This window comes from Python bivittatus, unplaced genomic scaffold (assembly GCF_059951505.1).
Source record: "Python bivittatus isolate LINGU-HERP-01145 unplaced genomic scaffold, Pbiv_v1 ctg000690_np1212, whole genome shotgun sequence".
Taxonomy (NCBI): Eukaryota; Metazoa; Chordata; class Lepidosauria; order Squamata; family Pythonidae; genus Python; species Python bivittatus.
The window spans coordinates 15,401,482-15,942,708 of NW_028277096.1; the positions used below are offsets into that span (position 1 = coordinate 15,401,482).

General features: G+C 42.0%; 4 protein-coding genes and 1 long non-coding RNA gene across 8 annotated transcripts; 4 read left to right on the plus strand and 1 right to left on the minus strand.

Annotated features, from left to right (window-relative positions):
• The first annotated feature begins 121,653 nt into the window (after positions 1 to 121,653).
• EXO5 (exonuclease 5) lies at positions 121,654 to 137,182 on the plus strand. The gene is made up of 5 exons (XM_088152325.1): positions 121,654 to 122,040; positions 127,037 to 127,305; positions 130,526 to 130,630; positions 130,708 to 130,880; positions 132,791 to 137,182. Exons 1-5 carry the CDS (start codon positions 121,940 to 121,942, stop codon positions 133,253 to 133,255), a joined length of 1,113 nt encoding a protein of 370 aa, XP_088008451.1. The 5' UTR covers positions 121,654 to 121,939; the 3' UTR covers positions 133,256 to 137,182.
• Positions 137,183 to 141,121: 3,939 nt separating this feature from the next.
• Positions 141,122 to 339,745, minus strand: RAP1GAP2 (RAP1 GTPase activating protein 2). 3 transcript variants are annotated; one of them, XM_088152163.1, is made up of 25 exons: positions 339,653 to 339,745; positions 334,904 to 334,939; positions 232,831 to 232,915; positions 197,149 to 197,184; positions 194,922 to 194,966; positions 193,742 to 193,774; positions 192,545 to 192,754; positions 190,218 to 190,321; positions 188,135 to 188,213; positions 186,009 to 186,062; positions 184,748 to 184,831; positions 182,794 to 182,894; positions 181,239 to 181,368; positions 178,707 to 178,862; positions 173,020 to 173,091; positions 172,016 to 172,102; positions 169,133 to 169,267; positions 157,767 to 157,904; positions 156,597 to 156,715; positions 153,219 to 153,332; positions 151,386 to 151,503; positions 148,894 to 149,020; positions 147,447 to 147,523; positions 146,474 to 146,513; positions 141,122 to 145,238 (listed from the first exon to the last, which is right to left on the minus strand). In XM_088152163.1, the coding sequence occupies exons 1-24, from the start codon at positions 339,694 to 339,696 to the stop codon at positions 146,505 to 146,507; spliced, it is 2,193 nt and encodes a 730-aa protein (XP_088008289.1). In that variant the 5' UTR covers positions 339,697 to 339,745; the 3' UTR covers positions 141,122 to 145,238; positions 146,474 to 146,504. The 3 variants fall into 3 exon arrangements, with proteins under 3 accessions (XP_088008289.1, XP_088008288.1, XP_088008290.1); XM_088152162.1 differs by lacking the exons at positions 334,904 to 334,939; positions 339,653 to 339,745 and adding an exon at positions 271,929 to 272,240; XM_088152164.1 differs by lacking the exons at positions 232,831 to 232,915; positions 334,904 to 334,939; positions 339,653 to 339,745 and adding an exon at positions 207,125 to 207,297.
• On the plus strand, positions 272,236 to 278,964 carry LOC148214386 (uncharacterized). The gene is made up of 3 exons (XR_015798148.1): positions 272,236 to 272,798; positions 277,106 to 277,281; positions 278,063 to 278,964. It is a non-coding gene; the product is annotated as an uncharacterized LOC148214386 (long non-coding RNA).
• Positions 339,746 to 402,918: 63,173 nt separating the features above from the next.
• On the plus strand, positions 402,919 to 433,908 carry CCDC92B (coiled-coil domain containing 92B). Its single transcript, XM_088152444.1, has 4 exons — positions 402,919 to 403,062; positions 408,583 to 408,736; positions 424,337 to 424,384; positions 433,151 to 433,908. Exons 2-4 carry the CDS (start codon positions 408,607 to 408,609, stop codon positions 433,906 to 433,908), a joined length of 936 nt encoding a protein of 311 aa, XP_088008570.1. The 5' UTR covers positions 402,919 to 403,062; positions 408,583 to 408,606.
• A 19,919-nt stretch (positions 433,909 to 453,827) lies between these two features.
• On the plus strand, positions 453,828 to 537,928 carry CLUH (CLUH binding protein of NUMT mRNA). Of its 2 annotated transcripts, none has more exons than XM_088152535.1 (26): positions 453,828 to 454,059; positions 485,638 to 485,822; positions 488,375 to 488,546; positions 490,256 to 490,399; positions 493,025 to 493,173; positions 496,709 to 496,863; positions 498,332 to 498,457; positions 498,893 to 499,040; positions 501,847 to 501,939; positions 505,456 to 506,150; positions 509,745 to 509,974; positions 511,997 to 512,101; positions 512,630 to 512,730; positions 515,483 to 515,635; positions 516,810 to 516,872; positions 519,674 to 519,918; positions 521,179 to 521,263; positions 523,500 to 523,653; positions 524,851 to 524,990; positions 527,557 to 527,637; positions 527,784 to 527,909; positions 529,980 to 530,101; positions 531,132 to 531,225; positions 533,015 to 533,149; positions 534,592 to 534,665; positions 535,467 to 537,928. In XM_088152535.1, exons 1-26 carry the CDS (start codon positions 453,963 to 453,965, stop codon positions 535,612 to 535,614), a joined length of 4,020 nt encoding a protein of 1,339 aa, XP_088008661.1. In that variant the 5' UTR covers positions 453,828 to 453,962; the 3' UTR covers positions 535,615 to 537,928. The 2 variants fall into 2 exon arrangements, with proteins under 2 accessions (XP_088008661.1, XP_088008662.1); XM_088152536.1 differs by having other exon boundaries at positions 493,025 to 493,152.
• Positions 537,929 to 541,227: the final 3,299 nt, after the last annotated feature.

Sequence of the window (541,227 nt, forward strand, 5' to 3'; positions counted from 1 at the left end):
TTCCCCTACCCAATTTTCTTAAAACTAGACTCGTGTCCTGGACTTTGTTGTCATTCCCTTTCCTCTTTGACCCCTAAGCCCTTTTGCCTTCAGATAACCCTGAGCTGCTCTTAACAGCTTTTGCATCCTTCCTGCATAAATATGCTAGTTATGAGTTGTCCACCTAATGTGAGGGAAGGGGAGTGAAGAAATATTATAAATGCCTTTAAGAACAGGAGGAGGAGAAGAACCAGGGCTAGGATATTTTTAGCAACTGAAAATGGCTGCACAAACTTTCACTGCAGTCATTGTAGTCAAGCAGGAAGTCAAATGTTGGCTTATTTTCCAACTGAGACAGTTAGGAACTTTGGTGTGAAGCACTGGTGTGAAGAGTGACTCTCAACTGAGCTTTTTCAGGATCCAACATTCATGCCTCCCACCCAGACTTCTAGTTTTGGAGGATACTGTCCAGGATATGCCTAACCCAACCTGGCATATCCAGATGTGTGGGATGCTAATTCCACAAATTCAGGCCTCCAAATTCTTAGGGTTACAGTTCCAAAACCTCTGGAGACTCTCAGTTGGGAAAGCCTAATTTAGAATGCCTGATTATTTTAGCAGCCAATTTCAAGGATGAGCTCCTGCTTAGGGGGCCCTTGAAGGTAGCTATGAAATCTAGAGCCCTGTAGAACTCTAGCACCCCATTGCCATTGACAATTTTCTCTGAAATTGCTAGAGTTATAGTTCAGTGGCATTTGGAAGCCCACCAGTTCTCCATAGCTATTATAAAGTCTTTGCATTTTCTTCTGCGGTACTAGAAAACTGTCAAAGCCATTTTTCTGTGCTTCTTCTGTTGGACCTTAATCCCTATCAGGTTTTTACTGCTCCTCCCCTTGCTTCTAACTCAATTGTTCCTTCCATATTTTGGAATTCAGGTTGTTGCCCTTTTGCATTTTGTACTGGGTCCTGACATGACTGGAGTGACAGATTATTCCTGCCCCCATTCCAAATTCAGATCCAGATTCTTGCCCAAAGTTGCCCCTGCAAAGTTGATCCTGAAGTTTATTCTCTGAAGTTTGTTCTCTGCAAGATGTCAAATGTTGCCAAAGAAGAATCAGGACCTCATGGCAGCAATCAGGCCCATGTATGTGTTTATTTTATTGTATTTGTTAGATCTGTATCCCACTTTTCTTCCAGGAGCACAGAGCAGCCTACATGGGGAATCTCTCTTTATTTCATCCCCATAACAACAACCATATGACGTTACCTTGTACCCTGTGATCATATATGCACAATGGCAATACTTTTTTATTTTTATTATCAAATCTGTACCCACACACTCCAAGCAAACCAGCCCACAGTGATTTACAACACCGTTGATATGACCCAATTCCTTACTGTGAATATCCATGACAATGCAGGTGTCCAAGGTGAATTCAGTAGCAGGGGTGTCTGGGGGACAGGAGGTGGGCAAAAGAGTCAAGATGGTAGCTATGGCCAGATAAGCAAAGCCTCATCCCTTTTTACATGCATCACAATATCGTAACACCCCCAGAAGAAGATTTGATGGTGCAATCATCTCCACCATCTTGGCTGTTGTGACCCTCTCTGCCTGCCACAGATGCCCCTGGTCAATAGCACGCATTAAGTTTATGAGAGATGAGGATCTGCTTTACTGGCCTTACTGGCACATCTTCTTTCATTTTTCATTAAGGGGGGGCTGACTGGCTTTTTTTTTTAAAAAAAATTGCTTTACAACCATGTTGCTATCTTCCAGCCGCATATTGCTCTGGATCCAAACTCACTGCAATGGAGCGGGGAGGAGGAATTTAAAAACGGAGATCATCTGGGAAAAAAACCCTCTGCAACTGTCTTTCTTTTTCTGGGAAGGGGGAGACAAAGTGAAGCAATGTTCTTAGGAAAGCAGCATCTTCTAATAAATTTCAGTTTAACTCTGATTGTTTTCAAATATTGCTTTGAACCAACCAGTCTAAACTTCCAGCTTCAATATATTACATCTTGATTTTCTCTCTCCCTCACTCTCTCCTTCTTTTATCCTAATCCATTTTCCCAGCAAATAACACTCCTTTTTTCATTTGTATTCATTGTTTTGATGCTTCACTTAGAAAGAGGAATGATTATATATGATAGCATAGAATGTATATCCCAGATGTCCTGCTGGGGTCCTTTCCTGCTACAATTTAATAAGCAAGTTAGCACGGGATGCAAATCAAGTCAAAGAGGGAAATGTTTTGGATATCGTCTACTCCAGCCCTACCAAGTGCTAGAGATAGATTTCTTGATCACTGCTTCCTTTACTGTTGATAGTCGATCCTAAAAGGCAGAAGCAAAACTGATTCATCCTAGTACTTTCCCCCTTGATTGGATGGCAACCATAAAAGACTTTTAAGAAGCAGGACAGGAAGAGTATTGATACTTTTGAACTTTGGTGTTGGAGAAGACTCCTGAGAATACCGTGGACAGCCAAGAAAGCAAACCAATGGATCATCAAACAAATCAACCCAGAGTTTTCACTCAAGGCACAAATGACTAGGCTCAAATTATCATATTTTGGGCACACTGTGTCAAGACCCAGCTTTCTTGATAGGTCTGTAATGCTGGGAAAGGTGGAAGGAAAGAGAGAAAAAAAAAGAGGATGGCCAGCAGCAAGGGGGATGGATTTGACTACAGTGGCCATGAGTGCACCTTTGGAAGACGTGAAGGGCCAGGGTGGGGACAGATCATTCTGGAGAACATCTGTCTATGTGGTTGCTAAGAGATGACACTGATTTGATGGCACAAAATCAATCAGTATCTGAAGATGAACCACATTATGGGTTTTTATTTTTCTTTATTGTTTTCTACATTGTTTTTAAGGATATGTTATTTCTTTGGTGGATCTTTCTGCGAGCTGCCTACAGTCCTTGGAGAGATTGCAGATCAATTAATGTAAGAAATCAGGAAGTGAAGGAATGCCCATACGTCATATTTCACTGTTCAACAGTTTGCACAATTAGGAAGTTTCTTTTCATTTTTAGGGGAAATCTGCTTCTCTTGTCTCTCATTCTGCCCTCTGAAAGCAAAGTACGCAGTTGCTCTATCTTCTGCATAAAAGCTATTTCAGCTTTTCTTCAGATATTTGAAGAAAAAAAAAAAGCCATCCTTTTCCCCGCTTGTTTTCTCTTCTCCCATTTCAACATACCCCATTCTTTCTCTTGCTCCCCCTAAATTTGCTTTCCAGTTCCCTCACCATCCTGGTCACGATTCAGCCGAATTAGGACCAGGGAGATCCAGGTTCCAGACCACCCTCAGCCATGGAAGCTCCTGGATAACTTTGGGCTGGTTGCTGTCTCTCAACCCAGCCTACCTCACAAGATTGTTATTGTAGAAAAAAACAACAAAAGGAGGGTACACTACAAATGCCACCTTAAACTCCTGGAGGAAAGATGGGTTATGATTCAAATCAATCAAATAATAAAATGTAGTCCACGTAAAAGACATTTTCAGTGTATAGGTGGGCACGGAGCACATATCAGGAACATCTAAATATGCCTTTTCCCAGGTTTTCATGCCAGCTGTGGACAACAGCTATACAAACCCTGGAAAGTCACAGCTGCTTTAAAGGGTTCCTCATAGCTGCTGCGTGTGCACCCATGCACATGGAGAATCACATTTTGTCCTCCAGATCTAGTTCTCTATACAATCCTGGTGTCTGTCATTCTCCACCACCTAAAAGTTGCCCAAAGGAAGTGTGTTTTGGGGAAAAGAAGCCTCTCCCCCTCTTAAAAAAGAAAAGTTGTGTAGCTGCAAAAATGTGGACAAGAAACGGTACGCAACGGCTGGTTGATTTCAGCAATTGCTTTCCGACAACTGTCAGGTTGGAAAGAATAAAAAGAAGAGCTAACTGGCAACACAGGGATGCCCCATCCATATGGATGATGTTGGTATTTAACAGATGTAAAATACAGCTATAGTTGAAGAATTGCTAATTTCCAGGTTTGCCTTCAAATTTTACCTAAGTGGAAATGTAAAGCCGAGAGACAAGTTCTACACAGAAGAAACATCGACATAAATTTTGAACAGAACACTTTCTCCAAGCTTTAGGAAATTTGCCAAGAGCATTCCTCACATCTGTAAAATGATTTAGAGGATCCTGCCGAGAATTCAGGGGAAAGTTTCAAGATGTTCAAGCACACATTTCTGTTTATAACTATTTATGCTGTCAGATTTATCTCCTTGGTGTCTCCAACCCATTTATCTAGAAGAAATTACATGTAGGTGCTTAAGTGGAAGCTGTGTCAAGGAAGAAAATGTTTTTTTATAAATAATGTAACCTGTCTGGAAATATAGTAGACACTGGCATCTCGGCTTGGCAACTAGATTTGGTTTAAGATAACTCACATATATACACACAGAGAGCGAGAGAGATGGGCTGACAAAAATCACTGGGAATTTATTCATTGATTACATTTACAATCTGACGTGCAGTAGAAAGCTGCACCGTGGCACATGTTCTTTTCAAGATTGTACATACTAAATTGTATTGCCTAGTTGCTCTTCAGTTGTTAAGTCGTGTCCGACTCTTCGTGACCCCATGAACCATATCGCGCCAGGCCTTCCTGTCCTTCACTGCCTCCCTGAGTTTGCTCAGTTTCATGCTCATTGCTTCAGTGATGCCATCTAACCATCTCATCCTCTGCCGTCCTCTTCTCCTTTTGCCTTCAATCTTTCCCAGCATCAGGGTCTTTTCCAAAGAGTCCTCTCTTCGCATTAGGTGACCAAAGTATCTGAGCTTGAGCTTCATTATCGATCCTTCCAATGAGCAATCAGGGTTGATTTCCTTTAAGATTGACTGGTTTGACCTCCTAGCAGTCCAGGGGACTCTTAAGAGTCTTCTCCAGCACCACAGTTCAAAGGCATCAATTCTTCGGCGCTCAGCCTTCCTTATGGTCCAGCTCTCACAGCCATACATTACTACTGGAGTATTGCCTAGAGTCTTCTCCAATTGTTGTCCAATATTCCAGATTATTTAAACATAGTCAGTCCTGAGTGGGGGGGGTTTATTATTATTATTTTAAAGAATTTTTGAAAAGCGGTACCTCTGCAAACTAGGGGGTATTCTCAAACTTGCTAATGTTGCCTGCCTGTTCTGCATAGCTGGCACCAGTTTAGCTACATAAGCCATGACACATGTTTCCAACTCACCATGCTGTCTGTTTTAATAAATGAGAATAACTCTGGGCATCACATTTTAGGAAGAATATAGACATTTAAAAGTGTATCCAGAGGCAGCAACCAAGATGGTAAGAGTCTAGAAGGAAAAACATACAAAGAACAGTTGGATTGGGTAGATTTCATGGGGAGAAGATGTCTTCAAAGAGACCTGAAAACTGTCTTCAAAGATCTGAAGTGCTGTTGTATATAAGATGGGGCCTAATTGTTCAAAGTTGTTCCAGGAGAAAGAGCTAGAAACAGTGGCTTTAAAAGTAGACTGGTTGGACATCAGGAAAAAGTGTCTGAACTGTAAGAGTTGTCAATCCTGGGTAAAACAAGCGTTGCTGTCCAAGTGATGTCCAGATGTCTGAAGGCTGTTTGGGTCTGGATGAGGAGGAACAAATTGAATCTTAATCCCAGCAAGACTCTGAGTTTGTAAGCCATCCAATTCTAGAGAGATTCCATCTTTAGGTTTTGACAGGGTCAGGCTACCCTTTATTGAACTGGCTTCTAACCTGGGCATTCCCCTGGACTCACCGCTCCTACTTAAGAAGCAGGTGGCAGCTATGGCTGGGAGGCCTTTGCAGAGCTCATCTGGTGCATCCTGTGATGTGTTCATCATGGAATTGCCTTCCAGAAGCATTTGGAATCTACAGCTGGTCCAGAATATAGCAGCCTAAAAAGTCACGGGCACGCCTCATTGCACACCATTGCTTTGGAAGCTGCACTGGCTATGGATTAGCTTCTGGGTACAGTTCAAGGGGCTGGTTGTCACCTTTAAAACCCATCATGGTTCAGAGCCTGGATATGTGCAGGACCACCTCCTCCCAGTAACATCTGCCCACCTGATAGGTCAAAGTAGGGCAGGCCTTTTCTGCTCTTCTCACTCTAGAGAGGCTGCAGAAGCATGCTTTTTCTATCTGTGTCCCCTCCTTTGAAAGAACATCCCCCAGATATTTGAGTGCCCCCTTTCTGTTACATGAGACTTCAGCAAATGAAACCAAGATGTTTATCCCCCTTCATGGTCCACTGCTTTATTATAGGACCTTCATCCCTTTCACTTACATTGGATGAAGATGTAGAACATAGTAAGTGCTCTCAGGAGTTCAGTTCTCTCACTTTCCTCTAACTCTGGCAAATTCCTCTTCTTCCACCTGTTGATGGCTACATGTATGAATGTGTGTGTGCAGAAGAACCCCCCAAGCAGTGAGCTTACTTGGGTTGGCACACCTACTTTCTACTCTGAGCCAATTAAGTTTGACAATTACGCTCCCAGGAGCGAAGGGCCAGCAGTGGGTTCAGAACACAGTTCACTGTACTATATTTTAACTCATCCTGGCTTTTCTTTGTGATTCATCCATCTCCGCTAGTATAAACACAATCAAAACAATTATAATCAGCATCGTTTAAATCCTGCCTGAAGTATCATGAAAAACAAGGGTGTCTGCTTTCCTCCAATCCTGAGAAGATTCAGATTTCTGTTTAAGGAAAAGAAGCTGAATTTTCTACACTTTATAAATTATAGGCAGAAATATCCTAGCCAGAGGACTCCCAGTGAGGTCAGGTACATCCTTAATGAGGACAAATTCATGTCCAACATTTTTATTTAACAAGAGGAATGTCGTTTCCATCAACCATTTTCATCAAGGGCACTACCATTCATTAGCCATTAACATCATCCTGAGCCCTAATTACCTCCCTATAGTGATACCCCAGTTGACTTAGTTTAGGGAAATGTTTCCACACCTCCTTTGGTGACTTCTCAGATGGAAGCTCCAGCCTTTCCTTGAATGGATGATTCTTCCATTACAATTTCTTAGCCAGAGACCTGGCTGTGAACAATTTATGTTTAGAACAATAAATTGCTTCCAGCATTCTTAAGACTTTTGTTGATCACAAACATGTATTGAAACAATTGTTCCTTTGCTGAGGATTTATACAATCTTGAAACCAGATTTGTTTATGATTCTACTACTACTCATATATTATTACTCCATAGTGGCCTTTCTTGAAGTCCACTGTCAAGATGGGACAAAATGTTTCATTTTTTGTGGTAAATATACTCACTCATGGAGAGGACAGATGGACAAATAAACTGATTTTGATTTCTCTCAATGAGGGGCATCCTCAGGGGGAGTCAAAAAAAATCAAGATGGTGGCCATGACCATGTGATCAAAGGCCCATTCCTGTTTTGATACATGTAAAAAAAGGGGCAGGTCTTCAACTGCATGGTCACAGCCAACACCTTGACTTTTTTGACACTGCCTGGGAAAGACCATGCTTTCAGTTCCTCATATTTAGGTTTGTTGCATCCACATTTCAGTGGCCTATGGATCTTTTTTTTTTCTTTTTAAAAAAAAAAGGCTGGTGTGAAAATTTCGGTGTCCTTATGTATAATTTTCCCACTATACCCCTCTGTGTGTGTGATTTTGCCTAAGAGACATACTCTTGCAAATACTTTCAGTACTAAAATTGATACTGAATGTTTCTTTTTGAATGTATACTTTTTTAACCAGAGATCTGTGCTCCAAAATTCAGAGTAAAACAAAAGCATAATGATGTTTTGGTCTGGGACTACTTTGGGAAGTGTGAATGATAAAGATAGGAGGTATCAAAGTGAGATGGTATTGTTCATACTGAGTGTAAGACTTTAAAGTTTTTTTTTTCTTCCATCCCTTCTGACACTTTTAATACCTGTTGTCAAAGGGGGAAGAGAGAAAGTAACCATGACATAAGAAAGATTTATAGAGTTTCAAAACCTCCACTTAAAATTAAATGCAGTGCAAACACCAGCTTCCCACATTTAATTGTCTTTTTCACAGTAACGTTGTGTCAGCCTCTTCTAAAAGCCTATTAATTCTGTAATTTAGTGCTCGAACAAGTTGTGAGACAGACAGAAACCCCGCTTGATTTTCTGTCGCTTTCCTTTCTTTTCTTTTCATTGACGAACTGTCATTGGTGTCTCAGCGTTAGGCCTGCTTTCTTCTTGAAACCCTTCAAATCTTACAAAGAGTGGTGGGGGGGGATTTTTAAAAAGCAATTTATAGCCATTTTACTACCTCAGCGAAAAAGCGCTTAGCCATCATTTATTAAAATAGATTCAGTAACATTAAATGCTGTTGTTCTATTCAGCCTCTAGACCACACGATGGGGGTGAGGCTGGAAAAGGACACAGATTAATTTAGTAGATTTGGACAGCATAAGAAGACGTGCCTTAGGGACAAAACTGTAGCATGATAGCTCAAAGACAGAGTAAAGGCTCAGATGCAATCCCAGGGTAGGACGGGAGAGAAAATCTAGCTGAAGCTGGAACTGTGGCATCGTGCAGTGCTTTGCATTCAAAGAGAAGGAGATACATTGGCGGTCATGATCGTGCTCACCTGGCACATCTCCGCAACTCTTTAAAGCAGCTATATCTTTTTCGCAAAACAGCACAGCTGCCCTCTATAGCTGCAACACGATCCTGGGAAAAGACCTGTTTGGTTTAAGGATTTGTGCAACCCTGTGTGCTCCAAAGCACCTTTCTGCTCTTAAAACATTTGCTTAAACAAATACGGAGAGACAGCAAGAGAGGAACCTTGCTTGTATCACGGAAGTTTGCATATGGGAAAGGAGTGTGAATTTGGGGTCCTTTAAAAAAAAAAAAAATCCATAACACAGATGAAGAGAAATAATGATTCACAGTATTAACCCAGTTGTATACAGATCCATACATCCTTATTATTAATGCTGTCATGAATAAGATTTGTTTTTAAGTCATTGCAGAAGGTAGTATGGGTGGCAATTGCAAATTTTAGCTCCTTCGGAGAAATCTTTAAGTAGTCCCAGCTGTTGGACGGCAGATGTGCCTTAGGAAGTAGGGACCTCTGCATGGAGGTCCACAAAGAAGAGCAAGGGAGATCCCGTGCGGCATCATTTTTAAAATAAGTTTTTTCCAACTGTTTTTTATTTTAGAAGAATACAAAACATAAACAGAGTACCAGAATACACAACAATGACAACATTTAAACTAAGCAATCCATGAAATAAAAAGAAAAAAAGACCTCCCCAAAAAATCCTTAAACAAAATTTAACAAATTACAATTCTAAAGAGTTAGGGTTAGGGTTGAAATCAAAGTTCTAGTGTATATGTTAAACTTACAGGCACTGGTTTACAAAAAAAAACACCTTATAATACTCTCAGGTACCCCCCCCCCAAAATATAAAATGCCAAATGATATCACTGTATTATTATAAAATATCATAACATCTATGCCAAAAAAGAACATACCGCTTCATTCTTTGATTAGCTGAAAATATTGCCTTTCCCAGAACCAAAAACCAATCTTAATGCCTAGAATAATATAATCTTTCCAACTTCTAAGTATAAATCTCTTGGCTCCCTCTCATGCCCAGTGCAACCATAATTTTTCATAGACTGTCAGATTCCCAATTTCCTCATGAATCTACTTATGTACATTAAAACACTATTCCAGAAAAATACCAAAAGTTCATAAGACTGTATCATATGGATCGATGAACCTTTACATTTTTTGCATCTCCAACAATGAAAACCTGATGTCCCTCTGTCGGGCCTTCAAGGCAGATCAAACAAGGAGACCAATGCCATGTAGCTCAGTACGAGTTTTATTGTGAAGGTATCACCACAGTTCAAAAGCGTCAATCCTCTTCCTATCCAGCTTCTTCAAAGTCCAACTTTCACTTTCATAGAGTGCCATGGCTTGAACAACTCTGTTCTTTGTAAGCATGAATCTGTTTTTGTTTTCATTTTCCATCCTGGTTCCGGGAGTTTCAATCCCCTCTATTTTTTTGTGGGGGGAATTTCAAGGGATTTTTTAAAAACAGCAACAGATTTATGTTATTTTCAGCACTGTTACAGGGTAGATATTGCAAACTCCGTGGAGCTCATCATTTCTGCCCTTCTGGCACACAAGAAGTAGAATTAATAACACATGTTCTTTTATTTTGGAGGTTTTATCTGACATTGGATCAAAATCTTATTCTTCCCCTTCTAGCAGTAATCCCCAGACAATCAGACACTTTCTATGTTGATTTTCTGCTTGCTGATAAGATTTTTTTATATTACCTACAATGTTTCAAGCCAGTTTGGTGTACTGGTTAAGGAGCTGGCTGAGAAAGCAGGAGATGGTGAGTTCTAGTCCTGCTTTAGGCATGAAAGCTGGTTGGGTGACTTTGGGCCAGTCCCTCTCTCTCATCCCAACCCACCTCACAAGGTTGTTGTTGTGGGGCAAATAGGAGGAGGAAGGAGTATTAGGTATGTTCACCACCTTGAGTTATCTATAAAAAAGTTGGGATAAAATTATTATTATTATTATTATTATTATTATTATTATTATTATTATTATTATGGCACTACTTGGACATGGTTGTGGAGCTTGCATGCTCCAAGGAGGATGAAAGCTATGCCAGAGGTTCAGCTATACTGGATAGGTCTCATCAGAGGAGCCAGACAAAGAGGGTCTCTCCCATAAACAATATGGTGAGATGTAATTTACAGAAACCCATACTGGATCAGTTGTTGCCCAGGTGAACAAGGACCACACTAGGTGTTCTACTTCCTGAACATCTGGTGACAAGTGGGCTACAGGACTCAGGACTGTTGGCTGAGCAACCAGGGCCAGCAGCTGCAGAACTACTGGAAGAAAAGTTGTTTACCCATCGCAAATATATAAAGACTGAAAACAAGAAATAATGATTTGCTGTTACAAATCAAGTCCAAGAAGAAGAGGATATCTGTAAAGAATTCACCACTTCTGGAAAGAACAACATTCAGAATCAGAAATAACAGAACGGAGGCTAGCAGATCAACATTGATTTATAACACAAAATAAAGTATTCACAGAAGTGGAATTGGAAGAACTGCAAAGGTATACCCAGGGCAAAGAAATCAAAGCCTTGCCAGAAGTAGCTTAGACAGTAGAGACTTCTTCTCAGAAAGAACAAAGCCCTCTAACTAAAAAAACAAGAGGAATTGAAACAAAGAATAACTGAGCATCTAGAACAGACAAAAACAACAGAATAAGGTTGCCTGCATTGAAGCTTGTTACAAAGGAAAAGCTAGTGCAAGTATTAAATGATGCCAGTACTGTAATGTCAAATATAAGCACCAGCTCGCTGCAAGAAACAAACCAACTGATGTACAGCATGGTTGCAGTTATAACCAAATACCTGGGGTGCAAAATCAACAAACAAGAAAAAAAGCCAAACAGTGCACCACCAAAATGGAAGATCAGGCTGAAAAATAAGATCAGCATGCTAAGATCAGATGCAAGCAAGCTAGAACAGATGAAAGAAAAGAAGCTGAAGAACTAAAAGACCAAAGAATACCTGATCAAGAAATATCACCTAGAAACAAGGAAGATCAAGGAAGTACTGGAAATAATCAAGTAGCAAATAACAGCCATAGCCAAGAAGATCAGCAGATACAAAGCCTGAATTGTATAATATAGGCAGAATCTCCAATATCAGTCGAATCAGAAACATTTCTATCAATCCATCAATGGAGAGACTGCAATGAACCAGTCAACACCTGACAAAGTAACAGTGCAGTTCTAGATGCAGCTATAGGACAACCCAAAGAAATACAACAAGAACGCAGCTTGGATAAAGGAGGTAGAAAAAATAAAAAAGCTGAAATGAAAGAACTTGTAATAACAACAGAAATGGTGGAGGAAAGGGCAAGGAAGATCAAGAATTGGTCAGCGGCAGGTGAAGATAAACTGCATGGTTTTGTTTGAAACATCTGACTGGTCTGCACCCACTCATTGCCATGCAGTTTAACAACGTACTGCAAGAAGGTGAAATGGAAGATTGGTCAACATCTGGCAAAACCTACCTGATAATAAAAGATCCAGCAAAGGGGGCAGCACCAGACAACTGCAGGCCAATTACCTGCTTGCCAACAACTTTCACATTGCTAACTGGTCTGGTAGCTGATGCAGTCCAACAGCACCTAGTTGAAAATGAGCTCTTTCCATCTGAGGAGAAAGGAAACCTCCCAAACAGCAGAGGGGCAAAAGATCAGCTCCTAATTGACAAGATGATTTTGGAAAACTGTAAGAGAAGGAAAAACAACTTGAATGTAGCTTGGATTGATTACAAGAAGGCATTCAACTCCCTGCCACATGACTGGATAATCAAGTGCCTAAAAATAACAGGAGACAGTAGACACTTCAGAAGCTTTGTGCAAAGATCAATGGCACAATGGAAGACACAGTTGCTAGTCAATGGTGATAGACTGGGAGAAGTTAACATCAAGAGAGGAATCTTTCAAGGAGACTCACTATTACCACTACTGTTTGTTGTTGCATTGATTCCTTTGTCAACAATACTGAACAAGTCAGGCCACAGCTATCAAAAATCAAAAATAAATATACAGCCAAGATATTGCAATGGAGTTTGGACTGGACAAATGTGCCACCCTGACCATCAATAGGGGAAAAATAGTGAAAACTGAAGGAATCAAGATGCCTTATGGAAATAACATCAAGAGTCTGAATGAAGATCACTACAAATACCTGGGCATCCTTCAGGCTGACAACATCAAGCACACTGAAGAAGGTTAGTAGTGAATACATCAGAAGAGTGAAGAAGATCTTAAAGTCCAAACTCAGTGGTGGAAATACCATCAAGGCAATTCACATCTGGGCAATTCCAGTCATTAGATATACAGCTGGAATAGTGGACTGGACTCAAGCTGAACTAAAAGCCCTGGATAGGAAGACCAGAAAAATAATGACAATGAATCATGCCCTTCATCCACGCAGCAACGTTGACAGACTCTACTTACCAAAGAGCATAGGCGGGCTTGGAATGTTACAAGTACACCAGACAGTTGAAGAAGAAAAAAAGGCATTGGAAGAATATCTGAAGGACAGTGAAGAAGATGCACTGAAGCTACTACACCATGAAGGCTTACTGAATACCAAAGAGACCAAACTGGCCTACAAGAAAGACCAAGTGAAGAATAGAAAAGAGACATGGCAAGGCAAAATATTACACAGCCAGTACATAAAACAACTAGCAGGCAAAGCAGATAACAACAAGATCTGGCAATGGCTAAGAGCAGGAAAGTTGAAGAAAGAGACAGAGCAGCTAATTCTTGCTACACAAGACCAAGCCTTAAGAACAAATGCATACAAAGCCAGAATTGAGAAGACAGCAGCGGACAGCAAATGCCACCTCTGCAAAGAAGCTGAAGAAACAGTGGACCACCTAGTTAGCCGCTGCAAGAAGATTGCACAGACCGACTACAAACAATGGCATAACAAAGTAGCAACAATGGTGCATTGGAATATCTGCAAGAAATGCACTTGCCTGCAAGCAAGAATTGGTGGGACCACAAAACAGACAAAGTAATAGAAAATGAAAAAGCTAAAGTACTCTGGGACTTTAGGATTCAGTCAAGCACCTGCCACACAACACCCCAGACTTAACAATTGTTGATAAGAAAGGCAAAAAAGTCTGGATAGTGACTGCAATACTATTACCTATAGTAATAGGTCCCTTGGGTGTGCAATTTCAAAACATCTGGAGCACCACTTGAACACCATTGGCACTGACAAAATCACCATTGGTTAATTGCAAAAGACAGCTTTACTTGGAACAGCTTATATCCTGCAACGATACTTTTAATATTAGTAAACAACAGTACCTGGCTATTCCAGGTCCTTAAGAAGAACTGGGTAGCTAGACAAAAATGCCAAATCCAGCCTAAGCATCTGGCTGACTGTGTGACCAACCATAATAAAGGCTTTAGCAGAGGATCCATAGTGACATTTAAAATGGATTGCTATATATGTTTATTTGTGTTTATCTATTTTGACTCTCTTCATTCCCTTTTCTTTCTGATTTATTTGCTGGCTAAAGGCCAATTGAATGGAAAAATTCTGGTCCCATCCATGTATGAGATGCAATCCCATCCACTCTGCATTACAATGTTGCTCACTACGAATCTTGGTTGCCCCCAAACTTGAAGTACATTCCTAGTCATCAAAAGTATTTCCATTCCAGCCCTAAATAATGTGAATCACTCTCTTCTTCTCCCAAGAAGAGTCAACTAGCTTACCAGGGGAGGAGAAGGAGGTGATAACAAAACAGCACTTGTACCTTTCATTGAGCATTCTTTCCTTTTCAGGAGAACGCTGGGACTACAAATCTCAGCATCCCCCCTCCCCAAGAGCAGCAACACCCATGGGGGCTGATGAAAATCTGCAAATGCTGCTGCCCAGCAGAAATGTGATGCCTTCGCTTCTCCTGACTCAGCTGCTAGAAGACAATGATGGATATTTGGGAGGGTTGCTTTTGGGTTATGTTCTTGAGCTTCTATGAAGCATTTGATTGATGTCTGCAGGAAATGGAAAATGGAATATGGCCTTCCAGCAGAATTCATAAATCCAAATAGGGTTGGGGAAAATGTGTTTTCTTCTTCCTCCTTCTGTTGTGCTGAAGGGTATGTGTTCCCCAAAAATCCCTTAGATGTTCAAACTTAGTTGAGGTTCATATACAGATGACTTGGTCCTATCAAACAGCTTTGAATATCTAAACATAAGGCTTAAGGCTGGCCCATGAGCCTATCAGCTGATGCATTCCTCAAGCAAAGGAATTAATTAGCAAAATTATTTCCCCCATTTTTGTAAAAAAATGGCATCAGAATTAGGGTTCCATTATCATAAAAACAAACAGCAAAATCAGCTTTGTAGCAGCTTTCTAGTGAAATAGGTCAATAAAATTTTTTAATTATTTTCAGATGGCATGCATTATAAAAAAAAGGGGGGGAACCGTTAACACATATATACATAAACACAGAGTGAGTGTTCCGCCTATAATTGTGTGACCTTCACTGAAGTGTTGTGCACTGATAGGGAGTTTTCCATTTAAAAAAAAAATGCCTTGGTAATAGATAACAGAAGAATGTTGGATTATTAAAGAAGAAAGTGTTATATATCTGAAAACTGGGCCCCAGTTACATGACAAGGTCAGGAACTGAAAAGCCTGGGTCAGCCATATAGCCCCAGCACAAGTCTTCCTATGGAATTTGAGCCATTATATTTTCATGGAAATGTCTCAGCACTTTTTTGCACAAACCTTTTTCATCCAGCTTCTGGTAATTATGTGATGTCAATGTAGAACAGGTGAACAGACTGCAAGCACAGTTGTAAGGGAGATCTTTGCCAATCCTCACCATGAAAAAATTGCTCCTGATTATGACATTGTTTCTGAAACTGTAAATATCTTCATAAATATAGGGTATAATGCTCCAGTCCTACTGATTGATTGATTGTGTGCCATAAGTCAGTGTCAACATAGATTCTCTCCTGATCTTTCAGGTCTTCCAATGGTATACTCATCGCTGCCATAATTTGAGTCCATCCACCTTGCTGCTGGTCGTCCTCTTCTTCTTTTTCCTTCCACCTTTCCCAGCATTAGAACCTTTTTCAAAGAGCTGGGTCTTCGCATCATGTGTCCAAAGTAGAATAATTTGAAACTTTGTACTCAGCGATTTGCCAGTCATGACTTGACTTTCATCCAAAGTGGTTGACTTGTACTTCTCCCCATCAAATCATAATAAAGGAGAGAAGAAAACAAAACAGTGCCTTTATGCTCGACATGAGAATCAGGGGACGCCACTGATTCTTTGGGAAGCCTGTTCCTCTAAGAAATATTTTCATAAGAGGCTAAAATACTGCTTCAAAACTTTAATCCCTCCAGATACAGAAAAGCATTTGGAATCATAATCTTCAAGAGAGAAAATGTGTGTTTATATATGTGTTTGTGTGTGTGTGTGTGTGTGTGTGTGTATGTGTGTGTATAGAGAGAGAGAGAGACATATCTGAGAAAATGTGGAATTAAAATGTATGTTTGAACATATTGATCTCCAACCATCTCACGTAGTGAGTGCAAACCTCTTCTTTCTACCTGATTATTTTAATGAGGAGAGTTGTATGTTTCTCATCAGCATAAATCTTCTTAAATCACTTTTTAGAACTCCACCCTAGTCCTTCTACAAGTTGAGCTTTTGGTGTCCACCAGGCAGAGAGCAAGGGTTTCAGTGTATGTTTATATTATATATTATATTATATTTATATTATATTTAATATGTTTATACAACAGCATTCCACAACTCATTATCTCTATATGTGTTTGATCCTATCTTCCAACATAGAGAATTTTGGAAGTGTAATCATAATGTTTTATCTATGTTTTTAATTGTCTTATCCTGTGTTAAATTTTGTAAGATGCCTAGGATCTGTTGGAGTGGGCACTTATAATAAATTTAATTAAATTTAACTTACTGAAATAAATAATTCCTCTGAAAGGCACTAGTCTGGGAAGAAAGTTTGTGGATATAATTCAAACAGCAATCATTCCAATCATAGTGGAAAAATTATATTCATGCTGTTGCGGGTGTTTTACCGAAACGCTCAACAACATAACCCTTTTCATCCATCCACTTCTGAACATCCACCAATATTGTGGCTTTTCTTAAAACTAGATAAGGACATTGGCTAGCCAATTATAAGTTCAGCCTCAAAATACTTCCTATTCTTAAATTAGCATCAACCAAGCCTGAAATAAATTGCTGGTGTCTGCTGTTAATGCTGGAAAAAAACTGTAAATTCTATGCCATTTTCTGAGGCTTGTTTTCACAATGAATTAATAGAACTTAATTTAGCAATGTATCCACAAATTTTACTACAGAAGGCATACAATTCTCTCCCCCCCCCCTTTCTTTTCTCCTTCTACCTTCACTACAGGCTTTCTTTCTTCTTCAGTTCATCTCTTGGCCTTCTTCTATGTGACATATTCTCAGATATTTGAAGGCTACTGTCATGAACCTACTCAGTCATCCTTTCTCAAGACTAAGCATACCTAGAAGTGCTTTCTTTCAGCCTCTCTTCACAGAATTTAGTGCATTATAAGTCTTCTAGAGTCATTCAACCATCACTGGGTGAAAATATCTACAATGAAGACCGGCTATCTTCAGCAGTGGCTGGGCAATGCTATGAAGACACTGTAAATTGCTAGTGAGGATATGCTCTTAGTTTCTAATTCCTGATCATTTTCATTGTCCTTCTTTGACCCAGTTGAGAATCCCAGTACTGGGTTTAAAACCACACTGTGAATGTTACATTTCTCCCTGGAAATTATGTAATTTACATAATCTGGTATCTAAATTAATTATAGTGACAACATGCCTAACACAAATTGTACAAAACCAATTCATCGTTTTTCCTTTGCTGGTTTGAACCTAGTAGTATGCTAGATGCAAATAGGCTTTCATTCCAGTTGTAAACAGACCACAACCATGATGTGAAATTGTCCCTGAAACTCTTTGATATAGCTTTTTACACTGTGGCTTCCTACTTGCAGGACATGTATCCATGTAAAAACCCAAGCACTTTGTGCTAGCTAGCTGATAAGTGATGTTGAGATTAGGGAATAGTTTAGTTTCCCATACGGAAATGTTCCCATAGAAGGAGGAACGGCTATTATATTGGCATCTGAGGTAGAAACTTACATTACCCAGAATTTTGGGAAGAACTGGATGAAGGAGAGATAATGGCTGGCACAAACTAACTTTGATCCAGACAACAGTGGCTGTTAAAGATTTATGGGATTAGTAAAGAAAAAAGTTGGCTACAACTCTTGAGAGAGACCAAGCAGTTAATTTGAGGGGAGCTTGAAAACTCCTGAAGTATTTCAGGGCAGGTCCAGAGAAGATTGATGAAAAGAATCATTGGGGAGGATTTGCTGTGGGACCTTATCTACTCAATGTAGATGGTCCCTCAAGGATTGAAGATGATGGAAGATAAAACAGTTTGCTATCCAGAGCAGAGAGAGGATGCCTGTACCAATCAGCGAGAAAGGATATGGCCAGCATGATCTTATCTCTGCAGGAAGATGTAAGTAAAGAGTAAAGTAATTAGAAATGGCATACATGCTTGTTAGAGCAAATATTATGGCCTGCAAGCATATGTGCATTTAGAGCAAATTTAGGCTGCAGTCTTGAGTATGCAAGCCAAGTATTCCCTGTGACACTCTAAGAAAGCAAAAGCTGGACTTTAAAGAAGCAGGATAGGAACAGTATTGACGCCTTTGAATTTTGGTGGTGGAGAAGACTCCTGAGAATACCATGGACAGCCATCACATCCTATGAACTCCTGAGAACCTCTATAACTGGGTAGCTTCAGCATTGACATCACTTTTCCTATGATTTGCAAATGACTAAGCCAAAGGGTGGGAATTAGGCACAAAATCCTGCATGTTCTACCAGTGTAGGTAGCAGGTAATTCTCAATGCTCTGAAATAAAATGGTACTCCTGAACACACACAAAATGTCCTTACTCTACCTTTGCAAGGAGACAAGCATTCAGTCTCTCAAAAGATATACCTATTAACCCTAATCCAATGAAGTTTTTAAGCAGAAATTGAATGGAGAACATTCAGGAAGTGAAAACAATTGCCGGATATTTATTTACAAACCACATCTTTGTCAGGAATCAGTTAAATTCAATTTGCTTAGATTCTAATTTTTCAATTCTTAACTGTGTTTTTTTCCAATTCCGCATTTTGAAAAGTCATCCAAAAGACATGTTTATTCGTACTTCTCTTAATACGTTCACATTTGTATGAAATTTTGCTTGATGCAAGCAAGCTTGGAAGCATTTTTAATTTTTCATTCATTTAATTTTTCATTCATTTTAATCTACATTTCAAATTTAACGTATTGCCATTTAAATTTTACATGTAATTTTAATTTTAAATTTAATTACATTTAATTAAATTTCTAATCACGATTGTTTTGTATTTTACAATGACTGTATTTATATCATTGTTGTTTTTATCGGATTGCTGTACACCACCCAGAGTCACTTCTTGTGAAATGGGCAGCTATATAAATTTGATTGATTGATTGATAAATAAATAGTCTTGGTCCATGTGTTCCCCAACTAAAAACATTTCTATGCCAATGTTTTGTGAATAGCTTTAAAAAGAATTTTAAAAAGCGCAGGTATATATTTTTATTTATACATAGCAGCTGTGTTCAACCCTGCATCTTCCCAGGTTTTTTTCCCTAAACTGCCCCAGTCCTGACAGCTCTGGGGGGCAAGCAGCAGAACAAAATAAAAATACATAAGTAGAATATACCCAATTAAGGCATATACAATCCATTTCCTACGATGGCAGCCACCATCAGCCTGGGCTCGAGGCAGAACACAACAAGCATAATTCAACTTGTTCACAAGGCAAGGAGAATTGGGGTCCACAGATTTCTGGTGGAAAGAGAGGGGGCTACCACAGAGAAGCCTTCTTACCTCACCCACACCTCGGTAGGTGGGGGACTCTCAAAAGGCCCCCTCTAGATGTTTGGACTAGGCACAGTCCTGGCGAGGTTTGATGTATTGGATGTATTAGAACGGTAATGCAGAGAGCCAGTTTGGTCTAGTGGGGAAGACTCCAGGCTAGAAAACAGGAGACAGGGAGTTCTAGTCCTGCCTGAGGCATGAAAGCTGGCTGGGTTGGGTCTCTCTCTCTCTCTCTCTCTCTCTCTCTCTCTCTCTCTGCCCAACTCACCCCACAGGGTTGTTGTTGTGGAGGAAATAGGAGGAGAAAAGGGTATTAGGTATGGCTGATGCGGGTCTTCCGGGCTGTGTGGCCGTGTTCTGGAAGTTTTGATTCCTAACGTTTCGCCAGCATCTGTGACCGGCATCTTCAGAGGACAGGAGGAGAGACAGGAGCAGTTCTCTCTGTGCCCCATTGCTCCAGTCTGTGCTCCTGTCCTCTGAAGATGCCGGTCACAGATGCTGGCAAAACGTTAGGAACCAAAACCTCCAGAACACGGCCACACAGCCCGGAAGACCCGCATCAGCCATCGTAGTCCGGCCGTGAAAGCCTTCAACGGTATTAGGTATGTTCACCACCTTGAGTTATTTATAAAAAATAATAAAGGTGTGTGCGTGTGTGTGTGTATATATATATATATTGCTAGACATGGCCACGACTAACAGAACTGTGGATTCTGGGAAGCCAAGTACCAGCACATCTGTTGCAGGGCCTGCCCTCTGGAAACCCCTCAAGATCCAGTCAGCTGGCATTTCATAAAGCCTTAAAAACATGTCTGTTTTCCCAGGCGTGCAGATCAGAAAGTTAATTATGCTTATTTACGACGGTGGTGGATGGCCTCAGCTGCCATTATACATACATACATGCATACATACACACACATACACGTATATTATTATTATTTGGCTGTATTGGGTTTTAATCCTACGTTAGTTGCCCAGAGTCACTGCGGTGAGATAGGCAGCCATATAAATTGACTGATTGATTGAAATAAGAAAGAAAGAAATACACTGGGATGGAATCCAGTTCCAGAAATGGTAATTGGATAAGTTAATACAAAGCAGAACTGAATTGATTTTTTTTTTTTTCCTCCTATCCCTCAATTGAAATCCTTAAGCTAACAATTGCTACATGTTTGGGAAATTCTTCTCTTGGGGAGGCAACAAGCTTTAAAGCCCTGCACCATAGAATATTCTACAACATGTCAGCTTTAATTTAGCCCAAAACTCTGAGCAGGAGGATGAACTGGACAACCTCTAAGACCCCTTCCACCTCTATGATACTATTTTCATTTCTCCAGAACATTACCATCTCAGGAAATCAAATGTGATCTCTGAGGGTGAAGGAAGTTCTGTGTTTTACCGAGTACGAGGAGAGAAAAATCAGTTTACAGACAGCATTTCCTCTTCCAAAGTCAGGAGCATAAACAATAATCCTGTTAGAATGTTGGAAAGTTTGCAACTAAATCTCTTGCCATTAGCAGAGATTTAACTAACTGCCCTCCGCCCAGGTTTTCTCTGCCAAGACTTGCATCTTCAAAGGATCCCAAACATTTGAATTCATTAAATCCACCATTTTACTATTGCCACTGGCTTAAATGCACAGAAGTGTCTGTGGGGCCTGGGATCAAAACAGAGTCAGCCAAAGACAAGAAGAGGAATGAGATCAACCTGGGCAGAAAAATGAAATATCTAGAAGGGGATTTTCCCCACCCCAAACCCTTCAAAACACCCAGACTCATTGAGAGTTGGGTAGCATGCAAGTTTAATAAATTACTATTAATTATTGTTACTATTCATTCTTAGTGAGGATTGAACATGTCATGAACTTTGGAATAAAGAAAGGCAATCTGAAAAAGAAAAGGAAGGCAAAGATCCATCTCATCCTGGGTCCTGCTACGACAAGGCCAATCAGATACTTCCAAGAAGCCCCAAAGAAGGCAGGAAAAAAAGTGCTTTTTTCTGCAATTTTATCCCAGGTACTGAAATTCAAAGGCACACTGTGTCTGTATACAGATAATATCACAAACATGAAGGATTCCTTGCTTTATCTGTCTCTTATCACACCCTTCTTGCTTCTTCCCCATTTCTAATTTTGATTAGGTTATGTATTCCCCTTGGCTCCAATGAAATGCTTGTAATACACTGCTGAGCATGGCTGCTCTGGGTTCATTATGACTGCAAATGCCATTCTAATCCAGTAAATACCAAATACATTGGAGCCAGTCTATAATTATCAGCAGAAAGGGATCCCTCATTTTTCAAAAGAATACTAGGAAATTGCTACTGTACTGTTACAACTTAATGAGAAACCCTTAGATAACAGGGTTTGGAGCACTGTTTCTCAACCTTGGCCACTTTAAGATGTGTGGACTCCAATTCCCAGAATTCCCCAGCCAACATGCTGGCTGGGGAATCCTGGGAATTGAAGTCTACACATCTCAAAGTGGCCAAGGTTAAGAAATAGTGGTTTAGAGAAAGAATGTAGCTTAATGGTAGAGTCCAGGAGTTAAATGCAGGTCTCAGGACCAGGTAGATATGGAGAAACTCTTGCAAGAAGTGCTGGACAGAAGATGTAAATCAGCCTTTGCAATATTAGATTAGACGCAGCGAAATGAAAAGGTACTGTTTTGAATGCTAAAACTAGACTGGACCATTTGCGACCAGAGACAGTGGCTCCTCATTCATATAAAAAAGAAATTGAATTCACTGCTGAGTTGTGTTTTAAAATTAGCCCATATTGAAGAAAATGCAACAATATTTGGGGATTTTCACATAGACGACTATTTTGTTGCCTAACACATAGAACAGGATGGGGCTCCTTCCCCTTTGTGTGAGCTCGTGTGGTTGGCTCACTACAAGTCCAACTGCCCAGCAGATGGAGTTCTTGGAAAGTTGATAGTCACCTGATTCAGGGACTTCCAGGATTGTTGTCTTCTGAATAAACTCTCTTGCACAATCCAGATTTCCAGGTAGTTGGCCAATTAACTAATTGGCAGATGTTTGGGAGTCCATCTGTTGGAGGGTCAGAATGGATAGGAAATAAAAGGAGGGAGGGGGGAAGCACATTCAGACTTGCAAGATTGGTGTAAGCCCTTCAAGGCAGGCTATACTAGGAGACCAAAGTCATGCAGGCCAATATTACTTTTATTATAAAGATATAGTAACTGAATCTTGCAAGTCTGAATGTGTTTCTTCCCTCCTTCCCTTTTTCTGCCTGAGAACTAGGGAGGATCTTGGCTGAGATGCTTACTCAAATTACATTTCTGGCCCAGACTCAGGTTTCTTTTATCTGACCATTGTCTTGGTAGCAGCTCTTCCTCCTGTCCCTCAAGGCCATTCCCTCTTTCCATTAAAGCCAAACGCACACATGCAGCTAACTAATGTATACAGTATTGTATATTGCTATACAAAATGAACCAAAGTCTATTTACAAAAATGTTAGCGAATAAGGGTGCAGATAAATAGATTCAGCATAAATATGTACACTAATAAAATCTGATTATATCCTATACTAATAAAATTTAACTAAATGACTTATATTTTGACTTCTGTACTTAGAAGGTAAAATGCTTAGCTGCTAGGTTCTTCTTCCTCCCACACTTACTTATCTTCCACACAAATTCTCTCCTTAACCCAGTTAACACTACTGCAACAGCCATTTGCAGAAGTAAGCAACTAAAAATATAGAAAGAATGGTGGTACAAAGAAATGTGATCAGGCTGATAGAGCTTATGCAGAAACCTATACTGTGGTGCTTAGGATCTGAAATCTTCACAGCAGGCTTAGTGTATCACTAACTGGCCTCTCCCAATGAAAACCAGTAGCTCCCTATAATCTGTTACCCAGATCCAGGGCTATGAAATGAAGGCAATACAAGTAGATCCAGTGAAGCTAGAACAACACATCAGATGTGATGTTACCAGGCCTTTAATGTACTCCTTCATACATTAGCTATACCAAATTGGCCACTACTTGACCCCATGATAGAGATTGCTCAGCAGTGCCTTAAGGGTGGCGTAAATGTACCTTCCTTGTCTTACAAAAGGAACAAACTGGGCATAATTTCAGTCCTTTAACAGGATGAGTTTTGCATGGAATGATCCATCCATGAACTGACTTCCTGCAGATCTTTCCTATATGATGCAACCCATTGTTTCTCTAGCTCATTGTTTCTCAACCTTGGGAACATTAAGATGTGTGGACTTCAACTCCCAGATTTCCCAGATCAGGAGACCAGGGAACGTTATTTTTGCTACCTTGCTGGCTGGGGAATTCTGGGAGTTGAAGTCCACACATCTTAATGTTCCCAAGGTTGAGAAGCACTGCTCTAGCTAATGAACAGATGCACTACAAAAGGGTGACACAGAACAGTGCCTAACTGCAAAGCAGAGATAAGCAACCTTTCCATGGCCACACCTAACCTTTGAGGTAATGGTGGTTGCCTAAAAGTGGGTGAACCTTGATGGAAGAGAACGCAGCTACTAGCAGGATTACCTACTTGTTCCACATCTGCCTCTCACTCATTGATGATCAATGAGGGATCTTTCCTGAGTCTGGCTGGGAATCCAGTGCATAGCTATAGTCCATTCAGTATCCTTGGCTAGCAGGTCCATCTTGTGAAGTATCCTTGGATTGAAAGAAACCCACTTCTTATTATAGTTTAGAAGGGTACTCAAAGAATTTTTTTCAATCCAGGTCTTTTGATAATTTTAACTGTCCTTAGCTGTTTAAAGATGCATTGTCTTCTATTCTATTGCTTTATTGTTCTAATAATGCTTCAGGACTTGTTTGGAGGGAGAAGACTCTTTGAGGCAATGTTTCCCAGGGTGCACTGCTTTTGCAAGCTATATTTACCTGATACCGTACACTTCTTTGCAATTCCCAATGTGGGTATTTTTATGTGCTTAAAATACAGCTTTGATTTGTGTATCATCACAACAGTCTGAAAAAATAGACTTTGTCATGCAAGGACATTCCAATTTGCATGAAAATTTGTAAAGCCCAAAGTGGTTAGGTGTGTATCAGAATTGCTACAGAATTATTTTTACTTCCATCCATAGGAAGGGTCAAACATAGTTTGTGTGTTTAGTCTTAAGAGCTGATAGGAAAGATGACAGCCCTTTTCAGAACCAAAGCCAACTATTCTCTGGATCAGTGTTTTTCAACCTCAGCAACTTTAAGCTGTGTATACTTCAACTCCCAGAATTCCCCAGCCAGCATACTGGCTGGGGAATTCTGGGAGTTGAAGTCCACACATCTTAAAATAGCTGAGGTTGAAAATCATTCCTCTAGATGTTCTTCAGTGCTCACAACCAGCTTCTGGTTCCCTTTATTCTTAGATCTATCTCAGATATTCCCCACCCCTAGATGCCATGATAGTTTTAAGATCTCTGACCAAGACAGGAGAAACAATGTTTCTGAAGTAGTTAAATACCGATGGATAGGCCATGCCAGTCCAGTAAAGAGACTTGCCGATTAACCTTTATTGCTTATTTATGAGCATAAATTTAATGTGATGGCATTTAGAGCACCATATGGAAATGACTTTTCAAACAAGGTTGCGATCTGTCTTTTTTAATTACTGACTATAAACAAGGCAAGGTTGACATTCTTCCCAGTTTAGTGCAACCTAAAACTCTTATTTCTAAAAAAAAAAAAATCTCCATATGCTGCCTAAATGCACACGGGTACATATTTAAATGTTTATCCTTTGCAAGACATGTCTTTCAATATTTCAGTCCATTTAAACCCTCTAGAACTGTGTAGCAATATTCGGGGAAGAAGGGGTAGGGAAAAATGAGTAGAATTGGGGTCTTATCTTGCTTAAAAGACATCTAATTGACTGCTGATTTTTTGTTGTTGTTTTTTTTGAAAAACGAACATGGTCGTAGACTTGGGCAATTTTCCCTAAATTTGGGTAACTTGAGGAGGGCAGGAATGGGGGTCCACAGTTAAGATGGCAACCATGATTATGTGATTGAAATCCTGCCTCCACAATGCAGATAAAAAAGGGACAGGGCTTTAATTGCACCTCATAGATACCTTCTTGAGTTTTTCAGAAACTCAAGAAGGTCAAGGGATCACATATAGAGAATGAATGAATGAATGAATGAATGAATGAATGAATTCCATTCATTCCTCTCTCTGGTAAATTTTGTAGTTTTCATAATGGCTTCTTTCTAGCTATTCTACACCCCACTTTCTTGGACACATAGCCCAGATTGGAGCACATGCAGATCGCTCCATGGTTCCCAGTGTGCATATACATACAAATCCACAGAGATGCAATATGCAGGGAGAACAAACACATAATACATGGACAGAAATACAGACATCCCCTTATAGCCACTGCTGGTAATGATGGGAAATTCCTGTAGGTAATTTACAGATTTGTTCCCAACCAGCATATTCCACTCAATCCCTATATCCAGGTCAGAGTGAGCACACACCACTCCACACCTCCGGCAAAAATATATAGCTTGATGTTTAAAGAGCAGCAAACATAAAAAACCAGTTTGGTATAGTGGTTAAAGCATCAGTCTGGAAACCAGGAGACCATGGGTTCTAGTCCCCACCTTAGGCACAAAGCCAGCTGGGTGACCTTGGGCCAGTCCCTCTCTCTCAGCCCCAGGAAGGAGCCAAGGGCAAACCACTTCTGAAATCTTACCAAGAAAACTGTTATACTCCTATTGAATAAAGAATCCCAAATCCACCCATGAAATTTTCATGAAGCAAATCCTCTAAAGCAACTTCTTTTCCAACAAACAGGACAATGGTCTAAACCAGTGTTTTTCAAACATAGCTACTTTAGAATATGTGGACTTCATTTCCCAGAATTCCCCAGCCAGCATGGGGAAGTTTATACCTCTTAGTTGAAAAACACTGGTTTAAAAAAAGTAGAATTTTTCAGCCTTTAATTTGTACACACAAACTTTAATTTGTACACACAAATGTTAGAAATATATCCCAAAAGTTTTCTCTTCCCCTAGATATCATTGCTGCTGACCTCCTGGGACTTTTGTAGCAATAGCTGGTTAGTACTTGAATAGGGAATCAGCAAGAAATCCTAAGGTTGTAGGCTAGACTGAAGAAAAAAAAATCTGGCAAATCACAGCTGTGCTCCTGCAAAGAGAACACAACTGTGTTCATGTAAACCCTTAGAATCAGCTTAAATCAGTTTTCACATTACTACTATATAGAAGCAACTCACTAGTCCTCATGAAAACAAACCATTTACTGGTGTAGGCTTTCAAGGCCAATATCTGTCAGGCAGTGCTGGGGTTCAGGGCTTAATAACTGTAGTCTAGACAAGAGATTGCCTGACATTTTGCCAACAACCACAACTAACATCTTCCCAAGAAAAATGGTCTAACTGAGCAAGAACTGACTGGCTCCTGTCTTTATAACTAGGTGCCTTGACTTCGGATTGGTCTTTAGCCAAGCTTGTTTCCAATTGGTGCAGGTTGGTGGCTCTGATTGGTTTTTTGTTTGTGCCCAATCCTGATTGGTCATTTTGGTGGTGTTGGTTCCTGATTGGTCCAATCGGCAGTCAGGTCACCTGGCTATAAAGACAGGAACCCAGCCCGTCCCTCCTCATTTGTCTGTGGTCTGTAAAGCAGAGTGCCTTGCCTCTGAAAATGCTAGCCACAGTTGCTGGTGAAACATCAGGAAATCTGTTGTCTAGGCCATGGTTGCTGAATCCTGAACCCCAACACTGCCCAACAAAACAAATCATTCTTGGTGAGCCTCTTTTTTATACCCCCATAAAAGAGTTTTGTTATGGAGATGCATGAAATCCTTTAAACAAAGAGTGTGCCTGGGGTTGTAAATGCTGAAAGTTGCTTTGACAGGTGACTGTGTTATCTATCAAAAGCACGCACGCACACACAGATGCACACAGTGTATTGTTCTCTGCAGTTCAGGATGTCAATTACTTTTGAAATGTTTTCATTCTCCCACTCTGCTTGTACCATAGGTTGTAAGAGAAAAGTGGAAAATGTGTTTTTCTGATAGGGAACAGAAAGCAATGCAAAATGACATAATCTTTCCTCAGAGTGACCCAGAGTGAACTCAGAGTTGTCCCTGGGGGGGTGGGGGAAGAAATCATAGCTTTCTGCAGGAGATAAAAATGGGAAAGATAATTTGTGGCTGGGTCTATAGTAGCAAATGGCAACCTGCTAAATGCCAATTGCCCTTTGTGCTGAGAGCAACCCACACCCAGTGTCACATCCACAGGAAGGTAAAATGCCTTTGTGGTTTCAAGAAGGGACTGAACATAGATTACTTTTTTTGTATGTAGGTATGTAGGTATGTATAAAACATGTTCCTTCTGCTAGAAAACCCAATTGGTAAGCGCCATTGGTTAGGTTTTATAGCAGTGTTTCTCAACCTTGGGAACTTTAAGATGCGTGGACTTCAACTCCCAGAATTCCCCAGCCAGCATTGCTGGCTGGGGAATTCTGGGAGTTGAAGTCCACGCATCTTAAAGTTCCCAAGGTTGAGAAACACTGTTTTATAGTTTGTGTTCAATTTGATTTTAAGCACCAGCACTGGGCAGGAGCTTTTGTGCTTTTTATTAATTGTACTGAACAATGTGCATTTGTTATTTTAGGGGCTGTTCTGACTTTTTAAACATTTTTACCAATGTAATCCTAAAACAAATGTTGGTTATGGGACAAATTGGAACTGCTGTTGTTGCTGAACAATAATAACAATCACCCATCGCTCAAGTGGCACGCCTGGGAAAGATGGGGCATCAGCAGAAATCCTAGAATTTATGAGTTTGAAGGGGTCTTAGAGGTCATGTACTCTGACCCTCACCACACAAGTTATCCACTGTGAAAAACAGACATTTCCCACTTCCCAAGAAGAGGGATGGCAGTCATGTAAAATCTTATAAAATGAAGGCCTGACATAATATAATATCTACACATCTCTGTCTGAAATGTTATACAAATAAAGTAGATTCCATGTACCATTCTAAAAATACGCTCAGTGCCAAAAGCTGTTAGATCATCCTTGACTGGTGGCCCTCCATCCCTCGTGTGAAACTCGTTCACCCCAGCAAAGTGCTGCTAAGTAGGTTGTCCCACTGCTCTTCTGTGTGTGCGTCTTCAAGTCAGGGTTATCCTGTCAACTACCTGGATAAGTCTCTGCATTTTCTTGACAAGATTTCCAGGAGTGCCTTCAGGAGTGCCTTGCCTTCTTCTCAGGGCTGAGAGAGAGTGACTGGCCCACGGTCACCCAGCTGGCTTTATGCCTTAAGGCAGGACTAGAAATCACCATCTTCTGGTTTCTAACCCTTAACCACTACACCAAACCGCCTCTTTAAACTGCTTTTACTATCAGGAATTCCTTCTTAACATTCAGTCAAACCCTGGAGTGAGGACAGAGCCATGGGGGAGTCTGCTCAATACTTTCCTCCAGATGATGCAAAACCATTTCTGGGCAATCTCTGGGTGTGATTGTTCAACTCAGTTGCACAGCCACTGTACCACAGGACATGTTTAGAATGCATTTCAAGTTTGGAAAGCATGACAAGCAAACTTTTAAAAAAGGAACAGCCACAGTAGTTTTCCATCTCCATCCCTCAAGAAACAAGGTGGGTTCCATCACCTTGGCTAAGAAGCTGCTTATGAAATAACCTGCCAATGGACTCCCCTTTTTTCTCTTAATTGTTTAGCTCTATTTTTTCTTCCATAACTTTCCCAGTCTTCCCACAATCTCTTACAATCATGTTGTCAACACTGACTTAGCTCTATCTAGCACCCTTTTGCAAATCCTGGTTTAGGTCCACTTAATGCTGTATCATCATCAACACTGACTTAGGTCCATCTAAGGCTGTTTGACCAACATGACTTCAGATCCATTTAGCATTGCACTGCCAATGCTGTCTTGGATCCATCTTGTTAGATATGTCATTCCCATCCACCAAACTGTTCCTTTAGTGGTGTAGAATAGAGGAGGGATCACCTGGTGTTCTACTTTCCATCTCTATTTGGCTCCATTGTGCACATGAAAGGTTTAAGGTTGGAATAACCAAAGGCCACTCGCTGATAATTAACCACAGGATTGTTTCCAGTGACTCTGGAAAGTTCTGTCCCTTTTGATATATAGCTATAGATAAGTTAATTCTTGCCTCCAATAGAAGAGAATATAGACCATTGTTTCTCAACTTGGCAGCTTTCTGATGTGTGGACTCCAACTCCTAGAATTCCCTAGCCAGCAGGGAAATTCCGCAGGCTGACTGGGGAATTCTGGGAGTTGGAGTCCACACATTGAAAAGCTGCCAAGGTTGAGAAACACTGATATAGACTAAGCTAACTCCAAAAACACTAGAGAATTCCTGAAAGGAATTCAGGCAAATCAGCCATCAATAAACACATAGCGATAACCCACATTTACACACCATTCAAAAGAGACAATAAAAAAAGCTAGGAAGGAAACAAAAAGACCAGAACACATCCTCTCCAGCAGCCAGTACCCAGATAAGCAGGGATTAACACCAGACAAACAATCAAGCAGAAAACAACACCCTAATCAAGGAACTACCAACGAGAAAAGCACACCCTCACCAACATTGTATTGTATATAAACAGGGAGCAAACCCCACACTCACTAATACTGATGACGTTACCTAGTCAGGTAATGAAACGTCTGCAATCAAACAACCAAGCTCAGAGAGCACTAAGGACTCCATAATTATTGCCTGTTATTCATGTCCCTTTACACCTGCTTTTCCCTGCCTTTCCTCCTGTTTTCGCCTGTTATCTTTTTTTCTGATGTTTGTTGAGATTTAATAAATAAACACCAAGCGATATATTTTTTTTACTATCTGTATTGAGTGGCATGTGTCCTTGCTCTGATTTGGACACAGGGACTGGCTGGGAGCGTGGTGAGGGCTGACTAAACTGGAAATTACTTGTGCTAATTTCCCACCACATCTAATGCTCTTTCACCAGCATGACTTCAGATCCATCTAGCGCTGTATTGCTAACCCCGAGTAAGATCTATCCACTGCCATGTCATTAACACTCGCTGGCAGCAGCTCCTCGCAATTTGGGGAATGAGTGTTTTCAATCCTATTTGGAATTGCTGGAAATTGAACTTGGGACTTTCTGCATGATGGCACAGTCTGTGCTATGGCCCCTTCCATCTATATAAACATGTGCTGGCTGCATTCGAACAAGAGTGAAAGTGCATTACAGATTCTTTATACACGGAGGTCACTGTTTAATGGAATCTGGGTTTTTTTTCCTCCTCACTTACCAAGGCCCTATCCATTTCACGTCACCTCTTTCTTCTAATGCAGTTTCAGCCTCAGACAGTCCATCTCACTGTCTTCTGTGGCTTGTAGAGCAACTGTAAATGCGGTGGTAAAATCACCTTTTAAAAATGTTTTCCAAAATCGAGGAAGCCAGCAACATTGCTGGTTCAATATGCTTGTGTCCGTAGGGCATAGAATTTCAGTTCATTTATTTCTCAGAAAGCAGAAAGTAATTGTGTTTCCATAGCAAAAAAAAAAGGAAAAAAATGGCAGAAAGGGCCGTACTTAGCATTTGGGTGCAATATTTTATCAAGTATGTCATCCGTGGGGAGGGATGAACGTAACTGTGAAAAACCACCAGTGCACTTTTCCTGGTGTTTAGTATTTTCAAGCAGGAAATCCATGACTAATGGATTGAAACATAACCCTCATGAAAGAGGCATAATTAAATAATTAAGAAAATAGGCATGGTCATAAATAAATGGTAATTGATAAAACAGGGATAATAAAAACAGAATACAAAGAGGCATGATTAAAGAAATAGGATAATGAGGGTGGAATTTAACACGGAGAAATGTAAAATTCTGCATCCGGGTGTGAAAAATGTCAGGGACAAGTATAGGACGAGGGAGACCCAGCTTGACAGGAATACATGTGAAAGGGATCTGGGTCTCCTTGTCAACCATCGGTTAAACAGGAGCCAACAGTGTGATGAAGCTGCTAAAAAGGCAAATACTATCTTGGGGTGCATTAACAGGAGTATAGCATCTGGATCACAGTAAGTCATTGTTCTACTCTATTTTCTGCCCTGATTGGACAAGAAGTGGCATATTGTGTCCTGTTCTGGACACCACAGTTCAAAAAAGGAGAGTGCCAAATTGGACCAAGTTCAGAGAAGGACTACCCAGATGGTGAAAAAATTGGAAAACAAGCCCTGGATGGAACAGTTAATGGATCTGAATATGTCTAGCTCAGAAAAGAGACAGCCAGAAGAAGAGATGAGAAAATTCTTCAAATATCTAAAGTGTTGTCTCATAGAAAAAACAGTGGGCTTATTTTCTGTCTTCTAGAGCAGTATTTCTCAACCTTGGCAACTTTAAGACAGGTGGACTTCAACTCCCAGAATTCCCCAGCCAGCCTTGATGGCTGGGGAATTCTGAGAGTTGAAGTCCACCCATCAAGGCTGGCTGGGGAATTCTGGGAGTTGAAGTCCACCTGTCTTAAAGTTGCCAAGGTTGAGGAACCCTGTTCTAGAGGGCAACGCCAGAACCATGGGGTTAAAATTACAAGGAGTGGATCAAGACAGACATCAAGGGGAACTTTCTGACTGCAAGAGCTGTCAGCTAAGCAGTGTTTCTCAACCTCAGCAACTTTAAGATGGGTGGACTTCAACTCCCAAAATTTCCCAGTCAGAAGAGACAGTGTGGTATAGCGGTGAAAGCAATGGTCTAGAACAGTGTTTCTCAGCCTTGGCAACTTTAAGATGTGTGGACTTCAACTCCCAGAATTCCCCAGCCAGCCAAGGTTGAGAAACACTAGTCTTGAAGCAGGGAGACCCAGATTCTAGTCTCCCCTCAGCCACAAGGCTCCCTGGGCTCCTTTGGGTCCATCCCTCCCTCTCAACACAACTTACCACATAAAGTTGTTGTTCTGGGGAAGAATTAAAGGATGGAGAGTTGATGTACACTTCCTGGGCTGGAAAGGTAGCAAATAAATAAATCCTAAAGGAAGTACAGGTTAAAGAAATTAAAGTGAGAATCCATAAAATGGATTCCCTATTACTATAATATGCAATCAAATATCTTCAAAAGGTGGTTGATACTGCATTTCCTTGTGTCTGTGTAGCTGTTGCTTATAGACACCAAACTTGTATGACAGTCACACAGGCATTTTACGGCTGGTGGTTCCAACTAAAGCTGTTAACAGTCAGTAGGAAAAGCTGCCTCAATTCATTTCTCATAGCTTTCTGGGCATCAATGGCCATCTTTTTTCCAATTCTGAGTCTAGCCTATCACCCTGAGATGTCCTGGTGGTCTCCCATCCAGGTATTAGCCAGCTCTGACCATGCTTAGCTTTTTCTGACATAGCTAGGTCACCAGTTGATGATACCTGCTCTGATGCACCACAATGTACTTTAGTACTTTAATGTGTACTAGCACATTAAAGTGTGAGGTTTTTTTAATCAAAGTATGCATACACATTAATAAAGCAAAGCCAAACAAATTTTCCAGGAGGCCCCAAATGGAAGCAAATATTCAGAGGAGCTATGGTGCAGATCGTTCAGTCACAAATGTATACGTTATATTCCAGCAGCAGCATGAATCCGCTGAGAGCTTCTTCATAGTCCTAGTTCTCTATAATCTTGATGTCCTACATTCATTTTAAACTGGGCTTCTGGGGATGGGAATATGACCCGGCCACAAGAACAAAGAAAACTCATTCTGAGTGAAGACCACACTCAATGAGAAGGGGCTTGTTTTCACTCTTCATTAACTTGGTGGGCCTTCATCATATCTATCTATCTATCTATCTATCCATCCATCCATCCATCTATCTATCTATCTAATCTATCATCCATCCATCTATCATCTGTCTTTCTGTCTATCTATCATTATTCATCTATCTATCTATCTATCTATCTATCTATCTATCTATCTATCTATCTATCTATCTATCACATTTATACACCATCCATCTCACTATATAAGTGACTCTAGGCGGCTTACAAATAAAAATCATCTCTGCATGAAGACAAATTGGTCTGCTGAAGACAGTGACCAGAATTGGGTCCTGGATTTACGTCTTTTCCTTTTCCTTTTCTACTCCCACCACTTTTTTCCTTTTGCATTGTGCCCTTTATTTGACGGTAAACTTAAAGGGTTTGCTATAGCTTTGTTTTCATTTATCGCAGGCCACTCTGGCAGAGCAGGCCAAAAATAATGCTTACAAAGGGATAAATACATCAGAAGACCAAGATGCCATCTCTTCACAGCAGTGTTTAAAGACAGCTTTCTTGCATATCTCCCGGGAAAAAAATAGAGTTAGAGATAAACCTTGAGCAAGTTGGGATGTAGATCTACTTCATCCTTTCTTCTGAACATTATATTGAACAGGCGCCTCTTCTCTTCCAATTTCTTCCAGTCTAGCTTTTATTATAAAGACTAGATTGCTGTCAAATGTTAAGAATTGGCATCTAATTTTTCTTGTTTTCCTCCTCCCTCCTCCTCCTCATCCTTTCCTTGATGTGCTGCCTTTTAAGTCAAAACTCCATAGATGAGAGGAACAGTCCTGTTTCACTGATTGTACCAAAGAGCTGAGTTAATCATGTTTTGAATAAATAAATACTTTCAACCTGACCAAAATTGTGAGAATTCTACAAAGAAGGTTGATGCTAATAATTCCTTTTCTTAAGCAAGGCGGTGGGGGGGACGGTCTGTTTTATTGGCATTAATGTTTTTTGCCTGTTTCTCAAGTGCAGGCAATCTATATGTTAAATATCTAAGCCGTGCTTATTTTCCAGCAAAATCTGTGATGCATAATGCGTTTCTCTCGTTCTTTTCGCCACAACTGATCAAGCTTATTTATCTATGGTTTGACTCAAAGTGTTTCTTCTGCATCTGTTAGAATTTTTTTTTCTTGCCAATGAATGTTTTCTTTGCTTCAGTGCAGATCAATAGCTTTCCACAAGTGTGGCATGGCGGGTGGGAGGAATAGGAATTATTCCAGGGTAAATGGCCATCTGAGCAAATGGTTGCCTGCGTGCCCTGGCTAAAATGTTCTACTCAGTAAGGCTGGTGAAAATGAAGTGCAGGTGGCCAAACAGGCTGTGAAAAAAAGCTGCTCTCCGTAATGAGAAATAGGAGGGTCCTTGCTCTCTGCCGTGGAGTTAAAAAGAAATTCAGCATCCTGGAGATGTATTGATCGCATCTCCCAATGGGTAACTTTCCCCTCGTCTTCCTATTTCAATGTACAACATTGCAAAATAAATGACTTTCTTCTCCCCAGACCACATGCATTTAACCAGCTCATCTAACACAATTTAAATTCTCCTCATCCTGGATTTGAGGTGTTCAGGTGTCAGTCTGTTGGCATCCACCAGGCATCTTGACTTCAATTCCTGTTGTTGTTATAAAACTAAATGGGAAGCAAAGTGGTTGCAAACCAACCCAAACGTCTTCCATTCACCCTTTAGTTATGAGGATGCTCTGGGCTCAACTGAACCCAGAGTTTTCCCTTGAGGGACAAATGACCAGGCTCAAATTACCCTACTTCAAACACATTATGCAAAGACCCAGCTCCCTAGAAAAGGCTCTAATGCTAGGAAAGGTGGAAGGAAAGAGAAGAAGACGACGACCAGGAGCAAGGTAGATGGACTCAATTATAGTAACAATGAGGGCACCATTGGAAGACCTGAAGGTTCTTCCTCCAGGTTAGGAACAGATCGTCATGGAGAAAATCTATCTATGTGATCACTAAGCATCAACAATGACTTGATGGCACATAATCAATTATAATCAATCTGGGCTCAACATAGATATTTCAAGCATCCTATGATCTATAGCCCAGTTCTTGGATTGAATTAAAAACATGAATAAATAGGAAGGCTTTAGCCTCCTCTTTATTTCCAATAACATCTCTAGGCTGTAAAGAGGTCTCAGAAACAACCTTTGAAAATAAAAAAGCTAAGTGAGCAAAGATCAAGGCTTTGCTGAGATGCCTGGCCTAGAAAACAGATCCAAAGTAAGCCAATCCTCCATTTTGAGAGAGCTGGGGTAGAAGGTGTGTTAGGGAGGCATTTAAAAGAGCTTTGGAGGGATGCTAAACTTTCAAAGAACTGGATCATGTCACCTCCTTGTCTTGGTGAGGGAAGTCTTGTACAGGTAGTCCTCCTTTAGCACTACCTCATTTAGCAACCATTCACAATTATAACAATGAGGAAAAAGTAACTTTGCACCCAATCCTCACATTTATGACCTTCTCAGGTCTGTAAAGCAAAGGAAAGCTGAAGATCGTGAGCACAATCATGGTTTCAATTAGTGACTGCTTTGTTTAATGACCAACTTGCCAGTCCCAGTTGTGGTTGGTAAACGAGGACTACCTGCAGCTGCTTTGCAACTATCTAATATTTGTTATCCTTATTTATGCCCTGTTTCTTGGTAAGTGTTTATCCACTTCAACTTGCCTTTCACCACCTTTACCACCCAGAATAACAGCTGTAAAAAGAAAATCATCAGCATGATGGCAGCTGATTTCTGGGGAAGAAATGGCAGACTGAAAACAGGTATGTGAAAAGCAGTCAACAACTGCGGTGGAACAAAGAGCCAGCAAGTAGACCATCTCTTCAATAATTCCTCTTCGGACAAGAAGTGGACTTGAGATCGCCCACAAGTGCTCCAGACAGTTGCTTCTCATGAGGAAACTTCAAGACAGCAGTCTCTGGTGAGTTTAGAGCTCTGGGAGATGAAGGAATAGTCATCTTGCTCAAACTCAACTTACAAATACAGAATGAAGCAAAATATTTTAACATTGGACATACTGAAGGATATTTTTGAACAAAAGACCCAGAAGTTAATTTTAAGAGTTTTTTCATTATAGATAGACTGTGTTTAAAAGATGTTATGGAAGAGGAACAAGGTTTACCTGAAAAGATTGAGACTGATTTGAAAGTGGATTTAAAAATGGCAGGCTACAAGAATGATATGGAAAAAGATGTTACACTGGACATACAAAAGAAACTGGATGATGTCTTAATCATTAAAAGGGATATACAAATAAGAAACCAAGAGAGTGACCTGGATAATTTTCCTATGTTGGATTTACAAAAAAGAGGCTTGTTAAAGCTTTGAAGAATTTTGTGAGAAGGGACAAAGAAAAAAATGAAGAAATCAAGTTCTAGGACATTATTGGGTTGGACTAAAGATCAAGATTGTTAGAAGTAAAAGGAAAGAATATAAAGTTGGTTTATTTGATCAAGGTTAAAATAGATATGTTGTTATCTCTGGTAAGTCTTCATGGACTTTTGCTGACACCAGGACTGAAATGACAATGCTTTATCAATTTCTTTGGAGATAAGAGAAGGGATATGGGAAGAAGAGATCATTTGTTGCATTTTAAGAGAAGGTGATGTTACTAAAGGTGATAAGTTACTAAAATTGTTTATACTTGTTGTGGTGAAGAGTTGTGTGTAGACCTGTTGTGATACACAGAGAGAGAGAGAGAGAGAGCATTTTTATTCACAATCTGGCCCCAAACACTAAGTTTTGCAAGCAGTTGTACCTCACAGGATGCATTCATCTGTATCATCATCACTAATGTATATTTGTTTCTCTAAACCAGCGTTTCTCAATCTCATGGCTGGGGAATTCTGGGAGTTGAAGTCCACACATCTTAAAGTTCCTGAGGCTGAGAAATACTGCTCTAAATTATGCATATCCACATCCATTTTTTAATCCAGCAAACAGCATTACAAAATTCACAAAGATGCAGATGGAGAACCTTGAGAAAATCTGGACCCAGATGATAGACAATAGAAACATTACAGTTATGGTTAATAACTTAAAGAAGACCTGCATTAACCAAGCACCCTGTTTCCAGCAGCAGTCATCTAAACTCTAGTGAAAAATACAGCCATATTTCTTTATCCCCACAAATGCCTGCTGAATCCCCGAGCCATATTTAACTAATAACCATAAATTTGTCCAATTCCCTTTGGAAGCTTTACTTTGCAGCAGTAAATTCCTTCCATCATTATTATCATAACTGTTTAGACATCACAGCAAACCTGCTTTAGCCAGGCAACTTGAGAACAGGCATAAAATCATAGAGTTTGAAGGGACTTCTAATCTAGTTCAGCCCCCTGCTTGGTGCAAGATCCACTATAGTGTTACATGGCAGCCAGTTTCATTGTCCATGTTACTATGGCAATATTATTTTTATAAATCCATATTTAATTCCATTTTTAAAAACTGCATTTTTTCCCCTTGAAACAGCCCCATCTGGCAGTCCCTTGCACAACGTGCTCAGTTGTACTTAATTTTTAACCTCAATATCCAAGAGAGTTTTCTACATACAAATTTCCCTGATGTTCTTTGTCAAGGAAAATTTCCCCGGTGTAAGATCCAATTTTGGTAACATCACTTTTCTGATGATGTTCTTTTTGGAATGCATCTTTCAGAAAATAAATGACTTTTTGGACACAGATTTTTGACTAGGCAAAGATACAATGCTAGTAGCAAATCCATGCTGATGGATTTCGCTGATCTGCTCCCACCTAACCAGGAACCATGCATTCATTGTATTGATTGGATTGGATTGGATTGGATTTATGTGGCCACCCATCTCAAATACATGAGTCTGGGCAGCTAACAATACTTAAAACAAGATAAAAACAATATAACAACATTATGAATAAAATATACAGCAGCAGAGAAAAGCCAACAACCAACAATTAACATAACCATGATACGGGCTCCCCCACACAATCAAAGCCCTAGGCTTGATGACAAAACCAGTTCTTCAGGGCCTTACAAAAGGCCACCGGGGTCAGAGTGAGTTTAATTTAAATCCTGAAGGTGGGCACCGCTACAGAAAAGGCTGTCTTCCTGGGTTCCACCAGATGACACTCCCTTGTGGACAGGACCTGGAGTATGCCTCTCCTGCTGGATCTAACTGGATGGACAGATGCAACCAGGACAAGACAGACCCACAAGTAACCTGGCCCCAAGCCATGAAGGGCTTTAAAGGTAACTACCAGCACCTTGAATTGAACCCAGAAGCATACTGGCAACTAGTGCACCCTGTCGAGCAGAGGTGTCTCATATGTCAAATGAGAAGCACCCATAGCTGCCTGCACCAGTGCATTTGCACCAGCTGAAGTTTCCAAAAACTCTTCTAGAGCAGCCCCACACAGAGCACATCCAAGAGATGATCAAGGCACGAGTGACTGTGAATAGGACTTCCAGGTCCAGGAATGGGCACAATTGGCACACAGCAAGTAGCTGTGCAAAGACCTTCCTGGTCACGGCTGCCACTTGTTCTTCCAGCAGGAGTTGCAAGTGCAGAAGGACCCCTGATGTAATGGTATGTGGGAATGACCTTGGGAGACTGGGCAAAGAGATGCTGCCAAGGGAGCAGTCCGATAAAAGGCAGCTTAGCCTGCAGCAGGAGTGTGGGAGGGGCAAGAGGCTCAGAAGAGAACCTCCCTAGTTTGGGGGCTGTAAAGGGGATGCAGGGAGAGAAGTACTTTCAGACTTGCAAGATTCTGTTGATGTAACCTTACAATAAAGTAGAATTAGCTCATTTGGTCCTGTTTCCTGTCTGGTCTACCTCATACGGCTGACATCAATCTTGCAAGTCTGAAAGAAGGGAAGGTTAGAAACCAAACAAAAATTGTCCAGAACTGTTGGGACCAGCGATGGCTTCTTGAAGAGGGGATGAACCACCATCTTCTTAAAGGACAGTGGAACCACCAAGCTTGATAGAGTACTGGGCAATCAGACTTAGAAAGCAAACCAGAAGGTAGTTCTGGAGAAGGCTAGCCATTTGTACCAAAAAGGACATTCAGAAATAAGATCCTATCAGAACGATTCACCCTCTGGGGAAGTTCTCACAGTTCACACTGAGTCAGTATGATCTCAGAGCATCTTTTAGGAAATGGCCTGGTACTGTATGTGGGCACTCCGTGTTTCCAAAAGACACCAGTGGTGTTGATTTTCTCACCAACTTTGGAACTTTTTGATGGAGACAAAGAGACAACAAGCTAGGCATCAGCTGCATGAGAAGCAATGGGCATGATGGCAGGCTGAAACACGAAGTTGGGGAAGATTGAGCAGAAGCAGGCCATCCAGGCTTTTTGCACAGGGGTAATTGCTGTTGAGATCTTCTCTTGCTAAGGTTACAGGAAGCAAGGATCTGGTCTCTAAATCTGCAGTCCTTTCCCTTTCACTGGGGGATTGCCTTAGGAATAAAGAATTCTTTTTAAAAAGCAGCAGCCGTTACATGCCATAATTAGCGTTAGGAAGAAAATGTCTATATCTTCCCAATTTGTTTAACCTTATTGATATTTCCCCTTAATGGAGAACTCAGAGAAATGTGTACAGTAAATTTGATTTTATGAGGTTTCCCTGATTTACCATTAATTACATCAGAGCAGCAGTAATTGTAAATGTCCATTAGTGCATTAACTCAGCAACAATATGGTGTGCCCAAAAAAAAGACAGGATTTCAGAGAAGGAAGGAAAGGGAGGGGGGCAAGGTGGGGATCTTCATGCTTATTCATAAATACAGAAACCACGGCTTCTTTTTTTCTTTTTTTTCAGAATAGGACCTGAATTAAAAGTCATGGCATTACAGAAGGAAGGATAATTAACTCTGGTATCCAAGGATGGGGAACGGAGGAAGAATACTAAAAGGGGACCATCGCTGATAATAAAGTTACAAGTTCAAACTTTGCTTGGAGCCAAACCTGAGAAAGAGTTTTCTTGCCAAGAAGTAAGTTCTTTTCATAGTAATAACAGCATCAAGCAATTAATCAATATGTTTACTGTTTTGACTACTATCATAACAAATAAGATAAAACCTATATAAAAGTGGCTAAACTGCGTTAAAATGTACAAAAATCAGTAAGAACGTTACAATGATTTAAAAAATGGAAGAACATTAGGGAATTTTATAAAATCATCAGTCATGCAAAGCTTGCTAACCTCCATAATGGCGTCTAAATTCATTAAATATTCCATGGTATGTGAATCAGGCCAAAACAATTTCCCTACCAGGAGAGACTCCTAAAATTTTCCACATGCTGAAGCAGAAATTAGGGCAGTACAATAAGTAATGTGAAAAATCTTCTGTGATTTCCTTGGAACATGGGCAGAAGCTCAAATTCTATGGGATATTAAGAAATCAGCCCTCTCTAGTGGCTGGTGCCATTTGCTAGAACCAGAGTCTCGTGAATGCCTCTCGGAGGAATGGCCCTGTTACACACCTCAAATAATGTTCGCATTCAGTTTGGGAATACCAAGGGGCAATTTTATTCTGCGTTACAGTACTTTAAACAAATTTCTTTGGGCAAAGATATCCAACATCCTGTTTGTAAATAGCAGATCATTGCTGGCCTGATTTAAATGTAAAAAGAATTCTGGAATAAAACCAAAGGTATGTATAGGACGGATAAGCATGCAACAGGAGTAGTAGCAAGAATATTAAAAACTATAGTAGCGTTGTTGTTTTCGTACTGTTCTTATTATTAGAGAGGGAATGACAGAACGCATACATCCAGCTAAATATTGGCTACGAACAGGGAGGTTCAGATTCAAATCTACCCTCGCTCACAGAATCTCGGAGAGTGACTTTTAACCAGTCCCTTTCTGTCATTCCAACCTATTTCACAGGTTTGTTATTGGGATAAAATGAAGAGAGATCCCCATGTAAGCCACCTTATATCCCTGGAGGAAAGATCAACCCTATAAATAAATGAATGCACATAATAAAGATGGTTTGCACCAACAGTGGATTGCTTTGGAGCCTTTGTATTACCCCTTATACAGCTCCCATGATTTCTGATAGATAACCACTGGAAAAAATAAATAAATAACACCTCCTGCTGTTTTTTCATGAGCCTCTTCTCTTTCATCCCGGATTTCAAATGTGTGTGTGTGTGTGTCTGTGTGCGTGCGTGCGCTGCCATTTGCAAACTCTCGCTTTAATTCCTCGGTTCTATTCCATTGGTTTGGATCGCTGATATTATGCAGCAGATATTATAAATGGGAGGCTAATGAATTTTGAAAGCTCTTTTTTACACCTTGATTGTTTCTCTAACTATGGAAGAGGCATTTACTGTTTGAGGTAATATGGAGAAAATCATTTGTGGTAAATTAATATGCCGAGATGTTCCAAAAGCTAGCAATTCGTTGGTAATTGGAACGTTGTCTTGCCCTGGGAAACAAACAAAGCTTTCCACGTTATTTTTCACATCACATTGTACATTCGAGGAACCAAATATTCTGGGTTGCTCCTTCGCTAAAGATACAGGGCCACTGGGGGAGGCGTGCTTTGATCACATCATCACAGCTACCATTTTGACTAAAAATAACAAGTGTCTGTTTGAAACACGCACACACACACACATATACACAAACAGTTCAGGTTCCCCCCCCCCCCCCCCCGGAGATCAAGGTGGCTTCTGTGAGGAACTTCCGTTTTATAGCCACAGTAACAATCCTGTGAGGTAGGCTGGATTGAAAGAGAGTGTTTTGGTCCAAAGGAAGCCAGAGAGTTTCTATGGCTGAAGGTAAACCTGATCTTGGGTCTCCCCAATCTAATCTAAAGCATTAAGTGGGATGATCGATACTGCTCCCCTCATCATCTTGAATTGTGTACTGGCGTTTATAGAATTGCTCTTGTGATTTTAATTGGGGTATTTCTATTTTTATTGTTTTTTATTGTCTTGGATTTCAGTTGTCAGCTGCCCAGAGTCACCCTCTGGGGGAGATGGGTGGCATATAAATTTAATAATAAATAAAAATAAAAAATAAATTAACCACCACATTACATCTACCCTACACACCACATAGGATTATATCATCATCATCATCATCATCATCATTATTTCTGGCTGGGTGTCAACCCTACTGTTTTAATCACAATCACTTCAACAGCAAACAAGAATGATATCTTAGGGCTGTGCTTCACAATTTATCTCTAAAAAGTGCTTTGGAGCACACAGGAGTATGAATGTAGTAGACATCTGCTGTGCCTTTTCTCCATACAGCCCTATTATATTTACTTTCCTACACATACATACATGCACACATAGATAACCCCACATGCATTTTTGTGTAAAAACCAAAGCATTACAAACGATATTCTTAGAATGGTCCAGTCAACATTCTGCCCACAGCGGTCAACCTACAAAGCAAGCAATGGGTGAACCTGTCTTCTCTGCTGAAAAGAAGCTTAAGCTGTTCTGACAAAACATGCATGAAATCCAATCTGCTTCCATGGACTATCCCTGGACTATCCCAACAGAACAGGTGGTCCTGACAAAGCGCATTAGTCTCTGCAAACAGGTAATGCAGAAAGACGTGATTCCCCATTTCCATCTTTCCAGACTCACAAGGACAAAGACACGGTAAAGAAGGATTGCTTTGGTATCTGCCCAACAGCAATGCCAAAGGCAAAAACCATTGAACCAGGCTAAGGTGAAAGCTGGTGAGTGCTACAGCACTGTAATGATGCAGGGATCAGAAGACCAGGGAACGTTATTTTTGCTACCGCTGTGTGAGAGGCTAACCCAGTGTTTCTCAACCTTGGCAACTTTAAGATGTGTGGACTTCAACTCCCAGAATTCCCCAGCCAGCCCTGGGAGTTGAAGTCCACACATCTTAAAGCTGCCAAGGTTGAGAAACACTGGGCTAGAGTCTGATGTCAAAATTCACGGCTTAATAACACTTTTCACATTTCAAAACTCAGTGAAATGGCAAGTTCAGGGTTCTGAAAACAACCAAGATGGAGTTTCTCCTCTCCTTAGATTGGAAATGATCGACCAGAATTCACAAAGCCAGGAACAAATATAAAAGTTGAGAGAGCCCGTTGAAAGGTGGACCATTCCATCTGGGGCTCCCCAGATGCTATAAAGATAGGTCATAGTAATATAGATGGAATCACCTCTAGCATCCCAAATTGCTTGTGTATACATTTTGTGCCCCACATAGCATCTGAGGTGTTTGAGGTCAGCTGGATGTGAAAGCCCCTCATAGGCAGAGAAATCTAAAAACAGTGAGCATTTTCAGCAAAGTATTGGTACGTGCCTTCTCTGGAATTGATCTTGCTTTCTGGTGACTTCAGGAGTCTTCTGCGTAGACTTTGGGGCAGCAACACCAAAGTGACTCGTCAATGCCTTTTTCTATATTTTTCCAGTTTCCCAGTTTTGTCTGTAGCCCTGGGATTTCCTAATGAGCTTCTGTCCAAATATTTGGCCCTGCTTCACTTTTTTTTTTTTCAAGGTCAGGTAAGAGTTGTCATCTGCTGAGGCTGCTTCAAAACAACACCCCAATATTTTGAGAACTTTATTTTTGTTTTTCTTTTCATACATGGTAACTGGAGCAAGATTATTATGCTGTATGCACAAAGATGGAAGGACTCTGAAATACTCACAATGAAGGAATGGTTGGTAAAGAGGGCCAAATTTGCAGAGATGGCAAAATTGACTTATTTGATTAAGGGAAAGACAATAATTACATTTGTTAGTGATTGGAAACCCTTTATGGACTTTTTGCTGAAAAAGGGGGAAAAAAATGAACTTGTGATTTACGGGTTTGATGATTAGAAAGGGTAGAATGTGGAAGGAAGGGAGCTATGATGTAACCTTATAGAGAGAGGATAAAATATAAACGTATTTATAACTGCTGTAAAAAAGGTCAGAAGCCGCCCCTTTATATCTTTGTTTCTTTTTCCCTTTCTTTCTCTTTTTTCTTTCATTTCTTTCCGATGATCAAGTTTCTTTTATTTTTCTTTACTTCCTTTTTTCTTTAAATTTGTATTGTTTTTACTTTGCAAAAAAACTTCTTTAATCAAAATTAATGTAAAAAAAAGAACTTTACTTATTTTGTTCAATTCCCATTCAGGCAGTCAGCTTTCCATTGCAATGGAATACAATACAGGCAAAATGACCGTGTCATCGGCATATGATGGAAACGAGGGTAAATTGGTTTGGGGCCAATTTAGGGGGCGAGCTTGGCCGTTGAGCTGAATGAGGCTGATCCTGCAATCAGCAGTTTATTAAGGAATAATTGCCAGAGGTTACGCTTCATGCTCTTTTGTTTGCTAGCAGGATGTGACTTAAGACACAGCAAGGCAAATGTTTCATGCATCCCATTATTGCTATCCTCTGACTGTGATTGATAGGTAACTCTAATGGTATTGTCAGCTCCATCAGTAGGTGCTTTTGAAAGTCCATTTATCCAATGTGCTTTGACCATGGTCAAACACCTCTGGTTATATAGACCTATCCTTGGAACTAATAGAAACTGATACATGGAAAATGAAATCCACTTTCTCTCTTGCTGTGGCTGGCTTCACTTTCCCAATTTTCATTTCTTCTACAAGAATCACTTGAAATGCTAACATTTCACCAAGATTCTTTCCCCCTGCTTTCTCTCCACCCCACCCACGGGCCCCTGCATACTTTCCTCCAAGATAATGAAAATCATTTTGTTCGAGGATTATAAAACAGGCAGAAAATAGTGTTTGGAGAAGCCAGGAAAAAAAGTAAATGAATGATGACCTGAAAGAGAAGTCTCCTCTTTCATACAGCACTGACTCCTCGCGCAGCCCTATCTCTGAGCGTGAAATGGATTAAAATTAAAAAGAAGGCAAACTGTTCCAATCACATTTAAAATAGCAGGATATAATTTGATTGCTATGCAATCCACTGTGCTTTCCCAATATGGATTTTCTTCTTTATTAGCAACTGTACCTAGCTGACCTTGGCTGATCTCAAAAACTAAGCAAACTCAGACCTAGTTAGATCTTGGAAGAGCAACTTCCAGACTATCCCAGGGCCATAGGCTAAACTATGTATTTATTTAAAATATTGTAAATTATTAATGGTTGACTTTTATAATAAATAGCTGGTTTTAAAGGTTTTTAAAATATTTATTTAAATTATTGTAAATTATTAATTGCTAACTTTTTATGGTAAACTGTTTTGAGAGTCCTTTTTCTAAAACAAATCTCAAATCCGTTTACAACAAAAGTTAGCAATTAATAATTTACAGTCATTAAAAGATACCTTATATAAAAACTACAGAATAAAGATAACAGAGATAAGTAGGAAGATGAATGTAAAAACCACAGCAGCGTTGTTTTTAAAAGTCCTAGGAGAACAAACATCTCTTTCCTTGACACCCAAAAGATAATAAAACTGGTGAGGCATTCCAAAGTCAAGGAATACACTACACATCAGCCTGGAATGACACCCTTTGAAGATCATCGGGAGGCCCACATAGGAACATACAGGAAGAGATATTTCTTCGGATACTACAGTCCCAAGCCGTTAAGGGTTTTATATGTTTAAACCAGCTTCTTGAATTGCAACTGGAAACTGGAGGCAATGAAAATGGTAAAGAATTGCCACGACACATTCCAATCCCCTGTTCTACTGGTTTTCTGGCTTTAATCTTTTACAATAATGGAAGTTTCTGGACCTTTTTCAAAGGCCACCCCACTGCAGTAATTTCAGTGAGAATTTCCCAGAGGGTGGATTACCATTGTAAGGGTATCCTTACCTAAGAAGAGCCCTAATGGACATATTGGGACAGCTGATCCAAACAGTGATCAAGAAGCTAGCTCTCATTTCCAAAATAATTTGCAGGTGCCGACTGGCTCTACTTCTCAGAAAAGAGAAGCAGACAAGCATGAGAAACTTCTTTTTGGTGGAGTTCTTGGTGCTCTCTGAGCTTGGTTTTTAGCTTGCAGACAGTTCATTACCCAACTAGGTGACATCATCAGCGTGAGGGAGGGTGTGGTTTGTTGCCTGTTGTTGTTGTTGTTATTATCATCATTACATTGGATTTATCTCCACCCATCTCCCATAATGGGGACTCCGGGCGACTCACATAGTACAATATTGAACAATTACAGTTACAATTACAATTGCAATCCTACTCTATTACAATTACAGCCCTACTCTATTGTGGCCAGCAGTGGTCACAAGGGAATTAGCTCATCCCGGCTTTCTTCACTGATGATCTTTTTCTGTCCATTGCGTCAGTCACATCCAGTGTTTTTCTGCCAATCAGGTCCAGCACCGGTTCCAGCTTCCCCACGCAAAGCGCCGCCAGCATTTCCTCCCACCGAAATGGGAGTACCTATTTATCTACTCCTGGATGGTATGCTTTCAAACTGTTAAGTTGGCAGGAGCTTAGGGATGAGTGACAGGAGCTCACCCCGTCACGCGGAGCTGGGCTGAAACCGCTGGAGTGTCGACCATTTTTGGCTGGCACCTCCAGCATCATTAAGCCCCTATGCCACCATGTTTATATGCAGTAACTTGTCCTACCAGTTTGGTGGGGGGTGGTTTTCTCCTTGGTAGTTCCTTGATTAGGATATTGTTTTCTGCCTGATTGAACTTTTCTTCTGCTTCCCAAAAAAGTATGGACGTGTTTGTGAGATCACCAGAAAATAAGCTTGACTCAAGAGAATCATTACTGTTTTATAAGCAGTTTAAACCATCCATCAATATCCAAATGCCCATGACATGTTTATACCTACAAAGATCAGGATCTTGCAAGTCATGGTATTCCCCATGACACTCTAGAAAAGCAAAAGGTGGACTTTAAAGAAGAGGATAGAAAAAGTATTGACACTTTCAAACTCTGATGTTGAAGACTCCTGAGAAACTGTGGACAGCCAAGAAAACTAACCACTGGACCACTGAACAAATCAGCTCAGAGTTCTCACTCAACACACAAATGACCAGGCTCAAATTATCCTACTTCAGACACATTATGCAAAGATCCACTCTCTGGAAAAGGTTCTAATGTTGGGAAAGGTGGAAGGAAAGAAGAAGAGGACAACCAGCAGCAAGGTAGAGGGACTCAGTTACAGCGGTGATGAGTACTCCTTTGGAAGATTTGATCTGTTGGAGACAGATCATCATGGAGAAAATCTATGTAGTTGCTAGGAGTTGAAAATGACCTGATGGCACATAATCAATCAATCAATTAAACCATCCTTCACAATCTAAAATAGCATCTGGGGTTCTGAACAATCCCATTTCATTTCTGTATCTGCCTCCGTGTCCATGGATTGGCAGAATGCCGTATTCCCTTTATCTTTCAAATTTGGGGGAAACTGCTCTCAGTCTCAGTTTGCCACAACTTCTTCACTCTAATTAAAATCTCATCAAGAGTAAGGGGCTATCCTTAAAGAGCCTTTTCACATAGATCTGCAGAGATACTGACTTTCAGCCTCAGGTCCTCTGAATTCAGACTCTGTGTGCACAGCTTTTCATTTTATTCTGCAAATTCTGGAAGAAGCAGTGGGGTAAATGGTGCTCCGTTCAAAAGATGCCTAAGCATTGTGGGCTGGGCAAATTGGCATAGTGATCAAGTTAATGTTAAGTTATGGGGGTATTTTTCTTTCCTACCTAGTGTTGACAATTTTATGGCTTTTCTGTGAAGCCAATGGACTAACTCAGACATACAGAATGTCACCACTAATTGCATTGCAACTGAACCAGTGTTAGTTCCAGGTCAACAGAGCTTGACCGTAAAGAGACTGGATCAATTACTTTTACCAACCCTCCTCCCTTCTTCTTGGAGGTCAGCCAGACCTCCACAAGAAATCTGGAAAATGGGCAAGATGTGTTTAATACCCTTTCTTTCCTTGCTCCTGAAGACAATGCTGTTATCTGAATTTGCATACATCTTTCTTTTTGCAGAACTTTATCTGGGGGAAGATGCTTAAATTGAGGAGGGTAGATAACTGCCTTCTAAATTCTTTGTTACTATGCAGACTAGAGAATTAAGCAGGAAGAGCTTTTGAAGAGATAAGAAGGGGGAACTGAGAAAGCTTTTCTACTAATCCCTTATCAACATGCAGATCTCAAAACCAATTGCTTACAAGTGTTCAGCTTTTTCCTTGATTATCCTGAAAGCTACCATTTGGGGTTGTTACTTCCCACCACCACCCTTTGAAGAGAGCTCCCCTCTTTCTTCAGCCCACCTATGAATGTTTGAACTGAAGCTGTTTGCTACATCACTCTCCGATTATTTTCTCAGAGCAAGTAATTAGCCCTGAAGCAAATGACAGGCTAGAAAATGGCATGGCATCGTGTCTATTTATTAAGTGGGCACCTGGTCACCTTTGAAAGGTCACTTTGACTGTCTAATTTCACAGAGGATGCCATTCTGATAGCATCATTTCTAACTGGGCTTTTATTTACAAAAAGAAGGAGCCGTATCGATGAATGGGGCAGTGAACACAGTGATATGGGGGCTCTTGTCAGCCTTACCAGGTGGACCAGACAGGAAACACAACCAGATGAGCTCATTTTACTGTATTGTAAGGATACATTAACAGAATCTTGCAAGTCTGAAAGTACAATTCTCCGGCCATCTCCTTTACAGCCCAAGAAACTAGGGAAGGTCCCTTCTGAGCCTCTTGCTCCACCCTTTATCCAGCTTCAGGCTATGCTGCCTCTTATCTGACCATTCCCTAGGGAGCATCTCTTTGCCCCGTCTCCCAAGGTCTTTCCCACGTACCATTACAGCTCCTGTGTTTACTTATGGTGTGCAAGATTTGCAAAAAGACAGAAAGGACCGTGAATCATGCATGCCAGTTTTTTGAAATGCAAATTTTAAAAAGTTTAAGTTTGATGAAGTACAGCGTTTTGATCCTTTTTTTTTTTCAATCGAGTTTAACTCCCTCCCTATTCCTCACCCGCATCACCTCTTTTTGATTTTCTGACTTGCATGACTTAAAGCCAACATGGTTTAAGATGTGTGGATTTCTGGCTGGGGAATTCTGGGAGTTGAAGTCCACACATCATTAAGTTGCCAAGTTTGAAAAATATGATCTAATGAAGAGGTGTGAAATATATCTGCCTTGGAGTATATATATTGTTCTTTTACTGGATGAAAATTATTAGAACCAACAGCCATGCCAAACATATGAGGTACAAGATGCTGAACTCAGGGAATTATGTTTAGGAGCAAAACCAAAAATAAGGATTTAAGATTATTTGCAATTTGAGGGATGGCTCTTAAAGCTATAGCATTAAACAAACACACACACATCTGTTGGGCTGCAACTGACCTATTCTTGCTGTGATCTAGCCTACCTTACAAGGTTGTTGTTGAGAGGATATGGGGAAATGTCATGCTGGCTATGAGCTCTTTTGCAGGGAAGAAGATATGTTTTCAACACATAGGAGAAAGGTACTGACCTATTCATATATATTTACAAATTTATAGACCACAGCAATCAACCAGCTCTAAGTAGTGTACATGAACAACACCCAGACTCAATGAACAATAAACTAATATAGTAATATACAATAAAAACTAATATAACATATAGTGCAGTTACAGTGCAATTATTTGCAACAGTAATAATCCCATTCTTGGTGGTAAGAGCTCTGCAGCATGGCTGGCTGGGGAATTCTGGGAGTTGAAGTCCATATATCTTAAAGTTGCTAAAGTTGGAAAACACTGGTTTAGAAGCTTCTGGAAGTCTAGAAGAAGGAGACCTGCCCTCATCTCAGAGTAGCCCCACAGAGAATGCTTATGGAGGGGCGCTTCTGTTATATCAGTAGGTGGGGATCTTCAGCTGGCACTCCCTGTGCCCTCAGATTGGGGAAATCTATATGGGAAAGGCAAATGCAGTCTTTATATAGGCCCTGGACCATATAGAGTTTTGTAGGTGAACAACATTTGGAAACATATGGGTCACCAGTGCAACTCCCACAGTAATGATGTACTGAGAACATGAAGCCTGCTGCATTTTGCACCAGCTGAAATCTACACGGTCTTCAAAGCAGCCCGCGTCGGATGGAAAAGTCAAATCATTTTATTTTTGTAATACTAATATCCTAAATTGTAATTAATATTGCTGAATATCTCTTTCTCTTTTCTTTACTTCCAGTACTCTAAGTTATCTCGACAATAGAATGTCAATTATTTTAATTAATATTGTATAAATATCATTGTATCAAAACAATATATCAAGATTTACAACAATATAATAAAAGGGGAGGGGAGCAGTGTCCTGTCAAGCAAACTGCAATGATCCATAGTAATGTTAATGATCTGGCTTCAGTCACAAACTGCAGAGAAATACCTCAACGCTCTCAGCCCACCCTAGCAAATCTCTGCTCCAGGTTTGGCCAAGTAAGTGTTAAATTTCCTCCTCCTCCTCCTGCCTCTCTTTTGAGAAAAGCTGGGTGAGATTCATTTATTTTGTGGCTTCTTGCATTTCCTCACAACCTAACCGAAGGACACCTCTGTAGGAGAAGGATGAACCACAAGGAAACACAATATGAATATTAATCAAAGATGACACTGGAACTGGTGTGAAAAATAATTTCTTTGGCAGAACAGTGCCTTTTTCTCGACAAAATATCAATTGTTTATCACTTGGAATGTTCTTTAAGGACTAGAGCAAAGTGAAGATGCTAATATCCAGTTGTGGGAAAGAGGGGGGAAAATAACAGTATTCAAGAAAACATGGCTTTGTGGTCTTCTCTCCCTTCTCTCTGTCTCTTTCTCGCATGGAATAGAGAGAGAGAGGGAGGGGGGGAGACACAGAAAGAGAAAGATGACAGGGAGAAAGATGGATGGATGGATAGATCATGGATAGATAGATGAATAATGATAGATAGACAGATGATGGATGGATGATAGATAGATAGATAGATAGATAGATAGATAGATAGATAGATAGATAGATAGATAGATAATGATAGACAGAAAGACAGATGATGGATGGATGATAGATAGATAGATAGATAGATAGATAGATAGATAGATAGATAGATAGATAGATGAATAATGATAGAAAGACAGATGATAGATGGACGGATGGAAGATAGATAGATAGATAGATAGATAGATAGATAATGATAGACAAAGACAGATGATGGATGGATGATAGATAGATAGATAGATAGATAGATAGATAGATAGATGAATAATGATAGACAGAAAGACAGATGATAGATGGACGGATGGATGATAGATAGATAGATAGATAGATAGATAGATAGATAGATAGATAGATGAATAGTGATAGAAAGACAGAAAGATGGATGGATGGATGGATGGATGGATGGAGATGATAGATAGATTGATAGATAGAGATAGATGAATAATGATGGACGGACGGACAGACACAAACAGATAGGCAGGCAGGCAGATACATGCCTTTGAGTCATGTCGGATCCAGCGATTACCCCCCATAATAAAACATAATAAAAAAAACAAAACTCAAAACAAGAACTTACAAACACGTATGTAAATGTAAGGCCAAAAATTTCATCTAATGAGTCATATCACTCCCAGACCCAACGCTTGAAGGAAAAAACAGGTCCTTAGTGCCTTTTGAAAGGCAGGCAGGATCAGGGCAAAGTGAAACTCAAAGAGGATGCAGCTCCAAACCCTTGTCAAAGCTTTAGTATGGCCTGATGGTCTCCTATCTATGTATTAATCTGGTTCAACCCTGATTAACCTCCAAGTGCAGACAGGATGAGCCACATATGCTTCACTCCAACTGAAGCATGAGATATTTGATGATTTATACAGGTTCCAATTCTGGTTTTAGATAAATCAACCCCTCCCAACTTTATACCTGAATTTTTAAAGGAAGGGGGTGGGCCTATCAGCCTTTGTTATGGGTGGACAGCAATAAAGGTGTTAACAACCAGTGTTCTGCTCTTGAGAAAGGAGGGGAAACCCTATTTAGTGTTGAGCTGGATGGTCTCAGAGGATCATATCTGAAATGATGGGGATGCTGACCCATTTTTGCCACCCGTTTTCAAAGGCTTCTGCAGCCATACTTTTTCATGTCTCGATGGTCTCCTAGTTCAGCAGCCATTTTCTCCTCCATTTTCTTTCTTCTCGAGTGACCCTAGTGAGTGAGGTGGGAACTATTCTGTGCATAGAACAGCAGATTAGGGTGGTCTGTGCCCAAGTCAAAACATGCACATCCCATGTTTTGGTCCTTCTATGGGATGAACAGGAACTGTTTCATTCCAAGTACACACTGAAACACAATGAAAAAGATTACCAGCAGGCACTGTGCGACCTGTGTTGTCCTATCTGGGACTAATCAGATGTTCTCTGGGGTTCAAGCCCTCCCCTGCAAATTGAACTCATGGGCCTTCGCACTTTAGAGGCTATATCCAGTGGATTAACTTTAGGAGTAATCCAGGTCTGGCCACCTTTGTTGGTTGCACAAAAGAATATTATTTATTTATTTATTATTTATGTATGTGTTTGGTTTTACTATATTTTTATAGTAAAAAGCCAGTAGAATATGCCATGTTGGAGCACTGGCAGTGAATGATGGGAAGTAAGGAAGGGAAGGGATTGGGAAGATGGTGGAGGAGAGATGGGTGATGGGCCAGCACATTGGCCATATCAAAGAGGAGGGGAGAGAGGAAGCAACACACACCAATCTTTTCTTTTTTCTTTTCTTTTCTTTTCTTTTCTTTTCTTTTCTTTTCTTTTCTTTTCTCCTTTCCCTTTCCTTTCCTTTCCTTTCCTTTCCTTTCCTTTCCTTTCCTTTCCTTTCTTCCTTTTGTGACTTCAGGTCAGTCTTAACTCCTGGTGACTACATGGATAAGCCCAAAGTTTTCTTGGCAAGATTTTTGGAAGTGGTTTGCCATTGTCTTCTGCCTAGGGCTGAGAGAGAAGGACTGGCCCAAGGTCATCCAGTTGACTCTAAGGCAGGACTAGAACTCATGGCTGGTTGCAATAGGGAAGTGCACACTATGCTAGGTAGGATTTTTGCCTGACCTAGCATTCTTCCTACTATTTTGCCTGACCTAGCATTCTTCCTACTATTCTGCCCACCCTGCCATGGGTGTTTTTCTCTTAAGAAGATTTTTTACTAGAGTTTCAAGCTCTAAAGAAGTGATTGCTTCAGCAGTGACATTGTTCAAGCCATTGGCTTCTGTAAACAACCCGATTGCTCCCAAATATTCAGTTTTGTGGATCTTACTGGTACTTGCATATTATTTTCTACCACCATCTGAGCAGAGTGATATGTAGCAAGGTAGGAATTTCATCAGTGCTCCTGAAGGCCAGGCTGGCACATCACATTCTCTGTTTCTGCAACCCTGCAGGTAGTAAGGGGAGATTCAAGGAACTAAGATGTGGATCTTTACTTCTTTGACTTTAGTCTGGGGTTGGAAGGATCACTGGGATCACAGAAATCTGGTGGAAGATCCTACTTTGTTCTTCCTCCAAGGAGTCCCCAAATTCCACTGTTGGTGAGGTCCAAACCCTGATAATGAAAACTCAGATCCCACTCACAGGCTGTCCACCAGTGTCTTTGAAACAGCCTCCTGGGCATGCATTCAGCCTCTCCACTGCATATGCCTCGCAGGGCAAAGTGACTATGGCAGGGAAGTTGAGTCAAATCAGTGCTAAAGCGTACCATTCAGATAATGATTGCCAAAAGCTGTAACTTGTCACCGTCCCAGAAAATGGTTCTGCTGCTCTACAGGAAATGCTTCAGCAATTGCCTGTCATTTCTTCTGAATTGCTTCCACTAAGCTGGCAAACTTGCTGCAAGGAATCTGAGAGAGTTCAGACAAATGACAGTCATTTAGGATGGAAAGAGCTTAGAGGGAGAAAAAGTTGGGCTGTGGGTTGGCTGTGACTATAAAAGAACTCCACTGTGTATTTGCAGCAAGGCCAATCGATTTGCAAAAGAGCCTTGAGCAAAACGATCTCTAATCCGGGTGGACTTATCTCATGGTAACAACACGAGGAAGAACCAGGTTAGTATAAGTCCAGTTTGTTTTAGTACTTGTGTTCAGATGGCAGTGTTCTGCTCCACCACAATTTTTTCCCACAAATTCCACGTTTGAAAACCTTCATTTTTGTTTTCCATTTTTCCCAAGATACGTCAGGTTCAGTATGTAGTGTACCTGGGTGGGAGAATAAGCTCTTAGAAACACAAGTCTATCGAAAAACAACCCACACTAACCAAGTGCTCCATTTCCAAAGTAACAAGCCAACTTCCCACAAGAGGAACTGTGTAAGAACATTATTCAGATGAGCGCAAACGCACTGCAGCAACCCAGAACAGCAGAAGAAGGAAACGGACCACCTCTACAACATCTTCCAACAAAATGGATACCCACGCAACTTCATCAGAAAATGACTGACCACTCAACCCACTACAACACAACCAACAGAAGCTATGAAAAGGATAACACTGCCATACATCAAAAACATCTCAGAAACAAGCAACAGACTATTACAACCACATGGCATCACCATAGCACACAAACCAACTAAAACCTTCCAAAACATCTTAAGTAAACCAAAAGACCCAGTAGCCCAAGAAGAAAAAACAGGAGTCATCTACAACATACAGTGTAAGGACTGTAACAGCCACTACGTAGGACAGACAGGTCAGGAAACTGTCAGCATCTTAAATCCAAAAACGTGAGGGAATTCCTGGAAACTTGCTTTCAGACAAGTGAGCCATCAACAGGCACATAGAGATAAACAACATTTACACATTATCCAAAAGAGACAATAAAAAGGAAGCAAAACCATCAGAACATCCTCTCGCCAGCAATCAACACCCAGATAAGCAGAGATTAACACCAGGATCAACACCAGACAAACAAGCAATAAACAATACCCTAATCAAGGAACTACCAACTCAGACAATCAAGCAGTAAACAACAGTCTAATCAAGGAACTATCAAAAAGAAAAAACACCCCCACCCATACTGGCAGGGCAAGCTACTATATATAAACAAAGAGCAAACCCCACTCCCTTCTAGCACTGAAGATGTTACCTAGCTGGGTAATGAAACGTCTGCAAGAAAACAACCACGCTCAGAGAACCCCAGGGACTCCACAATAAACTCTCTGCCAAAATGGTTTTGAATGCTAGTATCCCAGATGCTGCTGTTTGTTAGGCAACTTGACAGTTTTTGTTCTGTATGCAGCTGGAAAGGATGCATGTTCTTTTTCAGATGCATCTCTCACAAACAAATGCTTTGGGTGGGGATATGGATTTTTAACCTAAGAAAGACAGATGTTCACCACTGCTAGGATAAATACCATTATTTGTGGGGAGAGGGCTTGTAAATCCATTTTCTTGCAAATCCATAGCTTTTTCATCACTACTAACAGCACAGGGATTCTGAAATGGACCTGCTCACCAAGTCAAACTCCATTTTAATTTGTTGATCGTGTTCTCATTGGAGGAAACAGCTAGTTTCCACTAGGCAGTACTGAAATCCATAATAATAATTAAAATGGGTTTCAGGGTTGCTGTCAGTAGTGAGCCTTGTAAGTTCAGTGGAATCTACTCACTTTCACTAAAATGTCTTGTTATAGTTAAATGTTATAGTAATTCTTTATTGATTAGCCGTTAGGCCATATCAGAATACAAAATATAAAACACAGAACAATAATAAGACCATATGTTAAAAATAGGATAAAAGAAGTAAAAGAAAATGCATATTTCCGTGTCACTTCTACAGTTTATCCCAATCAGATCTGCATAAGCAGTTCTCAGCTGTACTGTTTTGTTCAAATAAAGGGATGTATTATATGTAATTTTTGGATTCTGACCACACATGAAATATGCAGTTTTAATATAGGGATCCCAACAGGCCATTTATGTAATGTGTGGTCCAAGATACTGATCTCTCTCTTTCTTATGCAATTGACATTCAGATAATATATGTGTTATGTCTTCTATCTCCTGGGCTCTGCAAATACAAGTACATTTATTATAAGGGATTTGGTTAAACCTTCCATATTTAACCATTGTGTCCAGCTGCTCAAATCTTGCTTGAATAAATACCCCCCCTAAGGTGTTTGGGCATTTCTGTGCTTAAATACTTAGCAATTTGGAAGGTACGTTTATAGCAGCTCATCCTTTTCAATGTGCCAGCTTTATAAGGGTGGCTAAATCTCTCTGAGCTTCTATATCCAAAATCCTTTGTGCAGCAATCTTTTAAACATGTTTTCCAGAAACCGTTGGACAAGAAACAGGGAGACCGCAGCTCCTGATATAATCTGCCATTTGTGCAATCCAAGAGGTCTGTAACTGAGATTTTGTCTGTTCTAACAGACAAAGTTTGGGGAGTCTGTCAATTTCCATAGCATTGTTTTTGCACTAATAATTGTATGCCCTGATTTTAGACAAAGAACAAATTGTATAAATTCCCAGTTCGGCTCTAACTGCAGCAGCTGAGGTCCTTTTATCCACACCCAAGATACTTCTCAGATGCTGTGATTGTGTTTGTTCTAATAATAGTAGGTGTTTTAAGCCCCAAACTTCAGCTCCGTATAAGAGCGTAGAGGTAACCTTGGCCTTATATACTTTAATAATTGGGGCTAAGGAACCTGGATAGCTGTGATTTATTAATCAGAGCAGTAAATGTGCATGTGCCCTTGCTCTGAGTGAGCTCCTTTGATGATGATGAAATCAAGATCCAGTCTCACAGAAGACTACAAGTAGTCCCCAGTTTAAGAACAAGTTCTGTTCCCAAGGTCTGTCCTTAAGTCAAATTTGTATGTAAGCCAGAACAGTATTATTGTATAATATTGTATAAGTAGAATTGTGTAATTAACTCATACCATGTGTATTTAACTCAAATCATTGTGTATTTAACTCGAATTTTGCTACAATAGGCTCCATTCTTAACTATGGATCTTCTGTAACCTGGGTGTTTAACCCAGGGACTACCTGCACCCCTAGGTAGGAAAAGTGTTAACTTGCTGTATTGGGTCACCATCTAATAGCCATCTATGGCAGCGACGTTATTTTCCAAAAACCATATTTTTTACTTTGATTTATTAATACTCAGAGAATTATTATGGCAGCAGGAACCAAGTCTTCTTAACAACCTGTGCAACCCAATTTGCAGATATGATAGTAAAATCATATTGTGTGCTTATAGCAAGGTGTTGCAATGTGTGTTGAGTGCCGTAGGCATGTGTACTCCAGGATCCTTCATCAGTCCTGGTGTGATGGAATGGACTTATGAAGGCCATGCTCAGGGAGATAAGCATGTTCTTAGCCCCCAACAGGAGCATGGGAAGTTCAAGAAGATGAGGCTGGCACCTCCCTAAGGAATTCATGGTGTTGGGAACTAGGGTTCAGTCTGGTGAGATTCTGTCTTGAGGTGGAAGCTAATAAATGCAACAGAACTGTATTTGCATTGTCTCGTCGAGTTCTTTGGGCTGAACCTGACACCTGGTATGTCATTAATGTATAGACTGAATAGCAGTGGTGCAAGTATGCACCCTTGTCTTACCCCTTTGTGAGTATTGATCCTACTTGTCATGGCTCCATTAACCCCAAACTGCATTCTCAAACAAATGTTTGTGTAAAGGGCTTTGATCAGTACCAGCAGTCTGGGTTCCATATTGAGGACAGTCAATTTCCTCCATATATTTCTCTGTTCTCTGTGTCAAATGCTGCACTAAAGTCTATAAAAGCAGCCAACAGTTGTTTCCCTTACTGACATATTTTGTAATTAGATGGTGCAAGACAAAGCAACTGCCGATAGTGATCGACTCTGTCTAAAGCCAGCTTATTCTCCTATGAGAATGCACTTTTCATCTATCCAGCTCTCAACTGGAGGAACCTGGCATATATTTTAACCACAATATCTATTAAACTAATGGGCCTGTAATTGCTAGGGTCCTTTTTATTCCCTTTTTTTGTACATAGGAACTACTATTGATATCTTCTACCCAACTAGGATATGGTGGGTATTATTTATATGTGTGAATAAACCCACCAAGAGAGGGGCCCACCAGCTGGGCTATTTTTTGAATAGCTTGGCCAGTAGAAAGTCTTCACCAGGGGCTTTATTGCTCTTCAAGCCTTTTATAATAGATTTGATCTCATTTTCTAATACTGATGGCCAAAGGGGTAAGGCTTCAGTTGGTGGTAAATCACTACTTAGGAACTGTTTCTCAACAGGTTCCAAGAGGGTGAACAAGTGATGATAAATTTTCCCAATCTGCAGCAGAGATTGGTATATCGAATGCGAATCTCCGTTCTTAGCTACAGAGTGCCGAAATATAGCCGAATGATGACTTTTTGCTGACAGCTCTCAAGTCCTGACTATATTGAAGCAGCATAACTTATTTTCTTTGATTTAATGAGTTTCTTATATTCTCTTCTTAGAGACAGCATCTTAGCTCGCCTCCGTACAGAGGAATGCCTCTGAGCAAATCTCATGGCTGCCTTCAATTTCTTTTTCATCAAACGACCTTCATTGTCAAACCAAGGAGATCTATCTATAGGGAAACTTTTGGAGGAGAATTTAGTTATCAGGTGTTTCTTCAACTTTGCACAAATTTGTGAATGCATTGGAGACTGACTGTCAGTCTGCCACGGGTGACCGGACTGTAAGCCCAATAGACAGCATTCTCTGATTTGAGGCTATTATTGTCTTGGTATCTACTTCATCTTTTATCTTGACTCACCTCTGAGTTAGTTAGTACCCGCCTATCAGCCATGCTATATGATCTTAAGTCTGAACAACCTGGGAATTTCACACTTGCTGGCTGATGGTCACTTTCTCCTCTTGGATAGAAAATGACCTTTGAAAAGAGGCAAGCTTTACTTTTTGATACACAAATGAGATCTATCACACTGCTTGAGTGACCTGAGTAGAAGGTGCATGAGTATACATAGTTATTATCCAGAATTTGAACGTTACATTTAAAAATTAGTGATACCAAGTATAGACCAGCAGTATTACTTTTGTTATCTCTTGAAAACCAGTGTGGATGATTATCAAAAAATGCCTTTGGAAGTCTACTATGTTGAGCGAAATCATGAAGAGATTGGCCTAGTTTAACATTAAAATCACCAAGTAAAATAATTATGGCTTGGATATGCAAAGTAATTGTTTCGTCCAATATTATTTCCAAATGTATCCAGTAGTCAGAATTGTAATAACAAGGTGTATTTGCGGGAATATAAACACTGACCAGTATAAGCTCAAAATCTTTATATCTGAATCTCACGACCACTGTATGAGGCAGATTATCCTCGTTATATAATTTCTCACCCTGCCATTGCAGTTCTTCCTTAGTATGAATGCATAAGCCCTCTGAGGCTCACTCTTTATTCTTTAATTTTGGGGCAGGGGTGTACCTGCATTGAAAACCAGGGAGTTGTACTGGGTCCTCCTCTCCTGCTAACCAGGTTTCTTGTAAAGCTATCACCTCAAATTCAGAAAGGAATCAAACCAAATCACTCTTTCCAGCCAGCTACATTCTGTATAGGTCTCTCCGAAACAAAATGTTTTGGATGGGATAGTTGAGTAGATGAAGATTCAGACAGCCAGTTTGTTTCTGGGGCTGGAACAATATTGTCAATGCTTCCCATAGACAGGTAGTCCCCAGTTTAAGAACAAGTTCCATCCTCAAGGTCTGTCCTTAAGTCAAATTTGTATGTAAGCCGGCACAGTATTATTGCATAATACTGTATAAGTAGTATTGTGTAATGAACTTGAACCATTGTGTATTGAACTCAAATCATTGTGTATTTAACTCAAATTTTGCTACAATAGGTTCTATTCTTAACTATGGGTCATCTGTAATCCGGGCGTTCTTAACCTGGGAACCACCTGTATACACAGTTATTATAAAATTCAGCTTTCCTCTCCCTAAGTTGTGATTTTTGTTCTTCTTTATCATAGGAGTCAGTTTTTAACAAATTCCAATCTGGTACTAGAGACTCTGTATCTGGGGACCCAGCAGCTACTGCTAGTGACAGGTGAACTACAGATGAAACTCGAAAAATTAGAATATCGTGCAAATGTTCATTTAGGTCAGTAAGGCAACTCAAAAGGTGAAACCAATATATGAGATAGACACATTACATGCAAAGCGAGAGATGTCAAGCCTTACTTTGGTATAATTGTGATGATTATGGCGTACAGCTTATGAAAACCCCAAATTCACAATCTCAGAAAATTAGAATATTACATGACATCAATAACACAAGGATTGGAAATAGCACAATATCGGACCTCTGCAAAGTATAAGCATGCATATGTACTCAGTACTTGGTTTGGGCCCCTTTTGCAGCAATGACTGCCGCAGTGCGGTGTGGCACGGATGCTATCAGCCTGTGGCACTGCTGAGGTGTTATGGAAGACCAGGATGCTTCAATAGCGGCCTTCAGCTCCACTGCATTGTTCGGTCTCATGTCCCTCATCTTTCTCTTGGCAATGCCCCATAGATTCTGTATGGGGTTCAGGTCAGGCGAGTTTGCTGGCCAATCAAGCACAGTAATCCCATGGTCACTGAACCAGGTTTTGATACTTTTGGCAGTGTGGGCAGGTGCCAAGTCCTGCTGGAAAATGAAGGCAGCATCCCCATAAAGCTCGTCTGCGGAAGGAAGCATGAAGTGCTCCAAAACCTCCTGGTAGACGGCTGCGTTGACCCTGGACTTAATGAAGCACAGTGGACCAACACCAGCAGATGACATGGCTCCCCAAATCAACACAGACTGTGGAAACTTCACACTGGACTTCAAGCATCGTGCATTGTGTGCCTCTCCATTCTTCCTCCAGACTCTGGGTCCTTGGTTCCCAAATGAGATGCAAAAGTTGCTCTCATCAGAAAAGAGGACTTTGGACCACTGGGCAACAGACCAGTTCTTTTTTTCTGTAGCCCAGGTAAGATGCTTCTGACATTGTTTGTTGTTCAGGAGCGGCTTGACAAGAGGAATACGACATTTGAAGCCCATGTCCAGGATCCGTCTGTGTGTGGTGGCTCTTGATGCACTAACTCCAGCCTCAGTCCACCCCTTGTGAAAGTCCCCAACACTTTTGAATGGCCTTTTCCTGACAATCCTCTCCAGGCTACAGTCATCCCTGCTGCTTGTGCACCTTTTTCTAACACACTTTTCCCTTCCACATAACCTTCTATTGATGTGCTTTGATACAGCACTTTGGGAACATCCAACTTCTTTTGCAATTACCTTTTGGGGCTTTCCCTCCTTATGGAGGGTGTCAATGATGGTTTTCTGCACAACTGTCAGGTCAGCAGTCTTTCCCATGCTTATGATTCCTACTGAACCAGCCTGAGAGACCATTTAAAGGCTCAGGAACCCTTTGCAGGTGTTATGGATTCATTAGCTGATTAGAGTGGGACACTTTGAGCCTAGAATATTGAACCTTTTCACACTATTCTAATTTTCTGAGATTGTGAATTTGGGGTTTTCATAAGCAGTATGCCATAATCATCACAATTATACCAAAGTAAGGCTTGACATATCTCGCTTTGCATGTAATGCGTCTATCTCATATATTGGTTTCACCATTTGAGTTGCCTTACTGACATAAATGAACATTTGCACGATATTCTAATTTTTCGAGTTTCACCTCTAAGTCCATCCCTCTCATTTTCTAATTGCTGGGCTTGAGGGCAAATAAATCAGAGTTAGGGTCAATGCTGGGGACAGACTAAAATGTATTGGGTTTACATCCACTCTGATTCACTGAGAAAGGGGATTATACTGGGGTGTTTCAATATTTTTGATAGCACGCATTAAGCTACAAGTAAGCAAGTTTGCCTATCTTTGATGTCTGTTTCTACTAATAGTGTGTTCTTTTTCCAAATCTGTAAATGTCCATTCCAATTCCAGTTCCAGCAGTGTTCATTGGGGAAGGGGTCAAAATTGGCAAGATGGTGGATGGCAGTATGGAATTGTCAGCCCCGCTCCTTTTGAAAGGGTGTGAGCATCGTGACAGTCCATCCCCCTCCCTCTGCAAATGCTGTTGCCCACTTTTGTCATGATATAGACTTCTCTCAAAATAAATGCATTAAATCAGTATTTACATACAGAATTTCTCTCAAAATACAACCTTAACTTTTGAATACATGTCAGAATGCATAGTTGAATGTGTATTTATGTTGTGCATTTAAACAGCCTCACAGTGCAGGGATAAAGCTAACAGATGGCTGCCTTTGTATCTACCTGTTATTGAAAATCAGATCATTCTTCATAGGGGTGCAGGAAATTTCAATGTTGTTTCAAGTGTCTTTCCGTTTTAGCTCCAGTTCCACCCACTTTGGGTCCTAAACCCACTTGCAATGGAAGGTTTAGCAAAGCCTGGGAAGAGAGAAGAGGGAGGAGGACCATACCAGAAATGATTCCTTACTCCAGGGAAGGGGGGAAGCATGAAAATGAGAACTCAGAGAAATATTGCCTTAATTACGCTAGGTATAAGTTGATCTGGAGAATTGCTTTGGCAGACTTTCAAGTTTCTGTTACATTACCCTAGTAGCAATAAAGTTCATTCTGGAAATTAAAGTAGTTCTTGTGCCAGACTCAAAGGGCTTGACATCAATCTTATACCTAGAGTAATTAAGGTGAATTTACTCTAAGCCTCTTCCTCACACTTCCCCCCTCCCTTGGACTAAGTAATCTTTTCTGTAACAGTGCTCCTCCCTCCTTCGCGTTCCCAGGGTCTGCTAGACATTCCATCATACCACCCAAACCCCAGCTTGTTTGTTTATTGAATTTATGTCCCTCCACAGCCTCATCACTCTCAGCAGTGTTACCAGATATAAAACTGTAATGGGCTGTGAGAATAACATGAGAGACAGGAGGAAGAGCTGCAGCCTAGACAACAGTCAGATAAGAGGTATCTCAGCCCACAAAAGGAATGGGAGTGGAGAAAGCATCTCAGAAGGCACCCTCCCTAGTTCTCAGGAAGGTTAAGGGAGGGGAGGGGGGAAGCGCTTTCAGAAGTGCAAGGTTCTGTTACTGTAACCTTACAATAGATGAGTAGTATTAGTACTCATGGTTTTGGTTTCCCATCTGGACTACCTCAAAGGGCTGATAAAAACATTCACAGTGGGATTAAAACACAAACAACATAAATAAAAATAAATTAACAACCACATACCCTGTAGCTATAAGAATAAAAAAAAAAAAGTACAAAAGCAACAATGCAGTATATGAAAATCACTGGAACTCTCTCTGGAAAAGCTGCTTTTAATACTTTTCTGAAAGCCATCAAGGAAGGGGCAAGATTCATCGTTGTGGGAAGACTGCTCCACAACACCGGGTTTTCCAATGAAAAGCAGCACCTTATAGCCTCAGCTCCCCCCATCTTCCAGAATTATGGGACCATGGGGAGTTTCTCCCTCGATGCTCTACTACAGTGTTTCTCAACCTTGGCAACTTGAAGATGTGTGAACTTCAACTCCCAGAATTCCCCATGAAGTCCACACATCATGAAGTTGCCAAGGTTGAGAAACACTGCTGTATTAGGTCAGGCTGATAGAGCGTGGAGGAGGCAGTCCTGTAGGTATCCAGGTGCCAAACCATACAGTGCTAGATAGGTTAAAACCAGCACTTTAATTTGTCCCCGGAACTGAATCAGCAACCAATATAAAGCTCATTAACACCCAGGGCGCTGTGTTCTGGACCAGCTGTAATTTCCAAATAATTTTTAAAGGCTGCCCCATGTGAAGTACATTTCAGTTAGAAAGCAGAGATTTAGATTAAGGTGATGTGGACCTTGATACCAATACCCTGTGAGATTTTTCAAGTATCAAATTCCTCAAGCATTACCAAATTAAAAACTGGAATTCTTGAGCAGTAGAACGCAAGGCAAGGCATTGAGGAATTAAACAGGGGAATTTGCTCATCCCTAATTATCCACCTGCTCTTCATCTCAGTTCCTTTCTCTTTTGTTTCCCCTTCTCCTCTTTTTCTTCTTTTAACCAGAGACTTGTAATATTTATACGAGTTCTTACTCAGTTAATGAAGCAAAGTAATTGAGCAGTAATAGCTGTTCCTTGAAGTTCCGAAAATAGATGGGAACACTGGAAATCAATGCACGGTCCGCACAGAGAGAAAACGGCCTATATTTCTTGAGATGAAACGATTATTTGTTTTCTCGTTGTTTTTTCCCCAGTGAGATTAAATAACATATTTCCATTTATATAAGACCAATTATACATGGGGAGGCCGGAAGACTCAAGAGGTTTTGTTGAACTGCCGGTTAATAAGACATGGCTGAAATTTCTCAGAATGAACTGAATTGCAGTGGGGAGGGAAAAGTAGACTTCTAGAGGAGAAGGGCAAGAAATTTCTGACCTTGGCTGCTGGTTAATAGAAGATGCCAAGTATTGGCCCCTAAGAGAAATTCTGACTTCAGTTTTAAAGCTTAGAATATTTAGATTAGGAATCAATAGCTTGGCACCTCAGAGCATCAACATATGCATTATTGGTGAAACCGGCCTCTTCCTGAAATAAAATTATTTTATTTATTTATAACCTAATGTTCATGCTGCCCTACTTGTAACAACTCAAGCCAATTCAGACTGGCCTGGAAGAATCTGAATTGTTTCTCAGCGCTTTAGGGAAATAGTTCGACTTATTCTAAGCTTGGGTAAATAAAGTCTGGGAGAGCTCACTCTACTCCAATAATTATTTGTGTGTGTGTGTGTGTGTGTGTGTGCGCATGCTTAGATTTAATACATTTAATTTTATGTTTCTGTTTGTTCTGGAGTTGAGGGATCAATCCACATAAAAGTATAAAGAAATAAACCCATTAAAAATCAATAAACCATGGAAATTGCATCAACCCAACCTCTCTCTCCCACAAAACACACACAGGAACACACACCCACACACATAAAACCCCCACACTGTTCAGCCTTTTTTTTTTCTCTGCATGGGTTTTATATGTGTTCATTCTGTCCTGTGGCTGCATTATTATTGTTTTTTCAGGTACATAAAGAAGTGTTACTAGGAGGCAGAAATTAGTAGGATGAAGAGGCAATCAATTACAATTGAATCTTAGCAAATTGGAGGTATGAGAATTGACAGTTCCTGTGTCTTGGAATTTAGGTGAGCATCCCACTCTGGATGGGGCTGCATTCACACCAAAATAGCAATTGCATTGTTAGTGTAATATATTCAGAGCATTCTGTGAATTCTGCCCCTCCCCGTCCCCTCCCCCCTGTTAGACTGCTGTAATGTGTTCCATGTGAGGCTGCCCTTGAAGACAGTCCAGAGAGAGCTGCTGGGGCAGATGCAGCTATGAGGATTAATTGGTCATGATATAACACCAATCATGAATGGGCTGCTAGTAATTCAAGGTACTAGTTTTGTTGTATGAAGTTGTAAACATCTTAGGATACAGATACTTAAAGAACATCACTCCTGTGACATCTTTGAGGGTTTCTGGGGTGTTTCACATGGTTTTACCAGGGATAGGCAATATGGCATTCTTCAGGACCTCCTGGCATTCTAAAATACCACATACACTCCCGTAAATTAAATGAAAAATATTTAAACAGCTGACAACTGGTGAGATTACTGACTCTCTCAAGATTTAGTCATTCTCCCATGATATCTGACAAAATTTCAGGGTTTTCACCTCATGAGATTGCTCAGTGGATTTTGGTGTTCTCGTACAGTTGCCCTAAAGGATGGGTATGGGCTCCTATTCTCACCTGGGTACTCCCAGGTGAGAATAGAAGTTTACCCAGAGATGGGGAAGTGCTAAGTTCAGCCCTGTGCTGGTAAGAGCTGAGTTAGGAGAATGGTTGGATCACTACCACTGAATTTGTACCATATATGTTGGGTAGTTGGGGTAAGTTCTCTACAATATTCTATAGAATGTTAACCTGACATGTCTTACTAAGACCTGGGTGGTGACCTGCATGGTGTGGAACTGAGCTGAGCCCACTTGGTTTCTCAGTACAGTATCAACTCAGGCTAGGGGATCAGAGAGGGGGATTTCCATGGACCATAGGAATGCCATCTTGCTCATAAAAAAATGCTCTTACCAACTTGAGGAGGCTATGAGGCCTTGTGTCTGGTATTGGGGAACACTCTTTATTGCCTTCCTTCACTGTCCAAGAGTTTCCCTGACTGAACTGGGAGAGGTGGGTTCAAATATGGTGTTAGAAAATCCTGGGATGATTTCAAAATCCATGCGGAGACTTCCACAGCAGCTCCAGCTCAGGATTTTATGACCTCTACAATTGTCACAGGTTGGTTTCAACTGCTAATGGACCAACCTATACAGCAGGGCACTCCCTCAATTTAGTTTTTGCCTCAGCTTCAAAGGGAGGTGGCCCAGATGTTGGGGGAGCAATAATAGTTACCCTTCAGTCATGGTCAGACCACCTTCTGCTGAAGTTTGGTTTCATGCCATCAAGCCCCCACTACTGAAAGGTGGGAGAATCATTAAGATAGTCCCACCTCCAAAGATTTATGGAATCTGATGGGGAAATTTCCTCAAGCCAGAGCCAGTGACCCTGTCAATGCCCTTGTTGACCTAAGGAATGGGGAACCAGAAAGGGGCACTGACAAAAAACAGGCCAGGAGATCTTAAGATTCACCAAAAGGCTGACTGAATATGCCCATATGCACATAATCACACTTTCTGCATGGTGGTGAAGGCAATGAAGAAGGCTCACTTTTCTGGCCTCCACTGCATCTTCAAGACATTGTCCAGCAGAATGTCTTAGGATGGGGAAGGGTTTATGGTCATCTGCCCAGAAAACCCAAACACTGAAGCTCCCAAATATCAAATGCAATCAATAAATAGTACAAGGGAAAAATAAAATACATCACATCAAACTGACATTTTTCAACCTGAGTATGGAAGTATGAGAGCAGCACCTGAGAGAAGAGGGATGTTGTTGCTTGGAACTGGAAAAATATTTTTGTGGACACCAGGTGGGCTTCTCTGGGGAGGCCATTCCCTAAGTAGGACTTCTTACATGACTACCCCCACCCCCCGACCTGAAGCTACAACCTCATTTCACCTTGAGAAATTCAAAACAAGGCCTCTGAAGAGGACCACAAGGTCTGGACAGGTACATAATGAGCTACTGTCATCCTAAATCATTCAGGGTTTTAAAAATCTGCACCAAAACTTTGAATGTATTGCATTGCAGCCTGTGCATCTGAATGAGCTTACTTCAAAATGTGGCCAGGACAAGATCCTTGAAATCTTTCTACCCTCTGGACTGTCTAAAACAGTGTTTCTCAAACTCAGCAATTTTAGGATGCATGGACTTGAACTCCCAGAATTCCCCAGCCAGCATGGAAAATTAGTCCCCAGGGCTGGCTGGGAAATTCTGGGAGTTGAAGTCCATGCATCTTAAAATTGCTGAGTTTGAGAAACCCTGGTCTAAAACATCAGTTCCAATTTGTATTCCTCAGTGCAGTACCTCAGCTGCAGTTTCTGCTCTTCCCGGTCTATTTCTGTAGCCAATTTTAAGAATTAGTATCTTCTCTTTTACAAAAAAGTAAAGGGAGGCGCAGAGAGGGAGCGTTCCTAGGGATCTACCTTTGTGCCATAAACTGTCTACCACAGTGAATTTTGAAAGTGGAGGTGCTGATATCGAAAACAGCTCTGGTAAGTTCCTTTGACACGGAACGAGCATCGTAATAAATTGTCAGCAGCTAAGCCAGCTTTTAAGGACACGTCAGCACTTTCTTACTGAGTGAGCTGCCAACATCATGCATTTCAAATCCTAGCCGTTAAAAAAAACTAGCAAAGTGTCTTCCAGTCCAAGAGGAGAACTCGATTGATTATGTATGTAGACTGATATGGGGTCAGTTTAGCTACAGGATTAAACTCCCACTGAACTGACAAATGCTGGACAAATTGTGCCAGGGTATCAGATCCTGCTGGTTCATGGATACCTAAGGAAAGACAGCATCGTCCAGAATCTGCAACGAATTAGGGAGGTATGGAAATGAAAACTGGCTTGGATCTGTTTCCAATGCAGTCACAGTCAGTGTTTAAATCTAATCACCCATGGCTGATTTTCCCCAAAGCCAAGCAAGGTTAGACCTGATTAATACTTGGATAGGAGATCACTGGGAAATCTCAGAGCTGTAGGCTAGAGTAAGAAGCTGAAAAAACACCTCCCTCCACCCCCCACCATGTATTTACTCCAAGATAATGAAGACAAATGTATTAGTATTGTGAAACAGGCAAAAAAACATGTTTGGAGAAATCGATGAAAATTAAATGAATGAAATCCTTAAAGGGAACACTCTTCTCTTACGTAGCTCTGAGGCTGATGGCTCTGCACAGCCCTATCTCTGGGTATTGAATGGGTTGTCATGAAAAAGGAGTCAAATCCAGTCCCATTCAATATCAATGGGTATTGTTTGATTGTTGTGCAATCCACTGTATGCAGATTTTTTTCCAATATGAATTTTCTTCTCTATTGGCAATGAGATGGCAACCCCTAGTTGATCTTGCTTGATATTGAAAAACTCACTGAGGCTAGGCTGGGTTAGTATATGGATTGGAGACCATCAGGAAGCAAACAAATAGAAGAAGAGTTGCAAACTACTTCCATATTGAGGTCCTTCTCCAGGTCCCCCTCCCAAAGGAGGTGAGGTGGGCCTCTTCTATGGAATTCTCTCCCTGGAGAGACTCACCTGGGGCCCACATCAGCATCCTTTTGCACCAGGTGAAGACCTTTCTATATTCCCAGGGTTTTAAACTGCATTTCAATTTGTATTGTTTGGCCATCTTGCTACTTCGTTTATATGATATTTTCTTTGCATTTTTTCAAAGAAACGTATGTTTTTATTCAAATTGCATGGGTCTGTGTGTGTGCATATGTATGTAGATGATTGATAGATAGATGATAGAGAGACAGACAGACAGTTTTGTGGTAAACCTCCTGGAAAGCTTCAGTTATTATCATGGGCAAAAGGAAAAACCTTGATGAACAGGAAGGAAGAGCTGCTACCAAGACAATGGTCAGATAAAAGAAATCTGAGTTTGGGGCAGAACTGTAATCTGAGTAAGTGTCTCAAACAAGACAAGACTCTCTCTTTATCTTGCAAGATTCTGTTACTGTAACCATATAATAAAAATAGCATTAGCTTGCATGAGTTTGGTTTCCTAATCTGATCTCCTTTGAAGGGCTGACAGTTATTGGGTAGTTTAAAAATCTCAACAAATAAATAAATAATAAAATATACCCCTTTGCCAAGAAAATTGCAGGGATGCAATTAGTATTTCCTTTTCCCCCGGTGGCATCTCCACTACCGAAGCCATCCAAGGAAGAAAAGAAATTGGGCTTCATAGCTAAGATCACAAGGGACAGGGTGTCCATAGGCTACCATCAAATAAGTCAAGATGGCGTCTGTGACAGTGCAATCAAAACTCCACCCATTTTTTATGCGTGGTGTTGGTATGAACTGGATTTAGCTATATTCTTATCTTATGCCATTAATGTTTTGGCTTATTATTTCTTAATCCTTTTCTTCCCTCTGAATAATAATAGATAGATAGATAGATGATTCAGGTAGTCTTCGACTTACGATCATTCATTAGCGACCATTCAAAGTCGCTGAAAGCGGCACTGAAAAAAGTGACCTGTGACCAGTCCTTACATTTATGACCCTTGCAGCATCCCCACGGTCACATGATCCAAATTTGGATGCTTGGCAACCGGCATGTATTTACAACAGCTGCTGCAGCATCCCAGGGTCACGTGATCACCATTTGTGGCCCTCCCAGCCGGCTTCCCCAAAATCAATGGGGAACTGCGTGATTCATTTAACAGCCACATGATTTGCTTAATGATCACATGATTCACTTAACAACCACAGTGATTCATTTAATGACTGCCACTAAAAATGTCATAAAATCGTGTATGGTCACGTGACACCTTGCTTAATGACTGCACCGCTTAATGATGAATTTTCCAGTCTCCATTGTGGTTGTAAGTCGAGGACTACCTGTAGAGAGAGAGAGATGATTTCTCATCTTCACTCCTTCTTCATTGATAAATCTGTTCTTGGAGTACAGGGTCTTTTCCATTTATAGCTCCCTACACACCACTTATGACCCTAGTGTGGCTTTCAGATTCTGAAACTGTGCGCCCTTGATTTAATTGATTTATATGGATATAATTTTAAGACAGAGGTAAACACAGTGTGGGAACTGCCTGTTCTGATTTCTGTTTCTGGAGAAAGCCAGTGGGATTTGTATCACTTGGATACAGAACTGGTTTTCTGTCCCTTGATCCATTGTGTGGTTCTTTCAAAGCAAAACACTCAGGATAGCATATTTGATGCCTGAGTCAGAATTCCACTTGGTACATACCTCTAAAGCTGTTGGTTATACAAAGCCAATTCCTTTGAAGACTCTTTTCTCTCCCCTGCCCCAAAATTTCCCATAGAAAACCAAAGCATTCCGATTTAAGTAATCCCCATAGAAATATTTCCCTTTATCCTGTAGGCTTTCAGATCTATGGCACCAAACAGATGGCCTCCAATTTGGGGATATAGCTGACAGTCAGTGTATTCTAAGCTTGTTCCTATTCTCTTCATCTGGATACTGAAAAGCCTGCACATAAAAAGAGGATAAAAGACAAAAGACACACTTGGGGACAATTGTTGAAGTAGAAAGAGGGACTTGCAACATTAGGAAATTCTGCATTTAATAGAAATACTTGGCTTTGCACAACATCCAAGGTAAGAGTTGATGATTATGAAAAATAAATATTTTGAGCCTATTAAAACTTGTTGTTGTTGTTGTTTCCCTGACATCAAAGCATAAGATAAGTATGTACTGGAGTCTGTGGCCCAGGTTGGTGACATGGTTAAATCAGGTTTAGAGCAGTGTTTTTCAAACTTGACAGTTTTAAGATGTGTGGACTTCAATTCCCAGAATTCCCCAGCCAGTTTTGAGTCTGAATTCACAGGACGGCCTATGAGATCTTTTTTGGCTTCATCACGGCTTGGACTGAAGGGCCATAAAGTAAAAAGAGCCTGACTTAGCTTCTTCATGGGGAAATGCCCCCTTGAAGGGGGAAGCTGCTGAGATGCTGGTCAGGAAGCAGAACAACCAGCTCTAGCAGTTCTATCACCCTTTCTTTCTTGAGGTGGAGCAATGACATGCTCAAATTGGCACATCTCCCCAGGGCAGAATGTTTTGCTCATTCACACAGGGCTCCAAACAGCAAGCGAGCAATCTTCTTTGGCTGCAGGATTGCACCTGGGATTCTGGTCTAAGATTTTGGCCTGGGAAGATGAAATGGAGGTGATACAATGCCATCACTGGAGAAGTGGGGCTGAAAATACTGAGATCTTTTTTCCATTTTTGGAGGGCAGAATTCATCCATTGGGGAACAAAAAAGCAACCTTGGAAACTGGTTATTCAGTTGCCCACTTTCTTGGAGTTTGGGTGACACACGGCTCACAGTTGTAGGTCATATTTTCCTCCTCTAGTCTATAATGCAGTGTTTCTCAACTTTGGCAACTTTGAGACGTCTGGACTTCAACTCCCAGAATTCCCAAAATTGAATGCTGGCTAGGGAATTCTGGGAGTTGACGTCCAGATATCTTAAAGTTGCCAAGATTGAGAAACACTGCTATAATGTCATTTGTTCCTTTGGGGTTCAATCATGCATAGTGACAGCCCAACCACAAACCACAGTTGCACCAAACCATGGCATTGCACAGTAAAGTATGCTGCACACTCGTTGGTTCTCTTCTGCTATTTAACTAAACAGAGTTGAAAAGAGTGTCATATCTCCTCTACAGCTTGCCTTCTCCATCCAAATACCATAATTTGATGTAAACCGCCCAGAATCCCCCATTGTGGAGAGATGGGCGGGGACAAGTCTACTAAATAAATAAATAAATAATCATAACTTCAAGCTTTACTTGTGGCTATTTGACCCATAGGTCATTTTCCCCATAGATTATGTTTACTATACCTTCTCCTTTGCCCTTTTCCAACATGCAACTTAGAAACTGTGGTCCCCAAATAGGACGTTGCTGTAGCTGAGACAGGGACATTCGTAGACCGGAGGGGTCATCCACCCAATTGTATATTCATCAGATTTATGTTCCCTTTATTTTTTACAACTCAAGGCAGCATGTATAATGTTCATGCTTATTTTTCCCCACAAGCTTTCTCTGAGGTGGGTGGGCTGAAACAGAGGTATTGGTTACCCAGTTGGCTTCCATGCCTAAGGGAGGAGCAGGACTCATGGTCACCTGGTTTCGGGTCCAGCACCTTCACCACTGCACCAAACTGGCTTTTTCCCTCTTAGTTCAGCTAGGAGAACATTTACAAAGGTCTGATCCTTCCTCCCATGGTATCCTGAGGTAGATGCTCTAGCGAAATCAGGTCAGGCGCTCCATCCAACCTTTTGTTTTCAAAACCTCCCTTCTGGGGAGGTGATTTGCAACCATTCCCTGCCAGCATCAAACCAGCGAACATTTGTCAGCTGGAAACGAGAATACTAGAAGCTCCAACCTTTTCCATGGAAACCAGAGGTACGTCACTCACACACAACCTTTTTTGTTCTTGTTCAGAAAGCTGTGTGGGTGGCATTGGGTTAGGTGGGGTGAAGACCCAGAAGAGCATTTAAAGAAATAGAAAGGGAGGAAAGGAAAGTAAGTCAGGATCTGGGATGATGTCTTTGATCTCTAAAACCCATTCAAGAAAACAAGTTTTGGTTAAGGCGAATTAAAATGTAATGTGCTGACAATCTCATCCATATACACTTGCACATCAGAGAGATCATTTTTCCCTTGGGAAATGTATTGATTTAGTTAGGGTTTTTTTCATTACATTTAAGTGCCACCTGATTCCAAATGAAACGAAGAGTATCTACAACAAGTTCAAAGGAGAGGCACTTTTATAGACAAAGAGGCTGAGAACAATTTTCAGAGGTGTCCACAGGAGGGGTCTCAAAATCTGCAAGATGACAAGCAAGGTGTTGTGATTGAAACCCCCACCTTTTAGAAGCAAGGATTCGATTACCAGCTATTGTGCAGTTTTTGACACTGCCATACATGGGAGCTCTTCTTCTTCTTCTTCTTCTTCTTCTTCTTCTTCTTCTTCTTCTTCTTCTTCTTCTTCTTCTTCTTCTTCTTCTTCTTCTTCTTCTTCTTCTTCTCCTTCTTCTCCTCCTCCTCCTCCTCCATTGTTAAAACAAAAAAGGCTGCTTGTACCAACAACATCCAGCTGTTTCTGTCCCATCCCAGCTGAATTTCCTGGCAACTTTGCTCAAATGCCTGTGGGAACAATGTTTCAAGACATAATGGCATTCCCATGGGCATCTGAGAACCAGACAGAACGCAAGCCTCATTGTTAAAAATGATGGTTGAGAACAGTCCTCCTCTTCACACACAAATTGCTGCAGGAAAAAGAGTACTAAAGAGTTCAGCCTGGTTTTAATTTTAATTATTATCTTTAGGCTGAACTCTTTAGTGTACTTTTAATACATTCTTTGTCACAGTACCTACCCTCTGAGATTTGTCTGACAGTCACCTTGTGTGTGCTTAAAAGAGCCCAGAACACTTGCCTCTAGCCCTTGGATCAGAGCAAACGATGGGTCCTCTGAATTATTTTAGAATGCTGCTTTTTTCAGATGTTGGGGTTTTATTGTATTTTTGGATCCATTGTCTTATATACCACAGAGTTGTTACAGAGTTGGGCGGCCTTATAATTTAAGTAAATAAAATAAAATGGGCATTTTTGGTATTTCACATTTGGGTCAAAACACATCCAGGTCTCAAAGAAGTCTAAATAAAATAGGGGTTTTGTTCCAGGTCATTTCAAGTATCCTACCAAAAGAAATAAGGGGAACTCAAAACATGCCCTTATTCCTCTTTTTTTAATCCTAGTGCCACTAGTGAATAGGCTGGCAGTCTATGCTGAATGCTATTACCGCCTGTTACTAAAAAAATTGCACAATTTTTTTTTTTAAAAAAAATAAGCATTTTGAATATTCCTGGAGCAAACAGTAGCAGCTGCAGTTAATTACACTTATTGTAATTTGCCTAAACATTCTTTTTAATGAAATCATCCTCTTAGCCAACTTTTCTGAATGTTGGCTGGAAGTTTACACTTAGCATCAACCATGTTGCTCTAGGAATGAAAACAGGCTTGAAAACAAGAATGAAAACAGGAACAAAGGTTTCTTTCCAGTTCCTATTCTTCTTGTTGCAGGACATTCAACATGTTTCAAATTTGTTGACTTGAATAGCCCACTCACAATGTTTGGATGGAACATACTAAGTCCAGATGTTCTGTGCTATGCTCAGAAAAAGATTTTTTCCTCCTTTCATGCACACTCAAAGAATCAAGTCACATATCCCCCTCTTGTTATTCGAGCTCCCATTACCAGATGATCAGGACCATCTTTGCCCTTTATCAGGTGATGAAATCCAGGCTTTGAAGTTGAAATCTCATGCTTGAAATCTCATGCTACAGCACTTCCCAGCCCTTTCTGGAGCATTTGGTTCCATTTGAAAATTTAGAACATACTGTAATCCTATCTACCTTGCTGCTGGTCATCCTCTTTTTTCCTTTCCTTCCACTTTTCACATAATTAGAGCCTTCTCCAGAGAACTAGAACATAATGTGTGCAAAGTAGGATAATTGGAGCCTGGTCATTTGTCCCTCAAGAGAAAGCTCTCGGTTGGTTTGTTCAATGATCCATGGGTTTGTTTTCTTGGCTGATCACAGTATACTCAGGAGTCTTCTCCAACACCAAAGCTCAAAAGCATCAGTACACTTCCTATCCTGCTCCTTCAAAGTTCATCTTTTATTTCCACAGAGTGTCACAGGGAAAGCCTGTACAAACATTTATATAAGCAAAATTAAAACCACTTTAAGACTCACCATTTCCATCCATTGCCTAGCTCCTAAGAGGTGGAAACCGTCAGTGTGGACTCCAGCCCTTGAGAAAATCAGGTGTCCAGGCAGCCTGTAGCCAACAAAATATAGTTTGTCTGCTCCTGGTCTAACCCTAACCCTAACCAACCTAGCAAACTTTAAATAAAACCATTGCTTGGTTTCCACATCAGTCCTTTCCTCTTGTGGTTTTCAGAATAGATGCAAGCTGGATTACAAATTGTTCTTCTCTTCTTTCTGCACATCTTTTCTTTGCCAGTACAGGAGAAGTCTGAATGATGGTCTTCTCATCTTCCCACCCACATCTGCCATCTATATATCGATTGCTCCAACCATCAGAATCTCAAGAGAGTTCTTCAGTTCATGGCATCCATGTTCAATTGATTCAGATCAATAAGGTTACAGTGCCACACCTGGATTCACGGGTGGGAGTGCCATTAGTCCCAGTGCCACTTGACTGCATTGGTTCCACTCCTTAAACACACTGAGGTTTAACTAAAAGTCTTAGCCAGCTGAAATGCAACCTTTAACTTTTAATTAGCAGGGCAAAAATAGGTTATCATTTAAACTGCTAGTGGGAAATATGAAACTTCTATTCTACTCAATTATATGCTTTGTTCTCTTCAAGGAATGCCTTGGGGAAAAAATATTCTTTGTCGCAGTACCTGCCTTTTGGAACACTATCCCCCTTGAGGCAGATCTGGCCTTCACCCTGGCTGTGTTTAAAATGGCCCTGAAAACCTAGCTCTTTCCCCAAGCCTTGGGTTAGAATGGGTGGTTCTGCATATTTTATTATTTTTCAATCATTGTTTTTCTTCTGGTACTTGGTGTGGGGGGCTTTATTGCATTTTATTATTGTTTTGGCTGTATGGTGTTAGAGTCATTGTTGAGTCAGGTGGCCTCAGAAGTTTCCAAAATAAATAAATAAATAATCAGATGCCATGACATCTCTATACCTACAAAGATTCAAACCATGCAGACTATGGTTTTCCCCGTGGCACTCTTATGAATGCAAAAGTTGAACTTTGAAGAAGCAGGATAAAAAAAGGAGTGATGCTTTGGTGTTGGAGAAGACTCTTGAGAAGACCACGGACAGCCAGGAAAACAAATAAATAGAACAAATCCCAGAGTCTCACTCAAGGCACAAATGACCAGGCTCAAATTATCATATTTGGGATACATATGCAAAGATCCAGTTCCTCTGAGAAGTCTATAATGCAGGAAGAAGTGGAAGGAAAGAAGGAGGATAATCAGCAGCAAGGTGGATGGACTTGACTACAGCATCAATGGATGCACCATTTAGAAATTTAAAAGGCCAGACTGGGGAAAAAGTCTATTTATGTGGTTGCTAAGAAGCAACATGGACTGGACAGGACTCAATCAAATCATCGAAATCTCTTCTTACCTTGATATTCACATGTAATTAACCTCACAGAGTTGTTGGGAGTCCAGCAGCATATACATTTTGTTGCTGTTGTCATTGTTGTTACCGTATACATAACAAAGTGAAATCACAGCTGCCAGTTCTTTAGCTGATGTTGGCCTTCCTTTGCATCGAGTTCTTCCCAACAACCCAGGACATCGTAATGTATCGACATAGTATATGTGTGGATCTAAGCAGGGCAGCCTTTTGTAACTGACAGATGGAAATTTTGTCAATGCACAGATTTTATAAGTGCTGCCCAAGGTTTTTTCATATGGTACCCAGTGTGCCGATAAACACTGGGGCCACCATGGCCGGTTTGTGCCATCATCTTTCAACTTCGGTTTTCAGATCTTGATACTTTGTGATCTTCTCCAATTCTTTGTCTTCTATTCTACTATCCCCTGGTATTGCCACATCAATTATTCACACTTTCTTCTTTTCAGCCACAGTTAAATCTGGCGTGTTATGTGCCAAAAATTTATCAGTTTGTATTTGGAAATCACACAGTATTTTAACCTGTTCATTTTCACCTACATGTTCCCACCAATTTTTCATTACCGGCAGATGATAATTTTTACAGATGTTCCAATGAATCAATTTTATTTGTTGTTGTTGTTATGTTTATATTTACTATTATTATTAATATGATGATGATGATTATGGTTAGTCACACAGTCAGCCAGATGTTTAGACTGGATTTGGCATTTTTATCCACCTATCGAGTCCTTCCCAAGGACCTGGGATAGGCAGAAGCTGTTGTTGGATGGTGTTAGAGGTATCGTCGCAGGATGGAAGCTGTTCCAAGTAAAGCTGCCTTTTGCAATTGACTGACGGTGATTTTGTCAATGCCGACGGTCTTCAAGTGGTGCTCCAGATGTTTTGGGATTGCACCCAAGGTGCCTATAACTATTGGTACTATCTTTGCTTTCTTTTGCCATAGTCATTCTACTTCTATTTGCAGGTCTTTATATTTTGTATTTTCCTCCAGTTCTTTCTCTTTTACTCTGCTTGTCTGCTTGAATTCTAAAGTCCCAGAGCACTCTAGCTTCTTCATTTTCTATTACTTTGTTTTGTGGTCCCACCAGTTCTTGCTTGCGGGCAAATGGTGTTTCTTGCAGATATTCCAATGCACCATTGTTGTGACTTTGTCATGCCATTGTTTGTTGTCAGTTTGTGCGATCTTCTTGCAGCAGCTAGCTAAGTGGTGCACTGTTTCTTTGGCTTCTTTGCAGAGGTGGCATCTGCTGTCTGTTGCTGTCTTCTCAATTCTGGTTTTATATGCATTTGTTAAGGCTGGTCCTGTGCAGCCAGAATTAGCCCTCTGTCTCTTCAACTTTCCTGCTCTTAGCCATTGCCAGGTCTTGTTATTATTTGCTTTGCCTGCTAATTTTTTAGCCATGTAATCCTTTGCCTTGCCATGTCTCTTTTCTATTCTTCATTTAGTCTTTCTTATAGGCCAGTTTGGTTTCTTTGGTATTCAGTAAGCCTTCATGGTGTAGTAGCTTCAGTGCATCTTCTTCATTGTCCTTCAGATATTCTTCCACTGCCTTTTTTTCTTCTTCAACTGTCTGGTGTACTTGTAACATTCCAAGCCCGCCTATGCTCTTTGGTAAGTAGAGTCTGTCAATGTTGCTGCATGGATGAAGGACATGATTCATTATCATTATTTTTCTGGTCTTCAAGGCTTTCAAGAGTCTGTATAATACTCTACCAACAATAAATAGCATTCTTGAAATCCAAGCTGTTCCTGTTTCTTGACCTGGCCTACCTCAAAGGGCTAACACCAGTTAGGCCTGTGTGAACTGTGCAAAATCCACTTTGAATCATGAATTCAAGTTGAAACTTCAAACTCAAATTTCCATCATGATTCTAATCAGAACATCAACCCAGTGTGATCTGGATATTTGAATCAAATTATCAGCTTGGGTAGATTTGATTCAATTCGGAACAAAAAATTTCTACACTCGTGGGGAAGCATTTAATCAATTTGGAGCTCTCTGATTCAATTTGTTCATTCACTTCAACACTCCCATTCGATTCAGAAAGTCCATTTGATTTGGAGATTGCCTTCAAATTGCACCTCTGAATCAAGTTTTTGCAAAACCCAATCACTTTGTCTGACTTTCAAAAAAGCACGGCTAGGCTCCTTAAAGAAACCAGATCTATATTCCTGCCTTGCTGAAAAATCCCTTTGCTTTGCTAAATGCCCAAAATGAAGGGGATAGAATAGGAAGGCAACATCTGGATCAGCCCCATGTCAGTAAGACAGATGAAATCTTGGATATATAGACACCTTATCTTGGTGCAAAGTAGGGATGTGTTGGACTTCAGTTCTGAAGCTGAAAAGTTTTTCTGGACCAGGTGTGCACACTGTTGGTACTTAACATCTTTTCTTGGGCCAGAACAATAGTTGCCAAGAGAAACAATATCAGTGTTTCTTAGCCTTGTCAACTTTAAGAGGGGCAGACCTCAACTCCCAGTGGCTGGCTGGGGAATTCTGGGAGTTGAAGTCCTGACATCTTAAAGTTGACAAGGTTGAGAAACACTGCTCTATATCAGGGTTCCTCAACCTTGGCAACTTTAAGACGGGTAGACTTCAACTCGTTGGACTTTAGTTCTGAAGCTGAAAAGTTTTTCAGTTGAGTTGAAGTCCACCCATCTTAAAGTTGCCAAGGTTGAGGAACCCTGCTCTATATGACCAAATCTGGGCTGAAAAGTAAGGTAGGAGGGGAAAAGACATTCAGAAGAGCAATGGCACATATTTCAGCAATAAGGAGATTACTTATACTTCTTTCAGAAGCTGACAGGATGTGTGGGGGAGAACATTTCAGCTGAAATTCACATGAAAAATAAACTTAGCACCCCCAGCTGTCAAGCATCCACCCAGGAAGTCAAGCCCTCTCTTCTTTATAGAGTGGTGCATCTACAACAGACATAAATCACTTGCTAGAGACTGTGGGCTGAAACACTAGCAATCTGTCACGGAACATAAATGACAAAGTGTCTTTGCCAAAAGAAGAACACAGAAGAAGTCTGGAGAGTAAACAAAACACCTGTTTAAGTTATGGAGCAGAAGATACAGGATACAGTGTTTGGGACATTTATATGGTCCCCTGGCTCTCTCGAACAATTATGCTAGGGTAGTGTCATGGTTAAGATGTGGGTATAGGAGTGAGGAGACTCGGTAGGTAACTTCACCCCCCCCCCAATATTTCTCCCTTAGCCTAACCTACCTCACAGGTTATTATAGCGGAGAACAATTCCCCCATGCCTTGGTTAAGCCATTTCAGAATGCCCTGTTTGATACAGAGAGTTTCCTTCTGGATGCAGATGATCTGTTTGCTTATTTTTTTATTCTTGCTTTTTTTTTTAAGTGTAAGCCACCCAAAGTCATTTGGAGCAAGAAGAAAGAAAGAAAGAAAGAAAGAAAGAAAGGAAGGAAGGAAGGAAGGAAGGAAGGAAGGAAGGAAGGAAGGAAGGAAGGAAGGAAGGAAGGAAGGAAGGAAGGAAGAAGGGAGGGAGGGAGGGAGGGAGGGAGGGAGGGAGGGGAGGGGAGGGGAGGGGAGGGGAGGGGAGGGGAGGGGAGAGTGCATGCTCTTTATGCCACCTTGAGCTACCTAATAAAATGAATATGAGAAGATAATCAACAAGCTGCTGAAGGATGCCTCTTCTAATGAAGCATAATTTTTCCATGCTGCTTGACATCAGAACAAGTGAAATGGAAGTGCAGCATGGAACCAGTGCATCTCTTCCTCATTGACAAGCTCCTCTTTAAAGTAAGTTCTAGATCTTCCCAAGTTAAAGTAGCAAGCTGGAGACCCTACAGCAGAATAGGATTTCTAACCACAATGACGCCAAAAGGATGAAATCATGACATCACAGTGCAAGCCCCACCCTTTTGCACGTATATTGCAACATTGCACACAAGTGTGAAAGGGGTGGAATTTGCATCACAACGTTGCAACCCAGTCGTTTACCCCCTTTGCAGATGCCTATGGCACTCCTGGTCCCTTAGGGGAAACCTTGTCCCTCAGATCTAGGATACAATCTGAGACAGAAATTATCTGACTGAATTACTGTCCAGTCCAAAGGACTGTAAGTGTAAACAGTTGGGTTGTGTACATTTCAAAAGTGTACCCAAGATTCAGAAAAAGTATAGGTAGTCCTTGCTTAATTACCAAAATAGGGACTGGAAAATTCATTGTTAAGTGCGCTGTCTGTTAAAGCGAGTCGCGCTCGATTTCACAACCTTTCTTACATAGGTCATTAAGCAATTCCCCATTGATCTGCATGCCGGAAACTGGCTGGTAAGGTTGCAAATGGCAATCACTTATGACACTGCAACTGTCATAAGTGCGAGCTGGTTGCCAAGTGCCCAGATTGCGATCACGTGACCACAGGGGTACTGCGACAGTTGTAAGTGTGAGGACCAGTTGTAAGTCTCTTTGTTCAGCACCATTATAACTTCAAACAGTTGCTAAACACATGGTAATTAAGTGAGGACTACCTGTAGTCATCTATCAGGGATGGTGTAGTGAATCGTGCGATGTGCAAGGGGTTGGACTTGATGACATCCTAGGTGCCTTCCAGCTGTATCATTCTATAGTCTAGATCAGTGTTTCTCAACCTTAGCAACTTGTCAACTTGCCAAGGTTGAGAAATACTGTTCTAGATTTTAAGGACTGAATTAATCCCATGTTGATACTAAACTGATACTATGTGGATATATATATATATATATACACACACACACACACATACACGTATACATTTGGATAATAAACAGTGATAGACATGTATGGGCATGATCTCTCTCTGATCTAATTAACAGATCAGATCAAATGTTATTTATGGTCACAGTAAAGCAAGATATGAGTAGCAGGGTAATGATAATAATGTTTTTTTAAAAAACTGAGCCAAATTACAGTGCTGCAAGTATCTATGCCTAACTCATTTACACCTTCATTAATTGCTGGTGAGTTTTGCGCACTAATACTGTAATGCGAGGACCGACTTCAGTATACTTGGAACTAGCAGGAATCTGTTTAAAACAGTGATCATAATAACAATAATAATAACCAGGAATTTCCCAGTTAAAAATCTTTACGAATAGGCTACTTCATTTTTCAGAAATGAAGGTGAGCATTTCTGTGGGTTTTCCTAAAATATGCCCTCTGTTGCAATTGATTGCTTTAATTTCTTCCAACTGACTTTATTAGGATGTGCAGTTCAGATTTTATAAAATATGTTTTATGGACCCAAATGAATACAATTATCATAATGGGGCTGCTATAACCATCCTAAACTAAAGAGAGGAGGGGAAAAAAACACTTCTGAAATAATTACTATATTTTTTAAAAGGCACAAATGTTGCTGGGGGGGGGGGCTACTGTTACTTATATGTTGATGCAGATAGGAGGTATTTGAATTCTTCAGCAGGAAAAATCATTCCTACTCATGAACAGGGCCAACTAAACCATACATTAAATTAGGGCTAACAGATATAGACTGTAAAAGTGCCTGTGTAGGATGATGACAGGACAGCAGCAAAGGGATTTAGAAACTCAAATGCTTTCATATCACCTGGGGGATCTCCAGATTTCTATTTTTTTTTTTCCTTTAAAAGTATAGCAGTAAAGAATTGGCAGAATCAGAACGGCTACACATGAGGAGTGGGTTACGCTTTCTTTTCATAGCTGATGTCCTCCTCGAATTTTTATTGCTAACAGAGCTCCTTGAATTAACTCTGGGATATAAAGGAATATCCTGGGTCTATATCCCTACCCTGCATGAGTTCCTAATTGTTGGGACGTGGGCAACCGTACACTGTTTTGCATGGCAGTTTCCAGTTTATCTTGCATAGATTAGTGCAACTAAACTTGGAAGAAAACTGGGCTTTGCTTGTGTTTGTGTCACAAAGCACAAAATGGCTCACACTGACCAGAGTTGTTTCTACCTTAGGACGGAATGGTGCATGTGTCACAGGTAAGATTAAGGCTGAGAACCTCATCTACACCTTTTCTATCTTGAGAAGTCTTATGGGAAAGAGTTGACCACGATGGGTGGTTGACGCCAATATCTACTGAATCATCTGGTGACAATGATAGCATAAGGAATTGGCAGTTTGGAACTTAAGACATATATCAATGTTTCTTAAACTTTTTTCCTCTCAGGACCCCTTCCGCCTTTTAAAAATGATGGAGGACCCCAAAGAACTTTTGTTGGTATGTGTTATATTTATCAATATTTACTGTATTAAAAATTAAAATTAATGCATTCATTGCCACTACTCCTGCTCATGATCATTTGATGGGATTTTAATATCATATTATTTTTCAACATAGGCTGGCAAATCATTCTGACTTTACGAACCCCTGAGAGGGTCTTGGGGGACCCCCAGAGATCCTCCAACCACACTAAAGAGGATGAATTAGCAAATCAGACGGAAGAACTAAAAATGGTATGTCGGTGAAACTAAGAGAAAGGGGAAAGATGTAACTGAGATGAATAATGGTGTTTGGACTCGGGAATAGAGCTGATGAATACACGCAGAAACGATGTAGGTTGATGTAGTGGTTAAAAGCACTGAATTAGAAATCAGAAGATTGTGAGTCCATTCTGTGTCTTAGGCACAGAAACTAGCTGGGTGATTTTGGGACAGTCACTCTGTCTCTCAGCCCTAAGAAGAAGGGAAGGACAGCCAAGAAAACTGCATGTGTAGTTGTCGGGAGTCAAGACTGGCTCAAAGATGAAAAGAAAAAAAAACTAAGTTTCATCCAATTCAAGGTGCTGGTCTTGATCTTTAAAGCCCTTCATGGCATGGGGCTGGGTTATCTGAGGGACCACCTCTCCATGATTACATCTGCCCATCCCATTAGATCTGGCAGAGAAGGCATGTTGCGGGTCCCATCTACCAGGGTTACATTTGGCGGATTCCAGGAGGTGGGCCTTCTCTGCCATGCCACCCACTTGTGGAATCTTCTCTCCCTGGAAATGAGATTAGCTCCATCCCTCTCAACATTCCACAAGTCCCTCAAGACCTGGCTATGTGACCAGGCCTGGGGGTCACAGGGGACTGGAGAGATTTTGTGATGGCTCCCTTACTGTGGTTAATATCATCCTCTCTGCTTTGTGTACGCTGCCCAGAGTCACTTTTATTTCACTTATATCAAATTTGTCACTGCCCATCTCATTAAAAAGTGACTCTGAGTGGTTTACAGAGAAGGTAAAATCAATTAAAATACAATATAAAAGCAATCTTAAATAAATAATAGATTCCAAGAATTGATGGAATTGGCAAATGTGATGAATTAGAATTGAGGAATATGTGAGATGGGCGGCTATACAAATATGATAAATAAATAAACTTCTCCTCTAGTTTGCTGTGAGATATACAAAGTAGATATTGAATTTACTGGTTGGTGATAGTAATGATGAAAATGGTGGAACTAGGGATATTTTTGGAAAAATTGTATAACGTAATTGCAATTTGTGGGGAGGGGAATTATTCTGTTAGGTGAAATGTATGAATGAGTGGGGATGAGAGAAGAGAATACAGAAAAAAATAATGGGCCATTCAGAAACCCCAAAATGAATGAGAATTATGGAGTCCCTGGGGTTCTCTGATGAAGCCACTGTATATAAACAGAGAGCAAACCCCACTCCCTTCTAGCACTGAAGATGTTACCTAGCCAGGTAATGAAACATTTGCAAGAAAATAACCAAGTTCAGAGAACCCCAAGGACTCCACAGTTCAACCCTGAGCTACACATATTCTCTTCTATTGAATGAGAATTGTAAGTGTGTGGTTAATATTTGCTTAGAAAAAGTTCTCTATGTTTCCAACTTAAGATTTAAGCAGAAGCCTATTCATATGTACACATGACAAAGGAATGAATATAAATCTACCCGCGTAATTGATTTGAGGGCTTACGATGAATGTCAGAGAGAATTAATGAAAATGCAAGCATAAGAGGTTCTAAATGTGAAGCAGACCATAGAAAATCTGGACATGTTTAGCCTACAGAAAAGTCAACTGCGGGGAGATACAATAGCCATCTTCAAATATCTGAAGGGCTATTACACAGAAGGAGGAGCAGAGTCATATTCTACTACTCCAGAGGGCAGAACCAGAATGAGAACCAGTGGGTTAAAACTATCAAAGAAGTAGACTCAGGCTAAACACCAAGAGGAACTTCTCAACTATATGAGCTGACAGCTAGTGGCTGCTACATGAAGTGGTAAGTCCAGTGATGTTCACTTCATTGCTGTGGTTTGGTTTATCTTACTGTTTTTTTATGCTTTCACTGTTACTGTCTTATCACATTATAACTGGGAATATGTTATGTTTTATGGCTTATTTCTATTTTAAACCAGCATGAGTCATTTTAGATTCAGTGGTACCATAGTTACTCGTGGATAATACCCTCGAAATTCTCATATGTTTTCATTGTCACAATTAGCTTATCCACAGGTGGCACATTTTTCATGATCTTTTGGTTGATAATTCGAGGGTTGGCTTTTTAGCAGATGGGATTATCTGCAAGTATACACAGGATATACGGGTACTTTCCAAAAAGCTGAGGGAAAAACCCACCGTAAATATTCATGGGTAATCCCATCCACAGATAAACTGAATCCAATTTTGGGGGTGTATTTCGGGATCTAAAATTCTTGGCTTATCCACAAGTATATATGGTATATAATGGATACATAAAGAAATTCTGAAAGTCTCCTTGGGAGTATTCTGGAAGTTGAAGTCCGCACATCTTAAAGTTGACAAGGTTGAGAAACCCTGCTGTACACAATCTTGCTGGTATTATCTCAGAGGTCAAGAAGAAGCGTTATCTTGGTGCACGTCACCAGAGAAATTGTCTAGCATGTATAAAGACACTTCAAATTTATGCTGGAAATGTGAACAGCAAGAAGGGACATTTTATCATGTTTGGTGGACGTATAAAAAAGCTAGAAAATTCTGCATTCAAATCCATGCACCGATTTGGAGGATTTTAAAGATTAATATACAATTGAGACTATACGTTTTTCTTTTGGGATTGATGGACAAACAGTTGGAAAAAAGTCACGGAACTATGTTTTTGTACATGATAACTGCAGCGAGACTATTGTATGCACAAAGATGGGAATATTCAGCAATATCCACAATGGTTGGTGAAGATGATGGAGCTTGCTGAGATGGCTAAATTGACTTCTTTGATCAGAGAAAACACAATATTTACATTTATTGCTGACTGGAAACCCCTTATGGACTTTTTGCATAAAACAGAAAAAAATGAACTCATGATTTATGGTTCTGACAATTAGACAGGATAGATTATAGAAAGAAGAGAGTCATGTTGTAACCTTAGAGTAAGAGGTAAATTCATAATTATACTTATAACTGCTGTAAAGAAGATTGGAAGTCATGTCTTTGTATCTTTTCTTCTTTCTTTCCTATTTTTCTTTTACCTTTTTTTCCTTTCTTGAACTTTTAGCTTTCTTTTTGATCTCTTTCTTCTTTTCTTTTTCTTACTTTCTATTAGTTTGTATTAGTTTTATCTTCTTTAAAAAAAATCTTTAATACAAATTATAGAGGAGGAGGAAGAGGAGGAGGAGGAGGAAAAGTCTGCATCTGAAAACCAGTCATGGGGGAAACAATCTCTCATCCATATTTTTGTGATTAAGCCAAGAACTTTTTGTGCCCTTAAGTGGAAATGAGAAATGAGAATCTGCTTTCTTTTGTCGATTCCTTGTAAGTCCCAAGCTGGCAAGGCAATCACCTCCTCTTAGAAATCAGATGATCCCAGCTTTTCTTAATGCCATCCTGCTGGAAAGAACCTTGTCAGCCCAGGCATGCTTTTTTGTGTAAATATCATGGTAGAGAAGTCTGACATTTTCTGGACTGCTCTTCAGTGTTAATAAAAGATTCCTAGAACAGGGTAACCTTTTCACAAAGTATTTGTAAATGCCAAAAACTGCATTACCCCCCCTCCACCCGAAAAAAAAAAAATCAGTTTCAGGCAGCAGTTGTATAACTTCACATGCACTTATTAAGTTTGCGATTCAGTAGTAATAAAAACCAATTCATTAAATAATGTGGCAAGAGAACCCTGAGCTTTTGTCAACCTTATCTTGAGGTGATGCGTGAAGAATTTCTCATTATGGCTTCCATTTCAAATTTTGCACCAAGCCCAGGGCTCGGTTGACCGCTTTCCTACACACATACATAACCATTCCATTATTCTCTTTGGGGCTGGTTAATGTTATGCAGAGGGCAGAAAAGGAGTCAGAAAAACTAAGCCAAAGAAATTAAAGGCATGAGATAAGAGAAAAGAAAAGGAGGTCGAATTAAAACTAGTCCATGCCATTACCATTCCCCGTATCTTTCTATAACTTTCTGTCCTTGGAAAACATCCTTGTTTCCACTGCATCCACGGACTGCTTCATATATCGCTTTTTGTTTTTTAAACTTCTCAACTCTTTTCACAATGTTATCAGTCATATCCATGCACGATTTTCTCACGCTTCCCATTCCTTGCAACCCATTCGCTATTGCTCCATGGATTTGTTTTGCAGTTAGATTCTCCTTCCTTGTCTCTGTATGCCCAAACCAGCTCAACATCTTTCTTTCATAGCGCTCATGTACGTTTGCAATCAATCCAGTCTCTCAGCATCCATTTATTCTTTAACCTATCCCTTCCTGTTTGACCCAAACATCCTACGTGCCCCATTCCCACTGCATCCAGCTTACTTTTATACTTCCCTTGTGACTTCATTTTCCAAAATCCATCCCTCGTTCTTCCATTTTCAGCCTTCATTTGAACATAACATGAAATTCTCTCCAACCACTGAATTCCTACTTTCATATACACTCACAACTTAGAATGATGCCAATTCATACCTTATTCATTCATACATTTTAGCCCTTTCATTCATAAATGAATCTATACCTTCACTTCCCTGTATATATTGATCAACTCCACAAGAACAACCTTCATTAATATCTATTACATCCTTTTTCTTTTCCTTTTTTTTTGTTCGCATCATAAACAACAATAAATTATTATTTCATTGCTTTCATTCCCTAATTCATTTCTTCACCATTTACTCTTCTTACATTCCAAATCACCATTTTCCAAGTCACCAGATGGACCTATAGATATAGACCTCCAGCACCAGTCAGGTGTTCCTCAATTAATAAGTTCACATAATGCTTTTTAGTAAGGCAGAAAAGGTATAGATTAGATTACCAGCCTTAGCTGTCATTATGTGACATGCAGGATTTCCTGCACGGACAGGACATTTTGGCCTGTGAGTCATAAACATAGCCATTGTCCTATTTTAATCCAAGAATGTTCCCACTCTTTTATACAAACTAGCATTTCTAATTTAGAGACCACCTTGGAAGCCAACATACTGATGTGGGTATGTGTGCTGTAGTGACACACATTCAGGATGTTGCAGCTTGTAGTTCTTTCATACTTCGTATTTCTTTCCATATTGTCAATGTACAAGCGGACATTGATCAAACTGGGAGGGGAAGTAGTTTTAATATCATCATACAAACGATTGTCCCATGATTCTCCTTGCACGTTATTTTATCGAAACACATTGCTATCCTAACACACCCCAAAGAAAAGAGTTGTGAGGCAATCGTGTATGCATCATCCCAAGTGTGAAAGTGCAGCATAGAAACAATGCACATCTCGTAACATGTAAAGATCTCTCTCTATTTCTCAATAGTGATTGATTGTGAAATCAGTGCAAATTTGAAAGATCAAAGTTCACCGTTCTAGAAGGGAATGGTTTAATATTGCCAAAAAATTGTTTGCTTTTGCTCTGGTTTTTTTTTCCTTTTTGACTTTCTTTTGCTATTTTGCCTTCACTCTTATGACTTTTCTACCCACCCACCCCCCGCCCCAATTCCTCTCTACAGGTCACCTTTCCCTGCAACAGGCAGCTTCAGAGGCTAATCAAATTGGGCATTAATCTTGACTTAATTGCTCTTCATTTACAGAATTCCTGCACTGCTGCATATGTTAAGACAAGCAATCTTTTTATAGTCCTTGTTCTGCTCTCTTTGTTCACTGTTCTCCCAAGGATCATTAAGATTTAGGCACAGTTTTAATTAATGTGTCACATAAACAGGCCCACTTTCACTTCCATTTGAGGGAGAATTAGTAGATGTCTACATTGATTCATTTGATGGATGTAAATCTTCCGTATTAGAAATGTCTTCCCCAAAAGCCTTGATGACTTGATGACTTCCCTTCATTGACTCTCACTAGCTACTAAGCTCAACAAAAGGAACAAAGTCAGGAATCGATCTTGGTAAGGAAAAATCCCTAGACACTGCCCAGGTCTAAATTCCAACTACAGGAAGTCTTCATTTAGCAACCACAATTGGTACTGGCACCTCTGTTGTTAAGCGAAGCAGTTGCTAAGTGAAACCACGACTGTGCTTATGATCTGACTTCGGCTTTCTTTTGCTTTACAGACCTGAGAAGGTTGTCAATGCAAGGATTGGGCGCAAAATTATTTTTTCATCACCACTGTAACTACGAACAGTCGCTAAACAGGGCAGTCGCTGAACGAGGACTACCTGTATACATTTCATAACTCTTCTTCATTCCATTTATATCCCATTTTATTTGTAGGAAGCAAAAGACAGCTGACCACCTAGGAAAATGCAATCGTATAGGAAGGATTTTGCAACAGAAAGTTAAGTTAAAGTTAAAAACAAGATCATTAAAAGTACTTTAAAGAATACGACTGCTATAATCCTACAGTGTGACTAAGATAGTCCCTGCAGCTTTCGCTTCCATTTTAAGAACAGAAAAGAGAAGTTATTCTCTTACATTCTGCCTTTGCCCCAGAGGCATCCACAAGGAGGGGTAAATAAGTCAAGATGGTGGCCCTAAACGTGCAACTAAAGCCCCAGCTCCTTGTATGTGCTAAGGCTGAGAAAGGCTGAATTAAACTAAAAAGGAAAAAAAAGTCTGAGGTCATTCCATTCCAGGTGCTAGAAAGAACACAACTAAATAAGGCTGCAATTTTATGCATATGTACCCTAGGATAAGAAATGAAGGAGCAAGGGGTTTGGTTCAAATTCTCTTGTTCCCTCTGCGGAGCATCTGAAGTGTGCCAAACATGGAACAAAATGAATCATTGTTTTGCTCTGTGCATGCTTGTGCCCTGGCCCTTGGTTAGCAGCCTTTTGCCTATTCTACAATACAAATCCCATGTGCCACTGCCACCAGCACCATGGGCCAGGGATTCTCAGAGGTATAATGCCAGGCCTCTCCAGATGTCAAGGAATGGCTGTTAGAAATGTGTGATTGATCTGTTGTGGAAAAGGCAATATTTTCCACTAATCAAAGGATGCAGCAATAGGTGTTACTGTGGCAGAGATGTTGTGAACATGTTACAATAACATTTTGTACTGTTCATAGTAGAGTTGTGAATTCATTAGTCAACCAGTGGCTATTGCTAAGTATAAAGTATAAGGCATATTTTTTATTTCATTTTCTTTCTTAGTTTGTGTTTTTTTAATTTGTTTTTTAATTTTTAAATTTTGCTCTTTAAGATTAAGAACTGTCTCGTTAATTGCATATCCAATCAATCAGTCAAGCCAGACATCTAGAGGGCAACACTTTTGGCTTTGAGGGAGACCTGAAGTTTGAGTTTCCCCCTTCTTTTACCCAGCAGCATACACCATAGCAAGAATGATGTTTAGTTTATACACCCTTCCACCAGAAGACAAACCTTCATTTCTATTCCTGCAATGTTTTTTAATTACCTTTCTTATTTCCCCCTTTCCTGGCTGCGTAGCCAAGTGTGTACTATTCCTTAAAGCTGATCATCAGCTCTCCATCTAATAATGACTTGGATGTCACAGAAGTACAAAAAGCAGTTTAAAAAACAGCATAATGAGAATGCTAGGATTGGCAAAGGAATGATCACAGGGGGACGTGCTCTGAACCATATTCTTTAATCACAGACATGGGGAACAGGAATGAACAGTCTCGCTTCCTTCTCTTCCCCTATCTACTTAAATCTAATTTTTTAAAAAATCACCAGTACTCTATGATAATGAAAACAGAATCCCACTAATCTCCAGGCTGCAGCAGCAAAGGAAAAAAAAAATCTAGATTCAGCCAAAGGTAAAAATTAATTTTTATGGTTAGTCTTTCAAAGTGAAATGAGAGACCTCTCCTTGGCAGAGATATGCCACCCTGAATAGCCAAATTGTGCTCATTTGCTGTAGAGTTAGTCAGTCCGTCCATCCATCCATCCATCCATCCATTTACCCATCTATCTATCCTAGCCGTTCAGAGAGTAGTTAAGGACCTAAAACACAAAAATACAAAAATAAAGAATAGATGCACATATGTGATATCTACAAATGTTAACAAATCATACTAGGCAAGAAAATATTAAAATGCTCCCAACATTTATAGATTTGTATGATGCAGCCCAACCTTTGCAAACGGCCTAAGGTGAGGGATCCTTAAGAATTGCAACATAATACCAATAATTCAGAGCGGAGGTCCCCAAAGGATCTGATGCTTTCATTAAAATGTCAAAAGGACCATTGCACCATCATGCCCCAAGCTCCGCCCCTTGCACCCATTTGTACAACATCACAACACGCATACAAAAGGGGAGGAGCTTTCAGTTCAACACTGCTTTTGTTCTTGGCCTTTCCTTGACCCTCACTGCAGACCCCAGTGATCCATGGAGATCTCTAAGGGATCCACTGGCTTTGTCGTGGCCTTCAAACTCTTTGCTGATTTGGAAATTCTTGTATTTTCTCAGAGAGACAGAATGGCATTCGATGGATGTGGGGAAGGTACAGAATAGCAGTTACTCCCCCTCCGACTGAACAAACAATCAAATTAACTTTAATTATTCAACTTTAGAAAGCTGCAAACAGATCCCCTTCAAATTACAATTTAGGCTAACTTCCTCCAAGTCTTCTCTTAACGCTCACAGCAAAATGACTCCTAGTAACTTTACAGGGTGTAAATCTTTGTCTTCCCTGGCAATAAATATCTCTTGCAAAACCTATCACTCTGATGGGTGACGGTTTGTCCTAGAGCTAAGATTTGGAATGTCTCTTCCACCATCCTTCTAACCACACCACCAAATCCTTCTCTTCTCAGTGTACAGCTACAGGGGAAATGTTTGGAACAGATGGGCAAACTCTCTTTTGAACTCAAAATTGGCAGCACCGTCTGAGATGAATGCTTGTGGCTTCCAGGGGTATCTTTGCAACCTTAAATTCATTTGCAAAAAGAAAAAATACATTTCCCCATTTTCTTTCCCCTCCATTATTGCCATACCAAGTATCCCATCAGGACCAGAGAGTCAGCGATGCTAAGCTTGAAACAAGAATTGTATGGCCCAAGAGAAACCAAACTACTTTCTCTCTTCCCCTTTGTTTGTGGCTCTATTTCCATATGAGAAAGTCTATTCAATTTTCAGTAATTATGGACTGCTGTAAATTCCAGGGTTATGAAGAAAAAAAAATCACAGATTCTTCAGGATATGCTTTATCTCACAATGCATGGAAATCTCTGGGTTATGAAGGAAAAAACCTCAGTGTTATGAAGAAAAAAATCACAAATTCTTCAGGATGTGCTTTATCTCACAGTGCAAGGAATATACATGGAGGGCTAAGATACTGATGGAGGCAACGTCAATTTTAATGTGGTGCCATTGGTGTAACCAAGAAAGTGACTGCATAAACCATAAAAATAACAGAAGAAGGCCAATACCATAAAAATGGAACCACAGGCAAATTATAAACCCATTCAGGCAGTTCATGCAGATAAAAGAAGAAAAAGAAATTCATTGAAATTACAAGGACAGAGTTTCTGCAGAGCATGAAGATGGTTTCATTGCCATAAAGAAAAAGAAGGACAACCGTTTAAGAGCTGGGTTTGCTATTGTGATCTGCTGGCAAATTCTGGATTTTCAGTCAGGACCCCTCTTCCCTCTGCCCCTCGAAATAAGAAATCTTAATTCTATTCCTATGGCAAAAGAGAGAAGAGGTCCACCATTAGCCATGGAAGCCCAGCCATGGAAGGTCAGCCTACCCCATCAGGGTGCTATTTCGGAGAAAAAATGGAGAATGCTACTGAGCATTCAGTCCTTACGATTGTACTCTGAAACACATCAGCTGGATTCAAATGGAACTGGGTAGTTTGTGTCACAACATGTAGTGGGGAAAAAAGCCCCTGTTTTGCTGTTGCGTGAACATATTAAGCCATGATATGGTTCATTTCTTTGGACAGAGTACCTGAATACAGCAAGTGTGCATTATTAACCTGGGTTTAAAGTTTAGCACATTCTGTGAAGCCAACCATACTAGGGCTGGTATGGCAAACTTTTGGCCACTTTGGGGAGCACACACTTTTTTATTTTGGGGGTGGTGAAGAATCACAGTAGACAGGCCATGATTCAGGGACATGTCTAAAGGGGTGGGATTGTGATTCCTGAAAGTTGTTTTTTTTTTTTTTTGGTCCAATATATTTATTTCATTTTTATCCTGCCTCTATTTTGGGTCAACTCAAGATAGCATACACACTTAATGCTCCCACCTCTGATTTTTCCCCACAACAACAACCCTGTGGGTTAGTGACTCTCCTCCCTAAGGGAGGATTGAAACTCACAGCACTTTAGCCACTACACCAAACTGGCTGTTATATTGTTATACATTATAAAGGAACAAGAACAATCTTGGGCAGGGTAGGCTTTGGAGAGACCGAAAAAAATATTTATAATATATTTATCAATTATTAAATCTCTTTGTCCGAGTGCTATGACAACAATATTTATAATGTATTTATCATTTATTAAATCTCTTTGACTTGGCACTGGAGAATGCTCTTTGTCTTTTTCCTTTTTCCTGCCATAAAGTAATGGCATAACTCCTGTACAGGAATATAGGCTCTACTGCATTCAAACAGAATTCACTTCCTGGTTTGTTAATGCTCCTTCATTCAGGTGGCTTCAGAATCTTCTGAGTATTTCTAGCTCAGATGAACCACCTTTGCCAGGAACTTCTTCGAGTTTTTGAAGCTCCTGCTTCCATCATCATCGTCATCATCACCACCATCTCATCAATGATAGCATCTACCTTCCATGTCTTCTCTTGGTCTCCTTTTCAATGCCCTTTAATTTGTTTCCAAGCATCCCTTAGCCAAAAATATCAAAGCTTTCGCATCCTTAGTAATGCTTCCACCGTGCAGCCTGGTTTTGCTTCATCTCCTATTAAACTTTTTGTTCTTTTTACAGTCCAAGGTATCATCAACAATGTCTTCAGCACCACAATTCAAAAGCATCATTTTTTCTTTATGTAGCCTTTCTGATAGTTTAGTTTTTGCAACCCTAGCTTACAACCAGCCTGTACAGTATGTATGGCAGTGTGATGTCTCTGCACTTTAATATTTTGTCTAGAACTCTTATAGTCTTTCTTCCAAGCAACAATATTCATGGCTACAGTCACCGTCCCTGTGAATTTCTGAGAATAGGAATAATAATAGGAATATAAGCTCACACTTTATCACACTCGGTTGGGACTCACTTCCAGATAACTAATGCTGCTTGTTTTCCTTATAAATATTTGATTGGTAAAGTAATACAAATATATGTAATAAAATAACCCTTGTTCCCTTAGTTGTGGATGTGTAACATGAAAGGAAATAGGAATAAGGCAAACTCCAGCACTAGATGGAGGGAGAAGGAATAAGGCAAACTCCAGCACTAGAAGTTTATTTAGAAAATCAAGAAAGTTATGGAACCGAAAGTAAAAATGAGTAGCTGTGAGATGGAGCTTCTCTAAGTATGCTGCAGATGCCAGCCTAACTGATTGATTATGTGCCATCAAGTTGTTTTCAACTCCTAGCAACCATATAGATAGATTTTCTCCATGACAATCTGTCCCTAACCTGGTCCTTCAGCTCTTCCAATGGTGCACCCATCACTGCTGTGACTGAGTCCACCCACCTTGCTGTTGGTCATCCTCTTCTTCTCTTTCCTTCCAGCTTTCCCAGCATCAGAGCCTTCTCCAGAGAGTGGGTCTTTGCATAATGTGTCCGAAATAGGATAATTTGAGCCTGGTCATTTGTGCCTCGAGGGAGAACTTTGGCTTGGTTTGTTCAATGATCCAGCGGTTTGTTTTCTTGGCTGTCCACAGTATTCTCAGGAGTCTTCTCCAACAGCAAAGTTCAAGTGTCAATACCCTTTCTATGCAGCTTCTTCAAAGTCCAATTTTCACTTCCATAGGGCATCACAGGGAATACCATGCCTTGCACCGTTCTGATCTTTGTACATATAGACACATCATGGCATTTGAATGTCTTTTCCAAGGCCTTCATGGCTGCTCTACCAAGTGCTAGTCCGTGGTGTATTTCTTGACTGCTTGTTCCTTTACTGTCAATGGTCAATCCTAAAAGCCAGAAACGATCTACCACCTCAACCTACCGCAGCTAAATATCCAAGGATCCTCAGCCAGGGTTCAATCAGATAAGGACATCCCATATAGAAGTGTATTTCATCGGTGGAGATGCTCAGGAAGTCTATTTATTAGTGTCATGAGAAAAGTTCTGCATTTATTTCTACCAGTCTCACTCAGCTGAAAAAGAAAGAATGTGCTTTTGAAACATCCTTCAAAAGACAGGAGGATTTGGTGAAATGTTCCTGCTTAAGGTGTGAGATCTTTGCACCTATTTCATTAAGAAGTAGCCAAGGGGTATATGTGAATGTCTTGCCTTTCATTTTTATTAATTTTTTTATTAAACCTCAAGGGAAAACAACATAGAGGAATTCTTCCCATTGGCCCTTCCATCCAGAGTCCCTGGGAATCAGGTGGCATATAGATTAGATTAGATTAGATTAGATTAGATTAGATTAGATTAGATTAGATTAGATTAGATTAGATTAAAAAACATTTTCAGATTAGACAGTATGATCAAGTCAGGAAGGCCTTAGTGTGATGGAAAAATGTAGTACAAAACCCCCGCGCATTGGCAATTGCACCCTTTGCTTCTTCCAACAATCAAATCAGGTCCAAAGCATTCCAAAGAGAAATTTAAAAGAATTTCTCAAATTTCTCAGGAATGAAGCAGAAAAACAGAAACCTCTTTCATGGGTGAGGAAAACAACGGAGAAACCACAAGGCTAACTGCAGCAGAGCCTACATATTTATAGATGGACAAGGAACAATTCAAGCCATGCTTGGAGAAACTGAAGCAGTCTTGATTAACTACCCTTCAACGTCAATCTGATTTGATAAATTTGCTTTTCTTCCAAGACTACTGAACAGTATCAAACCTTCTGAGTTATTTCCAGCATTTGAGCATCTCCTCTTGACAGCTGCTAACAAGGACTAGCCTAGCTCCTTAGGCAGAGGGATCTTTAGCAAGTCTCAAAGGGGTTCTGGATTTATTAAGACTGAATTGAATACAGGACCTGATCCTTAGCAGCTGCAGGGTCGGATCTTATGTGTTCAAGGGTCATAGCATGTGTACAAGGGAACTTTGGGGGGCAGAGCTCTCAAGCACAGCAGTGATTCTGCTTTGAATTCTTCTTGTAGTGCAAGCAAACCAGCCCGTGTCAATTAAAAAAGAGAGAGAGAATGTGGCTTGCAGAAATAAGGCTCAGAGGCAAAATAAATTCCAGTTACCATCTATTCCAAATGCTTGTGCTTTATTTTATTCCGTCACATTATTTTACAATTTTACAAAGGATACTGGTAGAACCGGGTCTATCCTAATGACTCATTCTCCTGATAGATTTATCCTCCATGAATACAAAAGCAAGCCATAAAATATTCTCCTCTTCCAGGAAAAAGAGAACATGGATGAAGGAAGATGGAATAACAAGCCTAGAGAATAACACAATCACAAGAATCACAGGAAAGGGATGGGCAAACTGTGGTTCAGAAAAGTCTTTTTTCTAGCTGTCAGAAGTTCATCTTGCCAAAAATTGGTAATGTAGTGCTCCAGTATTTGGGGCCAGGAAGCACATGGAAATGGGAGCAGAGTCTTTCAAATAAGATAAACACCCTCCTGAGTAGAACTCAGCTTCAGGTGACAACGTTTATGAAGTTTTCTTGGTAACAATACATGATGGTTTGCAACTTTTTTTAAACTTCCCAATCTACACTACAGCTCTGGGACTTCTTGGTGGTCTCCAATCCAAGTTCTCTTCTGCTTAGCTCATTGAGATCAGCTACAGTCAGTTAAGTGCTGATATCTGGAAACTGCCATGTTGTTTTAAAAAAAACACACACACAAACAAAAAATCCTGTTTAGTTTCAAGTAAAAATGGGTAAAAAATTAAAGACCATGTCCATCAACATACAAGATATGCCACTACCTGTTTTATATCACTGCCCAACCACCATGGGCCGGGTGTTAAATTTCTTGATAGACTTGGCAATAAATATCAGCTCCCCAGGCCCTTAAGCCTGTGTTCAGGAACTGGCTTCTCAATAGAGTTCTTACAGACACAGTACTGCTGGATTAGTTTCTTTATTGCAGATGGGATCAGAGCCACATTCACACAGAAGATCTGCCTGCTGCAATAAACCAGAGTAAAACCTATATACAGGTCAATGCTCCAGGGTTTATATTCTAGGCCTTTTCCTCCCACTTTTCTGAGTCAATGGACATTTGGCCCTTCTCTTCAAGGCCATGTGTCAGCCCCATTAGGCAAACCAGAAACCAGGAAATCAACTCCATAGAAAGACTAAAACTACTTTTATTGAGAGTGGCTATAATTACCATCAGCCTTGTAGTCCAGACAGGAAGCACGCCCAGATGAACTAATTCTACTGTATACATTAACAGAATCTTGCAAGTCTGAAAATACATTTCTCCCCCATCACCCTTACAGCCCAAGAAACTAGGGAGGGTCCCTTCTGAGATGTTTGCCATGCCCACATTCCTGCTGTGAGCTGAGCTGTTCCCCTCACTATTCCTCTGGCTGTGGCTCTTCCTCCTGTCTCCCAAGGTCATTCCCATATACCATTACAATTACAGAATCTTGCAATTCTGATTGTGCTGACCTCCTCCCCCTTCTTATACTCTTGTGAATTAAGGGCTCTTCCATAAATTTTGTGTCAGTTGTGGGCTTAAGATATATATTTTCCCTCAGTGGTAACAAATTGTGTATATCTCCATTAAGGTCATCTTCCTTACTCTCTATACGATGGGCTATATTGACATAACAGTTCTCCTGGGCCTGGGAATTACTGCTTCTAGCTTCATTCCTAACACTGGATCTCCAAAAAATATTAAAGTGCTTCACCGCCATCAAAAAGTTGCCCACTTTTGCACTGGGCTATGATCCTTCTAATGTCAATCATGTCCCAATGAATGTGCCATTTTAGAAAGAGATATGAAAAGAATGTCTCTAGTTCCATGTAGGATGAGGGAATTCTCTGGAAGATATTCTACGGAGATCAAGTCATGGTCATGATTTGCATCTTTTAGGATTAAAAGTTCCATGGGAAGTCAACCTCAATCCCACCACTGAGAGGTAGAAATGGCAGATTCTGGAGAGATTTAGAGCAAGCTATTAACATCTCTGCACATACAGCAAATGGCTACCATAGCATCAGCATGCTGGCTGGGCAATTTTAGGAGTCGAAGCCCACACATCTTAAAGCCACCACAGTTGAGAAACACTAATTTAGGGTGACATAATCTTATGATCAACCTATATAATCTGACTCAAAAATACGAGCCATTGGGACTCATCCCTGGGTTCCAGAATAGCGTGCCAATCAAAAGCTGAAGCTTGACTGAAAAAACAGCTCCCCCCATCAGAGTCTGATGATCACACAGCTTCATTTAAATGGAAGCAAACTCAAAAAACACTTGTCAGAGCACCTACCTTTGGGTATACTTTGGCTCACCTTTAACTTCCCTATCAATGTTTGCTCTGGAGCCAAAATGTTAATAGGTAACATATCTAGCAATCATGCCCCTACTCTGCTGCAATTCGTACTTTAAGTGTCTTAGCATCCAAGAGATCTGGTTTTAGTTAATCCCAAGGCCATCTGCCGAAAGCAATGCTGTTCTTGCCCCGTGAGTTGGGCTAATTTTGTTTGATTAAGCACACGCATGGCCAATCTCAATCATTTTAACGACTACACTCCATTATACATACCATGAAATTTAACAGGGGTTGTTCTAGATGAGGCCTTGCTAGTGCAGCTGTGAAGGCTAATTAAGGAGTGCTCGTTATGTCCATTCAATTTACATTCGCAGATGGAGCTAGCCAAGAGCCAGCCAGCCTGGACTCATTGATTGATTGATCAGCACTTTATGTCCATTAGGAAGCAAGGCACGATACAAGGCATTTTCTCCTTGGCATCACTTCCCTTAGGTGTTTGCTACAATTTGAACATTGATCCAGAGCTGATGCTCACTTTATTCCCTTGCCCTGGGGGCGGGGGGCGGGGGGACTGAGTATAAGTGTGATGTTTGCATAGTTTATCTATACCTTTAATAACCCAGGTACTATGGTCTCATCCTGTTCCTGCCAATGGTATGAACATGTTCTTGAGAGCTGAGATTCACATGTATGTTATATTCCTACCATCTATGAATATTCACAGCAGAGATGCCCTAAAAACTTCTGCTATGGGAGATTGCAAAATAATAATAATAATAATAATTATTATTATTATTATTATTATTATTATTATTATTATTATTGCTGATTGTGCAGTCAGCCAAATGTTTAGACTGGATTTGGCATTTTTATCCACCTATTGAGTCCTTCCCAAGGACCTGGGATAAGCAGATGGTGTTTGATGGTGTCAATTCTTCTCCTTCTCCTTCTCCTTCTCCTTCTCCTTCTCCTTCTCCTTCTCCTTCTCCTTCTCCTTCTCCTTCTCCTCCTCCTCCTTCTCTTTCCCCTTCTTCTTCTCCTCAAAAGAAAGACCTACTCCAGACCCCTATAAGTCACCTATAGGACTTATATTGACATCTTAACCACATACAGCAATAACTTCAGATAATATCGCTAAGCCCAAATTAATAAAACCACAACATTTTCAACAAACAGTACCGATAAAACGATATCATGATCACAGCTAAATATCCTATCTGTCATAATTTTCCATATTTCTAATACTGGTGTCATCATTCATCAATCACTCACTCTACCATCCCAAATGCACTTTGAACAATCAGATTTTCAGCCATTTCCTAAGTGAAAAGTACAAATCGTTCACCTGAAGGACAAGGTGTTGAACAGAAGGAGAAGCTCTTGCAGAGAGTCTCAATGATTCAGATGACTTCTATACATGCACTGAATTTTTACATTTCAAATCAGTTTAAAAGATTGAATCAAAGAACACTGGAAACACTGAATCTGAATCAAAGCTTCCAATCAGATTTGATCTGCTTTGTACACACAAACGCATGCACACACAATAATACGTGTACATTTCTTGATTGTTTGTCTGGTGTTAATCCCTGCTTATCTGGGTGTTGGCTGCTGGAAAGGATGTGTTCTGGACTTTTTGTTTCCTTCTTAGCTTTTTTATTGTCTCTTTTGAATGGTATGTAAATGTGGTTTATCTCTATGTGTCTACTGATGGCTGATTTGTCTGAATGCCAAGCTTCCAGGAGTTCCCTAGCATTTTTGGATTTAGCTTGGACTAGAATGCTCACCGTTTCCCAGTTGAAACTATGGGTGAGTTGCCCATGTATTGTGAGATTAAGGAGTTTTCAATGTGTCTTCTGACTGTTAGTTGGTGTTTATGGATGTGCTCTGCAAGCCTTCTCCCTGTCTGTCCTACATAGCGGTTGTTACAGTCCTTACACTATATGTTGTAGATGACTCCTGTTTTTTCTTCTTGGACTACTGGGTCTTTTGGTTTGCTTAAGATATTTTGGAGGGTTTTAGTTGGTTTGTGTGCTATGGTGATGCCATGTGGTTCTAATAGTCTGTTGCTTGTTTCTGAGATGTTTTTGATGTATGGTAGTGTGATCCTTTTCATAGCTTCTGTTGGTCGTGTTGTAGTGGGTTGAGTGGTCAGGCATTTTTTGATGAAGTTGCGTGGGTATCCATTTTGTTGGAAGATGTTGTAGAGGTGGTCTGTTTCCTTTTTCTGTGTTCTGGGTTGCTGTAGTGTGTTTGTGCTCGTCTGAATAATGTTCTTACACAGCTCCTCTTGTGGGAGGTTGGGTTGTTACTTTGGTAATGGAGCACTTGGTTAGTTTGGGCTGTTTTCCAATAGACTTGTCTTTCTAATTTGCCATCGTTTCCCCTGCTGATGAGGATATCCAGGAAGGGTAGTGTGTTGTTGTTTTCTTCTTCCCTTATGAATTTTATTCCTTTGAAGATGTTGTTGATGGTTTCATGTGTCTTCTCTAGTTGTTCTTTATTATGATGAAGGTGTCATCTACATAGAGGATCCATACTTTAGGTTGTATGTGGGGAAGTGCTATAGTTTCTAGACGTTGCATTACAATCTCTGCTATGAATCCTGACAGTGATGGAATGGAATTATGAAGGCCAAGCTCAGGGAGATAAGCATTTTCTTAGCTCACCAGAACTGCGTGGGAGGAACAAAAGGATGAGACTGACACCTCCCTGAGGAATTCACACTGTTGTGGCTGGAGGACTTTGGGAACTGGGGTTTTAGTCTGGGAAGATTGATGTCAGGCCTAGCCCAAGGAACTCCAAGAGACCAATTCCTCAGGGAGGTGCCAGTCTCATCCTTTTGTTCCTCCCACGCGGTTCCGGTGAGCTAAGAAAATGCTTATCTCCCTGAGCTTGGCCTTCATAATTCCATTCCATCACACTGACAGTGGTGATCCCATGGGTGTGCCTCTGATTTGTTGGTATATTTGACCATCAAACTGAAAGTAGGCAGAGGTTGATGAGTCCATGATTCTGAGTATTTCGATCTTAGTGTATTTGGCTAGGTCAGGTGTGTTGTGTAGTACTACTCCCATGGATTCTTTCACTAGTTCTGGATCTATGGATGTAAGTGGCTATGGCTGTGACATCAAATGAAACCGTAATTTCATCTTCTATTTTTTGGTCTTTGATTTTCTGGAGACTCTGTAGTGTGATGTTGATACAATATTTGCTCCCTTCTGTGAGATGTCCAAGCTGTTTTGTAAGTTCTTTGGCTATGAGGTATGTTGGGGTCCCTGGTAACGATACAATTGGACAAAGAGGTATGTCAGGCTTGTGCAATTTTGGGTGTCCATAGAAGCATGGGAGGATAGGTCCACTGCTTTTCATCCACCACTGTTCTTCTTTTGTGATTTGACCTTTCTTGGTTAGGTTGTTGAGGGTTCTCTTGATCAGGTTGTCCAGTTTCTGTATTGGGTTGTTGTTTAGTGGATGTAGGTATCAGATTCAGCCGGCACGGCACGGCACGGCGAAGGCACCGCTCAGCTTAGCCTAAGTCAATTTCACTGCCCAGGCGGGAGCAGAGAAAAAGGGGAAGTGAAACCGCGAACTGATTATGGCCAGGTGGCGACGCTTAACTCAAAACTGCAAGCGGATACCTTGTATCAGCGCGGCTTCCCCTCGGGCGCTGCAAAGAAAGGAAAGCGCAGAGGCTCGGAAGCAAAGCAATCAACAAAAGATGGAGAACTCCAGGCTTTGAGCGCAAACAGCACAACCCATAGACTGCAATCAGAAAGACAAAAGCACCGGACTGAATCTCCCATTTGGGCGAGGGGGGATTACTGCAGGTAATCTGTAACTAAGCAATGGGTAAAGCGCAGGAACGGGGAAGCTATAAAATACCATGTAAGCTACGCCAAGCCAACCCTGGCTTCGTCTGTACTTGCTTACGTTACGCTTGAGTAAACTGCTTTGCTGAACACACGTGTCACGAGAGTTTCTCTGAGACAAACGGGGTAAACCTTACAGTAGCTTTCTTTGTTCTCCAGTCATTCTTTGACTTTTTGAATGTATTGTGTTCTGTCCATGATAGCCATGGTTTAGCCTTTGTCTGCTGGGAGAATGGTGATGGTTTGGTCCTCCTTTAGGTTTTTGCGAGCTGCTCTGTCCTCTGCTTTGAGTTGGTTCTGCTTCTGTGTTTTTCTGGTCTGTGGTATGATTGACTGCCTTATGTTTTCTTGAGTCTCTGTGGCCCATCCTGTGGTTTTAAATGCTGCTTCTGAGGCTGCAAGAAATGTAAAAATTGAGACCTTTCTGGAGGATATTATGTTCTGCGGTGGATAGTAGGTGGGTGGACATGTTGACTACCCATTCGGGTTCAGGTACCTCTTTGCTTCTGGGGTTTAGCTGGAGTGGTTTGGTTTGGAGTTCTGTTTTCCTTTTTTTAGCTTGTCTTAGAGATGTAATCTTGACAGTGGTTGTCAGCATTTTTGTGTGTTCTGGGGTCATAGTTTGTTCCATGAATCAACAATCAAGCAGAAAATAATACCCTAATCAAGGAACTACCAAGGAGAGCCCCACCACCACCACCACCACCACCACCACCACCACCACCAAAACTGGCAGGACAAGCTACTGTATATAAACAGGGAGCAAACCCCACACTCCTACGCACTGATGATGTTACCTAGATGGGTAATGAAACGTCTGCAAGCAAACAACCAAGCTCAGAGAGCACCAAGGACTCCATAGTTAAATCCTGAGCTACAGATATTCTCTTCTATGGGTATTTCTGTAGTCTTCCATCTTTGTGCATGTAATAACCTTGCTGCAGTTACTATATATAAAACCAATTGTCCATGCACCTTTTCTAGATGACCGTCCATAAGTCCTAATTTGAAAAATTCTGGTTTCATCTGAATATTAATTTTTAAAACTTCTGCCTTCTCTATTAACTCTGCTTGTCACAAGCTGGTTGCGAAGCGCCCAAATGGTAATCACATGACCGCAGGATGCTGTGACGGTTATAAATGTGAGGATTGTTCGCAAAGCTATCTTTTTTACACCATCGTAACTTTGAACGGTCGTTAAGCAAGGCAGTCAGTAAGCAAGGATTACCTGCATTTCATTTCTTCCCAATGTATACCAAAGAATCATAATCATTCCCTTAAGTGAAGCTCTGGGTTTCTGCTTTACAGGCCTGATGGCACTCTCGTTTTGATTATATTCAACCAAGGCCTTCCTCTGAACCAGGGTGGTTAAAAGAGGGCCATCAAAGCCAACCATAAGAGAAGAACAATATCCACAAAGAGATCAAGTTCTGGCAGTACCCGAATAGGCTTTTCTTTGTGTTTTTGCTTGGCCAGCAACACAAGCTTTTTCTTGAGGCATTTTTGAGAGATGCGGTGTTTGCATGTATTCGGTCAATGTCATTCGCTTTCACAGAAAGAATATTAGAACACGGTTACTGACGATACATCAATAACAAAGAGGTGGGATGTGTAGATGTGTTTGGTGGCAGGAGAAGACAGATCTTTCCGAAGCACTAATTTCCTCAGCGGCAGGAGATGCATCACTGCTCCCGCCGCTAAAACAGCCATTCAAAAACACCATAAACAGGGTGTTGCAAATCAAACAAGATATTTTTTTCAATTATTTTTATATTTTTCAAGGGGAAACTGTATCCAGAGACTTACATTTGGTTGCAACCCCTGTATGAGCTTTCTAGTCATAATGCCCTCAGCTGATCTAATCTCGTGGCAGGCCTGGAACAGATTACATTCCTGGAGGGTGGGGAGAAGGGACAACAGGAAAAGTCGGGGTAAAGTGAGAATAAACATATAGAGGCCCAATTCTTCAGGTGTCTTCAACTGGGTCAGTGATGCAGGTGGGTAATTTTAAAGTCCAGATTTAATGCACTTAGGGACAGACGTTTTCTGAAGATGGCAATATTTTTTTATTGCCCCAAATGGGAAAAGCGTGCCTTGCCATAAGAGAGTTCTCAGTGCCAGATGTTAAAGCAGTGATGAAATTCCAAGCTTGTACGAAGCATCTGTGCCCCACTCTAGAACTGGCTCCAGTAACCATTGTTGAAAATCAGAGGCCTGGTTCCTTTGCATTTAGAGATGGAAAAGACCAGGGAACTTGAGGGGGAACTCCAAAACAGGCTGCAAAAGTTAAAATCCCCTCAAGATGGCCTCCTGGTGCCTTCATGGATACAATCTTAGTTAGTTTTCTCAGCAGCGGGATTGAGATGGTTAAAGATTACCTACTTTGGGGATGTTTTTTCAACTTGCTAGTCTAAGGTACAGCTTTGGTATTACTCAGGCCCAACTTTATTTAGGTTTTTGAGGTCAAGGTTGACTAGGAGCTGCTATCCAATTATGCAAGATGCACAATTAACTACTACTACTACTACTACTACTACTACTACTTCTTCTTCTTCTTCTTCTTCTTCTTCTTCTTCTTCTTCTTCTTCTTCTTCTTCTTCTTCTTCTTCTTCTTCTTCTTCTTCTTCTTCTTCTTCTTCTTCTTCTTCTTCTTCTTCTTCTTCTTCAGATAAGGTCAGAATGCCCTCAGGTTAAACTCAGCTCCTGGTGACTTCAAGGAGTCAACCATATAGTTTTCTTGACAACAATATGAAAGTGGTTTGCCACTGCCTTCTCCCAGGATTTCCACATTTTCTATCGCCTCCAAAATAGCATAGCCAAAGTCCACACATCTTAATGTGTGGTACAGCCCTACCCTCTGTGCCTTTGCACTTCAACAAAATATTAAATCTTCACCTCAACCCCTGGCTTTGTTTTACATCCAGGAGGTCCATCTTTGGCACTGCCAGCTAAAAAGATAATGTAGCAGTGATAGGAAATGGTTTTACTGGAATACTATGGATTAATTGCCCAGGAGCTTCGGCCTGGAAGGGGAGAAATATTGAATTTGTAGAAGGGTTTATTCTTTATTCTTATCACCAAGGGTGTAGTTGGGAAATTATCTAGGCATCGGGGCTATATTCATTTATTTCATCTATAGCAATGTTTAGCCCACGCTCTATTCACAAGAATCCCAGAGCAGGGCACAATAAAACAGCAGATCGAACTATAGAAAATTGCGAAACATTAAATAAAAAAAAGATTCTGGCAGTCACCAAAACAGCAACGTGTTTGATATATCACATGCACACAGCGTTTTTAGCTCCCTTCAAAATGCAGCTGGGATCCCAAGATTTGGCCCCAGAGTCTCACCCTGATGGTATCACTGAAAATTCATCAATATTCTATATCAGTGTTTCTCCGCCTTGGGAATTTTAAGATGTGTGGACTTCAACTCCCAGAATTCCCCAGACAGCATGGGAATTCTGGGAGTTGAAGTCCACATATCTTAAAGTTCCCAAGGTGGAGAAACACTGCTCCAGATCCTATTCTGTTCTCAGTCACACAGAGATGCCACATCTTAATGATGGAGCATATGCTAAAAAGGAGGAACAATTTTCTCATCAGGTATGATTTCCATAATAGCTTCATTTGCTTTGTTCTTCATTTCAGGAAAGTGCACTGATGTGATTATTCATTAATGCAGATTATTTGTTTATTCTTTTAAAAAAGTCTAAGCCACGTTTCAATATCAATTCCACGATACATTCCAAAAACAAAATAAAATACAGGTAACACAACTCTATTTTTAGGGCCGAGAGATGGTAGCAGTTGTCAAGTGGTTGATCTTAAAAAAACTAAGCTGAGTAGGGTCTGGTTAAAACTTGGATGGGAGACCACAGAGAAATCCCCGGACGGTGGGCTAGCATGGGAAGTCAGTAGCAAACCACTTGCAATTTTTTACCAAACTGGTAGAAGAGAGCATACAATGAGCAACAATTTTTCAGTTAGAATGGTTCTGCCCAATACATTAGAAAATCTGATAACATAACAATATCGTAAAAATATTGTCTGGCTTGGAAACTAGAATAATTTTGGTAGTAGGTATGACTTTTGGGTAGTGGTAGGCAAAAGCTATACAACCTTTGTGAAGATCAAGTGCAACATGAGACAGCCAGTTTGGTGCAGGGGGGATAGTGCTGGGCTAGAAACCAGGAGGTTGAGAGTTCTAGTCCTGCCTTAGACACAAAAGCTGGATGGGTGACTTGGGGCCACTCGCTCTCTCTCACCCCAACCCACCTCGCAAGATTGTTGTTATAAGGAAAATAGCAGGAAGGAGCATTATGCATGCCACCTTGAGTTGTACAAAACAAAGTTGGGATACTAAGGGCCACGTGGTAGAATATTGTTTGAGTGCATATTTACTAGAGCACCCTATAAAACGCTTGTGGCTGAGTTTCAAGAGGGTGTGGTTTGTGGAGCAGACATTTGACAGCAGGTAGAAAAGTCGTACCTTGAAAAAGGGAAGAGGACTGGTTTCAGGGTATCCAGAGACCATCGAGTGACCCAGTTATGAGACTGCCTATGGCCCTAGTGTAACCAAAAGCAAATTAACATAGTAAAACGCACACCCCCAAGGTGGAAATTTTAGAAAACATAGAACATGCTAAGCTTATTATGGGATGTTTGTATGTAACATGGAATCAAGTGCGTCTGCGCAACCAAGTAACCAATCATGTTTTTTTATGCCTACTTCCCTATTTCTGAAAAGTATAAAGATCGATGTAAAACTTTGCTCGAGGTTCCTCTCCTTAGAGAGACGGGACCCTTTCTGCCAAAGCGCTTCAGTAAAAAGAATAAAGGATTCCCCGACTCGGTGTGTTGATTGGACCTTGCGTGCCGGGCAGACGAACCTGCCAACAATACCAATCGAATCATTAAAAGATCAATGAATGGCCTGAGCTGGTACCGATCATTGCCATTTGAGATGTAATTAAAGCCAGATCCTAGATCAGAAGCCTCTTTCAGAAAAATGGAACCCTGCTCTCACTGTAAGCGAGATGGGGTTGTGGGACAGAACTGGATTTAATGTTTTCCCCAGAGCAGATAATACTTGCCAGAAAGTTAGAACATTACGGAAGGATAGAATGCACTGGATTTCAGCAAAATCTGGGCTACGAGCTAGCAAGGGAGGTCAACATGTGGGAAGTAGGCTTAGAGGATGGCTTTAGATTCAAAACAAACTGGGTTAGACCCCCCCACTCCATCCAGTTCTGTTCCTCCAGTAGCTGAAAATCTGTCCTAAAATGATCCCAAATGATGTGCAGGCCTTGCAGCCGTGCAGTCCCAGAGACTTTTAACCAGCCTGTAATCATGCGGAGAATGTCACTCAGGGCCTCTCTTGGGCAACCTTTCCCACGGCAGTCAAGTTTTGCCCGAGATAAGAAAAAAAGCAAAAAAAACTTTTAATAAGCTGCCACCTTCCTGAGAATGGAGAAGCAAAACCTATTATCTGCCCTGATTATCCACCAAATTGGATCGGCTGGCACGAAGGAACAAACGCAGCTCCCGTTGTGGGTTTTGTCAACCAGCCAAATTCAACAGCGTCGCAGCGGCAGCCGCCTCGGTTTAAGCTGGACTGGTGTGTGAAGCCCCGTCATTCTTCGGGATGCACACTTATTCCCCCCGTTTTTATTTTATTTCATTTTGGCCTTTTTGTGCCCCCTTCCTTCTTCAGGTTTGTATCTGAACGAGAATGCAGCTTTTGATTTAGTTTGAAAGGCTCCTTGTTCCAGTTGGGTAGATAAGCTGTTATCAGAGATGAGGAATTTAGAATGAATGGAGAAGCGATCAGCAGGACCAGATCTTAGCAGGAGGAGAGCTTAGTGGCCTAAAACAGGAATCCTCTTCCTCGAGAAAGCAGCATTTTTGCTCCTTTCTGTTTTTTCCCTGCCCCCGGTCCAAAACACTTTGCTGTGAGTAGAAGAAATCTCCCCCTTAATCTTAAGAAATTCCTCTTACCTCTTTTTGGGGGCGGGGGGCAGAACTTTAGTTAACATATCTTTTGAGTTTGCATGAAAAATCGTTCACTTCTCCATTAATCCCCTGAACTACGCAGGCCAAGAGCTTAAAACAAACGTAATCCGTTTTCTCTCCACTGGCTCTATCCATTCTGATGTAGGATTAGAGAGAAATAAGGGATTGTCATGGCTATTGTTCACATCAAAAGAATTTTCCTTTACACACACACACAGACCCCTTCCACCCTGGAAAGTTAAGACAAATCTGAAATTTTGTCTTTTTCAGCTTGTAACTCCACAGATTTTCAGCCAGAGGGACGGAGAGGCTTTAGTTCAGTTGGGAGATATTCAGAATAGATTGCAGCAATTTTAATTTTTTGCACTGCACTGCACTGCTCCTTTTTCTTTTTCCATTACGGTGAAGGGCCTGCCTCTTGACTCCAATTGGCAGGGCTGTTTTGAGGCCATGGGATGTTCAGAGACATTCAATCTACTGAGGAAGGAACAGAAGAGAATAACACAGGATACTTACAGTAATCTTAATTTTGTTTGTGCAATGAAAATAGCCATTAAGCAACATAAACCCGTGCTTAGGGCACCAAGGAAAGGGGGGCACCACAGAATTTTTTCCCTTAGCTATCATGCCCTTAACTCTTTCACTGCCACACTCGACTTTAGTTTTCAGTACATGTTTATATTTGCAGTTTTTGTGCCTTTATAATTGTATTAAAAATGAATACAAACGTTGAACATTTGCATTTTTTCTATTCCCCTAGTTATAAGTAAATAGTTTGCTTATATTGCTTACTGTTATTTAGTGTGAATTCTTTTTTTAAGGTAATTTTGCTTAGGAAGCAAAATTTTAGATTGGAATTGGAGAGAACAAGCTGGTTGAGGCAAATCTGGTGACTTGCTCTGTGTTTTGAGACTGTATTGGCTTGTCCGCTTCGGACTTGGAAGCGTTATAACCCAGGTTTGTGTGTCTAAAGCAGTATTTCTCAACCTTGCTGACCAATTCCCCAGCCAATTCTGGGAGTTGAAGTCCACCCATCTTAAAGTCGCCAAGGTTGAGAAACACTGGTCTAAAGGTACATAACATGAAATTAAGGAGATATGCCAATAAAGGAGAGCCAGTTTGGTGTAGTAGTTAAGGCATCAGGCTAGAAAGTGAGAGACCAGGAGTTCTAGTCCTGCCTTAGGCACAAAGCCAGCTGGGTGACTTTGGGCCAGTCACTCTCTCTCAGCCCTAGGAAGGAGGCAATGGCAAACCACTTCCAAAAAACCTTGCCAAGAAAACTACAGGGACCTGTCCAGGCAGTCGCCCTGACACTGATTCGAAGACACCAAAAAAAAAAAAAAATTCAAATGAAGACATCATGTTCTACATATGTGTTGGCAGTAAAGTAGGAAAGTTCTCAAACTTAACAGATACACAACACTTTCACACCCAAAGACATTTTGTACAGTGTGTTAGGGCACCCACTCTGAAAAGTAGTAGGTGGAATCAGAACATAAACTAAGCTGTTTTAGCTGAATTTATACATACATGATTTATTGGTTTGACAGAATTTCTATCCTGCCCCAATCCCAAAGAACTCCAGGCAAAATCAACAAAAACAGCATCTAAGTAACAAAATGATTAAATCAATACAAGAGAACAATAAAAGATCAAAAATCAAAATCAATGGACAATAATTAATAAGAATCTTCTCCAGTCATGTATGTAATAATTTTCTTCTTCTGTCATATGAAGTATTACAATTTGGTAACAACTTTGAGAAAATGTTTAAAGTTTTTATTATGCTTTGATTCCTATCCCACCTTTCATTCAGGAGCTTGAAGCAATGTACATAGTGCTCCCCCCTCTAATTTCTTTCCACAAGAATCTTGTAAATGGGTTGGGTTGAAAGAACATGACCAGTTCAGAGTCACCAATGACTTTTCATGGCTGAAGGTGCATTTGAACCTGGAACTCCTCACTTCTAGTCTCACTCTGTCACCACACTGCCTCTCTTTCAGAGGCCACATGCAACCTTGGGGACTTAAGGTGGTGCACTTCTAATTTAGGGTATCAAGTTTGAGAAGTGGATCAGTAACTTTAATGTTCAGCTACATTGGAAGATGGATAGAGTCAGCTATCCTGGGAAGCCCTTAAATTCCCTGAACTGGAAGGAGATCATCCTGGATCTTCTGAAGCTGCCATCATGGATTTGGTCTCCTGGGGAGAAAGGGTCTCCTGTCTGATTCAGAGGATGAGGTCAAAGCATCTCCAGCTCCACAGAGGACAAATGGGTGAAGGCTTCAGCTCACTAGGGGATGTTCTGCTGAGAAACAGGTCACTTCATGAATCAAGTAATAAGGCCCTAATAAGGAGGAAATTTCACCAGATCTTCAGGATGCAGGTGGTAGTTGGATGAGGTTATGGTACCTGTTTCCAGACATGACTGTTGAAACATCTGAGCTGGCTTCTAACATCGCCTGTGCTCTTGACCAACTATCATCTGGTATCTCTGGCATCTAACCTTTGCACTTGGACCTGATCCTACTTGGATTCTGCTTGTGCTACCATATCTCATTCTCATGATTGATCCTCTCTTGACTCCTGACCCGTGAGATTTCTGCGCCACAATCTTGACACCTCTGCAGCAGAACTGCTCACTATTTTAGCACCACTGCCACGGCCACATTTTTTGTTTGTTTGTTTGCTAATGGGTGGTGGGATGTTGAGATACAAAGCCAGGAGAACGGGGAGGGGAATAGCTCTGAGACTATGCAATTTCCTCAGTAAGTTCATTAACCAATGATGCATTTTTCTACAGATTCCAGTTTTAATGATGTTCTTGAAGCTGTAGAGGCGGCCGTAAAAAAGTGGCAGCATTGTTTCTAGGAATAAAGCCAAGCTCATTAAACTAATAACGGGGATGTAATAAATATAAGAATCATTCTTTCTGCAGGACACCAAACTCCAAGCCAGCTCATCATAGCTGCTAAAACATCCCAGCTTTGCTCCGCTAAAGCAAAACTACGCTAAAGCAACGGGAGACACAGCTTCTGTCTTAGATCTCATGTATTCCTCCCCAGTGTCTGGATACTTATAAAAATACAAATGAGATTTGCAAGTGAATATACTCTGATCAGTGTGCCAGCCAGCTAATAATGCTTTCCCTCAAAAGACACCATTTTGCACCCCCTTTTCCCCACAGCCTTTCAGTGTTGCATGGCCTCTGAGCATGGTCTGTTTTCATTGGGCTGATTTGTAATGCACATCTGATTCAGAGGCACTTGAAAAATCAAGATGGTGGTTGTGACCATACATCAAAGCCTGACCCTCTTCTCCCCCCCCCCCCCCAGGATGTTAGATAAGCATTTCTCAGCGGGTTTCCTACTCTGAAAAATGTTTTATTTGGAGTTGATTCTCTCCTGTTCCTCTCCAGGCAAACCAACAAAAATAATAAATTCATGTTGTCAGCGTGTTTGTAAATTAAAAGACATCTTCTCTCTTTCTCCCTCTGCAGCATGGGGTGTATGCCAACAATATATTTTTAAGATTGCTTAGTTTTTGTTTTCATTCACGTGTTATTGATTATTTTTGTATTTTTCTGCTGAAGTAGTCCATAGACAAAACAAATCAAACGATTTGCAACCAGGAATTGAATAAACAGACACAACTGAAAGTTAACATTCTAGCCTTAATGTTAGTATATTTGATTACTAGTGATTCTAGAGAAGTCCTACACTCAGAAATGAACTTCAGTATTTTCAGCCTCTGCCTGAACCAAAAGGTAAGCTTCAGATTTGTTTCTTGCAGGACCCTCATCTTTTCCAGCCTCCAAGAACCTTGATGTTGCTCAATAGTTTGGGGCCTAAACGTCTTCATCATCGATGAACTTTTCCAAGATCTCATACCAGACCTCAGAGATTTCAGCATTCTCACAGCACATCTCATGAGATTTTATTCAGGGGATGAGGGTACCTCTAGAATATCCACTGAGGCTCTGTTGCTGAACATGGCTGAGAAGACAAGAAAACCCTTACAATTCTTTCCCTGGCTTGGATTGAACCCTGAGGAGCAGAAGAATTCTGAGCTTCCCATCACCACTCATGGCGACCATCCTTCTTTCTTTGTTACATGAAATAAAATATTGGAAGAAAGAGATGAACAGAATTTGAGGAAAAATGCAGTCAAATTAAGTTAATTCCATATCCAAGTTAAGCATTTTATGCAAACGCAGCCAGATAGCGTGCCCCTTTGCTAGTTTGGGGCGCTTTGACAGTTTCAGGAGCAGCCACGGGGGCGGGCAGGGATCAAAAAAGTCAAGATGGCAGGCACACCAGTGTGATCAAAGCCCTGCCCCATTTTTTACAGGTGCCTTCATCCTTAGCTGGGTCAAAATTTAGTGGGCCTCAGCTGGAGAAAGACTATTGTCTTGGTTTAAACTATTATTAAACCAGTTTTATTGCATCTCTTGGGGCAGCCCAAGATTGAAGGCATCTCTTGATCCTCACAATGGTTGCTTCACCATGGCTTACAACCCCCCTTCCTCTTTGTGGGAACATTTTAATTTCAAAGGCATATTTCCAAACATTCTGGGAGCTGAAGATTCATGCCAAATTTGGAGAAGTGGGAAGATCAAAATATCTCCCCGATCATGTCTACCCGTCCCATCAGATCCAGCTGTCACAGCTTCTGGCTTGTCAAGCATCTTCCACCCAGACACTGACCCAACCCTGTTGACCTTTCACAAGGCCTTGAAGACATGGGTGTCCCCAGGCATGGGGGTCAGAGTGTCGGCTGGAGCCTGTGAAATGGGTGCATTGAAAGGGTTCTTTCTGTTTTGTTTTTGGCTTTTAAACCTGACTGCTGATTGTCTGTGTCTTTTGTACTTTTGGGGGGGGGGGGTGTATTGCTGTTTTTTTTCTTGTTGTTAGCCACCCAGGGTCACTCGTTGAAGAAGGGCAGCCATATAAATTGAACTAACTAACTAACTAACTAACTAACTAACTAACTAACTGCCTTGTGGTGCCTGTATTGGGTTGGCAAATGCCAATTAGTTTCGTGCTCAAAAAAACATAGCTAGCATCACATCTTCTGCCGTTCCAAACCACTTTGTACATCTCATTTCTAGTTTTTCAGTGCCATCTGGCGTCCAGGTCATTAAGCATCTGGCTCATGAATGCTTTGAATGAGGGAGTCTCACACTGATTGCAGAACCTACTTGAAGTTTAAATGCCCAAAGCTTTGCCACTCCCATCAATCTTTGGCAAGAAAGGGGCAAGTATTTCTAAATCCTGCTTAGCTGAACACCCACCCTGCCACCCCCAGAATCTCATTTTTACAAATAAGGGTTATCAAACTCAGCCCAACAAACACATACAACTCCTGGCATGTCACATAATGAAGGGGAAGAGTAAACACGGGGGGAAAAAAGGTACTGTACGGAAGTACCTTTTAATACATAAGCCTTTGAATAAACTACTCAGCTGTCTCTTCAATGAAATCACAGGACTATAATTAAATAGGGAAAAGGATGTGTTTTATCTGGCATATCAGGAATGAAAAAGGAGATACAGAAAAGGTTTTTCTTCCCCCAGTCCTCCCCTTGATTTCTCTTGCATTCTTCTGGGGTTTAATTTCTAAATGAGTATCTAAATTCGAGCATTGGAGGAATTCTGGGAGTTGAAGTCCACACATCTTAAAGTTGTCCAGTTTGACAAACACTGAATTAGATGTATTCTCGGGGGGGGGGGTATGAATGACTAGCCGCAGAAGTAGCATCTGAGTCCAAACCATGGGGGACAGTGTTTCCATTGGGCGTTACAACCTTTCCTCATCTACCTCATATGGTTTGGGCTAGCCCTATAACCATTGTGATAATTCTCATTACAGGTACTCCTCGTTTACCAACTGCCTTGTTTAGTGACCCTTCACAGTTATGACAGTTCTGTAAAGCCAAGGAAAGAGGAAGTAAGATTGTAAGCACAGTTGTGGTTTCACTTAGTGACTGCTTCACTTAATGTCCAAATTGCCAGTCCCAATTATTGTGATTAAGCAAGGGCTACCTGTATTTGTGTATATGTATGTGTGTGCGTGTTTGTGTATACATACATATACAGGCTGACAGACAGAGACATATCTACATCTCAATAAACACACATTCACACCCACAAAAACTGAACATGTTTCTTACAGGCCCTTTGGCATTGCAAATATGTTCTGAGACTTTAACTGAAAATATCTTTAAATGGGTCAATAACTCATTCTTAACATAAGGGACTCAAGGCCATGTGGGTCATTCTTCACCTCATCCTCACAACAAGCCTGTGAGGTAGGCTAGATGGAGAGCAGTTCCATCAGGCTGACTCCATGAGCTTCACAGCCAACCCAGGAGCTCAAAAGTGGCGTTATGGTTCAAGCCCAGCGCTCTGAATACCATCAACTTCCTAAGTCTGGATCTAAATAGACCCACCGCTGAAGGATGAGCGACCCAACAAGAGGTCACTTGCAGTTCAAAAGCCCCCAAGCATGAAAGTAGGTGGCACCTCTGTGCCCGCTCGCCCGCAGGGTTAGTCAGGTGCCAGCAACTAGGATATGTCCTGGGAACTGCAGGGACAAAGTCTCACCATTTTGACCTGCCTGGAGTAGCAGCTTGGAGCTCTTCCACTTTTTTTTTCATCCCACTCATCTTACCCACCCTTTTCTGCTGCCCTCAACCTTGCCAACTATCAGCCCTTTGAGGTAGGCCAGGCCAGAAAACAGACACCCCAAAGAATACTGGAACCCCACTTTAACGCTGGAGGGTAGCACCACAATGTCTTGAAAGCCTGCCAACGTTTCTCTCTGTCCCCTATCACGCCCAAGAGAATCAAGGCAGGGTAATTTTAAGTTTATTTCTCACACTTTCCCCTTTCCCAGGACTCAATGGATGTTTGCCTAACCATCCTTGCACTCTTTCTACAAGGTTATCTCCATACTCCTCAACACAAGTGTAGTTTTTCTAGCCCATCACCTGCTTACATCACACGCCCAAAGTAGGTGACTTTCCACTTGTGGATCATTTATTTGGCCCAGAATTGATGGATAAATCTTGCAGTCCATGGTGTCCTTGGAAATTATAGCACAAGAAGAGAAAATATTCTCTCAAGCCCCATATCCCATGTTCAGCTGTTGGAATTTCAGAGTCAAAAGAGGCAGTACAGATAGTCCTTGTTTAGCGACTGTTCACAGTTATGATGGTGATGAAAAAGTGACTTTGTGCCCAATCCTTGCATTGATAATCTTTGCAAGTCTGTAAAGCAAAGGAAAGCTGAAGTAAGATCATAAGTATAGTTGCGGATTCACTTAGCCACCTCTTCACTGAGCAATTGAGTTGCTGGTCCTAATTGTGGTCACTAAACAAGGACTACCTGTAATTAAAATGCCCCAAAGAAGCCCTTCATCTTTCTCCACCGATCTCTTCCATTGCAATGTCTGAAGAAACCCACATAATGCCTTGCAAAACCATTTTTGCCTATGTCTCATTCTGTTTGGCTTTTAATTTTTTTTTCAAAGGAGAAGAAAATGTTGGTGGCTTTCTCGAAAAGCATGTGATAAGTCCCAATTTATTTAGTGTTCAGCTAGCCAAATGGCCTTTGCGAATGCCCTACTTTTCCTTGTATTAGGCTTTTTCCTGGGATCTGTAGCCTCCCTGGCTTCGAGTATATTAAATCCCAAGGGAAGGCACCAGGAGCAGGAAAAAACTCGAGAGAAACTTCAAGGCAGATTTAAGAACAGCATTAATCATACCTAATGATAAACCTGAACTTTTCAGGAATTCAAGATGTCAGAAACTCCCACGTTTCTATGGACAATCATAAATACATAAGCCCGACATACCTCTCCAACCAATTGTATCGTTACCAGGGACTCCGACATACAACATAGCAAACAAACTGACAAAAAAGCTTGGAAACATCACAGAGAACAGTGAATATTCTATCACCTCCTCATTGCAATGCCTCCAGAAAATCAAAGAGGTACACATAGATAAAGATGAAATTATGGTCTCATTTGATGTCACAGCACTCTTTACGTCCATAAACTCAGAACTAGCAAAAGAATCCATATCAGCAGTACTACACAACACACCCAACTTAACCAAATACACCCAGTTCAAAATACCCAGAATCATGGACCTCATCAACCTCTGCCCCACTACCTATTTTCAGTTTGATGGACAAATATACCAAGAAATCAGAGGCACACCCATGGGATCACCACTCTCAGGACTCATAGCAGAGACCATAATGCAACGCCTAGAAGCTACAGAACTTCCCCACATACAACCAAAAGTATGGATCCACTATGTACTGTACATGACACCTTTGTTGTGATGAAAAAGGAACAGCTAGAGAAGACACATGAAACCATCAACAACATCTTCAAAGGAATAAAATTCACCTGAAAGGAAGAAAACAACAACACGCTACCCTTCCTCAATATCCTCATCAGCAGAGGAAACAACAGCAAATTCGAAACCCAAGTCTGTCGGAAGACAACCCACACCAATCAAGTACTCCATTACCAAAGTAACAATCCAACCTCCCACAAGAGGAGACACCCTGATCAAGGAACTACCAAGGGGCGGGGGGAACCCACCCCCACCCACACCCACACTGGCAGGGCAAGCCACTGTATATAAACAGAGAGCAAACCCCACTCCCTTCTAGCACTGAAGATGTTACCTAGCCGGGTGATGAAACGTCTGCTAGAAAACAACAAGGCTTAGAGAACCCCAGGGACTCTGCAGTCCTGAACTCATTCTCTGAGTATTGATAAGAGAAAGCAGTGTCCATCTATGTATAAAAGGGCAGTCATTGGGGGGAAACACACATACACATGCTGGCTGGGGAATTCTGGGAGTTGAAGTCCACATGTCTTAAAGTTGCCAAGGTTGAGAAACACTGTTATATGATTGATATAATATTAATACAATACTATGATATGTTAGATTTTAAGATTACAGATTTTTACATTATATGTAAGGATTATATTTAACACTAAATTTTAAGATTATATTAAAGATATTAAGCAATACAGATTTTAAGATTATATTTAAGGACTGGGCCCATGATATATTTGTGCTCTTCTCCCCAACAATTTGGGATCCATGACCTGGAAAGGAAAAAGATGGAACTACAGGAGGGGGGAGGCTGTCAAAAAAGTCAAGATGGCAGTTGTGACTACACAAGTGAAGCCCTGCCCCTTTTTTCCATTCATTGCACAGGCAAGACAAGGTAGGGGTTGATCACATGATTGCAACCACCAACATGGCTTTGTTGACCCCCATCTGCAGAAGCCACTGCTCCCGCCCCCCAAAGCCATGACAAAAATTGTTCCCAGGCTGTAAATTTCAGTGTGAGAGAAACAGATTAAAAACTGGGCTGTAAAGTACTCCTATTAAGTAGATATAATTTTAATTAAATGGAAATTGAATTTCATCTAAATTTTTGATCTGGCCCTGCTTACTGCTTTGGCAGTGCAACCCTCCTCATCAGTCAATGCCATTTCCGTGCAGAAAAAGTTAAGAGACTCAGCACTAGAGAATCTAATTGGCCCATTGATAACTGAGCAAGGAGCAATTCATATTTGATTATGGAATAATTAGAAAAATCCAGGCAGATTAATATAACTCTAGGTGAGAACATCTGCTTATGCGAATGTCCCTTTGCATTTTGCTTAGTTTATTGTTACAGTCAAAATACTAGCCAAGATTGTCCTGGGAGGTGGCAGAACATAGCAATATTGACTGATCTAGCTAAGCAAAAGACTATCGTAGAATTTAAGGACTGAAAGGGACCTTTCAGATGATGCAGTCCAACCCCTCACCTAGCGCAGGAATCCACAATTACAGCATCCACGATCATGGCATCTCCAGCAGAGAGTGATCCAGCCTCTGTTTAAACCAGTGTTGTCCAAACTTGGCCACTTTAAGATGAGTGGACTTCAACCAACACTGGTTACAACGCTGCAGCCAAAGAGAGTCTGTTCTATTGCTGAACAGCACTTGCTGCTAGGAAATTAAAAATAAGCTTCAGTTTGGTTGTATGAATGCAACCATTGGACCGCCTCTATATTCCCGCAAACTAGAACTAGGCCACCATATTTTAGAATGAAATTAAGTAACGCTGGCAGTTGTCCCAGATGTTTCAGAGGGAAGGGCTTCCCAATTGCTTTGGGCGGCCGTTTTCCCCTTCTGTCTTAGACAGTGCAAGTGAGAGCATCTGATAGGCGGCCACAAGAATGATGCGCCAACCCTTTCCCCCTTAAAACCCGGCTAGATGCAAGCATATAACTGACCTTAATTGATCTCATGGCTGGCTGGGGAATTCTGGGAGGTGAAGTCCACGCGTCTTCAAGTTGCCAAGCTGGAAAAACACTGCTCTAAAGTAATATTTAAATTTTATTAAGAATATACAACAGTATAACAAAAAAAAAAGGCACAGATGGGTGTTAGGATCAGAGAAAACTAAGAGGGTGATTAACTCGCAGAGGAAAGCGAGCTTTAAAGGAAACCAGGCAACGTCTGATTTGAGTGCATACAAAATAAATCCAAACACTAACACCACTCTACCTAGTTTCTGACAACACCATTAGTCTGGATGGGTTAGATTTCTTCCTGGCTACTGGAAGATTTCACACTAGAATCTGAAGGGGGGGGGGAGAGGACTTAGATTCGTTTCTTCTCTTCCCCACATCCTACCACCATTCCAGGGTGACTCCAAAAATGAAAACCTCCAAGAAACTCCTTCCTTGCTATTTAGCCTCAAAGGAAAGGGAGTTGTTCTTGCTCTAGAATTTGCCAATTGCTCTTCCTGCTCCCCCCCCCATCATTTATCTTACAAGAGGGAGAAGAAGCTGATCTACAGCTGAATTGCAGATATATTCTGACTTAATAGGAATTTATAGATGCTTGCATTGTTAGAGGTGTCTGTTAGGACCTTGTTTTTCTCTTAACAATATAAAATGCCCAGTTGCTCATTCTTTCTCCCTCATTTGTTTCTTTTAAATAGCAAGTGACAGCCAAAGATGGTCCTGACACTTTACAGTTCTGTATTTATTATCTAGGATTCCAATTGTATTAAGTCAACTTAAGGTTGCAGCCAAAAGTATTCTGCATATGCTCAGAAACACTTTCTCCTTTTTCTTTGTACACATTGGGCTTTCCTCTTTTCATAGGAAGATGGCCAGTGGGTTTCTGTGAATGTCCCGTCCCTCCTTTTTCCAATCTTATCTCAAATGGCCCCCAGCCTGCCTTCCATTCCATTGCAAGGAAATTAAGGAGAATTAACTCCTCCCTGTGGACTTTCTCTGTGCCCTTGAGAAATTGTTGGAGGATTTCTGCTTCCCTCAAGAGAAATGCGAGAGTCATTTTGGTGTAATGGTTAAGGCAGCAGGCTAGAAACCAGGAGAGTGGGAGTTCTAGACCTGCCTTAGGCATGAAGCCAACTGGGGGGTCTTGGGCCAGTCACTCTCTCTCAGCCCCAGGAAGCAGGCAATGGCAAACCACTTCTGAAACCTTGCCAAGAAAACTGCAGGGACTTGTCCAGGCAGTCGCCAGGAGTCAAGACTGACTTGAAGACACCAAAGAGAGAGGGAGGGAGGGAGAAATGTGCAGAAATCATCCAGCCAATTTTCCTGCCCACAAATTTGGGGTGTGTATGTGTGTGTGAAATTCCTTCCTTAGCAAGACAGGACCCCCCTTCATCCCACTCACACCCCAACATTTGAATCAAACCCTCCATTCTCGTTCAGGCATTTGAAGCCAGAATCCTCTTACCAGTTAAAAATTAATTGGAGTTCAGATTGGAGATCAACCAACCCCAAATAACAAGTTCCATGGGGAGGGGGAAACAAAGGAATCCCCTGCTTCCTAGGAATTGAATCTGGCCCCTTTGGGCACCTATAGATCCACTGGCATCTGCTTCTTTGACAGTCCCTGTCCTTTCGTAGCGTATCAGCCTTGGGCAAACCTTCATGCCAGAGAGAAGTTCCCCGAGATGACAACTGTAAACATGTGCCCGCAATAACTTCTTCCAAAGTAGTTTCATAAATAACTGCAGCGACAGGAAGCCCATTTATACTTCTTGGTGAGCTTCTAGAGAGATAAATAGCTAATATTTCTATTACGGGGACAATTACACTCCCTAACTTTGTTTCCTGCTGGGAAGATTAATACCTGGTGGGCTTGAGAAGGGGAGGGGGTGAGTATAGTGACATCCCTGGAAGAAGATTTGTTTTCATTTAGAGTTCTCTTGGTTCAAAGATTCTGTGCATCTCTCTGGGTAATTGGCTTTGTTCCTACACTTTCCCGCATGTGCAAGCCTCTCCAAAGGAATTCATTATATCAGAAGTCTTTGGATTGAAAGCTCCAATGTCAAGGCTGACAGAGAAAAGTGGATTCCTGCATCTTTGGATGCAAAGACAAAACATTGCCCAATCCTACTTTTTAAGCAGTGTCCCAATTGGGCTCTTTTTCAGGCACCCTGAAAAAAGAATAAATTAAAAGTTTTTTTTAATGGATAACATAGATTTCATGCGGGGACACAGAAATCTTGCAGATGTCTGTTATCGCACCAGACATTTGCTGGTGTTGTGGGTTTTTTATGTCTTTCTTTCTTTATTGTAGTATTGGAGATCCTTGATCACCATCTAGTGGAAACTACAATGCCATCCTGCCCTGCCTTGAGGGATAGGCCAGAACAGAAAACCTGTGATTTTGGGTGCTCTAAACTGGGTGCTGAAGTTTGGTGGTGGGTTTTGAACTGTCGCAGGAACCCCTAAATCAGGGTTTCTCAACCTTGGCAACTTTGAGACATGTGGACTTCAACTCCCAGAATTCCCCAGCCAGCCATTTTACTCTACTACACTACACTACACTACACTATAACATTACACTACATTACTTAAAATATACTTTCTCTCTCTCACACACACACACTATAAGACACCTTGTATCAGGTCTGAAATCACATGCCTTGAATTAACAAGGGGCAGGACCGAGTGCCGATGGGCAGCGTGCGGCCAAGAGATACTAATCAAATAAATAGATAACATGTAAAAAGAAACTAACTTCCAGAGGAGTGGACTTCAATTCCCAGAATTCTCGACCACGGTCCTGCTGGCTAGGGAATTCTGGGAGTTGAAATCCACCTCTCTTACAGTTGCCGAGTTTGAGCAAGGCTGGAAGGTCGTTGCCCGCCGGCGTCGCGCCGCTGAGAAACCACCGCGAGGCTGCCCCGGAGAGTCCCCGTCTGGGAGCCGGGGGGCTTCGCTGCCCTTGCCTAAGTCTATGGCTGAGAAGACGCGGAGGCTCCCGAACGGGAGGGAAGCGGGCCGAGGACGAGCGGAAGAAAGGAAAGGGGATTTGAGCCGGAAAGAAAGGAAAGATACAGTTTCTGTACTTCGGCTCCTCCTCCGGGCAGCTCGTGACGCGCCTGCTTGTGAGCGCAGAGGAGAGCGGAGCGCGAAACATGTCCGGGCGTGACTCTGAACTGCAAGACGCCGAGGCTGCGTCCGGTTTTTCCGACCTGAGCGACTCCGAGTGCTTGCAGATAGAAGAGCCGGAGGGGGGGTGAGCAGCGGGCGTTGTCTCCGCGTGACAGGCTGACTCTGGGTCACAAAACCCTGACTGGAACCGCGTCCCTTGGCTGCGCGGTTCCCCGAGCCGTAAATGAACTTCACGGGCTTGGTTCGCGCCAAGCCGGGCCCTTGTTTTATGGTTAGCTGCGTTTCTGGTTCGAGGTATCGCGCAACTCACCGAACACGGTTTAACTTGGGGTGTTGTGCGAACGCGGTTTGTGGTTGGCGCGTTTTTCGTCGCCCGGATTGGCGCTCCCGTCTGGAGACCCGGGGCTGCACCGTTAGAACTCATCTAAAATTCTTTGCCTTCAGATCAGTGTTTTAAGCGTGGTAACTTTAAGATGAACTTCAACTCCCAGAATTCCCCAGCCAGCAGGACCATTGTTGAGAATTCTGGGAGTTGAAGTCCACTCCTCTGGAAGTTAGGGTTAATTTTTAATATATATGCATCTGTATTGCTCCTTGTTAGTTCAAGTCATGTGATTTCAGACCTGATACAAGATGAGTGTCACAGCCTCAATTTGAGTTATGATAGCTGTGTAGCCAATGTGGCATGGTGTGTGAGTGAGAGAGAGAGAGAGAGAGAGAGAGAGACTATATAATATAGTATAGCAATGTTTCTTAACCTCAGCAACTTTAAGGCATGTGGACTTCAACTCCCAGAATTCCCCAGCCAGCCATTGTAATACTATACTATACTCTATACTCTACTCTACTATATTATAGCCCCATAGTCCCCAGCCCGATTTTCTATTTTCTTGGATTTTCCTTTTTTAGTATTGTTCTTAATTCTAGATGTATTATGTATTTTATATATATTTATAGTTTTAATATTTTTTGTAAGTTGCCCAGAGTCCCCTATTGTGGGGGAGATGGGCGGGGGAGAAATCCAATCCAACAACCACTACACTACACTACACTACACTACACTATTGCTGTGGAATTTTTGCCAAAGACAGGAGCACAACGCTGAGGAGAAGAACCAGGTTTATTGCAATGATCATTGGGTGCCTGCTTTCCAAGAAAGAGGGACCCTGGACGATAGAAAAGCATAGGATTTATACACTTTTGAGGTTGAGAGGCGGGAAATCTGAGGGATCTGTTTGAGGATAGGTTTGGATAGGTGTTAAATGGGGGATAAATGGTTTTTCTATTGTGAGATAAGAACCACGCTGTAGCTGAGTCAAGGAATCGTGGCATCCTTGGGGTTCTCTGAGCTTGGTTCTTTTCTTGCAAACGTTTCATTACCCGGCTAGGTAACATCTTCAGTGCTAGAAGGGAGTGGGGTTTGCTCTCTGTTTATATACAGTGGCCTGCCCTGCCAGTGCTGGTGGGGGTGTGGGCTTTGTTTTGCTCCTCTGGTAGTTCTTTGATTGGCATATATTTGCTGCTTGATTGTGTCCCTGGTGGTGACCTTTGTTTATCTGGGTGATGATTGCTGGTGAGGCGATCTTCTGGTCTTTTGTCTCTTTTGAATAGTATGTAGATGCTGTTTATCTCTGTTGTGTCTGTTAATGGCTGCTTTGTCTGAATACCGAGCTTCCAAGAATTCTCTTGCATTTTTGGATTTAGCGTGGTCTAAAATGCTGACAGTTTCCCAGTTAAAACTATGGTTATATCTGTCCATGTGTTGTGAGATTAAGGAGTTTTCATCACATCTTCTGACTGCTAGTTGGTGTTCATGGATGTGCTCTGCAAGCCTTCTGCCTGTCTGTCCTACATAGTGGTTGTTACAGTCCTTACACTGTATGTTATAGATGACTCCTGTTTTTAATTCTTGTGCTACTGGGTCTTTTGGTTTACTTAAGATATTTTGGAGTGACTTTGTTGGTTTGTGTGCTACAGAGATGCCGTGTGGTTGTAATAGTCTGTTGGTAGTTTCTGAGACGCTACTGATGTATGGCAGTGTGATCCTTTTCATAGCTTGTGTTGCTTGTGTTGTAGTAGGCTGAATGGTCAGGCACTTTTTGGTGAAGTTGTGTGGATATCCATTTTGTTGGAAGATGTTGTATAGGTGGTCTGTTTCCTTCTTCTGCTGTTCTGGGTTGCTGCAGTGCGTTTGTGCTCGTTTGAATAATGTTCTTATACAGCTCCTCTTGTGGGAGGTTGGGTTGTTACTTTGGTAATGGAGTACAGTGGTACCTCAGGTCACGAACGCTTCTGTTCACGAACAATTCGGTTCACGACCAGCACCGTTCGCAAAATTTTGCTTCCGTTCGCAAACGCAGGATCGGGTGACAAACAGGATCCGCGGCCATTTTCCCTGCCGTGACACGTGGTCGTGGCTTCCTGTAGGGAGGGGGACTCTCCCTCCAAACATTAACCGCCTCCCCACCCGCCTTCCTGTCCTCCACGCCAGAAGTCGCCTCAAGCAAGGTTAGCGTTCTCTCTCTTCGTACTGTACTTTGTTTCATATTTTTGTGGTTTAAAAAAAAAAAATCATAGGGGTCAAAACGGATTAACCGTATTTACATTGAACCTTATGGGAAAATTTGAATCAGTTGGCAACCAAAATCGGTTGGCGACCAAATTCATAGGGGTCAAAACGGATTAACAGTATTTACATTGAACGTTATGGGAAAATTTGATTCAGTTTGCGACCAATTTGGGTCGCGACCAGAGTCACGGAACGAATTAAGTTCGTGACCCGAGGTACCACTGTACTTGATTGGTGTGGGTTGTGTTTCGATAGACTTGAGCTTCTAATTTCCTGTTGTTTCCTCTGCTGATGAGGATATCGAGGAAGGGTAGTGTGTTAAGTTCGTGAACCGAGGTACCACTGTACTGGTCCTCCTCCTCACAACCCTGGTTCTGGACTAAGAAAGGAACAAAACAAGTAGACCGGTATTTGCTCAGATAGAATCAAGCGCGTGACCTTGACGCGTGAAGTCTTGTCGGCTCCCCTTGCTTTCTAGGATCTCCCGGTCTTCGTCCAAGAAGGACTCGCACAAGTCTAGGGGCGGCTAGAATTGATTTTTTAGAGCCCAGCCCTGGTCAACAATGTGGATTAAAACGTAAAGAGGGAATCTCACACTCAGATATTCACTGGGTACAAGACGCAAAAAAGGGTATTTACTTACTATGAAGTCTCAGGTTCAAGCAGCTGTTTGGCTCAAAACCAAAGCTCCCTTTACTACCAATGTTGAAGCAGGCAGAGACTGGGGCAGCACCCTCCAGACAAATGGGCCGGTGCCGGCTGGGTGAAGTTGCCTGGGCTTGGTCCGTGGACCCGGTTAGTCTCAGGCTCCTGGCTGGCTTGTCAAAGGGTTAGAAAGAAAGCTTACAAGGTTTGTCTCCCAGCCGGGAATAAACAGGCAGGCAGATGCTTGAAGGAGAGAGAAGACTTTATTTTCGAGAGCCCCATACACAAAATGAGATCAGCTGTCCGGGCGGCTGCACTAAGGGTTTCCCCAGGAGTTCCTTTTATAGGGAAGACCCTATTGTTCCTTGCCGACAAAGATCCGCATAGTCAAAGCTATGGTTTTTCCAGTAGTAATGTATGGCTGTGAGAGCTGGACCATAAAAAAGGCCGAGCGCCGAAGAATTGATGCCTTTGAATTGTGGTGCTGGAGAAGACTCTTAAGAGTCCCCTGGACTGCTAGGAGGTCAAACCAGTCAATCTTAAAGGAAATCAACCCTGATTGCTCATTGGAAGGACTGATAATGAAGCTCAAGCTCAGATACTTTGGTCACCTAATGCGAAGAGAGGAGTCTTTGGAAAAGACCCTGATGCTGGGAAAGATTGAAGGCAAAAGGAGAAGAGGACGGCAGAGGATGAGATGGTTAGATAGCATCACTGAAGCAATGAGCATGAAACTGAGCAAACTCAGGGAGGCAGTGAAGGACCGGAAGGCCTGGCGCAGTATGGTTCATGGGGTCACGGAGAGTCGGACACGACTTAACGACTAAACAACAACTAAACAACCCTATTGTTCCTTGAAAGGTGCGAAGGAATGCCCGCCCTCTAGGAATTTTTTTTCCCTTTTATTTTTGTGAATGTGTATTGTTATAGGTTTTAATTGTATATTTATTTATTGTTTTAACGTCTTGTGAGCTGCCCAGAGTCCCCCATTGGGGGGAGATGGGTGGGGGACAAATTTAATTAATTAATTAATTAAATAAATTCTTAGACAAGGTAATTAGCCAGGATTCCAAACGGACTAGATCTTTAGAAGGGAGTGTCCTAAGGTCAGGAACCCTACCGAGCTGGGGTTTCCTGGGTTTGCTTTATCAGGTATTGTCTCATTGGAATGTAGATCCCTTCGGGGAAGAAACCTTTTTTAAGATTTGATTAAGGCTTGAAGGAATGTTGACCCTTCCTGCTAGGGTTATTTAATTTGGGGCTAGGGTGGAAGATGCTTGATTCTTCCTGCTATCTTTTTGGGTGAGCCCATTCTTACCGTAATTTAATCATGTGCCTTGACTGCTGTTAAGATAAACGATGGTAGGGTGAGACAAATGGGAAGCTTTGACTTCCTGCTGACCTGGGTCAGGGGGAAGAATTTGATTTCCTTCTCATGCCACATAGGCCAAATGGAAGGCAAAGTTGTGGGGAGAAAGGAAGGGAACGTCTGTTCTCCTGAGAGATGGAAATGAGGGTGGCATCTGGGCTTCCCTGAGTAGCTTATTGCTGGAGAAGCTGACCCTTATAAACATCATGCAACTTTCCAAACTGGTGCCTCTGTTTTCCTTCTCCCTCTTCATTTCACTTTCCTTTAGTGCTGTGTCTTTTCCATTCCTAAACCTGAGGACAGAGCCTGTCTGTTCTTATTCTTGAAAACCCCACTCGGGGAGCAGGATATAGAAATACTTTCAATAAGAAATAGACATCCTTTCATGTAGGATTACTATATCGGGGTGGCAAAACTCCTGGTGGTCACTAAATGGCATCCAAGAGATAAAGAAAAGTAACTCTTGGCTGCCATCTGGTGCTCATCTGGCTTCTAGCAGCAGAAATACGATAACCTGAACTTCTTGCCTGCTCACAGCAGGGAATCCCAACCCGGAAGCCGTCCCAGCCCTTGGCATCTTGATTCCCAGGGTGCTCACGTGGAAGAAAGGAGACGGGTGACAGCAAAGAGAAAGAGAGCGAAGACACCTCTCGAAGATTTCCACCTGCGCTACCTTTGGGTCACGGATCTCTCTGCACAAGCTTGGTGCGAGCAACAAATGGTTTATCACAGAGAACGGCCGGATCTGCAATTGCCAGAGAGGGAAGTGCTGTTAAATACAGGAAAGTCCATACATCTTGTCAGAGGTGACGTCATTTGGATGTCTTGGTGATTCCAGCCTTTTCTTTACTTTCTTTAATATACTGTATTGCAAGGGGTGGGAAATAGGGTCCTTGAACTGTTATGAACATGTCCATATTTTTTATCTGTAAAATGGTGGGTGTTTTCTGTATAATAAAGTTGCTAGTCCTTAAGGTGCCCCAGAACTACCTTTTTGTATGGGACTAATATGGCTCCCCTTCTAGCATGTGACTTTTCCTTTATAGTAACAGAAAGTAGCAACATCCAGCCAGTTGTGGCTGAGGTTTAAAAAGCTGATTAGAGTCATACCTGGTTAGTACTTGGATGGGAGGCCACCAGGAAATGCCAAAGTTATAAATTAGAAGGGATTAGACGAAGAAAAGACTGAGAAGTTGGCAGTGGCAACCCACTTCTGTATTATTGCCAAAAGAGTTACCAAAAGTCAGGCTGAACGCAAGAGAAACTTTGATCTTTCAACAGTAGAAGTATTCTTTTTGAATCCAGCCCCCATCCCCACACCGGTCTAGGATTGCTTAAAATCAAAGCCATGCAGTTTCTTATCATTTTTAAGGGGGATCTTATCATTTTTCTCAACCCTGATTGCTCATTGGAAGGATCGATAATGAAGCTCAAGCTCAGATACTTTGGTCACCTAATGCGAAGAGAGATCTCTTTGGAGAAGACCCTGATGCTGGGAAAGATTGAAGGCCAAAGGAGAAGAGGACGGCAGAGGATGAGATGGTTAGATAGCATCACTGAAGCAATGAGCATGAAACTGAGCAAACTCAGGGAGGCAGTGAAGGACAGGAAGGCCTGGCGCAATATGGTTCATGGGGTCACGAAGAGTCGGACACGACTTAACGACTAAACAACAACAACAAAATCATTTTTCAGTGGGAAACACACAACCAGAATAATCCTTTTAAACAGATTTATAGTTGCTCAATAATACACAAGAAAAGTGAAACCCCAGATCTCCCTAAAAACTCAAGAAAGAGACAGTAAAACTCGGCCCTCTCAAAAAACGTGAAGGGTGGTTCAAGGCCATTGCTACTCAAAGGAACCAGCGCAGGCAACTAATGGAGTGTCTGGGAAAGGGCACAGCCAGCTGGCTGGCTCCAGTTCTAAACAGGAGCTGCAGCTTTTGAGCTCCCATTTACAGCATCTGTCCTTGGAGCCAGTGATTCTATAGAAGGGGAATGAGGAAAGTAATGCTGAGAATACAAATGAGCGTGTGTGTGTGTGTATACACGCACACATACATACAGTACTGTGCAAAAGTTTTAGGCAGGTGTGAAAAAATGCTGTAAAGTAGTGCTTTCAAAGCTATATATTGTAATTGTTTATCTTTATCAATTTACAAAATGCAAAGTGAGCAAACAGAAGAAATACCCAAATCAAATCAATATTTGGTGTGACCTCCCTTTGGCTTCAAACCAGCATCACTTCTTACACTTGCACAAAGTCAGGGATCTTGTAGGATTAGAGTCAGGGATATGATTAACCAATTATACCAAGCAGGTGCTAATGATCATCAATTTCATATGTAGGTTGAAACACCGTCATTAACTGAAACAGAAACAGTTGTGTAGGAGGCTTAAAACTGGGTGAGGAACAGCCAAACTCTGCTACTAAGGTGAGGTGGTGGAAGACAGTTTCATGTCACAGGTCATATCCCATGGCAAGACTGAGCACAGCAACAAGACACACGGTAGTTATACTGCATCCGCGAGGTCTCTCCCAGGCAAAAATTTCAAAGCAGACTGGGGTTTCAGGATGTGCTGTTCAAGCTCTTTTGAAGAAGCACAAAGAAATGGGCAACGTTGAGGATGGTAGACGCAGTGCTTGGCCAAGGAAACTTAATGCAGCAGATGGAAGACGCATCATGCTTGCTTCCCTTCAACATGGGAAGATGTCCAGCAGTGCCATCAGCACAGAACTGGCAGAAACCAGTGGGACCCAGGTACGTCCATCTACTGTCCAGAGAAGTCTGGCCAGAAGTGGTCTTCACGGAAGAATTATGGCCAAAAAGCCATACCTCTGACATGGAAACAAGACTAAGCGACTCAACTATGCACAAAAACATAGGAACTGGGGTGCAGAAAAATGGCAGCAGGTGCTCTGGACTGAGGAGTCAAAATTTGAAAGATTTGGCTGTAGCAGGAGGCAGTTGGTTCGCCGAAGGGCTGGAGAGCAGCACAATAATGAGTGTCTGCAGGCAACAGTGAAGCATGGTGGAGGTTCCTTGCAAGTTTGGGGCTGCATTTCTGCAAATGGAGTTGGAGACACCAGGATCAATGGTGTCCTCAGTGCTGAGAAATACAGGCAGATACTTATCCATCATGCCATACCATCAGGGAGGCGTGTGACTGGCCCCAAATTTATTTTGCAGCAGGACAGTCACCCCAAACATATAGCCAATGTCATTAAGAACTATCTTCAGTGTAAAGAAGAACAAGGAGTCCTGGAAGTGATGGTTTGGCCCCCACAGAGCCCTGATCTCAACATCATCCAGTCTGTCTGGGATTACATGAAGAGACAGAAGGATTTGAGGCAGCCTACATCCACAGGAGATCTGTGGTTAGTTCTCCAAGTTGTTTGGAACAACCTACTTGCCGAGTTCCTTCAAAAACTGTGTGCAAGTGTACCTAGAAGAATTGATGCTGTTTTGAAGGCAAAGGGTGGTCACACCAAATATTGATTTGAATTGGATTTCTCTTCTGTTCACTCACTTTGCACTTTGTAAATCGATAAACCTAAACAATTACAATATATATTTTTGAAAGCATTCTTATTTGACAGCATTTTTTCACACCTGCCTAAAACTCTTGCACAGTACTGTATATATAATTTTTATTAAAGATTTTTAAAAAGGGAGATAAAAACTAATGCAAAACAATATAAAGTAAGAAAAACAAAGAATGAAATATAAAAGAAAGCTAAAAGTGCAAGAAAGGAAAAAAAGTTAAAAATGGGAAGGAAAGAAAAAAGATACAAAGAAGTCGCTTCCAATTTTCTTTACAGCAGTTATAAGTACAAATGTACCTCTTCCTCTATGGTTGCAACATAACTCTCTTCTTTCTATAATCTATCCTATCTAATCACCAAAACCATAAACCATACGCATGTTTTTCTCAGCCCATTGGGAGGAGGTGCCATAGAGGTAAGTGGCTAATCGTAAGAGCAGGGCACCAACATTCTTTCTCTGTTGCTGCTTCCATCCAGAACTGCAAGATCATGACTTGGTGGATGTCAGGACCACGAGCCAAGAAGACAGATGGGCCATCAAGCTGCTTAACCTTCTCCAGGCCATCGCTGATCTACGAGAAGGTCAGCTCCCTGGTCCTGGGCTGCTCCCAAAGCCCCTCATGATGGCAAAGTGCTGGAATGTTGCCTCTTCCTGGCAGGTCGGCGTGTGCGCGAATGCCCCGTCTTTGGAGTGTTAGAAGGCGTTTTCGTGTTGGGAATTGTTGACCAGCTGAATTATACGGCTAACGGGGAGCTGCAACTGAACGAGTTGAAGACACGGAAAAAACCCTGCCTGCCTTTCCCTGCGCAGAAGAAGAGGGACCGTTTCCAGGTGGGTCATGGTGGGTTTGGTGGAGGCCCAGGAGGCTCAAGGGGAGGGTTGGAAACCAGAGGTGGGGAGTGAATTGGCTGTGTTCACCCCATGAATTTAACGGGGTCAGTACAGGTAGTCCCTGGGTTAAGAACACCTGATTTAAGGACGACCCATAGTTAAGAACGGAGCCTATTGTGGCAAAATTCGAGTTAAATACACAATGATTGGAGTTAAAAACCCAACGGTTCAAGTTCATTACACAATACTACTTATGCAGAACTATACAATAATACTGTTCTGGCTGACATACAAATTTGACTTATGGACAGACCTTGGGAACCAATTCGTTCTTAAAGTGGGGACTACCTGTGAAAGACCTAGCAGCTGCATTCACACAACAGAGAATCCAGAAGTTGGAAGAGAACTTAGAAGTCATCTAGTACAGCTATCTGTTCTCTGCAGGATCCACTAGACCAGTGTTTTTTGAGCTTGTCCACTTTAAGATGGGTGGACTCCAACTTCCAGAATTCCCCAGCCAGCCATGCTGGCTGGGGGATTTTGGGAGTTGGAGTCCACACAACTTAAAGTTGCTGAGGTTGAGAAACACTGGTTTAGAGAATTGAAGTGAATAGAAATGTTGGCTAAGAGCAGCTTATAGAATAAGTAGTGCTGTGACCACCACTGTGGAGAGCCACAGAGAACATCTTGGAGAAACACTGCAGCGACAGTTAAAAATTAAACATGTTTAAAGGCCAGGCAATAAAAAAAGCATTAGAAAGAAACTGCCAGTGCTGAAAATGGAAAAATTAATGTAACAGACACCCCTTTCTCCTGCCTTTGAATTAATCCATGTTTCGTAGAATCATTGAATGTTAGAGGTCAAGCCATGATCATTGAATGTTAGAGCAGTGTTTCTCAACCTTGGCCACTTTAAGATGTGTGGACTTCAACTCCCAGAATTCTCTAGCCAGCATGACTGACTGGGGAATTCTGGGAGTTGAAGTCCCCACATCTTCAAGTGGCTAAGTTGAGAAATGCTGCACTAGAGCATCTCTGAAGGATGATCATGTAGCTGCTGCTGAACTCCAGTATAAGGGAATTTAGCACTTCATGCAGCATGAAACCTTTCCACAGAGTAACATCTCATAAAGTCAGATAGTTCCTCCTGCTATCTGGCCTTAACTTCCTCGACCTCTGGGTTCTGGTCCTGCCCTCTGTAACAATAGAAAATATGCTCACTGCTTCTCCTGTGTGACAATCCTTCTGATATTTGAAGCCTGCTATCCTGTGTCCCCAGTCACCTCTGCTGTAAGGTAAATGTATCTCGTTCCCTTAACTGTTCCTCAGAGGGCTTGGTTTCCATCTTGGTTGTCCTCCTCTGATGCCCATTTTGTCACTGTCCTTTTGGTACAGTGGTCTCCAGAACTGGATCCAGTACTCCAAATGGAATTTGATCAGGGGAAAGTAAAGTGGGACAATCACTTTCCATGATCTGAATTCTCTGCTTGTGTTAAATGCCCGCCCCCCGTAGCATTTGCCTGTTTAGCTGCTGCATCACATGGCTGGCTTAGGTTTAACTTATGGTCAGCAGAGATACCCCAGTCCTTCTCACATGTTGTACCTTCTAATCATGGTTGCTTAGAACCTAAGTGTATATTTTTGAACATTTATCAGATTCTGTTTGAAATAGATGATGGCAAATATACCAAAGAAGCTTGGGATTTAGACCTAGAAAAATCATTAAACAATAATATTTGGCAGTCTTGAGGACAGCATGAGGGATTTCCATACAGGCATTACGTATTACACATTTACATTGGGGTATCAAATCCCAATAAGACCTCATATACATGTTTAAATATCCAGTGAGATGCAGGTGAGGTTGAAAATTGGATGTGACTCAAGAAACTCTGCTTGATTCATTGCAGATCTTTTTATATAAATATCTGTTTGATGCTATGGTGCAAGGATGTTTAACCCAGGATAATTTTGTCCATCATCTTCATCTGGAGCCCAAACAACCACTTGGCCTGCAGATCCAAGAACACGCTCAAAAAGTTGGGTTCATGGTGCACTGCTTCCAAGACCTCCTGGAGCTGATGGTCCTCAACTTGACCCACTCAGACATTCCGGCCATTGGCCACCTGCAAATTGAGTATGTGCATCAGCAGACCAACGCTTTGATTGGCACCGAAGTCATCACCTATGACCACGATGAATTGATGGCCATGACCCATGATTTCTTAGAGTATTGGAAAGGGCAAAGAGATCCCAAGGGGGTGGACATTGAGGACACATGGAAATGCTGCTATTGTGCCTTCAAGGACATCTGTAATTGGCGCCAGCAGAGAGCAGGGAGCCTGACTAAAAAGTGCAGTGAAAAGAAAACATAAGCGAAAGTCAAGCCAATCCTAGCCAAATCCTTGGACTACACTTCCTGTTATTCTCCAACAGTATGACTTCTCGCTAAGGATGATAGAAGCTGTAGTCCATCATCCTTCAAAGAATGATTTCCTTAAGCCCTGGAATTTATTGGATCAGCCCATCTCCTTTGGCCCAGGAGCCAAACCATTCTAGCTTCCCTGTTTTCCTCTGTCTTTCGGTCACAAAGCTGTAGCTTCAATATCCTGAATGTGAGCTTTGTATCAGGGTAGGGGGACCGGGTTGGTGGGGGGCATGTATGCAAGCACAAATGGGTGCATATAAAAAAATATTGTCAGGTCATCCTGTTTTATTGTGATAAATTTGCGTAGTATTTTTTTTACCTCTGGACAGCCATAAGCTGGACTAGTCCAACATGTCTTGACAGACCCGGCATAGTCTGGGCCTCATCCATAGGCAGCCAAGAGATGTGCCTTCTCTGTCATGGCACCTGCCCTCTGGAACAACATCCCCTCTCCCTCCCTCACCTGGTCTGTGAGACTGAGATTTTGTTACACTTTAAAGCAGTGTTTCTCAACCTTGGGAACTTGAAGATGTGTGGACTTCAACTCCCAGAATTCCCCAGCCAGCAATTACCTCTTTTAGAAAGATGCGTCCAGTTCAACCTTCACTTGTAGTCCATTAATGACGCAATCTACTGTTTCATCACAATAGCCACCATCAATAACAGGCTTCCCCCCCCCTCTTTTTTTAAGAAGCATCTCCTCTTTGGTATAAACTGTACTTTGAAAATCAGATTGTTGCTGGAACCTTTTAGTTGTGAAGGCTTTCAGCAGTGATGGGAGGAACACCAGAGGGCAGTCTTGCTGTAAGAACTGGCATTGTCGGTTGTTCTCTAAGCTTGCATAAAGCTCAGTTTTCTGTGCAAATGGTGCTAAATTGGCTGTCGAAAAATGCATCATTATGGGAAGACCTAGAAGGCTCTTGTGCTGGGAGAGGTAGAAGGAAAGACAAGGAGAGGATGATCAGCAGCAAGCGGGATGGACTCAGTTACAGTGGTAGCGGATGCACCATTAGAAGACCTGAAAGACCAGGTTAAGGACAGATAGTCATGGAGAAAATCTTTCTTTGTGGTTGCTAAGAGTCCAAAAATGACTTGATGGCACATAATCAGTCAATTGTAGGCTTAGCTTGGGAAGTTGAAAAACCATCCAGGAAGAAGGCTGTAGAAAGCACTACAAGTAGTCCTCCCTTAACGACCATTCATTTAACGATGGTTCGAAGTTACAACAGCCTCAGAAAAAGTGTTTTACTTGCACTTATGACCATCGCAAACCATCACACCACCCCCTGAGGCCACATGATCGCAATTTGCAATCTTTTTTGCAACAGTCATTAAGTGAATCACTACAGTTAAGCAAATCAGTTGGCCATTAAGTGAATTCTGGCAAAAAAGGTCCATTGGGGAAGCTGGATTTGTTTAACAATCGTGATTCACTTAATGACCATCATAAAAATGGTTGTAAAACTGGGTCTGGTCACACGGTGACTCGCATAACAACTGCCCTGCTTAACTACCAATTTTCTGGTCCCCACTGTGGATGTTAAGCAAGGACTATCTGTACAAACTGTTGCCAAGAAAAAAAAAATCATAGATGTGTCCAGACTTTGCTTAAATCAAAGGGAACCTGTGCCTTTTATATTGGAGAATGGCAAAGTTTGGACATCTGGTCCACATGATGAACAAGAATGAGGTACCCCACAAATTGCTAACATTCATAAGGATGCTTATAGAAGTGATAAAATGATAGAAATTAGAAGCTAGAGGGCAAAAGAAAAGCAGTGCAAAAACTAAGCCTTCTGAAGGTAACCCCAAATGTATCATGGCACAAGGTGAAAGCCTAGTGGACAGGAAAGTGTCAGGAGTTTCTCATGGGAAGAAATTCATCCCGTTATCTGTACCACAATATTATGGCTACATGGATCATGAAAAAAAACCTTGTTATTGTGTGTTGTGCACGTATACTGCTAATTACTGCCACCTATTGGCGTGTGTGTGCTAGTTACCCAGTGGGGGGGGGTATGGAGTGGCAATATAACTGGAGCATTGTATGCCCAGCCTCGCAGTTGTTTTAGCGTTAGCCACCATGTAGTTATGTAGTTTTATGGGTTATGTAGTCGTAACTAATAACCAAGTAGTGTACCTCTTCTCTGAGAGTTTTTGGCTAGAGACTTTATGTTTGTAGATAAGTCTTGGATGCTGAATTTATGAGAAGACATGTTTTTTCCTATATTTTGTATACAACTTTTATTTTACGAAGTTTTGCATTTTTATCAATAAACAACCAGATAGTATATATTTTCTGGCTGAGTTTCTTTGGAGAAAAAGATATGGACATTGCAGTTTGCAAACCTCTCATGCTGATGTGTATTTTTTCCCTGGGCAAAGTTTTTCTGGGAGCATTGCTGTACTCTGCACAACAGAAAGAAGAAATGGGAAGCTGTGGTTGGAACTGATGCTAGTAGACAACAGCTACTATAGCAATATGGCAGATATAGATTAGGAGAGGCATTCGAAATATTCGTGTAATCTTAAATATGTCAAATATTGCTGATCATTACAAAATTACTGGCAATCAAATAGTGGTGCCCAGAGCCATCCTTAATCAGCTTTTAATGGACTTCCACAGAACAACTCACTGTGGTGCTAGAGCTATGGGAAATCTAGCATCGCAGTACAGTGGTACCTCTAGTTACAAACTTAATCCGTTCCGTGACTCTGGTTGCAACTCGAGTTGGTCTCAAGTCGAGGTAAAGTTTCCCATAAGGTTCAATGTAAATACGGTTAATCCGTTCCGCCCTCCGAATTTGGTCGCACCCCGAGGCAAATTTCCCCATAAGGTTCAATGTAAATACGGCTAATCCGCCCTCTGAATTTGGTCACACCCCGAGGTAAATTTCCCCCATAAGGTTCAATGTAAATACGGCTAAACAGTTCTGAAACATATGCATTTTATTTTTAAACCTCAAAAACCTTCCAAACACCACAAAAACCTTCCAAATGCCACAAAACACACCACAAGCCCCACCGAACATCTCCTTGCTACCGTGATCTCGCCCACAGGAAGCCACGACCGCGTGGCAGCAGGGAAAATGGCCGCAGATCCGGTTCGTAAGTAGAGGCGGAGTTCGCAAGTAGAGGTAAATTTTTGGGGCCGGAGCTGGTCGTATCTTGAAACATTCGTAAGGAGGGGCGTTCATAACTAGAGGTACCACTGTATCTAATCTGAATAGTAGGAAACTGAGACGTGTGTATGAAAAACAATCACAGAATAAGTAGGAACCCCCCCTCCCTGGGGGTTCAATTAACAGGACAAAGCCTAGGAGAAAACTGGCCAGTAGTCTTTGCAGAAATGCCTAGGCACATGGGATACAAGTATTTGTTAATATTTGTCAACTTATCTAAAGTGTTGCCAGTAGCCCTTTTAAGGGTTTGGGTAGCCCCTAGGAAAGGGTTGGGATTAAGCCCCTTGGAAATCCTATATGGGAGGCCTTGTCCAGTGACCCCTGAGGGGGCAAATGGTACTCCAGTGCATGTAAGAGGCCACCTGTGTGAAGGAATATTTGGTCTCTCTATCTGCTGCTGTCTCCTCTCCCCATAGGTACACCCAGGTATTTGCCCCACTGCCATTGGAAAGTCCCGTCCATTCCGGACTAGGTTTTCCTGAAATCGTGGAAGAACAAGACAATACAGCCTAAGTCAGTGATGGGCGAACCTATGACGTGTCAAAGGTGACACGCCACGATGTTTTGGGTGACATGCCAGCGTTCCAACCACAACTCTTCTCCCTGTCTGAGTTACCAAAGAAACTAAGTTGGTTTTACTCTTATTTCATTTTTGTAATTATTTGACGTTTCTTTATATAATACGTACACGATTGGACTGTATTTTTTTTAAATAAATATGTAAAGAATTGTTTCTCTTTTGTTCAGGGGTGGGGGTGGGGTCAACACCAGCAGAGTCAAGTTAGGCATTTTCCGAATTTTTGACACACCGAGCCCAAAAGATTGGGCATCACTGGCCTCCGTGGAGAGGTCCCCCATTTTCCTCGTTGAAATCGGAAGGGGTAAAGCCGGGGATCCATTACACCCAAGTGAAGAAGATTCCAGACAGCCAGAGGGAAGAACATGAATCTTCAGCGAACACTTCGCCGGGAGAGAGTGCCGCCAAAGAATGGACTGTTGAACCTATAAAGGACTTGAAGTAGTTGTTTAAGAGGCATTCTTCACGGGAGCAGGTTTTTTAGCAGAAATACGTGTCCAGTGGGAGGAGCCAAGGAAGAGGGAATATCAGCCAATACTCAAAAGGGTAAGTAATCCTGTTGAAACAAACGTATGAGTAGTAATCATATGCCAGTATTGAGTTCCTCCCTTCGGCTTACGCTAATCAGCAACTACGTCCAGCAGAGTGCTGGAAAGTAGTCATTTTAGTGAAAATACATAGCAAGGAGAAATTAGAGAGGTAGTCTTACAGAACAGACAGGCCCTAGATGTATTATTAGCATCGCAGGGAGCTGTATGTGGTGTGATGCTGTGCGGTGTACGTTTCTGATGATCAGACACAAACAGAACCACACGTCACATGACACAAAGATCAACAGAGAACCCCACCAGAGATGAAAATCAATTTGATTTATGGCAATGGTTAACCTTATGGTTACCAAACTTCTCTTGGCTGAGGGCATTATTTGGACTCATTTTGGGCATTCTAGGAATTGCATTAATATGTTATCTGCATTGCACAGCTCCATGGTGTGGAATGGGATGTGCCCATTTTAAGAAACACTCTCAAAATGTTTTGCTGCTCCATCACAATCTTATTTTGCAGGACACCAACTATTTCCTGGAACTTCAAGACGGAAAACCATAATGTGGCCATTGACAATGCCACCTAGTCTGAAGGGGGGGGGGGTTGATGAACAAGAAGGAGGCACCCCACAAATTGCTAACCGTCCTAAGGATGCTTATAGAAACAATAAAATGATAGAAATTAGAAGCTTGAGGGCAAAAGAAAAGCAGTGCAAAAGCTAAGCCTGCTGAAGGTAACCCCAAATGTATCACAGGACAAGGCAAACAGCTAGTAGACAGGAAACAAGAAACGGGAAGCTGTGGTTAGAACTGAAGCTGGTAGACAGCAGCTCCTGTTGCAATATGGTAAATATAGATTAGTAGAAGTGTCAGAAGTGGTTGGGTAATCTTCAATATTTTAAATATGTCCTGTGCAGAAAATATTTTATATATCAAATAAATAAATAGAAGGCATTTGAGCCATTCTCTGCCCCTCATCCCATTTGCTTTATTTTTAACGATGTTAGAGTTTCTCTTCTTCTGTTTTTCCATTACTACTGCTTCCAAAGGAGATCATGCTACTGATTTTTGATAACTAGTCAGAGAAAGTTCTGAGGGCTGCCGAAAGTTGCACGTGGCCATGTGGGATAGGATCCGGGAAAGCAGAATTTCCTTGATCAGAAGCAAAGCTTCCCATGTTGTTTTGGAAATGGAATGGCATCAATGGATCGATACTAACACACACACACACACACACCTTTCCCTTGGGAATATTTGCTCCTGAGCTGTTTTTAGGACAACAGTTAATGATACCAGAAAAGGTAACCTTTAACTCTTTCTGTTCCGACTTGTATCAGGATGAAGAATAAATTCTGCTGCTGATGTTGTGAGCCGCCCAGAGTCACTTAGATGAGATGGGCAGTCAAATAATAATAATTTCTAATCAAATGCAGACAGAAAATAAGGTGATCAACCAGCTTCCAAGATACAACAGTCTTTAGAGTATGTTCCAATAGAAGAGAATATCTGTAGCTCAGGGTTGAACTATGGAGTCCTTGGTGCTCTCTGAGCTTGGTGGTTTTCTTGCAGACATCTCATGACCCAACTAGGTAACATCATCAGTGTGAATGAATGTGGGGTTTGCTCCCTGTTTCTATACTGTATCTTGCCCTGCCAGTGTTGGTGGGGGTGTGGTTTTCTCCTTGGTAGTTCCTTGATTAGGGTATTGTTTTCTGCTTGATATTGTTTGCCTGGTATTAATCCCTAATCCGGGTATAAGCTGCTGGAGAGGATGTATTCTGGTCTTTTTATTGTATTGAATAGAAACTTAGAAATAAACCACATTTACACACCATTCAAAAGAGACGATAAAAAAGCTAAGAAGGAAAGACATAAATCTATGTAAAAAAACTGCATGAAATAAGGGACTAAGACAATTGCTAGCTACCACTGAAAAATGGTCTGAGTCTATACTTGAGAAATGAAATCTCAATCTCGGGTAGTCCTCAACTTACGACCATTTGCTTAATGACTGTTTGAAGCTATGACAGTGCTGAAAAAAGTGACATACAACCAGTCCTTGCACTTATAACTGTCACAGCGTCCCCGCTTTCATGTGATCAAAGTTTGGGTGCTTAGCAACTGGCATGTATTTACAACAGTTGCAGTGTCCTGGGATCATGTGGTCGCCGTTTGTGACCTTCCCAGAGGGCTTCCAACAAGCAAAATCAATGGGGGAAGCCAGATTTGCTTAACCACCGCGTGATTTGCTTAATAACCATGGCAAAAGGTTGTAAAATCAAGCATGACTCATTTAACAACCGCATTGCTTAATAATGAAAGTTCTGGTCCCAATTGTGGCTGTAAGTCAAGGACTACCTCTATTTATGTGGGGGTGGGACCCATTCAACCTCAGCCAACGCTGACTTCTGATTAAACATGCGGTTCATGCATTTGTTTCCAAAGCATTGGCTACTAAACTAAGTAGGCCAAATTAAGTCCACCACCAGCACCTTCCAAAATGAACTGCATAGCTCTTTAAGTTCATTTACAAAGGTCTTCCTTTTGTCATGTCCTGGGGACGAGGCAGGAATAGGCATTTTTTGGAGGATTATGTTGGAATCCTGAAACTAATCCTTTTTGATGAAGCTGGCTTGATGGCCTGTGGAACTTCACGCCACAGTTAAAATAGGGAACTGTCCATCAAACAAGGACGGGTCGCTGGATCCAAGGTAGCCAAGCAAGTCAAGAGACATCTTTGACACAAAATATTTTTTTTTAATTATGAATTTTGCAAAGACACGTTTAAGCAACAAAATATACATTTTTTACCCTTCTGTAGAATTTTTTTTATACAATGACAAATACAATATGCTACCATAGCAATAAATTAAATATACATTATATACAACATACATCAGCAACCTGCTACGAAGCATTGCTTCTGAACACAAGGAAAAATACTTCATTTTATCAGAGTTTAATTTTTTTAAAAATCCCATTCTTCACAATATGTCATTAAACTTTAGGAACACAATAATGGGTTGTTTTTTTTTCCTGCTCTGTCAAAACGAAGGAGTAAGATATATTCTGGTACTCTTCAAAAATTAGCATTTTTCTTAATTTGTTGCAGTACCATGCTACATTTGTGAAAGCCAGAGAAAACTTTAATAAAAAGTATCAATGCATGCTTCGTGTTTTTCTTTCGGTTCAACAAAAATAACATTCTGTTCTTGTCTAAGAAATGTTAAGGAGCCTGTTATCCTGTTATGAAGAGTGCAATGGCTGGAGTTCTTTCTTTTTCCTTTTCTTTCTTCTTTTTGTAAAGTATTTTTTCCCTCGTACGCTAAACAACTCAATGCAGAATCAACCAATAAAAACAATCAGTGCAAAGTTTTCCATATGCCCATAAAGAGGTGGATTGTTTTCATACAACACATCACTGACTCCCAGCATTTGTTGAGAGACGTACTGGTGAAAAAAAATTATATATATATATATATATATATATATATATATATATATATATATATATAATTTCAGCAGTACTTATAGGGATTATATAAGGATGAGTTGATATATATGAGACAAATGATCAAAAGATGGAACCGTCAACTCATCCTTTGTTAGTGCAGTTCAACAGAACAGTCTTTTTCAACCTTGGCAACTTTAAGATATATGGATTTCAACTCTCAATATTCCCCAGCGGGGGAATTCTGGGGAATTCTTTAAGTCCACACATCTTAAAGTTGCCAAGGTTGAAAAACACTGCAGTAGAACCTCCAGACTCAGAAGCAGTGTATCTTTGAAAACCAGTTGCTGGGAAGGACTAGGAGAAGGGCGAAGACTTCTAGTATCCCACCACATTGACCATTTCTTTATGATGCAAGATACTGGTACTTGTTTAAGAGCAAAGTGGCATTCAAGGAAAGCCGCCCTAGGAAAACTAGCATGGAGTTGAAGTCCAAAATGGGCAGAAATCACTCCCTTGAGGGGAAATCTAGTGAGAGCTCAAATCTGACCCCCTCAGCAATTTTTTTAAAAAATTATTTAATTTATTTTAGAAATGTATAAGGCTGCCCAACTCTACAACACTAGACAGCACAATGTTGTCATTTTCTTATTTTTTACCCCCTTTTCTCTCCCTCCCTGTTCCATGCCAAACTCAGGTGACCTCTTAGGTTAAGGACTATGACTTTTGCCAGCATTTTGAACTCTGTTTAACGTGGGCTTCAGATGCTACACTCTCACACTGGCTGCCTACCCTCATCCTGGTGAAACCAAATTCTCTGCACGGGGGGCCTTGCAGCCCGCTGTTGGACTCTTACAGCCCGAAGAATTCCCTAAAATTGAATAACATTTTAAATTCCCTAAAATTTAAAGCCACATACATTGGGAAGGGAGAAGGAGGGAAACCAATTTACATGACTATTCCTTTTTTATTATTATTATTATTTTGCTTTTTTAAAAAATTAACTAAATAAAAATAGATATGCTCAGTTTCCAGGAGGTTTAGAACCCCTTGTTATTTCATGTCTCTCTTTCAAAAAATCCACCCCAAAATTTCACCAAAATGGAGGTGAAAACTCCAGACATGTCCCCTTCTTTTGGTTGGCAGCCAAGGAGAAACGAAAAAAGGAAGTTTTCAAAAAGAAAAATCCGCAGCGCTTGGCTGCAAAAACTTTGCTTGACTCACTGTCACTTATATACCTGAAGTTGGGCAGCATTATCTATTGATTAAAGATCTTGTTTTGTACCTTGCAGTTGTCAAACTTTCAACAAATAAATATTATTATTATTATTATTATTATTATTATTATTATTATTATTATTATTGGTTTGGCTTTCAGATTTGGAGGCAGTGCTGAGTCACAAGACCTCTGAACTGATGCAAAGCCAGATCAAGCTATTTTTCCAAATTCTCAAAGTGGGGCCTGACCTGAACCTTATGGACAACGTGCAACATAAAATGACCCCCCCCCAAAAAAAACGTTGTAAAAACAATTCAGCCAGCAAGCATGAAGGCACATTTTGATTCAGTACCACAGGGAGACAAAATTTTACAGGTTCAGCTTATAAACTGTAATGAAGATGATCTGTGTAAGAAGCCAACAGGAAAAAATTCTAGCAGTGCTACTCCCAGGGAGGAAGAAGAGGGAAGCAGAGTTTTGCTGGCACCATGCAAGCTCTGTGGTAGGTGTGTCAAGATGTTGCACACATGCACAAAAGGGGTGAAGCCTGCGTGCAACAACGTAGCTCTGCTTTCATCAGTCTGTAAGGGCAGCATCAGAGGCAGCCCAAATCACAGAAGTGAGGCGTAGAGCCTGAGAGTTTCTTTTCCTCTCCCATATCCAAAACTAATTTGCCATTGGATAGAAGAAAATTATTAATCCCACTGATGTTGACCTGCAGTCATTCTTTAGATCTGGATTTTTTTTTCAACTCTTTCCTCTAACACCTCAGTTATATCCACTTTTCAGATGGAAATCTGCCTCTGGCCGAGCCAGGTGGCAGCCTATAGAAAGTACGGCAAATGACCTTGATGGAAATATGCAGAACTAGGGAAAAGGGCCTGAAACATTTTTTAAGTCTGGAGCAACAAGATAACATTCGGAAGGGTCCAGGCAGACACCACCCTAATTCGCTGGAGTATAAGAAGGGGGAGAAGGTCCAGCACAGTCAGGCTTGTAAGGTCCTGATATTATAATATCTCAATAAAAGTAGTTTTGGCCTTCTTGTAGGATTGATTTCCTGCTCTGGACTACCTAGTGGGGCTGAGACAACTCCTAGTTAATGGTGGCTGATCTTGGAAAACTAAACAGGGTTGTTCTGTGTCAATGCATGGAGGAGAGACCACCAGAATATCCCAGGACATGTAGGCTGGACTGGGAAGCTGGAAAAAGCATCACTGGAGAAGGCAATGGCCCCTCTGCCACACCAAGTTGGCCACTTCTGATAGGTGGGGGGGAAAGACATGAAAAGAGGGGACGTGATTGGATCTGTGGCTTACAGAAATTATATAGTCACAAACACATGTTGGTCTTTCTGTAACAACCAATCTAGTAGGAAGAAGCAGAACGTAGACCAGTGTTTCTCAACCTTGGCAACTTGAAGATGTGTGGACCAACTCCCAGAATGGTGGCTGGGGAATTCTGGGAGTTGGAGTCCATACATCTTCAAGTTGCCAAGCTTGAGAAACACTGACGTAGCCTGATGAATTTTATGAAACTCTCCAGAGGTTGAGAGCCATAACCTAACGTGGCTTTCAAGGTGAGCAGAATCTATTTGTGGACGTCACTGCCACAACATGCTTTGTTAATTCAGAGGGCTCTTAAAGCCTAGTTAGCTAAATCTACGGAACGTACTACCACAAGGTGACCCAAGGCTGCTAACTTAAGATACATTCATGCAGGCAACAAGGTCTATCACTGACCATTAATCAAATACAGCATCCATGTACAAAGGCAGTGAGGTTGTCCCCATGCCCTGTATGCAGTCTTCCTAGAGGTACCTGGATGGCTCCAGGGGGAATAAAGATCTGCTTAGACCTCTGGTCTGATCTCACAGCACTCTTTTTACGCTCAAGGGAAGGGGGCCACATTCACCAAAGCCGTTTTCAAGTAACGCTGTGCCAAACGGTGTCCTTCGGATTCATTTTCATCGCCTGAGAAAGTGGCTTCTGTTTTTCCTCTTCATTCTCAGGGAGCTTTAGAATGTCTTGGAGAAGGATGATGTTCAACTTATTTTCTCATCACAAAGGGTGGAGGCTTCAAGATTCGTTGATTTTATTTTACGATTTTTTAAGCACACATCCCTGAACTATCTCTTTGACTGCTCCTGCTCCCTGATCTGAAAGAAATCCAGACAGCAACTCCTTCCTTTTTCCCCTCTGGATTTAATTAGCCAGGGAGACTACAAGCCAGCGAGAACTATACAGAGAAAGACCAAACGCTCACACGCACTGTTACGGCTACCTGTAAGTAAGGTATGCCCATGTCCATTGTACGCCACCCTTGTGATGTCCATCAACACTTTCTTCTCCTTTAAAAGCAAAAACCCAATGCCATTTTTTTCCATCACATGGAAGTAGAACGCTCAAAGGCAGAAGAACATTTTAGCACAGCACCATCTTCGTGTGGAAAATCTTACATCAGTGTTAGCGTAAGAAAAAGAAAAGGTCACTTGAATCCAGGGTTTGGGGCCTCAATTAGATAAGAAACTAGCCCACAAAACAACTAAAAATTATTATTATTATTATCATCATCATCATCATCATCGTTATTTCTCAAGTCAAAAGGTTCGCCCAAAAAAGCAGCACTCGTGATCTCAAGTCAAAACAGCTACAAACAACATTAGCAATCTGTTGATCTACCAAGTGAAAAAATACAGAAGCCAGTTCAGATCTACTGTACGTGGTACAAAACTTGGTTCTTCCATGGGGCATCCTTCCATTCCAGAGGGATAAAGCATGGATGACTGCCATGGAACGAGGTGGAAGAGGTCCATTCTTTTGTGGTGTTATGGAAAGATCTGTTTGGATGAAGGACAATCCTTATGTGGCTATGGAGTTTGGGGTAGTAGAGGAATGCTGTTGTCCGAAACAAAAATGTCCCCTGTTTAAAATGAAACAAGCACAACAAAAATGTCCTGCAAAAGGGGGGAGATGGGAAAAAAAATTAGGCTTTTGGAGGTCATGACTTCATTAAAAATAGCCTTCTTCACTGATGTTATTTTCAATCACACATTTAAAGAGAGATTTTGAGAGCCAGGACCTAATGGGGCTTTCAAAGTGGGTAGGATCCATGAATTGAACTCATGGCCACAACGTGTTCGGAGGACTTTTGTTTTGGAGGGCTTTGAAAGCCTGGTTAGTTAAAGATGCAGAACTCACTCTTACAAGATGACTATCATTTCACAGGGCTGTGATCAAGTCACAAATAAATCTAAGAGAGGTCTCCTTCTGAGGCTTCTGAATAAAGACAAGAGTTTGGAAGAAAAACCATGTTTCCCTTCTTTTTGTACAGGCTTGCTGGGGTCACCAGGAGAGCACCTGAAAAAGCTTTCTCCCACCATTTAAATCAGGGTTCCTCCACCTCAGCAACTTTAAGATGGGTGGACTTCAACACCCAGAATTCCCCAGCCAGCAAGGAATTCTGGGAGTTGAAGTCCACCCATCTTAAAGTTGCTGAGGTTGAGGAACCCTGATTTAAATGGTAGTAATTGGCATTTTTTATGATCCATCTATTTGGAGAAAGGGAGCTACTGGCTTCCTCCCAAAATCAAGGCTGCACACCCCAGGACCTGAAGAAGATCTGCCACCTGCCAAGCCATTGCATACACCCCCATGACCACCCCCCCACCAGGATCAGGCTGCTAATATTTTAGGCAGCAAAATGGCAACTTAAAAAAAGAGATCCTCACAGCACTGAAACTTGCCAGTTTGCTGCTCAATGAAGCTATGAAATAGCTGCGCAATGCCAGGATGAAATGCGTTCTGTGTTTTTTTTAAAAAATAAATCATCTCAGCTAGCCACGCTGGAAAACAATGGGTCAAGTATTCAATCCCTCCCACTTCAGGGACATCCTTGTCAGCAGTGCTCACAGAGAGGGGGTCAAAAAAGGCAAGATGGCAGCCACAATTGTGTGATTAAAGCCCTTTCCATTCTGTACATGTGAGCGTGGTTTGCAGTCATAACCGCCATCTTGCCTTTTTTCACTGCCCCCCCATGAACATCACTGACCACTGTACTGCTGGCAGCCCTCAGAGGCCCACCATAACCATAATAAAAAAAGTGTGCCCCCTTGAACAAAATATCCTCCCTATCATTTTTGTCAATACTTGGCATTGACATGGTTAAAAACCCAGGGCCAAATATACTTACCTTTTATAGATCTTTAGGGGTTATTCTTCAGCTAATGTGTCTGCAAACAAAGGAAACACGTTCTGTCAAACATATAAGCATCTTTACAACCCCTTCTGACCCTCTACATGAGCCAGACTCCAGCTCCTATAATCCCCTGCCTTTTCTGACATACATGCAGGCACAACAATAACAATAAATCCTTTCTTATTGCTTTGTTTCTGTCTAAGTTCTTTTCTAAAGTTCTTTTAGAACAACTCACCACCAGTGCTAGAATAGCACAGGGGCTATAGGTCTTGCATTATACATGGTTCAAAACCTGGCAGAATTTTTTTTTTTTACTACTCTTTTTCTTTCCTTGAGTTTCCTACTTTTCCCTGTGCTTAAAAAACAAAACAAGTGGGCCTCCAGTGATGATCTGTTTTACTGTCTCACCTGAGATAGCTCCTGAGATCCAAAGTCAAAAAGATGCTTTGGAGGGGACAGGTGCACCCTGAGACCTGTTGGGGGTCTCCTTAAAGAAGCCATGCCTTTTCCTGGGTTTGGACAGTAGCCACATGGTCCCAGGAGAAACTTGTCTGAGTTAAGGAGACATTAAATCAGCACCTCCTTAACTTAAATGCAGATTTTCCAGGTACCATGCAGCTACCGTGTCAGCCCAGGAAAAGGTCCAACTTCTTTAAGAAAAAAGCCAACAGATGCAATGAGCACCCCATTGTCCCCTCTGCCACATCTTTCCCACTTTGGATCTGAAGAACTGTATCTCACTAAACACAACCATGGAACAACAATAGGCCTCAGAGACAGATGTTAAGCATTCAAAAGTCAAAATGCTAGGTCAGGAAATAGGGAGCTTCTGCTGGGGGCGTGGGCTGCCCCTCAAAAGGCCATGTCTTGAGTCTGACCCATCGCCCTTTGCTTGCAAGTGGGAAATGTGACAGAATAAATCACGGCTCTGATTTAACGGAAGGCAGTTACATGCATCTGTACTTACCGGACCAGAGGTCGAATGGCTAAGTTTATCAAAGCGAAATTTTAGATTTGATCTCGGAGAATTTCTGCTTTTTATATCTGTTGGAACAATTAAAAAAAAAAAAAGCAGTTTGCTTCCAATTATTGATTTGGAAGGCTCAGAATCAATATAGATTAAAACAAAGAATGAGCCCCACCAATGTTTACGAATTCACACGTTCATCACAATACCAACGTTTATACATCTGCAATGTCATGAATTCTCTTGGGATTTGCTCACACACACACCCCACATAGACACCCTAGCTCACCATGCTAGTGAGCAACAAAGTATCTTTCTCTGGGCTATTAATCGTGAAATGGTTTTAGTATGTGCATTATCTTGTTTTTAATTTTTTTTTGCATTGCCCTTTTTAATTTTGCTAGTCTTCTTTACTGCTTGTCTGAATGGAAAGGTATCATTTAACTTAAATAAATACCAATGAATTTATTGATCAAATTTATAGAGTGGCCCATCTCATGCACGTGACACTGGGTAGCATACACAATGAAAACACAAAGCTAAACAATCAACATAATTCAAACACAACTAATTAAAACCAGTTAAGGAGTTTAAAAATGATAATAACAAAAAGACAGGGGAGAGTGCATTCTACACAATGCAACCATTTAATGGGCTCCACACTATTTGTATGATATTTCCTATCAAGGCCACAGGGAAAGGCAACTGATAAGCTATGTGGGGCAATGGGCTTTGCAGGTAGAGCTCAAATTAGCAACTGAAGCCCCTTTAACTTCTTAGGATTATTCTGATTTTAATCTTTGGCATTGCTCTAGTCTCCTGGGGTGTAATAAATTAAATGTAATAACTAGGGCATCTTCAGCTTCTTAGAATTTAAAGAACTGGTCCTGACTCAAGAAAGAATGGAGCAGATCTATCAGGTGTCAGCCAGTGGAGAAGGGGCAGGTAATGGTGGCAAATTGGTTGGTTGACTGATTTACTCAGACATATATGCTATTCGAGTCAGGAGACACGGCATAGCCTGAGGAATAGAGGTGTTTATGGCATATGCCAGTCTGTCTATCCCTCTCCTCTGTAATCCAGGGAGTCTGGTTTGTTGTTAATCTGGGAGGAAGATTCAGCTATCTCTCTGGATGGCTTTGATATATGGGGGGGAGAGACTACTTAGGCAGCAAAAGACAATTGGATGGTCCTGTCTTCTGAGGTGAACAGCAGTAAGTACATAAAGTTCTGCTCGTATTTGAACCGTACCTATCTCCATCTTGGAAGCTAAGCAGGGATGGGCCTGGTTAATATTTGGATGGAAGACCACCAGGAAAATCTCAGGACCATTGACTAGACTAGAAGATTCACATTCCAGAAGACAATGCCAAGCCACCCTACTTGAGTGTCATATTCACCAGCAGCACCAAACAAAGCCCACTGAGATGGGTTTGGCTTGACTTACCAGTGGGGCTCCTGCTCATGATAACAGGGGTTGAGGCTGATGCTAAATTTGGATTTTCGATGCTTTGGGAAGGACTGTAAACAAATACGTCTTGCTTATATGGTGATGCAGTTGAGGACTGGCTGCCCTGTGAATTAAAGAAAGTTTTATTCTTTCATTTTGCATACCACCCTTTCTCCTAAAGGAGTCCGTAGCAGTGTGCAGAATATGTTTTTCAAAAGGGGAAACAAAACCAATGAAAACAATACCTACACAGCATTTATCTCTACAGTAATCCCAACCCGCTTCCCTTGAGGTTAAAACCAATCTTGACATAACAGGTATCTGTTGAGTGGCTTTTTGGTCCCTTGGCATTTATTTTCATGTCATGTCTTGAACCTCTATCCAGAAGTGGATGGCAAGGATGGCAGGCAGACTTCCTCAGGGAGAATGTTCTGGAAGTGCGGCTAATGCCACCCCTGAAAAGGCCCTACTTGGGGTTGCTATACTTGGAATTACTAAACAAGCAGGGTTTCCACAACCGATGTCAGTGCATGGGCCCTATGCCATTAGGGCTTTGTAGATGAGCTTTAACGTCTTGCATTGGGCTCAGGAACTCAACCCATGAAACACTTTAAGGATTGCTCTAGGGCAGTGTTTCTCAAACTCGGCAGGTTTGAGAAACATTGCTCTAGTGGGATCATGATAGAGCAAGGAAGCATCTACACAGAAGGTCTAAGACCTGCAGTGGAAAAGAGGTGGGAATGTGGAAGGCTGAACCAGCTTCTTTACCCTAGATCCTTATAGGTCAGAGATTGGCAATTTCTTTATTGCCTGGGTCATGTTTTAAATTTGGGGAGCTTCCTATGATGTCAACAGAATGGGTGGGGCCAAAACTTTTGGCCTGTTTGGAGGCAGTTGGATGGGTCTGGTAATAGATACCTTAAGCCTTGCCCAACAGAAAAATTGGCTGAATGAATGGGGTAAGAGGACGTAGTCACCTAGACCATTTCCCTCCTTTAAACCCTCCCCCCAAAACCTCAGAATAACCCCCCGATTTTTTAACATCCCTGGTCCTGTAATATTATGAGTGATTGATCTGGGACGATGAAAGTGTTACTGGATCCACACTCCCATCTACCCCAACCGGCACAGTCAGTGGTCAGGAAGAAAGATTGATCTTTCCAAGAGAACTCTGATGGACAATTTGTATTCTACTATAGGAGGCAGAGAAACTGCCTTTCTCAAGTAGATTCTGTCCAATCCACATGCCTGAGGAGTATCCTCTCCTATCAGGAGGTGTGGTGAGAGGGGCACCATGGCTGGTGCTCTCTGCAGAAACTTTCTTCCTTGGGAATAACTTTGTAACTTCCAGAAGCTGTACAAACTTGACTGTTCTGGTTATAACCAAAGGCCTTTGGCTGCTGATTAATGTGGAGCCATCAGTGTGAGTGTTAATTTTGCATTGATTATTATTATAGTGACTTTAGTTTTAGTATTTGCTCAGGGAAGGAAGGAAGGAAGGAAGGAAGGAAGGAAGGAAGGAAGGAAGGAAGGAAGGAAGGAAGGAAGGAAGGAAGGAAGGAAGGAAGGAAGGAAGGAAGGAAGGAAGGAAGGAGATAATGTAAAAATGGGAAGGAGAAGGAGAAGGAGAAGGAGAAGGAGAAGGAGAAGGAGAAGGAGAGGAGAAGGAGAAGGAGAAGGAGAAGGAGAAGGAGAAGGAGAAGGAGAAGGAGAAGGAGAAGGAGAAGGAGAAGGAGAAGGAGAAGGAGAAGGAGAAGGAGAAGGAGAAGGAGAAGGAGAAGGAGAAGGAGAAGGAGACTTCTACAGAACTTTTGAAAGTTAGTGTTGCCATTTCACGGGTCACTGCCTTGTAAACTGCTGTGAAACATTTAGATTCAGGGGTATATAAGTATAATCAAATTAAAGAATGTCCCTTATAATAAAGTAAATATAATGACATCATTAAGGAGACAATGCTATACTGTACTTTAAACCAAAATAACGTATATCTGCTCATGCAATGTGATTCTTGAATAAAGTTTCCATTGTTTAGAAACAGCTCTGAGTAAATAAAAGACAGATGATCTTGGCAGAGATAGGCCAGATCCGTTACCAAAGCAACGAGGAGAAAAACATGGCTTAAGTCAAAAACCAACAGAAAGGATGCGTAAGCAGCCCAGATAGACACCTCCCTAATTCACATGTGTATAAGGAGGGGAGGGGGTACAGCACACTCAGACGTGCAAGATTCTGTTATTGTAGCCACTCTCAGTGAAGTAGCCTTAGCCTTCCTGTGGAGTTGATGTCCTGGCTTGATCTCCCTGGAGGGGCTGACAACGTCAGACAAACATAAGGGGAAACAGGAAGAGTTATCAGCCACTGCTGATGGAAGTGGAGGAGACAGATACTAATTTTTTTTTTAATGCATAATATGCTAAAAGAGTTCTGCTTGGTTCAGGAAATTTTGCCACCTCAGATCAGTCAAGAGCAGACAGCAGAAGCTGCTTTACCAGGCTTTCGTATTCTTCCATGTTTTCACTCTCTCCTGCAGTGCTGCTGAAACTGCTGGTACTTGAGGATGAACGGGAGATATTTGACCTTCCATTCTCTTTGAGTTTAATGAATGGCCTGGCAGAAAGGGAGAGAGAAACAGAAATTTAAAACTCAAGATGCTTAGGAAATGCTCCATCTCCGCCATTCTCCAATTTCGAGATTAAAAATTCCTAGTCCTTAAAGCATAAAGTTAGTCCTCATTTAGCGACCACAACTGGGACCAGTAACTTGGTCATTAAGCGATGCGGTCACTAAGTGAAACTGTGACTGTGTGTGGGAGAGCAAGGCTATCAGGAGGGAGAGGCAGCATTCCAGCAGGGGAAAGGAGGCAAAAGACAACACGGTCCACAAGGGGAGCATGAGAAGAGTAAGAGATTCAGGATAGCTCCTCCCTAGAATCTCCCAGGGTATATCCACTAGTTGCTGTAGTATAGATTTAGTTTGGCAAGATTCTGTCTATGAGGTGTAACCAAATAAAGGAACTGTATTCGACTGGACTGTTTCATTGTTCTCAGGTTGGGCCTGACACTGTGCTTACAGTCTTACTTCAGCTTTCCTGTGCTTTACAGACCTGTGAAGGTTGTCAATGTGAGGATTGGTCGCAAAGTTACTTTTTCATCACCGTTATAACTGTGAATGGTCACTAAACAAAGACTACCTGTATACCATTTCATCAGCAATATGCTATCCATCCATCCATCCGTGAGTGTTTGTGTGTGGATAAAATATGTTTGCACATTTGTTGTTTTTAGCCAGTGATCACACACATAAGTACACACTGACTTGAACATGGCACACCTAGGGAACCCTAATGGGGTTGTGAGTTTTTCTCCAGATTACTTTTTCTTTTTACTGTCTGCTTTGATCAATGGACATGACCTCCTAGGAAGAAGGTGGGCACCCTTCACTAGTTCTTTTCAAGCAGAGCCTATCAGTGCTGCTTTAATTTGAACTCCTAAGAAGAAGGGTGGACATCATTGCTTCAATCTTCAAGTCGTGAAACTTTTCTTAAATGTCTTATATGTGTTTCATGCCTTTAGTATATTCTTATATATTGGTTTGTTTGCTTTCTAAACAAATTCATATGGCCACCTATCTAACCAATGGAACTCTGGGTGATGAGCAAAAGATGAAAACCTAATAGAGAATCAATTGAGAAAAAAACAAGTTAAGGGCCTGGAAAAAAAAATCTTACCAAGATGGCAAACACACACATGCTAGGGCTCCCCGACATCCCAGCCTCAATGCCTGGAAGAAGACCCAGGTCTTCGTAGTCTTCTAGAAGGCTAAGAAGGTCAGGACCATCTGAATCTTTGCTCATGCAAAGGTAGAAACAGGAGAAGTGCCACCCCCATCCCCACCCTGCAAAGAAAAGCAGCTTAATCCCACAGCTAAATCTACCAGTTCCACGCTCCATCCCCAGTCTGTCCCTGGTCACATTACTCCAATATATCCAGCTTGGAAAAGAAAGGAGAATTCACAGAAAAGACACAGACTGGAAGTTGGCATTGCTCATATAATTTGTCCCTTTGTTCCTCCAACCCTGGGGCCAGTAGATGACTCCAACAGGCACATAATATACCCTGAGAATCAGAAGAGTCTCCTCCACTATATCAACTGTGGCTCTCTGAGGTTCCATTAATTCCTGAAAACTTTAGTGGTGGAGGCTTCCACATGTGAAATGGTGGATCCACAACCTTTAGTGGAAGTCACTAACCTGAATCCCAGAAGACTATGACTCCATTTGAATGCCGTCAATGAATGAGTTTAAAATTGCACTTTGCTTTTACCTCTCTTTGTTGGGACATATTTCTGGAGAGCTTGGGTTCGAGGATGCCTCTGACTTCATCTCAAGGGAGGAATGCCCTCCATCAGGGGTCTTGGGTGTTCCTGAGCCACTGTCGCTACGGAGAAAATAAAGGGATCAATAGAAGAGAATATATGTAGGTCAGGGTTGAACTTATACACCATTCAAAAGAGACAATAAAAAAGCTAAGAGGGAAACAAAAAGAGAACACATCCTCTCCAGCAGCCAACACCCAGATAAGCAGGGATTAACCCCAGGCAAACAAGCAGGCAGAAAACAATACCCTAATCAAGGAACTACCAAGGAGAAAACCACACCCCCACCAACACTGGCAGGGCAAGCTGTTGTATATAAACAGGGAGCAAACCCCACACTCACTAGCACTGATGAGGTTACCTGGTCAGGTAATGAAATGTCTGCAAGCAAACAACCAATCAGAGAGCACCAAGCGTTCCACGAAATAAAGGAAATTAAGTAGAGTAGATACCATCATCATCATCATCATCATCGTCATCACCACAATTATCATCAGGTTTTGTATAAAACAACCCAGTAGGTAGATAAACTATAAGAGTGACTAGCCCCAGATCACCTACTGAACCTCTATGGATAGGTTTGGACTTGAATCTGGGTCCCCTGGTCCCTGCCCATCACCCTAGCCACTATTCTGCATTGATTATGTTTTTTGTCTCAAATTTGAGCTGCCAATATTCTGTTGTCCAAAACTGTGATATAAGAAGAGGGTGGTTGAGAGGCTCCTCGAAGGGAAAACTATAGGACTATCTTTCTTTCCCATATTGCAAATTGATATGACAAATCCAGGACTATAAAGATCATGGGTCTCTGGGTGCCATAGAAAGAGATTATAATCCAGAGGCTCAGGATATTTGTGTGGATGGAAGAGGAAGGCACACTTTTTCTTCTTCTGTGGCTTTTTGTTGCTCTCTCTGCCACCAAGTGCCACAGGAGACAAAGAAGTATGATGATATTTCTGGAGAATGTGGATATTTTTTTTCCTTTTAAAAACCTTGGGGCAGGGAGAGAAGTTAAAAAGTAAAATAGACCTGGTGATTGCAACTTTTTCCCCAATGGAAAATTGTACCTTGCCACCCAGTTTTGGCTGTGCTATTATAAGTTGGGAGTCTGCTAGAAAGGTTCTGGGGCCAAATTGTCTGGTGTTTGCCACAATCCAAAGGTGAACAGAACTGCTCAAAGCAAAGCCTTGGCTACGGACATATACAGTCGTTAGCTAACCAGTTGTGAGTTATGAATAAAAGAAGAACTGAGCTTGGTTAGATCAAAACCTGTCCAATCTGGCATCCTGTTTATTTATTCACTGGATTTCTATTTTACTTTCCATGGAATCCTTGGTGCTCTCTGACCTTGGTCGTTTGCTTCCAGATGTTTCACTAACTGATGTTGTTACCTAGTCAGGTCATGAAACGTCTCCAAGCAAACCACCAAGCTCAGAGAGCACTAAGGGCTCCACAATTCCACCTTGAGCTACAGATATTCTCTTCTACTGGATTTTACTTTCTACCAGCAGCTCAGCTTGGGGTGTATAGTATTCTACCCTTCAATTTTGCCCCCAACAACAATCCTGTGAAGAAGGATCTGGGAGATAATGACAGGCCTAAATTCCTGTTAAGTGGACTCCTGTAGCTGAGGATAGTCTGGGTATCTCTGGTTTAGCCAACAAATGGAACCCAAACCCAAAAGTCATTCCTGGAACTTCTAATTTGAGGCACAGTAATTCTGAAAACATAGTTTCCCTCAGCTGCTTATTCTTCTTATCTTAAATAAGGTAACAGAAATTACACCTCTTCTGAGGATGATTTTTCTCTGCCTTCTGTTGGACTGGAACTTTAACATCTCTAGAAGAACTGCAACATTTCTTAGAGTTGACATTGCTTTACACAGGAAAATATTGTATTCGTTTTAGGATTTTATAACTGTATAACTTTTTTAATGATTTTATGGTGTTTTATGGTGGGGGGGGTTGTCATATGTGACTGATCGCAATAAAGTTATAATACTCTCTGTGTGTGTTTGTGTGTGTCTGCATCTGTATGTCTGTGTGAATATATGTATTCACTGGGTAGTTTAGTAACTCAGTAGTTTAATATTTTGACATTTTATTTCACTAAATATTTTAATTTTGTGAATTCGTTTTCAGTATGTAACATTTAATATTTTTAGTAATCTAGTACTTCTTTTTATAATGCATTATAATTTGATCCATTTTATTCCCATCAATTATCTAGAAAATGTTAATGCATCTTAACCTGAGCTCGGTAATTCTTTTACAAAACTGTAAATGCTGGGTAGTGAGTATAACAAAGGCAATGAATTCATTATCTTAGATCTGATTCATTCCAGGTTAGAGTTTTTGGAATATCAAACCACAATTCTCAGAAGCAAAAGGTCTCAGTTGCACAAACAGATATAAAAAAGATATAAAACATATAAAAGAGCCGCCCAGAGTCACCCGTTGGGGGAGATAGGCAGCATACAAGTCTGAAAAAATAAATAAATAAACAGAATCTAGCTTAGCACCCACTTATTACCATGAAGAACCTAAGAAATATATGACAAGCTCTCCTGGATCAGGCCAAGATCCATCTTAGCTCATTATTTGGTTTCTATAGTGGCCCAACTGGATGCCTGTGGTCCCACAAGCAGCAGATACAGCCACACTATTTTTCCATTTTTGTTCCCCTCCAACTAGTATTTAGAGCTATGTTGTCCTCAACCCAAAAGTAACATTAATAGATAGACTTGTCCTCCATGAATTTATCCAATTCCTTTTAAAAGCTACCTAAGGAAATGGCCATCACCACATCCAAAACCCACATCTTAACCACTATATTACAACAGCTCATTAGAGTAGTCAGTGGATCAGGCCCAGGCCCATTCTAGTCCAATATATTGCTTTCTCCAGTGGCCAACCAGATACCTCTGGCATGTCCACAAGCAGGACCTGCCCCCAACCCAGAAGTAACACTGAATCTTCAAGACTAATAGCCCCGGACAGGCCTGTCCTCCATGAATTTATCCAATCCTCTTTGAACTGAATCCAAGTTAGTAGCCATCACCACATCTTGTGGCGATGAATTCCAGACCTTAATCAGGGGCTATGCAGAGAACGGCTTCCTTTTGTCTGTTCTAAATCTCCTTCTAATCAACTTCATTGGAAGACCCTTGTCCTAAGGCTTTGGAGAGAGGGAGAAATTTTCATCATGTCATGCACGATTCTATACAGCACAATCATGTCCCCCCAAGCTGCCATTTTTTAAGCTAAAGAGTTCCAAACATCCTAATACAAGACACCACATCCATAGACATGTGTTTATTGAATTACCATCGAGTCCGGGATTCTGCTTGGCTTTCAGATCCAGTGTGCAAACGGGGGAACAGCCCTGACCGCCTCTTTATAGGACTCCTTGATTGATTCTTGGCGGTTGCTGCTGCTAACGGAGGCTGAAGAAACAAAACAGGGATCCCAATTTCTGTGCAAACATGCTTAGCAGTCTTTCTCTCTTTTATGTGTTTCATTTGTGTTCTATATTTTCTTGCATGGAAGTCTCTCCTAATTTTATTCCTCACCACAAGAACCTTGTGAGGTAGGTTGGGCTGAGGGAGAATAAGAGTGACCTGTTCAAAGTTGCCATACCTGAATGGAGATCTGAACCTAGGTAACCCAGGTCCAAGTCCAACACCTCAACCACTACACTACACCGTATCTCTTTAAATTCTATATGTATATATCAGTGTTTCTCAACCTTGGCAGCTTTTAGATGTGTGGACTTCAACTCCCAGAATTCCCATGGCTGGCTGGGGAATTCTGGGAGTTGAAGTCCACGCACCTTAAAGCTGCCGAGGTTGAGAAACGCTGGTGTAGAGTGAGGACCAGGTCTGGACTTTGACTATCTCCCTCTCTTTCTAACAGAAAATGTTCCTTGTATGATACCTCAGGGTGGGGATCTGCTGTGATCCAATCCAGAGTTCTACCATCTCCATCTGCATAATGTTTTTTTATTCACCAAAGGCAAATTAAAATAAAAACGTCTGGCTGGGGAATTCTGGAAGTTGAAGTCCACACGTCTTAAAGTTCCTAAGGTTGAGAAACACTGGTATATATCCTTCCATTTATTTTGGCCTTCAGAGCCCTTTCTTCCTATAATTAAATGTTGAAATTCAGTCTGTAACCACTTTGAGGCAGGGATCATACTTCGTTTATGTGCACAGAAAGAGGAAGCATGTGTGGAGAATTTGTGGAACTGAACAATCAAGTTGTTTGCTTTCAGAAAAAGGAATAAAAAGACAGAGAGAAGTGGAGTTTGGGATGACACAGGCCAAAGCCAATCAATGCTAGGTACCACCATTTTCTTTACTCCAAATTCACAGAATCGACTTTCTCCGTCCTGAGTCCCTGAGAAGGCTAATGCAGATGGGATGTTTTCAGGGAGCAGGGATCCCTTCTTTTGGACTGAGCCCTTTGTTCAATTGTTATAAATTGCACGGCACTTACAGAGAAGGTAGTCTTGGTTATTTCAACACTGTTGTGCACAATCCCCCCACTCAAGCTCCCAGGGATTCCTCCAGGCTGGTGTTTCTTCTGGCTTCCAACCATGGTTTCCATGGAGTGACTGCGGACCCGGATCGCTCTCTGTCAGATGAAATAAGAGGAAGGTTAAGATCAGGATTGGAAACTGCTGTGTTATTTATATCCAAGCATAGCTGTGCAAAGCACATTCCTCTCTGAGTGAGGTCCTTGCGTAAATAGAAAGGCACCATCCGTGCCCAAGAAGGCAGTATCAGGGAAACGTTTTCAGTCTGGAGGAGGCTATGTTTGGATGGTTGGAACCAAAATAAGACCTCTCCACACTGTGACATTTCCTTGCAGATCCTACATATATTTATACATTGACTTGTATTTATAGATTGGTTGATTAGCTGAAAGCCAATCCATGTAGCTTCCTAATTGAACACTAAGTGTTGGTTCAAATTCCCACAAAGGTGATAGTAGGATCTTTGACCAATCTCCCTCTCTTTCCTTCCCTCTCTCCCCCCTCCCTCTTTCTCACCAACATCATACTTTTCTTATTGTTGTTACTGTTTTTGCTAATAATCATACTGATACTAAACTTGGCAGTCCTGTGCCAATACTCTAGAAGCAGAACATGGTTACTCATATTAAAAAGAGGTCACCAAGACACAGATTGCATCTGCACAATACTCTTGAACCGGTTATTGAATTAGCCCATTCTATGGGTCTGTGTGGTACCTTGAACTATAAACTCCCATATCTTAAGCAAGGTTCATCCTCCATTCCCCTTGGAGGGAATGTCTCGAGCAGAGCTGGGGGTACAATGCAGTGTTTTCCAGTGGTGTCTGACTTGTAATATTTTAAGTTAGATAAAGCCTCCCTCAAGTCAAGCTCAGTCACTGGCTACTACATCCATGGGGGATTATTTGGCACAATGCAGAAGTGGTTTGCCATTGTTGTTTTCCAAAATGCTTTCTAGTTCAGCTACAACCTGAAGGGTCTCCCACCAAAGTACTAACCAGGTACTGCTTCTCAAGATAACCAGAGTTGACTAAGTGCTGGAACCTGTTACAAACAAGCTAACTTGAAAGCCTCACCATGCATTTCGGTAACCTTCCTTTGCTTGGCTGCAACAATGCCAGGTTAACCATGGAGAAGCTGTTTACTGGGCAACGTATGGAAAATTGTCACTGTGCATTTCCGTACAGTTAAACCTAAAGCTCAAAGTGAGAGTGCCCCAAAGCTAAATGCAATAGGGACAGCAAACCAAATGTGTTTTGACATACATCTGTAGAAACAAAGCCTTCTTAAGGTCCTGTTTAAAAACAGAAAGCAAATCAAGTGGAAAAGACTTCCACGGACAAAGAGCTATGAGAGAAAAAGCACAAAGAAGGGCATTCTTTTGTTGCATAAGAATGCCTACAACCACCTCTCAAATTTCCAAATGTGCCTATCAACCCAAGTTGCCTACCTAGGTTCTTACTGTTTCATTGCCTTTCTCCTAACCTTGCAGTCATCTGTGTGTCTCTCTCTCACACTCTTTTTGTCCACCTACATGCATTGTTTGCCTCCTTGATTACAAAAACAATTGTTTGCCTCCTTGATCCATAACCTGCCTTTCTATAAAGTAAGGAGACTTGTATCTTGAGCCAAACAAAAAAATAAATATATTAACTGAATCACATGAATGATTAAAGAGCCGGTTCAAGAGATATGTCTTGACTGGCCTTCTAAAATCAATCTGAGTAGGACCCAAACCCAGCTTCCAAGGATGTGTGTTTCATAGTTTGAAAGAGACATAGATGAAGGTGCTGTCCAGTATTCCTTATAGATTTTTGAGAAGGTAGATACCTTCAGAAAAGCGTCTCCTGCAGATCCCGACAGGTTCACGATGAGAGATGTGGTCCTTCACATTGATTTGATTTTTTAAAAATGTGTGTGCTGCCTGATACATTAGACTGTAGATAGTCAAGCCCTAAGGCATGTTTCTTAGCCTCAGCAACTTTAAGATGTGTAAACTTCAATTCCCAGAATTCCCCAGCTAGCATGCTGGCTGGGGAATTCTGGAAGTTGAAGTCCATACATGATAATGTTGCTGCCCTATGGAACTGAGAATTTAGGAGGTTAATACTAAGGCCTTAAATTATTGCCAGAAACCAACCCTGATAATCATTGATTACAATAGAAGAGAATATCTGTAGCTCAGGGTTGAACTGTGCACTCCTTGGTGCTCTCTGAGCTTGGTAGTTTTGGGGGGGGGGGGATTAGATTTTTCTTTTATCCTTTTATTATTTTTTGCTTGCAGATGTTTTATTACCCAACTAGGTAACATCACCAGTGCTGGTGAGTGTGGGATTTGCTGTTTATATACAGTAGCTTGCCCTGCCAGTGTTGGGGAGGGGGGTGGTTTTCTTCTTGGTGGTTCCTTGATTAGGGTATTGTTTTCTGTTTGTCTGGTGTTAATCCCTGCTTATCTGGGTGTAGATTGCTGGAGAGGATATGTTCTGGTCTTTTTGTTTCCTTCTTAGCTTTTTGTTGTCTCTTCTGAACGATGTATAAATATTTCTATGTGTCTATTGATGGCTGATTTGTCTGAATGCCAAGCTTCCAGGAATTCCTTAGTGCTTTTGGATTTGGCTTGGTGTAGGATGGCTTGGTCTAGGATGCTGACAGTTTCCCAGTTGAAATTGTGGTTGAGTCCGTCCATGTGTTGTGAGATTAAGGAGTTTTCATTGTGTCTTCTGATTGCAGAGTTCATCCATGAACTGCAGAGCACATCCATGAACATCAACTAGCACTCCAAAGACATGATGAAAACTCCTTAATTTCACAACACATGGACAGACTCACACTCCATCATGTGTGGTGAAGTGGTGCTGATGAGGGTAAACTGATGCTTTCAGTGATCCATGTAGCCATCCTAACCATGTTGCCACCTTCGACCAAGGCTGCAGGCACAGAGGTGTTCCATACCTGTCAGTTGGGCTATTTCTGAACATGGGTCTACTGTTCTTTTGAAAGAGTGCTAAATCCATGCCCTCGAGTTAATAAATGACCCAGGATACAGGCATGGAGGAGGTGTTGCAATAATCATGGGGCCACTATCTCCTCTTTCATCCAATATCTCTCCTCTGTGTCTGTGACTTGTCAGTTGGGCTAAAGCATATGGAGAAAACATAAGGAGTGAAGTGGAAGACAGTGACTGATATCAAGCAAGATCTGTAGTCAACTAGAGCAGGGCTCCTCAACCTCAGGAACTTTAAGATGGGTGGACTTCAACTCCCCATGCTGGCTGGGGAATTCTGGGAGTTGAAGTCAACCCATCTTAAAGTTGCTAAGGTTGAGGAACCCTGAACTAGAGCTTCAGGGAATGCCAGCACAGGCAGAGACCAGCCGTTGCTGGCAGCACCTAGAAGTAGTCTCTGTATTAGGCATAATGGCACTACCCCCTCCCCACCAAAATAAAAAAAAATAGGTAGTCACAACAGGAAATTCCATGTTGGCAGAAGCAAGCAGAGAACCCATAAACAGGTTTTGTGATAGAATAACATACAGCTGATAGATCCTGCCTCTTTTTCTGAGTTTAAATTAACCTTCTGAGCCACACAGAATTAGCACTTCCTCAAAAAAGGATTAAACCTACGTTTAAAAAGCAGTGTTCTTTGAAAAGAGGGCTAAACATGTATATTTAAGGAGCCTATAATAACACCTGGCAACAGCTTCAGAAAGTGCCAGTCAAGCATTAGATTCAGTGAAGTCCAGGTGTCCATTCACTCCCAGTGACCGGAAAAGGGGTATACCTACATTAGCCTAAATAGGCCATTAGAAACTGAGCAGATGACATTTCCAGACCTTGTCATCAACCACCCTATTCATACAGCATGCAAGATCGTGCTTATGGCAAACACTGTGTCAGGAGAAGAGGAAATCATTTCTTTAAAACTGGAATGGACGCATGGTTCGCCTACTTCCATTTCGAATCACTTTTGGAAATCAATTGTTAATTGCTTTTCAGATATTAGGAACTTTTAGAATGACATGTTTTACTGCACTGGGTGAGTCTCCTTCAATCCTTCGCAAAAGAAGTTTTAAATACAAGATTAAGGACTTGTAAAATTCATTTTTTTGGAAGAAACAGCAAAAGGGTGATTAGAACATTGATTTTGGAAAATTGCAAACAGTCTAAGAGTCCAGATGGATTTGAAATAAGATTTTGAAATTAATTATAAGAATCCTTCCTGTGGGAAAATGCTGTTGTTTTGAATACTTAAAAAAACTATAGTAGGATGGGACTTTGAAGGTTGGACTAGAGGGAAACAGAGGGAACAAAATATTACAATTAAAGGAGAACAACACTTAAATTTGATTTACTAATGCAGAATGGAGCAAAATCCTTTAACATTGGATGTATTGAAGGATATTTGTGAACAATGGACCCAGAAATTAATTTAAAGAGTCTCTGCCATTATATGTTAGGAGAAGAGGAAATCATTTTTCCATTAAAACTGGAATGGCTAAAGTTGACTTTAAGCTGCCTCAGCTGTGGAGTGGGGATGCGATGCGATGACGATGTGGCATTTAAAAAAGAGAAATCCAGGGCATGTTTGTGGTCCAATTAGGGTGTTCTGAAGATGAGCTCAGAATTAACCTGTGGAATTCATTACTGCAAGAAGTGATGATAGTCACTAACCTGGATGGCAGAAAAAAGGGAGAACATGAATTTATGGAAGACAGGCATCTCGAGGACTATTAACTGTGGATAGCCAATGTTACCTCTGGGTTGGGGGCCTTGTAACTCCAAATACCAGTTGCAAGGGATTAGTGGCTGGAGAGGGGTATGTCCCCATCTTCTGCTTGCCAGCTCCTTGGAGGTATCTACTTGGCCACTATCAGAATTGAAATGAATTGCTGGACCCAGATGGGCCTTGTCTTATTCCTACAGGGCTATTCTTAGGTTCTTAGGTTCCTAAAGTAAGTCTTCATTTTGGTCATTCTCATTCTGACATGCCTGCAAAAGTCAAGACACAGTTTTGATCTTGTTCAAATGTGCCAATAGTATCATCAGGGCTAGAAACATTATTTAAAAAACCTATGATCGTTCCTTTTTAACTTTGAAATAGCATGATTTACTACAGCAGATTCTGGTACAATGCAGTGAATGGGGTCCACTGACTTCCATTGTTCTCAGCTAAAAAAAGTTCCAAACCATCAGGTTCCATTCAGAAAAGGTGAATAAAAATCCATGGATATTTGGAAATTGGCATTTTTTAAAAAGTTGCTTAGAAAAACACCATGTCGAAAAACATATATTAGGAAAAGTCGTGCGTGACGTCGGGGTGCATCGGTCCACCGATTAGATCTATAGGCCATACCAGACTAAGAATTAATGGGAGAAGCATCAAAACCATAGGTAAGAATATATATATGTTAGGGTAGTAAAAGCAATTGCAAAGGAAACTGCAGAAACTGCAGCAAGATATCTGCAAAGTTTGTACACAAAAATTAAAAAAAAAATCCCACCCCAGGTATGTTTGCGTGTCTGTATGCATATACATAGGCATCTTTTTAACAATTCACTGAGAAATGAGAGGGAACACTCATATGTGAATGCATGTAGAAATGACCCAGTCTGAATTTGACAGATCAGCTCCTTCTTAGCATGTGGGAAAGATCCGATTTTAAAAAGCCAAGCAGTATCCTTTTCTGCTTGGGCGAAAGCTGCATTGGAGCAGACTCTGTTTCTAGAGATTTTTGAGGTTTCCCTGGCTGAGCGTGTCCACTAGTTTGAAATGTAACTCATCTGCTTTCCATCAGAGCCTCTTGAAGGTGTCTCATCTCCAGTTGCTCTAGAGGTGAGTGTTGAAGCAAAGGGTGAAGCAAAATGTTATCCTCTTGCATCATCTTTCTTAGGGCCACCAGATCTAGGCTGCAAATCTCCAGAACAGTAACTAGAGGACAGCAAAGGGATCAAGAAGTTGGGAATCTCTTTCCGGTCATCTAGTGGACAACTAGATTTGCAGCCCAGATCTGGTAGCCTTACTCCTTATTTACAAACAAACTTGTTTGTGATTGGACTTGTTTGCCTTCTCAGAAATGGCTGTTTTATGAGAAATGGCTGTTTTGTGAACAGCCTTTTAATTCACTTGCCAAAGGTCCATTTGTCAACCACACAGGAAAAAAAAAAACTCATCCTATGATCCTCCCAACCTCTGGAATTTTATTCAACTCCACTCCCTCTCTGCTTTTAGGAAAGGAGTCAAGGCAGTCCCTTTTTTCCATCTGAGGCAATTTAACAGTAGCTTACACTGTTTTGTGAAATTTTAATGGTTTACACTTTAATTTTTATTGCTAGCCATACTGAGTGCTAATGATAACTAAATGAGAACCAGGCCCACTGCAGCAGCAACCCATTTGGGAACAAAAGCAGCTGATTTGGCAAGAGTGTCCAAAACTTCCAAAATTCAGGAAATGCAAAACTTGGGATAAATAACATTGAGAGAGAACCCCAAAAGTTCAACACACCTTACAGGTAGCTAGCAGCCAGGGTCAACCATGCAATATGGTTTTATGTGAACCCATTTGCTCAACCAACAAGGGACCTGGGCCTTTAATAGTCTCACCTTCCAGTTTTGAGTCACTTCTTGTGCAGATCAAGGTTTGTGATTACCCGGCATCTAGCTGTTAAGAGTGGCTCCGTGCACTGTATTGTGTGTGAAGGCTATGTGAGCATCAGGCATTCTTTGGCAGGAATTAGGGCCAGGGAGATGGAAGTTGTGGGTGGGTAGGAGATGTCAAGGATTCCACTGAAGAGACTAAGCAAGGTGGCCCATAAAATACAGCAGAATTACTGTAGCTTAACACATTTTGAAGTCTGTAAAGTCATGGCCAACTGCCCTTTCAATCACATCAGTGAATGCAAGAGGCACAGACTTCTCTGTGGTGTCCTCACACATGTAAATAAATTGCATCTGGCTTCGTCAGTAGAGGCTTAAAACATCCCTCTGCTTCAAGTGACTCTTTCTTCAAGGATGAGCACAGCCCTGCTGCTTTGTTGAGGATCATCGCAATGGGTGCCTGGCTGGTGTCAACGGTTGCTTTACAAAACACAACACTGCAGCGTGCAGCTCTTTTGTTCTGTGGCTTGAACTGATACCCTGTCTTTCCACACAAGAAGTCCTGAGGGCATCATCTTGCTTTTGTGGGATTTTTTTTTTTTTCCCAAAAGGCACAATAAATCAATCAACAAGCACATAGTCTCTCCCACTCCCTTACCTCCTTGGGGTTATCAAGGTGAGAAAAGAACCCATTTTTTCCCCCAAATGACAAATACTAGAGAATATCTCATAAATCACTCACAGGTTCCCACACACACACACACTGCAGTTCTCAAAATAAATTGAGACACAGGAAAACAAGGACCCCCTCCCTTAAATCCACAGCTTGTGATTGATTACTCTTGGATATAAGTAAAGAAACTGGGACGTGTCCTTGAATGTAGACATTTTAGTAGTATGCTTAGACTCTCTATAAACATTTCATTCTAGGGATGATGAGATGTCATCAGACATAGGCAATAAGATGACTTTAGATAATTCTGAACTCTAGATTTAATCTTCTTACCAGAATGAGAAACTCTTTTGTAGATAATAGATTTGAGCTCACTTCAAAATATAGTTAACCGGCCCCGCTTAGTCTGGGGGAGAGAGAGAAGCAGCCTGTTTTGCTACGTGGATCTTTGACCCTGCCCCAAAGTCTAACCATCTGGTATCACTGTGATTTTCTTTCCTTATTCCATGGGTCAGCAACTTGCAGACCCTTGGCTCCATGCAGCCCAAACCTTTTTTGCTGGCCTGTTGAGTCCATCTTTGACCAATCCTAATAATCCCAGGTCATGCTGTTTCCCACCACTGTGAGACAGGCTCCCACCAACCCAAAGGGGGGGGGGGGAATGAAAATTCTAGCTCAAAAGTAGGATTGAGTACAGGATGCTTACTCTCAGGGATGTGAGTACAAAGTCGCAACCTTTATTCACATTGCTTACTTCTCTCTGACTTGGGAGTAGGTAACCCAGTGTCTCCAGGCCATGTGCACTCTTATCCAACCCCATTTCTGTCACCCCCAGAGTACTTTCCCACCCCATCCCCAGAATCTGATAGCAACATGGCCAACCTAGAGCATTCTAGAGCCAAAATAAGGACTGAAATGGGTAGAATGCCTACTAAGCAAAATCCCCAACATGTTGCTGATGCTCATCCTGCACCCCCAGTCATCTTCTTGGAGGCCAAATCCGTTTTACAAACTACAAACTAAACCATCCAAAAAAACCCAAATGAGAAAAGGCTGCCCCCCCTCTTTTGATCAAATTGGAAAGGAACTGGCTTTTTCTTCCCCCAGACTGTGAAAGTGTTAACAAAGCGAAAAAGAACATCTGTGGTTTCTTGTTGCATTTTGGAGGCAGCAATTCCAGTCTCTTTGCCTTTTTCCATTTCCTTTCTCCATTTACCCAGGGAACACGCTGAGAAGTAAATAAGCTATTAAGCAGACCAGCAGGGCTGTCCAAAGGTACGAGGGCAGCTGTGCCATTTTTCTGGCAGTTGTTTTCCTCATCAGCCCTGGGATCTCCTGCAATGCCAGAAGAGTAAGAAAAGTCCAATTCCGTATAACATCAGAAGCAAGAAGAAAACACTGAGTCACTGAACCTTAGCTCATGCTTCTGACAAATGTTTGAGTGATGGGCATTGACTGATGGAAGCGTGCAACTTATTGGAAGAGGCTAGTGGTGAAAAGCCAGGGATGAAAATGATTTGCACTCAGAGGAAATTTGGGGTTTTTTGCTTCCAGAAATTTAGAGAAAGGGTTTTGTTAGTTAGTTAGTTAGTTAGTTAGTTAGTTAGTTAGTTAGTTAGTTAGTTTTTCCATCCAGACAAGGGTTATATGTACTTTCTAAGCTTTACAAGGTTCTGAGGAGTTTCCTCTCTCTTTTCTTTAATATTTAAAAAGCAACCCAAGGATTTTGAATAGAAACCACCATGCCTTATTCTACCCTTCTGTCCTGTGTTGAGATTTTTCAACTTTAAAAAGAGAGATGTTTCTACTCTACTTTGGAAAGTTGGAAAATTCAAAAATTTCCACATTGAACATCTTGCATTTACCAGACTTTGCTACAATGGACTTCAAGTGCAATGGACCACATTCCTTCAGTTATGTATGTTAGTTGCCTAGTTATATCAACATTATACAAATGTGTGGTGTGATAAGCACTGTCTGATAGAATAGACATTTATGAATAACTGACACCCCTGTTCTCAATTAAGTCCACAAAAATGAGGTTCTACTGCGAATGCAGATCTCTTCTGAGATTGTGAATCTGATGTAGGGAGTTTCCATTGATTTTTAATTTAAAAAAAAAATCAGTCTAGAAATTCAGAAGATCAGAATTCTCCCCATAAAAGCAGACTGTAAAATGGAGAAAATTTATCCTAGTCTGATAATAGCTTGCTGTATGTGTGGATCAATAAATATCTATTTCATTTTCCTATTGTGGTCTGGATTGATTGATTGATTGATTGATTTTACAAAAGATCCATAGAAAACTCCTCTAAACTTTTCAGTCATAAAAGAATGATTGATTCTGCTGTTTGGGGAAAGAGTAGAAGAATTTTGGGAGAAAATGGAAAATTCACTATGGTATAGATGTGATATCCTGGATAGGTGAGATCCAGTTTTAAGACGCACCCACCCCCCATCAGCCACAGGAGCTCACAAGGGACCTTTGGGTCAGTCACTCTCAGCTCAATCAACCTCACAGAGTTATTGTAAAAAATAAACAGGACAAAGGAGCACTATGAAAGATAGATATAAATCTACAAGCAAGAAATTTGTGTGATTGGGGAATGGGTTTTACACCAATTATCTGTAAGAAATGAACACCCTTCCTTCCTTCCTTCCTTCCTTCCTTCCTTCCTTCCTTCCTTCCTTCCTTCCTTCCTTCCTTCCTTCCAACTTTTATAATATCTGCATATTTTCTTTTATTTCCACATAATATCTGAATTTCCATACCTATGAGTATTGGGTTAAATCTAGTGAACTCAATGCAACTTGTTTTTGAAAAGTCATGTCTATGCTTACAACATAATTTGTTTGGATATCAACTGTTCCCTAAGTCTAAATTATGCACACACACACAACACATTAACTGATATATACATAAGCTGTCATTGACACCTATCTCTACACACCCTGATCTACTCTGGCAGGTGGAAGGGGAAGATGAAATCATGATGTAGGTGAATCTATTTTAATTGTCAACCCAATGGACCAACCAGCTGCTCTGGTATAATTCAGCATTAAAAAAAATGCATTGGGGAAAGTTAAGTACAGCAGAACACTATTTTAATGGACTAAGTGGAGGAAGGAGCTGTTCATTATTCTCCAAAGTCTGGTAAATCAAAAAGATCATTATCAGGGTGACACCAATAACATCAGTTGTGTTGTTTATGTCATTTGTATGATAATACCATTACACAAAAGATGAAATTGAAGCCAACAACATGTGCATAAATTGCAGACTATATCCAAAGTCTGTTGAATCAAGGTCTGGGAAATTGAGGTTTCACTGTACCCCCTTTCTCAGCCATGCTATTTCTGCTTAACCCCCACTTCTTCTTTTAATAAAATAATGCATTAAAGGAGCTCAGTTGGGATGCCTCAAAAAGTAAACACTTTTCTTTTTCATTACTAGTTTTCTGGCATAAAAACCTGCTCTATGCCAGGTGGCTGCATTTAGCATCTATCTGATTTCCCAGAATGCATCTGAGGTATTATTGCTGCAAGGCATTATGGGAAATGAAAAAGGTGGACAGGCCTATCCATTCTGCAATGCCTGGAGCTGTGTCATTTCCACTTGGTATGGTTGCCTGAAAAAAAAAAGGCCCATGAGAAGACAGAGCGTGAGTTCTTGTCCCGCCTTAGGCATGAAGCCGTCTGGGTGACCTTAGGCCAGTCACTCTTTCTCAGCCCCAGGAAGGAGGCAACGGCAAACCACTTCTGAAATCTTGCCAAGAAAACTGCAGGGACGTGTCCAGGCAGTTGCCAGGAGTCAAGACTGACTTGAAGGCACGCACGCGCACACACACACACCCCATATACACACAAGAAGACACATTCCCCAAAGACCCAAGAGACATGGAGAGACATAGGACAGATTCAAACAATATCTCCAAAGTATGCACACATGCCAAGTGCAATATTTTGGTTTCTGTACTGATCCTTCACTTTTGAGTGCTTTGCAATCAAACTAGGTCTTTGCTTCTCTACATCACAAATTATCAGTGATTATTTTTTTTTACCTTAAATGATTCCAAGAATCCACCATGGCCACCATTCTCCAGCTTATCTTCCTCAGAACCCAGGCCCAACATCAGCTGTGTGTGGATGTGGAGTTCATCGTGCAAATTGTCCAACAAGGCAGCACGTGTTCGATCCTAGAAACAACGTTATGGGGTCTCAACTCATGGTTCTAAAATGGCCTTCCAAGTCTGGTGAAGGCTCAACACATTCAGGGAATCCAACCATTACTTTAACACATTACATGGACCAGGACATCACATTAAACCATGATGTGGTTTATTTCTTCAGGCATCTCATGTTATACCATCAGTTTTTTGGTTCAGCTAACCTGGGTTTAGGGTTTTGCATGATTCTATGATTCCAATTGGTTGCTCTGATGGCCATAAAGCTGTCCAAATTCAGCTGACCTGAACCTGCTTGGAAAAAAAACAACTCTTTCTTTCCTCCCAACATACTGTAAGGAGGTTAAAAAAACCTTATACAATATAGAAATGTATCTCAATACCTCTGCTGTTATGTATGTCAAGATACCAGACTACACAGACAGTGATTCTGCTTCCTGGAGTAGCAAAAACAATGTGCATAATAGAAGTTCTGCAGTTGCCACAACTAACCACAGGCCCCATCTCTTCGAAAATATAAAAAAAGTAGGGTATCTTCTCACTCCCAGCCTGAATTCCCTCATCCACAACCAGAACTGCCAGTTAATCTATAGTAGTGTTTCTCAACCTTGGCAATTTTAAGATGAGTGGACTTCAACTCCCAGAATTCTGGGAGTTGAAGTCCACTCATCTTAAAGTTGCCAAGGTTGGGAAACACTGATCTATAGTATTGCTATCTATGGTGCTACCTTAGGCTCTTTCATATGTATCAAAGCCCCATGTGTATCAAAACCCCACACCTTCCTCTTTGGATCCAACAGGCCCGCACCCTCCTAGTCTTCCATAAATTGGTGAAGATTAGACTTTTCCTCCAGGCACTGGGACAGTAAGTTTGGAACCGGGGATTGAAGAAATATAGGGGTATCGTTATGGGTTGGGGGCCTGGTTTTTCTTAATTTTATTTCATTTCGTTCTTTTCTTTTCAAAATGGTTTTATTGTTTGCATTTTAATCAGTGTGGTTCGCCACCAGAGTTGCGTGCTACAAGATGGGTGGCTATATACATCTTTTCAACAAATAAATAAAATGTGTGTACAACGTAGAAAAGGTGCAGAGCTTGCACCACCACGGCACAATTCTGCTTTTGTCATCTGCCTCCCTTGACTCTCCCTGCAGACACCTTTGCATTGAAGCTACTTTTTTTTTTAGTTTTTGACACAGTCATGGTTTCCATGGGATGTCTCTTTTACCTGAGAGATTTGAGGGACAATAAAGAGCAGCTGTCTGTTTCAGGACACATAGAAAAGTCAGCGTATGCCTGGGGAAACTGAAAATTCACGAATGCGGCTCAGCTTTAATTGGTTTTAAGATAAATTTCCCTTCAAGTTGAGCTCATTCCTGGATGATTTCATGGAGATGGCCATATTGTTTTCTCAGCATGAAGTCTGTAATTAATAGAGCTGTGAGCTCTGATCTATTGATTAAACAAGATTTAATCCACTCAAAGTCTTCCGGAGGAATCAGCAGGAGGTGCCTTTGATCGTGGAAGGCTGTTTTTAACTGGTGAGCCTGGGAATGTAATCCCTCCTGTGGTGCTATAGTGTTCATTTAACAGCAACGGTGCCTCAGGATGTCAGAATTCCCAGGTCAAACAACTCTGATGTCATGTGGCAAACTTTGCATGAACAGCTTTTCACACAAAGGATTCCCTGCTCCAAACAACTACACAGTACACCAGTGCCGTCTAGAGGTTATGGTATTGGACTAGCATTGGGGAGACCCTGGTGTCATTCCATGCTCAGCCATGGAAATTCTTTGGATGACTTTGGGCTAGTCACTCTCTTTCAGCCTAACATATCTCATTGGATATTTAGGGGGAAAAAACTGGAGGAGGGACTATTATGTAGGCTAGCTTTTGTTCCTGGAGGAAAAGCAGGCATAAATCTAAGAAATGAATTAAAAATTTGTTTGGGTGGGAGAAGGGAGTTATTAAGTATATGAAGTGGTCAAATTATTCCTTCCTTCCTTCCTTCCTTCCTTCCTTCCTTCCTTCCTTCCTTCCTTCCTTCCTTCCTTCCTTCCTTCCTTCCTTCCTTCCTTCCTCTTTCTACCTTTATAATGCCCTGCATAGTTTCTTTGCAGGAAAGATTGCCTTCAGCAGCACTTCCTGGAAGAACATGAGACCGCAAGGTGTTGCATAATCACATGGGCATTTCAAGAACTGCAGATTGACCCCTATCATGCTGATGCTAGACAACAGAGGCCTTTGGTCTGATCCGGTCAGGACTCTTTTAGGATGCCATTCCATAAGGATTAAGGGAGCACTCTATTTCTGGTCTATTCAGTATTGTATCTGACCATTCCATCAGACATCCTCATGAAATGAATACATGCACACACACAAACACATTTTAATCCATTTTTCAATACACTTTTTAAAGGTATTGTAAATATATTCCTAAACTTCTTTTGTCCAAATTTCGCATTTGCAAATGTATTTTTCTGAGCCTGGAACTCTACTGCAAAATTCAGAGAAATGCAAGAACTGAAGCACAATGTTTCCATCGGTACCATGGTCCAGAAATTGTGAATTAATTCAAGAAACTGCAGAATTCATAATGAGTCAACGCCACAAGCGTATCTTTCCTTGTGTTTGGCTCCAGAAGGTCCTTTCAAAAATGTGACTGGTAATCTCAGCAGCTCTGACCTTCCAAAGCAAGAAGCATTTGGACTGATCAGGCTGTCCTGCTTACCTGCTCAAGGGTAACCTTCCTTTCCTTACCTCAAGCTTTGCAAACTTGTCTGACTTGCAGCAGGCATTTTCTGCATTGATCAGCTTGGTGAGAAGAAACTCTCGGAATTCTGCATTCTAAGAAACAAAAAGAGGGGTTAGCTCTATTACAAACCGGTTCAAGACCATTCGTTGGATGCCACTTCAGGAGATCATCAGAACATCTTCTCAAACTCCAGGACGTTTGTCCAATGAACCTGAGCCAGAGATGCATTCCAAAGATTCCTCCCTGAGTCAAGTAGATTTCAACCTTATGGGCTGTTTCCTCCATTATGCTGCAATCCATAAGATAGAAGGGATCAGAGAAATCAATGAGAGCCCTGGTGGTGCTTTACTTAAGCCTATTTTTTTTTCCAGCATTTTAGGGAGAGCAGGGAGAAAATGTGTCCCATACAAAGGATTGAAGGTGGGGAGCAGGGACAGGCTGGTGAAGTTGATCTACAGTTGAGGGGACAGTTTCGGTTTTTTGTTTAACAACTAACGCGTTGTGACTGCAATATGATTGCAGTTCTTCCTAGTGTCCACAGAACAGCCTCAAAGCTGCTATAACCTGGCTCATGCATTGCGCTAAACCAGGTTTGCTTAACCTTGGTTTGTGAAATGGAATGCCCATTTTAAAGGTAACCCACCTTTATCATGAAACACTAGTTTATAATTCATAACAATTGGGGTCATACAACAAACAAAGACAAAAATCGACAATCTCAGTTTGGTTTAGTACAACAGAGAAACCCAATCTAAGTCATGAAATTGGTGTCATTTTAAGTCTCATTGGGGGGTTTTTGGGGGGGAGATGGCTCTTCACTGGCCAACATGGTGGCAAAGCCTTAGTAATTAAATAAAATGTGGAAATGCTCTGCCATCCTATACTGGTAAATCTTCCAATATAGTTCATTCAACTCCGCCCCCCCCCCCCCCCCCCCCAGCCAAGTCTCCAAAATTACTTCCCACAAAAACCAAACAAACCATGTTTTAGGCTTAGGGTTGGGTCTTACTTTTTGAAATACAGGTGGGCTTGGCAGTGAAGGACCAAAGGAGGGGACATCTTCTCGTGCTGTGACAGCTACCTATCCAAAAAAAAACGGAAAGAGAAAAAGCATTTGAACTTATGAGATATGCACAATGGCTAAATGTAAAAGAACCCAATGTTCTTTTACAGTTATCACAAACACTGAACCATATAAAGGTCTGTCAAATTAAACTTTTATTTTTCTCACTCTTGGCCAGCCAGATAATTCTTGGAAGCCCTGAGTCAGCATCTTCTCTCACTGCTGTGAAGAAGATAGACTATCTCTGAATGTGGAGATTCTGTCCCTACAAGACCCAGTAAGGACATATGAGATCTAGAAAACCTTCTCCAACTCTGCAGTCTACAAATATAAAATACAAATATGAAATATGACTATGAACCTTATAATTTTTGGCCAGCAGTGCTGATGTTCCTTCTGGCTGAGAACTATGGGAGTTACAGTTCAACTCTATAGATACCAGGCTGGAGATACCAGATTGGAGAAGAATCAGAAGGGGTCTGGTAGCACTTTTTAAGACTAACAAATGTTATTATAAGGCATAAGCTTTTGCAAGCTGCAGCTCACTTCATCAGATGCATAGAGCAACTTAACTGATGATAGGATTTACATACGTAGGGGTGAAGCCGTGGGAGGAAAAAGAAGGGGGAGGTTAAGAAGATAAAAGTTCAAGGTGGACAGATTACAAGTATCTTGCCAATGAACAATTGATATGTGTTTGTTCAGACCTTCTGAAATAGCCTTAAACATATTGATGTATGTATATTCAGCTGTCTCACGCTCAGCTGCACTGGCATACTCCTTTTGATCCAAAATTGTGACTTTGAGATCTGTGAGTGTCCTGAGAGGTTAAAAGCTCTTACTTTGTTTTAAGTCCTGATATCAAACTCATCCATTAATTATTTTGCACAAAGTCTGGACGGTTTTGTCCTACGTAGAATCCAGAGGGGCATTGCTATCACATTAGAAGAAAAGCATCTGAAGGCACCTCTAGCTTTGTGTGTGAAATTGTTGGGGTCCGTGATGGTGCTTTTGGTGTAAATCTGAGGATAAATGGGCTCACTGTATGTCCTGGTTCCCATGTTAATATCATTGTCCTGTTGTTTCTTGTTGCTTGTGAGCATCTGCTTCCGTTGGGTGGTTGTCTGCATGCAAGTATAGGTCTACCATCAAAGTGCCCACTGAGTTGTGTACTGATCTCGCTGGGTGGGACGTTTAGCCTCCCAAATGCCTACTTTAATTCCGTCAGTTGAGCATCTCTGCGTAGTGAGTGAGAACAAATGCAATCGTAAAATGGACAATAGATTTGGTGGTATGTTTTGGATGGAAGTCAGAAATAAGGAGGTATGTATGGTAATCTGTAGGCTACCTGATCTAGTGTGTGCATATTTTAAATCCATTGATTAAACTGGGCAGAGATTTTAAACTCACCCAATACATTTCCATGGCTGTGAGTGAACTAGAACCTGTGTTTCCCTGACCCTAGTCCAGCACCTTCACCACCGGCTTTGGGTCAAGAGAGAGTGACTAGCCCAAGGTCCCCCAAGGAACCTCCATTGCTCAGAGGGGACTTGAAGTTACATTTTAACCCCAGAGAATTTCTTTTTTGCTTTCTTTCTTTTATTTTATTTATCAAACTTACATGGCCGCCCATCTCACAAGAAGCGACTCTGGGTGGTGTACAGCAAAAATATAAAAACAATAAACGTGTCAAAAGCAGTCAAATTAAAAAGTTTTTTTAAAAAAAGCATAAAACACACAAGTGATGAGATCAGCAAGGGCACCACCTCAAGATTTCACCGGTCCCCTGAGATTTCCAGGTCGGATGACATAGCCAGGTCTTGAGGGACTTCCAGAAAATAAGGAGGGATGGAGATGGCCTCACTTCTGAGGGGAAAATGTTCCATAACGCAGGAACGCGGCAGAGAAGGCCCATCTCCTTGGGTCTGCCGAGTGTAGCTCCCTGACTGATGGGACCTGTAGCGTGTCTCTCTTGCCAGATCTGATGGGATGGGCAAAAGTAATCGGGGAGAGGCAGTCCCTCAGACAACCCTCATATAAAATTATAATATATTGTATATGTATTATCATTTGAAGTCCTTGTTTGACAGGCAATCCTAGAATCCTAGGGTTGCAAGGCACCTTGGAGGTCTCCCACTCCAACCCCCAATAGTTGGGCCAAGCTTCCCAGTTCAAGAGGATCCCTAAACACACATGCTGGTTATTTCATTTTCATTTTAAGAGAGAGGTTTCAGAGCCAAATAAACGAACTACAGTGAAAAATAAAAATGTATGTCCGATATCCCAAATGGAACAACACGCAGGCTGTGTCTATGCAACAAATTTAATCTGGTCATTGTGCGCAGTTTCAGAGTCACACGATACAATGAACTCTACTCTATCTAAATGGATGGCATTCCCTCAACACCCTAAACCACACGTGCCCAAAAACCCCTCATCAAGCTTAACGCTAATCAAGTTAGCGTATTGTGTGAATGCTTCAGCTGGTGGTTTCCCTAACTCATGGTGTTAACTTAACCTATTGCGTTCAGGCAAGCTGTTGACTCTCATATTCCAGCAAGGAAGCTCTGGGGCTGCCTTCTCTTCCACTACAGCACCGAAGGCCAACACAACAAAAAAACCGAGCAATCAAATTCGTCAAGGAAAAATTGGAAGCAGGTGGATAGTAGAAAAGACTATTCTAAATTAACTGCATTTTTAAAGGATTGCCTCGGCAAGTGGCAGAACCTAGCCAACCTTGACTGAGTTAAACAAAACAGACACATCAAACCTGGTTGCCACTTGTATAGGAGACCACTAGGAAGTCCCCAGGGCTGTGGGTTAAACTGAGAAGTTGAAAATTATCCCGGGAGGAGGCAATGGCTAATCACTGCCATAATCATTGCCAAGCATATAACCAAGATGTGTTCATGAAGTCACCAGGAGTCAAATGTGCCTTAAAGGAGACTTTTTACTGACCCGGCTTAACTGATGTTGAGTTACTGTAAGGAGGACCTTTGTCAGGTGAAGTCACTGAACACCAATTGAGCTCTGCACCTCCCAAATACATGGCAAGACTTCTGGATCCACATGGAGGGCACAGTTTTGCTTCCAACCAACCTTACCCTCAACATCTGTCTGTCTCTCTTTCTCTCTCTCTTTTAATGTATTGATTGAACAGTAGTTCACACAAACAGAAAAAGAGCTAAGCAAAGAATAGACAATGCTACGAGGAGTAATACAAAATAATAGTATGAATCTATGAAAAGAAAAGGCAAAAAAGTCCAAAAGGGGTTCATAATTTCCATGTTTCATAAGAGTAAAAAAAATTACACCAGTTGGTATTAACATAATGATTATAATCTGTCCAAATTGGATAAAATGTGATTCTTTCCTCGGAAAGTTGATTATTCTACTTTATCCATAATTTTTCTCCTAATCAAGCAATTGAGAAATCTCTTTCAATCCACAAATCGATTGTTCATTTTACATCTCTTATTTAAGAACTGAACTGCACAAGTTACCATGTGCTCCAACCATTCTAAGATGCAAATACAGAGAGATGCATATTGGCAAGAAAAATGCCCAAACTTGTCATATACATCAGGATTCCTCAACCTTGGTGACTTGAAGATGTGTAGACTTCAACTCCCAGAATTCCCCAGCCAGCCATGCTGGCTGGGGAATTCTGGGAGTTGAAGTCCACACATCTTCAAGTCGCCAAGGTTGAGGAACCCTGATATACATGAATGGGTCTGGGATGGCAGTGACTGATCAGGAAGGAATTTTGTAATCATGGTGGACAGTTCAATGACATTGTTTAACCAATGGTGGCTGCTTGAAAAAAGGCAGATCCCATGTTTGGCATCAGTAAGAAGGGAATTGAAAACATAGAATGCACTTGGATTTTTATTTTGCCTTCAGGTCATTCTTGACTCCTTGTGACTACATGGACTAGCCCCTGCAGTTTTCCTGGCAACATTTTTCAGCAATGGTTGGGCTGAAAGAGAGTGATTGACCCAAAGTCATCCAACTGGCTTCATGCCTAAGGCAGGACTACAACTCCCAGTCTCCCAGTTTCTAGCCTGGGCATTTAACCACTACATCAAACTGCCTCTTGCACTTGGAATACCATACATAATTCTGGTGGCCACATCTCAAAACAGATATAGTGAGGAGGCCAGAATGCAAAGATGACAGGAGCATCTACAGGGTGTGGTCAAAGAAGTCACATAAAAAACAGACTGAGCTTCAATTACACCAGGGGTTCCTAAACTTTTTGCCATCCCACCTCCCTTTAGTGTAATCTTAATATACACACCTCCCCTAAAAATCCAAACACCAAACTGAACACAAATGAACAACGAAAACTATACAACGAAACTTTGGGAAAGGTGGATCTATTGTAACGATGCTACTGAAAGGTTCTTCACACCTCCCCTGGACTTTGCCTGCATCTCCTCAAGGGAGGTAAACCTCACAGTTTGGGAAACCCTGGAATACACCATTGTGGTCACCGTCCTGAATTTTTTGACCACATCCTGTGGACTCCTCTGAAAGATGAGGAACCAAAATCTACTAGGAAAGGCGACAGTGTTGGAAGCTTTCTAGATTTGCATTAAAGCAAGTAAGAGGAGGTACAGCAGAGATATAGCACATCATACGCCAGTGGAAAATATGGAGAAAGAGATTTTTCTCCTTCTTTTGCAATATTATAACTTGGGATTACCTGCTAAAACTTTTGCAAGGAGATCCATCACCAATATGTCTTTATGGAGTCAGGCGACAAATTAGAGACAAACAAACAGGAGGCCCATGCAGAGTTGAACTGTGGAATTTACTGCCATCTGATGTGGAGAGGCCCACCCACTTAGACGATTTTAAAAGAGGACTGGACATTATTCATGGAAGATTGGCGCTATGGCTACTAGACTTGAGAATTGGATACTTCATGTGAAGGCAAGAGTCACTGGATAAGACCCAGAGACCTGAAAAAAATCAAAGCCCACCAGAAAAGGGACTTCATGGCTGCTTGCTCCCCTGGACCCAAAGGCATGAACCTTGAGAGGCCAGTTCTTTGGGGGAAACAGCAGAAGAACCCTTGCTCTCCTGATGTACTTCTGAGCTTCTTCAGGGCACCTGGCTAGGGACTGGGTCCAACAAAATACTGGGTTAGGAGGGCCCTGGGTCAGATGCAGCAGGTCTTGTCTTCTCTTCCAATGTGGGGGAACAGATAGAAGACTGCAAACCAACAGATCCCCCATCAGCTCCCAATGCCAACCTGGGCGTACCGCCTGTGAAAAGCTGCTGGCCACCTGTTCTGTAACCTTCAGTCAAGCTGATTCTGTTAAGGCTTCAAGGACAGATGTATGCTACACGCATCTGAACATTTAATGACATTTGCTGCCAATGTGCAGATAGGCTAACAACAGTGCCGAGGGCACCAGCTGCTTCTCCAAGAATAAATAACAATTTTCACAAAGGCTTAGCAGGAACTCTTTATCTCTGGTCAAACAGGTACATTTTTCAAAGCCACCAAAGGGCTTATTTGTCAGATTGAAAACAGATGTTGACACACACACACACACCAGGGACACGGACACCTATAAGCATGGATGCAGACACACACTCTTCTACTTTTCCCACCCACTTACTTTATAGGATGCATTATCCGTTTCTGGATTTTCTGCCTGGACGACAATATAGGCGTGCAGAAAATTTGAAGCAATCATATCTGGAACAAAAGGAGTGTTTTCTTCTTGGAATATTATAGCCACAATGTCATTGCCAATATGTCTTTTCCGTTGAAGCTGAAAAGGTGAAAAGAAGAAGACATACCAATCTCCAGTTGATGGTTCTTAAATGTAAAAACATGCCAAATTTGACGTATCACTGCAGAGTTTTTCTAACTCTAACTGCATCTCTAATCGCATCTTTAAAGCAGCAAGATGAAGCACACCTGGCCTCGACACACACCAACACACACATATACAGAGAAAAGGGGAGGGTTGCTTTCTCACAATACCCTTAACCAGGTTTGGGAAAGACCAAGCAATTGCATGTGTGCAACATGCAAAGCTTAAACTTGGTCATTCTTTCCATGCTGTAGCAACTCTGCAGATCCACACATTTGGGGAGTTTGGGGCTCAGGGTATCAAATGAACCCAGAAAATGAATTGGCCCTGTAACCAAGACTATTGTGTGCACACCGTCATGCTATCAGAAGGCTGTTCAATTTTCATTCAAGGATGAGGAACACGTGACAGCTGTAGTTCCCACCCCACCCATTTTTGTCAGCTCCAAACCTTCAGCTCACATTGCCAAACTTATTGGCAAGGGATCTGGGTTGTCGTTGTTATTATGAAAGGAATAAGAAGCAATCCACAGCTTGAAGCTTCCAAGAATCTTAACACTATTTATTTACTTGGAAGCTCTATACCCCCTTTTCTCATGAAAAATCAAAAAGGACTAAAAGTTGTGCAATCACATCCCTCCAGGGATGTTCCTTACCCCCACAATGCCTCAGCATCCTTTAGAGGCCATTTGCCAAAAATATCTGTAAGTGTTGCCCCTGTTAGCAAAATTTGAGAGTTTCTGACGCTCCCCAATTAGGATTCAGTCCGGCAGAAGATCAGGCACAAAAGTACCAGCTGAGATTTTAAAGTCTTATTGAAAGCTTGCCAATAGAGTCAGCTGGGGTCTCCTTATTATTGGGGAGCCCTTTTTCATAAGGTTTCACCCACATCCTCAGAAAGATTATCCTTCCTTGATTTGTGGAGACAAAAGAGGGAAGCATTTTCTCCTATCTTAAGGATGGCGTGTCTTGCCCTGACCATCTTCTCTCAAGGGGCATTCATTATGTTCTCTTGTTTGAAGATGCTGCCACCACTGATGGTGGAACGTCTTTTGGAGAATCATCCATAGAAATGGTGTGGCACCTACATAGGGCACTCCACCAAGAGTGATATCAAGGAATCAATAAATCATGGATGAAGATTTTGCAACCATGCCACTTTGGGTAGAATTCAAAGATGGGGTGTCTGCAAAGTAGGGTCAAAACCTCAAGATGTCAGCAGCAATGGTGTGATCAAAGCTCCACCTGCCTTTTATGTGCGCTGCAACACACCTGAAAAACAGTTGGAGCTTCTATTACACTGCCACAACTGCCATCTTGACTTTTTTGACCATTCCCTGTGGACATCCCTGCTCCAAGAAGATTTTTGGAAGTATTCCTGTACAACATATCTCCCTGGGTGTCATATTGCTCCCATAAGCAGCTGGGTGTGGGATTTGGTTCAATGGTCAAGAAAAGATGAATGGAAAATTTGTTCAGGTAATGGTTTAATGCAAACTTATCTGATTTTCACTTTCCAAACGTATACCCAGAGGTACACAAGCTAAAGGCACTTCCCAAAAGATTTGGGTGTGGCCAAAGAAGATCTTTCCAAAAACGGCAATTTCAGGGGACAGAGGGAAATTCTTAAATGCATGACTGCAAAGTCATCATATTAACTAGATTTGATATTAATTGAATGTAAATAAAATGAAAAGCAATTTTTAATTTTTTCTCACGGCTCTGCCCTATTTTAGGAAGAGCAGCTCCAGCAAGCTATTCAAGGGCAGAAATAGCCCTCAGCACCCCAAGTGTACTGCACAAATATGTGTGCGTATGTGTGTATGCATATAAATATTTATGTTTATAATTCTATCTGGGAGGGACACCAGTCCTTGCATTAGGCTGGGGAAAACTGTTTACAAAGCATGCATTGATGGACATGTTGAAAAAGCTCCATTATCAGGAGGAATATGTATGGAAAATCCCATAAATTTGCATAAAGCCTTTTTAAAAAATGATGCAGAAAGGGAACATAATGAACCTGAAGTTTCAAAAAATGAGAATCTGTACTATTCTGAGTGCAAAATATAAAAAGCAAAATGGTAAGCTGCCGTGAAAGGAAATTTGGTCTGTAAAAAATAAAAACAGAAGCAAAAACAAACAGGGGCTTCATCCATCGGTCTGTGCAACCTCCCTTCAGAGGTTGTTCAATCACAAGGCATGGCACACGGACCGAAAGCAATTCACACCTTTCCTTCCACTGCCAGTTACACAAAGTCCACTTCATCAAATCATCCATTGTGCTGTCCTGGTATTATATCTCGAAAGAGAAAGGTCAGCTCTCGCTTACCTGCTGGGTGTCCCCCTCTGTGAAGGGAAGCTTGGTAGAGACATGGAACATAATCTCTCTGTCCCTGAACACTGTGTATACGGATTCTGTGCCCGTCTGGGCATGAGTGACATCTAGGCCACCTCGAAAGCTAAAAAGAAATCAGAACAAGATAGCGGACCTTTGTTACTAGGGATGGTAACAGTGGAAGGGAGGGAGGGAGGGAGGGAGACACACACACACTCACTCTGGACTGATAATCTTACATTGGAAGATGTCTTTTAGACTGCTTTATTTCCCTGATTTCAAAATAACACTAGGCCAAAGTTGTCATGCAGCTTCTCAGGTGTTTCATTCCTCCACAAAAAAGGCTTGTTTTTCTACCTTAATCTCACAGTTAGCAATGAGGATTGCTTCCTAATTTCTCAGGCTGATGTTTCTCAGCTGGTCTTTAACAATAAAGAAGTTGCTCCTGTGGTTTTTCTAAGGAGGCATCCTTCCATCCCTGAAGCTTTCTGGAGTGCCCACTTTTGCCCTGTGCAAAGAGCTGCCCTCACAACCTCTCCTCTAGAGATTGAATGAAAATATGGGAAGCTTTGCATCTTTGTACAATCAAAGATTTACCCTATGATTATCTTGGAACTACTTACCCAGGCACTCCACTCCACCTCTTTTATCCTACTGAATGACCATTGTAAAAAATGTGGGAGATTTTTTTTTCCTGCATGGTGCTGTTTCAAAATGTAACATGTCAGGTCTGTGGTAGGTGATAGTATTCCCAAGCTGCATGAGAGACTGGAAGGTTGACCAAACCTTCCAAAAGACAGCAATGCCAATTCACATCTCTACTGGAATAAAATTTGTCCTGAAACAGTGCATTCCTCCCAGGAATGAATTAATTTTAAAATGCAATCTGCCTTGAGGGTTCAACATGATCAGAACTCAGTGAGTGCATAAATAAATATATAAAACTGAAATGCAATTTTCCACTCACAAACTGCATGTGAAGATGTGCTAGTCTGGAAAAAAAAACTGGATACCAATAAGTTAGGAAAAGTGGCATGTAAACAATGGAAAAATGGGGAAAGTTCCACAAGAAGCTGCATATATTTGAGAATGTTAGTAACCAGCCAGTTTATTTGATTTTTTTTTTCTTTTCCACAGGTATCATCCTATAGCCTTTCCAGCTGACATTAATTGAGCAAAAGTGAGGAAACAGAGCTCTCCATCAGCTCAGATGAAAAGCAGCAATTCTCCCCTTTTTCACAGAATTGTTTGCATTCCTGACAGTCACGGTTAAAAAGCCAGCAATTCATGTCTGTGTTATTTCTGAATTATAACTACAACTGCCTTCTCTACTTCTTCTTCCTTCTGTGACCTGTCATTTGAGATTGGAAGTCTGAAGTTAGAATCTCTCTTGTTGTACTTGATCATACGTGGGCTACTTCAGGAGACTTTCTGGCTGAAAAACGACATAGACATTCTTTTCATTCACTGACGGTTTGATTATTTCAAGCCTAAATCGAACAGACTGCTAAAAAAAAAAACAATGAAAGTGATTGATTGCTTAACCTACCCCTTGAAATCCTGAAGTGTAATGGTTTCTCCCAACAAATTCAAGAAGTTCTTGAAGGCAGGACTTTCTTCATTGTTCCCAAACAATTCTTCTTCCTGTGTCTGGAAAGATAAAACAATTCAAAATAAACATGCCAGAACCCATCTTCATTTTAAAACTCCCCAGTAGCTGACTAGATTTTGGAAGAAATTATTCTTTTTTATTATGGTAGGAGGTAATCAACTTCCTCTCTGTATGACTATTGTCACTAACTATTTACTCCTATCTCTAGACTCCAACTGGTACCACCCAGAGAGACAGAAAAGAAAAGATGTTCAAAAGGATGATTATCCTTTTTTGCCACAGCACAGATGGGGCTGGACCAAGAAATTCTGTTTATTTCAGGACTCTTTCTTTCTGCTTCTAGATATCCAAATGAACTGAGCTGCAGATTGAACCTTTTTATAATACTGAAGTTGGGCCAAGGTCACCAGCACCCATCAAGGCAATGTATTAATATAGGAGGCTGGAAGAAATGCTAGCTGATTTACCTTGGGAATTTCCATTAACATTAAAATAATGTTGACCTAGCTGACCTTGACTGAACTCAGAAGTAGGGTTGGACCTGATTAATACCTGGATGGGAGATCAAAGGAAATCCAAAGGTAATAGGTTAGATGGAAGTTGAAAAAAAATCCCCAAAGAACATATGAGTAAATCACTAGCATATTATGATTAAGAAAACTATATAGACTTGTCCAGGTTGCCATCAGGAGTTGAGCTTAACTCAAAGGAGACTTTGCCTTATTTTTAAGGCTAATTTAATTGTATATGTATTTTCTTCCTTAAAATGATAGAAACCCATGGTTATTAGGGGGAACTGCAATTTTAAAATTCAACAGTGCCGTTTATGGTGGTTCCAGGGGTCACAATAAAGGGTTTCCGTAGGTCTGCAGGCTGTCTCCCCAAACATCTAAGAGTTACAACAAAATAGAATATATAAAGCACTTTGAACAATTCTTGAACTGCAAATATTTGGGTGCATTGAGAGAGTAGCTTTTGTGGGGAGAACATACTAGGTAGCAGTAGCCATGCTTTCTTCTCCTTTTTAAAAAAACCCTTTCTGCTTCCATTAACCAATAATAACCCAAACCCACCAAGCTAGCTAGAAGAAAATTAAGCCAGTGTAGATCCTGCTGCTCCATTGCCAATCCTGATTACCATTATTCTGGTTTGCAGATGGAGAATGTTGCCCTCATTTTCCCACCAGTCTAGACTTTATAAACACCTGCCTCCCTTTACTTGCATTTCTCCTACTACTCTACACATCTCCCCCAAATTCCATCAACCATTATCCAATTTCAAAGCCAGGTCTCTGTGCTGGAGAACAGGTTGGAGATTTGGTGGGTACAGGAAGAGAGCATGATTGGAAAGACTCAGCCTTTTCCACAGCCAAAACCAGAATGGCCCTTGAAGACTGGGCCAAAGGCCCAGTGCAGAGAGAGCATGTCACACTACAGTAAAGCAATGCTTTCCCACTGTTTACATTCACCTGATTATTCCACCACATTGCCGACACATATCAAATTGTATCCAATTAAAACCACTTACTTATTTTAAAGCCGGAGTAGTCAAGGATGACTTTAAGCTGACTCAGGTATGGGTTGGGAACAAGTTGAAGGCAACATCATGGAGACACAGCACACAAAAATAAGTTGTGGGGCCTGTTCTGTGATTAGATGCAAGTGGGGCGAGGACCTCGAACAGCCCTTTTCTGATCTTCCACTGCAGTCTTCCTCTAAACCAGTGTTTCTCAATCTCAGCAACTTTAAGACATGTGGACTTCAACTCCCAGAATTGTTGAAGTCCATGCGTCTTAAAGTTGCTGTGATTGAGAAACACTGCTCTAAGCTATCAAATCACCACTAGAACAACAGAAATATTATCGCGCCAATAAAATACAGTAATCACTCACTTGCTTAAACTTCTGGTAAATCACACCAAACTTGAAAGTGTTGTTAAGCTCATGTTCATCATAGGATACGATCATCTGAGATGCCTGAAATAGGAGAAAGCCAGGAGGGGGAGGGGTCAGAGAATAATTTGCCAAGAAAGAATCTGTTTCTATGAGTTTGAGAAGTTTTTCTCTTTTTTTGCAGGTTGCAAACAAAAGGAAAAGTCACGGTTTATTTCACTGGTAGAGAACATGCTTTAAGTATAGAAGTCCCATATTTGTTCGCTGGAATAATTTCTTTATATTTAACTTAGGAAAGACTCTGTTTGGAGAATGACTCTCATTCCAAAAGTATGCAAATAGACCTATATAAAAATGTGAGAATTTCAATAATTGAAGCCCTCTTTTATTAGGTACAAAGCAATGTCTGAACCCACCCCCTGAATTTTGAAGCTTCTGCTCCATCTCTCACTTGATCACCTCAAATGCTGAAGAACTTTTGGAATACAGATTCCCAGAGCTCCTGTTCCTATAACATGGTCTGAGGAACTTCAGAGAACTTGTTTCCCAAGGCTCCTTGTGCCAGATGCAGTACAGAAAAGAGAGTTAATGCTAAGAGGCAAAACAGAACAATACCAGGAAGACATTTCAAAGGCACCTGTTTTGCAATACCTGGGCTGGAAACTTCTGATCAATCCCACCAGCAGAGCTGAGCAGTCAAAAATGACTTCGCTCAACATCTCTAGGTGTCTGATCTGGTTGTTCCAAAAAAGCTAACCTGGCTTGTATCATTTCAAACAATGATTTGATTTTGGCCCTTGGCCTCTGTCACATCCCTGCAAAGAGTAGAACAATGCATCAACATTTTAACTGTCTCCAGTCCCCACCAGATTCCTCAGGATGCTTTTATGGTAACCATCCTCTTCCTGCAGAGTTCTTTGAGGTTCAGAATTCATTTCTTTTTGAGTTGAGCTCAAGAATAAGTCAGACCAAGCAGGTAAACCAATCCAACTCTAATTGCATACTTGAAAAGTGTGCAAGGAGAATGTAACTTTAATCCCAGGTGACAATTCTGAGGCATCTGCTGAAAACTGATGCAACTCTCTCTCCTTGCCATTTCTGTGCCTCTCCACAATAGTTAGAATTGGGAAACCTACTCTCTCAAAATGGTATATTTCAGTTTTGCAGAGATAAATCTGCATGCATGCAGTTCAATGCATAGTTTAATTCTGCACATCAATTTGCTTCTGGAATTAGACTTTTGCACCATCACTTAGCTCACCTTGGGGTAGAGCACAGGGTGAAACTTTAATCCAGTGGCATCATCGCAGAAGGCCTGTCCAGAAATGCAGCAAATGGTGAGAAATTAGAAGACCAAAGATATAGCAGATTACAAGAAGTCCTTTGAGGGAGTTAAAGATAATCCAAGAGAGGCAAAATCACTTTCTTTGTTGGATCAAAAATGTGGAATACACCATGGAAATAGATTTAGGCCAATTGTGGTGGGTGAGGGATAGGTGGGGATCTGGGAGATAGAAACTCCTAGATTTTTCCCTTCCCTAATAACATACATTATTTTTGGATTATCATAATTTGCCCTAATAAATATGAACTGCCTCTTTACTCTTTATCAGCAAGCAAGCAATTGCTTCCTGTATGCTGGCTTGGCTCAGTAGACTAGACTAGGCTAAAAAAAGATTGGGTGGTTTGAGGTTCAACACATTGGGTGAAACCAGCCTTTGTCTTAGCAGATTCGGTAAACCAGGTCATTACATTAAATCACACTACAGTTTGGGCAGAGATTATAATATGAATTCACAGCAACGGCATTTTATTAAGCTGGGTTTAGGGTTCAGGCTGTTGTGTGAACTCAGCCTACAGTTGATAGCTGTAAGGATGGGGAACCAAAGCAATACCAGAGTCCTGCTCAGAAAGAGTCTGTTGACTAAACAGTCAGTGTGTATAGTAGTTAGAAAAGTGGGCAGGATCAAGGAGACCCAGATCCAAGTCCCCATCCATCCTTGGAGGCTTGCTGAGAAACCTGAAGCCAGACACTCTCTCTCAGGCCAAATTATTTTACAAGAATGTTATGAGGGAAGGGAAGGGAAGGGAAGGGAAGGGAAGGGAAGGGAAGGGAAGGGAAGGGAAGGGAAGGGAAGGGAAGGGAAGGGGAGAATCCTAGACATGCATTCTTGTCCACAGTAATGCCAAAATGATGAAACATGTGTTGTGACTTCATGACATAAACTCTGCCTTTTCATACTAATATTGCAACATTGCATGCAAGTATATAAGGGGTGGGGTTTTGTGTCATGACATCACAATGCACATTTAGTCACTTGCTATAGCTGAATCCCTCTCCCTTCGTTCAGAAGACTCTTTAAATGTAAATGTAAAAGTGGCATGGTATTTTCTGCCTCTTTTAGAGGGTAACCTAATTTCTAGAAAAAACAATATTGATGGACATTGGTCATCCTGATGACGGATGGAAGGTGAAGTCCCCTTAACTTTAACTCTTCTTTAACTCTCCACATTCCAACATTGCCTGGGAATGATCATCCAACCAGACACCACATAAAGATGTGTGAATTTATTTATTAGATTTATATCCTGTCTTTATACCGGGAACTCAAGAAGATATGATTTCATTTTATCCCCAGAACAGCAATCCTGTAAAGTAGGTTGAGATGAGAGAGAAAGTGACTGGCCCAAAATCACTCAGGGAATTCCACAGCTGAATGAAACTATAACCTGGGTCTCCCCACTCCTAGTCCAACACCTTCACCACTAGACCACACTGGCTCATAGGCTCAGAGAAACTAGCCTAAAATCACTCTGGGAGCTTCCATGGCTGAGGGGGAACTAGAACCTGGGTCTCCCTCCTAGTTTCACATTTTTACCACTACACCACACTCGTTGTGACAGAATGGAATTATGAAGGCCAGGCTCAGGGAGATAAGCATTTTCTTAGCTCGCCAGAACCGCGTGGGAGGAACAAGAGGATGAGACTGGCACCTCCCTGAGGAATTCACACTGTTGTGGCTGGAGGACTTTGGGAACTGGGGTTTTAGTCTGGGAAGATTCTTGCTAGAGGTTGTAGCTAATAAACATAGCTGGACTGAATTGGCATTGTCTCTTGGAGTTCCTTGGGCTAGGCCTGACACTCGTGTCCTGCTCTACAGTCAGCACCAAAGACACTTTGGGCGTAAAAGCACTCCAGACTATATGTTTTTGTCGGTGTTGAATTCTTACTTCCATGGTGATATTTTTTTTCTTGCTGTCATTGAAGTTTTGGTGATGTACTTTCTGTATTAATAAAGCCCAACCTCTAAATCTCACAGTCTACTAGTGGTCATGATCACGATCAGTATCACCATGATTTTATGATTACCTCTCCAAGCAACCTACTTTTGCAATCTGTGGAATGTTTGGTAGCTTGCTGAGCCCAGCTAAAGGGATTCTTTCGTGTAAAGTTTTTGCTTTGGACCTATAGAAGACCAAAAAAGAAACAGAGAGAATCAGACATAAGCAGTGATAGTGTAGCAATATCTCTAGTTTTCAATAAAAGGCAGGCTCTACAGATTGTTTCTGAACCTTTCAAGGGGGGCTCATTTGGCCATGGTTGTTACGGTTACCATCTCCAGATCCCATCTCCTCTGAAACATTAGTAATTTGCTGGGGGAATAAGAGGATAAGACATTATTGAGAGAAGAAACAGTGCTAGATATAATTGATATTTTCCAATATCTTTTCAAGGGATTGTTTTTCCACTGACTTCCTTGGGCTTTACTGTAGGTCAAGCAAAGAATGTTCATTGCCAAACCCATTACCAAACAGCAGACTTGAAATACTGTAAAATAATTTAAGAAACTCAGATCCATCATTAAATGGCTTCAGAACTTCCTGTTATCACCACTTCATCTCTTTTATGTAACAAACCGTTTGGACTTCATAAAAACTTCAGCACACCAAAAGGGTCCTCAAGGATATCCTGTCATCTTTCAATGTATTTGGAGAATATCATCTCATTGTCAATGAAAATGAAGCCATTGGACAAGGCTAGTCAGAACTGGCCCCAAGGGTTTGCATCAGTAAAAAGAAGCCGAGAGTCAACCATCTGAGGGGGAGAGGTATACTCTAGTTATAAGAACTTGGAAGTTCTTTTAGTTGTACTATTGGTCTACTTATTTCAATATTATCAACAGGATGACCAATGACCTACAGAGATGGTGGTCTGCCTTTTATTTAATTCAGTGTTTCTCAACCTTGGCAACTTGAGGATGTATGGAGTTCAACTCCCAGAATTCTGGGAGTTTTATTTATAGGCTAAAGTGCTGCGATTATTAGCTACTGTGTATTTGGAGTGGGACTACAAACAATATCAAGACAAAGCTCTCCAGGTTATCATCTTGGCTAATGAGGTGAGGCTGATTTCTGGGCTAAACTAATTCTTGTTAAGAGTTTTGCAATCAGTAGAATGGTTCTCAAGATGATATTGTAGGAGGAGAGCTGTCAGTCTAAGGTGGCAAAAAAATCAGAAGGAATCTGTAGCACCTTTTCCAATAAATTTTATTAAGACGCATAAGCTTTTGTAGCTGCAGTTCCCTTCATCAGAATTCTGGGAGTTGAAGTCCACACATCTTCAAGCTGCCAAGGTTGAGAAACACTGATTTAGTGTGATCAAGCACAGTGGATTCCTACACAGAGAAGGGAATAGATTCCCTGACCTACCAGGCCCTTCCAACTTTATACTACTGTGATTCTAGAAGACGACAACTTGGTAATTTCCAGATCTTGTAATCTCAGAAAATGCTTATTTCGGCTCTTCTCTGGCTGTCATTGTCTCACTAATGCTTCAGACAGGTGCTTTTCCTAACTGTGTCTATAAATGCCAGAGGTCAAAATTGGATCTTCTACATGCAGGTCCATTGCTTGTGTTTGTACAACACAATAAACCACAAACCAGCCAACTACATCTTAGCTGAGAGCACTAGGCAAACTCAGCCTGTGTGCTCATCATTCAACATGTCATGCAAATACAGAAGAATAGCTTAATTGAGTAAAGCATGGTTAAGTCAACCATGGATAAGTGTGTAGTGCAAAGACATCCTCTGACTCTACAGCTGGGTTTACCCAGGGCACTAAGTCATCGTTTGTTTCAACACTGCTGTTGAGCTGGTGTTTATGAACCACAACAGTAAGCTTCCAACATTAGATTCAGCCAAAAAGAAATAAGTAATATTATAGTTCGGTTCAGTGTAAGAATCTAATGCAAGTGAAGATATGTCCTCTAGGTCTGTTGGGACTTCAGCTCCCAGAATTTAAGGCAGAATGGCTGATCTTGACTGGGAATTATGGTAGCTATAGTACCTAAACTTTAAAGAGTACTGATGTAGAAAAGCCACCATAGAAACTAATGAACAGAACTTTCATGAAAATCAACGCACTCTTGTTTTCTTTGTACACTGTTTCTTTTACCCTCTTTCTTTACCTGAGAATAATCCGTAGATATTCAATCCCATCTGCCTCTTCACATTTAATGGAAAGGATCAAATTTCCCAGGCTGCTGGCTGTGCAGTAAAAATTTAAATGATCCTAAAGATAGAAATAATGTGTTAAGTGTGTCAGGAAAGAGCCGCAAAGAAACTAAACTTAGTTCTTTAACTGCCCTCCCTCTCTTCCATGATTTCATCACTGAGCTTCAGCTCAGTTTTAGCACCCAGAAGGAATCACAAGTGACTCATCCATAGTTTATGATCACCTTGCAAGTCCTTTGAAGAAACAGGAAACATTTATATACATAATACTCTGCAATTTCAAGGTTTCAGACCAGTCATGCAATGCCAGAGACTGTAGATGTTAGAAAGCACATAATGGGATTGATAGCCAGGTAAGACCAGCCCCAACTTTGAAAAGAACTCAATAACTTTCTCCTACATCCAACCATCAAGGTATTGGAACTTTATTAGACAACCCTGTGACCCGTTGGATCATCCTTTGAGAGAAAGGTAGTGCAGTCTGATGTGACCAGAATGAGCACTAAATTTTAGGCCAGTGTTTCTCAGCCTTGGCAGCTTTAAGATGCATGGACTTCAACTCCCAGAATTCCCCAGCCAACCGTGCTGGCTGGAGAATTCTGGGAGTTGAAGTCCACGCATCTTCAAGTTGCTAAGGTTGAGAAACGCTGCTCTAGCTACATTTTCCAAACTAAGCACAGTTTTACATATTTCTTTCAGATCTTCTATTACCCACACTTGCCCTAAGCTGAAAAGCCCCAAATGCTATAATCTTTCCTTGTGGGAGAGCTGGTCTCCGCCTCCACTATGTGCACCTTTTCTGTCTCTCCAATATATACTTGAGATACAGGGACCAGAACTGTACACACTACCCCTAATGAAACAAATGAACAGTTAATGATTAAAATCTCATTTATGATGGTCACCAAGCTTTTTTAGCACAAGAGAATAGTTCAGTCTTGTCCAGAATCTGGAATCTGGGTGTCCTTTGGAGGTTCAGTAATGTCAGCCCTTCAAAGTAGTCCAGACAAGAAACTGAATCTATGAACACTAACACTACCTTTATTATTGTAAGGTTACAGTACCAGAATCTTGCAAGTCTGAAAGCACATCTCTCTCCTTTGCTTTTACTTTCCAGGGAACTAGGGAGGGTCCCTCCTGAGACATTTACCATGCCCCCATTCTTTCTGTGGGCTGAAATATCTGACCGTTGCCCTGGCTGCGGCTCTTCCTCCTCCTGTCTCTCAAGGATATTCCCACAGACTGTAACAAGTAACCACAGCATCTCTCAGCACACCAATAACCCTAAGCAGTCTTCATTCTTCGTGTGAGCAGCCAAAGGGCTTCATACCTTAGCTAGCCAACAAAGACCTTCTCCTTTATCCCCAAGAGTCCAGAAATTAAGGAGATGCCATGGTAGAAAAGAATTTAGAGCGGACCTTGGGGAAGGTATGAGCGAGCCACTAAGAAAGGACTTGGACCAGAGATTACATGATCCAGATAGAAGGAAACTTGAGAAAAGAACTTAAAATAACCCTGCCTTGATTCTGTTTAGTAGAAGGTGGGACAGAGAGAAACTTAGAGACAGGCTTCCAAGATTCTGTTATTATACCCTACAACAATAAACATGCATTCCTGGAATCCTTGCCATGTCTGTTCCTTGACCTCCCCTACCTCAAAGGGCTGACATACGTACCAGGCAATAGAAATTCCCACTGAATTCCACATCAGTCCACTGATGGAGAAGAGGTGGATGCACACCTCAGCCTGGATCAGGCCCCATTTGAGAGCCCAGAAAGCGTAGAACATTTAAGTTCTCAGCTGAGCTGGGTCCATGCTGAAACAACATCCCTCTTTAGGCTCTAAGCTTATGTCAGCCTTACCAAGTAGACCAGAGAGGAAACACGACCAGATAAGCTAATTCTACTTTATTGTAAAGCTACATTAACAGAATCTTGCAAATCTGAAAGTACAATTCTCTGGCCATCTCTTTTACAGCCCAAGAAACTAGGGAGGGTCCCTTCTGAGCCTCTTGCTCTACCCATTATCCAGCTTCAGGCTATGCTGTCTCTTATCTGACCATTCCCTAGGCAGCATCTCTTCGCCCCATCTCCCAAGGTCTTTCCCACATACCATCAGATTACATTACATCTTCAGAACACTCCTTCCCTGAATTGGAGAAACAAACCAAAGACCTGTGAGCTCCAAAAAGATTGGCTTCTTTTTTAAAAAAATATTCTTAACAGCTGAAACTTTGCATAACCATGTGTGTAATGGAGCACACACCTCATTTCCCACTAACCTTTCCTAAGAAATGTTTCCGGTACGCCTTGGCTTCACCTTTGCACTCCAATTTGTAGCCGTAAGTGCTGGGGCTGAGTGGTTCCTCCTCTTCGTCACCGATGCTGCTTTCTGACGAGGTGGGTGTGCTGAGGTTCTCGGGGTCTTCGATCCAGTAGCCCCCAAACTGAGGCAAGATGATTAAGGGGTAGGGACTGCCTTTTTCTAAAATCTGTGAGGAGGGAGGAAAGGAGTGACTGTCAGATGCATCTTTAGGCCACTGTGCTTGGTTTGTTACAGCTGCCTTGGTCTGAAGCATGAGGCCACTGAATGAGACATAAAAGGAGATTCCATAAATGTGTCACAGCAGACTCTCAGGCTTGCGTGTAGGTGTGGACACAGGAGGAGGACTCAACTCCATTTCTAGCCCTTGTTGTTTTGTCTATGTTCAATTCCAGCCCGTTCTAAAAGAAGCACATTAAAATTCAAGCTTATACTCTTCACACTCCCAACCCCAACTGGCAAAAAAAAAAAAAAAAGTGATCTCTCAAATGTCACACAACTCTATGTGATCTCATTATCTGATCAAAATATTTAACAAAAGACAGAATTCTAAGCATGAGGAAAAGGCAGGACTGGTCATAAACTCCAGAGGTCACCTGTTTCCAGTATCTGGCTTGGATGATTAAAGTAACACAAACTGTTTTTGTGTGCAGGTTATTATTCTGGATATCCCCAAACTGGTACCAACCACGTATCTTTGACTTGTACCTCTCTGATTGTTGGGAGTCACTGTCATAACACATATGAAATACATCTAAAGGGTGTTGTGTTGAAGAAAGTTGCCTTAGTTATTTAAAGCATTCTTAACATTCTTTGTGGCTTTTTCAGCCAAAAGTATCTTCCAATTTATACAAAACCAGCTATGTGTATTCTTGCAAAGCACCAGAAGCATCTTGGGGTGGGGTTCAAAAAAGACAAGATGGCGGCCCCAAAGGTGTGATTGAAGCCCCACCCCTTTTTATGTGTGTCACATTAAAAAAGCAGTACACATAGAAAAGATGTGGGTCTTCAATTGCAAGGTTGTTGTCTTGAGTTTTTTGACCCCCATTTAAATGTGACTTCAGTGTGAAAATAGCTCACCAGGTCAGGCTTTAAACTTTTCAGTGACTTTCTTCTAGCAATCTTTCTTATGCCTTTTTTTCCCTTGACTACATACCTCATCAATGCTGGGATAGGGGATATAGTCCTCCTGGAAGATATTAAAAAACATACAAGAAAATGTCACTCTCAATTTGATTTCAAACACCATTTAAGATAATAAAAGCAGCTTCGTTTCTTTTGGAAATATAATTGATATTGCTTTTGAAAGATTCAATTTCTTTAAAAGTACAATTAGTATATACTTGATTCCTTCCTTCCTTCCTTCCTTCCTTCCTTCCTTCCTTCCTTCCTTCCTTCCTTCCTTCCTTCCTTCCTTCCTTCCTTCTCCTTTTTTGTTCTCTCTGGCTTTCTTTCCCACATACTATTCCTTCTTTTTATTCTTCTTGTCTTTCTGAATCTCCTAGCAGTTGAATGCAAGAGAGAGCTGTTGAATCCATCAGCAGGTCTCCTACTTACATGTGGAGAACCAACTCAATATATAAAGAAAAGAAAGCATTAAAAAAAGAAAGAAAAAAATATAGGCTCACGCCACAAAGCTGGATTAGAGGCATACCCTTAATCTCTAATTTATCGCTGGATTTTCAGTCGGAGCCCCAGTTTTTAATAATATTCTAAGGTTTGGTCTCCACTATCAGAACACTGTTCTGAGTTCAACTGCAAGGATTCGGCTGAATAGGCAACTAATGAATATCCTTTAATAACAGCACAAGTCTTCCTGATATCTTTGGAAGGAAACATGCTTCTTTAGCAGGAAGGATTGAGGAATTAATGTGCAACCTGTTTGACTGGAACTCATTAAAGGAAGATGATTTGACAGAGAAGGTCTTCACAATACAGCACCGCAGATGGCCCGGAATTGCCATATCTCCCAATGGAATCCAGGGACCTCCAACATTTGTTAAACTGAAAGCTTACAAGATGATAAAATGTCACCAGAGTTCGGTGTTCTCACCTGAAATCTCCTGAGATGTGACAATCTTCTGGCATATAGAAGAGAATACAGAAGACAATCTTCTGACAAGTTAGCCATTAAAAAGAAAAAGAAAAAAGAAATCCCTGCCCAGGATAAGTCATAGCATTCAAGGTCTGGAATAGTACTGATTTATGCATAGAAAATAGGGGGAAAGATGGAATCCTAGGATCCTGACTGCAATCATGAAGTACTTTGCCCTGCAGCTTTTCCCACTCCAGAAAGATTGTGAGGCTAGTTAAAAGAGCCTTGCATTAACTCTGACCTTGTTTTTCTGGCCTCCACCCCTCTGTTCTTCTGATTTTGGTCCCTGTTGGGATGAAGAAAAAGTAGTTAAAACCCTTTTTCTTTTAGATTTTTATCCTGTCTTTTTCCATATACAACTCAAGGCGGCGAACATACCTAGTATTCCTTTCAATTTTCCCAACAACCACCCTGTGAGGTGAATTGGGCTGAGAGAGACAAACTGGCCAAAATCACCCAGCCGGTTTTTCATGCCTAACATGGGACTAGAACTCCTGTCTCCTGGTATTTTGGAATAGAACTCAGAACGTCTACAAAGCATTTGCTTAGATTTGGTCTGTAGAAACCCAGTGGGGAATACTGGCCCACTTCTCACCCTTGCCAGGGGATATGGGGCAAAGAGGAAGCTGGAGCTGGCGTTTAGTGGCATTCTTCTCTGGAAAAGGTCTAATGAGAAAGGTTCATTTGCTTGTCTATTTAACAGCATATCATCTTTCAAGACGATCTCACCCCACGAGCATGGCATCACAATTGTCATTTAATGTAATGCATGCAGAAAATAACCCCAGAACCCTTTTAAATGCATTTAAAACCTGTCCTCTTAACACAAACCAAAGCTGACACTTAACAATACGAAGCAATTCAAGCGAAGGAAAGTTACAAACCACTGTGTTTCAAGTGCTGTGAAGCGTTAGTTGGTGGCAGCAATCTCCTTTGTTGCTTTATTTACTACCATTACTTAATGAATGGGAACAGCCTTTTTTTTTTCATTTTTTATCACAAATGTTCTTACAAATGACACTTTATCATCACACAATTGCACACATCATACCGTTGCTGCCTCTCTTAAAGTGCCACAGTCACATGTAGATCCCCACTCAGAGATTCCTTCAAAAGGTGGCAGGCCCACAAAATTAAGTTCTTCCAGGGCTGAAGGGGGTCAAGAAGCTAAATAACTCTCTTAAGTCTTGCAGAAGCGGAAGGCACTTGAACAAAAGCCCAAACAACCCTTATCAGCTATTTTCTCCTGATGACAAAACCTAACAGATTTGACACACCTTGGGGCTGTCCTTGAACAGTGTTAGAATGGGGGGAGGAGAAAGAGAGAGGAATGGTAAGACGGAGTGGCTGTGGGTTAATGGCTCCTCTGTATCCGGGACTTTGTCATCTTTGGTGCTGGATGGGGTAGAACTGCCCCAGACAGACCCAGTGCGTAATCTGGGGGTCCTCCTAGGCTCACGGCTCCTGCTTGAAGAGCAGGTGGTAGCCGTGGCAAGGAGGGCCTTTGCACAACTTCGGGTTGTGCATCAGTTACGCCCTTTCCTGGATCGGGATGCCCTTCGAACAGTCACTCATGCCCTTGTTACCTCCCAGATAGACTACTGCAATACGCCTACATGGGGCTACCCTTGAAGAGTATCTGGAAGCTGCAGCTGATCCAGAATGCAGCTGCGCGGGCTATTTTTGGAGCCCCAAGGAGGGCCCATGTAATGCCACTGCTCCGTGAGCTGCATTGGGTACCGGTTTGCTTCCGGGTCCAATTCAAGGTGTTGGTTATCACCTTTAAAGCCCTACATGGCAAGGGGCCAGGCTACCTAAGGGACCGCCTCTCCCCTATGACTTCAATCCGTCCCACCCGATCACACAGAGAAGGCATGCTTCGGACCCCCCTCAGTAAAAGAACTTCGTCTAGCGGGGTCCAGAAGGCGGGCCTTCTCTGCAGTGGCCCCCGCTTTTTGGAACATTCTGCCCCCAGAGATGGGATTGGCCCCCTCGCTCCTGGCCTTCTGTAGGGCTTTGAAGACCTGGTTCTGCCACTTGGCCTGGGGTGGGGAGGGAATACCTCAAGCATGGGGATGGCTAGCCCCATAGAGGCCTCCTGTCTTCAGCCCCAGATTTTTCATTTTCTTGGACTGTCCTTTCCCTTTTTTAGAAATGTTTTTAAATTGATGTTTTATGTATTTATATATATTTACGTTTTTAATGTTTTGTGTGAGTCGCCCAGATGGGCGGGGGGGAATAAATAAATAAATAAATATGGTATGATATCAATACAGTGATGAGTGCTCGCCTTCCTCTGCTGTCCCTTGCCCAATCAACAGCGGATATTAAAGGCATGCTGTTCTGAGGCAGCGATCCGCCATCAAGGATAGCCTACATCGATTGCCCCAACCCTCCAGAACTTTGTCCAATCCCCTTCATCACACTGAAAGCATCAGGATCTAGATGGAGCATGCTGTTTTGCTTACCTGCATTTTTTCTAGCATTTCGAAGAACTCTGCAGACTTGGGGGGGGGGGGGAAGAGAGAGAGAAAAAAAAACAGGAAAGTAATGTCAGCATGAAATGAGCACTCCAAACAGATCTGATATCGTTTTACATTTTTCACTCAAGATTCCAACCAGTGAATGTGAAAACCAGTGAACGTGAAGGCCCAGAAACCTATTCATGGTTTGAAAAACTTTGACAGCTCCCTGGACAGGTACACAATTCACCCAATCAAAGTTTTCACCACTAGAGAGAGACATGTCCCATTTGTATTGAAACTATACCCACTTGACTCTCCCTACAAATCAGCACCGCAAATATTGTGTATAAAGGCCAACATTTTGATTGATTGATTGATTGATTGATTGATTGATTGATTGATTGATTTGGCCGCTAATGCTCAGAGATACGGTACATCCTTCTACGGCATGGTTACACTTTGGTGTTTCTTAAGACAATATTGGTGATTCTCCATCCCAAAACTTTGTGGCTTGATGAAAGTTCACCCCAACTATGAGGATGACACCAACATTTATTCATCTGAAATGTTGACATCCCATCGTTCCTTTCCTGAAAAATAGATAAAGTTTCTGGTAGGCCAGGTAAAACCTTCCTCAGGACAATCTTGACTCCTGGTGACTTTATGGACACATCCATGTAAGTTCTTTTCAGAACAGTACAAAAGTAGCTTGCCACTGCTTTCTTCCCATGTTTGTTTAGCTTTCTAGCCTAGTGTATAGCCCTGGTAATTTCCAAATAGTCTCCCATCTGAATACTAGCCAGACCTGACCCAACTTAGCTTCCAAGCCCAGACAAGGTCAGCCAGCTTGCAAAAAACGGTAGATCCATTCCAAGAAAAACATTGTTACATAATGGAAATGGCAACAAGAAAGGCCAGCAATAAATCAGTTCCAAAGCAACAATATAAACATTGCAAAATGCAATAAAAGCGAACAGAAGACAGCGTTACTAGAAGGATTATATATAATTACAGGAGCCAGCAATTTTTTAAAAAAGGCATTTCAGCCTGAAGTGCCAAGGCATTCCTAAACAGGAAAATCAAACTGGGGAAGGGGAGGAGCCATTGGCTATACAAGCTGTTCTTGTTAATCAATGGACGCTCCCGTGTTTCTACTTGTACCGTCCTTCAAACCGCATACAATAGTAGAATTAAATGCAAAATCTAAAACCTGGTAGCAAAATCATGACAATCAAAACCAAGTTCACTGAAAAGAGATGTGTTTTTGCCATGTTCTTAAATATCAGACCACCCAGGCAGAAGCAAACAATACCACAACTAGAAATGGGCAACCTTCACCAGATACAGACTTGTAAAATATTGGATTATTATCCCTTCCACAAAAAGCAGGGTGTTAAAAGGGTGCCGCGCCAAAAAATATACCTGCATTTTTTGGAACCGTTCTCGTTCAACCGATAGGGAGGACTTGGAGACATTCTCATCGTTATAAAAAAGTGGCTTATTGTGTTAGTCTTGTGTCCTGGAGCTTCCATTCAATTCCAAGAGAAAACCAAGGCAACCCCTTCTGTGGGGGATTTTGTAAATCCAGCAGCTTAGATTAGGGAGGAGTGGAAGGCGAAATCAGCAACACCAGCCCTACCACTGACCAAAGGAATTCGAAATAAAGTTTGGGAACCAGGCTGTACCCAGTTGGGGGAAGCTGGTCTGAACAGACCAGGAGCATTGTTCCAAGGTCTGGGGCAGGATTGTTCCTCTGCCCGCAATGGAGATGCAGACATCCATCTGTAACGTCTGGCATGTAAATAAAATGAACTTTCCTTAGAGAAAGTTACCTGAGTAGGATGGGGAATCCCATCTGTTCCATCAGAGCATTGTTGGGAAGTATCCAGGGTGGGGGAGGGAGAGAGGCAAAGTAGGCTGGGACTGTGAGAGCCAGTTTGGTGTCGTGGTGAAGGCAACAGGCTAGAAACCAGGAGACCAGGAGTTCTAGACTTGCCTTAGGCACAAAGCCATCTGGGGGACCTTGGGCCAGTCCCTCTCTCTCAGCCCTAGGAAAAAGAAGGCCAGGGCAAACCACTTCGAAAAACCTTGCCAAAACTGACTCAAAGGGTCAAAAAAAAAAAAAAAAAGCTGGGATTATAACATCTTGGAGGGTCGAGAATGGAACAATTCTAGCAGGACTGGAAAGTGGAATTTCTGTGGCATAATTTCAGACTATATTTTGGGGGGCGGAGTTAAGGATGGGAAAGGAACAAGGGGAGCTGGCCCTCCAAGGGCATCTGGTTCACATTCCTGTTCTATGGGGTGACAAAAATCCAACCATGGTCTCAATGTCATGACCCAAACTGAGGGCCACCCAACAGGACCTACCATGCAGACTGAAGCCTGAGATGGGAAAAGAGGATCTTCTGATCTCTCCCACAAAGCCTCTGACCAGCCAATTGGTTGGCTGCCCTATTGTATCTCTTTGATAGGGTCCTCCAAGTGGCATACTATGGAATGGTCATGACAACTGCCTGCATCATGGCTTTGCTCTAAAGACCTGCTCCTAAAGTGACTTGCAGGGAATGATCATCTGGGATGGCAGGCAGAGAGCTATGCCCCTTAGGTGGTATGAAGCAACTAGTCTGGATGGAGGGTTGAGAAGGAAGAAGATGGGGGCTCGGCCCTAGTTGCTGCCTATTCTAATTCAGTGCTTGAAGTGGCTACTTCATTATTCTTCAAAATTAAAGCCTGTAATACCCATAAGAGACAAAGTAGGGATTGTTTTCCCTCATCAGCTAGATTCCCCGTCTTTGCCAAAATCTTTTCCCATCCCAGTAGTAATGCTTCTATATTTACATTTTGCTTACAGAAATGACCCAGCACTAGCCCTTTTGGCACTCTGGGGCCAAATTGGAACTTGTTTTTTAAATGGGCTGCTTTCCCATCATACAGATACAAAAGGCTAGAATTATGCTACTCTGCTATTCTGACATAGCAGAGCATCGTGACCACATTTCCATTTTTCCACTAGAAATGTGTTAATGTCTGTGTATTCTAAACTTAGTTCTGCCTTTCCCCATATAAGATTCACTAGTCCATAAACGCTACAGCTAGCACAATACTACCTGGAGAAGGCCAAATCGGTCAGTTTCACAGTCTCCCACATTTTCTAAAAACTCAAATTCTTTCTGCCTCATTTATTAAGGACTTCATGCATTTTAACCCCAAATGAATTCAGCAACATTCTCTTCTTAGTGTTATCTACTCAAGAAGACCTAAGACTAAGATTCATCTTTCCCCAAATCTGCTAAAGGGCGGTTCAACAAACCACAGCCTAAGGACTTTCTGTGGCCCTATACCTTATCTTTAGGCCCATAGCTTGGGTGCCTGAAATTTGGAGCAAAGTTCTGTGCTCTTGTGATACACTAAAATTAGAACAGAACACAGTGAGGTGAGATATAGCAGTATGTAAGGCAAGATGCATTAACGGATGAAATATTTTTGAAAGCTACTATGGTGTAGGGATGAAGGTGTTGGACTAAGAACAGGGAGACCAAGTTTCTGGTCTCACCTTCAGCCACAGGAGTTCCCTGGAAGACTTTGGGCCAGTCCCTTTCTCTCTACCCAAGAATCAGACTGATATAATAGAGAAGGACCTAGACTAGGAGTTCAAGTCCCCCTCAACCACAGAAGCTCAGTAGGGGACTTTGGGCCAGTCACTCTCTCTCCCCCCAAAAGCCACTGTGATGTAATGGTTAAGATGCTGGACTTAGAGTGGGGAGACACAAGTTCTAGTCCCCCTTCAGCCATGGAAACTCACTGGGTAAATTTTGGCCTGTCAGGATTTTGGGTCAGCCAAACCCACCACCCAGGTTTGTTGTAATGGCCTGCTCCTGAAACAACTAACAGAACAACAATGTCTATCTTAACTCCTTTAATGAAAAATTCTAAGTATCTGATTATTGAACCACAACAAGGGCTCCCTAAGTAATTGACCCTTCTTTTTTTTTTTTTAAAGGCCCTAAGAGGGGAACAGTAGACCTTCTAAGCCAGAGAAAAGGCAGGGTTGGACTATTAGACTAATTTGTGGCCAGCTTCCAAGAGCCAACCCAAGCAAATGAGATTTACTGTTTCACATTTTGAATTTTCCAGTCATTTGCAAGGTCATATCCTGCAGTCTTGTAACTGCAGGGTAATTGGATTGCAAGTTTATTTTCTCAGGAAGCTGCTTTCCTTGGAGAGAGAGAGACCAAGAGACAGAGAAAGAGGAAACTACTAATAAAACACACAAGCTATCTATCTACCTTGGGAGTGATGGTCAAATATAGGAACACTCCTAATAATCAAACACGGCTTTCTTTGCAAGAACAAAAAAAGCCAGATAAGAAATACTGCCAAAAGTGCCATCTTCTCCACCCACTTGGACATCTAATGATTATGCCTTTGTTTGCTCACCAGGATCCCCTCCACCTTTAGTTCCTTTACTTTCCAGCCACCATCACTGTACATACACAAACAGACACATACTTCTGGTTTATTTAGCCCTTTGTCCATCTCTTCCTGAATTTCAGTTTAACTAGGAAACATCACAGGAAGCCATGCTTGGTAGAGAAATTCTCCAGCGCTTCTTTGTATGGTTCTCATTCCATTTGATGAAAGAGGATGGGCTTTTGAAAGGTCTTCAAAAGACAAAAGTAAAGCACAATGTCTTTGCCATTTAGTGTTGAGATGACTGAGGAGTATCTAGGAATATCCTTCTGTCACTGCATATATCTGTCCAGGGATCTATAGCCTCCCTGGCTTCTCACACTTCTATAGAAACCCAAGGAGGATCTCAGGAGGGATGTTCTCCCAAGGACCTTTTTCAGAATTTGAACTCTGGGCAGCTAGGGAGGCTACAAAGTCACAGAAAGGAGTTTCACAGGAAAAGTAACATAGCAGGAGCATCTTCTATCAACTCCAATAAAGTAAATTCAAAAACACCCCCAAGAAAAACTCAAAGGAAGTTCTCAAGTATCCTGGAACTAAAGCAGAAAAACAGAAGCTTGTTCCACAGGGTGGAAAAAAATATAAGAAATTGCAGGCCAGAATATAAAAGAAAATCTAAGACTGGAACTTTCTAAAATGAATTATGAGATTGTCGTCATTGGAGAATAATGGAATTTTAGACTGGAGGTAGCTTGAAGGTCATCTAATCCAACCCTAATTTCCTATGGATTAAGGAGACAATGGTGCTCCATTTTTGTTTCATTTTTCCAGCACCAGCGGAGAAACCAAACAAAAATGTAATCACAATGCCATCATATATCCTTTTTAAAAAGGCATCAGATCCACCACTACTCGTTTTGGATATGAAAGAAGGTTTTGATGACAGATTAACAAGGAATAAAAGGGCCTGTTGTGATGGCCATTTGGAGGAGGAAGAGTACATTTATATTTGATTGTCTGCTCTCAATTTTGCATTTTCAAATGGAAACCTGTCTGTCAGTCAGAGATGTCCACAGGATCAGATGATTTTGTCAAAATGAAAAAGCAGCAATTGTGCCATCACAATGCACGCTCCAGCCCCTTTCATACATGCATGTGATGTAACAATGCACATAAAAGGGGGTGGAGCTTACCTCATGATGATGCAATACTGCCTTTTGTCACCCTTCGACAGCACCTGTGGATACCTCTGCTGCCATCTGAAATTTGCACTTGTCTGAATCTGAACCTGGCACTCCCTGATCTTAGTCCAACATCTGGATTTCAACACCATGCTAAAGTCCATTTCCATAGCCAAAGCACAGCAGTAACAGACTTAAATGTCAAACTTCGCCATTCCTGAAAATCTGAAACCTGACCTTCTCCGCATTTAACTTCTTAAGTTTCAGTGGAGACAAAGGTACAACTGTAACTCTTATCAAGAGGCGGCAGTTGGTGACATTTCCAATGTTCTTCTGCAAAAGAGAGGGAATGGCTTGCCAAAACACATGCTGAACAAAAGAGGAGTCCTCAGAATTACTCTACATCCTTAGATTCACATAAGGTAAAAAGAATTCCCTAACCAGTTTCTGTTTCTAAATTCAGACAGGCGGCATTGATGTGAATGCTGACATTACCAAAAAAAAAAATAGAAGACGACGACATGATTTATGAGATTAAAATGTTGATTTCACATACACACATATGTACACACATCCCCACATTTATACCTTCCTGGGCTGTTTACACAGCAACAAAATCTCTTCCCATATGTTCTTGGGAAGCTATTAAACTGTATTTTTCACTCACTTGGAAGACAACCCCTTCCCTTGTTTCATTTTCAAATTTATATAAGTTTACAGCGCCAGCATTCATGCTAGGCCAGTGTTGTCCAAACGTGGCCACTTTAAGATGAGTGGACTTCAACTCCCAGAATTCCCCAGCCAGCCATGCTGGCTGGGGAATTCTGGGAGTTGAAGTCCACTCATCTTAAAGTGGCCACGTTTGGACAACACTCTGCTAGGCAAAGAATTTCTCATTCATTTTTCCTTAATTCTCAATTTCACAAAGAAGAAATTGCTTTTGGAGTTTCTAGGAAAAAGAGGAGTACTACATAAATAAGTAAATAAATTTCAATGAAATTCTCACAGGTGGAATGTGGAATCCTTGCATTGATCGATCGATCGATTGATTTTACAGGGCTGCTCCAATCACAACTAACACTTAGTGCCCTACAATTCCTCCTCCATATTTTAGATTAAAACAAAACAAAACAAAATGCAGCCCACAAATTAAAACAGTAACATCACAATAGAAGACCCTGGAGATGGTTGCAGTCCACCCACCCATCCAATTAAAACTGTTCATTTAAGTGAATAATTTAAACATTTCCATCAGTAGAGGGAGAAACATCTCTTTCAACCTCACAGGAAGTCAGTCCTTCAAGGTAGACCAGACTAGGAAACCAAAGTCCTGCACGCAAATACTACTTTTATTATAAGGTTACAGTAACAGAATTGAAAATATACTTCCCCTCCCTCCTTTTAACTTAGTGGGAACTAGGGAGGGTCTTGTCCGAGATGCTTACTCAAATTACATCTCTGTCCCAGACTCAATTTTCTTTTATCTGACCATTGACTTGTTTGTGGCTCTTCCTCCTGTTCCTCAAGGTTATTCCTTCTTCCCATTACATTGAGTTTGTTTGAACAACAAAGTCTTTCTAAAGGCTAAACAAAGAAGGAGATCTTAAAATATCCCAGGGATGCTGTTCCAAAGGAGGGGGCACACTTCTGCAGCCCTTTTAGATGGCACTCCCTGAGGACATGGAGAGAGCCTGCCCCTTTTGACCTTCTTGGGTGGACAAATGTTATGGAAAGAAGGCAGTTCTGCAGATATCCAAGCTCTGAACTATGAAGCGCTTTAAAGGTAACAACCAGCACCTTGAATTGCACCTGGAAGCCAACCACAAACCCAGTGTTTGTCAACCTTAGCAACTTTAAGATATGTGGACTTCAACTCCCATAATTCCCCAGCCATGGGAATTAAAGTTGCTAAGGTTGAGAAACACTGCACTAACCAATGCACCTCCCAAAACAGTGGTGTCGTATGGGAACAACGAGAAGCACCCATGACTTAGATTGCTGCATCCTGGATCTGCTGTAGAATGGAGAAGTGTAATAGTCTGTGGGAATGACCTTGGGAGACAGGAGGGAGAGCTGCAGACTGGACAACTGGCATGTAAAAGACATCTCAGCCCACAGGAGAAGGGCGGGCTTTGGAAACATTTCAGAAGGGATCCTCCCTAGTTTCCGGAGAGTAAAAGGAAAAGGAGAAATACTTTCAGTCTTGCTAGATTCTGTTAATGTAACCTTACAATAAAGATAGAGCTAGTACTCCTGGTTGTGCTTTTTGTCTGGACTACCTCACAGGGCTAACAAGGAGGATGGTCTAGGTATCATCATGCTATAATCTCTCCCCTTCCCTTGATCCTCAGGTTAGTGGCAGGAGTCAGAGTGAGTTCTTCTGCTTTCTGTTCTCAGAACAAAGCTTGAGAGAGCTACCTGATACTGTAGTGAACTCTCAAAAGGTCTTCTCCCCCCTACAAGAGGCACCTGTTTCTCTGTCAATTTCAGGATGCTTGAGAATTCCTTTCAAATTTCCTTAGAATCATATACTCATAAGGTTAGGATGGATCTTGGAGATCTTCTAGTCTGAGCCTCCCTAGAGCAGGAATCTTCATACTTCCCAGACAAATGGCTGTCCAACCTTTGTTTGAAGGCTCCAGTAATGGAACACCACTTCAGGAACCAGGCTACTCTACAGCTTAATAGTTTTCAGAGTCAGGAAATCCCTCCTTATTTCAAGTTTGGCTCTCTCTATATAAAGCTTCCACCCACTGGTTCTTATCCTACCCTCAGGAGTTATGGAGAATAAGTCTACACCCTCTTCCACATGACAGCCCTTCAAGTATTGGAAGACTGCTATCGTGTCTCCTTTGAGCCTTTTCTTCTTTAGTCTAAACCAGTGTTGTCCAAACCTGGCCACTTTAAGATGAGTGGACTTCAACTCCCAGAATTCCCCAGCCATTCTGGGAATTGAAGTCCACTCATCTTAAAGTGGCCAAGTTTGGACAACACTGGTCTAAACATATACAGTTTTTTTACCTGTTCTTCATAGGATTTGGGTTCCAAGCCTCTCTGATCTTTGTCGCTCTGCTCTGCATCCTTTCTAGCTCCTCAGCATCCTTCTTGTATTGTGGTGACCAGAACTAGAGAGAGTTTTCCAAGTGCAGGCTGACGAGTGCAGCATACAGCAGAACCATTACTTCCAGTGATAGCTCTTCAGGGTGATTTTTTTAACTGTCTTGATTGCTAGAAGGGAGGGAGGGAGGGGGTACTGCTGCTGCTGTTTTATGTTATGTATCTTCCATAATGTGAAGTCCCTCTGGCTAGCTGTCTACTGTTCCTAAACTGAAATTTTAAAAATGAAAGATGTTTCTAGTGTCTTCCCTTGGGAAGCCTAGGGAAATAGGAACCACAAAAAAAGAGGACTGTGCCATGAAAGACAGGTTATTCACTCACACCCCTTGGCTACTTCATAACTGCATATGAACAAGAACGCTATCCATAAGAATTTCATCCCAATTCTTGTGTCCTTTGACAGAGTTTTCTAAAACCCATTCTCTTTCCTCAGGTTGAACGAGAACTGGCTGAAAACGTAGAGCACATTTGCTGCAGACAACTGGTTTTAGCCCCAAGCTACCACGTTCACTAGGAGTTATACTATATCTATGGCTAAATGACAGAGAAGATAAATTTAACACAAAGTTTATCAATGGAAAGATCTTTTTTAGGAATTCCCTCATTAGTTTCATGCAGACGGAATGTCAGATCTTGAGTAAATGGCATGAAAGTAAATGGCAGGAAGAACAAGTTCCAGCAGAACAAGAAAGCTTAGCTTAGTGCAGAGACACGGCCCTCTCCTGAATCACCACTTATTTCCAAAACAGAATTGCATCTATATCAAGGACTCAGCATGACTTAGCTTTTTAAAAAGTTCCTGGTTGCAAGGCATTCTTTACACACAACAAACCTTTATAGTGATGGTGCCAATGTGCTCGTATTTTTATTCATGGGAAGATGCAATCTGAAGGAGTTTAAAACAGCTGTGGCCCTCCACATAATGACTCCACATAAGTCCCATTTTCCCTGATCGATGGCTGGGGAGGATGAGAGCTGGAGTTCAGGGATGCTTGAAGAGTACACAGAGCAGGAATGACTCCTGTCTCAGAAGAGATTAGATAAGTAGATTCAATCAACCTGGAGAGAGGTGCTCAGAAGTTCTACAGTGTTCTTCAGCGCTCATCGGCCACATCTAGCACAGCCTCCAGAACGATGCCTGGCTTAGAAAGTGGCTAATTTTTACCTGCTTAATATGAAAACCTTCACTGTTTAGCAGAAGGTCAATCTGGTTTACAGTGGACCTTGAGACCAACATGTTGCACATATCTCCCTTCTCCCTTACTCACCAGAATGTTACTCAAGAGATCCATCATTTTCTGTATAACTTGCTCCTTCCAGCAAGCTAAGAGCGAGCTACAGGCATCCAAGAACCCTGCTTGTCTTCTGGGGGAATTTCTCTGAATCCAGAGGTGGGTCTGGCCACCCATATAGTCAGTGCTTTCGACTTCTCCTCCAACCACCTTTGGTTAATATTTCCCTCAGTAACACATTGCAGGCTGGCAGTTTTACAGGTGGAGTGGGCGTGGCGAATTCACCAGGCAGGGCACCCAAAACAGGTTGTGCAGGAAATATGCTTTTAATATTTCAAGCGAAGAAGCAAAGAGAAGTTGCTTTTTTTTTTTTTTCCTTTTGGTGACTCTCCAGAGTTTGGAAGTAGATCAAAGGCATCTCATTGTATAAGAGTCATGTTAATGTGGAAGGCAAACATACCGGAGAACTGCGTGCATGTATGTGACTGTGCATTTGTGTTCAAGAGAGATGGAGAGAGTGAGAGACAAAAAGACCAATCACAATTTTAATAAAAGTGTCAGAAGCAAGAGGTTATTAATTAGCAGGTTTGTCACCTGTCTCCTATTTCAAGGAGCTGTTCCTGATTTAGCATTAAAATGAAGTGTTCCTTTCCAAATTAATAAGGAATGTAATTCGTTCCCGTTTTTCCGTATCAGGAGATACGAAGCATTAGTGAAAAATGCAGCTTGAACTTAACATGCCAGAAAACACAGGGTTTTTTTACTTTTAATGCCACATTTCAAGAGTGCCAATGCATTTTAATAGGCTAGCATTGAGTCGACCACCAAAATCAGAGAGACAATTAACTGTCATGACAATGGAAGTCCGTAAAGGCCTTAGCTACGCCTTTAATCTGAATGCTATTCAAGGGCTCTGGAAACAGAAAGGCAGTATATAAATGCAGCAATTAGATACATTTAATGAAGTGCAATATATTTTAATAATGCACTGCTCCTTGTTCTGCCACAGGCAATATGTCATTTTATTGAATTTTTACAAGGTGTTCCTTATTCTGGAGCAGGTGGTAAATCTATTAATTAGAATGGGAGAACGGAAGGACGGTGAGCAACGTCGTGCTCCGAGATACCCAAGTGAGAATCTGAAAATAAACCTACTGATGACACCATGGAAGTAAGTGGGTCTATATTATTCATTTTCATTTCGTCTCATTTTTTTATTATTAGTTTGTTCATTTATTGTCAGGCAGGGCAGACCAGCTGTGGGAGGTGCCAATCACGGGATGCCCACCTCAGCATGTCTGTAGACCCCATCCCACACTTTTTTTTAATGGCCAACTTGTGAAATCTTGCAATATTTTGGGGTGAACCTGCTGCCTTTTTCTTTTCTCTTTCTCTCTCTCTTTTCACACTCAAAACATCGTCCCAAATCACATGATGGCATCCAGTGCCTGAACAGAAAGCACCAACCCCCTGAGCTCGAGCAAAGTGCCTGTTCCAGAAACTCTTAACAGTAGGGCAACCTTTCCAGCAACAGAAACTGGGACTAGTCCCAAGTTCCAACTTTTGTCAATACTGCATATAAGGAACGGCCGGAGGACATACCCTCCAGATTTTGGTATGTTTGACCCCCCCCACACAAAATTCCAGGCTGCTCCCTAATGTTTAGCTTACATAAACATAAAATAGTGCCAATTTACCCTGGCATTTGGAAGCTCACAATTTTTAAAAACCGTGTAAGAGACTTGCCTGATTTCCCCTTTAGTGTCCTTCATGGGAAAAAGAACACAATGGCTTTTTTTAAGCAGACAAAAAGTGTATCTTCTACAAAGAATCAAAGCTCTTTTGCACAGAGAGAGATGTATTTAGCAACCTATTCATCTATTTCCTCTAGAATTTATTTCAATTAGACTGTTGAAAGCTAGGTGTAAATTGATGTTTTAATATTGATCATTTTTCTCAGTGGATTAAATTGCCTCAATCCAAATCAATCTAGCTTGTTATTCAAAAGTTAAATACAGTACTTCTCCACTAATTTGGGGGGAATCACTGATTACAGGAGAGTAAAAATATAGGGAACACCAATGTGCAAATAGTAAAAAAACACGTTTCTCTACCAAAATAGTTCATTATAAACCAGTGATGCAACTAAAACTGAATATTGGAACTGAAATTCGTGGTCCCTTTTAATTAATCTTACACTCCCCAAATGATACCCCCAGACATGTCAGATGAGGACAGTACTACTTCTCATTATAGTATAATTTTCTTCCCATTATGTTTAAAGCATCTTTTTATCATATTATATTTATATTAATGTTACTTTTCTTAGCTAGTTAAGAAAATTAACTAGTTAAGAAAATTAGCTAATGTTAGTAGTCAAGGGGTTATTAGCCAGAAAGGTACTATGTGAAATAGTGGAAGGTATTTATTTCATTATTTTTATTTCACTGCTATGTATCTATTATTCCATTCAATGAAAGAACAGTTTTTATTTTCAAGTAATAATACAGCCATCTAAATCCTCTTGCCTGCTGAAGACCATAAAGTCCACATTCAAAAAGGAGCTGATTGCATCATCGCTATAAACTGATACTCCAACATAATTTCTCTGCCTGGCTGAACAGTTCCCTCCGTGTAGTTATTTCCAACAATAGCAATACTTATCTACATTAGGAGAACAAGTGCTGTAAAATTTAAAGCCCAGAATCAAGAATTGTTTGACAAGGTGGAAGGGAGGGATGAAGGGAGGGAGGGAGAGAGGGGATTACCTTTACATCTGTCATACCCAGCATATAATTGAAAATGCAAGTCAATTAACCAACACTTACATCGACTAAACTTTGCAGCTTTACTCAACTGCCAGACAACAGTGAATGTTAAAGATAAGAACTTCTTTTGTTTTCAAGGTCTTCTGTGTTGCTTTCAATAGCAACCCGCCTCTTTTGTGCTGGAGAAACAAAATTACATCTTCTCCATCTCCGTCTAATGCTACCTTTCTTCCTCTCAAGGCCAACCGGCGCTAATGTATTGGGATTATGTTTGCAGATGTTTTCAATGCATAAAATGCAGCAGGACAGGGCCCGGCTCACATAGCTGATTCTACAGTTGTGTTGTTTAAACTTCTGGGAGCTGATTTATTACATTTTGATCCCATTCTTCTTGCAGGGTTTCCCCATAGGATAAATGATGCATAAGAACCTGAGCAAACCCGGCCTGAGGTCAACCAATGAATTTTCTTACTCAGGGAGGATCTGAATGTAGTTCTCCCCATGAAACTAGGTTCTCACAACATGCTGAGCCCTAAATTAATTAACCAACCCTATTTTAGTCCAGTGTGTTAAGCAGAACTAAGCATGGGTGATTAGTTTGTGTTTCAAGGTCTTGAAGAAATCTGGGCAACCATGTTAATTAAATAAACTATGGTTTAGTTAACTATGGATGTACGTTTGTTGTACAAACATTACCTGAAATCTGATCAGTAGACCACAGTAGTTCTCATCTTTGTTCTCACTGGATTTAGGAGGGCTACGTGTCTGACCTACTGAGAGCAATCTTCCATTTGAAGGACTCTCAACTGACCAACCTCAGTGGGAAACATTTTGTGTCTGAAGGGCTATTAGAGGAAAGTGTTCTATTTTAAGGGCTGCCTTGGGACAGTTCTCTATTATTATTATACTGAAATCTTGACTTAACAGACCAAAGAGGGCACAGAGTAACCATTCTTCCTGGCTATGCATTAAACTACAGAGTTCATCATCACTGTTATGTCATTTGCATGATAACGTCATTTGCATCAATTTACATCATTTGCGATTATTATGCATATGGTGCAAACTGACACAGTTAAAGTCCCTTCATCGTTTGGCTCAGGATGCAAATAACACAAATAATGCAAATGGTATCAGTCACTTCGGAAATACGGTCTGTTGCATGCAAAGACCGTCACATCATGATAAAGCAAAGTATTTGGTGGAACTGAGGTTTCACCATATACGTATACGTATTTATTTATGCAACATGATATACTGCCTCACTGAAACATTTATTCAAAATTCAATAAAAACAGAATAAAATATATAATAAATGCCAGTGAAATAAATTCAAATGATATAATTATGTAATTAAAAATAAAACGGATTCACCCCAAAAAGGGGTGTATGTGGAAAGGGATGGGGAATATGGAAGTAATATCAGAAAGGTGTGGGAGAAGAGGTAATTTGTCAGCAGATTCCTAAAAGCTGCTACAGTCAGTGCCTCCCAAACACCTGGAATGACATTGCTCCAGAGCACGGGTGTCACCATAGAGAATGCCCACACACTGACTAGCACTTGTCGTACACCAGCAGGACCTGGTGAGGGTTCTGCATGGACATCTGCAAGAAGAGTTGAGGGCCCTCACAGACACCACGTCATCACTGGCATGACGACATCATGATGCATGTGATGTCACTGGGGCTTGTCCCTGATGCCTTTGTTCCTCTGATGATCTCAGAGACACACCAGGTCTATAATGGAGAAGGCGATTTTGTCTGCCTGGCCACAGTCCTCTGCAGGAGCATCCACAGCAAGCTGAGTTTTTGTCAGAATGTGCTTTGTAATGTCACCATGCAAAAGATGCCTCTTATATACTTGCATGCAAGCTGTGACATAAGTACAAAGGGACAAAAGTGACCTCACAATGCACGTTTCATCATTCCCATCCCCCACGGATGCCCAGGATCCTCACAGTGCTTTCTTTGAAGGCATCTTCTATTCGAACAGCTATCCAGTTCCAACAAAAACAGAATGATTTAGGTTGCCCATCACCACATAATGCCTGTTACAGGACTGAAAAAGCAGGCATAGAAGTCACACGGTTCTAGCTTCCCTAATGCCTTCCAAAACTCCAGATATGACAATGTTATGCAGAGTTGCATCTCTAAACATCGGTCATTTTAGAAGACCAGGATCCAAGAAAAGTAGAGCAGAACGCGGGGCAAAGTAAACACAGTAAGTACAGCATCTGCAGATTAGGAAGAAACCTGTGACCCTAGACTTCAACAGCCAGCATCTACACCTGGTCAACGTGAGGGTTTCTCAGAATAATTCAACAGCATCTGAAGGCCATCAGTTCTCTATCTCTGGGGCAGATAAGGGTGGGATCAAAGTATCCTTGACAGAGAAATAATAAAGATCCTTATTTCCAAGAGTCTAGATTTCATTCCATCTTATTTAACAAGGGAATCCAGGCTGCTATAGTGGTCGCAAGGTTGGGATGAAATAAAGGAGATAAAATTCAAGTCATTCTGTTATGCCACTTTATCATGTCATATCAATCCAACCAATTGTGGGTTTTTTCAATAAACCATAGCTAAGCAAATCAAGGGCTAGTAATGATATTTGAACCCAGGTCTTGACCTTGGAACAGTCCCTCCCCCTCAGGCCAACCTACCAGACAAGGTAGATCTTCTGGGGATAAAATTAGGAGTCCCAGATGTACAGCCTTGAGTTCATGGAGGAAAGGGAGAATATAAGTCAATGAATCAATAATAATGATGATTGGAATAACCACCATGCTGATGGGAAGACAAGAAGGCGGGGGAAGAGAAGGAAGAAAAGTGTGGACTACCAATATCTTTCTAAGCTAACTTTGTTCTTTTAGAACATCTAGCTTAAAAGACCGTGGCATAAATCTGGCTCGATCACACAGTCATATGGCACCATCTTGACTTCTTTGACACCTCTGTAGACACCCCTGCTCCCCATGGAAAAGATCCTAAAATCCCCTCTTTGCAACATGACAGTAGGCTATTAATCTCCTTTTCACCTGATTATATAGCCTTATTCAAGTGTGAGAAGAATCAGCAATAAGGAAGGCCATTCCAGCTGGCAAGCAGCAGCTGAAGTTGAGAACACTCTTTAATAAAATCAGCCTGAGTTCCTAAATTGGCAGTCCCCTGCCACGAGCCCTCCAAGTGAACTGCAGTGTTCAGAATTCCTGGCTAGCAGTATCATGGACTGTAATCAATGATAGAAGAAAGACTCAATGGCTACTCTTAGCTTCCCTGGAGAAGAAGAGAACAACATGAAGTCCTAAAGAGTAAGCAGTTGAAAGGGATAAGAGCAGTATTTCTCAGACAGTGGCATTTGTACCACAGGAGGGATGTGGGGCACAGAACAAGTCACCAAAACTTTAATTAAATCTTCAAAAGTTACCATTAGTGATAAGTATAATCTCAGGATGCCTGTAAACATGTCAACATCCTTCTTGGCAAATGGGGATTTCTTGTTTTTATCTTGATGGCACCAATGTTCTTTGAGAGCATAATCAGTGGGACATGAAAAGGCTGAAAACTTCTAAGCTAGTCTGAAGCTCCCTTGAATGGTAGAAGATGCTGCCATACCACCAGTATCAAATTGCATTTTTAGCTGTCAGTCAAAAGTACCAAGGCCTTGGGACAAATGCCACTGTTTTCCAATGTCCCATAGAATCATGGAACTCTAGAGTTGGGACTCCAAGGATCGTCTAATCCAACCCTCTGTGACATTCAAGAAAACTCAATTGAACCATTCATGGCAGGAGGCTGTCCAGCCTTGTCTTAAAATCCTCCAGAGATGGAGGACCCATAACTAGCATAGTGAGACCATTTTGCTGCTGTACAGATCTTACCATCACAAAGTTTTTCCTTAAATATTTTCCTTATATTTCCCCATGCATATGAATCTTTGGAAGCTAATGTAAAATAGGCTGTTATTTCTCTTTTGAACACCTCACATGAGACACATCTCCCCTACTTAGAAAGATACCTTGCCCTTTGTCTCAATGCTCACAACGTTTTCTTGTGCCATCACTGTAGGGCACCCCATTTTTATCCTTTACTCAAATGTGAGTGTCTGCTAAGTTATCTTGTCATATTCTGGATGCTTTATGTGAAGGCCTAGCTCTCTTAACAAGTCTATAATGCTGAGAAAGGTGAAAGGAAAGAGAAGAGAATGTCTAGTAGCAGGGTGGATAGACTTGATTACAGCAGCAATGGGTACACCCTCAGAAGACCTGATGGGCCATGCTGAGGACTGATCACCCAACCCACCTCAAAGAGCTGTTGTTGTGGGGAAATAATAGGGCAGAGCACTATGTACATTATGTGGTCAACGTGATGGCACATAATCAATCAATCAATCAATTAGCCTGCTCATAACTGTATTATTATTTAGGTTCTTTCACCACTGGAAGACTTAGAGGACCAGGCTGGGGTTCATCCGGGGGATAATCTATCTACATGGTCTTAATGGCACATAAACAATAACATCACCAATCCATGCACACAAACATTTGCCTTGATCCTTCCAAACACTACAGGCTGCATATTTAAATAAACAAATATTAATGAAAACCACTTGAATGGGTAATATTCCGCTGGTGGGCATGGAATGATCTTAAAATGCATGAGGAACAATAAAAAGCCAAACCACAGCTCACTGAGCGAGTTTGGTTCCCCCTTTGGTAGATCATTACAGTTTCGGTTTTCTGTCAAAAACACAATTAAAGCAAAGTGCATCAACTTCAGATTCTGGGGATTCTACCTTGGGATTAATTTGGGGAGTTTGTTTGTCTTCTGTTTTTAAAGAGATCTCATAATAACATGCAGAGACACTCACCACTCATTCAGCATCAACTCATACAATTAAAATCTCATCAGGGAGTTTCTGGAAAAAAAAGTCTGTAATTGGATTGAAGGAAGAAACGTGGGGAAAACTCTTAGGAACTGAAGAGGAACATCATACTTATGCACACATAAGCATAGCGCATAATTTGAATAAATGCTAAATATTATTGTTTGCTTTCTATTTCTCTGCCTCCTCAGTGAAGTGACAAAAACAGTCCTGACAATCCCAGCCCCAAAATAAGGCCGACAGAAAACTTCTAGCATTATGCAATCATTTGCACACAAATAAACACAGGTCACAATTAGTCAGAGGTTTTTACACTGACAGTGTTACGGAAGGTCAGGAATCATTGGGGAACAAACTGTACACAAATAAAAGCATATATATTTCCATGCACAAGATTTTCTTGCAGAACCCCTGAGTGAGCAGGAAGTGGTGTACATGGTTTTTCTTTCGAAATTAATTATGAGAAGGGACCAGAAACTTAGTTTTCTTTTTTTCTCCCCAAAGGAAGTAGAATTTTCTTGGAGGGCAGGATCTGGAATATTCCTGGGGCTAGGAAAAGACACCATCTTTGTGGCTGTTTCCTTTTGGTCTTTTCCCTACTTCTGAGATGATGTTCTATCCACTGGATGAGATGAGACAAAGGGTCTGTCTTTAGACATGCATTCAGTCCACCTTCCTTTTCTCAAACTCTCAGACCAAAGACATGTGGAAGTTACATCTGTCAAACCCTCATTTATGAGTTTTTTATGTGACTTCCAGCTCCCTTCCTGGGGGTCAATATAAGATGACATATAGGCAAGCTGAGTGAAAGCCAGTTTGGTGTAATGGTTAAAGACACCAGCATAGAAACCGGGAGACCATGACTTCTAGTCCTGCTTTAGACACAAAACCAGCTGGGTGACCTTGGGCTGGTCCCTCTCCCTCAGCCCAACCCACCTCATGGAGCTCTTGTTGTGGGGAAATAATAGGGTAGAGCATTATGTACATGACCTTAAGTTGCACAAAATAAAGGTGGAGTATAAATCTAGTAAAGGAATAATAATAAGGCACTAAGCTAGAAGGCTCTAATGCTGGGAAAGGTAGAAGGAAAGAAAAGAAGAGAACAATCAGCAGAAGGTGGCTGGACTCAGTTACAGTGTGATGAGTGCACTGTTGGAAGACTTGAAAGACCATTTCATCATGGAGAAAATCTATCTACTACATGGTTGCTAAGAGTTGTCAACAACGTGATGGCACATAATCAAAGGGCTAGCAACCAAGAGGCTGTGAGTGTGTCCTGCCTTAGGCATGAAGCCAGCTAGGTGACCTTGGGCCAATCACTTTCTCTCCACCCTAGGAAGAAGACAAGGGCAAACCACTTCCAAAAATGTCAAGAAAAGTGCAGGGACCTCTCCATGGAGTTGTCAGGAGTCAAGACTACCTTGAGGGTCAAATATACATAAAGGCAAGCTGACGAGGATATGACAGAAAAAAAGATGCTGCCAGGCTATATTTGGCACATGGCTAAGTGCGAGTGCAAGAAGCCTGTGTGAAAGGTATTTGCTTCTTGTTCACTCGGAGCCTTGACTCCAACTCATTGAAATGCATTATTTCCATGGAAGAGACGTGGAGCGGGAGGAAATCTTTCTACCCTCTCGAGATCATATCTGGCTTTATAACCCTCAGTTCTAAGTCCTCTTATTTGGTTTCCTGCATGTACTAAAAAGATCACAAGCCTTTTTTTTTTTCCTCGCAAGGGGGTGTTTCCAAACTCAGATGAATTCCCTGTAAAAATATGTTTATATATATTTTTATATTAATAATGACAGTTTTATTTTTCAATAATGACTGTTTTTATGTATGTATTGTTTTAATTAACTGTTATTTGCCGCCCAGAGTCCCTCTTGGTGAGATGGGCAGCCATATAAATTTGATAAATAAATACATGCATACATACATAAATAATAAATTAATAAATAAAATTTAGCTTCACGTTTATCACTCCTTCTATTGCTGATCTCCAGGGTCTCAGGAGGGGCATTTTTCATTATCTGGGAAAAAATTTCATCCCCACATGTGGCACCAAGAAGATTTACAGAGGTGCAAAGAAGACAAAGGGAGGGGTGGGGAGGCCCTAATCCATGCGTGGGATTTTTCCAAATAATCCAATAAGGACCAAGCATTCTCCATGGCTTTTGAAATTAGGACTGACAGTTGTTAGGCAGGGGAGAAGAAAAAAATTAGATGAGAGAACAAGCAGAATGGACTATTCCAGAAAAGAGCAATTCTGATTGCAGGGGGTCTGCAGGGTAAGGTCAAACAAGTCAAGATGGCAACTGTGATGATGCAATTGAAGTCCCGCAGAGTTTCAATCACAGCCACTATCTTGACTTGTTTGAGCATAGGTTGTAGACACCCCACCCTGATAGACTGATGAACTAATAACACAAAGGCGTATATTTACTTCACCCAATATGGCTTACTCCGATTCTGAAAGAGAAGGCCACTGCACTGCAACATTATGTTTCAGCCTAATCCCACATGAAAGGGTCTATCATGTTGGGTTAGAAAGAAATACATAAACCAAAAAAGAGCCTCAAAGCTCTTTCTCTGGAGAGCTGTTCCATATTCAATAATTCCACTGTAAAAACTGAGTTTTCTTCACTGAAACTCAAGGATGATATTGCTTTTTGCCTGTCCTTGCCAGCAGAACCCACCAATTAAAAACTGAGCTTTCCAAAGGTAGTTATCTTCTGGTTGAGCACTTGTGTAATTTGGCACCATTTTGCCTTCAAAAACTTGTACAACTAGTTTGCTAAGTCCTTCTCTTCTCTCAGGACTCATTCCATTAGGGCAGTGTGTCCCAATCTGGGCAACTTTAAGATGTGTGGACTTCAATTCCCAGAAGTCTTAGCAATGGCCATACTGGCTGGGGAATTCTGGGAGTTGAAGTCCACACATCTTAAAATTGTTGAGGTTGAGAAACACTGATCTAAAACATTAGGAAGGCCCCAGGTTGTATTGAACCCTACAGGATGACTTTTCAAGAATTCCATGCCATGAATAACTCCCAGTAATGAAAAAAAGCAAAACTATATAGCAAGCACAATCCAGTTGCCCTGCAGCTAAACCAAACCTGAGTTAAAATTCTGTACCAATATTCATTGTTTATCCAGGAATGGAATGGAAACTTCCTCCCCTCCTGAAATATTTTGAGACGAAAAGAAATAGGTCTTGAATTCCATCTTGATCACAGAAGATGACAGCCCTAAGCTGACCTTGGCTGGTCTAGGAAAAAGCTCAGCAAGGTTGAACATGGCTAGTATTTGGATAGAAGATCACCATGAAAAATCCCAGGGCTGTAGGCTAGCCTGGGAAATAAAACGAAATATCTGGAAAAAAGCCCTGGCAAACCACTTCCACGTTCTGCCAAGAAAATTATGTGAATGTACAATGAAGTCACTTGACTCAATGAGGTCTGAGCCCAGCAAGATGGCAGCACTTACCAACCTTGGTTGATCTTGAAAGATTAAGCAAAGTTTCACCTGGTTGGTTGAATGGGAGACCACTAGGGAATCCCAGAGCTGTGGGGTACACTGGTAAGCCAAAAAACATCCCAGATGGCAGTGACCAGACACTTCTGTACTGTCCACCAGATCACACACAGGTGCATCCACATGGCCACCATGAGCAGGGTTTTATTTAAGAGAGTCTATCTTTTACCACCATATTGGGTGACCACTGCTGGCCACTCCATGTCATGTGACCATACTTGAAGTAGCCTTCACACTCAGCCTAACACTAGGCAGAACAGGAATCATCAACGGAGGCATCTAATTTCATGCTGCTGTATGTTTTCTGGCGACTCAAAAATGGGCAGAAATACTTCAACTCAACAATGGGGAAGGGCCCTAAGGAAAAAAATCCCAGCACCTATTTGAACAGAGTCAAGGACTTCTTGACTCCAAAGAGGCACTTTTCAACTGCTCTCTCACTTACCAGCAGGAATAAAATCTTAGGATATGGGGAAGAAGAAGAGAAGTCCGTTACCAACCAGACTTGAGAAACATTGCTGTTAGTTTTACCACTTAATGCCCAACAGCCTCCATGTCCGGAGAACCAGGAAGAGCCAAGTTGTATACACTCTGTGCACTGCTAGGTCATTTCAATCCATGATGCAACTGTGAATGAAACACTCCCATAAAAAAGCATCTGCAACAGATGAAAAAGCTGGGGAAAGCTAGCTAGGGGGAAGACAATGCCATTCTCTCAATGCCCTGGTTCCTTATAAGTTAACCACTCCCTGAGCATCTAGGTCATCATTATGATCTTCCCTACCACCACCATCACCAGAAGCAGCTTGTCCTCATCAACTGTGAACAACAAGTCTTGATTCCATTCATCTCAGTACAAATGGCACAAATAGAGAACAGCCTGGCTTGGTGTCTGTGTCTGAATGCTATTGCAATCACCAAATCATTTCCTTAAAAAAAAAAAAAAAAAGGTTAAGTCTTCCAGACTTTCCATGAGAGCAACAGGGTGCTGGTGTCCTTTTTCCATTCAGAGTCATTTAAGGCAGAACAACCTTGATCAGTGAGAGCTATTTTGGTTAATGAAATGGCCAAGTCAGTGGAGCAGAAAGTCCTGTCAAGCATTAGCTGAGCTCCACACGCACACACGCAAAACTATAAAAAGAGAAATCTGGGGACTTCATACTGGTAAAATAATTTTGCTATGAAAACGAGGCTCCCAATATCCCAGCAATGATGAAAAAGGCTTTGCAAAGAGTTAAGCTACTGGAGTTGCATAGAGGGGGAAGTCCAGCAGACTGAGTCCCCTTGCAAGGCAGTTGGGTGCATTGGATAAAACATTTCCAGTATCCTCCACGATTGCATCTTGAAGTTTCTAAGGTTTGATTCCAGACATTCCAGAAGCAGGGCATAGGGAGGAAGAAGAGAAACCCCTTATCATCTGGATGTGATAAATTTTACTATTAGTTTTCCCACTTAATGTCCAACAGCCTCCATCTGTGGAGAACCAGGAAGAGTCAACCCATATACACCCTGTGCACTTGTAGATCATTTCAATCAATGATGCAGTGTAGCTGCAAGTGAAATACATGCAAAAACATTGTAAGAGAACAGAAGGCCCTGTGCTCTTTGCTCGGTGGACTGAGTGGAAGAGTCACGGAACCAGACTTCCAGGAGAAATCTGAAACCTGAAGGACGCAGCTGGGAAAGAGCAATAAAACAGGGAAAAACTGGAATTCCTCCAGTACATGTACTCACTGACATGAGCAAGAAACTCAGGATGAGTAATTCTGATTTCCAGACCCTTCTCCCCTCTCCCTTGTTGGGAACTGTACCATTTTCAGATCGAACTTCATGAATACCGCCATCTGTGTGCTAGCAGGTGCTATTTTGCTCTTTCGTTCTTTCCCTGTTGACTGTTAAGACTGCTCAGAGCAAGACTGCATACATACCAAGCTAACACCCAACTCACCTCCAGCTACTTCTACAGCTCTCCTCCCATCAGATATTTCTAAAGTATACTTCCTTCCTGCTCCATCAAAAACACGCTTCCGATATTGATCACATGCCAGGGAGTGGAAGCATCTGATCAAGGGGCCACAAATGTCCCTTGTCTTAACCTCTTGGTCCTGCCCTTAATTTTATTCAAGAGTAGTGTGAAAGAGCTTGAAGGAAGAGAAACAAGGCATGGATTCAGATTTGTGGTATTCAAGAAGCAGCAAAATGGGATGGAGAAATGGAAGGAAGGAAAATTTCTTGGCAGGTCTCAGTTAAGATTTTTTGCAGCATCAGAAAGTCCCACAAGGCCTGGATCTCCAGGTACAGACTTAGAGTCTCACAGCTGGGAAGCAATTCAATAGTTAAAAATAATTTAAAAATAATCCAGTAGAAGTCAAGTCCTTCTAAGTGAAGCCTTCCAGTAGAAATCCAGTCCTTGTTCTCCTCCTTCACCATTTCTCCATTCTGGAGAAATGAAGATGCTCAGTGTGATTCAAGCATCACTGTTCAAAACTCCTTGGCTGGGTTCACACAACAGACTTGTGAGAGACTGTGGAGAACTTGAGAAAAGAAGGGAACAGAATACAAACAATCAAGAGATAGAAAGCAAATTAATTGACATAAATTCCCCAGCTGGCTGGGTAATTCTGGGAGTTGAAGCCCATACATCTTAAAGTTGCCAAGTTTGAAAAACACTGCTATAAATGATGCTGAGAAATGTTTATTACAGTTTCCAAGATTCTGTATTTACCCCAGACTAACATTAAAGATACTGGGACTGAAATCTGTCTGGTTCTTGCTTCCTTGATCTTGTCTAGCTGCGTGAATCTTGACAATCCTAAATCCTAAACAAAATGCACACAAGGTGTTCCAAACAGTTAAATCAAAGGATGGCTTAGCGTGATGGCTCAAGTCATCCAACATCCCTGGGTTCCCATAACACTAAGCCACAAGCTACTCAACTCCACTTTGCCTGGTTTAGTATGTTGTCTGAAACCAGCCAATTCAAGGAAAGAATAAGTGTGCGTAGTGCAGAGGAAGAGAGGTGGAAAGAGTGGGAGGGAAGTAGGCTGAAGAAGAATGCAAAAATAGAAGGATCCTGCCCATTTTTGAATTTCCCCCATCCCCTTCTCTAGTCCCCAAATGAGAAAATAGTTTCCCATTTCTTCTTATCTTACCCCATCCTTCCAATATCCCACTTGTGTCGACTAGGCTAAGAAATAGCAGGGTAAATAATCCTAATGTTTGAGCAGGGATTTGAACTGATACTTTTGGCATCTAATTCCTTTACGTCATCCAAGACCTGTGACCAACCGAGGGAGCCCCTGTGTATATAGATCACTAACCTCATCTGTGAAATGGGCATATTAGCAAACTGTCCCACCCAATAAACACAGCAAAGTGATAAGGAAAGAAATGTTTGAGGACGTTGGCTCTGAATCCAAACTCACAAGAAAAGCAGCCGGGACTTCTGGTTGAAAATCCAGAGCAAAGTCACCAGCAGATGCCCCTAAGCGAGGGGGAATAGGTCAACCATGGAGATCTTACAGAAATTCCTTGTAAAAAATGGAGGCCAGGCCTAGAACCGCTGCTGAACTTGCCGAATGGGTTCAGTTCCCACCCCTTTTTCCATTGCTGTCCAGCAAATGGATTGGATGCGTTGAAGCCAAACTTGGCTTCTGTTAACAAGCTGCAGCCCTGAGGGACGTGAACAGAGCCACCTTCTGGGGCACCTTGTTTCCTCTCTGCCCTCTTTCTCCCTCCCAGAGTTGGCAGACCCGCCTTCAAAGAAGCCTCCAAGCTAGGCACGGTGCCCAAGATTAGCATAAAGTGATAAGAATCTCCATGAAAGAAAGAAATGGTTGACAAAGGTGACAGATTGCACCCTGGCAGGATTAACTGACTCTTTTGTAGATTGACAACATGGCTCATTACGAGGCCCAAATATTTATTCTGTGGCAAAGCAGAAAGGCTGAAGGTACATCGGCACCACTTGGAACTAATCGTGCATGGTTTTCTCTCGCAGGCGAAATGGGACCTTACAGCCGGACTGAGTTTTCATGCAATTTGTTTGCCCCAGCAGACAAAAGAGAGCTATAAGCAAGACTTTTCTGCTTCCTTCAGTTTGTACAACAATGTGGAAATTCAGTGATTCATGGAGAAAGCTTTCTGGGTTTGAGGGCTGGTGTGTGTGGAATGCGTTTGTGTTTTCCTCCCTTCCCTTCCCTTCTTCTTTTTAAAGACTATTGGGGGAAGCACACTTTCTCTAAAATCCATTGGTCGTGTTAAAGCAGTGTTTCTCAACCTTGGCGACTAGAACATGTGCGGACTCCAACTCCCAGAATTCCCCACCCAGCCAACTCTGGGAGTTGAAGTCCACATGTCTTAAAGATGCCAAGTTTGAGAAACACCATGTTAAAGGTTTTTCTCTGCACGATTGCAGGAGGTAAGGCTCTCCCTAAATCAGGCAGCGTTCCATGGATGTATTTGTTATTCTGTTGTATCTTACTTGCTGCTAATGATATTGTTAAAAACAATGATGTTGTGATATCAATAATGATATTGTGAAATAATGATATTGTTAAAAAATAATCATTTGTTCCTGTGTGCAACATTTCCTGACCCAGGGATTGCAAATCTTTCATTTAGCAAACAATTATGCCAAAGTGGCATTCCTTACACACAAATCTATCTGAATGGTACAGTATATGTAACTTTCCAAGGAAAGCTTATTTTCTTCTTAGAGAAAAGGCATATATGTATATGTAGTGTGATGGAAAAATAATAAAATAAAGCTGGAAATCCGCTCCCCCTCTCCTTGCTTCTCCTGCAGCAAACTCTTTACCCCCTCCCCCTTGCCTCTCTTTCTGCCCCCTTCCCCCTTGCCTCTCCTGCAATCTCTTTTCTCCACTTCCTTCTGCCATTCTTTGCTCATGCAAAACTGGATTAGCTCCAAGCTATTGCATGACCCAAGAGTGACCATGGATCATACTGAAACAATGGGGGGGGGGCATCACCTGTCTGCTTAAGGGTTTGCCGTGGCTCTTATCTCACAATAGAAAAACCATTTATCCCCCATTTAACACCTATCCAAACCTATCCTTAAATCAGATCCCTCAGATTTCCCGCCTCTCAACCTCAAAAGTGTATAAATCCTATGCTTTTCTATTGTCCAGGGTCCCTCTTTCTTGGAAAGCAGGCACCCAACGATCATTGCAATAAACCTGGTTCTTCTCCTCAGCGTTGTGCTCCTGTCTTTGGCAAAAATTCCACGACAGTATATATACACACACACCATTCTGACTAATTCTATATCTCCTTCTATTAACAAGAGAGAGAGGCAACAAGGGAAGGGAAAACTGCTATTCTTCACAGACATGGATACATACCAATAGAAGAGAGTATCTGTAGCTCAGGGTTGAACTGTGGAGTCTTTGAGGTTCTCTGAGCTTGGTGGTTTACTTGCAAACATTTCGTTACCTGGCTAGGTAACCTCTTCAGTGCTGGAAGAGCAAACCCCACTCCATTCTAGCACTGAAGATGTTACCTAGCTGGGTAATGAAATGTTTGCAAGAAAACAACCAAGCTCAGAGAACCCCAAGGACTCCACATGGATACATACACATACATACATACATACATACATACATACATACATACATACATACATATAGGAAACGTGCTATTCTGGGAGTTGAAGTCCACATATCTTAAAGTTGCCAAGGTTGAGAAAAACTGCTCTAGGTTCTCAGCTTACTATCAGCCATAGAAGCTCACTGAGTTACTTTGGGCCCAACCTACCTCACAGTTATTGTTGTACAGAAAAATTTGGAAGAAGGGGTGTTAGATATTCCACAATAAGTTCTTAGAACAAACAACTATGGAAATTTACATGGTGATTTGGGGCAATTGCTCTTGGTCCAGCCAAACTCTTAGAGTTATTGTTGTGGGGTTAAAATTGGAAGAAGACATACAAAATATCTCCCCATGCACTTCCAGAGGAAAAAGAATTATTGTTATTGCCGTTGTTGCCGTTGTTGTTGTTTACATTTTTCCCATATGGATGCTAGCACTACTAGCTTTATGTCACAACAGAAAGGATATTAGCAATTGTACTATTTTGCTCCAATATCATCTTCAAGCCCAGGAGAGGAAAAATAGATTGAAAAGAAGCCATTAAGCACAGAAAAAATGGATAAAAGAAAAATTGCTCTGCGGCTTCCAGAGTTTTTCAGCTGGTTCCCCCTCCTTCCCCTTGCTACAACATACACACACCCTTTTTTAAGGCAGTATGTGAGTCTCCCTGGGAAAGTGAGATCATTGCAACTGGAGAAAACATACCACTGAACTCCCCAATCTGGAGACTTCACTAAAAAAAATGCATTAATCCATCTTTGTGGGTTTAAATTACTGAAGTTCAGTATTATCCTTATCCTATATTATCCTTATGCCTTGGTCTTCACTGTATTTATAGGCAGTAGTTTTTTCTGGGCATAAACACACTGGAACAGAGTGAAAAAAGTACTCTGAACAAGGACAGAGCGTAGTGGAAGTTTTTCTTCTTTTTTCCCCCCCAGAACTGAGAGAATAAGGAGAAATTGATCAGCCTCTGTCTGATCCATGTCAATTTCTCAATTCATCTTTGTTGGAGCTGGTCCCACCTTTAGGTAATAAAGGGAAAACCAGGTGGTGTGAGATACATGCAGCCCTGGCCCCAGAGCTGCCCCCCTCCCCATATCATTGGAGTAATACTCAGCTGATTTTTTTCAGCTGATTGCATCAATCTTGTTTTGATGCATTGAGGTAAAATGTTTAATGGGAATGTTAGCCTCTGCATGGCTTAATTTGGCATGAAAGGTCCCCAAACTCCTCAAAAACATCCTTTCAAAAGCAGGGGGGATTCTAATTCTATTCTACTTTTATCACTTGGAGGTGCCAAAGCTTTAAGCAACACCAAATCCCACACTGGAGCAAACCTCAGCATCTTTTCGCCTTCATGAGAAGAACTGTATCTCCTACACGGAGCAACTCCTCTCGCCAAAGCTGCTCGCCCAACCAACTACACTGAAGGAAAGAGCTGCATCAAGACACCTTTTGGTCTCCTTGGGTAGCACCCAATTTAAGGAAAGAGCCAAATTTGCCAGAAGATGGAGCATGACCCAAAGGGCCCCCTGCAACTCTCAGTCCTCACAAAGCTAAAAAAAATAAAAGCATGACACTCAGGAAGAAGTTACCAATTGCTGCTTTAGAAAGAGTAAAGTCTACCAGATACCAGATACTTCTAGATACAGATAGTAGATAAGTCTAGCCATCACTGGGACTTGGAGCAATAAAAGGGGACCAATGGTCACTCTTAGGTAAGGTGACCAGATATCCGAACAGGTAAAGGAGGACATGGACAACTGGAAAGGAGGACATATGGGGGAAATGGAAGACACACTAACGGTTTTACTTTCATGGCATCCAAAACAAAAATTGCAGCAAAAAACTGCAAAAAAAATTGTACTTAGACTTACAGGTATATGAAATTACTTTTTCCAGCATCAGAAAGACTTCTTTTTAATCGCAATATTTTTCCAACAAATTTTGTTTTCAAGAACCTATGCTAACAATAATTTAGAATCAACGACAACACATTTTTCAAATTTCACCATAGAAATGTATGACAAGTCATGGGATCTCCAAACTCCCGTGATCATAGATTTGAAGGGGCTGGATTGAAGCCGATTGCTGAAATCAGGAAATAAATTAAGTAATGTAAATCTAGGCTGTCAAGTCTGTTGACAGATGAGGGAAAGAAAGAAGCAGACAATTTACAAGGTCACAATAAACAGAAGTTTCAATGACCAGTGTTGTGAAAACAGTCCCCCCCTCAAAAAAAAACCCCAAGACACTCAAAAAGCTGGACAATATTTGATTTTAAGGCTATGCCTGCAGGACAGAGGACATGAGGACAGAAAGAAGGACATGTCCTCCTTGTCCTATGCTGATATTGAAGCAATATCCAGATGATAGTCTGTTTTTGTCCCCTATGGAGGAAAAAAGAAGTCAGTATGTGCTTCATCAATTATAGAGAAGTCTTTGATTGTAACGATCATGTCAAGGTGTGGAAGGTGCTCAGAAAAATGGGAATCCCAGGACATCCCATTGTCCTCATGAGAATGCTAGCAAAATAATGCTTAAGGTCATCCAACGCAGATTAGAGCCCTACACGGAAAAAGAGATGCCAGATGTTCAAGCTGGCTTTAGAAAAGGTCAAGGAACATGAGACATTATTGCTGATGCACTCTGGATAATTGGGAAAGCCAAAGAATACCAAAGAGACGTCAGTACGTGCTTCATTGATTATAGAAAGGCTTTTGGTTGTGTCAATCATGTTAAGCTGTGGAATTGGTTAGAAAAATGGGAATTCCAGCACATCTCATTGTCCTCATGAGAAATTGATATACAGGTCAGGAGGCCACAGTCCAGACAGAACCTGATGAAACAGACTGGCTCCAGGTTGGCAAAGGAGTGTGACAAGGTTGTATATTCTCCCCTTATTTATTCAAACTATATGTGGAATATATATTAAGGGAAGCTGGATTGGAAGAAGATGAGTGTGGTTTTAAAATTGGAGGAAGAAACATCAATAACCTGAGTTGTGCTGATGACACGACCCTGATAGCCGGAAATGCAAAGGATCTGCAAGCCTAGTACTAAAAGTCAAAGAGCACAATGAAAAAAATGGGACTAAAATTAAATATAAAGAAGACCAAATGAATGACAACAAGTAGAACCACCAGCCTTAGAATTGACAATGAAGATATCAAAGTGGTGGAGAGCTCCTGCCTTTTAGGGTCAACCATCAACAGTAAAGGAACAAGCAGTCAAGAAATAGGGCACAGACAAGCACTCAGTACAGCAGCCATGAAAGCCCTGGAAAAGATATTCAGATGCCGTGATTTGTCCATACCTACAAGGATCAGAATCGTCCAAACCATGGTATTCCCTGTGACACTCCATGGAAGGGAAAGTTGGACTTTGAAGAAGCAGGATAGGAAGAGAATTGACACCTTTGAACTTTGGTGTTGGAGAAGACTCCTGAGAATACTGTGGACAGCCAAGAAAACAAATAGATGGATCATCGAACAAATCAACCCAGAGTTCTCCCTCAAGGCACAAATGACCAGGCTCAAATTATCCTATTTCGGATACGTTATGCGAAGACCCAGCTCTCTGGAAAAGACTCTGATGCTGGGAAAGGTGGGAGAAAAGAGAAGAAGAGGATGACCAGCAGCAAGATGGTGTTACAGTGGCCATGAGCACACCATTGGGAAACTTGAATGGTTAGGGATAGATTGTTATGGAGAAAAATTATCTATGTGGTCGCTAGGAGTCAAAAATGACTTGATGGCACATAATCAATTAATCAATGGAGGAAAAGCATCATCTTGTCTTTCACCTCGGCTATCAAAATGTCTTGCTTAGGTCTGAATCTGTTCTGCTTATATGCATTTCTGTGCATTTTTTGAGCTGAGAGTGGCATTGAAAAGATAATGGTGCTCCACACAGAAAATTAGTTTGCCACCCTGCAGATGGTTGATTCACTTCAAAATACTGAATCAAGGAAATCTTCAAGTATCTCTAACTGAAAACCAGCCAAACAGCATGTGCAAATTAAATTTTCACCAGCTTTCCATCTTTGTGCTACTGACCTGAAGGTCTTTTCACGGAATGTTGTCCAAATAAATTATATTAGGAAGAACCCACTCAATTTCTACTGAAAACTGACATTACTACAGTAATTTGTAAAGTGAAGAACCTATGTGACTCTCCACATTTGACGAAGCTACATTTTCCAGCATCTCTCATAATGGGCCACACCATTTTTTTTTCAGACTGGATCATCCTCCATCAATGTTTGCATATAAGAAAAGATTTTGCATACAAGCAACAATTCCCTTGACTCAGGGAACTCCAGAAATGGAACAGGATAGAAATGGAAATAATAAACAGAGCAAACATATTCTCTATACCAGATCTTTAAAAGGCATAGGTGGGAGATTGTATCCAGCCCCCAGCTGTCTCTCTGTTCCCCTTGCCAACATTATTTTTCCAAAATTAGCAGAAAGCAACCAAATTTAACACCATGGTTTTGGTAAAAATAGGTGTGGTAAGTCCATCCCCTTTCAAAAATAAAGGATCCACGCACAAGAATTGCACTTTCTCTTCCGACAATACCTCACATCACTATTTCTATTTATTTATTCACTCATTCATTTAATTTATATCACTGCCCATCTCACTTAAGTGACTCTGGGTGGCTTACAACAACAATTAAGAATAAAACAAAATAAAATCCATTAAAACCAATTAAAAGTTAATTAAAACAATAAACTAATTTGGGGGAAAGTACAATAAATTAGTAATAATGCAACCAACCAACAGGCTCGATACCACCACTGGGCCCCCAGGCACGATGACAAAACTATGTCTTAAGAGCCTTCCGGAAGGTTGGCTGGGCTGGGGCTAATCTAACCTTAGGGGGGATGCTGTTCCAAAGGGCAGGTGCCATGGCAGAAAAGGTCCCATGAGATGATTCTCTTTCATAGATGGGACTTGTAACACGCCTCTCCTGCCAGTCCTGATGGGACAGGTAGATGTAACCAGGGACATTGAATAACCTGGCCCCATGCCATGTAGGGCTTTATAAGTCATTACCAGCACCTTGAACTGAACCTGGAAACAAACTGGTAACCAATGCAGCTTGCAGAGCAGCGGTGTAACATGAGCTGAACAAGGAACACTCATAACTGCCCATGCCACTGCATTTTGCTTCCGAATGCTCTTCAAGGGCAGCCCCATGTAGAGCGCATTACGGTAATCAATCTATTCCTTCTGCACTTCTTAACCTCCAAGGAGTACAATCCCTAGCCATGCAAGTTTTCACTTTTTTTTTTTTAGAAAAAGGCAATTCCTGGCCCAAAAACTTTGCCTATTCCTAACCTAGACCTCTTCCTCTTTCCCAACACAGAGTTCATAGCAACTTTGGAGAAGAACCCATTCATAAGGAGGAAAAAGTGAAAATAAAGCTGGGCCAAAATCTGTATTGAGGCTTCTCGGACATTTTCTCCCTCTGTAAAAGAGGCATCTATTTCTCCCCTTGATTCCCCAAGAGCTTGAGAAGTTCTTTCCAATGTCTTTGGCAAGGGGTCCTAAACTGACTTTGTGGCAGGAAAAGGGGTAGAAGGTGCCATTCCTGGAGGTGCTGGGCATCTTTCCATTCGTTTGCAGCCTCTCTGCCGTGCCACACTTCCCACTCTGAAAAAGCTGAACGCAAGGTGATCCATGCTTAGGGCTTTCCTGATCTGAATTGTGGGAAGCCAGAGAGGCTGCAGATCAGAGAGAGACTCTGACATCACCCTCCATTCATGAAAATGGCTCTGCAATTCTACTGGCCTTTCCAAAAAATGTGTCAAATCAACCTTCTCTTTCTCTGCACCAAAGGAGAATGGTAGGAGGAAAAAATAATAATAAGTCCTAGGATAAATATACAGTTCTCTTCTCAGAGAAGACTGTTGATATGCCTTGTAGTTATTCTTCATTTTTCTTTCCTTGCAGATTTGGTCTGGATGAGAAATCTCAGAAGATGAACTTTTAAACAAAATGCATTAAGTGACTATAATCTTACTGGCACTGGATATCGTTAACCGACCGGCTGGTTTCTCTTACGCTTTTTCCAATATTGATATAGCCTTTGAATGAGGCGTAATTACATTAATGTCATGTTACATATTTATGGTTATTGTCTCTCAACTGTCTAGAGTACAAAGGATGCTAACCACAATCTATTTGCTGGAGATGTGTCAGGCCAGTACAAATACATGGATTATGGATTCTCCCTACAATGGTTTCTCTGGGTTTTGTTTTAGTTTCGTAAATGGCATTGGGTGCAAAAAAAAAAAGGCCAGCCCTTGGCCAAGCAAATAAACAAATAAGTGGGAAGCTAGTCTAAACATCTGGATCCAGACACCACGCACAGACCTTCAGCTCCCATATGGAGCCAAGAAAAAACAGACAGATGGTAACCCTATTTTCAATCATGACTGGGTGACAGCGTGGGGTATTTCCAGTTGCTAGGGAACAGCAGTATCTCTTCTTCCCCAGAACCAACATGAGCGTTCTGTGATGTCTTGGGCAGGCAGGACATCTCGTGATTCTTTCCAATCTCTTCGGGGGGAGCTGGAAATGTTCCAGACCTTGCTGCCTACAATCCCCCCCCCCCCTCAAATCAGCCTGCCAGTTCTGCTAGAGGCCTGATCAACTTGCATTGGAACAGAGAGGAGAAGTGAAAATTCTCCTAGTGGTTTGGTTTCCCCCCCTCCCTTTCATATTATAGGTAGACAGGCTTGCTTTTTCAAGGCTCTTCCACATTAAACAATATAATCAACACAAAATATAATCCCAAGCAAAACAAAATAAAAATAAAATTACATCAAAAGTATACGAGCCCAGTTGCTTCATGTTCGAACGCCCTCTAGCCACTCCCTGTTGTTAGAATAATTTCTACTAAGTCCACTTCTTCTTTGAATATATTCTGTCTCACCCGAGGCACAAATGATCCTATTCTAGACAAATTATGGCAAGATTTAGCTCTCTTGAGAAGTCTATAACTCTGGGAAAACTAGAAGGAACGAGAAGGAGAAAATGACCAGCAGTAAAGTGGATGGACTTGATTAAAGTGGCAATGGGTGCACCAGTGGAAGATCTGAAGGACCAGGTTGAGGACAGATCATCCTGGTGAAGGTCTATCTATTTCGTTGCTAAGCGTCGACACCAACTTGATGGCACATGATAAAAAAACTTTTTAAAAGTCAGTTTTTAAATGTTCTACATGTGTTGTGTGTATGTAGTTGCTATTCTGATTCCATATCTCCAGCTTAAAAATGGCCTCAACGGTCTAAACCAACGTTGTGATTCTATTATTACTGACGTGGTATATTCTACCATTTAATAGATTTTGTTACATTTAATTCCTACCTCATGAGCATAGAGATGAAGCTGATCTTACCATAAAGTAACAAATAGCATTTCTATGAGAGAGAGAGAGATTAAAAGTTCATCTTAAGTGATTTCTTATCCAGACCAAATGTGCAAAGAAAGAAAAATGAAGAACAACTATGAGACATATCAACAGTCTTCTGTGAAAAGAGAACTGTATATTTATCCGTGCTTTTTCCCCCCTACTATTCTTCTTTGGTGCAGAGAAAGAGAAGTTTTATTTGAAATTCACTGTATAATCTACTTTCCTCTTTTAAATTATTCAAATACCTTGATGATTCCTGGAACTTATCAGGAAGGAAACCAAATTGAGAAAATTGGTTTTTAGGGCCAGAATTCTTTATATTACAGACAATAACTGCATACATTTATATTTTTATAATTAATTCTGTTTTCAAGATCCAAATTTTATAACAGACTCGCTTATGGAATTCATTGCCTCAATATACTAAGTTTGCTAACCCTGATAGTTTTTAAAAGAGATTAGATTATTTTCTGGAAACTAGGATTGTTGCTACTATGAAAGGAAAGTATGGAACCTCCATATCTAGAGGCAGTATATTTCTGAACTCCAGATCTAGAAGACAAACAAAACCTGGCTATTTTTATCTTGCCCTAAGTGGCAACTTCCCCAAAATATATGGTCAGTCACTGTTAAGAAGGGAATTGAATAGGTTTGTTTGTTTGTTTATATGGTAGGGGTCTATTAATTCCAAGATGCACACCTTAAGGTGTCACATCTGGGGGTTTTCAGAGCAGGATGATTAAACCAGGAATAGAAGACAGACTGCTCTACACATACTTTCATCCCTGATTATTGAGCATGATGGCCAGTGTTGATGGAAATTGGACCTACAATCACATTAGAGAGACATTTCCTCTCCCTAATTATTATTTTTTAAATAATAACTATGAAAAGGACATGGATCATCGCCAGGCTGGACCTACCATTAGACACAGTAGGGCAGCTATGATGCTCTCAACTGCCCCATATGTTAAAAGCTTAAACTGGTCTAGATCCAAAGCTAAGCCATCTGCACCCGTATCAGGCTGCCTGTTCGTTAGGATCAACTGAAAATTCTGTATCATGGAGACACTGCTTCCTAGGATCAGAAATAAGGTCTTGTTGGTGGATATTCCACATTGTTGGGAAATGTTGCCTCTTGAAATTTGGATGGCCCTCTTTTCCAGCTTGCGAAGTCATCTTTCTTTTGTCGAGGTGGGCTTGGGTCTCCCCAGGAGGACCACTTTTACTGAACAATTGGTCTTTCTTTTACACCTGCTTTTTTCATATTTCACTGCCATCATTTTCCATGTGATGTTGTGTGTTGTGAGCCATAAGAGGCAAGATATCATCTTTGAGTTAATGGCGGGGGTGTGGCCACAAAAAGAAGATGGAGTCAATTCCCCTTCTTTTGAAAATGGCTCCAACAGAAATGCAGCCCCCACCCCACCCCCACAATTTGGAAGACAAAGCAGCCAAAAGGAGACATGCCACCACACACCATAATCTATCTGCTCAGTACAGTAGATCCTTACCTTCATACTTGGTGGAGCTGTGAATGGCGGAGATAAAGGTCTCTCTGGAGCCGTCACATCTGTGCTGTTCAGTGCCTCCTGTTTCCTATAAAACAAGACATTTAGCTTAGCTTAACTTAGCTTAGCTTAGCTATTTATATACCTTCTGGGGGAAGGGGAGGGGGAAGGGGGAGGGGGAGAAGAGAAGAGAAGAGAAGAGAAGAGAAGAGAAGAGAAGAGAAGAGAAGAGAAGAGAAGAGAAGAGAAGAGAAGAGAAGAGAAGAGAAGAGAAGAGAAGAGAAGAGAAGAGAAGCACAAACTTTGAAAATGTTACACCAAGAAAACTTCTCTACTTTGTGAAAAGAGCTGGAGGGGGTAGGGATTTCTAATCCTTGAGACTTCACACTGAATCAAGGCTCAACCCCATTACAATTACCCATAATAGCAGAGGAGGCCTTCCACCGGAGCTTCAATAGAACCCATCATACCTACTATGAAGGCTGCAGGTAAACTCCATTTTCAGGTAATTTCTAGCATTGGAGTAGCTGAGAGTGAGTTATATAGAGCTAGGTTTCTATGGCGACAGGATTGCAAAAAAGATTCTCCTCTCCCTCCTGTTCCTCTCCCCCCAGAAGCACACACACAGTTGCACACACGCCTTGTCCCCGGTTTCTCCATCTGCTCTTATCTATTGACTCGGCAATGTTTGCTCATATCTTTCTCTCTCGACAGAAAGGACATGATGCATGCTCAAACAGATCTAATGATGGTTATGCCAGGGAATGGCCAAGGAGTTGCACCCAGGTTTCTCGTGGTCTGGCAGGCTGAAATCATGAGGAAAAAATAAATCACATGCAAGGGAGAAGTTGCAAAACAGGTGTGACAGGGAGTTATTCATGCTCAGAGAGACCAGGGCAGAAGAACAGAATGGGACAAAAGGCATTTTCCCCATCCATATGTGTTTACTTGGACTCAATTACAGTGGTGATGGGTAAACCACTGGAAGGTCCAAAGGACCAGGTTGAAGACAGAACGTCCTGGAGAAAATCCATCTATGTGGTTGCTAAGAGGCAACACCAACTTTATGGCACATAATCAGTCAATCAATTAATCCATCAATGTATAAGCTGTGCTCCATTTTTATACAGTCTTGGCATTCCCCAAAGGATGTGAACTCACCAAATCAGTAGTCCATATTTTAGTTTCATTGAATGAGAAAGAAGCAGAAACTCAAGGTGTTTCTTACGAATTCTCTTTCAAAGCCAAATCAAATTGTCAGATGGGATTACAAAACACTCAAGGATATGCAATAAGAACATGAGAAATTTAAGAGTCCTAATGGAGCAAGCCAGCAAGCCACTAAGCCTAGCCTTTCTTGGCCACACAGTGGCTAACCAGATGCATTCAAGGAGCACACAGAGATGTCCAAAAAGGTGAGAGCCCCCTTCCATAGTTGCTCACTTTCCAACAGCTGTGATTCCACAGATGGCAATCAGTCATCAAGATTAGCCATCATTGGTAGCCTCAATCTTCCCTTAAATTTGTCCCATCCCCTTTTAAAACCAACTCAGTGGATGGTCCTCACCATATCTGATGTCAGTCAATTCAACAGTTTAACTCTCCAATTCTGTGAGAATTGTTCCCATTGATCAGTGTCCCTCCCCTCCAGCATACAGTTTAATAATGAATAACCACAAATTCTTCATCTGCAGCAATGGGTGGTTGATTTGTCCATATCTGAATCACTTGTTGTGGCCATTTTGTTAAAAGGGCAAGGAAAGAAGACTCTCAAGCACTATGGTTAACGTTTTTGGACTTATTCAGTTTAAAACATAATTGCAATGCCTTTCCCCAGTTTTTCCCTTTTTTAATTGCAACGCTTATCTGTTTGGAGGCTAGGTTGATCCTTCTAATGCTGTTGCTTGTGTTTGCTTTTTTCTCATGTTCAGCATAATTTATCGGAGCATAATTTTTTTAAAAAAATGTCAAAGAGGGAGGAAGACTTTATTCCTATTTCAGATTTGCAAAAGTTAAAAAAAAATAAAAACCATCACATTATGATGGATCACCACCTCTTCAGTAAAAGACTATGCATGCTCAGTAGCTATAGAACTGTGATGATCTGTTGGGAAAGGAAGGAAATAGAAAAATAACTGGTGGGAAAGGATTAAAGTAAACTGGAAACATCTGTTAGTTTTTGGCAATTTGGAGAAGGCAAGGAAACCTAGCACCACTCCTACTACAAGCCAGGATGCATTGCAACATTTTGATATGGGTCACTCTACAGTTGACTTGATCTAGAACAGTGTTTCTCAACCTTGGCAACTTTAAGATGTGTGGACTTCAACTCCCAGAATTCCCCAGCCTGCATGGAATTCTGGGAGTTGAGGTCCGCACATCTTAAAGTTGCCAAGGTTGAGAAACACTGTTCTAGAATGTTAATTTATTTATTATAGCTTTAATCCTCCCCATAACCTGTTTTCTGACCCAATTTTGGTTACTAAACACTAAAAGCAATCAAGAGAGTCAGTGTGGCATAGTGATTAAGGTATTGGCCGAGTGCGGAGGTCCAGCTTCTAGTTTTCCTTCAACCATAGAAGTTCATTGGGTGTAAAGGAATTTAGAGTTGAACTTGTGAAAGCTATGAAAGAGCCATTAAGGGGGGAAGAAAGGAACAAGCCCTTATGAGGGGGGACTTGGAGAAGAGGTTACACCGTCCAGAGATCAAATAAGTGTGAGAAAGAAACTCAGAACAACCCAGCCTTAATTCTGTTTAGTATAACATGGGACAAAGAGAAACGTGGTCAGGCTTTCAGATGGTTAAATGAGCAATTTTCAAAAGTGATTAGAAAGCAAGGTTAGCAAATTCAGTGTCCTTTAAAAGGCTCCACCATGGTGGTCATCTTGATGATGGATCCTGTCTCTTGGTGCTCAAACCCGTAGAAGACCACTGTCCTGCAGTCTCCTCATGAGGAGCAGCCATCTGGAGCACATGTAGGCAATCTCCTGTCCTCTCCTTATCTGGAGAGGTTCCAAAGAACCGGTCTACTCACTGGTTCTTCAGTCTTTGCCACGATCATCATCTCCACTCTCCAAAGATGTGTTTAGTTCGCCATGCCTCCCTTGTTCATTTAACCATCTTAAAGCTATTAGGTATTTTCGGAACAACAAGTTTGAAAAGCCACCTGGTGAGTCTATCTTCATTTCTGAACAAAAGAAAAATTAACTATAAGTTTAAGAATTTAAAGAACTTGAAATAAATGGCAAAAAGCTAAATAAGATTCTGAACTAAGAAAGTTAAGGAAATTAAGGGTTCAGACAAATTTCAAACATGGAAAATTTTACTATAAGATTTTGGAACTAACTATATAAAATAAAAGGAGAAGAGGACGGCAAAGGATGAGATGGTTAGATAGCATCACTGAAGCAATGAGCATGAAACTGAGCAAACTCAGGGAGGCAGTGAAGGACAAGAAGGCCTGGCGCGATAGGGTTCATGGGGTCACGAAGAGTCAGACACAACTTAACGACAACAACAACAATATAAAATAAACAGCTTTTCGTGGGAACCAAAATTATTTTGTCTACTATACATAGTAACAGAGATTAGAAACTTTATGATCTAAACTGGACACTAGAGGGGACTAAAGATTCCAAGCAAAGAAAAAAAAATTAAACCTGCTTTCAGTTTGGATCAGGATTGGGATTTACAAAATGACACAAACATTTGAAATACTAAAGGAGATCTTTAAAGAATGGGGCCAAAAATTAGTACCCACAATATCAACAATATCAATAATGATGTCTGCTTCTATGGATAGACTATGTTCAAAAAATGTTAATGAAGGAATGACAGGTGTGAAACAAATCTTGCTTGATGCAGAAATAGTAGAATCAGAATTACTGGATTAAAAAAAAAGTGTGGATTAAAATACAAGTGACAGGCCAAGAGAATGACCTGGATAAGGACTCTTTACTGGATATACAAAAGAAGCTGGCTAAAGTTTTAAAAATTAAGGGGAAATACAAATGATAAACCAAGAGAATGACTTGGATAATGTCTTTTTGTTGGAATTGCAAAAGAGGCTTGTTAAAGCCTCAAAGAAGGCTTAGTGATGGGACAAAGAGGAATTGAAGAGAGATCAAATCCTACCACAATATTTGAGTGAATTCAAGATTAAGATTTTCAGAAGTAAAAGGAAAGAATATAAAGTTGGTTTATTGGATCAAAGTTAAAATAAGGCATGTTTTTATAAAGTTCTGGCAACCCTTTACGGATCATATTGCAAGATTCTGTCAACGTAGCTTTACAATAAAGTAGAAATAGCTCATCTGGTTGTGACTCCTATCTGGTTTTCTCTGCGAGGACAACATCAATCTTGCAAGTATGAAAGGCAGGAAGTCACAAGTCTCGGTCACGTGAGATCCTTGTTTAATGACCCATCATCCTTGTATAATGACCTGTGATCCTCACTTAACAACAGCAACAGGGACTGCCAGGATGCTGTTGCTAAGCGATGTGGTCACATGACATTGAGCTTTATGACCGCATCATTTAGTGATGGAAATTCCAGTCCCAATTACCATTGTTAAGTGAGGACCATCTGTAATAAAGCATAAGCATTAATAAAGCATAATAAAAAGCATAATAAAATAATAAAGTTTAATAATAAATAATAATAACATAAGATGATGATGATGATGATGATGATGATGATGATGATGAAGAACAAGGAATGTTACAAGTACACCAGACAGTTGAAGAAGAAAAAAGGGCATTGGAAGAATATCTGCAGGACAGTGAAGAAGATGCACTGAAGCTACTACACCATGAAGGCTTACTGAGTACCAAAGAGACCAAACTGGCCTACAAGAAAGACCAAATGAAGAATAGAAAAGAGACATGGCAAGGCAAAGTATTACACAGCCAGTACATAAAACAACTAGCAGGCAAAGCAGATAACAAGACCTGGCAATGGCTAAGAACAGGAAAGTTAAAGAAAGAGACAGAGGGGCTAATTCTGGCTGCCCAGGACCAGCCTTAACAAATGCATATAAAGCCAGAATTGAGAAGACAGCAGCAGACAGCAAATGCCACCTCTGCAAAGAAGCTGAAGAAACAGTGGACCACCTAGCTAGCTGCTGCAAGAAGATCACACAGACTGACTACAAAGAATGGCATGACAAAGTAGCAACAATGGTGCATTGGAATATCTGCAAGAAATACCACTTGCCCGCAAGCAAGAACTGGTGGGACCACAAAACAGACAAAATAATAGAAAATGAAAAAACTAAAGTGCTCTGGGACTTTAGAATTCAAACAGACAAGCACCTGCCACACAACAGCCCAGACTTAGCAATTGTTGATAAGAAAGACAAAAAAGTCTGGATAGTGGACACTGCAATACCTGGAGGCAGCAGAAGAGAAGAGAAAGAACTGGAGAAAATCACAAAATATAAAGACCTGCAAATAGATGTAGAACGACTATGGCAAAAGAAAGCAAAGATAGTAGCAAGAGTAGTAGGTGCCTTGGGTGCAATCCAAAAACATTTGGAGCACCACTTGAGCACCATTGGCATTGCCAAAATCACCATCAGTCAACTGCAAAAGGCAGCTTTACTTGGAACAGCTTATATTCTGTCTTTAACACCATCAAAAAGCAACATCTGCGTATCCCAGGTCCTTGGGAAGGACTCAATAGGATAAAAATGCCAAATCCAGTCTAAACATCTGGCTGACTGTGCGACCAACCATAATAATAAAGCATAATATAAAGCATAAGCTTCTGTGAGCTGCAATTCACTTCATCAGATGCATACAGTGAATAGACTGATGCAAGATTTATCTTCAAATCCTAGGTATCTCGTGCAAAAATAGAGACAGATGCAAGTACCAAAGGATTTTTTCCTAAATCTTAGTTCCTGCTTGTGACATAGCAGCTTGAACAATCCTGCAGAATCAACCAGAGAATTGCTCACAACTAAACGCTCAGTCAAGCATCACTACTAATATAATTCTGAAAAAACATCTAGATGTAGGATATCTTTTTTCCCTTACAAAATGCTCCAGGAAATTCTTGGTAAAATGATAAACGACTCCTCCTTCAAAATGGAGAAAAGTACCAGTTAAAGTAATTGAACACATTTAAGAACTGACCAGGTTATAGATCTGCCAGACTGAGAACACAGTCTGCTGCCATCAGATCACAGAAAAGGAAACTGGAGGGTGCATTTCTAGCAGGAAGTTCCACAGGCTGTGGGCTGTATCATATAAGCTATTTTATATGTCCCGACCCATCCGACATCAGACAATGGCATTACATACAAGAGATCTAGCTGGCTGACCTATCTGAACAGGTAAGATCAAGCTCAGAATGCATGGCCTGCTAATATATTTATTTAAAAGCGTGTCCCTGTAAATTTAGTGCATGCTTGCAACCATGCAGATATGCCTAAAACAAAATCTTGAATTGACCTGAATTATGAAAAACTTGCTGTTGGACCTGAGGCTCGTGTCCTCTGTGATCCACTCTAGGAGACAGCTCAAAACATCATTTTTTATGTTGTCCTCCAATCTTTTAGAGTTTTGCTGTGCAGCTTTTTACAGTTCGGATCAATATTTTTCTGTTGTTAAAATGAGAGCCTCCTGAAGCCACTGTGACTGGGTGGCGTGTAGCACTGCCAAGATAAATAATAAAATGAATAAAGGGTGCTTGCTTTATCAGTTGCATACATATTAAAGAGCTCTTGTTTGTACAATTTACAAATAGTAAATATGGATCATCTGATACCTCATAATAATAGATTTTAAACAATGCAATTAAAATACAGTGGTAAATAAAACTAAAACCCGAACCCCCTATCCTATAATAGTGGAAAGAATGGCAACTGAAGACAGACCTCTGGAGCCATTGACTGAGAGGGCTGGATGGTCTTCGCCCATATAGGAAGTCTTGGTCATGAGAAATCAGCCAGAATTTGCATCTAACAACCTCTGAGGAGCCACAGCAAGAGATGTGCAGAGCAGTGAAACTCTGGCTCATACTAATTGTTCTAATTTTGCTGTGAAGCTTTTTACTAAAGAAAAACACCTAGAAAATCTACCATGGCTGCCATTTAAAAGCGCCTCTTCCTGCAATATTTTTATGTTCAACATATAACTGCCTCCCATATGTGTTTCTACACAACTTTCTCTATGCACTTTTTTCTACGCAAGTATTCTTATGTACATGTTATCTAAATGTAACTTGGAGGAGGGGAGGGGAGGGAGAAGAAAAAAATAATCTGCAACTTTATCACACTGGTAGTGCTCTCAACTCTAAGCTGGTTTCAACTATTTTTCTAACCAAGAATAACGGACGTTCAGTGTTGCCATCTGTGCACATATCATAGTGTAGTTTGGCAGATTGTGGTACTTCAAGGTAAGGAGGGAGGAGGAGGAACAACAAGAAAAAATTATTTAAAAAAAAATCCCAACAGGTTTTGAATAATTTGATTAGGCATTGGAAGATGCTATCTATAATTTTTAGAACTGTGTGTATTTCCAAGAAGGAAGAGAGAGTGATGGCTAAGAAGGAAAAGGCTTTCATCTGTAGAGAACATCGAAAATACAGGATAATATTAATCAAATCATTATGATGATTGCGCTGAGTTACTGAATCATTGGAAGGGAATATTGAGGCCATCCAATCCAACCCCTGTTCAGCACAGGAATCAAAAGTAAACATCCCAGATAGATGGCTGTCCAGTCTTTGCTTAAGCACATATAATTAAGAGGAGTCTAACAACTCTCTGATCATTTGTTCCACTGTACAACTACTCTTTAAGTTGGAAAGCTCTATCGTTCCACTGGAATCTGCCATCTTGTAACCTATTGTCAATGTTACCAGGTAGACTAGACAGGAAACATGACCAGATAAACTAATTCCACTTTATTGTAAAGCTACATTAACCGAATCTTGCAAGTCTGAAAGTACAATACTCCCACCGTCTCCTTTACAACCTGAGAAACTAGGGAGGGTCCCTTCTGAGCCTCTTTCTCTGTCCATTATGCAGCTGTGGGCTATGCCCTCTCTTATCTGAAGGTTCCCTAGGCAGCATCTACATCTCTCAAGGTCTTTCCCACATACCATTACACTTAGATCCATTATTCTATGTCCTACCGAATGAGAACAGGTCTGTGTACTATACTTCCACGTATCTGAAGAGTACTATCCTATCCCCTCTCTGGACATCTGTTCTCAAGGCTGACCATGTGCAGCTCATTCAATCTCTCTCCATAAGAGTCCTTGATTATCCTTGCTGCTCTTCTCTGAACCTGTTTCAATTTGTCTGAATCCTTAAAGTGGGGTGTGAAAAACTGGATGCAATAATCCTCATCTAATGATTATTTTTAAGGGGAAACAACAAAAGATCCTCATAAGCCCTTCTTTTTAGCATTGCTTCTCTTTGAGGACCAAGGCCACCTATTCCCCTTAAGCTTTGGTTGCTCTGAGTTCTTCTAAAAATTATTACCACACTTCAATTCTGAACATACAAAAGATGACAAGATTAAGTATACAGAAGAGGCAATCACGGCAATTGTACTTGATTGTTTAAAAAAAATGCAAATGAATCAAATTAAGCTTTATCTTAGCCCTACTTACTTCTTTATCCTGGAGTATGATTCCTGGAATGCCTCTCCAAGCCAGTAAGACTTTGGCCTAAAAAAACTGTGTACCTCTTTTCTAAAAAAAAAAAATGGAACTTTAAAATTCTTTCTCCCCAGAGAGAAAGGAAAAAGTAGAGCCTCCAAGTCAAGCATGACTCCTAATAATTTAATGTGTACATCCATGTGTATTTACTCTGTCTCTCTTTCCACAAACACAGACATGGAAACACATGTAGCAAAAATGGAGATGTCGTCATTCCCTATTTCCAAGATTTTTTTAATTCCTAGTCTGAACTACAACCCTAGGGCTTCCTGGTCATCTCATATCCAAGTATAATCATGTCCCGCTGTTACCTTTTTCAAAATTAGCTAAGTTCGGCTAGGTTCTGCCATGTTTGGTCCCCAAAGTAGGACCTCCAGCTACAGAGCCTGAGCAAGGGGGAGATTTTAGGTTCTCTGCTCAACAAACTGCTTCCTGGCCCATCCTAGACATCATATTGTTCACCCTATTTATTAAATGATCACTGCCTTTTCCATGTTCCTTTAGACTACCCAGTCTCCATTCATTCATACAATTGACTCCTTAACGAATGCACTGCTAATGAGAGATTTCTGAGTAAAAATGCCAAATAAATTGACCCAGGGAGCTGCAAATAAGAATAATTGGTGGATGACATGAGCACCCAACAGCTTGGGAGGCTCAGATAATTGTGCCAGGAAATCAACTGTGATGAGAATGTAGATTAGATGGTTTCATCAAGGAACAATTTTAATCCTTTAATATTCTATCCAACCAGTTCCAGCTCCTGTTTTCTCATTCTCTCAATTTTTTTCAAAAAAAAATTCAACCCCCCAAGAAGTCTCAGAATAAATAACAAAATCTGTTCAGAAAGTGCCATCAACCGATTCACAGGCTTTGTTTTGCTCTTTCCTAAACCTGTGTCTGACTTCTCCCAGACAAGAAGAATAGTACATTCAAAATACAAGGGAGAAACCAGATTCACCCAATCTGTATGTCCCAAATGGATATTCAGATTAGATGGTGACCTTCATTGAGATCAACACTTTTAGCAAATCCCATAAAGTGGTCTGAATGTTAAACTGAAACCAGGTTCATCTCCACCCTCAGCTATAAAAACTCACTGGATATTGTATAGGTCAGTTCACAAGCTGACAAAGATTCAGGTGATGGTTTAATGCTTGTAAGCTCACCCTTTAAGGATCTGCCCTCACCAGTTCATAGAAGGCATTAGAAAGACATTACAAAAGACTCCGCCTTCACATCTTCCAAGGCAAATTAGTTCTAAATGGGAAACAGTAGCTGCTGAGATGTTTCCAACATTCTCTCTCTCCCACTTCAATAAATCTCACTAAAGAAGACTCTACAATTTGTGCTTGGGATACAGATCTGCATTTGGTTTAAGGTAACCATCCTAAAGCCTGACAGATGGCTGAATTTGCACATTGGGCTAAGGCAGCATTTCTCAACCTTGACAGCTTTAAGATGTGTGAACTTCAATTCCCAGAATTCCTCAGCCAGAGTGCTGGCTGGGGAATTTGGAGAGTTGAAGTCCACACATCTTAATCTTGCCAAGGTTAAGAAACACTGCTCTAAGGTGTGTTATTAATCTTTCTGGCCTTGTTTTGGCAGGCTGTGTGAATTAAGGTATCGCAGATTGTAAAGCAAGGTTTAGATCCTAGCATGTGATGCATTTCCTGCTTTTAACACAGACCCAGAGAAATACATGATCATATTTCAAAGCATGTGGTGGCACTCATGTCTTCCAGTGAAGCCAAGAGGCAATAAATCCTTTTTCAAAAAGAGGAGGAATGTAAAACTCATCCCCTAGACACATATGTACATATGTTCACAATGGGAAAGTAAAAATCCAGTAGGAATACATGTGAATAGGAAATGAACATGATCAAAGTGGTAAGTTTCTAATGACCCAAAGACCAGATGTAGAGTTTGGAGAAGTGAAACCATAGTGGGCGGGCAATGGGTGAAATCAGCAAGGTGGCTATGCAAAGTGAGGAGAAATACATTATATATGTGAGCAGGACTGGGACTTCTTTTTCTCCTGGATTTAGGGAGGAATTTGAGAGCTTTTCCAGCGTATTCCTTTTCTTCCTGGCTGATCACAGAAAGCTTAAGTAGGATGACATGCAGTTAATATTTGGATGGGAGACCACAAGAAATCCCAGGGCTGTACCCTTAAACCAGAGAGAACTTGATGGGGTTCTGTAAGAGTCTTAAGGGTATTCAACGAACTTTAAGATTTACATTTGCATAAATAAATGAATTGCAGCAAGCACAATTTTTGTTTCATTGCCCATTTTCCATCACAAGAATTATGTCTCTTGATCAGGGCATAATTCTGAGCACTTTTTTTTAACTAACGAAGTCCATGGCTTGAAAAGGTTAGACAAGGAAGTTCAGAGAAAAAAAATACCCCATAAGACGAAGCCGAACCACTTCCATATCATTTCCCCTATACTACATGGATGTCTCCATCAAGTCAGCAGGAAGTCAGTTTGAAGGAGATTTTTTTTTTTCCTTAGGCCTGAATTACTGCATATGCCACCTTTTTATCATGTGCATTTGACTCAGAGCAGCGGGAACCCCCACTGCTGATTTTCAGCCGTGGCATTATTAAAACTTAGTACTGCACCCAGAGAGACTCCAAGGCTACAGAAATCGATGTGGAAATTGCATGTGTTTAATAGGTCACAGGATGCCCACTGCAGTACTGGGTTAAGCCACAGGGATAGCTCTCCCAAGAAAAATAATATTGGCTTTGATAATGATAAAAGAGGATGAAACTGATCTCCTTGGGGAACAATAGTAAGAAATCCTCAGGTTGAAAAAGGACATTTTCGTTTGGATTTAGAACATTCAGAGAGATCTTTCCCATCATCAGAGGCCAGTCTGACAGATGAACTGAGTGAGTATTCCTCAGCTTTGAAAAATCCTGCCAAAGGTGACTAGGCCTGTTCCCCTTTTTTGCCCGCTTGTTTTGTTTTTATTATCCTTCCACCAGCTGACAAATACATTTTTACTCAATCATACCAGTGGTACATAAAACTGGTTTGCTAGCTGGATGCCGTTTCCTAAATTTGTTTTTAATTATGTTTTAATGAAGTTTTAATTTTGTTTTAATTGTTGGCATTACAGTTATCTTTGCTAAATGAGCATCATTTCTGAAAAGAAGAGTAATATAGAAGTAAACAAACAAACATGGATTGCCTTCATGTCTTGCTTCCTTTGGCTGGATCCAGCAAACCTCCTTACAAGATGCAACGTGGTAAATCAGTAACGGGAAACGGTGAGAAGGCAGAACTTTTTAATTCCTGTTTTGCACGTGTCTTCTCTCCGAAGGGAAATAGAGCCTGTGCTGGTCATCATTATACCATGGGAGAAGGAAGGGGGGAAAAAACCTTGGGATAGAAAAGGGGAAGGTAAGAGAGAACATAACTAACTTAAATGAATTCAAGCTTCCAGGGCCAGATAGATTACATTCGAGGGTACAAAGAAACCAGCAGAGATGATAGGGGAACCATTCTTGGTAATCCTTAAGAAGTCATGGAGGACTGTCAAGGCCCCAGAAGTTTGGAGGAGAGCAAATCTGTCCCCATCTTCAAGGAGGAGGAGGAGGAGGAGGAGGCGGCGGCAGCAGCCTGGGGAAGCTACAGATCTCTCAGATTGACATCCATACTGGGCATTATATTATTTATTAAATAGCATGTTTGTGACTCCTTGGACAGACATGCTATAATCAGCAGGAGTCAACATAGGTCTGTCCCCAACGAATCCTACCAGACTATCTCTCCTTTGATAGAGCTGAATAAAGCTTCCAGGTGACACAAAGCAAGAAATGAGGGGTAAGACTTTAGAGCAGACAGAGAAGATTGTAAAAGGTCTAAAAAAGCTTGAGAAGTGAGCTAAAATTATAGGATGGAATTTAATAGGGAGAAATGTAAAACCATATATCTGGATAGGAAGAATGAAAGCCACAAGTATAAGATGGGGGAGACCTGGCTTGGTAGTAGTACATGTGAAGAGTTCTGGGTGTCCTTGTCAACCACAAGTTGAACAAGAGCCGGCAGTGTAATACAGCTGCTAAAAAGTCAAATGGTCTCTTGGGGTACATTAACAGGAGGATAGAGGCCAGATCACAAGACATACTTGTTTTCTGCCCTGGTCAGCCCTCACTGGGAATACAGTGTCCAGTCCTTGTCACTACTATTCAAAAACGATAGTGACGGATAAAAGTGAGTTCAGAAGAGGAGTGCCAAGATGATAACCAAGCCCCAGGAAGGATCTGGGTATGTTTAGCCTACAAAAGAGATGACTAAGGAGAGATATCATAGTAGTCTTCAAATATCTGAAGGGTTGTCATATAGAACAGAGAGTGGACTTATTCTCTGTTGCCCCAGAGGGCAGGACCAGGACCAGAACCAATGATTAAAATTACAAGGAAGGAGTTCAGATTAAACATCAGGAGAAATGTCCTGACTATACAAGCTGTCAGATAGTGTAATGGTATGTGGGAAAGACCTTGGGAGATGAAGACCTTGGGAGATGCTGCCTAGAGAATGGTCAGATAACAGCATAGTGCACAGCTGATTAGTAGGCAGAGCAAGAGGCTCAGAAGGGATCCTCTCTAGGTTCTCAGGGTGTAAAGGTGAAGGTGGGAGAATTGTATTTTCAGACTTGCAAGATTCTGTTGATGTAGCTTTATAATAAAGTAAATTTAGTTTATCTGGTCGTGTTTCCTGTCTGGCCTACCTGGTAAGTCTGACATCTATCTTGCAAGTCTGAAAGTACAATTCTCCCGCCTTCATCTTTACAGCCCAAGAGACTAGGGAGGATCCCTTCTGAGCCTCTTGCCCCGCCCATTATGCAGCTGCAGGCTCTGCCCTCCCTTATCTGACTGTTCCCTAGGCAGTATCTGTTCACCCTGTCTCCCAAGGTCTTTCCCACACACCATTACAGATAGTGGGACAGGCTGCTCCATGGTGAGTTTTCTTTCACTAGAGATCTTCAAATACAGGCAGTCTTTTAGAGATGCTGTAGTGCAGTGTTTCTCAACCTTGGCAACTTTAGGATCTGTGGACTTCAACTCCCAGAATTCCCCAGCCAGCATGGGGACTTCATTCTGGGAGTTGAAGTCCACGCATCTTAAAGTTGCTAAGGTTGAGAAACACTGCTGTAGTGGACCATGCAGTAAGCAGGGGGTTGAACTAGATGACTTCTAAGATCCCTTCCCAAGCATGCAAAAAACAGGAACACCAGCTAAGAAGCCTGTGTATCATTCAGTGTTTGTTCAGAAATGGCATTCAGTTTGAACAGGTGCATCAGATACATTAGCCAATTTGATTCAAAGTGGTGATTCAAATATGTAAACTGAAAGTTCACACAGCCCTATTAATACAATGCCAATATCGATCTTCCTATGACTCTAACATTTTCTTTTCCTGCAAAAGTGGCTTCTGCTTTTGCACCTCCTTCTCAGAGGGCTTTAGAAAATAAGGGTGATGATTTAGAATTTACTTCACCATCACCAGAAATTTTTCTTGTACTCTGCAGCCTCCCTGGCATCTTATCTTCCTAGTTTGGAAAACAAAAACAAAAAATATGCTTCTTGGGATTTAATGGAAGGTGGGAACACAGGGATGCTACAGACCACTGGAGAAAGACTAAAGAAAGAAAAGAGGACACCCTCATACAGAATTATTTCTCAATTAAGTCACAAGGACAAGGAGCCTGTATCCATGTAATAAGAAAGTCAGTGAAATGTTCTTCCTTGGAATGAAAAAAATCAAAAGCCATTTTTGCTGTTGTTCAGTCGTCAAGTCGTGTCCGACTCTTCGTGACCCCATGAACCATATTGCGCCAGGCCTTCCTGTCCTTCACTGCCTCCCTGAGTTTGCTCAGTTTCATGCCCATTGCTTCAGTGATGCCATCTAACCATCTCATCCTCTGACATCCTCTTCTCCTTTTGCCTTCAATCTGTCCCAGCATCAGCGTCTTCTCCAAAGAGTCCTCTCCAAAGAGTCCATTTTATTTGCTATTAAATTGGATATTCAGGGGGGAAGGGGAAATGCAAAAGCAAGTTTTGATGTAGTCCTTCATTAACCACTTGCCCTGCCAGTGTGCATATTGGAAGTTGTGTGCTGCTGGAAGGATACAATATGGAAGAGGGATGAGAAAGAATGATGTCACTCAATATGAAGTCATACATGCTATAATATGTAGTGCTGTTGGGATGAGGTCATGACTCTAACATTTTCCAGAAATGTTAACTAACAAGTTCTAGTTCTCATAACTTCTATCAAGTTCCAGAAATGAAGGAGATCTCTGAAAGTGTTGGATCATTTTGCACAAACCAGTAGATTCTGTGATTAAGAGCAATCAACATGTCCTGATGAATGTCAAAGAAGACCACCCCAGATGCCCAACTAAAGGAATCTGCAGGACCAGGGGACTACAACAGGACACTCCATCTCAAACTTTCTGACATCATCCCAAGAGCTGGAGGGCTTTGAGTAAATCCCAATTCAGGAAATGCAATACAGGTAGTCCTCACTTAACCCTAATTGGGACTGGAAACTCTACCGCTAAGCAATGTGGTTGTTAAGCAAGGATCCCACATGACTGCAACAACTTACGGTGGTATTTCTGGCATTTTCACTGTGGTCATTAAGCAAGGATTTCACATGACTGTGTCTCACAACTTCCTGCCAGCTTCCCCATTGACTTTGCTTGTGGGAAGACAGCAGGTAAGGTCACAAATGGTGATCACATGACCGTGGGATGCTGCAGTGGTCAGAAATGCAGGCTGGTTACTGAGCACCATAATTTTGATCACGTGACCACATGGATGCTATGACAGTCATAAGTGTGAGGACTGGTCATAAGTATCACTCAGCACCATTGTAACTTCAAATGGTCATTAAACAAATGGTCATACACACCTGGTGGCAAGAGCTTTCCTACCACTGAGCATCACAATGGAAGAGGAAATATAAACCAGAGCATACACCTAGATCAGGACTTACTTCATGCATCCTGAATAATAGGATAACAAAAGCTGCTAGTAAAATTGCAACTCCTTCTTGTCAGCCCTCTGAGGTAGACCAGGTCAGGAAACATAGACCACATGAACTAATAGGACTCTACTGTATTATTATAGGTTATAGCAGAATCTTGAAAGTGTTACAGAGATTCCCTCTCTCCCATCTTATACTAAAGAGAATCACGGTGGGGCAATCTTGAGTTTTTCCTCACCCCCTCCTATCTATCTGGACTAAGTTGATGTTTACATAATAGCTGTTGAATTCCTTCTTCAAGATCATCTCCATACTCCTCTGCACTTCTGCTACCCAAATCCTTGTGCTGTGATCCATGAGTAGGTAATCTAATGTTTTTCAGATGCTTTGGACTGCAGCTAACACAATCCCTCACTCTTGGCCATGCTGGATTGAGCCAAGGAAGGGGATTGCCATCCAGATGTTTTGGGTTATAACATCAACAATCCCTAACCATTGGCCAGGCTAGCTAGATTTTTCTCTTGTTTTGCTAAACAGTTCTGCAGCCTTCTTTAGGGAGGGAGTTACAGGAACGCAAATGGCCTTGAAGGCTGTCTAATAAAAATCTCTTTTCACTTATGATCTGCTATGCAGGATACCTGAAAGACCATCTCCCCCTTTCTAGGCTTGTTCATTACAACCACTAGTGCAAATTTCACAGGTGGCCTCATTTTGACAGTCTGTTGCAAGGTATTAATCTGGGAACACTTTGCAACAAGATATTTTTTATCCTGTTTTATTCCATGTACTGCTTAAGCGATAAGCAGCCTAGAAATACTTTAAAATAAAGAAGGACATGTGCAGACACAACCCAACAGCTGACCATCTGGCATTTGCTAGAATACTGCATGTGAAAAAGGGCTGACCACCTCCCAGCTCAGTCTGTTCCATTGTGAACAGCTTTTCCCATTAGAAGGATTTTGCTAATGTTCAGATGAAATCTGGGATCAAGGGGCAGCTATCTCAATGGCTCAGAATTGCCTGGGATTGGACCAGCACTTATGTAACCACAATCTAGAACAGAAGTGGGCAACCTGATGTCTTCCACTTGTTTTGCACTCCTGCTTTCCAGCCAGCATGGCAAACCTCAAGTGACTGTGGGAGTTATAGTCAAAACCACTTGGAGAGCATCTTGAGTGAGGACCAATATTGCAATGATCTCACTGGTTCAGTATAATCTTTTATCAGAATTTTGTCAATGGAGCACTCAATAAACATCATCTCCTTAAAACAGGAAGACTGAATTTTGGACCATTTGTCATTTGTTTCATAATAAGCTGGTCATTTGCAGGTGGGGGAAGAACAGCAGAAATGTTCTTGTATTATGTTAGGTGATTCTAAGAACAGCCCTACTGAATTCAGCTGAACCCTACCTTAGTCCAGCATTAGGTTTCTCACAGTGGCATCTCTGGGGAATTTCAAGCAAGAAAGAGACACATACCATTGCGGGCAGGCACGCTACAATTCAGAGGTAACATTCAGTCTTCAAACAGCCCTTGACAGACCTATCCTTTGTGAATTTATGGGTCTTTTAAACCCATCCGAGTTAGTAGTCATCACCACATTCTGGAGTAATGAATTCCAGAGTTTAGTTATGCACTGCATGACTGTTTCCTTTTGTCTGTTCTTAATCTTCTTCCAGTCAGTTTCAGAGTCCAAAGTTAGCTGGTTCACCAATTCTCTCTGTGCTACTTCTTTTTCCACTGACATACCCCATTCACCACCACCATATATCATATTTCTCTGATTTCTTCATCTCTTTCCTCCTCTCCCTCCTCACGCAACAGATTATTATGGAAAGGGCAGGTGATATTTGCTATCTGAACTGATCCCTTCCAAGAGCCATAGGTTTTCCAACCTTTCTGCAGACATGGTATGACTTAATTTGCAATTCTCACTACATGGCAGCATCAGAGCAGAAGTTAATGTTTTGCCTGGGGTGCCTCTGAATGGAAAGCAATAGCCTAGCAGAAAGCAGGCCAGTGAAAGAAATTTAAGCTTTGCTGCTAGATACCAAAAAGCAGCCTTGGGGGAATGACATCGCTGTCAGTTTTGGGAAAACTGAACTTGACTGACAATTGGTTCAGAAAAGTTGACAGTTTTAAAAAAAATGATTTATGGGATTCACATTAGCTGTGGGGGTGGCTACTAGATTGGCTGGTTTTAAAAATAATCCCCTAGTTTGTCATTTAACTTCTATAGAATATCTCTACTGGAGGAATGGCAAGATAGAACTACAGTATTCTCGACTTTCTACAAGGATCTGGCTGGCCATCATATGAACCGGGATGCTGGACTAGATGGATCTTCTTAAATGGCATGAATCTTCTTATATACTCCTTTGATGCTTTGGAAGTGATACTGGCTCTGTTATTTGCAATTTCCACTGGGGAAACAACATGGGTTATTACAGTCTTCCTGCTGCTATTAAGGGCAGAGAGGGGTTTTGGTAGATGGATGCTACTTAGGGAAAGACCATAGTCTTGTTGTTAACCACATGGATTGCCTACAGAAAGTTCCTGGAGTCATCCTTGCCATAGCGAGATACATCTTAATACCCCAACATCTGAAATAATGTACTTCAGTCAATGTCAGCAATATCTTACTTCTCTTAATTCCATGACTTAGTGTCACCCAAAATAGTACAAAGATTAAGACATATCACAAGTTTTCCTTCAGGAGAAGCCCTCAGCACCATTGCCTTTGGTCTAAAGAGGTATCACGTTGGCTGTATGAATCATTCCCTTGATGTTATTCCCACCAGTCAGGTACAAAGGACCAAGGCAGCGATAGGAGGCATGGAATCTATAGCAATCGCAGCTGTCATCTAGTTTTAATCTTGATTATTTTTTAGTTTCAGAGCTTTCCTAAAGGCACCACTACAATCCCCCCACCCCCAACATGCTTCATTTTCATTTATGTAAAACACCACAGTGGGAAAGGAGGTGGGGTACTGCTTTTCAGGGACTGACAGGTTTGTCCTCAAATCCTAGAGTAATCTGTTCTGATATGGCCATTTCTGAAGCTTGGATCCCTAATCATATCACCTGGTTTTTCCACACAGCAATTGCTGAAGTCCTCATCTGATGCTAGTCCTTTGCTGAAGCAACATTTTTTGTCTTAGCTCAGTTAAGTGTTCACAATGGTAGCTGTCCATGGTACTGATCACTCCCTTGAATCCTTCAAGTTCACACTTGTGAACTAAATGACTTTGACTTTTCTTGAGTTACACTAAACAGGTCTAACAGCCTGACTCATGTAAAGCAACTTCCTGCAGTATTAAAACAGAAACACAAGATCTGTGTTAAGGACACCAAGATTCCTGCAGCCATGCATTTTTTTAAAGAAATCATACTGGGTAGACAATTAATCCTTTATATTCAGCAGTGGTATCAGATGCTGGAGGTAAAAGAATATCACAGCTTTTGTTCTATTTCCTGTTCTTCACGCTGTGTTAGTCTCAGAGTTAGATAGCCCAAATGTCAATGTGTTTGTCTTGTAAAAACAAGTTTTTTGTTTCTCTGGCAACCTCTAGGAAGGTGGCAAGGAACAAGAATATGTCACTTGACATACAGTAACAGTTGACCAATGAGGGATTGAGTGAGAAATTTGAGTAGTGAATGTTGGAGGGGGCCAGACAATTTGCTAACTTCTGAACCATTACTGGAATAAGATAGGAATGTTACTATGAAAAGGTTTGGATTTATTGTATTTTATACTACTTTTATTACATTTTAATTAATATGTATTTGTTGTTTTTATTGTAAACTGCCCAGAGTCGCTTTCTCGTGAGATGAGCAGTGTCCAAATTTGAAATATAAATCAATAAATAAAAGAGAGTCTCAGAAATTAAAGAAGTCTAATTAAAATATGACATACCACCTGGAGGCAACCTTCTTCCCTCAAAATTCTATATACTATATACTGAATTTGGAAACCTGCCTAGCTGACCACTCGATGTATTTATCATTTTAATTTACAGCGCATACAACACTCAAACCATTACTAAAAGAAACAACTCTATTCTTTTCACCATAACTAAAAATGCTTTTATTTCTGATTTTAATCAGAACTCTGTTGTAAAAGCATGCACACGTCACCAAAAATTTACTTGGAGAGGGAGCATTTAAGGTAGGACTGAGGATTTATTTATTTTATTTATTTATTAAACGTGTATGCCGCACACCTCCCCTGGAGGGTGACTCTGGGCAGCTCCTGTGTCTCTTCCATCACTGACAACCAGCTATCTGATTTGCGTCTGAGGAGCACTGTAATATAATCACAACGGAAGCTAGGTTGAATTTGATCAACTTCTGACTGAATGCTAGAATGAAAATCAGGCTTGCGGTTTCTCAGACCTTTGCGTCCTACGTAAAGAGGCTTCTGCATTTCTATCCTATACTCAGGAGGCTTGAGATATACTCCAATGTTGTCTTAGTGATGCTTTTGAATTTCCACAAGTTGTTGGGAGTGATAAGGGGTGCCACTCTTAGTTTTTGTCAAGTTTGGTTGGGTATATTTCCATCACTCTGCAGCCTCCCATACTTTCCTGGATGAAAAGGCCCCATGAAATAAATTCAGAATAACACTCCAGATTGATGAAGAAATGACTCTACAGTGAAAGGCAGAGCATTCACACACATGCTTAGCCACCCGATAACTAAATAAATGAAAGAACTCCATGCTCTGTTCATAAGAATTGTACTGTGCAGTCATTCCCTCCTTTGAAAAGCAAGTCCTTTTTCATCAGACTAAAGAAGAACTGGTAAGAGGAGAATGGAGGGGAAATTTTCAGTATCGTGCTATTCAAGATCCCAAGAAAACTGGTACGTCCCCATCTCCCCATATCTAAACTCTGGTAGATCTTTTCCAAGAACTCAAAGCATTCCTGAACCTTTTTTGCCAATAGGCAAACAATATAGTAATTATAAGCAAAGGAAGAGCAATTTTATTTTCCACTGAAAGTTATCAAAATCTGATAAGAATGTGTCTCTTTTGACAGTATTATTAATCAAAACAGGAATATTATCTACAAGATTCAAAATGTGGCAGATCTTATTCCTAACAGTAATAGTAGGAAGCCTGAATATTTCACATCATTTGAACAGCTGAGGCTGAAATTACAGGCAGGAAAAGTCTGGGTGGGTCTCCCATTGAAATCACCAGCCAAATCAACAGCCCTATTAGCTCTCCATAAGGCCTTAAAAACCTGGTTTTCTTGCTGAGCCTAGGGCCAGGGCTGTGTGGTTGAGCCCATATCTTAGTCACATTGACTGTGTTGTTGCTTTTATCTCAGCTCCTATACTTCTATGATGTTTTAATCTTGTTTTAATCTTATTAGTTGTCCAGAGTCATATGTTTGAGTTGGGCAGCCATATAAACTGAATTAATGAATACATAAATAAATAATCAAGTAACAAATGCATGAAATGATGTGAAAACAGATCAGGTAGTTCAGAATCATTATTGAAAACAATGTGTTCTAACAAATGGGGTTTTTTTTTCAAAAAAAATCAAAGAATCTTGTAATAAGTAAATGAAATAGCGAAACCAATAGTATGGTGGTAAATTTGAAATCCTAGAGCTGGTCATCTAATTTATTATATTCATTCATTCATTTGGGACAGCTCCAAAGTCAGACTCCCCCAAATAATCCATTGTTTCCTATTTTGTTGCTTATGTTCAAAGAAAATAGTGCTGTGTTTATAAGCTTCATCCAGATTACACAATGTAATAATTCCACCATATTCGGTGCTGATTAGACAAGACTTGGAGTTCTGTGTCTGGTTCTGGGCATCAAACTTAAAAGTGGCAGGGAAAAGCTAGAGCAGGTTCAGAGGAGAACTGGCAGAATGATTAGCAGTCTGGAAATCAAACCCTCTGAGGAAGTTAAAGGAGCTGGGCACATCTAATTTACAAAAAATAAGATTGTAGTCTGCAAATATCTAAAAGGTTCTCATGTGCAAAGAAGGGTGGACCTATTGTCTAGGGAAACTGAAATCTAGATGTTTCAACAGGCTGAAATTAAAGAGTCAGGCTGAATAATAGGAGGAATTGCCTGGTGTCTATTAAGCAGGAGGAGAAGCTGCCTAGAACAGAGGTGAACTTCTTTAACTTGAGGTTTTTACACAAGGGCTGAATGACCACTTCTCAGATGGTTTAGTGAATTCCTGCACTGAGCAGGGGTTGGACAAGATGGTTTATAAGATTCCTTCCAACTCATACATTTTATAATTCTACCCTAAAACACTTATTTCTAAACGCATGGATTCAGCACACTGAAAGACTGAAAATTCTTCAGACATATGAAATGCAGCCTTTTGCTCAGATTTGGACAACCTGCTAGCTACTTCTAGCCTAGAATCTCCTCTTTCTGGAGCCCCTGGAGCCCCTCAATGCTTCTAAAGGTTGGCAGACAACCACTAAGCAACGGTGGCCCAATTTCTCATAAATTTTCAGTAAGAAGCAGAAGAAAGAAAAATCTTGAAAGTCTTTATGTACTTAAGAAATTGAAAAGAACTTCCAAACTCTTCCCCCTCAAATGGCCATCCCCAGTTTTGGTAGACTTGAGAGATGGGGAGCAACCCTGCATTCCTCAGCCAGGATAGCCATTACTCAAAATTTGGGGTCCTGAACATCTGAGGGTTCCCAAGGTGGGGAAGGCTGCCCCAAAACAAAAAGTCCCCAAAGTCTTCCCTTCCCCCTTCAGCATTATTTTTACACCAACCCCTGCTACCTTAGCTCCTGGAAAATGAACTTAAAAAGGAAAGTTATCATTTGTATCATCCCCAAATCTGTTATGCAGTCCCCAAACTGACATCTTCCATTTTCGTATTCTTCTGAGGTGAAAAGCAGGCACTCTCATGGGATCTCACACAAACGTGCTGAAACCTCAAACAATCTTACAAAAGAAAAACAACAAGCAACCCTCTCAGAGACTTCAGCTAGATCTTTTGCAAGATTTCACGAGCTCTCCCCGAGCTTTTGGGGCGTGAGAAAAGAGGCCCTTGATCCCAAACTTCTGAACCTATCTCATTGTGAAGCTGGATTCCCTTTTATCTGTCTTGAATGTCTTGCTATTTGACAGTTCTAGTATTATTAGCGATGAAGAAAAACTTTCACCCACATGTTTTATAAATCTCAGCCCAGACTCTTACTCCTTATCTTTCTTCTCTTTTTTTCCTTAAACTAATCCCCTCTCCCTTAAAAATGTTGCAACATTTTTCAGATCCAGTCTTCACTCATTTTGTTTCTGGTTGAGAACTGGAGTTTTCCAAACTTTGCCCTGTCTCTGAAAGGACGGAAGATGCTGAGTCCTTTTCTAAACAGCTTCTTAATCATAAGACAAATCAGCCTGTTACCGTTTGCAGAGATTGGTAAAAAGAGGAAGAGAAGCCATTCTGAATATCTTGCAAGCTCTGTAAATAAGATGTAAATAAGCAAGAAAAAAATTGAACATTTATCAAACTGCAAAAGGGAAAATAATAAGTAACAGACATTCTTGGGGCAGAAGATTTTATAGTACTTGCTGAAGGCTACAAGAAAGGGGCAGGCAGTATTGTATAATGTGTTTCCCACCCACCCAGCCCTTAGTCATTTTTGCTTTGGGAAACAAATCAAACAATTTGTTAAAGGAGACAGAAAGGCTCAATCTGTTGTGCTTCTTTGCTTATGGAACAAGACAAAAAGGAGGCAAGTGACAAAAGATAAAAAGAAATATTTTCTCAACTCCAGGGCAAAGGGGGGCAAGTCTAAATAGTTCCAAAAAAAGATAATGTTAAGGAGTCTCCTATCGCCCCGTCACATCTCACAGTATTGTGGAGGTGCAAAATAGCTACTGCCAACAGCACCAAAAAGAGAAGATTCGCATCTTCCGAGAACAGAGCAGAGAAATAGGACGGCACGTGATGTCTGCAAAAGCAGCTCATGTTTGTTCTTGGGGGGACCCCAAAGCCTGAAATGTCTAGGGCAACATGATTCCATTCATACTGCTGCTGCATAAAAGTTCTTTAAATCTGTTTAAAAAAAAAAAAGCTTGAGGATTTTACTGTGTGCGAATTCTGGCATATATTGACCCACACCATGACTTTCAGATTAATGCATGGATGAGAACATAATTATCCTCCAAATTTCACAGTGCTATCGTTGTGGAAGAAAAAGTAATTGGCATTTAAGTTTTGTCTGCCCCAGTATAATCATGAAGCATTCTACTATGGAATGACACAGGGCTTGATCCTTTTCCCCATTTTATTTATCCATACAAATCTCCTGGGTGTCTGGCATCTTCAATACATGGCTGATTCCCAGTTACGCATCTCTACCCCAAACCCAACAGGAGATACAATGAAGTTGTGGCCCCTGAAGGCCATAAGGATCAGGTGGGGAGAAATAAGACGTTAACCCAAGCAAGCCTCAGTGTCCCTTGATTCAGACACTGATAGATTCCAGGGCAGGACCAACCTTAGGTCTCCACAGGGTTGTGCTCCCCCAGAAAAAGATGATGCACAATCCTTAGTCCAGCTAATGTCCACCGCAAACAGTCCATCAGCAAGAGCTTGTGTGCATACAATCCCAATGAAATCCATGACAGATTTCTTTCATTTCCCTCCTGGAGGAAGAAGCCCTAGTCTAGAACATGAGACATGGCGAAGGTGAGTTTTCAATTCAGAAAAGTGCTCCTTTACCAAAGTATTGATGCATATATTTTGGACATATGAAGGATTATCCTATGAACTTTAATTTGACCCTCTGGTTTGTCACCAAAGAAATTGGGCTGATTGAAAGCTAATTGGATACAGCAGCCTGCAGAGAGAACACAAAGCCATAGAGAATAAATTGGAAATGCATTCAGGCCGGCAGCTAACCCCAAGCCTCCAGAAGGTCTACAAAGGAGAGTCGTATGAAGTTGATTAATGCATATGGCAGATGTACCGTTCAGCCAAGGATAAAAAATCTAAGCAGCAGGGAGGAAAATTTCACTTCCCACCTTACGTAAGCAGTTGTAGCACAGGAACTGTCCAGTTGAAGAATTTTTAGGTCATTAACACAATGATTGGTCATCAATTTTTCTGGTAAATTATCAGCTGAAAGTGCCTACATTGCACAGTGAATTAAACAATTCTTTCAAAGAAATATTGGGCTGCTTAGGCAATTAAAAGATGACTTCTAATCTATTTATACAACAATACATTCATTAAGGTTGCCCTTCTATATAATTCCTGAGAGTAGGACCCAATACACCCAATGGCATTCATTTTTACCAGGCAGAGATCAGACTGCACTCACTAGGTGGCATCCTTGGTTGAAATCAGAAGCAGCTAAACAAGGTCAAACCTGATTAGTGCTTGGATGGGAGACTACTAGGAAATTCTATGGTTGTAGACTAGACTGGGAAGCCGAAAAAATATTCAAAAGAAAGGTGGTGGTAAATCATTTCTGTATTATGGACAAGTCCATATAACCAGGAATCAAGCTTAACACAAGGTAGTCTTTAACTTTTTTGGCAGCCCTCACTCTTTCTCTTGGATTACACTGTAAATCTCCAAGTGAGTTACACAATGGTATTTAAAACAAACAGAATTCAGTGAAAGCACAGAAAAGTCAGCATCTTAAATCCATCCTAAAAAAATTAGATGAAGCAGAACATTACAGAGAGTCCTTGTTTAGCGACCACAATTGGGACCAGCAACTCAGTTGTTAAGTGAAGCAGTCGCTAAATGAAACCATGACTGTACTTATGATCTGACTTCAGCTTTCCTTTGCTTTACAAACCTGTGAAGGTCATAAATGTGAGGACTGGTCACAAAGTTACTTTTTCATCACTGTCATAACTGGGAACAGTCACTAAATGAGTCAGTTGCTAAATGAGTACTACCTGTACAGTACTACCAACTGACTGTAAAGAGGCTCGCACTTCAGATCCTCTGTTTGCTGGTTTTGTAATCCCAAACTAGGGAAATTTACTTGGAAGTAAAGCTGGGCACTACCTTGGCTGGGCAATTTCACCAAATTTCTCTAGAGAAAAACTCCAACAATTTTCCCTGCACAGAATTTCTCCTGAGACTCTTGCACTGCTATGGAAAAATCCCCCTGGCTGAAATTTCCTGAGAAAGTCTAAAAAAAGGAAATTTCTCCATTGCAGAACTCATGGTTCTGGCAACAGAGAACATACCTCCCAAATGCTAACTGACTGCAGTAACCAGGCTACATTGCCTGGCCAATGGGGAGCAGGCTAGTGATGTCGCAAAGCCTTGCCAGGCCTCTCCTGGCACAAGGGCTTATGGAATAGCAGCCATTCCCTAGAGGAAGTAGGTGGGCACTTTCACCCAGTTAGTTGACCGTCTATTGCAGTGTTTCTCAACCTTGGCAACTTTGGCTGGCTGGGGAATACTGGGAGTTGAAGTCCACATATCTTAAAGTTGCCAAGTTTGAGAAAAACTGGTCTACTGGCAGAGATTTTGGTAAGAAGATATAGCTGGGTTAATGTAACCCAGATAATGTGCTGTGGGACATTCTGAGGTGCCTACAGGATCTAATGCCTTCTTCAAAAATCACACAAGGGGCATCACGCCATTGTAACACAAGCTCTGCCCCTTTTATACCTGTATGTAACATGGTGGAGCCTGTACCAAAGGGGCGGAGCTTGTGTTGAAACAGGACAGGGCTGCTTTCACCTGCAGAAGCCTTTGCTAGTTTGACACAACATGCCAAATTCTAAAGACAGGATAACAAAAGACAATTGTTATTTTTACTCACAATGGTACTCACTGCCCCCCGCCCCCAAAACACATTAGGGCTTAATGAGATGGCTTATTATGTGAAAATGATGGCTCAGATGACATGCTAAGGCAACGCCTGGGTTTGACACAGGACACCAGATCACAAACGACCCAAACCCACTTTAGTCTCATCTAGCATCTTGTGGGAACTCAGCAACCAAGTTACAAGGTGGATGAGTGTATGAACATCCTGTCTTTCATTGTACACTCATCTCCCCACTGATCTGCAGCCAGCCTGGCTGACCACACTTCCAGGGGATAGTGGTACACTTTTTCAATCATGCTACTATCATAATTAAAGAGTAGTTCACCCTGGTCTTGAGCATTTGTTGGAGAATTTCTTCTTGGAGAAATTCGAAGAAATACTCTCGACCCATAAATTGGGGGAATAAGACCATTTGTGGCCAACCTAAGGGAAAAATCCATGTGAAAAGGTTATTTCAACAGCTGGAGCTACATATGGCCAACTTGGATTCTGAAAGTAGCTTCTGATAATATGACATTCTTGCTAAGCATTCTTTCATTGCCTTACCAAAATGTGAGGTTAGCTTCCCTTAAGACACAGACTGCTGTGGCTTTGGTCTAGGACAGTGTTTCTCAACCTTGGCAACTTTAAGACACGTGGACTTCAACTCCCAGAATTCCCCAGCCAGCATGGCTGGCTGGGGAATTCTGGGAGTTGAAGTCCACATGTCTTAAAGATGCCAAGGTTGAGAAACACTGGTCTAGGATTACTCAATATAAGCTCTGCATTCTCAAATTAACACATCTGCATCTGTTCGCGTATGGCACTCCCTCTATTGAGGATCTCAATGATCCAAAAAATGGAGCTGAAATCTTCCAGGAGCCACATGATCGCTCACTAGAAGCATGTTGAAGTGCAATTCCTTCTTCTGTACCCAAAACAAATATTGTTCAATGTAGCAGCAATGGATTTGGCTCAGGGCCATCACCGTGGGCTCCACAGATCTAGGTTCTCAGCAGAAACACAACACTGTGAGACCACATTTGCAATTAGAGAAGGTGCTTGACCTATCAACCCCCTCAGCTCATCTCAAGAGGGCACAGGACTGACCTTTCAAACCATTCGATGCTCCTTTCAATGGAAAGGCCCACACTTGAGTCATTCCTCTTTCTCCAGGGATTCTCCAAGCCAAAACTAGAAATACACTTGGCTTGAATGTCAAACATCATCCCATTATCAAGCACCAGATTATATCCTTGTGAGCACAATGGAGTATGAAGCAGAATTTGATCTTTGTACATGTCTAAGGATTCTGACAAGAGCCATGTACAGTAGCTCCTGGGCTACACATAGCCTCCTCCCCCTACCCCACTCCAGCTTTTTTTTTAATTCATTTATTTCTTTTACAGCCAAAAAGCCCAAAAACCTCCAGCTTTTTAAAAGTTGCTACTGGTTTATAATTTTTAGTATGACCAAAAAAAAAGACATTGACTGAACGCATGGGAAGAAACCGTATTTTCAAATCTCATTTCATTAAAATTAAGGCTTTCGTTCTGGAGGTTCAACTATTATTCATAGCAATGACGCAGCCTACTAGTTACCCAACCAACCTTGCTTTAAGGTGCTATCACATCTTTTGGGGAAAGGCAGCGGCTCAGTTTCTGAAATGAACAGATGGATGAGCATGTTCCATCCAAGGCTGTAAAAGAATCAGTTAAAATCTGATTCCCAGAACCATTCAGTATTTGGGATTTCTCCACAGACTGCTCGTCTACTAAGGCACTGCTTTCAATGGGCAAAAGAGAGAGAGAGAGGGAGAGGGAGGGAGGGAGGGAGAGAAACATTCACTGAAATATAATGATGGGTCTCAACACACCCAAACACACACTTTCAGAGTCATAAAACAACTTGGCCATTACAACATTCTTCAATGCCCTTGGAATACACTATCTATTCTTTTGTATATAGGGATCCATATAAACCCAATCCATTTGTTCAGGTTAGTAAAAAAATATTCCGGTTGTTTTTTCTGTTTCTCACTCACAACTTTCCTCAACAGACAGAGGTGCTGATGTGCAACCTCTAGGATATACATTTAAATACACATCCTTTTTCTACATACACTTCTCTAATACATAAAAAAATTCTTGATGCCTGATTTTTAAAATATCATTGTCTCCATAGAATCATGGTTGGAAGCAGCCATTTAGGATGCTGAGTCCCCAACACTCACCCATTCATGCAAGAATCCAAAGTAAAGCCTCCATGGCAAATGGCAGTCTAGCCTCCCTTTGAATACAGCCTTGTTTTATTATCATGCCAAAATTAGCATTGGCAGAAAAGTAAGTAACAAGACATTAAATCTAACCTTAATACATTTTTTTCACAATTCAATTATAAAATATATGTGTTCTTTTTGGGATTCAGCTCATAATAATCGGAATAATTTTGTTTGTTTTGCCAATAAATGATTTTTGATCAAGAAAAAACAGATGCAAATAGAGTATATATATGATGTATATATATGCATCTATGTGCATCTTGCAAACCTACTAAGTAAACTTTTTAAAATCCATCCAACCTACATCCGCTTGAACCTATCATTACAAAATCACATTTTCACATAATTAAGTGCACCAAATCCAAAAAGATCTGAATCCTATCCCCTCTAGGTTTTTGAAACCCACTGCTTACACTTCTACTTCAACAGGGTGAAATCTTTCTTTTTCTTCTGCAGAATGTCACCAGCTCTTTGCTGAGGATCAACAGCAATAGCCTGGCTGATTATTCAGATTAAGAAGCTTCTGTGTGATTGATTGTTCCAGGAAAGGGCTCTGCAGGGGAAAGCTTTGTCCTTAACTTGGGAGGAAAAGGAAACTGACAGCAATCCATTTGCAACATTAGATTTTGCTGGGTTGCTAGCAAGATGTCCAGCTCACCCTCCTGTTAACTGGCATCAGCTGCAGACCTGACTTTGCTCACTTACATGGTATGGTATTCAGTTGCAGATGGAGAACAGAACCTCTCAAAGCAAAGAGGAAAAGACACCTTGCTTGAACATCAAAACGCAACTTCTTGGCATAGAAAAAAGGAAAACGATTCTATGGATGTTGGAAGCTGGGGTGGGAGTGTTGTGAACGATTCAATAGATCGCTCTGAAAAGACGATTGCACCTCCTCTATCTGCGGATGGAAGTGCTTGCAAGAAAGAAGTCAAAGGAGGACGTGCAGTTCAAAGCGATAGCTTAAGAAAAGGACGGAGTTTAAAACGGCAAAATTGAACAGACGAAACTTCTGCTTGAAAATAGACAAATCTTTCCCTGTATCTTCATGGGGAGTGATTTCATAAGATGTGCAGGAGTCATCTGAATGCCCAGAATTCAAGATTCTGATTCTAGTCCAGAATTCTGGATCCTGTTTCTAGCCCAGAATTCTCCATTTTGATTTTAAAATACTCCAGGCCATATTTTCAATGTATTGAGTAGGAAGAAGACAGAGAGGCTGCTTTGTAGAAAACTCTGCGGCTTATAGTTTGAAAGGCAAGAGCGTTGCCATCAGGTATGACAGGTTTCTCAAGAGTGATGAGTCCGAGAATTCCCTTTGGGGTTCCCTGGATGCAAGCATGGGAACCAAAAGGGTCTGGAAACAGAAAAAGAGCTGAAAACTCAAATCATCAGAGACACTGAGAAGTCAGTGCTACTGATAGGATTTACTGGCCATACATAAAACCAAAGAAACACTGAGTTGAATGCTAAGAACAGGAACTCCATTCCAAAATGACGTCGGATGGCCATACAGTCAAGCCTGCCTCAACCTTCCCTTCAGACTTTTTTTTTTCCCCTTCCCTTCAGAGATATGAGTCAAGTAGGATGGGATCAAATCCACAAACCAAATGGATTTTTGGAATTAGATTAATTGTTTGGCTCAATCCATTGAATCATTATACCAGTGTTTCTCAACCTTGGGAACTTTAAGACATCTGGACTTCAACTCCCAGAATTCCACAGCCAGCATGGCTGGCTGTGGAATTCTGGGAGTTGAAGTCCACACGTCTTAAAGTTCCCAAGGTTGAGAAACACTGCATTATACGATGCAGACACCCTTTTTTTAAAAACCTCTGACTGAAAATCAAATGGCATCTGCCTGATATGATGTGGGAAGATCAAACCAAGTTTTCAAGTTGCTCTAAATTGTCAAACTGGGTCAGGATTGACAGTCTAAGGTTCCTGTTGGGGATCTGAAAATTCCAATCAGATTGGGGCCAATCCACACACCTCTAATATAGAATTCATGTCATATAATAATGATATATAATAATAATTTATATAATTATATTGATATCCTATATAATAACAGGATATATCCAATCCAATCCCATCTAATCTGGCAGGATGGGTATTCTCTGTGTCCCATGGGCTAAGGGATGCCAGTTGGCGGGGCCCAGAAGGAGAGCCTTTTCTGCCCTAGTGTCTGCCCATGTCACATTCTCCCTCCAGAGATTAGGATGACCCCGAACCTGTTGGCCTTTCATAAGGCCCCAAAGACCTGGTTCTGGGCTCGGGCCTGGGGCCCCGAGTGTGTGAAGGTACTCTTCTGGCTTTATTAGAGTTTGTGGACTGTGATATTTTCCTCACTTGCTATGCATTTTAATTTTTATACTGATGGCTCTAATTGCTTTTATTTTTATCTAACATTGCTCGCCGCCCAGAGTCACTTGTTCAGATGGGCGGCTTTACAAATCGATTCAATAAATAAATAATGTAGAACTCATGAATACACTACTGTTAATGCAATTTGTATAGCATACATCCATTTACATTGCAACTCGTTTCACCTTCATGTGCTAATAGGAGATTCCAAGTACAAAATATAGAGTATCTGTTTTAGATTAGTGTGCGTTCACAACTGTTGTGGTCCAGGTAACAATAGAAAGAAGGTGATTTTTCACAGAGGGAGGATGAAGACAAAGAGTTGCTCGTGGCTGAAAAACATTAATTTTTCTCTCTTTTTTTATTTATTTTTTAAAAAAAATGAATATAGAGATTGATAGGAAGACAATATATCCAGAGGTATGAATGAACGAATCCATGTGAAACTAGCACTGATGAGAATTCCATACTTTGCAATATAGAGATTGCCATGTCTGACAATATGGTAGCAGATACTGTGAATCACACGGACAGGCACTAACACACCTAACAAATGGAATTAAGAGGAGCTCAAGGAAATCAAATCTTTCTCTCTCTCGCTCAGTCTTAATCTCTCTCTTTTTCTTCAAAATAAAAGGGGAATGAAAGGGCCCTTTGTTATATAGCCAAACCAAGGCAACTCATCCCTATCAACAGAGATGTTTCTGATTGTTTCTCAAAACATGGTCCTGCTGCAAGAGAATTTTGCAGGAAATAGAAACTACCTAGACCGGTGTTTCTCAACCTTGACAGCTTTAAGCTGTGTGGACTTCAACTCCCAGAATTCCCCAGCCAGCATGGCTGGCTGGGGAATTCTGGGAGTTGAAGTCCACACAGCTTAAAGCTGCCAAGATTGAGAAACACTGGTCTAGATATTAAATTCCCACCAAACAATTCAACCCTCCATCTCCCCCTTTTTCTTTCTCTCCCTCAGGTATATGTATAATTTCTCCCCTCCCAAAAAAATAACTACTGAACTCAACATTACGTAGTATTGTTTACTCTACCACTGGAGAAGCTTTCTCTTGTGGATACCTTCATTATTCCAATTAAAATTTGTTCAGGTCTTCCTTCAGGGCTACCTTCCACCAAAGGATCTGCTCGTCATCATAAATGGAGGTGGCCAGCATTGAAGGGGAGGAGGCCAGAGCCAAAATGGGCTCCACATCAAGCTAGATTGAGGTTTGGAGGTACTGCTCAGTTCCCAACCTCTGGTCTATCTATTCTGACTGACAGCACATCTCATGGACATTTCCAAGCTCTGCAAGCTGAGCATATTCTTTTAAAGTTGCAGTTTCCACCACATCCCCTGATTCCATAGGTAGTTGTCAGGGTCCAAAATCTGGATTCCTGGCTATAGAGACAGAATCCAATGCCATAGAATCCATTCAGGAGCCAAAGTCCACCTGATTAAAAGGGTAGCTTTAAAGACCAATGATGCCTCCATTGCCCATGGCTCAGGAAGCAATGCCAACTTGTCCTTTGATTCAGGAGGACTTATCCCCTAAGGCAAGAGGCAGTTTAAGAGGGAAGCCACACTGTTACCATGCTACGCCCAAGGGCATAAGCATGTTTTCCAAATCTACTGGGACCAATACTTTCAGAATGAAGCTCAGACTCTTTTCTCCCTGAGTGACTTATCAAGCTGACTTTAGACCAGTGTTTCTCAGCCTCAGCAACTTTAAGATGTGTGGACTTCAGCTCCCAGAATTCTGGCTGGGTGGGGAATTCTGGGAGCTGAGATCCACACATCTTAAAGTTGCTGAGGCTGAGAAACACTGCTTTAGACTGTTGCTGGAACAAGAACTCTCTATTTTTTGGTTCTCTTGATCCTATCCAGCCAAACCTTCTCACCAGTCCCCATCATGAACTGTCCATGACCCATGGTGCTGATCAAAGCAGCCTAGCCTGTAATAAGACAGCACCTCAGAGTCTTCTTTCTAGCAAATACAGTGGAACCTCGAGTTACGAATTTAATCCGTTCCATGACTCTGGTTGCAACTCAAATTGGTTACAACACGAGGCAAATTTTCCCATAAGGTTCAATGTAATTACCGTTAATCCGTTCCGGCGTCCACCAACCACGCATCAGGGGCGGAAAAACGGCCGCGGACCACACGGCAGGGTGGAAAAATGGCTGCGGACCACGTGGAACGAGCGGAAAATGGCCGCGGACCACGTGGAATGGGCGGAAAATGTCCGCGGATCCGGTTCGTAAGTTGAGGCGAGTTCACAAGTCAAGGTAAATTTTTGGGGCCAGAGCTGGTCGTATCTCGAAAAATTCGTAAGTAGGGGTGTTCGTAACTAGAGGTACCACTGTACACTACTGCCTCCCAGGTTCTAGCACCAGCATCTCCAGACAGGACTGCCCACTCCTGTTTTAATCTTTTAATATACCTTAGTTTTATTATTATTAATGTCATCTTGGGTCATCTTTCTGGAAAAGCAATATACACACATTACAAATAGATACCCTATACTTAGTGCAGGGACTTCAGACATGCACTGTAACAATAAACAAATAATTGTTCTGTCCTCTCATCAAGTTCTCCATAGCAAATGCATGTTGATGGATATGGGAACTCTACTGTTTAGAGTTTCCCTTTGCTCAACTGGATGTATGTTTTCCCTCTCTGCGGTAAAACCCATCAGCTGGAGTCACATCTTACACTAAGCTATTACGAGTTTTTTGGGGTTTTACTTTAGGGCTATGTGTAAACCCAACCACTATGGTTTGTAAATCACAGAATCACAGGGCTGAAGGAGATCTTGGAGGACTTCTAGTCTAATCCTCATCCCATCCCAGGCTGTCCAATCTTTGCTTGAAACCTCCAGCAATCAAGCTCCAGAAGACAGGCCGTTCCACTGCCTAAAAGCTCCAAAGTCAGAAAATTCCTCTGAGTAGGAAAAGTAAAATTAGCTCATCTGGTTGTAATTTCTATCTGGTCTACCCCGCGAGGCCAACATCAATCTTGAAAGTATGAAAGTACATTTCTCCCCTTGTCTCCCTTACAGCCCAAGAAACTAAGAAGGGTCTTTTCTGAGTCTCTTGCCCCACCCACTGTCCATCTGCAAGCTATGCTGTCTCTTACCTGACCGTTCCCTTGGCAGCATCTCTTTGCTCAGTCTCCCAAGGTCTTTCCCACCTACCGTTACACCTACCTAGTGCAGAATACTCCCAAAACCCTTCCCAGATTCATTTTAACAGTTAATACACATCTGACCACTTGACAACAGGGATAAATCACCATGAATGGCTCCTTTGAACTTAGGTCCTTCTTGTCTATGGGAAGGTCTTCTCCAGCTGGAATCTGTCATCTTCTACATTTGGTCTGAGAAAGAATGCTGAAGATTCCCCCACCCCTGGATCTCAGGGGACAGAGGTCCAAAGGCAGTCCTCATTATCCTGCAGTCAGGATGGCCCCTTCTCTGTTACCATGAAGAAGGCAGCTAAGAGAGTCCTTTTGCACCAAGCTGTTCCATATTGGGTCTGCTTCTAAATTTATATCCCGTTTTAGGGCTTTTATGATTACTATGATTTATATGCTTTTAATGGTTATATCACGGCTTAGGTTTTAATTATTATGATGTATTGGACTGGATGTTGTTGTGAGCTACTCAGGCTTTTTGACTGGGGCAACATACACATTTTTATACATAAATGCATAGATGTTTCCTCCTGAGAAATCAAGCTCATGTAAATATCAAAATTCTTGGGGGGGATGGATTTACACTGCAGTGTAAACTTGTATTATATACTTATATCTGCAATTTGGCAATGCAATTTATCACTCAAAGAATGAATACAAAAATGCATAATAGAGAAAACTGTGCACCAAAACAAATCTACGGCGAAACATGCATACAAAATGCCTTGTACTATGGAAAACTGATTCTCTCCCCCTACCCCACCCTGCAAAAACCTGTCTACAAAATATAGGAATTAGGGAAAGTGTGTACAGAAATGCATACATTTGGAGGAATGACCTCAAAATGCCTCCATCTTTACATATAGGCACTTTGCAGAAAAATGTTCACAATTAACATGGAAATGATACCAAAATTATGAAAAACTGAACAAAATTGAAGTAGACACAGTCTCCACAAGGAGAATCAATCTGATAATAACCAAACCCTTAATGATTTTAAAAGGGAGCAAACAAACTGTGCACTCTTTCTTATTTGGATTCTCCCCATGTGGCCTCAAGTGGACCTCCATAGTCAGAAGCAGTACATCAGAAAATGAGAGGGGAACAATCAGATTGGCTTTCCACCTTGCATGTGAATTTCCAGAAAGTGCCAAGATGTCCACCAAAGAAATAAGGCACTGAACTGATCTGAGGGAGATAATACCACAATGTTGCTCAATGATAACATACAAGTAATGTTTTTCAACCTGGGCAACTTCCAATGTGAACTTCAATTCCCAGAATTCTAAGCAAAGGCCATGCTGGCTGGGAAATTCCAGAACTGAAGGCCACACGTCTGGTAGTTGCTCAGATGGGGAACTGGTTGTGGGTGAGAAGGAAAGGCAGCATCTGTTGGGTCATTGTCATCCCTGTCTAGAAGAGGAGAAAACAGGAAAATCACCTCGTTGAGATCATTTGCAATGAAGTCACTTGCACAGGCTGACAATCGTGATGAGATCAATATTCTTGGAAATGATGTCATTCCAAAATCCCAGGTCTGTTGGAAGCCTTCAGTGAGAGACAGAGTGGCAGGCACTACACTAGGCCATTCATACGTCCTTTGCAACAATAAACTCAAAAGCACCAAAAGACATTCTAAAGCACCCCTGAAAAACAGGAGCTTTCTTTCATAGGGGAAAACAACTGCGTGTACAACTGAAAGATGGGTTTGCACAAAAATAGTTGGGCAGATTTTCAAACCTATCTCAGTCTAGATCAGCATTTCTCAACCTTGGCAACTTTAAGATGTGTAGACTTCAACTCCCAGAATTCCCCAGCCACCCTTTGTGGCTGGGGAATTCTGGGAGTTGAAGTCCACAGAGATTAAAGTTCCCAAGGTGGAGAAACACTGATCTAGAATGTTACTTTATCTTCTGGACCAATGAAGGCAACCAAGACTTACAAGAAGTAGAAGAGAAATGGTTCCAGTTAGATCTGAAATTTAAAAAAAAAAACAATCATAGGTAGGACCCATAGGTCAGGATGGAAAACCAGCTAAAAATTCAAGGACATGATGCTTGAACAAGGCACAACTGGAACAGGAAGTTATCTTCTAGTGCTTCCTGTCCAGGAGAATCCAATGGTCAGCTTGGACAATAGTCCACAGCAGGGTTTCTCAACCTTATCAACTTTAAGATGTGTGGACTTCAACTCCTGGAATTCCGCAGCCAGCAGTTACTCATGCTGGCTGGGGAATTCTGGGAATTGATGTTCACACATCTTAAAGTTGCCAAGGTTAAGAAACACTAGTCTAGAGGAAGGCTCAGTCCCCTTCTCTCCTCTGCATCTGATGATACAAAGCAGACTACTTGGATCTGATGATCCAAATAGACCTCCATCTAGCTTCAAAATATTATACTCATCCAGAAATAACTATTTTTACACATGATTGCTTAGTGAACTGCTAGAAATGCTGTATTCTTGGAAAGCAGCAATAGCTGGAAGGGGCTTAATGAAACATAGATGACTCTGAAGAGCTGATGGCTACCAGCTGTTACACACACCTTAACTGGGGTTGCTAGTGTTATTTGACTTGGTATGTTGTGAGTTCTTTCTGCTCCCTCCACTACCCCAGGAATATTAAGTGGGATTTCCATAAAACCTATTTACTTTATACTTTACAGATTCTACTTTTAAAACTAGCACTGTCGGCCCTAAGTGTTATTTTTAATCATGCTTATCACATACTGGTATAACTAAATACAAACATAAGAGGTTTCCTACTTTCTGACCAGGCCATTGAGACATGATAAGATTGCCTTTAAAGATTCCTGAATTGGGAAAAATATTTATTTATTGCCTTTTTAAGCAAGTTGGAATAATGGCCACAATTCCTCTTTTTATCCTTAATAATGCTGTTGAGTAGATTAGGCTAAGAAACACAGCTCCAAACCTATGAAGATCCAGTGACTCATGACTGGATGGAGATTTGAACCCAAATCTTCCTTCTCTTAGTCCAAAATACTAAACTTTATACCAGAAAGGAACACTGTGGCTTCCATTCATACAATCCACATACCAGATCATTTGAAGACCTAGCAACTGCAATCGTAGAGCATGCTAACACTTTTTTATCTTATCTTATTTATATATCCATTTATTTATTGTCTTAAAAAGAACCTAACCTATTTGATTAGTTTATCAGTCAACATACAGTACAAACCCAGCAAATAGGTTAATTCAGGACCCAGTAAAGTGCCTGGTTTGGGGACAGCCAGTGACAAATATCAAGCCTTTTCTAACATTCAGAGAACAAACCACAAACAGATTAATCAGACTGAGATAAATCACTTGTGGGTATACTTTTCCTCATAAACTGAGGACAGTTTACAGAGAGGAAAAGAGTGAGGTGGGTTATATACATATACAGGGAGGGAAACAAGAACATAAGCCAGACAAATCAGCTGGAAAATCATCAGGGTTACCTCCACATTTTTTTTTTTTTAAAAAGGTTCCTTTTACACCTCTCGTCACAAGAACGCCTGATAACAAGCACAAAGGCCCAGTTTTATAGTAAACATGAAGGCTGAAATGCTAGTTTACCTAAGAGGTCTTACTTCCAAGAACGTCGACCACAGTCCTTGTCCCTTCCTGTCCTCGATCCAAAGTACATATTAGCTGAAATAATTTCCCTGACCCTCAGTAGAATGTGTTGAGTGCAATCTCCTTGGGGCAGGCCCCTATCCAGTTCCATAAAGCATCATACACTAAGTAAACAAGGAGTTTCCACATTACCTTGTGAAACACACCCCTTTGCACTAAACAGCTTCCCTGTTTGTTTTGCATGGAATCCGGCCAACTGCTAATCATTTCACCGTACTTTAAAATAACAGACTTCAGCCGTTTCCCAAACCTTGATGGCTAGCGGAAACAATCGCCATGATCATAAACATAATCAGAGCAACAAAGCTAAGAACCTTTGCATTTTCTTATTTTCTCTCTGCCCCACAATCACGCCAGCATTGTGCCATTATATTCCAGCTAGAATCATTGTCTAGCTGGAAAGTAAAGCTAAAAAAAGAATTAACCAGGTAAGAAAATCTAAAGGCCTCAAATCAAGTATTTTCAGTCACACAGAGAGGGGAGGAGGGAGAAATTCAAATAAATTACACCTGCCATCATGCGGAGAAGGAGGGGGGGGGAATAGTTACATCCACCAAAGGCTCAAAAAGAAAAGCAGACCATTTTTTCAGGCTCTGAACATAGCACAGTACAAGTAGTTTACTTTCAGATCATGCCAGCTCTTCCCCTCCCACCACTAACTTTTCTCACCCGCCCCCCCCAGGAGCAAAATGTTCTGAAACAACATCAGTTTTGCCAGAGCAGCCTGCCCGAGCTGTGAGATTTACAAGCCAGGAAAACACCCCAACGCACGGCTCTTCTGCACCTCAATTTCAAATGGCGTTTGTTAGGTGCCCCTGGAACTGGGTGCCACTTTGAGTGGCAAAGAGGGAGGAATCCAGCTTTGACACCTTTGCAAGCGTGGAATATGCTTTCTGTTGCTCCCGTGCCTCTGAGAGTGACCAAGGGGACAAGGAGCTCAAGACCATCGCAATTAGGGTTGCCAACCCCCCTTTTGGCCTCTGGACCCCCCTTTCACGTTTCAGCCGTGTCCCAGCAACGTTGCCAGTCCCATCGTCATCGGCTCCTCTCCGCTCACCCCCGGCTCCCTGCCCCAAACCCAAGACAGGTGGGAGACATTGCACACCCAAAGGGCGCAGCCAAAAAGCACACCGCGCAACGAAAGCAGGTGCATTACCTTTTCTCTTTATTTTCCTTCCTGGACTTGTGTAACAACCCTATGAGCACCACAGCTGCTCGGATCCCTGCCCTGCTGGAACGCATCCTGTTGGAAGTTTGTGACATGGCCAAGGGAGGGGGAGGCTTCTTCCCAGCGCCCCCGAATCGCCGGCCCTTGGCAAGAGAGCTCTTATGCAGCAGGGCAGAGCAGACCTGCCTCCCTCCTGCGCGCCTTGCCTTCCCCTACACACACTTTCTCATTCTTCCACTCCTCCTCTTCTGCCTCGCTATTCCAGGCACGGGGGGGGGGGGAGAGGGAGGGAGGGAGTCTCGCTCAATTGTCAGGTGCGGCTTCGGGACCCGAGTGACCTTCAGGTCACCCGGCAGATCCCTCCGTTCGCCGCGCCAGCCTTTGCTCCGCAGCCCCGTGCGCTCCGCGGCGGCTGCCGGACGGCCAGCCCGGAGCAGGGGTGGCCTTCCCGAGTCAGCGAAGCGGCTCTCCGCCCCGCCGCCAGCCGCCCATGTGGCCGCGCTGGCTCGGCCGATCCGTCGCGCCTGCCGAGCAGTTCTGGCGCTCCGCTCCCCGGCTTCTCTCTCTCAGTGAGCGCTGCGCTCCGCCGAGGCGCGGGCGCGAGCGAGGCCGGAGAGAAGCGGCTCCTCGAAAGCCAGCCGAGGATCCAGGATGAAAATCGGCAAGCTCAGAATGACGAGACGGCTTGGCACTGGAAGACCCACAGCGACTCCCTCCCTCCCTCCCCCTGCCCCCCCCCAACCCGGAGGTGGCTGGTGTGCCAGTTGGCAGAAGATCCCTAAATTCACCCATATTTTTCTATCAAAAAGAAGGAATAGGTTGAAGCCTCTGCGATTTGACATGCTGTGGAAACCAAAGGTGGGTATAATTAAAGAGTTGCTCATCTTCCTTCCTTCCTTCCTTCCTTCCTTCCTTCCTTCCTCTCTTCTTCCTTCTTTGTCTCACCTTTCTTTCTTTCTTTCTTTTTCTTTTTCTTTCTTTCTTTCCCTCTTTCTCTCCTTCCTTCCTTTTCTCTCACTCACTCACTCCTTTCTTCCTTCCCTTTTCTTTCTTCCTTTTTCTTTCCCTCTCTTCCTTCCTTTTCTCTCACTCTTTTCTTCCTTCCCTATCTTTTTTTCTCTCTCTCTCTCCCTCCTTCTCCTTTTCCACCATCACCATTTCTACAAGACCTTCTCTCCACTAATTTCATGCAAAATGGGGAGTCTGCAGCTCCATTGCCCGCCTTGCAATCATCAGCCGAACCACAGCAACTGCAACAAACGTTTTGTATAAAATAAATGCATTCCCTGCCACCCCCATCTCTTAGCAAAAGTCATTTACTGATTATCTTCAGGGATTAAAACATTTAAGAGTATTATACTGAAAAAGGGGCTTGATTTGGGATGATCTGGCAGTTGTATTGCCCAGAAGTCAGATCAGTTTATCTGTGTACGTGGAAGGCTGGTAGCTGATTCTTGCACCATCTGGAGGCTGAGTTGAAATGGGCAAAGCATGTTGCAAAAAACTTTAAGCACCACTTACAGTATTCCAAAAAGTTGTGCCAAAACAAAGCAAAGATTTTCACCCATTAAGTTCACACCAATTGCCTTATCATGAATCAGTCAAGGGTAATATTTAAATTGACTGGCAGCATCTACTCAGGATTTCAATCTTTCCCAGCTATAAGTGCCAAAGTCCTGGATCTGTCTGCATTTGCTCAGCCTCTAAACTAGAGCCCACGCAGAGTAAGGGCAATGCAATTCTAGGAACTCTTGTCCTTCCCTCTCATTAGACTTTATGACATCATAATACAAATACATCTGATTGGCCCCACACAACCATATTATCCTGGCAGGGATGAACACTTTTGAGAAAGGGCCAGTGTCTTTTGGGTTCTATCCTGGAGTCCATGGTTTAAAAAGCAGTTGAAGACTGTTTAGGAGCCAGGCTGATAGGGCCAGGACAAAAAGTACATTGGCTTGAATTCAACTTTAATTTAACATAAATTACATTTAAACTAATGTAAATTGCATTAAATCAATCAGATGCAGTTGATGTGAGTACTCCCCATGTATTTAATAGTTTCTACCAAGTCTTAAATTACCATTTTAAGAGGGGCTATGGAGGCTACATCCAAGCCCCCCCCCCCCCCCCAGACTTTGAGGAGCAGCCTTATAGCCACAGAGACTCCAGAGTTGCACTTTTTCTCTATATCAGTATTTCTCAACCTTGGGAACTTTAAGCTGTGTGGACCTCAACTCCCAGAATTCTGGGAATCGAAGTCTACACAGCTTAAAGTTCCCAAGGTTGAGAAACACTGCTCTATATGATCGGCTGGAATCAATCACATGATTATTCCAAAGAAGCAGATTCGTCCCTTTAAAAAGCAACAGAAATGTCAAGGAAGTAATCGGGCAAACTCCATTAGACAAGCTTCAAACAAAATAACCAAAGCATCAGAGATGAAAATGTAGCATATTTTCATGGGATGGGCTGCCCTCAGTTGCACAGCCTCTAGTTTGCCTGCTGAAGACCCCAAATTAATCCCCCTCATCTCCAGATAAGGCTGGAAAAATATGGAGATCTGTTGCCAGGCAGTGTAAGCTAGATGGATCTTGGGCTAAGCAGAAATCAGGATTTGTGACTGAGGCAATAACTGATGGGAATCATTGATTCATGTATATACACACCCAACATGCTATTCCTTTCAAGGAGAAGGCAAGGTTGTTCAAATAGAAGAAAGAGAAAGAAAGGAATAATGAGTAGAAGACAGTCAAAGCAGAAAATGAAAGGAAACAGCTGAACACCCTTCATAATATCCCCCCACACCTTTCTGTTGTGACAAATCATCCTTGTTTTCATCACATCCTATATCACGCCATGCATTGTGATTTTATTTTATTTTATGTATTTGTTAGATTTGTATCCCATCTTTCTTCTAAGAGATTAACATAGTTTATATGGGGATCTCCCTTCCTTTTACCCTGACACAACAACCCTGTGAAGTAGGCTGGGCTGAAAGACGGGGCTGGCCTCAAGTTATCCCATGTATTTTCATGGCTAAGGATGGCCTGGAACCTGAGTCTCTTCAGTCCTAGTCTAACATCTTAATTGCTCTACCACACTGCCTCAATTTCCTCTACTATGGCAATTCCTCCCCACAATATTGTTTCTGTAACTGATCTAAAGTCCTCCTGGGAGCTTCTGTGGCTGACAGTGAATTTGAGTCAGGACCTCCTCGGCACTAGCCAGTACACCATACGGGTTCTTTTTAACGTTCTCACCTCTTTCTTTTTAAAGACCTCATCACGTCCATCCAATCAAGGCCTTCTTGGTCCTCCCCTTCCTCTCAACAACCCATTCACTCCTCCTTCACCCTTAGACAACAACGTAAGGCATGGCTCTCTGCACACAGGGCAAAATGGTGGTTGAGAGTTTTGTGCCTGGGCAACCTGGTGGTCCACATGGATAAAGCGGGTGACCAATCTACCAAAAAGAGTTGACTTGTACAAGGAGTTCAGGAATGAAGAGCGGTGTAAATTGGGAACTACCTGTCAGGCCTAGCCCAAGAACAATGGTGAAACAGTCCAGTTGAGTTAAGTTCCTTTATCTGCTTACACCATATAGACAGAATCTTGCCAGACTAAATCTACACTACAGCAACCAGTGGATATACCCTGGGAAATTCTAGGGAGTGGCTATCCTGAACCTCTTACTCTTCTCATGCTCCCCCTGTGGACTGTGTTGTTTTTTGTCTCCTTTCCCTTCCTGGAATGCATCTCCCCCTTCCTGATAGCCTTGCTCTCTGCTGCAATCCACCACATCACCTGGGCAGGTATCAACGTTACGAGGTAGACCAAACAGGAAACACAATCAGATGAGCTAATTCTACTTTATTGTAAGGTTACATTAACAGAATCTTGCCAGTCTCAAAGTACATCTCTCCCCCCATCTCCTTTTCAGCCCAAGAAACTAGGGAGGGTCTGAGGTTTTTACCCCACCCACATTCCTGCTGCGGGCTCAGCTGCCTTTTATCTGACCATTCCCTTGGTTGTGTCTCTTTGCCCTGACTCCCAAGGTCATTCCCACATACCATTATACCGGGTGGGTGGGTAGATGGGTGCATGGATGGATAGATAGATAGAACATTCCTGGTTCAAGATGATGAAATTTGTATTATTTATTTGTTTCTTTGTTTGTTTGTCACGTTTATACAGCCACCTATCTCACACAAAGCAACTCTGGGCAGTGTACAACAATTAAATAAAACAACAAATAGATTTTAAAAAAAACATTAAAAAAAGATAATGCAAAGTCCATTAGATGTGGCGTAGGAAATGCTTTTGTTTTTTCTGTTATGCTACAGAGAGAGGGACCCATAGGACCAATTTTTTGATAGATTTATTACATACATATTTATACCACCCATATATCAGAACTCGGGCATTTAGAACCATAAAATGACCTGTTAAAATATAAGCCGACTAAACCAATAAAATCCAATCCACATTACAAACATAAACCCTTCCAATCTAACCCAATGAAAATATAATGTAAAATCAATGAAACAACACACAGAATCCAACCAGCACCATTAAATTGCAATGGCTCACTGAAACAAAACAGCTGTTATTGCTCTCTGAAATGACAGCAAAGTAGCGCCCACTCACACCTCAAGGGCAGGGTGTTCCATAATGCTGTGCAGCTATGGAAAGACTCTGCTTTCAGGCCTTAGTTCATGTCATGCCTTGGGGTGCAGGAACTCCAGTTTCCCTCCTTTGATGAATGCATACCACGGCTGAGTCTGGATTGGGAAAACAGTCTTACAGGGAAATGGGAGCTGATCTAGATTCCACAGATCTAGAAATCTGATGCAAAGGGAAATCTACTCTCAGTGAGATTTTGAGTTCTGGGCCTCTTTGTTGATTTGTTTTAATTTGGTTTTAAATTTAATTTGGAATGGGGGAAAAACGGTGGTTACAACTCTCATATTATTTGAAGCTACTCTTAAAGTCACACGTTATGCAATTAAATGAAATGTTTTAGGACAGCCTTCTTTTTAACTATAGGGGGAGAATGGGAAATTAAATCCGACCAAACACAGGCTAGAGCCTCTATTAAGGCCTACCTTGTGACGGTAAGAGTGGCGAAACATTGACATTTCTCTGATCTTATTGCATCCGCAGAATGCTGCCCAGCTGCCCTGTTTAAGATCACCTGATCTCTTCTGGGAAAAGTGGGCCTGGTGACCTACCTACAGGGCCACCCAGAGGAGTTTTCTGGGCATCTGGAGGATAAAATCGCTCAGATACCTTCCCAGTTGGATACCAAGCATGTGGCATGGCCTGTGGAGATGCCTGGGGTACGTACTTACCCTGTTATCGGGGAACAGTTTGATCCTGTTGGACCTGAGGAAGTGGACAGGGTCCTCCAGGCTGTAAATGCCACCACCTGTCAATTAGATCCATGCCCCTCCTGGCTGGCTAAGGCAGCTTGGGAGGTGATGTGTGGGTGGGTCCAGGCTATGGTGAATTTATCCTTGAGAGAGGGAGTGTTTCCAGCGGCCTTTAAAGAGGCACTGGTACACCCCCTCCTCAAGAAACCATCACTGGATCCCACTGTACTGGACAATTTTCGTCCAGTCTCCCACCTTCCCTTTTTAGGTGGTTGAGAAGGTGGTGGCATTGCAGCTCCAGAGGGTCCTGGATGAAACAGATTATCTGGACCCTTTTCAGTCGGGTTTCAGGCCCGGATTTGGGACTGAAACAGCATTGGTCAAACTTTTGGATGACCTCTGGCGGGAGCGGGATGGGGGTAGCGCATCCATCCTTGCTCTTCTTGACCTCTCAGCGGCTTTCAACACCATCGACCATGGTATCCTTTCGGGTCGGCTTGGGGAGTTGCAGGTGGGTGGCACAGTTTTGTGCTGGTTCACCTCCTTCCTCCAAGGCTGGTCCCAATCAGGTTGATAGGGAGCAAGAGGTCCAGTCTGCAGCCCCTCCTCTGTGGGGTGCCACAGGGTTCGGTACTTTCCCCGCTCCTTTTCAACATCTACATGAAACCACTGGGTGAGATCATCCGCCACCATGGGATGAGGTATCATCAATATGCAGATGATACCCAGTTATACATCTCCATCCCAGGTGATCTGAATGATGCTGTGACCACCCTTTCATGGTGCCTGGAGGCTCTGGGGGTCTGGATGGGGAACAACAGGCTTCAGCTGAACCCTGGTAAGACAAAGTGGCTGTGGGTTGGGGGCTTCTCTGTATCCGGAACTTTACCATCTTTGGTTCTAGATGGGGTCGCACTACCCCAGACAGACCCGGTGCATAACCTGGGGGACTTTCTAGACTCACAACTCCTGCTCAAAGAGCAGGTGGCAGTCGTGGCCAAGAGGGCCTTTGCTCAACTACGTGTTGTGCACCAGTTACGCCCTTTCCTGGATCAGGAGTCCCTCCAGTCAGTCACTCATGCCCTAGTCATCTCCCGTATAGACTATTGCAATGCGCCGTACATGGGGCTACCCTTGAAAAGTATCCGGAAGCTTCAGCTGGTTCAAAATGCAGCCATGCGGGCAATTTTAGGTGCCCCAAAGATGGCACACTACACCTTTGCTGCGTGAGCTGCATTGGGTCCCAGTTTGCTTCCGGGTCCAATTCAAGGTGTTGGTTATCACCTTTAAAGCCCAGCATGGCATGGGTCCAGGTTACCTGTGGGACCATCTCATCCCCCTTACATCAACCCGTCCCACCTGGTCAGGCAGAGAGGGCATGTTGCGGACCCTGTCAATGAAGGAATGTTGACTGGCGGGGTCCAGAAAGAGAGCCTTCTCTGCCGTGGCCCCCGCCCTATGGAATACTCTCCCCCCAGAGGTGAGGCAGGCCCCAACTCTCTTGTCCTTCCGGAAAGCAGTCAAGACCTGGCTCTGCCAACTGGCATGGGGCAAAAAAGGGACAACCAACCCTGGGGGTGGCCAGCACCTTGAAGATGCTCCCATATGCTAACATCTTATCGAACACCAGCATCTTGGAAGACATTATTATTTGTGTATGTGTTTGGTTTTATTGTATTTTTACTGCATTTTTATACTGCTTTTATTGTATTTTAATTAATATTTATTTGTTGTTTTATTGTGAACTGCCCAGAGTCACTTCTTCGTGAGATGGGCAGTATCTAAATTTGAAATATAAATATGTAACATAAATCCAGCCCAAATTTGCAATCCAGTCAGGATTGCAATTATAAACTGCTGGTTCCAATATAGAAAGAGAGGTATATTCTTCAAACAAAATATTCTTATTTTCTTTGAATATTCTTTTTTTTTTTGCTGACACAGAAGCAGGCAATACCTGTTCCCAATATTCTTTTCTTAGTTTCCAGATCATTGGTATGTAACTCAAAAGAACACAAGTATCTAGAAAAAACAAGTACCATCTGAACCACTCTTGCATTTTGAGTATTGCATCTCCAACCATTTCTTCTGCAATGATTCCCAGGTTTCTAATAGACAGAAACTAATCATTTGGTGGAGGGATTAATCCTAATTTAAAATCTAAATGAAACCTATTTGTCATGTAGAAACCCAAACCATCTTCCATTGTGGATTATGACTGGAACAGCTTAATCCTTTATTCTACGCCTCTGTACACTAAGTACTGTATCTAATTTAATGTATTCTAACCACTCTTTATAAATAATAATTACAAGCTTACTATTTTGGAGAACAAGTTAAATCCTCTAATACTAGAGCCTTTGGGTTGGGACTTTTGTTTTAAAAAAATCAATAGTATTTGTTGTATGCTATTCATTTCTCACCAGTTTGCAGCTATGCTCTTGGCCAACCTCATGTTAATTATTAACAAGGAATAGAGGGGTGCCTAACAAAGTCCACAGGAAATGTATTTGCACAGAAACCCCTCCCTCCAAAAAATGGGATTATACACACACACACGAAAGGCTAACTTTATATCTCTGTTCTGTACTGCGCAAGTGTTCAAGGACAGTTCATTCTCTGTCCAAATGTGACATTCTAAATCGCTGAAGCTGAAATGGATTTTTCCAAGGCAATTGCAGGACATACCTGAATACCTCTAAGCAGCTGCAGTTCTCTAACCTAATTTTTTAAGGATGCTCAGACAGAGCAAAGGAGAACTAACAAGGTTACCTTCTCTTCACCTGAACTGGCATCTCTGTTCCACCCTTGGACCAAAATTATTCTCTAGTTCAAGAGGAGAAACCTTCAGATCATTGCTAGCGTACAAGAAACGTTGGGTTAGACCAATGATGGTAAGAGCCAGCTGGATCAGGCCAACAAAGAGGATATATTTTTCATTTCCTAGGTTAGTCTACAACCCTGGGATCCTGGGATACAAATATTAATCAGCCCTACTTCTACTTATCTTCCCACCCCAAACAAGATTAGCAAGATGTTGCTACCTGCTATGCATGCTTTAAACTTTGACAAGGTTATTCTGATATTTTTGGCTCCTTAACACCCCCCCACCCAAAACAAGCAAACCAATAGACAGCCTCCAAAAGTTTTATCCCTCTTTCTCTGGGAGCCTTAAACGAGAAGTTGAGAAATGCAAATGTCCCCCAAAATCTAGTAAATCCAGATCTACCTTCCGGATGAAGAGATCAGAATGTGCTCAGGGAATGCAAGATTAATTACCCACCTACAATCACAGAGACACTTCATATGACCTTTAAGGAACATAACTTCATTTGTTATGCATAAAGAAAAGAAGTCTATTAAAAACACCTTGACATTTAGGCTTCAAAGAGGTAAGTTCTACCACTAGATAAGAAATGTAATTTCAGAATGACAATAAAGGGTCCTTTGTGTGCGTTTTTATCCCCGTGGACAATTAGAGGCCATTACCAATCTAGCATTCCGATACTCTGGCTGGGGTGCAATCTTTAGAATTTCCATTTGTGACTTTTCTAAGAAAATGAGATGTCTAAAAATGCCAAACCGTGACAAGGTAGGAGCCAACTTTGACCCTTGTTAATAAATTCCAGCCATGCCTGATACCTGATTTTGTAAAAAAAAAAAAAAAAAAATCACTTTATTATAGTTGGTGGGGGGGGGGAACCATGTCCCTTCTAAGATGAATTAAAGTAAAAGTCCTGATTCAGAGGATCATAGAATGAACAAGTTGGAAATATCCCTTGAGGTCATCTAATCCAACCCCGGTCAGTGCTGGAATGCAAGTAAAGCATCCCCAGCAGATGGATGTTTAGCCTCTGCTTAACTCATCCAGTAGAGCCCATCCCCTCTCTGGGTCACTGGTTCCACTATTTTACCATTAGAAAGTTTTTAATGTTCAAGCAGAATCTTCCTTCCTGTAACTTAATCCATTATTTTGTGTTCTGTTCTCTGGAATGACCAAGAACAGGACATGCTGTTCTTCTCTGTGATAACTTTTCAGACACTGGATAGGAAGAGTATTGATGTATTTGAACTCTGGTGTTGGAGAACACTCCTGAGAATACCACAGACAGCCAAGAAAACAAACTGATGGATCATCAAACAAATCAAATTATCCTCCCCATCACGCAAAGACCCAGCTCTCTGGAGAAGGCTCTAATGCTGGCAAGGTGGAAGGAAAGAGAAGAAGAGGACGACCAGCAGCAAGGTGGAGGGACTTAGTTACAGCAGCAATGGATGCAATGTTGGAAGACCTGAAAGACCAGGTTAGGGACAGATCATCATGGAGAAAATCTATCTGTGTGGTCGCTAAGAGTGGACATCATCTTGATGTCACATAATCTATCAATCATATCCTATTGCTCCACACTTCTCTCTCCTTCAGGCTAAACTTTCCCAATCTCTTCTTGTAGGATTTCCTCTCCATCATCTTTGCTGGTTTCATCTCAGCTTGCTGCTTCAATGTTTCATAGCAGAGTGTTGGAAGAGGGTGCAAAAAAATGGCAGCCACAGCCACACAATTGAAGCCTCACCCCTTTTTAGGCACACAGTACATTAAAAAAGGAAGCAGCAGGGCTGCATCATACGATTTTGGCCGCCATCTTGACTTTATGACACACACACATACCATACACACACAAACACCCCTGTGGGTGCCTCTGTTCCATGGTGTGGTTGGACCCAGTGCACACAAGCTGATTTGCAAAGGAACATATCCTGAAAAATGGCTATACAGTGTGTGTGTGTGTGTGTGTGTGTGTGTGTAGGTATGTCTGTCTGTCTGTCTGTCTGTCTGTCTATCTCCACTCAAGTTCCCTGGGGGACTTTGGACCAGTCTATCCCTCTCAACCCAAGAACAAGAATGGTCTAGGGGTGAAGGTGTTGGACTAGGAACAGGGAGACCCAGGTTCAAGTCTCCCTCATCCATAGAAGCTCCCTGGAGGACCATATCATAGCCCAACCTCTCTCACCAGGAAATTATGGGGAAAATTCATATACCCAAGAAGATTAATTTCCTTTAAAAGCCAGCATGGTATAGTGGTTTAGGTGTTGGAATAGGAAAGGGGAGACAAAAGTTCTAGTACCCGCTCAGCCGTGGAAGTTCCCTGGAGGACTTTGGGCCAGTCCTTCCCTCAGCCCAACAGCCAGTGTGGAGTAGTGGTTACAGTGTTGAGACCACCATCACAGAGACCCAAATTCAGGTCCCGTCCTCAGCCATGGAAGGTCATTGAGCAACCTTCAGCTTGTCGTGCTCCCTCAACCCTGAAGGAGGGAGCATCATGCAGCTTTTGCTCCGGGAGAAATAGTAGAATATAGCCAATAAATGTGAGATTCAGATATATGCCAACATCTGAGACAGAGGCAAGGCTTTCTGGATTAGTCACATCCCTTCCCATCATTTTACTACAATTTATTTATTTATTTAGCATATGGCATCTCATATAGGACATACATTAAATATTAGCATTTAGCCTAAGTTAAACACACTTTGAAATATAAATGTTAAAAAGGTCTATATTCAAATACCAATGTCTAGGCCATCTAACCATTGAAGCACAACATCATTTATATAAAAAAAATCAGATACTGGGCCAGTATATGCCCTCAACTTGCAGCTGGTCATGATGTGAAGGTGCTATACCCCATTTATGCAATGAATCCTGGCAAACACCATGTAAGGTGCGAATCCTATTCAAGATTGTCCATTGCTGGCGAGATAGATCAAAACCTGGCACTTTTTGGGTAGGGTCATCTATGTGTCTTCCTGTGTCTGGGCATTCGATGATCCATTTAATTTTCCACTGGGATTTGATGTTGAAGTTGTTACACAGATGTTGTGCGAGTACCAGTGGAGGCTTCCTAGATTTAAGCCTTCCAAGTGGTAAATAAGGAAGGTCAGCATGCACCAGAAGAAGTACATATTGTTCATAATTTTTCCATATTCTCTCACTAGCGCATCTTGCCTTCGTAAAGCTGGCAGTGCTATGTGGCTCAGAAGAGGAAGCCAACACATAGGAGTGGTTTTGAAACATCTATTTACTACCACGTCAGACTGCCAGCCAAATTTGTACCAGGTTTGGGGGTTGAACTACTGTAGATGATCTCAACCCCCTTCCAAACATTGTATTCTACTCATGAAAGAAGGAGAAATCAATAAAGAGAAAATGCACAAGGAGAGAAGAGTCATTCTAAGGAACTGCCGAAAAAATGCACACATTTCTTCAGGACCACTGAAAATATTTACCCAAACAGGCAAGCAGAATTGCTTTAGCCATAACCATAATCAGATTGACTCTTCTTTGGACAATCTTAGAAAGCATTCCAGCAACACAGCAGTGGGATTGGGGTGGGGGGTGGGGAGGGGGAGGCAAATCTAGCACAAATGGTAATCTAATTATGAAAATACAATATATTCTGTTTCCAGTATCGTTCAGGCTTTAGTGGCTACAGCAGCGTTTCTTAGCCTTAGCAACTTTAAGATGTCTGGACTTCAATGCCCAGAATTCCGGGAATTCTGGGCATTGAAGTCCTGACACGTTAAAGTTGCTAAGGTTGAAAAACACTGGACTACAGGAAACATCTTTCCTCCACAAACACTCTCTTTTGTCCCCTTCACTTGCACACCCTCCTATTACTGAGTGTTTGTAGCGTTCTTTATATATTTCCTACTGTTTAACTCCACCTTGGGAATTTGCATGCATTACAGACTAAAGTTCAGTATAATAAACAGGCAAGTTAATGCATAAATAAAAAGGTGGGAAAGAGAAGAATCTTTGCAATGATGGCTTTTCATACTAATCTTTCCTCAAGAACATCCCTGGATTCAGAAGGCATAGCCAAAATAATTAAGGATTTCCCTCTACTAGCTAATTATTAGCAATGATACATGCCAAGCCAGATTGGGTTTCAAAAATTAACAGAATAATTTGTGTTCCGACAAGTGCTACGAGGAAAGCAAGCCCACTTTCCAGAACAAAGTTCTGCTAATTATATATTGCATAATTAAATATGAAATTAGTCCCTATAGGGAGGTAAATGGAAGCCAACATAGACGTCTATGGGAAGAGATCTGCAAGATTTACCTAAACTGACACAGTTATGGCTTGGATAGCAGCACTAAGCAGATCTGCTAATGTCCATCTTTCTGAAGTCATACACACTTGTGCAATCAAACCCCCAGAGGCATTCGAGGGGTTAAAAAAGTCAAGATGGTGGCCACGGCTATGGCAGTTGAAGCCACGAACCATTTTAAAATGCCTCAAGCATGCAAAGCATGGGGAAAAAAGAGGAAGAGCTCCAATCACACCCCTGCAACCCCCACATTTGTTTGTGAGCCACGCATCTGAGAAACATTTCTAAGAGTTGCGTACTTGAAGAAGTGGTTATATTTTTAAAATGAGCTTCCACTGGGAAAAGTTAGTTACAGACATAAATCTGCATCAAAGACATTTACATAATAAAGAATAACACTGAAGAAACAATACTATTTCTGGAGCTTTTGGCATGTGCGTTGATGGGAGAAGCTGCATGCCAATGTTCTAGGTCTTAGGGAAAGTTGCATCTGAAATAGGTGCAATTTCTTAACACTCTAGTACAGTGCTGTCCAAACTTGGCCACTTTAAGATGAGTGGACTTCAACTCCCAGAATTCTGCTGGAATTCATGCTGGCTGGGGAATTCTGGGAGTTGAAGTCCACTCATCTTAAAGTGGCCAAGTTTGGACAACACTGCTCTAGTAGAATGTACAACATAGCTATTTTTTGTTTCTATAATCTTAATCAGAATCAACACAAAGTGAGAGGAAATGATCTTTGCCATAATTTCTAAATAGGATCGTATTTTCTTTGTCCCTCAGTTCCCCCGTACTATTATCACTAAAGGAAAGTAAATGTTGCTTATCGGATTATTTACATTTCCTGATCCTTTCAGTTCTGCTCTGCTTGAAATTTTGATCTCACAGCCTTCAGATTTCCTGATCCTTCAAACATGGCTCACAGAGCTAAACACCGCTATCAATCAAACAAATTCCAAGAGCTCAGAGTTAAATGAAAATTCAATGAGTAGAGGAAGTAAGGCTTTATTATAGGGACATTCTGATCTGTTTGACTAAAAAATGAGTAGTGAAATATGTCCATTTGCCATCATTAGCACTAGAAAATCCAGATACTACTCTGCAATGAAACAACTATGGCAAAATAAAATTTAGCCTCTCTTTTTCTGTAGATTCTTTTAAATACAGAAATAATACAGACCAAGATGAAGGTAGCTTCCTCCAGTAATTATATTAGGCTGAGCCAAAACCTTCCCCAATTTCGTCATTCAGTTCACAGGTTGCAGAAGTGGGCATTCGTTGAGATCTACCATGAACTAAAAGGCAAAGTGTACAATCCACTTGCTGTAGCAACACTGATAGGATGTACTGATGCTAAAACCTGTTTTTAAAATCATGTTTTAACATTGAAAATACCAGAGTGGGAGCAAAAATCATTGCTGTTCCTCCGAATGCCTAGGTTGGCGTGAAACAAATAAGATTCAGTAGAATCTGAAGCCAATTCAGAGTGAGGGCCATAATTCTTGCCTTCACTCGGACATCTTTGAGGTAAAAGGTTTTTTGTTTTGTTTTTAATTGGGTGGCATGGCGTTGTGCTGGTTCACCTCCTTTCTCCAGAGCCAATTCCAGTTGGTGGTGATTGGGGAGGAGAGATCCTGCCCTTGGCCCCTACTGTGTGGGGTGCGCAGGGGTCGGTGCTCTCTCCTCTCCTATTGAACATCTACATGAGGCCACTGGGTGAGCTCATCCGTCAGCCTGGGTGAGGTATCGTCAGTATGCTGATGGTACCCAATTATCTATCTCTGCCCCAGGCAAATTAAGTGATGCTGTGGACATCTTCTCCCCGGTGTCTGGAGGCTGTGAGGGTCTGGATGGGGAACAACAGGCTTCAACTGAACCCTATACGCAATCTAGGGGTCTTCCTGGACTCACGACTCCTGCTCAAACAGCAGGTAGCAATCATGGCTAGGAGGGCCTTTGCATAACTTCATATTGTACGCCAGTTGTTGTTGTTGTTTAGTCGTTAAGTCATGTCCGACTCTTCGTGACCCCATGAACCATATTGCGCCAGGCCTTCCTGTCCTTCACTGCCTCCCTGAGTTTGCTCAGTTTCATGCTCATTATTTCAGTGATGCTATCTAACCATCTCATCCTCTGCCGTCCTCTTCTTCTTTTGCCTTCAATCTTTCCCAGCATCAGGGTCTTCTCCAAAGAGATCTCTCTTCGCATTAGGTGACCAAAGTATCTGAGCTTGAGCTTCATTATCGATCCTTCCAATGAGCAATCAGGGTTGATTTCCTTTAAGATTGACTGGTTTGACCTCCTAGCAGTCCAGGGGACTCTCAAGAGTCTTCTCCAGCACCACAGTTCAAAGGCATCAATTCTTCGGCGCTCAGCCTTCTTTATGGTCCAGCTCTCACAGCCATACATTACTACTGGAAAAACCATAGCTTTGACTATGCGGATCTTTGTCGGCAAGGTGACGTCTCTGCTTTTTAATATGCTATCTAGGCTTGCCATAGCTTTCCTCCCAAGGAGCAAGCGTCTTTTAATTTCATGGCTGCAGTCTCCGTCTGAGGTGATCTTGGAGCCCAAATAAATGAAGTCTGTTACTGCTTCCATTTCTACCCCTTCTATTTTCCAGGAATTGATGGGTCCAGATGCCATGATCTTAGTTTTTTTAATGTTGAGTTTCAAGCCAGCTTTTGCACTTTCCTCTTTCACCCTCATCAAGAGGCTCTTTAGTTCTTCTTCACTTTCTGCCATTAGGGTGGTATCATCTGCATATCTGAGGTTGTTGATGATTCTCCTGCAATCTTAATTCCGGCTTGTGATTCTTCCAGCCTGGCATTTCTCATGATGTACTCTGCATATAGGTTAAATAAGCAGGGTGACAGTATACAGCCTTGTCGTACACCTTTCCCTATTTTGAACCAATCAGTTGTTCCATGACCGGTTCTGACTGTTGCTTCTTGGCCCGCATACAGATTTCTCAGGAGACAGGTAAGGTGGTCTGGTACTCCCATCTCTTTAAGAATTTGCCACAGTTTGTTGTGATCCACACAATCAAAGGCTTTTGCATAGTCAATGAAGCAGAAGTAGATATTTTTCTGGAACTCTCGTGCTTTCTCCATGATCCAGCGAATGTTGGCGATTTGATTTCTAGTTCCTCTGCCTCTTCGAAACCCAGCTTGTACATCCGGTAGTTCTAGGTTCATGTATTGCTGAAGCCTAGCTTGTAGGATTTTGAGCATAACCTTGCTAGCATGTGAAATGAGTGCAATTGTGCGATAGTTTGAGCATTCTTTGGCATTGCCCTTCTTTGGAATTGGAACATAAACAATCCCGTGGCCACTGTTGCGTTTTCCAAACTTGCTGGCATATTGAGTGCAGCACTTTAACACCATCGTCTTTTAGTATTTTAAATAACTCAGCTGGAATACTCTCATCTCCACTAGCTTTGTTGTTAGCAATGCTTCCTAAGGCCCACTTGACTTCACTCTCTAGGATGTCTGGCTCAAGGTCAGTGATCACACCAGCGTGGACATCAGGGACATTAAGATCTTTCTTGTATAGTTCTTCTGTGTATTCTTGCCACCTCTTCTTAATCTCTTCTGCTTCTGTTAGGTCCCTGCCTTTTTTGTCCTTTATCATGCCCATCTTTGCACTAAACGTTCCTTTCATATCTCCAATTTTCTTGTAGAGATCTCTAGTCTTCCCCATTCTATTGTTTTCCTCAATTTCTTTGCATTGTTCATTTAAGAAGGCCTTCTTATCTCTCCTTGCTATTCTCTGGAAATCTGCATTCAGTTGCTTATATCTTTCCCTTTCACCCTTGCTTTTCGCATTCCTTCTTTCCACAGCTATTTGTAAAGCCTCATCAGACAGCCATTTTGCTTTCTTGCATTTCTTTTTCTTTGGGATGGTTTTAGTTGCTGCCTCCTGTACAATGTTACGGACCTCCGTCCATAGTTCTTCAGGCACTCTGTCTACCAAATCTAATCCTCTAAATCTATTCATCACCTTCACTGTGTACTCACAAGGAATATGATCTAAGTCATACCTGAGTGGTCTAGTGGTTTTCCCTACATTCTTCAATTTAAGCCTAAATTTTGCAGTAAGAAGCTCATGATCTGAGCCACAGTCAGCTCCTGGTCTTGTTTTTGCTGTCTGTATAGAGCTTCTCCATCTTTGGCTGCAAAGTATATAATCAATCTGGTTTCGGTATTGACCATCTGGTGATGTCCATGTATAGAGTCATCTCTTGTGTTGTTGGAAAAGAGTGTTTGCTATGACTAGCTTGTTCTCTTGACAGAACTCTATTAGCCTTTGCCCTGCTTCATTTTGTGCTCCAAGGCCAAACTTGCCTGTTATTCCGATTACTCCTTGACTTCCTACTTTAGCATTCCAATCCCCTGTGATGAAAAGGACATCTTTTTTGGGTGCTAGTTCTAGAAGGTGTTGTAGGTCTTCATAGAAGCAGTCAACTTCAGCTTCTTCGGCATCAGTGGTTGGGGCATAGACTTGGATGACTGTGATATTGAATGGTTTGCCTTGGATACGCACTGAGATCGTTCTGTCGTTTTTGAGGTTGTACCCCATTACTGCCTTTCCCACTCTCTTATTCACTATGAGTGCAACTCCATTTCTTCTAAGGGTTTCTTGGCCACAGTAGTAGATATAATGGTCACCTGAATTAAATTCACCCATTCCCGTCCATTTCAATTCGCTGATTCCCAAGATGTCGACGTTCAATCTTGTCATCACATCTCTGACCACATCCAGCTTGCCTTGGTTCATAGATCTTACATTCCAGGTACCTATACAATATTGTTCTTTACAGCATCGGACCTTCTTTTCGCTTCCAGATACATCCACAGCTGAACGTCCTTTCGGCTTTGGCCCAGCCACTTCACTCTTTCTGGAGCTACTTGGAATTGCCCTCCGCTCTTCCCCAGTAGCATATTGGACACCTTCCGACCTGAGGGGCTCATCTTCCGGCGTCATATCTTTTAGCCTTTTAACATTGTCCATGGGGTTTTCTTGGCAAGGATACTGGAGTGGGTTGCCATTTCCTTCTCCAGTGGACCACATTTTGTCAGAACTCTCTGTCATGACCTGTCCGTCTTAGGTGCCCTGTACGGTATAGCTCATGGCTTCACTGAGTTATGCAAGCCCCTTCGCCACGACAAGGCAGTGATCCATGAAGGGGACGCCAGTTGTACCCGTTCCTAGATTGAGGGGTTCTACTCATGGTCACTCGTGTCCTAGTCACCTCCCGGTTGGACTACTGTAATGCGCTCTACATGGGGCTGCCCTTGAGGAGTATCCAGAAACTTCAGCTGGTGCAAAATGCAGTGGCGCAGGCAGTTATTTGTGGTTCTAGTAGAACACACGTTACACCTCTGCTCCATGAGCTGCATTGGTTACCAGTCTGTTTCTGGGTCCAGTTCAAGGTGCTGGTTTTGAGTTTTAAAGCCCTACATGGCATGGGCCGGGTTTTGGGGGGCCTGCCTCTCCCCAACTACATCTGCCTGTCCCACCAGATTCAGCAGAGAGGGCGTGCTGCGGGTCCCTTCATCTCGGCAGCTACATTTGGCAGGTCACAGCCTTTTCTGCTGTGGTGCCCACGTTGTGGAATATCCTTCCCTGAGAAATGAGGCTGGCTTCATCACTTCTGACCTTCTGAAGGTCCCTCAAAACCTGGGTGTGCCATCAGGCCTGGAGAGCCCAGGGGACTGGTAAATTATTGAGGTGGCTCCATTGTTATTAACATCTCTTTGCCTAATCTTTCTCCCCTTTTGACTTGTTTTGTTTTACAATTTTTAATGTTTTTAATACCACTACTACTAATAATTGTTTGATATTTATTAACTCATAGATTCTAGCCTTGTTGTATGCCGCCCAGAGTCACTTGGTTGTGAGATGGGCCGCTATATAAATTTGACGAATAAATAAATGAATAAAGCTACACGAACAGAATCTTGCAAGACTGAAAGTATTTCCCCCTCCTTTCCTTTGACTCTCCAGAAAGCTAAGGAGGGTCCCTTCTGAAATGGTTCCCAGGCCTCCCCTCTTTCTGTGGGCTGAGGACCCCTTTACCTGCCAGTTGTCCCACCTGTGGCTCTTCCTCGTGTCTCCCAATGTCATTCCCACATACCATTACAGTAAAAAGGGCCAGGGCTTTGAACACCCATGCGGAAGAGCAGGCTACCTGACAAAATTGCACACACCTGTGTTGCCTTCTTTCTCTCCCATTTGAGCCTTTCCCTCAGCATCAGCATGGCAGAGTTGCCAATAAAGCGACAACCTTCACACAGGTGTGGAGGAAAGGAGTATTTCTGGAGCTCTGCAGCCACCAGCAAACAGAGACATGCAGCAGCCGAAAGAAAAAAGGTGTTTTTTCCTTCAGAGGGAGTGGATGGTATAGAGGAAAAAGAAATATAGAGGCCCAGCAAGGCAAAGCACAAGGTGGAGACATGCAAGAAAGAAAGCTCTATGGGCTGGGTATTAACAGAGAAGAAAAAAAAGTAGAAGAAATCTCAGAGAGAGGAAGAAAGACAGAACAGGCTGTGTAAGAAGGATACATTGATGTGTAATAGTAATTGAATAAAGTATAGCATTTAGGTAATTGTAATAGTATAGAGCAGTGTTTCTCAGCCTTGGCAGCTTTAAGATGTGTGGACTTCAATTCCCAGACTACCCCAGTCAGCATGCTGGCTGGGGAATTCTGGGAGTTGAAGTCCATAAGCTGCCAAGGTTGAGAACCACTGGCATAGAGTATAATATAGAGCAGAGTTTCTCAACCTTGGCAACTTGATGTGTGGACTTCAGCTCCCAGAATTCCCCTGGTTGGGGAATTCTAAGAGTTGAAGTCCACGCATCTTCAAGTTGCCAAGGTTGAGAAACACTGATATAGAGAAAACATTGTAATAGCAATAGCAACTGAATAGTACAGAGGAAAGACTGTTATAGTAATTGAATAGTGATACTGTAGTATAGAGAATAGTAATTGATATAGTAATAGAAGTTGTCATAATAGTATAGAAGTAATAGCAATAGAACAGAATATAGGATAAAAGTAACAGATCTCTCACATTTAGATCTGTAAGTTTCATATATCATGTCCATATCTTTGTTTTGCAAAATAAAATACCTCCCCAGTCCTTATAGAGAGAGATATATAGAAACCACCGGGTCCAGCGGTTTTGTATCTCTCTTGAGTTGGGGTCAATCTAATTGGGCACGGTAAAAAAGAACCCTTGACAACTCAGCCACAACTACCATCTTGACTTTTTTTTTACTCCCCCCCCCCACCCGCAAGATACTCCTGAATAGGAGACTGCTAAACCCTCCTACCATCATTCAGTATTAGATGAAGTAAAACCAGACTGCGTTAATCCTGAAGCACTAATCATGAAATCCAAACTTTAAAAAGTTGGACCCATAAAACTAAGGCAAGCATAGCTGGAGAAGACCCTGAGGCTTCCAGCTGAAGGTGACTGGAAAAGAGGCCAGCAGAAGACAAGATGGTGAGATACTATCACTCGCGACACAAACAGGACCTTCAAAACTCCAAGCAGCTCCAGTACTGATGGACAAGTTGGCACAATTATGTCTGTCAAGTACCATAGTTGGAAGCAGCTGAACAACAACAAACCTTCCCACATATTTCTCATAAAAGAAGAGCGGTGCTTCTCAGAATCTGCATTTGAGATTTACATTTTAACCTTTAGCTGAAGGCAGCTAGACTTCTGCCTGTCAGCTCTGTAGATAAAATCTTCTCCTAACAATACCAGCATTTTGTCACTGCTGCAAATCTTTCGCCTTTATGTCCAAGGTTGCAACATCACCACCAGGAGGAGAGGGGTAGATGGATTGGAATGAGTCCGGACAGACCATATCCTCCAAGGATGCTGGAAACTAAGTTGCTGCACCCAAAAAAATACTTGTTGGCAGCAATTGTCAGGGGTTGGCTGCCATTTCCTTCTGTAATACTCCTTTTTAATGCAGTTATTTCATAAGGGTAGCACCAGATGGCAGCACCTAGACAACATTGAGTGATCCCAGAACCTAAATAGGATTAACCCCAGTTAGGGCTTAGAATCTGGGAATCCCAGGGCTGATGGCTAAATTGGGAAGTAAAAAAAAAAAGTCCTAGAAGAAGGCATTGCAAACTACTTCCTTCTGCGACCAAGAAAAGTCTATGGATCTGGCCAAGTCATTAGTTGATGTCAACTTAAAGGAGTCTTTACTCTGTTTTGTTCACCTTCCTCCAGCCCATGATAGAATCCATCAGCTGTGGTACCTCAGCTAGCTCTGATGATATGGAGAAGTAGAGATGGGTGACCATTCACATACTGTACTGGTAGCATCCAACCCCAATCCCATAAAAAACCTGATTCCTCCCCCTGCCCATGTTACTATTTGGGGGCTTTAATGGTTGCCTTAAGCCTCTGTACCCTTTAAACCTCCCTAACAAAGATAGCAGTCATCACCAGTTTGGCCTTTCCAGATGTATTGGGACTCCAGTTCCCACCTCAGAAGAAGACAATAGGAAACTATTCCCTCAGTGTTCCCAAGACAGTTCCATGGCTCCAGTTCCCACCTTTATTTCAGCCTTCCAAAGTCTGATCTTGTTGAAAACGACATGAGACGTATGGACTTCAACTTCCAGAATTCCTCATCCAGCATGGCCATTCCTGAGAATTCTGGGATTTGAAGCTCACACATAATTCTGGGAAAATCTGCTCTGGTTCATCCCCAGAACCCACCAAAAAGGGGACGCAATTTTGGTGCTGCGTTCTGCGGGTGGATTCTGGTGGGCTACAAAGATTGCTGGGCGCTACATCTGGCCTACAAGCCACACACTGTCCACTTCACCTCCACCCCATGTACATTCATGGCAATTGTAGAACTCTTTGGCCAGATGTAGCTGAAAAAATTATTTCAAATACATCCATGCAAGATTGACAACTGAACCACCCTTTGGAATCTGCAAACAGCATGGGCTCCTGGCAGGCTGACCGCTTACCCTTTTTGGAAGCTGCTATTTGCATGATTGACATCAGAATTTAATTTTTTTTAAAAAGAAAATGGCTTGGAAACACTTCCCCATGCTGGGTAAAGAATTCTGGGAGTTGAACTCCACCCATCTTAAAGTTGCCAAGTTTGAACAACACTGCTCTCTAGTTTGCAAGAAAGTCCAGAATTTAGCAACAGAATCTGTCCTTCCTGTTCAAAAAGTCCTAAGATTTGATCCTTAACATCTCCAAAGGCTCAAACAACCAAGAACGGGGAAGCTCTATACCTCAAAATCTGGACAACCCTACCAGATGTCTTCTGGATGACCCCAAAGTATTGCTGACCCTATATAAAAATGTCAGCATTATCCAGTATGTGGTCCAATATTTTTGCCTTCTTTCTACGCCACAGAAATATGGGTTCTTCCTCAGAAATCCAACCTTTTGAAATGTTTGGAGAAGATCCTTCTGTAATATTGTGTCTAAGAAATCCATTTCCTTAGATGGCCATTGATCATAGTTGTCACACTCCATCACTACCATCTTTAGAGTTCATTTGAAAGTCATATTTCCAAAGGGTTATGCGTATGTTAGATCAAAACATGACTGGAGGAAACCATCTACTAAGACAAAGGAGCAGGAGGAGGAGGAGGCGGCGGAGGAGGCATTAACAGCTTACATGGAAACAGGTTCAGCTCTCCATCAGCTCTAAAAGCTGCACATGCTCAGATACAATAGAGGAAGGGCCATTGGATAGGACCATCTAAGCAATTATAGATTGGTCAGCTTAGCTGGCAGAAATAACAGTCACTGATTGATGAGTTTGGATGTCAGACAGGACAATCATGAATTAGTCTTGTCAGCCGATAGTGAAGCAGTGAAATGTATGGAACAAAGTGATGTGAATGCTAAGATTGCAATGAAAATACAGACAATCCAATGGCACTTAATCCCATAATTCCACAACTCAGATTACAATGTCATCTGAGAATGCTCTTAGTTAGAAAAGACAACCCTGGACTTGACTGATTACGTGCCATCAAGTTGACGACTCTTAGCAACCACATAGGTAGATTTTTCTCCATGATGATCTGTCCTAACCTGGTCTTTCACTGGGCTAGAACAGTGTTTCTCAACTTTGATGCTTTAAGGTGGGTGGACTTCAACTCCCAGAATTCAAGTCCACCCACCTTAAAGCCACCAAGGTTGAAAAACACTGGGCCAGAAGGATTAAAAATCTGTTTGATATGAAGCAGCTTCATTTTTTTCCAAAATTGGGGGTTTATTGTCATACAAGAAAGAATATATAAATCCATCTAAATGAGTGGCTGTTAAACTGGGGAGTAATTTGGGCATATCCTGGGGTAACGGAGCAATTTATAATTGTGAGTTGAGGATTCAGTTTCGGACTGCCACTGATGAGAAGCTTGATTAAAACAACAAAGTCTGGTTTTTTTGTGGGGGCAGTGACATTATTCAAGACCAGGAAAAGGGATAATTGGGTCATACAGTTTAAGAACCACTGATCTAAATCTATTAGTGTCCTAGATTGTCATATATTACTCTATTCTTCCAAGTTTTTGCTTTTTTTTTAAAAAAAGTTAGACATTCCATTCTCTTTTGTTCCTTTTTTTTCTAATACAGGCAGGCTTGTACAGCCCCAGTAGTGATCCATTGTAGCAAACCTTACAGAAGTTCTGGGTTACAGGTCCTAGGCAGAGGTTCACTGGGCATGTTTGCTTGGGAACAATGGGAATTATTGTCCAACACATCTACGAGCTGCCCACTTAGGAAAGATTGTCAACCCTGGCGAGACTGGGTGGCCAAGAGTTGCCCCCCGCCCCCCGCCCCCGGCTTGTGCGGGAACTGGAATTTTTCCATCTTTGGCTTTGGGACAGCAGCACTCCCCCTCTCAGACCTAGTGTGCAGTTTGGAGGTCCTCTTGGACCTGTGGCTCCTGGTTGAAGAGCAGGTAGCAGCCAGGACCAGGAAGCTCTTTGTGAAACTTCAACTAGTGTGCCAGTTGTGCTCCTTCCTGGATGGGAGGCCCTGCTTGCTATCACTGATGTCTTACTGAACTCCTGGACTACTGCAATTCTATGGGGCTGCTCTTGAAGACCATCCAGAAGATGCAGCTGGTCCAGAATGCAGTGGCACAAGTCGGCACTGTGGTATGCCCATATAATAACACCTGTCCTTCACAAGCTGCACTGGTTCCCAATAGGCTTCTAGGAGCAATTCAAGGTGGTGATGATGATGACCTATAAAGCCCTACATGGCATAGAATCAGGTTATTTGTGGAACCACCTGTCTCCAGTGGTTTCTGCCTATGCCACACTCCACATGCTCCAGGTCCCTTCTCTAAAATAATTCATCTGATGGGACCTAGGAAGCATCCCTTCTCTGTGACGGTGCCTGCCCTGTGAATGATTCCCCCCCCCCCCCTTGACATTCATCTTGCTCAACCCCATTAGCCTTCAGGAAGGCCTTGAGAACACAGCTGCTGCCTTGAGTTTTGGGGCTAGGATGTTAGAGAAGCTCATCTCATGATGCAGACTATATGTTGGTGTGCCTCAATGGTGAGATTAGCTGTTATTTCTGTGGAGCTGGTTGTATTACAACTTTACTTTTACTATTGTATGTCCAGAGCTGCATTTTTGCGAGTGAAGAAACCATAAAAACTCTATAAATAAGTGTGATTCTTACCCTGCACATAACCTGATTGCATCTCACGTGCCTCAACGTTGCCAGAATGCCTTCTCCCCAGTCACGTAGTTTAAAAATCAGGTACAAGTGTCTTGTGGCTGAGAACGTATTCAACCATTTTAAATAAACCATTTTGAACAAAGGAAGAAAAGCGGGAACTAAACGCTGCTGAGAAACGGTATGCAAACATCAGAGTCCACCCTGACATCTAAAAGCCATCAGGAGAATCAAAGCAACGAGGGGCCGCAACTGTGAAGGGACCATCTCTGCCAGCAATGGCAGGTCCATGATGGCATTCCGCAAATTAAAGTCATCAGACGAAACATGGCACAGCGGGGAACACGTCAGATATTCATGCATTTATAGTCTCTTTTTTCTTCCCCTCTGTGGATGGTTTTCTCCTTCATACGATGTGACTGTATCTGCATAACGTGATTTTTATGGCTAGATGGCTGGGTGAACAAATACAGATTGGGTGTGGAGGTGGCCGATGGATTAACGCAATTTCTGAGACTTTTGCATATAATCATGTACTTCTATTCTTGTTCCTCCTCTGTGGCTATCAATTGGATTGCTTAATGATGAATGCCCACTTAGAATGCAAACAAATATAAACATAAACACGTATATATTTAGATGAAACAAGCTGCTATCCTATTAGGAGGAGGAGGAGGAGGAGGAGGAGAAGTAATAGTATTTCACCCAGCAAAACATCTCATTTGACGTATCCTCAGAGAAGGGGACAGCACCTAGTGCCCTTCCCCTGCTTTTGAAAAAAAAAAGCAGGGTTCAGAGGCTTAGTAAATGGATGGGAGACCACCAGAAAATCCCAAAGTGGTAAGTTAGACTGGGAGGTAAAAAAATAATAAATCCTGGAAAAAAGCAGTGGCAAATCACCTCAGAGTTGCTTCCAAGAAAATTAGATGGATGAGTCCTGTAGTCAGAAGGAACTGAACTTGACTCAGGAGCATCTAGAAAACCATACCTTTGTTGCATGACACTTGGTGAAATATTCCTAGTTGCACTGCCGTCGTTCTAAGACTCTTCCCTTTTCTGATCTCTCTTCCGGAAACCCGGCAGTGACTCTCGCTTCTCTTGTGCTCCCCGCAAGTGTGTATCAGGTTGGGATCCATCCAGGCAACAGAATGAGCCCTTTCAAACTGGAGTGGTAAAAGCTGATAAGCATGAATCGATGAATTCAGCTTCTGAGGAAGCTGGGCTGGGTTTTCTGAATGATGTGACGCCGACTCCTGGCATGGAAATTTCTCAGCAGGGGCTGCGTATGAAGCTCCGAGATAAGGGTAGAAGACGTGCTTTATAACACGCATTGAAGATTTTTGTGGGTTTGCAGTGGGGAGGCTCATGGGAGCTTTTTCGCTCTCCAGACTCAGAAAGTCAACCTACCGAACTTGAGTGGCGTTCATTGCCACAGCATTGTGACAGTGGGTGCCAGTTAAGATTACTCTAAAGTAGAATTAGAAACTTATATGGACATTTTTATCAGTCAGTGTTTGCCATAATGGCAAAATGCAATTTCCCCCATTCTGCTGGCGATAGCTAGAATTCAGAGGTATACTGCTGGTGGTCAATATGGAGGTTCATTTAGCCTACATTTTAACCCTTAGTTTCCTTTTAACTAGTTCAAAAGGAAAGTTAGGGGAACATTACGTTGTTGTTGTTCAGTCGTGTCCGACTCTTCGTGACCCCATGAACCATATCGCGCCAGGCCTTCCTGTCCTTCACTGCCTCCCTGAGTTTGGTCAGTTTCATGCTCATTGCTTCAGTGATGCTATCTAACCATCTCATCCTCTGCCGTCCTCTTCTCCTTTGACCTTCAATCTTTCCCAGGAACATTACGTATACTGTAGTTAATGTCAGTAACATGAAAGATGGTACAAAGTGCATCTTAATAGAGGGTGAAAAGGGATCATTGGGTTCAAATCCCCATTTGGCTCATAAATTATTGTGGGTAGCCATGGACAACATAATCTTGACTCCATTCAAACAATATCATTCTTGACCACTGGTCACGATGTCATTCTTGGCCACCATTAATCCTTTGAGGTTGGCCAGGTCAAGAAACTGACACTACAAGGATTCCTGGAAAGCTAGTGTATTGTCGTAGAGTATAACAGAATTTTGAAAGCCCACCACAGTTTCTCTCTGCCTCCTCTTATACCAAACAGAATCAAGGTAGGGTTAGTTGCGTTTCTGTCTCATACTCTTCACCTTCCAGGACAGAGTTGCAATTTTACCTTCCTTAACAGTTTCTCCACTCCAAGGACATCTCTACATTTCTGGAATTGATGGGAGTCATAATCTAGAACCTCTGGAAGGTAGCTAGTTGAAGAAAGCTGCTCTCACTTCTCTTATTTATTGAACCCATATGCCACTGAACTATAATCAATGGATTTTGTTCCTCACAAAGATCAAAAGGGGAATGAAAAATATGCCTGATATAAATATGGTAATTATTATTATTAGCAGAAGTAGTAACAGTATTCTCAAAATACTCTCTTTTTTTGTCTTTTGTATTGTTACACTAGATAGCATATTAAAAAGCAGAGACGTCGCCTTGCCGACAAAGATCCGCATAGTCAAAGCTATGGTTTTTCCAGTAGTAATGTATGGCTGTGAGAGCTGGACCATAAAGAAGGCTGAGCGCCGAAGAATTGATGCCTTTGAACTCTGGTGCTGGAGAAGACTCTTGAGAGTCCTCTGGACTGCTAGGAGGTCAAACCAGTCAATCTTAAAGGAAATCAACCCTGATTGCTCATTGGAAGGATCGATAATGAAGCTCAAGCTCAGATATTTTGGTCACCTAATGCGAAGAGAGATCTCTTTGGAGAAGACCCTGATGCTGGGAAAGATTGAAGGCAAAAGGAGAAGAGGACGGCAGAGGATGAGATGGTTAGATAGCATCACTGAAGCAATGAGCATGAAACTGAGCAAACTCAGGGAGGCAGTGAAGGACCGGAAGGCCTGGCGCAATATGGTTCATGGGGTCACGAAGAGTCGGACACGACTTAACGACTAAACAACAACAATTGTTACACTAATACACTTGGTTTGCTATTGGTTGGACCTTGCCAATGGTCCAGTTTGTTTGCAAATATTAGTAGTTGACCTCTTCTGCAGTAGCAAAACCAGGCCTGTCTTGTGCATTTTTCCATTTGTATGGAATCCAACCCCAAAGATCTGGTTCACTGTTGGGTTGCACCTAACCCCTGCTCCAATGATCAAAAACTAAATGTCTTTGAAAGCAGCAGCGCCAAAGTGCCTCTATTTATGGTTACAATTTCTAAAGTAGGTCAGTCTCCTCTGCCCTAGAAATTCATGTAATCAACTGAGAGGAAAATAACTGGAGATTTCATTGTGTGAATGCTTCTTTTTTTTTTTTCCTTTTTTTTTACTGACACAACACACTATGCGGGACAATTTGTCAGCCTAGATTTGTTTTTAAACATCTGCATTATATCCTTTGTAATAAACCATGGGCAAAAACCTTAGATGGCTTTTCAAAAGTATTCAGCATATAGAGATAGGACCATTCCTGCAAGTTTAATTAGCAATGCCAATCAAATAGGGGACTTACGCATTCAGAAATGTTATAGCTTTGATAACAGAGGGCAAATGATAAAGGACAACCAATTTCTCCTAGGCCCAGATTGTAACCTTCCCATAGGTATCTTACATGGAAGATTACTAATGCGGAGAAAATGAATGTGGATTACTCTATGTAGGGGAAATGTCCTACTGAACTCTGGAAAAATAATAATAGACTAGTGTTTCTTGACCTTGGCAGCTTGAAGATGGGTGGACTTCAACTCCCATGCTGGCTGGGGAACTCTGGGAGTTGAAGTCCACCCACCTGAAAGCTGCCAAGGTCGAGAAACACTGATATAGACATTCCAACCCCTGCAGAAGAGCTCAGGAGACAAAATGCAGGATCAGACTAGGCATTAGAGATGATGGGATGAAGGTTAGAAAATGTGTGAATTGCTAAAAACCCCAACTAATTTACTGGGGCCATATTTCACACCAGAGTTTTCTGATTTTTTTTTTTTTTTTTAAGGACTCAACACACACTAGTGGGGCACAAGTCAATCACACTTCATCTCAAGAAGGTACTGTACTGCATTCCGTAAAAGCTACATGAGTGCCCTAAGTGCTTCGTGTCACCCAAAGCCTCATCTGGTGGTTCCCAACTGTCAAATGAGACCACAAAGCAAAACCACACAGCCTCTTTCTTTCATTTATTAGAACCAAGAGATTAAAAAAATAAAAGCTTTGGAGACTTGTTTCACACAAGCTTTCATTGAAGCAAAGCATCCCTTGGAAACTTTGCATAGGTCTCATGGAGATTTTCTAAACATTTTTCCCTAATTTCCATTATTAATAACTGCCCGAGAATCCTTCCTTTTTAATGCAAATCACCCTGTTCTCATTATTTAACATGGACCATTCCCTGATGCAAACTTTAAAAAAGCAATGTTTTCCCAACAAAAACTCTTTTTTAAAAAAAAAAAAAAAATTACCATTGTTGGCATGTAACTTTCATAATGTACCTTTGTTTCAGACCCCTTTTTGTGGATTTTGATGGGGAAAAGACAAATGCTACCAGACTCCAGTGGTAACACACACTCCATTATGAACCCTAGTAGAAGGAGAGCTGCAGGGTAGAATTTTTTTCTATCGTTTGGTAATTGTTTTGTATCGTTTTTATATATTTATTGTTTTAATGGATTTTGTGAGCCGCCCAGAGTCCCCCATTAAGGGGAGATGGGGGGAAATAAATTTAATAAATAAATAATAGAAGCCACCTAAGATTACTATAGTTCAAAAGTAGGGAAGATTGACGGTAAATACATACATGCAACGTGAAAAGATATAATATGGCTTTGTATACGTGAATAACATGCACATCCATTTCAAGTGATTTGTGTCTGTGTGTGTGTTCTCATCAATGTATCTTTTTTACAAACTATGGGATAGCTGGCCATATTTCCCAGTAGCCCATCAACTAACTGCTTTGCTGTTGTTGATTCCTTTCCTCTAGCAAACTGACTGTGCTCCCCTCTTCGGATGACTCTCACCTTTTCTGAGATGATTCTATTTATTAGAAATAACTGAGCCACAAGGAGGGATACGAGAGTGCTTGTTAGGTTCTCCTGACATGGTGACCCTGAATTAAAAATTAATAAATAAAAAATCCTCCTTCCCAAATTTGATACCTCTCCTACAGAACCTCCATAATTCTCTAATTTCTATTTCACTTCTGGTCTCGTGCCACCAAATTGGGAATGCAAATATCCAGACAGTCACAAGATGGCAGCAAAGGATACAGAAAACTCTACCTCAATACCGCCATCTGGTGGTCATACAAGGGTTTGCAGGACAGATCTGGTTAGCCCTAGACTGGTAACTAACAGACCATCTGCCCTGGCGACTGGGAAGTCAACTGTGGTTGGTTTTGTATTTTTCCTCCCTGTTTCAGAACATACAGTAAAGATTGCAAAAATGGCTGCCACCCCCCCCCCCCAGGACATCTGGCAGGTGGACTATACCTGCTTTCTCACTCCCCACCTGACTTCAAAAATATTTCTGAAGTAGGAAGTCATAATTAAGACCAAGTGTGGATGAATAGGCTATGAAATCTTGTCATAACATGACATGTATAGTCTTGCAAAGAAATACGCCACAGACTAGTACTTGGTAGAGCAGCCATGAAAGACTTGTAAAAGAAACAGGCAGTCTTGCTTAGCAACCACAACTGGGACCAGCAACTCCGTTGCTAAGCAACATGGTTGTTAAGCGATACATCATGTGACCATGATAGACTTACGACCTCACTTCCACCACCATTGTTAAGCGAATCACCCGTGGTCATTAAGCAGATCAGCCACGGTTGTTAAGCGAGACATCACGATTTTACTGCCAGCTTCTCCATTGACTCTGCTATCAGAAGCTGGCTGTGAAGCACACAAATGATGATCGTGTGACTGTGGGATGCTGTGATGCTCGTAAATGCCTGCCAGTGGTGAAGCACCTGAATCTTGATCACATGACTGTGGGGACACTGCAACAGTTGTGAGATGGCCAGTCATAAAGTTACTTTTTCAGCACCATCATAACTTTGAATGCTCACTAAACAGGACAGTCGTTAAACAAGGACTACCTGTATTCAAATGCCAAGATGTGTCTATACCTACAAAGATCAGAATTATGCAAGCCATAGTATTCCCTGTGACACTCTATGGAAGCCAAAGTTGGACTTTGAAGAAGAGGATAGGAAGAGTATTGATGCTTTTGAACTTTGGTGTTGGAAAAGACTCCTGAGAATACCACAGACAGTTAAAGCAAACCAATGGATCATCGAACAAATCAGCCCAGAGTTCTCACTTGAGAGACAAATGACCAGGCTCAAATTATCCTACTTCGGACACAATATGTGAAGACCCAGCCCTCCAATGCTGGGAAAGGTGGAAGGACAGAAAAGAGGTTGACCAGCAGCAAGGTGGATGGACTCAGTTACAGTGGTGATGGGTGCACTGTTGGGAGACTTGAAAGAATAGGTTAGGGATAGATCATCATGGAGAAAATCTATGTATGTGGTGACTAGGAGTCAAAAATGACTTGATGGCACATAATCAATCAATGGTCTTCCAATTCAAAGTCTAACAATTACTTCTGGATTTGCACTGATTGCTTATAAATGACTCTTAAGCTAGGCAATAAAGGGGCTGGATTCACACACCAGACTGATCTGGAAAAAACCCACCGAGCTTAACAGTAATCGACTATGTAAGAATTCTTTGTTGTAAGAATGAAGACCTCAGGTCTTCACCTAACCTGGTGAAGCATGTTGTGTGAAGCCACCAGTGTGTTTTATGGACTGTGTCATAATGTTGTTCGCTTATGGTTCAGTGCATCGTGCAGATCCAAAAACTAGATTAATTGAATTACCCAGCATCAGGTCAAGCATGAGGAAGGGGGTTGTGTGAGCACAGCCAGAAAGTAAATCTAAAACTGGTTTCCTTTCTATTCTGTTTCCTTGGGAAATTGATCGCTTGGATGTAAAGGCTTTGAAAAAGGTTTGCTATTAACTTCAAAACAGGCCATCTTAGAGGGTGGGGATAATCAAATGAAGTCAGCGTGCCCTCTTCTGAATACCAATTGTTCCAATTGCCAGAAGACACAATGCTATCCCAGTTGCTGGGTCAATGGACCTGTGAACTCTCTGTGACTCCATTCTAACCAAAGATAAAAGCCGGGTTTCTCAACAAGCCGGATCAAGGAGGCAAGGCAGGTCACTGCTCTGACTGACAGGCCCAGCAGCGATGCCAGTTTAGGGGTCTTTGTTCTGTCAATTCCAGATTTCACAGCATTCGCCAGAATATAAGACATTGCCAAAATGGCCTTCCTCAGCTTGATGCCTCCCAGTGTGACTTCTTAGGACCACAACTTCCAGAATTTCAGCTTTCAGCCATGTTGGCTGGTCCTTCTGGAAGCTGTAGCCCTAACACCTGCTCCTTTTGGAAAATACTAAACTGGGCAAGACTAGGCCCAGCTTATTCCTGAAGAGTGTTTCCCTCTCACTTCAGGGCCTTCCTATCTTAAGTAAAAAGTTCGTTAGAATTGCTTCTCATTTCCCTGGCCTTCACCCCTTTTCTTCAAGCCTTGTCTCCTCATCAATTCTCCCTGAACATCACGGGTTCCCTGCTAAAATATGTGTAGCTGTCATATATGTGTCAAGCCTTTAATTTTAGAATTAATTTTAATTTGTAGAGTCAATAAAGGTTCACACAATTGACCATCTGAAACTATTTTACTTGAAAGACAGGTTACACAAACATACACATACCTCTAGCTGATGGTTGTGCATCACCTTTTGTGTTTTCACAGCACCATCTAGTGGCAGAAAACACTCCTTGCTATATGAATGGAAAACAGGGCCGTGCAGAGATCTGACTTGAAGGAGATTCTATCAAATCTCTAAGCCAGTGTTTCTCAACCTTGACTACTGTAAGATGTGCGGACTTCACCTCCAGAATTCCCCAGCCAGCATGAACATTCCCCGTCAGGTCTCCAACTCCAACTGAATTGTCCATCTGCATTGAATGCCCCCCAAATTATCCAGAGATTTGGAAGGGCTTTGGCACAAACTGATTCAGAAAATTGAATAGGATGAGGTTGACATTCCAAATCAAATCAGAGATCTGAATCAGATCAGAGCTGATTTGTACAGTCAGAGCTGAAAACACCATTTAACTACAGTAACGTTGTGGGAAATAATGGCATTAAAATCGGAGGGGTCTCATCAGAGGGTCTGAACATTAGCAATCTACCCCAGAACCTAACAAGAGAGAGGTTTCATGTGTATTCAACAACATTTGCAAGGTCCCACCGACTAGTGAGTAACCTGGGCAGGATTTAGGGACAGAAACCCAAGGATGCAACTTAGAACATAGACCACAAAGCCAAGTAGGGTATTCTAAAGTAAGGGAATCAATACAAAAGGACTCATAAGTCCATCACTTCCAGAGAATAAAATGATCAAATTGCACAACTTGCATTGAATCTTTTTCCTGGATTTGGGGGGGGGGGGGCAAAATTCCAGAAAAAAGCAACGAACCACAAATCCTCTATTGCTGCTTTTAAAAAAAAATAGTCCAAATTCCACATTTTATTTCACAAGTAAGTTAAGTCATTTTACATTTTAGAGTTCAGGTTCTTGTGGAATTCCTCCAGGGATGTCCGCGGGGGGGGGGGGGGGGTGTCAAAAAGGTCAAGATGGCAGGCACAAATATGTGATTGGAGCCCTGCCTTTCTTTTCTGACATCGAGATTCAGGCCCTTGCAGCACTACCTTCTCCAAATAACATCTTGCCCGAGAAGATCAAGTGGGATGGTCTCACTCCAGGTCCCTTCTCTTAGGATTGACATCTGCAGGGGCCCCAGAAGCATCTTTTCTCAGTTGCAGCCTTGCCTAAATTGCTTGCCCCAAACATCTGAATTGCCTCCTGACTTTCCAGGAACCCATTGAAACATGCTTATTCCAACAGACCCCAGAATGCTATGACTACTCTCTTTGGTGAGAAATGTGTTTTAATTGCTGGTCCCTTAACCATAGTATTCCTGGATATTTTTACTTCTTTTTTACATTTTTTTCTCTTTTTTCTCCTGGTGATTTGACCTAGTATTTGTCTTGTTATGTTTAATTTCGTCTTTAACCCAAATTTACAAAGATTGGGAGTTTTACATCAGACATAATTCGCTTCAATTGGAGCAGAGCTAATCCTTGAAAATGAATGAATGAATAATCTAATGTCACTTCAGTGGAGCTGAGATAACGGATAAATTGAATTAATACGGTACCTTATCGCTTTTCAATATTGCCCTCCTGTCCTATTACAAATGACAGTTCGGTGGCAATTTCTGGACGGCTGTGGGATCACACCCAACACCTTGCGGGGTTGCCCACAGCCCCGGGGCCTGAAGCTGCTCGTACAATGCCTGAAGCTGTGCGTCATGCGCTGCAGGGCAGGCCAGAAGTCATGAGAAGGAATGGCAAAGGAGCAGATCTGAGCTAAGATTAGCTCATGCTAAGACTGGATCGGCTGTGGAACAGGCTGATATGTTACAGTTGTAAGATTGTTCTGTTACGTGCAGTTGGTACAGAAAGTAAAAGGAGAGTGAACAATTTCATGGAAGACTGGGGCTGTTTGCTGCCTCTGTTAAACACCAGCTGCAAGGGACACATGGTGGAAGGGTTATCGCCCTTCTGACATACTTGCAAACTTCCAGGGTGCATCCAGTTGGCCACCAGGGGTATCTGTACGGCGTGGTCAAAAAAGTCAAGATGGCGGCCACAATGGCGGAGCTTTAATCACACCATCATGGTCAACTTCTTGACTTTTTTTAAAAAATCCTAACTCTTTTTTTTCCTTTTTATTATGTTGTTATAAATCTTAATACACCGTGTTGTTTCAATACATGGACATTTCTATAATACCTTTGAAAACTATTCAGATTCTTATTTGGGTAGCTTAGAGTATTGAGAATAGAAAAAGAAAAAATATCCTATCAATGTTAATTACAGTTTAGGGTGTCATTGCTACAAGTGTAAACTGATTTGGCTTTTTCATCCAAAGTTGAGTGTAACATTGAAAAAGAACCACTACAACTCACATCAAAATAATTGTTATATACTAGAGGTTTCAATCTCAAATTGATTACTTCTTAGAGTCTCCCTTGTATTGTTACTTAGTATGTGTGTGTGTATTACACATATTAATAAAAGGAAAGATAGGTAAACAGAACAAATTGGAAAAATTAATTGCCAAAGGAAAATAAAAAGAAAAAAAGGAAAAGGAAAATAATAATAATAATAACAACAAATATATATATATATATACACAAACACAAACACACACACACACACACACACACACACCTGGAAATAGAAGTAGAACGACTATGGCAAAAGAAAGCAAAGATAGTTATAGGCGCCTTGGGAATAGGTCCTTTGGAAGGACTTGATAGATGAATAAATATGCCAAATCCAGTCTAAACATCTGGCTGACTGTGCAACCAATCACTAGAATAATAATAATAATAACACACCAGAAAATGAAGAATGGTTAACAACTGGAAGGATATTCCTAATTCAGAAGGACAAGGAGAAGGGAAAGGAGCCTGGAAACTACAGACTCATAATCTTTTGCCAGCAACATACAAGCTACTTACGGACATAACTGCAAATCAAATTTATATCTATCTGAAAAGGAACGATTTACTCCCTGTAGAGCAAAAATTCCAGAAAAATGAAGGACCGGTTATTGACTGAGAAGTCAGTTTTGAAGAATTCAAAAAAAAAAAAAGAACAATTTTTTTTATGGCTTGGATAGACTATAAAAAGGCATTCAGTTCTATCCCACGTAGCTGGATTGAGAACTGTCTCAACATTTTTGGAATCAGCAGAAACATCCAGCAATTTATGAATACCTCCATGAAGTTTTGGCGAACAAAGCTGATGGCTAATGGGGAAGAATTAAGAGAAGTTGAAATTAAATATGGAATTTTTCAAGGTGACTCATTATCACGTTTACTCTTTATAGTAACAGTGGTCCCATTCACAACAATTTTGAACAAGTCAAACTGTGGATATGAATTGGCTAACAAATGAGTAAAAATTTCACATTTATGGATAACTTAAAACAAGTTGGAAAAACGAAGGCTGAACTGGATTCTTTGCTAAAAAGCACACACGAATTCAGCAAAGATATTGGAGTGCAATTTGGCATCAACAAGTGTGCAACTATATACAGAAAGGCAGGCAAAATGGTTGAAGATGATGGAAATACATCTTGATAATAAAGATTTGATAAAGGCAGTAGCAGCAGAAGGCGGCTACAAATATTTGGGAGTTTTGGAAGCTTCTGATTTACTACAGAACCAAGTCAAAGAAAGTAATTCTGCCAAATACATTAAACAAGTTCGAAAAATTTTGAAATCAAAGCTCAATGCTGGAAACATCATCAAAGCAATCGAGACCTGGGCAGTCCCTGTTATTCAATATACAGCAGGATTAATTGACTGGACCCAGATGGAACTTGATAACTTGGATCAGAAAACAAGAAAACGAATGACAATATACCATACTCTACACCCCAAAAGCTATATTGATCAGCTGTATTTGACACGAGCCGAAGGGGGCAGAGGACTCCTACAGTTGAAACAAACTGTGGAGGAAGAAAAACATGGCTTGAATGACTTTATTAAGAAAAGCAAGGAAAGCTTTTGAAAACAAGGAAGATAAAGGCTGAGTATAGAAAAGAAGCAATTGAAAACCGATTTGCTCCCTGGAAGAACAAGCCAATGCATGGTCCGTACTTGAAGGATATAGAAGGAAAAGATGCTAAAAACCCCACATGGAGCTGGTTAAGATCAGGAGAGTTAAAGAAAGAAACTGAAGGCTTTATTTTAGCGGCTAGAGAACAAGCTTTGCCAACTAATTGCATGAAAGCGAAAATTCATCATGTAACAAACAACAGTAAATGTAACCTTTGTAGTGAAAAGGATGAAACAAGTGACCATTTGATCAACGGCTGCAGCAAAATTTCACAAACTGACTATAATCAGCGTCAGGATCGAGTTGCCAAAATAATTCATTGGAAACTTTGCCAGAGGTTTGGATTTGAATGTAGCAAGAACCACCGGGACCATCAAATTGAGATTTTGGAAAATGAGCGGATTAAGTTCTTATGGGACTTTAAAATCCAAACAGACAGGCACCTTGTTCATCACATGCCAGATATAACAATCACTGAAAGAAGAAAGTCTGGTTCATTGATGTTGCTATACCAGGATGCTAGGATAATCTGAAAAATTTATGAAATATTGGGACTTGCAGATCAAAGTTGAATACTTATGGAAAAAGAAATCTGCTGTTATATCAATCATGAATGGAGCCCTTGGAGCAATACCTAAAGGACTCCCTCGATATTTGGAAATTTTGACTTTATCAGACCTGAACACCCTAATTTTATCCAAAAAAAAAAATACCCTGCTTGGAACTGCCTATATCCTCAGATGCTATCTTAATAATTCTTAGGTTCTTGGTTAGGACTTGAATTATTAAGTTTCCACCAGTCTGACTATGAATCCAATTGTAGATTACCATAATAATTATAATAATAAGGCAGATTTAGGGTTCTTGTCATGTTTTTATTTCTAAAAACTCTCTGAACCCTTCCAACACTCACTTTCAATTATTCAAAGCAAGAGAAGAAAGAGAAATCTTGACCTGATTGAAATTGTGGCACCATTTGCTCTTTTATGTACAGCTGTATCGAGTTATGCGTGGGCAAGATCTGGAAGCATATAATCATTCTTCAAAAGAATATACAAAATCCTTTCTGATCAAACCACTTTTAGTAAACTGAGACTATGATTTTTAATGTTCATATGTGGCCCTCTTAGGAACAAGCTTTCTTGCTGAATTTAAAAACCTATTCTGAGATCACCCAGGGAGTGAGTTCATACACGTTGTAACTTCCCACAATGTAAAAAAGGATATTAATGAAGTTTATTTCTTTTTTGCCCAAATGTCTCTGTGTGAATGTGTGTATGAGATCCAGCACATCAGTGCACCTTCTGCCAATGGATTTCTTTAATAATATTCTAGATTCTAGCAGGAATAAAAACAATAACATCTGGTCCCATTTAAAAAAAAAAAAGCATTGAACCAATACAGGTTCCTTGCAATGTGTAGCTTAAGTTTTTCCAGGTTCTGCAAAATGATTATGACAACAGTGCCCTCTTATGTTCTCTGAAGGCATCTAACAGACTACAGACCGTAATAAGAGGAAGAGGACAAGGTGAATCCTTGGACACTATTAGGGGTGGTCCACTTGTAGAAGCATCATAACGTTCACCTAAAGAGATTAAAATAACAAAACTCCAGAGCTGTCCTCACAGGGTCCTAATCAACCCCATACTTGGAGTAACCGAGGAGAGAGGATGCCAAGAACAAAGCATTAAATATTGCCTGAATACGCATGCCGGTGACTTGGACCTACAGTCCTGAACCCTGAAACAGTCTGGATTTCACAACTGTATTGTTTTAGCTTATTATGTTGTATAAATCCTACCTTTATGGCTTGAAAATCACACTTTATGTTGAATCAACCCAGTCAGCTGTGACGTAGTCAATGAAATTTAGCGAAGCAAACTGCAGTTAGATGAGCATGTGAACCCAATATCTAGAAACCTCATTAGCCCGAGGCTGCTCTCCAGATCCACTAGACCAGTGTTTCTTAAACTTTTTTCTCTCAGGACCTCTTCTCGCTTTTAAAAATGATGAAGGGCCCCAAAAGAATTTTTGTTGTATGGGTTATATTTATCTATATTTACCGTATTAAAAATTAAAATGGACGCATTCTCTGCTACTACAGTACTGTTTCTCACAATCGTTGGATGGGATTTTAATACTGTATTATTTTTCAACATAGGCTGGCAAATAATTTTGGTTTTGCAAATCCTGGAGAGGGTCTTGGGGGGAGTCTTTGGACCACCCCTTGAGAAACACTGCCCTAGACTATCTGTCCCTGAGTCCCAGCTAGCATGCTAGATTGGAGTTTGCAGTTACACATTAGATAGGCCATGTCACACAGACCACCAGTAGTCAGGCGCTGTATCGTCAGTTTCATCCTTATCGGGAATTATCAGACACGGATAGCCAGATGTTATTATCTGGGGTTCAAACCCTCTACTGGGAATTGAACTCAACGATCCTTGCACTTTAGATGACTATATACTCTCAGCTGGTGCTCAGCAGTTGCAGGAAAGGGATGTCTAGAAGCACTCAGAAGGGTATAGACCAGTGTTTCTCAACCTTGACACCTTTAAGATGTGTGGACTTCAGCTCCCAGAATTCCCCCAGCCAGCATGCTGGCTGGGGGAATTCTGGGAGTTGAAGTCCACTCATCTTAAAGTGGCCAAGTTTGGATAACACTGGTATAGTCCATCTTCTCTTGAAGTCTCAGAGCAGTGAGATACAGATCTTCCATTGTGTCATGCTCCCATATATGGGATTTGTACATCAGGACCTGGATAGCTCCTAAAGTTAATCCGCTGTATATAGTCAACTGAAGTGTGAGGCTCTGTGAGTTCAATTCTCAGTCTGTGTAACTGAAAACACCACACAGGATACACACTGTGTAAAAATAGAAGAAGATCTCCCTCCCTCCAAGGGGCAGGTGAAAGTCATGTACATGTACACCCTGTACATGGGGGCATGACCCCAATATAACACCTATGTCTCTCTGAGAGCTTAAGGAGAAGGTGGACTGTAGACACATTCTAATAGATTAGACAGGCCAAGGTGTTATGAATCAACTTCAGTTCTTTGGGAGTTCTAGTGAAGGGGCCTTTGCCTAAATCTATAAGTTGCCACAAGCCTCATCATCAGATTTTCTTGTAGCAAGTGCACAACTTTAGCTATTCTCTGGAAGTTTGGCTACTTCCAATAACAGGTAGTCCTCATTTAGCAACTGCCTCATTTAGCGACTGTTCGCAGTTACAATGGTGATGAAAAAGTAACTTTGCGACCAATCCTCACATTTACGACCTTTGCAGGTCTGTAAAGCCAAGGAAAGCTGAGGTAAGATCATAATCACAGTCATGGTTTCACTCAGCGACAGCTTTGCTTACCGAGCAAGTTGAAGCTCCCAACTATGGTCGCTAAATGAGAACTACCTGTATTCAGGAAGACATGCCCTGTTTTCATAGCATGTTCTGCTTAGGCTCTGGATAAAAAGATTCCTCCCATTCATAGGTGGAACCACAACAACACAAAGGAGAGCTATTATGTGAAGGGCATCCCTACATCTGTTTTAAATGAAATTATTTTCCCATAAAAGAAGTTTGAGGAACCAAAAGACTCCTGTGGCGAGGCAGTCTGTTCTGGAGCTGATGCAGAAAGGGGGCAGTACAGTAGGGTAATATCATTTGCCAAAATGTTAGAGGAAGCGAGAGATGCTCTTGTTCTGATAAACCAGTGAGGTGATCACAAGGCTTTCAAGTTTATCATTATTGTAACAAGCTTACATCTGGGATTTATGAATGTGATTAGGTTATGTAACTGGTGGCCCTCCAGGTGTTCCTAAAGTACAGCTTCTACGAATCCCCTCCATAGGTGGAGTTACTGGAACTGGGATTCAGCGACTTCTAAAAATAACAGGGGTCCTTGGGGAGGTCAAAGAAGAGAGGAAAGGAGAAGGAGAAAATAAATTTCCTTTCCTTGGGTGGGGGATCCTCTCTCACCCCAGCAGGTTAAATGGTAACGTTTCTTGATTACGTTTTTAATCCAAAGCTAAAACTGTTCCTTTCAGCTGGCTTGGAAATCTTTTATGAACAGTTTTTTCAAAGGGAAAGTGGCAGGCGTTTGGGTGCATCACGGAATGGAGCGAACACCTACTTTTCCACACATGAGAAATCAGAAGCCTGTCCTGCTTGATTCTGGTGGAGAAGTTAAAACATTAAAAAGTTATTTTCTGGCTTTGAAGTCTGGCAGTGCAGATGGTCGTAGGGTGAACTGCCCTTATAGGTGAAGATGATCCATGTCTCATAAACAGAGTCTGTCTTCCTTTCCTTTCCTTTCCTTTCCTTCTCTCTTTCTTTTCTCACCTCTCTCTCCTGAAGCCTGAGCTTAACTACTTTCCAAATTACTCATTAAAAAGTACAGTAAGTACATAGAGCTGATAACTCCTCCTATGGGTTTGAACCGCTCCTGGAGCCAGCTGGGTGGGGTCTGTGGTTGATGCGGTTAAAACCCAGCCCAAGTCAAAGGGTGGTTCTTCTAACAGACTGAAGTGTGAAAGAGTGGTTTGGCTGTTTCTTTTTGGCCGTTTTACTTCATATACATTCTTAGCAAAGCTAGACCACTTCCACTTCCTCCCCATAGTTCTCATGGCTTTGATGGTATTTTGCTCAACAGAATCACTGCCAAGATTTTGGGTGGACCTCAAAATCTTTATTCAAAAAGAGCCCCCCACACACAAATCCATCAAGGCTGGTGTACAAAATTTGGAGGAAATTAAAACATGATTGTTGACTTCTAAATAAGAAAGTCTAATACAGCTCAAACCTAGGGTCTAGAAAGACTTAAATTTTCCACTGCAGTTCGATGTTCTCCAAAAGAAAACATTCACTGCTTCATTCCACATAATACTACAAAGGACTGGGGGCGGGGGGAGGGGGGGAATTTGGGTCCTGGCTTTCATTTTATGGGGATTTATTTCTGTATTTATATGGCTGCCCAACTCAAATTATGTGGCTTTATAAACTCGTTCCAAATGACTGATTCAGATTTATGTTAAGAAAGAAAAACAATTCCAAGGAGGTGAAAAATAAAATACAACTAAGGAAAAATGTGGCCACATAAAAACATAATGAACATTTGGAAAAAAATAACGATACATATAGGAGATGGAAAGAGGGCAAGCCAGAACTTTAGAGCTGATCTAAGGAGAGTGAAAACTCAGGATGTGCTGGGTTTGGTGAGGATGCTAAAAAGAACCAAGAGGGATTCTTCAGGTATGTTTAAAATAAATGGAAAAGAAAATAATTGGTATACCAGGGGCTCACCTAAGATGAAAAATGCTAACAGGAAACTAAGAAAACACTGAAATACTCAGCTCCTATTTGGCTGTCTATCACTAACAAAAGAAGTATGTATTCTACCAGGAAATTGTGAAGAGAAGTTTGAAAAAGCAGGATTGAAGCTTGAAATTGATAGAAATATGATCAAGGAATACTTCCTTAGTTGGAACAAGTTTCAGAGTTAAGGACCAAGTCAACTGCATTCTAGGATAATGAAGAAATTTGCTGATGGTTGGCTGAATCTTTTTGTATCTTTGAGAAGTCCCTGAGGAGGTTACCAGAAGTCAGGAAGAATTTTAACTTGCAAGATTGATGTTAGCCCTTCAAGGTAGTCCAGACAAGAAGCACACCCAGGACGACTAGCTCTACCTTTATTGTAAGGTTACACTAACAGAATCTTGCAAGTCTGAAAGTACATCTCTTCCTCCCTCACCTTTTCAGTCCAAGAAACTAGGAAGGGTCCCTTCTGAGATGTTTGCCCTGTCCCCTTTCCTTCTGTGGGCTGAGATATCTCTTGGCTGAACATTGTCTAGTCTGCAGCTCTTCCACCTGTCTCCCAAGGTCATTCCTACATACCATTACAACGATCACCTTCTCTGAAGCACCTCTGGAAAAACTCCATCACAAAGACTATTTAGTATGAGTTGTTTATGCTCTTAAAATATTAGTGCTGTCCTTCAGAGGAATTTGCAGTCAATGCAGATTTCACTTCCACAGCTTGAAGAGTTATCATTCTCACTGCTGATCTTTCCACCTTGATCCCCAGCTTTGTACAAGTTCCACCTACTGAGCCAAGTTTAAGCTTTTGATATTAATTTATAGTTCCAGCAGAGGGCAGCCAACCTCAGCTGATAACAAAAAGGCTAAGCATGGTCAGATCTGGTTAGTATTGGGACTGAGTATCACTGGGAAAATCTGGAGCTGTAGGATAGCAGGGAAATCAAGAAAATACCCCAGAGGAAGGCAGTAGGAAACCATTCCCATGAAATCAGCATGGACGTGGCCTTGTAGCTACCAAAAATCTGAAAGAGTCCAGTAGCACCTTTTCCAACTAGCAAATTTTATTAAAGGCAAAAGTTTTTGTAGCTCACTTCATCAGGTGTGTGGAGTGGCTAAACTGATGTAGGATTTAAGTTGAGATGAAGCAGGGGAAAAAAGGGGAAGAGAGAAGACAGGGTGGTTTTCAAGATGCAAGCTACAAGTACCTTGTCAATTAACACCTGCAATGTGTTAAAATTCCATTGTGTTTGTTATGACCTTCAGAGTAAACCTGAAACCTTTTAACGTATTAAGTTCGACAGTTTCTGGCTCAGCTGTGATTGTAAAGTTTCTTTTTTTCCAAAACAGCTACCTTGAAAGCTCCACCATTTCTCACTTGATGATGCTGTTCAAAGCCCACTTTTCTAAAACAGTCACTTTAAGGTTTGCTATGGAGCATTCTGGGAGGTTGAAATATTGTGATATTACTTTGCCCTTGTTTTGGGTCCTGATATCAACCCTGTATCCATTAATTCATTTGCACAAAGATTACCCTATGTCAAATCCAGAGGGGCATTGCTGGTAGATGATGTCACATTAAAGGAAGAGCACATGAAGGTGCCTTGTGTGTGAAATCATTGAGGCCCATAATGGTCTATTGGTGTCAATGTGGGAACAAAATAGACAACTGAGTTTGTTGCAGGGTCTGTTGTTACTAGAAGTTGAGCTCAACTCAAGAAAGGCTTTAATCATCTGTAAAGGCAGTGTAGCAGTGTGATCATCTGTTGGCCTGGGGAGACTCAGGTTCAAGTCCTCACAAAGCCCAGTGGTTGAAGCTGGACCTGTCACATCTGTCCAACCGACTTCATAAAATAGTTGTTGAGGGGAGGAAAAAAAAGAGATCTCCAGGCAAACCCACCTGAGCTGTCAGAGAAAAGGCAGGATATAAATGCTGTGAGAATCTTGGGAAATGCTTAGGCTGTAACTATACATGGGGAAAATGTTAAACTATGGGTGTGGTTTGCTATAGAGTGGCTGTGAGACTTCTTTAATATGATTGTGAAGGATTGCATCTGTGTCTGATGACCAGAAGAATGCTATTATTGTTCCCCCAGCCAGAGACAGGTGGCAAGTGAATGAAAAAAAATGTACAATGAATTGGTTTAAGTGTGCCCAGAAGCTCAAAAGGGTAGAAGAGGGGGCAATGAGCAAAACTGGGGAAGGGCCCTGAGGATTTATGCCAAGCAGAGATTGCCCAGACCAGATTTTTGCTCTTCAGCAGGTCATTCCAAGAAATGCAAACTTAAGAAGGTGTGTTAACTCATTTGATTATTTATTTAATTTTATTTAATGTATTCCTTAATTTAATATAAATACAGGGATGTATTATTACTAAGACAACGTTGGTTGATTTACCGAAAGTTTATGCTAAGGCAAATCGGCTCGAATTATGGGATATTTTGCACAACTATGAGGATTGCCAAACGAGAAAAGAGTAATAAATAGAGGATGGAAATCGCACGCTTCTGAGAATAAATGGGCTGCTTATCAAAGGGTTCAACATTCTTGGTTGCTTAATGTGTTTATGGATAAGTGTGTAAAGCAGCTTGTGGTGACAGCAGAAGTGTGTTGGGCACACGCATGCGCACATATTTTGGTCTACAGATGATGCTGTATGATTGGCTGAGGTGATTTGCAGTGAATGTTGACTAGTTTGTATGATGCAACCGGAAGTAAGAATGGTATGTGAAAATGATCTTGGAAGACAGGAGGAAAAGCCACAACCTAGACAACATAAATTGATAAAAATTGAGTCCAAAGCTGGGGGTGGATCCTCCCTAATTTTCAGGAGAGTAAAAGTAAGGAAGGGGAGAAATGCTTTCAGATGTGCAAGATTCTGTTACTGTAACCTTACAATAAAGGTAGTGTTAGTATTCAGGGTTGGTGTTTCTGGCCTGGACTACCTCGAAGGGCAGAATCTGAAAATTAATGTAACAAAGGCTAAGTTAGTTGTGTGGGACAGACAAAATGGAATGAATGATTGCAAGCGATGGACCAAAAGGGAAAAATCTAAAACAAGTAGATGAATTGTTGTGTACCATGGTAGAACATTAACTAAAGCTGGGGAAATGGATGGAGAAATTTTAAGACCTGCAGCTGTAGGTTGCAGTACAAAATGGGGGACGTGACATAATGTAACCTCTGTATATATCGGTCTGTCTGAGAAATTAAGGAAAAATAGACTGTATATACCAGTGTTTCTCAATCTCGGCAACTTTAAGAGGTGCGGACTTCAACTCCCAGAATTCCCCCAGCCAGCATGCTGGCTGGGGGAATTCTGGGAGTTGAAGTCCGCACCTCTTAAAGTTGCCGAGATTGAGAAACACAGGTTTAGAGGAAGACTGTACTGGAAGATCAGAAAGGGGCTGTCTAAGGTCCTGTCCCCTCCTGTATCTAATCACAAAACAGGCCCCAGCAACTTCTTTGTGTGTGCTGTGTCTCCATGAGCTGGCCGGGGGAATTCTGGGAGCTGAAGTCCACACCTCTTAAAGTTGCCGAGATTGAGAAACACTGGTATATACCATTCTGCTAAAGCCTATATATCCCTTCCATTGAGGGCCAAGACCTGGATAGCTCCTCAAGCAAATTCTCTGTATATAATCCTCTGAAGCGCAGAGGTCCAAGACTTCAATTCCCAGAACAGGGTTTGAACTCCATAGGAGAAGATCTGATTTCAGTACCTATATCTGATGAGTCCCAATCAGGGTTAAGCTGGTCATGTGCTGCCCCCTGGTGGTCACTGGAAAAACACCTCCCAGGATAGACACTGGGTAAAAATACAAATATTCTTCCCCACCACCACCACCACCCCAACAACTCCAAGGAGATGGAGGAGACTGAGAAAGGTGGATTAAATGGAGCTGATGAGATCCTCTGAAAGAAAGGGATAAGAAGTTTGAAAAACAAAAGGCAGTTTTTATAATTTATTAAACCAATTTATATAGCCGCCCATCTCACCACAGGCGACTCTGGGCAGTGTATGACAAAGCTAAAAAACTGTCAGTAAATACATTAAAAATATAAAAAGCAAAATAAAACAAAGGATGTTAAAACTAAGGGAGCCACCTCACTAATTCCCGTCCCCTGGGGTCCCCAGGCCTGCTGGCATAACCAAGTCTTAAGGGGCCTCCAGAAGCTCAAATACTAAAACAAAATATTGATTTGGTGGAAGCAAGTTTAGGAAGATAAGAAGAGGTAGAATGAATGATGATGCTATAAATTAGATTTAGCTCTATTAACTTGTTCTTATCTCATGCCTTTATTTCCTTTGGCTCACTACTTCTAATTACATTTCTATCTTTTATATACTATTGCTTATCCCAAAGGGGAATGCTGGAATGTGTATGTACGTAAGGAAAATTTCCCTGACTATTGCCCCTTTCTAATTCTCCTTCCATTCAATGAAAAAGAAGTCGTTTTCAAAACTGCTCTCCGAGGAAAAGAGAACCTGGATGGGAGATGATCTTCCCGAAATTATTTACAAGTAAGCCAAGGGGGTGAGCAGAGGCACTCTCAGGGGAGGTCAAACAGGGAAAGCAGCATCGTCCTATTGTGATGCAAGCTCCGCCCCTTTTGTTTCACACATTGTGACATCACAGGCCTGTACAAGAGGGGCGGAGTTTAGGCTGCAAAGGCGTGGCACTGCTTTTCTCATGTATTCGCCCCATTGTGATGCAAGCTCCGCCCCTTTTGTTTCGGACATTGTGACTCACAGGCCTGTACAAGAGGGGCGGAGTTTAGGCTGCAAGGGCGTGGCACTGCTTTTCTCATTCATTTTAACAAAAGCATCAGATCCTGCAGACACATTGGCCTGTGCGTGAGTCTCCTGTTTTTCACTGTACAACCTCTCCTCGATGATCTGCAGCTTTCAGGGTTCCCAGACAGCAGGATACTGCCCCCAAAGAGGGGCCTTCTCGTAGGGGGCTTATGAGGGGCAGAAGCAGGGGCAACCAGGGAAGCATCAGGGGGATGAAAAGAGGTCTAACGGAAAAGATACGTAACAGACAACACCAACTACCCTTCCAACTATCGGAGAAAGTCAAAAACACCCCCAAGAGAGATCTGAAAGACATGCATATGAGCAGTGACAGCAACCCAGACAAACCGAAGCCTTTTCCAGAGGGGAAGGTAACCTTTCAAGGACTGGCAATAAGCGAACCGTCCCTGCACGCTGAGTGCCAGATGCGCTGCTCTACCCACTAGGCCTCTCTGCCTCGAAGACAGCATCTCCGGCTGCCTTTGCCCTAGAAAGCAAAAGGAGCTTGCCCTGAATGCGAAACAGCCGCCTTCCCTCGAACCTGGCCTCCTCTAGCTAGGCTGGCCTATCCCACCCCACCCTGGCTGGCCACAAAGCAGGGCCATGGGCCTCCTAGCAGGGAATTGGGGGGATGGAAATCCCCTGCATTGGGAGGGGCACCGGGGAGGGGAGGGCACTGGCAGAGACCGCGTCCCCCTGCCCTTTACATCACAGAAACCACAAGGAACTGAAAACTTACCAGCCGTTCTTTTTCTGCATTTTGGGGGGAAATGCAAAGGACTGTCTCCTCGCACAGGGTTTGGGCGAGTTACAAAGGCAGGGATACCTCTAAAGCGTCTCCTCTCTGGAAGAAACACCCCGGAGTGGCTAAACTGCAAATTCTTCAGGCAGGGCTATTTCTCGTCAGCCTCTTTGATACCCCCACCCCCCTTTCGGTAATCTGCGCTCATTTTCTCTTAATTTCAAAACCCGCCACAGATACATTCGTGGTTGCCATAGGAACTAATGAAAAACAAATTAAAGTGTAAAAGAGAGAAGGGGGGGCGGGCAGAAAAAGGAGAAAGGCTCTCTGCTCACCTATGCAGAAAAAATCAACTTAAAAACAAAGGGGGGGGAGTCTCCAGATGGGGAGGGACTACAGCTCCAGTTATCCCCAGCCAAGGGAAGGGCAGTTCGGCCCAGGCTGCAGAAGGCTGGCACGGGGGATACAGCACCAGTGGAACCAGAACCCAGGCACAGCTGTTGGCAGGGTACAGTCAAAATGTCAAGATGGCACCCTCGGGGCTGCCATCTTGATATTTTGGACCACACCTCGTGGACACCCCTGAAGCCAGATCATATGTGGGGAAGGGAAGAGAATTTGGGTTTCTGTTGGGGGGGGGGGGGTCTCTGCCTTTCTTTCAGGAATATAAGATGGCTTCCGTGGAGGTTTCCTTTCCTTTTATCCCCATATCAACCCTGCGAGGTAGGCTGGGCTGAGAGAGGGCAACTGGCCACAAGTGAGTTTCCATAGCTGAGGGTGAACCTGCTGCTTCCTGGTGCTAGTCCAACATCTTACCTGTTCCATCTCTTCTACAAGGGTGCTCCACTGTCACTTTTATTTTATTAAATTTATAGAGACACCCATCTCACAGACTCTCGGCAGCATACAATAAAACCGTCAGTTAACAGATGTAAAACAACAGTGTAAAACAACAATTAAATTAGGCCTGGGAATTACAACCCTTTTTTCTTCCCCAACTCCCTTGTTCTTCATCATCATCACCTCTATTCAAATCTCTCAACATTCTTGCCCAATGCTCAGTAATTAGCCGCTCTTATGATAGACTTTGTCCAACTGTTCTATCAAGGAGAAGATGTACTTTTTTAATTATGCAAGGTATGGATTTTAACCATCGAAGCAGTTCAGTTACTAATGATGCTGCTTGCCTCTTTCACATCAAACCCAGGACAGACTTTAAGTCAGGGTCAGTGGCACAGCCTAGGTTTGCCTCTGGACCCATCCTGGGCCCGGAGTGGTACCCAGGAACTGGGTTCTAGAAAGCAGGTAAAACAGTGGGCAGGTACAGGACAGGACCTCCATCAAATATCAGATTAATAAAATGCAACGGATAGGCTTTCTTCTCAGACGTGTAATCATTTTCCACTTCTGTCGTGTTGAACATTACAATTTGGACAGAGCTTTGATGGTTGGGGAGACAAACCGAACGGAGGTAACACCCAGCTGACTTTGGCTGATCTCATGAGGCATTAATTACTGGTTTGTACTTGTCTAGGAGTAGTTGAGAAGAAAGGAATAGCACTCCATGTTGCTGCTAACAAAACTGCCTGGATGTTACCAGGAAACAAACTGAAATGAGATTTTCCCTTTATCTTAAAAGCCCAACAAAAACTCATTTATCCTTTTTAGTTTTCCTCTGAAGAGGTTTCAGTGACTGGTAGTTTTCCAGGCGCTGTTTCTGATTTTACTGCTGTGGTGGGAAGCTTTAATCATTGGTGTTTGTGGGTTGGGCAACATTAGTTAATTATCACACAGATTTGCCAGATATTATCTCTGTAAAATATTGGGGGGAAATATTTATGTCTTTAAAAGCACCGTGGGAGGGTTTTAAATAAAGGAAAGAAATATCGGCGCTTCTATAGAACTATCGTAATATGCGTGTTGAAATGCACAGGCCTTACACAGATGAAGAAAAATAAATCTGCATATTAATGTAAAAACAAGATGGGCTATGAAAAAAATGCAGGACCAAACTGGGCTGATCCGATCCCACACATGCCAGCCAAAATACAGACGGCATGCGACAATTCTGAGTCACATAAACTGCCAGAGAGCAATTCTTTTGCAAATGCTTTTCTATTTAAACCTTTCAAGACAAAAGAGAGATAATCAGTACGTGGTTTGCATGAGGAAAATCAAAATGGATCAGTATCTGAGGGGACTTTTTGGTTCCCTAACCCTGGAGAGCAACTACCCATTAAGGTAGGAAGTATAAGGCTAAATAGGATTAAATCAAATATCTTTTCCTGCTGTCTCTGAACAATCATGAAAATATAGCAGTGATAACAAATGGATGAATTCCCAGACTGACTGGGGTTCAGGAGAACATGAACAGTCCATTGCAAGATTCCCCATTATCAGTCAAGAGGCCTGTCTCCTCGCTGGATCACAGGAAAGCTGTTAGAAAGAAAATCAGAAACCCTTTGCATATACACGGAGATAAGTTGGCTCTCAATGGGGAGTAGGTCAGATGCTGGAATTCTTGTAGCCCCTCCCCTTTCATCTCAACAAATCTCGCTAAAGAGAACTTTGTGAGAATTGTGCTTGGAAATGAATGAGTTTGGTGTTTCGGTAGCTGCCAAACAGCCTGACACGTCTTTTGAGATAACGGTACAATGAATTGCCAAGTACATTTCACTGATCTTACTACCACCGTATGTTAGACCGGATGGGTATGGTGTTTCACCATAGCTTAATCTGCTCCGTGACGGGGATGAAATTCTGAAGACTCTCAGAGTGAATTTGTGCTAAATGTTTTTCAAGGAGTCTTGTCTGACTGGAGATGACACACACAGAATGGCCAATGAAGAAGAGGTGCTAGAAAGTATGGGGAAGATGCTCTAGAAGTCACAGTGGAATAGGATATGAACCAGCACCTCCGGGATATTAACAGCACCCCCATTGCAAGGGCTGGCTTTGTCTTCAAGTAGGAACTTTCTAAATCTACTTGCAAGAACTGCTGATAGTACATTATCAAACCATGTTAGTGTGAAGGCCTACCCATTCTGTGAACTATACATTACTCAAAGTTCTTAGCTGACCTAAAATGGTTTTTCTGGTTCATTCCTTCTAGAATTTCAGCTAAACTCAATTTGGCATTCTGTGTCCAGAATCCTTTGACAGACCTTTGATGTGACCTGTTTGTAACAAATGTGCATCTTCAAACATTGTAGTTTGTCAACGATGTCCTGTTTCCAGAAAGACTAAACCATAACATTCCCTAATGAAGGATGGTTTCATTTGAGAGGAACAAATTCAACTTCTGTCCATGGGTTAACTATACACTCCCAAATCATGCCATAAAAAAAGCCTGTGCGCATCAAAAATAATTCACTTCCAGTTCTCATAATATGATTCAGTACTAAGCTTGGCAAAGTGGCAGTTTCAGGGTCAAAAAAACATAGTCTGCAATCAGTTGTAAAATAGGGGCAGGACTTTGTCGCAGACTTTTATGGTGTAGTAGGATGACCTTGTAAAGTGGAGTAATAGGGTGCTTGTATGCATTGCTGTCACCCAGAGAGAAGGGAGGCTTAAGATGGTTTAAGACATGAGTCTGAAATTACTACCTACTTTGGTCATGCCAAATAATGAGTCCTTTTCTTGGCATCCCATTTTAAGAAAGATTCGAAGAAACTGGAGCAGGTTTCAAGAAGAGCAGCAAGGACAATTGGAGATTAGAAACTAAACCATGCAAAGAATGCCTGAAGGAGCTGGGGAGCTCTTTTATCTTTTGAGAAAAGACAATTGAAGAGGAATATGGAACCTTCTCATGCCTGAAAGGATGTAACACTGAGAAGCAAAAGAGAACAAGTCTGTATAGTGGTTATTATGTTGGATTAGGAACCGGGACAGGTAGTTTCTAGGTGACCCTCAGCCACAGAAGCTCCCTGGGGGATTTTGAGCCAATTCTTCTCTCTTGAACCATGAGTCAGTGTGGTATGGTGGTGAAGGAGCCTGACTAGGGATGGGGAGACCCACGTTCAGGTCCACCATGATCCACAGAGGCTCCCTGGGAGACTTTGGGCTAGTTCCTCTCTCTCAACCCAAGAACTAATCTGATGTGCTGGTTAAGGTGCTGGACCAGGGGCAGGGAAAGTCCAATTCTGGTCCACCCCCATCCTTGGAAGCTCACAGAGGGCTTTGAGCCTGCCTTTCTCTCTTGACCCCACCTACTTCATAGCGTTATTCTTATGGGGGAAACAGGAGGAGAGAGCACTGTGTGCACACCCTCAACTCCTACATGAAATAAACAGAAGAAGGACAAGAGCTGTTGTCTCTCATTTCAGTGCAGGGCACAGAATAATGGATTTAAGTTACAGGCAGGCATTCCTGTAGCATTCCATCTGAATGTTTGAAAAACCTTCCTTAGTGGGAAAAGGTGTTGGTGTCAGCCTTACCATGAACATACGAGTCATTCAACGAGATGGGCGGTGACAAATTCAATAAATAAGTTTTAAAAAATAAATAAAACTAATTCTACTTTATTATAAAGCCACATTAACAGAATCTTGCAAGTCTGAGAGTACAGTTCTACCGCCATCTCCTTTATAGCCTGAGAACTTAGGGAGGGTCCCTTCTGAGCCTCTTGCTCCTCCTATTATGCAGCAGTGGGCTATGCCATCTCTTATCGGATTGTTCCCTAGGCAGAGTCTCTGGGTCCAGTCTCCCAAGGTCTTTCCCACATACCATTCAGTGGCCTCCGGGCCCCCTTCCCATTCTAGGATTCTGATTGCCACAATTGCAATCAACTACTATACCTTGGGGATAACTGTGTTTCAGAGACTGTGCTTTTTTAAAACTTCAGCAGCATCACTCACAATGGGTCAGATACAAGATAATAAACTGATGCTCAATCTGGATCACAGCAAAGGACTTTGGGTTGGCTGTACAGTCAACAAGCAAACATGGTTTTAAACTGCTGTGAATGGCATGGTAGAATCCCTAAAGTAGCAGGCAGCCTTGATTATTATTATTAGAGCCTGAGATGATGTGCTCATGATGTGCCGAAGCATACTGCACTTTAACCAGCTTTAGCAGACGTACCAGCTGGGTCTCTTCTCCGAGGAAACTAACCTGGCGATGGCTTATGAAAGTTGCAGCAACACCCAAACTGGATACGTAATGTGCTTTCTGCAAGACTGCCCATGGAAAACGTTCAGAAACTCCAGCTGGTTCGGAATATAACTTCCAGATCCTGTTATGCAACCCAATACTTAAGCAAAAAAGAAAAATTAAGAACATGCCAAGAAACACCCACAGGTCTTAATGGGCCTCGGAAATAATTGCCTTTAAAGCACCAATCCACCAGCTGTCTGCTGCAAAACCACTTATGCCTAGAAGGGAAATGCAGCACAGCATTGGTCAGGGAGATGTATATGATATATATGCCACTCTTACAAAGCCCCTCTATAGTAACAAGATTATCCCCATCCTTGTGCAACTTCTCGCAAAACATCCATCACTCCAAGAACTGACAGAATTGGCCACTCCCAATATCTGAACGGCGTCATCCACAGGGTGGAACCCGCTGGCTTCTGCGGCCCCCAAATGCAGGACCAAAACTGTTGGGGAGCAAAATTTAGCTAAGTATCAGCAGAAAGATGCTCAAGGTGAGAGCTTTTTGGTATTGGAACAGCTTGCCTCAGAAAGCGATGGGCTCTTTTTGATGGAGTTATAGGAGCAAGGAGGTGAGCCAGCCATCTTTTGGAGGGTGCAGATCATTAGAAGAGAATCTCTGTAGCTCAGGGCTGAACGGTGGAGTCGTTGGGGTTCTCTGAGCTTGGTGGTTTTCTCGCAGACGTTTCATGGCCCAATTAGGTAACATCTTCAGTGCTGAAGTCGGGTAATGAAACATCTGCGAGAAAACCACCAAGCTAGAGAACACAAAGGACTCCACGGTGCAGATCATGCACTGAATCTGGGAATGGATTGGAGGACCGTGACAGATCGTTCCAACTCCATCACTGCTGTAACACAACTGTGAGACTCTGCACTAAAGTTAAAATCAAGCAAAAATACAGGATGACTTGGGGGACATAACTAAACGCCCATTTCCCCTATGTATGCAGATTCTTCAGCGTTCTTCATGTACAACCTTCAGATTCCCTAAACCCTGTGTCCTGGGAGAAACCCTGCTTCAGTCCATTGACTTAAATCCATTTTTGGAGTTGTATATGCTCCTGCTTTATGGATACAGTAAGCTGTGTTCACACAACATGCTAAGCTAAAATGTGGCTGGTTGGTTTGTGGTTTAGCATGCTGTGAGAAGCTCAGCCATTGTTTCTGCATCTTGTGTGAAACCAGCCATCCATTAAACCATAACAGGCTTTATTTCTTTGGGGCCTTTATCTGCCGACTTGCATTTTGATACCTTGGGTTAAGCATGCTGTGTGAACCTGGATGTTCAGGCACCAGCACCTGTGCAGAACTGAAGCAAGTACTCAGGTTGTAAAAGAAAGAAATTAGAAATGTGCTGGATCCCATTCCCCCTCTTCCCCAGACATTTTTATTATAATGCTCACATTCATAAGTTCTAGAAACGCATCTTTTGATTTAAAGAAGAGGAGGAAAACCTGCACGGCCACGCTAAACTGCATCCAAGATTTATGTCCAAGTTTATGGTGACATTGAGCACAAGGAGGCAATATGGGATGTGCTTCCTCTTGGTGATCAGTGGAACCGAAAACACTGCACAGGATATAGAACTGCGTAAAAAATAGAGAAATCCCTTTCTTTCCAAAAGGGGGAAGGCAAAAGTCATCTAAAACCCTGAATGTGGGGACGTGACATCATGAACATCCATTTCTCTCTAACCTGAGTGCTTAAGGAAAGGTGGACTATATATAACGAGATTCCAAGGTTATGGTCACGGCAGAATTGTGCACTGCGCAAAGTTAGCCTTTTCGCTTGTTCATTTGTCAGAGAACTGATCAAACTGAACTCTCTGGAGGCATGGATGTGTTATTGCAACTTTCCTGAAGCCTTGGGGAGAAAGAGGGCTTAGGAGCCTAAGGAAACACCCTGAATTGCCATCGGCTCGGCTTACAAACGGCGCTGCTGATTTCCGTAGAAGTCAGCGCTCCCTAAATTCGAGACGGCTTCTTCTGCAACGTTACCTCCCACCTCCAAATGTTGAAGAAGGTTGGAGGACAACGTCCACCCACGTACAGTCCTCCCCCCCTCCCCATGAGAAAAAAGCATTACTGAGTTAGCAATAGGGTGGTTTTGGATTTTTTCAGAGTGAGGAACAGTAAATAACACAACAGCAGGATCGACTTTAGGAGTCTCTACGGTACTGTCCTGTTGCTCGGTTATCTCTCCATCAGGAGAGTTACTGTCACAGGAGGTGAGGGGGAAAAAAGATTTAATTTCTTTTAAAGGATGAGCACCGTTCTCCTTATGACGACCGTGCTGCCTTGTCTTCATCTTCTATTCTGTCTTTTTCCCCTTCTGGCTGAATGTGAAGAATAGCAGACATTTACTTCCAATGCCTGCACCATCAGCCATTTATTTTAGCTTCCATCTGGTTTTGTTTGTGTGTTTCTCCCTCTCTTCCAGATTATCTCTGTGATTTCTAATGAAACAATACAGGGTTATTATGATCACGGATTGATTAAGCATGCTTGGGATTACTCAGTTATCTCTGGAAGGTGACTCTCTCTCATAAATTAGAATTAAGACAGGAGCACCTTCTTGGAACACAGTGTTTCTCAAACTGCAAAAGGAAAAATAGACTGTATATACCAGTGTTTCTCAACCTTGGCAACTTTAAGATGTGTGGACTTCAACTCCCAGAATTCCCCCAGCCAGCATGCTGGCTGGGGGAATTCTGGGAGTTGAAGTCCACACGTCTTAAAGTTGCCAAGGTTGAGAAACACAGTTGTAACACAACTGCCCGGATTGGTATATCTGACCACATAGCCTTTGAGGTCCCTTCTAACTCTAGGATTCTACCTGTACCTGTGCAGGTTCTCAAAAAAAACCTGGAAAATCAAGAAGGGAAGCTGGTTCTCCAAGACAGCACTGTCACAGGAAGTAGGCCATTGCAATTTAGAAGCGTCAAGTCCTGAAGATGAGCAAGCTTTAAATGTAGCAATAAACACGTTCACAGTCTAAGAAGAAAGAAGGGTTTCCCATCACCTGTTCCTCAGTGGGGATTCTGCAAGCAAAATTCAGCTACACTCTCTTTCCCTAAAGCAGGAAATCAAGTTAGCCATTACGGGATGCTCTCCAAGAGCTTCAGTCTTATATCACCTTTTCATTCAGGGACCAGTAAGCCATCAGATATTTGGGATTCCATCTCCCATCTGCCCCCAACAGGATTCAAAGGATGGAAGTTGCATATCCTTTGCAGAACTGCCAATTGCTCAGCCTAAATTCTAGGACAAGGAAGGCGCTATTCTTGTGGCTATGAGCCATACTTTTACAGATAGTCCTTGTTTAGCAACCACAACTGGGCCTGGCAACTAGGTCATTAACGAAGTGGTCGCTAAGTGAAACCACGACTGTGTTTACAATCTTATTTCAGCTTTCCTTTGCTTTACAGACCTGCAAAGGTCGTCGATGCAAGGACTGGTCGCAAAGTTACTTTTTCATCACCATCATAACTGCAAACAGTCGCTGTGCAAAGCAGTCGTGAAACGAGGACTGCCTGTATTTTTAAAACATTTTTTGGATTCCAAAGGCTGCAGAGGATCCTTTGCAGCCCTCTATCTCAGTGGCCTAATTTGGAAAGCTGCAAGAGACCCACCAAAAAGGGAAAGGTTGGGGGTCTGCCCAGCTCTTCTAGGGTGAACCTTTTACAAAATCCAGACAGTCAAATACTACCTCAAACTTTTAGTTCACCGCACAGACCCAGGATCTGATTTAGCCCATGCATCTATGGCTGGATGGCAGGGTCAAAAACGAAAGATCCCATTTTCTCCAACAAACAAATATTTAAAGTCAATTCTGCCAAGCCCCAATCATGTCAGCACATGAATGTGGCTGTTGCCTGTCCTTCCACAATTCAAGTGGAGGGAAGAGATAATGGATGGGGTTAGGAGATAAGTGATGCTTTCACTTGAGAACACACTCTTCCATTATCCTTTTGGAGGCACTCCATCAATATTTCAAAAGCTAGGGATAAGTGCATTCTACTAATGCAATGTTTCTCAACCTTGGCAACTTTAAGACAGGTGGACTTCAACTCCCAGGATTCCCCAGCCAGCACGGCTGGCTGGGGAATCCTGGGAGTTGAAGTCCACCTGTCTTAAAGTTGCCAAGGTTGAGAAACACTGCACTAATGTACTGTATGTCATCTTTGGAGGAGTAAAAGAAGGCAAGACTTGGCAAGAGAGTCCGTTTCAGGGTGAATTCTTATTACCAACAGAAGAGAATTCGTATTATGATCCGGTAGTGGCTGTCAGGACTTCGTTTTGGCTTTTTAGGAACATGTGTACTTTTCCCGGCGATGTGCATTTTTAGGTGCCCTCCTTTACTGCAGAAGGCTAATATCACAGCATGCAGTGGAAAGTATGTAATTCTTACGGTTGTTATGTTTGCTGGCATGTTTCTTGTTCTTTTTTCTGCGTTGGCATTCTAACTTCATAACAAATTAAATTGGTGGATGTGTGTACCGTATATTACTGTTTTTTTTTACATTTGTTACAGGAGATTGTCTTTTTCTGTATTTCTTTTCCAAAAATTTCGGTAGAAGAAAGAAAGAAAAATCCATAAACGTCCAGATGGACGGGCAGCTGAATTGGCATATTGCTCATAGTTCAACCAGAAGCCACACAAATATCACCCCATCCTTACTCAACATTAACTTCCCTCGATTTCAGGGGGGCTCTTTTAAGTATGGCTAAAGTTAGGATTTACTCCATGCTTGTTTTTATTTTTTTGTAACCCATCAAAAGTTGTAGTGTTTGAGTCGGGCAGCTAGAAACATCTTAAATTTCTTAAATAAATGAAGTAGTGAGTAAGTGAGTGAGTGTCAGTTTCTGGTTTTCTCTGGTGTACCACAATTGCTCCATTCAGATAGCCCTAATTTAAACTACACAGAAGCACACTAAATCCCATGCTTCCCTTCCCCTCCATTTTCTTAGAAACTTGTTTTTAAAAATGCACAGGACACTTGGTTCAATCACTACGGTCAGGAAGACACTACCACTCAATGTCAGAAACCATAATCTCTCTAGGACAGTGTTTCTCAGTCTTGGGAACTTTAAGATGTGTGGACGTCAACTCCCAGAATTCCCTAGCCAGCATGGCTGGCTGGGGAATTCTGGGAGTTGAGGTCCACACATCTTAAAGTTCCCAAGATTGAGAAACACTGATCTAGGAAGTGCTCAGTATGATTTTCTGTGAACTCCTGGATAGGCCAACAGCATAAAACCAGGCTTGTCCTAAGCCTCTGTTTTAATCAACCCTTTATTTAGATTCATTAGATTCATCCCCCCTTATTTTTACTTTATTCTAGGCAGATAGACTGGAAGTTCATATCAAGCACATGCTTGATATGAAAGAGAAGCCATGTTTAATCCTTGGCATCTCAAATTAAAAATATCAGGGAGAGAGGGATAGGAAAGAATAGCAAGAAGTCAACATTGGAATAAAAAGTGGGTAGTAACAGACTCTTATAGGACCTCTTCTTTTGGAGCAGCCAAGTTAAGTCTCCTTTAAGAAGAGCTTGACTCTTGCTGACTTCATGGATATGTTGAAGTAGCTCGTTTGGCAGCCACGTGAAAGTGGTTTGCCACTGCTCCTTTCATTTCTTAGGGTTTTTTTTTTTTTTTTTTACTTCTCATCTAGTCTTCAGCCTTGGGCTTCCTAAGGGTCTCTTGTTCAAGTTCCAACCAGGTCTGACCCTGCTTAGCTTTTTGAGATCAACCAAGATTGCTTGATGCAAGTTGAGTTGACCCATCTCCCTGTGACTGTACTGGAATATACACGTCATTTTTAATGGTACAGAAGTACTTTGCTGTTGTTTTCTTCTGGGTTATTTTTTGATTTTCCAGTTTGGTCTATAACTTTGGCGTTTCCTGGTACTCTCCCATCCAGGCACTAACCAGACTGGACCCTACTTAGCTTTGGAGCAAAGGTAAGGTCAGCTAGATACTGCCACCTGCTTAGGCATAAGATGCATTACTCTACATATTTCAATTAAATTTGTTCTTCCAACCCCTGGATCATTCTGACAGGTGAGGCCTTGGACAGGGGGATATTCTCAGGGCAGGGGGAGTCCTAAAAACCAAGATGGTGGCTGTGACTATGCAATCAATGCCGTGCTGTGCAACATGGGTGATGGCACGATGGCAGCTGCCAGCTTTGCTTTTTTAACTCCCAACATCCCCCCCAGATGTGCCTGCTTGCACAGCTGCTCCCAAATCCTTCCCACCCTCGTAAAAAGGACAAGCATCCTTTTAACAGTGGAGGAAAAAAAAAACACTTTCATAAAACGGCAGATGGAAATTGTTTTCAAATCCAAGCTGCCTTGGAGAATAAGATCTTTTTTAAACAAAAATAAAAACCAGCTCCAATAGACAGAGAAGATAAGGTATTCTTGCCCCAAGCTAGGAACGTTATTGCTTTTGCTCCCTGACACATCAACTGACAATGGGAGGGATGTGACAGTAGCAATTCTAGTACAGGAATCCCAGAAGGCTCAGAAAAGCTTGGCCAGGCTCTGCCTCAGCTGCGTGAGGGAGCAAGCCAGCACACGAAGGGCAGAGGTTGTTCTTGGATGAATCAAAGTGTGGCTGAGGGGAGAGGGGATAGAGTTCTTGGAAGCAGATGCCTGGACATCAAGCACCATTGGCTAAAAACAACCCTCCGACACACACACATAATGTAATGGTATCTGGGAGAGACAAGGAGAAGAGATGCTGCCTAGGGAATGATCAGATAAGAGAGGGCATAGCCTGCAGCTGCATAATGGAGGGAGAAAAAACACAAATCTCCCTAACTTTTCAGACTGCAAAAGAGACGGCGGGAGATTTGTACTTTCAGACTTGCAAGATTCTGTTAATGTAGCCTTGCAATAAAGTAGAATTAGTTCATCTGGTCATGTTTCCTGTCTGGTCTGCCTGGGAAGGCTGATGCATAAAGGGGAACTTCGTATCACCAACCCGGATTTCTTTTTACAAACACAGAAGCACACCAAGCCTGATGAGATCCAGAACAGAATTCTTGACAGGATGGTGCACCCCTGGACAGAGTTGTCTCAAATTTGGGGGATCCTCTTAGACTCATAATCCCTGATCAGTGAGCAGGTGGCAGTTGTGGCTAGGAGGGTTAGGGTTCACACATCTCTGTGTTGTGCACCAGTTACAACACAGTCTGAAATAGGAGGCTCTACTCCCAGGTGCTCATGCCTTGCTGACTGTCAGCCAAACGACTGCAACTACTGAAATTCAGTGCACTCTCCTGCAGATGACATTTTTATGGTTTTAATAGTTTTTATGGAGAGCCAGTTTGGTGCAGTGGCTAAGTCATTAGGCTAAAAACCAGGAGACCTTGAGTTCTAGTCCAACTTTAGGCACAAAGCCAACTGGATGGCTTTGGGCCAGCCACTCTCTCTCAGCCCCAGGAAGGAGGCAATGACAAACCACTTCCAAAATCTTGCCAAGAAAACTGCAAGGACTAATCTAGGCAGTCACCAGGGGTCAACAGCGACTCGAAGGCATAAAAAAAAGCATATATGTTTTTAAATGATTTTTGTTGTTATGTTTTTTGGTTATTCTTTTTATTCTTTCTGTGTTTTTACTTTGTAAGCAGAGTCATGTATGTGAGATGGACAGTTATATAAACTTACCAAATAAATAAATTCTCTGCATGGGGTTGCCCTTGAAGAACATCAAAAGCTATGGCTGGTCCAGCAGACAAGTACTTCTCAGTCCATTCATATAACACCAATACTTCAAGAGCTTCAGTAGTTGCAGTTGGCTGCCAGATGCTATTCAAGGTGCTGGTTGTCACCTGAAAACCCTTCATGGCTCAGGGACTGGATACCTCTAGGAATTGACTACTCCTACTAATCTGCGCCCCATCCAACGAGAGATGGAATACTCAGAGAGCCCTATCTCCATGGACCATGAAAGCAAGTCTTCTCAATCACTGCCCCCCTTATTGTGAAGCAGCATTTCCCCAGACATCTGGATGATCCCTTCCCCTTGATTTTAGAAAGGCCACTAAACATGAAACATGTTTATTTCATCAGGCCTTGAGTGCTGGAATGCTGTGATCTTGTTCCTTTTAGTAATGGAAGGGTTTGGGTTCTCCGGATGAATATTCCCAATTCTGTACGTAGTTTCTATAATATTATTGATTTGTGTTCCTTTTACTGTATTGCTCTTAACCCAGTTGACAGAAGTTGGGATGAACACTGCTCAGAGCTGTTCGCAACTGGAGCAGCGTAGAAGCTCGGTAAAATAAATAATAAATAAACTTGATGAAGCCAATCCATTTTGGAGAAATTGAGCAACGCTTTTCCAGGAGGGTTAGGTATAAGTTTTCCCCTTGCAAATGGAGTGAGGAAGGACTAGCTTTTCTACTTGATTTTTAACTATTTTTCTGGCCTATTCCATGGCTGCTTGAACAATATTTGGAGGGGGGGCTTCTTAATGGGCTTATTGGGAAATCTAGTAAATATTTCTGATGACCAAATTGAAAGGGATGGCTTGAGAAACGTCTCTTTCTCCCCACCTGATTTGCCTCCAAAAATATATTCGGATATATTGGCATTGCAATGCTGACAGAAGAGGTAGGCAAACATAGTGTGCTCATCGGAATTCATATGTTCTCAGAAGGCTCCAGATTTCTTGCCCCACCTGTTTCCTTTGTACAAATCCTTTAAATAAATGCATGGACTGTTTAAAATAAAAGCTGATGCGCTGCAAAGCAATGGGTTAGCTTCCAGCATCCTATTTACTTGACAGAAGACCTCTGGATCTCATTGAGGCCTCAAAGGCATTCTTAGAAAATTAAAACATCAAAGGGATTTGCTTTGTCTGCAGGTATGACCACCTACAATGATAGAAAGCATGTTGATGTTTCTGAGCTTTGGTGCTGGTGAAGACGCCTGAGAATACTGCAGACAGCCAAGAGAACAAATCAATGGATCATCAAACAAACCAATCAGAGTTCTCACTTGTGGCACAAACTATCACACCCAAATTATCCTACTTTGGATGCATTATGCAAAGATCCAGCTCTCTGGAAAAGGCTCTCATGCTGGGAAAGGTGGAAGAAAGGAGAAGAAGAGGATGACCAGCAGCAAGGGGATGGACTCAGTTACAGAGCCAAAGGGGGCACCATTGGAAGACCTGAAGGACCAGGTTAGGGACTGATCATTCTGGAGAACATTTATCTATAGGGTTGCGAAGAGCCAACACCAACTTGATGGTACATAATCAATCAATCAATCAATCAATGACCACTTACTCAGAATAAATGGCAAAGCTGATAAGGAACATGCTGGGCATGTAGAAAGGGTAGCAGGGAGAAACCTGACTAGTCGGCCTCCAATACACTAAGACAGCCATTTGTGAATATGCACGCTACCACGTGAGAGTTGACACACCACATAGTAGCACAAGTTCAAATATATCCAGTAGAGATGTAAAGCAGGGGGAACAAAAATCAGAAGGAAGAAAGCAGGTTTCTGTTGGGTGTTTTTTAATCCCCCAGGGCCTTTTTTAATTCCAAAATATTGAAAAACTGGATCATAAAATAGCACATTTCCTTTTGAATGGGTGCATTAAATGTACATAAGAAAGGTGTTCGGATATGAGTCCCCAGCTTTTACTCCTATTTCTAAAAACAACACACTTTTATATAAGTCTGTTTACAATTCAGCTGATTACAGTTCCTGTACATCAAAGAAAAACTCTAAAATACAACCCTCAAAGACAAGGACAAATGTCTTGTTACGAAAGGCCCTGGCGTTCTTTTGAATAAGAAAAGCAAGTAGTCTGCCTTTCCTTGCTTGTGGGCTTGTGTTTCCTTGTTGACTTTTAATCTAGACCAGTGTTTTTCAAACTGGACAACTTTAAGATGTGTGGACTTCAACTCCCAGAATCCCCCAGCCAGCATGCTGGCTGGGGGATTCTGGGAGTTGAAGTCCACACATCTTAAAGTTGCTGAGTTTGAAAAACACTGGTCTAGAAACTGATAGAGCTATGTCTGTCCACCACTAGACCTCAAGGCGCTGGATAAACATTGCAAGAGCACCCATTTTATTTATATCTGTAAAGAATGGTTTACAAAATCGCTATTGCATATATTACAAATTTTCCCCAAATTTCCCTATTATTTTTTTTTTCCTGAAAAAAGTACAGGAAAATTCCAGCTGCTTCCCAGTCTTGAATTTGATTTCACTTGTTTCCCCCAGCTTGCAAAGGTTGCTTAATCCTATTCTTAAACAGCCCAGACGCAGCCTGAACAGAAGTTATAATTTGTCAATGACAAAGGTCGGATTATATTTTGATGAGTCAACCTTCCTGGGCTTTCTTTCCAGGCAATCACAGAGAATTTGTTATCTCCAGTACCTGTCTAGTCCCCACTGTAGCGATGAACTGCTGTGCTACTGCAGACTGAAGATGATGGGGTTTGCACGATGGAATATTCCTCCTAATGGAAAAAGATCCCCTTTGCATAGAAATCTAGCCTGTCGGGGCAAAAGGCTAAAATAACCTTCTCCCTGATAGGCTAGCTTTCTGCATGGAGGAAAATTTTGAATAGAGAAGTTTCTTCCATCCCTCATCCCCCAGGCCATTTGAAATGGTACAGCCCAGATATAACCATACTATCTCCATGAGAACGTAGCATGACTTGACAAGAGTCGGTGACGTCCAAAGCCAAGGAGAGCATTAGGAAACATAGCATTATCCTGTGATTTGGTAAGAGATTTGCAAAGGATTGTCGGAAGTGGCCAGTCTCATTGAATAGCAGGCCTTGTGTGTGCACAGCCAACAGCTGCAGAGGCAAAGCATCCTTCAGTAAAGGCCAATATTAAAAAAAAAGAAGAATTCAAAAACTGATTACTCACTTTATCTTCAGACTAGCAAGCATGGCTTTGTCAATCCTGGAAAAAGAGAGAGGAAAAGAACGTCAAGCAGATTATTTTGGTTCTTCCGTTCTTTGTTAGACCCTTCTCGTGCCTGGTTCCCTCCCCCCCACCCCACCCCATAAACTGTGCCTTAGTGGCTGGCAGGGTTGCATCTATTCCTGAATCACATTTTATAATGAGAGAAAATGGGACAAGGCATGAAAGCCAGTTTGGTGTCGTGGTGAAGGCAGCAGGCTAGAAACCTGTGAGTTCTAGTCCTGCCTTAGGCACGAAGCCAGCTGGGGGACCTTGGGCCAGTCCCTCTCTCTCAGCCCTGGGAAGCAGGAGGCCAGGGCAAACCACTTCCAAAATCTTGCCATGAAAAATGCAGGGACTCGTCTAGGCAGTCGCCAGGAGTCAACACTGACTCAAAAGCACCAAATATATATATATATAGCCATCACACCCAGCATGCCAAGGGCCCCACTTGTAAAAAAGAGTTCAGCAAGAGAGAAAAGCCATCGCTGCTCTTTTAAATGTGGCAGAGCAAGCCCCCCCCAAAAACCAACTACAAATTGACATGTACTAAATTAAATGCAGCCATCAGACAGATTCAGCTTAAGGTGCCATTGCAAGATGCTTCCAATGTCTACTTTTGCACTTGAAGTAACAAGGAACTTGAATGCGAAAGACACACTTCGTTCCATCCGCACCTTCTGAATCAGCCTGTTCCCTTCCGTAATGAAAGATTCCACAGCTGCTACTCCACTGGCTTTTTAAATCTTTTTGTTTTAAAGACAAAGACTCCCTCTGGTTTATCAGCACCTGCAGCCCAGTATCTTAGATCAGCCTGTACACCAGGCTCTGATCAGCGCTTTTAGGATTAAAAGGGAAAAAGCCACTGCAGATCCTTCCAGTTTGTGGTAGCCCATTCTGATCTGGGGGCTGCAAACCAGCTGTGTGGTTTTGGATCTGCACAAGGTGGTGGCTTACTGAAAGAAACCTGGTTGAAATACCATTCAGGTTTCACTGCAGTAGTATTGCAGGTTGCCACAATCGCACAGATGGGTCCAGTGCTGTGTTTGTGTTTCCAGCCAAGAGAACGAATTGTTCTAAGGAAACCAAAGTTTCACTTTGATTTGGCAAGTGGAAAACGTGGGGCTTGTTTGACATCAGTGCTTCTGACCACAGCCTTGGCTTGACAAGAACGGTGCAAAACTCAGTATGTGTGTGTGGTGAGCCACACGGTACATGTAAACCATCATGTGACTGCTATACATGGACAACCAGAACTGTGAATACAGGCATGGCTTGAAGAGAACTGTTTTGCACTCCTGATTTCTTCCCCTGTGAACCCCTAATCAGATTTAGGCTCTATTATTAAGTCTTATCATTTGGAGTAAACATCAGGATAAGCCTAAAATGCTGGGAAAGGTGGAAGGAAAGAGAAGAGGACAATCAGCAGCAAGGTGGAGGGGCTCAATTACAGTGGCTTTGAGTGCACTGTTGGAAAACCCAAAAGACCACTGGCTGAATATCTATGTCAGTGTTTCTCAACCTTATCAACTTTAAAATGTGTGGACTTCAACTCCCAGAATTGCTCAGCCAGCATGCTGGCTGAGGAATCCTGGATGCTGAAGTCCACCGATCTTGAAGTTGCTGAGGTTGAGAAACACTGATCTATGTGTCTGCTACGACACCCACACCAACTTGATGGCACCTAATCGATCCAAACATCAGGATAATCAGGGGAGTGTCTTTGAACTCACTGGCTGGATTCCTATAACACATTTTAACTTAAATCCAGGTTAAGAAATTGCCATTCATATAACACGCTAAGCCCAAAGAAACCATATTAACCGCATTTGATGGCCTGTTTGTGTTCCATGCTAAAACAATGATTCCCAGAATACCCAGAACCACAAAATACCCAAACCTATTTTAGATTAATCTAGTTTCTTGGGCTAACTCGGAAACTGGCAATCTCCAGACCAGGATCAAACAACCCCAAAGTGGCTCAGGTTAGTTTTGTAACCTCCAGCTCACGTTATTTGAACCTGCGCCCCGCACATCCCAGTCAATCCCTATATCCAAGTTAGACCAAGCTGGCACATCAACCAGTTCATGTAGCAGAAAGGACAGCTTGATGAATATTTATGAAACATTAGCAAACATCAAAGGCAGCTAACTGGCAAAGGCAGGCAAACGAGGGAGCGAAAGAAACATGAAAGACAGGGAAGAATTTATAGTCTTTAAATATCTCTATCAACAGGATGCAGAACTTTCCAGAGCCCCTGGAAACAATCCTGTGGGCAACTAGCATGGACAGTCCCAAAGGGAGGCCCTTTTGGTTATTCTAGCCTTAACCCTTTTATATACATAATACTAGCAGACTAGAGATGGAAAGTAGGACACCAGGTGATCCCTCCTCTATTCTGCACCATCAAAAAAAAAAATTTGGTGGAAGAGGATGATGTATCCAGCGCCTTGGAGGAAGAGATGGGGCAGAAATTTAAGGCAGTTGTCTGAGTCCCCTAGCATTGGTACAAGGTTGCCAAATGTAGCCAGCTGTTTCCTGTCTGGCATCATACCATTTCTAGACATATATATTGCCATCTAAACATCTGAGTACCTACATACCTCTTCGGATGTTAAATGCCAGTAAGTATGAAAGGGAAGTTAAGGAAAAGAAAGATGCCTGAGGCAGTGGAAAGATCTACTTAGGACAGTGTTTCTCAACTTGGCAACTTTAAGATGTGTGGACGTCAACTCCCAGAATTCCCCAGCCAGCCATGCTGGCTGGGGAATTCTGGGAGTTGACGTCCACACATCTTAAAGTTGCCAAGGTTGAGAAACACTGGCTTAGGATATGCAATGCATGCAAAAAAGAGATGGGGCTTTGACTGTGGCCACCATCTTGACTTTTTTGACACATGCCGACACACAGACGCTTGATTTGCAGCTACCAGGAACAAACAGGTCTGTGGAGAGTGGCTTAGTGCTGGACTCTGTAAACCCAGCATGAAAGTCATGAAAGCAACTCCAGGGCCTGGCCTCCTTGAAGGTATGGATGAAACCCCCAGACCCCCCTCCCCAAAGTGGCTGCCATTTTATAACAGTGAGTGTCTCCAAAAGGGGACAGCCCACGAAAGCTAAGCAGATTGATGCGGTTACATGCAAGGAGTATAATCATCTTAATTTAATGGATTTCATTTAATTTACTTTGAATTAGGCTTACATCTAATGGAGCCGAAATCAAGGAGAGGGGGAGGCTTCCTTTATTTATTTCTTTATCAAATTTATATGGCTGCCCAGCTCACCAACAAGTGACTCTGGGCGGCGTACAAGGGTAAAAACAAAGCAAGGGTCCCACACGTTTGGAAATGCAGAATAATATTGACCGCCGGTAATATTGCAACGTTAGCAGGAAAGCTGAAAGCACGTCATGACCCTTGTGAAAATGTCCCTGTTGCCAGAAGATGTTCAGCTTTTCCACATGATCAATGTGCCGCTGATTAAACTTGCCTGGGGAGCACATGAGGTCTGGCAACTCCACCCTGCGAAAAATGCATGGGGCAGTTGGCTGAGATCAAAGAGCTGCACGCCCGGTGCCTTCTAGTAAACACACACAAATGCGCTTCAACACCATTAGTCAGTGATCAAGGGCGAGGGGCGGTTTCTCGCAGCCCACCTGCCATGTCACAGATCTGGGCTTCAAGGTGCAGGAGGAGTTCCCCGTTGCTCCCAAGGAGACCTGAGATCCAAGCAGGCATTGTAGAGGATGCTGTTTGTAATGTTCAGTGTTTCTGTTCCCCTTCCTTAGATCAAAGCTCTACCAAGGTGCCTTAGGCGCCAACCCAACACATTTTTTCACAGGATCATGCTGCAGCCATACAGCCCCCCCCCCCCAAATTCAGCCGCTTTGAGTTGCAGTCAGACAAAGAGGTTTGCATCCTCGCGCACGCCACTGTACCTTTTTGCACCTGAGTCCAAAACACTGCCCAGGGGTGCAAAGCATGTAACCTCAAATTCACCCAGGTACCCTTTGGGGCAACATGGTAATCTTTCAAAAGAGCCGTTTAAAACATTTCAGAATGCAGCCAAGCTATATAGAACTTGGAGGGGATGGGACAAATGGCAACATTTGTAAAGTAGAAAATAGGAGAAGAGAGGGCTTAGCCTCCCGACTTGAAAGCACTTAAAATCCAAGGTACCTTACAGGCTTTCTTAAGCCAGTCCATTGGAGACAAACAGATAAGCCTCAGGGTAAAATTAGTGCTAAGGGGTCACTCTTGAGAAGGTCCTGCTTTATAGCCAACCCATCTGACTCCTTTCTTCTTTCAAGTGTCTAGTTCTCAAGATGTAATGAAGACGCTGTATGAAGTCACTAAAGGAGAAATGGCCCAGAGGACTTCACTGCAAGATCCTTGGGGAATTAGGAGAAAGAAAGAGTGGGCCAGATGTTCCTGCTCCCAAACCTTTACTCTCCATAGGAAGCCATTGGAGTTTAGGGAAGAAGGTGCTGCATTAGAAGTGGAGGGGGTGGGGACCAGGTTCAAGTCTACCCTCAGCCACAGACAGTCCCTGGATGAATTTGGGCCAGTTATTCTCTCAGCTCAACCTACTTCACAGGGTCGTGGTTATGGGTAGGAAATGAAGGGAGACCACAATGTAAGATGCCTTCAACTCCTGGAGAAATGAGGAGGGAGGGAGGGAGAAGAAAGGAAGAAAGAAAGAAGAGGGACCCACCATCCATAGCCTCCAAAGGAGACACTCCGCTTTCTCTGGAACATCGCGGCTACTTCCCGGTGCAGCACAATGGCTCATTCACACACACAAGCCAAGGAGAAGACAACCTGAGCGGCTTGCAGCAAGCCTAGGACTGCAGTGTTTTTACACGCTGCAACTATTTTATACCCTCTTCCTCTGAATGGATGGGAAACCAATTTGACCACTTCCTGCCCCGGTCTCTGTTTGCTGATTAAGGAGTTAGGTGGGGTTTTTTCCCCTGTGAAACTAAAATTGCCTTGGTTATGGGACTCTGAAACATCCAAGTTCTGGTTTTTTCTATCCTCTACCCAGACTTGTTCCTCACTTCAGGCCTCTCATCGGTCCTCCTTGCAGGACCACCCCTGTGCTGTTTCTCCATCAAGACCAAAAGGTCTGGTTTAGCCAAACTTGACTGATCCCCCCCCCATAAAAAAAAACTAAGATGGGTGGAACCTGGTTAGTCCTTGGATGGGAGACCACCACAAATTTCAGGGATGTAACTAGATTGAGAAATCAAAAAAAAAAATCTCGGAAGAAAGCAACAACAGATCACTTCTATATTTGCAAAGGAGTGCAGTGCTGAAGTTCACGGGTGGGTGGGGGGACTTACAGAAAAGAGAAAGAAGGAAGTAGGAGAGAGAAGCGCCAAACAGACCGCCTTGATTTTGTTTAGTATCAGATGGAGCAGAGAGGAACTTGAACAGGCTTTCAAGATTCTGCTATTCTACCCAACTACATTTCTGGAATCCCTCCACGTCTGTTTCCTGACCTGGCCTACCTTGAAGGGCTGACAATATCACGGTGAGAAAAAAATACACAGATAAGTCTATGTAGTCACAGGAGTTGAACTTAACTCAAGGGAACCTCTGATTTTTTTTCATTCCCTGGTCTGATTCATTTTATTGTCATTCCCTCCTTTGGCGAAGAAGTGATGACACAGAGGCTGACGTTCTATTGAGATCCTTCAAGGCTGTAAAAGTTCGGTTTTCTTATCAATTTAAAAAAAAATTGGGAAAACAAGCCGAGCCTGGCATCTGGAGTTGTTCCTGATGAACAAACTACTCTACTCTGGGTCACCTACAAAAAAAGTTGCCTCTGAATCATGCTCCGCTCTGAATGATTACATGGACACATAGAGTCCCAGCATCAAGCTTCAAACAGGATTTGTTTTAACTTCCCATTCTAGTCTGAAAAAGGTCTCCCTTGCAAGTAGTGTACCTAACCCAGCTGAGCTTCCCACACACACCACCAGCCCAGTGGTGCCACCTACTGATGCCTAGTAGGCAGAAATCCTCTTTTTAAAAAACAATCAAATCCTAAAGCAAACACCAGCTATGCTCACCAGATGAGAGTGGAAAGAAGTGCCAAGAACAAAAAGAAAATTAGGAACCTGAACAGAGAGAAATATTTTTTTAAAAAAATATTCCCTGTAAAGGTTCCACCAGTCATGTAGCTGCAATTTTTTAGTGCTTTCCACTATAGCCAAATTTCCCTGTTGAATTATGATGTGGCTATTCCATCCGGTGAACTAATGAATTGCTAATGGCAGGCTACTCTGGGTCTGCACCCAAAATGCACACTTAATCTGGTTAAAGACCTAGCGGCTGCATACACACAACATGTAAATTTGGTTAGGCATGTAACTTTGGCTTAGCTTTTTTGCTAATTATAAAATATTCGATGTATTATTCAACCAGCTCCCCCATGGATCAATTCACTAAAACAGGTTAAGCCCATTGACATAATTTGTTTTATATATATATTAGAAATTTTCAATATAGTAAAACCATACGAAATAAACAAAGAGAGAAAGTAAGAAAAAGAGAAAAAGGAACGGAATGAAAAAAAAGAAAGAAAGCATGTAATTATGCCTTCTGCCATTCTTTCTACTGAGTAATTATCATCTTAAGCTTTTCCCCTCCTCTTTGTCCCATTCTAATCCCCAAATCCCCAAATCATCAATTCAATCTTTTCCTCTTTCAACAAAAAGTCCATATAAGGTTTCGAGTCTTTCAAAAAAAATCTTTGTCATTTTTTGTTTGACCAAGCCGTTGGCATAATTTATGAACCTAGACAAACCTAGAACCATGGTTTGACTCCGCCCACTCATTGGTTCCTCCTGGACAGGAAGGACTGTAAGACAGCTTCCTGCTTCAGCAACCTCCTGTGTTGAGTGGTTGAGTTGCAGGTAGAATGTTCCCAGTGAAGTGACTTCAGGCTCTGGACCAAGCTGTCTCAACCTCAGCAACTTTAAGATGTGTGGACTTCAACTCCCAGAATTCCCCAGCCAGCTGGGGAATTCTGGGAGTTGAAGTCCACACATCTTAAAGTTGCTGAGGTTGAGAAACCCTGCTGTGGACTATTGTCCAAGCTGACCATTGGATTCTCCTGGACAGGAAGCACTAGAAGATAACTTCCTGTTCCAGCTGTACCTTGCTGGAGCATCACATCCTTGTATTTTTAGCTGGTTTTCCATCCTGGCCTATGGATCCTCCCTATGATTTTTTTTTTTTTTTAATTTCAGATCTGAGCAGAACCATTTCTCTTCCAGTTCTTGTAACTCTTGGTTGCCTTCTTCGGTCCAGAAGATTAGAAGTGGTTCAGGGGTCATGCACAGATGATCTGTTGTGAGGAAACCACATGATTGTATTGCCTCCAGTAAACTGATCTGCAGTTCCCTTTTCACATGTTGCAACCTGAAACCCCCAGTAGCAGACACTCTAGGCCATTTATCTGGGCAGCTGCCAAAAACTCAGATCCTTCTTCCTCAGTTTCTGCTAGGAAAATAAGAAAATAATGCACAGGAAGAGAAAGCATTCTTTCCTAGCCTTTCCCACTGAACTTCCCCTTTTACTGAACCATTGTAATGTACTCATCTCAAGTAGTTACTTTTACTACTTGTAACTTAGAGTCCCACTGCCCTGAGACACAGAGGATTTTGACTTTTTCATACACACACACACACACACACACACACAACTAATTGTTATGGATGCAGAACATCTCATCTCACTTTTTAGAAACAGCAAAAGGAGGTTGCCAGCTCTTCAACGTATTGTATTTTTACAATTTGAAAAGTAAAATACAGGAAAGAAGGAAGGTCACATAAGATCCATAGACCTCTAGATGTCTACATAGATGTAAGACCCACTGATGCACCAAACCATCTATCAGGATAGCAGAAATTAATAGAAAGCTAGAACAGTGAACATGCAGAAACCCACCGAAGGATAGCAGAAGAGTTCATCATATTTAATGACTGGGTTTATTGTAAATCAGAAGTGTAGAATCTGAGGTCATCTACACCCCTTGAAAACTTTGAGTATTACCTCCTAAGATCTCTAACGGTTTCTCTGGTAATACGAGGGAAGGGGAAAGTATTGAATATGTGGTTAGGGAGTAATGATCCCAGCAGTCAGAGCTTCACTCTGAACACAGCCATAAATTTGTCTCAAGGAACACAAGCACACAGTCATGAACTTAACAGGAAGATTCAAGGGCAACGCTCCGATATAGATAAGATGTTTTTATCTGCATTAGTAAACCTCTTCTAATGAGAAAGGTTCCATGGTTTTGAAACACTATAATGTCTATTTTAGGCCTTATACCAGGGTTCCTCAGCCTTGGCAACATTAAGACGGGTGGACTTCAACTCCCAGAATTCCCCAGCCAGTGGGCTGGCTGGGGAATTCTGGGAGTTGAGGTCCACCTGTCTTAACGTTGCCAAGGTTGAGGAATCCTGCCTTATGCGACACTTTCCATTTTTCGACTTAAAACAGCAGATCACACAGCAATTGAATTATGGCATTTGCATTCAGAGGGGGGCTCCAAATGTACCAAAATGGGCTCAGGAGTCTTCCACACCTGTGGAACCAGAGGCCACCCTCAGCCAATCAAGCTGCCGGTTAAAACAGCCGACAAAGTGTCTAGATCTTATGAAGCAATGTGTTCCTATGAACCACCAGCAGTTTCCTCTGATAGCAGAAAAGTCTAGGAACATTCATCCTTGTTTTGTGGCTCCACTCTGGAGCAGAAGGAAAAAATGAACCTACTTTGGCAGCCTCCCCTGGATTATAAAATGATAATGAACAGAACAGAAAGTGCCCTGACTTCAAACCCCCATTTATATGGAAATGCTGACCTTTAGCTTTCCACAGACGATTTTAAATTACCTGCTGGAGCGTAAACAGGAGGAGGAAAAAAAGTCTTGGGATCTGCTTTTTTTCAAATCCAATTTGAAAACATTCTCGTTGACTCATCTTCTGATTGTGAAGTCCTTGGTGTTCTCTGAGCTTAGCTGTTTTCTTGCAAACGTTTCATTCCCCGGCTAGGTAACATCTTCAGTGCTAGAAGGGAGTGGGGTTCCAAACCAAAAGACCCAGTAGCCCACGAAGAAAAAACAGGAGTCATCTACAACATACAGTGTAAGGACTGTAACAACCACTATGTAGGTCAGACAAGCAGAAGGCTTGCAGAGCGCATCCATGAACACCAACTAGAGTCAGGAAACACGATGAGAACTCCTTAATCTCACAACACATGGACAGACTCAACCATAGTTTCAACTGGGAAACTGTCAGCATCTTAGACCAAGCTAAATCCAAAAATGCGAGGGAATTCCTGGAAGCTTAGTATTCAGACAAAGCAGCCATCAACAGCCACATAGAGATAAACAACATCTACACACTATTCAAAAGAGACAATAGAAAGGGAAACAAAAGACCAGAACTTCTCCTCACCAGCAATCATCAGCCAGATAAGCAGAGATTAACACCAAGATTATCACCAGACATACAATCAGCAGTAAACAATACCCTAATCAAGGAATTACCAGAGGGGAAAAAATAAAACAAAACAAAACCCCCACCCCCACCAACAGTGGCAGGGCAAGCCACTGTATATAAACAGAGAGCAAACCGCACTCCCTTCCAGCACTGAAGACGTTACCTAGCTGGGTAACGAAACGTCTGCAAGAAAACAGCCAAGCACAGAGAACTCCAGAGACTCCACAGTTCAACCCTGAGCTACACATATTCTCTTCATCTTCTGATTTCCAGGCACGTTTTAACTAAGCCAAGCACAAGAATACTCACTTTGTCTTGAAGCGTCTTCCCTATTGGGAAGAAGAGGCGGTTTTTCACCTTGTCCAAGACACTTTTGAGATCGAACGGGGGTTGCTGTCCAGTTGAGGTTGGCAAGCGTTGTGTTTTGGTTCATTGTTCTGCTGGTGGTTTTAATTAATTAATGCTTTAATTGCAGGTTGATTGCATACCTCTTTTCTACTGGCCTGTGAGCCACCAGGAAGTCAAATTGATTATGGGCCATCTATAAGTATAATAAATATAATAAGTAAATAAATTCCCAAAATCCACCTCCCTATTAGGCAGACATTGGAGAAATCTTTCCTCCTCCCCCCACCCCACCCAGTTCCTCTTTTGCTCTCCAAAGCAGTGTTTCTCAACGTTGGTCACTTTAAGCTGTGTGGACTTCAATTCCCAGAATTCCCTAGCCAGCCATGCTGGCTGGGGAATTCTGGGAGTTGAAGTCCACACAGCTTAAAGTGGCTAAGGTTGAGAAACACTGCTCTAGGGTCTTAACAATAAAATATTTTCATCGACAAACCCACTCCATTCGCCTGTGCCTAAGGTAGGACTACGACACAAAAAAACCCTATAATTACTCTTTATAAAATTCGGTTGTGATGAATCTGTTTGATATGCAAATGTTAATGGCTGAATGGAATAAGGAATTAGAGATTCCTATTTTGCCTAGACAATGGGAAGAGGTGCTAACATCAGTGTCAAAAACTTCAACAGATCTTAGATTATGCCTTGAATAACAAAAAAAATATATTTTAGGCTTATTGGTTTCCATTACACTGACAATAGAGAACGTTTGAGTAAATCCTCGTGTGGTTGGGAATGTAATGGAATAAATGTTTCATTTAAATACACATTTGTGTAGTCTCCAAGAATTGTTCCCGTTTGGCAGGATATTATTACATGAATAAACTACAAGACAAGACTTCATATTCTCAGATGCTTGTAGTTTTTTGAACTACATTCTCATAGTATGAACACCAACATCTGGACAAGGAAAATAAGATTTTCCGTGCCCTGCTTCTGTCTAAAATACTTCAGTACTGAAAGGATAAATATGCGATCCAAATACTCAATAGTCTGCAGTTGATGTTACAAACAAATGACTTTTCCACATAGATTAACCAAGGAAATATGGCTATTTATTAAAACTCTTACATAAATTTTTACATATGTAAATATGTACGCATATTACACATGTGTAATGTGTAATATGTACACAATATGTTACGTGTACACATAAAACACGTATACAAATGATTTTTCCACATAGATTAACCTAGGAGGATTACAAGGAAATATGGCTATTTATTAAAGCACGTAAATTTTTACATATGTATTCATGAATGTATGCCCTATATGTTTTTCTTTTTCCTTTGCTTTCCTCTAGTTTAATTTTTTCTTTCTTCCATCATAACTTCTTGCATTGTTTATCTTTTGTTTTGTTTTTTTGTATTCAATTAAAACCCACCAATGGCAGCAAGGGGACTCAGAAAATGGTTATAGTTCACCTCTATGGCTGCTCAGATTATTGCAGCTTACAGAGAGAGAATCTAGCCCAGTATTTCTCAACCTCAACAACTTTAAGATGTGTGGACTTCAACTCCCAGGATTCCCCAGCCAGTATGCTGGCTGAGGAATCCTGGGAGTTGAAGTCCACACAGCTTAAAGTGGCCAAGGTTGAGAAATACTGATCTAGCCTCAAACTTGGGCAGGATGTGGACAGATGAGAATCTCCTCCATTTTTTGCAAAGTTTCTTATGAATGTGACATATTTATCATCAGATACACAGATATAAAACAGGGAGTGCCTAACCTGCCAATCATACATGCAAAAAAGGATTTTGAAACTGTAGTTGACCATAAGAAAGATATGGCACTAGAACAGCAAATGGTTTTAAACTGTATTAACTGAGACATAGATTCCAGATTACAGAGAGTAATAATTCCACTTATTCTGCTCTAGTCAGATCGTATCTCAAGTATTATGTGAGTATTATACACACACACATACACACACACAAATTAAGAAAAATTCAAACAGAATGAATTCAGTGACGGACAGTGAAGTTAACCAAGGGATTTAAAAGTAAGTGGGAGAAGTTTCGTGTAATGGTGAAGTCACCAGGCTAGAAACCGGGAGACTATGAGTTCTAATTCTGCCTTAGGTGCAAAGCCGGTCCCTCTCTCTCAGCCCCAAGAGGAAGGCAAGGGCAACCCTTTCTGGAGAATGTTTCCAAGAAAACTTCAGGGACTCATCCAGGCAATTGCCAGAAATCAAGAAAAAAGAAAATACTATGAAAAGATATATTTCCATGCTTAGCTTGGAAAAACAAGACTGACCAAGGGTAGGATAACTCCTCAAATACTTGAATGGATGTGCCAAAAAAACCCTTGTCCTCTATCATTTTAGAATGTAGGCCATGGAATTAGGAGTTAAATTACAGAAAGGCAGCCCCTAGCTGATACCAGTCAGACCTGGCTAATGCATGAATGGGAGACCAGTACAAAATCCCAGGGCTGCAGGCTAGACTGGGAAAACAAACAACATCCTGGATGAAGACAATGGCAAGTTACTTGAATATCACTGCCCGGAAAATGACATAGCTGAGGTCAGTAGGAGTCAAGATTGACTCAAAGAAGATTTTTTTAAGGCAGATTCTGACTGAATATTAGAAAACACTTCTTAACTGTAAGATCAGTTAGAGAGGTGAGCTGCCTTTCAGAGGTTCTCCCAGGTGGGGCATTAGGAGCCCTCCATCCAAATTAAATTGCTTTAATTTGAATTCCTCACTCAGTGGCCTTAATAGTCCCTTCCAGTTCTAGAATGCCGGGTCAAGCTTGTATTAGCAATCACACTATTTCAGCAAATGCAATTTTCAGTCGAAATTGGATTTCTAGTACAGAAGGTGCAGAAATCTATCATCGGAAGGGACACTGTGAGAATACGCATCACCAAAGGATATTTCCAAAAATTGTCCTTATCTGAATTTCCCCCTAACACTTCTCTTCCTGAAAAGCTAGTTTTCGTGATGCAGAGAACAATTATTACTTTTGCTACCGCTTGGAGAAATCATGCATTATGAAACTCAAAATGGCGCAGCCCAGATAAGGGGTTGATTGCCACATTAATGACGGGAGTGGGGAGGGGGGTTATTAGAAAAAACAGAGTCCACAGGAAATGCAAGCCAATATAATCATCAGCTAAACTGGTTCCTGCAATTTAAAACCGACAGCTAACCATTAAACCCAGAAAGTAATTTAAGGAAATTTACAGTCTTATTCATACCAGGAATATCCTCATAGCAGGTGCAAACATTAAACTAACCCTGAAGGCAAAACAGCTGCAACAAGGGAAATAAACCCGAATATCTGGACTAATCCCTTTGTGATTAATTGGAGTTTAAAGGCTGGGTTGGATTTCTCGCTGCACGCTTCAGTTCTCTGAAAGAGCAGAATAATCTGAATATGAACTGTGTGGATAAGATTTGCAGAAAAGATTCTACCGATACTGGAAAGATCATAGATGAGATGCTTTGGGACGTTTGGGCAACTAGGGCCTTTCTGGCCTGGAGATTTCGTTTGAGAAGGTGGTGCCCACAGCCACCAGGAATGGCAGAATCCAGATGGGTGAGCAGCAGTTCCAGTCATAGACAGAACCACCCCTGCTGTTAGGTATGAAGATTGAATACAAAGTCATGCTTCCGCCACCATAACTATGGTTTCAATAGGGGTTTGTTAATAAATGAAATGGGAAAATAATCCTTGAAGTAAGCTCTTTTGTTACCTGCATTGACTTCTCCACATAATCTGGTTCAATTATTTTTATTTTTCATAATATGCAAATTAAAAGACGAAAGAAAAAAAGATTACAGTAAAAGTATGAGAAATAGAAGAATTGTGAAAGGAAAAAAGTAGTAGAAAAAAGAAGAAGAAAACAGAAGAAAAGATACAAACATATATGGACATTTGACAAAGTGACTTCTGACTTCTTTTACAAAGGGTATATACAAAAAATCCTTTCATAGAATCCTTGTTTATATTATAGCTTCTACTTTTCTCGATAGTTTCTTTATAGTTATGACTTCACTGCCATTCAATACCCATTTCTGTCTACAGCTGAGAAGCTTCTAAAAGCTGTCATGAAAGAACGCTTGTCTCTTCAACCAGGTCCTGACAGTCCTTTCCATCTCTTCATTTGAGTCAAACAGAAGTTCATGAAGATGTTCTTTCAGTTTTGGGAAAAGGTGGAAGTCACATGGTGCTAAGTATGGATTGTATGGTGGATGAGATAAGACAGTAAGATCCAACTTCACAATTGCTTCTTGAATGACTTGTGATATATAAGGCCAAGTATTGTCATGTTGCACCAAAATTCTTTTTTGTGCTTCCAAACTTTGCTTAATCATTGTTTCTAAGTTTTGATTTTGCAATGTAGTGCTCTGAATTCATGGTGGTGCCTGGTTCAAGGATATCCATGTGAATAATACCATCTGTATGTTTTTCATACTCTTGTACTTCCTGTTTCGGGGTAATGGCTTGGTAGTTCCCACTGCCTTCGTTTATCTTCCCCAGGTGTGCTTCCCTAACCCTGATGTATGAGAGAGAGAGATGGTGCTCACAACCTGTGCTACCTTTCTGACAATTAAAAGGTGGAAAGAAAAGGGAAGGGAAGGGAAGGGAAGGGAAGGGAAGGGAAGGGAAGGGAAGGGAAGGGAAGGGAAGGGAAGGGAAGGGAAGGGAAGGGAAGGGAAGGGAAGGAAAGGAAAGGAAAGGAAAGGAAAGGAAAGGAAAGGAAAGGAAAGGAAAGGAAAGGAAAGGAAAGGAAATAATTTCTATAGCAATACCTCCTGGCCTTATAGCATTCAGGCATGTGACTAGAGAATTCACCTCCCTTTGGGAGATAAACCAATCTCACAGGGGATAAACAAAATGAAACTTGATCTTAAAAAAAAAAATATATGATTGTAAATACATTTTTAACTTTAACTTTTAAAATGCAAATAATCAGTGTTGAAAAAGATAAATTACAGAGCTGTACATATCTAGGGATAAAACCTGAAAATAAATGAAATAAGTCAAATCCATTTGATTGATTGATTGATTGATTGATTGATTGGATGTGCCATCACATCAGTGTCAACTCTTAGTGACCACCTAGATAGATTTTCTCCAGGAAGATCTATCCCCAACCTGGTCCTTCAGGTCTTCCAACAGTGCACCCATCACTGCTTTAACTGAATCTATCCATATTGTTTCTCATCATCCTCTTCTTCTTTTTCCTTCCACTATTTCCAGCATTAAATCAAAACCAATAGAAAATATAAAAGAAAATATAAACATCTTGGCAGACCATAAGATAGTGTTGGTCTGCTACAAATAATAGAAAAAGTCGTAAAAAACAGACTAGAACAAGACTGAAAATAGTATAGATTCCCAATAAACAAAATAATGTTTTCAGATGACAGAAACTCCAATGTCCTTAAATTGTGCCGAGAAATCGAAATGATTGTATCACGTAGCACAAAAATCAAACTTACTGCAGCTTTTAACTAAAACGTTTACCCTTTCTAGAAAAATTGGACACCTTTGCATCAAATTTCCCTTTTGATTCAATTGACTTGGAACTACCCATTTTTCTCCTGGAAATTCCAGATGTTAATCTTGGATTGAGACACAGTCCTTTCTCCTTCCCCACCTTGACTCAAATGAAGAGATGGAAAGGACTGTCAGGACCTGGTTGAAGAGACAAGCGTTCTTTCATGACAGCTTTTAGAAGCTTCTCACCTTATAATTTCTTCCCTTGGTTCCTTCCAGACTTCTGCCTCTTGTTTTTGCAAGAAAACAGCTTCTTTTATCTTGGAAGGGAAAAGCTGGGTGGTCACCTGTCTGCCTATGAAACACCAATAGCTTCCCTCCCACATGAAGATTCTGTTGGTTGGGAGCCTCCCAGAGTTTGATATAGGATGGGCAACTATGTAAATGTTTTAAATAAATAAATAAATAAATAAATAAATAAATAAATAAATAAATAAATAAAATAAGATTCTGCCTGAGATGGTGGACGTGGGTATTCCCAGCCTAGCAAGCAACCTGGTGTTCTTGTGAATGGAAGCTGGCCTTCATCACTGTGGTTCTGTGTCTTTGTGGGAATCCAGTCATTGCTATAACATGTTGTATGAGTGACTCCAACACATTAAACCAAAATGCACTTGATTTGTTTGGGAAGAGCAGGGTATGAGGGTATCTACCTGCATTTTTCTCCAACGGAAGAGAATTGGCTTTCACATTTTCTTTCCAAGGAAAACAGTACAGACTTCTGCAGGATCGCTTTTTTTTTTCATACACGTGTGTGATATCACACTGCATGGGCAAAAGTTGCAATATTGCAATGGCGTGATGCTGCTTTAATCATACTGACCTCCCTTGCCCCCCTCATGGCCATTACTGGAAAAGAGAATTTAGGGGAATGCACTTATTTATTGATAAGGTGGCCAAGAAGTGTCTAGGTTCAGCCCACCTTTCTTTCTCTGCAGCCTCCCTGGCTTCCCAAACATTTTATCCTAAGCATGGTTCAACTGATACTGGTTTTTTTCCATCAGTCTGCAGCCTCCCTGGCTGCTGTCACTTCTCAGTCTGCAAAGTCTCCATAAGAAACATTCCCTCCAGCTGCCGTAGAAGCCAGGGAGGCCCTACACTGATGCCAAGAGATTGTACAGACGCTTCGTTGTTTCCCACCAAAAATGTTCCAGCATCTGGAAATAAGGCAAAAAAACAGCAGCCTCTTTTGCAAGGGAAGAACATGCGGAAGAAACCGCAAGGCAGATTTTGTTACAGCTTTCCATTTTAGCTTCTCCTTCTCTTTGACAGAGACCTGGTCCACACATCGCACGAAGCTGTAATGTGGTTTGCTTTGGCTCAGTGCATTGTGAACTTGTGGCTTGGAATCTAAATCTTATTTAACAAACCACAGTTAAGCAAACAGCAGCTTTCCAGTATGGGTGAAGTCAACCACGGTTTTATTTGTTGAGGTGACGTCCATCTCAACCAATGACCTGGGGATTAGCATGTGAAGCTTTGTAATGGTATGTGGGAATGACCGTGAGAGACAGAAGGGAGAGCTGCAGAGGGGGCAACCAGCATGTAAAAGATATAACAGCCCACAGGAGCGGGGAGGGCATGGGAAACATTTCAGAAGGGACCCTCCCTCATTTTCTGGAGAATAAAAGGAAAAGAAGGGAGAAATACTTTCAGTCTTGCAAAATTCTGTTAATGTAACCTAACAATAAAGATAGAGCTAGTACTCCTGGATCTGCTTCTTGTCTGGACTACCTCGCAGGGGTAACCCGCTCCCTACAATCACTCTTTCCTGACTTTTGCCTCCTACGTTCCTTTACGGATCACAAACTGCCTCTGCAGCTGAGAAGAGTAGAAACCCGGTCAAGACACATCCCCTTTTTTCCAAGTCCTTCAAACCTTATTTTGTCATCCATTTCCACATTTGCTAGACTTCAGAGGCAGTTCTGCTCCTGCGAAGGTTGTTGCCATCAGCTGGAACTGAACACCCCCCCCCCCAGGAATGCTTTAATTAACCAATTAAAAGAAGATGTGGGCCGCCAAAAGCCGCAGCCTGGGGAGAACACACATTTCTGAGCTGTTCTTTGCATGTTCCACCTTGAAGTCACCGAGAGCTGCCACCAGTCACTGCTGTTGGCGGCTGTATTTATGTTTTGGGCAAAATCAGACCTCTTGATGTGATTTTCATACAACTGGCAAATAAATAACAAAGCTTCATTCTGCATTTGGCAGTGCTCTTCAGCTAATTAACAGGTCGGTTGGCAGATGTCTCGGGTAGAAAGACACCCCCTGTTGGCTGATCTCACAGCAGCTGCTTGTCCTGACTTCCCCCTTTGTCTAGGTTCTGATGCTTGTGTTCATTCTGATGCAGACTTTCCTCCACCCTCTTTCATGCTACAGCACAACATTTCAAGAGCTAACCATAGCCCCCCCCCCCCAGCAGTTAAAAAGGTCCTTCCCCACTCAAACCATACAAACATTCCCTAGCAACCTTGCTTTTCTACTCGGTTGCCATGACATTGCCATCCTGTGATCCTCAGTAGGGTGAGACCAGCTTCACTCATCTGAATGGTACCTGTGTTAGAGCAGTGGTTTCCCCCCTAAGCCAGCAGCATCCAGTATTAGCCGCAAGGTCTGTAAAATCTGTTACGCTTTGCCACCCGTGATGTCAGAGGCAAAGTCAGAGGGTGAGATCAGAGCAACACTCGTTGGCCACTTGGGGCTGACGTGGATGCTCCTTCTCAGATCAAACAACTTTCTGACAGCCATAAGACCGGAAAATAACAATATAACACCTAAAAAGTAAGTGAATATAAATATACATATATATCAAGTGACAAGTATGTATAGTTATAAGATATATAACCAGAAATAAGAATAGACTTGACCTTACAAAGTACCAGCCTATGAGTTTACTCAATACAATAAGTAAGCTCTATGCCAGATTTTTATATACAAAATTATTGGAATGGGTCCAAAGTAATAAGGTTATTGCAGATGAGCAGGCTGGCTTCAGAGAGAAACAATCAACTTTCGACCATTCTCTGTTCTATCATCTGGCTGAAAAATATTCTATTCCTGCCCCAAGGCTCCTTTTGTTGACTTTAACTTTGGCTTAATTCCAAGGGAATTTTTTGTTTTCTGGCTTTATGGCTGTAATGAAGTTATTTGATTTGATTTGACACTTCTCCATTCCTTGGTCAGCCTCATCTGCTGTTGTCTCTCTGAAGAGCTGAATGCAGATGTGCCTCAGACCTAATGAAAACGGCTCACCCGTGCCTGAGATAACATAAAGGTTTAACAGGATGATCTAGCACAGTGTTGTCCAAACTTGGCCACTTTAAGATGAGTGGACTTCAACTCTCAGAATTCCCCAGCCAGCCATGCTGGCTGGGGAATTCTGGGAGTTGAAGTCCACTCATCTTAAAGTGGCCAAGTTTGGACAACACTGATCTAGCATAATAGGATAATGACAAGACCTCCTGGAAGAACCTGGAAGCCAGCATGTGATGTCTGTGTAAAGAACGTAAAGGGATGAGGAGAGAGATCCTAAAATAAAAGTGGTGTTTATGGGGTCCCTTTATGACTCCAGTCTTGGAGTGGGGTGGATTGAATTCATCTTGGGTTACAAGAGAAGGGACTGTAGGAGGAGGGGCCCAGAAGGACCCAAGAGATGATGGACACAGAGCCATCCAGAGGATCCACCGCTTTTGTCAAAATGCTAATAGCAGCATGGCAAGCTCCGCCCCTTTCAGCTGTGACGGGTGACATCCCAACATATTACAAAAGGGGTGGGACTTGTGAGGTCATCGTGGGCCTTGCATTGTGGGCTTTGTGCAAGACTGCTTTCATCATCCCCCAAACATCACATTCGTAGCTGATGGACAGAGACTCCCCTTTCCTGTTGCAGGGCCATGATTGGTGACGGTTTTCCCCAGTGCTTGGGGACAGAAAAGGAAGGACAGCAAAGCTGGGGGAATCAACCAATTGCTTTGCTTGTTGCTTGCTGCGCGTGCAAAATCAGGACAGGATCATCTGGCAGGAAGTCAGGGAAGGGCCTCGGAAATGACTTCCAGGGTTGGACTCCTCTTTCCAGAAGCTGACAGCTGCCTTGGCTTCCCACAGTTAAATGGCATTAGGAGGGAACTTCTCCCAGATCAAGAAGTATTGGCTGCTGGGGAACTTGCGAAGCGATCCAAAGAAGAGTCACAGAAAAGCCACCAAAACAGCTCTAGCGCTCCTCCTCTCTCCAAAAATTAGGAAAGTTAAGAAAACCCCACTAAAAGAAATTCAAAAGAAGATATCAAGCAGACTAAGAATAAAAGGTGATGTACCAAGAAATAATAAACAAAAAGAGAGAAAATAGAAGCCTCTTTTGCAGGAGAATAAAACTTGAGAAATTGCAAGGTAGGTTTTGGCACCTCCTTCTGAAAATACTAAACTATTGATGCCAGCTATCATTTGTTTGTTTGCTTGTTTATTTATTTATTTAGCTAAGTTATATGTCTGCCCATCTCACTGGACATGACTCTGGGCAACATGCAATCAACAATTAAAACAGCATCACGATCATTAACACACTTAAAGCAATAAAAATATTAAAATATTATTAATTAGTAGCTTCTCCTGGAGGTAGAAGGGACTGCATATCTCTGACTAACATTCCCCTTGTGATTTGGGAGGATTTGGTCACAGCAGAGGAAACCAGTGCAAGATATTTCAAGAGGATGGAAAGCCGAATGAGGCTAGCTTGGAGTTTTTTAATGCATCACGTCTATCCAGCTGCACTGAAAATTGTGCTTGGGAAAAACAGTTTCATTTTCTCCTCTGCAACCTTGTGCAATGAAAGACTGATTGCACCATTAATACTTCACACCCCTGCCAAGCCAGCCTACCTCTTTATGACCAAGATGTGCAGAGAGATGAAAAAAGGGTTGCACACCTTCCTGGCACATGGGGGAGGCACAATAGGTGGCAAGCATTCACATGCAGTTCCTGCACACTTAAAGCCATATAGGTGAGTCTTGGAACAACCAGCATCTCTAACTGCTTCCCTGCTGTTTTCTCCCTTTCAAACCAAGTCAGGTTTGGCAAACCTCCAACAGCAGAAAACCAGTGGTGGTGATTATTTTAATGTCAAATGAAGATTATATATATATAATTTAAAGCAGTGTGTACCAGCTTGCCCAAATCCAGTGACTCATAGGAAATGTAGTTTCTCTAACACAAGCATCTACATGTTTGGCTGCTGCTAATTGGGGAAGGAAGGAAGGAAGGAAGGAAGGAAGGAAGGAAGGAAGGAAGGAAGGAAGGAAGGAAGGAAGGAAGGAAGGAAGGAAGGAAGGAAGGAAGGAAGGAAGGAAGGAAGGACAGACCGACCTTCTTTCTTGTTCCTGTGTATCCTTCCTAACCAGATAAGGTCCAGAGGTGGGAAACAGAAGAGGAGATTGAGGGAATTCAACTCACTGAATCCTACGATTGGAAGGGATTCGCTCTGAAGCCAAACCGAAATACGGTTAGATAAACCATTTCTTTCAAAAATGATCAGACCTGAGATGCCATCACAGAGTCATCTTGCCCCAGCATAGCAACTAGAAAACCAATTTGAAATCCTACAAAGTGAAACTGGAAGGACCACTGAGTCAACTCTCCACAGGAAAATCATCCTCAACCTATTTCCTTCCTTCAAAGAAACATTGAAACTCTCTCTACATTCTTAACCACACTTCCCTCTAATCAACCAAGAAGAGGAGGTCAAATGTGCACATTGACAGCCTCAAGCCACCAAGAACCTTGTCTGCCTTGTCACACTGTATGAATTGAAATTTACCCATACGTTGTTAGAAGAAGAAGATTAGACCAAATATGAATAAGGATGCCAAGCTGGAGCAAAGCTGAGTGATTTTATCTGCAAAGGTTCAAGCAAATGTCACAACAAACGAGTTGTCCTTAGTTTGACTCTTTTATGCAACAGACTTCTTAGAATTTGGAAAAGTTCCACAGAATAGTTCTATATGGATACCTTGGTGCTGGCAATTCTCAGCTTTTCTATATCTTTGGTGTAATAGACCTCGTATCTCCGAATAGATCCACAGAATGATTCTATATAGATGCAAGACACAATTTCTTTGTCATCCTCATATTAATGCCATTGACTCTTTATGGGCTTAGATCATAGAGCTGAGTGCAGATTAAATCCTTCATTTCATTTGCAGGGAGACTGAGTTGATTTGTCTTGGAAAATGAGAAATTTTGTAACCATCCTTCAAGAACAGAACTTCCCTTAGAGGTGAAATGAGCACTGCTACTGAAAAAGCCCAATAAAAGGAATTCCTACATGGTCTCTTCCCTTGGGATTCATTGGAAATGTGGCCAGCCAGGAAGATTACAGAGTGATAGAAAGAGGATCAATGCAATGAAACAGAGGATGTTCATAGACTCTGTTTGGGCACCTCTTACACTGTTTAAAAGCACTTTTCTCTGAAATTCTCTTCTCCTTTGAAAGAAAATTTGGAAGCAAATTCTCTTTCATCAGATTGAATCAGAACTGCTAGGGAAAATGCAGAATTTTTCTATATGATGTTATCACAAAGAAGTTAGTTCTAGGTCAAGATATTGTGTTAGAAACAAACCAGGACAAATTATAGTCCACCCTCATGGTAGAATTACATAATTTTAGATTTTGGAACTAATGGTCTTATGTGAGGTGAGGAACATTCTGGATTTAATTATCTTAAGCCTTTTTGTTCCTTTCATTCTGGTGGCCGGGAGCCACAGTTAACTTTGGAGGGAGGGTCTGAACGCTGGCCAGAGCGATATGCAAAATAAACAGGGCATTTACATTGCTAATTTTTTAGTAGCATCCTAAGAGATGCTCTGGGGCCAAACAAGTGTTTCAGAGGCAATCAGTAGCTGATGTATGTTTACAACCAATTATCTTTCTTTCCCCATAACTGAGTTAAAGGGTTCCCCACCTGTCCTTGAACTGGCACAAAACTATACTGGCATAAAACATGCTGTCCCCATTGCAAACCCCAATCTTGCATTGTTGCCTCTATTTTGACTTTCTCTCCACTCATGACATCCTGATTTCATGTCTGCAGGGTATGATAAACAGAGTGATCGATTCAACTCCCTGGATTTGCTGCTTCCCACTTTTTGAATATCACAAGCCTGCAGGGTTCCATCCACCAGTCAGGACAATGATGTGGAAGGGATGGGCTTGGGGAGGTGGTGAGTTTTTACAAGTGGCCGACTCACCTCTCCAGCTATACCAAACACCTCAAAGCAGGTGAGCCCCTCTGTCAAAATCAGAGTTGCTGCATAGTAAAGGAGAAAGAGCTAGCTTTTGTAAAACCAGGCTTCCAGGTTGTGAGAAAGTGGGTTCTCCCATTTTACATACAGCTTCCCCAGTCCCTGGACAGATGTTTCCTGGGGAATTAGTTGGAACAGTGGTCGATTGGCAGTAACTCCAGCTATTTCCACCAAAGGGGAAAAAAAAGAATGGTAACTAAAAACTGTACCTGGGATTTGAGGGGCGGGGGCATGCTTGCAACAGCCTGAAGGGGCCAATATGTGGCGGGATGCCTACCACCCTGAGGGATCACCTGATGTTGAGTGATTAACTGCCTATTGCAATCAAGGAAGCAAGATTCACCCAGGCTTTCTTAATGCCAAGAATTAGGAGTTAGAATACAGAATATTGAGAACCAAGATAAGAACCTTCCAATTCTTTATTAGCAAGTTCATTTGTCTCAGGCTGTTTATATGACAAGCTAAGAATCCATTTCTTTGATAAGCTTAGACCATGTTGCCCAAACTTGGCCACTTTAAGATGAGTGGACTTCAACTCCCAGAATTCCCCACCCAGCCATGCAGGCTGGGGAATTCTGGGAGTTGAAGTCCACTCATCTTAAAGTGGCCAAGTTTGGACAACACTGGCTTAGACCAACCTCCCCCATCTGCTGATTGGGTCTAGAGATGCCCACATGCCCATGTGCCACTTGCGATAAAGGTGTTTTATTTTTATTTTTTATTGATTTTATTGTCATTTCTTGCTTGATTGTTGTGAACTGCCCAGAATCGTTGAGAATCAGGTGGCATACAAGTTAAACAAATTATTATTATTATTATTATTATTATTATTATTATTATTATTATTTACTCCTCTTATTTCCTCAACCTCAACACAATCTCTCCACTGCCAACAGAATCATTGGTGAAATGCATCAGATTTTACACATCCTAAGTCTGCCGCAGGTTATTGCTGGCATAAGGGGAAATGCTACTTTAAAACGAGAACAGCTACATATAACTTAAGGAAATATCATTCCTGGGCTGAGGATAAGAGGCAATGCTATCGGATGTGGAAGAATAGAGTTCTCCATGGTTAAGTACATGTAGGAAAAGCCTTAAGTGTGGTAAGCTAGTTCTAGTATATTTGTAGGTCCTGCTGATTCCACTAATCCAGGGATAAGGCTTCTGTAGTCCTGCCAAATGACATTCCTGTTCAGCATTTGTGTCTGTGTGTCTGTGTGTGTATACACCTTTGAGTCATTGTTGACTCCTGGCAACCGCCTGGACTAGTCCCTGCAGGTTTTCAGAAGTGGTTTTCCCTTGCCTTCTTCCTAGGGCTGAAAGACGGGGCGACCGGCCCAAGGTCACCCATGGCTTCGTGCCTAAGGCAGGACTAGAACTCACAGCCTCCCAGTTTCCATTCTGGAGCCTTAACCACTACACCAAACTGGCTCTCTGTTCAATACTATTCACTATTCACCCAGATAAGTAGGCTCAGATCTAAATTTCAAGGACTGTTGGCATAACTACTGGACTTTTTTTTTTGCTGGCCATCAGTTTAACAGTATACAGAAAAACAATTAAAAACCAGGTTGGAATAAAACCGTGTTAAACGGACAAAAAACAGGTCGATAGCAAGATGATTTAAGGAGCACCCTCTCTCTCTGCAAGGTGCTCTCTTGAAAACCTGGCTCCCATCCAAATAAGAAATAAAGGGCAGCATGGTTTTCAGAAACCAGGCGACCTTGAAATTGGATCTGTTTGTCCTTCCAAAAGGCTACTTCAGGGGAGGCTTTTGAACCAGACTAGTGATGTCTTGGATTTACTCCAGAAGCATTAAAAACAGAACGAGAGTCACTCTGTGCACCCTTTCCAGAAATGGATTTGTCCTGGGGGGTGGGCTGCTCCAGCAGCTGTAGTGCTGAGAGAAGAGAAGACAACATTTCAGAAGCCATGGAAATCTGTCCTATTCAGAAAAATCTGGACAGTCCAGAGGTGCTGGACTTCAATTGCCATAATTCCTGGGCTTGGACTGGTGAGGTCCTGTCTGGAAGAACTTATGAGACTCATCACTTAGAATTTTCTACTCGCTGGCTGTGAGTTATTCTTGCAGAGCTGGGTTTGGTCAAGCCAGCAATAGGAGGCTGCACGCTTCTATTTATTTCTTTTAATAATTATCATTGCACAACTGAGGGCCATTAGGAACAATGTCAAGACACTGTGAACATAACTGGAGGTGACATTTCCTGCTTTGCAGGGGTGGAGAGAGAAGAATAAATAATAGTTTCTTTGGAAAGGGGAGGGGGTAATGTGCCAGGTTTTCTTTGGGGTTTGTTTTTGGGCTGATCTGGATCTTGGAGGGGGCACAGGGGTGGATATTCTTGGTGCTGTTTTTGGCAACATCTTTTTACATCTCTCTGCAGCATCCTTGGCTACCCACGCTTCCCGATCTGGACAGCTCCCTTCCTTGATGTTTCCCTTGGTGTTTAATAAAACATAATGGAAGTTTAATGGAATTTATGAAAACTTATGAATTCCAGCAGCAGTCTTCTTTGGTTCAGACTTGCTCTCATTACTGATGTTGCTGATTACTCTCTCATTCGAGATGGTTCCTGAAAGCACCACTCCCAGCAAGTGCACAACCTTCACCCTTCACCTCCTTCACGTTCCCCTGTTCTTCTCTTTGTGTCCCATAGAAAGAGGGTGGAACACCCAGAACAGGTTTATGGAGCTGAAATGGAAGGATTATGGCCAGCTACACCACCTTGCATCATAGGAGAGAGTAGAAAAAAGAGAAGAGAACTGCACAAATGAGTATCTTCTAGGAAAGGACTTGCTCCCAAGAATTCAGAAAAACTCAACAGCTCTGCAAGGAAATACAGGAGAAGATATTGTTGCTCCAGAGACATTTCATCATGGCCATGGATATTCAAAGGGTCATTCTTTTTAAACTCTGTCATTCTGAATATGGAGAACTTTGCAAAAACCCATGAGTGGCAGCAGCAATCTGGGGCAGTGTGAGCCTTGGATGAGGTTTGATCTGTGTCTTATGAGTCGTAAGAAGGCTGGGTGATTAATGGTTGATACAAGAGGAAGAGGAAGAGAAGGAAGGCATCAGAAAACGTGTGGGATCATGTTCCTCTCAAACCTCATCCAAGCAAACATACTTTATTTTACACTGCAAGAAATCCTTTCCTCGTTTTGCTGTCATTGCATAAATCACCTTCTGTATCCATGATAAATAGAAATAAATAAATAGAAAAATATGCATGAGAAAGCCATGTAACGTCTCAAAGATTCCTGTGAAACCAGCTTATTTTTGCAACAGGCATTACCATCAACCAGCCAATCAAGGATCTAATTTGCAAGGCTCAGGTCTGGATCAAATGTAGCCCCACTCATCCCCCAAGTTCCACCCCCACTTACAAACCCCCATCCCTTAGTTTGCAAGATCCACCCACATGTCTCAGCATTTGAGAATCTGCTAAATAGAGAATAAGAATATAACAGAACATCTCCATGGGAGTTGACCCAAGATTATTCGGTCTACAGTAACTTCCCAGATAACTGTACTTCCGGGTAGACAATGATGTTCCTGCCCTTTCTTCAACACAGAGAAGATCCACTAACTCATTGAGACTAATCAGTGGGTTCATACATTGCACTATGTCAAAATAACTAATTGCAGTTTAATACAATGTGTGAACCCAAACTATTTGGAGCAAGCTTCAGTTTGGTTTGGTCAACACTTTCTCTTCATTCAGCCCAGGCCAACAGCTTCCCCTAACTCTTAAGGACCATACAGATGGTCCTCTAACCTTTGCTTGAAGATCTGCAATATGGGAAAGTTTTCATGGTGACCATCTCTCTCTCTAGCCTCTTTTAAACCCCAAGAAAATTCTCCAAATGTCCAACTGAAATGAAAATCAAGTTCTTTATTTACAATCAGAGATCAACAGTAACCAAAATCTACTGTCCTGTAGAATCACAGAATGAAAGGGTTGGGGGGGGAACCTGGAAGTCTTCTAGTCCAACTCTTGCCCAGGGCTGGAACACACTGTACAACATTCCTGATAGACAACCATCCAGTCTTTGTTTGAACACTTCTGGCAAAGGAAAATCCACTACGGCAGCCCATTCCATTCCATTCCATTCCATGTTCTATTGTGAGCTGCCCAGAGTTGCCCTCTGGGGGAGATGGGCAGCATATAAATTAAATAAATAAATAAATAAATAAATCCATTGTCGAACAATTCTTACCCTCAGGACCATTTTTCTGCTGTCCAGTGGAAATTTACTTCCTTCTGCTTTAGACCCTTTGTTTCTTGTCCTGCCTTCTGGAACAGTTCTGAAGAACTTTGCCCCATCTTCTCCACCTGAACCTAGCCTTTCAGATACCTGAAGAACAGCTAACACGTCTTTCTCTTTTCCAGGCTAACCATACCATACTGTATACCCCCAACTGTTCCTCTGAGGTTTTTCTTTCTGGCTAGAGATCAGTTTGGGTTGCTCTCTTCTGGATTTCTTTCAGTTGGTCAATGTCCTTCCTAAAATGTATTGCCCGGAACTGGGTGCAACAAGGGCAACTAAAACTGTGCAAAGCATTCTCAGCATGTCTGGGCCATAGATAGATGTATCAAAATGTATTATTTTTGTAGGACATTTGTACTTATTCCCATTTGATCACGCAAAATGTTTTTTCACTAAATTCAGTGCATCCCTGGTGACTCGTTCCATCTGTTTCCTGGTTAATTTGGCAGACCCTCTGTGTTTATGCTTGCATGAATGGACGGGCAATGACGAGATATAGGATTTTAGGAGGAATGAGCTGGCTCAGAGGATGTTTGGATGCTGGGAATGAAAGAGACAGCTAACAAGGTCACCATTTCTCAATCTGGGCCCCCTCCAGAAGTATGGGCTTCAATACCCAGACTTCTCATCGATGGCTATGCTGGCTAGGGGATTCTGGAAGTGGAAGTCTACATATAGCCATGTGTAAGTTTCCAGTAGGAAGCAAGCAACTAACTTGGGAATGAGCACCATGCTACTGTAAGAAAAGACACACGTACGTAAAGAAAGCCCAACCCCAATTATAAAAATAACATTTTAAATAACATTTTTAAAAAGGTCTTGGCAGGGCCATCATATTGACACAAGTGCTGATGTCATTTTTCTTGGAACCCAGATTATCTACTGCTATCTGATTATTCAGGACTCCCTAGGTTATGGAGCTCTGGAATTGGGCTTTGAAATTTATCCTCAGCTGCACCCCTGCACAGGTGGGTGCCTAAAAGACAAAGCAGAAGCAGTTGTACGAAGATCTGCTTCTGACGATTGGGAGACCCTTCTTTTCCAGAAGTGCAGTGCCAAAACAGGCAGTCTTGGATCAATCTGAGAAGGCAATTCTGCTCTGATCTTCACATAAAGGAGGCCACCACTCACCATATGGACAGTCGCTCAGGGCTTTCCGTGCCAAAGATTCAGCTCCTGGGGTTTCCAGCTTTCATAGAAAATTAGGTAACAACTGTCAGATCTCTGGGGCCAGCCAGCACCCTTTGCTATCAGACTAACCCAGAAAGGAGAACCAGGGATGCTGTGACTCACCTCTCTTCATTCCTGACCACTGGCCACGAACCCAAACTCATAGGACATAGAGAGCAGGTAGACTCTTTAATTTTAAATGAGGTGGACGCATGTGCAGAGTGACTGGGTTCAAACTTTATGTTAAGCTGTGCTTTGCTCCTGAAATTAACCACTTCTTACTCGATTGCATTAAAACCCCAAATCAAATAAGCTTCATTATGGCTCAGAGCAATGTGTGAAGTCAGCCTGTTTATTTTATCATTAGGCAAAAATCTATTTTTAGCAACATCGAGGTTGGATTTTAACCAAGTAGAATTATTTGCCACCAACAGTTTCTTGACTGCATTTGTAATATATGACTTGGATCCCGTTTTATGCTACTGCTGGTTTACTGAATCATGGCTTATTGATTAGAGCAAAACAGGCTCTTGCTGAGCCAGAAACCAAACAAACCATCATGGAAGTTATCTAGAGAGGTCATGGGGACCTCTTCCTTGGAGGTCTCCAAGCAGAGATTGGACAGCTATCTCTCAAATATACTATAATTTGGATGCTTGCACTGAGTAGGAGGTCAATTTCAATGACTTCAGGAGCCATCTTCCAACCTAGAATTATGTGATTTTATAGCAGTGTTTCTCAACCTTGGCAAGTTTAAGATGAGTGGACCTCAACCCCCAGAATTCCCCAGCCAGTGCTGGCTGGGGAATTCTGGGAGTTGAAGTCCACCCATCTTAAACTTGCCAAGGTTGAGAAACACTGTTCTATAGCATATTCCATGCACCAGGTTTTCCCACTGATGTCTCTAGTTTTGAAGAATCAGACAGCAAGTGATAGAAAAGGTTCCTCTACTTCAGAGCATGGAAAACCTCTCCTAATTCAGAGCAGTTTTGACAATTATATCTCACCCCACCTACATTCACAATGATCAGCGATGATGAAAGCTACCAACCGATATCACTCAGTTCCTCAAGGCTGGGGATCACTGGAGTAGATCATATTGGACTAATAAATCAGATAAACTCTCTGGGTATAAGGAAGCTCCCGATGTACCTGTGCGTATCAATGAACCTTGCAGGGCAGAGATGAAAGAAGACAACGTTGCAGAATGAATCACTTCCAAATGAGCACTGCACAGCCAAAGTATCATTTCAAAGCATCTACTTATGAAGAAGGCTACGCTGAACAGCTCCCATTCACCATAAGAGCAAAGGCAGGGAGGCACCCACTCCAGGAGTGGGCATGCCTCTATTCAGACCACATCGCCAGTGTGCCACCCTTGTGTCACAGTTCGCATTTGGAGCACAGGGATCAACATTTGCCAGTGTTTGCAATGCACCTGTGGCAGCTGTTAAGAAGGAAACGGTTGCCATTCCTGCAAACTGTTTGTTCACTTCATTCAGCCAACATGGGAATTCAAAAACATGCTGCCAGATTAGTAATGTTCTTAAATGGAAGATGACACTTGCCTTTTACTTGCAAACGAAACAAGGTGATTTCTGGATAGGATGATAGATTGATAGATGATGATAGATAGATAGATAGATAGATAGATAGATAGATAGATAGATAGATAGATAGATAGATCAATCCAGAAATGAGAGGTGAAAAAAGCAAAACAGTACAGCAAATTGCAGCTAATAGAGACTTCTGATTGGCCTTTTTTTTTTTTTTTTGCAAAGCCCAATATTTACCCAACATTTTCTTCCTCTTCTGTCAAGCAAGTGACAGCTTAGAATGACAAGTCAGCAGATCAGAATTCATAGGCATACACCACCTTTATGCAATCAGCAACCGGTGCCCTGTCACTCTGACTTAAACAAATCAAGTCCCCTTTCCCGAGTTGCTTTTCCCTAGGCATCTCAGCGTGCCCCCATCCCACATTCTCCAGAAAACCCATCTTTGTCTGTCCCTCCCTGTTGCAGCTAAACAACAGAGGTTTCCCCCTGAAAGATCCATGCCTCCCCACTTCCCCGGCCATCAGAAACCAAGCGTGGTGCAAAGAGTTTTCCTTAATAATCTTCAGCCACGATGTCATTTCCCCCTTCCTCCTCTTTGATGTACATGCAAAATCCATGTGCAGAAACAGCTTCAAATCTATACGCATCCGCTTTATACATCAGAACAGCTTTCCTGATCCAAAGGTAGAGCACCAGTTCTCCCACATCCTAACACATGGTGTTGGAGCGTTGTTTTCTGTTTAGATTACAGTTCACCCAAGCTGTTTCCTTACCTTAAATTCACTTCCTGGTTCACTTAATTGCAAGGCAGCGGTTCCACCAGCCAACATCAAGGTGAGAATTATTTATTGAAAGAAGAAGGAGGAGGAGGAGGGGGGAGGAGAGAGAAAGAGGGAAAGAGGGAGAGAAGACCCAGAGTATATCCAGCTGCTTCGCATTCCCTCGTAAAAGAGAGCGGCTGCAAGCGCATTGTTGATGTGGAGTAGGCGATGCGTCTGCTCTATCGCTCCACGGTCTCGTGGCAAGGACCTTCGTGGGCACCAGAGGGCGCTTTCCACTGCAAAACCTCCCCCATGCATTGGGGCAAAGCTTGGGCATTGCTCACGAGAAAGACAAAGAAATGCTTCCAGGCTGCCGGAATCAGTGAACCGGGAGCCAAGGAAGGGGAGCCCTGGGAAGGTCTTCAGTCCTTTGTGAAAAGGGGAGGAGATGTGATGCAGGAAGGAGGGTTCGACAGGCACCGGGCAGACCTGGGTCCCAATTCACATTTAGCCACGAAGCGGGTAAGATCCAGCCCATCGCTATTCAGTCTGGCTGGCATTTTAAACAAGGGGGGTTGAATCTTCGGCCTTTTGCGCACAGGGTTCCAGAGCTAGCGTGGTGAAGTGGTATAAGTTGGTAAGAGCAAGGAGACCCAGGTTCAAGTCCACCCTCAGCCAGGGAAGCTGCCTGGCTCCTCCTCTCTCAGCCTGCAAGACAGCCATGTCCTCAAGTCAAGCTGGATTCCCGGGAGTTCGTAGACACCCTGATGCAACCTTCTCGGCTGCAAGGGAGAAACAGTGAAACAGTTTGCCATTGCTTTCTTCTGAGATTTCCCGGTGGTCTCCTGTCCAAATGCCAACCAGGCCTGACGCTGCTTAGTTTCTGAGTCCAGGCAAGGAGGGAGACCTGAACTTTAAAACTGGAGATGCCAAGGACTGAACTTGCTATTGGTGTGCAAAGTGAGCTTGCTACCACTCTGCTACAGTATTTCCTATTGTGTACACATTGGCAGTTTCCACACTGGTGATGTGTAGGGTCTTCTGGTGTGGTCCAGCCATCGCTGTGGCAGTATAGCAATAATGAGAGCATGCTTTATATTGCCACAGCAATGGCTGGACCATGCCAAAAGACCCTACAGATCCCCAGTGTGGAAATGGCTGTTGGTCCATGTATTTCCTCAAGATCAGCCTTTGGTGGCTAAAGTCCCAGGTCTTTTCAAAACTGTAAAATGCCAAATGCTACCTGTTCATCGAGAAGGAGTCGTGAGTCCAGGAGGACCCCCAGATTGTGCACTGGGTCTGTCTGGGGCAGTGCAATCCCTTTATCTATACCCCCTTTCCTCTTTGTCTGTTCCCCCTTTCTCCTCTCTCTCTTTTTCCCCTTCCTTCCTTCCTTCTTTCTCTTTCTTTCTTTCTTTCTTTCTTTCTTTCTTTCTTTCTTTCTCTCTCTCTCTCTCTCTCTCTCTCTCTCTTCCTTTCTCTTTTCCTCTTTCCCCTCCTCTTTCCTCATTCTCTACCCACTTCTCTTTGTCATATTCTTTCTCTATTTCCCCTCTCTTTTCTCTCTCCTTTCTCTCTCTTACTACTCCCCCCTTTTAATTTTTCATATTGGGAAATATGAACCTCCCAAATAACATCCATTTCAGAGCGTTCCCAATCCCATCCTCCCACATCTGCCAAAGACAAAACCAGCCACCCCTCCAGTGCAGCGAAGTCCTCTGTTTATCCAGGGAATTTGGAAATAGAGTGTGAGGACCTAATTGCTCTTAAAAGCTTCAGAGGCTCACCAAAGCCGGAGGATCGCCTCCATTAGCAGAAGTATTGATTTATTTTCCATCAAGTTTTTCTCCAAGTGAACCTGTGGAGGTTGGATATACTCTACACTGAAAATAATGGGCACGGTTCAGCTGGAGCAGTTCACTATGTCACCCTTGACTTCTCACCCCACTTAGCTGGACAAAGAGTTCTGGGCGACTGGGAGGGTGGAACGATGTTTTCCGATGCTTTGGGTCAGTCCTTAAGGAACCTAGTTCTGCCTTGGATCCTGCTGGAAGTCAATCTGGCAATTTTGATGCAGGAGAATGGCAGGAGAAGCATTAATTGGAACAAATTTGGGCTAGTGTTCGTTCTCTATTTGTTTTCCAAGATAACTAAGGAGTCTCTTCTAATGCTATCTTTAAGAGAAAAAAAACTTTGGCAAAACCTAGCTCACTTATTGCAGCGATGGGCTGTTTGAAGAGAACTTCCTTTTAATTACGACTTGGATTAGCCCTGGGACCTAGTAACATTGTGTTATCACCTGCTCAGTCCCAGAAATGCTGGGAAGGAACCCACTTGTTTTCAAAAAGCCCATTATGACCACTCAGGGCCTTTTCTTTTTTTTTAAGAATTAGAAGAAGCTTATCAGCCATCTGGAAAAGTTATAAAGCAAACTCACCTTCCATCCACTCTCACGCCAGTCTAAACTGACCAGTTTTCTTATGGATTTTTATTTTAAGATTAGATTTAAAATTGTCAGCTTTAAAATCAAACGATTCCCAAAGTAGAGAATTCATTGGGACAGCTCTATCTTGGACTGCTAATCCCTATTCCTAATTAGATATTATCTAAGATTGACTTGGAAATATTTATCTCCTGACTTTAAGAAGTTTAAGGACAGAGTTCAAGGTCAATTGCATTTCACTCTCGAGCATTCCTGTGAATTAGGAAAGGGTGTTGAATATAACACCCATCAGTGCCGGAAAATGAAAATACCTTGAGTTTCTTGAGGAACTATTCCAAATCCACAAGCTTTAGTTCCATCCTCATTACATTTTTGAAATAGTTTTACGTGTGTTTTGTACATTTTAACAAAGCCCATGGAAATCATGAAGGTACTATGCCTCAAAGTATCCTCAGATGAGATTTTCATAATCAACTGTAGCACTGTTGCAAGATAAATGGAACAAAAGTGTCATGGGTATTTGGGAGAAGGGTGTCATAATAATTGTTTTAGGGATCCAGATATAGGTATCTTGCAACCTACAGCAGTGTTTCTCAACCTTGGCAACTTTAAGATGTGTGGACTTCATATCCCAGGATTCCCCAGCCAGCCATGCTGGCTAAGGAATCCTGGGAGCTGTCGTCCACACATCTTAAAGTTGCCAAGGTTGAGAAACACTGACCTACAGCATACTTAGCAGGTGGTCATCCATGTTCTGCTTAAATATCCCTCCAAATAGAGAACTATTGTCTCCTGAAAAGGTTTGTTCTACTCTTCAGTCACCATTAACATTTTCAGTTTGCTTCCTTGCAGTCCCCATCTATTTTTTTTTCTTCTGCAACTAGAGCAACAGGGAATACTTGGAACCACGTTCTGCATCATAGCCTTTCAGATCTTGAAAGACTGCCACCATATCTTTCATTAAATCTTATCTTCTCTGAATCAAATGTACCAGCAACGCTGCTTCAACTTTCCATGTTGGACTTGGTTTCCAACCTGCTCACTTTTCCCTGGACTTCCTCCAGTTTCTCAATGGCATTCTTAGAACATACAGTAGCCCTTGAACACAGTTTATTTTTTGACTTCTAGCAAGTCTAGAAGAAAAGAACATTCCAAGTTCCCACCACACTCCAGAAGGTCACACCCTCCATGTTTGCAGATCCCACAGTTTGTAGGATTGTAAGATGGAGACCCCCATCTTAAAAATGCATTGAATTGGATTTTGCTTGGGGTTGTTTACCTGGTTTGGATTTTCAGATCTGATCTACTGGCAATTCGATGCCGGGGAGGAGAATAAAGCCACTGGAATGCCGTCATGGTCCTCTCCTCAATCCGAAAGCAGCCTTGCCTCACGTACCTAAAACCATGGATCATTACAAAATATATTAACATTGTGTAGGCCCAAGTGGGAAGAGAAGCTTTGATTTCAGTTTCTCCAGCATGAAGACAGCTGAAACCAGATTTGCCTTGCCTCATTATTTTTTAAAGATCTTTATGTTGGATTCATTTTGTTGCATCATTTTCTAGGGTATTGTTTGATACCTAGAGTCACTGTTTCATAAGGCCCCTAAACATCAAAACAATCACACTTAAACAATGTGGCTTTAAGCCTTCCAAAATGCTGTTGCATTTCACCATATGTGCATCCACAGAGGGTCATCCCCAGGAACGGGGGTGTCAAAAGAGTCCAGATGACAACTGCGATGCATATAAAAAAGAGGTGGGGGCTTCAATTACACAGTTGCAACTGTCATCTTGACTTGTTTGAACCCCTCCTATAGACAGCCCTGCATCCAGAAATCTTTTCTGCACCAAGATTTTTAGTAAGGATGAAGGTGATCCAAAGCTGGGTGGCATAGCTAATACTCAAGAAGTTAGAAATAAATTTCAGAAGACATTTGATAGGAACAAGAAATGTTGCCAGGGTATGTGAGCCCTGGTGAGGTGCTAATGGAAGAAAGTCTCAGATCCTCTTTCTTTTTGACACATTCTTTCTCAAGCCACATCTCCAAAAAAGAAAAGGTTATTGAAATCTGCCTGTCTATGTCAATATACCAAGAATAAGAACGGAGACAATCTCTGCAGGGCTGCATGATTCCAATTGTCATGGCTCATTTATTACATGTAGCTCCCTTGAGGAAGAAATACCCTTGAAACACACTGAGAATGAAAGATGTCGAGGTATATCTTCTTAAGCAGAGTATATTAACAGGACAAATTAAAGAAAGCACACCTCACGTGATATATGTTATGAGGCTGAATTAAGAGGTAAATTGATGCAGATGAAACCATTCCATTAATCGCCCATGGACACACGTGCAATTACTCAATTGCTGTTTATTATACTGGGCAAACGCTAATTTTTGTGGTTTATTTAGTATTATTAGAAGTGCCTTGCTTCCCATTTTAAATATTTTTAAAATAGACAAGTCCCAGGCATTTAAGGAGCCTTAAAAGTATAGCATAATAAGGGGAAATTTCAGGGCAGAAAGAGAGAATTGCATAGGGACAGTTGACTTAACCTCAGTCAACTTAAAGAATACAGACCCATTTTAAAAATGCAAACCAAAATGCATTTTAAAAAATGCAGACTGTGGAGTCCCTGGGGTTCTCTGAGCTTGGTTGTTTTCTTGCAAACGTTTCATTACCCGGCTAGGTAACATCTCCAGTGCTAGAATGGAGTGGGGTTTGCCCTCTGTTTATATACAGTGGCATGCCCTGCCAATGTTGGAGGAGATGTGGGTTTGTTTTATTTTTTCCCTCTGGTAGTTCCTTGATTAGGATATTGTTTATTGCTGATTGTATGTCTGGTGATAATCTTGGTGTTAATTTCTGCTTATCTGGGTGATGATTGCTGTTGAAGAGATGTTCTGGTCTTTTGCTTTGCTTTCTATTGTCTCTTTTGAATAGTGTGTCCATGTTGTTAAAATGCAGACTCTTGCTCACTTTACAGCAGTTACCAGCAGAAAAGGATGAAATAAGCTAGAGATGGGCAAAATGTAAATCACGGTTAACTGATAGATATCTATCTGATTTCTGCGGGCCTCTGGGTTTCTAATCGTTCAGCAACAGCAACCCCCCAAAATAAGTCACATTTATCTGCCTGATGCTTGGACAAATTATATTTCTACAGCTTGATTTTTTGAACCATTATTTAAGATATTGATTTAACATCTCTTCAATGGCATGCCTCTCCAGGGAAGAGTGTACAAACCATTAAAACATACCTTCTATACAATATAAATTCAATAACACATATAAAATAGTAAGAGAGATTAATGCCTGACTATATGAACGACCACTAATTATGAATCTCATTGGCTTGCTGTGAATTGGGAATCTGCAAAAGAAGATAAGTACACTGTTTTGTAAATCTCTCAACCTCAGTATCCCTACCTAGAAAAGCAGATTGGCGGACTTTCCTATGTGTCTAAAACCCCAGAGAAACATGACTAGTTAACATGGCATTACTGAGATAGATGCAGCTGAAAATGTTCAGGTGTGGGGTTTAGTCATTCTACTGATGAAAGAGTGCATTACTTCACATCGGAATAGTTTTTTCCCTTGTGCCATTGCTCTATTAAATACTACATGACTTGATATGTGCTGGACAGTGGCTTCTCCCTTTGAAAAAGTTCTTTTACTGTGTAGTGTTATTGTTACTGTTTATTATTTTTCTGTTGCTATCCAAACGCACCGTTGATCTTGCTGTTCGTCACCAAAGACAAATTCCTTGTATATATTTTATACTTGGTCATTAAAGTATTTTGTATTTTTGTATTTGTATTGTACTGTATTCTTGTATTTGTATCCTTCAAACTACAATGAGCCCAAATTATGGCATTTGGTGGCCTCTTGCTTATTTTTCCAAGAAGGGCTGGACATCTACCCCCAAAGTTCTTCTCAAGCTATCACTGCTAAATAATGCTATGATTTAGTTGTTGGTTCACACAGCATGCTAGACTAGGTTAGAGTGGGCCTGGGTAATTTGTGGTTCAGAGTTTGTAGGAACCCATCTTTATATATTTTGAGAACTTAACTATCAATCAAGTCATACCGTGGTTAAATTGTTTGTGCATAGCCTATTCTGCGAACACAGCAATTATGATGCATTAACCTAGTAATATTAAGCATTTTCCTAAGTTCTCACCCCTAAGGACTGGTGAAATCTGTCTATTTTCTCTTTACTCAGATTTTCATTTTTCCCAGCTGGTTTTTTTTCCAGTCCATTTCCATATCAATTTGCTCATTTAACCCCCCCCCCCAAAAGTGCAGGAAAATTTACACACATTATGGGGAACATTTTTTTCTTTTGCAAAACTCATCACGCAATTCTAAAAAGTGAAGATTTCATTCCACCCAATTTATTCTGGAGGGACGGTATAAAAATTCGTATTGAATGAGTTTCTCCTCCATTTCCACCAATGATTTTATGCATACAAAGGTATGCTAATAACTTCTGAAATGATTGAGCCAGCTATCCCAGGTATACATTCCGGAGCTTGTGTTCTCCAAAAATTTCCCATGTTGCTCATAATAAGCTTGTAAGAGGAAATCATAGTAGCATGATATTTTAGCAAATCCTGCATCTATTCTTCTTCCCAAGTGATAGGGCAATCTCCTGAATTTTGAAGGGCTGCCTGGGGCTTTAACCATATATTAAAACCATCAACTCTCCTTCTTGTTAGGCTGAGTGTACATTTTCTTAGAAATGTTACATGGATCAGACAATTCTAGAATAAAAAAAAAAATCAAGCCTTGCCAGGAGCTACTTTTTCATCCTGTAACTCAAAAGCATCTTTGAAAGCCCAATGACTCAGATAAAATTTATACTTAAAGGTCTAGCCATGTGCATAGTTGTAAAGCCATTTTTAGAAAGGCTACGCGGGTATTATGTCCTATCAGCAGGATGACTGCTTCACTCACAGAAGTTAGAAGTATGCTTCATTCATTGACTTGGCCTTTTTTTCCCCCTCCAAGATCCCTTATTTTTCTCGGCTTTCATTTGATAGGCCTTTTGGCCAATCATTGTTTTTGCGAACTGCTGAGGATAAGGTACTTCAGATAGGTGATGTTATCAGTCCACCATTTCTCCAAGAAGATGCATTGCTGCTTATGGAATCAATGGATACCAATACCTGGCTTGTGACACTGACTATGAGGGTTTACAGAATTAACTAGAAAATCGTTAAAGAGCCAAGCTTTACTCACTAGCTTGCTAGGCAGAAAAAAACTACAGGCATTCCTCACTTACCAAATGCCTCGTTCCGCGACCATTCAAAGTTATGACAGTACTGAAAAAGCAGGTTTACACCTGGTCCTCGAAGTTGCAGCCATCGCAGTGTCTCACCATCACATGATCACAATTCAGGCGCTTCGCAACCAGCGTACATTTACAACAGCTGCAGTGTCATGCAGTCATGTGATTGCCATTTGCAACCTTCCCTGTGGCTTCCAACAAGGAAAGTCTATGGGAGTGTTTCTCAACTTGACAACTTTAAGATGTGTGGACTTCAGTTCCCAGAATTCCCCATACAGCATGCTGGCTGGGAGAATTCTGGGAGTTGAAGTCCACACATCTTAAAGGTGTCAAGGTTGAGAAACACCAGTCTATGGGGAAGCCAGCAGAAAGTCGCAACTTGCAATCACATGATGTTGCACTTAACGACCACAGCAGAACTATGTCATAAGTCCAGAGTGGTCACATGATGTTTCACTTAACACTGCATCACTTAGCCACAAAGTTGCCAGTCCCAATTGCACTTGGTAAGAGAAGAATGCCTGCATTATAATAATAACAATATTACTCTGTAATATGTATAGGAATGGTTTGAAATGGTTCAAACCACAGGCAGAATTGAGCTAAGTATATTATGGGGATCCATAAATTCAGAAATTACATCAGACTGGGGGAGTCTGAAGTACATCACTGCATCTCACACAGGAGGGAGGGGTTCACAAAAATCAACATGATGGCCACAACCATGCAATCAAGATGCATATAAAAAGGGTGATGATTTGATCACATGGTTGTGGCTGTCATCTTGACATTTTTGACACCCACCCACCCCCCACAGATACCCCCAATCTCGCATCTCTTTTCTTTGTTAATGGGGCAAAAACTACCAAAGGTAATGGGAATGCTACCGAAAGAGAAGGACCTTGGTTCAAACCACACCAGATATCTCTATAGCTGTTTTTGAAATGGCTTCAATGAAAAAGACAAGAACCCTGCCCTGATTTTAGTAGCCCCTGGGGGGAGGAAGGGAAATGTTGCAATGTGTTGGTTCTGATCTCCCAGCCCTTCTGGAAGATTTCTGTTTGTCTGATGTTCTTCTGATCATCTTACCCATAACTGGGTGAAACAAAATAAATGCAGGAAAGCAGGATCATAATGCTGTCTATTCAACCAAAGTAAATGCTTTCATGGGGACATAAAATAAATATTAATCAACTGTGTTTTGCTTAAACATCTAAATCATAACCTGACTTGCAAAACCCTAGAAAATAAATCAGGAACCATCAAAATTCAGGGCTCAATTCACCCAGAGTTGTTGGGAGTCTGGTGGTATACAAATTTAAATAACAATAACAATTCCAATTCAATTAAAGCCTCATCACCGGCATCCATCGGGTGGGGGAAGGTTCATTCATACAAAAGGGTAGGGCTTCACTTGCACCACTGTGACTTCCGTCTTGGCTTTTTTGGCCTTCCTGTGGATACCAGTGAAACCCCATTCCAGTAAGTCTACCAGATCAGAGGGTAGACAATAGTTCAGAGGCCAAGGGGCATACTTAAGTTTTGAATGGCAGGTTGGAGCCACACTCCAGAATGTAGGTAGAGTCAAGACAAACCTATATTCTGTTGAAGTGGGTAGAATCAGGACAAAATCTGAATTATACTTGAATTTAAGTTAAATTTCATTACAGTTAAATTAATTTAATTAAACAGAGACCTTAGGATTGTCTTACCAAGTATCTCAAAAAGCTAAGTAGGGCTGGCCTTCGCTATACTTGGATGGGAAACCAATAGGCTAGACAGGAAAGTTGAAGAAACGTCCCAGAATGAAAAACCACTTCCAAAAACCACTTTGGGCCCCCAACCTGTTGGTATTTCAAGGGCCCTGAGGATGTGGCTTTTTGCCCAGACCTTTGGTGAGGGCAATTGATCCCCCTTATCTTCCTTTTCCTTGTTCCCCTCTGGATTTCTCTTCTCTGCCATCTTTTTTGCCCTGTTTTGTGTTTCTTGTGTGCTTACTTGTTTTTAAAATTTTTTAACCATTTGTAAACTGCCCAGAGTCACTGGGAGTCAGGCAACATCTAAATGTAAAATTATATTATTATGGTTGGTCGCACAGTCAGCCAGATGTTTAGACTGGATTTGGCATTTCTATCCACCTATTGAGGCCTTCCCAAGGACCTGGGATAGGCAGATGTTGTTGTTTGATGGTGTTAAAGGTATCGTCGCAGGATGTAAGCTGTTCCAAGTAAAGCTGCCTTTTGCAATTGACTGATGGTGATTTTGTCAATGCTGATGGTCTTCAAGTAGTGCTCCAGATGTTTTGGGATTGCACCCAAGGCGCCTATAACTATTGGTACTATCTTTGTTTTCTTTTGCCACAGTCATCCTATTTCTATTTGCAGGTCTATCTTTTGTGATTTTCTCCAGTTCTTTCTCTTCTACCCTGCTGGCTCCAGGTATTGCAATGTCCACTATTGAGTTTTTTGTCTTTCTTATCAACAATTGTTAAGTCTGGGGTGTTGTGTGGCAGGTGCTGGTCTGTTTGAATTCTAAATTCTAAATTCTAAAGTTCTAAAAGTCTATATTATTATTATTATTATTATTATTATTATTATTATTATTATTACTTTGCCAAATAAATTGCAGGGATCGGTCCATGATGTCCCCAAGAGTTGTGCTTACATGGAGCTTATATTATGCCCCAAGTATTTAATCATTTCTTTTATATTAACATTACAATTTGCCCCCCCCAAAAAAACCAAACCTTTTACAGGTGCTTTGGCAGGCTCCTCATGAAGTTTGGGGGGAATGCCTAGTCCTGGGAGTTTAGGATGAACAGCTCTGCAATGAATTCATCAGTTCAACTTGGATACCATCCAACTCCAACCAACTCTGGAAGGTTCACAGCATCAGAACAAATAACCAATATACAAAAAGCATATAACAACAGAAATAACCAGATGGCAGAACCAGTCAACAAGACAAACATGTCATACACCCACAAGGGTCTCCTACCACCCTAGCCCAACATCTGGGAAAAGAGCCAGGTCTTTAAGGCCCTCTGGAATGCCATCAAGGTGAGAGCCACAAGGATCTCAGGGAGAACCTCATTCCAGAGGGCGAGCATTGTGACAGAAGACATGTTTCTGAGGTCCTGATAGAGGGAACTGCTTAACTGAAAGCATATCAACCCTGTCAGATCAAACCACCAGAGATAGGTGGTCCCTCAAGTAACCAGCAAATTGTTGAGTGTATAAAGCTGGCCTACATTAACTTAAGCCACCAGTCACAGAAAGAGTCCTGCCTAAGAGTTTAATGAACTACTGTTAGAAAAAAAATAGCTAACCTTTGGCCATTTCCCAATAGCCAAAGCCATAGCAATGAGAATCCAAGCACTATAGCCAGCAACAATTTGGAGGCTCACAATACCTTAGATCTCATCTAGGAATTAGCTGACCAGCTCACGTTTTCCTTCAAGGGTCAGATTTTCAGCCTGACAAATATCCAGCCTGATTTTTTTTTTTACTAAAGAATTGTGGAAATTCATAAGATCACACCAGGCCAGATGGAGATTGCACTGACTCTAAAAATATTATGAAGGCAAGAGTCCCCTTCTGTCTTTTTTCAACACTTAAAAAGAGAGCATTTTCTTTTCTGGCGCTTCCTGGAATGGCTGTGACATGACAACGTTGTGTAGCCACATGGCCATTCCAGGAAGTGCCAGAAAATAACTGGACACTTTAAAGCCTAGTACTTCTGAAAGTACACTTTCAATGTTAGAATATAGAAGGGACCTTCTTAGTCCAAAGTGCCCCATCTCTACTATGGGTTCATGTGTTTGTTTGTGGAAAGGCAGAGTAGTTGTAATTCGTGCTGACTATCCCAGCTAGGATCCACTGAAATCAAAATCTCCAAATTCACTCCCATCATAGGGAATTTGTTTTAATTCCTAATCCCATCAGTTTCAGCAATGTTCCTTTACAATCCCTGATGCCACTCAAATTCATGTTAACTACCTGCTGGGCAAAAGAGAAATTATGGATCACAGATCCTGCTATAACAAACTGTCTTTATTGTGGAAAAAAGGTGCAATTTCTCTCCCTGAATGCCCTGGCAGAATGAGGCATCACAAATTCCCTCCATTATTATTGCCCTTCTAATAGCATTCCCAAAGCCATGGCAGATGTGGAAGCTTATTAAATAACATTAAAGGGACAAATGATTCCTTGTTACTTCAATTAGGGTGTGTTTCTTCAACTAGGAGGGAGCCAAAATATATGTAATTACAATGGTTCCTGGTGCTTCTATGTCTTCCTCTTGGTAATCAGGAATGGGAGTTAATGTGGCCTCATTTACATATGAAATGTTTACCATCAAGAGATTCCTTGTAAACGAATAATTATGGTGATTGTATTCCTTGGGGAGAAGGGAGGAGAAAAGCAGATATTGAAAGTAAATGAAATTGGACAGATGGCATATGTTTTACACCACAATCACGGAGAACGAGGAGGGGAGGATGAAGCACGCAGCTGTTAAAGCAGCAAAAAGGATCAAAGGTTAGGATGAGAGGACAAGGGCATCCTGTGTTTTTAAATGGTCCTCTTTAATTACTGGTTCCAAAGTGAGACAAAGCACCAGCAGATGTTTCTTCTGTGACGGAAGCTGCTCCATGCATAAATATTCTTCACTTGGGGTTGTTGGCAGCTGACAAGCACAAGGGTGGGCTGGGGTATCCACAGGGAGAGAGTTTTTTAAGATGGGGGTTGTGATTGTGAGATCAAAGCCCCACCCCTAGGTATATAAACTGATGTCATGCACAAAGGGGTGGGGCTTTGATCACGCCGCTGCAACCATCTTCTTGAACTTTCTGCCATCCTAAGGAGGCCCCAAGTATGAATGAGGGGAATGTACCATACTCAACAGAAAGGAACACAAGAGTATCGAAATCAAGGATGTGCCATCAATTGCACATTGAAACCTAGGTGTATCCACGGGGAATCAAGATGGCAGCCACATCCATGCCATTGATGGCCCACCCCTTTTTTTACATGCGTTGGGACAGGGGAGTTTGGTGTGGGAGGCTCCAATCTACTCCAACTGACAGGACAGAGAAGGAAATGTGCAAAGCTGTAAGGTAGGTGCAAAGTTTGTGTCCTGCTTGAAGGGAACCCAAACTGCACCTGCTGAAAATGCAAGTTCGGGTTCACATTGTAGAAGACAGAAGGGCCTGAGGAGGGAGTTTCTAAACTGCAACACACCCAGGAATGCAAAAGGCTCCTGGACAGAATATCTATCAATGTCAGTGTTTTTCAACCTTGGCAACTTTAAGATGTGTGGACCTCAACTCCCAGGATTCCCCAGCCAGCCATGCTGGCTAGGGAATCCTGGGAGTTGAAGTCCACACATCTTAAAGTTGCCAAGGTTGAAAAACACTGATCTATGGGATTGCTAAGAGTCAACAATGACTTCATGGCACATAATCAATCAGTCAACCTGAACAGGTGAAATACCTCAGTAGGAGATAAAAACATCAGAGACCACCAAGAGAAGAGAAGCCCATGAACCAGAGAACCAAGAGGATCAGAAATATTCAGTGCCAAGGCTTCCAGGGAAGTTATGATGAACTGAAGATGGCCCTGCAAAGACCAAGGAACCAGCGAGTAGACTGATTCCTTGGAACCTCTCCAGATGAGGAGAAGACAGGTGATTGCCCACATGTGCTCCAGACAACTTCTGCTCGCAAGGAGACCACAGGATTGCAGTTTTCCATGGTTTTCAGCACTGGAAGACAATGGGATCAGCCATCTTGCTCGCAACGACAGCAGAGACTTTTACAGGACACTAAGTTTGCAAACCTGACTTTCTAATCACTTTTGGAAATTGCCTATTAACTATTCTAAAGCTATTAGAGACCTTCTGAATGATAGGTTTGAAAAGTCTTTACTGGTGAGTTTATCTTCAATCTGAACAAAAGAAAAATTAATTATAAGCTTAAGAACCTAAATAATTTAAAATAAACAGCAAAAAACTAAGTAAGGTTTTGACCTAAGAAAGTTATAAACAGATTAAGGGCCCAGATAAATTTGGAATATTGACTTTTACTATAAGATTTTGGAAAACTATAAAAAATAAACAACTTCTTGTGGGAAACAGACTTATTGTGGTTATTCTGGCAACTGCAAGTTATAACAAAAGTGATGATTTTAGAAACTGGATAGTACAGTGGACTAAAGATTTTAAGCAGAAGAAAAAAAAATACAAGCCTGATGTCAATTAATACTGAGACTTACAGAATGATACAAAATGTTATAACATTGGAAATATTAAATATCTTTGAATAATGGAGCCAGAAATTAGTTAACACTGTCAATAATGATGTCTGCTTCTGTGGATAGACTATGTCTAAAAGATGTTAATCAAGGAATGACAGATGTGGAACAAATTTTATCTTATAAGATAGAGAAAATAAAGAATGTGGAACTACAAATTACAGGCCAAGAGGATGGTTTGGAAAAGGACACTTTACTGGATATACAAAACAAAAACAAAAAACTGGCTGAAGTTTTAAAAATTAAAAGGGAAATACCAATAAACCAAGAAAATTACCTGGAAAATGTTTTCTTATTGGATCTACCAAAAAGGCTTAGTAAAGCCTTGAAGAAATCTGTGCAATGGGATAAAGAAGAATTGAAGAGAAATCAAAACCTACAACAATATTTGATTGATTTAAAGATTAAGACTGTTAGAAGTAAAAGGAAGGAATATAAAGTTGTTTATTTGATCGAAGTTAAAATAAGACTTTTTTTGCAATATTCTGGCAACCCTTTATGGACTTTTTGCAGACACCAGGACTGAAAAGTTGATGTTTTATGAATTTGCTTATGGATAAGTGATGGATTATAGGATGAAGAGATATCTGTTTAACCTTATAGGGGGTGAAGAGTTATTAAATTTGTTTATACTTGTTGTGATGAAGGTTGGAAGTCATTTCTTTATATATTTTTCTTAATTATATTCTCTCTTTTCTTTTTCTTCTTTTTCTCTTTTCCTGCACTGTTTATTCTTTCTTTCCATTCTCTTTTCTTTCTCTAAGTTTAGTTTGTATTCGGTTTTACTACTGTAATTAAAATTCTTAATAAAACTATATTAAAAAAAGAAAAAAGAAAGAAATTCTCAGTGCCAATGGACTTCAGCAACCAGTACAGGCTCTTGCTCAAGAAGACAATCCACAGGCATATCAATGACCAACCTCAGCTTCACCAATCAGGGCAGAAGACTCTCAAGCCCTCATGGGTTGAAGAAGGCCAAGAACCACTCTGAAGAAGCAGAAGGGTGTTTAGGTGGCAAGTAATTCCCTGCTGAGAGGAACCAAGGCCACAGCTTTCAGATCAGGTATGACATCATAGGAGGTGTGTAGCCTTTCAGGTGTACCTATTGCAAGAATGAATACACACACACACACACACACACACAAACATTCAAAAACACATAAATATCCATCTTATCTCTTCCCTTCCTTCCATGGAACCCAAGAAAGGGTATGATTCAATGATTCCTCTGTTTACAAGCTGGCTAGATCTCTCTTCCACCGGTCTGATTAATTAATGTTCAATATCTTAGTCAAAGCCAGAAAATATGTTATTTATCTGTTTCTTTGTTTAATCAATTTATAGGGTTTCCTGCTGCCCGAGCAACTCTGGGTGGTTAAGAAGGGTTAAAAACACCCAGGAAAGGGAAATGATAAAATAATAAAACACAATGAGGTAAAACATACTGTCCCTGAGACTGGACACACAACTCCTATCATACTTCTGACTTCTCATCTGATTTCCTGACCTGGTGCTTGGGGGAAGAACCTGTTTATTTAGTAACCAAGTTAAACATGTGTGAATGCAACTATCAGTGGCAAATTATGGCTGGGGGGAGTGGAAAGACAATTCCTGAAAAATTCTGGGCTTTGATGGGCTATCTTTGAAACGGCACATTCCAGAGAGTAATATCTTTGTTGTAATTTCCGCTTGTGCTCTGGGAAAAGCTATTCTTTTTGCAAAATCTGATCACGATGACATTTATGCCATTCTAACGCTTTGCTCGGGAGAATCGCTGTTCATTCAAAAGAAAAGGAGGGGGGGAAAGAAGGGAAAGAAAGAGGGAAGGGGATTTTTTTTCTATGATCACACACAGAAGGAGAAGGGCAAGGGTGATTTCTTCCGGCAACATCTTTTGCACCACAATGTGAGATGAGGCTCTTTGTGTGCCCATGACTGTACATCTCTATGCATGATTTTAGGTGTGCAAGACGGCACAGATGGAATTCTCCACCTCGCCCCACCAACCAACATGATGAAGATGGTGAAAAGGTTGCTCCCCCTATCTCCCACAGGCACCCTTTGAATGGATGAGTTGCAAACCACCCCTTTTGAAAGATGGAACAGAAGTGATTTAGGCAAATCGGAAACACTCATCCATGGAAAAAAATGCAGCTGTCCTGCTGTGATATGCAGAGCAAAACAGAGAGGAATGGGGTCATTGCAGCACTGGTCTAAGGGTGCTGAGAAGTAGGGTCAACCAAATCTAGGCAGTCAGTGGCCTTGGGCCAGGCTTTCATTTCCATTAGAAGAGAATATGTGTAGCTCAGGGTTGAACTGTGAAGTCCTTGGTGTTCTCTGAGCTTGGTTGTTTTCTTGCAAATGTTTCATTACCCAGCTGGGTAACATCTTCAGTGTTAGTTGAACTAGTTGAAGAGCACCTAGCGTTGAAGATGTTACTTAGTTGGGTAACGAAATGTCTGCAGGAAAACAACCAAGCTCAGAGAACACCAAGGACTCCACACTTCATTTCCATGCTAAGCTCACCTTACCAGGCTAGTGCAATGACAAACAGGGAAGAGAAGCAACATGACTACTCAAACGAAGAGTGAGAATAATCAATAAATGATTATTTCCGCAGACAGGATTCTAGGCAGGCGTTCTTTCTAATTCAGAAAGACCCACCTAACCAGCATGGCTTGCAGCATTAAAGAACTGTTTAATTTAGATCTCCCAGTCCCCATCCCACCTCCAAGAAGTTTGAATTCTCTGACTCGGTCCTAATTCATAGCCCACAAAGACTCCCAAGCAAGCAGCTGTGACATGCTCTTTTCCAGAGCCAGTGAGTGTATATCTATCTGAACAAGCTCCTGGGTGGACCACCTGAACCCAGCTCCTCCACAGCTGGACTTCAGATCCCATCATCTTCAATGGCTGGCTCAGACTGAGTGGAACTGGAGTCCAACTCCTCAGTCCCCTTTGTCTAAGGAATCCCATTTCCATTAGAAACTGAGCTATTTCTGCACACTGATGCTAGCAGCTTTGCTCTGATCATTTCTCATGTCCCGCTGTGGCTTGATGGTATCAGAGACATCAAAGACAATCAGACCAGAGAGAAACTTTGTGTAATATGCATCTGGGCAGCCCTCCCTTCCTTCCTTCCTTTTAAGATTCCCAAGCTGCATTTCCATGAGAATAAGGCCAAATGAAGGACTAGTTAAAGGCAGGAATGCATGTTTGATATGAACTAGAGGAAAAGAAATCTCAGTGCACCCTCCACCCCTCTGTTTTTCCACTACAACTCAACCCCTTGGTGCTGGTTTCCTTCTCCCAGCCTATCGGGCCAGTGCCTTGTGGTTAAAAATAAGAGAAAAGGGAGCCCCAAGATTTAATCTTTTTGGACACAAGCTCTTGCCCTCTCACCAACAGGGATAGCATCGCCAACCACAGTTGACTTCCAACATCTGTAGCCTGGTAAGACAGTGTACCAACCAATGCTTCAAAGATCGCCTCTGGAGCATGAGCTATGGGGCAGGCAGAGCCTCCTTCCTTAACTGCCAGTGATCCTGTCTCTGGAAGGGCTGGGGGGCAGTGCTCCCACTTTGCATCTCGAAGGTTCTAGGTTCAAACCCCAGAATCGTCAGTTAAAAGAACTAATTAATAGTTGGTGGGAAAACACATTCCCTGAGAACTTTGACAGTCATGGGCAGACTGACTATATCATACTGGGTTAGGTAAATTAGTAAAGGCTAAATTAGTCAAGGCTCTGGATCCATGTATTTTTCTTAGCAAAAATATGGAAGTGGTGTATCATTGCCTTATTCTGGAATACTGTATTTTAATCTCCCCATCTAGTCTACAGTCCTTGGCTATCTTGGTGGTTTCCCATCCCATCAGTCCCAATTCTGCTTTGCTTCCAAGTCAGCTACTAGCCTGCCCCAATATGAGACAGCCTTCTTGCATTTATGTTTTCCGCTTGATGAGCATACACTTCAGGACCCTGGACAGTTACTCATCTTCCGGGTTGGTTTGCGAAAGTCTGCATTCATTCCTCATTAGAAAATGCTATAGCCGAACTATCATCCCCACACAGGGCTATCAAAGCAAGAATAGAGAAAGGTATGTCTATTTTCATCTCAAAAAGAAGTGGGAGATAAGGACCATTTGGAGGTAGAAACTAACTAACTGCCCTGAAGTCTTTCATTCATTTCATCATTGGTTTTGCAATTTGGGGAGGGGGGGGGGGGAGTCAGAGATGTGGTCTCCTAGGCCCTAGCAGAATGCAAGTCAGGGATCTGGTTCTCCTAGGGGAGAAAAATCAGGGATCTGGTTTTGTTGGCCTCGTGCGGTAAACCAGATAGGAATCTCAACCAGAGGAGCTAATAATTTTGTTGTATGCCATTCAGTCACCTGATTGTGAGATGGGCGGCTATATAAATATGATGGATGGATGGATGGATGGATGGATGGATGGATGGATGGATGGATGGATGGATGGATGGATGGATTCTATTTATCGTAAAGCTACACTGACAGACTCTTGCAAGTCTGAAAGCACAATCCTCCCTCCCAATCCCCCCCCCCCCCGTCTTCTTTATAGCCTGAGAAGCTAGGGAGGGTCCCTTCTGAGCCTCTTGCCCCATCCACTATCCAGCTGTGGGCTATGCTCTCTCTTATCCGATCATTCTCTTGGCAGCGTCTCTTGGCCCGTCTCCCAAGGTCTTTCCCACGTACCATCACAGGTTTCCTCCAGTTATACAATGACATTTTTAGGAACATTTCTAAAACACCTATATACAAATAGCAAATTCAGCCTCAGAGAACTGAGCCTTATTGCAATCAAATACCACCATGTGCGCTTAAAGCATCAGCAAATTTGGGGAAGTTGTGAAAGAGGAGTCTGGCTTTTTTCTGCATTCCTCTGCTGGGGCCTGAGAATTTGCAATGGTAGCAAATATGTTTTGGTCAGGGTTGGCACGTCGTTCTGTTGGAGTTCTCTGAACTTAGCTTTGGGTTACAGACATTTCATTACCGTACTAGGTGACATCATCCCGCACAGATGATGTCACCCCATAGGGTAATGAAACATCTGCAGCTGAAAAAACAAACTCAGTAAACCCCCCAAATGCTCAAGAATTGCCTTCAAATTTCTTTGAGAGGTTTCTTTGAGCTGCCTTTATTGGTGGATATGGCAGAAGACGTTACTACCACTCTTGCCGTTTTCTGACATCTTTCCATCACTCTGAAAACTCTGGTGGCCCAGGCTGGGGGCATCTGGGGGGGGGGGGTGTAAAAAAAAACCAAGATGGTGCCGGTGCCCATGCAATTAAAGCCCCACCCACCTTTATGTGTCTCACACAAAAAGGGGGACAGGCCTCGGTTGCACAGTCATGAGCACCATCTTTGCTTTTTTGGCTCTCCCTGCAGACACCCCAGCCCAGATTATCCCAGTGGGAGCCATTTCCTTAAGATGAGATTTAACTGAAGTGTGTAAAGCCAGTGAGGCTGCAAGCAAAGAGCCAATGAAATTCACATAGGCCTCTTGACCATTGTTCGGTAGAAACGCCACTGTTTGAATCTTGCCTCCTCCAGACCTTCACCACTAAATAGGTGCAAAGCTGACAGCCCCTGCCTTTACAAGTCCCACTGATAACCTCTTCTCCTTCGAAAGGAAACCTCTGTTTATTAAATCACATTAGAAGGGGGTAAGAAAAGGGGCAGGAAATTGCTTCCGAATAGCAATCATTGTCATGCAGTTCTGGGTCATTTTAGAGAAATTACTTCAATGTGTCAGCCACTCTGATGGGGAAACTATCATCTGTTCAATTCAGAACTATTTTGGTACGATTTCTGAGCTGTTCCGTAAGCTCTCAAACACAGTGTAAAGTTGCCTTTCCTGAGACCACTGAGTTATGCCTCAAAGGGTTTATTTCTTTGCAGAGGAAGATTGCAGAAGGCAAATAGGAAGGTCCTTAGTACTGCTTGCAGTGATATAATGGCATCCATGTGTGGGATCAGACTTTACAAGGTGGCAAGTACAGCCCTGTGATTGAAATTCCATCTCTTTTATATGTTCAGCATGCATGGGACACTGGACCCCCACCTTAGGGACTTTGACACCCCCCCTCCCCATGGATGCCCAGTTCTTGATACTCCCAGTACACTTTCAGACTATTTGACCACAGGCTCTGTTACCCCTTTTCTTGTCCCTTCCTTCAGCTGCCACCAACGTCCAGGTCTGCCTTTTCTAATAATGATAGCAGAGGGAACACTCCTTACCATAAACACCTCTGCCCTCTGCACACGCTTCAGAAGCCCTCCTCCTGGGGATCAACCAATTCCAGCAGTTGATTCCAATGCTGCTGCTTGAATCTTGCCTTTCCCCAGACCCGGTGAGCAAATCTTTTGGATCCAACTCAGATGCTGAAACAAGCAGCCAGCCTTCGCTCGAAGCAGGGCTCCAAGTCTTACATAATTTTCTCAAAGCCATAAGCCAAAAACAAATTTTACTATTCTGCCTCCCAGACAGCTAAGCCGTGACACCAAAGAAATCTAAGAAGCCTCCTGCATCTGGGCCCATCAAATGCTACAGCCCAAGTCCTGTAGCCCACTTGTCACCAGATGTCCAGGAACTAGAACACCTAGTGTGGTCCTTGTTGACCTGGGTGACAACCGATCCAGTATGGGTTTCTGTCAATTACGTCTCACCATATGGTTTACGGGAGAGACACTCTTCATATGGCTCCTCTGATGAGACCCATCCAGTATGGTTGAACCTCTGGCAAAGCTCTCATCCTCCTCGGAGCATGCAAGCCCTCAACCACATCCAGGTAGTGCCTCACTGGGGGACTATTATTATTATTATTATTATTATTGTTGTTGTTGTTGTTGTTGTTGTTGTTGTTGTTGTTGTATGCTTTAAACAGAGAGCCAATTTGGTGTAGTGGTTAAGGCACCAGGCTAGAAACTGGGAGACTGTGACTTCTAGTCCTGTCTTAGGCATGAAGCCAGCTGGGTGACCTTGGGCCAGTCACTCCTTCTCAGCCCCAAGAAGGAGCCAAGGGCAAACCACTTCCGAAAAACCTTGCCAAGAAAACTGCAGGGACCAGTCCAGGCAGTTGCCAGGAGTCAAAAACTGACTCAAAGTCACATACACACAATTTTAAAAAATGCTTTAAACAGTGTTAAACACTGGCTGTTGGGTTTTTTAAAAAAATTCTTTAAATCCCACATCTCCTTGTCATAATTAGTCCTCCTACTATAGATCAAGGAGGGAGCAGTTCCAGTCCAGGAGCACATTTGCTCCTCCAGCTCCCACACAAGTCATTTTTGTGGCCTCTGAAACTCTGCAAGTTCATCCTGAAATTTAAATATTCCCCTTTCTTCCAAAACGTAAAAACATCCTGGAGTCAAAATTCACTCCTACTAGCCATGGAATTTTCTTGACAATGCAGATAGTGTCTGCTGGTGCTTTCTTCTAAGGTTTGAAAACCTAAGCAGAAGAAAAAAGAGCCAGTTTGGACTAGTCATTAAGGCGCCAGGCCAGAAAGCGGGAGACAGTGAGTTCTAGTCCTGCCTCAGGCATGAGAGCCGGCTGGGTGAGTTTGGGCCAGTCCCTCTCTCTCAGCCCAACTCACCTCGCAGGGTTGTTGTGGTGGGGAAAATAGGAGACAGGAGGAGGATTAGACATGTTTGCCGCCTTGAGTTACATTATTTTAAAAAATAATAAAATAATATTTTTTTTAAAAATGGACCTGGTTGGTATTTGGCAGGGAAACTACCAGGAAATGCTGAAGTTGTATGTAGACTAGAAAGCCAAAAAAAAATCCATGAGATCACCAGTAATTGACTCATATTGAGGGAAACGTCATTTTATTCTAGCTAGCTAATGGAGGACATTAATTTATGTACCAATAGAGGTGAATATGTGTAGCTCAGGGTTGAACTGTGGAGTCCTTGGGGTTCTCTGAGCTTGGTTGTTTTCTTGCAAACGTTTCGTTACCCAGCTAGGTAACATCTTCAGTGCTAAAGATGTTACCTAGCCAGGTAATGAAACGTTTGCAAGAAAACAACCAAGCTCAGAGAACCCCAAGGACTCCACATTAATTTATGTCCTACCCCCAAAGCAACAGAGTATAAATCTCCATTATATGAGAACCTTTTCTACCTTTGTACATAACAGGTCCCTTCACTCATAAGACCTTCAGTCCAAAGAACAGATGGTCTTGTGGCACCTAAAAAACTAACCAATTTGTTATTGCTCAAGCTTACATGGATTGCAGTCTTCCACCAGAATGCATACAATATTTCCGTGCAAGAGAAATACTAATTATTACTAAAAAGGAGAAATTCAAGAGAAATGAAATACACTACAGGCATTCCAGACAATAATAGCTACCAATAGATAGTGCTCAGTACAAAAAGTTGAGAAATAAACAGAGTTATTCATATTATGGTAGACTGATCAACACAAATTCTGCTGTGCTGTCCAAGCCTTTTCAGAACTGGGCTACAAGAGACAACTTCATTTTTTTTTTTAGTTCTAAATATAATACTTACCTAAATACATTATTTCTAGTTATGGCATACTTGTATGTGCAAACATAGGCATTGTTCAGACACACAAGTAGCTATTGATTCCCAAGTAGTAGAAAAACTGGATTTGAATGAGTTTAAGTACATGAAATCACCTTGTGTACCTTTTCCTACTTCAGGCCCCATTGTTGAAGGTAGAAAATGGGAAGAAAGAGGTTAAGGGTTGTGTAAGCCCCAGAGTTCATCTACGTATGCTGCCTTTCTGCAGCTTTCAAATTGAAGAAGGATTCTTAAATCTGAAAGCTGGAATAAAAAAGCATGGCTTCTAGAATTCTTTCCCGCTCCTTGACCAGCAATGGCCATAGGAGGGATTGGAATTTTCTTCTGAGTCACAAAGTTTATGCCTTTTAATAAAATTTGTTAGTTGGAAAAGGTGACACCAGATTTCTGATTTTTTTTGCCACCATAGATTATCACAGCTCTCCTCCTACAAAGTAATCTCTTGGACCTCTGGGTGTGTTTCTGCTCTCCTTTCTTCCCATGTGATGTCTCTGTGTGTTTGAGTGTATGGGTGCAATGAGAAGAAATGGGGGGGGGGGGTTTGTACATGCCCCTCTAGGTCACATGACCAGGAGGAAGGGGCTTAAAATGGACCAGTACAATGTTCCAGTGTATCTCCCATAGGGATAAATTAGGGGAATTTTCTTTCTTTGAAGACACCAGCCTGATCTGGACCATTTTCAAACTCTATCTATTGTCAGCTTCTTCCCACACACCAAATGTGGTCCTATTTAGTTTTCAGAGTGTTAAGCTGCTGATGGACAGGTAGACAGAGTCCCAATCTTCTTTATATAATTTCTTTCCAACATTATGTCCATTGGAGTTGGGCAGCTACAACAAATTTGAATAAATAATTAAGAAATAAAAGAAAGTGAATATGGAGACACAGCACCCAGGAAAGCCTGGTTCTACTAGGGTTGCCCTAAGATTCCCTCTCTGTTTGGCAGCCTCGTACAATCCTCATTTTGGAACAGACCTTAAAGCCAAGCCTTTGCTCTGTGCAAGAATTCAGATTAAAGTACCTCCAGCAGTCTGGCCTCCCCTTAGAACACACCCATCTCTTGGGGTCACTGGTGTCCTATCAAGCTGTTTCCACTATTAGGGTTTTGTTCTTTCCCTGCCTGAAATCTGCCTGTTGGCATGGCATGGCTGACCAGAAGAAGTGAGTTTCATCTGCAATGGGGCTACACAAGCCTTAAAGGGACTCTTCCTGTTACCCCACCCAGACTGACTGGGTTAGCCTGCTCTTTTGACCTGCAAACTCCCTCCTTGATCCAGTTAAGTGTCTCACAAAGTGGATCTTCCAGTCCTGGGCTGGCACAACTGCTGTTTTCCATGAGATGCTCAGTCTGCAGAATTGCCAGTCCTAGTTTAAGCTAGCATGCTGTTGTGTGAGCCCAGAGAACTGGATAAACTATGGTTTGGTTAACCATGGATAAGCAGACACAGCCCCTAACCCAATTCTCCTTGACCCCTTCTGATCCCATTAGACTATAACTCCTATCATCCCCAGCCAGCATGGCCGGTGGTTGATGGGAGTGGTAACCTAACACCTTCGAAAGAGACCAGTTGGAAAAGGTGATCTAACCACCCCACGAATCTGCTAATTCCACCAGCTTCGCTCGCATCTTCCAGGTGGGAAGCGTTCCTTTAAACTCAGCTCCAACTTGCCAGATTCCTCCTGCTTCAGGCACAAAACCCAGGCCCAGGTGAGCCCTCTTCTTTCAAGCCTCCCATCTCTTGAGATCCTTCTTTTTCCTTTTTGGGTTTAAAGCCTTTCCTGCAGAGGTAGAGATCACTCTCAGACCCTTTCCCCAGGCAGGAGTTGCTACGAAGCTCCCCCCCCCCACCACCACCCCACCCCCCGCTGGCTTCCCATTCTGCATCACTTTGAGCTGTCTCAGCATCACTCACCATCTAACCAGCTCCCATTTCTTCTCTCCTGAGGTCTTCTTAGAAGCCATACTGCCCCCTCCTCCTCTTCCTCCTCCGGGTCAAAAAAGACAGACAGATACTTCACCAGCCACCTCTGCTGTTACTCAGCATTAAGGCTAGAGACTCGTTCCTTGGTGCATTGGAAAGAGAGAGAGAGAGAGAGGAGAAACAGAGTGTACAACTGCTGAAGGAACTGATCTCTTAACTCTCCGGGCTGAGCCAAGAGTGTGAAGTCAAGTTCATCCCAGCCTAGAATTTCCAAGCTTTTGCTCTCTGAGTCCAGCAAATGGGGTGAGAGTCTGTGCAGTCCCAGCTGGGAAACGGTCTCTGCTTTGCTTCAGGGCTCCGTGGAAAGCGCGCTGGGGTTGTTTCTTTCAAATGCCAGAAATCCCTATTGCCTATCGCCAAGGCGCCAAGGCAGTGGAAAATTCTCTGAGGATGCCTCCCTTTGTATGGGCTTAGAGAGAGATTTCTGTCTGGTGCTGGTCATAAGATCAACAAAGAGATCTGGCCCAGCTGGTTTGATTCAATCAAAAGGCAAGATGCCGTTATTTTCACCAGTTTCTTTGACCTGGTAAGTTCCCTTTTCACGTCCATTTGCTCAGTGGATTCTTATTTTTATTTTTCCTGGATTAAAAGGAAACCTCTAGAGCAGGGTTTCTCAACCTTGGCAACTTTAAGACGTGTGGACTTCAACTCCCAGAATTCCTCAGCCAGCCATGCTGGCTGGGGAATTCTGGGAGTTGAAGTCCACACATCTTAAAGTTGCCAAGGTTGAGAAACCCTGCTCTAGAGCAAGATAGAAGCCAAGAGAAGTAACAGTGCATAATGAGCTAGGTATGTAACCAGTTAAGAATAGAAGATCATCAGTCATGGGTAGTTATTGATTTGTGCAAATGGAATGGTGGTGATCAGAGGGGTTGGAGGCTTGGGGGCTACCAGATCTGAACTGCAGAAATCTGCCTAACCATTAGAGGGCCAAAAAGAAACTCAGAAAATTCTACCCTTTGCTGCCATCTAGCGGTCACTGGGTACGTTGCAGCCCAAGATATCAGCTCTTTGTAGCTCTATGACAGTTGTTACCTTTACCTTAGACTTGGAGGCAGAAACCTCCATGCGATGCAGCTGAACTTCTGTTTTTTAACAGCAGTTCAGATCATTCCAGGCCCTCTGTATCAGTGGTTCGTGTATCAGCGCTCTTCTTTTTCTGGAATCTGTTTCTGATTTGTCATTTTAAATATCGGCCTTTCCCCCATTTGGGATCCTTAAAGATGCCTACAGTCCGTGTCCATATTGCACAATGCAAGATCGCAAGTTGGACCTCTGGTGGTGCTTCAGTGATTGAATCCAACAAAGTATTGAACAGTCTACCGAGAAAAGGTGGGTTAGATTTCATCTAACAGATCTCCTTTTGCTAGATTCCAGTAGCTCCTCTTGACAAAACCGAAGAAACTCTCTGCAAAAGGGATGCTAGTCACTCATCAGACTGCCTGTGCCAATGTAGCAATCAATTTCTTAGATTACGCATAAAAAACATGCCCAACATCCTGACTTTTTTTTACCACATGCTGGAAATACCCCTAGATCAGGGTGATTTCCTGGTGGCCTCCTGTTCACATCCTAATCTGGCCTGACCCTGCTTATTTAGAAATCTAGAGTTTGATCATCTGTGGAGAAGCAGAGATTAATATGCCAAGCAGGTAATCAAAAGCTTTGGCTGCCCAAATTGTTTCAACTGCCCAGACTAATCGACAGGGCTAGTAACTAAGAAAGGCAGAAACAGAATGTGGACACTGCCTGAAGTTCCCAATATGGGCACTAGGGGTCACCCTCACACAAAGAGTCTGACAGCAGAGGAAGAAGGAGAACCATTTTATAACAGGGTCCTCAGAATCTTAATATGCTATTGGTAAAACACAGTGATGCAGTTTCTCAAGGCTTGTCTTGCACCCAGACAGCTTTGCAAGGCAGTCTGAAGAACAGCAGCACTCAGCTTCTTTACTAAAATAACTCTTTGGGGGGTTAAACACTTCAGATGGTTTGGGTTTACACAACATGCAGAGTCGGGACGAAAACAGGTTCAGACCAGATGAGCTTAGCAAGTTGTACCCTGGCAAGTCAGCGTTTCTGTTGATATATCAGAGTTCTCGGTCAGCATCAGAGTTACTCCTGGATGGGTGAGCATTCCCTGACAGAGAGCAGGTTTGCAACCTGGGGGTCCTTCTGAATTCGTGGCTCCTGCTGGATCATCAGTTGGAAGCTACGGACAGCTGTAATGGGAAGAAGGAATGAGCTTGAGGAACGGGAAGAAAAGCCACAACTGAAACAACGGTCAGATAAAAGAAATCTGAGTCTGAGCCAGAACTGTACCTGAGAAAACATCTCAAATAAGACCCTCCCTGGTTCTCACAAAGATAAAGGGAGGGAAGGGGGGAGTGCATTTGGACTTGCAGGCTTTTGTTACCATAACCTTATAATAAAAGTATTCATAACAAAAGCATTCGTAGCCTTGGTTTCCTAGTCTGACCTACCTTGAAGGGCTGACACCCGCAGAGCCTATGCCCAGTTTTGGCTGATGCACCAGTTGTGGCCATATCTGGGACAAAAGGTCTTGGCTAGGGTAACTCATGCCCTCATCACCACCTGGTTAGACTGCTGTAATGCATTCTACTTGGGGCTGCCCTTAAAGTGTACTTAGAAATTACCATTGATTCAAAGTATGTGGCTCCCGGGATTGGGAGCATGTATTGTAACTGCAGGCCCTGCATTGGTTGTTGATTGGTTTCTGAAAGAGGCTCTGCTTCTCCGGGGCAGTGCTGATGTGGTTGAATAGCCTCCCTCTGGTTGATCTTTCAGAAACCTCTGGAACCCGAATTATTTCAGGGAGCCTTCCACTGATTTGATGTTGCTATCTTGTTTTTATTTTTTATAGTACTATTCTTATCTTTCTTTGAAGGCTGTTTTGATTGTTCTGATTTACAGTTGCTGGGTTTTCTCTTTTGTATCATGTTTTAATTGTACAATTTAATCCATGTAAGCCACTGAGATTCCTTTTGATTGCCGTGGGATGGAAATACATTAAATAAAAAGACAAAGCAAAATAAACTTCCAAGAATTGCAGGATGATGGCTAGTAGTGAACTGAAGTTATCATTGTGAATGGAGCCCAAACGTCCACTGTATTTAATGGGGTTAGGGAGATTTGGTTTTGGCAAGGGACAGCACCTGAAGCTAAAAAGCTTTTTTATTGGTTCGTCTGAGACCAAATCAGTCATAGGTGCATATGTTACACTCTGATGATACCCCTGAATTTGATTTTTACCATACCTGAGGAAAAACCCCAAAACTCTTGTGTAAGCCTAAAGCAGATGTATATTTTTTTAAATGCCCCTAACCTAGCACCCATCAAAAAATTAAAAGAAAATCCCAATTCCAACAAGGGGACTGATTTTGCCTTGCTCAACCCAACCCACATCTTCATTCCACTCTAGGGCAGCCACAGGGTGGTGTCAAAAAAAGTCAAAATGGTGGCCATGTCTGTGTGATCAATGCCTTGCCCCTTTTAATGTACAACATATGCAATCCAGGTTAAAAAAAAAGGATGGGCTTCATTTGCATGGTCACCACTGCCTTGCTGACTTTTTTGACCTCCACTGCAGACATCCCTGCCCCGCTCCACTCCCCTGGGCTTTGAAAACCCTGCGTGCAGTTTTGGCTTGCCTGAAATTAACCCTCACCCACCCACCAGAACAGACACAATTTTCCCCTAGTTGAAGGGACCCTCCTTTTGTCCATCACCATCACCCTGATCCCTACCACCCATCCTCGTTTCTTCTGAATGTATCCCAAAATGATGACCTCTTTAAGAAGCCAGCCTTCTGTCCCTGAACATCTGACTTTGCTCAGTCTACAACATGCCTTGATGGGAAAGCTGAGTGTGGGTATGTAGCATCATAGATCGTAGCATCGTAGCGTTGGAAGGGGCCATCTAGGCCACTGAACCATGGTACAACCTCTGCTCTGGGCAGGCGTCCAGATTCAAGCATCCAGACAGACCTATCTCTAGACCCTGCTTGAAGGAAGGGAGCCCATCACCCGCTGGGTAATCGGATATTTATTTGTACTCATGTTTTCATTTATTTCTTTAGGCAGTGAAAAAATCAATGGAGAGCAATAAAAGAGCCTCGCACTGGGAAAGTTATGCTTCTTTGTTAAGCCTCCCCTTTCCACTTCCATTCACCCAAATTGATTCTTATTTTTATTTTTCCTGGAAGAAAGTAAACCACAAGGGCAAGACAAGGCTGAAGAGAAGGAACATCTGGATAATAGGCCAGGCACGTAAGAAGCTAAGAATAGACACCATCAAAGTCATGGGTGACTATTGATGGGTGCAAAGGGGATTGTGATGACGAGAGATATTGCTTTGGATCTGAGCAGTCTTTCTCTGTTAGATGTGTGGACTTCAACTTCCCAAATTCTCAGCCATGACCTTGCGAGATGGATTATTCGGATGTTAAAGTCTACACATCTGGAAGTTGCTCAGGTTAGGAAAGAGATTCAGCACATAAAATAAAAAAAGAAAGCTCAGCTGAAGTGTGGGGGCACGTACACATGTATATATATATAAATTCCCCTCTCACCCCTATGGGTGGTATGTGTCTTCCTCAATCTGGGGTCCTCTACCAGAGGCCTGGGAGTTTGAGGGCTCTGCCCTGTATCTTAGCTGTTCCTAGCCCTGCACTCTTCTGGACAGAGAGCTCTGATGTCGTTCCTGGGATCTGCTGGAGCCCCTCTCCCAATTTAGGAGTAACAGTCCCGAGTGCTCCTACCACCACTGGGACCACTTTGGCCTTTACTTTCCACATCCTCTGTGTGTAAAGTCAAGGCCAAAAAGTGGTCCCCGCTACTTTTTATATACAAAAGCCACAGTTGGGTAATATCTTGTGTGAACATTTTCAGACTGTCCAGAACTCTTCACATGGCAAAGTGAAATAAAAGGACAAACAAAATGATCAAGGTGTCTTGAGCATTTCCCATAACAAAAGACTACTGAGGGTCAGGCTTTCATGTTAGAGAGAAGGTGGTTAGGGGGAGAAATGGCAAAGGTCTATCAACCCATGTAAAATAGAGGAATGGTGGGTGGGGAGGAGGCATTTGTTTACCTCATCTCGTGCAATATTAGAAGCTGAAGTCATCTCATCAAATCAACTGGGGGGAGATTCAGGATTGACTGAAGAAAGGACTTATACTCAGTAGCTTTAGGGTTCTGAGAGCAATGCTGGAATGCAGCAGGAGCTCCTGGAAGAGGCACCATTGCCTGTAAAGTCCAAAGGAGAACAGTGAAACGAAGGGTGAGGATGAGGGCACCTGAAGCTCTGTAGACAGGAGGCCAGCCAACCCACCTAAGAGAAGACACTCCAACATCAAACCCAGTAGGCAGTCAGTGGCAAACCACTTCGGCATGGATAGCCAAGAAAATACATATAGACATTTTTGGGTGCCAGAGAATGAGACATGAGGGCATTTCTCAAGCTATTGGAGAAGAACACTGAAGGTGTTTCCAACAGTAAAAAGTATAGAAAATGTAAATCAAACAACAATAGCATCAAAACACAGAAAAGAGGCAAACAATAAAAACTAATAAGAGTTAACATTTAAAAGCATGATGGAAGAGATACACATTTATCAGTCTCCAAAATACTGGGAGAGTGGGGGCCAAGCCTAAAAGCTGTATGATGATGATCACCATTATCATGATGATGATCATCATCATCATCATTCCATCAAGCTTCTCAGAGACTTTATTGTTGTCCCAATAGACATAAGGAGAACCATCTGGATGAGTAAACAGTCTCAGAATGATCATACTTGCTTAGAGGAGCAGAGGAGCAAATCTTCAAGCTGAAGCTGGTCTGGCATAGAATTTTCTGCACTGAAAAGCAAGCTTGGCAAATAGAGATATGGGATCGGGGATCCCCTAGTAGTAGCTGAACAACAGCTCTCAACAGCCCAGCCAGATGTTCAAGTCTGCTAGGAATTCAGCAACATGAAAGGGCCTTGAGTTCTCCCTTCCTAGACAGAAAAACCAGCCTCCTGCTTAAAATGTTACTCTTCCAGTATTATCTGGACAAGAACTTTGATTTAAAAAAAAAAAATGCCCAGTTTTTATTTTGGAAGTATTCTTATCACTCTAAAAGGTGGGATGAAATCTCACTATTACTTTTTTTTAATTACTATTAGCTTTATCGTTATCATAAACCACATGGAAGGTTGTCCCACTACAAAGGAATATTTCACAATGACAATTGATTTATATCAGTTGTAAAAGGAAGTCTAAATCATCATAATAACTTCTGGATAAGACTGATAAATGCAGACCAAAATATTTATTTTTGGAAAAAAGCTTTAATCATCATTAAAATTTGCATACAGCTAAAAATAAAGCTCATTTGAAGACCGCAACAGTTACTTCTGAGCATACCTGCTGGTAGAATTGGACCATTTGGAAATTATCCAGCCAAAGTGAGGTATAATTGGAAGAATAAAGCACATGTTTAGATCCCTCTCCTGTGATTCTGGATTTCAATGTATTCATGATAGATGGATCATGGTCCATAAGGGATGAACATTTCATGCAAAGATGTAATGGTATGTGGGAATGGCCTTGGGAGACAGGAGGAAGAGCCACAGACTAGGCAATGGTCAGGTAAGAGGCAGCTGAGCCCAGAGAAGGAATGGGGGTGTGGCAAACATCTCAGAAGGGACCCTCCCTGGTTTCCTGGGCTGTCAAGGCAAGGGAGGAGAGATGTACATTCAGACTTGCAAGATTCTGTTAATGTAACCTTACAATAAAAACAGAGCTTGTAGTACCAGGTGTGCTTTTTGTCTGGACTACCTCGCAAGGCTGACAAAAATATTCTGTAACTTATCTGCCATTTCTTCTGCAGTCTCTGCCTTCATGTATGGCATGATAGGAAAAAAAGAACCCATCAGCAAAATAAAAATATTACCTCCAGCTCTCCTATTTTAAAGGACTGTGGGAGGAACACAGAACACTGTATATGCTTTTGGGGAACAACCAAGGGGCATAAGAACACTGTACCTCTCAAAAGGAAAATCTCCTCGGAGTCAAGCTCAGCTCTTGGTGATTTCTTGGACACATTCCTGTCATTTTCCTGGCAGCAGTAGAGAAATGGTTGCCCACTGATGGCTTGAAAGATTTTTGAAGCTCCCTGGAGGAATCTGGGCCAGTCCCTCTCTCTCAGGCCAAGTTTGCAGAGTTTTAGTTGTGGAGGAAATGGAAGAGAAAACACTACACATCAACTTGAACTCCTGGAGGAAAGGTGGGACAAAAATCTAACAGAATAAACAGACAAACAGACAAATGCTCCAAGTGGCTGTCCCAGGTTTCAGACTGACAGCCGGACCTGGAAATGCTATGGATTCATGCTGGGACCTTTTGAAGATCAGGCAGGTGATTTATCATTAAAGCTAGCATAGCTGGACACACATTTTCTTAAATTCTCCAGCAAATTTGGGAGTAGAGACATTGGAAGACGACAACCCTGTATAATCGGGGCAAGGAGAAACTTTCCAACATTTTCTCAATTGCAGAACTCCTCTCTTCAAAGTAAGAGTCACACCCTGCCTGTAAAAGATTTTTCCCCTGGCTTTTCCTGGAAGTTCCATAGAAATGAATGGAACCATGAGGAGCCAGGGAGGCTGCAGACAAGTCTTTCCCACATGCACTCCTTAGCACTTACAACTATGCTTGTGCAAAAGCACTGTAACCCATCTATAAGACTCACAGAATTATAGAGCTTAAAGATGCCATGGGATCCAAGTTCCTGGTCAGGGCAAGGATTCAAATTCAAACATCCTACATTCTTTCCTCTTTAGAAAAAAAATAGCTAAAGCAAATTCACTTTCATCAAAACTGAATGAGAATTAGTTGAAAAAAGTAGACAGAACCATTTCTCTGCCTGGCGTTAAACCAAACAAGCATCTTTCCAAACAATAGCTTTTCTCATCAATAGGCACTTATTCATGACCTGATCTTTGCTCATAGGAAGATGATCTTGCATAAGGAAATCTTTCCCAGGTCCTAGAGAACTAAAGAACAGTTAAAGGAGCCGGTATGTTTAGCTTAAGGAAGAGGAGGCTAAGGGGAGGCATGATAGAAGTCTTCCAAAAATTGAAGGACTGTCACAGGGACAGGGGAGGGACAGTTTTATTCTCCAGAGCACAAAAGGGAAAGGCAAAAACAACTGGGTGGCAGCTGTACAGAGGGAGAGCCAACCTCAAAATAGGAAGCAAGTTCCTGACTGTGAAAACTATTAAGCCAGTGTTTCCTAACCTTGGGAACTTTAAGGTGCGTGGACTTCAACACCCAGAATTCTGGGTGTTGAAGTCCACGCATCTTAGTTCCCAAGGTTGGGAAACACTGTATTAAACAGTGGAACAGCTCCTGGAGTCATGGGGGCTTCATCACTGGAGGTTATCAAGCAAAGGTTGGACAGCCATTTGTCTGGGATGGTCTGAGGATTCCACCCTGGGTAGGGAGTTAAGGGCCCTAGATGTTAAGACACCCTGGGTAGGGGGTTAAGACCCCTGGGTAAGGGTCTAAGGTCCCTTCCAACCCTATAATTCTATAATTCTTTGTTTCTATAATTCTATGATTGATCAGGACACACCTTAATCATCAGTGTCATGTCCTCAACTGGAGCCCCCAAAAGTAGATGCATGGTTTTCCATACCAACCTTCACACTGATTTCCAAAATGTAAAGCATACATCCTTTTATTTTATTTTATAAATTTTATTTATTTAACACATTGATATGGCTGCCTGACTCACACACAGTGACTCCAGGCAGCTTACAAAGTATTAAAATCCTTGGTATTAAAACATATGGTGCATTCAAGGCTGATATTCTGAATAGATTTGTACAGCATAAAAGGACGGCATGCATGAGATCCTGTCCACCAAAAGCTCAGCAGGGGAAACATGGATTGCATTATAAAACATTTAGCAGGTTGTAGAAAATATTTCAGTATTGACTGCATTTTCTGATCTTCCCATAGTAACTTAAGAGGGGTCTCAAGGAGAAAGAGAAGTGGGTCTCAAGCTTTAAATAGAGCTTGTTGAATTATTCATTGACAATAAGAGGATTATGTGGAATAAATTATTCAAAAAAACCCATACTGCCATCTGACTAGCTCTGTTAAGGTCTAATTTAGCTGGTTTCATAAAGTACCTGAGAGATACTCTCAAAGAGCACAGGAACTGAGATATTTAAAATCTGTCTCAAAGTTGTTCAAACATTACAACAAGAAATTTAACTGCACTTAGAATACAAATACAATCTATTTTCCTTTAATCAAATGCAAACTGCAGAGTATTATATAGTTCAGTGTGGCTTTGAACTAAGTGCAAACTTTACCGTGCCAAGTACAAATAGCACAAGAGCACATGGATGAGGGTGCTTTACCATGCCAAGTGCCGGTTGAAGGAGATTGTGCATTCCGGTACAATGTTGAGCTAAGTGTGAACTTGATTGGATCATTCCAAGTGTTTGCTGATGGAGAGCAATTTCAAATGCATCAAAGCAAGGGCAAAATTTGCTTTGGATTTTACTGGGTACAGAACAGGAGATTGCCACTGAGTTCAACTCACTGTATGATTGAGAAGGAAGCAGAAAAATCTTGGTTAATATTTCCTTTTTTCCCATTTTTCCATTCTGGCATGATGTCACCAAACTCTCACTAATGGGTGCATTTGATATACTGCAGGCTGAAGGAGTACTTGCGTGTTTTTATTGCTGATAATAGTTTTAATTGTCTTTTTAAAGTCATTTAACAGCTGAAGGTAACAGCCCCCACCCATGTTGGAAGCTCAGGCTGTGTTACTATCATTTCTTCCTATAAATCCTAGACTGTTTCCAAGCCACAATACACACGTGAAAGCAGAACGCAAAGGCTACTCCTTATAGGTAAGTGTAGCTATGGAGGCTTTGTCCAAAATCCAAGAGAAAATAGGTCGAATGGCCTCTCCTCCTGAACCTGGTATCCTCCAGATGTTTTGTACTACATCTCCCATCATACAAAACCAGCTTGGCCACGCCCTGGATGACGGGAGTTGTAGTCTAATAAATCGGGAAGGCTGCAGCTGAGGGAAATAGAAAGGAAGCTTTCAGTACCATAGACAGCTCCCGTTAGATCATTGCCCGTTGTGGCCACCAGACCGGAGATGAGTTGATTCTCATCCTTGGTGGTTTCTACTGCTCTAATCTGACATTAGGCTATTTTTTCTTTGCTACAGTTTATTCTTTTCCTCCAAGAAGCTCAGAATAGCGTTAGTCATTTGGCAGCAACCATTTCATTGCCCTTGTTTCATGGGATCCATTCTTTCCTGAAGAGCGTGTCCCTTCCAGCTAGCCATTAGAAGAACTACCACTTGCAGAAATGGTAAATGCACTTGTATTTCCTTTTTCATCCCACCCCTTCCATAATATAAAAAGCTTTTGGGAAGGAACTGGCTTGTTTTATTCACCGCATGGGAAGTACATACTCTGAAGGGCTGGGTAAACAAGGAAGATGCAGTTCTCTTCCACGACTGCCAACCACTGGAAATAAGCTAGGCTGAAAGAGGGAAGATCTGTCCCACAATCACCCAGTTCTTTAGCTGAGCGTGAAAGAGGAAAGTGAACTGATCCTTATCATTAAATTACAGTGATGATGGGGATAATTTTACATGTCCTAGAACAGTTTAAGATTGGCTACAAATGATACACAGCAGAATTCCATGGATGTTCCTTCAATAGGAAGGAAATCCTATTGAATTCAATGGCATTTGCACCCAAGTTAGTTCTATTTTTACAGCTGTTCATGTAAGTTTCTGGGCTACACACAATTTTTTATTTATCCATAATGTCAAACCTTTCATCTTCCTTTTTAAATAAGATGTAATACATTTTTGGCAGCCTGTATCCTCTGAAACCAGCACGCCACCTATCAATACCAACCACATGGGCATTTTTCCATCTTGCAGTTGTATCAAATATGCCATGCAAATTAGATAGAGAAGTGGGAGGAGGAACTTAAGTGCCAGTGGTTGCAACTTTAGAAATTGGACTCTTTTGGCACATTCAAGGGAATAATCGGCCCCTATTTCTCTTTGTTTTTGGAGTACCTGGGAGACAAAGATCTCCTATTGTTATCTGATCAGTCTGAGTACAGGAGAGATTATAACACAATGCACAGATTCTGACCTTAAGCAACTTACAGGTTTTGCTCATGCAGGACTTGTTACCAAATCATTTGCATTGTCACATCATGCAAAACATGGTTTGTGTCAATCTTGGTTAGGTTTGTTTGTTAAAGTTTTGTGTTTGTGTGTGTGACAGGCTATTGTGTGAACCCAGCCCATTTTGTTCACTATATTTTTTTATAATAGCTTTATTAAATGTTAAAAACAGAAAGTTAAAAACTAACAAGAACTAATAATCAAGAAAAAGAATGGAAGAAAAGAAAGAATAAAGAGAAAGAAAGAAAACAGAAGTGCAGAAAAAGAAAGAAAAAGAAACAAAGAAACAGAAATACAAAAAAGAATGACTTCTGATTTCTTTTACAGCAGATATAAGTAAAACATACATTGAACTCTTACTCTAGGATTACAACTTATCCTCCATTTTTCTATAATCTATTAATTTTACTAATCAGCAAATCCATATATCATAATTTTATTTTTTTTCCTGTTTCCTGCAAAAAGCCCAAAGGGGGCTTCCAATTAGAATTAAAATTAGTCAATGTCTTTTCTCTAATCAAAGCTGTCAATTTCCCCATCTCTGCCAGCTCCATCAACTTTACCATCCATTCTTCCATTGTAGGTAATATCGAGTCTTTCAACCTTTGAGCATATAAAAGTCTTGCTGCAGGTATCATACATAAAAACAAAAATCCATGAGATTTTTCCAATTGTTTATCCATCAGCCCCAAAGGAAATGTCTCTGGTTTCGACTGTATGTTAATCTTCAGAATCTTCTGAATCAATATATGTGTTTGAGTCCAAACATTTTTAGCTTTATTACATGCCCACCAAAGATGATAAAAAGTCCCTTCTTGTTGTTCACATTTCCAACATATATTTGAAGTCCCTCCCTTTTTGATCACTATATTATGCAAACCCAGGAAAAGGGGAAGTTCAGTAACTGGGTTTAAATGGGTTGGGTCAACATACCCAAAATGTGTGAACCTGGAAAACGGGTAAATTGAGAGGCAGGTTAAGTGCACAGTGTGAACAAAGCCTGAGGAAGCAAGGAGGAAGGAAGGCTGGATTCCCAGATGCGTTTTCACTACGTTCTTGACTAGCTCTGTGCTGAATCGGCAGCCACACCAACGTACCACATCGGGAGAGCCAGAGAGAAAAAGGGAGAGATGATCTCATCATCTCTGTCTTGTCAAGTGGAGCCACCACCACCCTTCCTCTCTCTCTTCATTCATCTCCTCCCTCCTCCTCAGTTTGCTGCTGCTGCTGCTCGAGGCAACCCGGGGGCTGATCTCACCAGTTCCGGTCACGTTATTCTGTGTTTACGCCTTTGCTCTCTCCATCTCTCTCTCGCTCTCTCGCTCTCGCTCTTGGATCTGCTTCTCCTTCAACCAAGCAAGGCCAGCTGCAAAGCACTTCAGCCCGCCGCCTCCATCTCTCCCACCCCAACCTTGCCAAGGGGGCTGGCCAACCATCAGCTGAGGGGGCGCAACTTTCAACCAGCTGTCCTTTTACCCATTGCACCAAGATGCTTTGAAGAAGAAGGGGGGAGGGAAAGAAAGAAAGAAAGGGGCAAACCAGCATCAGGCTGGGGGTCTGGCCCCCTCTGCCTAATTTGGCTCATCCCGGAATTCTCAGGAGTCTTGACGTACAGACAGAGGGTGCTTGAATGGCCCTTGGAGGATCTCCGGAAGCCCACTTGCTCACCCTTGACTGTCCTGAAAGCTCCCCACCTTGATGACCCCAAGTTGTGCCCATCAGTTCTTGCTGTTGCCTCCTTATCTTGCACAGGTAAGGCCAAGCGAAAGGGGGAGGGGAGAGAGGTGTGGATGCATTTGGGGAAGATGAGTGATCTGGGGGACAGGATAAGACCTTAGCTTGCCCACTAGATCAGAGAAATCTGTTTTGGAATACAGCGAAGGGGCGCAGGAGGCAAAGCTGTACCTCCTGATCTAGGAGGGCAGGCTTAGAACTAGAGACGTGAGAGGGACTTTAAAGATCATCAAGTTCAGCCTTTCTTGACCTGGTCTTTTCTCCTCTCATTTGAAGTACCAGAATTTCAGTTTCAGTCTGTGTCAGCCTGAAAAGTAGGAATTCCTGGAATTCTAGTCCCAATGTATGTGGTGAATATAGGAATGGGGAAGGTTGGTCTTGTCCAGTGCTGAATCTTTTGCAAGTCCTCCTTGATTTCTGCAAAGAAGTGTTGAGGTTCAGATTGGTACTGTTCCTTCTGGAGGTCTCTTCCTCAATCCCAAATGAGTGGATTGAGGTGACGTCCCAGAAAAAGAGTTGTTTTCAAGAGGTGGTCACAGGTAATGGCCAGACTGAAACTATCCCATTCCTCCCCAGTTCCCTTGTGACAAACGAGGAACGATTTGCTTTGCACCAACTTTTGAAAAGCATCAGGCTCCTTGGCACCTCCTTCACCTGCCTAAAGCTCTAGGTCCCACTTCCCATTTGCCATCCCCACCCCCACCCCAAAAGAGCCCAACAATGGGTGAAGAAAAGGCAGACTCTCTTGGGAAGCTGCTATTAGGTTACTCCGGGTTGGAGATCCCAGTGTTCTGATTTGGGATGTCAGCATTCCATATTCCTGTTTATGTATTCAAGTTCAACTGCGCACACCGCTAAGGTCCAATAGAAGTTTAGCTGGGAAGCTGAATCTCTTGCAGTTGGAGAAGAGGCTGTAAGCCTCAAGGGAGCAATCCAGCTGAGTTGCCATGGCTGGGGAAGGATACATGATGATGCATGAGAAGCTCATCCCCCCCCCACCCCCCTGTGCTGCTGCATTTAAATTCTGGGAAAGGAAACCCCGTGTGCATCTAAAGAACTGAGATGGTGATCCATGGGATCTGATACCATGAGCAATCTCACCGTCTTTAAACCTCCATCGTCAGATTCGGTCTTTGCTGCAGCAAAACCACTCATCCCCCTTTAGGATTTGCCTGCCTAGAGAAAGTAGGATCAAAAACTGAGTATCATTACTCCCACAAGATCTACATCTCCTCGGAGACCCATGTCTCTACCACAGGGCCATTTTGCAGCCCTCATGAAGTCTGGCACCCCCCAGGTCACAAACGCTGCAAGCCTAGGAGCACATTTCTGAAGAACAAAGGTTGTACTTTATTTTCAATGTTTAAAAATTATGCTGACCTTCCTCCGATAAGATAAGATTATGCACAACATATATAAAGTAGGAGAGTCACACAGCACCCTGAAAGTCTTGCAAAAGGCAACATAAAGTAAAATTGAAGGGCTGTATGCAGTTGGACAACGATGCTCAGGGAAATGATGCTTTGGGCTGGTGTCAAAAAACTTGCAAAGTAGACCCTTGAGAGAATGTAACTGGGGTGCTACCAGCAAAAAGGCCTTGGCTATTTATTCATAGGGAGACCAGTGAAGGATTTCATTGTAGGGATCCCCTTGAATAAAGGTGCACATTCCCTGTGTTCTGTCTCTAAGGCTGAGGCGCATCACTTGAAACTTGGGTGGCATTTGCCCAGAACGTCTTCAAAAGTTGCAACCAAGTTGTAATGGTTAATGTGACGAGGGAAGGGGGACATGGTGAGTGATTGGCAGGTGGTAGCAACTAACTGACATTGTCTGGGCTTGGAAGCCAAGTGTGGTTGGGCCTGTTTAGGACTTGGATGGGAGACTACTAAGAAATCAGTAGGGTGTAGGCTAGACTAGGCCGTCGAAAATATATCCCTGAAGACCATGGTCAACCAATTCCATATTGCCTGCCAGAAAACTACATGGATGTGTCCATGATCAGGAGTCAAGCTCAATGCAATTCATATTTAGTCATGTTAGCTGTTTAATTCATTAACTGGATTTGAATTATTGAAATCAAATAGAGTTTGGGTCCTGGTCCCATCCGCTTCTTTTGAATCAAGGCCACAATATGCCATTTGGAGGCTTAATGAAGAATTAAGCCCAGAATCTCGTAAAAATTAGAGGCATCCATTTGGGAGGAGGGTGTTAAAAATGTTAGGAAGGTAATTGCACCCCCACAACTTCTGCTCCTGGGGTTGGCTACCATTATTTATTAATAAAATCAATATCCAGGAGCCAGTTTGCTATAGTGGTGAAGGCACCAGGCTAGAAACCGGGAGACTGTGAGTTCTAACCCTGCCTTAGGCACAAAGCCAGCTGGGGGACCTTGGGCCTGTCACTCTCTCTCAGCCCTTGGAAGGAAGGAATGGAAAACCACTTCTGAAAAATGTTGCCAAGAAAACTGCAGGGACTTGTCCAGGCAGTCACCAGGAGTCAAGAATGACTTGAAGGTGCACACACACACCTCTATTGTATATCCCCCCTTCATACCAAAAGGGCACCTATAGCCTAGAACAGTGTTTCTCAACCTTGGCAACTTTAAAATGTGTGGACTTCAACTCCCAGAATTCCCCAGCCAGCAAGGCTGGGGGGGGAATTCTGGGAGTTGAAGTCCACACATCTTAAAGTTGCCAAGGTTGAGAAACACTGCCCCAGTGGCAAAGAAGGGACACTTTATGACCCTTTGACTATAACATGTTTAACTACTTAGTTAGCTATTCAATCAGGTCAAATCTCTTAATTAGCAGTTCCAGCAGCACAGAATGAACTAAGTGGGTCAAAAATCACTGTCTTGGTTCTGTGCACATGTTTTGTTCTGTAATAGAGGGACCTTCTTGTTCAGCTGTTCTTTCTCACCATCTCTTTTGCTTGGAGCAATAGATAGGCAAAATGTAAGTGACCCGGTGGAGTTTATATCATCCTGTACATGCCCCAATCTGTTTGGAAGCTACATTTCACCTCTGGAGATTAGTTGACTACCTTACAGGAAGTGAGGTTGTGTGTTCTCAGTTACTTTTGCCATATTGCATACAATACAGAATTTAATGCAATAATGAGAATGTCCCGGGGGCTGGACTGCTTTTGACTTATATCTTGATTTCTTTCAAGCCTTCTCAACAGGGTCAAACCAACAGTTGAACCGCGAAGCTCCAGTATAGCTCTAACATTATTTTAATTGAGCCTGCCATACAGCCAGGAGTATGAAACCTGGAGTCTTTCAGAAGCTGATGCATGGCCAATGAGCCAGAATGCAAGGAGTTGTAATTTTAAGGCTTACAAACCTTTGAGTGTCTCTGTGATGTGTGGGTGTGCATACACGTATGTGGTTCCCACAAATCTCAGGGATGCCAAATTCAGTGTCAATCTGTCCCACAAATTAGAAATTCATGAGAAACTTCTTAAGTCTCATTCAGACTAACAGACTTAGTGGTGTTGAAACCCACAGAAGAAGGCAAAACAGGAAAATCAACACTGTCCACCTTTGGGGCAATGATGTCATCACTTTGCCCTCTGTGTCCAATAAAGTTAAAGAAGGGTGTCCCCACCAGCAACATACCTTGCTGGAAAAACTGAACTAAGAAAATATCCCAAATTTTGGCACAGTAATTGGGTTGCAGCCATTTCTTCAGGGCCACATTTCACTGTCCTGGGGGTCTACTAAGGTTAGCTTATCCAGGACTCCCTGAAACAGAATGCTGGTTCTGCTTTACAGTCAGGCAAAGTTATAAAAGAGAACTGGAACAGCTGGCCAAAGCCATCATGAGTAGGGGTGGAATATTTATTTATGAAATGTATACACTTCTTCAGTCCCAACAACTCAGGTCTTTACAATTTTCTGAAAGGCTCCTAAGAGTGGTGGCCATCCTTGCCTTGGACAGTAAGCTCTTCCCTAGGAGAGGAATAATGCCTGCCTTTGGGCTCTCTCCCATCACACAAGCAGCATCTTGGGAGTCAAAAAAGTCAACATGGCAGCCACAAGTGTGTGATCAAAGCCCCACCCCTTTGTACATGCATGTGATACTGAGGCACATCCAAAGGGTCAGAGCCCTGATGTCACAACTGCAACCACCATCTTGACTTTTTACGCCAACATGAACTTCGTTGGAGTTCGGTGAAGGCCAACATGAACTTCCTTACTCACTTGGAGCAGCACAGGAGGGTTGCCCATACTTACAACAGCTTGCCCGGTGACGACTCAGAGGCAACCCTTCTGTGCTGCTATCCTGGCTCTTTGAAGTGTACCCTCTACTAACTGAGGGGCCTAACCACTCTCGTAGCTTTTAAAAAGTTTTTTAAAAAAAACTCTTTTTGTACAGGCTTTCAATTGCTGGTTTTAGCTGTTCATTTAATAATTAATTCTGCTTCTTATTTTACTAATTTGTTTCCATGGCTGTTTTGTTACTCATGTCATCATGTCCCTGTTTTAAATGTGTTTTTATTGTACGCCACTTTGGTAGCCCAGGGTACATCAAGTGAAGTCAATAAAATAAAACAAATGACGTGATTGTAGACTTCTCCAGCCCTGAATGTGCTGATCTCTTCCACTATTTTTATCCTTCTCCTGCTTGTCTCCAGAATAGCAGCTCTGTTAAGTCTGTTACAGCTCAAAGAACCAAGAATCTTGTTGCCTTTTCAAGAATAACACATTCATTACGGCATAAGCTTTCATGGACTGTAACCCACTTCATCCTGGGTTTGATGAAATGGTCAGCAGTCCGTGAAAACCTAGGCCTTCTCTTTGAGATGCCCTGAGGCTCTTGAATGCTATTTTTTCTACTCAAAACTAAAACTTCTCTGTGCAAGATCAGCAGCCTAGATTTTAAGCCTCCAAGCAGAGCCAGAAATAGCCTTTTGGCACAGTGACTGAGGAGTTCAGGAAAGAAAAAGGTTGGTAGGAATGCACAAAAAAAAAAAATCAGCAACTTCCACATGCCTGTGCTGCTGCTGCAGAATATTACATACATAACATACATACATACATACATACATACATACATACTGTATTTTAAACAAGAAAATACAAACGAATATAAAGTAAGGGAGAAAAGAGAAAAAGAAAGAAAGCAAAAAGGGCAAGAAAAGAAAAAAGTTGAAGAAAAATAGAAAAGAAAGAAAAAAGATATAAAGAATGGCTTCTGCTATTCTTCACAGCAGTTATAAGTACAAATATATTTTAACCGCTCTCTCTCTAAAGTTACGTCACCTTACTCTTCTTTCTATAATCTATCCTGTCTAATCATCAAAGCCATAAATCACAAGTTTATTTTTTTCATTTCTATGCAAAAAGTCCATAAGAAGCTTCCAGTCACCAATAAATGTAGATAATGTCTTTTCTCTGATCTAAGAAATCAATTAATCCATTTCAGCAAAATCTGTCGACCTCATCAACCATTCCTCCATGGTGGGTAGTGCTGAATCTTTCTATCTCTGTGCGTAAGAACAGGCAGTTCACAAGTTTACATCTGTTCCCTCCAGGCCTAGACTGTTCACTGCGTTGCGATGGAGACTTTGTCCCTGGAGCATCAGATTCAAAGCGTGCAAAGACACATCACCTTCCTCAAAAAGGAGCAGATGAAACTCCTCCATGATTTGCACCTGGAGATCCTACGCTTACAAAAATACTGCACAGGTGAGTCCCACATCTATCCTCCAAGAAGGCAGAGAGGTGCGGTCTTCAAGCTCCAAGGATTGATAAGCAACTTGAAAATGAGAAGCCATGTGCAAAATAGTGGCTCAGCATAACATTGATAAACTGAGGTCAGTCCTGCTCTATCTTGGGTCTCCCAAACTCACTTGATGTCAGCCCTGCAAGATAGTCCAGACAAGAAGCACACCCAGAAGTACTAGTTCTATCTTTATTGGATGGCTACATTAACAGAACCTTGCAAGTCTGAAAGTACTTCTCTCCCTTCTTGCCTTTATAGTCCAAGAAACCAGGAAGGGTCCCTTCTGAGATGTTTGCCACACCCCCATTCCTTCTATAGGCTCAACTGCTTCTTACCTGAGCACTGCCTAGTCTGTGGCTCTTCCTCCTGTCTCCCAAGGTCATTCCCACATACCATCACACAGTAGAAGAGAGGCTTCTGGTTTTTAACATAATAATCCCCTGAAGTTTTCACTGCAGATGGAGTCGGTTTCTCCATATTGTTGCCACAATATTGCAGCATTGGCCAATAAGTCATTGCAATCTGTAACATGTGCTGTGTTCACACAAGGTGCTGTATCAGGTCACTTAAAGACCTAGCAACTACATTTGAAAACATACTAACCTTGGTGAGTATTAAAGTTGACCAAAGCTGATTGGTTGGTCAGCATGTTATACAAAGCCAACCCACTTGGTTAGTTTATACTTCAGTGTATTGCATAGACACACACATGCACACACACACACATACACACCAAATGGGTTCAGTTTTTCCCTGACCAGGTTAAGGATGCTGGGTGAATGTAAGGGTCATGGTTTCAACTCAATGTTATATTCATTACTTCATTACTATTGCAGCAGCTTACTAAAGAAGAAAGTTGACCTGCATTCTACAGCACTGAAAATGGTGAGAAGGTGGCATTGCAGCTCGTAATTCAACATTAAGGATCAGGAATCTCCAGGAGCTAATATGGCTCTCACTCTCTTTCCAAAATTCCAAAACTAACTCACTTTCCATCTAGTGCTAGAACCTGGTCCATTAACCAGATCTTGTTAACCAGGTCCGAATTCTTAGTGAATGGGGATGAACAGCTTTCTTCCATCTCCAGGTGATGATCGGGGAAAACAGTCCATAGCAACCCATCTAATCAGCTGGAAGAAATGCTTCAAAAGGCACCAGAGGTGTTTGGGATATTAAAAGCTGGCTCTGCAGAGGCAAGTTGAATGAGATAGCCTGAGAAAGTGTTGGACTTTCTGTTTTTCAGGGTTTTTTATGCAGAGAGGCTGAATGCTAACCTTTTAGAAAGTTGTAGTGGCAGTTTCCTGAATTACAGGAAGCCTCCATCGTTTCTCCTGTCCGTGTAGGGAGCTGTGGAGATGGTCTTGAGAAAAATATTTAGAAGCCAATACAAAAGAAAAAAGGCAGAAGCATTTCTGGAGTCCTGGGAAAGGAGATAGTATTAAGAGGAGACTCAGGCTGGCTCCTCCCTGACTCAACAGGGTACAAGAGGGAGGGGAAGAAAAACACAATCATATTTTCAAGATTCTGTTAATATAGCCTATTTCAACAAAGTTTAGTTCTGATCTTCTTCTGGAGTCTGTTGGACAGCTTGAAGGGCTGACAGTTCCTTGGCTATGCAAGTGTCTAAAATTTCAGCCCATTCAGAGGACATTTTGGAACCAGATGTCACATCTAGCAAGAATGGACTTATTATAGCATCAGTTCTGCCGACCTTCTTAAAGCCAAGATTGTCTGCAAATTATTGCTAGAACAGAAATGGAAACCTTTGTTGGGCAAGGCAGAGGAATGTTGCACTTAATATCTTTTTTGGATTGGAAAGCTGAGGTGGTTGGGTTGAGATTCAAAATGGTCAGGCCATGTGACACATCTTGGTTTTGTTTTTTGTTTTTTAGGGGGCTGGTTTATTTCATTCTTTTTAATGAATTTGCACAATGTTTCCATGTGCTTCCCATCTCAAACCGGTAAAGAATTATGCCATCCAGTTTTGGCAGCTGCAATCAGAGAGGAGTTCTGGTGGCTAAGTTGCCATCAGCTGACTCATTAGAGCAGCCATATCTTTAAGTAACTGGTTAAAGCAGTGTTGTCCAAACTTGGCCACTTTAAGATGAGAGGACTTCAACTCCCAGAATTCCCCAGCCAGCATGGCTGGCTGGGGAATTCTGGGAGTTGAAGTCCACTCATCTTAAAGTGGCCAAGTTTGGACAACACTGGGTTAAAGCAACTTTGTCTTTTGGGAGGCTCACATGGAAGCCTGAAAAAGGATGTGGATGCTTTAAAGATGTTCTGCACTTCCACTATGCATTCTGAAGCATCTCTTCTGAATATTCTCTTCTGTGAGAGCAGAATTCCAGGGAGTAAAATCTGCTTGGCGCTATCCAAGGTACTGAAGTTCCTTGACTTTTCAATCCTGAAGCTCTCATGATGATGATGATGATGATGATGATGATGATGATGATGATGATGATGATGATGATATTTTTATCCTGCCTTTTTAAATATATTTTGGTCAACTCAAGGCAGCAAACATACCTAAAACTCTTGCCCCCTGTTTTCGCCACAACAACAACCTTGTGAGGTGGGTTGGGCTGAGAGAAAGTGACTGTCCCAAAGTCACCCAGCCTAGAACTCCCAGTCTCCTGGTTTCTAGACCAGCATCTTCACCACTACACCAAACTGGTTTAACACCTTAACTTCTACACCAAACTGGGTGCCATAATGTTAGGTGAGTTCACATAAGTGGTACCTCGGGATACGAACTTAATCTGTTCCGTGACTCTGGACGTATCCCGAGTTGGTCGCAACCCAAGGCAATTTTCTCTTCAGAGCCTTACTCCCACCAAGCCTGCTCTGCATTTTCTTTGGAGCCATGCTAACACGCACACCAAAAACCTTCGCAAAACACCGCAAAACACACCACAAGCCTCACCGTCTCCTTGCTACCGCGACGTCGCCCCCAGGAAGCCGCGACCGCGTGGCAGCAGGGAAAATGGTCGCAGATCCGGTTCATAAGTCGAGGTGAGTTCGTAATCCGAGGTACCACTGTATATTATTCTAAGTAATAGAATAGACAGACTGTATTATGGTCCGTGCAACCTGTAATCTCAACCATTGAGTTTGGTAGACCATGGCATATATCTTAACATTATGTGTCACTCCTTCCATAGCCCTCTCTCTATGGAGCTACAACCAGACCAGTTTCAATCCTAGCAAATGTTGAAAAGAATAGATGCTTAATGCTGATTAGTAATTGAACTGGCTTTTGTGGAGAGTAAGAAAGATGGTCTTGTTAGAGACAAGTGAGATCTATTACCAAAGTGACAAGGGGAAAAACATATCTTAAGACAACCCCAAGCAGAAAGTATGTGGAAGAGGCTCAGACAGACACCTCTCTAATTCACAGGAGTATGAGAAGTGGAGGAGGTACAGCACAAATATGCAAGATGTGAGCCCCACCAGACAGACCAGACCAGGAATCAGCTCCAGCTATTTTTGTTGAGATTGGCTCCAGTAACAGAATCTGATTGTGCTGTATCTCCTCCCCTTCTTATCTGAATTAGGGAGGTGTCTGTCTGAGCCTGTTCCAAATATTTTCTGCTTCTTATGAACTTAAGATACATTTTTCCCCTTGTCACTTTGGTAATGCATCTTGCCTATCTCCATCAAGGTCATATTCCTTACTCTCCACACTTTGGACGTTTATGGAATTTACTTCCTAGGAAAATTTCAAAGAGAATGCTAATCATATAAAAGAATAAGGCAGCATCAGTCCTTCCAAATGTTTTCATCCTGGATAGATTTTGAATTAAAAAGAGATGATCTTGTTTTATAAGTGTGCCTTTGTTTAAATTTGATTTAAATGTAATCTACTTTAAGACATTTATTTATGGCACAATATGTGATTAACAGTGTCTTAACCAGGATGGGGAATTTGGTTGGTATGTCAATCCTTTTTGCTCAATCTGATACCGTATGGGATGATAAATAGCATTTTGTGAATAAGCTTTCATTAAAATCAGCACCTGCACATTTCCTTTCCAATGAAAGTTCATTTCAGCAAAGTTTCATCCCTGGCAAGAAGCATCAGTTTGGTTTTGGCATATGGGACCATTTCATTTTTAAACTGTCTGCAGAAGGGCATTCTCAAAAAAGAAAGAAAGCAGTAGCTAAATCTGCTTATTTTTACTCAACAATCTAAAAAGAAAAAGAGAAAAACAGGGAGGAAATTCCAGAAATAGAAGTCTTCTAAAATAAAATATGGGAAACAACATTATTAACATAGTTGAACTATTGGTTTTCAAATGTCACAGTAGAATGGTAATGCCGGGGCCGCGGGAGCGGGGGGGCGGGGGTGGGGGATGCAAAATGATACATCAACCAAAATATGGTTGACACTGATGCTCCACAACAGAGGACCATCCCTGATCCAGAGAGGTATCACTGCCTCGTCCTCCTAATGTGATTTGAGAAAATTAGAACTCACACAGACATGCTATTTTATACAAGTGTATGTTTTTTCTAGTTGAAATATATAGAGATTCATTGTTCCGCTGACTAAGGGGTAATGTCTAAGGAGCTCTCCTAGGTCCTGAAATTACTCACTGCCAGAGTGCACCGAGGGCTTCAAAAAAATCACCCAGCTACTAAATGCAATTTGCTCCCTTTAAGCTCTCCTAGATCTTGAAATTATTCTCTGATGGGAAAACGCTACTTACCCAGAGTAAGCAGGTACTCTACGTGTCACATTCAGCAACAGGTGCACACATGACTGTATAGAGGACAGTTCTATTCCTTTTATAGAAGACACCCTACTTCTATGGAATAAAAGACTGGAGGTTGGGATACAAGCTTAAAAGTTCATAAAGTTTTGAGAAATACATCTTCAGATGCTTCCAGATAATAGAAAGCTTGCTTACTCTCCTATCAATGTAGGAAACATTCATTGTGAAGGGGCAAAGTGGCTCCTATTTAAGCCACTGTGAAGCATTAAACAATCTTTGGATACTGAATGGAATGGCCCAATTCTGCTGGGAAGCTATAATATGGGAACAGGCAAGGTGAAGTTCTGCAGGGTTAAGAGAACTCCTACAGCATATAAATAGCCTATGGAGCACTCCTACAGCAGTGGATAACACCAGACCTAGAAGGGTTTATGGAAAGCAGATTTCTATAGCATGTAGGATAAACCTCAGTAGGACCCAGGATGGTTCCTAGAAAATATTGTTTTCCAGCCCTTATACTCCTACAAGACCTTCTGGAGAAGGTCCATTACCGCAGGAATGATCATTTGAGGCAGATCTAGATTTTGTTCTGATTTGTAAGTACCTAAACTAGAAAACTGGGCCACAAGGTAGGGAAGGAAATTAGCCATTAGGGAAAATTTTAATCATGTGCTTTTGCTCTGCCATTAAAAAGTTGCATATAACATGACTACAGCAAAATCAGAGGCCATGGTTTGTCTTCTGCCCCCCCCCCCCCTTTTGTTCCAGTTTAATGTTTAAAAAATATTTCCAACTGGATTCAGGCACTGTGTATCATCAACTGAAAAATGAGGGGGTGGGCTATTTTTCCCTTACTCAAGGAATTTTGCCCATCTGCAGTTTCTTTTTCTGGACTGACAAGCTCTTTGCTCTTCAGTGACGCAGTCATACCCACCATGTAGATAGGTCTTCCCAATGTACAAAAAGTAAGAGAGTATACTTTCCTAATGCTTTAGTACAAATGTATGGAAACCACAGATTTCATACTGCTTCTTAAAAGCAATATGCTGACCACCATCTTCATATAGGTTATGTGTGACATTTTATAAGCATGACTCATCCATTCATTTGGAAATCTAGCTTTTCAAAATAGATAGTGGAGATGAAGCCGGAAGATTTCAGGCAAGCAAAAAGTGCTCTGAGCTCCTTGTAGGAAAAGTGCAAGGCTCTTGAGATAATCACAGATCTAAACAGGTTACTAAGGAAATGCTTCAAATATCTCTTTAAGTGGTGGCTCCTAGTTTGCTCTGCTGTCTCTGTCTTTCCATCTCAGGGAATAGCAATATTTTTGAATGAATTGCTAGAAAAAAGCTCCCTCCCCATTATGAAAGAAAATCATGGGAAACCTTTTAAGGAGTCTTCCTTATTTGTATCAGTCAAGTGCCATATTCAATGCGGCAACATCGTGCCTTAATTTCCATTGCAGCTATGTCACTGCAACTTACAATACAGGATTATATACTTATTCTGATAAGGATGAGAAAGACCAGTAAGGGCAGAGATTAATATATTTCGTCTGCCTTTTCAAGGCTCTAAGGCTGAGAATGAGAGAAGGAAATCTTGGAAGCGGGAGCAAACCCAGTCCCAATCCTGTCCTTAAGCTCACTGGCATGGCCCCCCAAACCGTCATTTGCAGGGCTTGGAGCAGCTTAAAGTTAGGCAGTAGGACCATTTGGCTCCCCAAACTTCCTGTTTCCATTTCCACTCTTAAATCAGAAAAAGTGTGTAAAAATTTGGTCCGGGGGGAAGGGGAGGAACAACAACTACAAAAGATCGCACCATCAAAATTCAGCCTCTGCTGCTGCTAAATTTCAGCAGTAAGAGTGGAGGAGGAGGAGGAGGAAGAGGATTACAAATTGGGGGGCACATAGGGGCTACAGGCTGCCCATCCTTGCCATAAAAGGCCAGTGACTCTAAGGGAGAGTCAGCTGGCAGGGTTTAACAGTCAGCACAGCTGGCCCAATTTCAGAACGCTTTGCCACTAGATCTGTTTCTACAGTTGACCCTGCTTTCCTACCTAGTCCTGCAAGTAAAAAGAGAAAAAGAGCAGCTGAAAAAAGCAAACTTCTCCATCACAGAACTCACTCCCAAGTCAGGCGGCACAGAGCACATCCGCTCAGTGCTGATAAGCTTCAGCAGTCAAACCAAGGCAGGCCTACTGATAGTGATGTTGCTGAATATCGCCTCACAGAGAGATATTATATGTTGTTGTTCAGTCGTTAAGTCGTGTCCGACTCTTCGTGACCCCATGAACCATATTGCGCCAGGCCTTCCTGTCCTTCACTGCCTCCCTGAGTTTGCTCAGTTTCATGCTCATTGCTTCAGTGATGCTATCTAACCATCTCATCCTCTGCCGTCCCCTTCTCCTTTGGCCTTCAATCTTTCCCAGCATCAGGGTCTTCTTCAAAGAGTCCTCTCTTCGCATTAGGTGACCAAAGTATCTGAGCTTGAGTTTCAGTATCAATCCTTCCAATGAGCAATCAGGGTTGATTTCCTTTAAGACTGACTGGTTTGACCTCCTAGCAGTCCAGGGGACTCTCAAGAGTCTTCTCCAGCACCACAGTTCAAAGGCATCAATTCTTCGGCGCTCAGCCTTCTTTATGGTCCAGCTCTCACAGCCATACATTACTACTGGAAAAACCATAGCTTTGACTATGCGGATCTTTGTCGGCAAGGTGACGTCTCTGCTTTTTAATATGCTATCTAGGCTTGCCATAGCTTTCCTCCCAAGGAGCAAGCGTCTTTTAATTTCATGGCTGCAGTCTCCGTCTGCGGTGATCTTGCATAGGATGCCAGGCACTTCCTGGAGGAAGTGGGTGAGGCTCCAGTAACTGCCAACCCCCTGATTGATTGATTGATTGATGCTTTTGTTTGTTTTGTCAATGGACCCATTGTAAGCAAGACTCTGGGCTGTCTACAATACAGGGAAAATAAAACCAATAACAATATAAGAAAAATAGAGTAATTAATACAATAATACCTAACTACAGTGGTTGCCCACAATCAACCAAGGCCAATGGTGCATTGGAATAAGATGGTCTTAAGAGCCTTGAAAAAGCAAGAAGGGATGAGGCTAAACACCTTCAGGGAGAGCCTATTTCAGAATATTAGGGCTACCACTGAAAAGGCCTGCCTCCTGGCCCACATCTCATGTACTTTGCGAGTTGTGTGCTACCAAAACCAGCAGAAGGGAAATTTGACTAGGTTGGACTACCTAGGCCCTGTGTAATGTTGGGGAATGAGGCCTATATGTGGGAAATATCTCATCTCTACTTCTTACACACCCAGAAAAGGAGGACGCTATTTCCAGAGAGACAGTCTGAAGTCCAGTAGGGTCCAGAAGGAAAACACGTGACTTTACACAGGTCTACAGGCATACACACTCACACACACACACACACCATCCAACTCCAGGAGAAATATTGCCAGGTGCACAAGGCCAGTGTAGGGTGGGGTCCCTCACACTTAGAGAAGGAGGCTCATAGGGGAAGGGGGTCAGTTGGGAGTGCATTAGCTCCCCATTTAATCACAGCATCAGAAAAGATAAAGTAAAATTGATTCTGATTCCTTGGTTGGGTGCATTTGAAGGAGTAAGCAATCATGAAAGAAGAAAGTTAATGGTGCTCAATGACGGGTTTTGTAGGATAGCTTATATTGTGCAGGAAAATGTTTCAGTTCTTTGTGGAATACACTTTGTCAACCTGCAGAGGGAAATATATTTTATATCATTGTCCACATGAGTACCTTTCCAACAGGTGGAAATTTATCATGCCCAGGAGAAATATCAACTAAAATATGGCTTCTTGACATCTCAGCTTTCCAGATAAAATTTAGAAATAAAACTGGAGAGCAACATATGATGTCTTCATTTGTAGCCAAGGCAGTGCAATATAGTGGTTTAGGTCTGGGGAAACTCAGTGGGTGATTTGGGAGCAGTTATGCTCTTTCAGCCTAGTCTATCTCACAGGTACTTGTGAGAATAAAATTAAGATCCACATATAAGCCGCCTCGGTTTCCTGCACGACACAGATAAATAATGACCTGTGGAGTCCTTGGTGCTCCCTGAGCTTGGTTGTTTGCAGAAGTTTCATTACCCAACTAGGTAACGTCATCAGTGCTAGTATGGGTGGGGCACACTAATGCACACTAATCACCACTGTGAGATTCCATCGTCTAAACCCCACAATCATTAGCACTGATGATGTTACCTAGTTGGGTCATGAAACGTCTGCAAGAAAACAACCAAGCTCAGAGAGCACCAAGGACTCCACAGTTCAATCCTGAGCTACAGATATTCTCTTCTATTGAAACAATGACCTGCCAGGTGCTCTCAATTATGAAATGATTTTATGTATTTTATCATCTCCAACACATTGGTTGTGTTGGCACAACAAATTCCATCAGGTCACTGGAACTGCTAGCAGCTGTACTGGACAACATGCAAAGCTGATTTAAGGTTAATCTAGGTTACTGGATTTTTTTTAATGTCTTAGTATATTGTGCAAAACGTCACCCTCTTTGGTTAGGTGATGGTCCATTGTATTGTGCGAAGCCAGAAAACAGGTTCATCCGATTATCAGGTTAAGTGGTGGTCTGGATGTAAGTCTGTCGCTTGGTTCAACCACAACACATTTAGCCAGATCAGTTAAAGACCTGGTGGCTACAGGTGCCCAACAAGTGAAGCTTGGTTAGTGTTAATTTTGGTTTCAATACTTAGTGTGTGTTGTGTGATCCCAGACTTCTGGAATTCTTTCCAGCCCCTTAAAATAGTTCTGTTCTGAGTCATGTGACCAGGAAGGAGGAGGGAAGGCTTAGAATGGAACTGTCAGCATCATTTGCCTCTCCCATAGGAATGTGTTGGGGGATATTTTTTTTTCTGGATTTTTTTTCTCCACAGCCCCTAGCCAGATCACAGCCATTTTCAGACATTCTTTCTTTTGCTGGCTTCTTCCCCTATACCAAATTTGGACTCACTCTATTCAGTTTTCTGAGAGATATTGCACCAACAATCAGACAGAATCCTGACCCTCTTTACATCATTTCCTTCCAACATTCCCAAAAGAATAAAATAAATACAAATTTAAAAAAAAAACTGACCAAGACATCTAGCTCTTTATCATGCTGATATCTCCAGTTGCCTGTTTTACAGGGGGGAAAGTGCCATTAACCCATGTTGGAATTGGTCTTTTTGTGCAAATTCATTTGATATTTGCAGGAAAAAAATTGGCTCAGCTCCCATCCTGCATAAAGAGATGCAGAAAATGCTCGCTTTACCATTTCTCTCTATCCCATTATTTCTATAGATGCTGGATGAGTCTAGACGATGGAATCTCACAGTGGTGATTAGCGTGCATTAATTGTTGCCCCTGAACAAAGAAAAATGAAAGTCTTGCCGCATGAATCACAAGACTATTTTTCCACCAGAAAACAACTGGGGCTCTTGATATTTTAGAAACAAACAAACTGTGAAGACTTGCTCAATTTCAGAAGAAGCAGAGCAGTTTCTCTGGAAAGGGAGCACCAAATGTTTACCAGTACTACTTATAGAGAATTGAAAACTGTGTTGATGACATAATATCTTTGGTACATTTTAGCTTAGCATGTGGTGTGAAACCAACTGCTGGGCTTCCTAAACCATCATTTGTGGCTCAATGTGTTGTGTAATACCAGTCAATATTTATTTATTCAATAACCCACAGTCGTATCAACCCATGGCTTAGGAGTAATGTATGGTGTCAATCTAGTCAAGGAGTTAAAAGAGATTTGGGATATCAATTAACCCAGCCTTGCTCAGTACGTTACCCTCAGCTGAATTCTTATCTGCCTTGAGTGCTCAGACTGAGTAGGAAATCAAGTTATCAATGAATAATAGCCCAACAGGATTACAGCTGAAAGGCATGCTTTCACCTCATCACTGGGACTAGATTCTGGTTTTTCAGTGTCTAATCTTGCTCTCTTTCCTCATCCAAAAATGACCTGCATTCCAACATTATAGCAAGAAACCATCTGCTATTCCCCCCTGAAATAATGCACATGAAGCTCATTGGATTATAATTTGAAGGTCAAAGACCACTTGCCATTAAAAAAACACACACAATTGAGGTACCAAATCTTAGGTTGCCAAAATCTAGCTGACCACTAGATGGCAGCGAAGCCAGACTTTTCTCCATCTCTTTCCTGCCATCTAGTGGTGATTGAAGGTTTTGCAGCCCAGATCTGGTAGCCCATTGCAAGCCCTAGGGGGCTACAAGGTAAAGCGCACAGTCCCAATGTTGATGCAGAGCAAAATCAGATGCAGCAAAGACTAACAAAGCAGTTGCCTTGATAAAGAAGGCTTTCCAAGGGAAAATTAAACCCCGAGACATACAGAAGATGTATGTCTCCCCAAGCAACAGCTCTTTCCTACAAATACAGCTATCACCCTGTGCCTGAAAGAAGACCCCCCAGCCTCTGCAGAAAGGAAAGAAGCAGTGCTTTTTAAAGAAACTGTCAGGTTGTTACACCCAAGAGCAGGAAAGTTATGCCTAATTTAACATCAGGACTTTGCTAATTTTCCCTTCACTTGTAAAATCAAAAGCTGGAAGAGGCTCTGCCTAAATACCTTGGTAAAAAGGTTAGAAACTTTGGGGGTGAAGGATCCCTGAGAAGATTATATTGCTTGATTTTTAGTATAAGTCCGCAAAGGCAGATGCAACTTGGTCACTAAAGATGGAACCAACAGGACAGGGGTTAAATCCACTCCTTCTAGCTAAGAGGCAGGACTTAAGCCTTCTTACTGTCCCTACTAAGACAGGACTCAATGTGAAAGGTGATTTAAAAAAAAAAAAAAACAGAAAATGATTAAACTATTTTAGGTCTTTTTTTCTTTTTTTTTAGCTTCTTGGCAGCTTCATCTTTCTAAACGGAATTTTCTAACTGAGCTCTTCAGTAAATCATAATCTGACAACATCCTATTAACAGCCTTGGAAATGTAGGGAAAGGCTGAGAACCAAAACAAATGTTGCGAGGGAGACCTTGCCTTTCAATGGACAATTGAAATCCAGCATCTGGAGGGCCATAGATCCCCAACCAGTGCCTTATAACAACACATCATCAAACCTTTATTATGGCCTTTAGGTCAGAGTTACAATAATTCCTGAGCTTGACTACCTGTGGAGATCCTTGCACTTCCAAGTCCATCACACCTTCGTATTCTGTCATCAAACATGACCACATGACCATTTAAATACATAACTGTCTGTGGTCATGACTGCACAACCATTATAGTGCATAACCATCTCATACACACCAGTGTTATACCTTCAAAATCATAACATCAATTCCCTGAGTCTAAGTTTGAAATGAATGCCAGCCCTAGAAATATAAAATGCCATGTCCCCCCGTAATGTTAAGCCAGGGAAGGGTGGAATTAACCGTCCCTTGTTGAACAAACCCTGACTGATTGCTCTGGTGCATATTTATAACATGTCTGCCTGTCTTGTTTCATTGTTATTTTTGCAATGCCAAAGTGGGAATGACCCCCCACCATTGAAACCACTCCACTAAAAGACCTTAATTAAAACCAGTTTACAAACCCCTAAATTGAAACCACTCAATTAAAAGCTCTTAATTAAAACTTGCTTGCAACCCCCCCCCATTGAAACCAGTTAATTAAAAGTTCTTAATTAAACACATTTACAATGTAAAAACCTGAATAATTCAAGAAAATCCCTAAAAGCTTACATTTAAAACCGTAAAACCTTTGCAGCTCTGGACATGGGACAGCATTACCATTCTGGTTATACTGCCTGGTTATGACGTAACCCAAGCCGAGCACAGATAGATCTCCTTTCTATTTGGAACAGGAGTTCTTGACCTTTTTGCCCCATGGATCCCCTTGAGAATCTAGTGAAATCTATTGGATTCCTTCTCAGAGAAACATATTTCATATATATATATATATATATATATATATATATATATAATATATATAACACATATTTCATATTATATATATATATACACAATTTGTATTAGAGATTTTCACATAAGTAAAAGATAAACATGGATTGATACAAAGTAAGAGCAAGAAAAAGAAAAGAAGAAGAGATTTTTAAAAAGTGCTAAAAGTCATATAGATAGAAAAATAAGAAAAGATATATAAAGAAACAACTTCCAATCTCCTTTACAGCAGTTACAAACTTATTGTCTCTCCTCCCTTTTTAAGATTATATATGATTCCCTTCTTCCCATATTCAACCCTTTTTAATCAGTAAATCCATATATCACCAGTTTGTTTTTTCCAGCAAAAAGCCCGTAAGAAGTTTCCAGTCTTTTATAAAAGTACTTGTTGTCTTATCCCTGATCAAACAGGTCAATTTTGCCATTTCAGTAAATTCCACCATTTTCTCAATTCACTCCTCCATTGTGGATATTTCAGTATTTTTCCATCTTTGGGCATATAGTAATCTTGCTGCAGTTATCATATACAAAACACATCCTCCATAAGTCCTTTCTAATTGGCTATTCATAAGTCCCAATAAGAAAAGTCCTTGTTTCATCTGAATATTAATCTTTAAAATCCTTGTTATTGAAACAGATCTCCTTTCTCTTTAGAACAGGGGTTCTTGACCTTTTTGCCCCATGGATCCCCTTGAGAGTCTAGTGAAATCTATTGGATTCCTTCTCAGAGAAACATATTTCTTTTTTATATGTATAATTTTGCATTAGAGATTTTCACATAAGTAAAAGATAAACATGGATTGATACAAAGTAAGAGCAAGAAAAAGAAAGATTCCTTTTCAGAAAAACATATTTCAGTGCATAAAATACCTAGACGTAGATTGAATTCCAAAGGAAACTCATTATCCTTAAATACTCTTAGTAAATATTTTTAAAACAAAACCAATATGTCATGAATACAAAAAGGAAAACAACTGCATTTCATTCTGGGAAATTCCAGAACGAAACTTCATATCTCCACCAGGCTATGCTAATCTAGCCAGCAGTTTCCTATTTCTGGTTCTAGAACATTTTCATCCAGAAATATTCGCAGACCCCCTACAACTGGCAGACCAGTGTAGTCCCAGAATAGATTTTTGCCTGTTCCATTCATGGTCTGGGGATGAGATGAAGGCAACATTTGGGGTAAATACCAAACTTAAGAGATTGCCAGGACTTGTTTGTGCCATGAATAAACCAATGATAGTTACGGACAAGTGGGATTCTTTTCTTGAGTCCACAATTTAGGTTCTATCTTGGCAAAGGTAATTTGGGAGAAATGGGCAGGCAAGTCACTGGATAGGAAAGCTAAGGAAGAAGCAGATAAGGTTGACCAGATGCTGGAATGAAAAACCTGTCAGATGAGTTGCTCTTCTCTTTTTATTTTAGCGTCCTTACTTTTCCACCCTATTTTCTGTCCATATACACTTTACTTGATATGCACATTTTTGCAAACATTTTTCCTTAATAAGAGGGGTGCTCTACATATACTAAGGAGATCTCAAGGAAGTCGCCAATCTTAGATCTGTACCCCCACTAGAAAGAGAGGCAATCTAAGAAAGATTTGAACCTATTCCCCAAAGAGTTCCTCCAAAAGTTGTCATCAAATTGTAATTTTTAATCTGGAAATTGGCTTTTGGAGATGATATCATCACTTTGTACCTAAGAACTGTTTTAGTTGCTAGGACAAATAGCAAGAGAGATAAAGGGAAAGGTCTTCACTCACTGTTCCTTGTCCTGGAGTGTTGAGGAAGGCTGTCAAAAAAGTCAAAATGGCAGCCCCACCCATGTGATCAAAATTCTGCCCCTATTTTACATGTATTGCGACACATGTAAAAAAGGGCGGGGCTTTGATTGTGTGGTTCTTGCCGCCATCTTGATTATTTTTACCCCCCATCCCCAAGGACACCCACCTTGACTCTCACCTGGCCGTCGTTGATTAAAACGAGTCTCTTAAGCCTAATCATCTGTTTTCTTTTCTCTCTCTCTCGTGCTTCCCTCTCAAGATGTAGTTCAAATAGAAGTTTTTCTATTCTCATAGATTTCTTAATGAATCTACTTTTTATTTCAAATATACAGAAGGTCTGTTGGCATTCCTTGGTAGCTGGACTAAGCCCCTTCTCTGCATTCAAGAAAACTATATTTTATTTATTCATTTATACACCATATTTATATAGCCACCTATCCTACCCAAAGCATATCGTTAGCATTTTATTTTTCTGAAGAGTTGCTCCGCTACTTAATTCCTTGGTATTTTTCAGTGTGCAGCTTATGTTCAAGAGTTCTGACTCCTGCTGCTTTCAAACCTCTCACGCTAGGAAAATGACAAAACACTTGAGTAATTATATGACCTGATCAAATATAATTATCATCATCCTGGCCTTGCCTGCTTTGGAGAACGAGCCCCACCCAGTACGCTACTGAAATGTCCCAGGCATCATCTGGATGTGTAAACTTCAATTCCCAGAATTTCTCAGCCAGCACGCCATTGCTGGGCATTTTGGGAGTTGGATATCACATATCTGGATGGCAACCAGATGGAGGACTGCTGCTGCCAATCAGTGTCTTTTTAGGAAGCTTTAGAACTCCATTATCCCAGTTCTGATTTTTTTTTTTTTTTTTACTGTAGATTATGGGAAGATCCTGAACCAGCAATGGATAGAATTAAAGTCCACAATGGTCAGTGTCAGAGCCAAAGTAAAACTACAGTTCTCCTGAAATCAGCCTGAGTTCTACGTACAATATATCCCTTGGGTTTGCATTGGACCATCAAATAATAAACCATCTCATGTTTCATCTTCCTCCTTTGTTTTTCTTCTCTTTTAGAGCTGACTCATGATCTTGAAGTGAAGGAATCGGAAGCTAGCCAGCAAGGTGAGAAGATGAGAATCTTTTTTTTTTCTCTCTCCTTTTTATTTGAAATAACAAACATAAACCAGGGGTAGAATATCACCATTTGGTATGCTCCGAATCCACGGTGGAAAAAGACATCTCAGTTAAATTGGTTGGATTCAGCATGGCTCATCTCCAGATCACTAACAGTTGAGCTAACTACTCCCTCTTACCCTAACGAGGTGGATGTGAAGGTTGGAAAGAGAGAAGAACATGGGTGTTCAGTAAATAGTTTGCAATATCAACAGTAGTTCTGGCTGAGCATATGGGAAATCTTTGTTCTTTTAAAATACATTTTACTAGAACCACAGTGCGGGGGGGTGGGGGTTGTAAACAAGAGTCAGACTTTCTCAATTTCTTTTCTCCTTGCCTCTCTCCTCCACTGAGTGATCCCTTTCTTTCAAATCTCAGACTGAAAGTAGCCAGTAGAGGGTGCCAAATGACCAGGCATGAGTGATACTGTTCAGCTGGCCTCTTTCCCCAACAGTAGCTTCTTCCAGACTGGAAGGGTTCCCAGCCATTGTCCTGTTCTGGCATCTGGTTTTGTCTAGTTTCATCTTTTTCCAGTGGTGTTGACAATAAATTCGGGCGTAGTCTCAAAGCCTAAGCAAGCTGGCCTTGAAGCCTTCAGAACCATCTCAAGGTCTTCCCTCCTGCTGCACAGATACGTTGGAAAATGTGCAGCCCAGCTATATGATCAATTGAGGACATTTCCAATGTCAGGGGCTATCACTGATGGAATGGAATGTTGGGCGAGTCCTAGAATCCAAGACTTTGAGGGTGGCCTGGGAGATGCTTACTCTAGACGCAACAAAACCTTGTGGCCATTCTCTCCCTTTTTGATACATCCTTTCTCTTGCAACCTCCAACCTCCTTTTTTCTCTCTCTTTCTTCATCTCCCTGACATGTATTTCTCTCTCCCTGGCTCACCCCCTTTCCCTCTCTCTTTCTCCTTAGCAGCGAGCTTTCTCTCTTTCTTCACCTTCCACTAGCTGGACCCACACCAGTTAAGCAAGGTGACTGAATCAATCCATTTCTGGGTTTCCTCAATCATAAACTAACCGAGCAACACCCCCCCCCATTTTTTGTTTGTCTTACTTTCTCAAATAACCTATTTTCTCTCCTATCACTTAACATCCTTCATAACTACCAAGAAAGTGAATGATCATAGAAAGAAGGTTTTTGAAATTAGGTGGCATGACATTGGAGTCAGAGCTGTTCACTCTTTCAACAGTCCCAGTGATAACTACTCTCTACCTGCCTCTTCCTCCTCCTCCTCCTCCTCCTTATTTAAGAGGTGTGCATTTTTAGTTGCAACACCTGCCCTCTGGAATGATCTCTTGCCCTACATATTGTTGGTCCTGACCCTGTTGGCTTTTAGGAAGGCATTAAAAACATGGTTCTTTGGGGCCAGGATCATAGGAGATTCTGTCTGGTAAGGTGTGTTTCCAATCATCTATTAATTGCAGTTGTTGTAATTTTAATTGTATTTCCATTTGTGTTCTTTTTCTATGGATGTACGTCATCCAGAGTCACATTTGCCTGAGCTGAGCAGCCACGTAAATGTCACATGTAAATAAAAAATCATTTCTATTATTATCACTCTTCTTCCAAGGAAGAATAAATAACTTGTCTGGTTTGACTCAACCATTACAGCATTCTTAAGCCGCATCCTAAAAAAAAATCTTCCTGCCAAAAGAAAAACAAACAAAATTAAGTTCTGTTAATAGCATATTTATTTATTCATTCATAGATTCATTTGGAAGATTTATATACTGCTCACTCCCTTAATGGCTCTGGATGGTTTACAAGACAATAAAAACACCCATTCAAACAGACCTGAAATCATAATAGACATAATACACAAATTAAAACAGTAGCTTTAAACATCTTAAACTGTAGGAAGAAGGAGACTTGGTTCAATTGCAATGGCTATTTGTTTCATAATGTTTCCAGATGTATTCAATGGCTACCCCACAAAAAGCACATTGCAATAGGTTACCTTGAGGTTATCTGCACATGACTCCTTGAAGCAAGATGTTTCTCTTCCAGGTAGAGATGTCCCAGATTTATCATCCAAAGCTGCAATAAAAGCGTGTGTGTGTACCCATATACCACCACCTCCATAGATGTTCTACACCTCTCCAGTATCAGTGCCAGATGCAGGAAGTTTCTTAATTGCAAACCTCTTTTTTAAGGTGGGCAACCATCCAGAACAGACTCTCTCTGTTGCACTCCAGACAAACAGGGAGCAGCTCAGAGCAGAAACAAAACTGGATTCCATTTCCCTTACGTTTGCATTAACTTCAAACTAAATTTCATGAAATGGTGACACACACACACACACACACACACACACACACACAGTCATGCAGTTAGTCATTTTTCTCATGGGTCACAAGAAATATTACAACTTGGGAACCATGCCCAAGGCTTCAGAGGATTGCAATGGAGCCCTAGACCAGTGTTTCTCAAACTTGGCAACTTTAAGGTGTGTGGATGGCTGGCTGGGGAATTCTGGAAGTTGAAGTCCAAACATCTTTAAGTTGCCAAGGTTGAGAAACACTGCCCTAGATCCTCCTATTGTGTATTTCTGCTTGGTATTGTAAGACTAGAAATCAAATCAGAGATCAAGGCGAATGAAATCTGGAACCCTGAGGAGATCTGAACAAAGGGGTCTTGAGGTTTTGATTGCACTCAGCACAACATAGGCTTTACTTGGGCATGCAGGGTTCCGCCCTCAGCCTCAGGGCAAAAGGTGAGGTTGCTGGTGCAGCAAAGGAGGTGTTCAAGAGCAACGGTTGGTCTAAGGTGAATGGAATGCTGATGGAAGGCAGTCTGAGCAAGACAAATGGCAAAATCCCAAAGAAGCCGCCGTTCCTTTCTCTGGCCACGCCTGGGAGGAAACGCCTGGCTCATAAAAACGTATCCAGCTGATACCGCCTTGCCATCTTCAGCTGCTCTGTTTAGCTTCTTGGGTTGTGACACCCAGAAGTGCTAGAAGCCAGGTTTTAGATCGCCACCTCAGATTTCTGATCCTTGAGACTCCATTCTTCAAGCTTCTAAGCCTGCACAACATGCTTCTGGCTCTGAAAAAAAACCTCAGTCCTTCTCCATACCATTGATTTGAGCAGAGTGCACAGAGTGTAAATTTAGCTGCCTTTGTGGAATTCAGGGGCACATGATGTGAAGAGGCTCCTCTAGCTTCAGTGACTTTTGTGGAGAATCAGATAATTTAATGGATAGGCTTATCAGTGGCAATTAGATGCAGTGGTTATGTGGAAACTCCACGTGAAGGATCTCCTGTGGTTGTTCCTCAATGTGTGGTCCTTAATGGATTCATGTCTTCATGGAGGGAAGTATAAAGTGGGGTACCTCAGAGTTCTGCCCTGGGCCCAATTCTTTCCAATGTTTTTACAAATGGCTTAGACAGTGGATGAAAGTGACACTCATCAAATTTTCAGATGGCACAAAGCCGGGCAGGATGTTGCTAACACCTCAGAAGACAAGCTCAGGGTTCAGGATATTCTTGACAGACTTGAGTATTGGCCCCTATCCAATACTATGCAGGTCAATAGTGAAAAATGTAAGGTTCCACACTCACGTAGCAAAAACCAGTTGCACAGGTATAAAATAGGCAGTACCTGGCTCATCAGTAGCATTTGCAAGAAGGATCTAGACATCCTGACAGACCACAGATTAAACATCAGCCAGCAGTGTGCTGCAGCTGCCAAAACAGCCAGTGCAATCTGGGGCTGCATCAACAGAGGTGCAATGTCAAGATCAAGAACAGTGATAGTTCCGCTCCATGCCGCACTGGTTAGACAGCACCTGGAATAATACGTCCTGTTTCGGTCACCACTATACTGATGTTGAAGAACTGGAAAAAGTGTAGAGGGAAAAACAACAACGTTGGAGAGAAGCTTGGAGGCTCAATCCTATGAAGAACAGCTAAAGGAAGTGAGTATGTTTAGTCTAAAGCAGTGTTGTCCAAACTTGGCCACTTTAAGATGAGTGGACTTCAACTCCCAGAATTCCCCAGCCAGCACTATTGACCTGCATGGCTGGCTGGGGAATTCTGGGAGTTGGTCCACTCATCTTAAAGTGGCCAAGTTTGGACAACACTGGTCTAAAGAAAAGAAGGCTAAGGGGAGATGTAGTAGCAGTCTTTCAGTTCTTGAAGGGCTGTCACAGGGAAGAGGGTGTGGATTTATATGCCATAGTGCCTTAGGGTGGGACAAGAATTAATAGGTGGAAACTTTACTCATAATAAGGAGGAATTTCCTGACTACGAGAGCTATTAGGCAGTAGAACAAGCCTGCCTCTTGGAGTTGTGGGTGTTCCATCACCAGAGATTTTCAAAGAAAAGTTAGACAGCCATAGATCTGGGATAGTCTGAGGATTCCTCCCCTGGGGTGAGGGTTGGATCTTCCAACCCTGTAACTCCATGATGCTATGAAGGTAGTCTATTGTCCTCATATACTGCTTTATGAGCTTCCCAGAGATAATTGGTTGCCTGCTGTGGGAAACACAGTGCTGGGTTATATGCAGTACAGGTAGTCCTCAGTTTAAGAACGAGTTCCGTTCCCAAGATCTGTCCATAAGTCGAATTTATATGTAAGCTGGAACAGTATTATTGTATAATCCTGTATAAGTAGTATTGTGTAATGAACTCGAACCATTCTGTATTTTACTCAAATCCTTGTGTATTTAATTTGAATGTTGCTACAATAGGCTCTGTTCTTAACTATGGGTTGTCCGTAAACCAGGCATTCATAACCTGGGGAGTACTTGGTGGCACCCACTTATTCCTTTTCCCAAATGTAAATTCCTTTTATCCCATTTCCACATCAGTTTGCTATTTTTTTTAAAAAGCCATTACGAAAAAAATGGCCACAAATTTCAATGAAAGGGCATGTTTTTATATGCATGTATTTTACAAGCAGTTTTTGCTAACATAATGCATTTCAGATTATATTTTCCCTAGGAAGTGAATTTCCACTGCCATTTTTTAAAGAATGGAAGAGGTGGAATTTGGAAAAGTCCATGTATCAAACTTGAGTTGCAGTTTGCTTCATCTATTTATCTATTTTGTATGCTTTTATTCTGCCTCAGATAGTTCTCCAGGCAGTGTATAACCAGTTAGAATGTAGTATTTAAATAAGGAAAACTACATTAACAACATAAAAGCAGTATAAAATTAGCATAGAGAACAGGAGATAACATAAACATTCAGAGCAGCAACAACCGTGGCAATGAATATGCTTATTAATTTGGAAACAAATTTATTTATTTAATCCATTTATATAGCTGCCCGTCTCCCAATTGCAATCCTGGGCAGTGAATCTAGGATTAAAAATCCAACAACAACAAGAAGACAATTAATAGTAACATGATCATAATACAGTGGTACCTCTAGTTACGAACGCCCCTCCTTACGAATTTTTTGAGATACGACCAGCTCCGGCCCCAAAAATTTACCTCGACTTGAGAACTCGCCTCGACTTACGAACCGGATCCGCGGCCATTTTCCGCCCATTCCACGTGGTCTGTGGCCATTTTCCGCCCATTCCACATGGTCCGCGGCCATTTTTCTGCCCGTGCCACGTGGTCCGCAGCCATTTTCCGCCCGTTCCACGTGGTCCGCAGCCATTTTTCCACCTGTTCCACGTGGTCCGTGGCCATTTTCCCGCCCATTCCACGTGGTCCGCGGCTGTTTTTCCACCCTGCCGCATGGTCCACAGCCGTTTTTCCGCCCCTGATGCGTGGTCCGCGGACGCCGGAATGGATTAACAGTAATTACATTGAACCTTATGGGAAAATTTGCCTTGTGTTGCGACCAATTCGAGTTGCAACCAGAGTCACGGAATGGATTAAATTCGTAACTCGAGGTTCCACTGTATCATGGTTCCCAAAGACAATCTAACTCAAATGGTACGAAACACAAAATCACACTGATGAGCTCACTCGGCCTCTAGACTCTGTGTCCAAGGGAACATCCTTGTCTTCAAGGATTTACAAAATGATAGCAAGGTCAGAACCAAATGAATCTCAGGGGATATGGGGTTACAGAGGGCAGTTTTGTTAAAAAGTAAAACCAACAATTTGTCTCCATCCCTGTTTAAGCAGCAGGGCAGTGGAATGGCTTGAAGGTGTTTCTCATCACCATGTTGATCCTTCCTAAAGGTCAAGATTGGAGTTCAGGCAACTAAAAAAAGTCTATGCCAGATGTTTCATATTTCCCACCAGGGCAAAAGAATAATAGAATAACAATACTTGCCTTGGAAAGGTTAAAGTGGTGAATACAAGGATAACTCCTGTGGTCCTCATCTCTTTTGTATGAATTTCTCAGAGTTCTCTCTCATCACAAAAATGGAAGAGGAGGTGTCTTGGCCATGCCGACACACTTTTCATCATCCTCTCCATCCACGGCACCCTGGGCATATGTTGCTAAAATGAGTCAGCATTGTCTAAATTCCTAAATGGAACTGGGCCTGCTAGGCTTAAAGAGAGAGGGGAATAAAAGATGAATCAGCCTATTTATTATATTTTATTTATTTATTTAATTTATTTATTGGATTTCTCCCCAGCCCATCTCCCACACAATAGGGGACTCTGGGCGGCTTACAAAGACATTAAAACTATAAATATATATAAAATACATACTATATATAAAATTAAAACAATACTAAAAAAGGAAAATCCAAGAAGATAGAAAATCGGGCCAGGGAGAGCTGGCCACTATGGGGCTAGCCATCTCCCTGCTTGAGATATTCCCTCCCTGCCCCAGGCCAAGTGACAGAGCCAGGTCTTCAAGGCCCTTCAGAAGGTCAGGAGCGAGGGGGCCAATTGCACTTCCGGGGGCAGAATGTTCCAAAGAGCGGGGGCCACCGCAGAGGAGGCCCTCCTTCTGGACCCTGCTAGACGGAGTTCTTTTACTGAGGGGGTCCGAAGCATGCCCTCTCTGTGTGAACGGGTGGGACGGGTTGAAGTCATAGGGGAGAGGCGGTCCCTTAGGTAACCTGGTCCCATGCCATGTAGGGCTTTAAAGGTAATAACCAACACCTTGAATTGTACCCGGAAGCAAACGGGTACCCAATGCAGCTCACGGAGCAATGGTGTTGCATGGGCCCTTCTCGGGGCTCCAAAAATAGCCCGCGTGGCCACATTCTGGACCAGCTGTAGCTTCCAGATACTCTTCAAGGGTAGCCCCATGTAGAGCGCATTGCAGTAGTCTATCTGGGAGATAACAAGGACGTGAGTGACTGTTCGAAGGGCATCCCGATCCAGGAAGATATCACTGATATCTTCAGAGATGACTCACTCACTGGCCAAGCCTTTCCATGGCAGAGTTTCATCTTCCACCATTAACAGCTTTCTGGCTTCTTAACCTGCATCGCTTCTCCTGAGTCTTTCTCACCTGTTTTCTTCTGACACAATGAAAGGTGCCCTTGTACAATTGTGAAGGATCCATCTTCATAAGTGAGGAAATGATGCCATTAAGTGGTTGTGTGAAGGAGAGTATGTTGAGGAAGAGGGAAGGGAAGTTATACACTGGAACACAATTTGGGCAAGTCTGAGCAGAAGTAATTCCCTGGCATGGAAGTCTCCCAGAAATTTGGAATGTGCATTAGAAAGCATTAAAAAAATGAAAAAGCCAGCATGATAGATCTCTGCCCAGTTCTTTTGTCTGTTATCTGCAGACTGGACATGTTCCAGCTCACTTTTATCAGGCATAGCCCAGTTTTTCTGATCTGGCTACAGCTGCCTTTAAATGGTTGGAAATTAAGAGGGGGCCAAGTATGCTATACTTCTAATAGGCTTAACAGAACTTTCAAAGTTTTTTTTTCTAAAAGGGGGGGGGAAAGGAGGAGGAAATTTTTACCAACAATACTGCCACAAACAGGAGAAATTTATCAAGGGACCATTGTAAATGACTGGATTTTGACCATACTGTGTCATTAAGAATTCCATTTATAATTTGGAACACTTATGGGACTCAGCCACAAAATGTTCTATGTGAAATTTTAGATAGTTCAAACATATTGACTACTTTCTTAGCAGTCTGGATGTTCATGGCCTGTGATGGGAGAATTTTTTTGTGCTTTGGGTTACTGGTCCCTTAGGTTGCTAATCTTTGAACACCGAATGAAATGTGTGATCCATTTGAAATCCAGATTTAGTATCCTACTCTAGATATCAACTCTTAAGAAATAAATAGTTGGACATTTTCTGAAATGCACTAATTCCTTAGTCCAAGAGCAAAACAACTGTACCTTTAAACAAGTACCTTGTTCCCTGATATTGATTTCAAATATATTTTTAATATTTTAAAAGTGGCTAAAAGATTTGATATTCTCTCCATATTTAAGTTCTTGTGAAGTTTTGTGCCAAAATGTTGAGGTCTTGAAAAATACCACATAAGTACACCAAATGCAAGGGAGATGTTACAGGACAGCTTAGAATTTATGTGAACTTTCACACAAGAATAACAAAAAAGCTCACATTTTTTCATGCTGGATTTCAGCATTCACAAGGATAAATGCAGGGTAAGATGGTAAAAATCTCATGCGCTTTGAGAAATTCATGAGACTTCAGGCTGGTTGTAGTGGATGGGACCCAAGCCATCACCCAAGAATGACCCCAGAAGAGGTTGTCCATCTCTACTTTAGACCATACCCAGTTAACTTCATGGTGGATTTTAAATTCATATCTGTTGTTTTGTCTTTCATCTGTTGCTTGCATTAGACATAATAGACCAGGAATTGGAAGAAAAGTGCAAGATCATGGAAGCCCAGTTGAAGGAGAAAGAGAAGGACAATCTAGAATTGCACAAGGAGCTGAGGCATAAAGAGAGCTTGGTAGCAGCCCTCCGATCCAACCTGAGGAACAAAGAGAGAAAGTTCTTAGAAGAGCTCAAGAGGAGAAGCCACCGAGTTACTGTCCTCAACACGGAGCTGCAGAAGCAGACTGAGGCTGCTGCTTACCTCTCCTTCCAGCTTCATTCAACCAAACAAAAACTTCATAGTTCCCGGCAGAGAAGCACACCCCTGCCTGAGAGACCCCCAGAGAAAACGTCCATCCCACAAGCCAGCGCTGAGGCTAGGCCCAAAAAACGGACTCAGAAGTCCCACGCCCGTAGGCAGGCAAGCAGCACCTTCCACAGCAAAGGCGCCTTCAAAGATGTTATGGCTCGTGAGAGGCTAAGCAGTTTTGAAGAAGTCGAACCCATGCCTGACCCAGCTCTTTTTTTATACACCAAACGATACCACCCTCCATTCCGTCATCAGAAATCAGAGCAGGGCACATCAGGTTTGTCCACCAAGGAAGGCTCTGAGCAGAGTGACCCGAAGGGCAGTTGGAAAGAATCTTTTCAGCAGCTTGTTGAAGAACCTACAGGAAATGTGAGTAACATCAGAACTTTGGGTCAACGTCGCTCATCTTCCAAAGGGGAACCGCAGAAGCAAAATAGCACTAGTGCTCACCCTTCAAAAAACTTTGAATAAAGGACCAGAAGGGAAAAGTATGCCACTATTTTGAAGTATCTTGTCTATAGGAACTGACTGTCTCGAGCACATCCGTCAATCTAGAGCCACGGGGCAGGGAATGTTCCACTCCTAAAGCCATTGAGATGCAACCATCTTTGACTGTTACCTTGTTTAAAAGACCGACATACTGTAGCTGTGCATTCCTTGGGAATGGTATCAGTAGGAGTGGACTGACCCAAACACTGGGAGGGCAACGGAGTCATCTGCTGTGGTTATAATAAGCAACCTTGCTCCGTATTTTGGCGAAAAGGATCAGAAAAGTGAGCCTTGTTTTTGTGCCTTGCTTGCTGGTTTTGGTTTTCCTTTTTTAAACTCTGATGGGAGCTTCCCCATTGGCCTTTGGGAATCTGGCTTTCATCAGCGAGCACTAAAACCAGCATCTAGGTTTCGCCTATGCTGAATGTGTGTGGTTTACCCCTCTCAACTGGGTGTGGTTTGCTTTGGTTTGACATTTCAGTACTTAGAAGACCATCCATTACTGGAGAAGATGGCCATGAAGAGTGAATGTGAGTGTCTGGGGTGCTTTTCTAGGATATACAGGGAAAGGGTTGGGTATTTTGGAATATATATTTTGAGCAAAGCAGGAATGTGCAACCTCAGGCCTAGGGTTACAATGGTGGTGAAAACCTTCAATGTGACTGCCCAAGATTAATTAATTAATTAATTAATTAATTAATTAATTGGTTTCGATAGCCACCCATCTCAACAAGTGACTCTGGGCGGCGTATAATCCTAAAAACATAAAGCAATTAAAACAATACAAATAAATATATATGGTGGCCGAGTAAAACTATACCGCCAAGAAACGGGGCCCTTAACACACTCAGGGCCCCAGGCCTGGGCCCCGAACCAGGACTTTAGGGCCTTAGGAAAGGCCAGCAGGGTCAGGACCAACCTCATCTCCAGAGGGAGGATGTGCCAGGGGGCAGCCACTAAGGCAGAAAAGGGCCTCCTTCTGGGCCTCTCCAACTGGCATTCCTTAGCCCATGGGACCCAAAACATGCCCTTCCTGCTGGACTGGATTGTATGGGTAGAACCAAACGGGGAGAGACGGTCCCTCAAGTAACCCAGTTCCATGCCATGAAGGGCTTTAAAGGTGACCACTAGCACCTTGAATTGCACCCAGAAGCACACCGGCAACCGATGCAGCTCACACAGCAGTGTGTTACACATGTCAAATATCCGACACTGTTTACTACCTGCACATCAGCAAAAATTGCCACCATGCTGTAATTTTTAAAGCAACTGAAATGGGAAGTGGTTAAAACCATGGAGAGAAATCATATTACTTGGGTGTAACACCATAAATTAAAATGGGTTCAAAGCAAATTTAAATTCAATTCAGTTGACTTTAATTTTGGCCTTGCCTCCCCTGCCCCCCATTTTTTTATTCTCTCCCACTTCTTGAAACGCAGCCACATTTAAAAATCAAATGCAGCCCTCGGACCAAAAACTATTGTACATCCCTAATTTGTAGCATAATATTCTAAGATGGGGTTCCTCAACCCCAGCAACTTTCAGATGGGTGGACGTCAGCTCCCAGAATTCCCCAGCCAGCATGGCTGGCTGGGGAATTCTGGGAGCTGAAGTCCACCCATCTGAAAGTTGCTGAGGTTGAGGAACCTTGTTCTAAGGGATACTTCAGATAAAAGTGATAGGGAATCCAGACCCTAAGGGTTGTCTTCCCATTCCTCCCACTCACCAAATCCTTAGTAATTTCACCAGTGATCTTCCCAAGGTGGGTCTGAATCACTGTTTCTTTAAAACAAAACTAATCACAGAGTTTTAAATTATCAGACCCTTAGGATTTTTCTAGCTTGGTAGGCTAAGTTCTTGTTTCCCTTGCATCCCTGGGTGTTGATAATGTTGTAATTTGTGTCAAACTTTTCCAACCCTGCACTTTCCAAAGCACTGGGAATGCTGTTCTCCCAAGTGCCAGTCTGCACAATCCAAGTGATAGGAATTCTGGTGGAATTTCGTTGGAGAACGTTGATGCGTGTGTATATAAGCTTATGCAGAGAAGTGGTAACTAGTGAAATTGCACAGAATTTGTCCACCTGGGAAAAGTGAATGTAGAAGAATCAATACATTTCGTTCTAGTGTGGGATTCCCACAGAGTTCCAGGATGGATAGATTTGGTTCTCCAGATCTGTAAACAGATCACTTTGCGGATTTGAGATTTTTTTTAAAAAATGCCTGAATGACAATCAAGATGGACAAAAGGATATGCCATCAGTCTTTGGTTACAGGGGTGAAGGAGCAGTCAAAAGGGTAAAAATACATCAATGCTATCAAGAATAGAAGCATGGGTGCATTTCCCTCATCTTCTTCCATAACGGTGCAAATTTGAGGCAGGAAACCCAAGTGCTCTTAGCCTGTAGATTTCTGTGTAGCTGCCTCAAATGTGGAAAAAAGAGAGAGAGAAAAGGAGGGGATATAAATGATTGATGGAAGGAAGGAAATGATTGAAACATGAGTTGAGCCTGCAACAAAAATGTTGCAGTGTGGCGTACTCCTGTTGAGGATTCCAACCAGCCAATCAGCTATGTCCTGTTCCAGAATACCCCATTGCATTCCCTCACCCTACATTTGGGCAATATGGGGTGGGAATTATCATTATCATTATTATTATTATTATTATTAATTTCTGCAAACCTTAGGCTTCTTTAAACCTGTTAATGTGCATAAGTAACGCCATTCTGATCACACAAGGACTGAATATTCAGGAATTGAATATTCCGATTAGTCTGTTACTAGTTTGCTACAAACTTCCCACACGCATTTTCCACACACACTGCATAAAAGAGTTACCCAGTGCCATCCTCAAGACTGATTCACACATTCATTCATGCACTTGATATACTCTTTTTTTCAAGTGAGAAACAGGGAATATGATGTCTGGATGGAGCACAAAAATGTATGTCCTACATATACATTTTTTAGAAGGAGACAGTCAAGTGGAATTCTCTACTATGCACACTCTAAACACCCAATGCGACGTGTGGTCCTCCCAGAAATCAGTCCTATTGTATTCATAGTATAAATGTAGTTTTGTTACAGAACAATTTCAGAAAGGACTTTGTAATAGCATATCAAAGGGGTTGGGACCCTAGCAAGGCATAGCTACTAGGACAGAGACACGCTACCTGCAGTCCCCACCAGCTCTTACAGGTCCCCAAGTGCTACTGGAATGAGCAACAGTCAATTTCTTGGGGGTTTTGCATCGTAGAATTAAGAGGCAAAATGGGTGCTTCAGTTATGCAGCACTGTAAAGCATCTGTTTTGCTTTGAAAATTCATAAGCCCTGCAAAGATCAGGCTGAATTTTCCCACAGGGCATTAAAAAGCAGCATGGATAATTCAAGCCAAGGATTTTCCAACCTTTTTTTCCTCTTAAACCTTCCTCCAACTTCCAGACCGGGTTGAATGAACATTTTGCCATGCTCAATCTGGTAATGTTCCAGCAGGATCAGGGTTCCCCTTGCGGCCCCTAGGAGTCCTCCCACATCCCCCAAATAAATGTCTAACCCTGCATAACACCAAAGAGGTAGTTTCCTCCTCTTTAGCAGGCAGGGGAGGAAAATCGACAGTTAGGACTAGTGAGCTGAAGGGGAGGGGGCGGGAAGGAAGTTGAATTCTTAGAATTCAAACAAAGGAAAGGAGTTCAGTATTTTTGAAAGTTGGCCATCAGTGCCAATTTGCCTCATTTGCCAAACCTTAGGATAGGGTTTCTCAACCTCGGCAACTTTAAGATGTGTGGACTTCAACTCCCAGAATTCCCCAGCCAACATGCTGGATGGGGAATTCTGGGAATTGAAGTCCACACGTCTTAAAGTTGCCGAGGTTGAGAAACCCTGTCCTAGGGCTACCAGATTTGAGCTGCAAGAATTCAAATGATCACAAGATAGCAGCAAAGAGATACATGAACTCTCATGTTGCTGCCATCTAGTGATCAACTGGATGTTTGCAACCCTAGGTCTGGCCACCCTAAATCTGGACAATCTAATGTTTAATGTTTAAACAATAGCTGAGTAAAGTTCATAGCTTAGATGGTGTCCCATTGAAATATAACATAATTCTCAACAACAGTGCTTGTGAATTCCCCATTGGTGGCCAAAGGACTACAGTAAAAAGGCTCCCTACATCTCCAGAACTGAGCTCAAAGTTTTAATGCTAGGTATGAGAAAAGGGTCAGGGGATTACCTGCACTTATGACAGAATCTTCTGTTCAGAAGAGAGACCTTTTGAGTTAAACGGGACTTGTTCCCTGTTAAACAAGTATAGGATTGCAGACTTAGAGCCCTTTCATAAGGCTGTGTTAATGTGCATTCCTCCAGTCCTTGAAAAACATGCTGATATAATTTGCACTGCCCTAACTTCCAAGCTCTAACATGCCTCAGTAACCAGGCACTGTCCTCTAGCCAGTGGCCCTATCCTTACAGGTTTAGAGAAGGACAAGATTAGGGCAGTGATTGGTCAATTCCCTTGACTTTGCTTCTTCTCCCACCCAATGTCATCAGCTGGCAGGAGGAATTGCCACCACTCTCCTTAACATGGGATGGGTCAGGCTTAGTAACCATGGGCAGGTGCCTAGGACAGAGATTGTAGCCACCTTTCAGGTTGCCTGGGTGACAGGTAATTGGAGAAGAGGTGCTCTGCACCGATAGCCTGTCACTTGGGATATTCCTGAACACAGGCCTACGGGTCTTCTGGAAGACCCGTAGATCTGTATCCAAATTAAGCTCAGCTGTTAGTTGGTGGGGTTCAGGATGAAGCCGAAAGGAACTCCATCCCACTTCATTTCAGCCCATCTACGGCTCCACTGACCTATCAGGTTTACCATTTTCTCTGTCACTTGAGCTAGAAGAGAAAACTGGCAGGACTCGTAGTAATTTCAGCCCTGCTTCCAAATAGCCCAAAACAATCAGTACTGCCAGGGAATGGCAGGGCTGGCAATGAGTGGGTATGGGCAGCACCACTTGGAAGTGTCCTGATGGAGTACGCAAAATGGCATTAGGGTAGGCCAAAGGCCACTGGCTCCTTGCCAAACTAAAAAAAAATTATTAGAAAGCACAACTATGCAAAACTCCTCATTGGCAGAAGCAACAGAAAACACTGAATGTGCTCATTTGGGACAGTAACAGCAATACCTCTCTTTTTCAGACCACTGAACATCCCTTTAACAGCAACTCCTGTGGCCTTCCCTCTCCTCTAAAAAACATGACTGTGATGTCTCCAACCCATGGTTAGAAAGTCATGCAAAAGAGCCCCTAATTCTGGATTAAGCTACTATTGAAACATAATTTATCAGATTATGCTGATATGGATCTCAACCCTGATTCTCAGTTGTATTGCCTGGATATAATAATGGGATCAATAACTTTGTAGCACCCTTTCTCCAATCTATGCCACCCTCCTGGTGTGTGGACTTCAATTCCCAGAATTCCCCAACCAGCATGACCACTGCTAATAATTCTGGGAGTTGGAGTCTACTTACTTGGAAGTTGCCCAGTTTGGAAAATGCTGCTATATAGGATTGAGAAAGAAAACAAAATTTAATGGAAAAGAAATGAGATTGCTTCAGGTCTAAATATGCTTGAAATTATACAACAGGCAGGCAAGATAGTCCTTTTATAGGAAAGTACCTTAATTTGGTGCTCTCCATATATCTTGGCTTCAATTGCCAGAAGTATATATTATGAAAGTAGACCCTGCATTTTTATCCTGTGGCATCAGTTCTCTCTCTCCCTTACAGGACTGGAAATCAAGATCCTCTAGCATTTGAAATGTATTTATTTATTTTGCTCACTTGAGCTTCTAAGCTGCTGCAATTACTGCTGACGCTAAATGGCTTAGATTCCCGTGTCAGATTGAGCCAAGTAACATAATGTAGAGCCCATCTAACCCTAACTTTGCTACAACCTTAGTCTGGAAGGGACCAATCATGTCTTACCCACACACACACATGCACGCACACACTGTCCCATAGCAATGAGGCAGAAATGGAAGAAGTTGCTTGCAAATTTGATCCTATTATCTTTGCCAAGATGGGATCCAAGGAGAAGAGTTTTAAGACTTTAATTTGCTTTGATGTCTTTCCCTTCTGTGTCTTTAAGAAAAGAAACAGGAATGGTAGTCCTAAGGAAAAAGAGTAGGTCAGTGGCAAAGGATTAGTTCATTTCAGTTCCTGATATTCCCACTTAGAACAGGGGGAGGCAACCTGTAGTCTTGAGTCAAAAGTGGCCACATGGCTCAAGCCATTTTTGCTCATGGCCTATGGAGTCCCCTCTAAGCATAACTCCTGAAAATCAGTAGCATCTCACGCTCTATCATCTATCATCTATCATCTATCATCTATCCATCTATCCATCTATCCATCTATCCATCTATCCATCTATCCATCTATCCATCTATCCATCTATCCATCTATCCATCCATCCATCCATCCATCCATCCATCCATCCATCCATCCATCATTGCATAATCCGTTTCCTACCCTCATTCAACAGACTCTAGGTGGCAGACCACTTCTAAAAGCTATAATGAAAGTTGAACATAATTTAAGAGCCAAGGGAAGAAAAACAAAAGTCTACCCATGCTTCTCCAGATTTTAACATCATGCTCAGAAGCTCTGTATTTTATTGTAAGGACTTTAATGGTGATTCTGAAAAACTCTCTAATTAGTGGAGAAAGAGAAGAGTCAATAAATCAGAGATAATGAGAGTCCTCTAATGGTGAGCATGCTTCCTCTGAATTTTTTTTTCTTTCTCATTTATATAACTCTCAGGTTCACTTGGAAAAAAAGAGCCTCTGAATAAGTAATAAAATAAGCTTTTGATTCATCTCTATTTCAACAGGCAGAAAATGACAGTCATGCACCATAGTCTTAGACAAGTAGGGTGGAATTCAAAAAGGGAATAGCTCCTGTAAATAAGATGTCTCTTTTCAAAAACAGTAGAGGTTAAGTCAAGTAGATATATTTAGAGTTTGTTCTGTGGAGACAGCAAAAAAAAAATCTGTGCTGTTTCTTATTTCTGTAAATAAAAATGCCAAATTTTCAGGAATCAGATTTTTGGAAATGAAGGAATATATGGGCTGGAGGGATCATGTGCAGTCTCTACATGGGATCTGCTGAAGGATGCACCATTGACCTCACACAAGTGAGTTCTTAACAGGGCCATTTTTGTGAAGAGCTGAAGAAGCAAATACAGAATACTAGCACAGTAAGAGTAATAGCACTGAAGAGGGGGTTTCAAACTTTTTCAAGCTGCAGAACCTGTTAGGTTAAAAAAAAAATTCCCGGAACCCTGATGTCAGCCCTTTGAGGTTGTCCAGGTCAGGAAACAAACTCTCCAAGAAGACTAAAATGATGCTTTATTGAAATAGGCTATGGTAACAGAATCTTGCAAGCCTGATTGTGCTTTATCTTCCCTCCCTTTGATGGGATCATTGAGTCCAATGAGTTCCATTGACCTCTTCCTAACACTACTGTACCTCCTTTTCCAGGGCTCAAGATACCTCTTTTGATTTTTTAACAGCTTCTGAATATTTCCTTCAAGGCCATCTCCATGGTTCGCTATACCCTGATTAAGAGGCAAAACGCTAGCGATAGAAGATTGGTTGCATCTGAGTGAATGTTTCTGTACTCTGCCATGGAGACCCATCAAATTCTCATGGAACCCTTGGGTTCTGCAGAACACAGTTTGAAAAAACCCAGGCACAGAGTAATCACAAAATTGTTGGTAATCATATAACCAAGGGTAGGGTGCAGGTGGACTTCCAGTTCCTGTTGGGTTCCAATATCCGTCAGCCTCAGCCAACATGGACTGTGGGGATAAATGCTGTAGTATCTGAATTAATTCCCATCCTCCTAGAAATATAACTTCAGAGTGGCAGCAAACTCAATCAGGTCACAGTACACAGGTCACAGTACACAGGCAAAAGCCTGGGTCTTGAATGAACAGCCATAGTTAAAATGGATCCAGTATGATCCTCTCCTAAACAAATCCCCCTACCTAGAAAAATATAAAATGTTAGTCAGAAGAGTTTAGCTGAGTTCTTCTCCTCAGAGATGTCCATACTAGATGTCCACATGCAAGAAACGTTGTTTTTCTTCACTCATGTGAGCACCCAACTGTAGTCCCCAGCTTTTATCCAAGTTAGGGAGAAGTCGCTTGCAGTGATACAAGTCAGACAAATTGAGCTTGTAAGCAGGCATGGCAAATACCAGGCAACATGGAAAAAAAACAGGGCCATGTCCTCTGCTTGGAAGCCAACATCCTATGCTTCTCCTTGTAGCAGATGTCATAATGCTACTTTGATTCTGTTTCTCCTTCTACTGTTTAAATCACACCGCAAACTTTTCTAACAGCAGTGTAGGAGAGTCAAAATTTCCCACTCCTTTTTTGTTCACCTGCTTGTTTGGGGCTTTGGGTGGTGGTATGATGATGAAGATGATGATGATGATGATGATGATGATGATGATGATGATGACGACGATGGTTGGTCGCACAGTCAGCCAGATGTTTAGACTGGATTTGGCATTTTTATCCATCTATTGAGTCCTTCCCAAGGACCTTATTAATCATGGGTCACAGTCAATGTTGGCCAGTTTTCTTCATGATTTGAGCCCAACCCAAGAGTTTGGGAATCACAAAAGTTAACATCTAATTAGGTGTGAGGTGCCCAACAGTGTCATTGTTTATAGCTCGGCTGTTGTAAAATGCTCCAGATTTAGGTAGTCCAAATGCTTTCTATGTCCTTGTGATACTGCACATAATACCAGTAATAATAATAATAATAATAATAATAATAATAATAATAATACCTCCAAAATTAAAATAAGTTTATCAAGTGAATCAGAGGCTTTATATACCTCATTTGCCTTTTAACTACTATAGGGGGGAACTGCAAAAATCACTTTGCTCGATTTGGGCATTTTCCTTTCCCATTTTGATATTGCAGATGGGGTAATCGAGAGGGGGGGCTTCAGGGAAAGCAGCAGAAAGGAGCTGGGGTTGCATGTGGCTCACAGCCCCGGATTCCCTCCACTTGCTTCTGATCATTGACCAAGAAAAGGCATGCTATGGAAGTTTTGAATGATCGCATAACGATAATACTATTAGGTGATAGAGATGTTCTTACGCACCTATCCATTTGCTTGCTATTCAATTCCTTCACCGCTAGAGCAGATATCCTGGCACAATCCCAAAGTCCCTGTGGCTCAAATTTGGGACTGAGGTTCCAGTTTCTAACACTTTGGGGGCTGTGCATGCCTGGTGAAGATTTTCCGATTGCATGGCCACAGCAAAGCTCAGAATGGAACAGCTTTGGCCCGCATGAAGCTCCATGTTTAAACCAGCAACATCTGAGCATGCAAGATGGCCTTGTTCATTTCAAAGCAGCGATTTTAAACTAATGTGTTTAAAGCAATTTTGCTTTTGTTTTATATATATTACAGTCAGGGGAAAAAACATGCTCAGAGTTTCCACATTTTTAATCCGGGAGGTCGTTGCATCTGAAGGAATAACTCATAAACACACCTGATGAAATACAGAATATTTTATAGCCATGGATGGGTGTGTATATGGACGTACGTAATCTACACTGCTTACAAGATATTTTTACAGTGATTTTTTCCCGCCACTTTCCATTATAAGTTCCCTATGAAATAATTATAAGTAGTTGGTAGAAGATACATAATTATTTACATACATCTGTGTGTGTGTATGCACAAACCCAATATACACATACATATCCCTATACTGTACTTACATTTATCAGGGAACATACCAAATGAAATCAATCATGCTTTGTACAAAAAAAGACCAATGTTCTGTGTTAAGTTACCTTGTATCTTCTGGAAGACAGAAGCAGAGCAGAGCAATAACTCATTGTTGTTGAACCAAAATGTCATGTTTGATTTGCACATGTCGACCGGATCTCTGGCTGTAGCTTAACTTCACAAGGACTTTGGTTTCCTGCCTTATGTCTTTCTTCTCTGCCCTAGAATTGTACAGCTGGCCCCGCGCTTGTCCATCGTATTAGTTGCAAGTTTCAATCCCTGAAAAGGCCTGTGAAAATGCTGTTTGTTTTCTTCTTCCATCATATCTGTGTCCAGCTTTTAATGTCTTTAAGAATTGTTCCAACTCAAAGGGAAATTAGGGAGGGGGTATGTTCGGTCCCTGGGGGAAACCTTTCTTCATGTCTGTGTAATGTGACCAATGATGTAAGACAGGGGGCACAAGCGGTGACCCTCAGGGCTCTGGGCATGACACTTCAGTACAGCTCCTGGAAGTCTCCAAAAGTTCCTACAAATTTTCAATCGTTCGTGTAGGAAGTGAGAAATTTCAAAAGACCAAATTCCTATCTGGAGCATTATCATATTCACTATACTTAATTTTAATTAAATTTTATGTGTAAATGAACTGAAAGACAATTTAGTTTTTATTCCAGCTCTTGTTCACTACTTTATGCGATATTTCCCCATGCTTACCTCTACAGTGTCGGCCTTGCGGGGTAAACCAGTTAGGAATCACAACCAGACGAGCTAATTCTACTTTACTGGAAGGCAGTGTTGTCCAAACTTGGCCACTTTAAGATGAGTGGACTTCAACTCCCAGAATTCCCTAGCCAGCCATGCTGGCTGGGGAATTCTGGGAGTTGAAGTCCACTCATCTTAAAGTGGCCAAGTTTGGACAAGACTGCTGTAAGGTATGTTAACAGAACCTTGCAAGTCTGAAAGTACATCTCTCCCCCCCCCCCCCGCCGGTCTCCTTTACGTCCCAAGAAACTAGGGAGGGTCCCTTCTGAGCCTCTTGCCCCACCCACAATCCAGCTGCGGGCTATGCTGCCTCTTATCTGACCGTTCCCTTGGCAGCGTCTCTTGGCCCAGTCTCCCAAGGTCTTTCCCATGTACCATCACAACAGAGAAATTGTTTTCATCTAATATGACTCTTTCCAAAAGGAAAAAGACATATGTGCTGGGTGAACCGGTACAATCACCAGCCAGCTGGCACAGTCCCCAACCAGGATAGAGTTGAGTATCTCCAGCGGGTTTTGCATTGTTGAACTCTTTCTTTGAATGGTGAAGAGCTATATTTAGAATGGTATATTCCATCTACCTTCCTTTTCATAAACTCTCTCAGACAGAGAGGTATAGTTGTTATATCATATCCTCATTTGATGAGCTTTTACATGACTTCCACCACCACCCATCTTGGGGGGGTGGGGGAGGAGAGGGGAGGGGAGGAAATGCTTTGTTTTTACACAATGGATATCCTGTATTGTGCTTTTCTTCTCTCTGGAATTCATCCGGACTCATCTGAGTGAGACTTTGGGGAGAAAGGGCAAAATATGAGCTCATAGAGCTCATGTGAGAGTCACATTATTGGGGCCCTGCTAAAGCCTACAATCCTCCTGGATCTTATGACAAATCCCTGCATCTGCGTGACTGTAGCTTTCCGAGACATCCACATAGGGATCAACAACATCAAAATGGCAGACACAACTGGGCAAAGCCCTGAACCTTTTTAATGTACATTGCACACAGGCACACATGTAAAAAGGGACATGGCTTTGATTACCAGTCACACGTACCAGTTTGATTTAGTTAACCCATTGCTACCTGAACCATCAATCACTAGACTTGGCCGGTCATCTAAAAGGGCCTACCTTTGCAGGTGGCAGCAACTGAATCACTTTGGCTGATCAGCTCCAGTTAATACTCGGATGGAACCCACCAATAATTCCAGGGTTATTAGGCGGACAGGAAAGGAAAAAACCCCCAGAAGAATGCAACGTTGAGCCACTAAGAAAGCTGCACGTACATGTTTTGAAGTCATTGGGAGGGCATCTTTTCTTTTTCAAGAATGTGGATTGGCCAACCCTAGAATCATTTCTAGAAGGCTGATTAAGAGAGCAGCCATTTTGTTTGACGAATTTTAGGTTCTGGCTTTCCACTTTAAGGAAGAGACTATATAGCTTAGAGGTGGGCCTCCAAAGATCAGAATAGTACAAGCCATGGTATTCCCTGTGACACACTATGGAAATGGAAGTTGGACTTTGAAGAAGCAGGGTAGGAACAGGATTGACGCTTTTGAACTTTGGTGTTGAAGAAGACTTCTGAGAATACCATGGACAGCTAAGAAAACCACCAAATATGTCATTGAACAAACCAACCCAGAGTTCGCAGTAGAGGCACAAATGACCAGGCTCAAATTATCCTACTTTGCTCACATTATGCAAAGATCTAGCTCTCTAGAGAAAGCTCCAATAGAGCTTTTAATAAAACTCTTTCTAGAGAAAGGGGGAAGGAAAGAGAAGAAGAGGATGACCAGCTGCAAGGTGGATGGACTCAGTTACAGTGGCGATGAGGGCACCGTTGGAAGACCCAAAAGACCAGGTTAGGGACAGATCATCATGGAGAAAATCTGTGGTTGCTAAGAGTCGACACTGAGTTGATGGCACATAACCAATCAATTAGGCATGCTTCATTGGCAGAAAATCCCAGATTTGATGGCATCACCAGTTAAAACATGGTTGGGGATAGATGATGGGAAAGACTCTGAGCAGATACTACTGAGATGGAGGGACAAAATCTGATTCAGCATAAGGAGCTTTCTAGAGCTGCAGTTCCCAGCTTTTCATTGATGGGCCCCACATCTATGGTCAACAAGATAACACCTGTATATACCATACCATATATGATCCCTCCCACAGATAGCATCCAAGATTTCAGGAAAGAACTGCACAGCCTCATCAAATTTCAAGTGAGACGTGTGGTGCGTCTCTGTGAGATTTTGGCCATTTACATACCATTTTGTTTTGATCTTTGCACCTTCAGGACTAGGGTTTACAAAAAACTGCAAGTCATTGTTCTAAGATATTGAATTTGGAGAGCTGGTTGACTCCAAGGTTCAGATTTGGTTATAGTCTTGGCTTGACACAACACTTTTCAAATCAGTTTAAATGCCAGCCACATTTCTTTTACAACACAGCAAATGGCTGTTTTATTTATACAAGCATAATGGGGAGGGATTTGGGGATGGGAGGAAGGTAGTTTAACTTAACGCAGGAGTGGGTGAACCATGGGCCTTACATGCTCCTGATCCCACAAAGACTACACTGCCAAAATTTAGAGGTAAAGTGCAAAGGGCAGCAATGCACTCCTACCCACCCGGGTCCCATTTTCAGCAGGCAGCTGAAGGAAATTAAGCCTTGGAGAAGCTTAATATACCTATATGAGTTTAAAGGAAATGGAAAACAAAGTGCCCCCAAAGTGGGGGGAACCAGAGCATGAAAACCACCCTGACCTTTCTGGTGACACCATTAAGTCATGTCTCCGCTCACAGCAATCCTCTGTGGGCAAAATAAATAAATTATAGCAATTACCATAACGATAGGCAATCAGTTGCCAAAACTTTGCCCGCGCCTATCCAAATGTTACCACCTGGAATTTGCTTATCCAGCTCAGAGCCCTCGATGGAGGCATTATTGGATGGGACATGTCCATAATTTCCTTCCTGCAACGCCTTCACTGTAATATCTTATGCATAGGAATTACATTAGAAAGGCAAAACTATGTGCTCCACCGTATATCTGACACGCCATTTGTCCCTTATTTGTAGCATGGATGTAAGGTAGGTGAGTACCAACGAAACCAGTTCCACGGGCAGAGGCTTTTCACATCAACTCGGGGCTGCCCTTGACAACGATTAAGTAATTTTTAACCAGCTTCCCACACCCCTCCAGTATCCCCCACAGGGAAACACTGGCGCATTCACCTGAGATTAACAAACTTTCCAGCTCAGTGTCACTGCATTTGTTTTGCATTTCAAATGTGCGAATCTAATACCCTTTTATTCCTTGAGAATGTGGTCCGCTCAGCTTTCTCTAAGCTTGCTGCTCTCCAGACACGCTGGACTGCTCTGCCTATCATTCCTGAGCAGCAGGATGAGAGAAGCCTGGATTAAAAGAAATGCAACAGCCAAAATTCCCCCGCTCTTTCAGCGGCGCAGCAGTGAATCCGTTTGTCCCAGGTTTGGACATTTAATAGGGTGCTTTGCTGAGTCACTTCTTCTGATAACGGGCCAAATTTGCAGCACAAACCTCGCCAAGAAAGGCAGTCGGGACACACACACACACACCTTTATTACACTGCAAGTTCAGACCTATTCCTTGTGTCAGCAACCGATAGCAACAGAATTATGGTCGTAATGGGGAAGAAGAGACTTGTGGAAAAAAAAGGCTTCCTGGGGACCCTTTAAAAGAAGCCAGCCGTTCGTGTGCACTGCTATGCTGCTTTCCTCCAACAACTGGATGCAATGGTATTCTGCAACTTAGGGTATCCACAAGGAGGGGAGGGTCAAAAAAGTCAAAATGGCGGCCACGACCATGCAGTTGAAGGCTCACCCCCTTTTTACATTCAATCACATGGCTGTGGCTGCCATCTTGACTTTTGGGGAGGGCCCTGCTGTTCTCATAGGTCACAGAGATGAGAGGAAACTCTCATCCTCCATTTTGTTTCCTCTAAAATCAGGTAAAAAAATACCTGTCATAATTAGAAAATTATGCATCATGTAAATATTTTTATTTTGTCTCCTGGATCAGCTGATCGAGTTTCTTGGCTAGTCCCCAAATTCTAATGTTATGAGAAACAAAGAAAAAAAAGGAGGGGGTCTCCTTGGCCCAATCTTTCCCTAAACCAATGCCCTTCAGACGTGTTGGAACATCCAGAATTGTAAATGAGTAGGAATTCTGGGAGTTGTAGTCCCAGCACGTGCAGAGGGCAGCAGATTACTCTAACCCAGTGTTTCTCAGACTTGACAACTTTAAGATGTGGGGACTTCAACTCCCAGAATTCTCCAGCCAGCATGGACTTCTGGGAGCTGAAGTCCACACATCTTAAAGTTGCCAAGATTGAGAGAGTATTCTCTAGGAGTGGGCATATTCCAGAATACTCTGGGGCTGTTGTTGATGAGGCCATCAACCTCACTCACAGGCGAAGGGGACATCCTTGGCATCCATGTTTAACTTTTCCCCAACATTTCCCCCATAAATCCTCTGAATTAAGGAAAGTTTTGAGAGGTGTACTTTCTAAAGCTGCTAAAGTATAGCTGGATGTGTTTCTCAGATTGTTTTCAAATATATATAGGAGAACCTGCTGGATGTGTTTCTCAGATCGTTTTCAAATATATATAGGAGAACCTCTGTTTTGGACATGTCTATTCTTGTCAATCATTTCCCCCACAATACCAAGATTAAGTCCTATCTGAAGAGATCCCAGAAATGGAGTAGGGGAGAGAAAGTTTATCCCATCTTTGCTCTTGAGACTCTATTCCCATTTTCATTGCAGCAAAACACCACCTTGATGGAAACAAGGAAAATTGCTGATCCACACAGAACTTATCTTGGGCTACCAAACTTCACGAAACCATCTCATCAGGACTACACAAAATAAATTGAAGTCATTTCAAGTTTTGTCTTAGAGAAATGTAAACTCACACATAGGTCCCTCTTTAGACTGTAGTAGGTACTACTTTACTTGCATCCAAATGTGGGGTGCTTTCACAAGCCCTGCACTGAGCAGGAAGTTGAGTTAAATTATCTTTGAAATCCCTTCCAACTCCATGATTCTATGGAAGTTCTGATGCCTTCCCTACGGTTCTGTCTCATTGCACCCTGGACCTGATGGAACCACTACATCAAAACCATAGCTGGAATTCAGCACACAGGAGATATCTCTACATTTCCTTGCTGTTTTATTTAAGATGAACAGGCTGGTATTGGAATTTCGCATCAATACGGAGGAAGGACCAGCCACTTCCACCACACCTGAAGGCAGCAAGAGAAACTAGGTTTGTAAGAGAACACACTTCCAACAACAGAGAAACTGCTGGGGAGGAACAGCTGTCCTCAACATCTGCCCTTTCTGGAAGCTACTTCACTTTGCCTAATAGTAGGATGTGCCTTAACAGGGACATAACCTGTTGCGATATTATTCTAGGCAAGTGCTTATTGGAAAGGATGGAAGCTACCCACAGAAGCCTGTAGCACCTTCAATCTGCCGAAGTTCTGGTCAGATTCTTCCAATTGTGGGTAAGCAGCATCATTCAAATCATCCTGAGACATGATGGTTACAGCAGAGGTCGTATTGGTTCTAAGTTTCTCTGAAGTCTTTGCATCGCTCTTGCGTTCCAGTGATCTACATTGTCTTACAGTGTAGTCCTTGGTTTGAAGCCACCATCTATCCTTATTTAATGGCATTTTCTGTCTACAGGCATGCACTACCTATCCTATTTTTTAAAAAGTAAAAGTTAAGAAAGTAGAAGGCAATTGCCCATCACAGGTACCATCAGATCGCCATCTTCTCTGCCCCAGAGTGTACTATGTTTCCGTTTACATCAGTGTTGTCCAAACTTGGCCACTTTAAGATGAGTGGACTTCAACTCCCAGAATTCCCCAGCCAGCCATGCTGGCTGGGGAATTCTGGGAGTTGAAGTCCACTCATCTTAAAGTGGCCAAGTTTGGACAACACTGGTTTACATGATAATTATAAATCTGTATCTAAACCAGGGATGGCGTACCACTCCTCTGACTCACCAGGCAAACTCATCCGGCCTGCAATAGGTCTTCAACTAGATGGTTCTCTTTGTCAGCCCTTCAAGGTAGACCAGACTAGGAAACCAAATTATTATAAGGTTATGGTAACAGACTCTACGTTTTCCCCCTCCGTCCCTCCCTTTATCTTCAAGACAGTTAGGGAGCGCCTTGTCTGAAATGCTTACTCAGGTTACAGCTCTGGCTCAGACTCAGGTTTCTTTTATCTGACTGTTGTCTTGGTAACGGCTCTTCCTCCTGTTCCTCAAGGTTATTTCTTCTTCCCATTACACTCTTCCTCCCAGCCTCTTCTCTACCCTGAGCCATAAATCACTCGTGCCAGTTTCATTACCACTCCATCTTTCCCCCAAGCAGAGTGCAAGATGCAAACCAAGAATCACCCCGAACATTCTCAGAGGAGGAAGGGAAGGATTGCTTCTGCCAGTTCATCTGACAAGCATCTTCCTCGGTGAGGGAATGCCCTTTTTTAGACACACTTCTCACCTCCATGCAGAGGACCTAGACAAGGTTAGCAACAGCTCCCTGTGCCTCCTGGCACATAGAACTGGAGGACAACAAGGGGAGGGAATGAATAAGGATGCTGACGTCACTCTTTAAAGCCCTCCCCCTGATGTTACCTGGCCCACATACATAAGCCTACACAATATTTTATTCATAAATACACCCATGCAAATACTATGTGCATAAATAAACGTATGAAAGCCACTTTCATGAACTATTAAATATAATGACTTCATGTCTTCTTTTAGGACTTAACTCCCTGAAACTCTCCATGGCACGGGGCTTTTCTGCACTCCCCAAATCCACTGCGTTATTACTCCCTTGCTAACATGGAACAAAAACGTTCATGCAATCATGGGATCCTAAAACAGAATTAGAATGATTGCCCTTGTAATGTTCTTGGAAGGTTGTCCTAAGCAGCACTCATTCTGCCACATACAGACTTGACTGATGGGTTCAAGAATCTTTGCTTTGAGTGGGTTCCTCTCTCCCTGCCCAAAGACCAAAAGACACAGAAAGCCTATAGCTGACCAACCTCCCTCCTTATTTCATTGATAAGCAATCATGTGAGGGAGGGGGGCCTTGAGAACCCTGCAGATCAGATTGGCCTGGTTAGCAGGACTGAGTACTCTGAAAACAAAGATCAGCTGGGCTTTGAACTAGGTGGCAGGCTACCTTTGATGGAGGGATCCGCTTACTCTTTTGACTGACAGGTTGTCAAGTGAGATGAAAGGGGGGGGGGATAAGAGCTCAGCTGGTCTGGATGCACAGCTGATCCAGAATATTTTTCTTTCTCAGTCATAGCACTGAATGCGAGAGGTAGCGCAGTGTGGCAGATGGACGCTTCCTCTCCAGAATTATCTTTTCACCTGGAATGTTCTGCTTCTTCTGGACTGCTCCTGATGGGGAAAACTGGATTGTTCTGGAAGAAGAAAAGAATGAAAGCATGAAAGCATGCTGGAGACAAACCACTTTCTCTCAGCCTATTTCATAGTGGATGGGTGTTTGTTATTTATTTATTTAGAGGGTTTATAGGCCACTCTCCATCAACCGCCTCTGAGTTGGGATTAAAAGCAAATCATTGCACAGTTTAGGCCTATAGTGCACAGACAGGCAGCCCTTGATCAACCCAATTTTCTGGAACTTCTGTTTCTATCAGCGGTAACTAGCACAGCCGATGTTGAAGTAGAGATGGTATTTGTGGTCCAGCATCTGGAGCAGTGTTTCTCAAACTTGGCAACTTTGAGACATGTGGACTTCAACTCCCAGAATTCCCCAGCCACGGCTGGGGAATTCTGGGAGTTGAAGTCCACATGTCTCAAAGTTGCCAAGTTTGAGAAACACTGATCTGGAGGATCACATATTGCCCACCTCTGTTACTGTGGGAAAGAAAGCAAATTTGGCAGAGCTGGTCTGGACTTGGAAGCAAAGCAAGATTGGATCTCGTTTGTACTTGGATGAGAAACTACTAGGAAATCCTGAACTGTAAACTAGACTGAAAAATTGGGGGAAAACACTGAAAGAAGGCAATGGCAAACCAAGTGCCTACTGTTGCCAAGAAAATGATATAAACTTGTCCAGAGCCCACCAGGAGTTACGCTTGAGTTGAAGGAGATTCCAATCTACAAGTCACTAAACCACGTGCTGGGTTCACCAACGTGCTGAGCTAGACCAGGGTGGGCTAGTTGGTGATTTAGTGTGATAATGACACATCAAACCAGATTTCTAAACACTTTAGCCCTGTCCAGAATTTTCTATATCTCGTTGCTGCCATTTAGGGATTGCTATTTAGATTCCTGCAGCCCAGATCTGGTAGCCCTACCTTGAAGTCCACACTAAGTAGGAGAGGCCTGTTCCATTCCTCCATGAGTCAACATACTGCCTGAACCTAGAAAATGGGTTGACTCAGTAACCAAGTTCACTCTGTTGTGCAAACTCTTTCGGTTTTCCTTCATTCAGGAGCTCAAGGCACACTCCTATTTCTCCCCACCACGACCACCTTGTAAGGTAGGTTGAGCTGAGAGAGAGGACATGGCTCAAGTCCCCCAGGGGAGCTTCAACCTGGATCTCCCCTCTCTTAATTCACTCCCCTCTTTTCCTTTCCCTTCTCTTTCTCTAGCCCTTCCTTCTATACCAAGGTTCCCCAAAGTGGTCAGTATCAACCCCCCAAGGGTCAATGGGACTGTCCAAGGGGTTGATAATGGTTGGGGGTCAATAGGTGATTGATGATGGAAGGTTGACTGAGGTCAATAAATCTTCTGGGGTCTCCATAGAGCTCCATGCCAGTCCTAGTCCTGAAGGTGAGGGTTACCTATTATCTACAGCAGTGTTTCTTAACCTTGGCAACTTTAACATGTGTGGACTTCAACCCCCAGAATTCCCCATGCTGGCTGGAGAATTCTGGGGGTTGAAGTCCACACATCTTACAGTTGTCGAAGTTGAGAAACACTGATCTGCAATAATATTATTACTGTTGTTCTTATTATTTGTCGTACTAGCCGTTAAAGTAGTATTTATTAAAGTATTGTCATAGGATAAATGTTTGGGGGTCGAGGAACCGTCTGAAACCTCATGAGGGGGTCGATGAGCTGGAGAGCTTGGGGACCCCGGCCTTCTACCTCAGCTCTGGCCCTTTAAGGCGCTGCGGTTTCCCCCCCAAACGCAATGAATTTTGCCCCGGCCGGCCGCCGTCGGCCCCGGTGGGCGAGGCTTGCGTGACAGGCAGGGTGAGAGGGCGGGGCAAGCGGCCGAGGGCGGCGTGTCAGGGGTCGGAGCGGCCGCCGAGGTGAAGTGCGGACCACGTGGGGCTGCGACGGGCTCGACTGTCCTTCCAGCGGCAGCGCAGCAGGGCCGGCGGCGGCGGCAGAGGAGCGCGAGCGGCGGCGGCCGGCCATGGTCATTAAGGCGGATGAGATGACTCCTGCGGGAGGAGCGGCGGCGGAGCAGCCCAGCCAGAGCGCCGGCAAGGACCCGCCGAGGGAGCCCGCAGGTGGGTGAGGCGGCGGCCGCGGTGGAACCGGGGCGGGATCCGGGGTGGGATCCGAGGAGCGGCCTCTGAACAGCCGGAGCCCCCTGCTCTCCCCTTCCTCCATCCGCGCTTCACCTTCCCTGTCTTCGGTCGGAGTGACCCCTGCGCTTTCCTCCTGAGCCCGATCCTACCCCGTCCCCCCCCCCCTTGGCGAGGTAGCTATCCTGGAATAACCCCCTCTCGTCTCCCCTCGCGGGACTCCCGTGGGCGCCTCTGCGGGGGCTCCGCTGCCCCCTCCGCGGCCGAGGCGCTCCCAGGGAGTTTCTTACAAGGTGGGAAATACTGGCTTGCCGTCTTTGAGAGGGTCTTCCTGAGAGTAAGCGGCATCCGCTCGCTAGGGCTTGAAACGCGGAGATGGGGCGGGGGATAGGCAAGCGGGCCTCTCTGCCCCCCCTTCTCCTTCCTTGCATTTGGGAGCACGGACCCCTGGGCCAACCTCTTGGAAGGAGCTGCGTGGGGATCCTCTCCTGCTGTTCTGGCCCACCGGGCCTGTATTTCCCTCGTGCTGTCTTTAACCTTGTTAGAAGCCAAGGTTGCACATTTCGGGGAGCGAGCCTTACTTGTGAGTAGAAGGTTGCAGGGCTGACTTGGGCGGCTGCAGTCTGCCATCCTGGGGAGAGGGCCCTGGGTTGAAAGAGGGGAGACCCACTCCTGAGTAAATACTCCAGGACTGGTCGGTTCCTCCCTTTCCACAGGATTGGTAACGCTCCAGTCAAGTTATGGAGCCATTCGATCCTTATACATTTTGTGGAGGGCGTATGAAGTGGCATGCTTCAAGAGCAAGAATAACCACAGTAACTTTAAGGAAAGGAAATCAAGAGATTGTGCAAAGGGAAGAATATGCCGCTCTTACTGCGGTCATCCTGATCCCCTCCCTGCTCAAGGCACATTAACCCAGACTTCTATGCAGCAAATTTACTGAGTTGCCATTGTAGGCAGCCTTACTCAGGTGTGAGCCTCAAGGAATGTGTTCTCCAACGTGGAACCATTGCTGTAAGTTGGTTATGGTGAAGGGGAAGGGCTTGAGTATTTCTTACATATCTGCTTGTCTGGATGACCAGAGACTTTTGGAGTGGGGGGGCTATAACGACAACAACGATCTCTGATTTTTTGCTGATGGAATACTTGTTTTGTTGCCTTGTTGTGTGTACATTCTCTGCATTTTAAAGTGGTAAGTGAGCCTGCAGACTTTAAGGATGCAGAGTGGATTAATCTTGGGGCCTGCAGCTCCATCTGATCAATGCTTATTATTCCTCCCTCCTTCATATACAGAGAGCGAGCGAAGAGGTAGGGCTGACCTCAGCAACAGCACTCCCTCTTTCACCTCTGTTACTAGTAGTTATTCTTGCATGATTTCTTCCCCGATGAATCCATACTTTAGCAAAGACTTTGAGACAGTGGTGTACATATATAACATATATGTACACTCATCAGTATCCAAAACGACGGTTCTTTTCGTCTTGAGGGTAGTGACCTTTGTCCAGCTTCCACTCACTTCCCCCACTTCTTGCATGGCTTCCAGGAGGCTGGTTCTGCTCCGTAAATGTTGTGACCCCTATGTAACCTTCTGGATAAAGACCTTTCCTAGGACTCTCAGCTCGCAAAGGCCTAGTCCTATGGAAACAGCTAACCTGTATCTAATGTCCTCCAGATGCATTGGATTGCACAAACCCTTGATCAGGCTGGCTGAGGGCTTATGGGAGTTGAAGTCCAAAACATGGAGGCCTCTAGGTTGCCGGCTCCTGATCTAGGCTGCAGTCCCGTGTGATTTTAATGCTGCTCAGTACAAGAATACACAATTTCTTCCACATAGAAACAAACATATCAAGACTTCTCTCTCTCCTTTTCTCATAAGATGCTGGTTTGAATGAATTATTGTATAGAGGAGCCCTCTGTTCTTTGAGCACCTCCAGACGCAATTTGAGGCTGCTTTTGCTAGACACAGGTTCCTCACTACAGAACTAGGCCTCTGTTATGCAAAGTTCCTCATCCAGTGTACATACTTGGCTGGGAATTCCACGTTCTCCTCCCCCCAAAATGCTTTATGTGGAGGCAGCGTCTGTAACCCAACTGAGCCTGGTAACTTGATGGGGGTGATAGGTGCCTCTTGATATTCCTTCTACCAGCCTTGCCCTGTCTGGTGCCTTCCAGATGAGTTGTGGCTATAACTCTAGAATTCCCACTAACCATGTAATCCAAATGCATCTGGAGGGCATCAGTAGACACAGGTTTTGCAACATTGGTGGAAGGCAGGGTACTTTTGGGGTTGCCGTTTAGAAACTGTAGATTTGGTTATCTGACATAATAGTGTGTTCTTGTAACTCATGAGAAACTGTGACAAGGGGATACCACTTTGAACAGTGAGATTTCCTTATATCTGCTTCTCTCTGACTCCCCACTGACACTCCCTTTCTTGACCTGAATATCTCTTTCTCTTGAAGAGGCAAGGACAGTGTTTCTCAACCTTGGCAACTGTAAGATTGAAGTGTGTGGACTTCAACTCCCAGAACTCCCCAGCCAGCATGCTTTCTGTGGAATTCTGGGAGTTGAAGTCCACCTTTCCTACAATTGTCAAGGTTGAGAAACACTGAGCTAGGAGAAGATTCTAGTCTGGACCAACTTCCTTTTAGATTTCCCTTACTGCATCATTGTCTTCACATACTGTGCTAAGCCACAATTTGCTTAAACATGGTTTATTTAATAAACCACAGTTGGCTGGGTTCACACATACTAAGCCATAAAGCATGGATCACAAACCCCAAGGGGTGGGTTGCAGAACATGCTATGCCCAGAAAACACTTTATGACTTAGGTACTCAGCCTCTGTGGGGTATTATGTAGAATTTTTTCTCATCCTTTCATATGTAAATATTCTGCACTATAGTCTTCTCCTTTAAATGCATTCCTCTTGATGTAAGTGATAAAGGCTTTGGGTATGATTTGCTATCAAAACCAAAGGTCTGTTGAGCATCCAGTTTCCTGTAATGGTTAACCAGAATGGAAAATTGCAGGGAAAATGTGTAAATAGCAAGTATGTGTGTGCATAGTATGCCTGTGATAGACTGCCTTTAAACTTGGAGGTTCTGCTTGAACTAGTTTCCATGGTATATACTGCATGCTACAATGCAGCATATAAAAAGCAGATCTAGATTTACCAGTTGGATCGTGGAATGTGATGTGGTAGAGTGCATGCTTGATCTATCTGAGGAATGTATTTTTGCACGGTCAGCTTACCAGCAGCGTTCAGTTTTGGTACTTGAAGGAATTCCTAGGCCCAGAATTCATTAAGACAGCAAACACGTATTGTGCTAAAACATCATTAAACAAGCCAGTCTTGCAGTCAAGCAAAGTAAACATATCTTGTTTGCCCAATGCTTGGTTATTTTGCCTGCTTTGTTTAGCTCCTTTCCCCTCTGTACTTCTGTGGGTTGATCAGAGACTTGGCTGGCACATAAAAATAAACCCAGCATGTGCTGAGAAACCACAAAAAACCATAGATCTCTGTTCACACATCACACTAGGAAGAGTTGAAATCTGGAACCTAACAGTTGTGACTGAGAGCCCTAAAACATGGTTTATTCAGTGACCCTTCCCCATTTGTACATCACTGCAAGCTAAAAACAAAACACACTGTTTGCATGATCAGTGCAGTTCATTTGGCTGTGGCCTCATGTGTGGTACATGTCCCAAATAATTTGTTGCTACACCCCCCCCCCATGAACCAGGGTTATAGCAACCCATGGTTTAGCACGTCTCATACTTATGTCTTAATATACAGAGTGAGATTAAATGTTCTATGCATTTGCATGCTTGAAATAATTCTGCTTTTATGGGGGGGAATAAGAGAGGTTGTATTATTCACCCACAGAAACAGAAGCCATGTTGTCTCTCCCCTAACCCATGTCTCCCCTAACCTGTCTCTTCCCACCTCATATTTCCCTATTATTATTATTATTATTATTATTATTATTATTATTATTATTGACATAGCAAGGCTTCTGAAACTGTATAACATTTGATGAAGACAGGTCACCTGTCTCCATAACCACCTTTGAAATTTTCAGTCCCAACTAAGATGGCTGGGGTGAAGTGGTTAAGGTGAGATGGGATTGCTTTGTTCATAAAATATGTAACTCATACATAAAAAGTTTGGCTCTCAGAAGTCTCTCCAGCTGTTCACAACTTCCAAATCCTATAAAATATCTCCTTAGTTCAGGGGAAGAGAGGAAGACATGAAACCGACCATAAAGCTAACCATTTAGCAGTGAGTATTTTTAAAAGATTTCAAAGGACTGGTTAAAAAAGGAGCTTGTTAATCATTGTAGGGCACCCTGGTGGGAAGGGTATTAAAATGATTTGGGAAAGGCTTGTGGGAGGGAGGCCTAAAATTGGCACACGGGGCTGTTGTTAACTCCACATGTTGAGCAGAGGTTAACAGTTTCTATATTTGTTTTTCTTCTTGGTGTGTTTGGTTATGCAGTGCATTCATGTATAAGGTTGTATTGTATAAGAGCCTATTCTTCCACTCCTGTAGCACCGGAAAGGTAAGCTACCTCTTCTGCTTTTCTACTAAAACTGGATTATGGCCCCCTTCGTGGATCCGTATAGATTCCTCCTTCCACAAGGCTTTTGCAAGGAGTTAATGCTAACTGACTCTCCTGTCTCTCAGCCAATCATTTATGATCCTGGGAAGTTTTGAAAGCAGGAGAGAGTGCTAAGAAGGCGTTGGCCTGCTCCTGCTGCCAAGACTTAATCGGGCACCCTACCCCCTCCCTTTTTTCATCTGGGAAGGTGGCAGGAAGAGCAAAACCTTGCCTATTTGGTGTTCGTTATACAGAGTTAATCCGTGCGAGGAACAGTCAGTGATAGTATTCACACATTGCTCCACGCCATTGTGTGGGTTCCTTAGTTTTGGCTTAGTACCGTTTAATGAACCGAGCAGCGGAGTTTGTAAATCATGGCTTACGATGGTAAATTGCATGCGCCAAGCTTTTGTGGTTTCATGAATAAACCGAGGAACAAAACTGTGGTTTAGCACAATGCACAGAAAACAAAGCTACTTTAGATCAGTTGCGGAACGCCTATGGTGCAGTTATCACAGGCATAATTCACACAACTTACTAAAGCATTAGGTGGTTAAGCCACTCTCTCCTTGTCCAGACGTCAGGCTGAGCCATGCCTGAATACGCATCCGTGTCCAATAAGTGGCCAGAAGACAAGCAGCTTTTGCAAAAGGGCTGAACTGATTGCTTGCATTGAACGTTAGGCGGATTATACATTTAGATTAAAAAGTACATACATGGCTTTTATCAGTTTTCTACATGGCAGAGAACCTGCTTTCTAAGTGTAATTCTTTGAATAAATTGATTTTCATTTAAAAAGAGGAATATTCAAGCACCACGAAGGCCTTCTGTTAAAGTTCTGAGTCGATCACAGTAGTTTCAGACTCTGTTCAAATATAAAAATTTGATTAAGGTCCACCCATTTTCTCACCTCCCTCCATCCTTCATATCATAGCAAGTTTTATACATAATACTGTGGCCTCCTTTTATCTTGGCTGTTTCTTCAACATCTACCTGTTTTGATTTAATGGTGCACTGAAAGTGCATCAAGTGAAAATCAACTTATTAGAAGAGAGACAGACCGGTATATTTGTAATGACTATTAAACTTCAAGGGCATAAACAGAAACAAATTCTATCTGTTGCACAGCCTTAATATAGACATATATTAAGATGTTAATGGTTTGGTGTTTTATGGCAAAGAAATGGTACTGTTCTACATACATTTCAGTATCTATTTGCTTTACAGTAAATATCACTGTAGTTTCTACAGAGAGCAGTAATATTGTGGATGTTAAGAAGCTGAAGAGCCAGCAGATTTCAGTCAATGCAATTGCTTTATTAGCCATTGAAATATATAGTGCTTCTGGTCTTGCTAATTTTGTGGTGGGTGGATCTTTCGTACGTCATAGATGGGAATAGCCAAACCTAAAAAGATGAGCAGTTCTACAATCCATTCTTGCAGGAGTAGCCATTTTTTAACTTTGATTACCTTGGTTTAGTGAGCTATGTAGAATGCTTTTTAATCTAGGATGTTGAATAAATCCAGCCCACATGGCTTATTCAATAAACCATAATTAACATAAATTTGCTTAGCGCGCTTTGAAAAACCTAGTCTTTTTGTACAATTGAGAGTACCTTCTACTCAATATACAATGGAAGATAAAAGTGTTATAAATAACATCAGATCATGGGGGTTAAGGGTATAAGATGATGGCAGTATTTAAGTTAAAGACCTAGTTAAGACATATAAGTAAGTTTGTCTTTGATTTCAACATTCTCTTTCCTATTGGGTTAGGATACTAACACGTTCAGGAGCATGTGAACTGAATCTACCGTGACCCAGAAGAAAATTAACTGGGAAAGGTGTGTGGGGCATGTGTGAATGAGGGGGATGGCTCTTATTACCTGCCTATTTGTAAACCAAGTCTAGCTGGTTTTAATGGGGATTGCAAGTCCTAACATTTATTTGGAAATAAGCTTTTTTATTTAAAACATTGACCTTTATATCACCTTTCTTTGGCCCCCAAAGCTAATCTCCCCCATCTTATCTCCTTCCACCTATGGTATATAGTTCTCTGTCCATTTGGCAATTCCTCTCTTAAACAAATCTCTCTTTTTATTGCTGGTGCTTCTGATTGTAGAAACATTTCACAGTCTATTCTTACAATTATTTATTCTGCTTTTATCTTATTCTCACTGACTTTTGAAACATAACCATTGCTTGGGGTTGGACCTAAATAATCATTCTTCAAGCTGGTTTCTTCCTGAATTCCATTATCCCCAAGCTTCATGAGCATTACCCACACTGCTTGGGAGTTTATTTAATTTAAAAGATGTGTTTGGCTGCCCATCTTAAGACATAACTCTGGGCGGCTCACAACAGCAAAACTCCAAACTATAAAAACCATAAAAACAAAAGTGTAAAACACAACCCAAACCCGGTGCCTCAGTGATCCCCTTGGGATAGACCAACAACCAACCCAAAACACCCTGCCCCAGGGCCTGGGTAAAAAGCCAGGTCTTGATGGTCTCCCAGAAGGCTAAAAGGGTGGGGGCCTGCCAAATTACCAGGGGGAGGGTATTCCATAAGGTGGGAGCAGCCATACTTCTGAGGTCCTACTAGATGGCAAGATTTTAGGGAAGAGACCTGGAGCGTGCCTACTATATCTGATCTGGTCAGGACAAGCAAATATTCTCAAGGAGAGGTAGTCCCACAAATAACCTGGTCCCATGCCATGTAGAGCTTTAAAGGTGATACCCAGCACCTTGAATTGCACCTGGAAGGAAACTGGGAGCCAGTGCAGCTCACATAGCAGAGTTGTAACGCAGGCGAACCTAGAAGCACCCAGCTCGGTGCGCATCGCTGCGTTCTGGGCCAGTTGTAGCTTCCCAATAATCTTCAAGGGCAGTTCCATGTAAAGTGCATTGCAATAATCCAAACGGAATGAATTTTTAGACTAGCCCATCTGGAACGTGTTAGGTTGGGGATCCCTTCTCTCCTGTAGAGTTTGGGCTGCTTTTGGAGAGATGGAGAACAGAGTCCCTTCTAGAGGAGAAGCAGGTAACGTGTGGACATTCTCACAGAACAGGTGCCAGCAGGCCAGGGGCAGTCATCAAACAGTCCTGTATGTTTTGTGAGCAAGAGGGGCATACTTCCAGGCAAAACAGTGGGGCCAAGAAAGGGCCTGTGGGTGCAGTAGTGCCCCCAGGCAAAAAGTTGCTAACCCCTGACCCTATGCAATCTGTCAGTGGGCATGGCTGAAACTAGTTATGAATGATCAGAACAAAAACTGGGCACAGAGGACCAGCTCCAAAACCAGCTCCTAGTGACGGCCAGGATAGGTTCAGAATACTGTTGCTGGTAGGCTTTAGGGGGATTTTTGTCTTAGGCCTGAGAAACATCAGTTCTTCACTCCAGCACAGCTTATCCATTGAAGAGCCTTGACTGGCCTGTCAGATAAGCATGAAGCTGAGCTACATGTACCCTAGAGTTGATCTAAAAAAAGTGAATCAGGGTCAGACCTGGTTAATGCTGGGATGGGAGACCACCAGCAAATCCCAGCTATAGATTAGGCTGGGAAGTCATAAAAATATTCTGGAAGAAGGCAGTGGCTAACTACTTTGGCACTGTCACCAAGAAAATGATAGGGATGTGGTCCAGCCAGCAGGCCTTTTTAAGACTATATTTTATAAAATGAATTTAGTATTTTCCATTTAATTTTCAGGAATACTTTGCCCGTGACAACTTCCCAGTGCCTAGTATGATTCTGTATAAGGCAGTCTTCGACCGTTGAGATGCTGTGCTCTGGTGAAGCTGGGGAAGATCAAGCTTGGCTGCATTAACAGAATGTGTTCTGCTAGGATTCAAGCACCAGATAAATCACATACATACATACATACATACATAGTTAGCTAGGTCAGTTAAAGGCTTAGCTCTTGTTTGAAATGTTAAGCCTGATTAATTTAAACCCTGGTTTGGGGGTCTGTTTTTGTTTTACCCTGATGTACAAACCCAGCCCCTCTGGTCCGTTGTTTGGTTCAGGGCTTTGTGACAATTGCAGAAAATGGATCAATTTGGCAAGCAAGGTGGACACAACTTCTGAAACCCTTGTGGACTGCATATAGTTCTTGCCTGGGTTCCTACCTTGGGCCATGAACATTTGTGAACTCATCCAGTTGTGGCTTATTCAGCAAACTCGACTAAACCATGGTTTAGCAAACGATGGAAGCCCAGTCATTGACAAGCAGCAGTTTAAGCTTAATCTTAAACAACCTTAGCATGTTGTGTGAATGGATTTGCTGGGACTTTGCCTGACCTATCCACCACTCTCCAAGGGCAACCTACTTCCCTGTAATCCTGGGTAATTAGAACTGTGTTCCCCCCAGTCTGTTTGTTTGGGAGCCTTCACTTTGTACAGCTCCCTGTACGTCTGCATAGGTCAGTGTTGTCCAAACTTGGCCACTTTAAGATGAGTGGACTTCAACTCCCAGAATTCCCCAGCCAGCATGGCTGGCTGGGGAATTCTGGGAGTTGAAGTCCACTCATCTTAAAGTGGCCAAGTTTGGACAACACTGGCATAGGTATTCATTTGCAAAAAGAAGTGCAATTCCCTTGGTCTGTTTTTCTTCAGAGGGATCCCCACTTAGACTCCAAAAGATGCAGATGTGAATTAACCAGAGGACAGCTGAAATGTTTAGACCCCTTTCCTTATCTGACGGTGCAGAGAGTTGGGGAAGAAGATCCTTGTGCATTCCAGGGATGGTAATCCCAGTGCAGCCTCCACGCTAGTCTGTGGCAGATGTTTTGAACGATAACCTCCATTATTTCCAACAGATTGGGAAATTGTCCTAATGAATTTTCAAAACGCTGTTGGGATTAGGGGAGGGAGGCATCGGAATTGCAAGTGGTGAACAGAGGAGAAAAATAAGTATTTTATGGAAGGTGGGGGGTAAACAGAGTAAAACTGAACTTCAAGTGTGTTCCCACAACCTGCTTCTCCAGATCAGGCCAAAGACCTGTATCAGATGCTTTAGCTTAGTGTTTTTCAAACTTGGCAACTTTAAGATACGTGGACTTCAACTCCCAGAATTCCCCAGCCAGGGGAATTTTGAGCTTGATCAGTGTTCATCTCAATTAGGGTTCTTCGGACTTATCCCGTCATGCAAATCCAGGCCTTTGCGAGCACAAATCAATGAGTTAACCCGGGGGTAAAAGATAAGCGTGTTGTGCGAACTCAGCCGTTGGGTTCAAGGGGGCGGTTGGCGGGGGAATTGGAATACGTGTGTATTTGGCATTGGACAGATACGCGCAGGGATTGGGGGAGGTAATCTGAAGTTTCGTGGGTATATCTTGCCTGTCTTCAGAGGGGAGGGGAGCCCGGATCGCAAGTTCCGGCTGGCCATGTGTGCGAATCGCAGTCGCCCGACCTCCATGGCATGTTTCTCCTCTCTCTTCCCCTCCCCTCGTAGTATTTTCGCCGCTTCCCTCAAGGTCACCTTCACTGGGGTGCAACTCCGGCGCAACCAATCCAAACGGAGTGGGAGGGCTTAAGATCACAGGATCCTTTTAGTAAGGTGTCCTTTTGTACCTCTGAGTGGGGGGCGGGGGGAGGGATCACGAGCCCGACTTCAAAGGTGTGAGTCTCCCGTCCGACGCGTGTAATTAAAACGGCCTCGGGCTCGGGAATTGGAAGCGTGCGGGGGAATCCTGGTGCCCTTGGGCGCGCGCCCGGTCGGAAGCAGGGAGGGGGCGTCAGGGGAGTGCCGCCGCCCCTCCTCCTGCCCTGCCCCCGCGCACGTGGCCGTTTCTCTGTTGGGGAAGATTCCACCCTTGGCAACATTGTATCCGCCCCGGCGTTCCACGGGGAGAGATTTAAAGCGGCAGGCGCTCTTTTTTCGTGCCCGCCTTAGGCAGGCGTCCAGTCACAGCCACGGTCAGCAAACGATGCGCTCGTTCGCGCTGTCTCGTTTTACGGTGATGGGGGGTGCGGCGAAGCCATCAGGGAAGGTGGGGCGCTCTGGAAGCTCAAGGAGACACCTCCCGGCCCACTGGGTTGCAGTTATTATTAAGTAGTTAATTAATTAGGTACGTTCGCCGCTTTGAGTTATTTATAAAAATAATAAAGTCGGGATAAAAAGTCTAAAAAAAAATAAACGCGATGATCTCGAATATACAGTAGTAGATTGTTGTGATAAAAACGAAAGGTGATGTGGGTGTATTTATGTATGCCACCTTGAGTTACCGGAGGAAAATTCTTTTAATTTAAACGAACAAAAAAGGAGGGGGAGTTGCCATCAGTCACCAGTATAATTTTTATTTCCAAGAATATCCAGATATAATAAAGTGAACAACAGACTGCTCCCCTCTCCACATACAGTATGCGGCTTGAAACATACATCTGATTTGTGACTCAAAGGATTTGAATTGTTTTCCTGCTGTTTGCATGCAACGTTTGCCAATCTCACTTTTGTTTTCTGAATTAGCCTGCTTTTATTGTTAATGTTAGTCGGTTTGGGAAAAGAGGCCAGCACCTCTGAATTTTTGCAAGAATGGAATCACTGCACATTATTTAATAAACGAAGGAAAATGCATTGATTGGGGTGAGGGCAGCCCTGCCCAGTTAGAGGAAATATGGCAAATCAGAGTTTGCACATCTGAGGTGACTCCCCCCCACCCCGAATCCATTTAAGTCTGGGTTTCCAGTCCAGAATCGTGCTCCAGAATTCAGAATCCGAACTCTAGAACTTCTCTTTTGAAACTACATTGTCCCAGTTCAAGACCAACTCCAGACTTCTGTGCATGGCATTGCACCAAGCCAATTTATTCTGGGTTACATAGGGAGTATTTAAAGCTGTAGTAAGACTCATCTCCTGTTTGAAATGCTGTGGAGCCATCCCTCTGTTGCTTCACTGTCTCCTGAGTTTCAGTTACCCTAGGACAGTGTTTCTCAACCTTGGCAACTTTAAGATGTCTGGACTTCAACTCCCAGAATTCTCCAGCCAGCTTCCAGAATTCTGGGAGTTGAAGTCCAGACATCTTAAAGTTGCCAAGGTTGAGAAACACTGCCCTAGGAGGTCTTTGAAAGAGAATGGTAGTTTGTTAGTTTTGCAGTTCCTCTCCTGGAACTGCTCAGTTTTTTTTAATGTTTTATTTTGACAAATGCAATTGCATATGATCTGACAGCAAAAATTCAGAACGATGATGGGGCTGCGAGCAGTTTATTTTATTTTTCTTTTGCAGAGCATGGAAGTTATTTTGTTCTTCATTCTGAGTGTTACAGAGCTGACAGAAAAGAAGACAGTTGTGGATTGAGGGAGTGGAAAAGGCTGTCTGGAAGTATTCTGGTTGCCTTGAGCAAATCTCTCTCTCAATCTTCCATTCTTCCGAAGAAAAGACAATAATTGTGGCTTCCCTAATCTGATACAATCTTGGGATAGCCAAAGGCTACATTAGCTGGGAATTCTGGGAGGTGGGGTCAGTGCACATACAGAGGGGACTAGGATACAGAAAGTAGTACAAATGTAAAACCTGGTAGAAAGGGAACCAATTTCCCCTGAAATTGCTGAACCCCAGTTTTGTCTGCTGTGACAATTAGCAACATTTTGGAGTGTGTGGCCTGGGTTTCTTCCAGTGCGGTAACTGGAGATTGAATTTGGGATCATCTGCACTCGAGCATGTGCTCCAAACATGGGCACGTAACACCTTATGGAACCAACTCCATATTGCTTCTGCCTCTTCTGTGATGAATTGACACTGTAAGCTCCTTGGGACAGAGACGTATATTTTATACAGCATAAAGCATGGCACTGTGTCAAGGTTGGGCATCCCACAGCTTTTGAAGCACAAGTGCCCCTCCCCTGAGTTGACAGCCACTGGATCACCCCAGGATCTCCTTGCCAAATATCTGGCAGCGGGGGGAAAAAAAAGTTTGGCACATTGCAGTTTTTCATGTTCTTTTTTTAGGTAATTTAAAGGTCAGGATCCACAGTAAAGGAACCAGCAGTCAAGAAATACGCTGTGGACCAGCTCTTGGTAGAACAGCCATGAAGGCTTAGAAAAGATATTCAGATGCTGTGATGTGTCTATACCTGCAAAGATCAGAATTGGGCAAGCCACGGTGCTCCCTGTGACATTCTGTGGAAGTGGAAGTTGGCCTTTGAAGAAGCAAAATAGAAGAATTATTGAGGCTTTTGAACTTTGGTGCTGGAGAAGACTCCTGAGAATATCATGGACAGCCAAGAAAACAAACTGCTGGATCACTGAACAAATCAACCCAGAGTTCTCACTCAAGGGACAAATGACCAGGCTCAAATTATCCTACTTCAGACACATTATGCCAAGACCTGGCTCTGTGGAGAAAGCTCTGATGCTGAGAAAGGTAGAAGGAAAGAGAAGACGAGGACGACCAGCAGCAAGGTGGATGGACTCAATTACAGCAGTGATGCACTTCATTGGAAGACCTGATGGACTAGGTTCTCGAGACGTTCTGTCTATGGCAGTCACTAAGAGTCAACTTGATGGCACATAATAAAAATCACGATCTAAGCATTAATGCAGCACAGTGCATCCATTCTGCTTCTTTAAATCACCTCAGAGGGCTTAAAAATTGCACCCACCCACCTGGCAGCATCATCACCACTTCCCTGGAGAAGCCCAGGGAAGGTAACATCTCCATCCTGGGTGACTTGAGTGATGCCGTGACCACCCTCTCGGGGCGCCTGGAGGCTGTGGGGGTCTGGATAGGGTGCAACAGGCTTCAGCTGAACCCTGGTGGGATAGAGTGGCTGTGGATTGGAGGCCCCTTTGTATCCGAGGATTTACCATCTTTGGGTTTGGATGGGGTTGTGCTGCCCCAGACAGGCCCAGTGAGTAATCTGGGGGTCCTCCTGGACTCACTACTCCTGCTCGAGGAGCAGGTGGCAGTCGTGGCCAGGAGGACCTTTGCCCAACTTCATGTGGTGCACCAATTACACCTTTTCCTGGATTAGGAGGCTCTCCAGTCAGTCACTCACACCCTGGTCATCTCTCGGTTAGACTATCGCAATGTACTCTACGTGGGGCTACCCTGAAGAGTATCCAGAAGCTATAGCTGTTCAAAATGCAGCCGCATGGAAAATCTTGGGTGCCCCAAGGATGGCACATATAACACCTTTACTGCGGGAGCTGCATTGGGTCCAAGTTTGGTTCCGGGTCCAGTTCAAGGTGTTGGTTATTACCTTTAAAGCCCTGCATGGCATGGGTCCAGGCTACCTGAGGGACCGTCTCACCCCCATCACATCAACCTGTCCCACCCAGTCAGGCAGAGAGGGTATGTTGCGGGTCCCATCAGCGAGAGAATGTAGTCTGGTGAGGCCTAGGAGGAGACCCTTCTCTGCCGTTGCCCCCACCCTTTGGAATATTCTCCCCCCAGAGGTGCGGCGGGCCCCTACCCTCCCAGCTTTCCGGAAAGGACTAAAGACCTGGCTCTGCCAACTCGTGTGGGACAATAAGAGTTTTAATCAATCCTGGCGGTGGCTGGCGCCCTGATGACACTTCCTGACTTACTTGCCAATTACCATCAATTCTCAGAATTTATTATTTATTTAAGACTACTTTTATATTGTATTTTTAAATAATTTTATCTTCTCTGTAAACCGCCCAGAGTTGCTTTTTAACAAGATAGGTGGTGGCAAATTTGATATATAAATAAATAAAATAAACATAATGAAAGCAGAAATAGGACCCATGGTCCATCACTGCACACAGAAATCCAATTTAAAGTGATCTTCACGGTCACTCCATTTTCCCATTTTATTCCTGTAGAACGGGTCTAGAAGAAATTAAACGAGGGGCATCTCTCCTTGCAGATTTTTAAAAAATGATTCCTTTTATGGAGCTGGCATTTTTCTTCCAGCTCTCTGCCATTTGCATAGTTTGGGGGTGGCAAAAACCAGCTGCGAGATACAGAAGGAGCTCTAAGCATTTATTTCTGTCTCGACTTGTTCAGAACAAGGCCTGCCTTGAAGGAAAATAGCCAAAAAATAACTTTTGCCAGGGGTTTTTGGCTACCTTAGCGGAGACTGTTGGGACATGTTGCCTCTTGGAGATGATCAGGAGACAACACAGCCTTTGTACATCAACGCTTGCTTGTCAGCATTTGCCTGCCTAGAAGATCGGGCTCTGCTTCTGGGGCATTTGGTGAGTTGTCTCAAGTAGGTGCTCCAGGAATGTCATCAATAGCTTTGATGGGTGTCTTCCAGCTGAGTTGCTGGAGCAAAAGGGTGGAACTTTTTTCTCCACATTCCTTTAGGAGTAATCTATCTGGAGCAGGCTCTGTGCCACAAACGGGTTGAGCCAACAGGCTGCCTTTCGAAGTGCTCTTCGACCCGTAGGGCCCTTTCTGGCTCTGATCTGTAGCTTGCAGAGATTTTGTAATTAGGCAAATAGGCATTGGGTTCCCCTGCGGTTGCTATATATATATTGGGGAGGGGGCGGGATATGAAATTGTGCAGTAGTACCATTCTAACGTTTTCAGGTGCACTTTCCTAAAAGGCCATATGTTTGTACCTACAGACCTACATTAGCTGTAACCTCACAACAAACTTAGAAAGTAGGTTAATCTGGTTTATGTTGATAGGCCTGGTCTGTGAGCTTTGCAAGTACACGGATACTTGAACCCAGGTCTTTTCAATCCTAGTCCAACACTCATAGAGGCTTTACCTCATTTCTTCTCTTAAAATAAAATCCTTGCACCTTTCTGTAGACATTAAAATGGGTGTTAAGGGTCCCACCCCACCCACCCCAAAGACTCTGTATTGTAAACAATTCTAAACGTTTTATGGGTCTGAGCAGAGCTCTTAAATAGTCTGATGTTAAACTGCTGCCTCAAGTGCTCTTGATGCTGTTTTTCTAATTTTAAAAATGCTAGCAGATGGGGTTTAAGACCTTTTGGGATTTAAGCAGCATGAATTAACTTTGCAGATTAGACATACTTGCTAATCCATTTCAGGATTTCCTTTTAATGATAGAAAGCAGATGAAGATTTTATAAGTAAAATGTGCAAATATTCCTAGGTATGCTGTGCAATTCTATACAAGTGAAGGAAAGGGAAGATGATCCCAGCCATAATCGCTCCCCCCTGCAACACTGTTTGCATATGCCTTAGACTCACCCTGACTGAGCTATTTCATTTCCCCAAATCTAATACAGCTAGTCCCCAGCTTACCATCACAATTGGGACTGGAATTTCCGTTGCTAAGCGATGTGGTTGTTAAGTGAGTCACGCCCAATTTTACAACCTTTTTTTGCTGCTGCTGTTAAGTGAATCTGGCTTCCCCCAATGACTGCTTGTTGGAAGCCCCCTAGGAAGGTCGCAAATGGTGATCACATGACCCCGGGACACTGCAACTGTCATAAATGTGCAATGGTTGCTAAGTGCCCAGATTTTGATCATATGACTGCAGGGGTACTGTGATGGTTGTAAGTGCAAGGACTGGTCGTAAGTCACTTTTTCAGTGCCGTCGTAACTTCAAATGGTTGTTAGATGAATGATCATAAGTTGAGGACTCCCCGTACCTTCATCCTGAAAACCTCCAGTAACTGGGTACCCTAGAAAGGTAAATTAATTTTTTCCTTGTATCGGCTGCCTCTTTTCTTAACCAGAGTGGGCAACATGTGGAGGGGCTAAGGGTTAACATGGGTAAGGCCACATAGGGAAAATTTTGTTCTTTTTATGTGTGTGTTTAAAATGTAAACTATGCATTTTACAGGTTACACTGTTTTCATGTGCTTCCTGTTTTAGAGTGGCAGGAAACCCCCTTGCTGGTTTTCAGCTGTCAGCATTAGAAGGGATTTTGAGGTGTGCAGGAAAGAGACTCAAAGCTGCAGGTTGTCAACCCCTGTTTGGAGCAGGAAAAAAAAAACACCAATCTCTCCATCATCTCTTTATATTTATATGCACAGTATATATTGTAAGGCACTAACAAGTTGATGTCAGCATAATAGGATCCTGGTAAACTACATCTCTGGGGTGTTTCCTCTGCCCTTGCATCACAGATGAGCAGGTGCTTCTTTCACTTCAAGGAATTGGTTTGGTGGGGTAAAAGCGCACCCTTGTTCACAGCAGCCCACACAAAAGCAATGTAGTTTGGAGTGTGTGGCAGTGTACGTGTGGAAACCTTGTCTGGGGTTTCCAAAGTGGAGCTCCGTTCGTGAAGTCGCCTCGATTCGTTTCTCCCGATCCTTGTCCTTGCAGCGTTTGAACTCTTGCAGATGAATAAAAAAGACAGCCTTTGGCCCGTCTGCCAAAAGGCAGGGGAGGAAAGAGTGGGGGAGACGTTGGGTATTTTTCAGGATACATGGATCTTCAAATGTCCAGCTGGAATGCAGTTGGTAGTTTCCACTGAGAATTCAAAGAGGAAGAGCCGCAAATTGATGGTCTGAATAGATCCACAACTGGATGGCTAAGAGTGATAGAGAAGCTTGAGATCCTGTATTGTTCTAAAAATTAGCTGTTTGGGCTTTCACATTTGATCAAAGGCCATGTGGTTGGGGGAATTGGCTGTTCCACTCAGACACCCCTAAAATAATTTGAGGGTGCTCACATTCAACCCTGAAGGCGGGGGGAGATGAATGCTACTAATGTTTATATCAGAGTTTGTCAACCTTGGGAACTTTAAGATGTGTGGACTTCAACACCCAGAATTCCCCAGCCAGCTTAGCTTAGCTGGCTGGGGAATTCTGGGAGTTGAAATCCACACATCTTAAAGTTCCCAAGGTTGACAAACACTGGTTTATACACTGGCTTTCAACCTCCCCCACCCCAAATAGTTCAAGAGGGTAAACAGAATCCTGTGCCAGTACAATATCAACTAAAAACAGGGAAATCACTGGGAAAAATGTCTGGCAAATTTAACACAAGTTTCGTTTGCCGCTCAGGCCAGCCAAACCTGACACTGGTTTTGAATGACTGCAGCTACTTATAGACTCTGGATCGTTTTGCTCCTTGGCATGGTTAATGAAACAGATGTCTGCAGTTTATTTAGGCTAGGTTTGCCCACCATATTCAGCAAGGGCTTGTTGAAAAAACTCCAGGGGCTGAATTTGCACAGTACTAAAGCCATAAACCATGATTTGTTCACCATAATGGCTGGGTCAATGCAACCTGCTTCTTTGGTGTGTTATGTTTTGAGATTTTTGTGGGGGGGGTTGTTTTGTTTTTTTGGTATGTGCATGATTCCCCCCCCCCCCCATTTTATTCTTTACTGTTTGGAGCGTAAGCCGTCCAGAGTCATTTGGAGTCGGGTGGCCTCTAAATGTAATAAAACAAATAAAATGCTAAACTGAACAAACCTTTTCCCCTTCCCCAAGTACGACCATAAAAGATGCATTTTGTTCGGGTCTCAGCACCATCTGTGATCTGTCTTAGAATTAAAGGTATCATCCAGATACAAGCTGTGTGTCCAGAGAACACAGCCATGGTTTGTTTAACTTTATGGTTCTGGCCTTCAGTAGCCTGCATCTTGCATCGAAATGCTCCAGGACAGGCAGTTTGCTGACTGGAAGAGATACTTGGGGAGAAAAAAGAATGGGCACTGTGCCCCTAATCAAGTTTTTATGCCTGGGATTTCCACCATGGGCACTGGAGATCCCAGCAGGTCTGCGGACCCCCCCACCTCACCTTTAGTTGGGGTCCTTGTCCCCAATTAAATCCAAGCAAAAGCTCCAATTTGAATTTTCAGTTCAATGCAGAGAACTGAAGTTCAGATCAAATGTGCCGCTTGACTCACCGAATCAGTGCAATGATTTGATAAGAGGTACTAGTGCAAAAGCCCACCACATTTTTAAATCAGTTCAAAAGGTACCCAGTTGGATGCATTGAATTGCTTGGGTGGTAGTGTGTCACTTTCAGAATGAATCTTCACACAGCTCTACTGATTAGCCCTCCGGGGCAGCCCTTTGTGAACAGACCGTAGCAGCCATTTTGTGAGAGTGCCCACGACGACTTCTCTGAATTCAGAAGAAGCCCATCAACTGAAAAATCCTGGCTCTCTCTGCTGTATGACTTAGGCCGCAGTGTTTCTCAACCTTGGCAACTTTAAAATGTGTGGACTTCAATTCCCAGAATTCCCTAGCCAGCCATGGTAGCTGGGGAATTCTGGGCACTGAAGTCCATACATCATAAAGTTGCCAGGGTTGAGAAACACTAACTTAGGGTGATCTGAAATGGGCTCAGAGCCTTAAGTATTTGTAGAGACTGACAGGAAAAGGTCTGAATTCTCTCTTCTTGCGAGAAAGTTGCACACTTGGGCGCTGCCTCAGAAGGCCAGATTGGGATTTTCACTACCATATTTTCCATGCTAATGATATTTGGAGCACAGCACATTTAGATTATCCTGATTTACAGGCAGGGCCTATGAAGCAACACTTCATTGCAATTGTTCAGGGTGTTAATCCCCTGATGTGCCTCATAATTACAGGCAGTCCCCAGGTTATGAACGAGATCTGTTCCTAAGTCTGTCTTTAACTTGAATTTGTAGGTAAGTCAGAACAGGTGCATATGGTTCTTATTTAGCATTAGTCAAATGTTTGTCTTGGTATGTAGGATATATTTAGCATATTTTATCTCTGTTTGTACAGAGCTCTTTTTTTTCTCATCATAAATGGCCTTGTAGCAACTGAGGCCCTTGGTAACTGTATGGTAAATTTTGGTGAACCTCTCTGTATTAAGATCTTGCTCCTCTTAACTTTACCATCGCTGCTTCAGTGAGCTGAAAGGCTTCAGCTAACTCTTTCATCAAAAACATGTTCAGTTCTGGAGTTTTTAGGTCCCAGTCTTCTTCCTCAAATGCTATCGTCTGCTACTCTGATCACTTTATTATTTCTACTCTATTTTCAATCGTGATCATTTTCCTTTTCTTTGATGCATCACTAGCACTTGCATTGGATTTACACTTTGGAGCCCTAGTTATAAAGGTAAATAAGAGAAAAAGGATCCGGCTTAAAATGGCAGACAGCGTTCTCCTTCCCTCAGCTGTCGAACCACTGAAGCCACGCAATGTTTTCATGAGCATCACGAAGTAGCGCGTGCATTCGTTCTTACGAACCATTGTATTTAACTCAAATTTTCAATGTAATAGGCTTTATGGCAGTCCATTCGTAAGTACAAGTTGTCCATAAGTCAGATGTTCTTAACCCAGGGACTCAGAATCTTTAAAATCCACCAATGGTTTCAATACATTAGTTATCTCAAGTCCTCTGAAAAGCTATGAATAGTAGATGGTTTTCACACCTACTGGGGATAGAGCGGACAGGGGACTGTCCATATTTTGATACAGGTACACCCCACATACATTTGAATGACTTAATATGAACTGTATAACGTGCTTTTCCTGAGGCAAAATTAATTTATCATGCTGCACGTACAATGGCTGTTTTGGAAAAACGCCCAGAAAAGAGATCCACAACTAGATTGCTTTCTCCTTCAACCCACCCCACTCCACCCCAGTTATGGCTGTCAATCAGTTGGGGTGACCCGTAACTGGTTTTTCTGCTTTGAACGGCTGAGGATTGAGCTGAGCTGAGAAGGCAGGAAATGTTAAATGCACAGCTTCTATTAAAATGCAGGGAATATACCCATTAATTATTTAAACAGCCTCGGGATGCTAATTAAGTCTCATTGGTGGATTTTCTGGCAAAATCTATTCAGTGATTGGCATTTTTTAAATATTCCAGTCCGTTTTCCCCCTCATTGGGTTCGTTGGTTAAGAAAGAAACTCTGCTGTTGCAACTATTTAGGTTAAGCGTTTAGGGTGGGGTGAGAACTCACCAGCAAAACCCCAGTTCTAAAATTCCCTAGATTTCCCTCTCCTTTTGGAGAGGTTGTTGGTAGGTCATGTGCTCCACATGAAATTCAATAATAGGAAGAAATGTTTCATGTTCTCCCAAAGCTGTATTTCTCAAGATTCCTTATTGGAAGTTTTTGAAAAGTTTTCCAGTAAATCTACATCATCCATGTCCTAAAGAACTTCGGTGCTTGAACTGGCACCCTTGAGACATTTGATAAACTAAATAAATATATATGTTGTCCACTAAATATGTATTTTACAACATATTAAGTTTACATGCTGCATAAAAGGTACATAAGGATTTTTTTTCTCCAAACTGAGATGTTTGATAAGAACATAGTTCAATAAAATGTACAACTAAAGCAAAGCTTTGCTTGAAAACAATTAAGGTTATAAGCTGTTAAAATAGTAATTGTAGCACACCCAAAATCTACCTGTATAATGAGTTCTTACGTAGTTTGTAGGAAGAATTACTGGACACAAATTACAGTCTGGAATCTGCCTGGTTTGATTAATGTTATGTTCATATATTTAATAAGTAATAAGTGCATTTTTAGAAAGGGGGAATCTTCAGATAAATAGAGCAATGGATTTTTTTTTCTCAAGTGAAGCATCCTCCTTAGCTTGTGATCAAAACCGTGATTGTATTCAGTCAATACTCAATAAACAAGGAACATTTTCAGTTACAGGTACTGCATTTTAAGGACCAAGTTTCGTTGTTTTTACAACATCTTGCCACTATCTTGGAAAAAGAGGACATTCAAATTGCTACTCCAAAAGATCATGTAAAAATATCAATTTTATCTACTACTTTCAATGCTTCTTGAAAGTTGTGAGTCTCTATGGGTATGCTTAAGCTAAACCAGTGTTTCTCAAACTTGGCAACTTTAAGATGTGTGGACTTCAACTCCCAGAATTTCCCAGCCAGCATGAGGGCCTCAGGGAGGACTAGAATTCATGGTCTCCTGGTTTCTAATCCAGCATCTTCCCTGCTTCACCAAACTGGCTCTCAGATTATTACCAGAAGATAGTTACGTTACATTGTTTTAAAAAAGGAAGAAAGGCACAGGAAGACCCCAAAAAACCAAGAGATTTGGCTTAGCGCAACAATTTTTTTTACCTACTTATATGAGTGCTGGATTTATTTGCAGGGCTCTCTGTTCTCCAGCTCCAAAGAACCAAAAGAAATCTTATGTAAAGATTTTAAATAGAGCTACTATATTTGGGCTACAAAATCCAGCTGAATACTAGATGGCAGCAAAGAGATACAGAAAACTGTGCTGCCATCTAGCAGTTCTCTGGAGTTTGGCAGACCAGATATGGTAACTCTAGCTCAGTGTTTCTCAAACTTGGCACCCACAGATAAGCTGACCCTTGAAATTTCCGTATGTTTTAATTTTCACAATTGGCTTATCCATGGGTGTCAGCCTTCCCAGATAGACCAGACAGGGAATGTGACTAGATGAATGAATTCTACCTTATTGTAAGGCTACATTAACAAATCTTGCAAGTCTGAAAGTATAAAACTCCCACCATTTCTTTTACAGCCTGATAAATTAGGGAGGGTCTTTTCTGAGTTTCTTTCTCTGTCCGTTATGCAGCTGCGGGCTCCCCTGCCCTTATCTGATACCCTAGGCAGCATCTCTGTCCCCCCACCCCAATTCCCAAGGTCATTCCCACATACCATTACAGTGGGTGGCACATTTTTCATGGTATTTTGGTTAAAAATTCAAGGGTCTGCTTTTCCACAGATTATCATGGCTTATCCACGAGTATATACAGAATATATGGGTACTTTTTAAAAGTTGAGGGAAAAACCTATCACAAATACTCGTGAATAAGCTGAACCCAATATTTTGGGTGTATTTTGGCATCTAAAATTCTCAGCTTGTCTGCGAGTATATATGGTATGTGTCATCAAGTCAGTGTCAACTCTTAGTGATCACTTGGATAGATTTTCTCCAGGGTGATCTGTCCTCAAGCTGGTCCTTCAGTTCTTCCAACGGTGCCCCCATCACCTCTGTAACTGAGTCCATCCACCTTGCTACTGGTCATCCTCTTTTCTTTCCTTCCACCTTTCCCAGCATTAGAGCCTTTTCCAGAGAGTTGGGTCTTCGCATAATGTGTCTGAACTAGGGTAATTTGAGCCTGGTCATTTGTGCCTCAAGTGAGAAATCTAGGTTGATTTATTCGATGAGCCACTGGTTTGCTTTCTTGGCTGTCCACAGTATTCTTGGAGTCTTTTCCAAAATATTGATATTATGACACCTTTAAAAAAAAGATTGCACCCATCGCCTCTGTAACTGAATCCATACCTCTTGCTGCTGGTCGTCCTCTTCTTCTCTTTCCTTCCACCTTTCCCAACATTAGAGCTTTCCCTAGGGAGCTAGGTCTGGCCCTCCACAAAAAAGTGAAGTTAGGGAATACTTGGATGTGGGAAATAGCCTCACTAATTTGCTTCTGATAAACATGCATTTTGAGACTGGCCAATGTCTATTTTTTGAATAGACAGGGGCCATCTTATGACAGCACTCAAAATAATGCTCTGAAAATTCCCCAAGTGCCAATTTAACCCCCCCCCCAGTTGCCTGTCACTCAACTGGTTGGCCTGTAAAGAACTCTTCAGGTTTATAATTCTGTTATTAGAGGAGCATTTTGATTCAAACGGGCACTCAAGAAGACCAGGATGAATCCATCCACTATAATTGATTGAACTGAAAACAAAAGCTGCTGTAGTTCTTCACCCTTGTTTTGACATTGGCCCTCAGTACCAAACTGATTCTTCATGAAAGCAGCTAATTAAGCTGCTTCTTAAACAGAACACTGACTTGAGTATTATTCAGCATATGTTCAGGCCTGAAGAAGGAAAGGCAGGATAGAAATCTAACAAACAAACAATCAGTATTCATCTAATAATTAGCATTCATCTTGGCCACGGAGCAGTGCTGCAGACTGCACTCATTCCCAGCTACCTATACTTGTGACATTTCTTGACCTGTGTTTTCATATCCAAAATACAGTACAGTCTCTTGTCTTGTCACCTGGATACATGGCCCTTGCACTTTTTTTTCTGCAAACCATTAAAAATAAAAGGGAGAGACACAGGCTATATTCATTCTCATCCATTGCCTGGACTTCCAACCTACAGGTCAAAGCAGAGAGGGTAGGATTATAACTGATATCAACCTCTGACATTTTCCAGGGGGGTTACTGAAAACTAATGGAAATCAGTGAGCCTCCACCTTCTTCAGTCTGACCCACTCCAAGCATGTTTGGACTACAACTATCCTCCATCTTGGCTGGGAGGCATCTGGGTGGGGAAGGCTGATCAGATGACCCTTGGCCAGAGAGCTGAAAGATCTGACTTAAAGCCTGCTTCCTAAGGTTGCAAAACGATTCCTGTGCAAGTTACAGGTTTGACTGGTTGAGATGGAGGCCTAACATAGCACAGCATGGTCCTGTAGGTTCCTGAATTACTCCAGTTCACCATGTTTTTTCTTATGAATTCATATCAGCAAAGGCTGGAGCACAACTCCCTGATGAAGTAGCTTTCGGTATGCAGAGAAGTATTTTGTGAAGAGAAACATTCCATCCTGGACCTGATGCTCTGCAGTTAAGGCTGAGAGTTATCCTGTCTTTATGAGAACTAGGCTTCCAACCTGCTTTCTGCCCAATAATTCCTTTCTGTTCATCCATTGAATACAGATAAGTGTTGAGGAATGTTAACATGGCATCCTGATTGCCTGTGGCTTTTCTCATTCTTCCCACCTCCTCGTTTACAAACTTGGCAAAGTTGAAGCCCTTCAGTCTATACCAGTGTTTCTCAACCTTGACAACTTTATGTGGACTTCAACTCCCAGAATTTCCCAGCCAGCCATGCTGGCTGGGGAATTCTGGGAGTTGCCGTCCATGTATCTTAAAGTTGCCACGGTTGAGAAACACTGGTCTATACCTTTGTTGCGTTGGGTCCTGAACCTGTGCACTGGGCTTTTATAGCTGACTTTGAAGCTGCCAGAACAGCTCCTCTTGCAAACGTTTAGGTTGAACAGAAATGCAGTTGTTGGTGTCTTTGCTCTCCAGAATAATGGAAAAAAGAGTCCACTTCTGAATGCATTAGCTCCCAGATTGCCCTAGTCAAAATACTTTGCAGGAACCTGCTTTTATGGAAAGCTAGCTGAGTGTTCCCAGTTTTGTTGTTTGCAGAAAAGAGGAACCCGTCCGGCAGTTGCCGAACAGAGCAGTGTGTGCTTTGCTTACTAAAGAGTCTAGTTCCCCTGTCATTGTTTTCTTTAGGATTGGAAAATTAGGTTGTCTCCATCTTGAAAATGTTTAAGAATCCTGTTGACAGGTGCTTTGAAAGCATTGCTTTACACATGGATTAAGCCACTCTCTAATGCAGGGACCTTCTGCCATGGTTTACTGTAGTTCCTCTGATGGATGGTCATGGGAAGCTGGGTTTTTTTGGCCAATTCTAGTTAGGGCCTCTCCATTCTGATCTTCCAGCACCATGAGGAGTTTTTATCAGACAAAAGGTCTGATGGTGCTTTCTGTAGTTCTGGAGAATCTGCCAGAGATCCTAACCTTTGATTAGAACAGTGTCCTTGAAGTTGGCTGGAGACTGTTCTAAAAGAGATAGTAGTGAAAATCTCACCAAGGCCTTTGATAACGGGGAGACACTGGATTTACTGATCTGTTTCAACAAGCTTTGGGATTTTATGTTGTGAATGTTCCTCCTATTATTTTGAGTAAGAATTGATGCAGAGCAGTTCAGACTGAGCACAGCAAGTAGATTCTGCTTTGCACTGATTTTTTTTTTCTTTTAAGCAGCAGGAGATGCACAGACCTGGGCATACTAAACTCACAGTTCAGTTGCAGAAAGACTATTTCTGATCAAGCTCTCTCAACCTCCAGTTTTTTAAAAAATGATGCCATTATCTTTTAATTGCTCCCACTCACCTGTTTGTGAGACATCAGTGAATTAAAAGTGCTTTTGAGTTTGTGTGTTCGCAAAGTGGCCTAAACCATAACCTGATCAAATTGAGTCATGAATTTGAGATGGGCGGCCATATAAATTGAAACTGAATTGAAATTAAAATGGGTTGGGTTCACAAGCATATCAAGCTATAAAAAGCCTCATCAAAGTTAGCATGTTGTGCAAACACCACGAGAGGATTTGACCCAATCCAGGTTTGTATGCTGTGTGAATACAACCAGCATGTTTCATTTTAATCTCTAATTGAACTGTCTGATGGATCAAGCTAAAGCATGGTTTGCTTAGCTATAGTTTATGGAATAAACTACATTTGGCTAAGGAATATGCCAAGACCAAACAGAATATATGATGGCTCCATGGAATGTATGAAGGTCAATATCACAATTATGCCAAGTTTGTGGATCATCAGCTTTTTACCCCCCACACAGTGGGGAACCTGTAGGTCATCAGATGTTGCACATTACACTTATCAGCACCTTCACTGTTGACCATGCTGACTGAGGTTCCTGAGACACTAATGACTTTGCAACTGTAAGAATCAACACCAGTGTTTCCAACCTTGGCAACTTCCATGTGCATGGACTTTGATTCCCAGAATTCTTATCAATGGCCATGGAATTCTGGGATTTGAAGTCCACACACCTGGAAATGGGCAACATTGGGAAACACTGGTTAACATTAACTATCAATCAACCTTGTATCCCAACCAAATGTACAACCTCCCTGTAGACGTCTCTTCCCTGAATTGTTTCCCTTTTTGAAGAGAAATCCTCAGAGTTTGGAGAGCTTCCAAGGCAAGGGAATATACAAAATAAGCAACATGTAATAGGAACTGCTGAAGAGTTGTGTGGGAACCACTCCTAGAGGCTTAGTTTTGAAGAGATCCCAGGACCGCTGATGCCTCAGAAACAGATGCACGTGAGCAATTAAAAGAAAAAATAAATGACTGAAAAGAAAGAGGCAGAGTTCAATGTGTAGGCATTGCTTTGCATGTTAACAGTTCCAGGTTCAATCTCCAGGAAAGCTTGGGAGAGTTGCTGCCAGTCATAAGAGGCAGTTTGGCACTTGATCAGCCACCTCAACTGATGGGGGCTGTTGGAGGCAAGGAGGCAGTTTAATACAAAGCCAGCAAATCTTTGCATAAACTGAAGGAGTTGGATTTCCTTCCCTCTGAAAGAGAGACATTATAGTCCAGAGACCTGAGAATTATTATTGCCTATCTGAAGTCCACCTTCAGGTGAGATGCAAAAACTGTTGATTAAAACATTTCGAATTGAATGATTCACACACTTGAATTTAAAATAGAGAAGGCTAGCTTTGAGATCTATGGAAAGGGTGGAATGCTCAGCATTGGAAAGATATTGCATAGCCCAGATGCTCCAAGGTGAGGCGACCAAGCAGAGGTGGCCAGTTTATCAGAAAGCAAGTGTACAGTTACTCACCACAAGCCAAGGTTGCTTCCTAATACTCTGTAAAGTTTCTATGTCATGCTGTTCACTTGGGAGCCATTCTTTCTTGTCCAAAGACAGCTAAGCACGTGGCTATTTACTATATCAATTTAGCTCTTTTTGCAACAACGTGCCTGGGAAATCCTTCCTACCTGACCCTTAAACAATGCTGCAAAATAAAGCTCCAGTAACATCTCTTTATTTATAAGAATGCCTCTGGGCCCTACTTGGGCCTTTGTAGAAAATTAAAAAATACTAGGTGTAGCATGGTTTCAGATAAGAAGTATGGCCGCCCAAGCAAAGCGTAGAAAAGAGAAAAGAATAATCTGGAATGATCATCAGAAATCCATAGCTAGCCAATCTTGGTTATCCTTGAGAAGTTAAACAGGGTTGGACTTCGTTAATAGGAATATCCACACTTTGAAGGAAGAGCCCTTCAGACCTTGCACAAGGACTGTATCTCTCTGCTGTTCATTAAAGCAGCTATGTCTTTTAAAGCAGCATCTTTTGCCTGAAAAAAAGCCGTGGCTGCTTTATTTATTTATTTATTTATTTATTTATTTATTTATTTGATTTACATAGCCACTCATCTCACATTTGTGACGTGGAGCAGGTTACAATTAAAACATAAACAATACCAAAAAACAGAGAATAAAACAACCATACAAACATTAAACATTAAAACAATTAAAAACAATTAAAACCATAAAGTGCAATCACCAGGAGAGCATAGTAATTCATGAACAGTACAACCATTGTATGGGCTCCACACCACTCTTGGATCCCCAGGCCAGATGGCAGAGCCAGGTCTTCAGATCCTTCCAGAAGGCCATCAAGGTCAGGGCCAGCCTGACCTCCGGGGGAATGATGCTCCATTGGGGAGGGGTACAGCAGCAGAAAAAGCCCTCTTCCTGGATCCCATCAGATGAACCTCTCTAGTAGATGAAACCTGCAACAAGCCTCTTCTGCCAGACTTGATAGGACAGGTAGGTATCACCGGGTAGAGGTGGTCCCTCAAATAACGCAGCCCCATGCCATGTAGAGCTTTATAGGTTATCACTAGCACTTTGAATTGAACCCGGAAGCAAATTGGTAATCAATGCAGCCTGTGGAGCAGAGGTGTAACATGCACAGATCTAAGTGCACATATAACTGCCTGCTGTGTTGCATTTTGCATCAGCTGAAGCTTACGAATATTCTTCAAGGGCAGCCCAATGTAAAGCACATTACAGTAATCCATACAAAAGGTGACCAGGACATGAGTGACTAAGGGTAGAACCTCCTGATCCAAGAGTGGGTGCAACTGGTGCACAACTTAAAGCTGTGCAAAGGCCCTCCTAGCCATGACTCTCACCTGCTCTTCGAGCGGGAGTCATGAGTCCAGAAAGACCCCCAGATTATGTTCCGAGTCTGTCAGGGGAAGTGCAAGCAAAAGTTGGACTTTGAAAAAGCAAAATAGAAAAAGCATTGATGCTTGTGAACCTCGGTGTTAGAGAAGACTCCTGAGAATACCATAGCCAAGAAAACAAACAAATGGATCATCAAACAAATCAACCCAGAGTTCTCACTCAAGGGACAAATGACCAGGCTCAAATTATCCTACTTTGGATGCATTATGCAAAGATCCAGCTCTCTGGAGAAGGTTGTAATGCTGGGAAAGGAAGGAGAAGAGTATGACCAGCAGCAAGGTAGATAGACTCAGCTACAGTGGAGATGGGTGCACCATTGGTAGACCTGAAGGACCAGGTTAGGAACAGATCGTCATGGAGAAAATCTGTCTAGGTGGTGGCTAGAAGTCAACACCAATTTGATGGCACATTATTATCATAGTTGCTACCAATATTACTTCACCCTGGTAAAGAAGCAGGAGGGAATATCTAAAAATAGGCCATTAACAACACTGTGAATGCAAAATCACGTGCATTCACCTTCCTCTTATTCCTTCCAACCTTCTGGTCTTCTGTGTGAAAACCTTGGAAGCCAGAAGTAAGATGTACAGTGGATCAGACTAAGCCATGTTGCAAAGAAGGAATGCAATATACTACAGCAAAATAACCATTAAAAGCAGAAAACATTAAAGAGTGCTGTGGATAGTTCATATTATAATTTAGATCACATACAACACACAAACGGCTGCTCCTTGGGCAGAGTCTGAAGGAGAATTGACGTTTTTCCGTTTTGGAATTCACGGTGTGCAGATCAAGAGCAGCAGTCCCCTCTCCCCGCCTTCCTGGGTGAGGATTAAAATGGCATTCTTTTGTTGGTTGCCCTGCTGGGTTGATCCTCATCCTTCCTTTCTTGTAAGAAAGTTGAGTCCTTCCCACAGCTATTCAGTAGGGTAAATGAGGCTGAGAGGTGGCCCCTAGTCCAAAGCCATCAGCCATGAGGTTGAATCTGGAATTGCCCTCTTCCAGACTGAGTAAAACCCCGAAGCTTGTAAAGCGAAGACTGGAAGTGTTGAAAGGGACCTCGAAGATCATCTAATCTAACCCTCCATCTCGGGCAGGAATCCACTACTACTGCGTCCTTGGCAGATGGCCACCTGGTCTCTGTTTAAGTGCTACCTGCGATTTTTCATTTAATTAATTAATTTCTGTAGCGATGGATTGAAACTTTATCAAACGCAATCCATTACTATAGAAATTAATTAATTACATACTTTTTTAAAGTAATAATTAAATAAACTTTTGTTTCTTTACAACCGAAAGAACAAAATAAGTGAGGAGATCCGTTACGCGCACACACACAGGTTGCCTTGAGGCAGGCAGGTGTGGTTTTTTTGTGGTTTTTTTGGCAATCCATGTGTCTTGGCAGGAAACAGGTTAAAGCTGCATCAGAGGTTTGTCTACACCCGTTTGTGGTGGCTTTAATTAGAGGATTATTCAAACTGAACTGAGTTAGGTGATTTTTTTTTTCCTCCTGTGCCTTTGCTCAGCATTATGACTCTTTTCTTCCTCCATTAACCGCCATGTTCCCTACCTTTCCCTGAAATGCATATCCACAGCCCCCCGCCCCCCAGAACGGGGTATTACTCATTTAGGCCAGGGAGAAAGGAGATCAGTTAAAACACCAATTTCTCCTAAACATCAACCAGGAGAGCAAGAGAGAGAAACCAGTGAAATTTAACATTTGGCCTCTTATAGTTTTAGAGTGCCTTCTAATGCCAGACCTGGTTACTGATGATGATGATGATCATCATCATCATCATCATCATCCTCCCCCTCCCCCCCCTCCTCCTCCTCCTCCTTCTCCTTCTCCTTCTCCTCCTTCTCCTTCTCCTTCTCCTTCTCCTTCTCCTTCTCCTTCTTCTCCTTCCCCGTCTCTGTCTCCTTCCTAAACTATGGCATGGGAACAATACTAGCAGTAAAATTGCACCCCAGTATGACCTCATTCTGACCTAGAGGCAATGATCTCAAACCTTGAGCTGGTTTGTGGAAGGCCACAATTAGTCAGCAGGCATTCTCAAATAATTTCTGTGCCCAGTGTGCTGATCTTTGAGAGGCAGCATAGTACAGTGGGTACTATTCAAGTTGGGTCAGGTCAGTTAGATCCTATAAATGACTGTGATTATTTCCATACTTGTTTGGGGTGGAAAAAACAGGCGAGATAGAGATGCCGTAAGAAATCTGGCAGTGATAATTCATTGCGTATTATGAATTTAATGGACAGATTTAAATGTGTTTCCCATAGCACTCTGAAGGCTTTGCTTGAAGGGGGGGCAAAAGGCAGACTGTAACCTTCTGACAAATTTCTAGATAACTTGTGGGTAGATCAGCAAATGATTGTAATAATTTTCATGTCTAAAACAATTGAAAAATGCTGTTTTTTTATTAGGCTATCAAAACTAAAAATGTCTGAAATTGGACGTTAATAGTGATATCAATACTAATATTGTTGCTAACATTAATATTAATTTGCTTATGTGTTACCTTTCAAGAGAAGGAGCTTGAGATGGTACAAAATGCCTTAAAATACAGCTTCTCTCTCTTACCATTTGAGAACATCCAACCAAAAAGATGTAAGGTAATAAGCATAAACCAGAGAACAGTATTTCCAATTGATGGATTTTGGCACTATAGTAAGCAACTTGTAGATGAAGGGGGCAACCTTTGGATGGCCTGAGATGACCCTTAATTTAGGGTTGGGGGCAAAGTGATGTTGTAAAGTGGAGAAAGTTGGGTTGTTTTTGTTTTTTTCAAATGCTTTAGGGCAGGGTTCCTCAACCTTGGCAACGTGAAGATGTGTGGACTTCAACTCCCAGAATTCCCAGAAGCATGGCTGGCTGGGGAATTCTGGGAGTTGAAGTCCACACATCTTCAAATTGCCAAAGTTGAGGAACCCTTCTTTAGGGCATCAGTTCTGAAAGTATGGTCCAGGGACCCCTGGGGGTCCCCAAGGACCTTTCAGGAGATCTGCGTAGTCAAATGAATATCTTAAAATTTCTAAGGTTTCACTTCTAATATAGTAAATACCAGTAGATATAACCCACATAAACCAAAGCTCTGTGGGGTCCTCAATCATTTTTAAGAGTGTAAAGGGGTCCTGAGATCAAAATGTTTGAGGACCGCTGCTTTAGGGCATCCTTCCTTAACCTCTGCAGGGCAGTCATGAGGGGATGGTCTTTGTGCATTGCTATGGGCGATTAGCACCAGTGCTGTTCAAGGTCTCCAGCTACCTATAAACCATCTTCTCCTTCTTTCCCATGGCCAGAGGAACATCCCTCCACCATTGCTCTGATGAACGGGGACAGCTTGCACGAGAACGGCAAGGAGGAAACCAGGCAAAATGACCATGAAGACCCAAACCATACAGATGACCAAGAGGTCATTGTCATCCAGGACACTGGCTTCACGGTCAAAGTCCATGCACCAGCAGTAGAACCCTTTCCCCTACAAGTGAGTATTTCTGCAAAGCCATTTGGTCTAACTTTCTCTGCAAGTCCCAAACCTTGGTGAATCATCTGTTAGTCTGCCAGTTTATTTAGTAGTTACTGTATTGCCTCGGATTAGTCTTTCCCACCCTGGTGCCCTCTAGATGGGTAGGAACCGCAGACCCCAGAATTCCTAACCAAATGCACTGGCATTTCCTGATCATATCTCATTCGAGATGGGTTTCTGCAGTGATCCAGAGCCAGGCTTAATTTGTTGCACAGCCACTTGCTGTTCCATGTGGAGTTATTGCAGAATAAATGACGCTCTATATAGCATTCTCCTCAAAGAAGCTTCTGTTTAATTTATTTAGGTGTTCTTAAATGAAAATTTATGAAAATTTATTCCACTCTTGATGTGGAGGACCATTAAATACCCAAACCCTCTCTGGGTCACTTAGTAATCCTGCCAAATCCTCACTTGGCTTTCATCTCTTCTTTTAAGGACTAGAAACAATCTGAAAAGACTGGGCTTCTCCAGATGTGGCTTCTTTGACTGTTCTCTTTACACAATCTTATGCAACTTGGCCAAAGTTCAAATGAGAAGAGAGTAAATAATTCTCCCCATGGGTTAAATTCTTCTAGAGCGTGTTGGAATGGATTGGATGCATTTTTATTAGAAAAACAAGAAAGACTGCATTTGGAGGGAGTGACATGTTGGCGGGGGGGGGGGTTATAGGGTAGGCTTCAGAGAAGAGATTGAGGCACACATCCACATGCTGGCTGGGGAATTCTGGGAGTTGAAGTTCACACATCTTAAAGTTGCCAAGGTTGAAAAACGCTGGCCTAGACGATTCTGAAAGAGACCCAGTTTGGCGCAGTGGTTAAAGCACAGGCTAGAAACGGGGGACCCTGAGTTCTAGTCCCACCTTGGGCACGAAGCCAGCTGGGTGACCTTGGGCCAGTCACTCTCAGCCCTAGGAAGAAGGAAGTAGCAAACCATTTCTGAAATCTTTCCAAGAAAACTGCAGGGACTTGTCCAGGCAGTTGTCAGGAGTTAACACTGACTTGAAGGCACCCCCCCCCAAAAAACACATTCTGAGAGAGATTGTTCACACATTGTGTTAAGCCATGGTTTGATTAACAAGCCATAGTTGGCTGGGTCCACCAACAGATGAAGCCATAAAACCATAACAGCTGAGTCTGTACAACATTAAAAGCAAAATCTAAACAAAATATGATATGGCTTAGCATGGGTGCCAGAAACTTTTTAAAGCCATTGTGTGATTTTGCAGAGTTAAAAAATACTTTAATGGCCCAGACTGTTGCAAGATCTCCCATAAGCACAGATGGGTCTTGCAAGATTTGACTATTTATTTTGGCCATTTTATTTTACTTTTTAAATTTAATTTGTGGCCAGTGGGTAATATCTAGGCATACAGTATTGTGGCCGACTCGTTTCCAGCTCCTGACTTAGCACAATGTCCAGAGGAGCCAAGCCAGGTCCCTTATGTATCTTACTCCACCACATTTTCCTGCATGCAACAGCTCACCAGAAGCTGTGGATCATCATCATCATCATCATTTATAGAAGGAATCAAATTCCCATATGTGCATTTAGGATTCTGCCTCTTCTGTAGGATTTGGGATGAAGACCATATCTCCTCCTGTTTTTGCTCTCTGAATTAACGTGGTTATTCGTTAGCTTTTTTTGATAAAGAAAGTACTACATTTTAATAATTCCACCTTTCCTCCAAGGAGTTTATTACTCTGTATATTAATCCTGAAGCCTTTTCTAATCCTTCACCCTTCAGATCTGCTAGACTGCAACACTCAACTCTCCATAAAGCATTGCTGGCTTTGGGTGATTAGAATTGATCCCTCATGCCTAGTTAGCATTTTCCCTTATCCCTCCTCACTGTCTGCATTTTGCCCTCATGAAAACTCTGGGAAGTATATTAGGCAGGTAGTTTTTCTGTCTGAGACTGATGGCTACTAGTGGGATGTCTGTTTATGTGTATATATTGTCACTCGGAGATGGTCTGCCTGGATGGAACAGCAGGTGAAAATATTCCCACGAGCAAATAACATGTTTTGTGGCCATGTTGAAAGAGAAAACCTGCAAATAGAAATGAAGCATCTCAGTGGCAGAGGCTGAGCTAGAACCTGACTCCTTCTCCAGCTGGCTATTTATTGTTAGGGAGGGGCTTTTCATTCATTAGTTTTTAGCTGTAACTCATTAGTTGTACACAGTAAGATTGTATGGTTAAGATTGCTCTGTGGTCATTGGAATGGAAGATTTAGACTTCTCTCAAGTTGCAGGTGGGGCTGAGAATTCTGGATTCATCTTAGTGTTTAGCTAATTACTTTCCACTATGCTTTTCTGATACTTGATTGGTTTATCCCTCACTTTCGCCCCTTTTTTCCAAACAGAATAGATCTGATTTTAATGTGTGTTTTACTTTGAATGCATGCACTGTATATTTTGAAAACTCTTTTCACATGCCCTGTAAAATTCCAAAAGGAAAATTAGGACAGTTGTAACTCTCTCTTCTCTTGTCCATTTCCCTGCTCGGCAAGGTGTCTCCTCAAGAGATGGTTCAGGAGATCCACCAAGTTTTGATGGACCGTGAGGATACCTGTCACCGAACGTGTTTCTCTCTGCAGTTGGATGGCAACGTTCTTGATAACTTTGCTGAGTTGAAGACCATTGAAGGGTTACAAGAAGACTCAGTATTAAAGGTGGTTGAAGGTAAGAGTTGGTATAAAAGCAGTAGTTGAAGGCAAGAGTTGGTATCTAGAGCAGAGTAAATGGAAGGAAAGGTCCTTCATAAGAATCCAATTAGGCAGCTTCTCTCTACATGGTGTCTTCTAGGTGTGGTTGATCCAAGGGATGCTGGCTGGAATTTGGGGATATTTGGTATATCTGGTTGGACTATCTTAAGGAAGGTTGCTGTAACGTCTGGTGTCAGGAGGCCCTGGCATCCAGATATTCCTCTTTATTTTCAAAAGATGAAATTGATCAAGAAAAGTCTTAAGATATATAAGGCTCAGGGAAAGAAAGTGTAAAGAGAATAAAACAAAATATTTTCCCTGGTTTTTATAAGGTGGTCTTTTCTAAGGAAAAAAAAGGATAATCCCTATTATTTTCACTTTAAATAGTGTATTTCTTTACCATTGTCATTAGTAATGGTAGGAAAGATTTTGTTTTGTATTTGGAAATAATCACACCAAATCAAGAAAAAAAAGAATACAGGTAGTCCTCGACTTATGACCACAATTGAGGCTGGAAGTTCCATCGCTAAGTGATGTGGTCGTTAAGTGAGTTGTGCCTGATTTTATGACCTTTTTTGCCACAGTCATTAAGCAAATCACCATGTTTGTTAAGTGACTCCAGCATCCCCCATTGACTTTGCTTGTCAGAAGCCCTTTGGGAAGGTCGCAAATGGCAATCATGTGACCCTGGGATGCTGCTACAGCCATCATAAATACATGACAGTTGCCGAGCCCCCAAATTTTGATCATGTGATTGCGGGAATGCTGTGACAGTCATAAGTGCGAGGACCAGTTGTAAGTCACTTTTTCACTGCCGTTGTAACTTTGAACAGTTGTTAAATGAATGGCCATAAATCAGGACTACCTGTATATGGAAGACTAGAAAATTAGTTTCAGTGCAGGCAAATCTTAGCTTTCAGAAATCTATAAAAATGATAAAAAATAAAATATCACATAAAAACTTCTAACAGAATAAAAAGTTGAGTCGAGCTCAATGTCAGGTGATTTCATGGGTGTGCTTTGTTTTCTTGGCAACTAGAAGTGGCTTGTCATTGTTTTCTGCTGAGCTTTGTTTTTATTTCTTAGTGATACCACTTCAGATTTTAAAAAATGAAATCATTTTGGCGTGTTACATGAGAAAAGGCATATTTGGAGGAGGGGATGGTTTCTCAGCGTTTTTTTTAATAGTAGTATTTTTCAGTATCTGTTTTGATAAAGAATACATAACTCTCTTTGCTTTCCTGTAGTCTTGATGCTTTCTTTTTTCAATACTAACCTTGCTTCTCCAAAAGAGGCAAAAATGAGACATTGCATTTCTTAAGAGTCCAGCAGCTTATAGCTGCATCTGCAATACTTTTAAGTTTTAAAGTAAATCCATGCACAATAAATTTGATAAAGTAACTTACAACTTAATATATTTGTATTTGTAACTTAAAACATTAAATGGTGCATCAACTTCAGTTGTTGCCCAGATGAACCTGATGTACCCAACATTTTTAATATTATCAATTTTAGTGCTTCTTTTGAATATTGCATTTCCATTTGAAGTATTGTAAGTCGTGATGTTTGTGTAAGTAGAAAGGTGGGGTTTAAGTCTAATAAAGAAATAAGACAGATTACTCCAGTTGAATAGTGAAATGTTCTTTTACTTCTGTCTACTCCTCTACATACCTAAAATCTTCCCAGAGCCATATACAGTTCGAGAAGCTCGGATACATGTCCGTCACGTCCGTGATCTCCTCAAGAGCCTTGATCCGTCAGATGCCTTCAATGGTGTTGACTGCAACTCGCTATCATTTCTCAGCGTCTTCACCGATGGGGACCTTGGAGGTATGCAGAAACACGTGCTTCTGCAGCAGAAGAAAATGTCTTGCTTAGTCCTGAGTCACTGGTGTCATGATGCAAATTCTTCCGATGTGGCCCATGGAGAAGCCGAACCCAAGGTGGAGGCATAGCTTTCCGGGGTACATATGTGCTTTGTACCCTTGTAAGGATAGCTTTTGTGTAACTTCATGGAGAAGTAACTAACTGTGGCCATTAGCCAAAGCTATTTAAAATTAAGTTTACAAACTTTGGCTGACTTCAAAGTCTTCCAGTTCTAAAAGAGTAGCCACTTTAACTTCTTTCAGGAAAACAACAACAGCCAAGTCAACAAGAAGTACAAATTTATTACCATGTAAGGTTTTGTTGATAATCCATAGAAGGAAACATTAGGGTCTACAGGCTACAAGTAGCATCACATCACCACCCCTGAGTGCCTCCCCCAAATTGATCCCTAATCTCCCAAATCTTGTCACTGAGTGCCAGAATCTTACGCAAGTTGTCTGAGATGTTGACTTTTCTTTTACATTAAAAAAATGACTTAAATTCCCATTTGATTGGAAGGTTTGCAGACAACAGGGATGATGATGGCCATTGTAGTCCCTGTGATATGGTGGGTTGCTGATCCCTGGTTTATGCAGTAATACATTCAGTAGTCTTTAAGGCATCAGGTGACTGTTCTTTCAATAAAAGCCTTAGTCATATTTTTCAGGTGTTCTGAAAGCCTTTTTGTGGAGTAGCAGTGAGGCAATTATATCATTTTAGATTTTGGACTTAATTGTCTTACCAGCAAGCATCTTCTCGAAATGATAATGTATAGTTACTTTACTAGAATCCAAACCTGACGAACTGCTGCATTAGAGACCTTCCAGCTATTCTACTGACCAGGCCCTTCCCTAAAATCATGTCCTAATGAACCCACTGCAGAGAAAGCTCCTTAAGGGTTTTGGTGAACAAGGAGAATGCTTTTCCCATCACTGCTGACTAAGTCATATGAATTCAGAGTAATGTGATACTGATGAGGATTGGAAAAAACATTTCTTGCATATGTTTCTATGCGGCGTTCTTCTGTCATCTCTACCCCATCCTCAGCATGTGCTCTGCTCCTGGTTCTTTTTCCTTTTTAATCTATCCAACCCCCAGATTTGGGATGCACGGAACAAAAAAACTGAGTCTGCATATAAAGATCTCCTTCAAAGAAAGGTTGATTCTGAGGCTATGCAAAGCACTGGTCACGAGGTGTCTAAAGTGCATATCTGAAACTGCCGCTGGAGATCTCAAAGCACCGCAGCTCCTAGACAGCTGCTTTGAGGTCCTCCCTCTGTTACTGCACAAGCCCAGAAGACACTTCCCTGCCACAGCAATCATGGCAGAAGTGTCTTCTGCGCATCCACAGGCAATGTGGAGAGGCCTTCGAAGCAGACGCACTAAACGTCCACGAGGAAGCAGCATCTTGATGCTCTGAGCAAGGTAGTTGGGAAGATACTTTGCAAAGAACCCCTCCTACAGAATCCTACCGGACTTTGCAATCGTCATTCTCAGTAAATTTGCATAGAGTATTTTGATACAAGAATTGTAAGATACTGAAGTTTGTGCTCCAGGGGATTCCTTTTTACTATTATTTTTCTCTTCTTCCTCCCCCTTGCCGTGTTAGAAACTTGCTTTTCATTTTGTATTTTCAAAGAGAGTCACGACACAGGACCCATATCCAGTTGGAGCTCAGCTGTTGCAGGTACAGGAGGAAGAAAAAGTACTTACGATAGAGTTTGGCCATTGAGCAAATGAAAGCATAGGGCTGGGAAGAAAGGGGGATATGCAAATACTTGTCCAGTACAGTACGTGTGTTTTGTTCTGAAATTTTGCAGCTTTAATACAAAAAGGTCTCAGAATTGCCTTCAGTGCATTTAGGTGGAAAGACCTGTTGGTTTGTTTTTTTAAGGGAAGAGAAAGAGGTTCTAGGAAACGCTTCAAATGCTCTAAGCATAGTTTTAAATTATGCCTGCGTCGTACCATTTTGGACTGGCGGTGGGACATGCATGATGGAATCTGCCTCTATACGAAGCATCCCTGAAGTAAAATGTGATAGCTTATTTTAGGAAACGGCTGAGCTAGTACATGGGTCCTGAACGTACCACCTTTGTATTTGGAGGGGATATTTTTAAATTGCAGCATGTCCCATCAGGGAAGCCTGTCCGCTTAAAGTCCGAAGTGGCTTGCCTAAGCTTACTAATGTGGTGGTAGAAAGTCCCCCCCCCCCCCGCATATACATATGAGCTGCATTCACAACCGAGCCTACGAGATGCCCTCTGTGGGATGCACTTAAAGTGCCCTTGTAAGAAAACATTCCCAGCAAGCTGAATTGACCCTGAGTGGCAACAGGGAAGGAATCAGACAGGATTCTGACTCTCTAGGGCAGCCGATTCAAACGTTAAGGAATGAGGATGGTTTCCCCCTTTTCTTTCTAAGGACCAACTTTCCAGTCCGCATGGTCTCTTCTTCGAAGCGTGAATTGGGCCGCAGAGGAAGAGATGAATTCATTTGTCCTCTGTTCCAAGTTGGTCTGCTGGGTCAACCGTGATGGTGCTAATCTCTTTTTCTGTATCGCCCCCCCACCCTCCGATGTTTCAATTCTAGACAGCGGCAAGAGGAAGAAGAAAGGTACAGAAATGGAGCAGATTGACTGCACCCCCCCTGAGCATATCCTACCCGGGAGCAAAGAGAGGCCCCTCTGCCCTCTTCAGCCTCAGAACAGAGACTGGAAGGTAGCGTCCGTAGAACTGCAAGTAGGGAACCTCGTCATCTCTTCCTGCACATGTTCAAAACACGAGACTGTTTCCACTCTCCTGTCTCCTCCCAGATAAACCCCACCTTTTAGCATTCCGTGCCGAGGAGGCCAACAAGCGGGCAGGCGTTGCTTGGTCGGCAGCGCTGTGGGCATAGTCCTGGCCTATGTAGATTCCAAAGGAAAAAGCGCTGAAATGCTACCACCGGGACTGGTCCTTAATGTTATTTCTGTGTATTGTGTGTTTTTTGCTGGTGGAATATATATATATTTTTAAAAAAAGAAACAGAAATCCAAGTAACCCAACCTCTGCATGCAAAAAGGTTTATTTTCCTCCTAAAAATACAGGAAGCCTTTTATACAGGTAGTCCTCGTCCAGCGACCACTCATTCAGCAACCATTCAGTTACAACGACGCTGAACCATGGGACTTACGACCAGTCCTCATAGTTGTGGCCATTGCAGCATCCCCACGGTCACATGATCATGATCTGGGCATGTGGCAACTGGCTTGCAATTATGATAGTTGCAGTGTCCCGCAGTCAAGTGATTGCCATTTGCAACCTTCACTGCCAGCTTCTGACAAGCAAGGTCAATGGGAAAGCTGGCAGAAGGTCACAAATGGTGATCACACAACGGCAGGATGCTGCGACCATGCGGGATTTTGCCTAATGACAGCAACTGAGACTGCCGGGACTGCTGTCGTAAGTCGGTGCAGTCACTTAGCGGCGGAGTTCCCAGGCCCAATTACTAACATTAAGCAAGAACTACTTGCACCAACACATTAGTCATGTTAGTTCAGATTGGCTGTTCAATCATAACATCTTGTCAGGGTCTTGGACAAGAGTTTTTCCAAGCCCAACCTGCAGCTGGTTTGCACTGATCTTGGGACCCACTGCACACAAAGTCTATTTTTGATCCCAGAATCCGAGAGCATGTGCTGCTTACCTTTTGAAATCTGGAAAGGTAGCAGAGGAGGAAATTTCTAAGGATGCGGGAAACATTTTGAGTGCAAACTGTTCCAAATGCAAAATGCCTCATTGAGAAGCAGCTGTGTGGAATGCAGAGCAGCGTTCCAGTTGCTTCAGAGGCATTTCAAGTTCAGAACATTTCTGCAACCCTAGAGCATTTCTCTTTCTAGTTGCAGGCGCAGATCAATTTTGGGAGTGCCACTTGTTGGAACTTTTGCAGGAGTCACTTTCTCCCAAATCTTCTTTTTCTGGCTGCCTATGTGATTCCACCCATCTCCCATCTTAGGAAGAACCTCTGGATTTTGCTGAGGGCAATAGATCCCAAGTGTATTTCAAGGAAATATGATGGGTTAACAGTTTTCTGAATCCAAGCACCTTCCCATAAAAGGTGGTGCTCTGTAAAAAGCCTCTGTAATCAGTCACTAGAAGGAACAAAGTCCAGAGCTCTTTCTTCCTTACATTTAAACCACTTTACTGCTAAGATGCCACCAAGACTGTATGAAGCATATCATAAACACAGAAGCAACAGTCAAGCTAGACAGTGGTTGGCTTCATGCATCTCACTAAACCATAATTTGTAGTTTGTAAACTGTGGTTTAACAGGTGTGTGATTCAGATACATCTATCTTATCCATTCCAATCAAATCATAGTTTAGGGAAATGAGTAAACTATCTCAAAATATTGCGCTCTGATAAAACACAAAATAATATCAAAGGACAAGTTAGAGATGCAGATGAACACCTTTCTGGAAGGTGAAGTTGTGCACTGTCTCAAGTTGTACACTGCTAAGCTGCTGCAGAAAATGAGAGCACATCATCCTGTAGCTTTTGGTATCAAGGCATCTCTCTACCAAAGCAATACTTGTCCCTGATGGGGACTGGTTCTGGATTGGTTTTCTTTCAATGAAGAAGTGTGCTGCTTGGCCACATACCTCTGAAGGCAGGCCACACACCAATTTGTTGTGTGTTTGTAGTTGCGTGTGTATAATTCTTCCATGCTGTTCCAAAAGTGTCAGCTGTCTAGAATAGTATCTCTGTCTGTGACTGTTCTGATTGATTGATTGATTGATTGATTGACTGACTGACTGATTGATTGATTGAAATGTTCAGATACCACTTCCTCTTTAAAAAAAAACTCAAAATGGGTCACAATGAAAATTCAACAAGTAAACAGTGGATTAAAGCAGTTAATAAAAGCACACATTGCAATACTGTATGAAATATAAAATTAACAGTAAGATAACCAAACAGTAACAAAGTAAAAGCAACAATACAATTTTAAAACAGCATTACTATTGTTGTTGTTGTTATTAGGTCTGGAAGATAGAAGAGTTCTTTGCCTAATGCTGAAAAGATAATAAGGATAACAGCAGGTTTAGTTGCTGAGGGGCAGGGGGAGCCTCCAAAATCAAGGGAACTACTACTAGAAAGATAGCCAGTTTGGGAGTGGCAAATTAACAAAGATCAGCTCTTTTCCTGTTACCATTGATTGATTGGGTAGTATCAAGCTGTTCTGAGGACACTCATTCTCTCTGGTATTGAAGTAGCTCAGTGTTGTCCAAACTTGGCCACTTTACTGATGTAGCTGATTGCAATCTTTGCTTTGATTATTGACCAGAGATTTAGAAATTAGTGTCAAAGAAAACTTCTCTTTCTGAAAATTAAAAATGCAATTGAAATATACCTTGGAGATAAATAGATAAGAGGTACATAAAAAAACCCATAGAGGTCCAATGAAGGGTGGCATTTAGAGCATTAGCAAGATTGGGGAGCTAACCCATTCATGGGTTGTCTTGTAGTAGCAATGGCAGCGTTTCTGCACCCATCAAGAATTTCCCGGTCCTCCCTGGTAATGATAAACGTTTATCAAATGCCAAAGAGACTTGGGGGTCTTTATCAATAGGAAAAACATTTCTTGTGACGATTTGTTGGCATTCCAAATAATAGTCAGCTAACATCAAAAGGTAATGTAATAAAGAGACTTAAACTGTGTGATATTAGATAATTGATTTGTCATAGTGTATGTCAGCAAGTTCCTGCCCTGGAACTGGTCTAAAACAGTGTTTCCAACCTTAGCAACTTTAAGATGTGTGGGCTTCAACTCCCAGAATTCCCTAGCCAGCAGAATTCTGGGAGTTGAAGTCCATACATCTTAAAATTGCCGAGATTGGGAAACAATAGTCTAAAATTAGAGGCTTTGGAAATGATTGAAAATAGAAAGGCAAGTAGAGACAAAGATAATTGGAGAAAGTATAGGAATTCCTGATGCTGTACCCCTGTAAGATTTAACTTACCCAATTTGGGACTTTGGAGTTCACCATTTTAATTCAGAAGAATGGGTCTGCAACACTGGTCCTTGAGTTGTTCTCAGCTATCAAAAGGAAAGATAGACCACAGAGCCACTGGATTATTTGTTTATTTGTTTTGGTATTTTGGAAGATCGAAATTGTTTGCATGGTGCTTTTGTTTTTTGGTTTTTTTAGCCACTGCCAAGGGAGAACGTAAATCTGTGGCTCTTGTTCTCCTTTCAATCTTCTATCCTTGTCCCTGCCCCTAACCCCCCAAGCCTCTGCAGTGCCTAAAAGTCCTAACCATGAGTGGTTGGAATCCGCCACCTGGCAATCGCAAGATGCATGGAGATCTCATGTACTTGTATGTCATCACGGTAGAAGATCGCCATGTCAGCATTACCGCATCCACCCGAGGTTTCTACCTCAATCAGTAAGTAGCTAATTATATGGCCTTTTCTCTATCTTGGCCCTTTGCCAAAGGTCAAACATTTTGTTTTGATGCTGGTCTTTCTAAGCCTCATTTTGGGGTCACCGCCATTTTTGGGGCAGTTTGTACATGTATCTTTTCTGGGTGCACATGTGTGTATTGAAGAAACTATCTCTCCCTGATGTTGGAAGGCAGTATGTGGCACTTAAATTAAGTTCACACTGCGGGTAGAATTTGCCATCTCTGATGATCACCGTTCGGTTGGCTGATTTTCCTATTCGAATTTAGAAGGCCCAGTATGATTTCTGTTGTTCCAATGTGCAGCATTCGAGCCATAATGCAATTGCTTATATCCCCATAGTGCTATTCACCGACAGGGGTATGGAGGTTTCATCAGCTTGAGGGCTACACCAAATATCAAGGACTGCGCTCCAAAAGTGAGCAGGGTTTGGGGGATTGTTTTAAAAGAAAAAAAAATAAGGAACTTTAAGAGGTAAAATGGGTTCCTTATGCATCTGCAACACCAAAGACACCTGTCTTGCCCCTTAAACCATCCAACAAAAGGTCCCCCACATTTGGCCCCACCTGTTTTGGGTAGGGCTAGGCCACTAAATGGATGCTGGCAGGCCGCATGGGGATCCTGGACTTGTACCACCACTTAGAGGAAGCATTGGTAGGCAAGAAGAACACCAGGTTTTCAAATATGCCAAAAGAGCCAGGGGGCCAGAGAGGGTCAGAGCCCATGGAGTGTTGACCATGGATCTGTTTTTGGAAGAAATGGAATGTTCCAGCTTGAATCCTAATCTTCCAAGCTTTGCGATGTAATACTTCTTTACAGAGGTGGAATTGCTGGTCAAAAACAGATCAGTCAAGCCCTGTACCCCCATGAGAAACCTTCCAACTTTGGGTTGAAAAGTTGAATTGGTCAGACACCATGTAAAGAACCTGTTACATCCAGAATCTGCAGAAATCAAATCTGGGGTTGACTTGTGATTTGCTGAATACAGGTAGTCCTCACTTAAAGACCACAATAGGGCCTGAAAAATTGGTTGTTAAGCAGGATTGTCATTAAGTGAGTCACCATGTGACCAGACCTGATTTTATGACCATTTTTATGACATTAAGCAAATCACTGTGGTCATTAAGCGAATCCAGCTTCCCCAATGGACATTTTTTTGCCAGAAATTGCTTAACGACCATGTGATTTGCTATACAACTGTCGTAAAAAAGGTTGCAAATTGTGATCACGTGACTGCAGGGGGGTGTGATGGTTTGCAATGGTAAGTGCGAGTGCAGGTCAAAGCGCTTTTTCCAAGGCTATCATAACTTTGAACTGTTGTTAAACGAATGATTGTTAAGCGAGGACTTTCTGTAATATGGTTGCTGTTCTTCTTGCCTCGCCCGGGCAAAGGGGCAGGCTGTTGCTTGCAGTGATACCGCCACTAAGTTTTTCCATGTTTTTTCCTTGCAGGTCCACAGCCTATAACTTCAACCCTAAGCCTGCTAATCCCAGCTTCCTCAGCCATTCCCTGGTAGAGCTCCTGAACCAAATTAGCCCCACTTTCAAAAGAAATTTTGCAGCTCTTCAGAAGAAACGGTAATCTTCCCCTATTAGCCTTTTATACTCTCTCTCTCTCTTTCTCTCACACACACACACCCTTTAGGCATTCCAGCTGATCATGACATTTTCATATTATTATTGTTATTATTTAAATTGTATGCTGCTGAATCATTTGGGCTTTTGATGGCATATAACAAAATAAACTACAGTAAAAACATCCACAATAAACTAAAACAAAACAGCCATGGTAAGGGCAACAGGGCATCTAAAGAAGGAACCTTGCAATCAGCAGAGTTGTTGAAGAGGCTTTGATTTAAAGGGGCTTGGAAAATTAAAAAGAATGAGACCCACACCTTTTAATTCCATTTTCTTAATCTATTAATCTTAGTGGGAGATTTGCACTTGAAAGGCAGAGTGTGTTCTAGAAGAGGAGCTGTAAGAATCGCTGTGTTTCATTTGATCCCAAACCAGGGTCCAGAGGCACCCACTAGAGAGAATATCCACCCCCTTCCAAGTGTACACCTGGACAGCTCCTCTAGCGGAACATGCCATGGATTGCGTGAGAGCGGAAGATGCTTACACCTCAAGATTGGGCTATGAAGAACATATCCCAGGACAGGTAAAGATGCACTGAGCTTTGGGGTTTCTTCATTCGCTTTTACAGGGGAGTCTCTACATTGCATTAACTCGTATAGCCTGTGGGGCACCCTAAGCCTCATGGGAAAAATCTTTCTTTGAGAATCAAACTTCTGGTCCTGGTGAGGCTAAAGGAAAGCTGATAAGTTCTGGGCAGTTTCCTGTTTCTAATCTAAATGAAGATGAGAAGGAAAAAAGGAGGAAGAAATGACGGACGGAAGAAGGACTGAAGAGAGAGTGAAGAACCGCACCAAAGAATGAAGAGCCAGTGAGTAGACCAGCTCTTAGAACCTCTCCGGACAAAGAGAGGATGGGAGATCACCCACAAGTGTTCCAGACAGTTGTTCCTCACAAGGAGACAGCAATCTCCAGCGGGTTTTGAACACTGGGAGACGGGGATAACCATCTTGCTCAAACCATGGTTGGTACCTTTAAAAGGACACTAAGTTTGCATACTTTTCTAATCACATTTGGAAATTGTTTATTAACTACTTTTCAGCTATTAGAAACCTTTGGAGCGACAAGTCCAAAAACACTGGCTGAGGTTTTTTTTGCCTTCAATCCTTAATGAAAGAAAATTTTAACTACAAGCTTAAGAACTTAAAAAAAAAAAATTGAAATAAACAGCAAAAAGCTAATTAAGGCTTTGATTTTAGAAAGTTATAAGTAGATTAAGGGTCCAGATAAATTTGAAATAAGATTTTGGAATTAATTATAAAGGATCCTTCCAGTGGGAAAGTCAAATTGTTTTGAATTTTTTAAAAAACATAGTAAGATAAGATTTTAAAAACTGGACACTAGAGGGAACTAAAGATTTCAATTAAACGAAAAGAACACATAAACTTGACTAACAGTTACAGAATGGCGCAAAATATTCTAACACTGGAAATATTGAAGGACACTTTTGAAAAATGGAGTCAAAAATTAATATTAACAGTGTCAACAGCAATATTTATCTCTATGGATAGACTGTGTCTAAAATATGTTATGGAAGAGGAACAGGTTTTACCTGACAGGACAGAGACTGAGTTGAAAATGGATTTAAAAATGACATGCTACAAGAATGATATAGAGAAAATGTTACACTGGACATACAAAAGAAACCAGCTGATGTTTTAATAATTAAAAGGGACATACAAACAATAAAGCAAGAGAGTGACCTGGATAATTTTTCTATATTGGACTTACAAAAGAGACTTGTTAAAGCTTGGAAGAATCTTGTGAGAAGGGATAAAGAAGAAATGAAAAGAAATCAAGTTCTACAACATTATTTGAATGGACTAAAGCTTAAGATTGTTAGAAGTAAAAGGAAGGAGTATAAAGTTGATTTATTTGATCAAGGTTAAAATACGTATGTTGTTATTTCTGGTAACCTTAATGGACTTTTGCTGACACCAGGACTGAAATGACAAGGCTTTATGGATTTATTTATAGATAAGAGATGGGATATGGGAAGATGAGATCATTTCTTGTCATTTAAGAGGAGTTGAAAAGTTACTAAAGTTGTTTATGCTTGGAATGAAGGGAAGTCACTTCTTTATATATTGCTTTTCTTTTTCTTTAAAATATTTTTTCTTTTTTTCTTTCTATTCTTTCCATCTTTTTTTCTTTTCCCTTTGCACCTTTTACTCTTTCTTTCTAGTTTTCTACCTTCCTTTTAGTTTGTATTAGTTTTTACTATCGTAATTATTATCTTTAATAAAATTACTTGGGAAAAAAGATCAGAAGATGGGAGGGCAGCAATGCAACAGTTTTCTTTTGTGATCATTGTTTGTACAGATTTATTTTCCTTTTTAGGTGGAAATTTGGGGGCCTTGGGGTGGGAGAGAATGAAGAAAAACAGTTTTACTAAAATATCCATTTTAGTTTTAAACTGCTTCATCTATTTATTTCGACACACAGTTAGCCCTTTAGAGTGTTGCAAGCTGCTTTTAATGTGTGATTTAAGGTTGTAACTCAGCTCAATCTCATTTTAAGATTTTTATTTTAGTGCTTGTTAAGTCTCCCTTCATCTTGTCAAGTGTTTTGAGTAGCCCTTTTGGAGACTAAAACCCTAGTTTTAAAAAATGCATTGCTCCTTTAAAATCACTTAGCAAATAAAAGTAGTATATTATCTGGTTCCTACCCAATAAATCATTGTTTTAACAGACATCAGGTTAACAGACTGATTTTTCATTTGGATACTATTCACATTTAACATACTGTTTGTTGTTTTTAACGTAGTCCAGATGATTTTCATCATTTTCATTAATCTATGTCATTTGGGTCAATTTACAATAATACAAATTACATAAATCAGTGCAAGTTACATACGTACATTTGAATTTAAATGGCATTTGGGTTTGTTGTATGTCCACTCTTCCTATTTACTGTAATTTCAGGAGCTGCTAAATTGTGTTTACACACAAGGTAATAGAGTAGATGCAAAATCATTTCCTGTCTTCTTAAAATAAAGGCTCATGAATTCTTCTCTCACAGATGTGCCCAGTTTTAGTGCTGAGACTGGAGGTTTATTTAAGCCACCATTTCTTGATCCATTTGAAATGGCAAGGCATGGATAATCCTGGTTAATATGGTAGAATGAAATGTAATATCTCAGTTCAAGTGTAAAAGGAAACACACAGTTTCAGAAAGCCAGAAACTTTCAGTGAACCTAAAAGAGGAGCAGATGGCTACATTCTGTATTTCTGTCCAACATTGCCCCAACCCCAAAAGTTGGTTTCTCTGTGTGCTGTATTTAATATTTAATATATTTAATATATTTAACCTCTTCCCTTATCTCCTTTCAGACCAGAGATTGGAATGAAGAATTGCAAACAACTCGAGAACTGCCACGTAAAAATCTGCCAGAAAGGCTGTTGAGGGAGCGAGCTATCTTTAAGGTAAATTTCAAACCCTGCAGGGAAACAGGCAAAATTTCAAGAAAGAGAGGGCAAAAAGCACGATCACAAGATTCTAGTCCTTATAGTTATGAAGGATGAAACCTAAGTAAAATTTTGCTTTTGCGCTCAGTGCTTAGAAATTCTAAATGGGAACTTGCCAATTCCCTGGTGATGGTGCTTTTCAGCAAGAGCAGAGTCTGATTTGGAGCAAGACACAGTAGGGCAAGACCATGCAAGATTAATTTACTTCCTTTGGTCAATAATTAAAGTTTACGAGGACTAATCCTTTTCCTGAAGTCTGTTGTAGTAAGCTCTCTATTGCTGAAAGCAAAGGTAAATTGCAGAGGGCTGGATATTTTAAGGACCAGGGTGACATTTCTTGCCTAAGAGGTGACAGTTGCTGTTTTAGTCCCAGACCCCTAAGATTCCCATCAAGAAAGAGATCATAGGTTAGCAGTCAAACATATGCTTGGCATACAAAAAGTCCTAAGGTTAATCTTTAGCTTCCTTGATTAAATTCCAGATAATGGGGGATGCAAACAGTCTGTCTGACTGAGACCCTGGAGAGTAATAGAAGAGAATCCTGGCTTAGCATCAGAGTTGCTACTTTGTCCTAAGTTCAGTCAATGGCATCTCTAGGAAGTCTAGGAGGGAATAGTAATGGTCACTGCTGGTCAAGGTAGTCCAAGAATTGCCAGCCTGAAACTAGTAGAACTACAAGAATTGGCAGCCTAAAATTACTGCATTACAACTCTTATAAGACCTCGTTCAAACTATGCTTGCTGGGGGATGGAAGGTGACATTATAAACATCTGGAAGCCAGCAGGTGACCTACCTTGGCTGTAGGTAGCATTAAGCTAGATCAGTGTTTCTCAACCTTGGCAACTTTAAGATGTGTGGATTTCAACTCTCAGAATTCTCCAGCCAGCATGCTGGCTGGGGAATTCTGGAAGTTAAAGTCCACACATCTTAAAGTTGCCAAGGTTGAGAAACACTGATCTAACCAGTAAGACGCTACCAAAGGACATGAGCAAAGCTGGTGTACTGACATACCTTCAAATTTATTCCTTCTCCAAAATAAGAAGGCTGGCAGCCAATTGTTTTTAACCATAGATTGAGGGGTCCAAGGTCCCCAAAAAAGAATTTGTTGATGAATTAACTTTAAGATAATAATAAATGTAGATAGCATTTCTTAAAAGTTGAGATCAAACTTTTGTAATAAGAAATTCCAGTTCTCTATTGTCTGTATTTATTTTAATGAAGCAGAGTAATTGTTGATAAAACTGAATTGTTGGTTTCTTGTTTAAAATATCCAAAGTGGAATTAACATGAACATCCTTTTTAGATTATACATCAATCTTGAAGTTAATAGTCGTGTTCCATCATGTATTCTTCTCTATAAACTCATAGGCATTTTCCGCCATCTATTAATGTCACTATTAATCTGCATTATACAGTTAGAAATACTCAATACTAAATAGCAGAAATGAATGCTTTCCTGGGATTAATTATAACCAAAAAATTGAGTAGGATTGAGTAGAATTTGTACAGAATCTGTATTGCCTATTGGCAAAATACTAGATTTCTTACAATTTATTGTGCAGGTAGTCCTCACTTAATGACAGGAATTGGGACTGAATTTCCATCGCTAAGTAACGCAGTCGTAAAACACAATGTCACATGACTGTGCCACTTAGCAATGGCAATTCCAGCACTTCCAGTTATCACTGTTAAGCAAGTCCTGCACCATCATTAAGTCCAATGTCACATGGTCACCATTTGCAACCTGCTGCCAGGGGGAGGCCTTTGCTTGGGACCCTTTGACTTTGCTTGTTGGAAGCTGGCAGTGGAGGTCTCAAATGGCAACATTGTAATTGTGAGCTAGGCAGCCAGATTGTGATCACGTGACTGCTACATCCAACGTAAGTAAAAAAAAAATCGGTTGTAAGTACCACTTGTTCAGCACCATTCTAAGTTTGAACAGTCGCTGAACAAGTGGTCATTAAACGAGGACCACCCATATAGGAAAATATTTTTGATCTATGGGAAATGTAGGATTATATTTTGCTCTTTCAAATTAAGCCACAATCCTTTGTTTTTCCACTCTAGGAATACTTAATCCTAATCAACAGCCGTGCTGAGACCAACTCGGTTCATACAACCCAGAGTAGCATCTTTCTTATATTTTTAAACATCAACAGAATTATATGTTATAATTCTAGTTACACTTTGTAATTCCTTTTAAGATTACAATGAAGAATTTTATGCTAAATTCTTAAACTGAAAATTTGTTCAGAATTTTGAAAATTTTGGTTCACAGTGACAAGCTAACTTATATTGTGGGTAGGGTTTAGTTACACAGTCCATGGATAATACTGTGGTTAAGAAAGTACAGCTGACCCCAACTTGTAATTGCTGATTGGGAGAAGTTAGTTTACTTCAGTGTTGATCAAACTTGGCATGCTGGGAGAGGGGGTCTTCTGGGAGTTGAAGACCACACATCTTGAAGTTGCCAAGTTTGAAAAACACTGGTTTATCTTAATCAAGTCCAGCTTGTTTTCCAGATCCAGACTACTGGTTAAGTAGTCTGTGGTCCTTTAGGATTATAGAAAGGGAGTGTGCAGAAGTTGCTACAAAGGGATTTCTCTTGTTCCTGTTTTATTTTTCCACCTGCTAAAGACATGTTGTTTTGTAAAACAGAGGTTATGGAAAGGATTAGCTTCTTGCATGCCATAGTTCTCTTCCAGTTGGGCAGCTTTGAACACATTTCATTCATTTTTGCAACTAAATACAAATCTGAGCAAGCAGTAGCCCACCTAAAAGGAAAGGGTTTGAGAAACCACAACCAGGTGTGGTTTACTGTGTCATCTGGGGCGTGAACCCTTGCTTAGTGTGAGTGAGAGAGTTTGAAGAGGCTGGGAAAGGCAGGGAAGAGAATGCAGACATTAAGCAGGAGACAGAAGGTGAATGAGTTGGCAGCTTATCTCATGAATGGCAACTTAGCCCAGATGACAAGAAGCCTTTCAACTCATGCAGAGAGCCTCTGCCTTAATTATAAATGAAGCTGGGAGAGTCCTCTTAGTGTTTCCAAGATGCTGTATTTCCCCCAGACTAGCATTAAAGATACTTTACTAAAACTCTGTAGTTTTGCTTCCTTGACCTTGCCCAGCTGCATGGGATTTGACGCGTGCTGTGTAGATAAGTATAAGTAATCTTTATTGTCATTGTACTTCTCGTACAACGAAATTAAATGCCACCCCAGTGCAGCTTTAAAAATATAAAAACCATAGAACACATAAAACACACCTTGTGCAGATCCAACATTTTTGCCTGGCAGCAGTCACCCAAAGTCTCTAACAGCATTTTTCAATGAAGTCCTTTTTAAGCAGAGGGTTGGGGTATACTTGGAAGGGTTGGGGTATGCTTGGAAACAGGCATGCAAAGTATTTGCTCAAATTAAGGAACATATCTGCCTCTTGCAATCTAGTCATCACTTGACTGTTTCGCCCTTCCCAGGTTCATAGTGACTTCACTGCAGCTGCCACGAGAGGTGCAATGGCAGTCATTGATGGCAATGTGATGGCTATCAATCCAAGCGAGGAGACCAAGATGCAGATGTTTATCTGGAATAATATCTTCTTCAGCCTGGGTTTTGATGTCCGGGACCACTATAAGGACTTTGGGGGAGATGTGGCTGCTTATGTGGCCCCAACCAATGACCTCAATGGGGTCCGGACATACAATGCTGTGGACATTGAAGGGCTATACACCCTGGGCACAGTGGTGGTGGACTACCGAGGGTACCGGGTGACAGCCCAGTCCATCATTCCAGGCATCCTGGAACGGGAGCAAGAACAGAGTGTCATCTATGGCTCAATAGACTTTGGCAAGACAGTTGTCTCCCACCCCAAGTATCTGGAGCTGTTGGAGAAAACCAGCCGGCCGTTGAAGATCCAGAAACACATGGTCCTCAATGACAAGAGCGAGGAGGTGGAGTTGTGTTCATCTGTGGAATGCAAAGGGATCATTGGCAATGATGGGCGCCACTACATCCTCGACTTGCTCCGCACCTTTCCCCCTGATCTGAATTTTCTGCCAGTGGAAGGGGAAGAAATGCCAGAAGAATGTCAGAAAATGGGCTTCCCCAAGCAACATCGACACAAGCTTTGCTGTCTTCGGCAAGAGCTAGTTGATGCCTTTGTGGAGCATAGGTGAATCACCTTGTTATTTCTTTTTCTTTCACTCCCTGATTTTGCCCCCATCTTAGTATTTTTTACTTTTTTGCCTGGATATATAACATCAACTTTATTTTAAGGAGAAATCAATTTAATATATTTATAGCCTACTTTCAACCCCTCGGGATTCTCCATGAAACTTCAAGACTTCAGTCAGCTTCAGTACCAGTTGAGGTTAAGGGGTTGAACATAGACTAGAGAGGTCCAGATTCAGATCCCCATTCAGCGGGGAGACTCAGCTTAATTAATAATCAGATCAAGTGAGGACTTAGCAGTTGCATTCACACAGCATCCTATGTTTGGCTAATGTTAACTTTAGTTCTTTAGTGGCTTAGCAAGTTGTGTGAATTCAGAATCTTTTTTGTTAGCTGATGGCTGCATCTATTGTGCAAACCTTGAGAATGGGTTATTTCAGTAATTAAATTAAATGTGCTGTCTGAACGCAACCAGCACCTCAGTCTAACTTGCCTCCCAGCAGAATTGTGGAGTTCAAATTAAGGAAGACCTCTCTTGAGCTCTCGGAGGAAAGGTGCAATAAAAATGCAATAGCTAAATAGTAAATAACAGTGCACTACATGCTTGCCTTACTGGACCTCCAGGGCAATTTTTTTCAGTTTTAAGGAAGTAGGAAATGGTGCTAAGAATACAGGTTCCTCCTTTGAGTTCTGTTGCCCTTGTTACTCTTCGATGGAGTTCACCCAGTGTCCCAAACCCTGAATCTGGGCTAGCAAACACAGTTGCTATGTTCACACCTCATGCTGTGCCCAAAATAAACTGAATCATGGTTTAAGTGATGCACAGCTCATGCAACATGTTCAATTTCCCAATCTCATTTTAGCCTGGTTTAGCTTATTGTATGAACCCAGCTATTCTCTTCAGTTAGGAGGAGTTGCAGGTTATTGTTGAGATTCTGCTTAGGGTACATTTGAACCTGTTTGGGATTGTGCAACATACTTATGCTAACTGCTCAGAGATCTTAAGTATGCATTTCTATTCTGAAAAGATTTCTTGTCTGACTACCTGCTGAAGCTTCCTGGAAGCTCACAAAGCAATTACATTTTAAAGTCGTCAACCCGAAAGAGAATTAAAAAGCAACCTAAGAGGAAAAAATCCATCAGAAATACATTATTTTACAGGTTTTGTCTATATGTATTGTTACATTCATAATTGCATAGCAAAGGGAAGAAATACAAAATTGCTAATTAAAAATGTATTTATATATAAGATTTACTGACATCTCATTCCAAAGGCAGTGTACAATATATATTACTAACAACTTTTGAGTTCATAGATTAAAATCAACCATTATTTCTTTCATACATAATTCTTTTCTAAAATAGAGACTCAGATATTGATTTGTAAGCAGAATTTCCTCTGCAAAGCTCTAAGCCAGTGTTGTCCAAACTTGGCCACTTTAAAATAAGTGGACTTCAACTCCCAGAAGTTTTCTTTGACACTAATTTCTAAATCTCTGGTCAATAATCAAAGCAAAGATTGCAATCAGCTACATCAGTGTTGTCCAAACTTGGCCACTTTAAGATGAGTGGACTTCAACTCCCAGAATTCCCTACCCAGCATGGCTGGCTGGGGAATTCTGGGAGTTGAAGTCCACTCATCTTAAAGTGGCCAAGTTTGGACAACACTGCTCTAAGCTTAACCATCTCAAATTGACCCTGGTTGTCTATTCTAGCAAGGTTTTTTTTAATGACTTTCCCCATAAATGAAGGAAATTCTGGTGTCGCAGCTGAATATAAATTGACTGTTGTTTATTTAATGAAATAACTATATTCAAATAATTCAATATACATTACAATGAATCTGTATTTTTGAAGCAACATTTTTAAAACACTCCTTTGAAAGGCTGCAGAACTAAAATAATCCTCAGCCTGCACTAAAAATGTAACTGTGAACAGCACAGTATTTCTGAAGAATTCAGGAATAGGAAGAGGCATATTCACTGCCTCTTCTGCTCCAGAAAGTATCACAAAGACTGGCATCTCCGGGGTCCCTCTGAATGGCTGGTTTGGGTATTAGCAGACAGATTAGTTTTCTAAATTCAACTGGCACAAGTGGCTTAAAAAAAACTAGTAAGCAAGCAAGAACTCTAGATTGGATGTGATTTTTGAGCTGTATCATATCATACTGTGCCGTTTCAGGAGTGTGTATAGTCAGAAAAGTCAGAAAAGTCCAGATGGCAGATATAACCATATGATCAAAGCCACGCCTCCTTTTGACACTAAAAAGGGGTGTGGCTTTGCTCTCATGGGCGCAGCAGCCATCTTGAGGTTTGTTTTTTTTTTTTTTAATCCCTGCTGTTAATTCATCTGTGGAATTGGCAGTTAAAAGCCTCCAATTCCAGAGATATTTCTCCCCACTTTCTTGTCTTCAAGGCAGGTTTTTTCAGTTGCTTCAGTCAAACATTAAAATCTTTCCATTGTAGCTGAGAAGGGGCCAGCCAAAGGGGACAAGAAACACAAGCTCAAGTGAGCGTAGGAAAAGCCACACAAAACATTGGTGCATGGGTGTTACAAATGGGCTGGAGACAAAGGTTACCATTTTTTAAGCAGTCGATTCTCTGCATGACTGAGAATTTGTGTTTAAAAGGTGGGGGGGTCAGCAAAGCTATGCTGCTTCTACACGCCTGAAATGTTATTGTGTGAAATCAAAATCTCTGCTAGCTGGCACAGAGTTTGAGGATAGGAGGGAAAAGCAGATTTTACTTGAAGCCCACTGCCACTTTTCGAAATGCAAGGGTTCATAGTAATGTAGTGACAACTCTCACATGCAATAACAAATCATGGCTTATGTTCACCAGAACAGGCTACAGTAAACCTCTGACTTGTGCATTTCCTCTGTTCCAAAATGCCTCCAGTATATATAAATAAAGTGTAGAAACTTTAGCAGCAAGGGAGATAGATGGAGGAAGGCTTGGTTCAAGTCCAAGAAGGCACAGCGTAAGCCCTCTTTGAAGGCTTGTGCTTGGCAATTGCATGCAGCCAAGAAGGAGCTTTGTCCTGCCCAGATTGCCTTCACCAGCTCACGGCCTCCTGAATGGTTTCAGATTATAGGTTGCGAATAGGCAGTTTTATTTCCTCCTCCCCAGTTTTGATCCTGGAACATACAGAGTTAGTTTTATATTTTTTAAATGGAGATATTTTGGTTTGCCGTGGCCAGAAGTACCCTACAAAACAATGAGGGCTGTTTGCTGTGGATTTTAGGAGAGCTAAGAAATTGCTCCACTGAGATTTAATTGCTTTGATACTGAAAATCTACATCTTGATTTTGGGCTGGTTTCTCCACTTCTCCCTTCCCAAAAAGAGAGGGAGAGAGAGAGTTTTATGGAGGAATGGAAGGATCTTGTCTTGCTCATTCCCATCCTTAGAATCCTGCAGAATTACAAAAACAATAACCCAAATCCTTTTAGTCCCATCCCTTCCTATGATGTCTTCATAGGCACCTGATGTTCTGCAGAAGGTCAGAGTCCCCCATGCCTCAATATGGCCTGCTCCTGCTGCCAACTTTACACACTGAGTCAGCTCCTCTTCTTTTCTTCTTCCCCATCTACAACAGGTATCTTATGTTCATGAAGTTGGCCGCTCTGCAGCTAATGCAGCAAAAGGCTAACAAGCCAAGCAGCCCCTCCGTGGGAAATGGCAGTGGCCCCACCACTTCCTTTCCAGAGAACGGCATGGAAGACAAGGAGACATCTCTGCTAGAAGACAGCAAGATGGAGGATAATACCCCTGGTCTAGAGCAGGTGAAAGAGCTCACAGAGACCATCGCATCAGATGATGGAGCAGGTATTTGCTGTCCTGCTGGGAATTCATTCCAGTATCCTCCATTTCTGCGTACTAGGGGGTTTTATTTATTGTTAGATTTATGTCCTCTTTTTCATACAGGAGCTCAAGGTGGCATATATAGTACTTCCTTCTCCAATTATCTCCATAACAGTAACCCTATAAGATAGGTTGGGTTGAGAGAGAACGACTGGCCCAAAGTTGCTCTGTGAGATTCCATGGCTGAGGGAGGGAGTAGAACCTGGATTCTCCTCACTCCTGGTCTGATACCTTCACCACTGCACCACACTGGCTCTTTGACTGAGAGATTGGCCTAAAGTCACCCAAGGAGCTTCGATGGCTGAAGGCAGGACTTAAATGGGGGTCTCTGCTCCTGGTCCAGGACCTTCACCATTGTCCCTCCCTGGCTCTTGGAATGAGAGAGAGGGATAGGCCAGGGATAGGATTCACCAGGGAGATTTGATGGCTGAGCAGGGACTACAACCTGGGTCTCTCCATTCCTAGTTCAGCACCAGACCACATTAGCTCCTGGACTGAGAGAGGCTGGCTTAAAGTCACCCAGGGAACTCACACAGCTGAGGATGGAACTTGAACTTGAGCCTCCCCAGTGCTAGTCCAACATCTTTACAACTCTACCACATGGACTCTGAAGTTACGGCGTGCTTTTATTCGTACAAATCCATGAAGAGGCTTACTCCAGCTTCTTACAGTACTTAGTCTCACATTTCTGAGAAACCAGATACGGAGATGGAACAGATTGCCCTTCTCCTATTTCTGTTCAGCATCTCAGTGTTAAAGGTAGACCATTTTTCAACATGGAAACTCCCCTTAGCCATCCTGCCTAACATTTCATGCAGTATAATAAATAATGCAAAAGTTGGTGTACCACCCAATAGCATAGTTGTTAACCGTACAGAGAACAGTGAAACACAAAGACAGAGCAAAATACAGTGTTTGGTAAAGCAATAAAATAAATAACCATCTCCATGGCAGCAAATAAATTTAGGTTCACCAAGCTAGAGTGCTCCTGCTGCATTGGAATACAGCTCCCAAAACGTTGGTATCCAACCCATTTGGAAAATACCAGGCTAGAGAGGACTGTAGAACAATAAATCCAGCATCACTGAGGATAAAAAGATTCAAATCCAGCATCACATTCCTTGGATAAAAAGAGTCAAAGTATAGGAAATGTCTAGAGCCCCCAAAGTAAAGGTTAAATGCCAACCAAGTATCTCAGGACAGCATTTCATGCCACCATCAAAAGAGCTCTTTCAGCTGTTGTCACCCATTATACTTCACCTGGCCAGGGTGTCCAGAAGAATTCTTCAGAAGATGATCTCAAGGGGTAGATAGATACTTTGGGGTAAAAAAAAGTATGATAGACCTCTTTTTCCATGAATTTATCTGTCCCATTTGAAAGCCACCAAACGCTCTCCAGAGTCCTCCAGGGCACTGCATTCAGTATCCTACATGACAGAATATTTGTGAACTTTCATTTCTTGCCAGTTTGCTTCATTGGGTGACCCCGCTCAGCTAGGACTTTATTTTATTGGGGAGAGATTTTTTTTTATCCACTTCAGGTTTTCTGGTGACAACCAGATGTATTAGATTACACTCTTCATCAATCCCAGATGGTATTGCTCTTGGACACACTGGTGGGAGTGCTGGGTGCTGTGGTCTAAGGCTTCTGGCCAGCACCATGTTAGAGAAGATGCCTCTATGTTTAATCTTAAAATTTCTCATTTCCATCTCCCTTGTCTTTTTACTACCTAAACTGAATAACATCTGATGCTATAACTTATTTATGTAAGGGGAGATGCTCCTTGAGTACTTGTGTTTCCCACGTCCACGGTATTCTCTTTGCAGTGGGTCAATAAAAACCAACATTTTTCTCAAATTGGATCACACCTTATTTTCAGAAGAACACTTTGCTTGCAGTTGCACTTTGATTTTTCAGTTTAATGGTTGAAAAGAAACTCTTGGTCCATGTTTCACAAAATCTATCTTTTCTCCTTTCTGACACAGTGGACCCCAAAAGCAGGGAGGTGATTCAGAACGCTTGCAAAGCTGTTGGTTCCATCAGTAACACGTCCTTTGATATACGGTTTAACCCAGACATCTTCTCTCCAGGTGAGGATCATGCTTCAGGTGGATTGGAATCCTTGTTGTCAGTCACCTCTTCTGTTATCTCTTTGTTTTAAGCACGTATCCACTGTTTTGAATACCTAAAGCTACTTCGCTACCAGTTGTAAAAAGAAACTATGAGAAAACAGCCTAACTTCCTCAAAAAGTCTGTGTTTTCCTTTGAAGGATCCCAGATTTAAATGTACTGTTAAAACCCATACAGCCATTTCAGCCACAGAGTTCACCCCCCTGCTCAGGGCAGTGATCCCAATAAAAGCTTCCCGCCAACAGCTTATTGTTGAACTACTCATACTATTAAGATGCTTTTTCTAATGTTCAGTTGGAACCCCCCATCCCATAACTTAAATCTGTATTTTGCACAAGAAAGAACAGGTCCTAGCCACTGGCCATTCGCCACCAACCTCAACAGCCCAGCCTTGAATTGCGGGTGGCATTGGGTGCAGTTTGCAGGGGGTGGGTTGCTTAGGTCTAATCTGAAAGAGGGAGGAAAAAAACAATCTCCTTATCTCCTAGGTGTCCGCTTTCCAGAGACCAGCAAAGAGCAAATTCAGGATCAGAAGAGATTACTGAAGGATGCAGCTGCTTTTCTAGTATCGTATCAAATTCCAGGTTTGGTGAGTGAATATTCAAAAGGTTATGGAACAGGTTTGGGGAAGCAACATTACAGGAGGGTGAGGAGAAAGAAACACAAGAGCCCATCTGCAGCTTGCAACCCGATAAGCGTTGGGAGTTTTGGCCAAGCTGTACTGTATTTTACAATACAGCGATATGTCTGATATGCATAACGGTACACGTTTCTACCAAGACTTGACATTCCCAATTTCTTCAAGAAGAAACAAAATTAATTCCATCATAAAAGGAATGTATTTATTCACTGACCATAGCCAGCCATCTATCATGTAATTCAAGACAGCTAACTCAGTTTTAGCAAAAGAGCAAATAACTACAAAAATATCAAATACATATTGCAATATAATAAAACATATTGGCCCAGAAGGGATTCATACAACCAGGAACAATCAAAACAGGTTCACGAAACTTAGGAGAAAAGTGAAGTCTTGAGAGTCTTCTGGAAAGCAGGCAGAATCAGAGCCATCCAGACCTTGAGGGGAATGCTATTCCATAAACCAGGTGCAGCGACAGAGAAGTCACATCTCCTGGGTCCCATTTGATGACACTACTTGAGTGAAGGGGCCCTGATAGGTGGTACCACAAGTAACCAGGCTGTATGCCATGAAGGGCTTTGAAGACAATAATCAACAACTTGAATTGCACTCAGAACACACACACACCCCAGCAACCAGTGAAGCTTGCAAACTAGCAGTGTTACATAGTCATACCAATATGCACCCATAACTGCTCAAGCTGCTGCATTCTGGACCAACTGTAACTTCAGAATAGCCTTCAAGGGCAGCCTACATAGAACACATTACAGTAATCCAGACAAAAGGTTGAAACTCCTCCCAGATAACAGTGCCAGACCACAAGTCAGCCAGTTCAACAGGACCTGCCCAGCTGGAGTCCAGCTCAGGGCAGTTTTGTCTGTCAGATGCCTGGAATAGTCCTCATTGTAGTATCTATGATGTTCCTCCAATCTTTCCACCCCTAAGAGGGACTGGGTCACCTTAAGCTAGATCTCTGGACAGCAATCTGTGGACACAATAAGAGCAGAAAATAGCTTGTTTTGGGATTCTTACACCATGATATATTCCTTAATACAGCCTCTTAAGTGTGTCCTGTCAGATGTGCTCCTTAATTTCCTCCAGCAGCACTTCAGACCTCTCTTCTCCCATTTTGTCTCCCAGAATTCATTAGAAAACCTGGGGACTTCCCAGGCTTCACAAACAGGTAGAGGCCATATAGGTGCAGTCCAGTCAGAGGCCATTGTCACCCTCTCATTCCAATCAAATCAGCTCCCCCCCAACGTATGCATACACACACGCTACCATCACAATCACCCTGGTTCCATACCTGCTCTCATTGAGAGTAGTCAAGCACACAAAGACTCATACAGGTAGTCCTTACTTAATGACAGTAATTGGGACTGGCAGCTCCGTTGCTAAGCAGCATGGTCGTAAAGTGATATCACAGGACGCACCAACTTAAAATGGCAATTCTGGCACTTCTAGTTGCCATCGTTAAGTGAATCCCACACAGTTTTTAAGCATGACATCACCTGGTCGCCATTTGCAATCTCCTGCTGGCTTCCCCATCGACTTTGCTTGTCAGAAGCTGGCAGGGAAGGTTGCAAATAGCGATCACGTGACCGTTAGTAGTAGAAACTACAGCAGAACTCTCCAATGAGTTACAGGGAACCAAATACATAAGATCTGTTTTTTTTACATAATTATCAAAGCAAATTGCATGTTGTTACAATTGCATGTTGACACAATTTGGTCCAGCATTGTATCAATATGAAACTGGTCTTATATAATAAAGAATGGATATGGGTAGTATTAATATGGATAATATTTACTTTGCATCTTCTTAAATATCCTGAAAAAATGGTATGATAGGCTAAACCAGACCTGTCTTATGCATTTTCCAGATGTGTAAACTTCAACTCCCAGAATTCTCAGTAATGGCCACCATGTTGGCTGGAGAATTCTGAAAGTTGAAGGCACATGGCTGGAGAGCATGTAAGTTGGGTGAAGGAGGGATAAACGATGGATCCGTAATAAGAGAAGCCAACAACAGTAATTTTGCATCAGATCTGAAATTTCAAGCATTACACTGGGGAGGAAGAAAAGGCTGCCTTCCTCTTCTCTGCATCTTCTTTCCTTCCACCTCAAAATCACAGCCCTACTGTTATTATTCACTGGTGATTGACTGGGTAGAAGGACCTGTGTTTAGAATCTTAATTTGAGTATTTTGTGGTTGCTAAGCATAACTTCTATCTGCTTATTTGGGAGAGAAGTTTTAATTCCCCTCCTCTTTTGTGGATGATCTGATACTAAAAAGATGACTTTTGGCCTGTCCTCTAAGTCAAGGATTGGCAACCTGTGACTCTTACCCTCATTTCAGAAGGCCATTGCAGTGAATTATCAGCAGCCTCCTGGTTGGGGAAGGGGGGAGGAGAAGAGTATCATTGAACTGTGGAGTTGGAGGAGACCACAAGGATCCTCTTTTTGTTGTTGTTCAGTCGTTAAATCGTGTCTGACGCTTCATGACCCCATGACCCATATCTAGCCCATCCCTACAATGAGTAGGGAAACTAATTAACTCATCCTTGACACGTGGCAGTCCAGCTTCTTAAGAACCTCCAGAGAAGGAAAGAGGAGACAGGAAGGGGTTGGCCCCACCCACTACCACCTTGCTATTCCCCAACAGAGAATCTTCTCCCTTTCAATGTATTTTCTCTTGAAGGTCAAAGACTGCCTCGACCACACCATGTTGCCAATGGATGGCACCACTTTAGCAGAAGCCATGCATCAACGGGGCATCAACATGCGCTATCTGGGGAAAGTGGTCACCTTCATCATGGAGACTCCCGCCCGGACTCAACTTGATCACATTTATGTAAGCCTTCTGTTTTTCCCACTTACCATCTTTTTTAACTAACTGTTGCTGCTGTCTTGGGGATAATTTGCCCCAACTGCGTTTCTTCTCAACCTAATTGTCTCTGTATAAAAATAAAGGTTATCCTGGTACGTTGATAGCAGTGACTCAGAGGAACCATAGAGAACATTTGGAACTGCAAAGCTTAAGGCAGCCATTTTGATCTAAAAAGCAAGAAGGAGTTTGAAAAGTTGGGACATCTACTCTAGAAGGAATCTGCAGTTGCTCTGAGATCCAGAAAAAGAATTGGAGGCCACAGTTAGTCTGTGTGTTGCTACCTCCAGTCTAGCCAAATTGATTAGTTTGTTATTATCTATTACATGTGATTACCAGATGAAGCCTTCATATTCAGCAGCAGTTTACCTCTAAATACTGATTGTTGGGTGAGAACTGTCATATTCCCTGACTAATTTTCATGCTAAGGTTGATGGGAACTCTAGTCAAACCACATCTAGATTGGGAAAGGCTGAATTCTCACCAAGTGAAACCTAGGATTTCCACCAGCTTCTGTTCAGAAGTTCACAGCAAGCAATTTGGCTCAGTGTACAGACATGTCTGCATAACATGCTGGTTACAGAATGAATCTGCTTTTTAGGTTTGCCAAAGAATCATCAATTAACCAAAAGGCTGGGTTTGCACTATATGCTAACCCAGAAAAACAAACTCAAGATTAAAACTAATTATGCAGATACATCCACACTTGCTCTAGGAAGTGTGTGGTGTGAACACAGCCCATAGTGAAACTGAGTCTACAATCAGTGATGCTACGAAACTAGCAAAGTCATGCTGAGTTTGGGGTGAAAAGCACCATTATGGTCTTTTGAAACTGTCAGTTGCAGAACCTCTAACGGGGGTAGTTTGTGACTCCTGAAGCCTGGGACTTGCGGTATTTCTACAAGCCTTTCTTCAGGGAAAGTCATACATTTCCTGAATTCCAAGCCAGCCTGACCAGTGCCTAGGAATTCTGGGAGTTGTAGTTGTAACATACCAGGGAGCTCCAAATCAGGAATCTTGAATTAAATAGCTTTCCATCTCTGGCAGAGTGAACACCAAGCAAGGTCACACGTAGAATCTGAGAAGTTTTTTTTATAGGCCAGTCCTACCCTTTTAACTCTTTTTCTTCTTTGCAATACAGAAAATAGGAATCACAGAACTGATCACTCGGTCAGCCAAGCACATCTTCAAGATATATCTGCAGGTATGAATCGGGTTACCTGACTCCGAATGTCATTACTTGCTGCCCTGTCTTTAGCATGATTATCTCCCCCCACCCCACCCTCCCCAGTCTCCTTCCTTGAACTAAGGGAAGCCATTTCCCCACTAGGCCTTTCGGACGGTTGCCTAGCAACTGGGAGTGCAATCTCATTAGGACCTAAAATAGGTACAGACCTGTTGGGGGGGGCCCTCTCGATGGCTGCAGCAACATTTGCACGCGTGCATCTTCTGCAAACCTTCCTTACTCGGGTTCTCTTCTCCCCGGCGCTTCCTCTTGAAATACGAAAAGCCAAGGAGGGGGGGAAAAAACAACAAAGTAAAGTGGATTTAGATTGTGGAATCTACGGCATGTTTTTGGCACAGCTAAAGAATGTTGCTCCTTGAGTAAAGGGTACATTTAACTAGTACTTCTCTTTAGCCAGACTTCGGTACACTGCACAACCTTGTTTGGATTTCTTTCTGAAATAGGACACTTGCTAAAATGTTTTTTTTTGCATGCTGGCCTTGGCCCCCACCAGTTATGTGTGGATGGAAAGCTTTATACGCCCAATATCTGATCTATAAGCCAGATTCTCCAGTTGTTGAGCATTGCTTACGGCATAATGTCTCTCTGTGTTTTTGTTCTGTTGCACTAGCTCTTTTAATAGTGCAGAAGAGAAGCATACTCCCCCCCGCCCCCCCAAAAAATGGTTATAGATCCCTGGTGGTGGAATGATTTTTCTGGAATTTCTTATCAAACAACTGTGGCAAGGCGTTTTAAAAGAAGAGCAGAGAACAGTCAAGATGCGAAGCTCCAGGAGAAAATAAAAATCACAAACTTTTAGAAGGGGGGGAAATTATTTTCCCCATATTTTTTTTCTGACTTGTTGCAGACTTTCAAAACTTTAGGAGGGAGTAACTAATGGCCATAAGCCACTGAAAGCTGAAAGTTTTTAAGCCATGGGCACGTGCCAGTTCTTGGAGAGATGGGATGTTACCTCTACAGATCCTGAGGTGTTTGCTTGTATTAGCTCTTCTACTGATGCAGTTTAAAAGTCCCAGTTTGATGCAGCAGGACTGTTGTTACCATATTAATCCTGCGTAGAAAAATGGCATCTCCGGTTGCAGAAGCAATCTTCCTCTGAGATTCAGATCAGATGGTCTGCAACAGCTGTTAAAAACCTGTGGCTGCTTTAGTAGTCTGGAATACCGTGACGGGCTACAACCTCACTTCCTCTGCAGTTGTTAAGTGAATCACCTGCAGTCATTAAGCAAGACATCATGTGACAGCAACTTGTGATTTCACTGCCAGCTTGTCCATTGACTCTGGTTTTTCAGAAACTGGCTGTGAAGTGTGCAAATGGCAATCACATGACCACGGGATGCTGCAACGGTCGTAAGTGCAAGGATTGTTCCTAAAGTTATTTTTTCAGTGTCATTGTAACTTTGAACAGTCGCTAAACGGGGCAGTTGTTAAGCGAGGACTACCTATAATAAATTTGTACCCACCCACAACCCTTAGATCACAATTCCCTTGGTCTGCTATGCAGCTCTAAGCCCTCTTCAAGCCCTCTCCCTGGCCCTGCTGAGTTGAATGAATGATCTGAAAGAGGAGCTGTCTTGAAAATACATCAAACACTTTGCACATTCATACACCTTTTGCACCTCATTGCTCAGTGGTGGCTGAGAGAATGTAGGTAGCATGTGTAACCATGTTGATGTGATGCTCCATGCTCTTCATGCATACTTTTATTCTCTATTCAGGCTGAGGCGAGTATGTAGAAAAGATCCTTGGTTAGCCAATAATCACCTTTTTTCTAAATAAGGAGTCATAAAGGAGTGAATTTTGGACACTTCTCGGCTCCTTCCGTTATTTTTTTCAAAGCTGGCCAAATAGGGTATAAGGCCAACAGTGAGCTTTTGATGCTTGAAGCCCCCTATATCTACATTCACTCACAGTTCTCTCTTTTAAGTGTTCCCCTCCCACCCCCCACAAAATTGGCAAAGATTTTCTAAGTGATTAATATATCCTCTTGCCCCAGTATCTCAGTATTTTGACCTGAATACCCATTGGCTCTAAAGATGGTAGGACTTGCCTAGCCAATTATTTACAAAATGTCAGATATGTCATTTGCTTCTGTGTAAATAAAAATAAAATAATTTTTGTTTGATTGTGTGGTGTACTTTTGAATGGTGCCTCCCTTTCGTGAATGCCAGCAAGTGAGACAACCCATGTTTCCTTAGTCACAGTAAGTGGCCAAGGGATGGGATGGGTTTGAGCAAGCTAGGGAACAAAGCGGCATTATCTGCTTGCTTTCTGACAATTCTGCCAGGTCCCCGCTCCTTGGAAACATATTGTGACAAGAACCTTCTCTTTTTCACTACCCTTTAAAGTAGCCAGATGCAGCAAAATACAGTGATGTGCATTTTACAGAAAATGTTGAGTTGGAACTGTTTCTTGAAAAACATATTTTTCAGTTTGCTCCAGGGGCCACAAATCAGAGGCCTATTGTCCTATGCATATTACCCTACTGAATACAGGGAAATTTGCATGATCATTTATCTACTTTGATACTTTTAGCTGGATGAAGGATACGGGCAAGCTATAATGTGGGGTGAAAAATTTCCAGTTCTTCTTTTCTTCCCCATGGGAAAACTTCCTAGCCCTCTTCATGGCCTACACACATCTTTCACCCATCTAAAGATATTGGAATTAAAGAACTCATGATAACGTCGTTGCTTTCCATCCTAGAGCTGTAGTGTGCCTTTCACTGACCAACCCCAACACTTCTTTCTCTCCTGCAGGGAGTGGAACTCTCAGGGTTATCGGCTGCTATTAGTCATTTCCTCAACTGCTTCTTAAGCTCCTTTCCTAACCCTGTGGGTCACCTTCCTGCCGACGAGCTGGTCTCCCGGAAGAAAAACAAGAGAAGGAAAAATCGGAACCTGGGCACTGCTGACAATACCGCCTGGGCTGCTATGAGCCCCCAGGAGCTGTGGAAGAATATTTGCTCTGAAGCCAAGAGTTATTTTGACTTTGGTCTGGAAATGTGAGTAGAAATTTTAAGATCACAGTCATGATCCAGTTGGACTTACAGATCAAACCAGTAGAGCACGTTTTGGGATCTTGATGCCTTTGGGTGTATAGATGTTTTAATTATCTTATTTTCCCCTCTGGAGTTTGAGACACTTTCCATATGCAGCGCCCTTCACATCCAAGCTGTGAGCCGGTCCGGAGTCCAGCAGGGTGCTTCCATCATGTCCCAGGAGACTACAAGAACTTTTCTTGATTCTAGAGACAGATCTAGTAGGCTTAAGAATGCCTAGCCAGCATGGAAGCCATAAGAGATGTAGGCAAGTTTTCAGTAGCTGCAGGGTGATGCCTGTCTATCAAGAGCCATAGGAAACGGAAACAGAATTGTCCCTCTTGGTTTTCTCTCTTTTCTACTGTTACAAGACCATATTAAAGGTTTAATAAGCTTTTAAATGGAAAATTGTGTCCCTGTTATTCATCATTGGCCATCCCATGTTGGCTGTGTCATCTCAAAGCTTCCAAAGGAGAACAGCTGGGGGATTACATGGAGGAAGGAGATTGGACAGCCTCACTTTAAGGACTGTCCATCCCCTTGACTAAGTATTGAAATCTTCTTTGAAGACTTTGGGAGAATTGGGAAGCTTTCAAAAATAAGGGAGGTTGCAATCTCTGAGAAGGGGCTTTTGGCAGGGACCCCTCACTCTGAAAATCTCCACTGCCATCATTAGGAAATGTGCCTGGTACAGCCTGAGTTCTTATCAAGGCCATCTCATTTTCCCACTGATGCAGCTTCTGTCCCCCCAGCCTTTGTTGCAGTTACTCTGCTGAAATACAAATGTTTCAACTTGGCCAAGGTTCTGCTTTTATGGTGCTGATTTTCCATTCGGCAAAGGCCAGGACCTTTTTAGCATTAGCCCCTGAGCTAGTCTTAAGCCTAGCTACTAACCCCTTCTTCAAACTATTACCACCCCTAGTGCTTCTGCTGAGCTCTTTGCTGTTCTTTTCTTCTCTATTAAAAAAAAAAAATCTTTGGAGTTAACTGTGTGATTGGGGGCGGGTAGGTAAGATGGATTTGGGAACAGGAACCCTCAGGGCTGTAGTTTTATTGGGAAATTGAAAAAAAGCATCCTAGGAAAAGCCAAACCATTTCCATGTCGCTACCAAGAAACTACATGGATCTCAAGGGACCATCTTTACCTTTACTGAGAATTTCATAGATCCATATGATCTGCCTAGTAACCTACTTCCTTCTCCTCACTTCTGTTTCCTTTTGCAGTGAAAGTGTTGACCAAGCAGTAGAAGTATACAACCTACAGAAGATTACCCTGTTGCGGGAGATTTCTCTTAAAACTGGAATCCAGGTGGGGTCAGCATACACAAACCATTGCTATGTTTTCTGTGCCTCACCTCTTCAACATAATTCAGAGGAACATAGTAAGCTGTTATTGCTTCCTGCGTAGGCTCTCCTTTTCAACCTGCACATCTTCTCAGCATGCAGTTCCCCAGCCAGCATGTTGTTGTTGTTGTTCAGTCGTTAAGTTGTCCCCGGCTCTTCGTGATCCCATGACCCATATCGCACCAGGCCTTCCTGTCCTTCACTAGCCTCCCTGAGTTTGCTCAGTTTCATGCTCTTTGCTTCGGTGATGCTGTCTCACCATTACTGTCAAAGAGTTTTGCTGGCGTTGACCTTTAAAGCATTTCATGGGACTGGGTTATTTGAGGGACCGCCTCTCCCCGTTTTCATATGCCCATCCCACTAGATCCAGCAGGGTGGGTATGTTACGGGTTCCATCAACTAGAGAGCTACATTTGGCAGGCCCCAGGCGGTGGGCCTTTTCTGCTGTGGCGCCTATGCTGTGGAATCTTCTCCCCCCTGAGGTGAGGTTGGCTTCATCATTGTTGAGCTTCCAGGGGTCTCTTAAGACCTAGTTATGCCAGCAGGCCTGGGGATCCCAGGGGACAGGGGAATTAGTGAGGTGGCTCCCTTATTTTTAACATCCCTCCATCTATAATTTTCTTTTTCTGTTTTAGTTCTTTTATAGCTTTTAATGTTTTTTAATCATTATTGTATAAAGTCTTTTAGGCAGTGTTTGTTTTATACATTTATTGTTTTATTGGCTTGGTGTATGCCACCCAGAGTCACATTTTGTGAGATGGGCAGCCATACAAAATTGATTGATTGATTGATTGATTGATTGATTAATTAATAATTCCTTAGGTTGGGGAAAGCTGCCCTTAGATCTTGCCCTTAGCATCTGTCTGCCTGTCTTGGGTGGAGACAGTAATGTGATTAATTATTATTTTTTTATATCAGTCCAATATTAGTGGACTCTGACTGGTGCACAACGCAAATCAGAAATGTCATAAAAGTGTAAAAAAATAACTCAGGAGGGGCCCACACTCATGCTTTGGCCCTTAAGCCTGGTCAGACAGCATCCACTGGGCCTTTTAGAATAAGGGCAGCTGGAGGGCCACCCACAGCTCCAAGGGAAGAATGTTGCCAAGTGTGAGAGCTTTCACTGAAAAGCCCTAGATGTTCCACCTGGATGAGCAGAATCATCTTTGGCGAGGTGGTCCCTGCTTTTATCCCAGAAACCCAAAATTTCCTACAGTCTCAGAAAATGGGCATCTTGGCAGGGAGCAATTGGTCTTCGAGTTACGAATTTTGATGGAGGAAAGCCGGGGCCACAGTTTTTAAATTTATGCTTGGTTGCTGAAGACCGCAAGGTGTACAGCTGCTTTGGGGTTGGTGGGAGTATTACGGAATTTTCAGAAGCAAAACGAGAGCCTTAAACTATGCAGAATTTAAGGCATCTTTCTTTGCCCTCCCCTACACTTTTCTTCCTTGGGCAAAACCTTGGGAAGAAAAAAACATGCTGCTGAAAATGGGCACTTTTCTTTCCACTTGTGGTGATGTAATTCAAGGTGCTTTTGGGAGTAGAAAATAGGTACCAGGGGCTGGGGGGGATGCAGATGGCTCAGCCCTGCCCTATTCTGCAGAAATGTGAATTGTGTGTCCATACCTTGAGCACTATTTAAAGCCCCAATCAGAATTGTCAAAGGAAGCTAGTTTAATGCACCAAATCTGGGGTTATTTCTAACTCTCTTGAGTAGGGACATGCATGTGTCTGTTTGCCAATTGCATTCATTTGTTAAATTCTTTAAATATATTTCCTGGATGTGTATATTAAGTGAATCTCCCCATCCTGTCTGTTTTAATTCTAATTGGGTTTGCCTAGATTGATTACATCCTTACAAATATCCTAATAGTAGATAATACTAGCAAATTAATTCAAGATGGAACCCAGATTAGTGCCAGGTATTAAGAGGTGGTGTCTCATTTTTTTCAACACAATGATACTGTGAGACCTAGAGAGAAATGAAGGGGAGGGTCACCTCTCACATTTTCCACAATGACTTGGAGTGAGATAACATTCATGGCGTGATGGGAAATTAAAGCGATTTTAATTCAGAGCGCTGCTATTGTCTGCGTCCAGGGCCTGTGCAATTGAAGGTGATCTCTTGGAGGACCCTTTCCCCATGCCTGCTTTTTGATATCAGGAACGCATAGAAAACCCTGGTTTTTGTGCATTTCAGATCCTGCTGAAAGAATATAACTTTGATAACCGTCACAAGCCACCGTTCACCGAGGAGGACATCCTCAACATCTTCCCCGTTGTGAAACACGTCAACCCCAAAGCTTCAGACGCGTTCCACTTCTTCCAGAGTGGGCAGGCAAAAGTTCAACAAGGTGTGAACTCACTATGAAGCATCTTTCATGCTTGACTTGGGGAAGAAAAAGGCAGTGGTGCGAGAGTGTTGCTAATTAAATCTGATGTCAGTTCCCTTTAAAATGAGTAAGATACAATTTTTCCCCAAGTTCTATCCTGGGGATATGTAGACCTCAAGGACACAGTTAATTATTTTACAATAATGCTTAAAACTTGTTCATGTACTAAAGTGGGCAGGGGAGAACTGTGATCTTCCAGATGCTGCTGAAATCCAGCATCTCTCATAGCTGGAACAGTGGGGAACAGGACTGCAGGTTTCCTATTTGAAATTTAGAACCTACCATAAAATATATTGAATTGGAAATATTTCAGATTCAAAACCTGGAACCGTTCCAATGTTGTCATGACATGACAATATTTCAAGCTCAAAACAGCTCTATTTCTGGAATGGTCAGAAGCAAGGAGCTCAAGTTTGAAACGTTTTCAGGCCACTATTTCTCACCCTGGATGATGATGATGATGATGATGATGATGATGATGATGATGATGATGATTTACACACACATACATATGCACATACACACATACACACATTATGTGTCCCTGAAAGATTAGCACTGGACATGTGTTATGTTGGGTAAGAACAGTTTTTGGTATATAAGCCCTTACATACTGATCATGAATACATTCCTTTAATAAAGAAGATCATATTAAATTATTGCTTGCCTATTCAAAGATGTCTAAACAGCCATTTGAATACGAGGAGACACAATTACAGTCTTAGAAGACAAAACATCTTCGCCCTGACTAGTGGAAATTTTGAGTTGTTGAGCTTGTATAGCTTGGCTATATCAAAATGAGGGCGAAAATCTTTGAGGAAGCCCTTAAACCAGATCTCCTCTTTTAAATGCCCCCTGTCATCAACTGATTGGTCCATGCGATATGATGATGATGATGATGATGATGATGATGATGATGATTCATTTGGTTTATTCTCCGCCCATCTCCCCCAGTGGGGAACTCTGGGCAGCTCACAAAGTGTACAATTCTAATACAATTCTTAACAGTGACTATATATCCACTTAAAATGAGCAAGAAGAAGAACAAAGTGTTGCTTCTTAGGAAGGTGGATTTGAGCAGGCATGGCATTCTGCATCCTGGCACATGAGGCTGGTGTCTTAAGGGAGGGGAATCTCATTTTTCCATCTCTCTTCTAGGTTTCTTGAAAGAGGGTTGTGAATTGATCAGCGAAGCCTTAAACCTGTTCAACAACGTGTACGGCGCGATGCACGTAGAGATCTGTGCCTGCCTTCGGCTGTTGGCTCGCCTGAACTACATCATGGGAGATTATTCAGAGGTACAGAGAAACAGGAATCTGAGTCTGCTCAGAGCATCTGCTTATTCTACATAATCGTAAGAGCCTTAGCAAATCAAGACAAAAATACATCTGATTTTGCATACCTGGGAGAGGTCACCTTCTCTCAATCCTAATGATGGATTGACTTTCCCATTTAGTATTTGTCGGAACTCATTGCCCCAACTTGTAGCATTGGGCTCCATACTTGATGTGTGCTATAAGAAATGCTTCCTTCTGTTCTACCTAACATGTTCCTTAAATGAATCTAGTTTTGTTGTTGTTATAAAATGACAAACGGTATACTTTAAGATGCGGTCCTGGTGACTGCATCTTAAAAAGGATATGGTAGAGCTGGAAAAGTTGCAGAAAAAAGCAACCAAAATGTTCAAGAAATCAAAGCAAGTTTACCTACAAGAAAATACTACAGTGTTGGGTGGGGGAGAGGAAGTAGCTTAGAAAAATGGGGAATAAGGATAAGACTCCCTAACATCATGCATGTTTGAAAAATGTGAGTTAGGTGTTTCTCCTTGTCTCACAGTGTTAGACCTTGGAGTCATCCATGAAAAGAAAGTGTAGAGATTCATGACCAATGAAGGAAAACAGGCTTTACATAATCCAGTGTTAAAATATGGAATTCACTGCCCTAAGAGCTAGTGATTGCTACCAACTTAAATGGATTTGAAAGGGAACTGAACAACCTCATTGCAGATCAGGTTCATGGTGACTATCTGTCTCGACGGTTCCTTTACACTACCTCAAATATCACCCTCCTTTTCATATTTATGCGTTTCCTGGGGAATCTGGTTGGCTGTGCAGGACACAGAATACAAACCTCCCTCTATTTTCTGTATAATCTTTGCAACTTCATAAGATTCTCACCTACATGATTTACTCTTATTTGTCCTTCCGTCTCTGACTGTTCCAATCATTTTAGTTCCTTGAAAGGAAGATTATTTTTCATGTCTACTTTCTAGGCTGCATGTATCCTCTCTCCCTCCCTCTCTCCTTCCTTCCTTGTTCTGAGAGGGAGATCTCCATTTCTGGGGGAAAGTCTAATGGGGAAAAAAGGGAGGTCATGAGAGGGGGCTTTATAAAGTCGTGCCTGAGTGAAAGACAGAAGGTTTTTTCCCTCTCCTAAAATTTTTTTTAAAAAATGGGTCATTTGATGAAGCCAACCTTTGAGAGATTATGAAAAGGAATATTGTAGTTCCACCTTTTTTTTGTGTGTTTGTCAAACTTGATCTCAAGCATTGGGCCCAGTTTTCGTTTCAAGAAGGATTCAGCTGAACTAGGACATGTTTAGAGAAAGACAACTGAGTCCTGTGACAAAAAATTGAAGGGATTGGGGATATTCATCCTTGAGAAGCAAAGGCTAAGAAGGAGGGTGATAACCCTCTTCAGATACCTGAAGGGGTGTCATAAATTCTTCTCAGGATCCAGGGCATGTAATAATAGTTTGAAGTTACAGGAAACCAGATTCCAGTTGAACATTAGGAAAATTGTCTAACAGTACAAGCAAGTCAACAGTGGCAAGGTGGTGGGCTTTACTGGATAAGCTTGAGCAGAGGCTAGACAACCATTTCTTGGGAATGATTGCATTTGGACTCCTGTGTGGAACAGGGAGTTGGACTTGACATCTTAAATGGCTTTTTCCATCTCTGTGATACAGAAAGAAAAGAACATGGCAGTGGCCACCCAATTAAGGGAGATCTGGCATGTGTTAAACCTGTTTAAAAAAATACCCAATTATTTGCAGAAAACTTATATACTGCGAACACGATGTGGATTCAGGGGGGGTTATATAAAATCCAACTATAAAACTATAAAATTCAATAGTATATCTAATTAAAAACAATAATGCCCCCTTAGCATATGGGTTTTGTTTTTTTTTTAAAGGGGAAGGCGCCCTCTGAATTTCTGGAGGTAAAAGTGTCCTAGGGTTGGAGCAGATACTGAAAAACATGGCCTTTTTGTTCCCCCTGCCCCAATCAGAGTTGGGGGGGGGGATGTCAACTTTCTTAAGTAGGAAGCAGGCCCTGAATAGTTCAACGTTATGCAGAGGAGGCGTTCCTGGAAGCATCTAGGCACTAAGCCATTTAGGGCATTTTAGGTAACGCCCAGGACTTTCATTTATCCTCAGAAACCTATTGGCAACCAGTACAGCATCCACAATAATGTTTTTTATAACCCCACTATGGGGTTTGGGGTTTCAGGTGCAAAGACTCCCCTGGAGGCCTAGGCTGCATTTGCACATAAGAGGTAATTAGGTGTTGTTTTATCTGTGGCCTGTTGAACACATCTTACCAAGCCATTAAGTGTGATTGGAGCTTTCTGATGATCTCCAAGGGCAGTTCCACATACAGAGTGTGGCAATAATCTATCTAGAGGTGATAAAGACATGGGTTTCTGCTCCAGGTAGGGTCACAGCTGGTACACCAGCTGAAGCAACCCCCTCTTAGCTACAGCCTCCACCTGCATAAAATTGGAGCTTTCTGATAAATTCCAGCCAAAACAGGGAATCTCCTAGCCTATGTAGTTTTCCAAATTACATGTTCTTCTTTCCTAGGCCTTAAGCAATCAACAGAAAGCGGTGCTAATGAGTGAAAGGGTCCTTGGCATTGAGCATCCCAACACAATCCAAGAATATGTAAGTAGCATAAAAAAGGTGGAAGGGCTGGAGGGAAGAATGTGGTTGTCTTCTGTCTCTGTCGTAGCGGATATCTGAAAGATCCGGTCAGGAGGACACCCTGGTCCACCATTGGGTATCTGAGTACCTTTCTCCTGCCTTTACAGATGCATCTTGCTTTGTACTGCTTTGCAAACAGCCAGTTGTCCACAGCACTCAATCTACTGTACCGCGCACGCTACCTCATGCTGCTGGTGTTTGGGGAGGATCACCCAGAGATGGCTCTCTTGGATGTAAGTCACACCTTTAGCTCTCCTGATCCTTTGAAAAATGGCTGCAGTGAAGAAGCTCAGCTTTTGATGCTTATGGGGTTTGGGGTTTCAGGTGCGAAGACTCCCCTGGAGGCCTAGGCTGCATTTGCACATAAGAGGTAATTAGGTGTTGTTTTATCTGTGGCCTGTTGAACAAGCCACTGTTGCCTGACTCACACATCTTACCAAGCCATTAAGTGTGATTTCCAAACTACAGCGGCTAGGCTTGCGCGTGGCATTAATCTGAATCCAAATATATCCACGACTGCAGCTCACAAAAACATTTGCCTTTTAATAAAATTTGTTAGTCGGAAAAGACATGACCAGGCTTCTGATTTTTTAGCAGTAGATTGGTCATCCTTAGTTTTCCCTCTTCCCACCAAAAAAAAAAAAATTCCATTTTGAAAGGCGAGACATTTAAAATAAGGGATAAACATACAGTGGTACTTCAGGTCACGAACGCTTCTGTTCACGAACAATTCGGTTCACGAACAGCTCCGTTCGCAAAATTTTGCTTCCGTTTGTGAACTCTGCATCGGGTGATGAACACGACCCGTGGCCATTTTCCCTGCTGTGCCACGTGGTCGTGGCTTCCTGTAGGGAGGGGGACTCTCCCTCCAAACAATAACCGCCTCTCCACCCGCCTTCCTGTCCTCCACGCCAGAAGTCGCCTCAAGCAAGGTTAGTGTTCTCTCTCCTCGTACTGTACTGTACTTCGTTTCATATTTTTGTGGTTTAAAAAAAAAAATACATATGGTTCAGAATGGATTAACTGTATTTACATTGAACCTTATGGGAAAATTTGATTCGGTTGGCGACCAGATTCGTAGGGGTCAGAACGGATTAACCGTAATTACATTGAACCTTATGGGAAAATTTGATTCGGGTTGCGACCAGAGTCGCGGAACGAATTAAGTTCATAACCCGAGGTACCACTGTATTGAACTTAAGACAAGTTCTTCTGCAGATTCTCCAAAGGCTATGGATATACTGCATCCAGCTGGTAGGAAATTATGACCAGTTGGCCCACTGGGATTGGTGGATGGTTCTGAGATATAAAGAGACCCTCAAGTTTAGCCATCTCTCAAAACCTGCTTCACTCTTAGCTTTCTGCTTTCCCTGACTCGCTTTGGAAAACAAAAATTGTAACTCTCTTGAAGCTGCTTATGATCCCCCTGAGGTGAGTGCAACCCGGACTCGGTACAGGGGTTTGTGCCACTCTGTCTTAAGCAGAGGTGCCACATCTGCAAATCCAGGACTGCCTGTGGCCCTCGAACCAGTTTTTGCAGGTTCCAAAGAGACTAAATGTTGTTAGCATATTGTAATTTTTGATGCAGTGGAAGGGGGAAACCATTAACTAAATAACTGGAGAGCAGTCATATTAAGTAGATTTTAATTTAATTGTTGAAATGTAAATGAAATTAAATAAAAGGTCACTTTTCTTCCTGCTGTACCCATTACTTTTCAGGGTGTGGCCTGTAGCCTCCTCAAAATTTGCACACCTTGAGGTAAACAAGTGGAATAAATTCCCATACTCTGCCAAAGCTTCAATCCAGATCAATAAATACAGTGGATGTGTTCAGATTTCAAACTATGCCCAAATACATGAACCATATTCTGGCTTAACTACTAAGATAGTAGCTGGGTTCCCATATCACACTGGGTTCACAGAGTACATTGAATTACATACGAACCAAATGCACTGGTGTTAGCACAACACGCTGAACTGCAAAAAGGCAAACTCAGATTAACCCTAGGCAAGGTATGCATATTTTGCAAATGAAGCAGCTAGGTCTTCAAACTGACTTGGTTAAGCCTGATCTGTAAGCAGAACTTAAAAGCTGGAAAGGGTTTGGTAGAAAATAATAGCAGAATTGTTGGGAACTCTTTGTTCCATCTTTGACTTTGAGCCCAGAGCTGGTGTTCGATATGGTAAGAGATGAATTTCTTTGATGGTCTTTTCACCCTTCTGTAATCTGTGTATAGAGGAGACTTACTCAGTTGAAAGTGTGCCACTGTTTGGTCTAACGGGCACATGATCTTCATCCCTAGAACAATATTGGCCTGGTCCTTCATGGAGTTATGGAATATGACCTCTCGCTGCGATTCCTGGAGAACGCTTTGGTGATCAACTCCAAGTTCCATGGGGCCAAGTCCCTAAAAGTTGCACTGAGGTGAGATTCTTCTTCCCAGTTCTGTCAACAGGTGACAACTGAACATCTGTCCCATGCAGAAACTTGTATGAATCTATCTCAGGGTATGCCAGCAACATATAGAGGTAACAGTGAAACCCTGAAGTATTCAAGGACAATTGATTGTTCAAACACACACACACTCCCTCCAACAAAATGTTGCAGTGTAGGATGTTCCTGTTAGATTCCAGTAATCTTATTTCATTTGGTATTTCCCCTTTCTCCTAAACAATTTATATTTGCCTAAACATTAACGGGGAACCAAAGTCTTCTTTTTATATATGCCTGTAGGAAATGCTGCAGAAGTCGAGGGTTGAATGTGTTCCCCCTCCAGTTTGCATGTAACCTCCAAGACCTTCTCCAAACGTGCAGGTTTTAATGCGATGGAAGCCGAAAAAGTTAAATACATGGAGAGTAATCAATGGGTTTAATTTAATTTAGTCAAATTTAATTTTTTCTAACCCTGGCCACTTTTTGGAATTCAGCTTTCGTGTGCTACTCATAAGCCATATTTACACACACACAAAGTTGTCTCTTCCTAGAAAAGGATTTTTTTTAATTACTGGAGATTAGGGGAAGATAATGTCATCTCTTAATCTCATCTGGTTTTTTAAAAGTGTTCTTTAATAAAATGACTATATGTTGACCTGCTGCAAAGGAAGTCAATTTCTAGCATCATATTTAGATGGAATGGAAGACAGTATCTGAAAAAGCTACTTCACTTTCTTGGGGTGGTTTAAGACTTGCGATATCCACCACATTTTGTAAGAGCGCCCTTTTTATGCTGTCAAAAATCCAGATATCTCCAGGTCAAACAAACTTGCCCAGCACTCATAGATGGTTAAAAGATTAGAGAGGGAAGGTCCTAGAGATGCTAAGTATCCACTCATCCACCCCAGGCAGTTTTGCACTTCTCACTGTATCACGCACACACACACAAACACACACACACTTTTCCTTCAATGATGCCTAGAAGCTTTTTCCCATTTTCTGTCCTTTTTCTTTCCTTCAGCCATCACTTGGTAGCCCGAGTATATGAGAGTAAGGTTGAATTTCGGTCAGCTCTGCAGCACGAGAAAGAAGGCTACACAATTTATAAAAATCAGGTTGGATTTTTTTTTCCTTGCTTGGCTTAATATAGAGAGTGTCTTCCATCCTTTCAGTACAAATCTGCAAATTAATACGGGCTATAAAAATGGAATTTGAAACTGTTTGTTCTACTTACAAAGAGGCAAGGCCCAGTCATAGAATGTTCACAACTTCTAACTTCTGGAAGAAAAAACAAGCAAGGGAGGTGGAAATGTTTCAAAATGGAAAATGTTTCAAAGATAGAAGGTTGTTTTGTGCTTAAAGCTTTTTTTTTTCCCCTCCTGTTGGAACATTTTGAGTTGGGTGTGTTACAATGGAACTAAACACAAAATAGCTTGAGTATTTTTATATTCCAACTGAATAAAACTCAAGATGTTTTGAGTATTCCATCCATAAGAAACAGTGGAATTTGAAACAAGCATCTTATTCTCTTGCTTTTCGCTCCAGGGCCATAAGAATTGCTAGGGTGTTAGGCCATGCTGACTGCCATTTGCCACCTAACTTGGAGAAAAATTGACATAGGGAATTATTCATAATTTTAACAAAATAATAAAAACATTCCCAAAAGTAATAACGGAGGTAAATAACTTAAGGGAATTTTATCTATTTATTTATGCACACGTCTTTTTTTTTGTTTGTAGTTTGCTGTGCTGATGAGCACAGACTCAGCAAAAATGATTGTATTGTTGTTACCCTGCTGCAACTTAACTTGCATGTGTAACGTTAACATTACAGCAGCCTCAAATCCTTACTATTACCGCAGCTTGCAATTGCCAAGCTCTGCAAAACAGCAAAACCTGCATTCTGAAAGCTCAGCTTCCATAAAAAACAGGCATAGAGTGCAACATACAACAAAATTCATCAATCAAACCAACATAAAGGTTTTGCAGTTTTAAATGCATTTTTAAAGCTCAACAACCAGAGGACAGAAGATGAACAAATTCACATATATGCATGCTGAGCAATCCAACCCAAACAATATCCCAGCAATTCACCCCAGTCACAGCCAGTCAGTTATAGCAAGAGAGCACACTCCACAGTGACTCTTGAGCATTGCTTCATCTGCTTATTAATATCGCCTTGTCCCAGCAGTCCAGCCCAAACCATCCCCTACATCAACCCATCCTGGCTAGGCTGGGGGAAGAAATGAAACCTAGCTCAGTTAGAAGCCACAAAAATCCAGTCCCTTGGAACAATCTGGAATACTCCAAACAATGCCAGTTAAAGTGGCCAAGTTTCTTTCGGCACACATTTTGTTTTGAGTTTGGAACTCCTGAAACAGCCATATTTGAGCTTGGCTAATTTTGCACACCCTTGGCCAAAGGCTTGGGGACTTCTCTGGTTGAGGAGCTGGGAAACGATCCCCAAGTACATTGGATATCAGGTAGCAAAGATCCAGTACAAATATGTAGTTAGAACTTGTTTAAATGTTATAATCTGTTAACAGCAAATTTTCTAAGTGAGTGGGATTTCTTACTTTTTAAGGCTGTTCTTCTTTGTATTTTTTAAAACTTTTTTAAAGAAAACAGAGAGACCATTTCACAAAGTGTACTTTCTTCGTACTGTACTGAAATGTTAGCTGTTAGACAAATTGGAGATCTATCAGAAGCTATTAAGCTCTGAAGATTATATGGAAACTCCATATTCAGAAACCTTTTGCTCCTTCTGCTGTCTTTTGAGGGCAGCTGCAGCTAAGTTCGCCACTGTACCTACTTAGCCACTGAGTGGAAGAGAAAGTGCTCTAAAGGTGAGTCGGTAGGTTTCCTCTTAATTGCTGTTTGATGCGTATGCGTCTTTCCTGACTAGCTTGGTGAGCATCATGAGAAGACCAAAGAAAGCTCGGAGTACTTGAAATATTTGACTCAGCAGGCTGTGGCCCTCCAACGCACAATGAATGAGATCTACAAAAATGGATCCAACGCCAATATTATGCCCTTGAAGGTGAGTTACTGAAAGTCATCCCCTACCAAGGATGTAGGAGATGAACCAGTCCGTCTCCATTCTTCCTCTCTCGTTTTCAGAGTGAAGTGGCCAGTCTATGTTGGGAAAATAAGCTGTATAATGTATGCTTGTTCAGTTATAGCTTCTAGCTAAAAGGAGCCCTCTATAATAGTCTAGCACTGTTATAGAGGGCTTCTTGTAGCTAGAAGAGTCCATGCTGGTTGCAGTCCCTTCTTGGTTGGTCTCACCCATGTGACACCTTGTGCTTACAGGTGTTGGCCGATCATATCTGATCCCTAGAGTGCCTCAATATTGCAACACCAAAATTTGGGGGCAGAATGTTACTTTTCAGTAGCATCATTTTCACTTGGGTGAGGGGGAAATGAAATAAAATTTAAGAGGTGCGTGAAGCTTCTTAGACATAGCATTTCACATCCATTTTGCCTTAATCATTCCCAATGCAAAAAAAAAAAAAAATGGGGCCCCAAATTTTTGCCTTGCCCCTGTAGGAACATCACCACCATGTACACTGCAGCTTTTGGGGGGAAAGAAAGGGGGAAATGTCTATCTCTCAGCTGAAAAATGTTGCAGATAGATTAGCCAGCTCCTTGGCTGACCAGGGATTTGTACAAAGGTCCCTTTCCCAAAACAAAATCTGTTCCATGCCTTTGGGCATTTACAAAGCACTAGAGGAAATAAAAATGGCTGACCAACTTTGTCTAACACCAGATGGAAGAAGAGTGGAAGGAGGAAGCAGCAGTAGCCATCAATACTGAAATCCAGGGTCTAGAAAAAATGGATGGGAGTAATGTCAGCAGGGCTGGCTCACTACCTATTTTTTATTTATTTATTTTATTTTTATTTATTTATTGTTAAACTTGTATGCCGCCCATCTCCCCCAATGGGTGACTCTGGGCGGCTCACAACAACAAAAAAGGAAAAAACACCAATCCCTCCAACAATGGCTAAAATCCATAAATAATTAAAATAGAAACTTACATTAAAAATGTCCTAACCCCCCCCTGTAAATTTTAGCCCTAAAACCTTCAAGATGCTGGGGGGGGGGGAACCAAACCCATCACCCCATCAGCCATCTCCACTACCTAACCTGTCATCCATTCAGTAGGACTTTTGCTAGCCTGCTTACTATTGCCCTGCTATTCTTCCTGTTCCTCCATTCAACAGCCCAACCTAACTTAAAGACACCTGGAAGGAGCAACTGCCTTAAAAGGCTCCGTTCTCATTGCACATTTGGGTCTTTAATCCTTGGGTAAAGGAATTGTATCCAGGCTGTAAATGTGACTTGCTAGCCCAACACTTATTCACAGAGTTTTTGAGAACTAAAAGGGAACTTGAAAAGAAGCATCTTGACTTTCTAGTTGTTGGAGTAATGCTGTTTTCTTTCCTAACGTGGCACTAAACTCATCTTGTTCCCATCCTAGTTCACAGCTCCCAGCATGGCCAGCGTCTTAGAGCAGTTGAACATTATCAATGGAATTCTCTTCATTCCACTAAGGTAAGGAGACCAGAACCCCGCCACCTAATGTTGCTTTGCTTCAGGCTGAGCAGCAGAAGCATTTCTCTTGAGATGCTTTTAAGGGGAGGCTTCCAAAAAGTTTGCAAGCCACATGTAAAGAGGGTAGAAGTCAGGGATGGGGACCCATGGAAGAGGAAATCATTGGTCTGATTTTTTTCCCATAGTTCTGCAGGGCCTGCATGTTTGGCTGCTTGAGTTTTGTCTTAAAGCTTTCTCCCTGACCCTTCAGCTTCTTCTCCAAAAATCCCTTGTCCTGTATCTGCGTTCAGCAGGAGGCCAAACTTTATTCCTCACTTGCAAACTGCAGTAGACAACTCCCAGGATGCTGTTGAATTTATCATTTAAAAAAAGAAACAAATCTTGGGGTTTTTTACTACACACAGCCATATGCACAACATTCTGGTACTGGATATGGATTTGCCACCATGATTAACGACATTTTTGATGAGTTTTAAGATAGATGGACCCATCAGACTCATTTGTCCATCTAGCCCAGGGCCACTTGCCTAAAACCCTGGAGAGGCCCATCACTTGCTTCTTTCAGCAGGAAGTGCCCAGATGGGCCTTGGGAGCCTTCTGTGGTCCAACCTGAGGCTCTTCCTGCTCAAAAATGTACCCTCGGATTCTTGCTTTAAGAAAGGAAGATGGCCTATAGGCCCTCCTTTTGTCCACCAAGTCCAGAATCATCCACCTTAGCTCTGAAATTGCCCCTGAATTCTCTCCCAACAACCTCCCACTCCCCAAAAGAGTGACCCCTTTTTCCCCCTTCTCTTTCCACAGCCAAAAAGATTTAGAGAGCCTTAAGGCCGAGGTACAGAGACGGCAGCAGCTGCAAGAGGCCTTCAGGAGCAGTGATCAGCCAGAGACGGAAGAAAAAGCCCCCGAAGAGGAAGACCGGAGCCAGCCCGTCCGCCCCAGCACCCCTTAGCTTAAAGAGCTTTTTAGTTAACTGGTCCTCACCACGGAACCTGCCCCGGGTGGCTCAGCCTCGCCCTGGGACAACTTTGGCAATGTTGTTTGTTTCTGGGGTTGGTTTTTTTTGTTTTGTTTTGTTTTGTTTGTGTTTAATTTGCACTGGTACAATGAGTTCACAATGCAAAAGAACAAAATTTTGAGAAATGAAGTCTACCTGTCTAAACTGCCATAAGCAGGCGTCCCAAGATGGAGTGGAGCAGCAACTGTCAGTGCCCAAATGACCTAACTAGACTGGGAGATGTAGACCAAGCATGCCGCGTCGAGGTGGGGTGGGGTGGAAGAGGTGCAAGAGATGTATGTTGCGTGTATGTGTGTGTGTATCATCCATCCATTTCTACTGTGTACATAAGAGATTTAATTCCAAGTGAGGAATAATAATAACATTTCTCAGGTCATTTTTATGTTGATTTTAAAAGGACATTTAACTTTGCAGAATGAAATTTTGGCCGCCGCCCTCTACTATTGATTTTAAAGGGTCCCCCCCCCCCCTTCTTCCTGCCTTTAAACCTCAGCCCCTCACACTGTTTAGGTTCTGCAACATTATAAATATTATATATTAAATATAAATTCAGCCATATTTTTATCTGAATATTGATTTTTTTAAAAAGGCCCAAATGGATTTGGTACTGAAGAGACAAACTTTTGAGACATGCAACTCCCCCCCCCCCCCCCCATGTTTAGGAGAAAGCCACTGGATTCCTTTCAGGGGCCACATTTTAGCTTCGTTTCAGTAGGAGAGCAAAGACCAGGGGGAGTTGTTTTTTTTTTTTTTTGCAACTTGTCAGGTCCCAGAAAAAGAGAGTGCCTAAATAAATTCCTTCTGGTACGCAAAAGATGGAATAAGAGAAAAAGTCCCAAAGAAAGTAAGCTGGAAAGTTAAAAACCACTTTTGATACTGATCAAAGGAGTCTCCCTCCTCTCCCCCCCATTTGCAAGTGAATGGTAAAAGTGGGCTCCGGAGTGACAGGAATGAGAGTTGCCACTGAGTTTCAGGGGTTGGGAGGTGCTGACCATCTTCTTCAGCGCCCCTGAAAACTGTCACTTCCCATCGCCGCCACTGTCCCACCCCACCTGCCTCTTGGGTAATGCTCAGTGCCTATGCACTTCCCCCCATTCCAGAGGGGGGAACGATTTGCACAAAGAGAAGCCCGTTTGCCAGAGCATCCTTGGAACGGGGCAGGGAATGGGGGGAAGAGAAGCAGTCTAGTTGAGCACATACAACTGAGATTGCCACCAATGAAAAAACTGCCCCAGCAGTAGAATCGAATCAGTGTCTCTTTTATTTTTAAGGTTTATCTGTGAATGTATTAAAACCAAGAATCATGAACCGAAGCTGCATCTGCTTTCATTTCTCCTCTCTCCGCTTTCTCTCCCTGTGGAGCTACGTATTTCATTGGGTAGAAAACACAGGACTGCCCCGTGGTGTTTGAGGGAGGGCCACGTTTTCTCTCCTCTACTAATACCTTTGCCTTGGGGTGAGTCCTGTTTTCCAAGAAAGCATCCAATGCTGGAAACAGACCTCTCCGCTCCCCCCACTCTTGACCCTTCTGCTTTTCTAGGGGAAAACAAGAAATGGTGCATTTCTGCCAGGAAGCAACGGCACACAAATCCTTGTTCCGGACAGGCAAATGATGCTGTTGAGAGGTGCCAAGCTGTTGACATATGAAGCCACAAAATTTCTCCCCCCCCCGGGTCCCAATCCAATAAGAACACTTCAAATGGAACTGTAGTCAAACTTTGGTGACTTTTGCAGTAACTCTGTTGTCCATTCTGCTTAAAGCAAAGTCCACTCTCTGCTGTGGTGGCAATGAATTAGATATTCAGGAAGGGGCCTTCTGAAATGAACTAGTAGAGAGATGGTCAAACTGTTGTCTCTGTACCCCCTAATGCATCTCATTTCCCCCCCCCTTTTTTTTTCTGGGCGGGAGGGAATGTGGATCTCCTTCTTACAGTCTGTGGAAGGCGCTGAGATGGCCATTTTGCCTGTTTCACGCTTATGGGTTCGTGATGGGCTTATGAGAGAACAGCAAATGATGTTGGTTGCTGTAGAAAGATGGCAGGGCCCAAACCTCTGAATAATTCCCATGAGGGTTTGCTTGAGGGAGAAAGTGTACCCTTGATTTATCTTTGGAAATATTTCAATGCAACTTTAATATTGGGGGCAGGGGGGCTTGTCTAGCAATATTTTCCAATATTGGCTGACTTTTCTTTCCACATAATTGCAAACTGGCTGGAAACTTGGTATTTGTTTTAATTTTCTTCCAGGACAGAGGAATAAAGTATTTGACTGCATTTGCAAGTTGCATTAGGTGGGCGTGAAGCTTAGATTTTTTTCTCTTACATTTGACCCCACCATCACTTGAAATCCTATCAAACTTGCCTCCACTAGGGTTTCAGCTGCATGCATTTTATTTCTTTGATTACAATCAACCTTCTCAGGACATGCAGTTTTATTTTTATTTGATTTAAATAAATAAATAAATGCAGTTGCAACTAGAAGTGTTTAAATCAGATAGTTGGACCTGGGCTATATATAATAAGCAATATCAGAACACTTGCATGCAGACCAACTTTACAAGATGGAAAGGCACCTCTTGGAAGAATTTAGGTGTCTTAATGATTATATTGCACTTGTAAGAGTCAGTCGCTCCCATGTGTTCTTTGCTTATTATTCCTAGTGGGGGAAAACTCAAGGAAAGCCAACATCTTGAAGAGTGATATATAACCTGCTTACTGCACTGAGCAACCCAAGGGGTTTGTTCAGAAATAACAGTTATCACAAAATGAGAGTTAACTTAGGGTTATAAAACTGGTGGTAATCAAAAGTTACTATTTCCTGATGTAGAAAATTATGGCAAAGATAGTATGTCTAGGAAAAACCAATTTATTGGGGGAAACTATACAGAGGAGAATCAGTACTAATTAGGTTAATAAAATGGTGTCTGCTCCAATTAACACCATAGTTCATTTGGGTTAGTTTAATTTAGGTCAAATCGCAGCTCTGAGCCTTTCCACTAGGATTCAAAATAAATTCCATTTATTCCTGCTAACCATTAAACTCTCAGAAATCTGTTTCACATCCGGATAATGTAAGCCACCCAGAGTCACCCTCTGGGGGAGATGGGCGGCATATAAATTTAATAAAAAAATTAAAATAAATGTGTTTCTGTGCAATTCATCCAACATGCCCATCCCTAACCATCAAACTCATCAAGCCACCAGTGTGTTCCCTCCATGATCTAAGCACTGGGACCAACTCTTTTAGCCATTTCCAACAGTGGTTAACAAAAGCATTTGCACCACTTAAATCTGATCTCCGGGCTTGTGTTGGGTGTTCCATGCCTTCTGGTATCGAGTGACTTCAAACTCCATGCCTTGGGGTCAGGTGCTGGAAAACCACGGCCTCCATGAGCTTGTCCCAAGTTATCTCTGCCCAATGCATGCAGGTAGGTGCTCATCCTGAGAGTGAGTTGCTCTGGTCCAACCAGCATGGGCCCTTTGCAGGGCAGGACCCACTGATTCTTGAGGAGATGGCACTGCCCCTGAGGGGAGCAGGTATGCACTAGCGGGGGGGGGGTCTCCCAGTGTCACAGCTATTCCTAGATGGGCAGTGGAAGTCATGGCCAGAAGCACTTTTGCCCAGTTTTAACTGGCACACCCACTGCAGCCTTTCCTGGAGCAGGGAAGACTTGGCTACAGTGACTCACGCCTTTCTCACCACTCAGTCTTCGGCAATGTGATTTATGTGGGGCAGCCTTTGAAATTCACTTGGACCTTACAGTTGTTCCGAAATGTAGCCGTCCACATACTGACTGGCACTACTTACTTCAGTTATTACATCCATCCTGCAGGCCTCTATTGGTTCTCAACTAAGTTTCTGGGCACAGTTCAATCAGTTAGTTTTCCCTTAAAAACCCATCTATGGCTTGGCACCTAGGTATTTTCAGGACTGCCTCCTCCAGTTTTGTCCAAGAAATTCCTCCCAGAAGCAGCTGTGTAACGTACCCTAATTTTGCCGGGTGAGTAGCATTGGATCCAGAAAAAACTATGGTCCCCATGCTCTAGAACAGTCTCCTTCTGGGCACCAGGCTGGTCCCCAGAGGGTGAAGATCCCTCCTGGAGGACCTTTGGAGAACAACAGTGTGTCATCTGTAACCACTTTTTATTAGCCAATTGCTTATCATCTGGTATTATCAAGTATAGTCACTTTCCTTTTGATTTATGGTTTTGCATGGTGTCATTTTAACCATGGATGTTTTCTTGCTGTTTTACGTCTATTGCTGTAAGCTGCTCTAAGTCTGACAGACTTGGCCATAGACAAATAACAATCATGGCCTGGAGGCAACCGCCACTCAATCTCTCTCATATATAACATCCACACATCTCCCTCAACAAGAATCTGTTTGAAGTCATTCTCTCAAATTGATTCCATTCTATATCATCGCTGGCCAGGCGGCTCTGATTCCAGTTCCCTTTTAAAGCATCTAAGCCAGTCAACATCACTGCTCCTTGCAATAAAAAATTTCATAATGAAAAATCTGGTGGACCCCAAATTGACTGCTCAGCCTTCAGGGAGACCACTTTCTAAGCCCCTTTCTCATCCATGTAAGAGACATGTTGACTTCCCCATCCCTAGCATGGAACATGGTCCTACTATAGCCATTCACCCACTGTGGCAATCATCTGCAGACAGAACACACAAATGCAGAACTTTCTTTGCAGAATCAACACTAACCTGGTAGTGGTGGAGCCTGGATTGAGCAACTATATCTGGGGAGAGGCCATTTATTTATAATTGATTGATGAGGATGCTTTTTGTCCAGGAGCTCAAGGTAGCAGTCTCCCCAATCTCCTCCCACAACCACGATACTTGTTGTGCTGGGCCAGTGACTGAGCCAAAATCACTCAGGTAACTTCCATGGGTGAGAGTGAACTTGAAGTAACCATCAAAGCACTGTCAAGCAGCTCACACCTGTATTTTACTAACCAAAGTTGAAATACTCTTGGCCCAGCATCTTAATCATTATAACCCCTCAATTCTGTTGCAGGAACATGTCCAGGGACATCACAGCTACGATTGAAATGCTTAGCCTTTCTGGGGGCTTAAGGAGCAATCTGGGCACACTTGAAAGGCAGTTTAGCCTAGTGGTGAAGGTGGTGGGCTAGAGACTAGTTGTAGTCCTCCCTGACATGAAAACTGGTTGGGTGACTTTGGGCCAGTCAGCCAACCCATCTCACAGGGTTGTTGTAAAGAAAATAGGAGGCAGAATTACTATATAAAAGTGGGATGACGATGACGATACCGTCATCTTCACCAAGGCCTAATGTGTGATTTCAATCCTTTCTCTGCAGAAGAATCAAATTTCAGCAGCCCAAATAGGGAAGGTGCACGTGGGCTTGTTTTCCACCCTTGCTAGAGATGAAGCCCATGTTTATGCCTGATGCTAGAGAAGGCATTCCAGCTCCCCTCAACTCTGGGCTCCCTCGAAGGGCAGAATGTAAATAAAAATGACAGCAGTAAGTGAAGGGGAACTCCTCTCCTGGTGGCAAGGAAGTGTGTGCAGCA

Coding starts and splice junctions, on each gene's coding strand:
- RAP1GAP2 (XM_088152162.1), bottom strand. CDS start 272,035: ATGTCACAAACTTCCAACAGGATGCGTTCCAGCAGGGCAGGGATCCGA. Junction 188,214..190,217: donor TATCTACGGATTATTCTCAG/GTAAAGAAAGAG, acceptor GGTCTTCTATAG/GTCCAAAGCAAAAACTTTAC. Junction 156,716..157,766: donor TAACCAAGACTACCTTCTCT/GTAAGTGCCGTG, acceptor TTGTTTCTTCAG/CCTCCGTTAGCAGCAGCAAC.
- CCDC92B (XM_088152444.1), top strand. CDS start 408,607: ATGGAGACTTTGTCCCTGGAGCATCAGATTCAAAGCGTGCAAAGACAC. Junction 408,737..424,336: donor CTTACAAAAATACTGCACAG/GTGAGTCCCACA, acceptor CTTCTCTTTTAG/AGCTGACTCATGATCTTGAA. Junction 424,385..433,150: donor ATCGGAAGCTAGCCAGCAAG/GTGAGAAGATGA, acceptor TGCTTGCATTAG/ACATAATAGACCAGGAATTG.
- CLUH (XM_088152535.1), top strand. CDS start 453,963: ATGGTCATTAAGGCGGATGAGATGACTCCTGCGGGAGGAGCGGCGGCG. Junction 485,823..488,374: donor TAGAACCCTTTCCCCTACAA/GTGAGTATTTCT, acceptor CTGCTCGGCAAG/GTGTCTCCTCAAGAGATGGT. Junction 493,174..496,708: donor TAGCGTCCGTAGAACTGCAA/GTAGGGAACCTC, acceptor TAACCCCCCAAG/CCTCTGCAGTGCCTAAAAGT.
- EXO5 (XM_088152325.1), top strand. CDS start 121,940: ATGTCCGGGCGTGACTCTGAACTGCAAGACGCCGAGGCTGCGTCCGGT. Junction 127,306..130,525: donor GTCCATACATCTTGTCAGAG/GTGACGTCATTT, acceptor GCTTCCATCCAG/AACTGCAAGATCATGACTTG. Junction 130,631..130,707: donor CATCGCTGATCTACGAGAAG/GTCAGCTCCCTG, acceptor TCTTCCTGGCAG/GTCGGCGTGTGCGCGAATGC.